General features: G+C 38.4%; 5 protein-coding genes, 1 long non-coding RNA gene, 1 other non-coding gene and 2 pseudogenes across 36 annotated transcripts; 4 read left to right on the top strand and 5 right to left on the bottom strand.

The window, feature by feature from the left end:
- Nucleotides 1-98,449: 98,449 nt before the first annotated feature.
- RBM43 (RNA binding motif protein 43) lies at nt 98,450-111,697 on the bottom strand. Its single transcript, XM_058715315.1, is given in 5 exon segments — nt 98,450-101,080; nt 101,863-101,951; nt 104,866-105,082; nt 111,186-111,326; nt 111,328-111,697. Coding segments are annotated over 5 exon segments (1,224 nt in total). The 5' UTR covers nt 111,355-111,697; the 3' UTR covers nt 98,450-100,330.
- Nucleotides 111,698-114,096: 2,399 nt separating this feature from the next.
- On the bottom strand, nt 114,097-130,953 carry NMI (N-myc and STAT interactor). Of its 2 annotated transcripts, none has more exons than XM_058715316.1 (8): nt 130,823-130,953; nt 128,925-129,013; nt 128,115-128,210; nt 125,484-125,646; nt 121,484-121,590; nt 121,198-121,396; nt 118,506-118,612; nt 114,097-117,756 (listed from the first exon to the last, which is right to left on the bottom strand). In XM_058715316.1, the coding sequence occupies exons 1-8, from the start codon at nt 130,896-130,898 to the stop codon at nt 117,571-117,573; spliced, it is 1,023 nt and encodes a 340-aa protein (XP_058571299.1). In that variant the 5' UTR covers nt 130,899-130,953; the 3' UTR covers nt 114,097-117,570. The 2 variants fall into 2 exon arrangements, with proteins under 2 accessions (XP_058571299.1, XP_058571300.1); XM_058715317.1 differs by having other exon boundaries at nt 121,210-121,396; nt 130,823-130,950.
- A 13,096-nt stretch (nt 130,954-144,049) lies between these two features.
- On the bottom strand, nt 144,050-207,780 carry LOC131503697 (uncharacterized). Its single transcript, XR_009257533.1, has 3 exons — nt 207,353-207,780; nt 181,306-181,434; nt 144,050-144,465 (listed from the first exon to the last, which is right to left on the bottom strand). It is a non-coding gene; the product is annotated as an uncharacterized LOC131503697 (long non-coding RNA).
- On the bottom strand, nt 171,324-171,408 carry TRNAQ-UUG (transfer RNA glutamine (anticodon UUG)). Its single transcript has one exon. It is a non-coding gene; the product is annotated as a tRNA-Gln (tRNA).
- Nucleotides 184,959-203,189, top strand: TNFAIP6 (TNF alpha induced protein 6). The gene is made up of 6 exons (XM_058715314.1): nt 184,959-185,134; nt 190,338-190,475; nt 192,169-192,330; nt 196,090-196,318; nt 198,768-198,808; nt 202,502-203,189. Exons 1-6 carry the CDS (start codon nt 185,041-185,043, stop codon nt 202,669-202,671), a joined length of 834 nt encoding a protein of 277 aa, XP_058571297.1. The 5' UTR covers nt 184,959-185,040; the 3' UTR covers nt 202,672-203,189.
- Nucleotides 207,781-217,006: 9,226 nt separating the features above from the next.
- On the top strand, nt 217,007-217,216 carry LOC131490513 (small ribosomal subunit protein eS28-like; annotated as a pseudogene).
- Nucleotides 217,217-218,419: 1,203 nt separating this feature from the next.
- Nucleotides 218,420-218,894, top strand: LOC131503696 (protein phosphatase 1 regulatory subunit 1A-like; annotated as a pseudogene).
- A 12,618-nt stretch (nt 218,895-231,512) lies between these two features.
- On the top strand, nt 231,513-306,104 carry RIF1 (replication timing regulatory factor 1). 7 transcript variants are annotated; one of them, XR_009257532.1, is made up of 37 exons: nt 231,513-231,649; nt 232,027-232,140; nt 232,928-233,006; nt 235,770-235,866; nt 236,961-237,088; nt 237,182-237,276; nt 238,380-238,569; nt 240,367-240,459; nt 244,842-244,980; nt 247,464-247,615; nt 249,003-249,120; nt 249,984-250,157; nt 250,371-250,481; nt 251,138-251,200; nt 251,466-251,566; nt 259,291-259,377; nt 260,016-260,089; nt 260,535-260,715; nt 262,292-262,399; nt 262,757-262,906; nt 280,357-280,456; nt 282,320-282,584; nt 283,937-283,979; nt 284,523-284,725; nt 285,273-285,372; nt 288,215-288,334; nt 289,299-289,450; nt 289,831-289,911; nt 290,202-290,256; nt 290,614-293,877; nt 295,693-295,836; nt 296,152-296,229; nt 296,318-296,433; nt 297,469-297,622; nt 299,207-299,315; nt 299,792-300,151; nt 301,324-306,104. XR_009257532.1 is itself a non-coding variant. In XM_058715309.1 (36 exons), exons 2-36 carry the CDS (start codon nt 232,037-232,039, stop codon nt 300,004-300,006), a joined length of 7,419 nt encoding a protein of 2,472 aa, XP_058571292.1. In that variant the 5' UTR covers nt 231,513-231,649; nt 232,027-232,036; the 3' UTR covers nt 300,007-306,104. The 7 variants fall into 7 exon arrangements, 6 of the variants coding, with proteins under 6 accessions (XP_058571292.1, XP_058571290.1, XP_058571293.1 ...); XM_058715309.1 differs by having other exon boundaries at nt 259,291-259,353; nt 299,792-306,104; XM_058715307.1 differs by having other exon boundaries at nt 299,792-306,104.
- An 8,119-nt stretch (nt 306,105-314,223) lies between these two features.
- Nucleotides 314,224-529,245, bottom strand: NEB (nebulin). Of its 23 annotated transcripts, XM_058715306.1 has the most exons (166): nt 529,149-529,245; nt 528,441-528,525; nt 527,850-527,915; nt 524,182-524,223; nt 522,301-522,522; nt 520,407-520,514; nt 519,826-519,930; nt 519,018-519,122; nt 518,239-518,343; nt 513,216-513,320; nt 506,694-506,798; nt 505,957-506,064; nt 503,338-503,454; nt 501,372-501,476; nt 501,178-501,285; nt 500,976-501,080; nt 500,482-500,580; nt 499,328-499,432; nt 498,246-498,353; nt 498,047-498,160; nt 496,171-496,272; nt 495,962-496,069; nt 495,768-495,872; nt 494,675-494,773; nt 493,537-493,641; nt 492,848-492,955; nt 492,649-492,762; nt 489,761-489,958; nt 487,998-488,105; nt 486,425-486,523; nt 485,544-485,648; nt 485,348-485,455; nt 483,668-483,979; nt 483,362-483,568; nt 481,208-481,312; nt 480,402-480,509; nt 478,283-478,594; nt 476,965-477,171; nt 475,070-475,174; nt 473,885-473,992; nt 471,941-472,252; nt 471,137-471,343; nt 470,564-470,668; nt 470,302-470,409; nt 469,349-469,660; nt 468,014-468,220; nt 466,257-466,361; nt 465,162-465,269; nt 463,353-463,664; nt 463,006-463,212; nt 462,203-462,307; nt 461,106-461,213; nt 455,942-456,253; nt 455,551-455,754; nt 452,210-452,314; nt 450,678-450,785; nt 450,015-450,326; nt 449,371-449,574; nt 448,719-448,823; nt 448,525-448,632; nt 447,222-447,533; nt 446,720-446,923; nt 446,157-446,261; nt 443,138-443,245; nt 441,203-441,514; nt 438,358-438,561; nt 437,940-438,044; nt 436,331-436,438; nt 434,831-435,142; nt 433,960-434,163; nt 433,136-433,240; nt 428,380-428,487; nt 426,948-427,259; nt 425,385-425,588; nt 424,588-424,692; nt 423,522-423,629; nt 421,936-422,247; nt 419,753-419,956; nt 418,091-418,195; nt 417,842-417,949; nt 417,140-417,451; nt 416,219-416,422; nt 414,556-414,660; nt 409,448-409,555; nt 407,747-408,058; nt 406,742-406,945; nt 405,907-406,011; nt 405,208-405,315; nt 403,857-404,168; nt 400,929-401,132; nt 400,455-400,559; nt 396,031-396,135; nt 395,619-395,930; nt 394,827-394,931; nt 394,135-394,233; nt 393,838-393,939; nt 393,592-393,699; nt 392,866-393,177; nt 391,410-391,514; nt 391,213-391,317; nt 390,732-390,839; nt 389,831-389,938; nt 389,617-389,730; nt 388,995-389,192; nt 388,259-388,363; nt 387,459-387,563; nt 387,257-387,361; nt 383,952-384,059; nt 381,904-382,017; nt 381,409-381,606; nt 380,991-381,095; nt 380,013-380,117; nt 378,002-378,109; nt 376,531-376,638; nt 375,230-375,337; nt 374,576-374,680; nt 374,372-374,476; nt 373,634-373,732; nt 373,165-373,275; nt 364,593-364,697; nt 363,857-363,961; nt 363,487-363,591; nt 360,841-360,945; nt 360,579-360,683; nt 359,857-359,961; nt 358,740-358,844; nt 357,328-357,432; nt 356,600-356,704; nt 354,811-354,915; nt 354,324-354,431; nt 352,184-352,288; nt 350,447-350,551; nt 349,943-350,047; nt 349,173-349,277; nt 348,973-349,083; nt 348,152-348,262; nt 347,808-347,909; nt 347,595-347,699; nt 346,834-346,944; nt 346,004-346,108; nt 345,356-345,460; nt 343,867-343,971; nt 342,515-342,625; nt 341,982-342,092; nt 340,803-340,916; nt 339,956-340,060; nt 336,770-336,874; nt 336,121-336,225; nt 335,372-335,464; nt 334,032-334,124; nt 331,693-331,785; nt 331,113-331,205; nt 330,037-330,129; nt 328,244-328,336; nt 327,194-327,286; nt 326,535-326,627; nt 325,887-325,979; nt 324,043-324,135; nt 323,652-323,744; nt 323,236-323,328; nt 321,845-321,952; nt 321,555-321,738; nt 321,157-321,249; nt 320,102-320,266; nt 319,679-319,785; nt 314,224-315,004 (listed from the first exon to the last, which is right to left on the bottom strand). In XM_058715306.1, the coding sequence occupies exons 3-166, from the start codon at nt 527,883-527,885 to the stop codon at nt 314,831-314,833; spliced, it is 22,704 nt and encodes a 7,567-aa protein (XP_058571289.1). In that variant the 5' UTR covers nt 527,886-527,915; nt 528,441-528,525; nt 529,149-529,245; the 3' UTR covers nt 314,224-314,830. The 23 variants fall into 23 exon arrangements, with proteins under 23 accessions (XP_058571289.1, XP_058571264.1, XP_058571266.1 ...); XM_058715281.1 differs by lacking the exon at nt 356,600-356,704; XM_058715283.1 differs by lacking the exon at nt 357,328-357,432.
- Nucleotides 529,246-576,716: the final 47,471 nt, after the last annotated feature.

Below are 576,716 nucleotides of genomic sequence, written 5' to 3'. Positions count from 1 at the left end.
AATAATTAATAGTACTAAGTAATTATAAACTACCAAGCATAAGGGACCTTCTCCAAATATATTGTTCTTTCATAATTAACTTGTATAATCATAGAATAGGAGAGATTTAAAGAACATAGACTATTTAGTATAAGGTTTGGAGTTTTGGGGGTGTTTTGTTTGGCGTAAGCAATGGACTTGAAGGGTGAAGCATAACTTGAAGTGAAAAGTATGCATCTGTGTTTAATTAAGAGCATTTTGAGGAGTGCATATTAAGCAATGTGATTTTAAGGCTCAATCATTGTAATATGACCAAGAGCTGAGTGAAGAGTGACTCGGTCAGCTTATTGTTTTGTCTGTAGATTCTAATTTTTTTTTCACTGAATTGTTTTTTTGTCTGAACACACTAGTGTTATTAATTTTAATATATACTTATCCTAAGAAATAAGGAAATTTTCTAAAAGTGCAGGTGCTCTGAAATCCACCCCAGTTTCATTTATCAAGACTAGAAAAATTAACCAACTCTGCACAAAAAGTATCTTAAATGTCTTCAGACCTAGTCAATTCTCTCTGTCCTGTTAATTCTGCCTCCATTCTTTTTATTTTTCCCTGAGTTAAAAAAATTTCGATGGCCTTTTATAGATCTATTCCACCTCAAATCAGGTCCTAAATATATTACAAGGACAGTACAGAGGCCCAGAGGCACCAGGTTCTGGTCTTTACATGGCCCCAACACAAACATAGGAGCACAATGACCCCAGGAGCCTAGGCCAAATTCTCCACTGCCCAGTGGCAGAAATTTTGGTCCAACCCCTGGAGCTAAATATCCTCTAACAAAGTACTCCAAGATCTTTAAAATTCATCCGCAACAGGCATAGCTGCATTGGAGGCTAATGTTTAAGCTCTAGTCTAGAAGACATCTGTACATCAACTTTGTACAACCAATGTTGAGCCAAAGGAGTTTCTGTTAGTTCAAAGAGCAGTCAACCCTTCTTGGACAAGTAGGTCAAAATGTATCTGCAAAATAGAAATATACTTTATGTAAATATATCTATAACATTTACCATTTGCCACTTGTTTACCTGCTGAAGAGCAAGAAATTCTGAGAGAGACAGAAAGAGATCTTATGGCAGAATTCCCAGACCGTAAGGGAGAGTTTTTGTCAATTTTTATTGAAATACATATAGTGAGAAAAGTACACATAGTGTTCACTTTGATGAATTTCCATAAGCTGAATATGCCTGTTTAACTAGCTCTTAAACTAAGAAAATGTCAAGCACCTCAAAAGTCCCTTTCATGCTCACTATCATCGTGTCTTAATTAAAAAACAAAAAACAAAAAAGCACCCTATGAGGTAGAGGTTATCACCATTCTCATTTTACAGATAAGGACACTGAAATATAAAGAAAATGCTAGTTGCTTAAGGCCAGATTACCAGAGTTTTGGCATCTGAAACCAAGCTGTACGACCCCAGGGCCCATGCTTTTTACCTCTACACTATGATTTTCTACCTCCTGTATCCATTAAAAGCTGATACGAAGTCTTAATTTTTCTTTAAACTAGAACACAAGTTTCTGTTAAAATGAACCAATTTCTCCCCAGTGCCCCATTTGCTTCCCCGGAGTCTTTGCCACCTCAAAACAGAAAAACAAGAAGTCAACTCTTAGAGGTCGTTGGTAGCCATGGAACTTGAGACTCAGAACATTTGTTTGCATATTTTACCACCAGGCAGTCAACTAGTCACTGGGAGAAATTAGACTCATTAACAATTACTGTATCTAACAACTATTGCTGCCTTAGGGTAGGAGTCAGACGAACAGAAGGGGCACTGCAGGTTTCAGACTCTATGTCATCCAGTCACAGCAGCCAGTACCTGGTAACACTTGTAATATAAACACACCAACCCTACCGAGGGATTGCCTGCTGGGGGAGAAGTGGGGCTCATAAAGTGCTCCGAGCAGTGGCAACATCATGGGACAGCTGGGGTGAGGAATCTGAAGATCAAACCTCCTTTTTGTTTTAAAAGTACACCTCATTGTTTCACAGACACATCTTATAATGCTGAGTCCATACTGATGGAAATATAAATGAGAAAGTATTTACACCTCTTTACTAAGAAGAGTATCTAAAGGCTAAACGTGACCTGGAAGACCTGGTTCTGAGCTCCAGAGGATCTAACACTCTTTCCCTCAGCAAATATTCATTCGGCGAGCACCTACTGTGTGCCAAGTCCTATTCTGGATGTTTGAGATAGAATGATTCCAAAAAAAAAAAAAAAAACAGACAGGGTATATTCCATCAAACTATTACCCTGCTAGTTCCGTGGGCAAACCATTAGCACACCTACTCTCACAACCAATTATTAGCTTCTTTACATGAGGCTTCTAGATCTTCTTTGGTGAGAAATGATTCTGTGTCTCACCTAAAATTTGTTATTCACCCCTAGACAGAGATGAGAGAAAGATGTTGACAACTTACAAGTGGTATGAATGTGTAAGAAATGTCTATAGGGTAAGAGTTGAATACGGCTATATAACGAAACTCCTCATCACAATTCCATGCCCTGAGTTCACTGCTTAAAATGCTACCAAACCTTTAGGGAGGGGCAGAGTAATGGCAGTGATGGCCAAGCTCCACACAGCCAGAACTCCGAAGCTGGTACACAAGTTCTAGTGACCGAGCTTCCTGGTATGAAATGTACAACTTAGAAAGTTCTCATTCATTTGTAAAATTGAACACTTTGACTTACTAATATGACCACATGGACTTATACTAATGCTTGTATTTAAGACAAAGTCTCTCAATCAGATGAACCCTTGACTGCAGAGTTAAATTCAGAAATAAAAACACAAGAGACGTGCTAATTTTTTTCTTACTAATATCAATGCTCCTAGACAGCTATTTTTGATAATAAACCAGATATAAACAGGTTCGTTTAGGGGACACTTTTTTCCTGACAAAATCACCTCACTTAACATTTTGCTTATATATCATTGGAAAGGCCAAAACAAAATGTCAAGTATATTTTGGAAATTAGAATGTAAAATAAGCAGCTGGTGATATTACAGTCTTAATGTGACATAATGGTCTTTTCTTTTCCTTTCATTCCCTTTTTGCCCTACCTCTTCACTCCTTCCTGGGTGGGAAGTGAAGGTGACTTAGGTAAAAAGAAAACCAGATGGAAAATGATTTTAGCATAATAATTGTATAGACAAGATCACGCTGTGGTGCTAACTGCCCCCAAGATCTGAGAGTCTCAGAGCTGCAAAGGCTTACTCCCTGCTCCTGCTATGTGTCCATGGGCATTCGGAGGAGGCTCTGCTCCATGTCTTCTTCACTCTGGCACCTAGGTTGAAGGAGCAGTGCCTTCTGGAATGAGGTTGCAGAGAAAAAAAAAGAAAATAGTAGAAGCACAAACCGGTTACTGACGTTTTTTTCCAAAGTGAAAACACATTAATGTCAAGTTGCATGAAGCCAGTCACATGGCCAATGAGGTAGGGGAATATAACGCTTCCCCAGGGGGAGGGAAGCAGATACTGGCAAAAAATGCAATCTAGCGCAATCATGCACCAAAGTTGTCTATGAAAGGCAGCTTACTTAAGTAAAATGAAGGGGTCTTTTTATCTCTTATGTGGTTCATTCTGATGAATCTAAAGGACCTGTGGCAGTGACCAATATAGAAGTGACCAATACAGATTACCAAATCTACTTTGAGTCCTGAAGGAGAGCAAGATAATTGAAAACGTATCAAAGTACTTTAGGAAGGGGAAAGAGATAGATATCTGGAAAAGAAAGGATTCTAGGATGCCCAGCTCTTTCAAACACCCAGTTTTAGCCTCTCATATGCATGCTTCTTTCTTCTATCAAAATTGAATTTTCAGGGGACATATGATCTCTCATAATAAAGATAATTCCCAGCCTCATTGCCGCTGGTGTGGTCATGTAACTGAATTCTGGCCAAGGGCATGTAAATAGAAATAAAAGACGGCAGCTTCTAATATACTCCTTTAAGAGAAAGTAGAATGTCATCCTTTGCCCTGTTCTCTATCCCATCTTTTATCCTGCTACCTTTCAACAGTGTTGTTACTTGGAATTGGAGCATTAGTACCACACCCTGGAGTTATGGGACTGAGAGACAGGAACAAGGGAGGCAGTGCTCTTGCTATCTGTCATCAGCCCTCTGTACTACTTGGTATTGTCTATTTCAAATTGACCTTTAAATACTTAAATTAGGAAGATTTTAAAAATTGGTCAAGGAGGTATCCATAAAAGAGACTGAATTTAAAGTGCGCCTTTAAAAATCCACAGAATTTAGAGAAGCAGAATTAAAGAGAGGAAAGGAGGGAAGGGAAGTAAACTGACATTTGTCAAACATCTCTCAATAATTACTGGCAATTTCTGAGCACTTTCTTTATACCACACACTTGTGCTAAGCATGTTATTTTATCCAATTCTTGCAACAACCCAGAAATGTCAGCATTATTATCACCATTTTCAGATGAAGAAACTGGAATTGTGTAAAACCATTTAAAAACTTGCTCAAACCTATTCCAGCTAGTAATTGGTGGGGCTACCATTTAAACCCAGGTTCATCTGTCACATAAACTCATCTCTATACATAAGGAAAAATAAACATAGCCACTCTGGAAGAAATGTGCTTGATGTTTTTTGAAAAGGCAACCTACCAGAACCAAGTTCATTTCAGGGAAACACTAAAATATTCTCCTATCAGTCGGTGAATGCTCCTTGAATTAAACCAAAATTTAATATTGATTTTTAAACAACACAATTACAAGAATGTATCTGCAACCAAAATAAAAATTACATAATACTTTCCAAAGTCAAGTAAAAATATTTTAGATTACGTGCATTTAAAAATTATTTATGCTAATATTCCTCTCCATCTATGTAGAAAATTAAGTTTGCTACATTCTAAATGAAGCATGCCTTTAGATTGAGGAAAATGCTAACATTTCAAATACAGACTTTATATCAGATACATTTAACCATATCAATTATCTTATTTAAATAGTACCTACATTTGCAATATGCTTTGCAAACAACCTATTACTCCAGTGTACGTTTATTTACCAATACAACATAAATAGAAAAACACTTGGGAAGACAATCTAGGTCTAATAGAATGTTTTGCTGTGGTTACTAACTTTTGTTTTCAATATTTTCATCAGTGGTAGAAATGACTTCTGAATTTGTAATGTTCAAACTTTCGTTTGAATAAGCAAATGTAATTCTGTGTAATATATCAAATACAATATACATTATATGCTTCTTTAGAGAGCTGTAATTACAGAGTCTCTGCCTATAATAAGTAAACCTGCAATTGTCTGGCATTGACATGCTGCAGCGAATAAAACAGCTGTTTGAAATTAGGAAATTTCCACATTTTCCCACTTTATAGCCATGCATTTTCAATGATAGGACTTATCTAGATACATCAGACCGCAGAGAACATTTGCGTTTTATCTGGATACAAACTTAGCATCTACAACTTTTAAAACTGGAAGAAAATATTGAAGATGGTTCATTCATAGTTGACAAAGGTTGTAACACAAAACTATCTAATGACAAGTTCTACAGTGTGGGAAGTGGTATAGATTGAAAATGCTTTGCTTGCTCTACTAAGTATTTACCCGAAGGATACAAAAATACTGATTCGAAAGGACACATGCACCCTGATATTTATAGGAGCATTATCAACGATAACCAAATTATGGAAAGAGCTCAAATGTCCATCAACTGATGGATAAAGAAGTTGTGGTGTACACACACACACACACACACACACACACACTGGAATATTACTCAGCCATTAAAAAATATTAAGTCTTGCTATTTGCAATAACATGGATGGAGCTGGAGAGCATTATGCTAAGCTAAATAAGTCAGAGAAAGACGATTACCGTTAGATTTCACTCATATTTGGACTTTAAGAAACAAAACAGATGATCACGGGAGGGGAAAGAGAGAGAGACAAACCAGAAAACAGACGTTTAACCATGAAGAACAAATGGAGGATTGCTGGAGGGGAGGTGGGCAGGGGGATGGGTTAAATGGGTGATAGATATGAAAGAGTGCCCTTGTCGTGATGAGCACTGGGTGTTGTATATGATGAATCACTAAATTCTACTCCTGAAACTATTAATACACTGTATGTTAGCTAAACGGAATTTAATAAAAACATGGAAGAAAAAAAAAAGAAAAAGTATTACTTTTTAATTAAATTTCACAAAGGAAGTTTTCACACAGCCCATTAATGTCTGTTTCTTGTCTAAACTAGTATGCTGTCATTTAAAAAAAGACCTTTTTTCCATCTAGTGTCAATAGTGTTGATTCTTGAAGTTTATATTTTTCTTTATACAAATCATCATTAGTGGAGAATCTTAGAAGACATATAAGAAGGTGATGGCCACACTGTATATTTCTTGATTTGAAAACAGCAAATAGGTCTTTTCAATATACATATTGCATTGACCAATTATTCTGATAAAATACATTTCTCCTCTTTGTATCTTTTGTCATTTCTCACTTTGTCCAACTGTCCTAGAGAAACATACTAAATAGGCTATAGTCAAAATCAAGACAAAAGACCGAGGGTCTGGTTTCATGCAAACACATACACATTCCTTCATTGGATGCTTCTCACATGCCCCTGGTGTGAACAAAGGGGCACAGGAGATAGAGTTGTTCTGGATGCTGCATGAATCCAATTTGTTAAATAGGCATCATTCATGATTCCAAAAAGTGGTTTGAATTTTTTTCATACCATGTAAACCAATGACAAAATCTGACCCAAACTGCCTTGGGAATAATCAAAATTCTTTACAAATATACTTGTTTACTTCCTCTTCTCAAGTTATGAAGATTTAGACATTAAGATCATTGCCACGGACAATTCGTTATTGAGCCAAGTGTTTTCTACCAGTCTGCACAGTGTATTCATGTCACATTTCAAAGCACAGAGTCTTCTGCATATAAATGTAAGTTTGAGATAAGAGCCAAATTCCTACAGTAATCAACCTTTTGCATACTTGTCTAAATACAACATGGATTGAGTCCTTTCCTTGTTTCATGTTGTATTCTATTTGCCCCAGACACACTCTGTAATTTTTTTTAATGTTTATTTTTGAGAGAGATCAAGCATGAGTGGGAGAGGGGCAGAGAGAGGCCAGGACAGAGGATCTGAAGCAGACTCTGTGCTGACAGCAGAGAGCCGACACAAGGCTTGAACTCACAAACCATGTGAGAGCATGACCCGAGACTAAGTCAGATGCTTAACCAACTGAGCCATCCAGGCACCCCCTCCCACTTTTTAATTTAAAAATTGTTTTAATGTTTATTTATTTTTGAGAGAGAGAGAGAGAGAGAGAGAATGCAAGCAGGTGAGGAGCAGAGAGAGAGGGAGACACAGAATCTGAAGCAGGCTCCAGGCTCTGAGCTGTCAGCACAGAGCCCAATGCAGAGCTCAAATCCATGAGATGTGAAATTACGACCTGAGCCAAAGTCGGACACTTCACCGGCTGAGCCGGGTAATTTTTAAAATAAACAATTAGGAGGAAGAACAGCTGAGAAATGTCATCGACAAAGAAACCAATTCATACTAACTACAAAGCCATAGTGAGTGGAAGGTCTGTAGCACAGCCAAACAATAGGTGTGCTGTGCAGAAATAAGTCCAAGGCCATGAAGTATAAAATGCAAGGGGTGGCACCTGGGTGCCTCAGTCAGTTGAGCGTCTAACTCTTGATTTCGGCTCAGGTCACCATCCCAGGGTCGAGTGATGGAGCACCACGTCAGGCTCCATGATGAGGGTGGAGCCTGCTTAAGATTTTCTCCCTGTCTATCTCTGTCTCTTCCTCCTTGCTCGCTCTCTGTCTCCAATAAAAAAAAAAAAAAAAAATGCAAGACAGATAAAGATGGGTGAGGGCAGAGGGCAGGGGGAGTCAGGAAAGCAAAATTCAAACCCCAGTGAACAGATACAGAGCCATTCTTCCATCTTCTCCTCTGAGGATTGCCTGTCCAAAATCATAAGCATGGGCAGATTGAAACCTACCTCTGTCAAACTTTCAGTGACCGTTTCCTCATACTGCTGGTGGGAGTGCAAATTGGTATACTATTTCTGGAAAACGACTATATCAAGAACCTTAGAAATGTTAAAAGCAAATTAATTCAAAAAAAAAAACACTTTGATCCATACTAGATAAATTAAAAAAAATCTATCCAATTCTTAAAAGTCTGTCTTAAGAAAATTCTTTTAAATAACAGAAACATCATGCACAAAGATGTTGTTTACAGATTGACTGCTTACAATAAACAAATGGAAAGAATAGAACAGTAATAGCAGAACCATTAAATAAATTACTTTTCCCAAAAGAATAGAGCCTTTTAAAGTGAAACACTCTTGCCAAATAAAAGAGAAAAAATGTTTAAGTTGAGTGGAAATGCAGTATGATCAAACTGTATCAACTAAGCTAAAACTCAACTTAGGCAAAATGTGAAATGTGTGCACATTGTCTTGTCTTTCAGTGGTGGGACAACACTTCTACTTTTCTGTATCTACTTAATTATCTATAAAGATATATTGCTTTTTGCAGGAAGAACATAATCTGATACAGTTTATTTTATATAAAAATAGAAACATTTTATTTTTATATAAGATACTGAAACTTATACATTATAATTTATATCATATATAAATTACTTTTATGTATTTTATATAAAAGCCCTATCATTTTTTTGTACAAAATCCCCTACAAAAAGTTAAATGAGGATAAAGCTTAAAGGAGAAAATACAGAGACAAAGGGATTATTTCCTCTCTCCCATGAGCTAAATATAGTACCACGCTGTTGATCCAGGCATTGGGTTTTCCTACTTCTAATGAGGTGCTGACCACAGCTCTCTCTTATATAAGGCTCTTTATCATTCAGTGCAGGGGATGATTCCAAGCTCACTTGGCAGAGTGCATTAAACAAGGAGGCTCTGCATGTTCCTCGGTTTATCAGCAAATCCACAGTGACATGCATTTTCTTTTTTCCTCCACTCATGAATGCTGGAACCTTCAGCTGTACAAGTCTCTCCTACATCTGTGCTGCAGGCTAAGAGACCATCTTTAGCAACCCTCGCGTGGCGGTGGGCGGGCTGCTGGAAGTCACAGTACTGGTTACTAGCAAGGCTGGTGAGTCAACCAAGAGCCAAGAGTGACATGAGCAATTTCTTTGAATAACAATTAAGAGAGGGTGTGTGAATGAGTAGATGGAAAAAAAAAAAAAAAAAAAAAAAAAAAAAAAAAAAAAAAAAAAAAACTCCATTTTGTCTTTTTCTAGTGAAAGAAGGCCAGCTTAGCCACAATTCGAACATCAAAGTCAGTGACTATTTTTAAAGGCTAAAAATAGCAAGCGGGGGCGAGGAGGATTAGTTTGGGGAAAAAAAATAACAGAATAGCTGTATTGTGGCAAATAGAAGTCATAGCCCTCTTTATTCTAATCATCCTCCTTTCCTCATACCTTTTGAAAAGTCCCGTGAGGCCAAGTTATGCTGTCAAACTCTAGCCTCTATCAGACCATATCAGACTATAATTAGTTTCCTTTGGTTTGGGGTCATTTCATCCACTCAAAAATGATAATTTTAAAACCAAGGTAGAGACATCAGGTTGGCTCTTTTGTTTCTGTTTGCTTTTGTGCTGCTGACCCACAAAGCCAGTATTTGTGTTATTAAAACGCATTAGTTTGTAATTCAATCATGCAAATGCCAGTTATAGTTCTTATCATTTGGCCGGGGCTTCTCTGAGCGTGTAGACAATTGATACAAAGGAAAAATTACAAATATTTCCTATAAAGGTAGGTTTCATTACCTCTTCACATCGTGCCCCCCCCACCCCACATAGTGTGAGTGCTCAAAACGTATTTGGTGAGTCAATAAAAGGTGTCTTGTGTTGTTCTAAGATTACTTCATAGGCAAGAACCATGTCTTATAAATCTTTTGTCCCTTCCAGCACACAGTACAGTCATGGGTTTACACTAGGTAGTCAGTCAAACTTCTAGGTAAATAACCTCCTCGAAATTGGTATTATAAGCAAACATATAAAACCTGCTAAGCATGTTTTATGCAAGCTACTAAAAATAATTTTGCCTCCACATTCTTCAGAAGATATCCAATTGATTCTCACAGATGGATATCCAATCCTACTTCCCCTTTTAAATTTAATCATATACCATGACTTCCCATTTATACCAGCTCAAATTGAATTTGAAATGTGGATGTGAGTGATTGAAAATTATGACTCATAATGATCCTCTCCTGCACCCCTCTTTGTGTGACCTCACTTAGTGTAATAAATGGACCCGGCTACCCCTGAAAGGAAATGCGTTAACCCCAAGACAATATTGAACCACCACGTAAAAACGTACACAGCTGAAGAAATCAATAATTGCTTTACATGAGTATTTGACTAGAAGCAAAGCAATTGTTTTCCAATTCTGATTTCTTTTTTGAAAAGTGAAAAAGCACATCACGCATACTTAAAGTATGTCTGAAACCTCCCAAAGCAATTTTGCCTATGAAAGTAGTGATACAATAAATATGGCCCCACATCAATATACAGCATGACGCATCTGAGTAGCTTACACAGTCACTCAGAGCAGCAGATAATTTCCTGGGGCTCTGTGAGAAACCGGACAAGCTAAATAAGTCCATTATCAAAGATCCTGGGCAAATGTTAACCATCAATAAGAAGCAGGATTAGGAATTAGATTTGTTTAAGGAAACCTAGCTCATTGAAAGGTCTATCAGGCAGACTCTGCAAATAAGAGAGACTTTGCAAATAAAAACAACCCAGTTGGACTAAAAGACCTGAATAAAACAACTGGTGGAAAAATAAATGAGCCCAGGATATCATCAACCCGATAGATTTGGGGAACAAAATTTTGGTACTTTCCAAATTACTGCAGGAAATTTAGCTTTGGGGAAACTATAAACTGTCTTCACCTTAGTCCCATTTGTCTTAACCAGACCAGTGCTTTGTTCCTCAGTCTTATTCCGTTAGCCAACTATACCTCCTGCTCATGCTCAACTTCCCTAGGAAAGCCTAAGTCCTTTCAGCATCCCTAAACTATTTGCCAGCCCTTCTCTTACCTCTCAGACCTCATCTCCTCGTTCCTTCTCCCTCATTTACCTTCTCATTCACCCCTTTCTGCCATCCTGGCCTCCTTGCTATTCTCAGAACAAACAAGGCTCCTGCCCACCTCTGATCCTTTGTGCTTGTTTCCTTCTGACTATACAGTGACAGTCTTCATATTTCCACATAGATAGCATCTTCCCATAGACTCTTTCTAATTCCCTTGTTTAATATTGCAGCTTCAAACACACACACACACATATACACACATGCTTATCTGAAAATACATCCTGTTAAGGCAAGAGTTCCTGTTGGTTTTATTCCCTTTGTCTTCCCAGTGTCTAGAAACCTACTTGCAACATGGTAGGCTCTCACTAAATATTAACTGAATGAGTGAAAAGAGGCCTGCTGCTACTGTGAGATAAATTATTTTCAATCTGAATTGATAACACATGAAATAGTTTTCACATGTTTTATCTTTTTTTATTTTAAATGTATTTTCTTTTATTTTGTTAATTTAATTTTTTTTTTTTTTTTTTTTTTTTGTAATTTACATCCAAATTAGTTAGCATATAGTGCAACAATGATTTCAGGAGTAGATTCCTTAGTGCCCCTTACCCATTTAGCCCATCCCCCCCCCACACCCCCTCCAGTAATCCTCTGTTTGTTCTCCATATTTATGAGTCTCCTCTGTTTTGTCTCCTTCCCTGTTTTTATATTATTTTTGTTTCCCTTCCCTTATGTTCATCTGTTTTGTCTCTTAAAGTCTTCATATGAGTGAAGTCATATGATTTTTGTCTTTCTCTGACTGACTACTTTCGCTTAGCCTATACCCTCCAGTTCCATCCACATGGTTGGAAATGGCAAGATTTCATTCTTTTTGATCGCCGAGTAATACTCCATTGTATGTATATGCCACTTCTTCTTTATCCATTCACCCATCAATGAACATTTGGGCTCTTTCCATACTTTGGCTATTGTTGATAGTGCTGCTATAAACGTGGGGGTGCATGTGTCCCTTCGAAACAGCACACCGGTATCCCATGGATAAATGCCTAGTAGTGCAATTGTTGGGTCGTAGGGTAGTTCTATTTTTAGTTTTTTGAGGAACCTCCATACTGTTTTCCAGAGTGGCCATACCAGCTTGCATTCCCATCACGTTTTAGATAACCATGCTAAGATAAAATGCGTATTACACTTCATCTCCAATCAGAACGGCCACTGTCAATGCTTCATTGAACAAAGTTTTTTGAAAAACCTATGTCCATTGTATCCATTTGTCAAAACTACTGAGGTGGGGGCAGGACGTGGAAGGAAGTATAGATAAAATAAGAATGGTAGACGTTGACAGGTGTTGAAGTTGGGTGGCAGGTACATGGAAGCCCATTATACTATTTATGTTGTATAAGTTTGAAATGTTCCATATACAAATGTCTTTTAAAAACCATGGGGCGCCTGGGTGGCGCAGTCGGTTAAGCGTCCGACTTCAGCCAGGTCACGATCTCGCGGTCCGTGAGTTCGAGCCCCGCGTCAGGCTCTGGGCTGATGGCTCGGAGCCTGGAGCCTGTTTCCGATTCTGTGTCTCCCTCTCTCTCTGCCCCTCCCCCGTTCATGCTCTGTCTCTCTCTGTCCAAAAATAAATAAAAAACGTTGAAAAAAAAAATTAAAAAAAATAAAAATAAAAAAAAATAAAAACCTATATTGAAGTTTCTTTCCAAACTGAACTGAGAAATAAGAAAAACGAAGCTTATTAATCTTCATGATTGCCTGTAAGCTATTTGATATTTGATATTTTTCGCTATGTTCACATTTTTAAAACTCGGCTTTTCCTTGGAAAACTGCTCAGAAACACAACCACCAGAAGTCAGAATTCCCCCAGGTTAAGTTTAATGGTTTTCCAATCTTAATCGAGATCATGAAGCCACCAAAGTAGGAGGCCAAACAGTATAGATAGAGCACCATGCTTGGAAAGAAGGATGCAAATCATAGCCTTCGGAGGCAGTAAAGGGATGCCCCTCCTGGCAGGGGTGAAGGCAGGTAAAGGCACTTTGTGTACACCTGCACCAACCTCCTTGCTGCCTAGAAGGGGACAATAGGCCTGATTACAGACCCAGCTGGAGCAAGACAGTCTTCCCTTCTCCTGACTCATCTAAAATACAGTCAACTTACGACTCCAGGAATAGCTAAAATTCTTTACAAATAATGATGGATTTTTGGGTTAAAAATGCTTTTTGAAATGCTAAAATAGTCCTGAAACAAATAAAAGTCAGTGCTGGGCTTTTTATATCCCTCTTTAGATGTCTACAGTCTCCAAAATTCAAAAGACACATGAAATTTTATACAAGAAATCTGTCTTACAGCATGGTGATCACTGAACCTTGATGATGGTGCTTTTTTAATTGATTCAGCATATCAAGTGTTTTTCAGGGTTTGGGGGGAAGTTCTAGCCTCTTGGTCCTAGAAAGACTTATATCTTCTGAAACAGCCTGGAAGAACATGATACAGCTGTCACCTCCGTGAAGATATCTATTGAATTTGGAAGAAATATTAGAGCTTAATGTTTCTACTCTGACCTCCAATCCTTTTGTCTGCTATAATTCACCAATTCATTAAGGCCCTAACTCGAGTAAAAATGGAATATCATCTTTAAGCTCATTTAGGCCCCTGGTTCTTTGGCCAATTATTACATAGCAGATAACTGACATGAAATTTTCCAAAGAAACTATTTAAACTAAAGGTTTTAAAGACTGGTGGCTTGCAACAGTGTAATGAGTTTGTCTGTGTCTGTTGTTCACCTTACACATTTGTTACAAACAATTGCAAAATAGTAATTGTAAATGCAAGAAGCCATTTCAATAAAGGCTTTTGCCACCACCCATTGGAATGGTTACTATATAAAAGAAACAAAAAATACAATACAATAAAATAAAAATAACAAGTGTTGATGAGAATGTGAAGAAATGGAACCCTTGCACACTACTGGTAAGAATGTAAAATGATACAGCCTCTATGGAAGTCAATATGGTGGTTTTTCAAAACATTAAAAACAGAATGACCATACAATTGCTGGATCATATGCTATATTCCCCAATGAATTGAAAGCATGGTCTCAAAGAGATATCTGTGCATCCATGTTCATAGCATCATTATTCACAATAGAGAAAAGGCAGAAGCAATCTAAGTGTACACCAACAGATGACTGTATAAATAAAATGTGGTATACACATAAATGGAATATTATTCAGCCTTAAAGAGGAGGAAATTTTCAACATAGGCTACAACATGGATGAACCTTGAAGATCTTACGCTAAGGGAAATACACCAGTCACAAAAACAAAACAAAAGCCTACTGTATGGGGGCACCTGGGTGGCTCAGTTGGTTGAGCTTCTGACTTCAGCTCAGGTCATGATCTCACGGTTCGTGAGTTCAAGTCCTGCATTGGGCTTGCTGCTGTCAGCGCAGAGCCTGCTTTAGATCCTCTGTCCCCCTCTTTCGCAGCCCCTCCCACCCCTCAAAAAATAGTTAAATAAACATTAAAAAGATAAAAACTACTGTATGACTCCATTTACATGAAGTACCTAGAATAGTCAAATTTGTAGAGACAGAAAGTAGAATATGGTTGCCAGAGGCTGGGAGTAGGGGAAATGGGGAGCTGTTGTTTAGTGGGCACAGAATTTCAGTTTTAAAGATGCAAAGGGTTCTGGAGATTGGTTGCACAACAATGTGATATATTTAACACTACTGAACTGTATACTTTAAAATAGCTGAGATCGGATGCCTGGGTGGTTCAGTCAGTTAAACGTCCAACTTGATTTTAGCTCAGGTCGTGATCTCACAGTTCATGGGTTCAGGCCCTGCATCAGGCACTATGCTGATGGTACAGAGCCTGCTTGGGAGTCTCTCTCCTTCCCTCTCTCTCTGTTCCTCCTGCAAACGTGCTCTTGCTGTCACGCTCTCTCAAAATAAATAAATAAATCTAAAATAAAATAAAATAAAATGGCTGAGATGAGATGCTCTGTTATATTACATATAATTTACCACACTTCTTTAAAAAGCCAAAAAAAAAAAAAAAGGCTTTTGTCTCTCTGGTGGAACAAAGTCTTTTCCCTTCTATTCTGTGGAGTCTTTAGAAATCATTACTGACACTGGATGCACAGGTAGCATGCTTCTGACACTTAAAACATTCAGATGAATTGCACCACCCAGTGCACCCAATGTAAATCGATGGAAAGCAACAGAGCTTGGCTGCAGATAGCAGGAAGGAATCGTGGCTGGTAGAGCTTGATGAGGTGCCACTTTGAGGGATAGGAGAGTTGGGTTTAGTTGTGTCCAATACCACAAAAGGCAATACATTGAAAAAGTCCGGATCAGAGCTTTCAACTAACTTGACAACTGACACGTATTGTAGCAAGGTCCACCTCATCAAATGTATCTTCCAGGGCAGAAAAATGTAGACTGCAGAGACACAATTTTAGGTTAAACAAACGTATCGATAACTGTAATCAGATCATCCTTCCTGCCACTACCCATACCTCAAGCTCCTTGCACATAAATGTACTAACAGCAACTGAAAACCAACTACTAGATATAACCACAGAATTCTAGAGCCAGAGACCTTTCAGAGATAATCTTTCTCAAGGATAGAAAATAAGTTTTAACTTCCATGGCAACCCTAATCATTTAGTATTAGCTGCCTTGATTTGAATGTATTGCTGACAAAGATTCTAAAGCTACATCTGGGTTCAGTGGGAAACCATGATTTGATGGCTTGGTTATGTCTGTCCCTGATCTTTCAGAGACACTGAAACAGAACTGGGAATAAAACTACCAATCTAGAGTCCATTCTGTTGATGAGCACACTTCCCAAGGATGAAGAAGTAAGTTTGTAAGCTATAAAATAGAATTTGCTTTTACATAGCCCTGCCAAGTTCCAGCCAACAAAATAGGAAATGACTTGGGGGTTGGGGGAAAACAAGGGGACATATTTGGGAATACGTTTGTCAATACAGCTAGAATTTTCATAAGTGAGATGGGCCTCTGATGTGGCTGAGCTCACCAGAAAGAAGACAGTAGAGAATCACAGAGGCATGAGGCCACCACCAGGAAAACAAATAGGGTAAGAGGGGGAAAAAATCCATAACAAGATATGCTTTTTGAAAACCTAAAGAGAACTTAGAAACTTCCAGTCCAATACATTTGTCTTGCTTTTTCATATGAGTCTTTTTTAGAAATTGCCTATCTTGTCATCTCCATCCTTGAGCACATTAATCATGTCATTTTAGTGCTTATTGTCTAATAGCTCTAAAACCTCAATCATCCATGGATATGTTATCTGTTTTCCTTTGGGTTTTAGTCATGTAGTTTTGTCTCCTGGCATCTTAGTTAACTCTTAATTACCATAGACTGTGTATGAAAAATTATAGAGAACATGCTAGCTTCCTCCAGAGAGCGTTTAATTTTTTTTTCCAAAAGCATTTAGACCACAGGCAGATCCAGTTAGGATCTGAAATGCCCTCAGACTAGTTTTCAGCCTTGAGAGAACTGGTCTTTTTCTGGTGGATCATGATGTCTAGTCCTTCAACAGTCTGAATTCTGGCATTTACCATGGCATTACTCATTGGTGCATTCTGAACACCAGTGGGTTTCTTTTGTTTGGTGGGTTAGTTGGGTTTTGGGGGATTTTCTTTTGCTTTGAGGTTGGGTGTTTTTGGCTTTGATTAGGGTTGGGGTTTTTTGTCTCCCTAGCACCAAGAGAAAGCCAATAACCCAGGGCCTCTATTCTTTACCCAGACTCTCATCCTTCCTTACAAATCAGAAAAAAACCTAGAGGGAGAAGAGGCAGAGAATTTCAGTTACCTCAGTGTGTTTCTCTTTTCTGTCTTGGCCCTTCAAGTTCTGGCTGTTTTCTGATGACTTCAACAGCACTGTGTGTGTGTGTGTGTGTGTGTGTGTGTGTGTGTGTGTGTATCTGTTCTTGGTGGGAGGATTGATCTGATGTAAACTTTCTATTACAGCCAGAAGCAGAACTATATTTTATTTTTAAGAGATTAATTCTTCCACTACTGTATGCTACCAAAACTTAAAAATTGAAAAAGACAAAAGCAACAAGCTCACCTGCATCTTGACATGTTCAATTTAGTAGTTTGGCATTTTCCTACATTTTTTCCTCCTATGCATTTGTGTTGGCCTTTTTACATCACTATAATGATAGTGTAAATATAACTTTATATCCCAGCAAGGACTCTAAGGAAAAGTGTACAAAATGCTAAATCCCTTTAGAACTCTCCAGTAGGTGGTATCAGGATTCAAACCATCAGAGTTAATCTGTGGTGCCAAAGAGCTTATGATCTGGTTAACGAGACCAAAAAATGCATAACATTAAAGGTTTTCAACTCAGTGATGAGGCCTATTCTCTAGCTGTTTGACTGAGCAACAAATCATGAAATTGTTTTCCATTTTTTCATAAACAAATGGCGCAAGGGAACTTTAAACACAAAAACTGAATAACTAGATCATCAGAATTAAAGGCAGGATTCTTTTTAATTTATTTATTTATTTATTTTTAAATAAGCTCTCTGAGGGGTTTGTACTCATGACCCTGAGACCAAGTCGCATGCTCTACCAACTGAGCCAGCCAGGCACCCCCTGAAAAACTGGACCAAATTAACACTGCAAAACAAACAAAACAAAGGAAAGGAAAAAAAGACCTTTGGGACTTATACTCAAGCTTCCTTTCTTTAAAAAAAATTATAAAAACTACTTTCCTCTGACTTTCACTTATTATATACTGCCTGTAATAAATACTCTGCATGTGTTTTTGAGTCAGCCAGCCAGCTTTTGGCTGACCTATATATCTAGTTAATTTGAGATCAAGTCACCAAGGTACTAAGCTGACCAGAGCCCCTACTTCTGATGAGTTGTTATCCTGTTAAGTCAATGTGATAAGGGTAGAATTTCACAGTAGGGATTTTCCACATTACTATTGTAGAAGAAATTTGAGGTGTAACAGATTTTTTGCTTGGCCAACTGAGTCAGCACTTTGCAGTGTCAGTGCTTAATCCCCCTTCTCTCTTAGGTTTTAGATTCATACTTGTCCTGGAATCAAGGCAGGCCAGCATGATGCCCTAGAAATCATTCTTCAGACCAGAGAGAGCCAGGAAAGGCTCATGATAGTTCTCATTCTTTGGAGCCAGACCTGAAGAGCTTTAGAGAGAGTCTTTAGAGAGGACTCCCCATCCAGGGTAATTAAACTGCTTAACCAACAAGTCTGTGAAGTTCATCATGTATATTAGAATCTAGCTCATATGCATGAATCTAAGGATTTCTCAAAGCCAAAGTGTAAGATTATGAAAAAATATTATTCATCCTTCTGAATAAACTTACTCAGCTATTTCTGTTTGCACACCCAAATTGAATATGAAGTTTATTTTTCAAAGAAAATACTATTAATAATACTTTGAGTTTTATAATATTTTTTTTATCCAACATAAACAAATGAACAAGCCTATGAAAATAATAAATAATTAAACATGAAACTGGGAGATGTTTCAGGTAAGTCACAGAGGGCTATGTTTGCAGGGAAGTAACACTTTCTTATCCTTCTTTTGTACAATTCCTAGATTTATTTAAAATGCATATAAAATAGCCTTTTGACACTCACAAGTACACATTCCCAAAATTAATAAATTCCCAAATTTTTAATCAGAATTGTTTTTGATACCTCCTGGTTCTCTTCCAAATCATATTTCACCAAGAGCCACATGTTTCCTAGACAGATTTTCACGTCACTCAAGTTTCACCCTCTCGCTCAACAAACATTTTCAAACACACACACACACACACACACACACACACACACACACACACACAGCCATTGTGTGTGAAAATTAGCAGATAACAAAGCACTAAAACTATACTGGAAGTGCCTGGGTTAGTGGGTTAAGCTCAGTGGGTTAAGCGTCTGACTCTTGGTTTTGGCTCAGGTCATGATCTCACCGTTCATGGGTTCAAGCCTCACAATGGGCTGTGTCCTGGCAGCGCCACCCTGGCCCTGGCTCTTGCTCTCTCTCTCTCTCTCTCTCTCTCTCTCAAAATAAACAAACATTTAAAACTATACTGTAATACAGCAAATAGGCAGCTATCCTGGGAAGCAAATTTTGGGCTATCACCTACTATCCTTTACCCCACCTCAATTCACACTGTTTCAAAATTGCAGAAGGCTTGGACCTTGCGATCCAAGAGAAATCACTACAAACTGCAAATGCCAAACCTCAAAGGACAAAGATCAATTCCCATTGACTACCTGATAATGATGCAAAACTCACAGTGTGGCTTATAAATATTCTTGGGAAGCCTTTAAAAAGACATCAAAAGACTCTGATGGCTTAAAATGGGAAGATTTAACATTCAGAAAACAACACCATGGAATTATCAAAAGGTTCACTTTTAAAAATGGCTTGTACAAGTACAGGATCAAGGAAACAAGCCTTGGAGAGTCTAAATTAAATCGACTCTTCCTTGTGCAGGTAGTATCTTTTGAGGGATCGCTGTACGTAGGCAGTCTATTGAATATTAGGATACTTCTAACATATAAGAGCAAGTATCCCTTTTATTCTACTCCCATTTACAGCACACTTATTTCCATAAGTAAATACTTTTACAAATAATCTTTTTTTTGAGAGAGAGACAGAGAGAGAGAAAGAAAGTGTGTGCACGTGCATGCCAGCAAGCATGGGGGGAGAGGGCCAGAGAAAGAGGGAAACACAGAATCCGAAGCAGGCTCCAGGCTCTGAGCTGTCAACACAGAGCCCGATGTGGGGTTCAAACTTACCAACCATGAGATCATGACCTGAGCTGAAGTGTGATGCTTAATCAACTAAGCCACCCAGGCACCCCACAAGTAATGACATCTTAAGTGCTTTTAAGACCAGTCTATTACTACCGCACCCAAGAAAACATATTCCAATTTTTTAAGGTCAAAAAAGAAATCCCAATGGAAAAGCACAGAAATGTGACCACACAATTATCATTTATTCCAGTAATAAATAACCTTTGGTTTCCACAGCTGAAATCACAGTTTAAAGCAGGAGAAAGCTTATGCACTGACCAAGGAAAATGCCTTTTTTTTTTTAATAACTTCCGATTCCTTTAAGATTTTCAAAGGATCACTAAAGTAATCCAAGTAAACCACAGAAAGAAATGGGTGGCAAATGACAGTAATAGGATTTACAGCACAGTAATGCTAGCTCCACGAATATAATGAAATTAAATTCCGGTCCTATAGATTGCCACAATATAGGAACTGCTAACGGGTGGTATTAGACAGGCTTTTCTCACTGGCTCAAAGACTTAACCAAATGCCTGAATCTGACAAACTTGTTTCCCACCTAGAATGTATTAAACCTTTAAAAATCCAAAGACACATAGAGAAAAAAAAAAAAAGTCCTCTTGTAGACTGAAAAAAATCTGTATACTTGAAATGCAAGGGAAACAAAGCTTATCCTTGCCAGTGTTTGCAGACTAGAATATTTTGAAGAAATATCCAAGTGTGCTCAAGCTTTAAAAGAGTGAGAAAGCCTTTTGCACTCACCCTGCTGTTCTCTGAATTTGACATCTGTCAAGTATCAGGAATGAAGGACAAAAACAAAAGAGCGAGATAAAGAAACACATCCCAGCAATTTGTTTAGGCTTTGCCTCTGTCCCACATGGATCAGAGTATGAATGGAGATCACCGTCTTTTCCCACATGGTCAAGCATTGAGTAAATAAAGGAGAAGAACAGGAGTTGAACGCATACTTAAGGAAGATTTTTTTTTAGACCCGGGGACTGCCATGTGATGGTTGTGTAGTTGTTACAAAGCAAGGAGTCTAATACTGAATTCCCCGTATGTCACAATACACAGCATTCAGAAGCTTGTCTTGGGCAGGTGAGTGAAGCTATCTGAGCCTTAGCTTTATATCCATTTAACAAAGGGACAGAGACCATCCCTGTTTTTAACCCAGCTCTAAAACACCTTCAACCAGCAAATAGGAAAGACCATGACAGAGGAAATGGTCTCACCATTGTTGTTCCTTCTAAGTCAAAACCATTGCCCAGATTTGTGTCCTCAGCTGCTTAACAAAAGTAACATATGCAGTTCATTTATGATTCTCCGAAGTGAAGTATACTAGGTGGGAAATTATATACCAGGATTACACGGGCAATTAACCAGCTTTGTCAATTGAAGTAGTGACAGCTGTTAATCATATCTTTTAATTCTTCCCTATTTTGTGATCTATTATTTCTCTTATAATAATTTTCTGATCCCTTTACTTTCTCCCATTTTTTTTCTCCTTCAGAAAATCCTAACTGAACTCTTCCTGACCTCCTTTTATGCTGGATAATTTCCCCCCTGGAAACTCTCTGCTTCATTTCATTTGAGCTTTCCAGTTTCCTGATTCTAGCTCCCTCTGCTGATTGTAACCAATTTGCTTTCAAGGATCTAGGCAGACATCAAATGAAAGCACTAACTCACACTCCTGCTCTGTAACCTCCAGTGATTGTAGAAAAGAATATGTTACTTGGTTGAACTTGGAGGCACCTTTCAGACTATATGCGTCCAGCCTTCTATAAATAACAAAACGGATTTAAAAAAAAAAAAAAAACTCCACTCAAAAGTAACTGGACTATATGATTTCAACATTCCTTCTGTAGCTGAACATTGTCACATGATATCTGGAGTAACCTACTGACATGTTGCTCTGATTCTAAGTCCTTGGCTCCAAACAAACCATATGATTAGTATCATCACAAGCCCCTGAAAAGTTTACACAAAAGAAAGTGGTTCAATAGTGACTCTATTAGTCAGAGTTTCCAGTGGAAAATAAGAAAGTCCCATCTGGCTAATTTAAGCAGAAAAGAAATTTATAAAGGATTTTAGACAACTCACAAAATCATAGGGAGCCTAGAGACTCAGTTTCCGGAAAAATGCCCCCAAACAACGCCACGGAACTAGCCTAAGGAGGACATGCTGCTACCTCCATGAATTAATTCCAGGACTTGACTTTACTGGACCTGCTACCATCTCCAATATAAATGCTACCCCCTTAATCACCTCTACTGCAGGTGAATGTCAGCTGCTTCCATAATCAGAAGATATAAGTCAGAACTGACATTTTTCCTCTCATTCTTTCAAACCAAAGCCTCAATAGGTATGTCTCAGTGGAAGCCCAGCCTCCCACACTTATGCCCTCACTGCAAGTGACACTGAGACTCAGAACATAGGAATTGCATATGCGAAAGCTATTCAAAAATAGCTGCCAGAGATCTCACAAATGTTGGCTTCAGTTTCTAAACGCAAAGCAGAGTCCCAGGCCCCTCCGGCTCCATCCCCCTGGTCTTGCCCATTTTATAAAACACAATTACATTCACCAATGACTCAGGTCCTGCAGTTAGCAGAGAGCAGTAAGCATTCTCTTGATGCACACACATCGAGAGCAATACTGGGATGCACTAAGTGCTCAGCCAGACTGACTCAAAAAAATGAATGCTTCTATATTCTTTATGCTTAATCCAGCAAATAAATACCAAGCACGTGTTCTACCCAGGGCTTGTTTTGGGTCTTGAAGGATAATAAATAGATAAATAAAATACGGTCCGGCCCTCAAGGAATTTATAGCTTAGGAATAAGATAAATATTTGAGGATTAAATGTAATACACCTTGACAAATGCTACATGATAGCAAAAATATGTAAAATGTGTCAGAGAAACAAGAGGCACAAGCATTTTATTCTGCCTTGAATGAGAAATCTAGGGAAGTGAACAACGTTTGACCCCCAGCACAAGAGGAGGAGAAAGGGCACTTTAAGCAGAGAAACTAGCAAGAGCTAAAAGCTTGTCAGCATTTAACAATGCCACACATTCTTCCAAAATTTTACAGGTAGTTAGTTACTCATTTAACCCACTCAACAAACCTGTGTTAGAGCTACTATTAATATTCCTGTTACACACAGGAGTTGAGTGTTGGTGTCCTGATTCCCGTTTCTGGGCTCTCCCCAGCACCCATGCATGCCTCCAGCCTGCAATAGCACAAGCACAGGTTCGGAGGCATAACAACATACAGTGCATTCAGTGAAGAGCAGACATTGTTAAGTGTTGTTGCTGTAATATAACAGCTTGGGGGTATAAAGAAGCTGAGAGATACAATCATCATTTACTGCCTTAAATTTACACAGCAGTCTTCATCGGCTGGAGTTAAGACCAACATCTTATCTTTGCCAGGACAACAGTGGTAACGGGAAAATTTTTTTTTTCAAAGTTGGCAATAGAAAAATAGAAAAAGTCTAAAGGAAGTGAATCTTGCTCTGTGCCACAATGCTTCCCAGATTAACTCTGGGGCCTGCGTGTGCCCAGTGGTGAGAGGCTGCCTCCGGCTCTGACAATGTTTATGCCCAAGGTGGCTTGGGTAGGCACCTCTGTTCTCCCTCATCCGTTACACACTACCCCAGGACCACGATCACTTCGGAGGGAAGCACAGCAGATATCCTATTGAAGGCAAGTTCAGAAACCTTGTCACTTGAGGCACAGAAAGTTAAACCAAACCACTTTTTTGAAAACCTCCTAAACCGAATAATTCCCCACCAGAAAAGAAGGATCAGCTGGTTTACTAATGTGACTCGTCCATCCCTGACGTCTGCGATCCTGTGATATGATTCCAATTTGCCTTCAAGGAGGGCTGTCTGCTGAGCTAATTGTATGAACTCCTTTGTGCTTGCCTCTTATGTTTATTTCATTACAATATTTACAAAAGGACTTGTGAAATAAGTCACTATGCAAATGGAGGTATGAATACACGATTCAGAGGAATATTAAAATTCATTAACCTTATTTACATTTAAACTATTATCATGTATATTGGAGCACAGTGCACCTGCCAGAATGGATGTGAAGCCACATCAGCAGTCCATTGAATAATCTATTCACTGTCTTTATTTCCTTGTCAAGTAAAGTAAAAACTTCCTCATCTTGGACACATTCAAAATCACTACCAAGCTGATTTATTCATTAATAGTTCTTATTTCTAGAGAAGTCTAATACAAATTTCAACTTGTCCTTTGGCATTTAGAGAATCTATTCCCTTAAAGAATTTTCCCATCTTGTTAATTTTGAAGTACTGTGTTTCCCTTATCACCTACTTGGAAATGAAGTAGACCAAATTCATCATTTTGAAGACAGATGAATAAAGGCTATATCTTCATGACACCATCCCTCACTCCCAAAAACTCAGTTCTGGAAGAAAAACATATAAAAAATTTTTTTAAAAAGTATCAAATTGGTGGCTTGGTATTAGGCAAAACAACCACCTGATTGGAATTTTCATGTTTCAGTCATTTATTCTGGCACCATCTTGATTCTTTTAGTGTATGGGGTCAAGCGACAAGTCGAAACAGAGAGCAGAGCCACCATGATGATATTTAATACTCTCTATGGCAGTGAGACCCAAATCCGCCTTAGACAGCCCCCTTGGCTTCGGTTATATAGCAGAAAATAAACAAGGAAACAATGTGTGATCTATAACTACTGTCTGACAGGATAAATCCAACTAAAGGGCAGAGGTCTGTTGTTCTACACATGCCTTTATGGGTGTGTGAATGCAAGTTGGCAAGTAGGAGCTGAGAGAGATCAACACAATAGAAAGACTACATTTTGAAGATCCAAAGGAGCTAATGGGAAAGGAAGGAGCTGAGCGCCATACGCTGCATGAGTCAAAAGAACAACCCCAAGGACAGTACTGCTGAAAAGAAAGAACAGAATTTTCTCATAGGCCATTGTTAATCATCTCTTGTGAGGAATGTGATATAAAGACTTGCTTGCCACTCTGCTACTCACCATCAGTAAAGTCTGCATGTTCACAAATGCTTTTTCTGTGAGTGGATTCTTAGAAGTGTTTAAATTCTTAGAAGTGTGTGTGTCAAAGGTGCAGCCACAAACCCTGGAAGAGGAGGGAGGGCTCAGTGAGAACAGGCCCAGATAACATGGGGAATCTAAACGATGTCTTGAAAGTAATCAAGCCATGGAAACGGTGGGTTCAAGCAGTGGTTCTCAAACTTTAACTTGCATCATAATCACCCAGAGGCCTTATACAGTTCCCTGACCCCACCCCCAGAGTTGTCATTCAGTAGGTCTGGGGTGGACCTGAGGAATTTGTATTTCTAACAAGTTGCCAAGTAGTATTGATGCTCCTGGAATGGGGATCACACTTTGAGTAACATCCTGTCTAGCTCCAAAGACATAGGGAGGCCTCAGGTGACATTATTTGGGTGATTACCACCTGAAAGTCCCACTAACCACAAGGCAGTGATTCTCAGTTCTGGATGAAGATAATCACATGGGGACCTCTTTAAAAATATTAATGCTTGGGCCCACGCTCCTGTTCAATCAGAATTGCTAGAAGTGGAAAACCAGGCCTTGATATTTTTTAAAAATCTCTCCAGACAGTTGCCCAGGATGCCAGGATCAAAAGGCACCACCACAAAGGAACAATCAAAGGCTAATTCCTACATCACAGAAGTTGCGCTTTCTGGCACACAGAACTCTGATGTGGAAAACGGACAACAGGTCTCCCTGGCTTAAGTGGATGGCCCATACTGTGGAAAGAGAGGCAGCATTTAAGAACCACACCATAGCTGCCAACTACAAGGACACTAGGGACACAGGCAGTCAAAAGTGGAGTCATCATTTCCAGGGAAGGGTCTTCAGATTAACATGTGTCAAAATAAGAGTAGGAACTAATACAATGCTTGGGATACGGCATCTACAATATCAACCATAAGCAGAGTGGTTTACAAGTCTTTAAATTACAACTAGAGGAAAAAGAAGTGTATCTATCTCTTTAGCTAAATCTGTACATAGCAGACACAACCATCATTCTGACACTGTGCATACAAACTGAAAAGTAGAGCTGAAGAGAGATAAACACAATAGGGAGAAGATATTTTGAAGTTTCAAAGGAGCTAATAATTGTGTGTGTGTGTGTGTGTGTGTGTGTGTGTGTGTGTGTGTGTTCCAAAAGAGTTGGAACTAAGTCTAAGGCTATCTAACTTGAGGAATTAAATGACATTCCGCTCCTTCCATCTAGTCACATCCTTTGATGTGCATGGAGCTCACAGACCTGTAAAGAACACGGAATGGGTGTACACTCAAGGTCCAAACTCATAAGACTTGTGTGCCCACTTTAGAGACAGGACCAGAGTTGGCTAAATTATGTGCATCTCTACAAAGCAGAGCCCTTAAGGAAAAAAAAATAGTGGAGAGTAGTGAGAAGACTTGCCTGGCAATCAGAGACAGACTCCACAAAAGAATCCAAGCATCTGAGAAAAGTAGTGGTTCCAGATATTTGATACATGAGCCTTTATTGGAAGCATTTTCCTTGCACTAGAAATCCTTTTGAAAATAGAATAATCATTGCATTAAGATGTTCACACTTTAACTTTAGCATGGGAATACTGAATACTGAACAAAATCAAAGGGGAGACCAACGTATAACACAGAAAAAGACAGACCTGCTCCAAAAGGAAGAGTGGTAAGTCCCTTTTCCAAATTGGGGTTCACTTCACTCCCTACTTCAGTCCCTGATAGGATAACTTCTTTAGCATTATGAATCTGAGTTTTTCACTCAGAAAGCTGATCTTTCCCTATACATGTTAAAAACAGATCTGAGGTGTTTTCATTGAACACTGGCAAATAAGAAGTTAGACTGTCTTTTGGGTTCTGAGTTATGGGAGCTGCTGGAGGAAGACTGATCAGCAGAGTTCAGCACAGCTCAAAGAGCAGTTCCAGCATGTCTGGTAGAGCCGCCTTCGTCAACAAACCAAGAATTGCATCTTGGTTCTGTGCACAAGTCTACAGAGGTTGAGTAAATCACTGCCCCAGGCTTTTCTTCTCCATGTATTTATTTTCTTAGAGTCAAAACAAGGAAGACTCAGAAGTACCTTTATGACAGATCATCAAAGTCAACCTAGCTGGAACTAGGTCCTGTGGCACAAATACTTTCATAGCTGGATAGTTTGATTATTAGATTTAAAACCTTCTATCACCAATCAACAGAAAGTCTCTATAAAATAGGAGATGTAGCAATGAAGAAAGACAACTGGGAATAGGGACATATGTAGGTGGCACATTTGGTCCAGAAGATGGGTAATTTATAAACTAGAGATGCACATTTGGGAGTGTGTTGAGACCCTGGACATCCCTACTTCCCTTCTCTCTGCCCTAGTATTTTTTATATTCAATCTTTAGTCTATCTCTACCCACTTTCCCCACTCAATGATCTTCTCTCCTCCCTACTCAACATATCATTTTCCATTATCAGGACTCCCAGTATGGAATCAAAATATTGTGTCCTATCTGGATGTGTCTAAGAGTGAAAATGTTCCGGGGTTGCCTGGGTGACTCAGTCGGTTGAGAGTCTGACTCTTGATTTTGGCTAGGTCATGATCTCATGGTTCCTGAGATCAAGCCCTGTGCTGACAGCATGGAGCCTGCTTAGAATTCTCTCTCTCTCTCTCTCTCTCTCTCTCTCTCTCTCTCTCTCTCACTTGCTCTCAAAATAAATATATTTTTTTTTAATTTTAAGAAAGAAAATATATTTACAGATCCCAGGACAAGCCGGAGCGATTACCCTCACTCACTTTTCTTAGCCATGCTCTCTCTGTTATATACTATTCAAGGTTGTGCTTTCTCAGAAGTGATAGTTAAAACATTTAATTATGAAGATAGTATGGGAACCCATGGCATTACTGATGCCTACCAACTGAACATCAGCCCATCACTTATGACTTACACTACTACAGTCTTCAACATAAACACTTTGAATCTTCAATAAACAACAGGTGATAGAGTAAAGTGAAAGTGTATTAATAAACTTGTTAATGAGAAGACTACAGTTAAAGAGACCAGGTGGACTTGTGCTCTTTAAATACATTGTTATGGCAGATGTTACAATAAGGATTCGATGTATTTTTATTCAGTACTTACTACTCACCATTTTTAGCAGAGTCAAATTATCTCCACACGTCTTACCACATCTAAAAATACCCATAAACATATACCAGAAAACATCCCTATGATAAAGTCAGAAATTAATTTTATTCCTAAAAGTCAAACATCTTAATCAAAAAGACCACTCCTACTGAACATGTGTTCATGGACTTTTTCTTTTCTAACATAAGCTGTACTACTATCAGATTCCTCATTTGCATGTACCTGCTTTCATCTTCTGGGACAATGAATTATAATACAGCTGTGAAGCAAGAGAAGATTTAAGATATTCCCTTCCAGAATAAATCAAATCAAACTTAATTTAAAGGTAGGTACATTTCATTTTAAGGACTTTTTATGAGCGAAGAAGTAAGTCATTAATTTTAACAGTTTCTAATATAAGCAAATACATAAACAAAACTTCCCATATATTATTTACCCTTTTTGTGTCTGGTAAATTTAATTTACCTTTTATAAAATGTTTAAACGGGCAAATCATCGTAGCTAGCTAGAAAGACCTATCTTCTGTTTTTCCTTTTGTCTACTTAGACTCAATAGCCAATTAGCTAACACTGTATTGTTCACATTCTAGATGATTGGTAGCAAATACCATTTTTTTAGCTTTTATGCCTTTTAAATTAAAAAAAATAAACTTTAGTATGATTCAAGACCTCTTAATGTAGTAAAGATGCATATAAAGAGGTCATTTGCTTGAGACTGATCTCCCCTCAGTAAGATAGATCAACTCAGATTTAGAACTGTGGTATTAGCGGTTCACCTAGGGCTCCTGGGATAAAAGGACTACATTTTACATGACACTGATTTAGGAAGTGGAATGCCAACTTCTTAATTTACCACCACAGGATATTCCCTCTGGAGATGGTCACTAGGAGACCAAGTCACATATCAGAAAGATGTTAATGACCCTAGAACTAGGGGGGAAAACAGTCCTGGTTAGCCTAATATATGGAAATTAATCTAAAGCATGGAAAGTAATTTTAAGCAGGGATTCTCAATCTTCAGCTGGCATCAGAATCACCTAGAGGGCTTGTTAAAACAAATTGCTGGACCCGACCCCTAGCATTGCCAAGTCAGTGGGTCTGTAATAGGACCCAAGAATTTGCATGTTTACAACTTCCCAAGTGATGCTGATGCTGCTGGCCCCAAGCTCACAGTCTAGGGAACTGGATAAATCACCTTTGTCCACTGATGGATAGGTATATAAGTCTTATAACTAGTATTGGTGTTTGGAACCAAGTCCATCTCTCCTCAACAATGGTGAATTCACAAATTTTTTACTCTCCAGATTAAGAATTCTTTATCAGTGAGGTATGGGACAACTATAGCTCATGTTATATAATTCTCAAAAATTTAATGTTTACTACTTGTACTTTGGATTAAAGCCTTCCTGAGGCACCTGGGTGGCTCAGTTGGTTAAGCATCCGACTTCGGCCCAGGTCATGATCCCACACTTCGTGGGTTTGAGCCCCACGTCAGGATCTGTGCTGACAGCTCAGAGCCTGGAGCCTGCTTCGGATTGTGTGTTTCCCTCTTTCTCTGCCCCTCCCCTGCTTGTACTCTCTCTGTCTCCCCAAAATAAATAAATATTAAAAAAAGAAAAATTAAAAAAAAAGCCTTCCCGATGAAATGATTCAGAAACACGTTATTCTCTCATTTTAAAAGCATGTTTATAGGGCACCTGGGTGGCTCCGTCAGTTGAGCATCCGACTCTTGATTTCAGCTCAAGTCATGATCTCACTCACGGTTCTTAGGATCAAGCCCTGTGTCCGGCTCTGCACTGAGAGCACATGCTTGAGATTCTCTCTCCCTCTCTCTCTGCCCCTCCCCCACTCATGCTCTCTGTCTCTCTCTCTCAAAATAAATAAATAAACATTAAAAGATAAGATTAATAGGGGTGCCTGGGTGGCTCAGTTGGTTAAGCGTCCAACTTTAGCTCAGGTCATGATCTCACGGTTTGTGAGTTCGAGCCCCACGTCGGGCTCCGTGCTGACAGCTCAAAACCTGGAGCCTGCTTCAGCTTCTGTGTCCCTCTCTCTCCGCCCATCCCCCGCTTATGCTCTGCCTCTTGGACTCTCTCAGAAATAAATAAACATTAAAAAAATTAATAAATAAATAAAAGATTAATAAATAAAAAGCATGTTTACAATATGCTCCTTCAGTAGGTTGTTAATTCTATGCATTGAACAATGATTATTGTTAATTTCTACTTCAGTTTTCAACATTTTACTAATTTCAAGGTCTGAAGCTGCCCATGGATCACAAGGAATTATATCCAACTAAAATAACCAAAAAAAAGCAAAAAACAAAAAAACAAAAACCCTGATTTATAGAACCTTGACCATAAGGTTTATTGTTTCACAGAATAAGAAATTTGAATTGAAGCAGTCCAGATCTGCTGCAGCTTTTCAAGTATGCTGTCAATGACCCAGACTCTTGCTTCCTGCTCTGCCATCCCTTGCATGTTGGATTTAGTCCTCCCGCTTATTGCTTCGTTGTAAAAAGACAGATGTGGCATTCTCGGCCTCATGTCATTATTCCAGGCAGAAAGAATAACAAAGGAAAAAGGGAAAGTACCTATATCAGAAACCAAAAGCTTGCCATGAAACCCAATTTAAATTTCACCGGCTAGCACGATGAAAAATGACCACCTCTGGTTGTTTTGAAAAGTGATCATTTTTAGCTGAATACATACCTGTCCCTCTCCCCATAAAATTGGCATTTCATTAGGAAAGATAAGGAAAAGAGCTCATTTACCAATGTATGCCCCACTGCTTTACTGGAATATATATAGCACAGGCCTCAGCTCTCACTACAATGAAGGATGTCAGGACAGTCCTGGGAATCTCCAATTTAGGCACAGGATCACCAGACCAGGTGATAAAGAAAGCTAGCAAGGATTATTTTCTTCTTTTGCAGGAACTGCAAATTCACCAAATCATTAACATAAAATATCAGTGTCAACAGTAGTGCCCAAAGTGCTAGAGATTGTGGACACAACTATAAATACGAATAATATCATCAAATTTTCCTATAGCAGCCCAAGGGCCCACCCTCCACAGGTAAGCAGGACTCCAGGAAAGGAGTTTCAGTCATTTCCATGAGGTATTGCAGGCCAAGATATTTCACTGGCTACTAAAGGGCTGCAACCCTAAATAAGACATTATCCCTGACTGCAAGGAACTTAGAGACTAACTTGAGAATGACCAGAGTAGGAAGAAAAGGCGAATGACACCCTAGATCATGTTCCTTTTACATCCATCTCTTCTCTCACTACACAGGGCTGCTGATCTGTGTACAGTAGAACCAAAAGGTGATGCAACTGGGTCACAATGGACAGAATGCCTGGCCCACAGCAACAGAGACCCCCTGTCCAGTAGTTGTATCTCCTCTATTCCCAAGAAAAACTATCCCCCAAACCCAGTCTGGCCTAGGGGCTAAAGGTACAAGCCCTGGGGTTCACACCCAGTTCTTACGCTTACTTGCATGAACCTTGAACAAGGGCTTAACCTCTCTGCACCTCTCTGTACCTTAGTCTCTTCATCTGAATGTGACAGGGATGATAATAGAATCAATCTCTCAGAATGTAGCATAGTTTTCAAGTTATGGACACACTAAGAATTGTGCTTGACGGAGAAGCTCTAGAGGAGCATTTGCTGGTGCTTGTACACACTGTCATGTGTGAGAAGCAAGCAGTTTTCGTCCCACACGGCACTCGGTACTCATACTCTGCCTCTCGCAGTGCCTGGACCTTTTTCATAAAAGCCCCCCACGATTTGCTGGAGAACTTTCACTGTTGAAGGACCTACTCCCCATCCTGGATGGGATGTGTCTAGAATAGTTCTTGATAGCATCAAAGCATTTGTTCACAGAGGACTTTCTTGTTTTTACAATAAAAGCATTGGCAGGACCCAGGGGAAACAGTTCCTTTCTTTATGGGAGACTCTCAGATTCAAAGCAACTGAAGTAGAAACTTGACTTCATTAGAATTCTTTTGACCACCTGAGCTTATTTTTCCATGTGCTTAAAAACAAGGCAAAATAAGCCACAGAGGAGACAGACTGGCAGAAGTTGAAACATAAAGAGTATTATTTTAACCTTAAACTGGCAACTAAAAGACCCCCAACCAGGCTGTCCCAAGTAGATCTGGCATTCACACCTGGAGGTTTGGGACTTGGCTGCAGCTAATTCCAAAAGCATGGGCTGAGGCTTGGGAGCCTCGTCTACCCTCGCTAACCAGTGCCAAGCAGGTCCAGTGCCCATCGGCTCACGGACAGGCATCACCAGCTACCCAAGGAAGAATGATTTTCACAGTCCAAGGCAGCCCAAGATGGAAAAGGGTAACTATTTTCTGTTACACTCACATATAATGAGTCCCTTCCAGTCAGAGCTCCACACACTGTTAGTCTTTTCCTTTCACCGTCCTGAAGCCAGGGCTGTCCGTCCCTCTTCTCCTTCTAACCCCCAAGGTACAAACCCTGAGTCCTGAACACCATGGTTGTTCAACAAATATTTGCTGTAGATATAAATGGCCAATAATCCAAAGGCCGCCTCGGGTGTGATAACTGCTGGTTGGGTATCTCTAAATGAGATCTTCCCTACTGCAGCCCGTTCCAAAATAGGATGAGAAACAGCATCCAGGGGCACACTAGGGGACCACGGCCAGGAGAATCTTGGCCCTGGCTTCAGCACCCGGCATCACTGGGACCTCATCTTGGAAGCCTGACAGACAATTTGTACCAAGAGTGGAGCCGAGCCATTGTCTGATGAGGCCCTCAAGGATGCAGGGGAAGGAGTGCCAGGTTGGCTCAGCTGTTTGGATCCCTTCAAACCATCCCCTCCTTGATTTGTCAGGTTAATCACAGCTGCCTAAATCCCACTAAAATTGGGAAATTAAAGCACTGTAGCACTGCTCCATTATCCCATTAGGGATACATCCTATTCCTATTTCCATTCCAGCGGGCAGATAAAAGGGCTCATTCATCACCCTTAAAAAGTGCTAATTAAGGCCTGGACACCCACCTCAATTCTTCTCTTTACCTTGAGAACAATTGTGAAACTGCAGTTCTCAGCTATCACCATGATAGAATTCCCTCAAACTTTGGAGGGTTCAGTGGCTTGCCTCCTTCTAAAATGAGGACAGAGGTCTTCTTGATTCTCCTTCCTGGACACTTTATATTCATTTAAGCATATATTTTTCAGGATTCCTGCACTTCATGGTGGTTTCAGCACAATTGTTTTGTGCCTAGGTGGACATGTGACATTCATTTCAGCTCAGAGCTTAAACTCGTTCTATGTTTGGTTCATTCCTATCTGAACAGCTTGCCATTGACACCAAAAATGCTAGATACTTACTGTCTTAGCATTATGTATAACCAGGTTCAAGCTAGTAACCAACCAAGAGATCCATCCACACTGGACTGGACTCAGGATCTAGGGACTCAACAGGAAAGGAGAGTGTGTTCTTTCTCTCTAGCCCCGCCGCCCACTCTCTCATGCACACATGCACGCACACGCACACACAGATACACACATGTGCAGTGGTAGCAGGAAGCAGTGGCTCTATGGTTGAGTCCTTAACAACAGTGGTGTCGGCACTGGCTGTGGCTGTAACAAAAGCAATTTCCTGGTGCAGAAGTGGTACAGATGTTTGCATCTATGTCTTGGTGGCAGCTGATCAGACCAGTCTGGGTGCGTGATTTGGGATGCTGATTCTGGCAGACTTGCCTGTCTTGGCACTGCAGCTTTTCGGAGGATTCTGTAATTTGCTCCATATCCTTCTGATAGACTCTTTTTCTACTTAACCACTCAAGAGCCGGTGTCTATTGTTTGCAGCTGAGAGCTCTGACTAATGCAATAAATTTCCTATAAAACTGATGCACTTCTCCAAAAGCTCTTCTAATAATGGTGATCATTTTGGGCCCCTATGGACTGAGTGTAACTCTTTATTCAGGCTACAACTTTCAGATATCCAGCTGGGCACACTGAGATGGCTCGAGTGAAGCCCAGCTATGAGTGACAGAACTGAGACATGGATATGGGTTTTCCAACTCCACATCAAGTACTCTTTACACTATTCTGTTTCTCTTGACACAAATAAACAAATCCTTCTTGAGTTGTCAAGCAAGCTTAAGTCAGTGCTATATTTTGTATTTTCTTGAAATTACTTTAAAATTATATTAAAAGTATGAGCTATATAGATCCTCACCCAATAAAAGTCTTACCTGTTGGGGGCGCCTGGGTGGCTCAGTCGGTTAAGCGGCCGACTTCGGCTCAGGTCATGATCTCGCGGTCCGTGAGTTCGAGCCCCCGTCAGGCTCTGTGCTGACAGCTCAGAGCCTGGAGCCTGTTTCAGATTCTGTGTCTCCCTCTCTCTGACCCTCCCCTGTTCATGCTCTGTCTCTCTCTGTCTCAAAAATAAACATTAAAAAAAAATTAAAAAAAAAAAAGTCTTACTTGTTGTTTCTTGTTGTCTCACAGTGTGAATCATTGCTAGAAACACAGTTTTGCAGGCCACTCAAGGCAAAGGTTGTGCTAAATCTACTAAACCTTTTTCCCACTCACAGCTAATTGACTACTTTTCGGTATGCAGTTCTGCTGCCACACATGGAGTTGATTCTTATCAAGAACCAGGTGAGTTTGTTCTGAAACCTATTAATGACAATTGTACTTGCTATTGCAATTCCATAATTTAATAAAATATTGGGAGAAAATAGGGGTGCCTGGGTGACGCAGTCAGTTAAGCGTCTGACTCTTGATCTCAGCTCAGGTCATGATCCCACGGTGTTTTGAGTTCAAGTCCCACATCGGGCTCTGCATTGATGGTGTGGAGCCTGCTTGGGATTCTGTCTCTCCTTCTCTTTGCCCCTCACCTGCTTGTGCTCTCTCTCTTGCTCTCTCTCTCTCTCTCTCTCTCTCTCTGTCTCTCCCCCAAAAAATAAACTTTAAAATTTTTTTGAAAAAATATTGGGAGAAAAATAATGAAATACTAATATAAAATGAATTTATTGTTTTGAAAGGATTTAATAGAGTCAAACTGGTGATGAATTGGGAGATTTACAACCATAAGCCTGAAGAAAATCATAGAAATATAGAAAGATTCTGTTCTCTGAATGCTTTCCAATTATATTTAAGTTTTCAATCTAAAGACACAGACACTGCAAATCATGGAAGAGGAAGATGCATTCTAATAGACTCTTTTTCTACTTAACCACTCAAGAGTCAATGTCTATTGTTTGCAACTGAGAGAAAAACAGGTATTCCAATCAATAGAATAGTACTTAAAGAATGCCTAACCCCATAACCAAAATATTGAATAATGAATATGTATATGTATGTTTTAAGGTACATGTAAATAAATTGTGTTAGTTATCATGCCTACTTTTTTATGACTCTTCACTTCAATCTTATTTTGTTGATTAACTGACCAACTCTTGGATCACAACAGTTTGGAGGCCAGCTATTGTAATTCTACCTGTCGTCACTCTCCTGGCAGAGAAACCCACCTGTTCTGGATGAGGCAGTTATGGGATATGCTTGTTTTCTGTAGCCTGTCAGGCTGCTGTTAACCTAGATTTTCTAGACCATTTTTGCTGTAAGCCAGCTTCCATAGGGTGGACTCTTCTTCCTGTTCCTGAGACAGAGAACTGGGAATTCAGTGCTTGCAGAATAATTCCCAGACACTTACCCATCTTAAAATCACTAATTTATGCTTTGTCCTATGCAGGAAAATGGCCCAGAGACAACACTAGGTGATGTGAAGTTTACATACAAATCAATCCAAATATGCCAGGCTATAATCTAGAATTTGAAAAGTGTGGGAACTTTTGTGATCTTCTATAGATAATGATGAAGACTGGGTAGAAGTAAAGCCCAATTCTACTATTGACCATTTCTCATGCAAGTACATAATCAGAATCTTACTTCAACACAAAAATCCATCTATTATTTTATATGTAAAAGTTATTAATTGAGCAACTACTGTTAAGGATTGAATGTATCTCCCCAAAATTCTTATGTTGAAGTCCTAACTCCCAATGTGATGATATTTGGAGGTGGTACCTTTGGGAGGTGATTAGGCTTAAATAACATCCTGGGGGTAGAGCCCCCAGGATGGCATTAGTGCCCTTATAAGAAGAGGAAGAGACAAGAGAGCTCTCTTTCTCTCTTTCTCTCTTCATGAGCGTGCACAAAGGAAAGACCATGTGAGCACACAGCAAAAGGCAGCTGTCTCCAAGTCAGGAAGTGAGCCCTCACCAGACACTGAATTTGTCGGCACCTGGATCTTGGACTTCCCAGCCTCCAAAACTGTAAGAAATCAATTTATGTTGTTTAAACAACCCACTGTATGCTATTTTGTTACAGCAGCTTGAGCAGACTGAGATAGAGCTGTGTGCCAAAAGCTATTCTTGACACTGGGGATATGCAGATGAATAGAACAAAGTTCTGCTTTCATGGAGGACAGATTCTAATGGAATCATTTATCCTCCCAACAGCCTGTGAGATAATGAAGGGTATGAAAATGTACCGAAATCAACTTTGTATCTCTATCACTTAGCACAATGTCTAGTGCAAAGTGTAAAATGATGGTTAGTGAGTTGTTGTTGTTGTTGTTGTTGTTGTTTTCCCCAAAAGCAGACTTCAGTTCAGAAAACTGAATTCTGAAAGATTATATCAGGGCTTCCAAAATGATTTTTAAATATGGCATGTTTACATACAGGAAACTTAGATCCTGAGAGCCAGCTCCAAAGTAAGTTATGGAAATAGTCAAAGGTCAAAATATAAAACAAGGGCATTTTATCAAATCATAAAAGGATTAAATGTTAAATCTCCACAAACTGTATATAAACATTCTGAATGTATGTGCATGCATCGACATTAATTGTGTCATCTCCTTCCTACAGCAACCATTATTGGAACTTAATATTTCAAATGCTCTTTTTCTTTTTCCAGTTCACAGATATTTTTAATATGGAAATTTTAATTCAGCCAACATCGGAATGCCTACTTTCTGCCAACCATTGCCAATGGCTTTGGGGTAGAGCATCATACAATTGTCACACCGATTTCTCCCCTGAAGAAACAGAAACAGAGAGCTGTTCTCTTTTAAATCTGCTCCCACAGACTAGACTTCTCTCAGCTGGTGAGACGAAAGATGCCATATAATTCTCAGTACTCATTTCCCTATCATTGCTGAAAGAAAATTATTTTCTTGAAACAGTAGAAGAAAAGTACCTTGCCTCCATGAAATCTGATAGTCTGTCCTGGGGATGTTGTTTTCTACAGCTGGCATCTATGCAATTTGCTTGTGGAACAGAAGCAATGGTGTATGGGGAGCCTGAAGGGGGGAAGGCTCTGGTCTAGCACACCCTTTCTGCCCTCTCTGGGCTCCCAGGCAACTCACCTGGAGGAATAAAGACGAATCTCTTCACATTCCTAAGAGCTTACATAGAAGTACTCATCTATGTTTAAGAGGTAAAGCAGACTGCAGTTTTAACAAGATTATTAGTGCTAATATTCTTATTGTTGGTCAAAAAAAAAAAAAAAAGCCAATAGACCCGGGGACAGGGACAAAGATGGAGGGTACTGAAGCTTTCAAGAGGTAACATAACACCAAACATCCAACTGACAAAATGTAACCTATAATAGATCATCCAAATCTTCCAAAGATGTAAATAAATATAGTGATCTTCAGAAATGTCTTCTTCAAACATAAAGCCCTAGAAGCGTTAAAGTCTGATGCTCTGAGAGAAGACTGCACTGGGGTAAGAGTTGATTTTAAGTTTCTTTTTTTAATCAATATATCATCATCAAGAGGACACATGGAGAAAAGCACACAATATATTAATCAGAAAAACTGAGAATAAGGGCCCTCAGAATAAACTCTAAGATACAGATATCTGCTGCCCTGAGCTGTTAGATGGCTCACGCAGCTTGTACCCTTTCAGAAACAAAACAGGGAACAGTGAAAATCCCTCATGTTCTCCAGACAGCTGCCAGCCCACCTCTAAAGTTCTCACAAAGGGAAGCTAAGCATATGGACAAAGAGAAAGCAAATGGTGTTTGTTAAGTGATCTTTTTTTTTTTTTTTTTTAATTAAAGGTGGCTTTCCCATTGTTTTCTTTCCTCCCCATATTCATAGCTTCTCCTGAATGGAGCTATGTTATCTACCTGTACTTGCGGAGAGAGGATAATTTGCTGGCCCCCAAGGAGTTCCTGGGATACTGAGAGAATATGTTACAAGATGGACCCTGAAAGAGGAGCATCTGATTGCCCGAAGTATAATACTTGCTGCAGAGAAATCACCACAAATAGCTTTAACAGAGACCAAATGTGTCTGCTTCAATCCATTGTTTTATCACCCACCAAGGGAATTTATCGAGGTGAGAGGGGAGGGGGGAGTGAGGTCATTTTAGCAGGGCATGATTCATAACTCTTTATTAGAACCAACAGGCCAAGGTCTTTAGCTGTAAAGTGGAAAGTTAAAGTCCTTGTTATCCAGCCACATGTAAAGTATGAAAACAGAGAAAACTGACAGAGAAGAAAACTAGTCTTTCCATAGGTTGGGGAAAAGAAGAGAGACTGTATTTAAAAGGTGATTTGTAGAATTAGGAAGATTATATGTTTCATATTGTTTTGCTTGACTGAAATATACTTTTGTTGGAAAAAATCATAACTAAAATTTCTCAAAGTGTGCGATATTCTGATCCTGATAAATTAGGACTTTCTTACCCTGTCTCCAAGGAAATGAATTGAGGACTGTGGTCTTAGGAGAATTAGCATGTACTAAAAGTGAAATAACAGGCTTGTTCATAGGAGAAATGCAGCCATCAAACACACTGGTTTGCTGCAATTTTTTTTAAACAACAAACAGTTGGTAATTCCAAGTACATGTGTATGAAAAAACTGCATCCCTATTTCAGGATTATTTAAATTATTTAAAAATTAGTGAGCAGCCATGTGTCATGGATAAAGGGTATTTTAGCACACTGTAAAACAAACAGCTCACCCATTTCTGAGGAGGGTCAAAATAAAGATCAATAGATTGAATTCTGGTAAAATACAATCTGAAAGGGGAATTCAGGCATCCACAGAGAGTCCATAAAATCATCTAAACCACCAGCATTTTTCCTCATCAGGATGGCAGAAAACACCAATGTGCCTACTGCTGGAGACTGCCCAATGTCCTGACATCACTAGAATCCTCTTGTTTTGGAAAATTATTCCGAACTTGGATCTGAAATTCGACCACAGTAGCCACTGCACTCTCCTCCCTATTTCCTTATGCAATTGTTTCGGGTTTGTTTGTTTGTTTTTTAAATGTTTATTTACTTTTGAGAGAGAGAGAGAGAGAGAGAGAGAGCAAGCAGGGAAGGGGCAGAGAGAGAGGAAGACACAGAATCTGAAGCAGATTCCAGGCTCTGAGCTGTCAGCACAGAGCTGGACACGGGGCTCGAACTTACAAACTGCGAGATCATGACCTGAGCCAAAGTCAGACACTTAACCTACTGAGCCACCCAAACGCCCCCTTTGGTAATATTCTGTTTTAACTGCTCTGAATCCACTCTCCAGAGAAGTCTTACTTGTTAGATGTCTTTGGACCAAATTTCATGTACTTCAATTTTAATAATGTTGCATAAATGGAATAATAAAAAATAAACAGGTCCTGGCATGTGGGTAAAACTGAGGCTTCCATCTTATTCTGTCATCCAAACTATTCTTTTCCAATCCAATTGTGTGCAGGCAGCTTAAATCAGAAATAGCTTTAGTGTTTCCCCTGCTGCAATCCCTCCATTCTTACAATGAAAGAGCTAACTGCCATCTTCATCAACACATTATAGCACGCAAACAACCCCAACCTTACTACAAATGATTGATTGAGTCACTAAAGGCATCAAAATCCTATAATTGAGCTGTCTGAGCGATATCAAACGCCCACAGAGATGTGGTGGGGAAAGAACCCAGACCTATCTCATCAAAAATAAACCCTGTTTAATTGGGATCACCAGCCTCTTTGCCTTTGTCTCACCCTCCCTACCCACTACACCAACCATTGTAAAGTCTCACCTTTGCCTTGCTCAGACAGAATTGTTTTGATTTAATAAAGGGCCAATACCTTGACCAGTATACTCTATACACTCGGTATACTCTCTATTATTGAACACATACCTCTAACATCTTTTGGCTCTCTGGCAGCTGCCTTTGGTCTCTGCACCAAACCTGCTTTTGTTGAATAATAATTAATTGCCAATCTTGCATTTATTGAATAACAATTCAACAAGGCTCTCTGACCTCTCGTACATGTGACATTTTTACTTTTGGGTCATCTTGCTGTCCTTCACTGCAGATATCGGCTGTAATTCATGCCTTTTGCTAAAGCCACAGAAAGGCATGTCCCTTGAAAACCGAAAACCGAGGCCAGCATCCTGAGCTGACTGTAGTGCATAAGCTGCCGCCCAACATCCATCACTTCCACCCTTTCCTCCCCTCCTCCCCTGAGCTGCCAGTCAAGAGTAGCAACTCCTTTAGTCCCTGCATGTTTCTACTTACAATAAAGTAATTATAGAGAATGCTGCCTTTGTTAAAGTAAAGCCAGTCTTAACCAAACAGTTATAACTGGGTTTTGATAATGTGTCTTCATCTAAGAATGACAGTCTCTGAAAGGTATTCTTATCACCTTGAAAAGGGCATAAGAAAAGATCAGACATAACAGAAATGTTCGATAACTTGGTTGGGGTGGTGGTTTCTTGAATATATACATTTGTCAATGAATTCTACCTAAAATTGATGCATTTTATTGTACAAAAAGTATCACCTTCAAAAAAGTGATTGTAGAAAGATAGGGATAGATGATAGATAGATAGATACATAGATACATAGATAGATACATAGATAGATAGATAGATAGATAGATAGATAGATAGATAGATAGATAATATGGAGCATCAGCCGACTGCAAAACCTAACTCATCCAAGTGACAAACCATCCCCAATTTTCTAATTTTATGCCCAGGATCAAGTTCCCAGAACTGAATATAATTTGCGGTCTTTATGTCATTCAGAAAATGTCAATGCAAAATTCTAAAAGGAAGGCATGACACCCAAGCCCTACCAAATGTTTGATCAGACAACATGAATTATTATCCTGACACAACTATAGAAAAGACATGCAACCTAATGCCCCCCATATATACACTGCTGGAGGCAAGAACGTGGCTTCAACAGAGAATTTCCAAGAATCAGCATCCTCCACAGTTCTCCCTTTCCATGCCAAGGGAGGGATTCCAAACCGAGGAGCAAGATGTTTAAGGACATGTGAAGAAAATTCTCTAATATAATGTTTATATAGAGAAAATACATTTGCTTTCTTCACTGTGAAACAGTATCTTGAAGGTGAGAGCCAAGTTAGGCTGCTACTTATAAATCAAAGTAACCCTTTCATTTCTACCTAACAAAGAAGAGAAAGGAGAGAGAACAAGGTTATAAGGTGTTGTTCTTACCTAGTGGGAATATTAAAAGGAATGCTATTGTTGACAAAGTGTGCGAGGTATATAAATCACACAGATTAGAAGTAACAGTCCACACAATTAAGTACAATATTGTGAAAGCATGATTCTTCTTTGACAAGACTGAATTGTTCAGTACAAATCCTGGGAAGCACTAACATGAACAAGGAAAAAATAAAGAAGATCTGGAAAGGGATACAGTTTCTGAACATCAGATGGTACAGAGCAGAGGGAAAATACCATAAAATAAGGATCAAACCTTGCTTATCCAAAGTAGTGGTGTATAAGAATGCACATAAATCCCAAGTAAGTAATCAAGAAATAATTTATATTTAATTTTAAAAGGCAGTCACACACAGGGACTCCTACACACACCCACACACATGCACACACACACACACACACACATTTACACTCTCCTGTTTTTAACACTCTTCACACTTCATCCTATTGTTCACAGTACAGAAACCAGCTGAAGGCTAGAGTAGGAAAAGCCAGGCAACAAAAGATACACATGTGTGTTCTGTGAGAATTTTCACTGTATCCTTAGGAAGGATGTTGACAAATGACTTTACAGTAGCTCAAAGAGAGACACATCATTCATTGAAAATTATGCTCCTTTGCTTATATGAGCTAATATATTATAACATTTATTTTGCTTTAACAAGGTGGCAGTTTCCCAGCTGGAAATTAAGAGACATTTCTTTTTTAAAAAAATTTTTTACATTTATTTTTTGAGAGACACAGAGAGAGCACAAGTTGGGGAGTGGCAGAGAGAGAAGGAGACACAGAATCTGAAGCAGGCTCCAGGCTCCCAGCTGTCAGCACAGAGCCTGATGCAGGGCTCGAACTCACAAACCATGAGATCATGACCTGAGCCAAAGTCAGACGCTTAACCGACTGAGCCACCCAGGTGCCCCAGGAGAGATTTCTAAATCAGTTGCACTAAGTCTATATCAAGGTATTTCTTGGCCATTTAAGGGACTGCTGCCTAACCAATCAAGGCAAGAGAGTCAATCTAATCAAGTGCACTACATCCTTTCAAAGGTTAAAAAAAAAAAAAAAAAAAAAAACTTCCGAACATTAGAATTTAAATATTTAAATACTGCAAACATTTGGAAATATACACCTGTCTTCCTAGAGATACTTAAGTGCCTACCTGATGTACCCATATTATAGTGCGGAAGTACCAATATGTGTCAGGCATAGTACAAAGCATGCTGCATACATTAACTCACGATAACTTCATGAGGTGGCTATTGTTACACCATCATACAATAGACAAAGGAACTGCAGTTGATGGAGGATACATAATAGGCACAAAGTCACATGACTAATAAGTGATGGAGCCAGAATTCAAACTCAAGTCTGTCTGAAACCTAAGTCCATGCAACTGCAGAGACCAAATTCAAATCCTCATGCACAATAGGACACCCATCTAATTAAGCCGTTAAGAACACTGAAACCTCACATGTGTCAAAAAGAAATTATTGTACATTGCATTTTCTTCATTAGAGAAGCTGGTACATCAAAGTAGTTAAAAAACACAGATCGTGTAGCCAGACCACATAGTCTCAACTTCCACCTCTGTTACTTACTAGCTGTGTGACCTTGGAGAAGTTACTTAATGTCTCTGTGCCTCAATTTCTTCATCTGTAAAATAGGGATACTAAAATTATTGAACATATGAGTTTTTTATAAGGGTTATACATTTGTGTGTGATATTGGTACTGTGAGAATATTTTTTTTGAAATGTCTTTATCTTTTCGAGATGCATACTGAACTACTTAGAGAAAAATGATATTAAGAGAGTGGGGTTGAAGGCTATAGAAAACAAAACTGGCCATGAGGGAATAATAGTTAAAAATGAATCCTAAGTGCGTGGAGGTTCATACACTCTCCATCCATAGGTACTCCTGTTTGTGTTTGGAATTTTCCATAATAAAAAGTTTTTTAAATATTTTATGTAAAACATTTTAAACTCTACCTGGCATGTGTTAAGCACTGTATAGCAGTTAATATTATTACAGCAAGACTTGTATTTCAAAGCACTGACATAAATGTATATTAATTCTATTTACACCTAGCCTCTTTTATTTCTAGTACATAAGAAAAAGTAAGCAATAAGAAACATATTTTCTACATCTGTAGTTGGCTTAGAAGAAAAGGCAACTGAAGTCATCCAAGGAACTGTTATTAAAGAAAATGGAAAAATAACCCATCATTCACATTAAGTGTTAAGGAAAAGAATCAGATTTAGTGTCCTCTCCTAGGAGTAAAATATTCCAACTCATGAGAAAAAAAACTTAAAATTGAGATTTATGTACAGACTCTGAGGAAGTGGCATAATATAAGAGAAAGAATAGATTGTGGAGTCAAAAACAGTAATAATAACAATAATATTAAGGAGATACTATGTGTGACGTACTGTCACAAGTGGTTTTACATTTATTACATCATTTAATCCTTTCAACCAACCAACTTATAGAGCAGGCATGATAATAATTACCTCCATTTTATAAGTATGAAAACTTTGGCCAAAAGAGGTTAAGTAACTAAGACCTGCCACATAAGATTAAGACTGATACTACATTTTTCTTCCCCAAACATACCTGGCTCAAAAGTGAAGAGACCCACGTTAAAAAAAAAAAAAAAAATTAAAAAAAAAAAAATTAAAAAAAAAAAAAAAGGGGGGGGGGGCGCCTGGGTGGCTCAGTCGGTTAAGCGTCTGACTTCAGCCCGGGTCACGATCTCGCGGTCCGTGAGTTCGAGCCCCACGTCAGGCTCTGGGCTGATGGCTCAGAGCCTGGAGCCTGCTTCCGATTCTGTGTCTCCCTCTCTCTCTGCCCCTCCCCCGTTCATGCTCTGTCTCTCTCTGTCTCAAAAATAAATAAACGTTAAAAAAAAAAAAAAGTGAAGAGACCCAAAGTCTTTACCAGACTGACAAATAAATGACATACCCATTGTCACTCAACCAGCCGGTTAGTGCAGGAACCAATACACCCATCTGACTCCAAAGACTCACATTCAACCCTATCACCACAGAAGATCTGGATTCAAGGCCTGAATCTACCTCAGCTTATAATCATGTGCAAATCACCTAACGCTTGGTCCTTCCTGAGTCATTTCCATGGCACTGCCTTTCCTGGTTGTTTTTTGTTTTTGTTTTTGTTTTTGTTTTTGTTTTTGTTTTGCCTGAAACTATAGATGGCACCCTTTGGCACACTTCAGCAGTTCTGGGCTTCCACAGTCACCATGGCAGGAAAGATCTCAGAGCTAACTCAAGATCGCCATGTGGTGGTTGTTAGATATTGCCAGTGATTGCTTGACAACGCCTGGCTAAAGCAGTGACTGTCAACCCTGACTGCACATTAGATTCATCAAGAGAGCTTTTAAAAATTACCATTGCCCAGCCCCACTCCCCGACCAATTAAATTAGAATCTACAGAGATGGACTCCTGGCATTGGAATTTTTTAAGGTTCCCTAGATGATAATCTATTAAATCCAATGTTGAGAGCACCTGAGCTAAAACATGGTGAAATCCATAGTTGAACACTGGGATTTAATAGAAGCCAAAGAGCCTTAATAATGAAGTAAACACTTCAAAGTAATGCTTCCACATATACTATACTCTACTTCTGCTTATTTTGGAAATACTCACTCCTGAATTAAATGTTAGCATACTATTTATAAATTTACAATGTATACACACACATATGCATACACTTACATATTCACAAACATATATCTGGTAATATGACTATATGAGTGCATTATTTTCACATTGCTACAGTCCTATATTCTCTACAGCAGATTTTGAGATAAAATTAACATCACAGCAAAGTGTCAGTAGTACCTCCATTCTCCCACCCCACATACACCCGCACGTGCGTGCACACACACTCTTACTTCATGCTGGTGCTCTATAAGGCCAGAATCTCACCTTTGTCTCTTTCTAAGATTGAAGAACACAAGAAGCGATTTGAGCTGCTGGCAAACGAAAATGTCGTGACTCTAGTTATAGTCACATATTTGAACCAAGAAAATAAATGCCTTAAACCCCGCTGGTTTCCTATTGTCATTTAAATTGGGACATTTCAATTTTTATGGCAACTTCTGCTGGAGTTTTATATAATCTTGTGTTTAATAATTTTTCATGTGTCACACAAAGAATTTAATGTGCACAATTGAAAGAAAAAAGGCAATGGTATTAAGATATTTAAAATAAATTGAACATTCTTGCCACGTTTTTCTGGATGACTTACCACCATAAATTACACCTTTTGCACTATGCCATTTGTTTCCCCCAACTGTTTCTATATGGTGCAATAATTACATGCTCTGTTGAATCCAAAAGGGTTGTTGAAAGGTTAGGTGAACAGAGAAAATATAAGGAAATGTAAAGGAAAAGCTGCAGTTTGGTCTCTATTGGTACATAAATAAAGATAAGTGAACAGGAATTTCTTGGAAAGGAAGGAAGACACCATGATTCTGTTCAAATTACATTTTACACTAAGCTCTATATTAGAAGACATGCATCTAAGCCACCTTAAAAGCAATGTAATTTTCTCTTGTCTGTTTTTCCTTGCATACGCAATAGAGGATCACAAAATGATACTGGAAAGTGTGCTTGAAGGCCATTCTAGTAGCATGTAAGAACAAATGGACAATTTACACTACAAAAATAAAGATAAAAAATAAAGCAAATTGGATGGTTGGTCTTTGCAGACCCCTCAACAATTTTAATTTGAGCACATCCTTTATACTACTACCAGTTTTGTCTCAGTATCTTAGATGTTTAAAGCTGAGAAGGCTGATAAAGCTTATCTAGTGCAAAAGCCAGTAGATGACAACAGAACTCCAGTGACGGATATATACAGATTCAGCTTCTAAATCATTCTCTGACCTCCATCGGTAAGGCAAGGAATGGACATACTTCCTTACACTCTGCACAATACTGTGCTTTGAGAACCACCTTTCAAGGTTCCCTTTGGTGTTCTTTTTCCTGTATCAAAACACGTCATATGGGAGGAGGTGCATATGAGAAGGTAGGGGGGAAAAATACCACATTATGATTTGCTCTGGACCTTAGCTCCCCCGTGAAGAAGCTAGTATACTCCAAATGCATTTATGCTGAATTTCTAAATAGATTCCTGATAGAATAAGAACAAAAATTATCTCATTGCCAAACAAAAGGCTTCTGCATTGAAATGTGACAGCTCATTGCTCAAGCAGCTTGTTGCCAGAAGGACACACACTGTTTCCAGCAGAAAATTGGTTTCAGGAACTTGCCCAACAGCCCAGACACAAAATCAACTTCCCTGGCTCTTTCTAACAGGCCAAGGCCACTGGGATTCACCCCTGATCCATTCAACAGAGTCTTGAATCTCCTTCAAATTTAAGAACCCAAACTAACTAAACCACATTATTCCTCCAGTGCCAAAGACTGGCATTGCTTTCTTGGGCATTTCTATTTCTTCAGTGATTTTACTCCACAGAATTGCTCATGACTACAGACATCACTCCTTAATTAAGCCCCAGTAGAACTGAGTTTAAGCGATCACCTGAGAAAATACATTCCACCATTACTCAAGAATGCAGTTTGCCTCTGCTAGGCATGAATTGTTTAGCTCTATTAAATATGTAAGTTTCCACAAAGTTCTGTGCCATTTTTTGCCTTCGTAAATGCACATGTGTCCTTAGTTAGTAGTTAGCATTTGAACATGAATAGAGAAATTCATGATTTGGTGGTGTTTTCAAAGATGGACACTCACATTTTTGTTTTTTAAAATTGCACTACCAGATGCAAATTTATCAATCATTAAGCAGACTCTTCTCATTTTACTAAAAAAAAGGAGACTCAGGCCTTTTCATGTGTTCAAACCATGCAGCCATCGGGTAGAACAAGGGCCCAAATCCAACTTCCCTACTTCCTTATGCCTCTGTTCAAAGGAAAAGAGGAAGTACATGATAAGAAATGCAGATTCTCCCAGAAAACATGTCCTTGCAGGTGACTCCTAGGGGCCTGTCAAAAGCTGCCAAAGAAACCAGTCATCTTTCCATCTGAAAGGAAGGAGACAACTTAAAAAATGAAAGATTCAGTGGCACCTGGGTGGCTCAGTCAGTAAGTGTCTGACTCTTGATTTCAGCTGAGGTCATGATCTCACAGTTCATGGTATAAAGCCCCGTGTCAGGCTCCATGCTGACAGTGAAGAGCCTGCTTGGGATTCTCTCTCGCCCTTTCTCTCTGCCCCAGCCCTGCTCACATGCTCATGAGAGCTCTTGCTCTCTCTCTCTCTCTCTCTCTCTCTCTCTCTCTGTCTCTCTCAAAATAAGTAAAATTTAAAAAAAAATTTTAAACCATGAAAGATTCATGAAAGACTCCTGCTCAAGTCCCAGCCCCCCATAAAATTAAGGGTTTTTTTAGTTTTATAGGCATATATTACTTTAAAGAGAATGTGAAACAAACTCCAAGTATATAAGTCTGATAAATCAGGAGGCATGGCTTATTTTGAAAAAATATATATATATTTTTTGAAATCTTTGCTTTACTAAGCTTTTCACCACAGTTTTCTCTGAAATAATGACCTCCCTTATGATTAATAAATATTCTATTCAGGTGCAACTTTCAGGGCCATTTCTACTGCATTAAGCAAAGTACGCCTCTGTACTATTGACTCCCCTGCATTTTAACTTCCTAATTGTAATTAGGAGCACAACACAAAGTGAGAGACCCCCATAGAGAGTGGTGAGCTGGCGCCAGCACACAGCAGCTCACAAGAAGCCATCATGGGCATCTCTGTCCAACTCCGCTCCCAGTGGCTAGGGAATCTGATAGTTGATCCTAAGTGGACAGATGCAGGAGGACATGGGGAAGGCACAAAGACAAACTTGTTTAGGTTCTACCAGTTGCTTAGAACAAAAAATAAAGGATCACACAGAAAAGGCCCAGGGCTTTTATGGGATTCCATGTAGCCTGGATCCTGGGCCTGAACGGCTTAACCCTCTACAAAGAAAAAGGAAAGGAAAGGACATCCCACTTTGGAACTAAAGTTTAGGGAAGCCATTCCAATGTCTCCAGTTCTACCCCCAGGCAGCACACAGTACCAACAGGGCAGTGATGGTGATACAGGGGAGCCAAGACTGCAGGACAATGGATGCTGGGGCTCAGTGTCCCCATGCACACCCATAAAAGAAGGGTGACTAGGGCAGTCTCATAACTATCTTCTAGAAGTAAGAAAGTCTGTACGAATATATGGGAGAGGATCGATGGTAGGATCAACTAGGAAAAAATGGCACATCTTTATCCCTGAGCTGGTGTTATCAGGAGTTGTATCTGTTAAGTAGAACATAAAAGATGGGAATACATAAATGAATGCTGCTGCTTTGGCCTAATCATCCCAGACCTGTCCTCCTAACAATCAAATTTCGTTCAGCCTGAATGATTTCATCCAAAGCCTTCATGACAGAGCAAATAACTGAATCAAAAAACATGCATTGTCCACCGCCCACCTAGGGGTCACACGGAGACTATTTGTGGATGGGAGTAATCGCTGGGCTCACAGCATGTTAATGACAATATTAAACGAGGTTCATTATTTCACTGTAGCAAGGAATAGAAAGGATTTGTAATTAGCAGAGTCCATATTACAACCTCAATTGGTGCTTATGTGGGGAATAGCACATTTAGGGTCTATTTAGCATCATTATATTCCTTAGGGGCTCTTTTGTGATCTTTATCCACCCAACCCATGGGTAAGGGTGGTATGAACCTACTGAGCATGACAATGGTCCATTTGTTACCCCTTGCTAAACATAACTGGCCTTGCATTAATTAAAGACATAGCATGTGAGTTATCTAACATCCAAATCTATGGCCAAACCATCCTATTATTGTCCCAATGCAACTATGCCTTTCCAAAATTCAGAGGACACACACGAACAAGAACAGGTTAAAATCATGAGTGTATTCAAACTGACTTTCCAGCTGGACCAAAGAATTATAATTAGTCACGTACATGTGTGTGTGTGTGTAATACATCTGAATAGTCCATTTCATTCATGTAACCAAATATTTGTTTTCTTATAACCCAATTCCTGAGGTATGAATAAAAGCTTTAACTGAGAAGAATTTGTTTATCTTTTCATTTTTGATATCTTTGGCTCTATTTGTATCATTGCGGTTAATGAAAATATTTGGGACAGGAAACATTTTTAAATTTTATGAGGTTTATTGGTCCAGTATTTTCTAAAAAATTATTATCTAATACATTTTATGTTAGGTTAATGGTGAAATATTTTGGCATTAAGAACAAAAGGAATTTTGCCTAAGGCTTTCCTCATTTGCAAAATGAACTAAAAAATAAATCCCAACATTCTTCTTATTCTATTATCCCATTATGGGCTCAATCAGCCAATAAAAAGTACCCAGCTGAGTACAGGGATTGGGGTCCTATCTTAATTTATTCAGTTTGAGTCCTTCCAATTAATCACCTCAGCTCAATAATTTCCAATTCTTATTTCATCTTATCTTAGATAGATCCAGCCTAAATGACTGTTTTGGAAAAAAGTGGCTGTTCTACCAGTCCACTAAGAAATTTTCACTACAAGATAAAAGGCAAGCAGATTGAATAGGGGCTTTACACAATTCCAACAGAATCTGTTGTGCCCTGCAATAATTTAGTTTTACACCTGAGCCCCATCTAGGCAGGATCAATCACCAGTCACTGAACAAAATACCAAAGTCTCTCACTCTCTATATATATACATTGCAATTCATTTGGATCAATTTTTTTTTAATTTTTATATTATTATTTTTTAAATAACACATGTTCATTGCAGATAATTCAGAAAGCAAACAGAATCAAAAAGAAAATGAAATCACTCATATTTCCCTTCTTCTCAGGGATTTTGTGAACATTGTGCTCTTTAATTTTTCAGTTCTCCCCGTGTATGTGTGTGTGTGTGTGTGTGTGTGTGTGTGTAATATTGTAGAGAGTGAGCATTAGAATACCTTGTCCACGTTACTCACTTTAGTAACTATAAGAACCTATTTATCTCCATCATGAAGGCCATATCTGGTCTCTGTCTTAGAAAGTTTTGGGCTTAGAATCCTATTTTGAGCTCTTGATCTTTGTTGCTTCTCATGTCCCATAAATGTTACTGACTTTCTTGCCTGGATTCTGACCACCTTATTTCTAAACTCTCTCTAGGCTTCTAGTTAACGTTTTGTTTCAACCTGTGAGACCTGTCAAGCTTGCCTTACCCCTCTGGACATCTGGCCCTCTTTTGGTATCACCCTCTGCCTCTGTTCCACCCTTTCCTCTGGTCTCCAAACTTCCAACCCCTCTGGGGCTTCCTGCCTACATTCTCTCTCATTCCATTTGGACATCTTTGTCTCTTGCTAGATCACCTAGCATTGCTATTTTCTTTATTGGACCTTCCCAAATCCGTCTTCCTAACATTCTGATGACAGCCCTGTTGATCTATCATACCCCTCCACTAAAAGAAACCCACTTCTGACTCTTGATATGTCTAGATAGTTTATTAAGGACTCTGTGCATTCAGCAATTGAAGCCTAAGAAGATTTCCTACCCCTGTCTTTCTGAGCTCAAAATGATATCACTTTTGTAGAACAGTATTTTAAAGCAGTTACCTGAACATTCAATTATGCTAAACTTTATGCAGTTGTAAAACAAGCATAATTTTCATTCTTGGAAAGCAAAGCACAGATGCACATGTTCATCCCAACTAGGAATGACTGCTTAATAATTAACAAGTTCAGGGAGTTGTGATAATATCCTTCAATGTCAATGATGTTACAACAACTCACTGGACTTAGAAATAAAATAATTTTCAATAAGGCACTCTCAACCTTGTTCTGACATTGACCCCCTGGTCCTCTTATCCTGAATTCATGCCCCAGCTGCTTCCCCAACTCCAACACTAACAATTACCATTATGGGAGAAGTTTGCATTTTTGCATTTTATCACTATATAAACTTACCCATGACTATCTGTAAGCTTTTATTGCTTTCTCCTGGCTGAATATTGCTACTTTAAACTCACAAGATAAAGTTGTGAAAAATCTAGAAAGTGCAAAATTTGGACCTCTCAAAAGTTCTGATTTCGTCTCTGATCCTTAACTGCTCTGTTAACATTATTCAAAATGCCCAAAGCAGTAATCAAGGAAAAGTAAACAAGGCAGGAGACTTTCAACTGAAAGGCAAAAGGTACAGGCAGGCAGACCGACAGAGCACTAGCCATAACCCCTCCTCCTGTTTAAGGAATCCCTCCAGCAATGCTCTCCCCTCTCATACATCAAATCTTCTCTCCCTAATGGGTCATTTCCATCACCCTACAACTTGAAACGTAGAGTGATGATTTCAACTTCCATTCTCCCTGTAACAACTCTCCACTTTCAAAACAAATCCCCAACACACACACACACACACACACACACACCGGTTAAAATTGTTCAGTGCACATCTAGCTGGTTGTAAGATAAAAAGAGTCAGGAGAGGATATGAAGATTTATTCTACATTGCTATCCTTCTCTTCTTGATGACAAAATATACAATAAGTTGGGAAATCATACTAAGGAAAAAGAGTGAAAACCATATGTGAAATACCTCCCTTCCTACTGTAATCCCAAGGGGAGGGTGGGTGTCTGAAAGCATCTCCCCATAAGTGTAAGGGTGATTTTGGATGGAGGGGACTGCCAACCACTTCTATGGTGAGCAGGAGACCCAGGAGGATGCCAGGAGGGCCTGGGAAATGGGTCAGCAGGGAGAAGAAGAAGGAACAAGGTACGGCAGGGTTAGGCAAGCATCACTTCTGGTTTCCTAAGCAGCAAGTCTGAGGAAGTGAGGATTTCTAGTTTTTTTGTTAACTTACAGTAGTCACTTGAAAGTACCTGGTGAGATGATTGAGATTGTTAGCCCCAAAAAAGACCAGCCAAAAGAATGAAGAGCTCTTTCCAGGCATCCTCGTGAGAGTGACATGATCTGTAAACCCTGTTTGGCAATCCCTGATGCACTGCCCTGATGCCCAGGGAACACAGGGCAACCTGGAAGTCCAACTACTTCCTTAATATGTTGGCAATCCCCTCCATCCAAAATCACCCCTACACTTATGGGGAGATGCTTTCAGGCACCCACCCTCCCCTTGGGATTACAGTAGGAAGTAGGAAGGGAGGTATTTCACATATGGTTTTCACTATTTTTCTTTAGTATGATTTCCCAACTTATTGTATATTTTGTCATCAAGAAGAGAAGGATAGCGATGTAGAATAAATCTTCATATCCTCTCCTTTTTATCTTTTTATCTTAAGGAAGTAGTTGGACTTCCAGGTCATTCTGTGTTCCCTAGGCATCAGGGCAGTGCATCAGGGATTGCCAAGCAGGGTTTAAAGATCATGTCACTCTCACGAGGATGCCTGGAGAGAGCTCTTCATTCTTTTTTGGGGCGCCTGGGTGGCTCAGTCAGTTGAGCATCGGACTTCAGCTCAGGTCATGATCTCACACTCCGTGAGTTCGAGCCCTGCATCGGGCTCCGTGCTGACAGCTCAGAGCCTGGAGCCTGCTTTGGATTCTGTGTCTCCCTCTCTCTCTGCCCCTCCCTTGCTCTTGCTCTGTCTCTCTCTGTCTCAAAAATAAATTTTAAAAAAAACATTAAAAAAAAAGCTAATCTAACTTTTGGATGATTATCCAAAATGCTTCATTGTGGGAGCAGACTAGGTGGGCTCCAAGCAGATGCAGCGGATCCACACGTGCCTCTGAGGGAGGGCTGTTGTGTTGATGGGCAAGAACACCATGATGCACAAGGCCATCTCAGGGCATCTGGAGAACAACTCTGCTCTGGAGAAACTGTTGCCTCACATCCAGGGGGATGTGGGCTTTGTAAGATCCAAGGAGGATCCAAGAAGATCAGAGACATGCTGCTGGCCAATAAGGTGCCAGCACCTACGAGAAAGAGCAAAAGGGAAGCACTGCTGCCTCCTCAGGATTCCCTGCAATATGCTATAAAAGGCACTAGCTGGACACAGAAGATGACATACATGACACACAAAGGAGCCAATGTTGGATGTCATCCATATCAAGACACTCAACTATGGACATCAATAGCTGGACTGCATTGGCATCTGGGCGAGAAATGAGACTGAGGGAGTGAACCAACCTCCATGCTGCCACACCATATACTATCCACATAAGCAAACTCCCTCTCTCCCCTCCACAGCCAGCTAATGGAACCTTGAGCCCAGTGAAACAGAAGTAGGACTGTAAGCAGGGGAAAGAGAAGACCAGAGAGTGAGCAGGGGCAGCTGAGAAAATAATACACAAACCTGACTGAATATTTACACAAAAGAAACATTTAAAATGCAGTTGACTAGAATACATAAAGGTGACAAGGTTGTTTTCCACTGCCAAGTGAGAACAGTGGCTTAAAAAGGAATGAAGTTCTATTAAGGAAATAAAACTTTGGGTATTTTTCTCCCCACCTAATTTGTAATCATTTGTGTAACTTCTGATGTCATATATCCACAGAAATCAGAAGGAAGAGAGCTGAGCCATTAAGAAGATGACTGAGAAATTAGATAATGAAGAAGATGAGATCACAATGACCATATCAGGCAGAGGGAATTAGCCCAATTTAAGATGAATTTTCTAGGTCCTTAGGTGAGGCCAAGAGCATGCTTTTATTTTTTCCTAGGGAAGTATACCTTTACACAGGAACACAGACTTCCAGAACATGATAAAAGGACAAGGAGGGTTTGATGCCTGCTTCCAACGTCTCAAATACAATGGGAAAGAAAGGGAGTACCTCTAGCCTAAGAGAGGAGATAAATCTTTCTCAACACTCTAGGGAGGACATAATGATGGTTGAGAAGTCAAGATGGGGGACTAGGTGCAGTATGGCAGCCTCAGGTTCTCAGGAAACTGAATTTTTCATTGCCAGTCCAGCCAAAGGGCAGTCTTTCCATCAGCAGAACCCGGCAGATACAATGCAGCAGCACTGGTCAAGTATGCATCCTACCGTCCAATGCTGCTCAGAGAGAGAACATCAAGCCTCTCTTGCCATAAGGCAGCTGAGTTTAGTGTGACTTAGGAGGAGCGGCCAGGCAAACAGGGGGCATCCTAAACACACTGCGGGAAACCAGCTCCCCTAAGCAGATTGGGGATGGTCAGGCAGGCAGAAGCTAAAGTTTCTTAAGACATGGGGGGTTGAGGGAGCTTTTAAAATGCAGGACTACAAAAAGTTGGATCAGGTCATGACCTCACGGTTCATGAGTTCGAGCCCTGCGTCAGGCTCACTGCTGTCAGGGCAGAGCCCTCTTTGGATCCTCTGTCTCCCTCTCTCTCTGCCCCTCTCCCATTCCCAGTCTCTCAAAAATAAATAAACACTTATTAAATAAATAAAGAAATAAATAAAATGCAAGACTCAAAGCCTATCATACTACCTTGCTTCAAAAATCAAAGTGAATTTTTTTAAGTAACTTGTACCAGCTGACTTTATATTTAGGGCCTCTGGGTTTCTATTACAATGTAGAGAATGATCTGGAAGTTAAAAAAATAATAATCTCAAGTCTTTTTTTTTTTCATGTTTATTTACTTATTTTGAGAGAGAGAGAGAGAGAGAGAGAGAGAGAGAGCAAGCAAGGAAGGGGCAGAGAGAGAGGGAGATAGAAAATCCCAAGCAGGCTCCATGCTATCAGTGCAGAACCCGACACAGGATTCAAACTTACCAATGGTGAGATCATGACCTGAGCCGAAACACAGAGTCAGACACTTAACTGACTGAGGCACCCGGCGCCCCATCAATTCCTAATAGAACTTGCTTAGAAGGGCATCAGCCCCATGGAGATTTTCTTTTTAGACCAAGACTCCCTGCACTCTCTGCTCAATTTTTTAATGCTTCTTTACTGCATATTACAAAACTCTATCATAGTATGAAAGTACTGTTGAGGGAATGAGGCTCTTTGTGCCAATAGATATTTACATACAGAAATGAAACATTTTAAAATTTCTTCTAATTTACTTATAAAGATATTTCTGCCACTAATAAACTCAGTGTATACATCAAAATTCAAATGATAACATTAGGCCAAGTGTGTGGTCTGAACAAAGAAAGAAGCTCTAGAGATACTGAGAAGCCAAACAAATATCAGCATGAGGAATCTTAATATTTGTATTTTTTGTATGACTCCCCACTACAGTTACAAAAGGGTTGAAAGATAACAAATTACTGAATCCTATTTTAAAATGACTTAGAATCTTAATCTTCATTGTAACTTGCCAAAATTTCTAAGAAGATATTTAACTACACTCCCACTTGGCCTCATTAAATTTCATATAAATGTGTTTACCATCACAATTATAACTTTGAAAATACTGCCTTACAAATATTTTATCAACAAGAAGTACTAGCCCTCCCCCACCCACTGACTATGAGAGAGAACAAAACTGTCCTCCTCAAGCTGGATAGAAGAAAATTTTCCTTATATACCCACAAGTTTTGACATGTGGGGAATTTATCTTGAGTCATTCTGAATGGGAGCTTCTAAATTCTGAGAAGCCTGTGAAGGATGGTAGTTCCTCCTGAGCTTTTAGTATTGAAACCCAGCCTGTTATTTTGTGATACAAATCTTCATAATCTATAGATGATTCAGCAAATATATATGGAAAAGCTACAGAGATACTGGATTAAAAAAGATGTTTCTTAGAAACTGGATTTCCTCCTATAGTTAAGAGCTTTAAAATATGGTACCATCCTACTTTCCAACACACGTGTAAAACCATCAGTAATTGTCTTTCTTATCTCAGTTTGCATTTCAGGATTTAAAAGTACTTGAACTCCTCATGGTGTTAACTTACATGAAAATGAGAAAGGGGCATTATGACTTCTTTTAAGAGATAATACCTGTCTCTGCTCTACACCGAAATCTTTGAGCCATATTTCAAAGACTAAGTCAATGGTACATAAATATATGAATAGTCTTATGGCTGTAAATCGCTCTCTACCTCTAGAATCTTAAAAAAAAAAAAAAAAAGAAAGAAAGAAAGAAACATAATGATAATGGTTCAGAAGAAAATCAAATGTATGCCTGTTGAAGTGTTTTTTAAATCATTTCCAGAAATAACTGGCAAAATAATGCCTCTAAATGTTTAAACCAAATTAAATTGCCTACAAATGATCGGAAATCATGGTTGCCATGGTTTCTGGTGCCCAGAATATGGTGTATGGACTAAATAGTGCCTCGCAGCAAAAATGCCTGTGTATTAAGTACAAGCCACAAAAAAACTAATTATAGTGTTCTCAGGCATTTGAAATCTTTTAAAAATAACAATAATAATGATTAATAATAATTTTTTTAACTGTCAGCTGATCTTACCTGCTAGTGTGACAGCAATCACTTTTCCCTGTTCTCAGTTGTCAGGCTTATCCCTGCACTACAACCCCAACCCTCCACAGATGTCTAGGAGAGAACAAAATGGCCTTGTGATTATGATGAAGAAAGTCACACGCAGCCTCTGGTCCTACAGGTATTTTTTTTTTAAGTTTAATATTTATGTATTCTGTATACCCAATGTGGGGCTAGAACTCACAACCTCAAGATCAAAACTCACATGCTCCACCAACCAAGCCAGTCAAGCGCCCCTTTACAGGTATTCTTCATGCTCAATGAGAAGCTTTGGATTTGTTTAAAGTTACTTTCCCAAAAAATCTAAAACTTTATGGTGCAATTAATTTTTGTTCCAGTTTTTGTTTTCACTAAAGCAGATCTCTGTTTTCTCTTCCATTATTTCCTCCATCCCACTCCAATATGGAGCTTCTGTAGACTTCAAATCAGTCAGTGGATAAAAGAGGTTGGCTTGTCAGTAGACAAGTCTGTAGACTTCAAATCAGTCAGTGGATAAAAGAGGTTGGCTTGTCAGTCCCATGTTTACACTGACAAACAGTTATTTCTAATATCGTGTAGTAAAGCTATGGTGAAAATATGGACCATATAGCATGCACAGAAGAGAACACCCTGGGGAATCAGGAAGAGCCAGGCATCTCCGTAGGGTTTACCCTTGAGTGACAAGACAGTCAGAAGTGGGAATTAGCCAAGTGCCAGGGGAGCAGGAGAGAATCCTACTTAGAAGGAGAACAGAAGTCTTGACTTTGTGCATCCAAGGAATTATAACACTAAATGTCACAACAGAGCACAGTACGTCAGGTGAGGGGTAGCAAGAAATTAATTTGCAGCAATATGGGCAAAGAGCCTAGATATTTATGTGTTAGCTGAGTTTAGGAGTATGGACTTTATTCTGGAGGTAATACGGAATCACTGAATGTCTTTTAAGTAGTAGAGTCATGTGGTCTGATAGGTCTTTTGGATAGATGTCGTTGGAGGACAGATTTGAGAGAAACAAAAATAAAACCAGAGAGGCCATTTGGGAGGCTATTTGTAATGGTTGATTTTATGTGTCAACTTGACTAGGCCATAAAGTGCCCAGAGAGTTGGTCAAATAGTTTTCTGGGTGTTTCTGTGAGGGTGTTTTAGGGTAAAAGTAACATTTAAATTGGTAGACTTGAGGAAAGCAGATTATTTCCATATTGTGTGAGGGCTTCATCAGTCAGTTGAAGGCCTGAAGAGGATAAAAAGGCCAATCTTTCCTTGAGCAGGAGAGAATTCTCCAGCCTACTTCCTTTGAACTTTATCTGCAACATTGCTTCTTCCTACTTGACTGCCTCTGAACTAAAATATTGGCTCTTCCTACGTCTCCCACACCACCAGATATTGGGCTTACCAGCCTCTATAATGGCATAAGCCAATTCTTTATAATAAATCTATCTACCTACCTAGCTAGCTATCCATCCATCTTCTATTGGAGACATATAGGTACAGATGTACTTTATGTGTATAAAATTCTATTTCTGTGGAGAATGCAAATACACTCTTGTTGTGGCTGAGAACCAAATAATGGGGACTCAAACCGGAGTAGTGATAATAAAGCTGGAAGTGAAAATGATTTAAGAAGGAAAATCAGTGGTACTAGAGATAAAAATGTGGAGGTTTTATAGGAGGACAGAAGTCAAGGACATTACTAACAGACATAAAGAAGGAGGTGAGAACCCAGGCAGGTACAAGTAGTTAGTATGAAACATGTTAAGTTTGAGCATCAGAGTTGGATATATGATTCCAGAGCTCAAATGAGTTTTGAGGCCAGAAATGCAGATTTGGAAGGCATTCTCTATCATTTAGAACTACACACAAGACTAAATAAGATCACCCAGGGAAAGGATGAGCAAAGAGAAAAGCAGTGAGCCAGAGGCATAACTTTGGAAAACACCCATATTTAATGGATGGGCAAAGAAATTAGACCACAGAGAGTCTTATAAGAGAAATGTCAAGAACTGTGAAGACTCAGATTTTATCTAACTTGCAAACTAACATGTTAGCTTGCCACAGTTTCATGGGTGCTGGCAGAAGACAATGAGACTCCTAGGGTCAGCGATAAAGGACTTTATTACTGACAATAGCAGCAATAGACAGAATTAACAGCATGTTCTTGCACTGGTCCCCCCAGTACCAATTCCCACAGTGTGGTGCTATACTGCACGTCTTTCTCCCCTAAGAAAAAGGTTGAAGAAAGGAAAGGGCCTGATCGAGTTGTGAAAAAAAGTCATTATAGACAGTGAAGCTAGAAAAACTGACAAAGGGAATAAGCCCACTCCAAGATGACCAGAGTCACTTCCTTCCACATACCACACCAAAGCCATGACGTGCACCAAGCAAAGCGGTGACCTGTCAAACTATCAGTGGCTCTAGATCATTGAGAACAAACCAAAATCTAACCATGATGGGAAGACATGCTACATTTAGTTATAGCAACATCAAGGAATGGTGATAAATCTTAACCAGGAAAATTAAAACTCTTATTTCCCTACAAATCAAATTATTTTCCCCACACTGAGATATCACCTCACGCCAGTCAGAGTGGCTAAAATGAACAAATCAGAAGACTATAGATGCTGGCAAGGATGTGGAGAAACGGGAACGCTCCTGGACTGTTGGTGGGAATGCAAACTGGTGCAGCCGCTCTGGAAAACAGTGTGGCAGTTCCTCACAAAATTAAAAATAGATCTACCCTATGACCCAGCAATAGCACTGATAGGAATTTACCCAAGGGATACAGGAGTGCTGATGCATAGGGGCACTTGTACCCCAACGTTTATAGCAGCACTTTTAACAATAGCCAAATTATGGAAAGAGCCTAAATGTCCATCAATTGATGAATGGATAAAGAAGTTGTTGGGGGTGCCTGGGTGGCTCAATCGGTTAAGCGTCTGACTTCAGCCCAAGTCATGATTTCACAGTCCATGAGTTTGAGCCCCACGTCAGGCTCTCTGGCGACAGCTCAGAGCATGGAGCCTGCTTCAGATTCTGTGTCTCCCTCTCTCTCTGCCCCTCCCCCACTCGTACTCCGTCTCTCTCAAAAATAAAAACATTTAAAAAAAGTTGTGGTTTATATATACAATGGAATACTACTTGGCAATGAGAAAGAATGAAATCTGGCCTTTTGTAACAACGTGGGTGGAACTGGAGAGTGTTATGCTAAGTGAAGTAGGTCATACAGAGAAAAACAGATACCATGTTTTCACTCTTATGTGGATCCTGAGAAACTTAACAGAAGACCATAGGGGAGGGGAAGGGGGAAAAAAAAGTTACAGAGAGGGAAGAAAGCAAACCATAAGAGACTCTTAAAAACAGAGAATAGGGGCGCCTGGGTGGCGCAGTCGGTTAAGCGGCCGACTTCAGCCAGGTCACGATCTCGCGTCTGTGAGTTCGAGCCCCGCGTCGGGCTCTGTGCTGACAGCTCGGAGCCTGGAGCCTGTTTCCAATTCTGTGTCTCCCTCTCTCTCTGCCCCTCCCCCGTTCATGCTCTGTGTCTCTCTGTCCCAAAAATAAATAAAAAACATTGAAAAAAAAAATTTAAAAAAAAAACAGAGAATAAACTGAGGGTGGATGGGGGGTGGGAGGGAGGGGAAAGTGGGTGATGGGCATTGGGGAGGGCACCTGTTGGGATGAGCACTGGGTGTTATATGGAAACCAATTTGACAATAAATTTCATATAAAAAAAAAAAAAAAACAACTCTTATTTCCCTCACTTACTAACTCACAGTATTCCCAAGCTCAAGTTCAACAATATATTCTCATCATGGACAAAACAAACAAAGGATCAAATCTCTGTTGAGGAAAGCTAGTCATCAGGTATTTTGAATTCAGTGGTGCGAATCACTGCTCTGTGAAGAACTGGCATAATCTTTCTTAGGCAAGTGGTTCTCTGGAAAAGTACTTACAAACTTGTTTGGGAGTTTCAAGCATGCTTTAACCCCGTAAGTACCTTTAATTACTTGAGCATATGTGTTTTATGGTTCACTAAGGAAGTTATAATCTCTGGACACTGGTTTATAAATTTGGGGCACCTCAAAGACCTTACTTTGTTGCAAAATAGGGCACCTCCATGGAGATCTAAACAGTTTTTTAAAAAACAGATGCCTAGGAGAAACAGAATCTAATTCTGAATGTATATAAAATATGTATACTCCATTTATTTGTACATATGTATTTTTAATCATGTAAATTGTATTTATATCTTTTCAACAATGTAATAGTTATTAAGACAGAAAAATCACTCAAATACCATTTGGATCAGTTGTTATACAAACATGTGGTATATAAAGAAATAACTCATATTTTCATACCTCTTGTGAAAGAATGTAACCAGCTACACAAATCAATTTTAACAGTAGTTCCAACACCCGACACTTCAATTATGGGATTTTTACATGCATACAAGTCTCCCGTGATCCTTTTATGCCTATGGTTCATAATGGATTTATCCATCTCTCAAAACCCAGATCAGGATATACCTGCCCTAACATCACACCCCACTCATCATTCCCACCCTAAGAGGGCTTGTCACTCTCTCCAGGAATGATCGTAAGTCTGTCTATCATTGTTCTTACAATACTGTATGGTCATTTATTTGCTCAAGCATTTGTCTTCCCAACAGTCTTTCTAGCAGGCTGGGACTCTTATTATATAACTCTGAATGCAGAATCATTTTCAAACTTAATAATGCAAGTAAAGAAATTCCAGTGAAAAGGAGTTCTGACGTGACAAAAAACAAAAAACAACAACAAAAAACGCTTTTAATGAGGTTTTTTCCTCCAATCATCATCTTTGTTCCCTCTTATCTTGCCTCACTTTAAATCTGTTTTTTTTTTGGGGGGGAGGGGGCGCCTGGGTGGCTCAGTCGGTTAGGCGCCCGACTTCGGCTAAGGTCATGATCTTGCGGTCCGTGAGTTCGAGCCCCGCATCAGGCTCTGTGCTGACCGCTCAGAGCCTGGAGCCTGTTTCAGATTCTGTGTCTCCCTCTCTCTCTGACCCTCCCCCGTTCATGCTCTGTCTCTCTCTCTCTCTCTCAAAAATAAATAAACTTTAAAAAAAAAAAAAAGAAAAGAAAAACTAAATCTGTTTTTTTGTTCATTTGTTTGGGATGGCATATCCCATAAATGCAAGCAAACAAGCATTAGATACTACAACCATATGCCAAGAGAAATAGATTAGAAGCTCAGCAATGGGTCCATCCAGTTTGAAAATATGGTGAGACCATCAGTTAATTCAGTAGGACAGGTTGCTGCACATTCTGGGCCACAGAATTGGTAGCCAATCCAGACCTCCCAGAAGCAGGTAGGGAGGCCTCCTGTGTTTGTCTCAATGTGATTTCAGAAGCTTTGAAAAAAGACTGGAAAACCCAACAACCCACTGAATCACAAGTAAGAGGCTGATGGTCTGGAGGCAAAGGCAGAAAAGTCTTAGAAGTAATTAAGGTCTTTGTCAAAAAAAGAAAAAATAACATATTGAATTTTCACTATCATTTCTGACGAGTCATTCAATTCCCATTAATACATATCAATTCTTACTAAACATTCTGTTAGATGCATATTGGCTTACCTGTTAATAAGTAACTGAGTGTTAAAATGTAGAACAAGACTGGGGAACCTGGGGATCAGGTCACTACCTCACAGGTTCGTGAGTCTGAGCCCTGCTGTCAGCACAGAGCCCACTTCAGATCCTCTGTGCCCCTCTCTCTCTGTCCCTCCCCATCTCATGCTCTCTCTCTCTTTCTCAAAAATAAACATTTTAAAAACTGTTAAAGGAGCACCTGGGTGACTCAGTCAGTTAAGCATCTGATTGTGCCTCAGGTCATGATCTTACGGTCATGAATTCGAACCCTGCTTAGAGTGAGTTCGAGTCCCACCTTCGGGTGAGCCTCGCTTCTCTCTCCCTCTTTCTCTCTGCGCCTCATGGGATTCTCCCTTTCTCTCTACCCCTTCTCTCTGCCCCTCGCTCACTTGCACCCTCTGTCTCTCGAAAAATAAAATAAATTAAAATTTTAAATTTAAAAAATTTTTAATTGTAAAACAAGACTTCATACATAAAACAAAATAACAGTATCAGGCAGTAACTAATCAATGCTAAAACTGAACAGACTGAATATACTATATGGGGTGACCACATGTCCAGAACAATCCAGGATTGTTCTGGTTTATGTCTTTTGTCCGTTCGTATGATAAATTATATGGTCCAATGTCATTCACAAGCAAGGATCTTCCCCCTTTAAAGTAATAATATGCATTGTTAGTTCTTTACTAGGATAGAAGGAAAAGTAAGCCATCATTTTTTGCCTTTGGAAATGACACCTAGTAATCTGACATCATAGAAACTTTCCTGGGTTTTGTTTTGTTTTATTTTCTGTCTGTTGATCTGTCATTAGAATCTGGTGACTGATGACTAATTACTTTGGTTTTGTAAATACAGTTCAGTCTTTTGAAGTAATCGGTGATATTCATGTCAATATTCATGTCTCACACTTAAAAAAAAGACAAAAAAGTACCTTGAGGCAAAAAGTAGAAATGAAGACAAGGGAATTTTACTGTGTAGTTTAGTCTTTTCTGTAATGTTTTAATTTTTTCCCATGTCAATGTACTGTCTTTATGGTAAAAGTAATAGTGTTTGCGGTTTTTTGTTGTGTGACTATATTATCTTTAATATAAATATTAAAATTTAATAATAAATTTAATAGAAATTTAAATCAATTTAATAGAAAATTTAAATTAATTTAACAGAAATATTTCTATAACATAAATATTTAAAAAGCAAAGACAGAGTAAGGAATATAATCCATATAAATGTCGACTTGCTTTTAACATCTCTTTCAAATAAGAAAGCCAAAATCTAGACAAGACTGTCTAAAATGACTAACACATTTGGGACAAATTTTTAAAGGCTCTGACAAGCCTATAGTCATAACATGTGCAAGGCAACATGTGCGGCTGCAGTGGAAACGCTTTTATAGACTCTGTTTGTTGTTGTTTTATCTTCACTTTAAAACTCTCAGGAAAGCAGGGGGAGGGATTAAAGGTTCATAATAAATTTTTCAAGCCTGGGCAGTGAAGAATAACTCCACAGTGTTATGAGGTGTTAAATAAATTGAATTGGCTAAACTTTCTGCCCCATTGTCGTGATGGCCTTTACACTTCTCACGATGTGGAGACAATTAGGTGTTAGCCTGGCTTGGAAAGATAAATGTCCAGCTTCCAGACAACAGTGCTGATTTAGCATGTGTTCTGGGGGCCACAAAATTATTGTTCTAATCAGTTCTGGCTTTCATGTTTGCCCAAATGCATATCAGTAAAAATAAAGAAGGGAAACAGATAGAAAGTGATGGCAAAACTTAATTCCAAATACAAATATTTTTATTTTCTCCTTCATTATTGAAGTTTTTCTTCAGGGATAGTCATAAAAGGACCCCAGAGGCAGTAAAGAACTGATACAGCTATTTACAAATATTACTAAGAAGCCAATCTTCTATGCATTTTAGGTGCAGACTCAAAATGGATACATAATTTTAGCGCAAAATTATTTACCTATTTTGCTATATAAGTTGGTTGACCCAAGTGGGCTTCTCCCCTGCGCATTATATACTCTCCTTATCACCTTATAACTTTATGCATTATGGAGAAGTTGACAGTAATAACTAAAGCAGGAGTCATCTTTTATGTTTGGGATCTTTGCAATTCCATCAAAGTCAGTTTGTTAAAGGCAAAACACCATTGACATTCTCATGGGATGGATCCTAAGACCTTTGAAAATCTGCAAATCTGTGAATACCACTATAGAATAAAGTTTCTCTACTACTAAAAAAAAAGAGAGATTAGAACAATTTAAGCGACCTGAAACTTTTATTTTTGTTGGGAAGCAGGACTTCTTTGGATGTTTGTTCCATCATCAATACATTTCCAGTCAAATTTTTTTCCACAAAGGATTAAGTTCTTTAAGTGGCTATTTGGTGTGTTATCTTGTTTATTAAAAATAGTAGAAATCACAAAATAAATCAAGTAAATTCAAAATTGGTTATTGGAGAAGACCAATAAAATAGACAAACTTTGGTAAGTTTAAATAAAAAGAAAACACAAATAACATTAAAACAGGACCAAGAAAGAGAATGAATATAAGATGTATATAAAGAATATTATTTTTTTATTTCAGGATAATATAGTACAATTTTATACTGCAAATTTTAAAATCTAGGTATAAGTGATCGCCTAGGAAAATATAAATTAACAAAATTAACTCAAGAAGTCTTATTAAACTTAGATCAATAAATATAGAAGAAATTTTTTTAAGTAGTAAAAGATCTGCCCTATAGTAAGGATGCCAGACCAAGATGGTTTAATAAGAAAGTGTTACCAAGCTCTCAAGGAACAAATAATTTATATTTCATGTGAACCAATTAGCATTTTCCCCAGGAATACAAGAATAGTCAACATAGAAAATCTAGACAGAAATCTACTGATGCAAATTACTACATTAAGAGATTAAAGGGAAAAAATGACAGTTTTATAAAGTGTTTGATAAATTTAACATTAATTCTCAATTTTTAAAATATCTTACTGAGCAAGGAATAGAAGGAAATTGCTTAAATTTGATAAATGAGCTATATCAGCAACCAATGGAAAACGTCACACTGAATGATGAAATTTAAGAAACATTCACATTAAAGTTGTTCTGCTATTGTTCTACAGTGTTCAGTTTAACCTTCCCAAGGTTAATGATTTGTCATGAGTCTTTGTTTTGAACAGTTATAGCACTTATATGATTGAAGGTATACAGTCTAAATCCATAAGATCACGGAGAAACTAATTAGAAAATTCAAACAAATAAATTTTCAAAAGAAATATTCAAAATTTAGTATCTAAATCTTTTGAAAATTATTTTTTGTAAACCTGCTGAAGAAGCTGTATGTACTCTAAATATAATTCTCTGCTATAAAGTCATTTCAAAATTAAAGAAAACACATTTCCCTACATATATTGATTGACAAGGGTAGGAGTCAAACGATAATCAGTACAGTAAGAGGCATTTTAATGGCTCAAGTTCTATAGCAGCTCAGGTTAACTACAACATAAATTCATCTCAACAGACCTAATTCAGGGGAAATGGCATTACAGTAAGTGAATGGATCGTAAGCTCCACAGGCACTATGCTTTCCAAAGAATGGTTTTCACTGCTAACATTTCATTGCTGACTGCATTTATTTTAATAAAAGTCTGTGACTTGTGTACAAGTAGGAGAACATTTTTTCAGTACATCAATTTCATCTGCTTTGGGATCTAGACTAAAGGCTATAGATTAGAAGAAAGACAATTGGAACATTCTGGGTCTTTGTGACACAGCATCTCTGAAAAAAGTGTTACAAAAAGAAATACGCAACAAAATAAATATGGTACTATTGGGTTATAACCTAAACTATAAAATAAATATCCAGGAATCAATACTAACATAAATAAATTACCGAATAAATAAATGAGAAGGGAAAAGACAAACCTACCACACAGAACAATTTCAAATAATTTATATAGATACTCCACCCTCAGGGAGGTAGAGCCTAATTCCCACCCCATAAGTGTAGGCTACAGACAGTGACTTCCTTGCAATGAGTACAGTACAAAAAAAAGGGGGGGGGGGGGGAAGGAGGGATGACTTTACAATGGAGAAACCTGATAAACACTACTTTAGCCAAGTGACCAAGGTCAACATTAACAGTGATAAGTCATGTTAATACTATGTACCCTTGATACAGTGTGATGAGAACAGTACTTTACTTCTGTGGTCTTCCTTCCAAAAACCTATAATCCCAGTCTAATCATAAGAAAAACATCAGAGAAATTCCAACTGAGAGGCATTTAAAAAATACCTGACCTGTGCTCCTCAAAACTATCAAGATCATCAAAAACTAAGGAAAGCTTGTGAAAGTATCATAGCTATGAGAAGCCTAAGGACATGTGATGTCTAAATGTAATGTGGTATCCCGAACAGGATCCTAAATTAGAAAAAGGACATTAGGGACAAATGGAGGAAATCTGATAAAAGTAAGAACTTTAGTTAATAATAACATATCAACACTGGTTCACAAATTGTGACAAATGTGCCATACTAATATAGGATGCTAATGGCAAAGCCAACTAGGTGGGAGGTAATGGGAACTCTGTACTTTCTTTACAGTTTTCTGTAAATCTGAAATATGCAAGAAGCTTATTTAAAAACAACACAAAAAGGAAATACAGACAAGTGACCTATCTTCTTTTATGTTCATTTCTCTGACAGCACACAACATATGAAATGATAAAGTAGAGACTTGGCCCTCACAAGTTTAATATTCATTAGATACATGATTAATAAATTAGCTGAGTATAGAATTTTAAATTGGAGATCATTTTCTATCAAAGTTTTGAAGACCTTTCTCCACCGTCTTCTAGCTTCTACACTGTTGTGATACTGACGTCATTCTAATTTCTAAATCTCTTAACACTCTATAAATTACAAAGTGCTCTTACTGTCCTTGCTGTCCTGAGATATCATGATGGTGTGCCATTTTGCAAGGAACTATAATGTGTCTTTCAACTGAAAAATTCACTCCCTTACATTCTGGGTAATTTTTGTATATTATTTTGTTGATTACCTCCCCTCCATTTTCTCTGTTCGATCTAGAACTGTTTTGTATTTTTGATTTTCTGACCTATTGACATAATTTTATCTTATTTCTCTCATTTTCCATCTTTTCTCTCATTTTCATCCATTTCTCTCATTTTTTTCTTCTCCACTTTCTGAGAAATATCTTCAGCTTGATATTTCCACCATTGAGTTTTCCTTAATTTTTTTTTGTTTTTTTTCATTGTTTTTACTGTTCTTTAAAAAAAAAATAGCTATTCCATTATTGCTTCCTGTGTTATATCTTCTATTCTCTGACATTTTAATTGATAGGTTTTAAAAAGTGACCTTATCTCTGAATAGTCTGATGTTTTTTTTTGTGTCTCTCAATCTTTCATGCAAGACACTTTCCTCTGATGCCTGGTAATTGTATATTCCTGCACATATTTAAGAGTGAAATGTTAAAAAATTATTAGAAACTGGAGTATTATTCAGACTTTAAAAAGGAGGAAATCTTGTCACATGCTACAACATGCATGAACCCTAAGGACATCATGTTAAGTGAAATAAGCCAGTCACCAAAAAAACAATACTGTATGATTCCACTTCTAAGAAGTGTCTAAAGTAGTCAGACCAATGATGGTTGGTCAGAACAATGATGGTTGCCGGAGTCGTTCATAGGATATATTCAGTTTCGCAAGGTGAAAAAGTTCTGGGAATATATTGTACAACATCTGTGTGAATATTTAATGGTGCAGAGCTACATACTTAAAATAGTTGAGATGGGAAATTTTATATGTTTTTTACAATTAATTTTTTTTAATTTTTAAATGTTGATTAGAAGCTCTGAGCAGAGCACAGGTGGGTGGGGGCTAGTTTGCATGGGCTTCTGTATTTTAAATTTTTTTTTAATGTTCATTTATTTTTTGAGAGACAGACAGAGCGCGAGCAGGGGAGGGGCAAAGAGAAAGGGAGACACAGAATCCGAATCAGGCTCCAGGCTCCGAGCTGTCCACACAGAGCTCCATGTGGGGCTCAAACCCACAAACTGTGAGATCATGACCTAAACCTAAAGTTGGATGCTTAACCGACTGAGCCACCCAGGCGCCTCACAAGGGCTTCAGTTCTGATGAAGTGAACCATTTCAGTAAAGAATCCCTGATGTTGAGGGGCACCTGGTTGGCTCAACTGGTTGAGGGTCTGACTTCAGCTCAGGTCATGAGCTCATAGTTTGTGGATTCGAGCCCGCCTTGGGCTCTGTGCTGACAGCTCAGAGCCTGGATCCTGGTTTGGATTCTGTGTCCCCCTCTCTCTCGGCCCCTCCCCTGCTCATGCTTGTGTCTCTCTCTCCTCTCTCTCTCTCTCTCTCTCTCTCTCTCTCTCTCTCACTCACTCAAAAATAAAGAAACATTTAAAAAATTTAAAAAAAAAATAAAAGAATCGCTGATGTTGTCATTATATCTTTCCTCTTAGACAGCCTTGGGCTGCTTAGATCCCCAGAGAACATCACCCAAATTCCTCACCTACAGGTTAAGGACCTGGCTGCCAGCTTTCTGTGAGGTGTGTGGGGAAAGAGAGTCTGTGACTTCACTATTTAGTATGCAAACTTTAACTCTTTCCTAAGCTTTCAGTATAGCTCCTGTCCTCAAATGTGCTTGGGATCTTCCATGACTTTATGCATCACCTTCTCCAGAGAATGTATATTCAGTCTTCCGGGATGTGAAAGAAGTGGGTCACTGTACAGCGCTGTGGAGTTGGATGTGGATCTGGGGAGCCTACCCCTTCAGAATCAGACCGCCCACCTTGAATTTACACAGCTCTCAGCTCTAAGTCTTGAGCCTTGATGATTCAACAGGGTAAATCAATTTGTTACTCAACTTTGTTGACTGCCAGTTTGGGATTCAGTTATCTTAAGTCTGCTTAGTCAATTATCTCTTTTCCATCTACTTATCACTTTCCCAAATTTTGTTGTTCCTCTCTTGCTCTCTTGTCCTCATGTATTTATGTCTTTAAAAAAACTACTGTTGGGGCACCTGGGTGGCTCAGTCGATTAAGCATCCAACTTTGGCTCAGGCCATGATCTCCCACTTTGTGAGTTCCAGCCCCATGCCGGGCTTTGTGCTGACAGCTCAGAGCCTGGAACCTGCTTCTAATTCTGTGTCTCCCTCTCTCTCTGCCCATCCCCTGCTCATGCTCTGTCTCCCTCTCTCTCAAAAATAAATAAATATTTTTTTTTAAAAATTAAGAAGTAAAATTTAAAACCTACTATTGTTTTTAAAAAGTTTGGGGTTTGACAAAAGAGTGGTAGCTGTTGCACATATTCAATCCACCATCTTTACCCACAGAAAGTGGTTTGTTTTTCAGTTTCAGATTCAATTTCTTGTGTCAGAGATGATGCAGTAGAAAAAGTAGGAGATGTAGGTAAACCTGAAATTTAGATTTAAACTTTGGGTCTGGCACTTTCTTGGTGTGCAACTGTAAGTTCACTAAATTTTCTCATTCACAGTTTTTTTTAAAAAATAAAGGTGCTAGGTGCCTGGGTGGCTCAGTCGGTTGAGCGTCCGACTTCGGCTCAGGTCATGATCTTACGGCTCGTGAGTTCAAGCCCCGAGTCGGGCTCTGTGCTGACAGCTCAGAGCCTGGAGCCTGCTTCATATTCTGGGTCTCTTTCTCTCTCTCTCTCTGCCCTCTCCCACTCATGCTGTCTCTGTCTCTCAAAAATAAATAAACATTAAAAAATAATAATAATAAAGGCGCTAAGACATGGGCTTATTCTGAGGATAATGTGAAAAAAAACATGAAAGCCATATGTAAAATAATATATGGAAAGCTTATGTGAAACAAAAGACTTGCTTAATAAGTACTAATTCCCCTTCCTTGTCCAAGATGAGTTGTTCAATATACCCTCCACTATCAACTGTAACATTCTGGTAATAACCTCAATGTGAGTTTAGTTTCTATAATGCCTCAAATCACTTACTAGCCATCCTCTCCTGGCCGTCTTTGTCAGCCTGAGATCCTCCCTCTGATTAGGACATTTAGTCTCAGCTAGGTACAATGTCATTTAGTTGGAATAAGTGCAATTTTTAATTTTTTTACATTTTTATTAAAATCAATGCATTATTTTTTAGTCCTTTAATCAAATATAGTTTTACCTTATTGTGACACTAATATTTCCAAAATTTCCCTTAAAAAGTAAAATGGGTTTATGTTCCATATCAAGATCTGGAAGACAATGTCGAACTTTAACCATTTGAGCCCTTGGATTTTGTTCATTTCCTTGGGGTGGAGCCCAGCTGGTTACTATCCTCCATGTAATTACATTTTCTCCCAACCACACAGTGATAACGTACCAAAACCATCTGAAGCAAAAACATGCCAATGTTTAACAATGAACTAGAACTAAGCATTGCTTCCTACAGAGACAATCAAGAGATTTAAAAAACAGTGGCTTAGAGGTGCGCCTAAGTGGCTTAGTTGGCTAAGGGTCCAACAGTTGATTTCAGCTCAGGTCATGATCTAACAGTTCGTGAGATGGAGCCCTGAGTTGGGCTCTGTGCTGACAGTGTGGAGCCTGCTTAGGATCCCTTCTCTCCTTCTCTCTCTGCTTCCTCCCCTTTCTCTCTCTCTCGGAATAAATAGACTTAAAAAAACCAGTGGCTTAGAAACTTTATTAATTCACAAGCATTTCTTGGGTACCTATTATGTTCCATGAATTATCCTAGGTACTTGGAATGTACAGTTCAAAAAAGCAGATTTAGGGGCGCCTGGGTGGCTCAGTCGGTTGGGCGTCTGACTTTGGCTCAAGTCATGATCTCACACTCCGTGAGTTCAAGCCCCGTGTCGGGCTCTGTGCTGACAGCTCAGAGCCTGGAGCCTGCTTCAGATTCTGTGTCTCCCTCTCTCTGACCCTCCCTCGTTCATGCTCTGTCTTTCTCTGTCTCAAAAATAAATAAACATTAAAAAAAATTTTTTAAAAAGCAGATTCAAGTAAAGAATTCTTGGGGCGCCTGGGTGGCTCAGTCAGTTAAGCATCCGACTGCAGCTCAGGTCATGGTCTCACCGTTTGTGAGTTCAAGTTCAAGCTGCTGACAGCTCAGAGCCTAGAGCCTGCTTTGGATTCTGTGTCACCCTCTCTCTCTGCCCCTCCCCCACTCTCACTCTGTCTCTCTGTCGTTCTCTCTCTCTCAAAAATAAACATTTAAAAATAATAATAAATAATAATTCTTGTCCTCATAAAGCTTATATTCTAGAGGAGGAGACAGACAATAAACATAATTAATAAGCAAATCATTAAGTGTATTTTTGGGGGGTGCCTGGGTAGCTCAGTCGTTTGAGTGTCCAACTCTTGATTTCAGTTATGATCCCAGGGTCATGGGACTGAACCCCACATCAGGCTCTGCGCTGAGCAAGGAGCCTGCTTAAGTTTCTCTCCCTCTCTCTCTCTCTCTCTCTCTTTCTCCCAATCTGCACCTCCCCCATGCTCTCTCTCTTTCTCTCTCAAATAAAAAATTTTAAAAATAAATAAAGTATTTTTTTCAATAGAGCAGAGAAAGGAGGATCAGAAGAATGATTAGAAGGAGGAATGCAGGGGCGCCTGGGTGGCGCAGTCGGTTAAGCGTCCGACTTCAGCCAGGTCACGATCTCGCGGTCTGTGAGTTCGAGCCCCGCGTCAGGCTCTGGGCTGAGGGCTCGGAGCCTGGAGCCTGTTTCCGATTCTGTGTCTCCCTCTCTCTCTGCCCCTCCCCCGTTCATGCTCTGTCTCTCTTTGTCCCAAAAATAAATAAAAAATTTAAAAAAAAAAACGTTAAAAAAAAAAAGAAGAAGGAGGAATGCAATTTAAACAGATTGAACATCTCTAATGTACTCTAGGGATCACCAATGAATCAGATATAATTTTTTGTTATAAAAGAAACCAACTCTAAACAGAAGATTAACATATTAAGTGGATATCAGAGTACACATAAATTTGACAGTAAGATTGGAGAAACAAGCTGGAAAAAAAAATCAAGAATCAGGGAAGCTCCCAGGCAAAGGGAAATAAACAGCATTCTCATCACAATACTATCACTGGAATGAATAATCTCCTACCATCTCGTAACCTTTCTGCATCACTCCAATCAATAACGGAAATTCCACAAGAATCTGATTATTTAGCTGGAGTCACCTCCTAGGGGGTAGACAATCCCCTAAAGGCAGAAAATTTCTAGGGGGAGAGATAATTCTTCAAAAGGAAATAAGCTACATACTGTAAGATTCCAGCTCTGTGACATTCTGGAAAAGGTAGAACTATGGAGATAATAAAAAGACTCGTGGTTGCCAGGATTGGAGGGAGGGAGGAAGAATAGGTGGAGCACAGATCTTTAGGGCAGTGAAAAAACTCTGTATGATACTGTAATGATGGAGACATGTCCAAACCTAAGCGTGAACCATAATGTAAACTAGGGACTTTGGGTGACTAGAATGCGTCAATATAGGTTCATCAATTGTAACAAATGTACCACTCTGGTGGGGATGTTGATGAGGGAGGCTCTGCGTGCATGGAGGCAAGGTGTATGTGGTATATGAGAAGTCTCTGTATTTTCCCCTTACTTCTGCTGTGAATCTAAAACTGCTCTAAAAAATTGATTAAAAAAAAAAGACAACAAAAAAGGAATTAGTGTGCTTATGCTCATGTAGGGGGAACAAGTGATGGGTTACTGAAACACAAGTCCACTATCACAAATGCCAGTCCAGAATTTCTCCATAGAAGTAGCAGTCTGGTTGAATGGAAGCAATGGTATTTTTCTTTATGCTGCATTTAGATAGCAATCACACTGCTTTAACTTAGATTGTATCTTTATTTGGGTAGTTTTGAAGGGTTGCTGAAGATTACTGACTAAATTAAACCTTTCCAAGCCACATGTTGGTCCCTCTTCTGACCACAACTCCAAAGACATTCCCCCGATTGCTATTATAGTTTGCTTGACCTTATTCTGGAATTTCCAGGATTAGTCGGTCTGGAGAGGCCCACCACATGAACTCATGGTAATACAGTGGCCTTTAGAAATAAATCCTAAAGTACATTCTAGCCTGGACTAAACAGTAATCAGCCAACTGGATTACTCTTTACATATGTTTAATTCCCCAAGGAAATTTCAGAACTTTCAAAAGGGAATTCTGTGCTAGTACATACTGCTATGGAAACAGCAACACAGATCTGAATCCCCCCAAATCCCCACCTGAAACCAAACAAAACCAACTATATAACAAACCCCAAAAGGCAAAGACAATATTTACAAGAAAACTAAGGGTTTTCTGTGATCGCGCTGGCAGTGGTTGTATTAGAATTATTATTCTGAGATGATTCTGTATATAATGGAGGATAAAGCAATCTTGCAATGATAACATTGTAATTTTCCCATCCCTCGTGTCCTTAACAACCATGATTCCCAATGTCAAAGGAGACACAGATTTAACATAGGAAAACATAAGTAAAAATTGTGTATTCCTGAATTTCAGTTGATAGTATCAGTGTGAATTCACACTGAGGTTTTTATCCTTAAATACATATAATACTTGTAATATATAATATAGTAATATATATTAAATACATATACATATGTGTATATAAAGCATACATTTAATTTTTTGCTCTGTTAACTGAAAAGGCCTAGAAACACTTATCAATGCAATAGCAATGAGCATCCCTAACATTTGGAGGTGGCCTTGCAATCCTACTTCACATAAGAGAAATTAGGACGTCTTGGAGAAATGGCTGATTCCAGGTTAGGAGCAGGAGATGTACAAGGTGAGTCCAGAAAATGTTGTCAATAGTAAGTAAGCTACCAATGAATGCTAGAATCATATCAAAAGAACCTGGAAGACAACTTGAAGAAGCCCCCACTAGCAAAAAGGAGAGTGCTTAATAAGTATGGAATGAATAAATACACCAAGTTTCTGTGTTTATATGGATGTATTTCTGGGCTTTTAATTTTCTTCCAAAAGTCTATCTATCCTTGTATCTATAACTTATTTTAATTACTATACTTAATATATTAAAAGTTATTAACTCTTGATATGTGGTAGCAGGGCTAACATACATATTCTTCAAGTTTTTCTTGGCTCAGGATCCCAAGTTTCATTAAAAAGGAAATAACACTACTGGGGCGCGTGGGTGGCTCAGTCGGTTGAGCGACCGACTTCAGCTCAGGTCATGATCTCACAGCTTGTGAGTTCGAGCCCCGCGTCAGGCTATGTGCTGACAGCTCAGAGCCTCGAGCCTGCTTCTGATTCTGTGTCTCCCTCTCTCTCTGTCCCTCCCCCCCTCATTCTCTGTCTCTCTCTGTCTCAGAAATAAATAAAACATTAAAAAAGAAAGAAAGAAAATAACACTATAGATATTTTCATTCAAATTCCATTGTTTATAAATTAATTTAGGGGTGGCTGTCATATGGTATTGGGTAACCTCATCCATAAACAGAGAGTGCCTCTCATTTATTTAGATCTTCCTTCATATTTGTCAATAAGGTTTTATAATTTCAGAAATGAGGTAGGTCTTGAGTGTCTTTTGTTAAATTTACTCCTAGATTCCTTATCATTTTTGTGGCCATTGTCCATGGGATCTCTATTCTAATTACATTATCTAATTGCTTTTTGTCTCTGAATAAAATGCCATTAGCTGTTTTATAATTTTATTGTATCTAGTAAAACTTATTGAATTTTCTTACCGGTTCTAATTCTCTTGGATTGTCTATAGAGACAATCATATAATCTATGAATGCCAGCCATTTGTTCTTGCTTTTCAATCCTTATACCTTTTATATTTCTTGCTTGTGGCATGCAACAGCAGAAGTCTCAGCATAATGTTTATATAGCAGTCATTACCTTGTTACATAAGTTAATAGTAATACCTCTGTTATGAATTTTTCCAGTGTATTATATGCATATGTGGATAAGATCTATATGAAATGTGCATATAATCAGATTAAAGGATGAATTTAAGTTGGAATACTCTAAAATATAAGCAGTCTGTCTTTGTCTAAATGTCAAAATCAAACACCTAGCACCGATACCTAGAAGTGCTCGAATGAACTGTTTGACACCTAAGAATAAACTACCTGTGTAGATCACAGCTCTTCTAACAGAAACTGCAGTTTATCACTTAGTACAAAAGTTTTCAAATATATAGTTCTTTGAGATACAAAAAAGAACATTCTTCAGTTATCCTAAATAGACCCCAGACAAATAACATGTTTGCCCAGCAGAGTGCAGTCTGTTTTCTTTTCAAATGTACCACCACTAAGCAGGATACACGCTGTGAGTTTAACATATTTTTTTTAAGCTTAGGGAGAGTTTCTGGTTTGCAATTACATTTTATCTAATGTTAATGTCTTTTATTCCTGGAGTAAAAGCAAATTAGATGGGATATATTTCATCATGATAAGCACTTGCAAGTTTTGTTTGCTGATATTTTTAGTATTTTTATACCTATGTTCATAATTTTCTTTCCCTGTATTGTCCAGGTACATTTTACTTTATAATCAGAGTTACACAAGTATCACAAAATAAGTTTGAGAGTAGAATATTCCTTTTTATTGATTACAATAATTTGTATATAGGTAATCTGTTTCTGGGGGGTTGTTGGAATTCACACTTACACCATCTGGGCCTGTGTTTTGTACTTTTTTATATGGAATGTTTTATTTTACTCAATGTTGTTAATGAATCTTGATTTCAGTATTCTATTTCTTCTTTAATCCAATTTGAAAATTCATTTTTTAGAAAATAGTTCCTTTAATATAAGTTTTCAAATGCATTGGTAGAAAATTATTCATGATAAACTGTGAACATTTGTTTAAATCTCCCTACCCTGTAGTTACATGTTCTCCCTATTGCCCTAATATTGCTTTATTCTTCATTCTCTATCTTCATGACATACGTATATGATGTAGGATTTCTTTGTAATGTTACTGGAGAATTAAATTACCTGAGTCTTTCTTTGAAATTGTCTTTATTTCACACTCTCTTGAATGAAAGTTTGGCCCAATATAGAATTCTAGGTTGATAGCTTGTCTTAGCACTCTAAATGTATTGTTTCACTGTTTTTTGGCTTCTATTTGGTAATGTGAAATCTGTTGTCAATCGATCTATTGGTCCTTTGAAATTAATCTTTTTCTTTCAAGTTGCTTGGCAGATTTTTCTTTGTCTTTGATGATGTGCAGTTTTACAATAACATCTCTAAATGAAAGAGAAACTTAAAAATTAGAAAAATGAATTAAAAAACAAAAAAATAAAAATTAGAAAAATGAAGGAATGAAGGAGCTATATTCAACTAAAACAAAGGCAGGAAAATTTCCAGAATTGATGAAAGGCATGTTTCCTTAGATTAAAAAATATACAACCATGTCATTAACAGAATAATTATAAACAAATCTACTACCCAGAATGTCTAAAAATACATGGATATCTAAAAGTAAATATGAATAACAAAAGAGCTTAGCAAGGTCATAAAATACAAGGTTGATATTTTATTTTATTTTTTTTTAATTTTTTTTTTCAACGTTTTTTATTTATTTTGGGGATAGAGAGAGACAGAGCATGAACGGGGGAGGGGCAGAGAGAGAGGGAGACACAGAATCGGAAACAGGCTCCAGGCTCCGAGCCGACGGCCCAGAGCCTGACGCGGGGCTCAAACTCACGGACCGCGAGATCGTGACCTGGCTGAAGTCGGACGCTTAACCGACTGCGCCACCCAGGCGCCCCTACAAGGTTGATATTTTAAAATCAATGATATTTTGGGGCGCCTGGGTGGCTCAGTCAGTTAAGCATCAGACTTTGGCTCAGGTCATGATCTCATGGTTCCTGAGTTCAAGCCCCACTTCAGGCTCTGTGCTGTCAGTCCAGAGCCTGCTTCAGATCCTCTGTCTCTCTCTGCCCCTCCCCCATGCGCATACCCGCACTCTCCCTTTCTCTCAAAAATAAATAAACATTTAAAAAAATAAAAATAAAATCAATATTTATCTATCTGAGCAATGAACTTTAGAAAAATATCATTTATACTAGCATCAAAAAACATCAAATGCCTAAAAATAAATGTAATAATAGATGGGCAAGACCTCCATGCAGGAAGTACCCATGTACATGGTTTAGAAGATGTGATATTAGAAAGATACCAATTCTCTCCAAATTGATCTATAGATTTAAGGTAAAACCAATCAAAATGCTAGCAATTAGGGATAAGGTAAGGGGAAATTAAAAACCTGATTATAAAACAGCCAAGATCATACTCAAGAAAAGGAACAAAGTAGAAGGACTTCACTGCCAGATATCAATACATCCTACAAAGCTACAGAAATTAAAATGTGTGGGGAGACTGGGTGACTCAGTTGGCTGAGCATCTGATTCTTGGTTTAGGCTCAGGTCATGATCCCAGGGTCGTGGGATCAAGCCCCACGCAGGGCTCTGTGATAAGAGTGGAGCTTGCTTAAGATTCTCTCTCTCTTAAAAAAAAAAAAAAAAGATGCTCTCTCTCTCTCTCTCTTTCTCTCTCTCTGCCTCTCTCCCCAACTCACACACTGTCTCCCTCTCTCAAGAAAGTAAAAAATAAAATAAAATGGTTAAAATCATATTTAAAAAAAGAAGAAATTAAAATGTGTTATTAGTATAAAAACAGACAAATAGACCAATGGAAAAACTGAATCTAGAAATAGAACTAGACACTTACAGTAACCCAATTTATAATAAAGGTATCACCATAATACTATAGAGAGAATGAGGTTATCAATAAATGATTCCAGATCAACTGAGGGAAAATGTCAATCTCCACCTCACACCATATATATACATAAACATTCATTCCAAATGAATCACAGACCTAAATGTAAAAGGCAACACACTAAACCTCCCATATGATTACATACAAAATGTGTTCCTGATCTTAGCTCAGGCAAAGATTTTTTTCAAAGAAACACAAAAAGTACTAAATATAAAGAAAAAGATCAATGAACCAGACTTCATTTAATTTTACAATTTCTGTTAATTAAGAGGTACCATTAAGAAAGGGAAAAGACCAGCAAACTTGGGGATTAGTTATTACCATAATAATTATTATTATTATTACTATTGCCTTGTCTTGTTATGTCTCTATGTCTCACTTTCCACTTTATATAAATAATTAAATTTCTTTCTGCTGTCTATTACTATGCCAAGTAAAAAATACCTGATCAGACTCATGAAATTTGTTGGACTTATGTTTGGAATCACCTGGACTTAAAAAAAAAGAAAAAGAAAAAAAGAAAAGCTATATGATAGTGTTCATTAAATACGTTTGGGGAGAACCTGGAAAGCACAGCAAAAATACAGACTATAATTCTTAAAAACAGCTGAAACTGAAGCACAAGATACTAAGTTGCTTAATGGTCTGAAAAAAACATCTCATACATATTAAAATTCTTTGAACAGAAAAAATAAACTGTAGTTTTAAACATGGACCATAAATTAAAAGTCATAAAGGCAAACAGTATAAATAATACAGGCACTGGTTCGTGATGGCACTGCTTGTCATGTGGGCAAACCCTACAAATTGTGCTCCAAGATGAGTAACAGCAGGGATTTATTCATTTGATGATGATTAAAGATGCTCCCTGGCTGAGATGAGTTTAACAGCTAGTAAGAAAAATTGAAAAGACACTTTGCATTGTTGTATTTTTTCTAAAATGTAGTTTTTTTATTATTCTAATTTTCCATAATCTATAGCAGTACAGTTCGCTGTATCATATTTTGCTCACAGTGCATAAATCAGACATCAGTAGTTACCCCTAAGAGTCAATTTTTTTATTTTTCCATCTTAAGTGTTTCATAAATTTTACTGAAAAGGATACCCCAATGTAAATGGGTAAATGCCTTTGGTTAAAATTAATTATCACTTAATATCCATAATCACGTAAAAGCAACATGTTGGCATTTCATTATAGTCAATATTTATATTCTTTGAAGGTTTGAGTATTTCTGGCTAAAGAAATATGTGGAAAAGTTCCATTAACTTGAGATTTCAAGACAGAGAAAAATGAATTACTTGAAATGAATCAAAACAGCTTTATGGAATAAATTTATACATGTATGTGTGTATATGTCCCATATATATACATTCCATATACAGTACTCTATATATATGGTTTGTATACTTAGGAATCAGTTACTATGTAAATAACTACACTGTCTACACAGGCTAACAGCCCTTTACACCATCTTGGGAGATCTGGGCAATAAATTCCTTCCAGGGAAGGTGCTACCACTAAGTTTACCTTGAAGCAAATCAGTAAGTTCCTTCCTACTTCTCTTCCATAGCAATAGAAGCAAGAAACAAAATATGCTTAATGTACAAAAGATGTACCTTCCTTTTAAATGTTACTAGTCAAGAAAAGAATCAATTTTATTTCAATACTTTCAAGTCTTTAAACATTTTCTTGCAGTACTCTATATGGCAGTCTATGGTCTTCATAAATCATGTCTGCCAATTACCCCAGGTGAATATAAGCATACATCAACTGTTTCGCATAAAGATAAAAAATATACCTCAGGTCAGACCGCCTAGATTTAAATCTTAGCTTCATCAATGTTCAGTCCCTTGATTTTACATCCCCTAGTATACTCATCTATAAAATGAAGGCAATAATAATAATTGATAATAATATCATTCTCATAGGTACATTATTGAAAACTGACCTAAGCCAAATTGGCCATTCAGCAATCATCAGTTTCTTCTGGTAAATAACAAAAGCCTCTTTGATAAACTCCACAATTAAAAATAAAAGGGACCATTTTCCCTTTATCCGCAATCTTCCTCTTGGTGGAGTGTTATAATGAAAACAGGTCTTTGGCAAAATTCCACCAGTTGCGTCAACAATTACTAGCAAGCAAACACAAAAAGCCACACAGTCTATTACTTTAAGTTTCAGAAATGTCCGCCATCTATATTCAAGCCCCCCAAAAGTCACCTTACACCTAAGGCTCACTCTGAGGCCAATGCAACAATTTCTAATGTTGGATGCCAACCTTATCTGCTCAGGATAGACAGAGCCCTCCATAAACCAGAGGAATACCACAATAATACACAAAGCTAAGTCACTCTAGGCAACATATGCACTGCATACCACTTAGCATTTATCACAATGCTGAGAAAGTGTGGTTAAAAGATTATAAATTACAAGTCTTAAAACACAAATGAGGAAAACCAGTTATACAGTGTGTTATGGAATAGCTCCATACAGAATCCTCTATTCTTTATTCAGTAGATACCAAGTTGAGATCTGTTTTATGACACTGGAAGTGTAAGTTTTTAAAAGCCATGGACTAATAAAAGAAAACTCTGAGTAAGGCAGTGACTGAGTATTTACTTGGCATTACCATGTGCTTAGCACCAAGCTAAGAGTTATTCAATATTCAAAAATTATTTCTCCTACTTTCAAATAATTTGTGATCAAAATGATGCAAAGAAAACATAAAGTGAAGTAATAAAATACTGATATTGTACATATAAACATAGATGTAAAAGTTGTGTACAAAATCCACAAATGCTTTAGAAGGCCATAAAGACAGAAACAAACAAACAAAGCAGGGTCACTGGAGTTAGTCTCAAATAAGAGGCAAAATGTGAGTGTGAACCTTGAATAATGAGTAGGATTTAGACAGTTTGAAGAACCAGCATCTCCAGTAAAAGAACACAAACAAGGGCACAATCATTTAACTTTGCTGTATTTAGAGCAAACTATAGCCTGATCATGACAGAGTTTAAATGCAAGGAAGAAGTTAAAATGAGAAAGAAGGGATGGTTCCAAATATAAAACCCTTTAAACAACATTAAAGTAAGTATGGATTTGATGTGGGAAAAAGTAGGAAGCCATTGAAGAGGTCTAACTGGAGCCCTTTTAGTTGGAAGGCTCAGTACAAATAAGTACGTGGTAAATTGAATAATGGCCCACCAAAGAAGTCCATCTCCTAATCCCTGGAACCTGTGTATATGTTACCATACACTGCAAAGGGAACTTTGCATATGTGATTATGTTAAGGAAACTGAGGCATGAAATTACCCTGAATTATCCAGGAGGGCCTAATACAATCACAGGGGTCCTTTTAACAGGGAGGCAAGGGGGGGAGGAAAGGAGGGACTGGCACCTGGGTGGCTTAGTCGGTTGAGCATCCAACTTCGGATCAGGTCACAATCTCATGATTCCTGAGTTCCAGCCCCGAGTTGGGCTTGTGCTGACAGCTCAGAGCCTGGAGCCTGCTTTGGATTCTGTGTCTCCCTCTCTCCCTGCCCCTCCCCTGTTCTCTCTCTCTCTCTCTCTCTCTCTCTCTCTCTCTCTCTCAAAAATAAACAAAGATTTAAAAAAAAAAATTTTTTAAAGAGGGAGGCAAGGTGGTCTAAGCCAGATAAACAGTTATAACCGAAAAATAACCATCAGAGTGATTTGACCCCATTGGCCAAGGAATTCAGGCAGTCCCTAGAATCTGGAAATGGCAAGGAATGGATTCTCCCCTATTCCCCCCTAGATCTCCAGAAGGAACCACCCCTGCCAAGATCTTGGTTTTAGCCCTGGAAGACACATTGTGGGCTTCTTCTGACCTCCAGAACTATAATATATGTGTTGTTTTAAGCCACTAAGTTGCTGGTAATTCGTTACAGCAGCAATACAAAATTAATACAGGGTAAACACAGTGAAAGCCTAAACTCAGAAAGGCTAGTTGCAAGGCTTCTCCTATGTAATGTAGAGAAGATCCACTAACTGAGAATTATCAAAGTCTTGTCCCACCAAACACACATGTAGTTATTTGTGCCTATCTCCTCTCTGAAGGACTGCATTCATGATTTATCCAGAGAATTCTGTAGCTATAAGAAAGCTACTATCTCAAGTTTACTTCTTGCCAGAAAACTCAAAATCCTGATACAAACCAACTAAAAATCCATATACATTTAGAATTCAAAATCTTGTTTACATAAATATCCTTTGGGAAGTTACAGATTATTTCAGAGAATTCTAAAGTGTCTAGCACTTAAGAGAAATTATGCATGCAGTCTATAATCATGCAAGAGACTTCAAACATGCAACCTTAAAATTTAATTACAAAATTACAAATGAGAGGATTTAATTTGTCTTTCATAGATCTCTCCCATCGTCTAAAAAAGAGTCTAAATTTTAGTTACACAAAACTACAAGAGTAGAACAGATTTTCATTGCTGAGCCCAGAACTTCAAAAAGACACCATATCACACATAAAATGAGAGCATGTTTGTAAATATCTTTATATATGATATGACATATAATATGACTTGTTTTTTTGATCACCATAAATACTGAGCATAGGAAAAAAGACACAAAAAATTCACAGCATCAGAAAAAATTAGGAGGGTTGCTTTGCATATAACTGCTAGACTAATGGTCTTAACTGTCACTTTCATCATGTAATCAGAATTTAAAGATATAAACAGCATGACAAATCTCTCCTCTCATTTGGCCTCAACCCCACCAACAACGAGCCCAAAACTAAATTTAAAAAGAATGAGACCATTTGGCACCTTCTAGAGAACAGTGGAACTTAGCAGGACAGAGTACAATTGTTTGAATGGCAAGGTAGCTCAGTGTTCTAGAATTCAAACAACGGATCTCACTGACCCCCATTCCATGTTGTAACACACTGTAGTTACATGTCAAGACCTGAGCAAAAGAAAATGGTGACCTGTTGTTGGATCTATTATTGCTGAGCTGTGATATAACATCCTAAGAAGGATCACTGGGCCTTGCATTGACTTAAGTCACATCTACTTATCTACTTCCTGAACCAGGCATACTGAAATGATTAAATAAGATGCTACATGTGAAATACTTAGTCCGGTGCTTGGAACAAAGCAAGTGTTCAATAAATAATAGCAATATGAAATTTGGTGATGACAATAACCATTGGCATGAAGACAGAAGACTGGGCCAGGGCTTTGAATAAACTAAACTTTCCCCCAACAACCTACCTCTAGAAGGAATGACCTAAGTGTAGAGGGAAACTTCCATGAAGGCCATTGGTCCCTGGAGCCCCATTGAGCTCTTTCCTAAGCTAAATGGCTGCACTAAATACTATGATAGTTGTACCGCTACTATCCCAGGACAGGAGAAACTTCCAACTCAATATTCAAAGGATGTAGGAACTATGGGCCTAATTTCTAATCTCTTCCACATTCACCATGACCCAATACTTGTGATAAGTACAACGATGCAGGATTCAGATTTCCCAATAAGGAAGAATTTCCTCCTGCGATCAGCAGACAGCATCCAAGGGTTGGCTCTTTCAAAGTGTGCCTCAGCTGCAGAAAGCTACTTCACTGTAGGCATTGTCTATTCAGTGAATGAATAAGGTGGGGGTATAAAACCTTGACCATTCTGGCCCAACACAGGATAACTTTGATAGCAACTGGCCTGGAGTTAGCCAAGGTTTTATCAGACTTGCATCAAAGTCCAACTTTTTTCTTTGCCCATTCTTGCTTCCTTCCTTAAGTGTTAATCCCTAAAAATCTCTGCATCTCAATCTGACTTTCAATGTCTGAGTCAGGAGAACCCAACCTGAGACAGTTAAGATGCTCGGACAACCAAAATAACAATCCCCCAGAGATGTACATGTTCTAGTCCTCAGAACATGTGAATACGTTAGCTTACATGGCAAAAGGGACTTTGCAGATATAATTAAATTAAGGATTTGAGGCAGAAAGATTATCACAGATTATACAGGTGGGACTGATGTGATCATAAGATCCTTATAAGTGAAAGAAGGAGATAGGAGAGTCAGTCACAGAAGAAGATGTGACAGTGGAAGCCAAGATTAGAGCAACATGGTTGCTGGAAGGGAGTTAAAAACTAAGGTATATGGAAAGCCTTTAGAAGCTGGAAAAATTATCGAATATAGTCTCTCCTGGAGCACAGAAAAAATGCAGCCCTGATGATCCTTGATTTTAGCCTAATGAGATATATTTTACACTCACCTCCAGAACTGTAAGATAATAAATATTGTTTTAACAACAAACATAGTGTTAGGCAATTTGTTACGATAGAAAATGAATGTAAATTTTGGTACCTGGAAGTCAGATGCAGCTGTTAAAAAAAAAAAGTGGAAGTGGCTTTGGAATTGGGCAATGGAGAGAGGTTGGAAGACTTATGAGGAGCACGACAGAAAAGCCTGGATTGCCTACAGACTGTTTATAGAAATGTAAATGTTAATGATTCCACAAGTGAAGACTCAGAAGAAAGACAGCCAAGTACAGAAAACATATTAAAGTCTCAGAGAATACCTAAGTTGTCACAAAGAAACTGTTGGTAGAAATATGGACATTAAAAGTGCTAATGAGAGCTCAGACAGAAACTGGGAACATGTCATCGAAAACTAGAGGAAAAGTGGGCCTTGTTATATAGTGACAAAAAGTGCACATGAATCATATCCTGCAGGTATGTAGAAAGCAAACTTACAAATCATAACTTGGATATAAAGCTGATACTTCCAAGCAAAGTGTTGAAAGTGTGGCCTGGTTTCTTCATGCTGCTTACAGTAAAACACCAGAGGGAAGAGACAGGTTGAAGGAAGAATCATTCAGCCAAAAAGAAATTAGGACTAGATGATTTGAAAAACTCTTAACCTATCCATATCTCAAAAGACACTAAAATCAGGAGAGTCACTGCTAGGAAATCATGCTCTGGAGAAAAAGCTGAGGGTGTAGATGAACAACCTTCACAGGGATCAAAAAGTTAGAATGTTCCGTCCCAGAGGGTTCTTTGTAGAGATTAGGCATGTAACTCATGAATCCTCTCAACTATCTCAGAAGTCAGGAATTGAGTACCAGAGATTGGGTTATCCAAGCAATCTCTGCAGAGAGCTTCTTATCTAATGGAGTAAATCCCCATGACATACACAGGAGATCCACAAGATTCTTGAGAATATTAAAGCAGTAGAAACACTGTCAGCTTGGACTAAAGGGGATAGAGAGACGATGAAATGAAAGTTGTCAGGCTCCCAAGATTCTGCAAGCAGGAAACAGATGGATAAAACTACTCATCTGCAAACACCTGCTCTCTTCATGAGAAGGAAGGACGACCAAGGGCATAGTCTCCGGCCCAGAGGGTGAAGCTGCAAACCACAGAGGTTTGTTCCCCAGCCTTGAAACCTAATGTTTTCCCAGCTGGATTTTGAAGTTGCTTGCAACTGGTGGCTTCTTCACTCTTTCCATTTTCTCCCCTTTTGAACTAGAATGTCTATGTCTATTATCTTATGCCTATTCCACTATTGTATTTGGGGAGCTGGTAACTTGTTTCTTGAGTTCCACAGGTTCACAGATGGAAATTAATTGTGCTTCAGAATTACCCAGAGCCTCACCCACACCTGATGAGAAGTGGGATATTTGAGCTAATGAGATTTGGGACTTTGAGTTAATGCTATAACAGGTTGACACTTTTTGAGATGTTGAGATGGGGATGAATGTATTTTACCTCTGGACAGAAGTAAATCTTCATGAGACAAAGGACAGACTATGTTAGATAGATAGAAAGATGTCTATATCCTAATCCCCAAAACTTGTGAACATGCTATTTTATTTTTCTTCTATCCAGAATACCAAAGCCATAATGGAGGGTAGAAAACAAAAGAAAGAAAAAAAGCTGAGTAAAGTAACTTTGCTTTTTCTTATAGTGCAGGAGAAAGACATGGCCTTTATCTGGATTTTCTTTTTACTCTGAGCAGAAGGTCTTGGCAATAAACATCTGGAAGCTTGTCCACTATAAATTGTTTGGTCTTTTTCCCCCTGTTTCATGAGGCCATGGTGATATTATACTCTTGGAATTCCTCCTTTCATCTGCTTCCTTTCCACTGACAGTTTGTAAAGGATGGGCCACACTGGGAATGAAAACTAAGCAGCTGTTTCTCAAAATATCACAAGACTTTAGGCTCTATACAGCTAAAAGTAAATAATAGAAAGACAATTTGTTCTAGGTTGTAGTAGTTTCAGTTTCCTGGAGCTGCACCCAAATGCCCATGAGGTCCTGTGAGACCTGACCTAATAGCTTGGGAAGTCCTAGGGGAAGGGTTTAACAACCAGTTGGAAAAATTGCAAATGGATCTTATTTATTTATTTATTTATTTGTTTATTTGTTTATTTGTTTATTGCTTTTGTTAATCTTAGTAAAAATGGTTGCCATTTATTTGTTCTATACAAAGGGCCAAACTCCCTTTGTGTACCTTCTACATATATAGATATGTTTTAGATATTAATTCCTCTGCTTTATACATAAGAAAATTGAGGTTTAACAGCCTTAAAAAATAAAAAATGTGGGGGCGCCTGGGTGGCGCAGTCGGTTAAGCGTCCGACTTCAGCCAGGTCACGATCTCGCGGTCCGTGAGTTCGAGCCCCGCGTCAGGCTCTGGGCTGATGGCTCGGAGCCTGGAGCCTGTTTCCGATTCTGTGTCTCCCTCTCTCTCTGCCCCTCCCCCGTTCATGCTCTGTCTCTCTCTGTCCCAAAAATAAATAAAAACCGTTGAAAAAAAAATTTTTTTTAAAAATAAAAATAAAAAAAATAAAAAATGTGTACCTGATCCCTACTTAAAGAACACAGAGGCAAAATTAAAACACTGCTGCTGGGTGGCCGGGTGGGGCGCCTAGATGGCTCAGTCAATTGAGTGTCCAACTTCAGCTCAGGTCATGATCTCATTGTTCATGAGTCCCACTTTGGGCTCTCTGCTGTCAGTACAGAACCAGCTTCAGATCCTCTGGCCCTCTTGCTCTCTGGCCCTCCCCCATTCATGATCTCTCTCTCTCTCTCAAAAATGAATAAACATTTGTTTAAAAAAAAAAAAAACACTGGTCTAAGCTCAGAACCCACATTCTTGATCACCATTCATTTACTACTGTTTCCCCCATTCATTTTTGTATGAAAAGCAAGTGATAAGTTTTGAATTTAACTTACTAGACAGGATAACATTTTATTATACTAATTGATTAAAATGTTTCTTCAAAATTCCTGTTAACCCTGACCCTTCTCTGCATCCAGAGTTCTGAAGGACTTTGGGCATGTTTATGCCATAAGCAATCATTATAGAAGACCCACCAGATCAGACAGAGACACAGCGGGCTTCAGGAAGAGATGTTTTGGATATTGTGGTATTTCCTTAAGAAGGTGACCTGTGCATGTCCCTCTCTTCTGAGTATATCCCAGATCCCCCAGATTTGTAAGGGAATTTGAAAGCAGAAGACACCCGTGTCTTTGTCCCCAAATACAGCCTAGGGAAGTGGCAAGTGTCCTAGAGAAATCCTCCAGCCCTCCCACATTTCCATGACAAATGTGACATATGAGGAGAGTAGAAATAGCTAAGTGGGCAGGGCTGAAAAAGCCAGAGTGGGATAAGAAAACCTCTGGATGTCTCCCCCACTCCAAGAGAGGTTTGGCACTACTGAAGAGAGGCCTTACAGATGCATGTCGGGCAACACGGCTGTCATTTGCCAGACAAACTGACAGGAGAGAAGATCAAAGTTGTCCTTCTAGACTTCTGACTAGAGAGATGACAACCATGGACCAGTTCCCACCTCACCACCACTACTTCCTACTCACTGGCTTTCATTACCAGATTTAGACCCTGCTGTGCCGATGGGGGTGGTAAAATCCAGAATGGACTAAGTTTATTGGGAATTAAATTTTTGACTTAGTGCAACGTGAGATTACTCTGAATTAAATGTTATTTAATTTCTGATATCTACTGGAATAGAAACTCAAAATATAAATTAAATTATGAGGAGGGAGCATAGGGTAAGAAAATTAATTTTCCACCTACCCTTCTGATTTCTTAGCTGGGAGTACTGTAATAAAAGACAGATTAACAAGAGAAAAACAAACAGAAGTTTATTAACATGAGATCTATGGGCAATACCAGGAAAAAATAAGTAATCCTCAAGGTGGCTTAGAATCCAGGATTAAGTACCATATTAATCATGAAACAAGAGGAGGCATGTAGACATTTCATGGAAAAGTAAATTATTTTTAGGAAAGATAAAGGAGTCCTTAGAAGAAAATAAAGGAGGTATGATGATAGTTTGTGACAAGGTCCATCTGGGTATGCTGACAACTTCTAGTCCTCTCTCTTGTGACAAGAGTCAATCTTCCCTGGCTGATAAAACTCCCAGGGTGGGGATTTATGACAATTGGATTTCTTTTGGAAAACATATCTTTAGGCAGATAGTGGAGTTCAGAAAAAGCCTCTCCCTGCATTTGGTGTTTTTAGGGTACCTTCAGCTCAAAATAATCAATATACCATAGCAGCATATTTGACGTGGAAAGTCTTGAACTCCAACAGTCACAGTCTGGAGTGGCATAATCTGCTACCCTTTAGGGGAAAAGATGGTATTTTCTTGTATATCTGACTTTGTAATCTAAGAGATACACATTAACCATAAATGATCCAAAACTAGACCATAAGTATAAATTATAAGAAAATACCATCTGTGCTTTTTTTTTTTACTTTTGAAGGGAAATTTCAAACACTCACAAAAGTAGAACAAGTAGTATACTGAACCTCACTTCCAGCAATTAGCAAGATGTCAATCTTGTTTCATCTATTAACACACACAGATACACGCACTTGCTTTATTGTAGAATATTTTGTAATGAATTATAGGCATCGTATAATTTCATACAAAATTTTTCCATGTGTACATTTAATAGCATTTAAAAGGAGTTTTTTAGCATTACCAAGATACCATCATCACACCTAATAAAATTAACAACAGTTCCATAATATAATGTTTAGCGGCTGTTCAAATTTCCCTAGTTGTCCCACAAACATCTTTTTAATGCTGGTTTGTTTGAATCAGGATCCAAACAAGGTCCATAGATTGTATTTAGATAATAGGTCTCATAAGGCCCTTCTGATGCCTAACCGTTGACTCTTTAAAATTTGTGGTTTTTTGAATTTCAGGTACACACATAATCACGTCTGTGGACTGAGATGAGCACTAAATCCACAAGTTTACAAACTGATCTATATGTGGTCAAAGGTTGTGCTCAATCCAGCTGGAGGACAAAGAAGAATTCATCAGAAAGGGGTCTGGCTCCCTCTAGTGCTTTTTCAGATAGCAGCTGTCTCTGAACTCAAACCAAGTAAAAACAGAAAAATAATCTTGATGTAAATAGTTCCATACTATAATCTTGTAGCCACGTATTTCTTAAAACATACTATCCAACAGTAAAAGGGGAATTATTTTCTTCATTTTAATAATTAAAGATAACAGTTATTGAATGCCAAGTAGAGAGTCAGTTCCTCATGATATTTCCTATCATGGAGGATGTCATTGTCCATCACTCAAAGTAGCATTACCGTCATTTACTCTAGAATATCTTGCTGCTGTTTCCAAGATATCCCTATTGTTTTAATAACCCCTTTATTTCAAACTACTACTGTTACATATCATTCAGTATTCTATTTGGGGGGTAGCCAGGCATTTCTCTAAAAGCAATTCGATGTCTCATAGTTGCTTTTGTCATTGCATAGAAGGATGAATAATAGAGCAGAAGAGAGAGATAAAATGAAAGGAATACATATACACAGATTACAAAAATTCTTAAGACTAGGACATAGCACCAGGTAGCAAGAAAAGGGGGGCATAGACACTATTATATATAATCTACATATATTAAATTAATATATTTGAAAATAATAATTGATTATACAAAGTGTTAGATTGGTATTCTAAAAAAGAAAGTGGGGCAAGAAAAGATATACCTAATTAAGCAAGACTTATTTGTCTTGAATGATTTTCACATCTATGAATATATGGATATGCATGCATTTCCTGCCAAAATGTTAAGCTTTAAAGATATTTTTGCAATTTATATTCAAAAATCCTTATTGTTGTGTGACAGGCCATTTTTAAAAATGCACTCCTGAAAGAAGTAAAGCTGAATTAAAGTGAAAAGGAGGCAGGGAATAAATTGAATCCCACCCCATCTCTTAAATACTGGGTGAACACCCCCAAAGTCACTCATACAGAAATTCTCAGGGTAGCAGTAACTTAGTTATTTAACACTGGTCTCTTTTACATGCGAGAAATCTTTTCAGCTGTGTCAAAAGAATACCGAATTTAGCAAAACATTGCCACCTTTGAATTTTTCACTAAAAGCTAAGGTTCAACAACAAAATCCAATACACTTTTGATTAAACAAGAATTCATTCTCCAGCCCTGCTCAAACCTGACTTGATTGTGGTCAGTGTTGATTTACTCCTTACTCCCCAATGAAGCCTCAGGTTTTATTCTACGAATGATATAAACAGGACCTACAGAGAACTGTTTTTAGTGTTCATATCACTCTCTATCAGAGTGACCTTGGCTACAACTGGACAGCTCAGAGCTTAGGAAATGTACCAGTGTCAGATTGTTTTATTTTTGCAATTATATGTTGGAGGGATGAGAACTAGACAGTAGATATCCCCACTACAAATCACTCTGAAGCCAGAATGAGGAATCTTCCCCCTATCTGGGGCCAAAGGAGAGACACCACAGGAGTAGGGCTGGTGGAAGGCTGCATAAGAGAGACAAGGGTGAGCTGCACCATGACATCCCTGGATTATTAACCGCCCGCCTCTTCCCCGCCCCCCCCCCCCCCCCCCCCGCCGCCACGCTACATCCCCACCACCCTACCCCATCTAGTGGCAGTGTGATAAAGAAGCCAGAGACCCCTTCTCCGTGCCAGCCCCCTAGAGAACAGCAAGAGAGACAGGGCCTTGAAAACTAGGCAGTCTAGTCCTTCCAGATCTCACAGAAAGAATTTCTTTTCTTTAATTTTTTGTTTGTTTGTTTGTTTGTTTATTTATTTATTTATTTATTTATTTATTTATTTATTTATTTTGAGAGCGAGAAGGCAGGAAGGGGCATTGAGACAGAGAGAATACCAAGCAGGCTCCGGGTTGTCAGCGCAAAGCCCCCTTTGGGGCTCGAACTCATCAACAGTGAGATCATGACCCGAGCCTAAACCAAGAGACCATTAACGGAAGGAGGAGCCACCCAGGCGCCCCCGGAAGAGCAATTTCTGGCTCCTTCTTCCTGGCATCTTGGGCATATCTGAGGGCAATGGCTGTATCTACAGTCAATTCTCATTACTCACGGTGGTTATGTCTTATAAAGTCGCTGTGAACACCGATTAGTTAGTAATATGGAGTCATCGCCCTGAGGGGAAAGAACAGGGTTGGATTCCCCCCAAGCCTCTGGTCACAACATTTTCCTCAACCTCCCAATACGTAACCTTGTTTTATGTGGGTTTCCGCTTCCAGACGCATTATTTAATGTCTACGGCTGATTCATTAACACTGAATTCGTGTCCAACAGCACTGTAACTCACGCCCGAATGAAGTTTATCAGCGCAGTATTTTCTCGGTAAAGCACGGCGCAGCCTTGCTCACTTAGACACGCCAGACAGAACTCCGGCACTGCTCCCCGGGCCACTCCCAACAGCAAAATCTCTCAGTAACGTGAAAAACATGGCACTAAACACCGCACAAAGGACACCTGTTTACAGCGAGAGTGCTGAAATAAGAAGTGTCACCCCCTGTTCCGGAACACGCGTGGGAACATGTTGGGAACAAGCTAGTCACGCCACTCAAATTTTACCGTTTGTGCATGTCCGCGAATGGGGCTACAAATACATTTTATCGAGTGGGTGAATTCACAAACCCAGAATCCATCAAATAAGGACAACAGGCTGTATCTGTGAGGAGAGACCTCTGTCCCTCCGAGGTTCATCCCTAGGGGCTGACCTACCTTGGCATAAGCACCGCTGAGTACAACACGGGCAGAGAGTCTTCCTTCTTCACCTGCAGAAACGACTACCAGATTAGCGATAGTCTCTGGGCTGGAGCGCCAGGAGGATACAGACCCCTCGGGTGAAAGGGTTTCCATTTAAAATGGAACCTGAGGCTACAAAAGGACGAATCTCACGCATGCGCCCTCAGGGAAACGGAACTGAAGTGAAACTGATTTCCCGCCAATGCCTGATTCACAGAAGACCAAGACTTCTCCCCCTGACCAATGAGCAGCCACGAAAAATCTCTCCCCATCCTCAAGCCAATACGAATACTGTTTGAGCTCTGGCTGCACTCCCTCCTTTCTGCACTCCTTGCCTATAAATACAGCCCACCCAAATCCACAAGGGACTAGCCTGCAGCCTCCTTAAGCATGCGTTTCCCAAATTGCAATTCCTCCACCTTTCCTGAATAAACTCAACTTCTGGTCATTTGCGCTTGTCTCAGTTTACCTTTTTATTTAGGGTGGCCCACTGAAATGACACCAATAGAGGCAAACCTTAACCAGGATGGGTTCCCGTGGTAAACTGAGCAGGCCTACCAGGTTTCTTTCCTTCAGTCCTGACCTCTCTGCCAAGTATTCCTGGGGCTTTTAGAATTAGACAAAGAGAGGACCCCAGGACTCACAGTTGATGAATTTGAACCCTGCATTGGACTGCGCACTGACTGTACAGGGCCGGCTTGGGATTCTCTCTCTCTCTCTCTCTCTCTCTCTCTCACCCCTTTCCCACTTGCACTTTGTCTCTCTCTCAAAACAAATAAACTTTAAAAAAACAATAATAATGATAGAAGTCATTCATTTAAATATTTAAAAAGAGTGTAATCTTACCTTACACCCAATGTGATACAATAGAATAGTTAAAAGGGTTTAAAGAAATTTCCTGTGTGGCATGGCTTACAACATACAGCTAACTGCAGAAGTATACCCCATCTCACTCCTGTCCCCCTGCCACAGGAAAAAAAAAAAAAAAGAAAGAAAGAAATACATATACACCGATTACAAGGGTGGAAGCTGAAAGCTACAAGAATCTAATCTAACCCAATCTAAGTCATCCTGGAGGCAGAAAGCTACAAAGTCAAGTGTCTCTTAACATAAAGACAGAGCTCAGCCCTGTTGGGGATCAAGAGGTAGAGTCACCTATTGTCACAGCCTGGACAAAAATCACTCCCTCTTCCCCCAGACATAAAAAAAAAACAAAAAACAAAAAACATCAAGACATAATTCTGATATCCCCTCCCAAAATTATGAAGTGAAACAATGAACCCTGCTTCAGTTCAACTTCTGTACACATGGGGAGACCAGGGGGCATTCTCTTTTAGAAGAGATGTTTTTTGGTTTTTTTTTTTTTTTTTTAGAAGAGATGTTTTATAAGATCAAGCAGTATCTTCCTTACCATGCGCCTCCTATTATTAATAAAGGCCTGAAGCAAAAGCAAATGTAAAGAATACTGTTCAAATCATCTTACTGTAGCTACTCTGAACTGTGACACCTTCTCCCCTAAGAGTGACAGGGAATGGTAAGAATGGCTCCCGTTTGCTAGAAGGGGCCAAGCCCCAGGCTAAGGACCTCGTATTATTATCACAAAATCTTGTAAGGTCATAGTTTTTATTCCCTTTTTATAGATGTGGAAACTGAAGGCCCAAAGTTGCAAGTCAGCAAATAGTGTTCCTAAAATTTAACCTTAGATCTACAAAACTACAAAACCCATGCTCTCAGTCTCTTTGCTGTATGACTGCCACATAAGCAGTGTTCTTCCCACACACAGTGCTGCCCGTGAATAAGTGATGCTTACTAGCTTTAGTAAAAAAAAGGAAAAGAGGCTCAATCAGTTGAGCATCTGACACTTGTTTTTGGCTCAGGTCATGATTTCACAGTTCATGGGATCAAGCCCCATATTGGGCTCTGTGCTGACAGCTTGGGATTCTGTCTCCCCCCTCTCTCTGTTCCTCCCCTGCTCATGCTCTCTCTCTTTCTCAAAATAAATAAACTTTAAAAAAAAAAAAAAGGAAAAGACATTTTCTTATTTGAAAATTAGACATTAGAAAAACAAAATATTAGTTAATATATGATGCAATACTAATCTTTTATGAGCATGAGTAGGCTATACCTATCAGAAAACGCACGCTGTAAATAGATAAGAAAGAACATAAGATTACATGTTGCAAGTAATTTCAAGGTAGGACAATTAACACCAGCCAGACAGCACAAGCCTCCCAGATATCACTAATCATTTTAGATACATTAATCTGATAGTGGCGTATAGGATGAACTGAGTGAGGGCATGGGGGTGGGCAGAGCGGAACCAGGAAGGCAAGTTAGGAGAATATTGCACCCACTCAGATATGAGCTAATCACAGAAGTGGCACACAGAATAGAGAAGAGGAAGCAAATACAAAGGATGGTACGGAGATAGAATCCAAAATGTTTGGTCATTTACAGAATGAGAGAAGGAAATTGTGGGGTTTTCAGTCTAAGAGGCACCTTGCCAGGGAGAAAGGAGGGTAAGGTGTCTACTTTGGTTGACATTTTTTATAAACTTTAAACAGTTAACCCATAAACATCTACCTTCTTCTGGAACAAATTGTTCTTCCCAATATTCACGCACATCCCTCGAAAATGCTACCCTTTTTACATTTTATTTTTTTATTACCTTCTTGAAATCACATATTATTTTAAATAGGTCTTTCCCACAACAACAACAAAAAGCCATTTTTATATTCTATATCCCTCTTCCCTCCCCCAACCGCTGGAAGACCCTATTCTTGAAGTTAATACTCTTATAATATCTGAATCAATAAAATATTTTTAGACTAATTTCTTTCAGGATTAAATTTCATAAAAAATCAAAAGGAAGCATATTCTGCTCCTATTGCTTTTCTCAGTATTGCTAGAAATATGTTAACTGCAGGACAGTCTTGACACACATACATAGGCTATATAGTATTTTCTGCTAGTTAAATATTTTAATATGTCAAGCACTAATGGGTAGACTTTTTATAGACATTGAGAACCACCACTTCCCCCCACCCCCATTGACCTCCAGATACAAGAGTAGACAAACCCAGCAAAACTTCACAACTATCTAATTAAATCACAAGGGACTTTTTGTCTCACTGGTGAAACCCAGTCAGGAACTATGCAAATGGAAAGAACCTCCCAAGTACTTTTAGGGAACATGCTTAGTGCCTTCCTGCCAGGAACAATTACTGACCAACTTGCATGAGAAGAATATAAAAGGGAGGGATAACTCATTTGAGTTTCTCTTGCCAGAATTTCCTACATTGAAGGAAATCATACAAGTAGGAAATGAGGACACATTCTAAAGGGGTAAGAGATTAATGTTAGTATTATGACATTGGCAAGTGGGAATACTGTATAAAAAGAAAATTCCTAGACCAAGGAACACACATTTATAAGATACTTATTTTAGTACAAAACCCTGTATAAATTCTGGGTGGAGCACAAAAATTGTTCATACATATCATAAGTCTTTGTGGAATGTCTACTATGTGCCAGTACTGTTATAAACAGAGGATAAATAACACAGAAAAAGACAAAATTCCTGGCCTCACGGAGGCCAATAGTGGGAAAGGAAGATAAGAAACCAACTAACTAAATGTACTGTGAAATACTGTCACAAGAAAGCTGAGTGTAGAGTACACAACAGGGACCCCCACACAAAAGCAACTGCAAGATTCAGAGGCTCTCCGGAACTTATTTGAAAAAAGCCTTGTGTATTGGTTTCTTAGAGCCGCCATAACAAATTACCACAAAGTTGGTGGCTTAAAACAACAGAAATTTATTCTTTCACAATTCTGGAGACCAGAAGTCTAAAACCATGGTGATGGCAAGATCGTGATCCATTTGAAGACTCTAGGGAAGAATTCTTCCTTGCCTCTTCCAGTTCTTGGTGGTTCCCAGACATCTTTGGCATTCCTTGGCTTATAGCTACATCAGTAGCCTCCATTGTCATGTGAACATTTCCTCTGTCTCCTCTGAGTCTCTGTGTCCTCTCCCTTTCTTATAAGGACAACAGATAAGGCCTCACTCCAATCCAGTAAGATATCATCTTTTCTAATCACATCTATAAAGGCCCTATTTCCAAATAAGGTTACATTCTGAGGTTCCAGATAGACATGAACTTTGAGGGGATACTATTCAACCCAGTAAACCAGGCAAGAAGTGACATAACCCTGATCTAAGGTGGTGGAGAGAGGGGGAAGAAGTCTAAACAACTCTTGGTTTTCTAGCTTGAGTCACATGTTGGCTCCAGCCCTGAGATGAGACATTCTAAGCAGAGGGAGCTTTCCTTGGGGTGTTGGTACTATCAAGTTCTTAGAATAATAACTACTATTTTTGAATATGTATTACTTGCTACGATTTCTAAAAATTCACAATAATAACTGATAACACTGAAGCTAATGGGGTAAGGAAATTTCCCAGAGTCACTCAGTTTGGAAGAAGTGAAAAATGAGAGAGAAGGGGTCAGTGGAGAGTATGGAACAGAGCCCACTGGAGTTAAAAGTGTTTTTAATTTCATAGGCCAGTATTTATACCAGGAAATGGCCTTAGAGTAGTGAAATTTAGGCAGGAGAGTTACGTTTCTTAAACTACTGTCTTTGGCAACTCCATACATTGTCACCAACATGGCTTATATGAAGAAATACACAAAGGAAGTTGGACATTTGTATGTATGACTCTCTAATGAAAAATCAAGGAAATCTTGTCCATCAGATAAAATTTGTAAACACTAAGCTGTCAATTAAAATATTTTAAGTTATTCTAAAAAAAAAAACAAAAAAAACAAAAAACTAAGTTGTCAAAAGTCAGGCATCCCTAAACGTGGTGTTCATCTACCAAACCAAGTACTGTTTTGCCCTCCCTCCTCATCCCTTTGGCTAACACCCATCCATCAGCTCTTTGCCTCTGGGAAGCTTCTTCTGACCCTTATTAAAGAAAGTTACTCAAAACACAGAAATAAGGCAAAAAATAATTATGTGACCCTTTAATGCCTTGCTAGACATGCTCCAATAAGTCCACTGGTGGGTCATCTCTTTTGGGGAATGTAACTTTGTTTCACTTAATTATCGCAATTGATTAGGGCACTGACACTTTACAACTCTGTACAGTTAGAATTTTAACTTCAAAAAAAAAAAACATGATAAAGTGTGATTATTTTTCTGGTTAGCAGAGAAAACAACCCCTAAATCACAGTTTTATAACACGATTGAACATTGATCAGCTTTGTTTCCCATTTAGCAATCTTTATTAACATGCTACTGATTTTTAAATTCTATTACTCATATTCTTTTTGAAACAGTATTGTCATTGTGCTAGTTCACTCCTCAATAATAAGGTAAATAAAGCTTTGACACATGCTCACTATCTTTTTTATGAAAATTATGCTAATAACTTGAAAATTATTAACATATCCCAGGAAAGAATTGACACTCCTTCTACCCTATCCCAGCTACTTCTATAGCAAGCACTAAGGTAATGGCTTGTTTGCCTTCTCTGTCAGACCAAGCAGTAACTTCTAAGAAATTAGTGAACATAGCTGTCTTACATCCCACTGTTGTCTCCAGAACCCCGTAAAAGGATTGTCCCAGAGGATGAGCTCAATAAGAATTCCTGAATGCTTCTCTTACCCAAGTACCTCCGAACATTTTCTCCCATTCTTCTCCTTTGTCCATCTGGATCTGAACCTTCTGGATAATGGCTCCGTTCACTACTGCAGCCTCTCTGAAAAGTATCAGCTTATTATCTACTTAAATGATAGGTTTTTTTCCCCCGTGGAAGACATACAACAGAGTTTAGGCCTGACAACGACATGGAATTCACACCATCTGCCTGGGCATCACTAACCTTCAAAAATAAATTTTAATAAGTCACTACTACCACTTTGGGAAAAAATGTCAGTTTTTATTAAAGATAGAAATTGGTTACACAAAGTAGCATATTATAAGGAAAGTGCTGTTAAACTAACTCTAAAATACACAGCAATATGTAAAAAACGTCTGATACATAATATCCTCAAGCAGAAGATGTCATATCCATACTTGTCAATCAAAGTCTATCAGAATATGGAATGAGCATCATTTTTGTAACCCAGTTCTTTGTTTAAAGGCTATTGGTATTAGGCACACAGCCTCTCCTCTGCTGTCCTGCCTGCGGCTCCCTTGCGCACCCTTGCGGTGGATTCAATAAACTTCTATTTCCTTAAAAAAAAAAAAGACTATTCTATTGATTTTAAATTTGTCATAGTAATGAAAGCCTTAGTAGGTATCTCATTAAACTCTATCAGTTATCAACTTATTGACTCCGCTTTCAATTCATCCTATGTGCCTTCTCTGTGAAAATGGATCTGGGACCCTTAAGTATTTTTCCTCTGTAGCTGACAGGATGTTGTTTTCTCAGTAGAGGGCGCTGGAGAGACACTGCAGGACAAAAGTCTTGTTCCTACTCCAACTTGTTCAGCTGGCAGGCTATTAGGGATCCGGTTTTTCTGCAGAAGAAACTTCCCCCGATACCCAACGTCTGCGGCACGGGCAGCTTCTCCAACATCAGGTTCATGCAGCACGGACAGTTGCTCCGATGTCCAGCCGCCAGCACACAAGGCCTTCCCAGGCCCTATAAGTGCACGGTGGCCATTAGCACCCAGTGACTAGCAGGTTACCCCAGCTACTCTAACGCATTTTGTAATGGGATGTCTCTGGTGAGACATTTCCTCTGAACAGATTCCTCCAGCAACCTAGAGGATGGATTTCCAGCAAGATCCCTTGGCACAAACCCTCCAGCAAGATCTCAGTCCTGGGATGGGGGGCGAGGGGGACTCTTCCATGGTGTTCTACCTAAACTCTTCTTAAATTTGCTATTCCTATGTTTTTTAGAGTTCTCTTTATTTCCTCCTAGCCAATTCCTCATTATTCCAATCCCCTATTATAATTAACAATTTTTTATATTAAACTTTCCCTTTTCATATTACTGCGTGCCTTCTCTCTCCTGACTGAAACCAGGCTGAGACAAACTCCTAGGAGCAAAATAAAAATGAAGCACTTTTTAAATTTAAAGACATCTTATTGGGCACTTGATGTAAAGAGCAATTTCTCACTGACAAAAACAACAATGAAATATTGTATCTTAAAATATGGAAATACAGGGTGCCTGGGTGGTTCAGTCAGTTAAGCCTCCGACTCTTGATTTCATCTCAGGTCATGATCTCAAGGTTTATAAGTTTGAGTCCCACACTGGGTCCCAAGCAGGCTCTGACAGTGTAGAGTCAAAATAAATAAACTTAAAAACGATTTTTTTAAATAAAAGATGGAAATACTTGGGATTTAGATGGCTAAGAAAAATGAAAACATAGAGATTTGTCTTGTGCTTTTCTTTTGATCTAAACAGTTCACATCATCACAATCACATTTGTTTACTTTGAGATGAGCAAGATACATTCTAAGAATTTGGGGTTGCAGGGAAAGTGAGATTTCTTCAAAGTTTAATGAGATTTTTTTTTCAAAGTTTTAAGACTTAGATATTATCTTTGTAGTCAGATAGGCCAAGTTTAACCCCATTCTTTGCCTGCTCGATAACTCCGGACAAATGTTTTAACTTCTCCAAATCCTAGGTTCTTCCCCTAGAACATGAGGATAGCAATGCCTACAATGAAGGATGGTTGTAAGGATTAAATGACTAATGTGTGTAAAGCTAGCATCATACACAGCATTGCCTCTGCTCAGTGAGGGAGAGTGACTGCCACTACCACTATTGCTGAGATTTTATTACCTAACTTTTTAGCCTTATTAATTTCATGATCTCTTTTTTAAACAAGTGTGTGTCAGAAGAAGATCCTATAATATCAATGTGCGTCTCGTAAAAATTAATCAGAACCTTAGGGTACCTCAAACTTACTTGTTCACAGGCCGACTTAATCCTTCTTTTATCTCTATTCTCCTTTCCTTTCAAAAGAAGTGTCTCTTTTTTAAGCTCAAAGTGAAGAGCAAGTGAATATTCCTCAATAAGTGCTTTCACAAGCTTTGCGTTGTTTGGGTGAGAACATTGTTGAGCATTTCTTATACAGATTGTGGTGATTTCACCATCCACTCTCTCCTGACAGAAAACATGACATTTTTTCAATGTGTTTTCATAAAATCTGCTCTTTTTCAGATAAAGGAATACATCTGTATCGAGAACAAGTGTTTCTCCGCTCCTAGTGGTCTCAGGTACTGAGGACCCGGGTGACTCTGAGGAGTTACTGCCTCTCTGGAGATCCCTTTTGGGGCCCTGGCTGTTCCACTTCTCCTCACTGATAAAATTCCTATTTTTTTCTAAAAGAGAACTTGCTTCTAATAGCAAAGTTTCTTTAAGCCTCAGGATATCCAGAAATGACCCTTGCACAGAGACTCTTCCATTGGGTTCCAGAGGACTGAAGGATAAAGTTGGGATTTTCCTTGTCAGGTCCATTACCAGGCTTTCTAGAATGACTTGACTCCGAAAAACAGAAAGATCGAGGATAGCTTTTACAGAGCTGAAGACCTAAAATTAAACAGAGAGAAATGAAAACAGCACTGTCTAGGGGAGTGGACAACATAAACACATTTTTTCCTGCCACTTTCTCCATCTCTACAGCAGTTGCCCTAAACCAAACCCCGCCTGCCTAGCACAGACTAGTTTCTGACGCCACAGCAGGGATCTCACAACCCCATCAAGGCCATAATGCTCAATTTGGGGTTCACGGTCCCTCAGTGCATTTCCCAAAAAGAGCTAGTCAAATATGTTTTAGAGGCAGAATGTTATTTGAACCAAAGTCTTAAGCAAAATCCATACACTGTTATGAGGTACAGATACACAATGTTCTGGTTCTTCTCTATGGACAGGAGTTCCCCTGGAGAGTCCTCCAACTTAAGTTCATCAGATGACGGCCCAGAACCCTGCGTTTCTCAGTGAATAGTTTCAGACCAGTGAATTTTAACTTTTTCCTCTTAATTCTACCTTTCCTGCCTCTTTGAAGCTCCTTTTTAATGTTCATCCTACTTTTTTTTCTTCCTGAAAATAAGTCTTTAGGTATCTACCTGACATCCTCCATATAAGCATAAAAACTCTGTGTCACTTTGAAAGCATCAAAAGGCACACATAGGAACATGAAACAGATGAGGCAATAAGCCAAAAATTTCAAGACACAGGCTTGGCGTTTAGCACTCAGGTTAGCAAGTTGGCATTTCCTTTTGTAGGAGTCATGAGATGAGAGTGCTCTGTGTCTCCTGTGTAGGGAACACACAGAAGAAACAGGATCCAGGACTGGAGGCATCACACCTTACCTTTTCACCAAAATAAGAGACTGTGAATTGAGCAGGTCCAACCTTTTCTGCCTGACAGTGTTTCTGTTTTCTGCTGACATTCTTTGCACCTAAGTGGAAACACTGCCATCAGAAGTGTTTGCAGCCTGACACACTAATAATTAATTATTAATAATAGAAATGTTCAACTCTATTATTCAACATGCCTAAGATTTTTTTTCATTTTCCTCTAAATTCAACACTTAAATAGTTTTCCCTTCTACGTTAACAGATTAAAGTTGATTTCATGTGTACATTTGATCCTAATCATATTTTTAAAACCACACAAGTGTGTGTGTGTATATATATATGTATGTATATATATGAATGTGTATATGAATAGAAAACAAAAACCTAAAAGTAAATCCTCCCTCTATTAATTATGGCCATAAGGAGACTTCACCTTCTTAAATTCAGAATACCATACTGTCTTTGTTCTCCTCTAATTCACGGTCTCCTTTGCTAATTCTCCTTCTCTTCTCATTCTCTAGATGTTACCATGCCCCAGGCCTCAGGACTTATACCTCTTTGCAAACATACACCCAACCCCAGACTTATCTCAACAATCCCACCACTTTAGATACTATCACTAAATGCATCATTTCTGGGGCACCTGGGTGGCTCAGCTGGTTGAGCAGCTGACTTCGGCTCAGGTCATGATCTCACGGCTTGTGAGTTCAAGCCCCCCGTCAGGCTCTGTGCTGACAGCTCAGAGTCGGGATCCTGCTTCAGATTGCGTGTCTCCCTCTCTCTCTGCCCCTCCCCCACTCATGTTTTCTCTCTCTCTCTCTCTCTCTCTCTCTCTCTCTCTGTCTCAAAAATATATAAACATTTAAAAAAGATTTTTTTAATGCATCATTTCCAAATTCTCTTTGGCCTCCACTTTCATCTGCCAGTGGAAATCTCTACTTTATTATCTTAATAAACATCTCAATGACCAAAATTCAAATCTTGATAACTATTCCCCTTCCAAAAGTATCTTTCTCCAGTGTTCCACATCTCAGAAAATGACACCTAATCCATCAGCAAATCCTGAATGGCCACCAGTTCCCAGTCAACAGCCCTGTTACCACCCTAGTCAAAACCAGAGATGACCAGGAACTTGTGCTCTCCACGTGGCTGCCAGAGCGACCACCGAAGAAAGGGCAGTCACATTTCATCAGTCATCCGCTCAAAACCCACCGATGGTTTTCCATCTCACCCAGAATAAAATCCAGATATCTTGCCTTGACCTATAGGCTGTTTAACATAATCTGGTGCCCAGCTACCCATCTAACCACATCTCCTTTTACTCTCTCCCTTGCTCACCCCACTCCAGCCACTCAGGCTGCCTTGCTGTCTTTAAAATGCCCAGCATGTTGGGGCGCCTGGGTGGCTCAGTCGGTTAAACGTCCGACTTCGGCTCAGGTCATGATCTCGCGGTCGGTGAGTTCGAGCCCCGCGTCGGGCTCTGGGCTGATGGCTCAGAGCCTGGAGCCTGCTTCCGATTCTGTGTCTCCCTCTCTCTCTGCCCCTCCCCCGTTCATGCTCTGTCTCTCTCTGTCTCAAAAATAAATAAAAACGTTAAAAAAAATAAATAAATAAAAAAAATTAAATGCCCAGCATGCTACCCTCTCAGAAAATGTTTCCTAGTCCTTCCCTTAGCCTAGAATGTTCTTCCCCCTTTTCTGCATGAGTCATTCCATTATTTCATTCAGGTCTCTGCTCAAATGTCACCTGAAGAGTACTTCCCCACCCACTCTATCTAATAAAGCAGTACTCTCCATCACATTGTATCCCTTTATTCTGTTTTATATTTTTTCATAGCACTCATTACATGTTAATATATACAAATAAATGTATAAACATAAAGATAAATATATAATGTATAAATATATAAATTAATCAAGCACCCAACATATTATATATTCATTTATTTGCTAGTTTATTATCTGTCCACCTGCACGGATGTAGGTTTCATGAAAGAAAACATTTTGCCTGCTTCACTCATTGCCGTATCTTGAAGGCCTAGAATGATGCCAGGTAAATAATAAGCAGTCAAAAATATTTGTGAACAAATGAATGAATGAGCCTTCCCTTTCTCTCTTTGGTTCAATGGTACCAGTTGAACGTTTAAAATATTAACTTCCAAAAACACAACAATCCCCTGAGAGAAATAATAAGGAGCCCCTCACATGCTCCCTACCATAACATCCCCATTGAGAAGGAATGGCTTAACTATGGTGACAGGTAAAGGTGCTATAATCTATAGTCTTAGGTTTCTCTCTAGAACCTATCTTCCCTCAGGAAAAGCAAGTTCTCTTCTGCTTCTAACCCCATATAGTATTTTACCTCCAAGACACTGGCATGGAGCCTCATCTTTCTTTGGCAATACATTTTGCCAGTTACTAAGCTGTAAAGAAGGCTGCCCCTCTCCATGAGGCTGGAGGGATGAATATCCCCTGCAGATCCAACCTCCTCACCTATGTCAGGGATGGGATAGGAACAGAATGGTTCAATCTGATCTCAGATCCAAGCTATTCATCCAATCCAACTTTACCGGTGATAAAGGTGATGCTATATTAGAATATCTTTTTGTAGGTTTGAACAAAGAGAAGCTAATGGTATGATTATATTGCTGAAGCCACTTGAAAATTCAGAGTTATCATATTTGTGAGATTATAGATTCTTGGGGGCTTCATTTTTTTTTTCTGTATTTTACAAGTTTTCTACAATAAAATGTATCACTTTCATCCCAAGATCCAGACAGATTCTAAATATAGAAAGAAGTCTTCAAGAATTTGGCAGTTGCTAACAACTTTATCATGAGCCATTTTCACATATATTCTTGTTAATACAATATTGTACCAATATATTCAGAATAGAATAATATTTTCAAAATGCTACTTTAAACTCTACCAATCCCATGAATCATTTTAATGAAATTCAATTCTTGATTTCATTACAGAAGTATTTCTAAAATTACAAAATTTGATTTGGAAATACCTTTTTTCTCTTTGAATGTCACATTTGCAACTCCCCTGCCCCTGGTTCTTGTTGGATATATCACATGTTCAACAACTCCACCTTTATTCTTAATATCTTGAAAGTGAGTCTTCACTACTGTGGTCAGTAATTGATCATTAAAAAGGCGAACCGGATGACCAGCAACTTCAACCATTCTTTCAGAAGCTTTGGAGTCCTTGCCTTTCAAAACTGATGCCTGTAAGAACAATAGTAGGATACTCTTTAAATACAAAAATAAGATTCTCCTTAATATAGCCATCATCACACACCAGTGGAAGACAGTATATTTTATTCAATAAAGGTGCTAGTATAGCTGATCAGACACTTGAAAGAAAAAAAAAAAGGACAGATCCTTGCCTCACGTCATATACCAACATAAACCCCACATGAATTTGAGGGGTACATTGTAAAAAGTGAACTCAATTTTTTTTTATAAATGGAAAACATTAGTTAATATTTGCCTGATTTTAGAAAGGCCTAAAAGTAATAGCAATCACAAAGGAAGAGATCAAGAAATACACATGGTATAAATTTAAGTTTGAAAACAAGTCAAGCCAACCACAAAATATGGTAGTTTGGAGATGGCTAGATGTTTTCTTTATATATATAATGTATATATATTATATATATTTATGTTTATATTATATATATTTTTATATTTATAAATTTATAAATAAATTTATATTTATATTATATATATTTATATATTATTATATTTATATTATATGTTTATTGTATATAATTTATATGTGTGTAGTATTTATATATTATATATTATATATTATATATATATATATATATATATATATATACAATATATATATTATTTATTGCCACATTGGTTTCCATACAATACTCAGCGCTCATCCCAACAGGTGCCCTCCTCAATGCCCATCACCCACTTCTCCCCCCCACCCCCCATCAACCCTCAGTTTATTCTCAGTTTTTAAGAGTTTCTTATGGTTTGCCTCCCTCCCTCTCTGTAACTTTTTTTCCCCCTTCCTCTCCCCCATGGTCTTCTGTCAAGTTTCTCAGGATCCACATATGAGTGAAAGCATATGGTAGCTGTCTTTCTCTGCCTGACTTATTTCACTTAACATAATACTCTCCAGTTCCATCCACGTTGCTACAAATGGCCAGATTTCATTCTTTCTCATTGCCAAGTAGTATTCCATTGTATATATAAACCACATCTTCTTTATCTATTCGTCAGTTGACGGACATTTAGGCTCTTTCCATAATTTGGCTATTGTTGAAAGTGCTGCTATAATCATTGGGATACAAATGCCTCTGAGCGTCAGCACTCCTGTATCCCTTGGGTAAATTCCTAACAATGCTATTGCTGGGTCATAAGGTAGATCTATTTTTAATTTTTGAGGAACCTCCACACTCTTTTCCAAAGCGGCTGCACCAGTTTGCATTCCCACCAATAGTGCAAGAGGGTTCCCGTTTCTCCACATCCTCTCCAGCATCTATAGTCTCCTGATTTGTTCATTTTAGCCACTCTGACTGGTGTGAGGTGATATTTCAGTGTGGTTTTGATTTGTATTTCCCTGATGAGGAGGGACGTTGAGCATCTTTTCATGTGCCTATTGGCCATCTGGATGTCTTCTTTAGAAAAGTGTCTATTTGTGTCTGGCTAGATGTTTTCTCAATTGTACAGTCCAAAGCACATAACCCACTACGAAACACATCCCCTACTTTTTTTGGTCAGAATTAGAAAAAAAAGGGCCCCATAAAAAAAAAAAAAAAAAAAAAAAAAAAAAAAAAAAAACCCTGGCCATAACGGTGGGGCTGCAGTGAAGTAAATCCTGCCTTCAGGCACATACGTGAGATAGAATTCAACAACTAAGAGCATATGCTATTGAAGACCCCGCCACTATGCTGAGCACAGAGCACCAACTGCAAGTAGACCCTTCCCTGAGCTCACTCTCTTCGAACTTCTTACATTATTCAGGTAAAGGGCTTCGGTTTCAATGTTTTGATTTGTTCCCCAGCCCATTTAGGGAAGTGGACCTATCAGCTGTTCTCAGTGCTTACATAGGTAGTCCAGCCTGATTATAACACAGCTCAGACTTAATCTATCCTAAATTACCTCCAGGGAAGACAGGATATCTCATAAGGCTAACAGATCACAAAGATGTGTCAGGCTGTCAGTTCAGAGGACTCTGTACTCAGAATAGGATTTCGCTGGGTGTAAGCTAGCTATTTCTGACCTCCGGTCAAGAAGACAGTCTAAGTACACAGCATCCTGTCCATCCCAACAGCAAGTAAAACAATAAAAGCAAAGAATAAGAATAAAAAGGAGAATAAGCCCAGTTGACACATTTCTGGAAGACTGAAAATATATAGAAGTATGAGAAGATAAGAGAGAGAAAAGGATCTAACCCTGAACAAGGAAAGGGGGTTTCACGGGAAAGGTGACAACAGAAATGAAAAAAGGGACCAAAACCAGAAAGATCAGTTGAAAAACTAGTGGCAAAACAACTTCTCCAGTTGTCTCTCCACATTCCTTACCCTCCCTGCATACACACACACACACACACACACACACACACGAGGATAGTGAAGGCAGCTGGGTGACAACCTGCGGCTGGGGGGCCGGGGCAGATGACTTAAAGATTATTGTACCTTAAAAAAAAAACTGAATGAACACTTAGGGAGAATCTGACCTGCTAGTATGGGTGCTGGCACCTATAGCAAGTCTCCACTGCTTTCTGGCATTTGAAGGGACTCCAACCTAAAGATCATAAGCAAACTGAAGTGTGGCACGATTTGAATTAATTTATGCAGTACCAAAAATTGCCAGTCCAATTGACACTGCTGCTGGGAACATTTGCCTGTCAAGTGGAAAAGGAAAAATACACATGACATTGGACTAAAAGGAGAAAAAGTAATCACAGCACAGTACTAGGCGTGGCTATAAACAGTATTTACTATTTGCATAATAATGTAAAAACTCCTATTGGTTGTTGTTTTTTTTTAATTTTTTTTAACGTTTATTTATTTTTGAGACAGAGAGAGACAGAGCACGAACGGGGGAGGGTCAGAGAGAGAGGGAATCTGAAACAGGCTCCAGGCTCTGAGCAGTCAGCACAGAGCCCGACGCGGGGCTCAAACTCACTTACCGCGAGATCGTGACCTGAGCCGAAGTCGGACGCTTAACCGACTGAGCCACCCAGGCGCCCCTCCTATTGGTTTTTAAACCAACTTTAGACTAATTTTGTTAAGTCTCTGAAATGCTAAGATTTAAGTATGACTACAGAATAAAATGGAAACATTCAACCCTGCCAATTTAAGAATAAAGGCTGAACTAACAGAAGTTGAGAACAAAATAATCTCCTCTTACACTACTGAAAAGCATGTCATTCTATAAAAATTTTAAGAATACTATGGAAGCTATAAAAATATGCCATAGGAAATTTTTAAATAATATTAAAACTTTCAAACTTGGAAGATAGGAAAAGGCAGATATTACTTAAGTGAAATCCTCATTTATCATAGTAGGAATTCAACAGAAAATGATGAAAGTCAATGATGCCTGCCCCCAGGATATATACTCTCTCAGCATCTCTTTGGTATTTCAGTTGGTAGTTGTCAAAATCAGGTGGCAAGGGGCGCCTGGGTGGTTCAGTCAGTTAAGAGTCCAATTTCAGCTCAGGTCATGATCTCATGGCTTGTGAGTTAGAGCCCCACATCCGGCTCTGTGCTGACAGCTCAGAGCCTGGAGCCTGCTTTGGATTCTAGGTCTCTCTCTCTCTCTGCCCCTCCCCCACTCATGCTCTGCCTCTTTCTTCTCTCTCTCTCTCAAAAATAAATAATAAACATTTTTTTTAAAAGTGTTGAGTAGTATGTTGCAAGGTACTTAAAAATCATCTGTGTGCTCTAGTAATTCTTTCGTTAGGTGTTGATTCTTTCACTTGGTGATATTTGCACTTCATTTTATGGCATTTACGTTTTCTCAAAAAATTGGTGGATTTCGGTTGTAAATAATTAATCAAAAAACTAAAAATAAAAAAAAGTGTTAAAATCAGGTGGCAAAAATGCACCTGATGAAAAAGTGTTTTTAAGTTCACAGTGTACACTGAATTTCTTAGACTATATAGTGTCTTGTCAATTAACAAATACAGTAATACAACTACAGTTAATATACTACAGTAGTACAAAATACAGTTAATCAGTTAACAAATACAGTAATAACTAAGCATGTGTTCTATGTCTGGCAATATAATGGATACCATAGATGACACATACAAAGAAATAAAACATACCCCTTGCCCTAAAATTTAGTTCCCCCATAAAAATTTACTGAGCTTTATTATGTGGGGATAGCCTTGGATAGGCCTTAGGATTACCAATATTTAAAATAAAGGCCTCTACCTTATGGATGAGAGAGGGATGAGAGAGAAAGGCAGACACATAAATACATCATTTCAACAGAGCTTGGTACGCACACAAAAGGAGACATATTTCTCTACACAGGAAAACAGACGATTTGAGAAGGATACAAGACCGTCCAAAATAAAATGCTAAAATATACAATAGATACCACCCAGGATTAGGAAGCAAGATTAACTCTGGCTAAAGCAGTCAAAGAAAGCTTCATGAAAGAAAAGCCTTGAAGGCTGAGGTCAAATTTTAATTAATGGTCAGATTTAATTTAAAAATGCAAAAGAAGAGTTCACAACAATAGCAAAGGGACAGAGGAATAGGAGACGAAAATGGCTCATGTTAAGACATATAAAACAAAGTGAGTGTCTCCTAAAAATGAAACTCATAATAATCTATCAAGTATTTGTTACAAAAGATACTTTCAATGGAGGAAAACATAGTTTCTTCAAATATTCACAACTAGATTGCATAGGAAATAGTAAAAATATATGTGTTCCTCCATCCTAGTCCCAACTGGTATGACATAATTATCCCAAAATAGTTCTTCCTAACAGAGGAAAAGAAATGACAAGAGATTTTTCAGGAATTCTACTTCACAGGAGATTTGTCTGGATACAACATCTGGCCCTAATAGTCCACACCAATCTCAATGGTTAAATGGCTAATAAATTAGCTTCCTTTTTGCTTTTCATCAACGTCAAAGAAAAACTTTCAATAAATTTAAATTCAGGAAATCTTACTCCACCTGTGCCCTCATCAATACTAACACCATTATTTCTTTATTCAAGTGTCTGCATTTAATTTATCCTTGAAATTAAAGGAACTTCTCCCTGACAGCTATTAACCTCTTCTATCCAGCAATAAGAAAAAGAGATGTCTTGAAAATAGCTCTTGCAACAGTCACCACAGAGATACAGGATTTTGAAGCAAGACCAGCATTTTGGACAAGAGGTATTAAGGTGATGACATTTTCCAGTATCAATGATATATTTTAATACACTTCCGACCATAGTGTCAGAAAGCCAGAAGATATAAAGAAAAACTGTTAGTTTTGTTTTTGTAAGTAAGGCACTAGACAGAAATAATTAGATTCATTCCTTGCATCCATGTATATTTCTTTTTTTTAAAAATCAGTTATTTTCATTGACATTGCCTTTACTGCTACCAATAAACAAAATCATACTGGAATCTAACAACTGCTTTGGCATTTCCGGGACCCTAATAACTAAAGGCCCTGCCACTGCCTTCAAGCGCCTGATGGAAAGAACACAGAAGGCTCAATCTTGAACTTGCTAACTGTTCTTGCTAGCCAGCACAGATGGCGAAAACACAGAGCCCTTTGTGCCTGGAAAAAGAACTAAGGCCACCAGAGAGAATTCCCACTAATGCAGACAAGACATCAGGATGTCTTCCCAACTTGAGTCCTTGGCTCGAATCCTTCTTGCTGGCCCTTTTCAAAAGGAAACAGCGGCCTCTATTTCTGGGTAATTTTCTCCGCTGTTGTTCCCCAAGGAGTGGGAGGAGTGGGAGGCAACAGTTAAGCCCAAACACAGCCTGCGAAACTACTCCTCGACGAGACAGCTGTGTCCCTGACCACGAGACACTGGGTGAGGGAGGCGGCCGTGGCGTTCTGTCCCTTTGGAGTTGTGCCTGTCTCGCACAGCCTGCTATGAATTTCAAGCGCGCGCGCGACACTGCCACAGGAGCAGGTGCAGAAAAGTCAGGGCAAGGTTTGCCGGAGGGTTGGCCTCCGCGGCAGGTGGCTCTCCGCCAGCACCGGGCCTCCCCGCGCGCCGCGGGCGACAGCCTCTCACCCCCGCCCGGCCGGCTCCGCGAGCTCCTGTGGGACAGTGATAACGGGACGGGAAAGACCCTGACTGGTAAAAGCCAGAACAAAAGTAACTTGCCATGGCGGAGAAGAGACGCGCCTTCCGCTGCCTGCAGAGCCCAAATCTAGCAGAGCACAGGCCACAAGGCTGGCCGGAAGAAGGTTTTGCTTTCAGTTCTTTGTTGACGCTAGCCTGGAGATGATGTGAAAAAAAAAAAAACAAAAAAAAAACTGCCCCTCCACCGCATCCCGCTGCTCTGCGCCTCTTGGCCTCCGGGTGAAGCTCAGACCTGGAATGGCTGCTGCCTCTGTAGTCCCATAACTTTTGAAACCACGCTGGAGAGGGGCCAGAAGGAATCCCCGGCAGTACTCCGGGGCTTCTCCCGCTGCTGTGTCTGTCCCGCGCTCAGTGGAATCTGGACCGTCCTTTCAGCGCCCCCACTCGTGGGACTCTTCACCACGCCACACCTGTTCCCCCCACCAGCCCAGGGCCAGTCGCGCGGCGGCCAGGTGCACAGGGCACGGGTTGAAAAGCGCTCGGTCCCTGTCAACCTAGCTGACCTTGCACAAGCCATTCGGACTTCAGAGTCTGGCACCTAGGGGGACACGAGTAATCTACATACATGGCTTCAAAGTCAAAGACAGCAGGAAGAAGAAAGGCAAATGGCTGGCAAATACAAAGAAGCTCGGTTCCACTACCAAGTAAAGAAATACAAATTGAAATTATAATGAGATCCCTTGTTTCCACCATGAGGTTGGTAACAATTAAAAAGTGCAGTAATACCCAGTGTTGGCCAGAGTGTGAGGAAGAATCCATACTGGTGCAAACATTGACAGGTGCAAACATTTCTAAGGATTTTGGCCCCTTTCAAAATGTAAAGTGAAAAGTGTGAAAATGCACATATCCTTACACTTAGCAGTTGCACTTTAAGAACTGAAGTTACAGTGCACAAGTGGAAGTCTTCATCTCCTTATGAAGGCTCCCACATCACATAAAATTTATATTAAATACATTTCTGTGCTTTTCTCCTGTTAATCTGGCTTTGTCAGTTTAATTTCCAGATCCAGCCAAGGACTCTAGGAGGGTTGTTTCCTCCCCTAAAGTGCCAAACAATCCTTGAGGAAGCCTGACTCCAAATGTGGCCAAAATAATTCTAGCAGCTTATTACTGAAACTGCATCCAAAAAAATATTTTAATCCTTTACAGCCCCAGTTATGGGGCCTCCCGTCTCACTGTACTTTTCTCTGAATCATAGCTTAAGTAAAATCAAATTAGTTGACACTCTCCTGGATATTTTTGTGATACCAAAAAACAAAAACAAAACCCATTATCGATATTTCACTTCTATCTTGTTAATTATCTAATTCAAAAGATGTAGCATACATTGTGAAGATTTCTAAAAATAGCATAAAAAGAAAGCCACTTTTAAAGGAGTAGTACTCTGGGGCTCCTGGATGGCTCAGTCGGTTAAGCGGCCGACTTCGGCTCAGGTCATGATCTCGCGGTCTGTGAGTTCAAGCCCCGCGTGGGGCTCTGTGCTGACAGCTCAGAGCCTGGAGCCTGTTTCGGATTCTGTGTCTCCCTCTCTCTGACCCTCCCCTGTTCATGCTCTGTCTCTCTCTGTCTCAAAAATAAATAAACGTTAAAAAAAAAATTTTTTAAAAAATAAAATAAAATAAAGGAGTAGTACTCAATGCTGAAAGGGGAGCAACAAAATAGTCCTTATTACATTTTTAATAAAATGTAGACCAATGCCTGCCTTTCTTGAAAGCAATTGTATCCATACACATCATGATCCTTAAAAGAATTTGTATCCTTCACCCTATGAACCTAGTAATTATCACCTTGAAATAGGATCAGAACTGCAGAAAAAGATTTATATTAAAAGATATAAAAGGATGTATACACATCATAGCACATATACATGTAAAAAACTAGAAGCAATCTTAATATCCTACAATAGGGAAATAGTAACCCTAGAAATAGGGTATCTTCACAAAATAAAATGTGATGTATGGTTGGGAAAAAAATTGGAAAGGAGGACATGAAAATGTTACCATTATGTGGGTGTGAATTTTTGACAATTTTTATTATTTTCATTATACTTTGTGTATCTTTCAAGTATGAGCATCTTTTTTTTTTCAATACCAACCAGATATCATTAATGCCATTTTTGGCTTTCTGCCTTCCAAGCATATGATAGGATTGTACATCCAAGCTCCTTTACGGTTGGGTGGGGCCATATACCTAGTTCTGGTTGAGAATGAAAGGGTCATTCTGGACCAAGAATTTAATTACCACTTCAAGACCCTTCACAGCTCTTTTCCTCTGGCATGATATTCATCAATAAAGATGGTGGCTGCCATTAGCTTGGGTCCCTGAGTGTTTACGATGAGCATTCTTTTTGTTGACCCATCATGGACATGTAGCATAAGCAAGGAGTAAAATTTTGTGTTTTGGTCTCTGAAATTTAGAGATAACTTAGCACATGAGTATCATGTAATCTATCCTGATTGATACAGAATTGGTATTCTGAAGTGGAGTATTGCTTTAGCCAAAAGCGGGAGGGGGGGTGGGGGTGGGGGGACACAATCCACAACACAATCTAAAATACATGGCTTTGGTTTAGGGACAATTGGCAAGTAATTAGAAAATAATTATCAGAGATTAGAAGGATGGCGATCCATATTATGTAGTGGAAAACATTTGGTAAAACTGTCACATGTGATAGCTTGGAAGGCAGATATGTACCTAATTAGCTTGTTTTTTTTGAAACAGGTGTGAAAAACAAAATTAGTAGCATATGTCTGTTACTACTGAGTGCATTTGACAAAGGAATATAAAAAAGAAATGAGCTTAGAAAAGAATCAGCCAGTTTGAATGCCAGAATGAAAGTAAATAGAGAAAGTCCAGAAATATGGGAACTTGTAGGATTGGAAGGAAAAATACTGCTCATTTCCAAATGATAACACCTTTGAGTAACAAAGACTGATTATAACTCTGCTTTATTGGGAGGCTCAAATCAATGATCAAATCAAGCTTTGGAACTCTGAACAGATTAAGGTCCCTCAGAACAACAACAACAGCAACAAGAAACAATTAATGTTCTGAATTCAATAACCCTTTCAACTAGACAAACTAGCTAAGGGAAAAGAAACTAAAAGTGGCCTGATACCTACAATTAAGTAAAGATAGGGAGAGAAAAGAACAGGGAAGAAAGTGGAGAATTACAGCAACTGTAAGAAGTCTAGAAAAAGCTGCCAGTGTGGCTGTTAGCACAGGTAAGCTCACCCAAAAAGTAGATAAGAAGCCTACCAAGTTTTTGAACTGTACCAGCCAACTAGCCACCAGCCAGAGTAAAGAGACTATAATGGTTCAAAACTTTAAAAACGTTGGTCCCAAACATTGATCACATTAATCACAGTGTAAACAGTAAGCAAGCTTTTCAGCTTCCAAGAAGGATATATTCTATATATGGTAAAGGAGGATAATGGAAAAAGAAGAATGTCCAGCAACTATGAGGACAATGAGCAAGAGAAGAACTTCCAGAGTGGAATCATGGCCTAATCAAAATTCCACACCCAGGGTGTATGGAGTATATATCTACTCAGGGAGATGGCAGAATGGCTTTGGCCTAGAGGCCACTATATGTCTCCTATTGATCTCTTTCTCCAAATGAGAGAGTTTATTGCAGTTATCTTGTTCCAGTTCCACTACTGAATACTGGGGGGGGGGGGGGGGGGGGAGGGTCTCTGGATAAAGAGGAGTAACATTCAGACTTGTTATAAAAACTACCACACACCGCCTAGAGTTCATGCACTTTTGAGTTTGATGCTATGACTTAGGGCAACTTTTTGGTGTGAGTGCACTTTGTGTATGAAGAAGAGTGATCCAAATATTGATGATCAGGGGCGCCTGAGTGGCTCAGTTCGTTGGGCATCCGACTTCAGCTCAGGTCATGATCGTGCAGTTCGCAAGTTCGAGACCCGTGTTGGGCTCTGTGCTGACCGCTCAGAGCCTGAAGCCTACTTCGGATTCTGTGTCTCCCTATCTCTCAGCCCCTCCCCTGTTCGTGCAATGTCTCTGTCTCTGTCTGTCTGTCTGTCTCTCTCAGAAATAAACATTGAAAAAACTATAAGCAAACAAACAAAACAACAAATATTGATGATCACTAGGACAGGAAAAACTACATTCATTGATATTTTGGCTCAACTATATCTGGTTCTCCTCATTTTTACAAGTTATAATTTTCTAGTTCCATTCTGTTTCAGTGAGGTCGTATGACTATTTCTGGCCAATGAGATGTGAGACAAAATGACATCAGCACTTCTAAATTACCGCATTTAATTGCTGGTGCAAGACTCTGCAGACTTCATTTTTCTCCACCTCCATGATTTGGGAAGCGTGTCTTGAGATAGGGCCTTAAGTGATTAGGACAAAAAGACTCCCCCTACCAACCTCTGTTGAACTTTCAACATGAATGAGAATTAAACTTTTGTTTCATTAGGCCTCAGAGATTTGGGAGGTTGTTAATACAACATAACCTAAGCTATCCTGACTGATAAATCTACAAAGGGTAAGAAGGATTCATGATTTCACATAATTATCTTTCCTGACTTATATGCTGACAGTGTCTTTTCATACATTAAGTAGAGCTGTCTCTTCCTAGACAATCTAAGGCTTCCTAACTTAATACGCAAGAGTCGATATCTTTTGGCAAATTCTCAAAGGAAACTTTCTTCCTGTAAAATCTCTAAAACTCTAAAAATAGACAGGAGAGCCAATGGCTGATTTTTGAGATCTGGGCAGATCACACAAGGGTGTAACTGGTGAAAGGAGCCCAAGTCTGATTTTCTATGGTAAGTAACATTTATCAAAAACATTTATCAAAAAATTGTGAATATTTAGAATTGAATGAAATTATCTATTTTGCTGCTGAAAAAATGCTCCCAAAAGAAACAAAAGTGACTATTCCAAACCTTGCCTTAGATATTAGGAAAACATTCTTTCTGATCGTCTGTCTGCGACAGGCTAAAAATCCTACCTTTTGTGCCAATCAAAATTAAATAAGGTTCTTCAAATTTTTCTCAATATTTTGAGCTTGAAATAAGCTATTCCCAAAGAACAACTGATATATGAGACATTTTTCCCCTAAAACAGTGAAGATTTATTATAAATTTCCAGTTTTTAGGCACCATCTCTCATTCTAAAAAGAAATGTGAAAGCAATGAGATCTTCTTTTAAGTCCATTTATTTTGAGAGAGAAGGAGAGAGTGCGACCAGAGGAGGGGCAGAAAGAGAGAGACAGCATCCCAAGCAGGCTCCACACTGTCAGCACGGAGCCCGATTCAGGGCTCAAACTCACAAACCATGAGATGATGACCTGAGCTGAAATCAGGAGTCAGATGCTTAACTGGCTCAGCCACCCAGGTGCCCCTTTCCTTTATTTTAGATGGCAGGCAGCATGAGTTAAGTTTAGGCATAGAATCTTTTTCTAAAGCTTTTTATTTCTGCCAACATTTTAATATAAACTTACTTCTGCCATTGGCTCCTTATGAAACATACCATATTAGGATAAAAGCTGTTCACACGTTCTTTACCAAAAAGAATTTTACCTTCTCTGAATAGAAACCTTGCATTTTACTGTTTAGTTTCTACAACTTAAAAACAATGGGATGCTAAGGAACTGGGTCTCTCTCAAACTCAAAGGCACGTGCTTTCATCTTCAGGCACTCCCCTGCATCCAGCATAAGTGAGGAGTCCCTAGCTTTGCATTTACCTCTCCCTTTATTCTAAGGATGTCATTCCCTTAAGCTTATTCTTCCCCTTACAAGTGTAAAGGAAAGACAATTATGGCCTTTACAAGTTCTATTTGACGAAGGTGTCTTGGAAAGAATCAGGGGACCCTTGACACTCTGGGAGAAGAAAATGTTAAATAAAAAGACCACACTCAGCTCTGAAAAATATCTTTGGGTCTCTGGAGTAAAATGCTATACAATGGGAAAGAGGGAAATGATCACCCTTGAAGTTCCTTGGAATTCAAAGTCTACAGAAATCACAAACAGCTGAATATAACAGTTCTTTGGGAAATGTTGAGTGAAGTCTGCATGTTGGTGGACCTGGGGCCAAAAGAGAATTGGCCCACATGCCCACGACAGAATGACCCAACATAGCAGGGGGACAATTGCATCACTTATGATTGATTTCAATGGACATGGCACCTGTCCACATCATTTATGAACAAACAAAACTTTTTAATACAGTACATTTACTGCACTTGTAAGCATGCAGCAGAGTTTGAAACAAGAATTCAAAAACATGGAAATATATTTTTGTATCTAAGAATAAATGGACACTTAAGAATTCAAGTTTTCATTTTTTAAAGGAAAGGGATATTCATTTTTGTCACACATGGACAGTGCTTTGGGCTCAGAAGCTCTAATATTCATCTAATTCCATGCCTCTATTCTTCAAAGTATGCTATGCAAGCCTGACCTAGAGAACATTTGACCACTTCTACTTCTCCACCTCCATTCGTCTCCCGTTGAAAGTAAATGTTAACTAAATCCTCTAAAATTTCTTCATCCATCATCTGAAGATCTTCCATTCCAGTGAGAAGCACTGTCCTCCTAGATATTCCTGAAAATGCCTAAAAGGAAAATACAAAAGATAAATAGAAACTTTTCTAAGACATTTGAATTGCAAAACTTTATAAGCTCTGCTTAATACTTCAGACCTTATCTTAGAAGAGACAAGGAGCCTCAGAACGACTTTTCAAGCAACAGAATATCTAAGTCGGATCTGAGTTTCAGAGAGATAACTCAGGCAGCATTATGACAAATGGAGGAAAGAAGGGCATCCCTATGGACAGAAGGACCATAGTGACAGAAGTAGTCAGAGGTGGAAGTAACAAGACTGAATGACCAAATGAATGTTGGAGGTGAAGCAAGATGAGGAATTAAGCATGAGCTGTAGCTTTCAGGTTGGTGGACTATGTAAGACTGTGGTGCCATTTAGCACCTAAGTAGGAACAGAAAAAAGGAGGTCGGGGTACAGATAATGAGTTCAGAGAAAATGAGCAGGAAGAATCATTTTTAATGCCCAATGACAGTAGACACATGAAAGATATGTAGCTATGTCTCCATATACAAAAATATTATGTCATTACCTGAGTACTTTCAGTTTTTAAAAAGAGTGTAGTAAATTAAATAAGGTATAATTTCACACTAAAATATTTTTTAAAAAAGACACACTTATTTTGCACCAAGCAGATCTGAAGAAACTATTTTGATATTGCTCACTAATAAGTCTCAAACAGTAACGGACACAACTTCTTTATTTCTTGTGAGGTGGGGTTAAGCAATAAGTTCTCAAAATGAAGGAAAGAGATGACTTTACCTGAAAATTTTTCAAGTCTGTTTCTATGTATGGAGAAACAATAACTCTATAGTAGTTTTGATTTATACAAAGCGGATATTCTTTCTTTTTCAAAATCTTGTCAGCAACTAGAAGTAAATTTAAAAAAAATTATTTTCTTTTTAATATCATAAACATTTTTAACCAAAGTTAAAACTTTCTTCAAATGCAACATCACAGTAAATAGTGAATTTAGTGATTACATTTTTAAAAATTCTACAAAAAATTCAACAGTCCACTTTAAAGACTTTGCAGTACATAATTTTGGAAAATATAAGACCAAACAATAATGGGGTTTAAATAGATCTTCTGTCTTGAACTATCCACTGCAATCAGTCAATGCAGAAGTTTGTGATGTCCTCAGACAGATCTACTTTGAGCTCCATAAAATGCAATAACCATATGCAAAAAGTAGCCCACCCATCCTAACAAGACTGTGAGTTTCCCAGTTTCTCAAGAAGTATAATTGAAAACTATGATTACTGTATATAGGGGCGCCTAGGTGGCTCCCCTAGGTTAAGCATCCAACACTTGATTTAGGCTCAGATCATGATCTCACAGTTCATGAGTTTGAGCCCTGTGGGGGATTTTCTCTCTTTCCCTCTCTGTCCCTCACCTGCTTGTACACACTCACTCACTCTCTCTCAAAATAGAAGAAACTTAAAAAAAAAGAATACTGTATATATACATTTTATAATATACATGTATACACACATATATAATTACTATATTACAATACATAAAATTTTATATAAAATTACTTAGTTGTCCTATAACTAATACATGATATTTTTCAGTAAGCTGATATAATGATGTTAACCAAGGGAGGGGAGGGATTTGATCGTTATCTAGAAACTGAAGGCAAATAACAAAAATTCATCAGTTTTCTCCAGCACAAAGAATAATCAGATTTATTTTGAGCAGCATTTTTCTCCTGGAGGGGAAAAAAATAATGTTTCAGATTGCATCAAGTTTAACAGAAACAGTACTTAAGAATATCGTATCACTATGTATGCTTTTTCGCCTCTCACCAGTCCATGCTGGATGGGCAATATGGTGCAGTGGTTAAGAGGGCAGGCCCCTGCTGGCAAGGATGCGGAGAAATTGAAACCCTAGTACAGTGCTGGTAAGAATATAAAACGGTAGAGCCACTGTGCAAAATAGTATGTCATCTCAAAACATTAAACATAGAATCACCATATGATCCAGGATTTCCAGAAAGATCTAGAAAGCCACTCAAGTAACCATAACTAACTAAATAGTAGGAGAAAGGCAAGTTTAAGGAAATGTCTCCAGTTTTACTAAGTTAATGCTCTTCTTTTTTTTTTTTTTAATTTTATTTTTTTAAGTAAATCTCTACACTCAACAGGGGGCTCGATCCCACAACCCCAAGATCAAGAGTTGCACATTCCACCAACTGAGCGAGACAGGAGCCCCTGCTCTTTATTATCAAGTTTCTTCAAAAAGCATGTATTACTTTGTCATGAAATAAACAATCAATCAATGTTTTTTTTAAATTGTATACCTGGCTTTCTTTTACATATGCCAACCCAGGAGAAACCCTAAGAACTGGATTAACTAGAGCAAGATATTTTTACATTGATAATCAGTTGAACATATTAACAAAAGCAGCTGCTGTAGAATTGTGTATTTTTTTTTAATGTTTAGTTTTTGAGAGAGAGAGACCGCGTGCATGGGAGAGGGGCAGAGAGAGAGGGAGACACAGAATCTGAAGCAGGTTCCAGGCTCCATGGCGTCAGCCCAGAGCCACATGCAGAGCTCGAACCCACGAACTGTGAGATCATGACCTGAGCCGAAGTCGGATGCTTAACCAACTGAGCCGCCCAGGCATCCCAAATTGTATATTCTTAATCATAAGAATGTAAAGCCCCCTCAGATGATTTGGTAAAAACTCCATTTCTACCTAAAAAGGGAACAGATGTCTCACTGTTCTTTCCATTCATGCCTTGCCTTCCCTGGAATCTACTCCCTCAAACTAAGAGACCGTTGTCCATCTTAATAGGTGGGATAGGAAGTGATAGTTTACACATATGTATTTCTAAATTTCTCTGCCACATACTCACTATAATTTGGGGTTCATTATTTACCCTCCCTAGGACTCAGTTTCCACATCAATAAAATGGGTACGACACCTGTCTCCAGAATTGTGCTATGGATAAGAAGAGACACATGTATAGAACACCTGGCTCTTTGCCTGGCATGTGCTGAGAATGCACAAAGTTGATGTGCTTGAAATATTATTCTCAGTAGCATTCACAGAAATCATTCTCAGGACTCCACCATTTTAAAAGGTTTTTTAAAAATCTATTATTATTCTACTTAATAAATTCCAAATAGAAGAAGTAGCAAAGGAATACTTTCAGAAATGGCAGAACATAGAGGCGCCTGGGTGGCTCAGTCGGTTAAGTGTCCAACTTGGGTTCAGGTCATGATCTCGCGGTCCATGGGACTGAGCCCCACATCAGGCTCTGTGCTGACAGCTCAGAGCCTGGAGCCTGCCTCAGATTCTGTGTCTTCATCCCTCTCTCTACCCCTCCCCCACTCATGCTCTGTCTCTCTCCAACTCTCAAAAAATGAATAAACGTTTAAAAACATTTTTTTAAAGAAATGGCAAACATAAATATAAATAGTAGAGTATTTTTTAACTTCCTACATGTGTGAATACCTCCAGTTTCCAAAAATGTAATCACAGCACTCCGGGACTGCTTATCATACTGCACGCATAGCACTTCTCCACCTCCGTTTCGGGACTTAGAAAAGCTCAGTTCTAGCTTGTCTCTCATCTGATCTTCAGGCAATTCATCAGGAATTTCAGTAACATTGATCTTCACCTTAGACACTTCTACATGAACCTGGGAAATCGTTTCATATTCAGAAATATGGATGAGAAAAGTGCTCACATCTAACAGAATTCTAAAAAGCTTTAATCAACATGTTACCTGGAATCTGACTCCCGAATTTAATGGAACTGGCTTGGCCATAACCTCCACATCTACATCCTCTATCTGCACATGATGTTTCCCCATTCTGATGACATTTTGGGCAACTGAAAAATAATTTGGGAGTATTAATTTCCAATATTTCAATAAATTTTTTCACTTCTGGTTAAGAACAAATTATCCTAAATATTTAAAATTTTCTTGAATTCTAAAGGATCTAGGGGCGACTGGGTGGCTCAGTCAGTTGAATGTTCGACTTTGGCTCAGGTCATGATCTCGCAGTTCACGAGTTTGAGCCCGGCATCAGGCTCAGTGCTGACAGCTCGGAGCCTGGAGCCGGTTTCAGATTCTGTGTCTCCCTCTCTCTCTGCCCCTCCCCCGCTCATGCTCTGTCTCTCTCTCGACAATAAATAAGACATTTTTTAAAAAATAAAATAAGATAAAATAAAATAAGATAAAATAAAATAAAATAAAATAAAATAAAATAAAATAAAATAAAATAAAATAAAACAAAATAAAGGATTTAATTTTTTTTAATTTTCTTAGGGCTTCTAAGTGATAATGGTCTTGCCACCAAAGCGACAAATAAATATATTAACGTCAAAATATCAAAATACATCAGCAAAAATGACAAAACTTCCAGTTATAAGATGAGGGAGTACCAGGGATGCCATGTACAACATGGTGACTACAGTGAACACTGCTGTGCAGTATACAGGAAAGGGGTTAAGAGAGTAGAGCCTAAGTGTTCTCATGACAAGCAAAAAAAAAATCCTTTTTCCTTTTTTTTTTTTTTTGTTGTAGCTATAGAAATTCTTTTCATTGCACATAAATGAGAAGATGGATGTTGGCTGCACCTACTGTGGTCATCATTTCACAATACATGTAGATCAATGCATCATGCTGTACACCTTAAACTTACATAGTGATATGTATCAATTATTTCTCAGTAAAACTGGAAACAAGTGATAGTGTAGAAATTCTCATCGGGGCGCCTGGGTGGCTCGGTCGGTTGGGCTTCCGACTTCGGTTCAGGTCATGATCTTACAGTCCATGAGTTCGAGCCCCGCATCAGGCTCTGTGCTGACAGCTCGGAGCCTGGAGCCTGTTTCAGATTCTGTGTCTCCCTCTCTCTCTGCCCCTCCCCTGCTCATGCTCTGTCTCTCTCTGTCTCAAAAATAAATAAAAACATTAAAAAAAATAATAAAAATTAAAAAAAAAAAAAGAAATTCTCATCAAGTTCTAGATTCAGCTCTTAAGAGATAAGCCTGGTGATTCTTTAGAAATTCATATATTATTTCAGCACAGCCACACACCCTTCCTCTCCACGGTTCACAGAATGACCAGAGAATTTCCTTAGTGCATTAAGGCACAGCCAGAAACTTCTTCCACGTTAAGTAAGCTGGAAAAACTTTTGTGTCAGTGTCATTCTGACAATCTTATTTATCATTTGTCACTTCTCTTTAATATGTCAAAACCAAAGAAATAAATTCTCATTTTTGTCTTTCTTAAGGTTTACATATTAAAGACCACACGGCTTGAATATCAAAGTGCAAATCTTTTTTTTTTTTTTGCCATATTTAATGGGAAATTTTACTTTTGCTAAAATGCCCTGGAGATCATTCATTAAAAAGATGATAGCTTATACCAATCACAAAACTATCAAATCTAATTTATTTGTGCAAATGGGAGAGGCTCAGTAATATAATTATGCCAAAAATTAAAACTCCAGACAGCAACTATAGTTCAGTTTAAAATGCATGTGGGTGTGTATTTATTTTTAATTATGTGATATGAGAGTTTGTAACACCTCAACTGTTAATACAGAGCTGCTTAACCTAATTTGTCACAAAGATAAGAGATGCCCACTCCCAGTCCTATAAATCTCACATGTGTTTATGACAACCGAACAGCATATGCACCACAGATGAAGGAAGAGAGAAACAGGCTAAAAGGCAGGGCGTTGTCTTGTGGGAATTCACACTCATTGTACTGAGATATGACTGGATAACTTGAATTACAACTTAGTTCTTGTTAGTGGCAACAGGCAACAATAACAGAAAATGTCAATGAAGTAACAGTTAGATGATGTTCTTTCCCTTCCACACCCCCCCCACCCAAACTCCAACATCTGGTGATCTGACGCAGCTGAAAGGGACCACTTGCGTTTCAGCTTTTGTGACTCTGACTATCAAAAGCCAACTTCTGTTTAATTGTGTATGAGCCCAAAGTTGTCCCAGGGGAGCAAGACCTCAGAGCTGGGCCAAGAATGGAAACAGTGATGCAGCTGTTTCTGAAGAGAACCCTATTCCCAGCATTCCCAGGTAATTCCTGCACAGAATCCCTGCCTCCCAAATCCTTGCTTTTGATTATATCCCCATCACCATTGCCGACTGCCAACACAGGGCTCTTGGCATCCTCATCTGTAGAAGCAGACCCAGGGTGGACCCATGGTGAACGAACAGTATGTGCCTATGCTAACCTGCTAGAATGTCTTTCCTTTTAACATTTATTTGCAGACTATGGTGATGGACCAGGTGTACGGAGACACAAGTTATAACCATAGATTCTCAGAACCTGAGCACCAGAAGGGCTTAAGACCATCTGGACCCACCCCATAATGTGACAAATACAAGAACAAAGGCCCAGCATAGTGGCCTGCTCCGAGGACTGCTGGTCTAGGAGAAAGGACATGGGTCCTCAGGGTTTGGCTCTCAGCTTTGCAATTTTTAACTGTATGAACCTTGAGCGAGTTCTTTGTCTTTCCTTATCTGGAAAATTCCCAACAAGTAGCAATAATGACAGCTAACATTTATGAAGTGTTTATTATGTGTCAGATACCATGCGAAGTATTTTACCAACATTTCTCATTTAATACTCAATGCAAATCCCATGAGATAGGTACTACCACTGCCATAAAAATCTGAGATTTAGGAAGAACCCAACTAAAATCACACTTCTAGAAATGGGAAAATCTGGCATACAAAGCCAGATTCTCCTCACTAAGGAGAATAGAGTCCTACACCATGGCAGACTTAGCAAACATCAGGTCCCATTCCTAAACCTCAGACTCTTGGACTCTTTCCATTCACCGGTCATGTGCCCTTAGGTAAGTCACTTAAACACCTGAGAATCTGTTTTCTTGGTTATAAGATGCAAAGAGTAATTCTCCTATCATATTGCTTTCACAGAGTCAAGTAAGTATAAAATGAGATGTCTTTAAGAACTTTAAGAACCATGTAGAGCTCTACTACCTTAAAATATTATTACTAGTTAAAAGTGGGGGGACCTTCTGGGGATTTAGTTGGATGGGTGTCCTACCCTTGATTTCAGCCCCTACCCTGAGTCAGGTCATAATCCCAGGGTCGTGGGATCGAGCCCTGCATCAGGCTCCTCACTGAGCATAGAGCCTACTTGGAATTCTCTCTCCCTCTGCCCCCCCCCCTCTCAAAAAAAAAAAAAAAAAAAGTATTACTAGTAGTATTTGGAGGTAGCAGATGGAGTAAAAACACTAGTGTTGGACATCACAACACCTTGAGTCCCAGAGTCATGTTCTGAACAAGTGATCATACTCAACGCTCTTTTTTTTTTTTTAACATTTATTTATTTATTTTTGAGAGACAGAGAGAGACAGAGCACAAGCGGGGGATGGGCAGAGAGAGAAGGAGACACAGAATCCGAAGCAGGCTCCAGGCTCTGAGCTGTCAGCACAGAGCCTGACATGGGGCTCGAACTCACAAACCGCGACATCATGACCTGAGCTGAAGTCGAACGCCCAACCGACTGAGCCACCCAGGCACCCCACTCAACACTCTTAATGTCTGAGTTTTCTCATCAAAAAATGGGGACAATCCTACCTGCCCCAAGGTGTTACTATGAGATGAGATGAAATGACAAATATTAAAATTATAAAGCAATAGCCAAATATCTATGAAAGCTCTTTGAAAGTGCCTGTGCTTTCCAAAAGTAACATGATCGAATTTTTGAACACTACTCATACCTTCTTCTTTTTCAAAGGTGATAAGGGCTTGTCCTTTCTGTAGCTCATAAAGAACTTGCGAGCTCACTTGAAATGAACAGGAGACATTTAAAAACTGGCTGTCATTCTCAGGATTCTCTAAAGATGTGAATTTCATCTCTGTTTCAGGAATATCCTCTTTAATCTAATTTAAACAGAAATGTTTGATTAAAATGAAGACAAGAAATAACTTAAGCCCTTCCTGTGATAATGTGATTTGATCATCCAATAATTCATTCTCCACTGATTTCAGAACCCCACAGAATGCTAAGTGTGGTCTTAGTGAATATCTTTAGTAATTACTTCTTCCCAGATGCTGATCCTTTAATATTATTTCCCAGATGAAATTATAAGTATATAATCTCTCATTTTATCTAATCAATGTCTAAACTAGCCAATATTGGATGGTGTTCGATTCTAAAGTCTATATCATTCCTGTAGATAAGTACCTTTTAAACAACTATACCAATAATAAGGTATCCTACAAGGGAATCATAAGACAATATGTTTATTCTCATTGCAAAGTGTTATAAATTAGAGTTGCATATATACTAAGTTTATTTTAATAGCAAACCCAGATAATTTCATCCAAAAAGAAAGCCTCCCAAATTATATGATTTAATAATTGTCAAATTTAAATTCCCCCTTCCCCAACACCTGCCCATCAACTTTTTAAAAAAAAAATTTTTAACGTTTATTTATTTTTGAGAGAGACAGAGCTTGAGTGGGGGAGGGGCAGAGAGAGAGGGAGACACAGAATCCGAAGCAGGCTCCAGACTCTGAGCTGTCAGCACAGAGCCCGACGCGGGGATTGAACTCACGGACCGTGAGATCATGACCTGAGCTGAAGTCGGACTGTGCCCATCAACTTTTTAACCATTACCAAACTTAGATTTATAAAAATGTGAAGGGACACTATCAACAAGATTCATAATCTGAAGGATACAGTTAAGTGGTTATACTTATCTGTTTAAAATCATTGGGATTAACAGACATATACAACTATACATAAATGCACAAATGAATCTGTTGTTTGCATTTCTATTTCCCATGATTATTTTACATGCTGAAAGAAAATTTGTGTGTTATTGCAAAGGGGTTAGAAATATTCAATGAGTTATTTGACCTAATTTCACATTTGTTCTATATCTTCACATGTAACTTCAGTAGAATCTCTGATTTCCATAAGTCCAGTTTCAAAACAATTGGCAGTGTCTGAGAATAGGCGGAGTGTTTCCCAATAATGTGGAAATACCCAATATACCTTGAAAAGTCGAGAGCTTTCTGGAATGAAAGTGCCTGATTCTGGTCTTGGGCACACTTGGCCAGGAGCAATGCATGTATGCTCTCTGGACCATAGTTTCAGTCCTCTGTAAACTGTATCAGCTGAGCTGGCTGGGTTCCCAAGATCCTTTGAGTGACAGGACTGGCTGATTTCATCTCCAGTCTGAGAAGTAACTACAATTGTAACAGTGTCCCGTAAGTCCCATAAACATGGGGAACTCCACTTCCTGATATTCAATATCCTATCCCCCATTTCAGAAACAAAATATGACAATGCTTTATGCATTTTAACTGTTTAAAGGAACAGTATGAGTTGTCATGGAGAAAAAGGAGTGAAAGTTATGTCTAATTCAAATACAGGAAAATTTAGGAGAGGATTTAAATGGTGAAGATACATGTCCAATTTTTTTAAACTGTGAAATCCATTTAAGTTACTTGCATGAAGAGAACAATAAAGGCACTTAGTGAGAAGACGAAGAATTTGATCCCAAAGTGATTGATAATAACCATTTTGTTTTGTTTTGCATTACCATACATAAATAAAAATTTAAAAACATACACATAAATATAAAAAAATGTATTATCAGAAACGTACAGTCAGATGAAATTTTACAAAACGATCACACACATGTGACCAGCACCCAGATCAATAAACAGAACATGACCAACACCCAGAAGCCCTCTTGGGTTCTCTTCCAGTTCCTACCTGCCTCCAAGGGCAACCAGGATGCTAACTTTTAACATCCTGCTGTTATGCGTTATTTAAATGGAAGCACATGGGGGAACCTGAGTGGCTTAGTGGGTTAAGCACCTGACTTCAGCTAAGGTCATGATCTCGCAGTTCATGCGTTTGAGCCCCACGTCAGGCTCTGTGCTGACAGCTCCGAGTCTGGAGCCTGCTTTGGATTCTGTGTCTCCCTTTCTCTCTGCCCCTCCCCCACTCGTGCTCTGTCTCTTTTCTCTCACAAATGAATAAATGTTAAAAAAATGTTTTAATTAATAAAAATAAAAATAAATGGAAGCACTTGGTATATCCTCTTTTACGTTTTTTGGCTCAACATTGTGTTTATGAAATCCATCCATGTGGCTGCATATAGCTGTGATCTGTTCATTCTCATTGCTGTATGGTATTCCATTGTGTGAATACACCCCAAATTAATAATTCAGTCTAGTGGGGAGGGACAGTTGAGTTGTTGTCAGTTTGGGGCTATTACAAACAATGGTGCCATCAATGTTTACAGTGTTTTAAAAGTGAATTCTGTGTAACTAAATTGTTTTTTCGGAAAAATGGTGTCCGTTAAGAATGTGATATACAAAATAAAGAGGTACCTGGGAGTTTATGGTGGACTCTTGTAACTCGGCCTCAAGCCTTTGGATCTCCTCCTTTAACTGAGTATTCTCCTTTGCAATTTTATCAATTAATCTCTAAAAAAAAATCAAACAGCACCAAAAAATTAAACAGCTCCTGACTTCATTTTTCTAAACAAATTAAAGAAGCTAAATTTCTATCATCTTGATAAAGGCAAAGAAAGACATCATCATTATCACCTAATAATTCTCCTACCACTGACAAGTAGTATTATCTCCATCATGCAAACAAGGAAACTACCTTTCACACTAGACCAAGGTCACAGACATTTTTATAGTGGGGCAAGGATTGAGACCCAGACCTGAATCTCATTTCAGTGTAACTCCTTGCCTGGCTATTTGTGACAACAATATGACTTTTAAATTGCACTATAATTGTGGACATATGTTACTCAAAGGCAATTTAAAAAATTTTTGCTATGATTCCCACAGTACAGCTGCCTTGACATGCCACACATATGGCCCTGGGTAAGTGGCTTAAACTACCTGAACCCCCATCCCCTCATGGGTCTCATCAGATAATTGCTAAGAAAGCTCTTAACTTCTGGGTGCAAATCAAAAAAAGGAGGAAGGGAGTGAAAGAAAACAGCTAATGTTGTAAGCCTTGTAAGAGAAAGAACAGAAATACGATTCTTTTTGTAAGGTTTGAATAATGGAAATAAAATTTTTGAAAAAAATTCAAAGTAATGTTGGACAAAAACATACAAAACATGCCTCACTGCAAAACTAATAGATATAAATTAATTTTTAATAGTACCCAGTAATTTTTACCTCTCTTTGTTCATCTTTCATAAATTCTTCCTCTAACCAAAGCTCCTCGTGAACTTGGCTTTTGTTATTTCCACTGTCTGCCATGATTCCTAATTATTACAAAAAAGTAAATATTTTAAAAATCATACATATACACAAATTCAAGAAGAAATAACTTTTATCCTTTTACAGAAGAAGAAATGTATTTTTGTTATATTTTTTCCCTATCATCAAAGTTTTTATTATCATGTGGCTTATATTTGAACAATGCCTATATTTCAAATAACTTTCATACCTATACAGACATAAAAGGGGTCTAGAAATCCTTTGCTTTTCAACACAATGATAGAAAATAACAGGGGTGCCTGGGTGGCTCAGTCAGTTAAGCATCTGAATCTTGATTTTTGGCTCAGGTCATGATTTCATGGTAGTAGGCCGAGCTCTGCATCAGGCTCTATGCTCACAGCTCTCTCTCCCTCTCTCTCTGCTCCTCCCCTGCTCATGTGTGTGCTCAATCTCTCTCTCTCTCTTTAAAAAACAAATAAATAAATTTAAAAGAAAAAAACACAAGTCTAAAATTTTCTGAAAAAGGAAAGAAAATAACAGGTATTAATATCCCTTTGAGGTTCACATCTTAATCATAACATGGTGCCCCATATTAAAAGATTACTATTTTGGTCTTTTCAAAGATTTTGATTTATCTAATTCTTCCTATTGTACTCCCCAAATGTAAATGGAGTAGAAAGGCCCCAAACACCCTTCCTCTGCATGTACGGAAATTCTTATCAGAATTTTCACAAATCCTCCCCTGTCCAGACACCTGAATAGGAAAAAAATTACATCTTTACTTCTTTTTTTTTTTCTTAACATTTATTTATTTTTTGAGAGACAGAGAGAGACAGAGCACGAGCAGGGGAGGGGCAGAGACAGAGGGAGACACAGAATCTGAAGCAGACTCCAGGCTCTGAGCTGTCAGCACAGAGCCCGATGCGAGACTCAAACTCACGAACTATGAGATCGTGACCTGAGCTAAAGTCGGTCACTTAACTGACTTAGCCACCCAGGTGCCCCCAAAATTACAACTTTACTTCTAACAACCTCTCACTGAAACATCTCTCTTCAGATATGAACATAAGGCAACAAGCCACACAGTATTTGCAGCACCTGGACAAAAGTCACCAAGAGGACACAAATATTTTCATAAAATATTGCAACTGTTGCAGAAGTCCTGAAATATGTTTGTGTTTAACCTTGTTTCAAAATGATGGCAGCTACTAAACTCATTACTAGGTATTGTGATATGCTGTAATATATTGATGTATATTACTATATCAAAAATTTGTTTTAAATATTTTGATAATCATATTTCAATATAATTGGTTTCCTTTGTAATTGTCTATATATTATTTTATACATTAAAAAAAAAATTTAAAGGCCTATAGGCTTTATCAGACTGGCAAGGAATCCATGGCACAAAAAAAGTAAACATTTGCCTGCATATGAATTTACCAGATGTAAGTCCCAGATCAAAATTGAGACAAGGAATAATATAACAACTATTTTTATTGCTTTAAAAACATATTAAAAACCAGTTTGTGATATAATATAATCCTCTAAAATTTCAAGAGCTAAATTCTCACTACTCCTGTAGAAGAAACAGGAAAAATATTTATCCCTCCTTAAAAATAAAACAGAAGATTGGGGGGCCTAGGTGGCCCAGTCAGTTGGCCATCTAACTCTTGGTATCAGCTCAAATCATAATCTCATGGTTCGTGAGTTTGAGCCTCACATCGGGCTCTGCCCTAACAGGGAGCCTGCCACAGATTCTCTTTCCCTCTCTCTTTGCCCCTCCCCTGCTCCTGCTCCCTCCCTCTCAAAATAAATAAATAAACATTTTAAAATTAATTAATTAGGGGCACCTGGGTGGATCAGTCGGTTAAGCTTCCGACTTTGGTTCAGGTCATGATCTTGCGGTTTGTGAGTTCGAGCCCACATCGGGCTATGTGCTGACAGCTCAGAGCCTGGATCCTGCTTCAGATTCTGTGTCTCCCTCTCTCTCTGTCCCTCCCCTGCTCATGCTCTGTCTCTCTCTGTCTCTCAATAATAAATAAATGTTAAAATTTTTTTAAAAAATTAAAATTAATTAACTAAATAAAATAGAAGACTGGCAAAAAAAAATAGTGTGAACACTAGCAGTTTCCAAAAACAGAGGGAATCACGTAGCACCTGGATCTTGGTTTCTAATCTATTCTCCAATAAACAGAACCAGGGCTCCTTGGAGCAATGGCTGATTCTACCTATGGGACAAGAAATATACAAGATAAGCCTGGAGCTTCCAATGGTCAAACATACATAAAGGGGGTTTTTCAAGTAAGTAAATATACAAAAGATAAAAGGAGCCAGGTTTTTCATTGCCAGGGAAGGTAATTATAAATATAGAAAGAAAACTAGAATGAATGCTATGGATTAGAAATGGAGATATCAGTGTAATCTCATGATATCCATAGGCAGAATGACAGAAAGATACATACATGCTGTACATATCTATCTGTATATATACACCTAGCTCTGTCTGCTGAGAGGGCCTGGAAGAAAAGACAATAGCAACGAGTACACCTAGCCCCCAGAATTTGGTTTCTGATACCATCCTCCACTACAAGGAACCAAGGATTTTCAGAGAAATGGTTGATACCAGGACTGGGACAGGAAAAATACAAAATAAGCACCTAATGTTGCCAGAAAGCAAAGAAGTGCTCAAAGAATGATGAGGGCATGTCGAAAAGACATGAAACCCAGCTTGAGGAGGTTCTCACTGGCCAAATCTGGGACTAAATAAAGCATAAAAATAAATAATGACACTGAGTATCATTATGAATTAAGCATAAAAAAAGTCCACTGAGTAAATTAAAAATCTATGAGTCCATACCGACATACATACATACACAAATTGAAATTTTGGTAAGAAAAAGACCATCCATGAGAACTACAGGCCAATATCCCTGATGAATATGGATGCAAAAATTCTCAATAAGATACTAGCAAATCGAATTCAACAGCATATAAAAAGAATTATTCACCATGATCAAGTGGGATTCATTCCTGGGATGCAGGGCTGGTTCAACATTCGCAAATCGATCAACGTGATACATCACATTAACAAAAAAAAAGAAAAGAACCATATGATCCTGTCAATCGATGCAGAAAAGGCCTTTGACAAAATCCAGCACCCTTTCTTAATAAAAACCCTTGAGAAAGTCGGGATAGAAGGAACATACTTAAAGATCATAAAAGCCATTTATGAAAAGCCCACAGCTAACATCATCCTCAATGGGGAAAAACTGAGAGCTTTTTCCCTGAGATCAGGAACACGACAGGGATGCCCACTCTCACCGCTGCTGTTTAATATAGTACTGGAAGTTCTAGCATCAGCAATCAGACAACAAAAGGAAATCAAAGGCATCCAAATTGGCAAAGATGAAGTCAAGCTTTCGCTTTTTGCAGATGACATGATATTATACATGGAAAATCCGATAGATTCCACCAAAAGTCTGCTAGGACTGATACATGAATTCAGCAAAGTTGCCGGATACAAAATCAATGTACAGAAATCAGTTGCATTCTTATACACTAACAATGAAGCAACAGAAAGACAAATAAAGAAACTGATCCCATTCACAATTGCACCAAGAAGCATAAAATACCTAGGAATAAACCTAACCAAAGATGTAAAAGATCTGTATGCTGAAAACTATAGAAAGCTTATGCAGGTAATTGAAGAAGATATAAAGAAATGGAAAGACATTCCCTGCTCATGGATTGGAAGAATAAATATTGTCAAAATGTCAATACTACCCAAAGCTATCTACACATTCAATGCAATCCCAATCAAAATTGCACCAGCATTCTTCTCGAAACTAGAACAAGCAATCCTAAAATTCATATGGAACCACAAAAGGCCCCGAATAGCCAAAGTAATTTTGAAGAAGAAGACCAAAGCAGGAGGCATCACAATCCCAGACTTTAGCCTCTACTACAAAGCTGTCATCATCAAGACAGCATGGTATTGGCATAAAAACAGACACATAGACCAATGGAATCGAATAGAAACCCCAGAACTAGACCCACAAACGTATGGCCAACTCATTTTTGACAAAGCAGGAAAGAACATCCAATGGAAAAAAGACAGTCTCTTTAACAAATGGTGCTGGGAGAACTGGACAGCAACATGCAGAAGGTTGAAACTAGACCACTTTCTCACACCATTCACAAAAATAAACTCAAAATGGATAAAGGACCTGAATGTGAGACAGGAAACCATCAAAACCTTAGAGGAGAAAGCAGGAAAAGACCTCTCTGACCTCAGCCGTAGCAATCTCTTACTCGGCACATCCCCAAAGGCAAGGGAATTAAAAGCAAAAGTGAATTACTGGGACCTTATGAAGATAAAAAGCTTCTGCACAGCAAAGGAAACAACCAACAAAACTAAAAGGCAACCAACGGAATGGGAAAAGATATTTGCAAATGACACATCGGACAAAGGGCTAGTATCCAAAATCTATAAAGAGCTCATCAAACTCCACACCCGAAAAACAAATAACCCAGTGAAGAAATGGGCAGAAAACATGAATAGACACTTCTCTAAAGAAGACATCCGGATGGCCAACAGGCACATGAAAAGATGTTCAACGTCGCTCCTCATCAGGGAAATACAAATCAAAACCACACTCAGATACCACCTCACGCCAGTCAGAGTGGCCAAAATGAAGAAATCAGGAGACTATAGATGCTGGAGAGGATGTGGAGAGTCGGGAACCCTCTTGCACTGTTGGTGGGAATGCAAATTGGTGCAGCCGCTCTGGAAAGCAGTGTGGAGGTTCCTCAAAAAATTAAAAATAGACCTACCCTATGACCCAGCAATAGCACTGCTAGGAATTTATCCAAGGGATACAGGAGTACTGATGCATAGGGGCACTTGTACCCCAATGTTTATAGCAGCACTCTCAACAATCGCCAAATTATGGAAAGAGCCTAAATGTCCATCAACTGATGAATGGATAAAGAAATTGTGGTTTATATACACAATGGAATACTACGTGGCAATGAGAAAGAATGAAATATGGCCTTTTGTAGCAACGTGGATGGAACTGGAGAGTGTGATGCTAAGTGAAATAAGCCATACAGAGAAAGACAGATACCATATGGTTTCACTCTTATGTGGATCCTGAGAAACGTAACAGAAACCCATGGGGGAGGGGAAGGGAAAAAAAAAAAAAAAAGAGGTTAGAGTGGGAGAGAGCCAAAGCATAAGAGACTGTTAAAAACTGAGAACAAACTGAGGGTTGATGGGGGGTGGGAGGGAGGGCAGGGTGGGTGATGGGTATTGAGGAGGGCACCTTTTGGGATGAGCACTGGGTGTTGTATGGAAACCAATTTGACAGTAAATTTCATATATTAAAAAATAAAATTAAAAAAAAAAAAAAAAAAAAAAAAAAAAGAAAAAGACCATCCAGTTAGTTTCAAAATACTTCCACACAACTGGGGCACCTGGGTGTCTCAGTCGGTTAAGTGTCTGACTTCAGCTCATGATCTCACGGTTTGTGAGTTCAGGCCCCGCGTCAGGCTCTGTGCTGACAGCTCAGAGCCTGGAGCCTGCTTAAGATTCTGTCTCCCTCTCTCTCTGCCCCTCACTCTCTCTCTCTCTCTCTCTCTCTCTCTGTCAATAATAAATAAAGGTTAAAAAAATTAAAAAAATACTTCCATACAACATATTAATTTCAAAGGGTAAAAAGTAGCTTTACATTGAAGAAGCCGGGCAGATGCCACCATAATAAAATAAACAAAGTAAATAATGAAATAAGCCAAAATCATCTGCCATCTGATAGGGTGCACTTAGAACACAGCATGACTTCTATGATATTCCTGCCAAAGATACATAATCTGAATCTCAGTATGAGGAAACATTAGATAAACTGGCCTGTTCTCTCCAAAAGTGTTAAGCTCATGAAAGCCAGTGAAAGGCTGAGAAACTCTTCCAGACAGAAGGAGACTACAGGGACATCACAACTAAACGCAGTACATGACTCTGAATTGGGCCTTTTTGCTACACAGGATATTATTAGTACAACTGTCAAAATGTGAATGGGATCCAAGGATTTGATGGCAGTAATGTATCAATATTAATTTGATTTTGATGACTGAATTTTAGTTATGTAGAGAATATGTTTTGTGTAGGAAATATATATTCAAGAATTCCAGAGCAACGGGTCTTGAAGTTAAAATCTTATTCTCAAATAATTCAGGAAAAAGGAAAGTTGTTTGTATTGTACTTGCAACTTTTCTGTAAGTATGAGATGGTTTCAAAATATATTAGTAGCTCCCTATTGCACCAACTACAGAATCCTTTTAATGAGACTCAACAGTCATCTGAGGTCTTACACAATCTAACCAAAACTTACTTTCTAGTCTTATTCAGACAACTTCTACACTAAGCACCCTAACCATACTGAACACTTGAAGGTCCCTCTTTTCCCTCCTGTCCCTCAATATGTCATATACTTCCTCTCCTCTCAACCTTAATGAAATTCTACTGTTCTTCAAGGTCCATCCCAAATTTCCCCCAAGTTTTTAAAGACTTTTCTGATTCCCCTAAAGGACATTACTTCTCCCTCTTTTATCTCTTTTGGAGAGCTTTAATTATTTGTGTGCCTGTGTCATTTTCCATGACTAGATGGTTATGACCTTGAGGCCAAGGACCATGTCCACTCCTCCTTGCATCCATTCAGAGCACAATATAAGAATACACACTGACAACTGTGGTATCTTAACTAGTATTTGTTCTGCTCAGGACATTCCATACATGTGAAGTTCTCTTATTACATTTCCGGAAAGCAGAAATGGCAACATTATTTGTCTGATTGCTTTTTTTTAAATCAATATTTTTAAGTGTTTGTAATAAAGACTCTCAACATATTTAACTCATATAAATGGTCTACTACATAATATTCCCAGAACTTTTTTTGGTATATTTAGTGTCTGGATACTTCCCCTTTTTGCTTAGTGGGATGTACGGTAATAGGCTTCCTTTTATACCATCAGATAGTAGGCAAAATAATGACCCTCTCAAAGTTGCCCATGCCTAATCCCCAGAATCTATGAATATGTCAGATTACAATTAAGGTTGTAGATTGAATCAAGGTCACTAATCAGACAACTTTAAAATATGAAAATCATTCTGGATTATCCATGGGGCCAATATAATCATGAGGGCCCTTAAAAGTAAAGAGGAAAGCCAAAGAGCAGAGTCAGAGTGAGATGTGACAACAGAATAATGTTCAGAGAGATGCAGTGATGCTGCCTTTAAAGATGGAGAAAGAACATCACTAAGCCAAGGAAGGAGGGCAGCATACAGAAACTGGGGGGGAAAAAAAGAAAATAAGTTCACCCCAGAAGCCTCCAGAAAGAAAAGCAACTCTGCAGACACCTTGATTTTAGCCCAATGGGATCCAGGTTGGCCTTCTAACCTATAGACTTTTTAAAAATATAGGGGCGCCTGGGTGGCGCAGTCGGTTAAGCGTCCGACTTCAGCCAGGTCACGATCTCGCGGTCCGTGAGTTCGAGCCCCGCATCGGGCTCTGGGCTGATGGCTCGGAGCCTGGAGCCTGCTTCCGATTCTGTGTCTCCCTCTCTCTCTGCCCCTCCCCTGTTCATGCTCTGTCTCTCTCTGTCCCAAAAATAAATAAAAAACATTAAAAATATATATATATGAAATTGATTGTCAAATTGGTTTCCATACAACACCCAGTGCTCATACCAACAGGTGCCCTCTTCAATGCCCATCACCCACTTTCCCCGCCCCCCCACCCCCCATCAACCCTCAGTTTATTCTCAGTTTTTAAGAGTTTCTTATGGTTTGGCTCCCTCCCTCCCTCTTTTTTTTCCCCTCCCCCATGGTCTTCTGTTAAGTTTCTCAGGATCCACATAAGAGTGAAAACATATGGTATCTGTCTTTCTCCGTATGACTTATTTCACTTAGCACAATAACCTATAGACTTTCAAGATAATAAATTTGCGATTTTTAAGCCACTAAGTCTATGGTAATTCTTATGACAGCGAATGAAAAATCCAACGCAAATCATCACCACTCACCTACCACCTATTTTCCTAATATACTCATATCACTTTGTGCCAGGCCTGATAGAATGGAATCCTTCCATATGCCTGCCCCGCAGCAAATGACAGGAAATGAGGGGAAGGAAAAAAGGAAGTGGTTTTAATACAATGGCGGTACACATATATAGTTTAAAAAAACAAAACAAAACAAAACAAACTCATGCATGTTCTAGAGACAGAAAAACTGCGTGCTCTCCTTTGGATCTCTTTCAAGAAAATCCTTGCATATTCCAAAAAGTGAGGCACAACTGCCAAACCCTGCACCTGACAAGGAGAGTAAATCTTAAGGAATCAAGTTCCCCTAAGAACTACATCGAGACACTCTCACAGGAACACTGAGGAAACACCAACCATTTTAAGTTTCAATTTCCCAAATTAAGCAAACCAAGAGGGGTCAGAGGCCAGAGCGGGGGAGGGGATGGTGGTGAGACGGACGCGGCCCGCTTCACCCCCGCCCTGCACGCACCCTGGCGGCTGTGTCACCGTAGCGACCCCTCGGGTCACTGCCGGCCGCCGCCCCCTTGCCGCCCCGGGACCCGCGGAACCCGTCGCCCTCCCCACCCAGGGCCTCTCTAGGAGCAGGGATGGGGGCGGGGGGGGGGGGGCCAGGGCGTCACTCACCCGCCTCTCCGGTGGGACGCGGCTCCCAGCGAGGGCGCCCTTCCGGAAACTTCACCGGGCTGAGCGCGGAAGGAGCGTCGCCAGAAGTCCCGGGGTCGCACGCCAGGGCTGCCTTATCCCCAAATGCTCGTAGTTCGTAGTTTGGAGCAACAGCTTGGTTGCTAAAACCAAAAACAATTGCACCCCCCTCCCGCCGCCTCCCCCCCCCCCGCAAAAAAAAAAAAAAAAAAAAAGGAAAAGACGTTAAAAGGGAAAGGGAGGGAAGGAGAAGGAAAAGACACGCACGGAATTGTTGCTCATATGGAGATTTTCTTTAAAAGTAACCACTGTTCCCACAGCTCTTTCTGCCCCTGGGTCCTGTCCCCCGAGACTTAATAAAATCACCTTTTTTCACCCGAAGAAAAACAAAAACAAAAAGAAACCAAAAAAAACTAACCACTGTTGGAATACCAAATGTGGTGTCTCCAATGATGAATTACTCACGAGTTGTATTTTCAGTTTCGATTTTTAAGACGTGGTTCTTTTGATACAGAAAATAAACTGTCAGTTACCAAAGCACAGAGGGGTGGGCGAAGTAGGTCAAGGGGATTAACATGTGCAAACTGCCAATTATAAAATAAATAAGTCACAGGGATATAACGTACAGCACAAGAAATATAGTAAATAATATCGTTAATAACTTTGTATGGTGACAGGTGGTAACTAGGCTTATCACGGGGATCATTTCCTGGTAATGTATACAATTATCAAATCACTGTCATGTACACCTGAACCTAATAGGATATAGTAAGTCAACTATACTTCAATTTTTAAAAAAGTGGCTGTTTTGTTTTTGTTTGAAAGGAGTCTGTCTGCAAAGTGTTCCTGAAGTTTGCATAAGCACTAATTTCAGGACGTATTTTTTAAAATAACCCTTTTTATGTGTATATTCCTGGACATGTTGTTGGAAAAGTAGATAGAAACCAAGTAAGGTCAAAGTGGAAGTCTCTCTTCAAGATAGTAACTCTCATGATAAGTCATTGGTCATTATAATCTCAATCTATAAATATTTACAGCCAGCACAAGGTCAATTTTTGTGTGTCTTTTGCAATGTCCTCTAGGCTATGAAGTTGGGAAAAAGCTGTGGTGTTCGCTTGGTTTCTGTGACCCATGTCCCTTGAAAGCTTTCTTACAATCTTTTGTTTTGTTGTGAAACTTGTAAATAAATGCTTCACTAAGTGTGATCTTTTCCTTCGAAAATAAAAACATCTGGCTTATTTCAAGAACTGCCGTATTTCTTAATCCTACACAAAGAACCACCCCACAGCTGCACTTGCTCATAAATAGAGGTCAAGGAGGAGATGTATCAAAATGATTTCCAGGCATACATTCTAGGTTATATAGCACTATACAGTCATATATAACAATCGACACAGTGGTCGAAAATAACAGATGTACAAAAATCAAATTCATTTATGTCAAGAATACAATGGGAATAAAGTTGCTTTAGTGCATGACAAGGACTTTTGTGCTCATCAGCCCAGCTAGAAAGTACAAAAACTCCATCTGTTGCAGCTTGAGAATTATTTCTGTTCCACCTAATTTTAGAGAACGTGAACTCTAGAGGTTATTGAGTTCAACCATTTCTTCTTTGATCTTATTTTAGTTTTTCATAAGAAGATGATAAGCAGAGTAAGACTGATCTAATATTGACTCACCCTGCTAAAGGGCAAAGGATACAGGTAGTAGGGGAGCCTTTGGGCCACCTGCATACTAAAGCTGAGTCATGTGTAACAGTCTTCAGATCCAGTCCCCTGCAAAGTGATGGGACTTCGAACGATGAACATAGTCAGCTCGTGGACATATTATTATTAACAATCATAACTGCTAACATCTACAGAGAACTCCTGGACATTTTATAACCCTTTTTATTTTGCCAAAAATATGAGATACGGGTATTATCCGCATGTGCAGATGAGGGCACTAAGGCTTAAAGAGGTGATGAAAATCAAGCAACTAATATGTGATGACATCGATATCATATTTTACTCTCAGCCATGAAATCAAGTGACTCCACACTGTGTTCTATGGTGCCTGGAGAAGAAAGAATTCTATGGCCAAATATGACTGAAAAATGTTGCATACTGGATTCACTTTTGGAGATTCACAATGCACATCAGCACATTAAGAGTTTTAAGAAGTATTGGGGCACCTGGGTGGCTCAGTCGGTTAAGTGTCCGACTTCAGCTCAGGTCATGATCTCGCGGTCAGTGAGTTCGAGCCCTGCATCTGGCTCTGTGCAGCCAGGAGCCTGCTATAGATTCTGTGTCTCCCTCTCTCTCTGCCCCTCCTCCACTCACACTCTGTCTCTCAAAAATGAGTAAATGTTAAAAAAAAAAATTAAGAGTTTTAAGTATTGCAGGAAGAAATTAAACTACAAATTAAAAAGTTTAACTTTATTCAACCTTGAATTTATCAAACTTATTTGATCACTAAATCCTTTTTTTTTTTTTCATGAAGCAGCTATTAAAATCTCAAAGAGTTTCTAATGGTACAATTTGAGTGATGTTTTGCTAATGATGGGGTTCAGGACTTGCTACCTCAAAATATGACACTGAGTATTTTAAACTGAAGGAGTTTGAAAAATAAGTAGAAGCAAGAAGGTCATTGTGACCTTTTCCCCTACACCGCTGTTCTCCTCTGAAACAGGTCATGAACCCTCCTGTGTGAGGTGCCTTCCCAATACCTGAAGGAGAGGAGAATTCTTATCGCTGAAGACAAAGGGACACAGAGAAGAATCTTAACAAGCAGGACTTGCTAAGTTTCCCCCAGTTCATGATTGCCTCATACTCTCTCATCTGACATATTTCTACATGACTGTCCAGTGTTCATTAAACCTAGCATAAAAATACCCAGGCCTGTTTCCTTGGGTCTTCACTTCCTTATGAAGTCTCCCATGTCGCATAAAACTTGTATTAAATACATTTGTAGGCTTTTCTCCTGTTAATCTGTCAATTTAATTTTCAGACCCAGTTAGGGACCCTAAGGACACACAAGAAAACTTTTTCCTTCCCTACACTAAATTATACCATCTCCTAATATAATAATTATTGCGTGTCTATAACACATTTGATGAATATTGTGTCATACATGAGATGTCTTGGACATCTTAGGTAAACCTGTACTGCCATGATATGAGATGTACTTTGTGTTACATATCTATCTCCCCCATCAGATAGCAAGGAACTCCTCTAGACTTTCGTGTAAATTCACACAAACACACACACCAGTGTTACCTACAATATAATGTGTGCTATGAAGAGGTGAGGGACAGGGAAGGAGCAAAATACAAAGGAGGGAGTAGTCCCCTCTATCTTAGGAGATAAGTTTTCTCTACAGAAGAGCTGGAGATAAAGTTGACACCTAAAGTTACAGGAGGTAGGCTGAAACCAAGGGTCAGGTGAAAACTTCCAGGGGCATAAAACAACTAGAGAGGCACCAAGAATTTTCTGGGTATGCAAATGAGGAAACTATCTGAAATCCATTATACATTATACTCTTCCTTTTAGAAAAGGCCATGTACCTCAAGCTTATGCTGCTATTGCCATGATTTTGGTGACCTGGTTTTCAGATCCCCCCTGGGGAAATTGGAACACTTATAATGATGCCAGTATTGTGCAAGATCCTGGGGGATACAAAGGAATTATGTAACATCATTCTAGTTTTCAAGAGGTTTGCAATTGCAATATATAAAAGTAAAGGAATGTTGTTAAGGAAGTGGATCTTAAATGTTCTCACCACCAAAAAGAAATGGTCATTATGTGATGTGATGAAGGTGTTGACTAAAACACTGTGGCAGTAATCATTTTGCAATATACAAGTGTATCAAATCAATAAGTTGTACACCTAAAACTTACACAATGTTATATGTCAATTATATCTCAATAAAGCTGGAAAAAATAGCAGGTGGCAGATTTTTTTTTTAAATAAAGCAAAATAAGTACCCCACCCCTTATTCTCTACCAAGCAAGCAATACTACACAGCTAAGAGCACAATTTGGTATCAGATGGAGGCTTAAGTACCCATTTGAAGTTACTGAAGTATCCCACCCTTGGTTTCCTCATCTGTAAAATGGAGCTGTTGTGAATGAGATGCATGCTACATGTTAAGGGTTCAGCACAGTGTCTGTCCCACCAGGGCTAAGCTCAATACATGGTAGCTGTCCCTATTTTAAACATTGCTGAGATTTTTGTTTCCATTTTTTTCTTACACATTTCTTCTGCTTTGTCTTCCTACCTAGAGAAGTAGTTTTAAGACAAAGATCATTTTTAAATTTCTTTTGTCTCACCTAGGGTTACTAATCCGATAACAATACCTAGTATACCCTATACAACTACTTATTTCTTTTATTTATTTATTCGTTTATTTTTTAAAGTTTCTTAATGTTTACTTATTTTGAGAGAGAGATAGAATGTGAGTTGGGGAGGGGCAGACAGAGAGGGAGACACAGAATCCAAAGCAGGCTCCAGGCTCTGAGTTGTCAGCACAGAGCCAGAAGCGGGGCTCAAACTCAGGAGCTGAGAGATCACAACCTGAGCTGAAGTCAGATGCTTAACTGACTGAGCCACCCAGGCGCCCCGTACAACTACTGATTTCTAACGGGTGGTTAGATGCAAGAGTAGGAGTCAAATGCTCTGGACCCAATGTTATAACCCCTTTGTATGGGTTTTTGTATTAATGTGTATGAACAAGTTTGTACATGTGAATAAAATATTGTGAGATAGATCAAACATTTAAAAATAAAAGTTAATCCAAGGAAAATAATAATAATAATAATAATAATAATAAAAGAATAAAGGATGTCTTCTTGAATCTTCCTTGGGCCACTCATTTATCATGTAAATGTAATTGATCAGTCAGAAAATTCTGTTTTGTTAAAGTATTCAGAAAATGAAGCATTGTCTTTGACAGTGCTGTTAAAGGGAACAATTGAGTGTTTTGCTCATGAACTAGAGGCTCAAAAATAAACGTCAGTCCTTAATATCCAAGCCTGGAAGATAGCAAGCAGTAAACCTCAAGAGTATATTAAGGAAATTATTTTAAGGAAATCTGGGAATGTTACTAATGTTTTCTTGCTTTGCTTGTCATTACAAACTGAATACTGCTTCTGACAGAATGCTCTTAGGCTGAACTGATGGAAGGATAAACCAAACTGTTAGGCTTGAACTTAAAAACAAAATCACAGGAGACAAAAAAATAAAAAAGATCTTGAGGGGCACCTGGGTGGCTCCATCAGTTAAGCATCTGACTCTTGGTTTGGGCTCAGGTCATGATCTGATGGTTTTGTGAGTTCAAGCCCCACATTGCGCTCTGTGCTGATAGTGCAGAGCCTGCTTGGGATTCTCTGTCTCCCTCTCTCTCTCTGCCCCTCCCCACACTGTCTCTATCTCTCTCAAGGTAAATAAATAAACTTTAAAAAAAATCTTGAGATTCTCAGGGTGTTTAAAATGAACAAAGGGGTGCCTGGGTGGCTCAGTCGGTTAAGAGGCCAACTCTTGGTTTCGGCTCAGGTCATGATCTCACGGTGTGTGAGTTCGAGCCCCGCATCAGCCTCCGTGCTGACAGCACAGAGCCTGCATGGGATTCTCTCTCTCTCCCTCTCTTTGCCCCTCCCCCACTCACTCTCTCTGTCTCTCTCTCAAAAATAAATAAATAAAACTTAAAAAAAATTTTTTTAAATAAAATGAAATGAACATAGCCTTAGAATGTTGGGAAAATTGAAATGTTAAATTCTGATTGTGTTATCACAAAATCCCCCAATGAGAAACAATCAGGCAAAACATCCAAATGGATCTATGCAGCCTCTCAAGGAGGTCAGCTGTTAAGAGAATATGCTTAAACATAATGAAAACAGCTTAAAAAAATGTTAGAAGAAATTTGTTTTTCTTACTATCTTTGTTTTCTGATTTGGGGATTTCTAGTTTGTTTTTGCCTGAAGGACTGTATGAGGAGTTCTAGAAATCACCAAAAAGCAAAATTTGGGTTGTTGCTTGAATAAGTTGTTTCTGATTATTTCCTCGGTTTAAACAGTAATCCACAAAAGGTGGCAAATCATTGCAACAAGGAAGTTCACTGATCCATTTGGTGTACTAAAAACATATCAGGCAAAAGAGCTCAACTTCTTATTCTAAGTTAAGTTTGTTTGGTTTTTTTTGGTATTAGTGAACCTAGTTATATGTAAGAATATAATTTCCACTAAGATATCTCTCAGTATAGTGTATGATTTTTGCTTATTTTCCTTGCAGCGTGTGCCAAAGTTATAAGAAAGAGAAATCAAGTTTGTGGGCAAAAGGACGTCCTGTAGACCAGTATTTCTCAAACTTTAATGTCCATTTGGATTTGGGGATCTTGATAACCATGCAGATCCTAATTCCACAGGTTTGGGGTAGAGGTTCTGTATTTCAAGACATTGCTAGGTGACACTGATGATGCTGGTTCTTGAACTATACTTTGAGTGGTGAGCCTGTAGACTAACCAGTTCGCTAAAAGAGCAGTGACCATAAAGTGTCATTCCAGTGTAAGGATACCGTGTGGCTCTCTTTGTCCTGACTTAGTCAGTGAGCATAGGACCCTCTTCCTGTTTGCCATCCTGGTGGGTGGGTCCATGGATGGAAGACAAGGCATTTCCAGGCGACCATGGTAGAAAGGGCAACAGCTATTCCTGTCTTCCATGCCACCTCCTTCAGAAAACAATGGCTCCTTATCTGCAGCTAATAAGCCATCACAGCTATTCTAAAATGGAAACGAAGGAATAAACCATGAGGGTGAACAGGTCAAGATGGTGCAAAAAAATGGAAAGAGGAAGTAAGAGAAGCCAGGAAAAAAAAAAAAGGAAGAAAGAAAGAAAGAAAGAAAGAAAGAAAGAAAGAAAGAAAGAATAAGACTAGTGTATCTGGGAAATTTGAAAGAAACATTCTTTCCCCTTCATCAATTATTCATTTCAATTTATTCTAAGTAGTCTTCTCTAATATACAATGTAACAAGATACAATGCTCTCACACACAACATTCATTTTAATAATATAATATCTACTGGGGCATTCTGGTGATGTTGGTTGGATACATAAAACCAAAGGTAAATTCATCCCTTCAGCACTTACACTCCTCCAGAGAAATTATAATATAAAAACAGGTTTCATCCCCAATCAAAATAAAACAAAAAAGTGTCCTCCGGATCTTATTGCTTGGTGACTTTATGAATTGGAATGGAAACATTACTGCCTTTTGGGAGGTTGACCTCAGCTGTTCTTCAACTATTTGAAGAATAAAAACTCTAGCTTTGATGCCGATACTCAAAACAAAGTTTTCTCAGGTGGATGAACAATGGCTGGTAGATTGGCTTGTCACCACCTTAAAATCACCAAGAGAACCAGGCTGAATCTGCGCTGACCCTTACTAGCTCTGCAAACTCGGGCATATGTAATGGGTCTAGCCTGTAATAGTTGCTCAGAAAATGTGAGCTCTGATTGTATTCCCCTTTAACTCTCTGGGACTCTGTTTCTCAGTTTCTTCAAATGCGAAACGAAGATAATAATGTTTACCTAATAATTATAGGGTGTTTTGTGAGGATTAAATGAACTAACATAGATAAAAATATTTTTAAACAGTAAATGCAAAGTAAAATAACATTATTAATATTGCCTTCTGGTCTTAAGCTCCAATTTGAAGAGCTAATTTTCAGGGGTGATTGTGGGATAGGAGAAAATAACTAGATAATTTAAATAAAATGTAAGATCTCATGGTATCACCAAGGTAATTGCATATAACCATACTGGAGGTTCACTGTACAATGTCTCCCAGTGTTTCCTAGGATTGTGCAGTGTGTGCTAGAGAGGGATTCTGGGCAGTCAGGACTTGATTCATTGCTGGCCTAGAATTGGACGGAATAAGTAAGACCAAGTCAATCAAATAATAAGTCTAAGATCCATTCATTCTCTCTGTGTCTCAACTATGTCTTATCATTTTATGAATGTTACATAAGAAAGACAGGTAATTGTTGAGCGGCATTTTTGTGATGTAGCCTCTATCCTTCTCCCCTGAAGATACCCCACGCAACAATGCATTTTTCCCTGCTCTTCCCTTCGGTGGCCACTAACCTCATTGCCCTCCACCAAGGGACAATGTGACGAGATGGCCCAGGTTTCTTAAAACTCCTTTTCAAATATTCTTTATTCGTGTGCCACAGCCAGTGCCTCTTTTCCTTCATACATTCTTGCATTAAAATTCACAGTTGATTGTCTCATTTCCACAAGACTTTTGAAGATGGATAATTTACAACTGCAATTTACCCTGCTAATGATTCCTTTGGTCCTTTCGTCCTGCACACCCCTGGCATGTTATTTTTCTAAATGTGTTACTTTCATCATGTCATTCCACACCTTAAAGCACTTGCAAGTGACATCAAATATATACAGCCAAGCTTCAGAGCACAAGGCTTACCCTCTTTTCCATGCTCCCCACCCCAAACTGTTTGCACAACAAGCTGGCTGCAGCTTGTCTTTTTAACTTTTGTATTCACTACTCCCCTTTTCTGTGTCCAACTGATTACTCAGCTATCCAACTCCAGAATGTTCTTATCAGCAAACTGAGTTTCTTCTCCCTCTCATTATTTCCCCTTTATGAGATGTTTTCCCTCTCCTTCCTATTATTTCAGTCACACAGTTGTGCAAGTGAACTTCCAACAAACACATATTGCAATTTAAATGCAGTGGTGATATTCAAAATTTTAACAACTGATCAGTATGGACATTGAACCATGAGAAAGGTTCTAGGCAATGTACTGGAGCAGCATCTTAGAGGATTCTTTCTCAGCCAGGCATTAATCCTACAGTTATTGAATCCTAGGAAGGTGGGGGGTAGAGGCAAAGTGTTGGGAATTCCTGATGGAGGGAATGATATGGCCAGGGCACTGGAGGCACTGAGGTGGGCATGGGAGAAGACTGAAATCAACTGGCATTAAAATATTTCATTATTTAGCATCTGAACACCCAGATCATACTGGCTGAATGCCAGTGTCGAGCTTTGCTCATTCATCTCCAGGATCAACTTAAGCTCCTGTCCAACAAACCAAGGGACAGTGATCCCTTTCCCCCCACCCCCATAAATTATTTTAGCATATTTTTCCCATTCCAATTACTAGGCACATTTATAGTTTTGCATTGTTAATTACCTTTCAAGGACTACTGTGCAATTCATCCCAAGAAGTTGGAAATCAAGAGTTGTACTATATCTTTGTCTCTTCCTTAATGTCAAATACAGTTAGACCATCACTTATCCTATATTTATTAATGAAAACTGGCTGACTGAATAATTGAGAACTACGTACATCATAATGCAGTCATTTCAAACCACTTAGCGAGTGAGAGAGTGACAGACATCTTCAAGACTCTGATAAGAGCTAGAGTCTCTCTTCCCAGAAACATACATAGCCACACAAAATTGTGCATTCAGTTTCAGATATCTGATGTATCCCCCAAGTCCATCATAGATTCCTGGGAGTCCATGGAACATGGTTTAAGGACTGTGTTTTAAATGAAATTTTAGGGGTGCCTGGGTGGCTCAGTCCGTTGAGCATCCAACTTTGGCTCAGGTCATGATCTTACAGTCTGTGAGTTTGAGCCCCTCATCAGGCTCTGTGCTGACAGCTCGGAGCCTGGAGCCTGCTTCAGATTCTGTGTCTCCCTCTCTCTCTGCCCCTCCCCTCCTCATGCTCTGTCTCTCTCTGTCTCAAAAATAAATAAAAACATTAAGAAAAAAATTTTTCAACGAAATTTTAAATGAAACTGGAACACTAACCTGAAGATTTAACTGTGTGGGGGGCGCCTGGGCAGCTCAGCTGCTTAAGCACCTGACTTTGGCTCAAGTCATGATTTCACCGTTCATGAGGTCAAGCCCTGCATTGGGCTCTGTGCTGACAGCTCAGAGCCTGGAGCCTACTTTGGATTCTGTGTCTCCCTCTCTCTTTGCCCTTCCCCTCCTCGCACTCTGTCTCTCTCTCTCAAAAATAAAATAAAACATTTTTTTAAAAATTAAAAAAAGATTTTTTTTGCATCTGACAGTTTACACTTAATCATAAAGGAAACAGCACTTGTACATACAAGTGTACAGCAATGTTCCATGTTCCTATCTGACAGCGCTTGCCTAAATTTATAGCCAGACTGACATTTCATCTGATCTGCACTCCAAGTAAAGCTGTTCATGATGACCAGGAGCAAGACCAGGACTCAAAGTTTTCAAAGCTTTACTTCGTTTATCAGTATTCTCCACTTTGTAAACTATGAAGACCATCAGTGCCATTCCTAGACAAATCTCCAGGTAAACTTGAGTATAGTAGGGCTTCATGAAGGATCCAAACCTTTTTAATAAGCATCCTGGCACAGGAAAAATGGCTTAGGCCACACCAATATCCCCCAGCCAACTACTAAAGACTTAACTTTGATGTTATGTTGGTATTCCAGTTAAGGGAGAGACTTGAGGGGAGCGCCTCCTTTTCCAACGTTTGTGCCATAGTATCTAAGTGCTTATCTCCTTCCCTCTCTCTGGGAGGCAGAAGAGCAGCAGAACCCACACAGTTGGCAGTTGTGGTCTAGTGTCCTCCACAAGTGTTCTACTGCCAACTGAGGGCTTCAGCAAACATGCACTTATTACCAGTTATACTCATAGATGTCAAACAACAAGTTGCAGTAACAATCTAAAGTGAGAGCATCTTTGGTTGAACTAATTAACAAGTACCACATGCCAAATTATGAAGAGTGTGATTCATGTCTAACTGGAGGGGAAAAGGGACACACGAAAATGCAAGAGCAACTTCGTCTTAGACAGGACTTTGTTCATCAGGGAAAGCAACTGTGGTACATAAATTAAAGTGTAGACATGAGGCATAAAATAGTGAGGTCATCATCACTGAAACCCTGTGTGGAATTGACTCCCACTGAGTTACGCACCATGACTCAAAGAGATGGGACTTCCATCAATTCCCTAAGGTAGTTAACTAGCTTCTTTGTAATAAAATTCTCTCTGGAAGAAAGAAGAGAACTTATTTACAAGGGAAGTTCCCTGCTATGGTAGACACATGAAAGTCTAGAAAAGGTACACTTCCTCATATTTCATGCTGAATTCCTTCACTTCTTGGGAAAAAGTATAAAATCTTCTACATACTACTAAACTCTGGATTGGTTTCTATTGTCTGTAACTTCTTGGAGCACACTACTACTACAAAGACGTTAGACATGGATAGCGACAAGAACCCAAGAAGAAACTAATAAGGAAAAACTAGTTCCATAAATGCTGATTAAAATTAGAGCCAACCTATGCTTTTATGGACATAAACCAAAGTAATATTACTGGGAAACACCAAAAAGTCACTGTTTTCCAAAAAGTCTTTGGAGAAATTACATCAGTTTTCTGGACTCATGTAGGAGAGAGGGTGTGCGACTGAGGAGGCTGTGACTCAGCAGCAGCCCTATTTTTCATCTGCTTTGACAACTGTGATAACATGTGAAAGTGTCTGAAAGGACAAAATTAAATCTTGATACATCATTCTGTATAGTGCTGTGCCTGCCCAACATATGGATAGATCCTTACCGAAAATACCATGATGGTAATGCAAGATTCGAGGGAATTCACAGAGCACTAGGAAAGAGCATTAGAAGAAGCAATCACCCTGGTCCTCCTCTGCAGCTAATTTACAGTATGCTCTCGGAACCAGGCTATCCGAAGTGGGGTTTGGGGAAAGCAACGTGTTACTTGACCATCTTCTGCTGGTTCTTGATTTATGGCAACACCTGTGTGCAAGTGAAATGCACAGCTTCTCTCCAATATCTATCTTGGCTATTCCGTGCAGAACTTAAGAGTATTAAGCCTACTGTTTTAACACTTATATCCACTCTCTCCACCAAACAGGCATCTGGCCACTGTGGGAAGAGTGATTGCCAGAGTGACTAAGGCAGTACCTTCTACAGAGGAGTGACCTGAGAATATTTGTGGAATAAGGTAATATGAACCAACTTATGGCCCTGACCGCTCTGTTTTCCTATTTACACCACAGCCCTGGCCCTAACATGCCTTACTTCCTGGGAGAACAGCAATTATGTCTGAGTTAAAAACCATCCCAAAGAATTTTAGGCTGTCAAGTAAAATCTAGAAATGTTGGGAAACTTTCTTTTTTTTTTTTTTAAGTTTATTTATTTATTTTGGGGGGCAGGGGTGGGAGCCTGAGATGCAGCAGAGAGAGGGGGAGAATCCCAAGCAAGCTCCATGCTGCCAGCACAGAACCTGATACAGGGCTCGATCCCATGAACCTCGAGATTGTGACCTGAGCCGAAATCAAGACTCAGATGCTTAACTGACTGAGCCATTCAGGTGCCCCTGGAAATGTTAGGAAACTTTCAAGTGGGGTGATGGTAACTCTTCCAGTTGCCAAAAGCAGGATGATGTGATCCTATGGATTATAGGACTATCATTCAAAAATTTCTAGTGAGATGAATGAATAAACAAAATGCAGTATAAATACACACACACACACACACACACACACACACACACATGCACAGACACTGGAATATTATTTAACTCTAAAAAGGAAGTAAATTCTGGCATAGGCTATAACACGAAAAAACCTTGAAGACATTATGGCAAGTGAAATAAACTGATGAAAAATGAACAAATACTGTATGATTCCACTTTTATGAGGTACCTAGAGTAGCCAAATTCTTAGAGACAGAAAGTAAAACCATGTTTGCCAGGGGTTGGGAGTTGGGGAGAATGAAGACTTATTGTTTGATGGATACAGAGTTTCAGCTTGGGAAGATGAAATGGTTTCTCAGGACGGATGGTGGTGATGGTTGCACAAGAATGAGAACGTACTTAACACCACTAAGCTGTACACTTAAAAATGGTTAATGGTAAATTCTACTTATGAGTATTTTACCACAGTTAAAAATAAAATAAAAATTTTACTCAGTCCGATTTGCACATGAGAATGAAGTAGGTAAAATCAGTCATTGTTTTTTTGAAGATTTAGTGTTTTCAGATTGACGGGCAAAGAGAAAACAGATTTATCTCACATGGAACTTCCCCTCATTATTTGGGAAGTGAGCTCCAGTCATTTCAGATGGGAATTCAAGAAAGAGGAGACTCAGAAAGTTGAGAGAACTTGATCATTCTGTATAAAAGTGAAGAAAAGAGGAAGAGGAAAGAGACAAGAGGAAGGAGGAAGGACAAGAGGAAGAGAAAATTCTTGACCTTGGCACTCTTCTTTTATGCAGATCTGTTCCCACAAGTTTCCTCCAATGCACACTTACACATCCAGCCTTGGATCCAAGACACAAATGCAACTGAGTTGAGTCTGAATTTCCAATCTAACTTCCCACAATTCCTTCAGTCCCTTCAGTTTACAAATTCCTGTCTCCTGCCCTCAATCACAGACTCTCAGAGCTGGGGAATTCAGAGGACATCTAGTCCAACTGCTGGTCAGATGCTTGAGTCTTCTCTACAGGATTGTTCCATATGTTGGACTGACATCTTACTTAGCTGATTTTTCACTCATTTTTTCCAGGTGGGCCCATAGAATAATTTTTAAAAAAAACAAGGAAAAGAGAAAAAAGGAAAGAGAAAAAATGAAGTAAACATATTCTAATTTAAAATAAAAGTTAGGGGGACACCTGGGTGGCTTAGTCAGTTAAGCGTCTGACTCTTGGTTTCCTCTCAGGTTATGATCTCACAGTTCGTGGGTTCCAGCCCCTTGGTGGACTCTGTGCTGACAGTGCAGAGCCTGTCTGAGATTCCTTCTCTCTTTCTCTCTCAAAATAAATAAATAAACTTAAAAGAAAAGATTAGTTAAAAAAATAAAAGTTAGGGGCTCCTAGGTGGCTCAGTTTATTAAGCATCCAACTCTTGATTTTGGCTTAGGTCATGATCTCAGTGTTGTGGGATGTGACCCCATCTCAGGCTCTGTGCTGAGTGTGAAACCTGCTTAGGATTCTCTTTCTCCTTCTGCCCCTCTCCTCTGCTTACACTCTCTCAATCTCTCTAAAATAAAAAAAATAAAATCTTAAAAAAAAAGCTATTCTCAATTATTGATTATATTTTAAAATAGTATTTAAATCTAATTCAGAATAGTAAGTCTGCAGGGATCCCATTTTGGTCCCCTCCCAAATGTGCATGGGTGAGTGTGTGTGTGTGTGTGTGTGTGTGTGTGTACAGGAGAAAAGTCTCTACAAAAATATAAAGTTCCTTTGCAAGTAAAGTCATCTCTTTATTTTCTACCTTTGTTTATTTGTATTTTCTAATTTTTGTTCAATTAAGGGTTATGATTTCTTCAGTAAATGAAGGAAGTATTTATAAAGTATGTTTACTTACATATATGAACAGAATTGAGGAGGTGGAGACTGTCATCAGATACAAAACTTGCAACAAAACAAAAAACACGAATATTGAAATTAATTTGGGGAATTGAGTTTCATCAAGCAAATGGAGTGAAGAAATTGATACTGATCTCATGTTTCCAAGGAAAGAGAGATTATCATTAATAGGATAAAAGCCAAACCTTAATACACAAACTTGAAGTTGAAGATACAGAGCACAAAGGGCTCGGTACAGTCCAAGACTATTGTCATTTTTCTCTCTGCTTGAGCTATTCATTCAACACATGTTGAACCCTAGGGCTTATTGTATGTTGAGTGTAGTGCTAAACCTGAAGTAGGAATTCAAAGATGATGAAGACATGACTCTTGCCCTTAAGGCACTCATGCTTTTCCTATTTGGCTAAAAAAGTAATCTGGTAGATAACTTGATGCTTCTCTTAAAAGGTACTTTCAAAAATACTTCAATGGAGTGCCTAGGTGACTCAATCAATTAAGTGTCCAGCTCTTGATTTTGACTCAGGTCATGATCTCTCAGTTGTGAGATTGAACCCCACATTGGGCTCCATGCTGAGTGTGGAGCATGCTTGAGATCCTCTCTCTCTCTCCTTCTGCCCCTCTCCCCAGTTCATGCTCTTTCTCTCAAATTAAAAAAAAAATCATTAATTAGCCATGTCCCTTTGTCTGTCATGTTGGCATCTTCAACTTCTGATATTGCTGGCACGTGTAGATTCTATGCATCTTCTTCTGGTCTGTATTAGTATCTTCCCTGGGCATATTAAGTACTGGTAGACAGGGCACTCCCTTCATCAAGGGAATACTCAGTGTTTCCACGGACAACTTCCATCCAAGGACATACTCGTCTCCACCTTCGCATTCTACTCAATAGCTACAAACAAGATCTTTGAATCTTCTTCTACACTATTTTCTTTGTCAAGAGTTCTTGACAAACTCTTACTCAGCTGGTAACAAAGGTGAATAAAGGACTTAGACTCATTCAATTATCCTTGAAAGCTCACATCTCTTAATTCTGCTTATCAAATTGAAGAGGAAACCTTCAAAATATTCCCCAAATCAATACACTGCTTCCCCTTCTCCATTTTTACCGCCACTGTCCATGCCCCATCCCATCTCCTCTTCCTGGACAACTGTATCAGCCTCCTTACATGACTCCCTGCTTTCTCTCTTAACCCACCATAAGTTATTCTCTGAATAAACTTCAAAGGGATCTTTTAAAAACATAAATTAAATCGATATTATGATTTAATATCTCCTGCTTAAAAACCAATAGCTTCTGGGGCACCTGGGTGGCTCAGTCAGTTAAGCATCTGATTCTTGATCTCTCAGCTCAGGTCTTGATCTCAGGGTCATGGGTTCAAGCCATCAGTGGACTCTGTACTGGGTGTGAAGCCTACTTAAAAAAATTAAAAAATAAAATAAAAAAGAAGAAAGAAAAGAAAAACCAATAGCTTCTGACCACAGGTAGATTAAACTCCATACTCCTCAAATGCCTTACAGAACCACACAGTACTGGCCATGGCCTGCTTTTCCTTCTCATTAGCTCCATCTTCTTAGTCTGTTTCTGTTACTGAAAACAGACCAACTTCATTCTTGCCCTGTAAATTTTATTCCAGTCTTCTCATTTGTCTGGTAAGCTTGGCCACTGATCTTTGCAAGGCTGTCTCCTTCACATGATTTTGATCCAAGCTTAAAGATTGCCTTGTCAGAGAGATCTTTCCTGATCTTCTTTTCTAGTAGCTCCCGGTCTTTCCCTAACATATCTTCCCACAGTGAGGCTCTGAAACGCATTTATCATTATCTGATAATATGTATTTGTTGCTTTATTATCTGTCACTGCCACTAGAATGTAAACCCCATGAAATCATGGACTTTTTATGTCCTATTCAGGCCATGTTGGGAATAGGCATGAAGCAAATAACTGATGAAGAAATTTGCTATATGTGCAAAAGAGGATGGTTGTCATTCCAGAATTGGTGAACTTAATCTTGTGTCCATGACACAGGCTCACTTATACAATCACTTACTCAAAATTTCTTATTGAATTTCTATTATATACCAGGTGATATTTTGGAAACAAACACTAATATAACTAAACCCTTACCCTCCTGATACTTAGGTTTCCTCTGCTCCAGAGTGGGGAATACAGTCAAGAAAAGATTTATGATATGATGCACTGAGTGTTACATTAGAGATGTGCAGGGGATGTCCCAACAACATATAGGCATTGAATCCCCATAAGGAAGGGAGAGAAAGAATAAGACAGAAGAGGTATGTGAGGAGTTAGTGGTCAAGAATTTTCAAAGGAGCTTCCAAGTTGAACACATGGAGGTGCTGGGAGACGGCTTCACCTGGGGAGGGTATGGGAGCTCCATGCACCTTCCCACATATTTGCTCTGTGCATCTCTTCCAGCTGGCTATTCCTGAGTTATAGCCCTCTATAATAAACCAGTAAACTAATTACTCTGACAATGATTGGCTGTGGAGACAAAACTCTAACTTGGTTGGAAAGATTGTTTTCTGCAGGCTTTCCACTCCTTGGCATTTCTTTCTTTGCATTCTTGTTTCAGGTTTTGCATTAAAGGACAAGAAAAGCACCTCCAGAAACCCTGGAGGAAAGCTGTCAGCTTCATTCAAAGCTGTGTTTTCCAACCTGTGAATGCAAAAGTTATTCCATGTATTTCTTGTATCCATTTAGGCACCAAGTCCTATCTACATGTGGAACCAATAATACATCTTACACATATCTACACTACTTGCTCTCAGGAGACTGGAGATACTCTTGTCATGAATAAAGCTCAAATTTATTTAAAATCCTTTTAAAAAGATTTTCTAATATTAATTAAAAAAAAAAAAACAGATCCAAGAAGGTCAATAAAACTTAACAGTGTAAACACAAAGAAAACACACCTAAGAACATTTACAGTCCAACTGCTGAAAACTAAAAATAGGAAAATCTTAAAAACAAACTAGAAAATACATACACACAGGGAAATAAAAATGTGAATTATGAATGACTTCTTATCAAAAACAATAAAGGCCAGAAGACAAATGGATAACGTCTTTAAAATGTTAGGAGAAAGAAGCCCCTCAACCCAGAATTCAAAATATACAAAAAACAATTTTCAAAAATGAAGTCAAAACGAAGACATTTTCAGGCAAAGACTAAGAGAATTTCTTTGCAACAGATCTGCACTACAAGAAATGCTAAGAGAAATTTTCCAAGCTAAAAGCTGAGGAAAATGTTATCAGATGAAATACTGGATCTCCAGGATAGAATATAGAGGACCAGAAACAGTAAATATTTAGATAAATATGAGGTATCATTTTAAATTAAATATATTGCTATCATGCTTGCTATAAATCATATCTATAACCCATCATACATTACTATTCTTTTTCCTTTAAATATACTTTATGGGTATTTAAATATATTTATAACAAAAATGTATAGCAGCATATTGTAGAAGTAACATGACAAGAGCACAAAATTCAGGGGGAGTAAATAGAAGTACACAGTGGCAGAGTCTTACATTGTTTAATAGGATAATATTATTTGAAGTTAGTGATAAAGATGGATATTGTAATCACTAGAGCAACTGCTAAAAAATAACACTGAAGAGATGTAGCTAAAAATGTTAATAGATGGAATAGAATGAAATTTTAACATATTTTCTTTAATCTATTTACTTTGAAAGAGAGTGTCTACACGCACATGAGTAGGGGAGGGGCAGAGGGAGAAAAGACAGAGAATCCCAAGCAGTCTCCACACTGTCATCACAGATCCCGACACAGGGCTTGAACTCACAAACCCCAAGATCGTGACCTGAGCTGAAATCAAGAGTCGGATGTTTAACCGACTGAGCCACCCAGGAGCCCTAGAATACAATTTTAAATAGTGGTTGATCTTGCCCAAAAAAATTTCAAGAAAAAAGAAACATAAAAGAACAAGTGGAACAAATAAAAAAACAACAACAAACATGATGAAATGATAGAGTTAAATCCAACCAACGCAATAATTATATTAAGTTCAAATGGACTGAACATTCCAGTTAAAAGGTAAAGATTGTCAGACTGGGCATGGACATGCTATTTTCAGGAAACATATTTTAAGTAAAACAAGTTGCAAAAAAAGACCACAAGAATGTTCATAGAAGTCTTATTTTTGTAATAGTCAAGAAATTGGAAGCAACCCAAATGTCTATTTCAATAGTTATCTGCTGCTGCATTAAAAAAAGAAATACCCAAAACCTTAATGGACTAAAACAACATTCATTATCTCATAGTTTCTGTGAGTCAGGAATCTCAGCAAAAAGAAGCAGTCTCTTCTCACACAGACTTCAGTGAAGCTGTTGATTGGGGTTGCAGTCATCTCAAGGCTCACCTTGGGGAAGATTCTATTTCTAAGCTTACTCCCAAGGTTGTTTGCAAGATTCAGTTCCTCACAGGATGCTGGAATGATGGCTTGAGTTCCTCACTGGCTATTGGTTGGAGGTCTCCCTCAGTTCCTTGCCATGTGGACCTCTCCATAGGGTAGCTCACAACATGGCAGCTTGCCTCATCAGAACAAGCAAACAATAACCAGAGAGAGAGAGAGAGAGAGAGAGAACAAGAGAGAAGGAGATGGAAGTCAAGTCTTCTATATCCAAACCTTGGAATCAATATTCCATCATATTTGCCACATTTTATTCATTAAAAGAAAGTCATGAGGTCCAACTCATGCTCAAAGGGAGGGGATTCCTCAAGGGTATGAATAGCAAGATGTGGTGAGGATCACTGGGAAGCATGACAGAAGCTGCCTACCATAATTATCCACTGGAAAAATAGATTTAAAAACTAGTATTTTCATACAATGGAATACTACTCAGTAATTCTAAAAAAAAGTATAGGGGCGCCTGGGTGGCTCAGTCGGCTAAGTGTCCGACTTCGGCTCAGGTCACGATCTCACTGTCCGTGGGTTCGAGCCCCTTGTCGGGCTCTGTGCTGACGGCTCAGAGCCTGGAGCCTGTTTCAGATTCTGTGTCTCCCTCTCTCTGACCCTCCCCCGTTCATGCTCTGTCTCTCTCTGTCTCAAAAATAAATAAACGTTAAAAAAAAATTTTTTTAAAGAATAAACCATGAATACACATAGAAACAAAGATGAATCTCAGGTAGTTTTACTGAATTATAACGAGCTAAGGAAAGTAATACAATACCAACATTCTGAACTCTTAGCCAATGTTAAATACAACATACTAGTCTAACATCATCTTCTTCCACCCCAAGAACCTAGACATCCTAAAGCAATAAATGAGAAAGATGTTGAATCACCAGAGAAAAGTTGTATTTTAAAATGCAATCAATCTGCATGATATCATGTCTGAGTAAAATGTAATGTAAGAAACCATTCCATTTTTCACTAGTAACAAAAAATAAACCTAAGATAAGTCAACTACCAAGTGGCACATAATGTTATTTTTCTCCAACATTTTCATATTTAAAAAAATGAAAGTTATATGATATATAGAAGATCTTTTTTGAAAGTGTTCCAAAAGCAGAGTAAAATTTTTTCCACTCTAAATCTTAAAGAAAGGGTGTTTTGTTTTAATGAAATACAAAATTTCTCAGGGAACCTGGCTGGCTCAGTTGATAGAGCGTGACTCTTGATATTAAGGTTGTGAGTTCAAGCCCCAAGTTAGGTGTAGAGATTACTTAAAAAAAAAATCTTGGGGCACCTGGGTGGCTCAGTTGGTTAAGTGTTTGAATTGGCTAAGTGTTTGACTCTTGATATCAGCTCAGATCATGATTCCAGGGTCATGAGATGGCACCCCACATCAGGCTCCATGCTGGGTGTGGATTCTGCTTAAGATCTCTCTCTCTCCCTCTGCCCCTCTCCCCTGTTGGTGCTTTCGCTCGCCCTTTCAAAAATTAAAATTAAAATTAAAATTAAAAATTTAATTTAATTTAAAAATCTTAAAAAAAAGAAATACAAAGTGACTCAAAGGAAAAGGTTATTCTTCATAAATTCTCTTTCCTTTTTTTCCTTTCTTTTTCACCCTTCCTCTTTATGACTATTCTCATATCCTTGACTTCTTTAACAAAATACTGTTGTTGGGGCACCTGGGTGGGTCAGTTGGTTAAGCATCTGACTTTGGCTCAGGTCATAATCTCATGTCCATGAGTTCGAGTCTGTTTCAGATTCTGTGTCTCCCTCTTTCCCTGCCCCTCCCCGGCTCACTCCCTATCTCTGTCTCTCAAAAATAAAAATTTAAAAAATTTTAAAGAATAATTAAAAAAACAAAATATTGTTGTTTATTATGTAAGATACTTGGTTTAGTGGCACTAAACCAAACAAACAAAAAGCAGTATGAGAAATTTTCACAAAATAGACATTAAAGTTAATTTCTCTCCAACATCACTTTCCAAGCATAAGGATGTGACAGCACCACAGCGTCAAAGATTCGGAGTTTCTATCTCGTTGCTCTGCCATCTCTAGAGTGCATCCTTCACCCACGTTGTCCATGGCTGTGGTCCAGGTAGCAGCATTAGCATTAATCAAGTCTTTATGTTCTATTGGCCAGGAATTAGAGGAGAACAATTAGCAGACTGTGTCACAGATATCTTCCAACGTCCTCAGAATATAGGTGCTTGACCATTTGGAAGCAGTCGTCATTTATATTTACTAAATTAGAATACAAAAATACAAATATGAAAAAGTAAAACACCTGTTTACCACCGTCATTACTCAAATCTTCACTGAAATGACAGTAAAAAAAAAAATTTTTTTTTTCAAGAAAACCTAAAAAAAACAACAAGCAAACAGAGAGTCGATCATAGCAGGCAAGGGATGTCACCACAACAGACAGGACAACTGACTTAGCAGACCAGAGAAAAGTGAAATGAAATTTCTGCAGTAGGGGTGAGGGCGGAGGATACCAAGAAGCAAGCTGATTGTTGCCAAACCCTGCAAAACCCAGAAATTAGAGTCATAAGCTGTCTCAGAATGCAGGAAGCAGATGAGACTGAAAACAAAAGGACTGGTTGATGGCTGGCATAGAGGCAGTTCAAGCACCAGATCTCACCGCCCCACCCATACACAGCCAGGTAACTAACTGTCCCTCCTCTGCAGAGGGCTTGGGGAGCGATGTCTCCAAGCAACTTTGGATAGTTTAGTTAATATGCTTACCTAGAGTGAAAGCAATTTTAGAATTTTGTGGGAAGTTTAGAGCTGAAATAGCAAGAAGTAGAGAAAACTAAGCAAATTTTTAAAAAGGCAACTATTATCTTCAGAGAAAAACAAAGACTTTACAAGAATGGATACTGGGGCATCTGGGTGGCTCAGTCAGTTAACTGTCTAACTCTTGATTTCGGCTCAGGTCATGATCTCACAGTCATGGGATCGAGCCCCAAGTCAGGCTCTGTCCTGAGCATGCAGCCTGCTTAAGATTCTCTCTCCCTCGGGGCGCCTGAGTGGCTCAGTCAGTTAAGAATCTGACTCTTAATTTCTGCTCAGGTCATGACTTCACGGTTTGTGAGTTTGAGCTCACATTGGGCTCTGTGCTGACAGTGTGGAACCTGCTTGGGATTCTCTCTCTCCTCTCTCTTCCCCTCCCCTGCTCGCTCTCTCTCTCTCTCTTAAAAATTTTTTTTTCAACGTTTTTTATTTATTTTTGGGACAGAGAGAGACAGAGCATGAACGGGGAAGGGGCAGAGAGAGAGGGAGACACAGAATCGGAAACAGGCTCCAGGCTCCGAGCCATGAACCCAGAGCCTGACGCGGGGCTCGAACTCACGGACCGCGAGATCATGACCTGGCTGAAGTCGGACGCTTAACCGACTGCGCCACCCAGGCGCCCCTCTCTCTCTCTCTTAAAATAAATTAACTAAAATTAAAAATTTTAATTAAAAAAAAAGATTCTCTCTCCCTCTCTCTGCCCCTCTCCCCTGCTCATGTGTGCTCTTTCTTCTCTCTCAAAATGAATAAATAAACATTTAAAAAAAGAAGAATGGATATTTAACCATAGCAAATTACCTGGTTCAGCAAATAAGAGTATTTACATAGTCATAAGAAAATAAGAACTCAAATATTTGTCTCCATTTCTGATATTACTATATTGGGAGGATGGATTTAGGGAAGTGTGAAGGGGTAGGAAGGAAATAGCAGAGCTAAATCCTTACCCTTTTTGGTAGAAAGCCAACCCATAATAACTGAACGTGGACAACCTAAGAAATAGCAATATAAGCCTATTATAATAGAAATACAGAGTTAATACCTAAAGAAATTACTGAAGGAATCTAAAATCTTGACTCCGGAAATAGGAATTGGAGATGGGGATAGAGCATGTTTAAGAGAGGTCAGACAAGAAGCCGCTATATTTTAAGTCTTATACAACTGTCTGATTTTTTAACTCTGATAAATATTTAAAATTAAATTAAAAAAAATAATGTTGGGGCGTCTGGGTGGCTCAGTCGGTTAAGCGGCCGACTTCGGCTCAGGTCATGATCTCACGGTCCGTGAGTTCAAGCCCCGCGTCGGGCTCTGTGCTGACAGCTCAGAGCCTGAAGCCTGTTTCAGATTCTGTGTTTCCCTCTCTCTCTGACCCTCCCCCGTTCATGCTCTGTCTCTCTCTGTCTCAAAAATAAATAAACGTTAAAAAAAAAAACTTTAATAAAAATAATAATAATAATAATGTTGACATGAGTGTTTCCTTTCCAAGAAGGAACTTTTCTGAATATGAAGCTGACTTGAAGATACATACATTAATTTTTCATTAATTGACTTTTCTGCTAAAAATTGAACAGCACTTCCCTCAATGTGCCTAGTGGTTTTTTTCCTTTAATTAAACTTTTAATTTTGATAAAATTATAGATTCATATGCAAATTGTAAGAAATAATACAGGAAGATTGGATGTGTCCTATACCCAGTTTCCCTCAGTGGTAACATCTTACAAAACTATAACATAACAGTGATACAGTCCTAACAGTGATACAGTCAAGACATTGGTACAGTCAAGACACAGACCATTCCTTCACGAGAAAGATTTCCAGCCCTTGGACAGCCATACCTACCTCCCTCTGCTTTCCCCCACTCCATCCCTGACCTCTGGCAATCACTAATCTGTTCTCCATTTCTATAATTGTTTCATTATAGACTACATTATAAATGAATCGCTTCTCGGCCTTTTGGCTAGGATCAAGGGTAGAATACTTTATAAATGAAATCACGTAGTATGTGAATTTAGGGGATTAGCTTTATTCACTCAGTGTAATCCCCTGGAGATTCATCCAAGTTGTCGTGCGTATCAATAATACATTATTTTTTATTCCTGAGTAGTACGCTAAGGTATGGATGAATCACAGTTTGTTTAACCATTCACACATCGAAGGACTTAGGGTTGATTTTTTGTTTTTGGCTGTTAAAAATAGAACTTTTATGAACATTTGTGTACAGGTTTTTAAGTGACATACATCTTCCATTTTTCTAAGATGAATGCCCGAGAGTACAATTTTTGAGTTATAGAGTAGTTGCATGTTTAGGTATTTTTTTGTGACAGTTTTATCCAAATATAATTAACCTATTTAAATTCAATGTTTTTTAATATATTCACAGACTTGGGTAACCATTACTACAATTAATTTTAAAACATTTTCGTCACCTCAAAAAGATACCCAAAACCCTTGAGCTATCACTCCCCATTCTCCCAACACTCCAATCCTAAACAAACAACCAGTAACATAATTTGTCTTTATACATTTGCCTTTTCTGGACATTTCATATAAATTTAATCATATAATATGTGGTTTCTATGCCTGGCTTCTTTCACTGAGCATGATGTCCTCAAGGTTCATCATGTTCTAACATATATCATTACTTTGTTTCTTCTTATGGCTGAAAAGTATTCCATTATATTGGTATATCACATTCATCAGTTGGTAGACATTTGGGTTGCTTCCACCTTTTGCTTTTTGAATAACGCTGCTATGAATATTCATGTCCAAGTTTTGTGTGGGCATCTTAGGAATATATGACAGTAGAACTGCTGGATCATATGGTAACTCCATGTTTAAATTTTTGAGAAATTTCCAGACTGTTTTCCAAATGGCTGTACCATTTGACATTCCTACCAGCAATGTATGGAGGTTTTGATTTCTCCACATCCTTATCAATATGTGTTATTACCTGTTTTTTTGTTTCTAGCCATTCTGGTGGATATGAAGCGGTATCTCATTGTAGTTTGGGTTTGTATTTCCCTGTTCACTAAGGATATTGAGCATCTTTCCACGTGCTTATTGGCCATTTGTATATTTTCTTTGGAAAAATGCCTATTCACATCTTTTTCTCAGTTTTTAAACTGGGTTGTCTTTTTATTGATGACTTACAGGAATTCTGTATATTTTTTTAATATTAGACCCTTAACAAATACATGATTTGCAAATATTTTCTCCTATTGAGGATTGTCTCTTGCATGTTTAGTTTTATAAGAAACTACCATTCTGTGTACCATTTTATATGCCTGCTAGTAATGTATAAGTGTTCCAGTTTATCCGCATTCTCGTCAGCATCTGGTGTTGTCATTATTTTTAATTTTAGCCATTCTGATAGTTGTACAGTGATTGTATGGTTTTAATTTTGCATTCTCTAATGGCTAAGGATGCTGAGCATCTTGTTGATGTGTTTATTTGCCAACTGTGTACTTTATTCAGTGAATTATACATTCTGTTTATGTATTTACCCCCATGTTCTAGCTGGATTATTTGGTTTTTTACTGTTGAGTTTTGAGAGTTCTTTATATATTCTAGATATTAGTCCTTTGTCAGATCTATGGGTTTCAAGTTTTCTCCCAGTTTTTCATCCTACAAAGAGAATCTTTTTTTTTTCTTTTTTTAGAGAGAGAGAGAGTACACACGAGCAAGTGAGAGGGGTTGGGCAGGGAGAGACAGAGAGAGAGAGAGAGAGAGCATCCCAAGCAGGTTCCACGTTCATCATGGAGCCTGACTTAGGGCCTGATCCCATGACCCTGGGATCATGACCTGAGCTAAAATAAAGAGTCAGATGCCCAACTGACTGAGCTCCTCAGGTGCCCCAAAACAGAATTTTTCACAGAGCAAAGTGTTTTTTTTTCATTTTGGTGATGTCCAATTTATTAATTTTTCCTTTTATGAATAGTGTTTTGGGGTCCTAGTGTAAGACCCAGTCTTTCATTCCTGAAGTCTTTGCCTAGTCCTAGATTTTAAAGATTTTCTCTTTTATTTCTTTCTAAAAGTTTTAGTGTTACATTGTACCTTGAGTACCTGACCCATTTTCAGTTATTTTTAAATTGGATATGAGGTTTAAGCCTTGGTTCAGATTTTAGCCTATGGATGTCAAATTTCTCCAGCACCACTTGTTGAAAGTCTATTCCCATTTTTCCTTAATTGAATTACTGTTTCATGTTTGTCAAAAATTAGTTGGATTTGTGTGGGTCTATTTTTGGCATCTTTATCTGTTCTATCGATCTCTGTGTCTATCCCTCTGGCAGGGCCATGTTGTCTTAATCAGTATAGCTCTCCAGTGGGCCTTCATATCAGGTAGGGTTATTCCTCCTAGTTTATTCATCTTTTTCGAAACCATTTTAGCTACTCTAGGACCTGTGCCTTTCCATATAAATTTTAAAATAAATTTTTCTATGCCTACAAATATGCTTCTTTTAAATTAATTCAATGCATATAATTTAACAGAGCTATCTAGAGAATGTTAAATTGGTTCAGTAATTTATTTGTCTTTTTAAATTATTTTGAGATATATAGTATAAATTAGATTGATGGATATGGCTGGCATTGTTGACTCCTTGGCACTGTAATTTTAAAAGCTGAGTAAGCCATTAGGCTTTTATATTGTTTCAATTAAAGAAAATGGGGGTAAAGAGGTGAGATTCCCATTTGTTTATAGACTTCTACTGCATAGCATGAAAATAGTTTACTATGAACATGCTATTCAAGCAAATCAATAAAAAAGAGATAACCAACCCAACAGAAAAGTGGACAGATAGGATAAACAGGCAATTTCACAACAAAGACATGAGGAAAGATGCTCAAATGGTCTAGTAAGCTTAGAAATACAAATTAAAGTCATAGGAAACTTTTTGTGGTGCAGGATCATTCATGTTAAACATGCACAGTCATTAACCAACAATTCTACTTCTGGGAATAATTTATCATACATTTATCATGCATTATATAAATGCATATAGAAATATATAACCCAGGACGTCCACATTAGCATTGTTTAAAATAGAGAAAAATCCAAACAACCTATGTTCATAAATGTGGGACACACCAAGTTAATTGTGTTTAACACCATATTATATAATACCATGTAGTCTCTAAAAAGGATGAAGGAGATCTATATGTGTCAACATGAAAAGATCTCTAATATTGGACAAATGAAAAAAGCATGTCACAGAGAAAAACATATAAGGCTACAAATATATAGAAATGCAGATCTATAAATGTGTGTAGAGATATGTAGGAACAAAAAGTCATTGCTAGGTTGGGAAGAACACAGACATCTGTTAACAGAGGTTATATATGGGGAAGGAATGGCATTGGGGATAGATTGGGGAGGGTCCATTAAGCATTGGGGATAGATTGGGGAGGGTAAAGTTTAGCGAAGAAGCCTTATAGGTTTCACTTTATATTTCTTTTTTTTTTTTACTTATTTACTTTTTTTTTATTTTAGAGAGAGTTCAAGTGGGGAAGAGGGAGAAAGGGAGAAAGAAAGGGAGACAGAGAGAGAGGGAGAGGGAAAGGGAGAGGGAGAGGGAGAGGGAGAGGGAGAGGGAGAGAGAATCTTAAGCAGGCTCTGCGCAGCGCAGAGCTCAATGTGGCACTTGATCCCACGACCCTGGGAGATCATGACCTGAGCCAAAACCAAGAGTTCGACACTCAACCCACTGAGCCACCCAGGTGCCCTTCACTTTATATTTCTGTATTATTTGCAATTATTTTACAGTAAGTATGTTTCAGACATCTTCTGTAGTACTTATGATATTTTAAGATATGTTTTGTGTGTGTGTTAGATCGCTAAAAACATCATATAACTCCTGCCATAAATGAAATCAAATCTATAGATTTATCTGATTATATAGAAATGATATAATATTGACAGCCTGAAAATCAATTTAATTTCCCACCTAATTTATTAGTCTCTTTTATATTTGTGCTGGTTTTTTCAGGGATTGCTCCCAAATATTACTAAGCAACTCCCTTAGCATTTTAGACAAAGGCAAATCTGGTGCTCATTAGTGAGTCATTCCCTTTGGCTCTGATTAAACAAACATGGGATTTCAGAGGCACAGAAGTAAGCATTGACCTACTCATAGACTATAAGCAGCAGAGATTCTAAAAAGTCCACCATTGTTTTCACTGAGAGAGGATACTGGTAATCCATTCCTAATGGGTCAAGCATTTTAAATTTATTTTCTGAAGACTTGTTGAATTTGTATATATACATTCTAGCTGCCCAGCCTCCTGTGGCACTTGCAAATTGCCTTCCTATGTTTGCTGTGTTTATCAGTCAGAGCTCTTGCTTGCAAGCAACTGAAACATCACTGGCTATCTTAAGCAAAAGACCAGTTTATTAGAAGGTCATCAGGGCTGACTGAATTGATGAGAGGCCAGATGGCCAGGCTTGAGAAATGGGAATAATCTCAGGGAGGACTGTATAACCAGGTTGAGCAACAGAAACCCAGCAACAGTCACCCCACAAGACAACAAGGTCTCTGCCTCTATGATAAATCTGGCCTACATCTGTTTCTACAACCTTGCATGACAAAGTACAGGACAGAGTGTCCAATAGGAGAGTCCAAAGTCATATGTCTTCTGAATCTGTCAAGGTCAAGGTGGCTACCTCCTCCCACTGGAAATACATGCATTAAAAAATTAATCAATGGGTAAATGAGAATGCTAAAACAAAATGCCAGTTCACTTGGTGGCCATGACCAAGGGCAAAATTATCTAGCCCAACTATGGACTCATTATTAACTTGTTAATATGGTGCTTTAATAGCAATATTATAGCACAGTTTTCGTGTTACCTCTGATTTTTCACAAGAAAAATTTTTCACAAGAAAAATGTCCCTCGAAGAATAATATATCTTAGCGATCTCAACAATTATAAAGTGGTCTTGTTTCATTAGCAATCAATAAGAAGCCAAATGTTAGAGAAGGGAGTGCTTCAGTGTATAGAGAAGTGCATAACAAATGAACAAACAAACAAAAACAAAAACAGCTCATAACTACAAAGAACAAGGTGGTGGTTGCTGTGAGGAGGGGAGGGTGTTGGCAAAATAGATGAAGGGGATTAAGAGATACAAATTACCAGTTTTAAAATAAGACAGTTAGGGGCGCCTGGGTGGCTCAATCCATTAAGCGTCTGACCTCGGCTGAGATCATGATCTCAAGTTCACGAGTTCGAGCCCTGTGTTGGGCTCTGTGCTGACAGCTCGGAGCCTGGAGTCTGCTTTGGATTCTGTGTCTCCCTCTCTCTTTGCCCCTCCCCCACTCATGTTCTGTCTCTGTCTCTCTCTCTCTCTGTCTCTCTGTCTGTCTCTCTCCCAAAAATAAATAAAAATACTGAAAGAAAGAAAGAAAGAAAGAAAGAAAGAAAGAAGGAAAGAAAGAAAGAAAGAAAGAAAGAAAGAAAGAAAGAAAGAAAGCTAAATCCTATCCTAGTAGTGAGGGAATCTGAGAAGTAATAATTACATTGTAGAGAAAAAAGAAAAAAACTCAGGAATTGATAGTACCATATACTTGTAAATGTGGGAAGAATGTGAGGATTGATTGAAAGTATGTTGAGGAATCATCATAACTCCCAGATCAACTCCCTAATCCTGATCAATTTGGACACTGCTCTTTCCCTCCCCCTACAGAAGACTGGAATGTGTTTTTGTTGTTTGTTTGTTTGTTTGTTTGTTTGTTTTCTTTGAAGAGGGCAGAACAGAGGATCTCTGGACAGGACAAAATCAGTTATAATGGAGAGTGGAAGCAATGTACTAAAGACAGGGGATTAAGTGGATACTTCCATAATTAATGATGAGGCCCTGGCTTTCTCTCCCCATACAGCCCCCAGATATGGCAGCCAGGCTATACCTTCCAGACAAGTCATCGGAAGATCCTTATCTGAAAAACAGGACCAATCTAAGAGCACAGGCCTAAAGACACTGACCTTGATGGATTTCCCAATAATACACCTCAGCCAGATCATGACCTACAAGACTCACACATGCACTCAGGGCTTCCATTCATGTTTTTACTTCCAGTCTTCCAGTGTTTAAATAGGGCAAACGTTCAAGGGTTGCCAGAAATTGAGGAGGTAATTGATATTAAAAACAGTGATGAAAACCAATAACAAAAGGAACTTGGAAGAAACAGACACCAAGCAGGGAAAAGAAAACTTCAAAATCCAACATAACCAATATCCTCATACAGTTTAAAGGAGTTATTATATCCATGAAATATAAATACTTAGTTTTAAAATGGTTTATTCCAGGGAAAAAAAAAATGACCTTGGAAATTAAAAAAAAAAAAATGATGGTAGAAATGGAAAAACTCAGTAGAAGTGCTGAAAGATAAAGGGAGGTAAATTGTTCAGAAAGTAAATAAAAAAGACAAAAAAATGAAAAAGACAAAAGATCAGGAAAATGATAGGGTAAAACAAGGAGTTCCAACATCTAATCCACAGTAATATGAATGCTAGAAAGAGAGAACTTGGGAAACACAGAAGAGAAAATCAGCAACAAAGTAATCAAAAAAAATTCCCAAGGGCACCTGGGTGGCTCAGTCGGTTGAGCATCTGACTCTTGGTTTCAGCTCAAGTCATGATCTCATAGCCCCACACTGGCTTTGCACTGATGGTGGCATGGAGCCTGCTTGGGATTCTCTCTCTCTCCCTCTCTCTCTGCTCCTCCCTCACTCAGCACCCTCCTTCAAAATGAAAAAACTTACAAAAAAAAAGAAAAAGAAAAATTCCCAATACACAAGACCATAAACTTCCAGATTCTTAGAACACATTGTCCAACATCATAGTGAAAAAAGTTTCTCATGAAAGACACATAGGTGCCTGGCTGGTTCAGTTGGTAAAGTGTGCAATTCTTGATATTAGAATCATGAATTCAAGCCCCACATTGGGTGTGGAGCTTACTTAAAAAAATAAATAAAATAGGGGCGCCTGGGTGGCTCAGTCAGTTAAGCCTCTGACTTCGGCTCAAGTCATGATCTCGCGGTTCATGAGTTTCAGCCCTGCATCCGGCTCTGTGCTAACAGCAGTCTGGAGCCTGCTTCAGATTCTGTGTCTCCTTCTCTCTCTGCCCCTCCCATGCTCATGCTCTGTCTCTCTCTGTCTCAAAAATAAATAAACATTAAAAAAAAATTTTTAATAAGTAAAATAAATAAAATAAAATAAAAAATATTTAATAAATAATTTTTTAAATGTTTTTCAGAGAGAGAGAGAGAGAGAGAGTGAGCACACGCCTGCTTGCATGAGTTGGGGAGGGGCAGAGAGAGAGGGAGACAGAGGATTCAAGCAAGCTCCATGCTGTTAATGCAGAGCCTGATGTGGGGCTCAAACTTGAGAACTGTGAGATTATGACCTGAGCCTAAGTTGGAGCTTAACTAACTGAGCCACCCAGGTGATCCAACAAAAATATTTTCTAAAATAAAAAGAAAGACAACTTTGTGTAATTTCTCAATACCAGGGACAAAGAGAAGATTTAATAAGATTCTGGGGTTGGAAAGATAGAAATTCAGGAATCAAAATATTATCAGAGTTTTCAATAACACTAGAAGCTTGAAGCAATGAAGAGATGTCATTAAGATTCTGAGGAGGATTATTTATAACTAAGAATTCTATAAATTATCAATCAAATGTATCAACCAGGATCCTGGCAGGGAAGAGATGGTGAACCCCAGGAGGATAATGGTGGAGGTTTAATAAAGGGACTGGCTGTAAAGGTTTGGCGAGAGCACCGTTATCACAAGAGGCACAAAGGGAGGAAGAAGTTACCAACATCCAGAGCGTAGCTGCGTGCAGAGAGTCACAGAACAAGGGTGCATCCTCTAGTAGAGGATGCCAAAAACTGCCTCAAACTGGCAGGAAGGAAGCCAGGAAATATATACCCCAACTTCTCTCCTCCTGACTCCCTCCAATCTCCTTCCTCATTCTTCCCACCTGCCAGACACCCTGAAAGCCAGATGGCAAGAGACTGCAATAATATTGTCTGTAAACCTCAGCCTTCCAGGAAACTGAGTAGGGTGGAGATGGGTAGGGTAAGTAGTAAAGAATAAATCTGTTAAAATGTGTAAAACCTGTAGAATAATGCTCATCACCTTTTAAACACTCAATACGTCTTAGCTATACTAAGTTGTTAGTTTCATCATCACTATTGTCATTAATAGGCAACTATTAAAATTCACATGAAATCAAACATTGAAAAACTCCCTAACCATTTTCTAAATCCCTTTCCTCTTTCCCTGATAAGATTCTTCAACACAAAGATACAAAATGTATTATAAAATTTTACTAGCATAAAAAGGTAATTTTCCACTGACTCCCAGGGACTTTTCAAATTTTCTCCAGATTTATTAGTGATAGGTCATCTGGAATAAATTTTTATTGGACTTACTGGTAGTGATGTGTAATTCAGAAGTAGTGTAACTGGGCAGAGATAACTATGAAGAACTGATTCAGCGCTACCATTTTCCAGGAAAATGTTATGGCATTAATAGTATCTTCCCATGAGGTAATTTAATCAGAATACCATAGTGCAATGTTTTGCGAAATAAGCATCATAATCCCCAGAAGTGCTGAATAGCATGGGGTAGGAGGTTGGGGTGGGTGGGGCACATCATAATAAAATAACAAAATTGGATCAACCTCAAAATAGGATTAGTTCAAAACACAAATAGCCATTACTATATAAAACATATGGTTCAATGTTTCATCTCAAAAGTAATCAATGTGATGTAAATTTAAATAATAAGGAGATGCCAATTCTGCTCTACTCAGTTAGCAAAGATTTTAAAAATTATGCTCTCCAGTGTTTGTTGGAATAGAGGTAAAATGAAACTCATACTGAAGATAGTGTATACATTAACGCAAACCTTTCTAGAGGACAAGCTGGTATTACGTATTAAAAGTTCTTAAAACATTCATACCCATCACAGTCTACATGGAGGAGACAGATAAGTAAGTATAAGAATATCATACTGTGTATAGTACAGATGTGTCATCCCATGTGCTATTGCAACACAGAGGCAGAAATGACTCAAGTGATTAATTGTTCAGGAGAAGCCAAAATCCCATCATAAAAGAGACACTACCTAGACACAATTCTGTAGTAATAAAACTTCCCATGACAATGTGAATAATTCCAGTTGTAGTTACTCTTCTTCTGAATTATACACCACTACACAAACATAAAGAGACATGAAAAGGCAAGGCTTTTTCATTAACAGTGAAACTTCTTTTTTTTTTTTTTTTTTTTTTTTTTTTTCTTTTTTCTTTTTGGGACAGAGAGAGACAAAGCATGAACGGGGCAGGGGCAGAGAGAGAGGGAGACACAGAATCGGAAACAGGCTCCAGGCTCCGAGCCATCAGCCCAGAGCCTGACGCGGGGCTCGAACTCACGGACCGCGAGATCGTGACCTGGCTGAAGTCGGACGCTTAACCGACTGCGCCACCCAGGCGCCCCAACAGTGAAACTTCTGATGTGGATGGAGAGTGTCTAAAGGCAAAGTCTCATCATTTGAAAACCAATGGACAAGAAGAAGAGAAAACCATCTGCTTGTTAGTTAGGCAAATATTGCTTTTAAAGTCATAATGTAGACAGAAGTCAAGCAATTGCCCATCTATAGCATTCCCTCCCACCAGCCACAAAAAAAAAAAAAAAAAAAAAAAAAAGACAAAACAACAAGGCTGACATAGAGACAAATAATTACAAAAATAAAGTGGAATTCATCCTATGCAAAAGGAGAGCCAAGGTAGCAAGAAGTGGAAGGATGTGTATAAGGTGGTCATTATATTTCCTTTATAGTAACCATATTGGCTATTTTGAGAAACATTCAATTAAAAAAATTTTTTTTTACATTTATTTATTTTTGAGAGACAGAGTGAGACAAAGTGAGAATGGGGGAGAGGCAGAGAGAGAGGGAGACACAGGACCAGAAGCAGGCTCCAGGCTCTGGGCTGTCAGCACAGAGCCTGACGTGGGGCTCGAACCCACAGACCATGAGATCATGACCTGAGTCAAAGTCAGATGCTCAACCGACTGAGCCACCCAGGCGCCCCGAGAAACATTCAATTTTAATAAAGGAGTAATGTTGGCCACTTTTACATATGAACTTCTATAACCATTCATCCACAAGCACACCAGGAAGAGTGATAGAAATGAGAATTTGGCATTTTTAAAAAAATAGCAAGATGTGAATGCAGCAGGTAGCAGTTGGCAGTTAAGTGGTGTTAACTAAGAAAAAGGAACAGCAATGTCTGCAGGCATTCTGAGCCTCCTCTCCTCCTCTCCCCGGGTTACAGTGATTTTTCTCTGTCCTCCTTCAAAAGCCTCCTCTTCCATCCACCCAATCTCTTCTTATTTGGAGAATCTCTGACAAAGAAGGGGACCGGCCAGTGGTTAGAGTGCTCTTCAGGACACCCCCACCCCTCACATCCTGCCATGCACATTTCTGACTTGCTAGGAAAGACGAACACGGAAAAGGGAAAGAAAGAGAGGAAAGTCCACTTGGAAAGTCCCTGAATGCATTACTGTCTCTTAGAACAGCTTCTTTCTCTTTATTTCCCCAAGCAGTGTGTGTGTGTGTGTGTGTGTGTGTGTGTGTGTGTGTGTGTCTGTGTGTCTATGTGTGTGTCTCTTGTGTGTTTCTGTGTCTCTGTATGTGTGTATATATGAGAGACAGACACAGAGAGAAAAAGAACAAACAGAAGAGAAGAAGGGGAGGCCAAGGAAGAGGGAAAAGGAAGAAGGAGGGAGAGTAGGACAGCAGGACTGTGGGAACAAGGGAGGAAGAAGGAATTTGAAGTTATTCAGTTGCCATTAATTTGCAATCTTGCTGCCATCTCCTCCCTGCTGCTTTGGGGGGGGGGGGCGGGATGTAAGGATAATGACAACTTAAAGAGAAGACCTTTTAAAGTATGGATTCATGTTTTACTCTAATCTGTAAATAAAATCTTCAGGGGCTAGTTGTTGTGGACCCTAACTAATTTTCCAAAATTAAGAATGTTATCTGGATTGTGATACTTCAGTGTAATACTTGATGATAACTTCTTTGAAAAATGTGCCATAAAGCATCAAGGAACTTAGCATCACTGGGTGTGGGTTGTGTACCTCATACTGGAAGTCATTCTTTTTTTTTTTTAATTTTTTTTTCAACGTTTTTTATTTATTTTTGGGACAGAGAGAGACAGAGCATGAACGGGGGAGGGGCAGAGAGAGAGGGAGACACAGAATCGGAAACAGACTCCAGGCTCCGAGCCATCAGCCCAGAGCCTGACGCGGGGCTCGAACTCACGGAGTGCGAGATCGTGACCTGGCTGAAGTCGGACGCTTAACCGACTGCGCCACCCAGGCGCCCCTGGAAGTCATTCTTATATGTTAGCGCACTCCCAGGAATCCTGCAAAGAGCATATTTACCCACATTTTACAGACAAGTGGACTGAAGTTCGGTGAGATAAAGCAACATGTTCAGGGTCACAAAGCTAATTTATCTGACTTTAAATCTCTTTTCTTCTCAGTACCATACTATCTCTCTCACAAATTATCATTATTATGTTTGTTATGCTTCTCAGGTTGAAAGTGCTATCTTCCAAGCCACACCTATGAATTCGATGGAATAGCAATTATGTTTGTGGCAGAACTTTTGCAGAACAGGGTTGTTTTCAAACAAACCTTAACATGTGCCAATGATATGTTGTGAATTCATTTTTGATTCAGAAAATGTTGTTATCATAAGGATGAACTCTTGTAAAGAAAGTCTAAGAGAAATAAATTGGGTTTTTTTAGTTAGTAGTTTATTTATTTATTTATTTATTTATTTATTATTTATTTATTTATTTATTTTGAGAGAGAGTGTGGCTTGAGCAGGGGAAAGAATCCCAAGCAGGCTCTGCAGTTTCAGCACAGAGTGCCATATGGGGCTTGAACTCACAAACCCCATGAGATCATGACCTGAGCCAAAATCAAGAGTCAGACGCTTAACTGACTGAGCCTCCCAGGTGCCCTGAGAGAAAGTAATTCTACCTGGGTAGGATAAAGGAAAGTTTCATGATGAGAGAGGGAGCAAAATTTTGAATAATAAATAGGTTTTTTTCTGGTGGAGGGAAGGGAAACATAGATGCATGTACTATGTTTAGATGTGGCAAATATCAGGGAACCTGGGTGGCTCAGTCGGTTAAGCATCTGACTTCGGCCCAGGTCATGATCTCACAGTTTGTGGGTTCAAGCCCCACATTGGGCTCTGTGCTGACAGCTCAGAGCCTGGAGCCTGCTTTGGATTCTATGCCTCCCTCTCTCTCTGCCCCTCCATCACTCATGCTCTGTCTCTCTCTCTCAAAAATAAATAACAAACATTGAAAAAAAAAAAGATGGCAAATATCAACACCCAGTGAAAAACGGCAAAGGTTGTGTGAAAAGCAATATGCAGGTCTCTAGCACTGAAACTCTGAGTGGGTCCAAGGAATGTGAATTGAAACATACTGAAACATATATCATTGTGATACTTGAAATCCCTTGTATGATCATAAGAGAATTCATGAGTGCTGACATTTCTGATCTTTATTTCCATCTCCCCAAGCCAAAAAGGGATAAAAGGCCCAAGAACTGGGATATCCTAATCTGAAGAATTCCACATTCTTACAGGTAGCCCAGATTATAAATCTTGGGCATGCTTCCACAGCCAGGAGGAGCACTGGAAAGAAGCATGTCTGCAACACTGTGTACTTGACCTTGTGGGAAGGTAACCTCAGCCAAGTCTCTGTCAACCTTCTTGTCAATCCTTAAAACTTGACCAGCTTTTAGTGGTTCAGCTTAGCATAAACAAAGAAGTTCCAGAACTAGAAATACAAATGATCAATAATCATGCCTCAACATTTCTCATACTTTTCATTTCTGTCCTTTTCCATTGGGTTCTGAGATAATTTCTCTTTTCAACCTTCCAGCTTGTATTCAGTCTTTAATTGTGTCAATTCTGCTATTCAGCTCATCTACTGAGTTTTCATTTCAATGATCATACTTATCATTACCGTCATCATTCACTGGTTCTCTTACATAATATTTTGTTCTTGTTTGATGGTTACAATCCACTCTTATCTCTATAAATTCAGCTTCCTCAGATGTTAGTTCTGTTAGTTGAGTTCAGTGTTTCTATTTCACAGTTGTGATTTTTACCTTAATGGTAAGATGGTTTGTAGTTCATCTGTGTCTTTGAGATCCCATGTGTGTCTGTCTGAGAATTCTGCCTCTGTTAAACAACTCTGTACCAGTTATTGCTGGGAAGGGGTACAATCCAATGCCTACTGAGATGTTACATAGCTTATCTTCTGTAAATACCAGTTCCTCTTCCCTCCTGAGGGTAAAAAGTCACCCAGGGTGCAGCCCTGCCTCTGGCCCAAGTGCCCACCCTCACTGCTCTAGCTAGGCAGGAACAGTTCTGCTGTCTTCCTCCAGCTAGGACAGAGTTGACTTAGTTGAGAATTCTGGATGCTTCCCCAATCACACTAATGATTGCTGGAGGGATCTTTTCTATTTGTTACAGCCACTGCTATGCATTCAGAGCAATCCTGGAACTAATCCCACCTTTAATAGAAATACTTTCCTGCTAATGCATTTTCCTCTACTTAGCTAACCACATCTGTTTCTCTTCAGAATTTTTCAAAATTTCTGCTTGATGATAGCATTTTTTCCTGGTTTTAGTCCTTCTATGAATATACTGGTTTTTAATTTTTTCTTTTGTAGCAGCTGTGGAATTTCTATATAAGAGAGATTTAAGGGCTACAATCTGTCTCTATGGATGAGGACTTTCAAACTTAATGGTATGCATTAGATACCCATGTGCTTTTGAAGCATGGGTAAACAATTATTTTATTTTATTTTATTTTATCTTATCTTATTTTATTTTATTTTATTTTAAATATTTATTTTGGGAGGGAGAGAGACAGAGAATAAGAAGGGGAGGGGCAGAGAGAGAGGGAGAGAGAATCCCAAGCCATCAGCGCAGAGCCCGACATGGGGCTCGATCTCACAAACCATGAGATCGTGACCTGAGCCGAAATGAAGTGTCAGACACTTAACTGACTGAGCCACCCAAGTGTCCCATCAATTATTTTTAAATATGTATCTGGGGTACCTGGGTGGCTTAGTTGGTTAAGCACCTGGCTCTTGATTTTGGATCAGGTCATGATCTCACATTTCATGAGATTGAGCCCCACGTTGGACTCTGTGCTGATGTCACAGAGCCTACTTGGGATTCTCTCTCCCTCTCTCTCTCTCTGCCCCTCCTCCGCTTATGCTCTCTCTCTCTCAAATAAGTATTATAGAGGCACCTGGGTGTCTCAGGGGGTTAAGCATCTGACTTCAGCTCAGGTCACGGTCTCACAGCTTGTGGGTTTGAGCCCCGTGTCAGGCTGCGTGCTGAGAGCTCAGAGCCTGGAGCCTGCTTCGGATTCTGTGTCTCCCTCTCTCTGTCTACTTGTCCCCCACTCATGTTCTGTCTTTCTCTGTCTCTCAAAAATAAACATTAAAAATTTTAAATAAATAAATAAACATTAAAAAAATAAAAATAAACATTATAAACAAAAATATGTATAAGTTTCTGTGTGTGTGTATTTAACTTATTTATTCTCCGAATAACACCTAATGTCAAGATACACCAAATATATGGTAATACACACACACATGCTCACACACACACACACACAAACATACACACGCACTTTGCCATTAGATTAAAAGGTCCCTTTCTTTAAAACAGATTGTTGTCCTTAAATCTCTCAAATAAATGCACTTGACTGGTCTGGGGAGTCATAGAAGTTTATGAACAAGGGGTCTCCTGAAAAGAGTTTTGCAGGTTGAAGTAACTAAAGAAAGAAACATGTCGTAGACAGTTTCTTGGTCCTTAAGAACTGTCCTCTACTTCCAGAATAATGCTCAAACTCTTTAGGTTTGCAAAGACTTGTCTTGTGCTCCCCTCTGGCCCTTCTTGACCACTTCCCCATCCTCCTGAGCTCCCTTCCCCGGCTATGCTAAAGAACTTGCTGTTCTCCAGAGGACTCAGCTGTTTCATTTTCTGAACTTCCATGTGTATGCTTCTCTTTGCTTGGAACATTCTGGCCCTACCAACATTCTCTCATCCAAATACTAACAGTGTTTAAAGATAATCCTTTGTTTAAAAAATCCAACTGGTAGTGAGCTTGTTGTGATGAGTTACCATGTTTCAGCCCCACTATAGGCAATGTTATCTTCCTTTTCAAGCATGATATATGTGCCAGCCTCCACTTGATCCTAAGGCCATCAATGTCTCAGAGCATTGGCTATGCAGTGACAATGTATCACACAGGTATAAAGAAAGGAAAAAAGAAATTTCCCACACATTGACTTTATTAATTATGTGTGAACAAGAATCAACAGACTTGGGTCTTAGTCCAGATTCTGATAAATATGACCTTGATAAGCCAAGACAGTTTAATGTCCCTGGGCCTATGTTTCTGCATTGAGGATGTACCCTCTACGTTAGGATGTTAGAAAGAGGTTCCCCGAGCTCTCTGCCAGGTTTCAAACTAGATAATAGATCTAATAAATTTTGGGGTTTTTTTAACATTTCTATATTAATTTAATTTTAGTTACTCACTGACTACGTTACCATGTAAGTACTCGAATAATACTAATTTAAAAAAATGTCCCTTTTGAATCTTGGAGTTCTTCCTTCTCATCCTTTGCACTGCTTCCCAGTATTCTATGATACAGACACCCCACTAGTTATTTAAACATTTCTTTGTCTATTGACATCATGATTGCTTCTAATTGGTCTTCTTACACACAATGTTAGAGGGAACATCCTGGTAAGATGCTGTATATTTTTAAAGATATCTCTGTTTTACTTACAGCAAAAAGTCTGTGCTCTGGACTTTGTCCCCACCACAAATTGGCTAAGAATTAAAACAAAGGTCTCCAGTGTATGCAGATAAAAGTCCCCTTGAGATGGGACCTAGAGAGTAGTGACAAAATGTTTTCACTTGAATGTCATAAGAAATCTGACAGCCACAACCTAAAGGTAAATGAGCATCACTGTGGGCAGTGTCCCTCAGAAAAGGATGTCAGGATTGGTAGGGGGATGACTCCCTTGAGGTCTGGGCTATGGTGAAACACTAAATGGGGCTTAGAGAGGGGAGTAAATCCTTGCAAGAACCCAAGAACCTCAGAGCAAGGTGAGCTGCTCAGTTTGCTGGGTTACTGGAGCCACCGAGACCAGAGACAACAGACAATTCCTTATTTTGCTCCGTATATAGTACAGGTCCTGTGAAAGACACATGTGCAATCACTGGCAAGAATTAAAAGAAACCTGGAAGCTTCTCTCTCCTGCTAGTATGGAGGCTGCTGAGGGAGGTCAGTGACCACCCTGACCTGAAGACTTAACGGTAGTGACTGAGAGGCCCTGCACCAGTGGAGGGCAGCACCACTGAAGAAAACAGCAAAAAGGAAAAATAAGAAGACCAGTCCTATGGAAAGTGCCAAATAAGCCAAGGAAGACTGGTGAACTGACTTCAAATGTAACAGGAATTCTATATACTGAACACTACAGGATGCCAGCATGGTGCTAGGGCTTTCAGAGTTCACACATCCTATGGTTCTCACCAGTACTCTCAGAAGGTGGTATTACATATCCCAAAGACAAATGAAAATATAAAGACTCTAAGAGGTCCTTCTTTCTCTCTTGCTTCCTCCCTCCTTTCCTTCCTTTCTTCCTTCCTTCCACAAATATTTAAATATTTTTCAGAGTCTGTGACATACCGGCTACTATTCTTGGTACTGTAGATACAGAGGCAAACCAGGAGGTAAGGCCCCTGCTTTCATGGACCTATATTCTAGCAGAACATAACGAATAACAAAACAAATGACTGAAATTATAAATTAATACATAAACAAGAGAGAATATTAGATTGCAACAAATTTAATGCAGAGACTTAAACTAGGATAATATAGAGGGAAATTTTGGGGGTGATGAAAATGTTCTACATATTAATTGTGGTGGTTACACAGTTGTATGCATTTGTCAGAATTCATAGAGTAGTATACCTTATAAAAAGTGACTTTCCATATATAAATTATATCTCAATAAACCTGACCATTAAAAAATAGGATCCTACCCCAAATAGTGACAGGAGGCTACTTTAGATTGAGCAACAAAGGCTTCGTTAAGAGTGTAGTAATTAAGTTGAGATTTGAATACAAGGAAGATGATGAATGGAAAGATTGTTCCAGAGAAAGGAAAGAGTAACTGAAAAATCCCTGTGGTGGGAATGAGCTTGAATTAGTCAAGTTACAGCAAAGTGGGGGAGGTTGCAGATGTGAACAAGAACCAGAGCAGGATGGGGTTAGAAACCAACATCAAGAGACTGATGTTATTTTCAGTGCCACAGAAATAGGTTTTTAAGCAGGGGAGTTACAAGTTCTGATTGATGTATGCTTTCAAAAGATCACTCAGGCTGCTTTGCAGAGAATGACTTGTAGGGAGCAAGAGCAGAAGGACGGAAATAGGACAGCAATAGTCCACGCAAAAGATTATGGGGTCATGGACTAGGGTGGAAGCATACAGATAGAAGAAAGCAGATGTAGGGGTGTCCGGGTGGCTCAGTTGGTTGAGTGTCAGACCCTTGATTCTGCTCAGGTTATGATCTCACAGTTTGTGAGACTGAGTCCCATCCTTGGGCTCTGACAGCACAGAGCTTGCTTGGGATTTTTCTTCCCCCCACCCCCCGCCCCTCTCCCCAGCTCTCTCTATCTCAAAATAAATAAGTAAACATAAAAAAGAATTTTTAAAAAAAGAGGCAGATCTAACACAATTTGATGGTAGTGTATTGGTTAGGATAACAAGTAAATTCTGATCTCTGTGCCTTAACACAGTAGAACTTTGGCTGGTATTCCTGACTGGTGTTCTTCTCTCTATCTGGTCCCACAGAGAATGAGGCTCCTTCCACCTTTTGACTACACTTTCCTCTAGGGCCACAAAAGTTCCCATTTAGTCATCAGATGCAAATGAGTGACTACTTGTTAGAGGTTTTTATGGCTCTATTCTGAAACTGATATACATCAAATTAACCCACACTCTATTAACTAGAACCTAGCCACATAGTGCATGCACCTAACTGCCGAAGGGGCAGAGAAATGTAGTCTATGATTGTGTCCATATAGAAAAGGAACCTGGTTTGATAATCATCTAACAATCTCTGCCACCATTTTGTTTTGGAGGTAGAGACCACAGGATATGGAAATGGACTGGATGAAATTGGTGAGAGAAAGATAGGACTTCTCTCACTAGTGGTGCTTGGTAACCGTGGGGAAAGAAGATCTGGGAGATATGCTCGATTTCTCTCCTTCCTTCAGCCCCATCTGTTATACTAAAAGAAGGGATGGTGAGTGGAAGGAGACACAAAGATCTTGCCCACAGCAACTGAGCAGAACACAAAGGCAGAGAAGGAGGAAATTATTTCCTCCTACAAAAGTAAACCTGTTTCTGATGATATAGAGCTTTTTTTTTTTAAAGGATGTACTCACTTAATTATACCTAATACTTCATGAGCAGTCACCAGTCTTGGTGGCAGCAGGCAGCAGCTGCCCTTGTCAGTGTTATCAGAACTGAAGATGCTAAGACCAATTATCTTCCTGGTAGATTCTCCCTTCATCTTGTCAGAGGACATGGAAAGACAATGGGCGTAGTGTGCCTTTAACTAAACTCCTCTCAAAAACTTCCACATGAAGAATCAAGCCTGCTTGATGATTTTCCAAATAGGAAATTATGAACTCTTTGAGATCATGTTTTATCAATCTTCATATTCCCACCTAGTATACAGCATAATACTTAACATAAAGTATATCCTCTGTAAACATTTGTGAAGAATTAAATATTTATGTGGAGGTTAAGGTCAAGATTTGTCATATACAGCAAGTGCCCTGGAGAGTTATCCAAAAGCAACCATGTATGCCAGGCAACCTCAGCATAAATTTATGAACTATGGTTTGGCTTTGACTTTGATCACATTATGACTAATCTCATTTTCCTTGGAAAGATTATTAGTCCTATGTCCCATTTACCTGGTAAGATACACAATACTCAGTTTTCTTAGGTATTTATAAAACCTTAACATTCTGTTCTAGTTATGATTTAGTAGGTATTCTTTAACAGTCTCTTTGTCTTGTCAATCAAATTAATGCCTTTGAATGTGTGTATATGAGTCATAACTTTTTTCATTCATTTCACAAATAATACATATGTATTTGGAAAAAATGTATAAAATACAAAACAAAAAACAAAAAGAAGTTAGAAAGTACCCATAACTTCATCATGCAGATATTTGGCATTAGTATGTACATCTTTCTGGACTTTCTTTTCATATATTTTTATAACATATCCCTCCTTTATCAAGATAAGATCACTCTGAACTTAATATTTTTGAACTTACTTGAAAAAATATTTAAAAAGCAAATTTTAAGTGAGCATATTTTAAAGTTGTTTTCAAATATGTGTGCTTGTTTCTTCCAGCTTTATAGATCACGGTCCTTTTTCCTGAAAGCTGGTGTAGTTAAGGCTTATTCTATGGGCCTCAATAGCAAAAATGAGTCAAAGCTTAACTGAAAGTTTTCAGGTCAACAGAAGAAGGGCAGCACAGCAGGGATTCACAACACAGGTAAAATTCAAACCAGGTGATCTCTAAGTTTCCAACACTGAGTTCTGTGATTGTTTCACTAAAAGTCAGGGGAGAGAAAGAGGTAGGGACAAGGAGGCAGAGCTTCAAGACTTACCAGAGGTGTAGGGAACAGTTTGATTGGAATAAATGCATATGGGGGAGTACCAGTAAATAACCTCAGAAGGCAGATCAGAGGCAGGTTTGGGGAACTGTATTTTGTAAGGAGGTGGGATGGGGAGAGAAGGAAGATATTAAGTACATTAATCATTACCTCCAACTCCTTGTTCTTTTCTTCTTCCCCTTTCTTCTTCTTGTCTTAACTTTTACATCTGAATGTCCTTAGGCCCTCAACCTTCTGAAGTCATCCTTTGCTTTAATACCCATATGAGATCACTTCTTCCTATAAATCAGGAAAGATCAAGTTATGCTAACAGTAATGAACAACCTCAAAATCTCAATGACTTAAAACAATAACAGTTTATATTTTGTTCATGCTACATAACATCAGGAATCAATCAGGAATCCAGGTGATAGAGCAGCCACCATCTCAAATATTTTTCTCCGTGCCAAAGGGAAAGAGTTCTGGAACATCAGCAATCAAATGCTTGACTCTGAGATAACAAATAATTTCTGCTCACATCTTATTGGCCAGAAACAATCACATGATCCCACCAAACACCAGAAAACCATAGAATTTAATGCTACATGCTGCCAGAAGGTGGAGAAGCAGAAATACTTAGTGGGCATTACTAATGACTATCACACCATGTACCTATGGGAAATCCAACGTCAGTTTCAGTGTCACGTTCACTTCCTAAAAGCTTTTTGATATAAAACAATTAAATCTTTCACTTTTCTATATATTTCCCATTGTTCTACATTGCCCCCAACCTGCTCACTGGCCCTGTAAAACTTGGCAGCATTCCACCTGAAGATTTGAAAGCATTTATTGAATGAATGAGTAGAATGTTACGTATTTTATTTCTTTAACTTTGTTCTATGGCATGCATCAGAATTTCTCTCCAATTGTTTTAAATCAGGCTGAAGGGAATGACCTCAATTTCCATTATTGCCTTTATTTCCATACAAGTCCATATGGAGATCTTAGGGTGGATGACGCATTCCTGTAATATAATTTCGTGGTCTTACTGGAAGTGTTCTTAAAGATGTCTTCTGTTGACATATTTTGTAATTCACTGAACTCCACCCTTTTCTTTTCCTCTTGCTTTTTCCTTCTCTTTCCAAGATTGCAAAATATAATCAATAAATGATATAATTTATGTTTTAGTTTTCATACTGTGGCCAAAGAATAGAATTTTCCTACAATCCCTTGCTATTCAAATCCAGTCTTTTTAAAGTATAATCAGATATGTATGTGATGTCTTAGAATTTGTTTTTCTTCCCTCCTTTCCTTTTCTCCCCTCTCTACATATCCACCTGACATTTCTCCATACTTTTTCCTCTCGGCCGAGACTGAGTATATCAAAAAAATTTTAATACGCCTCTTCTCATCCTCCAACAGATATTTGAAATTCTACTTTAGAGTCTTTTTTTTTTTTAATTTGTGTAATAGTGACATCACTAAACTACTGTGCTGGCCTAGGAGATCTCAAGCTTGATTAGTGCAGTCTTAGCCCAAATCAGGTGTGGAGTTCTCTCCACCATGTTTTTAGAGTATCTAGTAGCTGCTTAGGTATATGGGTACTGGAACATTTTGGAAAAGCAACCAAAACAGGGGCTGCCTCTACAAAAAAAAAAAAAAAAAAAGTGTTGCTGGATTTTCTGCCAGTAACTGACAGGCTCAAAAGGAGACACTGCACACCTTGATGGACCAATGAAGAGATTGGGGGCAGAGAGGTGTGGCATGGCATTCATCTAAGGAGGTAGAGCAATTTAACTGGTAGTCTTTGGACCTCTTTAAAGGAACTTTTCTAAGTGTATCTTCTCTCAGCTCCCCAGAAACATCCTGGGTAGTATGCACTAAGGGTTGGGCAGGGGATGACTCGTTACCTTAGGCACCAAGGTAAGTTCATAGGCTATACTCCCTTTGCTACTCTTCATCTCCCAGTTGTCTTCCCCTTGATTCCCACCCAATCAAGTTGTGAGAGAGGAAAAGAAATCCTCTACCCTGGATTGGGTTAATCCCTCAAAGCAATCATTAAATTTTTATGTTAAAACAAAGTGTACATTCACACCTTTCCATACTTGGAGCTTCACTAAAATGCAAATAAACAAAGATGGGTATCTGTTGTTCGTTACTTGACCTAAGTAAAGATTCACTTCCAACCCTTTCCTGAGAGTAATGTTTGATAAATGAGAGCCAGAAGAAATTGGGTATTTCGAAGAAATGCAGAAAGGGCACAGCCAAAGAAATATGACCAAAGAATGGGGAAGGCTGTGATGGTTTTGCTGTACCCTTGAACAAGTTAAGTTATATTTACTTCCTAAACCACAAACTTAAAATACTCATATAATTCTACTTTCCAGAGCAATATCATGGTTTGCTCCTTCCAACTAGTTATTCATCCTGTTCTCTCTGCCCATGACTGTGGTCTTCACAGTTACACCCACCTGGTCTAGACTATATCCTCTTTTGCACCAAACTGAAACTCTCTAACCCTGACAGTGAGCTGTGACACAATTCCGTCACTTCTCATTTGCTGCAGGCCCAGAATAGAGATTTTGAACCTTAATAACTTTGTGCATAACTCAGTGAGCATCCAGTAAATTCTGTACCCTCAGCCTACATCTCCACAACCGCTCTTTCGAGGAGAGATGAGATGAGAGTATGTCTTCAGTGTTCGTTGCAAAGATGCCTAAGGGAGTCTAGGCTCACTTCAGACCAGGCGCGTCTAGAAAATTGGCATTTTCTAAGGATTCCAGTATCACTGGAGGGCCTAAGAAAGCATGAGAAAAATGAATATGAAAGCAAAGGGAAAGCAACGTGGCAGCAAGAGTAGAAACACTAAATAGCAAAGAATGACGTATAAGAAAGAGGCAAATGCTGCCCCAAAATGGCTCTCAATCAACAGGAAATGCTCCTAGTATCAGAGCAGTGAGGATATTACTAGACCCATGGACTCTACACAAAAGGAGTGGAAAGCTTGGATTATTTTAAGGCATGGTGACTCTGCTACTAATAATTATTACCTATCATTTTGATCATCTTCACAGAGTGGTTTGGGGCAGCTAGGGCCGTATTTTTATTAACTTTGACTCTCTACCCACCCACCTTCCTCCCACAACTTCAAGGCATTGTGGCCTCGGGAAATTTGTGTTATAATAAGATGCCCCAAAGCTGCTGGAATGTCCTAAAGCTCTGAAACAGAGCTACTTTTCCGGAAGTTCATGTCTTTACCTGCTGACCACAATAAGCCAGGGACGGTAACACATCCACCCCAGGACAAACACAAAGGGTAAAGAAATCCTACATCACTGGAGATAGTTTAGGGTTCACCAAACTATGCCCACCTTTGTTTTAAATTTTCTATACAAGCTTGGCAATGTTTAGAGAAGATTAGAGTAAACTTACTATCGTCAAGTTCAAGGTTAGTGTTTAAGCCCAAACCCCACACTCCATAATTGACTTACTGCAATTAAGACATTCAAGGTTTCTCTTAAAATTCCTACTGAAGTTTTTTGGTTTTGTTTTCATCACTGCTGAATCTGCAGCAAGTTACACAAACTTCCTAATAGAAAAGCATCTGTGACAGGCAGAAAAAATGAACCACTTTCTAAGTAAATGAATTTTAAAATGTAGATCATCATTCTATATCCTTAGTTTTGGTTGCCAATGCAAATGAGTCAGAGGATTTGCTCCAGACACTGAGTTAATTGTGTAACTCTACAGCAAAAAACGCCATTGGAGAGTACTTGCTGACCTCACAGCTGAAAAAAACCATTTAAAAGATGTGGAAACCAGATGTTTCAGTCACATTTCAGCCTCTGCTCTGAGAACTCATCCTGAGCAGCCCCAAACAGGCTATAACTTCTCTACAACTGAGATATGATCGTCTTAATTTACTTATTTGTCTTGCTGTGGGAAGAGGCTCACGGATGGGGATTCAAGAACGGAATTTTTCATAACTCCATATGGCTTGGTAAGAAACTTCACTCATGAGCTTCTTATTGGGGATGTTACTTTGAATTCATGCAGAAGTGAATCAAAGCAGTAAATTTTTTTGTTCTGTTCAATGCTGATGTTTTCAAAGAAAATGCTGAGGAAAAACAGCTATTGGAATGCATATGCCTCTTTTTAAAAAAAAGTGTTCTTGCCTTCTAAATTAAAAATAGTTTTCTTTTTACAAAGTGAGCTATTCAGTAGAAAAATAGAGGGTAATATTTATATTCCATATGAAAATATATTTTAACATTTTCAAAGCAGATCTGACGGTAATAGTAGGGAAAGTTTAGCAAAATAAAAACACCATGGTTTTTTTTTTTCGATGCATTTGCATTCAGATTTCACAACAGGTAATCAAAACAGAAACATAACAGGTAAACTGGAATATACAATAATTTTATAAGCTTTTGCCCAGGTACTCTGACCTGTAAGGTATATCTTGCTATTTCCAAACATCTTTTGACTAGTTGGATGCAAAACCAGCTTGCAATACAAAAAAAAAAAAAAAAAGTCTTGTATTTCTGAATGTAGTCTCACCACTCCGATTTCTTTTGTTTGAACTATCCATATAAATACTTTTCTACCCCTTTTGTCAGACAAGGAAAGTTTCTTTTGTTGTTTTGTTTTGTTAAATGTAAGGAAAGGTATGGGCCTAACTGTGCAAAAAAAAGGCCAGATAGAGAAAACTCAAAATACCCTGTATAGTACTCTAAACAATGCTTTCTCATGACACAAATTAATATGGCTTTATGTTCATTACTGTATTTCATAGTGAAAAAATTCTGAATTACTTGAGAAGAAAATTGACAAATTCTTGTATAAAATAGAGAGATAAAGAGAAAGCAAAATTAACCTAGATCTTGTCTTTTGGCTTGCTAAGCAGCACATGGACATGGAATATTTTCCCTTTCAGCATGTTTCTCTTTGGTAATAACTGTAGCCATGCGGATTTCATTAAAAAGCTCAATTTGCAATGCACAGCCTTGCCCCTTCTTTCTTCAGCTTGAGCCAGTGAACTAGTTTAATGCTGAACAGTGCAATCCATTTGGCCAAGATGGTGTTTGGGACTTTCTCGAGGAGTGAACAAGTCTCTTTGTTTATTTTCCTTGCACATCATCAAACTTAGGAAATATACACACCTTTGTTAGAAATGGAAAAAACTGCCATAAAGCTAGTAAGAATTAAATCCATATGCAAAAATCTTGAAATGCTGTCAAATTCTCTAATGATCCAGTAATTTGGAGCTGTTGTTTTTTTAAGTGATGCTGTATATTACAAAAATGTGAACCTAGACAATAGAAGTTCTGTCCTAGAGGTAGAGAGGAGCACACCCAAATGTTAATAGTATGCTGCAAATCTGAGGCTCGGGGTAATTGCAAATTGCTTCAATCTGGGACAAATTATTGACCAGTCAGCCTAACACAAATTGTTTACAGTTGGTTAGGTCAATATGGTATTAGAAACTATTTAGAGAGGGAAGAGAGTTGGGTAGGAAGGCAGGAATCTGCTAGCAACTAACACGAACAAGGCATTTTAAACTCTTGGTCTCAGTTCCACGCTAGTAACACGAGAAGGTCAAAGTAGGGGATCCCTAAGATTCATTTGTAATCTGATATCTTCCAGTTCCTTAAATAGTAATTAATATGCCTTAAATAGTAATTTTTTAATAGTAAGGATAAGACACATCACCTAGCTTACATAGATTATGAAAATCAAAATTGCACAAATAAGCAATGCTTTTCAGCCACTGTATTGAATGCAAAAAAGAAGAAGGACAGGTAACATTATCATGAACTCCTACTAGGATCCAGAGGTTATGTTTGTGGGTTTTAATGGTCTGTTTATTCCAAAAATAGTTATCATTATTCCCATTTGATAGATGGGGAAACTGAGGCTTGGGCAGTAATACACCATGTGTCCACTGAAGAACCAACAGGAGAAACCAGAGCCAACATGCTACTGTCGCCCCTTTGTAACCAAACAAAAAAAATGTATTGGTTAAATAGATATACAGTTTAGGGGCGCCTGGGTGGCGCAGTCGGTTAAGCGTCCGACTTCAGCCAGGTCACGATCTCGCGGTCCGTGAGTTCGAGCCCCGCGTCGGGCTCTGGGCTGATGGCTCGGAGCCTGGAGCCTGTTTCCGATTCTGTGTCTCCCTCTCTCTCTGCCCCTCCCCCGTTCATGCTCTGTCTCTGTCTGTCCCAAAAATAAATAAAAAACATTAAAAAAAATTTTTTTAAATAGATATACAGTTTAAATGAAAGACTATGGATGATAAAAATTAATAAATTATTATTTCTTCTGAAAAGTAAAACTGTTAAAATTAGGACTCGGGATGCCTGGGTGGCTCACTTAGTTGGTTGAGCATCTGATTTCAGCTCAAGTCATGATCTCATGGTTTGTGATTTCGAGCCCCTTGTCATTAGGCTCACTGCCCTCAACATAGAGCCTTCTTCAGATCCTCTGTCCCCCTCTCTTTGTGCCCCTCCCCTGCTAGTGCACCCACATTCTCTCTCTCAAAAATGAATAAACATATATTAAAATAAATAAAAATAATAATAAAATTAGGACACATTGTACAAAGGACCATCTTAGTAGCTTAAAATGCTGAATTGAGGGGGCGCCTGGGCGCAGTTGGTTAAGCGTCCGACTTCAGCCAGGTCACGATCTCGCGGTCCGTGAGTTCGAGCCCCGCGTCAGGCTCTGGGATGATGGCTCGGAGCCTGGAGCCTGCTTCCGATTCTGTGTCTCCCTCTCTCTCTGCCCCTCCCCTGTTCATGCTCTGTCTCTCTCTGTCCCAAAAATAAATAAAAAAACAAAAAAAACAAAAACGTTGAAAAAAAATTTTAAGTAAAATGCTGAATTGAGGAATACTTTCAAATAAATGTCTGCTTAAAATTGTCAAATATTACAACAAGAGTTCTCAACCTGTTCATAAGGCAAAATAACAGAAGTTTGTTTCTCTTTCAGGAAACATGTATGATATTAATATTATTTAATGAATTGAAAATGATAGCATATTCAAGTTACTATCTTATTATTAGATGAGTTCCAGTCCCAAAAATTTAGGAAATATTACTGGGAGGAAAACTTAAAATTATTTTTCAAAAACCTCTGTCCATTAACTTTTTTTCCTACACACATCATTTTTGATTAGGGAGTAAAATACCAAGAAAATCTTAGTTTGAGAAACATTTGCAGGCATTAAAATAATTCATACTAATAAAGATCTCATAGTCTATATTCTCAGGGAATAGATACAATTTTGACATTTTTGATAATCTCTGTTAGGATACAAAAGTAAGTTCAAAATGTCCCCCTTCTCTACTAAAAGCCCTAGTACTTTTGTACCTCAAAATAAAGGTGCTTCCATTGCCCACTAGTGTCCAAGTTGCTTGGGAACAGGACTTGATCCATTTAGCAAAACTCACAGTATATTCTTAAAATGACCAAACTGGAAACTAGAGAAAGTTTAGTTTATGAGGCTTTACCATATGAAGGACAGACACTTGGGCAGCAGGCAGCTTTCAAACAGGAAGATAACTTTGATATTTCTTGTGTTCACTGCCCTAAGAGCATCGAATTGACTAAGTGATGGGACTTTACCACATAAAATGTAAGAGCAGGATTCCCCTGTACCATATAATATGTAAGAGCAGGATTCCCCTGCAGTCCAGGGAAAAGAAAGCAAGTGCCAAGCCGCTATTCCTATTAAAGTATGGGAGTGTCAGCTTCAGCTTGGGGAAGAGAGTAATCAATGACATTTGTAACACTACTGGATTTGTGTCTTGCTGCATGCTGAGGCATATGTGTTTTCATTAGAAATGATCCTTTATTTTTTAAAGTGTATTTATTTATTTTTGAGAGAGGGAGAAAGCATGCATGGGGGAGGGGCAGAGAGAGAGAGGGAGAGAGAGAATCCCAAACAGGCTCCCACTGTCAGCGCAGAGCTTGGTGCTGGGCTCAGTCTCACAAACGGTGAGATCATGACCTGAGCCTAAATCAAGAATCGGAGGCTTAACGGATTGAGCCACGCAGTGTCCCCATTGGAAATGATCTTAATGGTGGCTGATTGTACAGGTCAGGGTACAAAGACTTAACCATAATCTGATAGCCTACACAGAACTACTAGAGATAATGTTATGACTATTGTCCTGGAAATATTTTCACATTGTTTCTATGGCAAAATGCACTCCAAACTCAAAACAATTTAAACAGTGATCTACTGGAAGACAATTCATTTATGACTTACTCCCTAAAATATGTTGGGAACAACATGTGAACTAAAAAAGACAAACCAGATAAAAGAATGTACCAACTGGTTGTTTGGTGTGCCCAGTTTTTTCTCTGCTGTGTTTGAATATTTTTTTTCCTTAATGCAATATTTATTTGCTTTGGATTCCTTCAAACCTTTCCTCAGTTTTTGATTTATTTACTAAAGTCTCAATTATATTGCATTAGTCATTTCCCTCACATAGATATTTTGGATTATTCTCCTCCATCATTGTGAACCTACATAATGGATCAATTTTCTTTTCTTTCCTTTTTTTTTTTTTTTTTTTTGCTTTTACCTCCTTTCCCCCTTATGGTTTACCTTTCTGATTTTTTATTTGATTTAATTTTTTTAACGTTTTATTTATTTTTGAGACAGGGAGAGACAGAACATGAACAGGGGAGGGTCAGAGAGAGGGAGACACAGAATCTGAAATAGGCTCCAGGCTCTGAGCGGTCAGCACAGAGCCCGATGCGGGGCTCGAACCCACGGACCACGAGATCATGACCTGAGCTGAAGTCGGCCGCTCAACCGACTGAGCCACCCAGGCGCCCCTGATTTTTTTATTTGATTTAAAACAAAGCCCGAAAAAGTCAAAACTTTGTCACCTTTTGCTAGTTTGGAAATACAATGTTGTATTACAGCTTTCTTTCAGGCTATCAGTTCAGAAACATAATTTAGCCTCAAGTTTCTCTCTCTGTCCTCGAATTTCCCTAAAATTCCCCTCAAATTTTCTTTTTTCCCCAAAGCTTTCTAACAATGAAAACTTAGCCACCCAAGGCCACTGACCCAGGAAACTCTTTGGCAGGAACAATAGCTGATGTAATCTTCTAGATGAGACCACAAAATTTCCTTTGTTCCGCAAGAATGGATCATAGTGTATTCATGGCCTTTTGTGAATTCACAGAACAAGCAGCAGGTGTGTACCACAGAGAAGCGAGGTCTGGCAAATACAAGCTCACCTACGCAGAAGCCAAGGCAGTGTGTGAATATGAAGGTGGCCGTCTCGCCACCTACAAGCAACTAGAGGCAGCCAGAAAAATTGGTAACTGATTTGACAATGATTTTTCTTCTTTTTCACCTTTGGGGGGAAGAGGGGGGCATCCCACTTTTCTGGAATCCCTTCATAAGATTTCTCTCACCAGTACTTCCAATAGTTTCTCTAAGCCTCTGTGACATCTCTACTCTCTGGCTTCTCCCACCTTCTCTCCCTAGAGCCACTGAAAAGTTCTTAGTACTAGCAGCTTATTTGGGGGTCACAAGCCATTATGAGCTAATATAATAAAAGTCAAAGGAAAACAAAGATATCATTATGTCAACATCATTTCTATTCCTCATTAATTTTAATGCCACTTCTATTTATTTTTAATACTATCTTTTCTTAAAGTCCAAGTATGGGTTCCTCAGCTATTTAATGTTACTGTGTTGAGTTTTACAAAGAAATTTGCTTGGTAGAAGAAATATTGAATTTGGTGGCTTTTTTTTTTTCAAATTTTTTAAAGTTAAGTGGGAGAATACATTTGTACTTTAGGATCAAAAGGAAGATAAAGAGGTTATAATATAACAGGAAAAAGAAACTGAGAAGATGATGTCAGGAAACCTGGTGTAAACCCAGTGACTAACTAATGCTAGTTGCTTCTTAAAAAAAAAAAAAATGCACCTTGATAATTTCTCCTGGACTTATAGGAAAATCCAGAAGCCCACCCCCATTCAGAGCTTTCTTCTCTGTTGAAGAAACTCCTTTGCTGGAAGAAAAATACCTGGCAAAGCTTACGTTATCATTACATATTACTCAGGATAAAAATAAAGGTGTTGTCTCAAGTCTCCAAAGTCTCGCCACCAGATTGCTCAGTCTAGACCTATAAGGCTATGTGTGAAGCAGTAACTGAAAGATGGATATAGAGGCCAGGGCCTTTACTAACTGCCCTGGACTTCTAATAAAACTGCTCTTGGCTGGCAGTGGCAAATATTTAAACAGCCTCCGAAGCTGGGCAAGGAAAACAGGGCTGCGGCTTTGTTCGAAATTTATGAGCATTTTTATCCCTATTCAAATTTGTAAAAATATTAGCAAATGTTAATTGATCCTGGAATAGAAATTAATTATCATTTGAAAAAAATTCTTTTCCAGGATTGATGGGTAATTTCAGAAATTACTTCATGCCCCTAGATAGGTCCTTCGTGAAAAGAAGCCAGCTCTGAACTTGGATTGTTTTCATATCCATGGTATTATGATTTCCAGTCCATCTGCCTCTTTTTTTCTTTAAAAAAAAATTTTTTTTAAGCTTGTTTATTTTGAGAGAGAGACAAAGAGCAAGCAGGGAAGGGGCAGAAAGAGAGGGAGAGGGAATCCCAAGCAGGCTCTGTGCTGTCAGCATGAAGCCCAATGTGGGGTTCAAACTCACAAAACGTGAGATCATGACCAAGAGTCGGATGCTTACGACTGAGCCACCCAGGTGCCCCTGCCTCTTTGTTTTCAAATAAGATGTCATTTTCTAGTACATGTCAGATGTTATATTTTATATGTATTCAAACTTTATTTTATTTTTTAAGAAAACAGTTAAGAAAGAAAAGAAACGAAAAGAAAAGAAAGAAAAAGAAAAAGGAAGGAAGGAAACAATTTTTCTCCTTTTCCATAACTGGATTTGGGCAGTTGAGAAGCGGCTATTTTTATTAAGCTGACCTTCACTCAGCTGAGGAACTTTACCCTTTAGGCCTATAACCTTTTCCTTCTCTTGCAGGATTTCATGTCTGTGCTGCTGGGTGGATGGCCAAGGGCAGAGTTGGATATCCCATTGTGAAACCCGGGCCCAACTGTGGATTTGGAAAAACTGGCATTATCGATTATGGAGTCCGTCTTAATAGGAGTGAAAGATGGGATGCCTATTGCTACAACCCACATGGTTTGTTAAAAATAATAATTTTATACTTCACAAAAACAGTTGACGTGTTAACAACAACAGAGATGTTAAAAAAAAATGGCTCCTTCTCCCAGAGATAAATCAACCTAGCGATGATAATTATTAATAATAACAACCATTCAGGGGCATCTGGGTGGCTCAGTCGGCTATGCGTTTGACTTCGGCTCAGGTCATGATCCACATTGGGTTGTCTGCTGTCAATGCAGAATCTGCTTTGGATCCTCTGTCTCCCCTCTCTCTGCTCCTCCCCCACTTGCACCCTCTCTTTCTCAAAAATAAACATTTAAAAAATAATAATAACAATTCACAGAATGATTATGCAATGCCAGATACTGACTCATGCTCCTTCCTCATCTACACTGTCACATAATGCAACAATTCTGCAAGAAGCTACTGTTATACCCATTTTAAAAATTAGGAAATTCAAAGTCTAATAACTTATGCCAATTCAGATATCTAATAATTAACAGGTAGCTTGTATCGTGGATTCAGGCCTTTTCTATGCTACATCTTTTTCTATTCCCAATCACAAAGTGGGGGGGGGGGGGGAACGGGGAGAAGCAGGTTATAAACTTGTCACGGTTAATTAGCTAACACAACAAAGCGATGCTACAAATGTTAACTGTTCAAAATTACCTCTTTGATAGAATGGGGAAAAAAGAGACAAAATAAACTCTTTCCCTAATTTCTTTTTTTTTAATTTTTTTAAATCCTTATCAATTTTTGAGAGAGAAAGAGAGAGAGAGAGAGAGAGAGAGAGAAAGAGAGAGAGAGAGAAAGAGACAGCACAATCAGGGAAGGGGCAGAGAGAGGGAGACACAGAATCTGAAGCAGGCTCCAGGCTCCGAGCTGTCAGCACAGAGCCTGATGTGGGGCTCAAACTCACAAACCGTGAGATCATGACCAGAGCTGAAGTCTGATGTGTAACTGACTGAGCCACCCAGTCACCCTTTCCCCTAATTTCTTTTTGTGCATAAATTCTTAAACTACCAAACTAAGCAACTCTTATTCTGTGATTTGTTTTCACAATTATATACTGGATATATTAGTTATTATTATACAGTATATTTTTATTCATATTTTTCCCATGGTTAACTGTAGCTAGGAAATTTTTAAAGAGAAAATTAATTCAACATAATTACTCTAAAGAGCTATTCTTTATTCATGTTCTTGGAGAAAAAATAGATTGTTCTTTTTGGATATATTTTCCCCAGGACGATACTACGAAGAATTATAACGTGTTACCATCTGTCTCACATTTAGGGTCACAAACACCCTCAGGTGTTGCCTTATTTGGATCTACCTTATAAGAAAGTCCCTATAGTAAAGTTATAATAAGTTATAGTGAAGTTCTAGCATATTATTATAGAATCTATTATATAATGATATTAACCATTGGAAAATAGTTTCTCATGTTTGTAACTAATCTTTATCTTAAAATAATGTGTATTCTAAGTAGAAAAGAATTTTGCCTAGAGCCATCTATTTCCACTCGACAAAATATGAATAAACACTTACAGTGCATTTATGTAGGACTATAATTTTCAAATCACTTTAGCATACATTAAATCTATTTTATATTTAGTTCTATATTCAGACATTATTAATAGTCCATATACCTTCTTTTCCTTCCCTTTTCCTCTCTTCCTTTTTCTTCAATATATTCATACAAGCAACTTTCTGTTTACTGTTAAGAGTAACTTTTATTTCCAAGTATATTCCCTGATTCTTTCTTTGCTTGATAAACTTTAGGATCTCTGAGCATCTATTCAATCATTTCCATGTGTCAAGATCTAGGGGAGACAAAGAAGTGCCAATTGGAAGTTTCTTACAGTATTTCCTTGCCCTTTTATACAAACGCCACCTTAACTTACAAATTTTTATAAATTGTTTTTGTTTCTCATAGAGGCTGAATCCTTTTTATTCTGGGAATATTTGTACAGAATCCTGAGACACTTGTTCTTACTCAATTCTCAGCTTACTTTTGGATTCGGTGACAGGCTGAGTTTTTAGGATGTGGTAAGCCTGAAGGGGACCGGGGACCACCTGAACTAGCACTGAGGGAAGAACAGTTCGCTGAAAAATAATTGGAAGGAAAAAATCATAACCATATCATAAAAATAAAGCAATGATTATCAATTAATCAATAAAATGTAGAGCTGATAGATAGGGCTAAATAGACAAATTGTTCAATATTTGAATTGTTTCCTAATCTAACAGTAGAGACAATAAAGATAGGATGGTAGGGGACAGGGCAAGTCACTCCAAAAGTTGGCACTGTACATGCTTATGTACACATATGAGCTATGTATTATATAATATTTAATATTACAATAAGAACAGCTTACATTTTATGTAACACCCTTAAGTTATCTTCCGTGTTACTATCCTAAGAATAATCCTGTGAAGTAGGTAATAGGAGAGACATGATTATATTTACTTTACCAATGAAGAAACTGAAGTATCCAGGGGTCACAGAGCTCAGACTGGATCCCTGACCTTCTTTCTTTTGTCATTCCCCTGTCTTTCTAAGATTCTGTTGGGTCCTTGGGGAGATAAGCTTCCTTACCTTCTATGGTATTCAGGATTCTAACCCATTTTTTTTTTTTTTTAACATTTATTTATTTTTGAGACAGGGAGCGACAGAGCATGAACAGGGGAGGGCCAGAGAGAGGGAGACACAGAATATGAAGCAGGCTCCAGGCTCTGAGCTGTCAGCACAGAGCACGACGTGGGGCTAGAACTCACGGACCGCAAGATCGTGACCTGAGCCAAAGTCAGCAGCCCAACCGACTGAGCCACCCAGGCGCCCCTAACCCATTTTTTTTTTTAAATAGTTGTTTTAAAGGATAACATTCTTGGAAAAAGTCTCTAACTGATATAATGAAAGATACCTTCGAGCACTTCTCACAGTCACCACCACCACCACCACTCGTGTAATTTTTGAGTTTCCAGACAGTACTTTTTTTCAAGACACTCATTTGATCTGAAATTAAAATTAACCAGGGCCTTTCCATACCTTTCCCTCAAGGTCACACTGTAAAATCACTGGCAGAGGTTGCTGGTCTGTTTGTTCTCATCCAGGTTATAAGGATGACAGTAATCCAGAAAATGATAAATTACTTGAAAAAAACAAACATTAATATCTCCATCAAATCCTCAAATATTAGGATCAAGGTGTTAGTTTAAAACCAGTAAAAGGAGTATAGAATGATTGTAAATTATTCTTTTTAACTGAATTACAGTGACCTCCAAGGTCCCTTGTGATCCTGAAATTCTATAATGATTTTCCAAACAGAATTTATTGGACTCATTTTTCTAAATGTTCAAGAGTCTTGAAGACACAGTGTTGACACCATGGGACAAAATCCCAGCCATCTTGATTGGGCTGTTGGTAAAATTGGTATATGTATTCATCAAAATATATACACGTGAGACCTGCACATTCTAAGCTGAAAAGATAAAAAGGAAAAAAAGTAAACAAGAGCACAATTAAATTGCTGTTTTTTCTTGCTGTTTTACTTTCTTTAAAAAATTCAGTCTATATTCATTTGAGAAAATTTGCAATGAATAATGAAAAAATTCATTTATTCTCTAAATACAAGTGTACGTATTTAATATTTCACTAAAAGCAATAAATAGGCACTAAGAAGTGCATATCCGTTTAAAATAGGGATAATATTTTTTCTAATGCTTTCTTTCTTTCTTTCTTTTCTTTCTTTTTTTTTTTATCCACTTCAGCAAAAGAGTGTGGTGGTGTCTTTACAGATCCAAAGCGAATTTTTAAATCTCCAGGCTTCCCAAATGAGTATGATGATAACCAGATCTGCTACTGGCACATTAGACTCAAGTATGGTCAGCGTATTCACCTGAGCTTTTTGGACTTTGACCTTGAAGATGACCCAGCTTGCTTGGCTGACTATGTTGAAATATATGACAGTTACGATGATGTCCATGGCTTTGTGGGAAGGTATGTGTTTCCCCATATAAAAAATTAAAAATACATCCAATATTTTGTTTGATGGTTCTTTAATTTTCTTTATCTGTCCCCACAGTTACTGATTTTCCAGTATTTTTTCTCCCCTGCAACACCATATCCTTTAAAAATTGTGCTTTATTTTTTTTAAGTTTATATATTTGAGAGAGAGACAGTCAGAGAAAGAGAGGGAACACACACGTGGGCTTGCAAGAGCGGTGGGAGGGGCAGAGACAGAGAGTGAGAGTGAGCGAGAGAATCCAAAGCAGGTTCCGCAGAACCAGAGGAGCTCAACTCACGAGCTGTGAGACCATGACCCGAGCAGAAATCCAGAGTCAGACACTCAACTAACTGAGCCACCCAGGCACCTCAACACCATGTCTTTTTTTAGCAAAGATTTTTCTTAGCACGTTAAGCCAGTCAGCTGCTACATGTTCATATTTTTGAAATAGTGATAGCTGCCTTTTGATTACTGTTAAGTAATCAGCAGTAGGAATTAAACAGTCTATCTAAAAAGACCTCAAGATTTAATTAACAGAAGGAAGAAGACACTTGCGAACTGAGAAAGTTTCAAGTATTCTAATTTCTATCAACCTCCTAAAAATAATGATAAATTCAGTAATTATCGTCTTTCTTCTGTGTACAAAGCATTGTGTTAAGCATTATGAATGTAAGAATAGGCGAAGTACAGCCCCTTCTCTTGTACAATTTACTTAGAAGTACAATGGAAATATGCTTTAAAATAGCTTTCTTTGCCATAAGAAACACGTGCTCCTTTCCTCAGTATTTCTCCCGTGATTTATCAAGGGAGACAATATTTGCTGGGACACAATATTTCTGTGTTCTCATCCTAAATCATCAATATAGTTTAAACTTTGAATGTCTCACAAAATATTACAAATCAAAAAGTATATAATTATATCTTTTATTTATATAGCCCCCACTTCATAATGCATATCTTGGACTATCCATTATCAATAGACTATCAGTGATCAATTTTCTATTATCCATGACAGTAACTTAATGAAAGAAAATGGTAGTGAGGACAATTAAAAATGACAGACTCAGTAGTTTGCTGTGACGTGAAATGTAACTGAAATACAAAGAAAAACCAAGCATTTCTTGCATAAATGAAGAACAATTTTTGGAGGGAAATTGTTTTTGTTTTGTTTTGTTTTGCTCTTTGGCTGACAGACCACTGCAATAGAAAAAATACAAATAGTTTTTAAAAAATAGGTTGAAGAAGATATGAAGCAGGGTTGGGGAAATTAAGAGCTAAGTATTTATTGAAAGAATGGACATCCTACCTTGAGAATCAAGATGATATTTTTATTCTAAACCTAGTTTCAGAAATCAATTACAGCCCTAGATACAATCACATACTATTTTTTAAAAGGTTTTCAATAGACTAATTTGTCATTTATTGTATTTATATTATGTGATAAATCCATCCCTTTTATATAATGTGCAAGGGAATTCCTTTCAAGTCATGATTCAGATAAAAATCAATCCCTCTTACAAGGTCCAACATAATTTTCCGCATTTAAATCAGTCTACACTAGAATTCAGAATATTAATACTATCAGCCATATACCTATTCCTCTTTAACTGTGAAGAAAGCTTTATGGGATTAATCAGAAACAAATTAAAAAATTTTCCAAATACATTCAAGTTGTCTACTACACAAATAATTCTGCAAGTACACAGAGTAGAAATGCCACATGTTCTTTTTTTAAGAATCTCAACAGGGGCGCCTGGCTGGCTTGGTCGGTTAAGTGTCCGACTTCAGCTCAGGTCACGATCTCGCGGTCCGCGAGTTCGAGCCCCACGTCGGGCTCTGGGCTGATGGCTCAGAGCCTGGAGCCTGCTTCCGATTCAGCGCCTCCCTCTCTCTCTGCCCCTCCCCCGTTCATGCTCTGTCTCTCTCTGTCTCAAAAATAAATAAACGTTAAAAAAAAATTAAAAAAAAAGATTAAAAAAAAAAGAATCTCAACACTGTGAGGTTATTTCAAACAGCAAACTTTTTTTTTTTTTTTCAATGTTTTTTATTTATTTTTGGGACAGAGAGACACAGAGCATGAACGGGGGAGGGGCAGAGAGAGAGGGAGACACAGAATTGGAAACAGGCTCCAGGCTCCGAGCTGTCAGCACAGAGCCCGACGCGGGGCTCGAACTCACAGAGGCGAGATCGTGACCTGGCTGAAGTCGGCCGCTTAACCGACTGCGCCACCCAGGCGCCCCAGCAAACTTTTTTTTAACTCTTCTCTCTTACAATTTCAAGTTAAAAAAAAAAACCCAAAACAATAAAAAAATATATAAAATAATAGGAAAGTGAGCCATTACTTAGGAAAAATAAAGCACTCTAATTATAGGTCAGAGCCACTTGCAATAGCTGTGTAATATTCATTCGTGTGACTTCTCTTTTTTTAAAATTCCCTTTCAGATACTGTGGAGATGAGCTTCCAGAAGACATCATTAGTACAGGTAATGGCTCTAAATTGAGGTGTAAGACTATGGTTTGTTTTCCCATAGTGTCACAGAAAATTAAGAACTCAGTAGTTACTACTATTTTCTTTTTAAAGTTGAGAGAACAATTGGGACAGATGTAGCCTGCTAGCTTGTAAAATGCAGACTTTGTCTCTTCTTAAACCCTTATGCCACCTTACACTAAAAATGTGTAGACTCGTTATGTGGAGGAATGCAGTCTGAGATAGTCTTGAATCTGCAAATCCCTGATAACTGCTGTAGGTTATGATTTCCATAAAATGAGGTAATACACCAAAATGTTTCATCAATAAAGGATTGAAAAGTATTCTCAAAAGCGTTAAAGCTGTTAAAAATACCTTCTGTCAAAAAGAAAAACACCTTCTGTCACTGAAAAAAATTTTGTGTCATACTAACTGCATTTTTATCTTAGTACAGCATTCCCCACAGTGTTGTAAAGAACACAGTTCTAGGAGATATTTTTAATAGGTGTTGCATGAGAAAAGAACGCTAAGGTCAAGTAAATTTGGGAAACATTGGGTTAAACCAATGTTAAACAAATCTCTTTAATGGAAGATGTCAGAGAGCTTTTAATATGCTAATTATGCAAAGTAAATGTCAAAAGGCGAGCTATGGTAGGCAATGTGTTCCAAATCTTTTTAACTCCTGCAAATTATTTGTGACTTTGTTCCAAGCAATATACCTCAAGTATAGTCGTATATATTTAGTTCAATAAGCAATTCCACTGCCATTGACCCAAACTGCTATTTTCTGGCTGAAAACCTTTAGTTTCTTAGATATTTTTATTTTTTTCTTGTTATTTCCATCCCCAGCACTAGTAGTTGGTATTCTTACTTGTTCTATTTTTCCTCCAAGTTATAAAATTATCACAATGTTTCTGCAACTAAAAACAACAAAATACACTGAATTACAATTTCTAAGTAGTCCTTAAGCTCAGACACCACTAGCTCAATTACTCCCACACCCTAGCCTTGAGGTGCATGAAATTCTCATTTATGCATCATTACTACAAAAGATGGAACTTCTTATTCAATTCTTGAATGATTAATACTTAAATGTTATGCATTCATTCTCTACGTTACAATTTCCCTGGTCAGGGCAAACTATTAAACTATTTGTTTGTCTCATTCTTTTCTCGAGGTCATATTTTACGTTAACAGAAAGTTAAAAGAAGACATGAGCTGTAGGAGGTACTTGGGAGAGGAGAATCCTATTCTTAAAAAAGAAAAAAAAAAACTAAACAGGGAGAGTCAAATGCCTGAAACTTGACATTTTTCTTGTTTTGTCTAAAACAGACTAAACTTACTGCAAATGTAAACAAATCAGTATTTTTCTAGCATAACTGCAAGAAACTGAAAACAACACACAATTTATGATTCAGAGAGAAACAAATGAACGCACAGAAGAGAACAGTGAAACAAAACAGCTAAAGATTTAGCAAAACAGCAAGAGCAGGAAATTGATACCAAATAACAGAAAAACATTTAAAATACATTTGAAGTATAATCCTATCAGTCAAGTATAATGCTGTTACCATTTGATCTAGTTTTCTGTATTAAAAAAAATTTTTTTAATGTTCATTTATTTTTGAGACAGAGTTTTGGGGGGGGGGGGGGTAGAGAGACAGGGAGACACAAAATGTGAAGCAGGCTCTAGGTTCTGAGCTGTCCAGCACAGAGCCCAATGCAGGGTTCAAACTCACAAACCATGAGATTATGACCTGAACCGAAGTCAGAGGCTTAACTGACTGAACCACTCAGGTGCCCCTGACTTGGTTTTCTTCCTAAATATATCCTGGTTCATTCCAGAATATTAATATTAAAAAACAAAAACAGAAAATGAATGAACTAAGAACTATCACTTTAATAAAAGGTATATAAAGTAAGAGTATACCCACTCTCCTCATCTGTCCCCACCCAAGAAAGACATTAGCCATTCTTCCAGGTGTTTTCCTGTATTAAATAAACATTATATACACACACACCATGGAAGCATTTCCAAGTCACCATATAATATGTAGATCATTCAAATTCATTTTAATAATTGCCTAGTATGTCACTGTATGGGTGTGCCATACATAATTTGTCATGTACCAATATTTAACATCCTACAGATGGTTGTTTCTTTTTTTTTTTTTTCCTTTCACTATTTAACGTTTCACTGGATATTTTTAAACCTCTACTTTGTGGTGCTGGGGTTTTTTGTTTGTTTGTTTGTTTGTTTTGCTTTCTTTTTTTTTTTAATTTTTTTTTAACGTTTATTTATTTTTGAGACAGAAAGAGACAGAGCATGAACGGGGGAGGGGCAGAGAGAGAGGGAGACACAGAATCGGAAGCAGGCCCCAGACTCTGAGCCATCAGCCCAGAGACCGACGCGGGGCTCGAACTCACGGACCGTGAGATCGTGACCTGAGCTGAAGTCGGACGCCCAACTGACTGAGCCACCCAGGCGCCCCTTTTGCTTTCTTTTTTAAAGAGATTCCTAGAAGTGAAAATTTGGGGTCACAAGTGATTTCATTTTAAATGTTGATAGACGTTGCCAAGCTGGCACTAGGCCTACAGTTGCCAATTTGTATATCAACTAGTTGAGTAATCTGTAAAATGTGTTCTCTTTGTTTGTTTTTAGTTTAGGCAACTCTTCCAAGTCTGAGAAAAGTGTAGTGGATCAGAGCATGAACTGACCAGTGCAGAGACTGCCTGGGCTCAAACCCAGTTGTGCCACATTAGCTTTGTTGTAGCTTTGGACAACTCAGGCTCTCTATGCCTCAATTTCACCTGTAACATAAAAATTTTAATATCCACCTCATGATGTGGTGGGGAATAAATGAATTAATAGACGAAACACACTTAAAGCTGTGCTTGGCAAACAATTAAATTTATGTGGGATTTTTTGGAATGAATTCTGGATTTGTGATGTAGATGAAGAAGGCCTTTACCTCCCCAAAAAGAAAAATATACCTATATTTTACTTTATATAATAAATTTTCCCTTTTAGCACATTTTGGTCTTTAATGCAGGCAAAATGTATTTAGGTAGTAGGGAATTAGTGTTGTGACTTTGTTTCTTACAATGGAAAGCTTGTTGCCCTGACATCACTTATACATAATCCATCCATACCTCACTGGTTTAAACTGCCTGCCACTCTCCTGTAATTCAGTGGATGTTCCTTCTATAAAGAATATTTTTGGGGCGCCTGGGTGGCTCAGTCGGTTAAGCTGTCCGACTTCGGCTCAGGTCATGATCTCACACTCCGTGAGTTCCAGCCCTGAGTCAGGCCCTGTGCTGGCAGCTCAGAGCCTGGAGCCTGCTTCGGATTCTATGTCTCCCTCTCTCTCTGCCCCTCCCCCGCTCATGCTCTGTCTCTCTCACTCTCAAAAATGAATAAATATTTTAAAAAATTAAAAAAAAAAGAATACTTTTTAAAACAGAATAAGCAAGATTTCCTGTAGGACAGATTGAAGGGCCAGAGGAGGAAATAGAGAAGTCTCCCACTCTGCTGTACTTGACAATGGAAGGAAGCACAGATTCCACGTCTTCAGAATCCAGCTCTGAATCCTGGGAGTCTGGTTCATGAATTTTTATGTTCTCCTATAAGGATGATGAGTCTTTGGACTGTCAGCCAAATCAAAGTAGAGTAACATCTTTGTTCTTTTGCACTCCCCTGTCTCACCAGGAAATGTCATGACCTTGAAGTTTCTAAGTGACGCTTCAGTGACAGCGGGAGGTTTCCAAATCAAGTATGCTGCTGTGGATCCTCTATCCAAATCCAGTCAAGGAAAAAACACAAGTACTGCTTCTACTGGAAATAAAAACTTTTTAGCTGGGAGATTTAGCCATTTATAAAACAAATAAGGACACTCAAGTGTTGATGTTTGTATCTTTTGGAACGCCTTTGATCTCACTTTTATATTATTAGTGGTAGCATTTATTTATTATTTTTCTAAATGTGAAAGGCAATAACTGATAATTTGGGGAAAATTGGAAAATACAGAAAATTTAAATGAAAACATAAAATATCTTATAATCCCACTGCATAAAAATAACAAATATTAACATTTGTATATTTTTCTTTTAGTTATTTTTCAATTTGTGGTATATGTATATATGTATCTATATGTATTTGTATTTGAAATTTTGGAATCCTGCTCCATGTACAGTTTTAATATTTTGGGTTTTTTAAACTTGAACTTTATGGCTTAAGCATTTTCCCATATCGTTGATTATTCTGCAATAACATAATTTTGAACAGCTGTAAAATAATCTGTGGTATGATTATTCCATACTTTATTTAAGCCTATCTGCTTTGTGGGAATTTTAAGTTGCTTTCATAAATATTGCTGCAATAAATATCATTGAACATGTGTATTTATACAGCTCTCTAATTATTGGGGATAGGGTCCCAGAAGTAGAATTACTGGCTCAGGTATTAATTAAAATAGGATTTTCTTCAAGTCCCTGGCTGGTTCAGTTGGTAGAGCATATATGACTCATGATCGTGGGGTTGTGAGTTTGAGCCCCATGCTGAGGGTGGAATTTACTTTAAAAAAATAAAATAAAATAAATGTATAGCTTTAAAAAAATAGAATTTTCTTTTTTATGGGCAAAAGTGACATATCATTATGGTTTCAATTTGCAGTGAGATTGATGGTTGGTTTATATATTTTTGATCAATTTTTAAAAATTTTTCATGTCTTTCATCCATTGTTTTACTTACACAATCTTTTATTGATTTATAAGAAATCATTACATATCGGATATATAATTTCATGTCTCTCCTATATGTTGCAATTTAATTTTGTGTGAAGTTTGATTTATATAATGTTTTTTAATGTATTAAAGGTTAAATTTTATTTGCTATCATACTGATATTGCTGCAGTCTCTTGTCTTTATATTTATAATGGATATTCCCATTACAAGTTTATATATTTATTCATTAATATTTTATTTTTGTTGCTTTATGGCTTTGCTGTTTTAGAAGGAAAAAGTCATAGTTGTTACCCTTTATATGAGAGGTAATGGTTACCGTCCAGTTAAACTCAGCAGAAATATATGTGCCTGGCATTGTTCTGGACACTTGGGAAACACTCAAGAACCAAATGAACAAAAATCCTCAGGTATGGGGAGCTTATGTTCTGGTGGGAGGAGAGAGACAATAATTAAACATGATAAATTAGTAGGGGTGTTATAATAAATACTCGGTGCCCAGGAAGAGACGAGCCACGTGCACTCAGGAACCAGGATAAAATGTTTATTGCCCACCAGGACCAGCCCAGCAGAGTCACCTCCAAAGGCTGAGCCCTGAACCTTGGCATCAGCCTCCTTTTATGGTTGGGATGGTAAGGGGTTGAGAGACAAAAAAAAGGGGGGGGGGGAGGGGGCACTAATCAGTGGTGCTAGGTGGGCAGTTGGTGGACACAGGAGGAAAGCAAGATTGCAGAAGCCAAAAGCATATAAAGGGAGTATCCAGCCTCGGACATCTGGCTGGCCCCTTTTATCTTGTTTTTACTAGCTTTTCTTCTCAGGGGTACCTGGGTGGCTCAGTTGGTTTGGTGTCTGACTCTTGATTTTGGGTCAGTTCATGATCTTTCGGTTCATGACTTGGAGCCCTGGGTTGGGCTCCACACTAACTGTGCTGGGCCTGCTTGGGATTCTCTCTTTCTCCCTCTCTCTGCCCCTCCCATAATCTAGCATGTGAGTGCACTCACGTGCGCATGCTCTCTCTCTCTCAAAATAAATAAACTTAAACAAACAAAGAACATGGTAAATTAGTAAACTACATGTTAGAAAAAAATTACAGAGTGTTGGGGCACCTGGGTGTCTCAGTCAGTTAAGCGACTGACTCTTGATTTCAGCTCAGGTCATGATCTTGTGGTTCATAGGGTCGAGCCCCATGTCTGGGCTCTGCACTGACAGCACAGAGCCTGCTTGGCACCTCTCTCTCCCTTTCTGTCTATCCCTCCCCTGCTCCCACTCTCTGTCTCTCAAAATAAATAAATAAACTTAAAAAAAAAAAGATTAAAGAGTGTTGCCTACAAAATTACTAATGGAATGAGTATAGATTTTAAAAAAAGAAAGGCTTAAGAACTGAGCCTTGGAAGAGGAAGATCAGCAGAAAAGACTGAGAAGGAACAAAGGGTGAATTAGAAGGAAAATCCCTTGGGGTCCCAGAAGCCTAGTGAAAAATACATCAAGGAGGAGGGAGTGATCAACTGTATTAAATGTTGCCAGTAGATTTACAAAGATGAGTGCTGAGAATAACCATTGGGTTTAGCAACTTGAAGATTGTTGGTGACCTTGAGGAGCAGTCTGAGCAGGGTGGAGACAAAGGCCCCCTGGGGTGTCCTGTAGAGTGAGGTAGAGGAGATCACTGGAGAAGATGAGTCTGGCTATCAAGGAAATGATGCTGTCAGGGTTGAACTGGGTTGAAAGAAGGCTTTCTTGATGATAATGAACTTAGAGAAGGGAGAGATGCTGGGGCCATTTTTCTGAGTCTGGGTAGTAGTCAGGGTCCTGGGAAACTGAAGAGATTATCACAGGAGTGTGGGCTGACTTACAGGAAATTCTCAGGGGATTGTGAATCATTAGATGCCCACCACAGAAGAAGGACCCCCCCCCTCCCCAGAGGAGAAAAATCAGGGGTGGTTTTATGAATCCAAAGAGAGAGCTTCCTTGATGGAAAAGGATTACCCAAATAAAGCTGAAACAGAGCTTCTGCCAACCCAGGACTCTGCGAGGGGATTGAGGTATATACCCCAACTTCTTCTTCCTCCTAGGCTTTTATGTCCTGCTGGTGCTTCCCACTGTCTGAACCCAAGCATAAATCAGAATACAAGGAAACTTGGTTGGTGCTGTCCACAGAGATCAGCTCCTGGCCCCCAAGCAAGCAGTTAAAGCATAGACCTGGAAAGGTGAAAGGAAAACATCTGTCATCATGGATGAGAGGAGACTGGTTCTAGTGCAGAAATGGAGGGACTGGCTTTAGGTAGGAACATGGACAGTCCCTCTATAGTCCCTCTTTTATGTCATGAATCCTTTAACAGTTGAAACCTATGAACACTTCTCAGTGTTATGTTTTTAAATGCATAAAATTCAGAGAGGTACATGGGGCGCCTGGGTGGCTCAGTTGGTTGAGTGTCTGACTTCAGCTCAGGTCATGCTCTCACAGTTTGTGAGTTTGAGCCCCACAAGGGGCTTGCTGCTGTCAGCCTGTCAGTGCAGAGCCTGCTTTGGATCTTCTGTCCCTCTCTCTTTGCCCCTTCTGCACTTGCACTCTCTCAAAAATAATAAACATTAAAAAAAAGTCAGAGTACAAAGAAATCTAATTATTTTGAAACACAGTTACAAAATCATTTTTAAAATCAAATCTGTGATACCTTAATGCATGTGTTTCTATATTAATGCTATAAATAATAACTATTGGTGCATCTAATAACTATCATAATTTCAAAGTAGTGATACATATGTGTATAATATTCTGAAGTAGATGCAAAACTGTTTAGTGGTATAAAAATCCCTATGATGTCTACTTGTGACAAAAACATAGGTATTGCCACTGTGGTTTACTACCTATATTCACAATTGAAAGAAATGCTAGATTTCGGTTAAGAGTTATTAGAAATAAAAATGCATCCAAGAGATGGCCTGGATTAAATCCAAAGATCCGTTAGAAGGAAAGTAGATTGTGAAGAGAGAAGTTGACCTGTAGAGAGATATGTGGGAATCTGTAGGGCTCTCTTCTGCTTGTTTTGCATTTCTCAGTAGAGAAAGAGTCAAGTCATGAGCCAAGAAGGAGAATTGGGAAATAACTGTATGAGGTTTGAGAAGGCAGGAGAAGGCATGAGAGGGTCTTCCAGGAAAGTGGGAAAGAGAATGGACCAGACAAATAGCATGTAGATACCAGGCAGAAGCAAAGGCCCATGCAAGGTTTGTGTTATGGACGAGTAGGAGACTGGTCAGCAAGGCTATGTTTTCCTCTAGTTGTTTTCAGTTACACAAAGTACAAAGACAGATTGAGGGAAAGCTGGAGTCACCAGAGCAGGGTTTTTGTCAAGCAAATAAGAAAGAAGGTAGGAAAGGGAGTAGGGAGTGCATAAAGGAAGGACTGTGGTGATAATAATTCATGGAATTTAGTTTCATAATGAGGGAAGAGAGGACTTTGAGGAAATGAGAGACAGTGAAGAAATGGCAGACTCGATGAAGTGAAGGTCCCATAAGGACTCAAAGGACTAAGAGTCAGAGGATGAGAGGGGATGTAGCAGAGAGATAGGAGGTCAGAGAATGGGACTTTAAATATAAGCTTTTTGTGGCAGGCAGAATAGCTCCCCCTTCCCAAGATGTTCTGTCCTAATCCCCAGAACCTATAAGTATGTTACCTTATGTGGCAAAAAAGGACTTTGCCCATAGGATTAAGTTAATGGCCTTAAAATGGGAAATTATGCTAGATTATCTAGGTTGGCCAGAGGTACTCACAAAGATTCTTAAAAGTGGATGAGGGAGGCATAAGAAAAAGAGAATCAGGGGTACCTGGGTGGCTCAGTCGGTTGGGCATCCAACTTCGGCTCAGGTCATGATCTTGAAGTTTGTGGGTTTGAGCCCAGTGTCGGGCTGTGTGCTGATAGCTCAGAGCCTGGAGCCTGCTTCTGATTCTGTGTCTCCCTTTCTCTCTTTGCTCCTCCCCTGATCATACTCTGTCTCTCTCTTTCTCTCTCTCTCTCAAAAATGAATAAACATTAAAAAGAAAAAGAATCAGAGAAAGAGATAGGACAAGAGAGAGATATAACACCGCTGGTTTCAAAGATGGAAGAAAGGAGCCATGAGCCAAGGAATGTGAATGATTCTGGAAACTGGAAAAGGCAAAGAAAGAGATTCTTCCCTAGAGCTTCCAGAATGAATGCATCCCTGCTGACACCTTGGTTTTGATCCAAAAAGACCCATGTTGGACTTCTGAACTACAGATCTGTAAAATAGTAAGTTTGTGTTGTTTTAAACTACTAAATGTGTTATAATTTTTTATGGCAGTGATAGATAGTTAATACACCTCCTAATCAGTTTCATGCAGGCTTAGACTTTGAGGAATTAAAGTATAACTCAAGATGACAAAGCATAAACAAGAAGAAACAGTAAACAGAAGATAGCTATTTTTCTAGAGAAATTAACTTAGTTGAATATTATTTGACTAGTATAACACTTATGTTTGTATGTTTTCCTGCTTACACCTAATATTTCTTTACATTCTTGTTCATGAAATTTTTTTCACTCTCCTCTTTCTTTCTTCATTTCCTTGTTCTTCTTTCCTCTTTCTTTCTTTTTCTTTCTTTCCCTCTTTCTTTCTCTCCTTTTCTTCTTTCTTTCTTTCTTTCTTTCTCTCTCTTTTCCTCACCTCTGTAAGTTTTATTGGTCTTTATCTGAATCCCCATTTTTCAGTTTGTTTGCTTTGGAAGTCTCAATTGGAATTTAATAGGAAATTGAAGAGTATGAGTAAATTTGAAAAGTATAATGTACTCTAGTATATAAGGTATTATTATTTATGATGATGGTGATGATTAATGAAAATTCTCTAAGATTTTCTTGAAATTAATATTCAGATTTTAAAATATTTAAAATGATATTAAATGCCATCTATTACCACTGATCTAGATTCTCCTATATCTCAATAGTATAGTGAAAGAAGGATACACAGGGTCAGAGACAGGTTATAATGACTTCTGGAGATCTGATTGAATCATTTACAAACCTTTCTGAGGTAGGACATATTATAGTTATATTCTGAGATCTATAAAAATAATTGGACAGGAAGAGCTACAATATGTATAGATGAGTGTGTGTGTGTGTGTGTGTGTGTGTGTGTGTGTGTGAATTATTGAGTGACTTTGTAAAGCATTTTTTAAAACTTGATTTTCTTGGTGTGCCTGGGTAGCTCAGTCAGTTAAGCATCCAACTTCAACTCAGGTCACAATCTCATGGTTTGTGAGTTTGAGTCCCGCATTGGGCTCTGTGTGGACAGCTCAGAGCCTGGAGCCTGCTTTGGATTCTGTGTCTCCCTCTCTCTCTGCTCTTCCCCTGCTCACACTCTATGTCTGTCTATGAAAAATAAACATTAAAAGAAAAAAAAAACTTGATTTTCTGTTTTCTTCAATTTAGCATCCTTTTGCATGTCTAATTTAGTATTCTTTAGTATTCTAATAGTAATTCTATTTTATTAGAACATTTTCAATTTAATACCTGCTCAGGTGTATTTAAAGATTTTTTTTCTCTATTTTTTTCTTTGTCATATTTATATGTGGATTTGGGAGATTCCTTTTTAAGTAATGCTTACTTTCAACTTAAGGTGATCTTTATATCAATATCATTCTCTGAAAATAAAACAAATGTACTGATGTTCATATATGTATACATTCAGTATTTTATTTAATATGACATTCAAGTTCAGATTTTTGGAAAGAATGCTTTATTTATTTTTTAAATTAAAAAAGTTTTTTTTAATGTTTATTCATTTATTTTTGAGAGAGAGAGAGAATGTGAGGGGGGGAGGGGCAGAGAGAGGCACACAGAATCCTAAGCAGTCTCCAGGCTCTGAGCTGTCAGCTCGGGTCTTGAACCCACAAACTGGGAAATCCTGACCTGAGCCAAAGTCAAATGCTCAACAGACTGAGCCACCCAGGTGCCCCTACTTACTTGTTTATTTATTTAAATGTTTATTTACTTTTGAGAGAGGTAAAGCACAAGTGGGAAGGGGGGAGGGACACAGAGAGCTGGAGACAGAAGATCCAAAGTAGGAACTGTCCTGACAGCAGTAGCCAGACATGGTGCCCAAACTCACAAACAGGATATCATGACCTGAGAGGAAGTTGGATGCTCAACTGACTGAGCCACCCAGGCACCCCTGGAAAGAACATTTTATGAACAGGAAGTTTTTTAGAAATATACTTTACAACTGGTCTCCCTCAAAAAATTTTTTTCAGGTTCTGTTATTGTGAAGGCAAGTTGTTTTCATGCTTTGTGTTGCTTTAAAAATACTGAAAACATATATTCACAGCTGTTTAATCTCCTTTTGAACAAACGCCCAGCAAAGAAAACCACTAGAAGGTATTATATACCATTATATATTATAAACCTAAATGTATAAAAGCAAACTCCCTGAAAACAAGGCTCTTGGGCCACAACTCTAAGGCCATATCCTTAACAGTATTTATAAAATATAAAAAATAGTTTTTGAGTATGTATTTGACTATCAAACAATTATAAATAGGATTATTACTTGCCTAAGGCTCAGTAACTTCAGTGTATCTCATGATGTCCCCCAAAAAAGTTACACAATATTAGATTTAATTGAATCAAGATGTTCATTTAAGTTGAAATTACATGTAAAACATAGTACACAAATAACTATTCACATCATTTTCTGAAATTCTATTCCTGTTGCAGTGAATGGGGATCACTTACAGAACAATCTTAAAAGGGTTCTTTTTGTTTTTCTGTTTTAAAGTACCAAGTATTTTGTAATCAATATTCTGCAAGCACAAACAAGAACTCTTAAAATAACAGTATATTGATGGAGGTGAGAGCCTCCTATCTCAGAAGAAAAGCCAAAGTCAACCCCCAGACCCATCATGATCTGGCTCCCTCTTCTAACTCCCCCCAGCTCATCTCCTATTTCTCCCCTGACTCCCTCCACCACCATCATCTGTACCCTAGCCACACTGGTGTACTTATTATACTTTGACACATTAGCATACTCCTGCCTCCAAGAGTATATTTCCATGGGCTGGCTGTTGTGCTCTCTCTTTAAGAGCAAAGACTTAGTTTCCTTTCATCCTCCTGGCTCTCCCATGAGCCCAGTGACTTCTAAAGTTCTAGGTTTTAAACCCTGTTGATTGTAAGAACTTGCACAATTCAGCCTCTCTGGTTTTCTTTTTTTTTTTTTTTTTTTTTTTTTTTTTTTTTGCCTCTCTGGTTTTCAAAGCCAAATGCTGTTCCCTCTGCCTGGAATACTCTTCCCAGATAGCCACCTGACTCACTCAATCACCACCTTTAGATCTTCACCCAAAAATCACAATTTCAATAAAGTCTTCCTGGGTCTTTCATTTCAATTAACTTCTCCCTAAAATTTCATATATCCTTCCCTACTTTATTTTTATCCTTAGAACTTATTACTATTTAGCATACTACATAGTTTAATTGTTTACCTGGATTTGATCTCCCACTAGAATGTAAGCTCCATGAGAACAGTGATTTTGGCTGGATTTTTGTTTTCCACTGTTGTATCTGTAGGCCTTTGCAACAGAGACTGACATAGGGGATCCTTAATTAAGTGAAGGAATGAATTAGTATTAGTCTTTTATTTAGCATGAAATATGATATATGAAATATAATTAGCTTAAAAATCATAAAGCCAAGTGGAGAATATTAAGGGGGCTATCTATACATTCTTACTATATGCCAAGAGTTAAGTGATAGAGAATGTATGTTTTATATTTGTATCAGTTAGAGTTCAATCAGGAGACAGAAACCATAAAGAAATCTGAACGGGGAAACTGTAATACCAAGAATTATAGGGGTGTCTGGGTGACTCGGTTGAGTGCCTGACTCTTGATTTTGGCTCAGGTCATGATCTCAGGGCCGTGGGATAGAGCCCCCTGTTGGTTCGGTGCTGAACGTGGAGCCTGCTTAAGACTCTCTCTCTAGGGTCTCCTGGGTGGCTCAATTGGGTAAGTGTCCAACTCTTGATTTTGGCTCAGGTCATGATCTCACGGTTCCTGAGTTCGAGTCTCACATTGGGTTCTGCACTGATAGCATGCAGCCTGTTTCGGATTCTACTCTTTCTCCCTCTCTCTCTGCCCCTACCCTGCTTGTGCTCTCTCTTTCTCTCTCTCCTCTCTCAAAATAAATAAACTTAAAAAAAATGATCTCTCTCAAAAAAAAAAAAAAAAGATTCTCTCTCTTCCTCTGCCCCCTCTCCCACTTGTGAGTGTGAGTGCACACACTCTCTCTCTCTCAAAAAAAATTTTTTTTAAAAACATATATAAAGACCCATAACAAAGAATTATTAAGTACAACACGGGAGTGGAACAACAAGTGATTGACCAGTGGAAACTAAATATACAAGGAGATATAAGCAGATAAATGGAGCTGTCACAATCCCTATGACTGAGATAGAGGACCTGAGGAAAAGCGCCCCAGAAAACCAGACCTTGCTGGAGAGAATGAATTCTATGGTTCCTGGGTGTCAGAGAAGTCACTGTGGTGTAGTGTTGGTGGAACTTGCTAGGAAGCACCCTGCCTAGGGAATCTGTTCAAAAAGAGGTGTCTTGTGGAAGACCCTCAATGGCAAAATCATCTGAGGTGGTTGCCAGGAAAAGCTGGAGCTGCTCACCCGTTGTAGAAGCTGGCTGCTGAAGAAGCCTTGTGCAATGCAGAAACTTGCTGAGCAAGCACACTGCAACCAGAATGGAAAGCTCCTTCCTTCCATCTCTCCAGTGCCCTCTACTGACATAGCTTAATAATCTGCACTACACATAAAGGATACATTTTATTTTTTTATTTATTAATTTTTTTTAACGTTTTATTTATTTTTGAGACAGGGAGAGAGCATGAACAGGGGAGGGTCAGAGAGAGGGAGACACAGAATCTGAAATAGGCTCCAGGCTCTGAGCTGTCAGCACAGAGCCTGACGAGGGGCTCAAACTCACGGACCGTGAGATCATGACCTGAGCTGAAGTCGGCTGCTTAACCGACTGAGCCACCCAGGTGCCCCAAAGGATACATTTTAAAGGACTCATTTTCAGAGGCAAATAAGATAGTATTTGGAGCTGAGAAGCAATAAATAGAACACTGGCACATTTTCTATCTTCAAGAGTTATCATGGGGGACCTGCCTGGGTGGCTCAATTTGTTGAGAATCTAATTCTTGATTTTGGCTCAGGTCATGATCCCAGGGTCATCGGATTGAGCCCTGTGTTGGGCTCTGTGCTGAGTGTGGAGCCTGCTTAAGATTCTCTCTCTCTCTCTCTCTCTCTCTCTCTCTCTCTCTCTCTCTCTCTCCCTCTTCCCCCTTCCCCTGCTCACACTCTCTCTCTTTCTCCTAAAAAGAAAAAAGTTATTATGGGGACTTCCTAGGAAGATGGAGGAGTAGGAAGACCTTAAGCTCACTTCATACTATGGATACAACTAGATAACACATCAGTGTAAATAACCTAGAAAACAACCCAGGGACATAGTCGGTTAAGAATCCGACTTCAGCATAGGTCATGATCTCATGGTTCATGGGCTCAAGCCCCGTGTTTGGCTCTGTGCTGACAGCCCAGAACCTAGAGACTGCTTTAGATTCTGTATCTCCCTCTCTCTGTGTTCCTCCCCAACCTGTGCTCTGTCTCTCTGTCTCTCAAAAATAAGTATTTTTAAAAAATTATAAAGAAAACAACCCAAAGATTAGTAAAATAGACAATCCCTAGCTAAATGTAGAGAAGAAGCCACATTGAAGAGGGCAGGAAGGGCAGAGAAAGGGTGGGGAGCTAAACAAACCTGTGGGACTGTCTGTGGGGTAGAGTGAGCCATGGTGCAGAGAGGGAAGGAAACAGACTCTAACACCAGGGAGCCCACACAGGGAACATGAATCTCCATAACATTTGGCTTTGAAAACCAGAGGGACTGAATTTTTCAAGTTCTTACAATCAGCAAGGTTTAACACCTGGAACTTTAAAAATCACTGCAGGGCACCTGGGTGGCTGAGTCAGTTAAGTGTCTGACTGTTGATTTTGGTTCAGGTCATGATCTCACTCAATTGTGAAATCAAGCCTGCATCAGGCTCAGCGCTGACAACACAGAGGCTGCTTGGGATTCTCTCTCTCCCTCTCTCTCTGCCCCTCCCCACTCATGTTCTCTCTCAAAATAAATAAATAAACATTAAAAATGTTTTGTTTTAGGGGTGCCTGGGTGGCTCAGTCGGTTAAGCATCTGACTTTGGCTCAGGTCATGATCTCATGGTTCATGAGTTCGAGCCCCACGTTGCGCTCTGTGCTGACAGCTCGAAGCCTGAAGCCTGCTTCGGATTCTGTGTCTCCCTTTCTCTCTGCTCCTCCCCTGCTCACACGCTGTCTCTCTCTCTCAAAAATAAATAAAGATTTAAAAAAATTAAAAAAAAATTTTTTTTGTTTTAAATCACTGGGTGCATGGGAGAGCCAGCAGTATGAAAGGAAGCTGAGTCTTTGCTCTTACAGAGAGAGCACAACAACCAGTCCATGGAGATATAGCATGGAAGCAGCACTTTGAAAAATGCCTGGGGTATACATGAAGAAGATGTATTGTCTAATCTCAGAGCCTGTACTAGATGGACAGGGATCATTGGAAAACTTCTCCAGAAACAAAGGAGCTGGCAGGTGCCATTTACCTTCTCTGCCTCCCTCCTCCCCCCCCCCCCGCCAAACACATGCATACCTGCAGGAACCAATCTGGTTCCAACACCCCCTACCTAACTTACTAACAGTGAGCCCTACATCCTGCATTTTCCTATGGACCCACCCCCTCCAACCTGGTCTACCTCTATCCCTGGCAGCTGCAGGTTCCCTCCCCTAGAACCTATGGGGCTGACACCACACACCCTGCACTCTCATTGAACTTAAGTCCAGTGCTACCACATCTCTGGCAAATGCCTAGTCTGACTCAGCTTAAGCCCAAGGTGGCCCCAGAATGGCCCACTAAAAACACAGGCAACAAACCTTGCCCACAACAGGCAAAGAGAGCCACTACAGGACCTCTTTCTTAATAAGTCCAGTACTTTCAAGAGGAGGAGATGTAGCTGACTTTCCTAACACATAGAAACAGACACAGAGATTTAGATAAAATGAGGAGACAGAGGACTATGTCCCAAATGAAAGAAGAGGACAAGCACAGCAAGAGGCCTAAATGGCACAGAAGATAAGTAATGTGACTGATAGAGAATTGAGAGTAATGATCATAAAGATACTCACTGGACTTGAGAAAAGACCCTGAACAAGACATATAAAATAAGCAAACAAAAAATCAAAGATGAAGAACTCTTAACTCAAAAATACACTAGATGGAATAAATAGCAGATTAGAGGAAGCAGAAGAACAGATCAGTGACCTGAAAGAGTAGTGGAAATCAATCAAGATGAACAGAAGGGAAATAGACTAAGGAACTTCAGTGACCATCAAGCATAATAACATTCACATTACAGGGATCCCAGAAGAAAAAAGGAGAAAAAAGGGTACAGCAAATTTAGTTGAAGAAATAATAGCTGAAAACTTCCCAACCCAAGGAGGTCCATAACAAGACACACAGTAGTTAAAATAGCAAAAAGTAGTGATGATGAGAGAATTTTAACAGCAGCAAGAGAAAAGAAAACAGTTACATATGAGTGAAACCACATAAGGCTTTAAGCTGATTTTTCAGCAGAAACTTTGCAGGCCAGCATATTAAAAGTGCTGAAAGAATAACACCTGCAGCCAACAATGCTCTATCCAGCAAGGAAACCATTCAGAAAAGAAGGAGAGGTAAAGAGTTTCCAAGATGAACAAAAGTTAAAGGAAATCATGACCAGTATAGCAGCCCTACAAGAAATGTTAAAGGGGACTCTTCGAGTGCAAAAGAAAGACCAAAAGTAGGAGTGAGAAAAGTGGGAAGCACAAAAACAGTTAGATTAAGTATATCTCTAAAAATGAGTCAAGAGACTTACAAAATAAAAGGATGTAAAATATGACACCATATACCTAAAATGTGGCAAGGAGAGGAGTAAAGATTGGGTTCGGACATGAGCAACCATCAACTTAATATAGATTAACTTGCTATGTGTTATATGCATAACATATCATATATAAACCTAATGGTAACCAAAACCCAAAAACCAGTAATAGATATGCACAAATATAAAGAGAAAGAAATCCAAGTATATGACTGAAGAAAGCCAATAAACTGTGTGAGACAAAGAGAAGAAAAAAATACAGAAAAACTACAAAACAACCATAAAACAAGTAACAAAATGATACAACTACATACCTATCAACGATTACTTTGAATGTAAATGGACTAAAAGCTCCAATCAAAAGACAATGGGTAATGGAATGGATAAAAAAAAAACAATCAAAAAGACCCATCTATATGCTACCTATAAGAGACTCATTTCAGACCTAAAGACAAGTGTAGATTAAAAGTGAAAGGATGGAAAACCATTTATCACGCAAATGGAAGTGGAACAAAAGCTGGGGTACCAATATTTGTACCAAACTAAATAGACTTTAAAACAAAGACTGTAATAAGAGACAAAAAAGGACACTATATAATCATAAAGGGAATGATCCAACAAAACAACAATCCAACAATTACAACAAAAGATGTAACAATTGTAAATATTTATGCAACCAATATGGGAGCACCCAAATACATAAAGCAGCTAATAATAAACATAAAGAAAATAATCAATAGTAATACAAAGATAATAGGGGCCTTTAACACCCCAAAGATCATCCAAACAGTAAATCAACAAGGAAATAGTGGCTTGAATGACAAATGGGACCAGATGGATCTAGCAGATATATTCAGAATATTCCATGCTAAAACAGCAGAATATATATTTTCAAGTGCACATGGAACATTTTCCAGAATAGATCACATGTTTAGGCCAAAACCAAGTCTCAACAAATTCAAAGAGATTGAAGTCATACCATGCATCTTTTCTGGCCACAACACTTTGAAACTAGAAATTAACTCATAAGAAAAAATGTGTAAAGAACACAAATGCATGGAGGTTAAACAACATGTTACTGAACAATGAATGGATCAACTAAGAAATCAAAGAGGAAATCACAAAATACATGGAGACCAAAGAAAATGAAAGCACAAAGGTCTAAAACCTTTTGGATGTAGCAAAAGCAGTTCCAAGAGGGAAGTTTATACCAATACAGGTCTACCTCAAAAGCAAGAAAAATCTCAAATAAACAACCCATCCTTCATATAAAGAGGCTAGAAAAAGAAGAACAAACAGTCCAGAACCAGTAGAAGGAAGGAAATAATTAGGAAATAATCTAAAAGATTAGAGCAAAAATACAAGAATTAGAAACTAAAAAAAGAAAACCAATAGAAGAGATCAATGAAACCAGGAGCTGGTTTTTTGAAAAAATCAACAAAATTGAGCTCTCCACCCAACGGCCACCCTGCCACCATCATGGACACAAGCTGTGTGTAGCCCTTCAAGCTGGCCAGCGTCACCAAGGTGCTGGGCAGGACCGGTTCTCAGGGACAGTGCACACAGGTGCGTGTGGAGTTCATGGACTACATGAGCTACTCTATCTTCTGCAATTTGAAAGGCCCCAAGCATGAGGGCAACATTCTCACCCTTTTGGAGTCAGAGCAAGAAGCTCAGAGGTTGTGCTGAACTTGTGGCTAGGTCCTTGATGTCTGGATCAACCATTCAGCTCACAGGGATGATCTGTAATTGTTAATAAAGTATTTATACTGTATGTTTAAAAAAAAAGCAAAGATCAACAAAATTGATAGACCTTTAGCCATGCTCATAAAAGAGAGAGAGAGAGAGAGAGAAGACCCAAATAAACAAAATCAGATATGAAGGAGGAGAAATAATGACTAACACCACATAAATACAAAGGAATATAAGAGAATATTATGAAAAGTTATATGCTAACAAATTGGACAACCTAGAAGAAATGGATACATTCCTAGAAACATATAATCTCCCAAAACTGAATCAGGAAGAAATGGAAAATTTGAACAGACCAACTACAAGCAATGAAATTGAATCAGTAATTTAAAAACTCCCAACAAACAAAAGTCCAAGGTCAAATGGTTTCACAGGTAAACTCTACCAAACTATTAAAGGAGAGTTAACACCTATTCTTCTCAAATGATTCCAAAAAATAGAAGAAAAAGGAAAGCTTCCAAATTCATTCTATGAGGCCAGCATTACCCTGATTCCAAAATCAGATAAAGACACACACACACACACACACACACACACACACACACACACAAACACACACACACAAAGAGAACTACAGGCCAATATCTATGATGAACATATATGCAAAATTTCTCAACAAAATACTAGCAAAGCAAATCCAACAATACATTAAAATAACCATTCACCAGGATCAAGTGGGATTTACTCCTGGGATGCAAGCATGGTTCAATATGAACAAATCAATCAACGTGATACATCACATCAACAAGAGGAGGATAAAAACCACATGATAATTTTAATAGATGCAGAAAAAGCATTTAACAAGAAGCAAATTATTGTCTAAGCTTACTTTTTAAAAAAAATTACTTTAAAAATTACTTTTTTTTTTTTTTTACTAACAATTTAATACACCCTAGAAAGGATCTTAGTTCCGTTATTTGAATAATTTGGCTTTTGGTAAGAAATTGGATTTTATAAGAGATACAAGATGATATTTTATATATTAAGCCTAATATATATTTTTTTATTTTTAATATAAAACTGTCAACAAACGATGTTGAGTTGAGATTTGGTAGGATAGCATCGAAAGTTCTGTTCTAGGGGATGGGGCTGGGCTGGAGCTAAGAGGGAGAGCACCTGCCCCAGCGCTGAGCCCCACCCATGGTGCAAGACAACAACTCCTGGAAGATCCAGTTCATAGTCCTGCTGCTGGAGTTGCCCATTGACCCCAAGCTGGTAGAGCAGATTCTCAGACACCGCCCCACCCCTGCCACCCTCATGCTGACCAGTGACCAGTCATTCCCAGAGATAGATGAAGACTGGACCCCCAACCTTCCTCTCAAGTCCATTTTGGCCATCTCTCCACAGCACTGGAAGAAGGTGAGGAGGACCACACCCACAATGAAAAATCCATCCCTAAAACTCAGGATAGGGGCAGAGAGAAACCCATCACAGAGGAACCCTCAACCCATATGACACCATTGGATTCCCAGAGAGCCAACTTGGTTTCAGAGTGAAGAAGGTATCCCAGAATCAAGGCTGCAGTTGGGAATGCAGACACTGGATTTGTTTCTTTTTCTTCACTTTTGGGAAAAATCTCATTTTTAAAAAGTGATAAATTTGGTGCTAAAAACAACAACAAAACCAACCAAACAACAACGAAAATTTCTGTTCTGATCATGGAAATCTTGAATTACAGAAACACAAGTATGGAGTTCTCCTCTGTGGGGTAGGGTTATGAAGTTGCTACAACAGTATTTGGTTATATACAGAGAAAATAATGATAATTCATAATTAGTTAATAAGTAAAAAATATTGAGTGGTTTCTACTAGCCACAGTGATTTATCATGTGTACCAACATAGACTTAAAGTCTAATATGAGATCTGAGGCTAGTTTGACATATTTGTTGAAGCTTGTAATTGCTCTGGGACAAGGCAGTGTATTTATTTTGTTTCTCTACTGCCCTCCCCCAACAACTCCATCCACCTGCTCCATATTTTACTTCTTTTTTTTTTTTAATGTTTATTTATTTTTGAAAGACAGCAAGAGACAGAGCACGAGTGGGAGAGGGGCAGAGAGAGAGGGAGACACAGAATCCGAAGCAGGCTCCAGGCTCTGAGCTGTCAGCACAAAGCCTGACGTGAGGCTTGAGCCCCTGAACCATGAGATCATGACCCAAGCTGAAGTCGAATGCTCAACCGACTGAGCCACCCAGGTGCCCCTTGCCTCTTCTTTAAGGGATAGGTTTTATAGGCAATGTTTTTCTAATGAGTTAAGATCCATAGAGCATGGCCTAACATGTACATGCTTGCTTGTACAAAAAGAAAGATTTATATAAATCAAGGAAAAAAATCAATCTGTAATCTTATAGGCTCTGCTCCAAGTTAAAATGCCTAGTCTGTGGAGTCTTTCATCCATAGGAATTCTGGAACCATAGCTATTTGGGGGGTAGTTTCCTAAATTATATATAGTATATGAATTCTCATATCAAGATGTACTATAATCTGATTGTGTATAAGAGCTGCTGTATATTTTTCTCTAAAAGTAAATCTTACTTATTATGTTTGTAAGTGTTTTGATTAGAGATCCCAAAGACCACCTCCAGGTACAATGATTCACTAGGATGACTCATAGGCTAAAGAGTATAGGCAAGAGTATAGGCTAAAGAGTATAGGCAATATACTGTTTAGAACAAAATCAGTAAAGAGAAAAGGCACCAGGACATACTCTTGGAGAAACTGGACGCAAGCTTCCAAGGGTCCTCTCCCAGTGAAGTTACACAAGACATGCTTAATTCTTGTAGCAATGAGTTGTGACAAACATGTGCCATGTTGCCAAACATGGAAGTTCATTAAAGATTCAGTGCCTGGGGTTCTACTGGGGGCTAATCGTGTAGGCATCCTCTACCTGGCACATACCCAAATTCCACACTCTCAAAAAGAAGAGCAAGTATTCAGTAAAAAGCATATTATTCATACAAAAAATTCAGTAAGGCACCTTTATCAGTTAATGTTGGGAACCTTCCCAAAACCTAAGTTCCCAGATACCAGCTAAGAGCCAATCTCGCAAACGTGCCTTTTCAAGGATAGCAGTTCAGGCCTGCTATGTTGACTATTTTCTGTACGATACTGTACCACAGAGAATAAAGAATATTCTTCTGATAATGATCTCAAAATATCAATTATAGCTGAGACACTGAATTGTTAAAGATTTTGACTACTTGAGTGGTTCTATTAAACCAAAGAAAATAAAGTTTATCTCTCCTCAATTCTTTCATAATTTACTGTATATGTTCAACTTGATCTTTTTTTTTTTTTTTTAAACAATCTGGCACTGTCATTTTATGTTAATAAAAATTGTTTTCTTCAGGTGCCTGGGTGGCTTAGTTGGTTGAGTGTCCATCTCTTTATTTCAGCTCAGGTCACGATCCCAGAGTCCTGGGATCCAGCCCCCGTCAGGCTCTGCACTGATCATGGGGCATTCTTAGTATTTCTCTCTCTCTCTCTCTCTCTCTCTCTCTCTCTCTCTCTCTCTCTCTCTCTCTTTTTTCCTGCTCTGTCTTTTCTCCACTGCTCTCTCTAACTAAAATAGAGTCCTAGGATCCAGCCCGCCCCCACCCGACCATGCCATCAGGTTCTGCATTGAGCACGGGGCATTTTTAGGATTCTCTCTTCCTCTGTCCCTCCCCCGCTTTCTCTCTCAAACTAAAATAATAAATTTTTTTGTTCTTTTCTCATGAAAAGTCCATTTGTCTTTCTTTTGCCTTTTTAGGCAACTTTAAATTTTTGCTCTGCTATAGAGGTGAGACTAATGTTAGATAGAGTGATAAACAGGAAAGCAGTTTTTTTCCCCTTGGGAATTGGAAAAAGGACTGGGGATTGTTGAGTGCTCTTGTGTACCTTGCAGCTACCTGTATCACTGGACAGATTTGTGGACAGTTGTCCTGTTTTCACACCAGTGTGGTATGTAATTTGTTTAATGGCCCTTCTGCTCATTATATTTATAAATATTCTTGTGTATAGGCTCCCACATCTTAGAAAACAGAGACGTTTTGGGTTATTTCACCTTGAGAGCCATAGATGTATTGATTTCTATCTTTTTGTTTTTAATGTTTATTTATTTATTTTTGAGAGAAAGAGAGAGGAGAGTGACTCAGGGCTTGATCCCAAGAACTGTGAGATCATGACCTGAGCCAAAATCAAAAGTTGGATGCTCAACTGACTGAGTCACCCAGGTGCCCCTATAGCTTGTTTTTAAAGCTATCTCAAAATATTGAGCCACAGATTATTTTCTAAACTGGCAAGCTCACACATTCAAATTAATTTATTTTTTATTAAGTCCTCTAATTTAGGTGTAAGCCCACTTATAAAAATAGAAGACAAGCCTCCTTTCACTTCAGATACTGAATCTAAAATAGAGTACTGTTTGAAAGTTTCTTGAAGTATATTTTGTATTTTTACTTAACTTTTTAAATCTTTACCTAGTCTATCTTTAAAGGAAAGGCTTCTATAATTGCTTTATGTAGTGTATTTTTTTTTCAAATTTATTTATCTATTTTGAGAGAGAAAGGGAGAAAGTGCATGTATGAGCATAAGTTGGGGAGGTTAGAGAGAGAGGAGAGAGAGAATTCCAAGCAGGCTCCACATGCTGTCAGCACAAAGCCTGACACAAGGCTTGAACCCACGAACCTCAAGACCACGACCTGAGCCAAAATCAAGAGTCGGGTGCTCAACCAACTTAGCCAGCTAGGCACTTCATTTTTTTTTTTTTATTATTGTTGTTATTTTATTTTATTTTTAATTTTTTGAGAGAGAGAAAGAAAGTGCACATGTGCATGTGGTGTATTTTGTTGTTGTTTTATTTGAAAGTTTTTCACAGCTACATTTTTAAAATCAACTCTTTCATGCCTTACTGATTTTAGACATTTTCCCCTTTAAGTTATAGTTGGGACAGATCTATAGTCCAGAATAATAAGTATCTATAAAGCATCCTGGATTCCATAGTAAAATTTTGTATATCTCTGAAGATTAGGGAGTTCTTTGATTATAACCCCTAATTTGGCTTTGGACCAGGATTTTAATTTAACTTCAAATATCCACCAACTTATAAATGGATAAACAAAAAGTGGTATAACCATTCAATAGAATATTATTTAGCAATTAGAAAGAATGAAGTACTGATACATACTCTAACATGGGTAAACCTAGAAAACAAAATGCTAAGTACCAGAAGTCAGTCACAAGAGGTCACATATTATGATTCCATTTATATAAAATGTCCAGAACAGGCACGTCTATAGAGACAGAAAGTAGATTAGTGGTTACTTGGGGATGGGATGGAGTGGTATTAGGTGGAGAAGGAGGTGACAGTTAAAAAGTACAAAGATTTTTTGTTTGAGGTGATGAAAATTATCTAAAATGGATTTCAGTGATGGTTGTACAACTCCTATGAAAACCACTTAAATGTACACTTCAAATGGGTAAATTGTACAGAATGTGAATTATCTCAATAAAACTGTTAGAAAAAAGAATAAATGAAAGGCATGCCATCTACTTCACATAAGAGACTAAATATAAAGAGTTGCTCAAATTCATAATCAGAAAAGTGCAGATCAAGACTACAGTGAGATATTTTACACAGTGTGATTGGTTCAAATTAAAACTATCAAGTATTATAAAAAATGTGGATCAATGAGATTTTTTATAAAATTGCCTTGTGGGATTATAAACTGGGAACACCACTTTAGAAAACGAGTTGCCATAGCCTTATAAAGTTAAATGTTCTCACATACAGAAATTCGACTACTAAATATATACCAATAGAAAGAACTTTCTGATGATACTGGGAGTGGTATTAACAAATGTGATGTTTGGTAATGTATAATGAAATTGATCAAGATTTGGAACAGCCATATAACTCAATGACTTAATACTTTTCAAATGACCAATGCATACTGATACAAAATCATGCATGAGCAAAAGACTGATTCAAAATTCAAGACAGACCAATGTATTTTAATGTAACAGCCTATAAAAAGTTCATTAATATGATTTCAGATTCCATATTGCAATTAATCTTTTTTTTTAAATTAGTCTTCACACCCAATGTGGGGCCCAATGCAAGGTCCAACATGGGGCCCAACATGGGGCCTGAACTCACACCCTGAGCTAAGCTCTGGAGTCAAATACTTTAACCAACTGAGCCACCCAAAAGCCCCCACTGCAATTAATCTTTAAGAAACTATTATTTGTCAAGTTCCAGTGTTACATCAAAGAAGAATATCCACAATTGTCTGTAAAAGATATTAAAATACTGCTCTCTCTTCTAACTACATACTTGTTCCAGGATGGGTTTTCTTCCTATTCTTCAAAAAAGCAACATAGCACAATAAATTAAAGGCATAAGCCTTTATGAGAACTCGGCTGTCTTCTATTTAGTCCTACAAAAAAGTAAAACATTCCATGTTTCTATTTTTTTCATAAAACCTTGTTATTTATCATTATATATAATGTTTATGTTAACATACAACAGGTTCACTATTTTTTTTAAATTTTTTAATGCTTATTTTATTTATTTATTTATTTATTTAATTTTTTAAAAACATTTGTTTATTTTTGAGACAGAGAGAGATAAAGCATGAACAGGGGAGGGTCAGAGAGAGAGGGAGACACAGAATCTGAAACAGGTTCCAGGCTCTGAGCTGTCAGCACAGAGCCCGATGCGGGGCTCGAACTCACAGACCGCAAGGTCATGACCTGAGCTAAAGTCGGCCGCTTTACCGACTGAGCCACCCAGGTGCCCCAATGCTTATTTTATTATTTATTTATTTATTTATTTATTTATTTATTTATTTATTTATTTATTTTTTGCTTATTTTATTTTTAAGAGAGAAAGACAGAGCATGAGCAGGGTAGGGGCAGAGAGAGAAAGACACAGAATCTGAAACAGGCTTCAGGCTCCGAGCTGACAGCACAGAGCCTGATGTGGGGCTCAAACTCCGAACCATGAAACCATGATCTAAGCAGAAGTCAGACACTTAACCGACTGAGCCACCCAAGCGTCCCAGTTTTGGTTTATTTTTATAGAATATGTTTCGTTACGGTTTTTCCGATTTTTTCCTCATGGATAGATTCAGGTTATGAATTTTTAACAGGTATACCATATCAGTCTGTACCAGTTTTGATGGTTTTCACAGGTGTCTCCACTGTAAAGTTACCATTTGTTTCTTCTTACTTGATAAGTATCTTAAGGGGAGATATTTTGAGATTGTTCCCCATCAGACTTTTGCTCAGTGGTTTTATTTTATTTTTTAACGTTTACTTTTCAGAGAGACAGAGCAGGAGCAGGGGAGGGGCAAAGAGAGAAAGAGACACAGAATCTGAAGCAGGCTCCAGGCTCTGAGCTGTCAGCACAGAGCCGAATGCAGGGTTCCCACCCACAAACTGTGAGATCATGACCTGACCTGAAGTTGGATGCTTAACCAACTGAGCCACTCAGGCGCTGCATTGTTAAATGGTTTTAGTACCTACTGATGATTATTGCCCAAATCAATTATTACAATCATGGTTGCAAAATGGTGATTTCCTAACTCTGCCATTCCTTCTCTGATATATATACATACATACACACACACACACACACACACATATACATATACATATGCATGTATATATATTTATTATTTATTCCTTCTCTAATATATATAAATTTATTTATTTTTGCATTTATTTATTTATATATTTTAGTATCACTAGGGGCTCATAGATTCTTTTTTTATTTAATAGTTTATAATCTATCATTCCAGATCCAGTCATGGGAGCCCTTCAAGCTGTCTCTGGAGTCTTTTAACATTTTTCCTAACTTTTTAAGCACTTGTTTGTTTTCTGACACAAAAAGATGTTCCAGGCTCTTATACATTTTTCAGCCCCAGTCCTAGAATTAGCTATTTATCTAAGGTCTGGTTCCTTTTAGCGAAACTTTCTTTCCATCAAATATATTTTGGAAAGCACTATATATTAGCACATAGAGAGTTGCATAGTATTTTATGGTATAGATGTGCCATAATCTATTTAGCATTGGTTTTGTCTAAAATTTTTTTTTTTTTTTTTACAAACAACTCTGCAATGAACAAAAGTCTTCATAGTTTATTTTACACATGAGTGAATACACTTGTGGGGTAATCATTTAGAAGTGGAATTTCTGCATCAAAACTTTGAGAACTTGGGGCACCTGGGTGGCTCAGTCGGTTAAGCATCGGACTTCGGCTTAGGTCATGATCTCGCGGTCTGTGAGTTCAAGCCCTGTGTCGGGCTGTGTGCTGACAGCTCAGGGCCTGAAGCCTGCTTCAGATTCTGTGTCTCCCTCTCTCTGTGGCCTTCCTCCGTTCATGCTCTGTCTCTCTCTGTCTCAAAAATAAATAAACATTAAAAAAATTTTTTTTATAAAAAAAACAACTTTGAGAACTTAAAATTTTGATAAATACCACAAATTGTCCTTCCTGGAGGTTGTACCAATTTGTATTTCCACTAGTATCATATGAGAGCAGACAACCAAGCTTACAAATAAAAATTCTGTTTTATCCATACTACACTTAGGGGATTTAAAATTGTCAGTTATATTAATTTAATAGACTAGACAGTTTAAGAAAAATTTCCTTAACCCAGTGATCAAGAAAAATAGAACCTTTAATCCTGCCATGACTACTCCTGGTGATGAATTAAAAATGGATTAATTTTCTAAATTTGTAATTATGTTCTTTGTCCAGAAAGGCCTGAAGCATAACAATGAGTCACTTTCCCTTTTGGCTCCTCAAAGCTGTCAGTTTCAATTATTTTTGTAGTTCTTGAGCTTATAAAAGACTTTTGTTTTTCTCCATGAATGTTTTGAGACATAGGCAAAGGATTTCTGCTATAAAAGTTAAAGAAAATTTGTGCATTGTACACAGTAGGAATCTCAGATTTGATGCTAAAAAGAATCATTTGGGGTACATATTAAAAATGCAGATTATGGGGCTTGTCCTGGAACTTCTGGTTCAGTAGCTCTGAGAGGTATGGTCCAGATATTTGCATATAAAGAAGCTCCCCGGGGATTTTGATGCACTGATTCTGGAATCACACTTCAAGATACACAACATTAAGTTATTGCTGACGGCTATAGTCACATTATTTTAATGTGGACTAGGAAACCACTTTAAATGAAAATAGGGTTTGGGTTTTGGGGTTTTCTTTTTGGAAGCATTTGTGGTTTTATAAATGTTGTCTTACTTGAATCTGAGAAACTAATGAATCTCTGGCTAACATTTTCTGAATATTTATAACATGTACCCAGTCATTGTTGAGGCAATTTCTGTCTATGAACTTACCTATACCTCAGATACATATGAGGTAAGTGCAATTAGTCCCATTTTACAGATAAAGAAATTGAGGTACAAGAGGTTGAGTAACTTGACAATGCCACACAGCAAAGATTCAAACCTTATCAACTGGACTCCAGGTTTAGCCCTTATACTATGTTGCCTCTCTTCATTTGAACTCAAAGGGGCTCAATTTTCTCATCTAAAAAAGAGTTGGTTTGGTCATAAATAGTAGAAACTCTTTGCCCAGCTCAGTGGGAAGATTAAAGCTTAGAACCTCTTGGTTATTACAATTTGATAACATTGTGGGATAGGTCTGAATGTAAGGGTAACAGATTTCAGGCTAGTCACAGGTCACTGGGCATTATTAGCTGTGTATATTTACTGTATATGAACTAGCTGATGGGATAAAATAATCTTTAAAAACCTTTTTTTTTTTTTCATGTGTTACCTGTTGCAAAGTCCATCAGGGGATCGATTGAAAACACAGAACTTAAAAAACCTCAAAGTGGAGCTTTCTTTAAATAAATTCTGTAAAATAGTTACCATGGTGGGTAACATTTCAAATGTCTCCCAGAACTCTTATACTCCACAATTTTTATTTATTATTATTTTTTAAAGTTTATTTATGTTATTTATTTTGAAAGAGAGAGCACAAGCAGGGAAGTGGCAGAGAGAGAGAGAATCCCAAGTAGGCTCCACACTGTCAGCACAGAGCCCAACGCATGGCTTGAATTCGCGATCATGACCTGAGCCTAAATCAAGAGTTAGATGCTCATCCGACTGAGTCATCCAGGCACCCCAAGTCCACAATTTTTAAATGATGAAAACTAAACTAATGAATACATTTCAGAAAAAAATTTGCAAAAATTTTAATTAGTATATTCATGTATTCGTGTAATAAGCACTTATTAAATACTATGTGCTAGCATTTATGCTAGACACTGAGCAACAATAGTTACCATTTACTGAACTTTGATGTTGGTATTTTTCTTCTCATTTTATTGTTGAAGACATGGTGAAGTTAAGCATCTTTCTGGAAGATCTCAAGTCACAAAGTGGCAGCACCAGTATTTGAATTCTCATCTATTTTGTTCCAAAGCTGGCCCACTGCATTAACTCTAGTAATTTGGATTACAGATGGATACTTCACTAAATGAATTACTATAGGGGTCCTGTAAATAGTGAGCAACCATAGGACTCTTTATATTGAATTCTTACCATGTTCAAGAATAAATCTACTATGAAAACCACACCACCACAGTGGTTTATGCAGGGGAGATCTCATTCAATATTGATGAATGAATGTAACTTAAGTAGGTTAGCTCTAGAGTTACTATGACTACATTAAAGTTCTCTATTTTACTAGGTAAGCTTCACATTGCTTATTTGTAAATTCAAGCAAAGTACTTTTTTGTCTTAAAACCACTGGGAAGAATAAAAGAGATACTGTCCAGGCAACACCTAGCACTCAATAAAAAGCAGTTGAAAAGCATGCTATAATCTTGAAATGATTATGTTAAGGTCATAAATTGAGACCCTAGGTAGATATTAGGTGGACAGGTCTAAGAATTATTAGATAGAAAGAATCATAAGGACTACTGGGGGCAAGTAGGAAAAAGGAGTCATTGAGAGACCTACGATTATAGGGTTGATATCTGCTGAGTAATGATGTGGTTAAAGACAGAAATTGTGAAGTTAGAAGCAATACTGGATTGTGCAAGGTGCAAGGTGCAAGGCTTTTCATGATCTTCTGAGGACAAAAAGAGATGCAGGATTTGAATAAGCAAAGAAGATAGAAATTGTATATTAGTTAAATGATTAAATGAAAAGACGGATGAATTAATACATAAAAAATTAATTCTGAATGGGGCGCCTGGGTGGCTCAGTTGGTTAAGCCTCCGACTTCAGCTCAGGTCATGATCTCACAGTCGGTGAGTTCGAGCCCCGTGTCGGGCTCTGTGCTGACAGCTCGGAGCCTGGAGCCTGCTTCGTATTCTGTGTCTCCCCCTCTCTCTGCCCCTCCCTTGCTTATGATCTGTCTCTCTCTGTCTCAAAAATAAATAAAAACATTAAAAAAATTTTTTTTAAATAAAAAAAAATTAATTCAGAATGTACTTATTGGGTGCTAGGTACTACGAACTTATTGCCTAGCAAGACAAGATTCATGGTGGTAGTTTTAGAATTTCTATAAGAGAAGCTCGGGGATAGTAATCTCATTTGGAAGGGTGTGGAGAGAGGGGTATGGGTGGGGAAGGGGATTTGTCTTAATGACTCTGTAATCTCTTAGCACTTTAGCTGAGGTCTGAGAAAATACCAAAAAAGAGGGAGGGGCACTGATTGAGATTAGGCTAGAACAATTGTCCTCAGACCAACCCTCAACTCTGCCACTGCAGACATATAAGGCAGACATATATAAACAATAATAAATTACCAAGATACTTATTTCAACAGATCTCTGAATAAAGAGCTATGTCAGCATGGAGGTGCAAGCATTTACTTTTCCTCGGGGGAAGAGTAGATAAGGGAAGGATTTAATAAAAAGTTGTGATTTTAATACACCCTTGTTTATTACACTTGAAAAAGGGAATTAATGTTGTAAACACAAGGAACAACACAGATCTTCAAAGACAGAATAGAGACCCTGCAGACTGTTTCGAACTTGGCTGAAGCGGAGGTAAGGCTGGATATGAAGTGTTAGCAGTGGCCCAATCATCATAGGCCTCCATGTTTTGAAATTCATCCTATAGTTTTTTTAAAAAAATCTTTTAATGTTTATTTATTTTTAGGAGAGAGAGAGAGAGAGAGAGCATGCGCATGTGTGCAGGAGCAGGGGAGGGGCAGAGAGAGAGGGAGACACAGAATCTGAAGCAGGCTCCAGGTTCTGAGCTGTCGGCACAGAGCCCGACATGGGACCCAAACTCACAAACTTGGAATCATGACCCAAGTTGAAGTCAGATACTTAACTGACTGAGCCACCCAGGCGCCCCCTGAAATATATCCTATGATTGATGGGAACCACTGAAGGATTTCAGTCACTGGCAGTGACAATGATAAAATGCTACCAAACATTTTACTAAGATCAAAGGACTATGCATTTGAAAGAGGTACGAGCAACATGACCACCCCGACCTCTTCTTTGTGGTCCCTATACTCAAGGAATTTACATTCTCATGGGGAGAGATAGACAATAAAAAATAGACATATGATACAATATCAGGTAGTGATAAGTGCTGGAAGAATAAAGCAGAGGAAGGCATAAAAGGATTGGGCGGAGGTATTTGTCTTAAGGCAAACTCAATGTTCTTTTCACTAATCTCATCTCATAGTCACATTAAAAAAAATTGGTTTCAAGTCCTCTCTCACTTTCCAACACAACAACTCTACTATACTGAAATCTTAATGTTGTGAACCTAACCATGCATTTCATTTATTGTCTAATAATCCCTTTACTTTCTTCAGTATCTGTGTTGTCTTGCCAAAGCCCAGAAAATGAGGAACAAATTCCCCTCTGAAGGTTATAGAACTCATTATCAGGCTGCACTGAAAACCTTTCTCTACCATTTCTTCTACAGTGTCTCTACATTTCACCCAGACACAAGTCTTTACAATTTTTTAAGCCCTCAATTTCTGTAGTTTGGCTCACAAGATCTGTTTATGTCTCCTTCCCTTTCTTCTTTCATTTTTTTTTTTTTTTTGCTTAAGAAACATGCTCTGTATTGAGCACTTAGTTTGGCAGACACTTGGCTAGGAACAGAGAAGGGCAAAAGGCAGTCCTGACCTCTGGAGCTGATAGCTGTGAGGAGACTTTCGGGGTAGGGGATATGAAACCTGTTAAGCTGAAGTGGACGAACCACTTGCTGTTGGGTCTTAGATGCCTGGGTTGAAGTTGATACAATCCTGAGTGATATCGACAGTGCTCAGAGGCCTAAGATAAGGGGAGCAGCATATTAATTGTTCTCAAGGGTTTCCAGTCCTTTCTCCAAGTGCGAAGTCCTGGCCAACCTCCCACCCTTCGACACCTGGGGCCTAAATAAAGGAATGCAGATCCTCAGGAGCTACCTAAATCTACAGAATCACAATGTCTAAAGGTGGGGCCCAGAAATCTGCACTTTAATCATGAATATCCCCAGGCCATTGTTATGTACACTTAAAATTTGGAAACCCTAGGCTTCTCCTACCTTTCATCACTTCACTTTCACCTGAAGTAGTTACAAACATCATTGCTATATTCTGGAGAAGGAAATTGAGGCATAGAAAGGTTGTTTAATTTGCTAAAAATACAGAGCTAGGTTTTGAATATACAATAATCTAGACACAGCTCCTAGTCTTTTTAATTTTTTTTAATGTTTATTTATTTTTGAGACAGAGAGAGACAGAGCATGGACGGGGGAGGGTCAGAGAGAGAGAGGGAGACACAGAATCCCAAGCAGGCTCCAGGCTCTGAGCTGTCAGCACAGAGCCTGACATGGGGCTCAAACTCACAGACCGTGAGATCATGACCTGAGCCGAAGTCCGACGTTTAACCGACTGAGCCACCCAGGCGCCCCGATGCAGCTCCTAGTCTTAAACATTACAATATGGTCCCATCTCCTCTTACTATATGATTTGTTGCTAATATTTCAAGAAGCACAGGGCTTGGAGTTTGAAAAGAGTCTGAAGGCCCACTAAGTTTAGTCTGATGAACTTCGGCGACTCACTCACATTTTGAATTTCAAGTCCCTCGCCGTTTAAATTTAGGCCCAAACACCCCCACCTGCAAGATGCCCTGATGGGAGAGACTAAGCACCCGACAGAACAGGGAGGCGATCGATGATTTAGGCGCGCCGCTGCCTGTTGGATTGGCTCGAGGCTCTCCCGTCAGGCCTGCCCTGCTCCCGCGCGCTCGTGGGCCCGCCCCCGCTGCCATCTTGGCCTAGGCGGGAGCGAGCCGCACGCGAGAGTAAACAGCCCGAGCCGGGAAAGTCGAGTTCCGGCTTCGTCCGGGTGCCGCGGGTTAGCGGCGGAGAGGACGCAGTCCTGATCTTCATACGTGGGGTAAATATCTGGGTCACGGTGCTAGGCCGCGAGGAACCCTCAGTGAGGCTCACCCTCCGCCCCCTCGCGGCGAGGTGCCTTGCTCCCCGGGCTTCTCCCGCCCCCCGCGGGTCTCCTCCCACTGTTGAAAGCTGCCCGGGAAAGTGGTGGCGGGAGCGGGCCTGGGCCGGAGCGCAGCGTGGACCCGGCTGCGTGTTGCGAGGCTCAGGAGGAGGTTAGAGTCTTGGATTTGGGGGCCAGGGGCCAGGCATGTAGACGCAGTGGTGCAGTGAAGCTGGGGTCGGGCGCTCGGGTCTGGGGCCCGGACTCCGACCGAGCCACTGCGGGGCTGTTTCTGTCGGTCACTGGATTTTCTCCTTTTCCGGTTCGTGCCTCAGGGTGGCCGACATGACGGCCCCGGGTGCAAGCCCCCTGGCGCCGCTGTTGGAGACTTTGGAAGACCCTTCCGCCCCCCTTGGAGAGCAGACCGACGCTTACCTGACTCTGACCAGGTAAGGCCCGCTGGGGTTGGGGAGGAGATAGTTGCGGTGGGGCACGCAAAACAGTTTGTGTATTCTAGAAGTCTGCCTGCTATGAGGAGGCCGGGGTCGTGGGCAAGGTGGGGGGTGGTGTTGCGTGCTAAGTGACGTCCCCGGTGTAGCTGCAGCGCTCAGGGCGTGTGTTTGGAATGAGGAAGCCTGCACGTGCGTCTCGCAGGCGAAGCATTTTTTTTTTTTTTTTTTTTTTTTTTTTTTTTTTTTGCGTTAGAAGTGGGTGTGCTGGCGGGATGGTTTTCAGTGTAAGTTGCCCATGTATTTGGGACAACGTGGCAACCCAGAATTGCTTTTTTAATAGGGAGCAGTAACCTGGGTTTCATTTTTAATTGCAAATGCCTTGCAGTATTTTTTTCGTTGCAAATCATATTTTGCTGAATTATCTGTAGTTATTTGGAAATGCTAACAATTGTAACAATTGGCACAAAACTATAAAGGCACAGTAAATTTCTAGTAAATTGGTAATTGGAGCTAGGTTTTCATGTTTCCTTTTCACGTAGTGATACTGTCCAAATGTGTACACTCTGGATGCAAAAGTTATTCTTAGGGTTTTTTTTCTGCGTTAATTTTGGACATTATTACATGATAAATTGTATATACAGGTATTAAGTATTTTAAGCACTGGACCAAATTGGTAGAGTTCTAACAAATTGTAGAAAAGACTATACAAGTGAGTATTTTAGGGAATGATTATAATTTCTTTTGTGTGCCATTTGCATAACCTTGTGTTCTTTCTGCTTTTAAGTCGAATGACTGGAGAAGATGGAAAAGAAGTCATTATGGAAATTGAGAGAAAACTTTCTCGGCTATTCAGAGTTTTAAAAGTATGTCTCTGTTTATTGAATAGTTTTTACCTTGTGGGAAAAAGATTTTACCAGCTAACTCATAAGAACTTTGTTGTTGTTATTTATAATATTTATTTTTTCAGAGACCCAGTGACAGTGTGAGCAGGGGAGAGGGAGAGACGGCGAGGGAGACACAGAATCCTAAGTAAGCTCCAGGCTCTGAACTCAGTACAGGGCTGCAACCCGCCAACCGTGAGATCATGACCTGAGCCAAAGTCAGATGCTCAACTGACTGAGTCACCCAGGTGTCCCACTCAAAAGAGCTTTGAAATGAGAGGTGCCTGGGTGGCTCAGTCAGTGAAGCCTCTGATTCTTGATTTTGGCTCTGGTCATGATCTCATGGTTCCTGAGTTCGAGTTGGGCTCCCAGCTAACAGCTCGGAGCCTGCTTGGGATTCTCCCTCTCCTCTCTCTCTGCTTCTCCCTGCTCTCTCAGAATGAATAAATTCAAAAAATTTTTGAAATGAAACAAAAGCAGGATTATTTTGAGTACTTAATATGTATCAAGTACTTTTAAAATTAGTTTACATGTATTCTGCCACTTAATCCTCTGTCCCTATGAGGGTACTCTTTAATCCCCACTTTGTAGAAGAAATTGGTTTAACTTGCCTAATGTTGCCTATGGCTACATAATCTAAAACCTGTGCTTTTAATTTAAAAGCAATTATCAGAGATTATTTCATGTTTTCTGCCTTTTGATAGGAGTGTACTTCTGAGTAAACGATTTCTGAAATTTTGTCTTTGTTTTGTTTTTTTAAAGCCTTCATTCACCATCAGTTTTTGCCACTCTTGCCTGGTTAAAAAACTGTTATTGTTATCTTTTTTGCTTATTTTTCGGGAGGTGTTTAACATCAGACTGAGGACTTCTGTTGTTATCCTCACTTGAGTATACAATGGCATTGTGACTGCCCCTAACACCCAACTTCTAAATTCCTTGCTTTTTAGAATGAAAAGGTTGAACTGAATCTCCAGAGTTCTTATTTTTATGACTGTGTTTTTGTGCTTTAAAAAAAAGTATTCTGTCATATTTAGTGTACATTTTAGCATGATTTCTGCCTAAATGTTGAGGCATTTAAGGTACTCCTTATCCTTAAGTGTACCTCTTACAGTCCTCAGTGCTTTTTGTTCATGTAAGCAGGAGCTTTTTTGTGTAGTAGTTCAAGGCTTGTTAATAGTATTATTAAACAACGTTAATCGTATTGTCTCATTTTTTTTCCTTACCATTTTTCACATTCCAGCAGTATATTGGATGCAATGAAAACATGCATTTTTATAAATTTGGTGTTTGAGAACATGCAAGATCAGGAACTCAGTGGCATGCACTGTTAATAGAATTTGTAACTTAAATGCCTGATGAATAATTATTTGGAAGCATGTGGGTGGTTAATAGTAAAATCAACAGAAGCTTGACAATCAACAAAAGCTTTCTGGGTGAATTATTAAGCACCGCAAGGATAATTGAACTCCTTTAGAACAAGAACCAGGCTGGTCGAAATACAACATGTTTCTGTATTTAGAATACTGTTAGTATCAAGTCTAGGAACCCACAACATTTTTTTTAATGTTTATTTATTTTTGAGAGAGAGACAAAGCATGAAGGGGGGGAGGGGCAGAGAGAGGGAGACAGAGAATCAGAAGCAGGCTCCAGGCTCCAAGCTGTCAGTACAGAGCCTGACACAGGGCTCGAACTCCCGAACCTGAACCTGGAGAACATGACCTGAGCTGAAGTCAGAGACTTAACCCACTGAACCACCCAGGTGTCCCCCCCGCACCCCCCACCCAAGCATTCTTGAAGACAACACTGTTAAGGAATACTTTTAGGCAATATATATTTAATAAAAGTTGATCATAGATACTCTCCTGGAGATACAGCAGTAGCTCTCAAAGTCATAGGTGTTTAAGACTGTCTTTTTGTGGTTCTTTGAACTGGTTGTTCTGTTATCTCATATGCTCCAGAGTTTGGTCTTTTTTATTGTTTTGTTTAATTATAAAAGAGGTGTCCCAAGGAAGTGTCTGTTCATATACTTGACTATTTTTCCTGCTCAAGAGCAGCAAATAGCTGAGAATTCCTTGGATATCTGATTCAGAGCAGTGGGAGGATTTGAAGATAAATCACTTTGGAATAGGAAATGGTACCAAGAAAAACACAGGGTTACAAATAATTGTAGGGTTGGGGAATATAGCAAGATTACCTTTGACAGGTTTGGGATTTTACAGCTTTCACATACATAATATGGATTGGGCTTTGAATTCCAGATGGACGTTCAAATTTTCCAATCTGCAAAGTAGGGATTTCGTTTAAAAGATTCAGATAATGCTTAAAGCTTCTATCACTTTAGATTCTCAGTAAATGTTACATTCCAATTCCTCCCTGTCTTAGAGGTGTCACTCCACTCTAAAGCTAGAATGTCCGCTTTTGTCTTTGAGTCTTTTGCCTATCTTTTGTGGAGGTGTCTTCAGCATTTTCCATTTGTTGTCTTTTTGTATTGCCTTCAGGTGTGTGGAGTTGGAGACATTCTTTATCTTTTAAGAGAACACTTTTTTTTAGGGGGTCTGTATCTAGTGCCATTCTTCCTTTTTTGGCCAAGCTATGTACATGACTCCTGATTTTATTCCTTTTTTATCTACTCAAACATTTGATTGATTAGGCTAAAATAATTTTGTTTTCTGGTCCACTTTTGTTCCTTAAGAATTTATTTACGGTTGTAATTGTTTGTAATAAATGTGCTTTTTGTTTTTACAGATTCACATTTCCAGTCAAAACTCAGACCTCAGTAGTGCTGCTCTACAGGCCTTGGGGTTTTGTTTGTATAATCCCAAAATTACCTCAGGATTATCAGGTAAATTTATTATGACTTAATATTTTTTAGAGTTTATAAATATAGTTTGGTATGTTAAAAGTACTGTTACTTTTCTATTAGTTTTGTGATTTGTAATCTAGGATTTGCTTTTGACAAAGAAATGATGTTTTGTCATCGTTAGAAGATCTTTTTTCTAGATGTAGCTTTAACTCTGATACCATAAAATTTGCTCTAAAAAGAGCATGTCTATTTTAAAAATGATTGCAGTGAAAATTGAACCTTTTCCTGTATAAAGCATATCTGCTTTAGAAGTTAGTAATTTAGATGGTCATTTATTGTAGTATAAAACAAGCATATGCACTAAGGAACATGCTGAATTGAAAATCTTTCACGTAGTGGTATTGGGGTAATTTGGAACCAAAAGTAGCTAAGTTTTCAAGTAATCTTAATTATTCTTTTGTAGTTTGCCATTTTATTTTATTTTTTTAATTTATTTGAGAGAACAAGAGAGGGGCAGAAAGGAAGAAAGAGTCCCAAGCAGGCTCTGTGCTCACAGCGTGGAGCCTGATTGGGGGGGGGGGGGGTTCAAACCCACAAACCATGAGATCCTGAGCTGAAACTGAGAGTCTGACTCTCAACCCACTGAGCCACCCAGGCTCCCCTGTAGTTTGCCATTTTAAGGCAAACCTTGGAGGTGAACTTTACAGAGGGAGAAATCAGGGATAGGGAATAAGGATTCCTTAAAGTTATTACCATCTTTCTTTCTGAAGGTATAAAGTTTCTGCCCATTCTTTTTTATATGTGGAAATGTTCCCAATCTAAAGTAGAAGTTGTTCATTTTAGAGCAGAGGTATAGGATTTATAACATCTTGCCAAAATTTGTCTTATATGTTCAAGGCTATTAATGATGCCTATACAGTTTTTTCAGTTGCACATAATTAAATCTATTTGTTTTCTCTGATAAAGTTTTGTGTTTTGGGAAGAAGTTTGATACCAACATTGGTTCACTGATCCTAATCTCTGGATATGCATTTAATTTTTTGACAATGTAGAGTATGTTTTGCTCTATTTCTATATTTGAGATTTTAAAGGATATAAACTGTTTTACATAATTAAAGCTGCTTGTTTTTCAGACACAGATATTGAAGAACTGCTTTTAAAATTGAATGATCGTGTTAAGAGCTCAGACAAAAATGTACGTACTAGGGCACTTTGGGTGATATCCAAGCAGACGTTTTCCACTGAAATCATTGGCAAAGTAGTGAGTATGGTTTTTATATAAGTTTTCGTAACTACGCACCACTTAAAAAATTCAGGTTTACTTGATTTGTATTTATTTGGTTCTGTCTTTTAGGTATCCGCTATAATTGATTCATTAGAAATAGTATTTAATAGAGGAGAGCTGCATTCTGCTGTTGTTGATTATGAAGCATTAAATGTCATCATAAGGTATGAGTTTGCTGCTTTGGAAGAATAATTGCAGTACATTTAGAATTCACTTCAAAGAGTGGACTTTGGGAACTTGAGTTAGACATTTAAAGAACGAAAATGTCTTCTAAAAGTCTCAAGGAGAAAAGATAACAGGAAAAAGAAGGAATTAGATGAGTTTAAATTAGTAGGTTTCCTTGTTTATTTTTACTGAGTCATAAAAATAAAGTCTTGGTTGGGGTGCCTGGCTGGTTCATTTGGTAACGTATGCAACTCTTGATCTTGGGGTCATGTGTTTGAGCCCCATGTTGGGGAGAGAGTGTACATAAAAATAAAGAAAAAGTCTTGGTTGTGCTGATGCTGGTAACAGTACTGATTTTAAAAATTATTTCCATTAAAGCTTTTGCAAGAGTTTAAAGAATAATAGGCTTTCAAGTAGACTTAGGGGATATGTCAGAAGGCAATAACAGTGACTAGCAGCAAATGGGAGAACAGGAAAATCCCCTAACTTCCTATCCATCCCTGTGCTTTAAAGGACATACTAACAGCACAAAGACTTTGTTGCTGTGATTTGTCTTACGTCATTTTTCCATTCTTTAAAGTTTTCTTTAATTGTTAGCTATTTGCCTTAACTCTACTTAGTGTTCTGATGCCCTGAGTGTTGCTCACATGTTACCATTCTCTGGCTATCTTCTAAAAGAATGTTAAATTCAATTGTATAAAAACATTGATACTAGGGATGCCTGGGTGGCTCAGTTAAGTGTCCGGCTCTTGATTTTTGGCTCAGGTCACGATCTCACAGTTTTTGAGATTGAGCCTCGAGTTGGGCTCTGCACTGACGGTGCGGCACCTGCTTGGGATTCTCTCTCCCTCTTTCTCTCTGCCCCTCACCCGCTTGCGTGTGTGTGCTCTCTCTCCGAATAAATAACCATTAAAAAAAAGTAATATGGAAATCTACAAATTAGCAAGTAAAAGTTCGATCTGTGTGTGTGTATGTGTATATGTACATATTCTGAAACAAATGGACCGTACTAGGTATATTTCTTTGTGCTACTTATTTTCCTAGTAGTTTAGACATAAAAGGTGAGGTCAAGCTAATTTATTCGTTGACTTTTTTATTCTAGGCTAATTGAACAAGCCCCAGTTCAAATGGGAGAAGAGTCAATTAGGTGGGCAAAACTGGTCATACCTTTAGTGGTTCATTCTGCCCAAAAGGTACATTTGAGAGGAGCAACTGCTTTAGAGATGGGAATGCCGTTGTTGCTTCAAAAACAACAAGAAATAGCATCTATCACAGAGCAGCTTATGACTACTGTAAGTATTACTTTAAGGATTTTTTTGGATACTGAATTGTAAATTTCTGGCCCAAGCTTAGAGCTCATAGTGGTATCATTTCATTATGATATAGGAAGTTCCTCTTCGAATAAAACATAAGTAATTGCTTAAGGTAGTGTAGGCACACTGCTCCTAGATTAAGGAAGGAGTGTCTATTCAGTGTTTGTAGGATCTAGGCATTTTACTTCATCACCAATGAATAGTGATTGAAAGGGATTGCATTTCTTTTTTATTTAATGTTTATTTATTTTTGAGAGCAAGAGAGACAGAGCATGAGCAGGGGAGGGGCAGAGAGAGAGAGAGAGAGAGAGAGAGAGAGAGAGATACATACAGAATCAGAAGCAGGCTCCAGGCTGTCAGTACCGAGCCCTACGCGGGGCTTGAACTCCCAAAATGTGAGGTCATGACCTGAGCCGAAGTTGGGACACTAAACCAACTGAGCCACCGAGGCACCCCGAAAGGGATTGCATTTCTGGAAAAGGGAGAACATTAATTTGAGTGCTATTTGGATTGTTTTACACAATCTCAGTAGGTATAAATTTAAAGCACATAAGTGCATATAATGTATTGTTTACTAATAACTTTTCCTAATAAGCTTTTCTATCTTTATTTCTTGTAACAAATATTTATTTAGCACCTGTATATGCCAGGCATTGTTTTAGACACTGAATATAGCAAAGAACAAAAGGAACTTGTGGAGCTTATTGTCTAGTGGGAGAGGCAGTAAAGAATACAGTATATTCAGTGAAGAACATGATGGAAAACAGACTAGATGAAGAGTGCCATTGTAGAGGAAGGGTGTGGCAGTCAGGGAAGGAAAAAGAATAGGATATTTGAGCAGTGATTTGAAAGTGGTACAAGAATTAGCTACTTGGATAATATGGAGTCAGTTAATTCCAGGCAGGAGAAGCTGAGAGCAAAGGGCCCTGTTCTGATGGTTGTGTGTTAGTCGGTGTTCAGTGAACACTGGCAAGGGCAATATGATAGAGTGAATGAGGGTGAGAGGATAGGAGATGATGTCAGAGGAACAGAGGGCCAAATCACATAGGACCTTGGGGGGGATATTGTAAGGAATTTTTCACTTTCTTTTATTGAAAACTGTATTTGAAGGTTTTGAGTATTGAGCGTTATATGTACTGACTTGGGCTTTAAAGGGATTGCTGTGCCTGTGTTGAGAATAGACTCTAGAGGAGTTGAGAAGAAGGGAAGGTACTTCAGAGGTAACTTCAGTAATCCAAGTGTAGTGAGGGAGCCTTCCAGATTTTTAAACCTGGGATTTTGTTTATTTTTTAAAATTCGAGAGGCCTTATGGTAATGTTTGGAGACTACTAAAGTAGCTCCAATGTCTTTGCAAGTTTTTTTATTTTGATAAATTTATTTTCCAAGAGTATATATAAAATTCTTCATAAATTTGAACTTAAATGTTCTCAGGTGTCTGCTACCCATGAAGCTGTTAATGTATTTTTAAGTTAAAATGTTATCATTTGAACTCTTATGGTATACGTGCTGGTTTTCTGGGAAACGTATATTGGTAGAAGAAAATTAAGCTCAACTGATAGATGGAGGAATGGCCAGATTTGTGATAAGACAGTTATAGTAAGATGTTAATGGTATGTATTTATATTTGGAAATTCAATGTAAAACTTTCAGCTTTGCTATATACTTGGGAATTTTCTAATAAAATATTGGGAAAAGCTATTCAACTAAGATAGTCTGATACTGCATATTTTGTTTTCCCAAGAGTCTTTTGGTAAATATTTTTGCATTTGTTTGCAGAAATTACTTTCAGAACTCCAAAAGCTATTTATGAGTAAGAATGAGACTTATGTGTTAAAATTGTGGCCTTTGTTTGTCAAACTTCTTGGGAAGGTAAGTCCACAGATCTTGAATATCTCATAGTTTATACATGAGTTTCTTTCGTCTCTTAACTTTACATAGTGGAGCTGATCCTATAGATGTAAATTCAGCTGTTTAATAAAATTTGTGTGCAAACCCACTGTAAATACTTTTGCTTTTCCAGTCAATTGCAAATCTGCAAAATGGCAAAAGAGATCCACCCCAGCGTGCAGGTTCCCAGCTGAGATAGAGCAACGTTATGCTCTGCCTTTTTATTTGAGCTCTCAGTATTCATTTGTAAACAGGTGTCCTTTTCATAATCCGCTTGGTGACATATTTTCCACATTTTGTGCTTTTTCTTGGTGAATTTAGTTTTAAATGACCCTCAGGCTTAGTGCCAAAGTGTTGTCCATGATTCTTAAGCACAGGAAGATTATGTGATGTGCCCTGGGGAGAAATTATATGTATTATTTTTAAAAATTTTCTTTAATGTTTGGATTTATTTTTGAGAGAGAGAGAGCGCATGCATGAGCGGGGAAGGGACAGACAGAGAGGGAGACGCAGAAAGTGAAGCAGGCTCCAGGCTCTGAGCTCAGCACAAAGCCCAACGCGGGGCTTGAACTCACTGGCCACAAGATCATGACCTGAGATGAAGTTGGACGCTTAACCAACAGAGCCACCCAGGCGCCTCAGAAATTACACGTATTAGATAAGCTCTGTTCAGGCATGAGTTACAGTGCTGTTGGCCGTGAGTTCATTGTTCATGAATCAACAATACATACGGTATCTTTAAACAGAAATAAATATAATATTGATGTTGATTGGTTGACAGAAAAGGTTCTCATAGGAACCTAACCTGCATCTTCCCTAGGAGCAAGGGCTCAGTACTTGCTAACACAGTGTTTGCAGTGGACTTTATAGAACTTAATTTTGATGAATAATGAGGATCAACCACATGTTCTGTCTTCTTTAAGCCAGGTTTTTTTTTTTTTAAGTTTTTTTTTCCTTTTTAACGTTTATTTATTTTTGAGACAGAGAGACAGAGCATGAACGGGGGAGGGTCAGAGAGAGGGAGACGCAGAATCTGAAACAGGCTCCAGGCTCTGAGCTGTCAGCACAGAGCCTGACGCGGGGCTCGAACTCACAGACCGTGAGATCATGACCTGAGCCGAAGTCGGCTGCTTAACCGACTGAGCCACCCAGGCGCCCCGCCAGGTTTTTTTTTTAAGGAGAGGGGAGGTGTTTTCTTTGCTGTGATAAATAAACCTATTTATCGTAACCGTCCTACGTACATCTCATTGTCATTAAATATATACATAAGTTTTGTAAACGTCACTATTATCTATACCCAAAACTTTATATTCTCCAACAATTTTATATATGTTAAGCAAGAACTTCTTTGGTCTCCTAGCTCCAGCCTCTGGTAACTGCTGTTCTACTTGCTGTCTATGGATTTGCTAATTCTAGGCATCCCACATAAATGGAATCATGCACTATTTGTCTTTCTATTTATGGTTTATGCTAGACATCATTTTTTCAAGTTTTATTCATGTTGTAGGAATTAACTAAATTTCATTCTTACAACTGAATATTTCATGGTGTATAACTCTGTTTACTCATTTGTTGACAGATATTTGAGTTGTTTCTACTTTTCAGCTATTGTGAATAATTGCTGTGAACTTTGGTGTACAAATACTTTTGTATTCTCTACTTTTCGTTCTCTTGGATATATGTGTAAGAGTGGAATTGCTGGTTCCAAACTGTTTTCCACAGTGGCTGCACTATTTTACATTCCTACCAGTAATACACCAGGGCTCCAATTTTCCCACATCCTTGCCAAACTTGTTTGTTTTTTTTTGTTTTTTTTTTTTTTTTTGATAGCCATTCCAGAACGTTTTGTTTTATAAAACTGGGCCATTTTCATGTTTTTGACAATACAGTAAATAGTTCTCTTGGTGATTGCAGACATACAAGAAATAATCATAGTAATGGTGGGTTTTCCTGATTGGTGTGCAGTCTTCAGTAATTGTAAAGAGTTACTTGTATGTAACTGCTGTCAAGCCAGTAAGACCGCATCTCTGCATCCATCATTTTCAGGATTGCTAGTAACTTGGGCATATTTCTCCAGAATAACCTTACGTGTTTGTTGTGTCACAGGACCCAGCTTGCTTACATCTTTGTCCATGACAATACCTTTGGTAGTAATACCCAAAGTTGTATATAGTGGGGATAAAGGGTTTTTCTTTATACCATATGATGAGGTAGAAGGTGACTTTCAGGCTGAGCTGTATTATGTCGGCCTTCTTGAAACATAAGTCTATTGGCCTAATGAATTTTTCACATTTAGGTGATTTTCGTATAAAGCCGTTTCCAGTGGAGCAGACTAGTTATAGCAACCAACCTCTTCTTTCCCTTTCCTGTTTGAATAACTTAGAATTTCTTTCTTCCTGGGCATTAACCTTGGGCAGAGGGCCTTCCCATTTTCCTGCTTCCCCTTTCTGGTTTTAATCATATTTGAAAGTACTTTAGCTCAGGGCTGTCCCACTGTGTCCAGTAGATAGCAGGTACTATTCCCTGTGAATCTTTTAGTCACTCTTAAGTTTGGTGTTTCCCTTTAATACGTTTTCTTAATCATAATTTTTATTTGTATTTTTTTTTTTTAGCATGGTGCTGTTTATGGTAGTGCTTAGCTTTCACACCAGTTTGAACATTCTAGAGCTTTCCTTTTGGTTTTTCTCATGGTAATCCAAGTGATATCCATAGTAGTTATAGTGTAACTCAATAAGTTGTTTTGTGGCTGGTGGGTTTTTTTTTTATAGAGAGCAAGAGCACTGGGGAGTTGTTGGGGGAGAGGGAGGGAGGGAGGGAGGGAGGGAGGGAGAGAGAGAGAGAGAGAGAGAGAGAGAGAGAGAGAGAGAGAGAGAGAGAATCTTCAGCACCCTCTATGCCCAGCACAGAGCCCGATGTGGGGCTTGATCCTAGAGCCCCACCGTGAGATCATGCATGGCCTGATCTGAAATCTAGACTTGAATGTTTAACCAACTGAGCCACTCAGGCAGCCCTGCCCACTTTTTATTTGGGTGGTTCATTTTTGTTGTTGAGTTGTAGGAGGAGTTCTTTATTTTGGATGTTAACCCTTATAGGTATGGGATTTTCAAATATTTTTTTCAAATATCTTTTCAATTGATAATATCCTTTGGTGCACAGGAGTTTTTAGTTTTTAAGTTTATTTTGAGAGAGAGAGAAAGTGAATGAGCAAGGGGAAAGGCAGAGAGAGTGAGAGAGGGTATCCTAAGATGTGGGGCTTGAACTCACGAACTGTGAGATCATGCATGACTCAGGCTAAATCCAAGAGTTGAATGTTAAACCGACTGAGCCACCCAGGTGCCCAGGAGTTTTTAGTTTTGAAGTCCCATAAAAATTAGATTTTCTTTAATTGCCTGTGCTTTTGGTGTCATAGACATGAAATTGTTGCCAAATCCAGTGCCATGAATCTTTTTCCCTGTGCATTTTTGTAGGATTTTTATAGTTTTAGTTCTCATAACTTTTTATATTTGATTCCTTTTGAGTTTATTTTTGTATTGTGTTGAATCTGTAGATTGCCCTGTGTAATAATTGACATTTTAATGGTATTAAAAAATCTTTCTATACATGAACATGGGATGGTTTTCCATTTATTTAGGTCTTTTTAAATGTTTTTCGGCAATACTTGATAGGTTTTAGTGTACAAGTCTTTCACCTCCTTGGCTAGATTTATTTCTAAGTTTTAATTCTTTTAGATGCTATTGTAAATGGAAATACCTGATTTCCTTTTCAGATTGTTCATTGCTGTTGTGTAGAAACACAGCTGATTTTTGTGTGTTGATCTTGTATACTGAATTTATTAGCTCTACTAACTTTTACTTATGGATTCTCTAAGCAAGTTATTTTTTGTTATTTATATTCTGTTCAGTTTGGATGTGATTTACAGCCGGTTGAGATTGTGGTTTCATTTTTAATGTATTTTTCCTTGTTATTCATAATTTACTTGTCATCTGTCCATTTTTCCCTTAACGTTTTGTCTTTTTGAGTATATTTTTAAAAACTATTTTTATTAGTTTCAGGGTTCAACATTTCTTTTTTTTTAATTACTGATTTTCTTACGGATACCGTTATGTTGGTAAAATTTGAGATTTTTCTTAAACCTTCCTCATTTTCTCTAATGTCTTAGAAATGTTCTGTGTTATGCATTATGTACTTTATGGAGCCTTATATTTTGTGATCTTGAGTTTTGAATGTACGTATAAAAATCAGTACATTTTAAACTTAAGTTTTTAAGACTTTACATAGCTAACACTGAATGAATTAGGTTAATAATAGTGCCTGTATATTGTTTTAGTCAGGTAAATAACTTTCTAATGATTTTTCATTTTTAGACCTTGCATCGAAGTGGGAGTTTCATTAATTCTCTATTACAGCTGGAAGAACTAGGATTTCGTAGTGGAGCACCCATGATTAAAAAAATAGCATTTATTGCCTGGAAGAGTTTAATAGATAATTTTGCTTTGAATCCAGGTAAGTAAGTCTTATTTAAAATTTTTGATTTTTCTATGGGTTTCACTCAAGCAAGATGAAAAGAACAAAGCTTTTCTGATCTTTTGGGCTTTATATTGAAATAACCTGTTAAATATATTTTTTTTTTATTTTAAGAGAATAAACTTGTAGCTAAAAATAGAATTTAAAAGGATAGGCATTTTTGAAATTTACAGCTAAAAAATTATGATTGCTATGGAACAAAAGTATCAGTGACTGATGAACTTTTTCAGGACCTTTGGAACAGTACCTAATAGTGGGTCATTGCTACTAATGTGTAGAATTGACTCCTTTTGATTTACTTTATCTTCCTGTTGCCTAGCGGAGGTGTTTGATATATAGTTGACCCTTGAACAATGTGAGAGTTAGGGGCACCAACACCCCACCACAATTGAAAGCCTGTATATGACTTTTGACTCCCCCCACATTTAACTACAAGTAGCCCACTGTTGACCAGAAGCCTTACCAATAACATAAATAGTTGATTAACCTGTATTTTGTTTATGTATTGTAAACTCTGGTCTTAGGATAAAGTAAGCTAGAAAAAAGAAATGTTAAGACCATTAAGAGGAAATATCTTTACAGTACTATAGTGTAAAAAAAAAATCTGTATAAGTGGACCAGTGCAATTCAAACCTATATTGTTGATGGGTCAACTGTAAATTTGAGAAAGTATGTAGCCCAAAAGTAGATCAGTGTGAGTACCCACTTACCTTAGATACAAACAATATTAGATGTTTATAAGATCTGCTAAGTAATGTTGATTTCATGTTATATTTTTCTCTGGTGAAGATCATTAATCCCTTTTTCCTTAGTGTGTTTTATAAAGTGATTATTTTTATTACCTATAATTTCATTGAAAATGTTGGTAAAAGTACATTGCCAGGCACAAATTGTAAATGTTACCTTTTTGTTTATGAACTGATAATGCAAGTTAACGTTCTGGACTAAACCTATTGGACTTGTGTAAAAGTTGAGTGTTAAAGCATAAAATAGACATAAAGAAGGTAAATAAAACGCTATCTCATTTGAAATAAGTCCAGAGTTAAAAAGTCTGGCCCTGGTATTATGGATCCAAGAAGTCTTAAGGAATCAGCTGCCTGCCTTTCTCTTCTGTTATCTTCAGTATGCCTTAATTATAGACTACAGGAAAGGGAGAAGGCAGAAGAGCAAAAATGAATTTCTTCCCAGCTGAGCCATCTATCTCTAGAGCTTTCCAGAAATTCTACATACACTTCCCTTTAAATCTCATTGGGTAGAATGGCTAAATGGGAGACTGAGTAAAGGAATAAAATATTGGGTATCCATCACTGTCCTGAGTGAAAGAGGTAACTAAAAATATGGTAACTGTCAGTTTCTGCTGTAGGGATATTATTGTAGCACTCTTCTCATAAGTACAGTAGGAGTTCAAAAAGGATTAGAGTATTGTTTGCACAGTGGTTTGACTTTATTTTCTTTATAGAAATGTTAATTGTGCAACCTAAATGGCAAAGTAACTGTCAGAAATATTAATGCCATTTCGTCAAATAACACAGCTGGACAGATGTTTCAAAATCCCTATTAAGTCTTTTTGATAATTTACTTGAGCACAGAGGTCTTTTTATGTATCCCCAGTTGTTACACTCACATGGAATATTAGGCTGAATGGTTTGTTGTGGAGGACTATCCCATGTGTTGAAAGAAGTTTAGCAGTATCCCTGGGTGCATTCTAGATGCCAACAGCATTCTCTGTACCTCCTGCCTCTCCGGTCTAACAGCCAGAGATGCCATATATGTTGCCAAATGTCTCTTGGGAAAATTGTCCCTGGCGCACACACAGTATCTAATAAACATTATTTATTCTATTTATTTATTTATGGCCATCTTAAGTACAGTCTAGTTGTATTGGAGTTTGTCAAAGTGAAAATTTGAGGTGTAACAAGAACAGTTGGTGGTTTAAAAAATTTTTTTATAAAGTATTTTTTATTTTTAAGAGAGAAAGCACAAGCAGGGGAAGGGCAGAGAGAGAGGGAGACACAGAATCTGAAGCAGGATCCAGGCTCTGAGCTGTCAGCATATAGAGCCCGAGGCGGGGCTCAAAGTCAAGAAACATTAGATCATGACCTGAGCCGGAGTGGGACGCTTAACTGACTGAGCCACCAGGTGCCTCCCAAAATAATTTTTTTTAATGTTTATTTTTGAGAGAGAGAGAGGGAACGTGTGAGCTCCAGGCTCTGAGCTGTCAGCACAGAACCCGACACGGCGCTCGAGCACATGAACTTTGAGACTATGGCCTGAGCCGAAGTTGGACGCTTAACCGACTGAGCCACCCAGATGCCCCTAAAAAAAAATTATTTTTAATCTATTTTCTTGCGATGATAAAAGGAGACTTAAATACTTAGTTTTAAAATTTAGTTTTTAGCAAAACCACAAAATTTATCTTAACTTCTTACATGTTTTTGCCCATGTGCTTATTTTCTTTTAAGAAATATTATGCAGTGCGAAAAGACTGAAGTTGTTAATGCAGCCTTTGAGTTCCATCCATGTGAGAACAGAAACTCTAGCACTAACAAAACTAGAAGTCTGGTGGTATTTACTAATGAGACTTGGACCTCATCTTCCTGCTAATTTTGAACAGGTAATATAAGTTTTGGCTCTAATGATTGGAGTTTTTTAATGTGTTCTTAAATTCTTAACAGTCTATTCTTTCAGTATTACATTTGCTGTGTTAGCAGATCACAATATATAAAAAATCTTTTCTTCCTAACACAGAATTTTTTATTTCCCTCAAAAGATTCTCCAGTTGTGTGAAATGGAGCCTCTAAAGCTTTCTCAACCAGCAAACACTCAAATATCTAAAGTCATTTTGAAAGATTTTTGAAAGGAAATTCCATAACATTTAGAATGTAATTGAGAATAAAATCAACATTACTGAAATAGAAATCAAGTGCTACACTTGGTTGATAAAAGTTGGATCAGTTCTTATTTTTTTGTAACTTTCTAGGCTACAAAATGGTAACAAATTCTCTATCTAATCTGAGGACCATAGGCTTTGGCCCTCTTCCTCCTTGCTGGTCAGGTCATGCTGGCAGCCGCTATGGTGGACCCACTGGGGCCCAGCAGCAGCTTCTCCACCCCCCTGCTGGCACCATTTTGCCAATTGCCCTTGCTGGCATTTAGACATAAAGTTTATTTAATCTTACTTATACTTCCTTTATTTTTGCAATGAATCCCATCTTTGGTTTCTGAATATTTGTACAATAAGTAAAAAAAAAGGATAGCTCTGATAATATCTTTTATCTTTTTCATTTCTTTATCTGGGTTTTTGGAGTACATTTTACTTTTTACTTTTAAATCTGTAGTCTTAGTCTTTTTGTCTATATACACAATTGCACAGCAGTGAGTATAGTATATTCTTGGGGTTTTGTAATATACTGGAATTTTTAGCAAGTTTGTAAAATTTTAATTAACGTATTAAAGATTTTAAACTTAATAGCATGAGTTAGAATTGGGCATTAATGGTGATATGTAACTTGAGATCATAATTTTTCCAAATTCTACCATTATGAGGTCCTAGTAGGCTTATCTTACCCAGTTGTCCCACACATTCATTGGTTCAAGTTATGCATTGGCTAGATTTGATTGGTACTGGAACGATCTTAGAAAATGAGCTTGAGGTTGTCTTAGTTTATATTTTCTTAGGGTGAATTTTTTAAAAGCTTAAAATGAGTCTCTACCAATAGCATTAAAACTCAGGCATTATTTACAGATATAATTTCCCATTTGGAATTTAGTAATGAAACTTACAGGTATTACACATGGCAAATATAGTTGTAATAAAAATGTTTACTTTTCCAATTTTAGTATTTAGGCAGTGCATCCAAACAGCCAGTAGGATTCAACATATCAAAAGAATTTAGATTGCTTCTTAAATTTAACTGTATTATGCAAGACTTTAAAAAAATTATGGATAATTAGGTAGTTTAGAGATAGTTTCCCTTTCTTTTTGTTTTTAACCCCAATAGGTGTGCGTGCCTCTGATTCAGAGTACAATAAGCATCGATTCTAATGCTTTACCTCAAGGCAGTTCATCTCGTGTAGCTACTTCTCCCGGTTTAAATCCCATGACTCCTATACACAAAGGTAAGGTAGACATACTTGGTTCTTCTTCTGTTTTTAAAAAGGACTTGAAATGAAACCTTTGCTAAGTGTTATTCATATAAAGTGAAGCACTTTGTAATTTTGGCTCCCTTATCACAAAATCCATTCTATACTTTTGTTTTCCTTATGTGTTACTGTTGTACTTGCATTGTTGTAGTTGAAGATCTGCGTTTTTCTACTGTATCTGTGAGATATATTACAAATGACTGTTGAGTTTGTTTCAGAACCAGAACCTTAGAGTTATTAAAAACAACAGATCTTAACAGATGTTTTTTAAAAAGTGGCTTAGCATATATAGTATTGAAAGAAAATGATTTGCTGTATATTATTTTGTTATAGTCAGATTTTTATATTTAAGTGTTAGAAATGTGTGCATATTAATATTTCATAGTATAATTATCTTCATTTAAGTGGTATCTGACAGAGGCACCTGGGTGGCTCAGTCAGTTAAGCGTCTAACTTTGGCTCAGGTCATGATCTTGTGGTTTGTGAGTTCAAGCCCCAAGTTGGGCTCTGACGCTCAGCCTGGAGCCTGCTTCAGATTCTGTGTGTCTCCCTCTCTCTCTGCCCCTCCCCACTCATGCTCTCTTTCTCAAAAAATAAGTAATAAAACATTAGAATTGGTAAGTGACAGTAATCTTGTTCTTAACCTACTAATTAGGAACTCTTACAGGTTTTAAACAAGAACTCAACTTTTATTTGAGAAACAAAGTATTTACTTTTAAAAATACATTTCACTGAAATGAAGTAAACAAAATATGTTCATTTGGTTAGCTAATTTAGCTTATGTAACTTACCTTTTTTTTTTTCTTCTTTCTTTTTTTTTTTTTTTTTTTTTTTTTAAGGTGCTTCCCCATATGGAACTCCTGTAACTCCTCGGATGAACTTAAGTTCAAATTTTGGTGGAATGGCCACAATCCCCTCTATTCAACTTTTGGGACTTGAAATGCTGCTTCATTTTTTGTTGGGTCCAGAAGTCTTGAGTTTTGCTAAGCAAAACAAACTTGTACTGAGCTTAGGTATTTACTTTTTAAAAACTGTTCAGATCATAGTACATTGGGGTGAGAAGACATGCTTTTTTCCCCCACAGCCCAAATATTCTGTAATTCTGTGTGATATAAGCATAAATCTTTTTAATAGAAAACACATGTCGAACCACCTAAAATTTTATATTGATACATTTATTTCATAAAGCTTTGGATCGGCATAATTGTCTTTTTTTTCTTTTTTAGAGCCACTCGAACATCCATTAATCAGCAGCTCTTCTTTTTTTTCCAAACATGCAAGTACGCTTATCACTGCTGTTCATGATAGCTTTGTTGCGGTTGGAAAAGATGCTTCTGGTAAATACTTAAGATTTTTTTGTTTGTTTAAACCTGTGTTTAAAAAAGTAGAATAGGAAATATTTACATATTGCCATCTTTTGCCCAGATTATGCTGCAGGACCTTTACATATAAATCATTTAATCCTTAGAATAACCTTTGTTTTTTAGATGAGGAAATTGCGTTGTACATAGAAGTAAATAACTTGTGTAAAGTCACATAGTAAGTGGTGGAGCTGTGATTCAGACCTGGGCTCTGTGGCTCCAGCTTCCACACTCAAAACTCCTATGTTTCATAGCCTGTCAGATATTGTGAAGAAATTTCAAAAATGAAATCGTTAGCTATTTAACTGGCTGGTTTTCAGTTGTCCTTTTGAATCTATTTTTTTCCTTCTGTCAGCAGCAAAAGGTGTTCAATAAAGAAAATACAGGTACTAGAAAGGAGAAAATAATTATCCTTAAGTTCCATGACTCAGTGTTAATGTGTTACAGTTTGAAAAAACATTTCTTTAAACAGTGTTGTGATAGTGTTTCATAAACTGATTACAAGGCTGAATATTATAAGAATTCTATTTTAGACTAAGAATTGCTCAACTTCTTTAGCATAAGGGTAAAAGGGTGAGCCTCTATAGTACTGTCTGCTTCATTTCTAAAGTTTGTTTTGTTTTGTTTGGCAGAGGCAGTTGTCAATGCTATTTGGAAGGAACTAATTAGCTTGATGAAATCAATCATTGAATCAGGTAACTACTGTAATACTGATCAAATAATTTTTATAGAACTCAGTGAATTGTTTGGCTTTTATAAATAAAATTATTTTAGAGTCAGTTTTTGAAGCATATAGCTTCCAGACTGTAATTTTCTTTTAAACGAGGCAATTTATTGATTTATTTTAAAAATTAACCTTTCTTAGCTAAGTATATGTTTTTATTCCTAAAAATACTGTATTTTCACCCCTAAAAATACTTGCATGTTTAGAACCACATTCTTCCTTTTCCTTTTTGATAGGTAACAAAAAAGAGAGACCAGGTTCTGAAGTTTTGACCCTCTTACTAAAATCGTTAGAAAGCATAGTAAAGTCAGAAGTATTTCCTGTATCAAAAACATTGGTAAGTAAGATAATTCATGCTGGAATTTAAAAATCATATTCTGAAATTGAATTTTTTATTGGAAAAAATACTACTTACACAGACCATGTTTTGAGAAGGCATTTTGTATCAAGTATTTATCAGCAATTTAGCCCTGTAATAAATGTTATTCCATTGACTTCAGAGTCGTCTGAAACCCCAGTAAATGACTATACCAGCAATACAGAAATACTCCATTTTCATAAGAATGAGCCATACAGAGAAAATTGGGGTTAAGAACATGAACTGTGAACTGAACTAAACATTAATTTTATAAGATTGCCTAGCTCCACTAATTGTTAGTTTGTACATTTAAGCTGGTAATAATCTTTGGGACTTGTGCAATTTAAATTAACCCTCCTTAACTGAGATAAGTACTTTGGTATTAAACACTTTTTTTTATCCTATAGTAGAGAAGGAAAAAACCAATTGGATATACTTTTTTATAATAGTGAGTCTCCCCAAGATAAACTGCAGATGAAATAGACTGTACTTAAATTCCTTCTGAGTCTCTGTGTACTGGGACAGTGATAACTACTATGGCAGTAGATCATAGTGGTTAATAGCAAGGGCTCTGGAGCAGACTAGGTTGAATCGCAGCCAAATTATTTATTAGCTGAGTGAACTTGGGAAGTTTATCTCCTCCCTTACCTTTTTTTAAGGGAATGTAGTAGTAGTTTTATGATTAATACGTGAAGGGCATGATGAGCCAGAAATGAAATAAATGAGTCCACAAATGCAATTTATTATTATTATCATCATTAGTGTTTGATTCAAATGAGAATGTGAAAACATATTCACCAACATAACCTTTTCTTTTCTTTTTTTTTTTTTTTAAGTTTATTTGTTGAGAGAGGGAGGGAGGGAGAGAGAGTGCACACTGGAGGGGCAGAGAGCAAGAGGAAGAGAGTATCTCAAGCAGGCCCCACACTGTCAGCACAGAGCCCGATAATGGGGCTTGAACTCTAGAACCCTGAGATTATGACTTGCGCTGATACCGAGAGTCAGATGCTTAACGTACATCCACCTAAGCGCCCTAAACTTTCTATTATATCATTATGTCACTGAAGTTAAAGTCGTTCAAGTTAATACCAGTACAGTATTTTTGGATGGCAGTTTGATAGGCTCTGTCACATTTGAGAGGTGTGTCTTTATTTTTTTTCTTTCTTGTTTGTTTTACTTTTATTTACATCCAAATTAGCATATAGTGCTATAATGATTTCAGGAGTAGATTCCAGTGATTCATTCTCTATGTATAGAACACCCAGTGCTCATCCCAACAAGCGTCCTCCCGAATGCCCCCTACCCATTTAGCCCATCCCCCCCACTGACAACCCCTCCAGCAACTTTCAGTTTGTTGTCTATATTTTAAGAGTCTATTATGTTTTGCCTTATCCTTGTTTTTACATCATTTTTGCTTCTCTTCCCATATGTTTATCTGTTTTGTATCTTAAAGTCCTCATATGAGTGAAATCATATATTTGTCTTTCTCTGACTGGCTAATTTTGCCTAGCATAATACCCTCCAGTTCTATCCATGTAGTTGCAAATGGCAAGATTTCATTCTTTTTGAGTGCCATTCTTTTAATACTTCATTGTGTGTGTATATGTGTGTGCACATCTTCTTTATCCATCCGTGGACATTTGGGCTCTTTCCATAATTTGGCTATTGTTGGCTCTTTCCGTAATTGTGTGTGTATATGTGTGTGCACATCTTCTTTATCCATCCATGGACATTTGGGCTTTTTCCATAATTTGGCTCTTGTTGATAGTGCTGCTATAAACATTGGAGTGCATGTGCCCCTTTGAATCAGTACTCCTGTATCCCTGGGATAAATACCTAGTAGTGCAATTGCTGGGTTGTAGTGTAGTTCTATTTTTAATTTTTTGAGGAACTTCCATACTGTTTTCCAGAGTGGCTGCACCAGTTTGCATTCCTCTTTTTCCGCATCCTGACCAAATTGCCTGAGTTGTTTATTTTAGCCCTTCTGACTGGTGTAAGGTGGTATCTCATTGTGGTTTTAATTTGTATTTCCCTGATGGTGAGTAAAGTGTTGAGCATTTTTTCATGTATCTGTTAGCCATCTCGATGTCTTCTTTGGAGAAGTGTCTGTTCATGTCTTTTGCCCATTTCTTCACTGGATTATTTTTTTGGGTGTTGAGTTTGATAAGTTCTTTATAGGTTTTGGACACTAACCTTTTATCTGAGATGTCATTTGTAATAAATACCTCCTCCCATTCTCTCAGTTGCCTTTTAGTTTTGCTGATTGTTTCCTTTGCTCTGCAGAAGGTTTTTATTTTGATGAGGTTCCAGTTGTTCATTTTTGGTTTTGTTTCCCTTGCCTCCAGAGTAAGAAGTTGCTGCGGCCAAGGTCAAAGAGATTTTTTTGCCTTTCTCCTGTAGGATTTTTTTTTTTTTTTAATTTATTGTCAAATTGGCTAAAATACAGTGTGTGAAGTGTGCTCTTGGTTTTGGGGATAGATTCCCGTGGTTCATTGCTTACATACAACAACACCCAGTGCTCATCCCAACAAATGCCCTCCTCAGTGCCCATCACCCATTTGCCCCTCTCCCCCACCCCCTTATCAACCGTCACTTTGTTCTCTGTAAGAGTCTCTTATGGTTTGCCTTCTTCCCTCTCTTTTTTTTTTTTTCCCCCTTTTCCCATGGTCTTCTAAGTTTCTCAGGATCTACATATGAATGAAAACACGTATCTGTCTTTCTCTGACTGGGTTATTTTATTCAGCATAATACCTTCCAGTTCCATCAACGTTCCTGCAAATGGCATGATTTCATTGTTAATCATTGCCAAGTAGTATTCCATTGTATATATAAACCACGTCTTCTTTATCCATTCATTCGTTGATGGACATTTAGGCTCTTTCCATATTTTGGCTGTTGTTGAAAGCACTGCTATAAATACTGGGATACATGTGCCCTATGAATCAGCACTGCTGTATCCTTTGGATAAATTCCTAGTAGTGCTATTGCTGGGTTGTAAGGTAGTTCTATTTTTAATTTTTTGAGGACCCTCCACACTTTCCCAGAGCGGCTGCACAAGTTTGCATTCCCACCAACTGTGAAAGAGGATTCCTGTTTCTCCATATTCTTGCCAGCATCTGTTGTTTCCTGACTTGTTAGGTTTAGCCACTCTGACTTGTGTCAAGTGGTATCACAGTGTGGTCTGATTTGTATTTCCCTGATGATGATTGATGTTGAACATCTTTTCATGTGTCTGTTGGCCATGTCTATTCATGTCTTCTGCCCATTTCTTCTTCACTGGATTATTTGGTTTTTTGGATGTGGAGTTTGGTAAGTTCTTTATAGATTTTGGATACTAGCCTTTTATCGGATATGTTATTTGCAAATATTTTATCCCATTCTGTCATTGCCTTTTGGTTTTGTTGGTTGTTTCCTTTGCAGTGCAGCAGCTTTTTGATGAGATATGTTGAGTAAGAAATGGCTACAGCTGAGGTCAAAGATTGTTGCCTGTTTTCTTCTGTAGGGTTTTGATGGTTTCTTGTCTCACATTTAGGTCTTTCATCCATTTTCAGTTTATTTTTGTGCATGGTGTAAGAAAGTGGTCTAGTTTCATTCTTCTGCATGTTGGTGTCCAGTTCTCCCAGCACCATTTGCTAAAGAGACTTGTCTTTTTTCCATTGGATACTCTTTCCTGCTTTGTCAAAGATTGTTTGACCATCCATTTGTGGATCCAGTTTCGGGTTCTCTATTCTATTCCATTGGTCTATGTGTCTGTTTTTGTGCCAATACCATACTGTCTTGATGATTACAGCTTTGTAGTAGAGGCTGAAGTCTGGGATTGTGATGCCTCCCACTTTGGTTTTCTTCTTCAGTATTACTTGGGCTATTCGGGGTCTTTTTGTGGTTCCATACAAATTTTAGAATTGTTCTAGCTTTGAGAAGAATGAATGTGTAGATTGTTGGGGTAGTATTGACATTTTAACAATATTTATTCTTCCAATCCATGAGCACGAAATGGTTTTACTTTTCTTTGTGTCTTCAATTTCCTTCGTAAGTTTTCTATAGTTTCCAGCATACAGATCTTTTACATTTTTGTAAAATGTATTTTATGGTTTTTGGTGCAATTGTAAATGGGATCACTTCGTTGATTTCTCTTTCTGTTGCTTCATTATTGGTGTATAGAAATGCAACTGATTTGTGTGCATTGGTTTTTGTACCCTGCTACTTTGCTGAATTCAGGTATCAGTTCTAGCAGCCTTTTGGTGGAGTCTTTCGGGTTTTCCACGTAGAGAGTATCCTGTCATCTGCGAAAAGTCAAAGTTTGACTTTGCCAATTTTTATGCCTTTTATTTCATTTTGTTGTCTGATTGCTAATGCTAGGACTTCGAACCTATGTTAAGCCACAGTGGTGAGAGGGACATCCATGTCACCTTCCCGATCTCAGGGGGAAAGCTCTCAGTTTTTCTCCATTGAGGATGATGTTAGTGGGCTTTTCATATGGCTTTTATGATGTTTAGATATGTTCCTTCTATCCTGACTTTGAGGGTTTTTATTAAGAAAGGATCCTGTATTTTGTCAAATGCTTTTTCTGCATCTGTTTACAGGATCATATGGTTCTTATCCTTTCTTTTACTAATGTGATGTATTACATAGATTGAGTTGTGAATGTTGAACCAGCCCTGCAACCCAGGAATGAATCCCACTTGGTCATGGTGAATAATTCTTTTTATATGCTGTTGAATTCAATTTGCTAGTATCTGGTTGAGAATTTTTGCATCCATGTTTATCAGGGATATTGGCCTGTAATTCTGCTTTTTTGTGGGGTCTCTGTCTGGTTTGGGAATCATGGTAATGCTGGCTTCATAGAATGAGTCCGGAAAATTTCTTTCCGTTACTACTATTCGAACAGCTTGAGGATAGGTATTCTCTCTTTTTTTTTTTTTTTTTAAATTTTTTTTAACGTTTTATTTATTTTTGAGAGAGAGTGCGAGTGGGGGAGGGGCAAAGAGAAAGGGAGACAGAATCTGAAGCAGGCTCCAGGCTCTGAACTGTCAGCACAGAGCCAGACGGGGGGCTTGAACTCATGAACCATGAGATCATTACCTGAGCCGAAGTCGGACGCTTAACCGACGGAGCTACCCAGGTGCCCTGAGAAGGATAGGTATTAACTCTGCTTTAAATGTCTGGTACAGTTCCCCAGGGAAGCCCTCTGGGCCAGGACTTTTATTTGTTGGGAGATTTTTGATAAATGATTCATTTTCTTCACTAGTTAATGGGGGTCTCTTCAAATTTTCTGTTTCTTCCCATTTGAGTTTTGGTAGTGTGTGGGTATTTAGGAATTTGTTCATTTCTTCCAGGTTGTTGTCCAGTTTGTTGGCATATAATTTTTCATAATCTCTGATAATTGCTTGTATTTCTGAGGGATTGGTTGTGGTAAATCCATTTTCATTTGTAATTTTATCTGCTTGGGGCCTCTCTTTTTGAGAAGTCTGGTTAGGGGTTTATCAATTTTGTTTTTTTCAAAAAACCAGTTAGCTCTTAGTTTCATTGTTCTGTTCTACGTTTGTTTGTTTGTTTGTTTGTTTGTTTGTTTGTTTTTTGGATTCTGTGTTTATTTCTGCTCTGGTCTTTATTATTTCTCATCTGTTGGCCTTGGGGTTTCTTTGTTGTTCTGCTTCAGCTTCCTTTAAGTGTGCTGTTAGGTTTTGTATTTGGGATTTTTCTTGTTTCTTGACATACGCCTGGATTGCAACGTATTTTCCTCTTAAGACTGCCTTTGCTTCATCCCAGTTTGGGCTGTCATGTTTTCAATTTCATTTGTTTCCATATATTTTTAAATTTCTTATTTAATTGCCTGGTTGACCCATTCATTCTTTGGTACGATGTTCTTTAATCTCCATGCATTTGGAGGTTGATTTTTCTGTGGTTGATTTCAAGTTTCAGAGCATTGTGACCTGAAAATGTGCATGGTATGATCTCAGTTCTTTTATATTGATTGAGGGCTGTTTTTGTGAACCAGTATGTAATCTATTGGAGAATGTTCCATGTGCACTTGAGAAGAATGTGTATTCTGCTGCTTTAGGATGAAAGTTGTGAATATATCTGTCAAACTACAATATAGAACCAGAATACATCTGGTTCAGTGTATCATTCAGGGCCATTGTTTCTTTGATTTTTCTGTCTGGATGATGAGTCCATTGCTGTAACTGGAGTTTTAAAATCCCCTGCAATTACCACATTCTTACAAGTAAGATTGCTTATGTTGTGATTGTTTTATATGTTTGGGTGCCCCCGAATTGGTGCATAGACATTCATAATTATTAGCTCTTCTTGATGGGTAGACCCCGTAATTATGCTATAATGCCCTTCTTCATCTCCTGTTATAGCCTTTAGTTTAAAATCTAGTTTGTCTGATAGAAGCATGGCTATTTCAGCTTTCTTTTGACTCCAGTAGCATTGGGTATTCTTTCCTGCTTTGTCAGATTAGTTGCCATACATTTGTGGATCCATTTCTGGATTCTATATTTTGTTCGATTGATCTGTGTCTGTTTTTGTGCTGGTACCATATTGTGTTGTTGATACCAGCTTTGTAATACATCTTGAAGTCTGGGATTGTGATGCCTCCAGCTTTGATTTTTTTTCAGGATTGTTTTGGCTAATTGGGGTCTTCTGTGGCTCCATACAGATTTTAGGATTGTTTGCTTTAGCTTTGTGAAGAATGCTGGTGTTATTTTGGTAGGGAGTGCAAGAGTGTGTCTTTAGACCCAGCTTCTAGTTAGTAGTCCTTTGAAATACTTGCTTTTGGCACTAGTGTGTACATAATTCATTGCACAATATCTTTTTGTGGTATGAAAAAAATACCCTCAAGGGCCATTAATAGAAAAATGTTTGAATAAACTATGCATGTTCCTATAGTAGTTACAAATGTCTACATAGGGGGCATCTGGATGACTTAAAAGATCATACAACTCTTTTTTCTTTAAGTCTGTTACAGCCTGCAAGTGAGTGAGTGGGGGAGGGGCAGGGAGAGAGGGAGAGTGAGAATCCCAAGCATGTTCTGCACTGTCTCGTGGAGTCTGATACAGGACTAAGCTCAACTGTGAGATCATGACCTGAGTCGAAATCAAGAGTCAGATGCTTAACAACTGAGCCACCCAGATGCCACAGAAGAGCGTACAACTGTTGGTATCAGGGTCATGAGTTTGATCCCCACATTGAGCATAGTGGTCACTTAAAAGAATAAGTAAACTTAAAAAATGTCTACGTATATTGATGTGAAAACTCCATAACATAATTAGATGAAGGTCAGTTCCAGAGTATCTCACAGTGTAATATCATTAATGGTATAAGAAAAATAATTATGTATTTTTATATGTGACAGCTAGCCCAGGAAGTTATGTTTCTCTGTGTACTAAAATACATGGAAATTTAGAAGGTCCTGAACATAAACTCCAAATTGATAGCATTGATTTTTCACTGGAGATAAAAGACTTTATTGTTTTATTTTTTTGTATTTCTGTATTTGAACTTTTAAAAATAACATATTCACATTAACGTATAAACATTATATTTGAAACTTAAACTGGGAATGTATTTACATTAATGAATGAGCATTACTTAACCATAAATTGTTGAAAATATAGAATATAGCTAACGCTACTAGATTTTTACTAAGTAAAGTAGTTTTATGGCTAATTTACAGCAAAACTTTTTATCTTTCTTAGGTCCTCATGGAAATTACAATTAAAGGACTGCCCCAGAAAGTATTAGGTTCACCAGCATATCAGGTTGCTAATATGGATATTCTTAATGCAAGTATCTTAAATGTAATGATATGGTTAAAATTAGCCAAAAAAAAAAAGTTCCATGACAGTTGTTGTTTTCCCTAACGTAATGAAACATAAATTGTGAAATTTTGAGAGAATTAGATTTGGAATGCTGATTATGTTAAAGGGAAAAACTGATAACAGTAATAAGTTAATGTAAAGAAATATGGCACTATTAATGGAACTGTTTTTCTGAATTACATAAAAAGTTCTAGAAGGAAAGTTTTCTATTTATTTATACATAGTAATAGTGGTGGTTACTGTTTAAAAATTTGGAAGCATAGTAACAGTTGCTTGATTATGGTGAAATAAACATAACTACAAGATGTAGGTATTTGTTAGTCCAGGATGTTTTAACTTAATGTTCTTTTTATGTCTGGCATATTCCATTCCTCAATTGCTCATGTAGATGGAATAGCTGTCATTGAAATATAAAGAGCTTGATTTTTGTGTGTGGCTTATAGAAATATATTTGCTGACATTGTGTCATATCCTAAGTAATAGGTAAAGTTAAATTATTTGTAGCTTAAAAGGATCCTATTTAACATAATTGTAGGAAACGTGTAACAAGATTATACTCCTTATAACAAGAAGATTGACTGCAATCTCCTGTCTTTCTTCAGGGGACTCCTGCTTTGTTCTTAATTCAGTTAATTTTCAACAATAATCTCCTGGAATATGGTGTAGAAGATGAAAGGTAATTTAAACTGAAACTAGGCTTTTTTATGTTTTATTTTTTGAGAGACAGCACGAGCAGGGGAGGGGCAGAGAGAGACAGAGCACAGAATCTGAAGTAGGTTCCAGGCTCTGAGCTGTCAGCACAGAGTTCGATGTGGGGCTCAAACCCACGAACTGTGAGGAGATGACCTGAGCCGAAGTAGGACACTCAACCTACTGAGCCACCCAGGCGCCCCCTGAAACTAGCCTTTTTATAAACTTGGAAAGGTGGCTGTTTGATGAATGAGAGTCTTGAATTATATACTATATCATTTTTTTAAATTAAAAATATCAAAATAAAACTTGGGATTTATCATTTCTTGTTTCCTTGGCAGTTACTTTTAGAATTTTAGTAGTGTGGTGTAACTAATGTATTTTGGCAAAATGCACTCTGGTTAATGCATGGCTCAAAATTTTTTCTTCAGGTTTTTTCTCAATCTGGAAACACTTGTAGACTGTGTCCTTTCTGGACCAACTTCACCACTGGCTTTCAGTGACTCTGTTTTAAATGTTATTAATCAAAATGCAAAGTTGTTGGAAAACAAGGAGCATCTCTGGAGAATGTGGAGTATTATAGTCACCCCACTAACTGAATTGATTAATCAGGTATGACATAAGTGCTACATATTTCCCCTAAAACTTAAGTTTGAATTTGAATAGAAGATGTTAAAAATTTTCTCCTGTGGGATTAATTTCCTATTCTTTATATTAGTTGATTTCTTTTCATTGCATTTCTGCCTTTTTTGAGAAGGTATAACTTAATGGGGACTAATCAGCTCCATTGTTTCCAGTAGTGATTATAAAGCCAAAAGGCTCAGGTCTGTTACATACAACTTTTCATATTTATATTTCAATTTATTTCATTATTTGTACTATTATGGAAGAATAATGTTCTTCTCGACCAGACTGTATATGAAGATTTCCATGGGCAAGCCATGTTGGTGATTGTGGCAAAGCCATATACTAGTCCCTGAACCAGTAATCTGCTGAGAGTTGACTAACCCTTATCATTTAAATACTTTAAAAAGTTACATTACTGGCAGGGGTAAGGAGCTCAAGTTTTGTCACTACTAATAAATGGTTCATCAGCTGCTTTGTCAGTCTTTATTTTTTATTTTATTTTATTTAAAAAAAAATTTTTTTTTTTTTAAACGTTTATTTACTTTTGAGACAGAGAGAGACAGAGCATGAACGGGGGAGGGTCAGAGAGAGAGAGAGGGAGATACAGAATCCGAAACAGGCTCCAGGCTCTGAGCTGTCAGCACAGAGCCCGACGCGGGGCTCGAACTCACGAACTGTGAGATCATGACCTGAGCCGAAGTCGGATGCTCAACCGACTGAGCCACCCAGGCGCTCCTTTGTCAGTCTTTAAATGGAAGTATGTTCTGGGAAATACTCTGCTGTGATTCTGAAATAAACTGAAGACTCAAAATTCATTAAGTGATAATATAATGGCCATTATTTTTACTTCTCAATTCACATCATTTAACATTCTTCTGGAAGAAAAAAGTTTACATTCCTAAATAGTTTTCTATTATTTGAAGGATAGCAATTCAAGTTCTTGCTTGAATCCTACCTTCTATGTATAGTAGAAAATTTTGGACTTACTTCTGGGATTTTTTTTTAAGGACCTAAACACCGTGCATTGTTTCTCAGGGTTGCTGTAACACATTACTGTAAGCTGATGGCTTAAAACAACAGGGATTTAGTCTTATAATTCTGGAGCCCAGAAATCCAAAATCAGTGTGTTGGCGGGCTTGGTTTTTTCTGGAGCCCTGTGGGAGAATTGTTCTATTCTTCTCAGTTAGCTACCTTTGATTGCTGGCAGTTCTTGATTGTTGCTAGGGTTGTAGACCCATCACTAATCTCTCCCTCCATCTTCACATGGCATTCTTACCTGTGTCTTTTTTGTCTATCCAAATTCCTTTTCTCTTATAAAATACTAATGATTGGATCAAGACACACCCTAATCCAACATGCATTCATTTTAAGTTGATTACATCTGCAAAGTACCTATTTCCAAATGAGGTCATATTTGCAATTAGAGGACTTAGGAGTGCACTATCTCTTGAATATCTCAATACTGGGGGACATATTCTTACTATAGATAATAAAATGGTACTACATAGACTAGAAATAGATGGTAATTTGTCTAATTTCTTCATTATTTTTCTTGTTTCAGACCAATGAAGTGAATCAAGGTGATGCCTTAGAACATAACTTTAGTGCCATATATGGTGCATTGACTTTACCAATAAACCATATATTTTCAGTACAGAAATTTCCAGTGGTAAGGCAATGTCACATTTTTTACATGAAGAATTTACAATTTTCTGAAAATGTTATTTCACCCTTTATAATGAATTCCTACAGTAATTTTTCCTGAAATGAGATTTCCTTATGACTTAATTAGCTTAGGGTAAAGGAAAATGGTGAAGGAAGAAAGAAATTTCTCTTGACCTCTGATAGTTGTGGCATTATTACAGTTCTTCAAATAGAATTCTGGAGGGGTGGCGGACTTAAATACTGTACACTAATGTCTTCTATGACACCTTAAATGTTACAGTGGCTTTTTAAGGTATAGTCTCTTAGGTGTTTTATATGCAGATAGACATTTTAAAATTTTCTTTCTTACTGTTAATTTTAGGCTACCATGAAGACCTTACTTAGAACTTGGTCAGAATTATATAGAGCATTTGCCCGCTGTGCTGCTTTGGTGGCAACTGCAGAAGAGAATTTGTGCTGTGAGGAACTTTCTTCCAAGATCCTGTCCAGTTTAGAAGATGCAGGCTTTTCAGTGAGTTTATCCCATACTGACCTTGGTTGTATTTAAAGAATACTTTCCAAATAAATTGAGATGACATGTGTGAACTATCATTTATTAATGCTTTTAGTTGATAAGGGACTAATACATAAACAAGTAACAGCATTGCAAAACAGTTTTGTGTCTTTGGTCTACAAGACTCTAAAGTCCATGTTTCAGGACCACTAACATGGAGGCACTTTTAGTACTTTTCCTACACAGGCAGTGCTTGTGTCATTCTAGATTGACAACACAAGGACCTTGTCCTGGAGCCAGCTATTCTCATATTTATCTGTTAGATCTTCAAAGGCAATCCTTTAGAAGTTTGTAGACTTAACAGCGGAGGACTGTTTTTGTATCTTTCCTTTATTTAATAAAAGAGGCAAATGCTTTCAATTGGTTTATATCACTAGAGTAGACTTCTTTTTTGTATTCACACAAATAATTTACATATTGATACCTATGTACATGAGTACTGTGTTCTTGCCACTTGAATTCTGTTATATAACTCTGAAGCATGCTTTTTTCATCTGGAAATATGGACTTCTATCATTTGATAGTGGTTATCACTGTTAAGTAGAGATACTGGGGCACCTGGTGGCTCAGTTGATTAAGTATCTGACTCTTGGTTTCTGTTCAGGTCATGATCTCATGATTGGTAAGTTTGAGCCCTGCATCAGGCTCTGCACTGACATTGTAAAGCCTGCTTGGGATTCTATCCTTTCTCTGCCCCTCTCCCACTCTCTTGCTTGCCCTCAAAATAAATAAAAATAAGCTTAAAAAAAAAAGAGGTACAAGAGCTAGAAATTCATCTTTCAGATTTTTTTATTGCCCTTATAGTATCTTTTTAAAAATATTGGTACAATTTTGATACGATAGAATTTGTCAGGATGACTTTAAAAATGTCATCTTATCACTGAAAAAAACTTCTGTAGCACTTACGGTAAAAATCCAAACTACTTACAACTGCCCGTGAGGCTGATACTTCATTCTCCAAGGGGTCTTTCCTAATTAAGTTTGCCAATATCTATGGTAGCACCTTGTTATTTCCTTTTTGGCACTTCTGTCAGAAGCATTTGTGTACTTCATTATGTTACTTAACACTCCATGAAGTACATTCTGTCTTCATATGTGTCCCTGGCATTTATCTGGCACATAGTGAATGTTTTTTTTAAATCCAAGTTAACATATAGTACAATAGTGATTTCAGGAATAGAATTTAGTGATTCACCACTTACGTATAACACCCAGTGTTCATCCCAGCGAGTGCCCTCCTTAATGCCCATCCCCCATTTTGCTCATTCCCGCCCCCCCCCAAACCTCACCAGCAACCCTCAGTTCTGTGTCCTTAAGAGTCTTTTATGGTTTGTCTCCCTCTGTTTTTATTGTATATTTCTTCCCTTTCCCTATATTCATGTTTTGTTTCTTAAATTCCACATGTGAATGAAATCATATGGTATTTGTTTTTCTCTGACTTATTTCTCTTAGCGTAATACACTCCAGTTCTATCCATGTTGTTGCAGAGGGCAAGATTTCATTCTTCTTGGTTGCTGAATAATATTCCATTATATATATTACACCTTGTGTATCCATTCATCAGTCAACGGACATTTCGGCTGTTTCTATACTTTAGCTATTGTTGATAGTACTGCTGTAAACATGGGGTGCTTGTGCCCTTCAAATCAGCATTTTTGTGTCCTTTGGGTAAATGGCACATAGTGAATTTGTTGAATGATTTTTAAAAAAAAAATTTTTTTTTTTAACGTTTAATTATTTTTGAGACAGAGAGAGACAGAGCATGAACAGGGGAGGGGCAGAGAGAGAGGGAGACACAGAATCTGAAACAGGCTCCAGGCTCTGAGCACAGAGCCCGATGCGGGGCTCGAACCCACGGACTGCGAGATCATGACCTGAGCTGAAGTCGGACGCTTAACCGACCAAGCCACCCAGGCGCCCCTGTTGAATGATTTTATAACTGTTAGGGAGAATGTCAACCCACACTTTTCATCTTTTAAATACTGTCTTGGTTACACTTTCATCTTTGTTCTCTTCTGAAATAAGTTTAGAATCTGTTAAGTTTTATGAAATACTCTTTAGATTTTGTTTGGCATTGGTTGGTTACGTTGAATTCATAGAGAAATTTGAGAAGTACTCTTTATTATGTTGAATCTTTCCATCTAAGAATAATTGTGTTCATATAGTTAGCTCTTGTAAGGTTAACCTATCTTGCTTGTTTGTTTTTTTTTTTTAAGAGCTGGCTTTCAGCCATTAAAAAGGTCCATCTATTCCAACCTGCCACACAAATACCCATAACGTGGTTGTTTCTGTAGTATTTATAAAAGCTGTTGCTGATGTGCATTTCTTTATATCGAACCAGTCTTTTTTTCTTCAGATACCCTTAGTCACAGTGAAATTCTTTTCAAACGTTGCAAAAATATAGTGTTTTAAGATTTTTGCCTGTATCTCTGTTAGTGAGATGGAAATTCCTCATTGTCTAATTTTTGTCTAGTGTAAGAATGTCATCTGTAGTTGTATTCGTTGATTATCACCATTGAAAAAAAATTTTTTTAATGTTTTATTTACCTTAGAGAGAGACAGTGTGAGGAGGAGAGGGGCAGAGAGAGAGAGGGAGACACAGAATGTGAAGCAGGCTCCAGGCTCTGAGCTGTCAGCCCAGAGCCTGATGCAGGGCTCAAACTGCGAGATCATGACCTGAGCTGAAGTCAGAAGCTTAACCGACTAAGTCACCCAGGCACCCCGATTAACACCATTTTTGAAGTCACTGATAAATTCTATTGTATAAAAATACAGTAATCAGAATTATCCCAGTATTGTGGAGAAGAATGTTATACTTGATACTGACATTGTATGTAAATTATTCTCAAATTTAAAAAATTTTAAAAATGTTGAAAGTACATTAAAAACTGAAAAGATGGGTTTCTAACTTTTAAATTTTCAGTGTCATTACTATATTACACCGAATGTTTTTGTTTCCATTTTTCTGGGTAAATTTTTAGCTTACATCTGAAGGTGTCACTTTTTCATCTTTTCCAATATATGCATCTAAGGCTACTCTTAATACTGCTCTTAATGATTATAGGATATTAATTTTTTCTTTAATTTTTATTTTGGTTCAAGTATAGTTAACGTACAGTGTTAAGTTACTGTTTCAGGTGTAAAATACAGTGATTCAGTGCTTCTGTACATTACACAGTGCTCACCATAAGTGTACTCTTAATCCTTTTCATCTATTTTACCCATCGCCGCTGCCCTCTGGTAACCATCAGTTTCTTCTCTGTAGCTAAGAGTCCGTTTTTTGGTTTGCCTCTTTGCTGTTGTTACTGTTACTATTTTTAAGTTTATTTTGGGGGAGAGAGAAAGTACATGTCAGGGAGGGGCAGAGAGAGAATCCCAAGCAGGCCCTTCACTGTCAGCCTAGAGCCTGACACACACGGGGCTTGAACCCATGAACTGTGAGATCATGACCTGAATCAAAGTCAGATGCTTAGTTGACTGAGCCAACCAGGCATCCTTGATGTTGTTTCTTTTGTCTAAAATTCCACATATGAGTGAAATGACATACTTGTTTTTCCTTGACTTACTTCATTTAGCATTATGCCCTTTAGATCCATCCACCTTGTTGAAAATGGCAAGATTTCATTTTTTTTTTTTTTTTGGCTGAGTAACAGTCAATTGTATATATACACCGCATCTTTATCCATTCATCAATTAATGGACAGTTGTTTTTTTTTTAATTTTTTTTTCAAGTTTTTTATTTACTTTTGGGACAGAGAGAGACAGAGCATGAACGGGGGAGGGGCAGAGAGAGAGGGAGACACAGAATCGGAAGCAGGCTCCAGGCTCCGAGCCATCAGCCCAGAGCCTGACGCGGGGCTCGAACTCACGGACCACGAGATCGTGACCTGGCTGAAGTCGGACGCTTAACTGACTGTGCCACCCAGGCGCCCCAATTAATGGACAGTTGAGGTGCTTCCATAATTTGGCTATTGTAGGTAATGCTGCAGTAAACCTAGGAGTGCATATGTCTTTCAAATTAACATGTTTGTATTCTTCGGGTAAATACCTATGGTGGAGGATCATATGGTAATTCTATTTTAATTTTTTGAGGAATCTCCATACATGCTGCACCAGTTTGTACTCCCACCAACAGTGCATGAAGGTTCCTTTTTCTCCACCTTATAGTCAACACTTGTTTTTGATTTTAGTCATTCTGACAGATGTGAGGTGGTGTCTCATGTGGTTTTGATTTGCATTTTCCTGACTTGTGCTGTTGAGCATCTTTTCATGTGTCTGTTTGGCCATGTGTATGTCTTCTTGGAAGAAATGTCTGTTCATATCTTCTTGCCATTTTTAATTGGATTATTCTTTGGTTTTTTAAAAAAAATTTTTAATGTTTATTTTTAAGAGAGAGATACAGTGTGAGAGAGGGATGGGCAGGGAGAGAGGGAGACACAGAATCCGAAGCAGGCTCCAGGCACCGAGCTATCAGCACAGAGCCCGATGTGGGGCTTGAACTCATGAGCTTTGAGATCATGACCTGAGCCGAAGTCGGACGCTCAATTGACTGAGCCACCCAGGCGCCCTGGATTATTTGTTGTTTTTGATGTTGGGTTGTAGAAGTTCTTTACTTGGATACTGCCCTTTTTATGAGATGTGTCATTTGCAAATATTTTCTCCCATTCCATAGGTCGCCTTTTAGTTTTACTGATTGTTTACTTTGCAAAACTTTTTATTGTGATGTAGACTCAGTCATTTATTTTTGCTTCTTTTTCCCTTGCCTAAGGAGACATACCTAGAAAAATGTTGCTATGGCCAGTGTCAGAGGTAATTACTGTGTGTGCTCTCTTCTAGGATTTTTATGATTTCATGTGTTACATTTAGGCCCTTAATCCATTTTGGGTTTCTTTTTTTGTCTGGTGTAAGAAAGTGGTCTACTTTTATTCCTTTGCATATAACTGTCTAGTTTTCCCAACATCGTTTGTTGAAGAGAGCATCTTTTTCTCATTGGATAGTTTTTTTTGCCTCTTTTGTCAAAGATTGACTATATAGTCATGAGTTTTTCATGGGCTTTCTGTCCTGTTCAATTGATCTATGTGTCTGTTTTTGTGCCAGTGCTGTACTGTTTTGATTACTATAGCTTTGGTAGTATATCTTGATATTGGGGATTGTGAGAGCTTTAGTATTGTTCTTCAAGATTTCTTTGGCCATTTGGAGTCTTTGTGTTTCTATACAAATTCTAGGATTATTTATTCTGTGAAAAATGCTGTTGGGATTTTTTTTTAAAGGGATTTAATTTTTTTTTAAATATTTATTTATTTTTGAGACAGAGAGAGACAGAGCATGAGCATGGAAGGGGCAGAGAGAGAGAGGGAGACACAGCATCTGAAGCAGGCTCCAGGGTCTGAGCTGTCAGCACAGAGTCCAGTGTGGGGCTCATACTCTTCAGCTGCGAGATCATGACCTGAGCCAAAGTCAGAAGCTCAACCAACTGAGCCACCCGGGCGCCCCAATGGGATTTTTATAAGGATTGCATTAAATCTGTCAGTTGCTTTGGATAGTATGGACATTTTAACAATATTTTTTTTCCCTGTCTGTGTGCATGGAATATGATTCCATTTGTGTCATCGTCAATTTCTTTCATCAGTGTTTTATATATTTTAGGTTACAGGTCTTTCATCTCCTTGGTGATGTTTATTCCTAGGTATTTTATTATTTTTGTGCAATTGTAAATGCGATTGTTTCCTTAATTTCTCTTTGTGCTGTTTCTTTAGTATATAGAAATGCACTGGATTTCTGTAAACTAAGTTTGTATCCTGCGACCTTACTGAATTCATTTATCAATTCTAGCAGTTTTTTGGTGGCATTTTTTAAAGGTTTTTTTCTAGGTATACTATTATGTTATCTGCAGATAGTTTTACTTCTTCCTTACCAGTTCGGGTGCCCTTTATTTCTTTTTCTTCTTTGATTGCTGTAGCTAGGATTTACAGTACTATGTTGAGTGAAGGTGGTGGGAGTGGATATCTTTGTCTTATTCCTGACAATAGGGGGAAAACTCTCAGTTTTCACCATTGAGTATGATGTACACTGGGTTCTTCAGATATGGCCTTTATTATGTTGAGGTATGTTTTCTCTAAACCTACTTTGTTGAGGGTTTTTATCATGAATGGGTGTTCTACTTGTCAGATGCTTTTCCTGCATCTATTGAAGTGATCATGTGGTTCTTATCCTTCCTTTTGTGATATATCATGTTGATTTGTGAATATTAAACTGCCACTGCATCTCAGGAATAAATCCCACTTGATCATGCTGAATTATTCTTTAATGTATTTTTGAATTCCATTTAGTAATATTCTGTTGAGGATTTTTGCCTCTGTTCATCAGAGATACTGGACTGTACTCTTTTTTGTAGTATCTTTATCTGGTTTTAGTATCTGGGTAATAGCGCTCATAGAATGAATTAGAAGCTTTCCTTCCTCTTCTGTTTTTTGGAATATTTTGAGAACAGTTATTAACTTTTCTTGAAATGTTTGGTAGAATTAACCTGTGAAGCCATCTGATCCTGGACTTCTGTTTGTTGGGAGTTTTTTGATTACTGAATTTCATTGCTGGTAGTTGGTCTATTCAAATTTTCTATTTCTTCCTAATGCATTTCTAGGAATTTATCTATATTTTCTAGGATGTTTAATTTGTTGGCATATACTTTTCATAATATTCTTCTATAATACTTTTTATTTCTGTGGTGTCAGTTATTATTCCTCCTTTTTTTTTTTTTTTTTTCCAAAGATTTATTTTTAATCTTTACACCCTAAGTGAGTCTCAAACACACAACCTTAAGGTCTAGAGTCTCATGCTTTTCTGGCTCTGTTTCTCTTTCTGATTTTGTTTGAGTCCTCTTTTTTTGTTGATAAGTCTGGCTAAAGGTTTAGCAGTTTTGTTGGATTTTTCAAAGAAGCAGCTCTGGTTCATTGATCTGTTCTATTGCTTTTTTAGTTTCTAATTCATTTGTTTCCTTCCTTCTATAATTTTTTTTTTAATTTTTTTTTTTAAACGTTTTTTATTTATTTTTGGGACAGAGAGAGACAGAGCATGAACGGGGGAGGGGCAGAGAGAGAGGGAGACACAGAATCGGAAACAGGCTCCAGGCTCCGAGCCATCAGCCCAGAGCCTGACGCGGGGCTCGAACTCACGGACCGCGAGATCGTGACCTGGCTGAAGTCGGACGCTTAACCGACTGCGCCACCCAGGCGCCCCCTTCCTTCTGTAATTTTGGGTTCTGTTTGTTCTTTTTCCTGCTCCTGTAGATGTAAGATCAGATTGTTTATTTGATATTTTTTCTTGCATCCTGCAGTAGGCCTGTAATGCTATAAACTTCCCTCTTAGAAACACTATTGCTGCATCTCACAGGTTTTGAACCATCATTTTCATTTGTTTTCATGATTTGTTGGTTGATCCATTCATTGTTCAGTGCCATATAATTTAACCTTTCTGTATTTGTGTTTTCTTGAGTTCTCATTTCATAAGGTTGTGGTTGGAAAAGATGGGTTGTATGAGTTTGATTTTTGAATTTGTTGAGAGTTGTTTTGTGGCCTAACGTGGTTCATTCTGGAGAAGGTTCCACGTTCACTGGAAGAGAATGTGTGTTATGCTGTTTTAGATTGGAATGTTCTGAATATTTCTATTAGATCCATTTGTTCCATGGTACTGTTCAAGAGTAGTTCCTTCTTGATTTTCTGTTTGGATAATCTATCCATTGATGTAAGTGGGTGTTAAGTTCTCTACTATTACTGTATTACTATGAATTATTTTATGTTTGTTATTAGCTGTTTTACATATTGGGTGGTCTCATGTTGGGTGCATAAGTATTTACAATTGTTTAATCTTCTTGTTGGATTATGATTATCCTTTATGATTATATAGTATCTTTGTTACAGTCTTTGTTTTAATCTGTTGTGTCCAGTAGAAGTAGTGTTTCTACCCCAGCTCTTTTTCCACTTTCATTTGCCTGATTGATTCTTTTGCATTCTTTCACTTTCAATCTGCATGTGTCTTTAGGTCTGACATGTGTCTCTTGTAGGCAACATATAGATAGATCTTGTATTTTTTTTATTCATTCCATTACTGTTTGTCTTTTTTTTTATTTTATTTTTTTTAATGTTTACTTTTGAGACAGAGACAGAGCATGAACGGGGGAGGGTCAGAGAGAGGGGGAGACACAGAATTGGAAGCAGGCTCCAGGCTCTGAGCCATCAGCCCAGAGCCCGACGCGGGGCTCGAACTCATGGACTGCGAGATCCTGACCTGAGCTGAAGTCAGACACTTAACCGACTGAGCCACCCAGGCGCCCCACTGTTTGTCTTTTGATTGGAGCATTTACTCCATTTACATTCAAAGTAATTTTTGAGAGGTTTGCACTTAATTGTCATTTTGTTTCTTGTTTCCCTGTTGTTTTTGTAGTTCTTCTCTGTTCCTACCTTGTTCTCAGAGTTTCCTGGCTTTCTTTCGTGATATATTTGGATTCCTTTTTTTCTTTATTTTTTGCATATCTATTACTGGTTTTTGATTTGTGGTTACTATTAGGTTTGTATGCAACATATTTTGCATGTAGATAGCAATCTATATTAAGTTGATCACTACTTGAGTTTGAACTCATTCTTTACTCCTGTCTCTCTACCTGCCCTGTCTTTTAGGTATATGGTGTCATTCTTTACATTCTTTTGTTTTGTGAATCCCCTTACCGATATTTATAGATATACTTCATTTTACTGCTTTTTGTGCTTCCTGGTTTTCTTCTACTTAAGGTCCATTCCACTCAAAGAGTCCCCTTTAACATTTCTTATAGGGCTAGTTTTTTGGTCATGAATTCCTTTATGTTTTGTTTGGGAAATTCTTTATCTCATCTTCTATTCTGAATGATATCCTTGCTGGATAGAGCATACTTGGCTGCTGGTGTTTGTTTGTTTGTTTCTTTCTTTCTTTTCTTTTTCTTTCATATTCTTTGAATATTTAATGTCCCTCTCTTGTGGTTTGCAAGGTTTCTGCTGAAAAAATCTGCTTATAGGCTTAAGGGTTTTCACTTGTATATAACTGTTTCTTCTCTCTTGCTGTTAAAATTCTTTTTATCACTGCTTTTTGCCACTTTTATTACTATGTATCTTGGTGTGGACCTTCTAGGGTTGATTTTGTTGGGGATTCTCCTGTGCCTCCTGAATTGGATTTGTTGACTTTCTCAGGTTTGGGAAGTTTTCAGTTATTTCTTCAAATTTTCTGCCCCCTTTTCTGTCTCTTCTTCTGAGATCTCTGTAATGTGGATATTATTATGCTTGATGGTATCACTGAATTTCCTTAATGTTTTCTATCTCTTTATTCAGGGTCTCACTGAGATTCTCCAATCTTTTTCCAAGTCCAGTAGGCATCTTTATGACTATTGCTTTAAATTCTCTGTCAAGCGTATTATTTATTTCCATTTCGTCTATTAGTCTTTTGTTATGATTTGTTCTTTTCTTTCATTTGGTGCATGTTCCTCTGTCTCCTCATTTTATGTAACTCTGTTTCTATGTGTTAGGGAGGTCAGCTGCATCTCCTGCTCTTGCAGGTGGTGGCCTTATAAAGAGAGGTCCTGCAATGCCCTGTATTTCAGTGTCCCCTATTCACCAGAAACTCGTTCTTGAGGGTGTCTCATACATGTGTTGTATGTGCCCTGCTGTTGTGTCTGAGTCGCTTTTGTCTTCAGCCCAGTTGTCTGCAGTGGTTCTCACTGTTGGCTAGGTTTGTCCCTATGTTGTTAGTAGGTCAGTTTGGTGCCGTCTTGGGCTTGAGTTGAGTCAGACCAGGTGTTTGCCAATAGCAAGGAACTCCGTGTTACTTTCCCTATGTTCCCTGAGAAGCTTTCATTGGTAGGTGGGGCCTGCAGGCAGTCCTGATGTCTGCCCCGAGTCCACTGCTGGAGCCACAGTTAGAATGGTGTATGTGGTTATGTTCCCCTCTCCTGGGGTAGGAGTCACTTTGGAGTCCTCGTGATTCCTGTTGGGACTGTTTGCCCATTGCCATACCATGGGCGGGCTGGAGGGGCAAGTCCACAGAAAAACACAGGTGCAGGGCAAGACTTTAGCATGCTAATTGGAGAATGTTCATGCTGTGCTAGCTCCTGTGTATGTCCATGTGTCTAGCCCGGGCGTTGGGAGAGAAGTTGGACCTGCCAGCTCTTTTGTTCTTACAGAAGTCTCCTAAGGACCCCTGCTCCTCCAGCACTTGTTTGAAGTTTAGTCATAAATGTCTTTCCCTTATGCTCCAGGTGTTTCTCAAACTGCTGCGTCTATGCTGTATCTCAGTAAGTTTGTTTGTTATGCTGTTTATGGGTGGGGACTCGAGTTTCTCCTGGCAGTCCCGGCCCAACCAGCTGATTTTTGAAGTTCCAAGTGTTGAGCCCCACTGATTGTAAGAACTCCCAAAGTAGCCCTTCTGTTTTTCAAAGCCATATGTTAATGGGGATTCATCTCCCTGGTGCCTGGCATGGGGTCTGCTTCTCACCCTTCTCTGTGCCTGCTGTCACCTTCCTTACTGGGGACCATTTTGTGAGTCAGCTTGGTTACCAAAGGCATCTCCACCCTTCCTACTGTTTTCCATATGGCCCCTTCTCTACATTTAGCCATGGAGAGTATGTTTTGCCAGTCTTTGTGTTGTTTTCTGGGTGATTTGCACTGATGTGAGTGTCACCTAGGTGTATTTTGGAGATAGGGTGAATTTAGGCTCCTTCTACTCTGTCATCTTCCCCCTACCACCTGTTATCTTTTTTTTAAATGTTTATTTATTTATTTTTGAGGGGGGTGGGGGAGGGGCAGAGAGAGAGGGAGACCTGCATCTGAAGTCGTCTCCAGGCTCTGATCTGTCAGCCTGGAGCCTGACACGGGACTTGAACCCACGAAGTGTGAGATCATGACCTGAGCTGAAGTCAGACGCTTAACCCCCAGGTGCCCCCTACCACCTGTTTCTAAGAACCTTGGTAAAGTATCTCCCTGATGTGAAGTTGATATATTTGAACATGTTTATTACATATTTTGATGCTACATCATCATGCTTATAGGTTTGTGACTTTGTCTTCATGGTAATTAGTTCCTCTCTACCTTTTTGAATTTTACCTACTTGATATTAACTGATATGAATATGCTTATGCCTTTTTGAGAATTTGTGTAATCTTTTTTTATTTTATTTTTTATTATTTTGAGAAAGACAGAGGGCACAAGTGAGTGAGTGACAGAGAGAGACAGAGAGAAGCAGAAGTGGGGCACAAGCTCACCTGAAGTGGGACTTGAACTCAAGAACTGTGAGATCATGACCTGAGCCAAAGTCAGATGCTTAACTGACTCAGCCACCCACGTGCCCTGTGTAGTCTTTTTTAAAAAAAGAAACTTGCCGTGGGGTGCCTGGGTGGCTCAGTTGGTTAAATGTCTGACTCTTGATTTCACCTCAGGTCATGATCTCACATTTTCTGAGACCGAGACCCTCCTCAGGTTCTGTGCTGGATGTGGAGCCTTCTTGGGATTCTCCCTACCACCCACTCCTCCCCCTCCTGTGCTCACTTGCGTGCTCCCCCTCTCTCAAAATAAATAAACATTTTTAAAAATAACAAATGAAAAAACTTACCCAGCAATACAAAGAAAATTGCATGAAATAATACAGTTTGATAAATTATTATACGAAATATTTCTGTAGCCATCACCAAGGTCAGTTATAGAGCATTGTCAGCACCCCAGATGCTCCTCCTATGTGTCTTTTGCAGCATATAAATAAACATGGAAGTCTTTTTAATAAGTAGATTTAATCTTGCATTTAATAGGAAATGGAGTATGTGTTTTAATCTTTAGCTTCTTTCAGATATAGTGTTAAAACTTCTATTCATCTTTTAGATTTGAAGAGTTCATATCTGTAACATTCTACCCCAGCAAGTAAAGACATTGATACCACTCTCCTACAAATTTTTATACTTACCACCTTTCAGGTTTTGTTAAAAAACCTAAGTTTTACTTACTATATTATTATACAGGGTACTCTAAAACTTGGAAAATAAGTAAGTTTACAAAATTTGAGGATATTTTGTTGCTCAACCTAGTTTCCTATATCCTATTATTTTCCTTTGTTTAAGAAAAAAACAGATATATATATATACACACACACACACATTTTATATATATATACATATGTATATATGTATATAAAAATGATGCCTGTTACCTGGTACTAATATATAAGATACACACACACACCCTCATATAACTGATAACCTCCTTGTTTGGTACATATAACTAATCAGTATTGATTAGTTACAATTTTTAGGTTCCAGAAAATTTAGATCACAGAATTTTGACTAAAATTATTTATTATAGCTTATATTGTTGCAGATGCATACTTTGATACTTTTTTTTTTTCCTTAATAACTTTGTTCTGTAAAGTTACAGGATTTTTCTCTAGTTTTTGGAATTTAGACATTTCAGCAGGGTGAAATGGGGTGTCATTATCATTTTTAAATATTTTTGAGAGAGAGGGTGCACATGGGAGGGGCAGAGACAGAGGTTTGGAAACAGGCTCTGTGCTGATAGCAGAGAGCCCAGTGTGGGGCTTGAACTCCTAAACTGAGGTCATGACTTGAGCTGAAGTTAGATGCTTAGTAGACCCTTTCAATCTAAAGAGCTGTGCCTTCATCTCAGAAAAATTGCCTTGCTTTAATGGTGTTCTTTGTCCCTTCTGTTTTTCAGTACTGTTTTAGGTGGTTTTTAGGCCTTTGAATTTATCTTTTGTGTCCCTTCTTTTTCTTTCTCTACACCTGTTTGTGTTTTGTTTGGTACTGCTTTCTAGGAGCTTGGTTAATTTGTGACTTAATTTGTGGTTTAAATGCTGAAGTGTTTGATAATGGTTTTGTTTTTTTAATTAGTGTTTTCTGTAGTTATTATTACTTCCTCTATTTTTTTTGAGAGAGAGTGCGGGAGGGGCAGAGAGAGAATCCCCAGCAGGCTCTGCACTGTCAGCATGGAGCCTGATATGGGGCCTGATCCCATGACCCTGGGATCGTGACCTGAGCCAAAAGCAAGAGTTGGATGCTCAATCAACTGAGCTACGCAAGCATTCCTGTGATTACTATTTTTAAGTCGATAATATTTCCTCTTCCTCTGGCATATTAATTTCCTTTTGTTTGTTATTAGATTTTTCCTCATGGGTTAGTACTGTTGATGTTTAGCCCACCTTTCCCACGGGACTGGTTCTCCTTGTGAATGTGCATGTTTATTGATTAAGGCTAATACTGAGCAATACTGGTATTTGGAATGTGTTTCCTAGAGAGAGCCCCTCTTTTTCCAGCCTTGATAGCAAATTGAAGTTAGAGGCATCTTTTACTTGGTCATTGGAGCCTGAAGGAAACACCTGGGGATTTAACATCTTTTGTATATGAAAATATGGATTGTCATCTGGACTTTCTGTGTAATTTTTGTTGGTTCATTGGGGCACTGCTGCTTTCCTCCTCCTGGTTCTTAATACTCATTGGGGGAGATTGTCTTTGGGGGCAGACATGTGAATTATCCCAGTGAAGTGGAAAAGTGGATAGTAATGGAGAATAAGGGGAGAAGAAAGTGCATTTGTTTTATAGATCTTTAATTTCAGTAGTGTTTTAACTTTTTTCTCAGAACTCTCACCGTGTCTTCTGTTACTTAGGTTTGCTAGGAGGGTGCCTGGGAGCTCAGTCAGTTGAGCATCTGACTTTGGCTCGGGTCATGATCACACAGTTTGTGAGTTCGATCCCTGCATTGGGTTCTGTGCTGACAGCTCAGAGCCTGGAGCCTGCTTTGGATCCTGTGTCTGCCCCTCCCCTGCTTGTGCGCACACTCTCTCTCAAAAATAAACATTAAAAAAAAAAAAAAAAAGTTTTGCTAGGAAGGCTATTTTGGAGGTGCTTTTTTTTTTTTTTTTTTTTTTTTTTGAACTCATGGTGCTGGGATTTTCTTGGTTCTGTGTTTAGTCTCCCTGCCTTTAAAAAAATGTTTCCAGAAAATCTCTGATGCTTCTATGAATTTTATTTTTGTTTTAGTTAGATTACAGGAGGAGGAAGAAAGGGTATGAGGGAGCTTAGCAACTTTTTCATTGTTTTGTTTTGTCACTGGGTTCTGGTGAACACATGTAATTTTCATGAAGAATTTGATAAAGACTCTAATTAAGAACCTTGTTCTTAGGGCCTCTGGGTGGATCAGTCAGTTAAGCATCTGACTTCGGCTCAGGTCATGATCTCACAGTTTGTGAGTTCGAGCCCTGCATCAGGCTCTGTGCTGATAGCTTGGAGACTGGAGCCTGCTTCAGATTCTTTCTCTGCCCCACCGCCACTTGTGCTCGCTCGCTCTCTCTCTCAAAAATAAACAAACATTAAAAACAAGAAAAAAGAACCTTGTTCTTATGGGGCACCTAGTGGACTTTGTTGGAAGAGTATGTGATATTTATTTATTTATTATTTTTTATTTTACGTCCAAGTTAGTCAGCATGTAGTGCAACAGTAATTTCAGGAGTAGATCACTTAATGCTCCTTACCCATTTAGCCCATCTCCCCTCTATCAACCCCTCCAGTAACCCTCTGTTTGTTAGAGTCTCTTATGTTTTGTCTCCCTGTTTTTATATTATTTTTGCTTCCCGTCCCTTGTGTTCATGTGTTTTGTGTCTTAAAGTCCTCATATGAGTGAAGTCATATGATATTTGTCTTTCTCTGACTAATTTCGCTTAACATAATACCCTCTACTTCCATCCATATAGTTGCAAATGGCAAGATTTCATTCTTTTTGATTGTCAAGTAATACTCCATTGTTTATATATATACCACATCTGTATCCATTCATCCATTGACAGACATGTGGACTCATACTTTGGGCTCTTGTTGACAGTGCTGCTATAATACATTGGGGTGCACGTGCCCCTTTGAAACAGCATACTTGTATCCCTTGGATAAATACCTAGTAGTGCAATTGCTGGGTTGTAGGGTAGTTCTATTTTTAATTTTTTGAGGAACCTCCACACTGTTTTCCAGAGTGGCTGCACCAGTTTTCATTCCCACCAGCAGTGCAAAAGAGATCCTCTGTCTCCACATCCTCGCCAACATCTGTTGTTGCCTGAGTTGTTAGCCATTCTGACAGGTGTGAGGTGCGGTATCTCACTGTGGTCTTGATTTGTATTTCCCTGATGACGAGTAATGTTGAGCATTTTTTCATGTGTCTGTTGGCCATCTGGACAGATGTCTTCTTTGAAGAAGTGTTTATTCATGTCTTTTGCCCATTTCTTCACTGGATTATTTGTTTCTTGGGTGTTGAGTTTGATAAATTCTTTATAGATTTTGGATACTAACCCTTTATCTGTCATTTGCAAATATTTTCTCCCATCCTGTCATTGCCTTGTAGATTTGCTGAGTGTTTCCTTCACTGTGCAGAAGCTTTTTATTTTGATAGGTCCCAATAGTTCATTTTTGCTTTTGTTTCCCTTGCCTCTGGAGGCGTGTTGAGTAAAGTTGCTGTGGCCAAGATCAAAGAGGTTTTTGCCTGCTTTCTTCTCCTCGAGGATTTTGATGGCTTCCTGTCTTTCATCTTTAAGTCTTTCATCCATTTTGAGTTTATTTTTGTGTATGGTGTAAGAAAGTGGTCCAAGTTTGGTTTTCTGCATGTTGCTGTCTGTTTTTCCCAGCACCACTTGCCGAAGAGACCATCTTTATTCCATTGGATATTCTTTCCTGCTTTGTCAAAGATTATTAGTTGGCCATACACTTGTGGGTCCATTTCTGGGTTCTCTATTCTGTTCCATTGATCTGAGTGTCTGTTTTTGTGCCAGTGCCATACTGTCTTGATGATTACAGCCTTGTAATACATCTTGAAGTCTGAGATTATGATGCCTCTTGCTTTGGTTTTCTTTTTCAAGATTGCTTTGGCTATTCAGGGTCTTTCTGGTTCCATACAAATTTTAGGATTGTTTGTTCTAGATCTGTGAAGAATGCTGGTGTTATTTTGATAGGGATTGCATTGAATATGTAGATTGCTTTGGGTAATATTGACATTTTAACCATATTTGTTCTTCCTATCCAGGAGCATGGTATCTTTTTCTTTTTTTTTTATGTGTCTTCTTCAATTTCTTTCATAAGCTTTCTACAGTTTTCAGTGTATAGATTTTTCACCTTGTTGGTTAGATTTATTCCTAGGTATTTTATGGTTCTTGGTGCAATTGTAAATGGGATCAATTCCTTGATTTCTCTTTCTTTTGCTTCATTGTTGGTGTATAGGAATGCAACCAATTTCCATGCATTGATTTTATATCCTGCAACTTTACTGAATTCGTGGATTAGTTCTAGCAGTTTTTTGGTGGAATCTTTTGGGTTTTCCATATAGAGTATCATGTCATCTTGCGAAGAGTGAAAGTTTGACCTCCTGGGCAATTTGGATGCCTTTTATTTCTTTGTGTTATCTGATTGCTGAGGCTAAGACTTCCCAATACTATGTTGAATAATAGTGGCGAGAGTGGACATCTCTGTCTTGTTCCTGACCTTAGCGGGAAAGAAAGCTCTCGGTTTTTTCCCCGTTGAGGATGATATTAACATTGGGTCATTCATATTTGGCTTTTATGATCTTGAGGTATGATCCTTCTATCCCTACTTTCATGAGGGATGAGAGAAAGGATGCTGTATTTTGTGACAGGCTTTCTCTGCATCTGTTGAGAGGATCATGTGGTTCTTGTCCTTTTTTTTTTATTAATGTGATGAATCACATCGATTGTTTGTGGATATTGAACCGGCCCTGCACCCCAGGTATAAATCCCACTTGGTCTTGGTGAATAATTTTTTTTAATGTATTGTTGGATATGGTTGGCTAATGTGTTGTTGAGCATTTTTACATCCATGTTCATCAGGGAATTGGTCTGTAGTTCTTTTTAGTGGGGCCTTTGTCTGGTTTTGGAATCAAGGTAATGCTGGCTTCATAGAATGCATTGGAAGTTTTCCTTCCTTTTCTATTTTTTGGAACTGCTTCAAGAGAATAGGTGTTAACTCTTCCTGTGACTTTTGATCTTGGGGTCATGAATTTGAGCCTCGTGTTGGGTGTAGAGATTACTAAAAAAAATAAATGAACTTATAAGTTAAAAAAAGAAAGGGAACCTTGTTCGTCAGACTCAATTTATTGGTTTATATGCTGAGTCTACTGGGCATCTTAAAAATGATTTATTTTCCCTAAATGTTGAGAAACAAAAATTATGGTACTTGGCACACAGAAGTTAATGAGCAAGTATTCATAACTGTATTTCATGTCCCTTATAGGTTATATGTGGGAATGAATGTCTTATATTTTTTGTTGATGCTTGCTATATTTGGAATCTATGCCAGTAGTTGGAAGTTTCTAATATAATATTTAATTTTTCTTCCCCAGAATTTGTTGCTCTTAGATAGGATCATTCATATTATTACTGTAATGGTTGATTGCATTGACTTCTCACCATATAATATTAAATATCAGCCAAAAGTTAAATGTAAGTATTTTTGTTTTTATTTTGTTCACCCAGTATTTGATAAACACGACTATCTAAACTGTTGTCAAGGCAAATCCTAATATTTTTTCTGACCTCATTTTGCTGACTTTTGATGTATAACCATGTCCTACTTTGCTATATAACTTTGGTATGCTAGGAGCTTAAATGCTCTTACATGCCCATGCTCACAGTCTCTCTCTCTCTCTGTCACATACGCACCCACATATCTTTATTCTTTTGTATAACACTGAAAGATCAATATTATCCTATTTAGAGATTGTGTAGTAAGAGTGATTTTACTTGCCATCTTATACAAGGGATTATCTGGGCAGGAAAATTTGATGTTTGTTATTAAAATGTTGTTATTTGTTGCATTACTGATAATGTTCACATTTGCTAGTTGGTTAAGACAATATCTGCCAAGTTTTCCACTGTAAACTACTGTAGAGTACCTATGATTAATAAATTAATGTTTTGTGGCAGGTTATTTGAGACTATATACTTTTTTTCTCAGCCAGTTTTCACTCATGATTTTATCATCCACTAATGCTTTTTGCCTGAAACACTAATGTTACCAGAAGAATAGTTTGTTGTTTCATTTGATTATGTTAAATTGTGTCAAGATACTTAGCTCCTTTGTCTTTAATTAATTCTAAAAGCTGTCCCTATTATTTATCTCATTCTAATAAATCATTCTGCCGTTACTGAGCACTGTTAGGCACCAGTCACTTCCAGGTGCAAATGACATCCTAATGTAAGATAGAACTTCCTTTATCCCATTTTATTTTTACCACTGTGAGTTTCTGTTATTCATTGGTTTATAATTCATTGCTATTAATATTTATGCTCATGTTGGCCTCTTTGACCATTTCATGTGTTTCCATTATTTTTTGAGAACTTTGGCATAAGATAATCAGGCTCATTCTGTACTTCTCCCTCCTTAAGCCTGGAACCAGACATATTTCCAAGAAACATGGTTCCTTTTGCTGAAGATGGCATTTAGAAACCAAGGTCTAGTCATTGTGACTAAGATGTCACTGCTTTTTGATCCTCTTGAGTAGAGGTTTGGGATAGGTGTCGCCTGACTCATGGGCTGTCTTGTCAGCCTTAACATCCTGGCCTTCAATTTCTGGGGGACGATTCTAATTTATATTCATCTGGGAAACAGATTCTAGGGAAGAAGGAGAGTTTTCTCTTAAATCTGAGCTATTCTACTTTTAGAGACTGGATTCTTTGAGGGAAATGGGTAATTTCGGACTGTGTTTTTTGTTTTGTTTTTTTGACAAAGTGGATTCATCCCTGTAGGTAGGTATCTGAAGAGAGGCAGAATCTAAGAATAGTAAACAGGAGTGTCGGACAGTGCTTTTAAGATACATCTTTTTCTTTAAATTTAAGCTTTTCCTGTATTCTTGCTGAGGATTTGGATCTGTGATTTGATTAATGTTATTTGTAGGGTTCAGTTTATTATACAGGAAACTAATTTCTAAGGGAAATTTTGTTTTAAAAATTGAATTTTAAAATTTAGTTTTGGAACTTACATAATTTAGTACTTACGAATTAGTTGAAATTCAGAGAATATAAAAACTTGAAATGCGTTTTATAATTCTTTAGAGAAAAGACACCCACTTTTCTGGAATTCTCCTAGATCTGCCAAATAGTTTTCCTTTGTCTCTGCTTCTGATTTAAAGATACGGTTGTAATATATCCAATAATGGCATATCATTTTAAAATTTTGAGTATCATTCTAGAGAAACACGTATATGAGATGTACAGTATCTGTCATTGAAATGAGATAAATTGTAAAGATGTACAATGACACTTTTCAAAGTACTTGACTTTTTAATAAATTCAATTTTATCTTAGCACCACAGAGACCTTCAGATTGGTCCAAAAAGAAGAAAGAACCTTTAGGGAAATTGGCTTCTTTATTTAAACTTACTGTGAAAGTGATCTACTCTTTCCATACTCTGAGCTTCAAGGAAGTACATTCTGATACTCTCCTCACTGTTGGCAACTCAGTCACCAGTATTCTTTCCAAAGTACTTGGACGTATTTCTTTGCCTTCTATGATCCGAAAAATATTTGCAACTTTATCAAGACCTCTGGCATTATTTTATGAAAACTCAAAGTAAGTATTTTTTGACTTAATAGCTTTAAATTAAGTGTCTTGGATATAGGTAGCAAACTTTGGTCATTTTCCTAGCAGCGTGTGGTTACAAATGGTAATCTACAATTTAGTGAAGAGGACAATATACTCTGCTTTTGTTAAAAAGATAGTTCAAATCATACATAAAACGAGGTAGAAATTGTGAGTTTTTAATTTTGTATGGTAGTTCAACCCTCCTTTTCAAAACAAATTTTTTTAATGTTTAGAGAGTGTGCGTGGTGCAGGGACAGAGAGAGGGTGCAGGGACAGAGGGAGACACAGAATCTGAAGCAGGCTCAGGCTCGGAGCTGATGCTCAGAGCCTGATGTGGGGCTGGAACTCATGAACCACGAGATCATGACCTGCGCTAAAGTCAGAGACTTAACTTAGCCACCTAGGCACCCCTCAACCCCCCTTTTCAATTTAGTACGTCTCTTTTTAGATTTCTTAATACAAATAAATACACCTGTTAAGTGTATGACTTACATGTAGCATATTTGACATGCTACTTTGCCATTAAGTATATGGCGTGCACTTAAAATATTGTATGTATCTTGCACCATACATATAAGAATCTCATTGTCTTTAATGTCTCCATAGCGTTCCATGAAACTTTGTACCCAATTTTTTATTAGTGGACATATGTGTTTTTCCAGCCTGTTCACTCATAACAATATTATAGTTGAACATATTTGTACACACATCAGTGTCTTCATCTTCTACTATGTCTGCAGAACAAGGCCCTAGAAGTTAAATTGTTCGTCCAAATGGTATACACATTTAAATTTCTGAATTATCCTGTGAAAATTTATTTTAATTTACATTATCCTTTACATTTGAATTGAAGCAACCATTGCCTTAAAAAACCATGAAAATATCCCAAATAGCATACTTTTTAAAAAGCAGCTTGAAAGGATTCATTGATGTCTTTTCTGTCAAGCTTATGTGGTTCAATCATAATTGTCCATCTTTTTAAAGTTATAGAGAAAGTTTCAGGAACAAATTTTACAAAGTAGAACCCTAAATACATCAACTTTTTGTATGTCTTTCAGTCTTTAAGTTTCATCAAAAATAATTTATGCTTTTTAAAAAAGGTACAATAACAAGTAAACTAGTATTAGTAGTTTGAGGTCTATTCCAGATGTTTTTCCTGGACTCCTTTTTTAAAGATAGGTTTGTTTCATGCTTAATGTTTGGTAATTTGACATTTTTTAGATGAAGATTTGGGGCACCTTTTAAAATCACTACACATGTCTCATTTTTATGGCTGCATTATGTATTTTTAGGCTTAACTTTCTGAAATGTAAGTGGTACTCTTGTGTTTTTCTTCCCAGGCTTGATGAAGTTCCTAAAGTGTATAGTTGTATGAGCAACAAGGTAAAAATAGACAATTGTCTATAAAACATAGCTTCATGAAGAAAAAATGTTAGAGTTCAGATAGTTGTCTTCCTTACATATACTTCTGATTTTTAAAAGGTTTATATATTTTCAGTTTTAATAGGCATTTAATAACATGACATGGACACATTCACAAGATAGTTTTTAAAGAAGAATAACATTGCTTTAAATTCATAGACCTTATTAACTCTTATCCCTTTATATAGGAGAGTATTTATAGGTAAAACTTGTGTAGCTAGCTGTTAATCTCTGTTCATGAGAAAACAATTTTTTCTGTTAATGGAAAATAAGCTTGACATCAAATCTTACATCAATAATTAATTTCACCTGACAGTTTGTCAGTTTATATATTAAACCTGTATTTAAGGAAATAGGTGCTTTAAAAACCATTTGAATTGTAAAAATTGAAGAAGTGGTAGCATGTTGTGAGTTGCTTAATTTATAATTCTTTGTGCTTTTATCTTTACTATTTTAAAAGCACATTTCCAAATGTTATCCTAACAAAATTTTCCTTTTTCCTAGTTAGAAAAGCTATTAGGAGAGATAATTTCTTGTCTGCACTTCAGCTACACTGGAACTTATGACAGCGAACTTCTTGAACAGATCTCTCCATTATTATGCATAATATTTTTGCACAAGAATAAACAGATTCGAAAACAGAGCGCTCAGTTCTGGAATGCCACATTTGCTAAAGTGACGATGTTGACTTATCCTGAAGAGTTAAAGTATGCTAATAACCTATTTCATACAGTTACTGTGATATGTAAATTGATATTTTTGTCTTAAAATGAATTTTTCTTAGAGGAATCATTGCAGAGGATTCCTCAATTGAAATGTTATTTTGAGGATGTGGTAATTACTAAACATTATTTGGTTTACTTTGGTCCTTCGAGTAACCTTGGTTTTAGGAACATAAAAAGCAATTTAAAACTTTCCTTGATAAAAGAAATACAAAGGACAAGAAATTGATGGTTATTACATCTGGGTGATGTGTACATGGGTATTTAATGTAAAAGTCTACTCCTGCTTGAAAATTTTGTATGATAAAAATTTGGAAACTTTTTAAGAGAATTTGGGAACTGAAGAATGTAGCAAAGAAACTAAATGTACTGTCTACATTTCTCCTAGTTGTGTGTGTATATAGAGAAAGTCTTTAAACTCGATGTATTTTGTCACTTTAAAATTGTAATTAAAGTGTCCTTATTAACATATCGTTGGTATTCACCAGTATTACTTGACTCAAGGTATATATGTTTATGTACTTTTTTAAAGACCAATATTAAGACAAGCCAAACAGAAATTTCTGCTCCTCTTGCCTGGTTTGGAAAATGTTGAATTTATGGAGGAATCCAGTGGCCCATACTCAGATGGAGTAAGTTGGGATTTTTTTTATTTCTCAGTGTTGTTCATTTATTCCATTTTTGTGTAATTTTTTAAAAGACAAAAACCTAGGGATACCTGAGTGGCTCAGTCAGTTGAGCGTCCAGCTTTGGCTCCCATCATGATCTCGCGGTTTGTGAGTTCAAGCCCCGCGTTGGGCTCTGTGCTGACAGTTTGGAGCCTGGAGCCTGTTTCAGATTCTGTGTCTCCTTCTCTCTCTGCCCCTCCCCCACTCATGCTCGCTCGCTCTCTCTCTCTGCCAAAATTAAACATTAAAAAAAATTTTTTTTTTTTTAAAGACAAAAACCTAAAGTATGTTGCTGACTTAAGTAAAACTTGAACATAAGAACATCATAATACAGGATTTTTGTATAACCTCAGTTGTCTGGCTTGAATACTTTTTTTTTTTAATCTGAGTGTAACTGACATACAATATTGTGTTTCAGGTATACGTCTTGGTGATTTGATATTTTTATGCATCATGAAACAATCTTCATGATAAGTCTAGTTATCATCTGTCCTGCAAAGTTATGACAGTATTATTAACTATTCCCTGTGCCATACATCACATCCCTATGATTTATTTATTTTTATATGTTTATTTTGAGAAAGAGTGTGGGTGGGGGGGAGTAGAGGGAGAGAGAAAATCCCAAGTGGAGAGCCTGACGTGGGGTTTGATCTCATGAACTTTGAGATCCTGACCTGAGCCGAAATCAAGAGTCAGATGCCTAACTAACTGAGCCACCCGATTGCTCTGATTCGTGTATTTTATAATGGGAAGTTTGTACCTCTTAATCCCCTTTGCCTGTTTCATTTGCTCCCACCTGATCCCTGCTCTGGTGTCCAGCAGTTTGTTTCCTGTCTTTGAGTTTTTCTGTGTTGTTTGTTCATGTTATATTTTAGATTGTACCTATTAGTGAAATCATACAGTATTTGGCTTTGTCTGAGATTTTACTTAGCATAATATTCTCTAGGTTAATCCATGTTGTCACAAAGGGCAAGATTTCATTCCTTTTTATGTTTGATATTTCATCATGTGTATATATCTTCTTCTTTTTTTTTTTTTTTTGGTATATATATCTTCTTTATCCGTTTATCCATTTATTTTTCATTGATCACTTAGGTTATTTCCATATCTTGGTTATTGTAAATAATGCTGCAGTGAAGTTGAGGGTGCACATCTCTTCAAATTGGTGTTTTTGTTTTCTTTGGACAAATACCCAGAAGTAAAATTGCTGGATTGTATGGTAGTTCTATTTTTAATTTCTTGAGGAACCTCCATACTGTGTTTTATAGTGGCTGTACTAATTTACATTCCACCAATAGTGCAAGGGTTCGCCTTTGTCCACACTTTGCCAACACGTGTTATTTTTTGTCTTTTCCATTAATAGTCACTTTTACTGGTGTGAGGTGATATCTCATGTTTTGTTTGCATTTCCTTGATAATTAGTGATGTTGAGCATTTTCTCATGTGCCTGTTGGCTATCTGTATATCTTTGGAAAAATACCTATTCAAGTCCTCTACCCATTTTTTATTTGGGATTTTTAAAAATATTAAGTTGTTTACTAACCCCTTATCAGAAGTATGATTTGCAAATATCTTCTTCCATACAGTAGGTTGCCTTTTCATTTTGCTGATGCTTTCCTTCATTGTGCAAAAGATTTTCCATTCGATGGAATTTCATTTATTTTAGCTTTTGTTGCCCGTTGACCTGAAATACTTTTATGATTTAAGGGCATTAAATTTCACCATAGATTCTCATGTAAATAGTCTGGTTTTTGTTCATTAATTATCTTTTTTGAACTATGGCATTTCATATATATTCCTTTGCAAATGTTGTAATTATTATAATACATGGTTAAGTGTTACTTCAGATAAACCAAAATAATAATTATTGGTCCATGTCTAAGCAAGAGCTACCCTTCATTTTTCTCAGTTCTTTCCATCAAATCCCTCATTCCTTCTGTCAGAAAAACACATATTTGTTGTCACACACCCACTTGAAACCAGGGTACTTTGGCCAGTAACAATTACTGTCTGAGGATCAAGGAGTAAAGACATGGGTACTGCATGTCCACAAGGTACCACATTCTTAGACAACTTTGTTTCTATTCAGCAACAACAGATGGAGTCTAGCTGTTCTTTGTTTAGAACCCGTAAGAGAAAAGTTAATGGCCAACTGAGTACTCTAGTGTTAGTTCTTGGCCTATCATGTATACCTTATTGGTTGTATGATGTTTAAAGTTTCATGGCTGTGATTTTTCTTCTTAGAAATATTTTCAGTAATTGGAAGGGTCTTTGAGTCCAGTAGTTTGATTCATTTTAAGTGTTTATATGATGTATCTTATTCTTAGAATTTGTAAAATTCTCAAAGCATTCAGATTTTATAAAATTTCTAAAAATGGTGCACAAGAGCTGTGTAGGTTAGAAATGTCAAATCTGTTTGATGTTGAATTATACGATGGCTCTTTTCTTTGACATGACTTTAATAAGTTTGAATAATGAGAAAGAATTTTAATATTTGAAATGAGCATTTATTACACTAGAATTTTCAAAGCATGAAAAGGAGAAGTAGAGCATTTGTACTTTTTAGCAGTTTTAATTTTGGGGCGCTTGGATGGCTCAGTTGAGCTTCTGACTTCAGCTCAAGTCACGATCTCATGGTTTGTGGGTTTGAGTCCTGTGTTGGGCTCTGTGCTGACAGCTCAGAGCCTGAAGCCTGCTTCATATTCTGTGTCTCCCTCTCTCTCTGCCCCTTCCCCACTTGGCACGTGCACACTCACTCTCAAAAGCGTTAAAAATTTTTTTAATTGTTTTATTTTTAATAAAACAGACAGAGAATTCACAGTTAAATATGAAGATAAGTGGCATGGAAAGAAAATCAAGTGGAAAAAGAGATTCTTTTTTGGCACAAACAAAGGATGTGAAAGAAAATATGAAACCACCAGGCCAAGTATGTTTTTCCAAAATTTATTTAATAGAACTTTTAGACTATATGGTAGCTTGAGAATGTATAACTTCTAATTGGAAGAAAAAGCTACTAAAGGCTAAATAAAAGGATTAAAGAAGAATTAGAGAGTTTGGTTTAAAAGAACTTAGGATAGCATGGAAATCTAGAAACTTTGGGAGATGATTCATTCTTCCTGAGGTTTAAGTCTGTTTAATATGTAGCATCCATTAAGTATAGTTAATTCAGGCACCTATCCATTAAGTGTGGTTAATCCATTAAGTTCCTTGAAATGGAATCAACTATAGGTATGAATAATTATAGAATAGGTAGCATCAGAGACTGTTTTAGAACTTCTGGTAAAAGAGAACACAGAGGTAAGACATCTAAATCTAAAACTCATAATCTTAACTAGTTGCCAGTCAACTGATCTTCAGACAATAATTGTCTCTTCCGTGACTTCCAATAAGGATATTCTGGAGTCTTGAAACCATGGCCTTTGGCAAAATGAAAGAATGTTATGTTTTAAGGAATGACTCCAATACAGTCAGGTAGCAACTATGATATAGAATGAAAACAATTGCATTGAAAAATAGTAAAAGTAACAGTAGCAGTGTTCTTGGTCTGTAGTGCATATTTTTTTGGCAACTTTGACTTAACTTGACTAGTTTATGCTTCAGCTTGAGAGCTGGTGATACACTCTCTTGCCAAACCATTTGATTTTCATATGTTGTCCTGAAAACCATATTTGCCTGTGCTTTGTTGGTAACTTGCCTACTTTTTAAAAAGGTGTAATAATTTTTACTTTCCGAATTTTTTTTAGAGGTAGAATGAAAGCGAGCGACATTGTACTAATTATTAACCAAGGATATCATATAGATTTGAATTTCAAACTTCTTAGTCATTATTGAAGACCTTTTCTAGAGGGCTAGAAGAGAGATTGGTACGTTTGCTTTTTTAAAATTTGCAGTTGAAATTAGAGTCGCCTTCTCCAAAAACAAAGAGTGAAATGCCTTTGGAAGAAGAAAAGTCTGTCGACTTTGTGTTTATACCTTCCGAAGGAAAAGAAGCAAAGGAAAGAATACTAACTGAACATCAGAAAGAAGTACTCAAAACAAAGAGGTTTGTAGTCTTTTTATCTTGAATTAGATATTCTGTATTCACATTTAGATGTCGTGCAGCAATTATAACTTTCTGCTTAGAACTGAGGTACTGTATGTATAATCTGTATTTTAATGCCAGAAAAGATGTGCCATACATGGTTGCATTTCATAATGCATATGGTAACTTAGTTATGTACCAAATATTTCTGAATTCAGAGGTGAATCATTAATGGAGGTAGTGTTGGAGGAGAGGATAGGGAAGATGATTTCATGGAAAATAAGCATCTAAGCCTTGATTTTATATTGTTCTTAAAAGACAATTAGATGTACAGTTTTAAGTTTAATTTCTAATTGTAGAAATGTCGCATTTTGAAGTTACTTATGTAAGATCTTTTTTAGGTGCGATATTCCTGCCATGTATAATAACCTGGATGTTTCACAGGATACTTTGTTTTCTCAGTATACTCCTGAAGAGTCTTTGTAAGTATGGAAGATGTTGAAGTAACTGGTTTTCTAATTTTTAATTAAAAGTAATTTATGGGCAGCTGGGTGGCTCAGTTAATTGTCTGACTCTGATTTTGGCTCAGGTCATGATCTCACGGCTCGTTGTTTTGAGCCCCACATCGAGCTCTGAGCTGACACCAGGGATCCTGCTTGGGATTCTGTCTCTCCCTGACTTTCTGCCTCTCCCCTACTCTCTTTCTCTCTCTCTAAAAAGAATAAATAAAATTTTTAAAAACAGTATTTTAATTTGCACATTTTTATTTCAGGGAAGTTCCTACTTTAACTGAAAAATCAAAGGAAGATTCCAAGGTGATATTTAAGGTATATTTGGTATTTCATATTTTAGGGGTTTTTAGAATTACCATTCCATTATGAAGTCTTGTGTATTAATTTTAAGATGTATTGCATAATCTCAACTCTTATTGGCAGACTTTGGCAGAATTGTAGTCATTGTATTTGTGGGTATTTGTGTGTTTAAAATAAATATATTTGGCTTTTTAAAATATTTATAATTAGAAACACAAATTAACGGGTGGCTACCACCACCTTTGGAATATTTGCAAAATATTGAAAGTCAAGTGTTACCTTTTGAGTTACTGAAGTTTTATACTAAGATATCCCCACAAAGTCAGACTTATTTGCAGACTAATCTATATATGTGTGTGCTTTTCTGTGCAGGAGGAACAAATGGAGAGTGACATTGTCATTCCTCAAGATGTCACAGAAAACTGTGGTATGGATGAACATCCTGAAAAGGGTTCCCTTTCAAATAATGAGAGTGGTTCTATTGAAGAAACCAGCGCAGACATACTGAGCAGTAATAATGATGCCAGAAAGAAAGCTTTAATTTCATCAACGAAAACACCAACTGAATGTGCATCTAGTGCAGAAAATACTTTTGGTGTCAACAGTAGCTCAGTTTCTAATGTCATCATTTCTGGAACTCCCCCACAGCCTACAAGTCGGAGGCAAACTTTTATTACTTTGGAGAAGTTTGATGGTTCAGAAAATAGACCTTTTAGTCCATCTCCCTTAAATAATATGTCATCAACTGTTACAGTGAAAAATAACCAGGAAAACATGAGTAAAACAGATATTCCATCAAAAACAAAGAAAAGAGAAATAGCTCTTGTAAAATCTGACTCTGAAAAAATAGTGCATGGAATTAAGAGATCAAGCCGAAAGTCGAGTAAAGGTGAACAAACTGGGAATAAAAGGTCTAAGCTCTTAATGAGATCTGAGCAGGAGAAAAATACTCAGGAATCTGTTGATGGAATGGTAGCCTTAGAAAATAACCAACCTGGTTTGCTTAATCAGACAGAATGTATGTTCGATAATAACCATACTCATCTCTCTGAATCTGCAATGGAGTATGAGGATATGGTGCTTAAACCAACAATAGAAAATGCAGTGTTATTAGAAAACAGTACTGTAGAAGACAAAACATTAGGAATTAATTTAGAATCCAAAGAAAATACACCCCCAACTGTAACACCAGCAGATCAAATAGTAGATGACGATAGTACTGTTCAGATAACTCCAAGCCAAAAAACCCTTAGACGATCGTCAAGGCGACGTTCAGAAATAGCAGAGCCCACCACTGACAGCCAAGAGAAAGAAAATAATCAAAAAAAAGAGAGACGTAAAGAAGAAGAAAAACCTCTTCAGAAGAGCCCATTGCAAGTAAAAGATGACTTGTTACTTAAGCAAAAACTGATTTCTGAACAAACTGTGCAGGAAAATGTAGAGAAAGGAACTAACTTACATGAGAAGACTTTTGGGGAAACCAGCACTAATGCTGAAATTGATGAAAGTAAAAGAAAGCTAGATCTTGAGAATATTAAATCTGAGGGCGACGGTGCTCAGGACATTGCAGAAAAGTCCTCTGAAAAACCAGTCAGTGGACGAACACGGTATCAAACAAGAAGAGCATCCCAAGGTTTACTATCCAGCATTGAAAACTCAGAATCTGATAGTTCTGAGGCAAAAGAAGAAGGTTCTAAAAAGAAGAGATCTGGAAAATGGAAAAACAAAAGCAGCGATAGTGTTGACATTGAAGATCAAGAAGAGAAAGTGGTAAAACAAGAATGTATAAACATTGAAAACCAGACACTTGATTGTAAAGCAAATTCTGACGTAGACAGAGACATAAAGTCTCAGATTTGTGAACAAAAAGATGAGAGTAGTGTAACTCTTGAAGATTCTACAGTATCTTCAGATTTATTGCAGGTTTCTGATGACGTATCAAATACTTATGAGGGAAAAATCAAAACCAACAAGTGTGCAGAATATTCTTTTTCAAACCCATCAGTGCCAGAATCAAATCTCAGGACTAGAAATGCCAGTAAGAGATTACAAAAACGAGATTCTGTAGAAAATAACAGTGTGGGAGAATCTTCAAAAATAGGGACATCAGACATTTCTTTGCTTTCTGAAAAATCTTCTCAAACACTTGAATGCCAGCATAAGAGAAGTAGGAGGGTAAGGCGATCTAAAAGTTGTGAGTGCTGTGGAGAAAAATCACAACCTCAGGAAAAGTCACTCATTGGGTTAAAGAATATGGAAAATTACGATGTAAAGGTCACTGAAACAAAAAAGACAGACATGCAAACAGCTGTACCTGTATCAGAAACTTCTAAAGTTAATCTGTACTCGGAGGTAAAACTTTCAGATGAGCATCATGCTGTGAATTTTCATTTGGGTCTCAAGGAGGAGAATGATACTGTTAATGATTCGTTAGTCATATCTGAGACTGAGTTCAAAGAAGATACTGTCCAAAACCCTCTTCCTTCCGAAGTAGTGAATTTTGAACAAGAAACTTGTGATACGAATTCTGCAGAAGCAACATCTCTTGAGAGCCAAGGGCCGTCCAATAAAAAATGTAAAACTGTTGGCCCATCTTTAGATGATTCCAGAGATAATTCACTGGAATATTCTACTTTGGAGATTAACAAAGAAAAGCCAGAGGCTGTCCTGGAGAAGGAACTAACAATAGAGAACATTGCCAGTGTTGAAACAAATGCATGTGAAGCTGAAGCAATGTTTAATCCAGAAGTAGTAGAAGCTGTTGAATTGGATACAGAAAGTGATCAATCTGAAGCAGGCTTATCTGAACAAAAGGATGCCAAAACTGTTGTTTTTGAAGAAGAGGTAATGGAGATAAACAGTGAAAGATGTGATAACTCTGAAGCAGAGGCAGCTGAAGAACCGAATGCCGAAGAAACAGTAACTAAAGAATTTAATTCTGGTATTGGTTATTCTGATCATACCACACCTGTAAAAGTGAGTGCTCAGGCAGAGGTACCTGAACAAACAGCAGTTGGGGAATTAGATGAAGGAAGTGATGAATCTAGTCCAAACTCATCTGAAGAAATGAATGCTAAAATGGAAAATTATGAAGAGACAGTGATTAGTGAGGTAAGTGCTGAAGCTGACCAAGTCAGTGAAACAGAGGATGGGGACTTGACGACTAAAATATCTACTAAGCTTGTACAGGCCAATACAGAGACATTGACTATGGGAATCGACAGCTTTGTTTTCAACACCCTTGAGATAAGTATTGAAGAAGGAAAGGTGGACTCTAATAAAACTGAAGCAAATATTGAACTTAGTAAGTCTGAAGAAACAACATTAGATGACAATCAAATGGTAGAAGGGAATGATGAAATTTTACAAGAAGTTCACCATACTTCAGAGAAAGTGGAGGAAACCTCACAGTCTCTGACATCTGAAACAGCCATCTCCGAACTAATAACAGAAGACAATAATGCATCTCCTCAAAAATTAAGGGAACTTGATCCTTTACTTCTGTCAGCAAATGGCAGTCCTAGTGGCATGCAGACACGCTGTGTCTGGTCTCCTTTGGCTTCTCCATCCACCAGCATTTTAAAGAGAGGATTAAAAAGACCACATGAAGATGAGATATCGTCACCTGTTCACAAGGTAGGGGAATTGAGGTTGAATATTAATTAGCCCATATTTACTTTGAGTATTTTGGTCATACAGTGACACCTGTTGAATGACAGAATATTAGGCCACTTATTTTGAATGTTTACCAAGGTGACTAGGGAAAAGGGCAGGCAGAAGGAAAAGTGTTGATAAAAGGGGACTTAGATCTGTCTTTACTTGAGGACACTGAAGATTTTCAGCCATGTACATTTTTCACCTTTTGCAGAATTGGTGAGGATTTCTCATAATTTTTTTGTTTGTTTTGTTCATAACATGAGGAAGCATTTAGAAATGGTGGTAAAACAGCTTTAGTTAGCATTTACTGTGTGGTAGGATATTGTATGGTCTGTTTCACATTGAAGTGTTTATATAAACTCATTTCCAGACCTTACAACGAAAAAGTCTCAGGCTGTGCCTTTATCAATTTCTGGATGGGATTGCATTTCTAATTTTATTTCCCCATCTTCACTAAAGTCACTCCTTTAGTTTGTGAAAATCGATTATCTGTGTATCTGATTTAGCTCCTGACCCTATAACTTACACATAGTTTGTTGATTGAATAAATTAAAAAAGGAAAAGTTACACATGCTTACATAGCTGAGCTTGTCCTCTGCTTACCAAAGGAGTTCTGAAAAGGTATGATGTGAGCATTCTTTAACTATAAAATTGAATCTGCCATTTACTGCAGAATATGTGTGTTTATATATACAAACATGCTTTATAGACCTAAGATATACTTAATTTTGCCTTTAGCAAGGACATTGTGAAGACTTCTCAAATACACCAAAAATTCTTACACTGACAGTTCAGTTTTTTGGTTTTGTTTTGCTTTGCTTTTATTTTGAGGCTGTGTGTGTATGTGTGTGTGTGTGGGTGTGTGTTTTGTAAGTATCTTAAGTTTAATTAAGTTGTCCATAGAAGTCTTTGAAAAGTATGAAGATAGAATGCTTTTTCTTCAGTATAATTTATTTTTCTTCTGTATATATATTTTAGATTGGTGATAAAAGTTAACTAGTTATGTTTTGCTTGATAGTACCTCATATTTAATTTTTATGTAGGCAACAGTAAGACATTGTAGTTTCCTATAGCAAATACATACAGAATCTGCCCATTCTTGGGCACACATGTGTGTGTGTGTGTGTGTGTGTGTGTGTGTATGGATTTCTCATGATAGTTTTTTTGTTTTGCTCATAACGTGACGAAGATATATATATATATATATATATATATATATATAGTTAATGGCATAAATGCTCTATTGTGTATTTATATCAAATAGCTGAATGAATGAACACATCATAAGAGTTTAGTAGAAGCTAAAATGACTTCATGCTGGGACTAAGAAAGACAAAAATTGCCACTCAGTTGCTGTGATTCTGGTATCCTCAAAGAGTTTAGAACAGAGGTTAGTAAGATACACCAGAGCCCAGTTAGTACCATTTCTACCTCTTTACCTTATTTTTTTTAAGTTACTGTAGTAAGCCTACAAAGTGAGTAGAATTTGATGATACAATTTCAACTGCTGCATACAATTTCATTGTTTCTGCCACTGTCCCTGTTTCAGTCTTTGTTGGTATATATATATGTAGAGACTATTTAGAACATGGATGATTGGAATGATCTGTGGTATTAAGTAATATCTATGAAAGCAGCCATTAAGAAAAACTACAGCAATGTGCAGTTGGCTTCTGCTGAAGTAAATTAAGCTTCTAAACCCACATTCTATTTCAGGGAGGCCTGATAATGAGAATTTATGGTGTGAATTTTTTTTAACTTTATGTTAAATAAAAACATGACCTGTGTTTTCAGGTTCGCCGTGTCTCCTTTGCAGATCCAATATACCAAGCAGGATTGGCAGATGACATTGATAGGCGATGCTCTATTGTTAGATCCCATTCTTCAAATAATTCTCCCACAGTAAAAAGTGTTAAAACTTCACTTACACAATCTAAGGTAAGCTGTAGGCTTTGAAATATGCATATATGTATGCAGGCAGAGAAATGAGTTAAGTATAATTTGTCTTAAAAATAGTAAAGAACAAAACTTCTTTGGTTTGGATGTATTGTTTTGTCTGTGACATGGTAAGCAAACACGAAGAATGGGAAGAGACAGTAAGACAGCAAGTAATTGATTAGGTAATAGTTGATTACATTTTTTCATTTTCTCAAAATTTTAGGAAATTACTGCAATCTAAGTAATAAAATTATAAAATTAGAGTTTCTAGGGTTCTGAGTGAGTTTTTTTTTTTCTCTTCTTTCTTCTGTCTAGCATAATGCCACTTCAACCAAAGGATTTCTGTCCTCAGGATCACGTAGCCCTAAATTTAAGAGCTCAAAGAAGTGTTTAGTAAGAAGTGCTTTAGTTTTCATGCAACTTTATTTTTCATGTTCAGTCAGGTGACCTCTGTTTAACGGCTTTTGAAATTTATTCTAAGATTACAGAAATGGCTAAAGAACCTGTGCCGTGTCCAGCAGAAAGTGTTTACCCAGCTTTGGTGAACTGTGTGGCTCCAGTTGATATCATTTTACCTCAGATTACATCAAATATATGGTAAGGAGTTATTTATACTGGTCTAATACTTCAAGATGCCACTTGTTTAAGAGGAAAAGTTAAATGAGGTTCTCCTATTTAGAACTGATTTACATGCACTTTCACACATTTTATTTTAAAAATAAAAATTTATCTGGGAAGATGAGGCAGATAGGGCAATCAGAGAAGCATCTATCATAATTAACTAATGTCTAAGATAATTGTGCTCAGTATTTGCCAGGTGCTATGCTGAACTCTTTGCATATGTTCTTATTTAATCCTAATTATAAGTCCCATAAGGAGTATATTTATTATTTTCCACTTTATAAGATGAAGTTTACAAAAGTTAATCCACCAAAGTCAGGTAGCCATTAAATCATAATGTAGGTGAAATCTGACTGACACACATTGGGTTTAGTCTCTGTCCACTGCTATTGCTTAAGCTGGACAAACATGTCAAATTCAAATTTTGTTTTAACTTAAATGTACATGTGGCTATCCTCAGAGTGGGTTAAGTGTGCCTGTATAAATGCAGTTATGATTGAGCATAAGTCAGGAAATTCAACTGGATAGGCCATCACAAATAGAATAACTATAGAGTTGCCTGGTTGGCTTAGTCAGTTAAGTGTCTGACTTTGGCTTATGTCATGATCTCAAGGTTTAGAGCCCCACATCAGGCTCTGTGCTGACAGCTCAGAGCCTGGAGCCTACTTCAGCTTCTGTGTGTGTGTGTGTGTGTGTGTGTGTGTCTGCCCCTTCCCCATTTGAGCTCTGTCTCTCAAAAATAAACAAACTTTGGGGCGCCTGGGTGGCTCAGTCTGTTAAGCATCTGACTTCAGCTCAGGTCATGATCTCATGGTTCATGAGGTCAAGCTTTGCATTGGGCTCTGTGCTAACAATGCAGAGCCTGCTTGGGATTCTCTCTCTGTCTCTTCCCCTTCCCCCACTCGTGCTCTTTCAAAATAAATAAGTAAACTTTAAAAGATAAGTAAACATTAAAAAATAGCTATAAAACTATATGATGACATATTTCTCCTTTTTCTCTTACCTCTTTAGGGCAAGAGGACTGGGACAGCTCATTAGAGCTAAGAATATAAAAACAATTGGTGATTTGAGTACTCTTACAGCATCTGAAATAAAAACTCTTCCTATCCGTTCTCCAAAAGTGTCCAATGTAAAAAAGGCTCTCAGAGTTTATCATGAGCAACAGGTAAACTTCAATGTTAATAAATCATGTATAGATAAATGATTTAGCAATACAATTACAGAAGTTTGTACTGTTGCTTAAAAACTCATTTTATGTCACCTCCCCTCCACCCCCCCCACCCCCCGCCCCCAGGTAAGAATAACTTAGAAGGTCACTTTATAATTTTATAGACAAAGTTGGCTTCTTGAGTTTGTATACTGTCTTTGTGTAATGCATCTCTTCTTCAGTTCTCCTACCCCCTTGTCTCATTCGTTTCCACCAAATTCGTGATTGTGGTTCTGTGGCTGCTATTCCTAAAACCTGGTCGTTCAAATCTAAACATTGTAATAAAAATCTTGCAAATTTGTAGTCAACAGTACTTTGGTCTTGATATCCAAGACAACTGGGACTAATTTTTCTTGCTCTTATCAACTTTCTGCACATATTTTGGCTTATAGACATTTTTGAAGATTCTCCACCCCCCCCCCCCCCGCCTGCCAATAATATATACAGAAGATTCTGTATATTATTTCAGAAGGATTTAGATTGTACTGAAACCCATTCAGAGACCCTTTATGTGTCCATTGAGATTATGCAAAATTGTGAATAAATGGGGGGGGGGAGATGTTAAGATTGAAAAACCAGTGTTTATGTTAGAATTTCTGAGACTGCACCTTACTACTGAAGACTTCTATTTTCTTGAAAGTCTTTGATTGAAAGATTATTTGTGATCTTTAAAAACCTGTTAAAAAAAAAAACACAAAGACTATATTAGTAATTTTCAGTCTCAAAGATCAGGAGCTCAGTGTCTGAAGTATACTCAGTGGTCTGTGGGTCCTGGGATTTGTCTCTGAAAATTAACATTTTTTAAAAGTGGTTTTATTGAAATACATTGATATACTGTAAGGCCCATCCAGACCACACAATTGATTTTTAGTATATTCACAGAGTTACACAGTTGTCACCATGATCTAATTTTAGAGCATGTATTACCTCCCCAGAATGAAATCCTGTGTAGCCCTTAGCAATCACTCCTCATTCTCACCCCCCCCCCCCCCCCAACTGATTTTTTTTCTCTATAGACTTGCCTGTTGTGGGCATTTCACAAAACTGGGTTCATGAAACCTGTGGTCTTTTGTGACTGGCTTCCTTGAGCATAATGTTTTCAAAGTTCACATGTATCAGTATTTCATTCTTCTTTATGGCTAAATAATATTCTATTGTATGAAAATATAAAATATTCATATAAATTCTGTATGTTATTTAAAGTTTAGAAATCTCTTCCTTGGGTTTTCTTTTCCCATGCTTCTAAACTTGGGAAATATAATGTAATTTTCTTGGCTATCATGGATTTCTCTTAAGTCCATTAGAAAATATGAATTCCTAATCAGCTCTTTGAGAAAACACTTTGTAATCCTGTTTTTTGTGTCGTTAGTAAAACATAGTTTCTTAGCAGTATTATTAGCTAAGTTAATAGTCATGTGATAGGCTGGGAAACATACTATGTCAGATTTTTTTCCAGCTTTAGTGTTTTTTAGTCGTTTTAAAAACAACTTTCCAATTTGTTGATTTTGTTTTTTTTTTTACTGGCCTGAATGTATAATCAAGGTAAAGTCTCGTGGACTAGAAGAGATACCAGTTTTTGATATTTCTGAAAAAACAATAAATGGAATACAAACTAAATCTCTCCCTTCTGATGAAGAAAGACTTGCCTCAGGTATATTTTAACAAAGTGGGACAATTTTATTTATAGGATCAGCTAACTTGAAGAAATACTGTTATGGTTCTAGTTTTAATTTGACCATGCTCTGTTAATTTGACCAGTTTTTGTGTTGTTGTTGTGCTAGTGGCCAGGTGCATGAGAAAGCAACTGATTTGACTTCAAGTATGCCTAGTTGTTTTTATCTAATTGTTAATTGCTATTCCATCAAGGTCTTAAATAGGGATATAAAGTAAACATTGTGTTTCAGTTACGCTGCTAATAAAAATGAAATTGCCTGACCATTTCTTTAATGGCACAGAACAAACTATGGTAGATATTTCTGTTGGCCTTTTCCTTTTGAGGAGCAGGGATATAGCCTGCACTCCCAACTTAAATCCTAGGTACTTAAACTTTGTATTAACGTAAAAAGAGATATATACAACTTAATTTTTATCTCGGATAAATTGTGCTTTTTTTCTTTTTCTTTTTAGATTTAATTGATCCTGTTGCTTTAGAAACTTCATTACCTAAAAATCTTATGGCACAGATTAGTGCACTTGCTGTTCAACTGGATTCAGAAGATCTCCATAATTATTCAGGAAGCCAGCTGTTTGAAATGCATGAGAAACTTGGTAGCATGGCAAACTCAATAATAAAAAATTTGCAGTCACGCTGGAGGTCACCAGCCCATGAAAATTCCATTTAGTATCTTAAGAGAAAATTGAAGGTTGTTTTTTTTAACATCACTGGATTTTTTTGATTCATAAAATAAGTTCTGAAATACAGCACAGTTTCAGTCTGACTGTTTGCAAAGTTGATATTTCAAACCCTGAAGGGCTGTGACTTATTACGTAAGTTCAGTTTGTAAGTTCATATGTAAAATTTTTGTTCATACAACATTTTCTTGGCTGCTATGCATAGCTTTTTGAAAAATTTAAATACCTTGCTGAAACCTGAAAAGCAAAAACTAGAAACAAAAGCATTTTATTTTACACGTCTTAAACTCCTGTATATTCTGATGAAATGTTCATGTAAAATACGTTATTTTAAGTAAAATTGAACATTTCTATTTGAATTTTTGCTGAACTGGTAAAACTGTTTATACTTTTTTTTTTTTTTTTTAATTTATATTTGTTGTGCCTGAGGTTTAAGAAATTTGTTCTTTGTAGAACACCTCAAAGGAGATGCAGAAGAATTGAAATGTTTTTTCGCAGATGTCAATTTTGGACACATTTCAAAAAAAATACCAAAAGTTGCAACTTTTGGGGTTAATATATTAAAGCTGAATTTACTAAAATTCCATTCATTTGCATTAGCAAATATTTGTGCAACAGCATTGGTGAAAATTTAGTCGTTGGAGACCTACCCCATTCATTTTAAAATGCATGACTATTTGTACATTATGTATAGATTTAAATGTTTTTAATTTATAAATTTCAGCCTTTGTTAATGGCATGAATTTTCCTGCAGCTACTTGTGAATACCTTTGTTTAATAGAAACCTATTTTGTATATATTAAATTCTGAGAGATCAGTATGGACAGTTAGAAGTGATTTGTGGGCTTGCTGCAGATGATTGTAGGATTCTGTATCTACAAATACAAATAGTTTTGTACTTAGTAGTCTTAGTGAAAACATGAGTTTATTTTCTAAAGTAACCAGAATGAGTTATAGAAATGAGAAAGTGTTACATAAGAACTTTGCTATTCATACCTATACTGTTTTTGTTTTTTTTTTTTGGAAGGAGGGTGTCCACCACTAGAAAACGTGCTTCATCACATTTCTTTTTAGTGGAGAGTTAGTATGACTATTTTTGTTACAACTTGGACTATAAGAAATCTAGACTTTATCTGCTCTTTTCACCTATACCTAAAGCAAACTTGGAAGAAATTTGAAATTGTTCTTTTGAAATATGTATGTTTTGCATAGTTTAAAAGAATAGGGTGTATATAATTAAAACGTTTGTAAATTTTACCACCTAGTATTAGTGCCTGACTTCCCACATTTGTTTCGTCTCTTCACAGTGAGAATATCTCATTTGCTCTCTGAATAGAATGAGTGAGTGACCTCAGTTTCATCCTTTATTCAGAACTTAACCAGATTGAAAAGGCACACATTATTCAGCAAGTTACAGCAAGTTTAATCCTTGTGTCTAGTTAATTCTTATAATACTCAGAAGGGGACCACCAGTCAGCCAGCAAAGTTGGTGTCAATTTCATAATTATAAAATAGTAGTTTATATCGTCTCTCTTCTTTTTATAGTAAAGAGGCACGTAAGTTTTTTTAGTTAACAGATGTAAGAAGGTGTGTGTGTGTATGTGTTTGTTTGGAGAGTTAAAATTGGCTTATTTCTTACTGTGTCTTAATGTTTGTGTTAACTGGTTGGTGAAATGAGTTCTAGGGAACATGAACAGTATAGCAGAAAATGTGACTAAAATGATTATCATTTACTTAAATCGCTGAATTTGATACAAGCACAGCTATTAATTTTCAAATGTTACAGTTGCACAAGGATGTATTTTAAAATGTTTTTTGAAGGCAGAAACCAGCTTTCTAAATCTTCATTCCTGATATAGTTGTAAGTGTATATTTGAGGCACCTTAATTTTAATATTCTTGCCTTAAATGTTTCTGCACATTTTCCCCTGAATGATTCCTGAATAGCAAAAAGTATTAACACTCCTTGATCAGTTTCAGTGTGTTGTTTCACTATTAAAATAACATCAGTTTTCCAGCTATTTTCTAAGGGTTAATAAAACAAATGGCAAATATTAGTAAGAGAATCTAAATGTGATTTCTTATTTTATGCATTTATGAAAAGAATCTGGTTGCTTGCAGAAGCATAGTACAATTTATGTTCCAAATGGACTTTGTATAGTGGATTTAAATTTTCAGCATTGCAGTGAGCCCATTCTCAAAATGCTGTGACATTTGAACAAGTTTGAAAGCCATTGTTGAATGGTATGGAGCTTTTGTTCTAATTCCATATTGTCTAAGATGAATCGGGTTTTACACCTTGAAAGTAGTCAGGGATTCTGTTATATTTTAAGAACCATAAAAATGTCAAGCAATTTGGATTATGTTTTGCCTAAAATAAAAGTGGCAGGGCAAGAAACAAAATTAGGGGGAAAATGGGAGAGGGGTGGGTCTGTGTGTGTGTGTGTGTGTGTGTGTAAAATTTACAATTAGCATTTTTCTAAAAAATTAAAAAATTTTTTAATTAAAATAATTAAAAATAAGTGCCATTTAGAAAACCTTTCTTGGAATTTAACAGAAAATGTGAGTCAGAGGGGTCACATTTTCCCTTAATGCCATTCTTTTCCAACTTGACTTTACAACCCAGTAAGAAGGGCCTAGTTTCCCTCTTAACATTCTTTGTTATTGATTTTCAGGGAGATACTTTGCAGCTGGGCTAGGAGGTCATAAAATAGCAGCTATTGAAAATATTACGATTTTGGTGGAAGGGAGAGAGCTGTTTGCTCAACAGCACAACCCATGTCTGTTTTATTCCTAAGCCATCAGAAAGGTTATGTACATTGTATACAAACATTAAAGTTTTGACTTTTAACAGTGCTTCTCAAATTTGGCCTGTATGTATGAAAATGCAGATTATGATTCAGCAGTTCTGGGCTTGAGGCCTGATAGTTCATGGCCAAAAATTTCCACATGATCCATACAAATGCTCATGTCTGTGGGTAGGCCTAAGATGCTTCAGGCTGCGAATTAGGTGATAATAACTCAAGCAGGTTTAAATCCCAGGAATTGTTGCTACAAAAGATAAAGATTAGTATTTTTTAAAATAATTTTTTTTCAGATTTATGTTTGGGGGTACAGACTGGTCTTGAAGCCTTCAAATTAAAGTTCAAAGTTTTTTCAAGAGTTAAAGGTAGAATTTTGCCTCATTTGGAGCCTTTTTTAAATATGGAAGATTTACGGTATTGGAGAGATTTATGTTTTTAAGTAGGCAGTTCTATATTTCATATTGTAAAGAACCTTACTAAGCAGATTAGACGATTTGAACCTTTTTCATTAGTGTATGTGGATTATTTTCTCATTTTTCTAATATAAAAGTAAAATTTCAAATATTAGGAATGTATTTAGTCTCTAAATCTTGCCTTCTAAGTTATGGGGCTTCATATTTTACTAATAAACATTGAAAACAGACTACCCCTAATTAAGATTAACTTGGCAGTAAAGTTAGCAGTACCAAAATAAGTCCTAAAAGATGTGAGTTGTCATTTTACTAAAGACTTCTGGTTACTTTGCCATTACATTGTTGACAGTTTGTGTCATCTTAAAATGGTGTTTGAAAAACAAATAATTTTTCCCAAAAAATGAGTTTCTCTGGGCATTATGTTGTGTTTCCCTAACATATTTTAAATGCTTTTTGTGTGGATTGCACTCCTTCAGAGCACTTAAGAAAATGTAGCCAGAAGTTAGGTAATGGGTTTTTAAAATTGATGTATCAAAATTTGTTGATTTTTTTTTTTTTTTAATCTGTAAAATAAATCTAGGCTTTGGTTTGCAATGGTCCAGTTGATGATAATGTCTGTTATATGCCAGCCTTTGTATATTGCTTTTTTTTTTTTTAATTTTTTTTAAATGTTCATTTATTTTTGAGAGAGAGAGAGAGCACAAGCAGGGAAGGGCAGAGAGAGACACACACAGAATCCAAAGTAGGCTCCAGGCTCTGTCAGCACAGAGCCCGATATGGGGCTCAAACTCATGAACTCTGAGATTGTGACCTAAGCCAAAGTCAGACACTTAACTGAGCCACCCAGGTGCCCCTGTATATTGCTTTTTGAAAGTATGTATTAAAATCTGAGTCACGAGGATTTGAAGATCCTTAGATATTTAAGAGTAGAATTGAGTATTCACTCAGTTCTTTAATAGAATGTTAAATTTTATAACATGGTCTTAACCATTTTTTTCTTTAAATACCAAAGAATATTTAAAACCAAACATGAAGTGCCAAGCTCTAAATGCTTACTTTCTTGAAGTATACCATTAGAAGAAAAGATAATCTCTCCCTTTACCTGAGAGTATAAGATTGAAGGCAATATTTTAAATTGATATCACATGGAATAAGAGAAGTATATAGCCTTTTAGTATAGGAACAGTCCTATATACTTTGAAAATAGCTGGTAGTTATCTTATATCCTATACACATAGTACCAGAACTGGTACTAATAAATACCCTGAATAATTGTTTGAGATCTACATTATTTATGGGTTACTCATCTGGCTCGGTCACTGGTAGAGCATGCAACTCCTGAGCTCAGGGTTGTGGGTTCGAGCCCTATGTTGGGTGTACAGATAACTTAAACATAAAATCTTAAAATATATATATACGTTATCTAATATTCTGCCCCCCAAAACAGTAGATAAAACGACTTCCAACAATAGGCAGAATCATTCCTTAAATGAATAAATTGGGTATAACTAGGAAGTTCACTTTCAAAATAAAGTCATGGAATGGAAAATGGAATATTGTGTAATAGCTGTTTTGATAATTGAGTAATTAGATATCTAAAGAAATTTTTATTTTTGTAGAATGGGAATTTTCTAAAAGAAGAATGAAATTAACAAAGAATTTGAGTGTAGAAACTGAAAGATGTCAGTCCTAACCTAGTAAGTTTTTATGAACAGGTCAAAAAACTATAGCCTGCCACCTGTTTTTTATACTTCCTGAGAGGTAGGAATAGTTTGTACATTTTCTAAAAGGTTGGAAAAGAAAAAAGTAATATTTTGTGACACATGAAAGATGAAATTAAAATTTCAGTGCCAGTAATAAGGTTTTATTGGGACACAGCCATGTTTATCTACATACTGTCTTTGGCTGCCTTCCTGCTGCAACAGCAGATTGGAGTAATGTGACAGACTGTATGGCCTATTAACACCTAATGTTCACATATTTGGCCCTTTTGCATAAAGTTTACTGTTCCCTGGTACAAAGGGTATGTTTGTTCATATGTGGCACGTAAGTCCATTTGGTCATTTGCTTCTAAATGGCAAAACGGGGATCTTGCTTCTTTAAATCCTTAATTTATTGTTGTTACTTAGATTTTACAAAAATGTGTTCTCCTGATTCCACTTATATCTTAACAATATTGCTCAAATACATATATACTAGGAGGTACTGGTACTTTTTATGTATACTTTTTCCCTCCTATTTAAACTCAAATTATAGTTCTATGTTTTCCATGGATGTTGAGGGGCATTGATGTGAGGGAAAGGCATCTGACATTCAGTGGTTCTGTCATTCCTGTGAAATAAATTGGGAGTTTAGGGAGTTTGCTTTCTGTGTTGGTGAGGAATTAATGCTTTCAATCTATCTTAACACTACCTCCTGTGGATAGACTTGACTAAATGCACTTAGACTGAAAGAAGCCAAATCAGTCATTTATTAGCCTATGATAATTTTTGTTCCCACCACTTGATAAACTCGAAGAGAACTTAGTTTTACATTGAAAATATTTATATTTGATAAGTCAAATGACTTAAGTTGAAATTTCACAGAAGTACCTGTTCATCACTCAATTAACTGCACTAGTATTTGGGAAATAAGGATGTAGTCAGTATTATTTGTATAATGCTTTATACAGTGTTTGAAGCAGGTAGACCAATATTAAAAGTTTATTTTCAGGTTCATTATGATCGGATTCAAGGAGGGAGAATCTCTGTCTTATCCACCATAAAACTTTTCATGATCTATTGAGAGCTGTTATCACTTGCCAATTGAAACTGGATATTGAAACATTTTTAAAGAAATGCACTTTAATCTGAAATAAAACTATAAAAACTAAGCAATTCTGGCACTGTTTTTGTTTTGTTTTTGCTTTGAAATTCATAAGATTAGCATAATCAACATACATAAAGTGAACACTGTCCCTCCAGAAACACATGAGCTATTCATATTTTATGGCCTATCATAGCCTTAGAAGAGGTTCTTTTTCTTGTCCTAGTTTTATAGGTTTCACACTTCTAGATAACATATCTATATTAAAATTGAATAGACTTAATGATACTGAAAAATACTGTATTAGTTTACTATGGCTGCTATAACAGAGTCACAAACGGAGTGGCTTAAACAACAGAAATTTATTGTCTCACAGTTCTGGAAGCTCGAAGCCTTGAGACCAGTTGTTGGCAGGGTTGGTTTTTTTGGTTTTTTCTAAGGGCTGTGAGGAAGACCTCCGTGCTTCTCTAGCTTCTGGTGCTTTCCTAGCAATATTTGGATTGGCATGTAGATAGCTTTGCTCTGATCTCCACTTTCATCTTCACCTGGTGTCTCCATGCGTGTGTATTTGTCCAGACTTCTTTTATAGACATCAGTTCTGTTGGTTCTGAGCTCACTTCATTTTAACTACTGACTTTTGCAGGGACCCTAGTCATAAATAAGGTCACATTCTGAGGCACTAGGGGTTAGGAGTTGTGGAAACCTGAAGAACCCATAACGTGAATTTCACAAGAGTAGCCCTGAATAATAGTACCATGAGCACTGGTTATCAGGGGAACTGTGTGACTCCAGTATAACTTCATTCATCAGTTCCTGTCTTTATTATAGTCTCTTGAAGATGGTATGAACAGCTAGTCACTGAGGATCTTTGCAGCCTTAGGTCTTCACATTTGTGTAATTTGTAGGTGTCTGTACAAAGGACTTCCCTGGTATCACTGTACTGACAAAAATGGGGGTCTAGCCTTTCAAACAGGAGGCTAGAAATAGAAAGTTGGATGAGCAGGAAAGTTTGAACCCTGGATGTGGATTGTCTGTTTTAAGGTGTATCCATTGTGATTGTTTTAAGATGTGATTAATAGGATTCACTTTAAGGTAATGGAAGGAGGGCATTGGTAGGGTAGAGACAGAACAAGATTAGTCATGAATGGAAAACTTTTGAGGCTAGGAAGTGAGTATAGTTGGATTCTCTACTTTTGTATATGTTGAAAATTTTCCAAGCTTTTAAATAAAAGCCCTAGAGTTAGGTTAAAATTGTCTGTTTAATAGCAACTGCAAAGTGTGCTTTGGCAGTCTTAAAAAGTGAAATTTCAGAACTAAAACATTTATTATAACTGAGACAGCCTATACTTTGTTCTGGAAGTTGGAAAACCATGCACAATGGTATTGCTGTCATTTAACCTGGATTTTATCCCAGTTAAAATGAAGATTGAAGATGGGAGGAGAGAGTGGCTGTCTTGCCCACCATTACACTTTTAAGGCATGGCCTGCTTTTTTCACAGGACTCTTAAGTTTCATGAGGACACCAACTGTCTCTGGCTCATCACTCAAACCCCTGCATGCAGTGTGATCTCTGATCATTTCCACATGTGTGCACTCTGCACTGGTGTTCACTCTACTAGTGTGTGCCTACTGTGGGTTTCCTCAAGAGACAAGAAGCTTTGGGACAGCAGTTGAACGCCTTTCGCATGTGCTGTCAGCCCACGGCTGTGGATTAGAAAGATACCCTGCAGTTAGGATTCGATCCCATAGCTATTTACTTTTTTATAAGTTTAACTTTTAGCTTTGCTGTAGTGAATTTATTACCTATTTCAAAATTTAAATTAGTGTTTAAGGATATATATTTGTATATCAGGGGAGGCCAACTGCCTACTTTTCATTGTAGTTAGCCCTTCTCAGGCCACATTTCCCCTAAGTGGAGGAGCCAGAGGGAGACTACTCATGTTTAAAGCTTCCTCATTGTATGGGGTGCCTGGGTGGCTCAGTTGGTTAAGCATCTGACTCTTGATTTCAGCTCAGTTCATAATCTCAAGGTTTGTGAGATCAAGTCCCACATTGGGCTCTGTGCTGTCCGCTAGACACAGCACACAGAGTCCACTAGAGATTCTCTCTCTGCCCCTCTCCTAGCTCTTTGTCTTGCTCTGTCTCAAAAATAAGTGAATATTAAAAAAAAAATAAAGCTTCCTCATTTTCCATGAGCTCCCTGCGTAGACACCATTTTCCATGGTGCTCCCCCAACACCATGCAGTGCAAAAACAAGGAAGCAAGTTGTATTATTAAGCAAATAAGTTGGTATTGAAAGTAAGTTATATGAAGTTTTTTTTAGCTTTTAATTACAGTATAGTTAACATAGTGTTATGTTAGTTTCAGGTGAATAATATAGTGATTTAACAATTCTGTACATTACTTGGTGCTAATCATGATAAATGGACCCTTAATCCCTTTTACTTATTTCATGCATTTCCCCAACCAACCTCCCTTCTGCTAACCATGAGTTCTCTATAGTTAAGTCTTTTTTTTTAATTTTTCTTTTATCTTTGTTAGTTTTGTGTCTTAAATTCCACATATGAATGAAATCATACAGTATTTGTCTTTCTCTGACTTCACTTAGCATTTTACCCTCTAGATCCATATATGTATATATATATACATACACACACACACACACCATATCTGCTTTATCCATTCATCTACCAATGGACAGTTGGACTCTTCCATAATTTTGCTACTGTAAATAATGCTGCATTAAATAGAGATGCACTTTTCAAATTAGCATTTTCATATTCTTTGGATAAGTACCCAGTAGTGTAAATACTGGATCATAGAGTAGTTCTATTTTTAATGTTTTGAGGAACCTCCACACTGTTTTCCACAACACTTTGGCTACAATAGTTTGATTTCCCACCAACAGTGTACAGGGGTTCCTTTTCCTCCACATCCTTGCCAATGTTTATTGTTTCTTGTGTTTTTGATTGTAGTCATTCTGAGAGGTGTGAGGTGATCTCTCATTGTAGTTATTTACTTAATTATATTTAATTTTGGAGAGGGAGAGAGGGCAGAGGGAGAGAGTGAAGATCTTAAGCAGGCTTCATGCTGTGTGCAGCCCAACAGGAGGTTCAGACCCATGACCCTGAGATCATGACCTGAGCCAAAATCAAGAATTGGGCACTCAACTGACTGAGCCACCCAGGTGCCCTTCTCATGGTAGTTTTGATTTGCATTTCCCTGATGATCTGTGATGTTGAGCATTTTTTCATGTGTCTGTTGGCCATCTGTGTCTTCTTTGGAGATACATCTGTTCACGTCTTCCTATTTTCATTTGGATTGGTTTTCTTTGGTATTGTATAAATTCTTGATATATTTTGGGCATTAGCCCTTTATCAGATATGTCATTTGCAGGTATCTCTCCTATTCAGTAGGCTGGTTTTTTTTAGTTCTGTTGTTGCTGCCTTTCCTGTGCAGAAGCTTTTTATTTTGATGTAGTCCTGATAGTTTATTTTTGCTTTTGTTTCCCTTGCCACAGGAGACATATCTAGAAAAATGCTGCAATGGTCAATGTCAGAGATATTACTGTGTGTGCTCTGTTCTAGGAGTTTGCTTCACATCTCACATTTAGTCCTTTAATCCATTTTGGTTTTTTATTTTTTTTTTTGGTATGGTGTAAGAAAGTGGTCCACTTGTATTCCTCTGCATGTAACTGTCTAGTTACCCAACACCATGTGTTGAAGAGACCATCTTTTTCTCATTGCATAGTCTTGCCTCTTTTGTCAAAGATTAATGGGTCATATATAATTGTGCGTTTGTTTATGGGCTTTCTATCCTCTTCCATTGATCTGTGTGTCTGTTTTGTGCCAGTGCCATACTGTTTTGTTAACTACAGCTCTGTGTATATTTTGATATCAGAGATTGTGCTACCTTCAGTTTTATTCTTTTCCAATATTGCTTTGGCTGTTTAGGATCTTTTGTGGTTCCATACAAATTCTAAGATTATTCTACTTCTGTGAAAAATGGTGTTGGGATTTTGATAGGGATTGCATTAACTGTAAATTGCTATGGATAGCATGGACATTTTAACATTTGTTCTTCCAATCCATGTGCATGGAATATCTCTCCATATTTTTGTGTTGTCTTCAATTTCTTTCATCAGTGTTTCATACATTTTGGACTACTGGTCTTTCACCTCCCTTGTGTGAAGTTTATTCCTAGGTAGTTTATTATTTTGTGCAATTGTAAATGGGAGTGTTTCCTTAATTTCTGTTTGTACCTCATTATTAGTGTATAGAAATACAATGGATTACTGTATATTAATTTTGTATACTGCAACCTTACTGAATTCATTTAGCAGTTCTGGAAGTTTTTTGGTGGAGTCTTTAGGGCTTTCTATGTATAGTATTCATGTCCTCTCCAGATAGTTGAAGTTTTACTTCTTCCTTGCCAATTTGGATGCCCTTTATTTCTTTCTCTTCTTTGATTGCTGTGGCTATGACTTCTAGTACTATGTTGAATGAAGGTGGTGAGAGTGGACATCCTTGTCTTATTCCTGACATTAGGGGAAACACTCTCAGTTTTTCACCATTGAGTATGATATACGCTGTGGGTTTTTCAGATATGGTCTTTATTATGTTGAGGTATGTTTCCTTTATTTTGTTGAGGGTTTTTATCATGAATGAATGCTGTACTTTGTCAGATGCTTTTTCTTCATCTGTTGAAATGATCATGTGAGGGCGTCTGGGTGGCTCAGTCTGTTGGGCGTCCAACTTTGGCTCAGGTCATGATCTCATAGCTCATGAGTTCAAGCCCCGTGTCAGGTTCTGTGCTGACAGCTCAGAGCCTGGATCCTGCTTTGGATTCTGTGTGTGTGTCTTTCTCTCTGCCCCTCCCCTGCTCACACGCTGTCTCTCCTTCAAAAATAAATAAAATATCCTCTTGATGTAATATGTCATGTTGATTGACTTGTGAATATTTAACCACCCTTGTATTCCATGAATAAATCCCACTTGATCGTGGTAAATGATTTAATTTTTTTTTTTTAATGTTTTATTTATTTTTGAGACAGAGAGAGACAGAGCATGAACAGGGGAGGGGCAGAGAGAGAGGGAGACACAGAATCCGAAGCAGGCTCCAGGCTCTGAGCTGTCAGCACAGAACCAGATGCGGGGCTCAAACTCACGAACCGTGAGATCATGACCTGAGCCGAAGTCGGACGCTTAACCCACTGAGCCACCCAGGCGCCCCAGTGATTTTTTTAATGTATTATTTGATTTGGTTTGGTAATATTTTGTTGAGGCTTTTTGCATCTGTGTTCATCAGGGATATTGGCCTGTAGTCTTTTTATTTTTGCTTTCAGTGTCTATCTGGTTTTGGAATCAGGGTAATGCTGGCCTCATAGAATGAACCTGGAAGTTTCTTTCTCTTTTTGGAATAGTTTGAGAAGAATAGGTATTAACCTAACCTTCAAAATGTTTGGTAGAATTCACCTGTGAAACCATGTAGTCCTAGACTTTTGTTTCTTGGGATCTTTTTAAATTACTGATTAAATTTCATTGCTGGTGATAAGTCTTTTCAAGTTTTCAAGTTTTCTGTTTCTTCCTGATTCAGCATTGGGAGGTTATATGTTTCTAATAATTTATCCAAATCTTCTAGGTTGTCCAATTTGTTGGCATATAATTTTTCATAATATTCTCTTATAATCCTTTGTATTTTTGTGGTGTTGGTTATTTCTCCTATTTAATTTCTGCTTTTGAGTCCTGTTTTTTTGTTGATGGATCTGACTAAAGGTTTACCAATTTTGTTAATCTTTTCAAAGTGCCAGCTCCTGGTTTCAGTAATCTGTTCTATCTTCTTAATTTCTGTTTTATTTCTCCTCCAATCTTTATTATTTCTTTCTTTCTCCTGGTTTGGGGTTTTATTTGTTCTTTCTTTTCTAGCTCCTTTAGGTGTAAGGTTAGATTGATTGTTCATTTGAGATTTTTCTTGCTACTTGAGATAAGCCTATATTGCTATAAACTTCTTAGAACAGCTTTTGCTGTGTCCTAAAGATTTTGGACCCTTGTGTTTTCATTTTCCTTTGTATCTATGTAATTTTTTTTCTCTTTGATTTCTTGGTTGATGCATTCATTGTTTAGTAGCATGTTATTTAACCTCTATGTATTTGTGTTTTTTCCAGATTTTTTTCTTATGGTTGATTTATAGTTTCATAGTGCTGCAGTAGGAGAAGATGCATGGTAATATTTTGATCTTTTGAATTTGTTGAGACTTGTTTTGTGGCCTAATATGTGATCTATTCTAGAGAATGTTCATGTGCACTTGAATGTGTGTTCTGTTTTAGGATAGAATGTGTCTTCTGTTTTAGGATAGACTGTTCTGAATATATCTGTTAGATCGATCTGGTCCATTGTCTCATACAGAGTCACTGTTTCCTTGTTGATTTTGTTTGGATGATCTATCCATTGATGTAAGTGGGATGTTTAAGTCCCCTACTATTACTGTATTACTGTCAATTCCTTTATGTCTTTTATTAGCTGCTTTATGTATTTGGCTACTCCCCAATTTACAATTGTTGTATCTTTTTTTTAAAAAGTTTATTTATGTAAGTAATCTCTACACCCAACATGAGGCTCAAAGGTGCCCCCAATTGGTATATCTTTTTGTTGGATTGTCCCTTTTATGATTATATAGTGTCCTTCTTTGTCTTTGTTTTAGTGTTTTTTGTCCTACGTAAGTATTGCTACCTCAGCTTTCTTTTCACTTCCATTTGCATATAGGCAGCATCAAGATGGATCTTGCTTTTTTATCCATTCCATCATCACTTTATGTCTTTAGATTGGAACATTTACTCCATTTACATTCAAAGTAATTATTGGTAGGTATGTACTTAATTGCTTTTTTGTTACTTGTTTTATGGTTGTTTTGTAGTTCTTCTCTGTTCCAGTCTTCTCCTGTTTCCTTCTCTCATGGTTTGCTGCCTTTCTTTAGTGATGTAGTTGGACTCCTTTCTCTCTTTTTTAAAGGTTTATTTTTGAGAGAGAGCGCAAGCAGGGGAGGGGAAGAGAGAGGGGAACAGAGGATCTGAAGCAGGCTCTTTGCTGACAGCAGTGAGCCCAGTGCAGGCTCAAACTCACGAACTGTGAGATCATGAACTGAGGTAAAGGCAGACACTCAACCAACTGAGGCACCCAGGTACCCCTGGATTCCTTTCTCTTTATTTTTTGTGTATCTATTACTGGTTTTTGATTTGTGGTTACCATTAAGTTTACATATAACATGTCTTTTGTACCTAGCAGTCTATGTTAAGTTGACCGTTAAGTTTGAACCCGTTCTTTGGTTCTTCCCCTCCCCTCCCCGACATTTTGGGTATAATGGTGTCATACTTTACATTATGAATTTCTTGACTGATTTTTATGCTTAGTTTTACTGCTTTTGTGCTTCCAACTTTTCTTATATTATGGCCTTTCCTTTCCAAAGAGTCCCCTTTAATATGTCTTGTAGGACTGATTTCGTGATCATGAATTACTTTTGTTTTGAAACTCTCTCCTATTCTGAATAACCTTGCTGGATAGAATATTCTTGGCTGCAGGTGCTTATCTCTCAGCAGTTTGAATTATGTCATGCCACTCCTTTCTGGCCTGTGGAGTTTCAACTGAAAAATCCCCTGATAGCCTTATGGAGTTACTCTTGTAAGTAACTTTTTATTTTGTTGCTTTTAAAATCTCGGTTAGTAATTTTGCCATTTTAATTACTGTTTTTTGGTATGGAACTCCATGACGTTGATTTTGTTGAGACTTCTGTGCCTCCTGGATCTGAATTTTATTTCCTTCCTTAGGTTTGGGACGTTTTCAGCTTTTATTTCTTCAAATAAATTTCCTGCCCCCTTTTCCGAGATTGCCAAGGGCATATTGGAGGGGGCAGGTCAACGGGAAATAGTAGTGGTGGGACTTGCTGTGCCACTGAGTTCCTGGTTGTCACCTGCTGATCCCATAGCTATTTCTAAAATGTTATCAGCTGAGCCATAAGGGAAGCTTACTGAACACAGTATAGATCTGAGAAAGCCTATGCTTGTGCATTTTTAACAGTACATTTTTTAAAGTTTTTTTTTTTTTTGGTGAAGTCTAATGTAATGGATTTGCTTTATTGAAATTTTTTATTTGTAGATCTTAAAACTATTAAAAAATAAGTCATTACATCAGTGGTGTTTATTGCAGAATTATAGACTTTATTAGTTACTAGCTTATCAACAGTTTATATCAACTGTCACCTTTATAACTTCAGAACTGGAATAGAATTAAAAGCATCAGCATTCGGTAAGCAAGAAAAGGGGAGTATTTCTGCCATTTTTTCCTAAATGTGTTTAACATGTTCAGAATCCTGGTAGTAAATGTTAAACATTTTCATAATGGAGAAAGACTCTGGGTTGATAACAGCAATAACATTGCATAGACTTTTAAAATGCCTATTCTATAGTTAAACTTATTTAAAAATCCTATGGAAAATTTGCTAATGACAGTTTTAAAAATAATGAACCTATGGGTTTAATGTTGTCTCTTAAGTTTTATATCCAAGTCCAGAAAATAATGAAGTAAATCTAGTTTAATAATTGAACAGATTGGTGATATTAACATTTGTTTTCCTTGAAGAATTACTGAAGTTCATATAGAAACAAATTAAGGGATGGTATAACTATTAGTCATGTTGACACAAAAAGATCATTAGGCAGCTTGAGTAACACTGGAGTGTCTGAACGGAAATACTGACTAGAGGTTCTGCAGGTCCTCTAGACAGGTGCGATACTTGAAATGCTTAAATAGCCTCCACGTAGTTGGCTGGCAGCATGCCGGTCCTGCCGGTCCTCTGCACAGTGCCATACATCCAACCTTCATCAATCGCCTGAACATTTACAATAGCATCTCCGTCTCTGAAGGACACCTCATCTGCATCAGCAGCCATATAGTCGTACATGGCGCGGAAGATTTTCTATTTGTGAAGATGAAAAAAGGTAAAAAAAAAAAAAAAAAAAAAAAAAATACATATTAGATTTGCAACAAGTACCCTAAACACCTAGTTGTTTTTGTTTTTTTTTTAATTTATTTTTGGGACAGAGAGAGACAGAGCATGAACGGGGGAGGGGCAGAGAGAGAGGGAGACACAGAATCGGAAACAGGCTCCAGGCTCCGAGCCATCAGCCCAGAGCCCGACGCGGGGCTCGAACTCACAGACCGCGAGATCGTGACCTGGCTGAAGTCGGACGCTTAACCGACTGTGCCACCCAGGCGCCCCAACACCTAGTTTTAAGGTCTCTTACAACTTACTTCACAAATTTAAGTTGCACAAAATAGAATGAGCAACTACCACCAAGAAAGTAAAAAGACTACTCACAAAATAGGAGAAAATATTTGCAAATCATCTATCTGGTAAGGAATTACCGTCCAGAAAATATAAAGAACTATAATTCAATACTGATAAAAGGTGGGGGGAAGGGCAAAAGATCTGAATTCTCCAAAGGAGATGTACAAACAGCCCGTAAGCTCCTGAAAAAAATGTTCAAACCTTAGTAGTCATCAGGGAGAACCACAATGAAATACCACTTCACACACATGAGAATGGTGATACTCAATAACCAGTTTAGGGGAAGATATGGAGAAATTTGAACCCATATAAACTGCTGGTGAGAATGTAAAATGGTACAACCACTCCGAATAGAGTTTTGGAAGTTTCTCCCATCTTAAATACAGAGTTAGCATATTCCGGTGCTACATAGGTAAATATGTCCACATAATAACTTCTACATCTGCCACTGATAGCAGCCCAAAAGTGGAACTAACCCAAATGCCCACCAACTGATGAATCAAGAATGAAAAGGAGATTTTCATACAATGGAATATTATTTGTTGATAAAAGGAAATGAATTATTGCTGTATGATACAACTAGATGAACTAAGACCATTAAGTTAAAAGAATCTAGTCACAAAAGATCACATATTGTGTGATTTCGTTTACATGAAATGTCTTGAATAGGCAAGTAGAAACAAAGTACATTAGTGGATCACTTAGGATTGGATGGTGGGGGATGGGGAGTAACTGTTGATGGGTACAGGGTTTTTTTAGGGTGATGAAATATTAGGAAATTAGATTATGGTAGTGGTTGAATAACAAAATCACTGGGCCTGTACACTTCAAATGATGAACTTAATAGTATGTTAATATATTCATAAAATTGTATGAAAAAAGAATTTTATATATAGCCTTTTCTTCCCTTTTGAGGAAGTCAATCTTGTGTTTTGGAGAAGAAAAATTTGAAAAACCATAGCAATATTGCATGTATCTTTCACTTTCGGAATTTGGGAGCATGTTAGTAGTAAAAGTTGCTACAAGCTATCCTCCACATGTTAAAAAAACAAACAAAAAAACCTGTAACGTGGGAGGGGAAAATGGGGAATTAAAATCAACAAGCATAAAGTTTCAGTTAACCAAGATGAATAAGCTCTAGAGATCTGTTGTTCTGGAGATCTCTAGAGATCTGTACACACAGCCTTGAACCTATAGTAACAAGAATGTACTGAACACCTAAAAATGTGGTAAGAAGGGGGGGCTCCTGGGTGGCTCAATCAGCTCAGCATCTGTCTGTCTCTTGCTTTCAGCCCAAGTCATGATCTCGTGGTTCAGTTCATGAGATTGAGCCCTGTGTTGGGCTCCATCTGACAGTGCAGAGCCTGTCTGGGATTCTCTCTCCCTCCCTCTCTCTGCCTCTTCCTCCCCCTCATCTCAAAAATAGTTTTTTTTTAATGTTTTATGTATTTTTGAGAGAGAGCAAGTGAGTATGCATGAGCGGGGAAGGACAGAGAGAGGATCTTTCTGAGAGAGAGGGACAAGGGAGGATCTGAAGCAAGCTCCATGTTGACAGAGAACCTGATGGGGGCTTGAACCCATGAACTGTGAGATCTGACCTGAGCCGAAGTCAGATGCTTAACCGACTGAGCCACCTAGGCACCAGCCCCCCCCCCCCCAAATTTTTTTTAAATATGGTAAGAAGGTAGAGCTCATGTTAAATGTTCTTAGGACAGCAAAATAAGATTTTTTAAAACTGTAACAATTTGGAGATAAAAACAAAGATTGAAAGTGCCCAAATTTTCTTGATAGGAACAGGCACTAATTAGTAATTAGTATATAACCTACATATTTTTTCCTACCATTCTGAAATATACTTACATATATTCATATTCAGCGATAGGTTTCCCCTTTCCTGCTGTATAAGTAGAACAATACTATAAATAATACTGTTCTTTCCATTTAATACAGCTTTGAGGTCTTTCCATATTTTAGTAATATCACAAATTAGCCAGGTCTATACTTTTGGTCATTTAATTGTTACCATTTTTTCTTACACTAATCCCCAAATGTTTGTCTTCAGGCAAGTATTTTAGAAAAAAAAAAAAAAAAAAAAAGCTTTTAAAGGTGAAAGGTCAAATGGTATGTGCATGTTAATTTTTTTTTAATTTTTTTTTTTTAACGTTTATTTATTTTTGAGACAGAGAGAGACACAGCATGAACGGGAGAGGGGCAGAGAGAGAGGGAGACACAGAATCGGAAGCAGGCTCCAGGCTCTGAGCCATCAGCCCAGAGCCCGACGCGGGGCTCGAACTCGCAGACCGCGAGATCGTGACCTGAGCTGAAGTCGGACGCTTAACCGACTGAGCCACCCAGGGCGCCCCTGCATGTTAATTTTTTTTTATTCACTACCATAATGTTCTAATATGCTACTTTATTATTGTTTTAATTTGCATATTCCTGGTTAGCAATCATGGTGAACATCTTTTTTGTTGGGTGTTTTATTTCTTCTGCTGTAAGTTGTTTATTCATTTGCATACAGGTCTTTCTTATTTTGACTGGAAGGGGAATAATTTGTCAATGAATTTTTCAGTGTTATGCTTTTTAGATATAAATCTTTTTGTTATGTATGCTGCAAATATTTCTTCCAGTTTGACATGTTTCTTTTTGTTATAAAAACACTTAAAGTTTTATGGTTAAATATATGTGGTCTTTTCTTACACATTCCTAGGTTCTAGAACTTGCTGAGGAAGGTCTTCCCCTGTCCCCAGTATTATAGAAGTAGTCTCCACTTTTCTATAGTATTTTACAATTTTTATTTTTTTTTCCCCCTGCTAATCTGTAATTCTTTAAGGGTCCATTTCTGGACCTCATCTATTTTCACATCTTTTCCCATGCTAAGATCCATATTTAATGACAATTTTATAGTATGTGTTGCTCTTATTTGGTTAATAAGTTCCTATTGTCACTTTCAAAATTTACTTGATTATTCTTGCATCTTTACTCTTTCAAATAAATTTTAGGATTAATATACAAAATGGTTTAAAATTCCTCTAGGATTTTGAGTCGAGTTGCCTTGAATTTATGTATTTATTTCAGGAAAAATGACAACTTTACAAGATTCCCTTCCTGAAATATAATGGGTCTCAATACTTAGATCTTTATGTCTTTTAGTAAAGATAGTTTCTTCATACAAATATTTTTATTTCAACCCTAAAGAATTGATGTTTTTGTGATATTATGAATGAGTCCAGGGTTTTAAACAGTTTAAGTAATCTGGTGAACTGTAAACATGATTTGACTTATCTCTTCTTCAATGGATATTAACAAGGGAAATCTAAGATAATGACATGTTTATATGTGTGACATGGGCACACATACATATATTCTTCAAGAATGAGGGGCACCTGGGTGGCTCAGTCGGTTAAGCGTCCGACTTCAGCTCAGGTCACGATGTCACGGTCTGGTCCGTGAGTTCGAGCCCCGCGTCGGGCTCTGGGCTGATGGCTCAGAGCCTGGAGCCTGCTTCCGATTCTGTGTCTCCCTCTCTCTCTGCCCCTCCCCCGTTCATGCTCTATCTTTGTTTCAAAAATAAATAAACGTTAAAAAAAAAAATTAAAAAAAAGTGATTCCAAGCAGCAAATACAGTAAGATAGTGGGTAGGACCAATGAGCCCAAATGATCATTTGCTTTAGTTTGTTCTAAATCACTGAATAATGCTTTTTAATTAACTTGAGTTTGGTAATGAAAGGTTTCTGATGGGGCGCCTGGGTGGCTCAGTCGGTTAAGCGTCCGACTTCAGCTCAGGTCACGATCTCATGGTCCGTGAGTTCGAGCCCCGTGTCTGCTTCTGATTCTGTGTCCCCCTCTCTCTCTGCCCCTCCCCTGTTCATGCTCTGTCTCTCTCTGTCTCAAAAATAAACGTTAAAAAAAAAAATTAAAAAAAAAAAAAGGTTTCTGATATTACTGGTAACATGAGATGTGTATTAAAAGCATTACATGGAAGGAAAAATAAGATAAAAACAGGGAAGGAAACCCTAAGACAGTCTCTTAACTACAGAGAACTGAGGGGTGATGGAGAGGAGGTGGGCATATAATGGGTTAAATGAGTGATGGGCATTAAGGAGGGTACTTGTGATGAGCCCTGGGTGTTATATTAGTGGTGAATCACTAAAGTCTATTCCTGAGACCAATATTACACTGTATGTTAATTAACTAGAATTTAAAACTTGGAATTAGAAAAAAGACCAGAATAGTGATAATCATTATTGCACGTATGAAGAGATAAGAATGATTTCAGTAAGCTCCTGATTGCTTACTTACCCCCGCGGTAGATGGGTGAGATGGGATAGAGGATACCGTTGTCTGTTGGGTGGCAACTGAAGAGGATCGCTGTTGTGGGAGTTCCGTGGTTTTCGCATGTTTGTAAGCTACACGGTAGGGGGAAAGCAGTTTACGAGAAGAAATGGTGGTTAGACGTCATTTAATCAGTGTCAAACAGTGGAGCAGTGTTCTCTTTTCCCCTAACTTACAAAGAACGATTTCCTAGAAAGGAGGCTCTAATAAAAGTTAATGAATGAAACATCTGGTTTCATGTGCTTCTCCACAGTTCTAGGCTTTTCTCATCATTAGAAATGATTTTTAAAAATCCAGATTTAAAAAAAAAATTTAACTGAAAGCATCTGCCCTAGTAACCCAGTCAGCGGGCGGGCCGCGACTGTCCAGGGCAGCGCCACCCACTTGTACCTGTGGAGGTGGCTGAGAAGAAGACGCCGCCGTCGCTGTAGGTGGAGAGGCGCTGGTCGGCCGCTTCCGAGTGCTCGGACTTGTCCTCGCCGCCGCCGCTGACGCCGCTGACGCTCAGCGCGCTGGCAGACCGCGACTGCTCCCGGCTCCGGCGCTGCGCTTGCGCTGGGGGGCGGGGAGCAGGCGTGAAACTTAGGCGGTAGCAAAGCCTGACTGTAATGAATCTCAGTTCGGTGGGGTGGGGGATTTGCGAAGCGTGGTTTTCAGTAGACTTCCACGGATTAAACCCTCGAAACCCTTGTATATTATGTGGTTGTCATCCTCATTTTCCACATGACAGCTGAAGTGACTTACCGAAGGGCGCGTGACTGCTAAACGGTACAGCCACGCTTCAAATCTCAGCCTGTCCTGGCCCACAACCCCTTCCCTCCACCCTGTCCGTTTTCCTGGCTCATCAAAATTCACAAACTCCACGTTAAACTCCTCCAGAAAGCCCTCCCTCACTTCCAAATTAATTTAGATCCCTTTCTCTGAGTTCCTACAATTTGTGTGCAGACCTTTAAAACTGCACGTGTCAGGGTGTAACCACTGATTTACTGGTCTCTCCATCAGGAGAATAGAGTGTAAATTCTTTAAGGACAAACACTATGTATCATTCTACATTTTAACACGAACAGAAGACACAAAGGCATGTGGCCTGTCTTGTTAATAATCTTCCTGGATGACATAAGAGTGTTCAGAAAGTTGCCAAAGGTCAAATTCATTCTCTTCCCAGTGCCTCTGTATTTTTTTCCATTATGTCTCCAAAAGAAAGATGTACTACTTTTTCTTGAGAAACAAAATGATAATAGTGGGGCCTAAGGAGATTTACATGGAGGCAGTGAGGCAATCTTTCCCTGATTTAAATTTTTGTAGAAAATGATATTGTCCCACCGGTCAGGGAGGTGTTTCTCTGCGGAATGACAACTGAGAACACTGAAGACCCTTGAGTTTCCTTGAGGTCACCGATGCTAGCCCACTAAATGGTGACATTTATGTCATAAGCTATAACATACCATTAATCATGTGTAAGCTTCGTGATTGTATATTGTCTTCTGCTGGATCATAGTCAAAAACTGAGCCCGGATTAGTACGCCAGACACGTAAACCTAAGATTGAGCGAAATTAAGGATCAGAACAGATGTTTTTGGATGACTCCTGATATCTTGGAAAGCAAAGCATGAGCTTAATTAACCACAGGACCATGAACACCAATTTAGCTTAGTTCTCAGAGGAGAACAAAGCAGAAGAAAGAAGAGAGATCAGCTTTGCAAGCCGTGAAATAAGTTTTCTTTTACAACTAGTGAAAACAGAGACTGAGGTCCCTTTATCCTTTGCCTTCCTATGGGTAATTCCACTCCTGTTCTTCTACCCCCTCAGTTTAGAGTTGATTTTCCTTGTAGGCCTCATATACCTGTAATAGTCTCCTGATCCTGGTCATTCCGTTTTTGTTCCATTTCTACCACTTTTCTCTGAATACCTCGGTAGTTAATGTCACTGAAGTCCTGTGTGTTCTTCTTTACTCGTTCAGTGATAGGGTCCGTCACCACTGGTGTGAAGCAACCCTTGTGTTTCTCAAAGTCTTCATGATATTTCACCTGAAATTTCATTAATTTACTTTGTAAAAATATGACGGTGTGATCATTTCCTTTTCCACCTGATCCAGCAGGCTGGCCCGTCAATCCTGAAGAATCCCGGACTCACCGTTGAGATGTGACGTTGGGTCTCCCGCACCCGTCTCATCTCTGGAGTGTCTAGGACATAGGCAGCTTTGCCTTGTATTTGTTTCCGGAAGCTATCAGAATAAAGAACCTGGTAGAGGAGAGACCATGAATTAAGTCCAGGTCATGGTACTGTTCTAATTCTGAAGTCTCAAAACTTTTCCAGCACATGGAGATAAAAGTAGCTGGGAAGGGAAGCTTGAGTCAACTGAAAAGACCCAGTGATACCCTTGACTAACGGCTGAACAGATTAGCATGAGGACAAATGGGCAGGGCTCTCATCAGGAGAGAAAGGACAAGTTTTGTCTTTGAAAATGCAACTCTGATTTCCAAGGGAGATAGAGCACAGAATTTCAAAGAGGATCGGAAGAAATTGGTCTCTTGGATTTGCTGGGAATTGCAGCACCAGCAGACCGGATGGTATTTGGCACTAGGTGTGATTCTGACATTGAAAACAACTATCCTTTTAATTTTTTAAAAGTTTAATGTAGGGGCGCCTGGGTGGCGCAGTCGGTTAAGCGTCCGACTTCAGCCAGGTCACGATCTCGCGGTCCGTGAGTTCGAGCCCCGCGTCAGGCTCTGGGCTGATGGCTTGGAGCCTGGAGCCTGTTTCCGATTCTGTGTCTCCCTCTCTCTCTGCCCCTCCCCCGTTCATGCTCTGTCTCTCTCTGTCCCAAAAATAAATTAAAAAACGTTGAAAAATTAAAAAAAAAAAAAAAAAGTTTAATGTATTATTTAATCTCTACCCCCAACACAGGGCTCGAACTCATGACCCTGAGATCAAGAGTTGCACGCTCTTCTGACTGAGCCAACCAGGTGCCCCTAAACAACTGTCCTTCCAAACAAGTGATCATTTTCACAGGTTTATGTCCAGATTTCATAAACCCATATGTTAACACAGAAATCAAGGTCCTCCAGACATGAAAAACCCAAAATACCAAAGCCAAAGAAGGCATCCACCTCAGAGTATTACCTGTTTCATAGAATACCTTAAAAATAAAGGAGAGCAGAAGATTGAGGCTGTTAGGAAGTCAATTTGTTACAGTTGGTTATGTAAGACTACCCAGTTGGTTATATAAGACTACCTTGGAGTAAAATAAAGGTAAGAGAAAACATTGGCAATTAACTTGTTATTTCTTAGTATGATCATTTGGAATTTAAAAGCACAGTTGTGTTAATTTTAATGTAAATTTTCAGTTGAATGAGAAGGTGCACATTTTTATGGTGTTAAAAATGTTATTTTCCAAGATGTTGCATTTCTTTTTTTTCATTTTAGTCTGCTTTCCAAGTGAATGAGAAAGGCGTGTTTCTATGATGTTAAAATGTTATTTTCCAAGTTGTTGCACTACTCCTGTGTTTAATCCTAGACAATACCGAGCTAATGTTTTCTTGGTTGCGCTTAGCTCGCTCCATCTCTGGAGTAACAGGTGTCGGAGTTGCTTTTCTCATATTCTCTTTGTATAATACCTAGAGGAGCCAAGAGAGCATCCAGACATCAGAAAGCAGAAAACCAGTTCTGAAAACCATCATCTAGCTTGTGTTACGGCTCAATTATATCACACTCTATAAGAAACGCATCAGGGAGATAAAGCCATTAAAATGTTATTGTATAAAGCCAGAGAAGAAGAAAGAATTAAATCAGTTTGAGCTGGAGGGGTTGGTTGGTTGTTTTTAAGTGGGTAAAGATGAACTTAAAAGTTCTGGGAAAAATGTGAGGTAAATTAGTGATATAACCATGATTGCCAGGCTTATTAAAAAGGTAACGATTTCTTTTTTCCTCTCCGAAATACCGAGCTAAAGTTTTCTTGATTGCGTTTGACTCTTTCCATCTCAGGAGTAAAGGGTGTAGGGGTCGCTTCCCCCGGTTTCTCTTTGTATAACACCTGTGAGATACAAAGTTGGACCCGAAAATCACCAAGAGGCAATATTCAGGCTATTAAATATAATGCGATTTGGGGAAGAAAACTCCAGGTTTAATCTACTACATTAGTGAGAACGGCTCTCAAGAAGAAAGCTTAAAAAAATAGTTAATGGCAATAATACATGGAGTAGGTCATTTATGGTAGATTCTTAAAAAATTGGCATTTTGCTGGTTTTTAACCTGGGATGGAGTTAGGAGCAGGCCAAACTGCAGGGGTTACTTTGCAAAGTTAAAAGCACTTTCGTTTCTCAAGACAATACCGAGCTAATGTTCTCTTGATTGCGTTTGACTCTCTGCATCTCTGGCGTGACAGGGGTTGGGGTGGCTTTCCCCACATTTTCTTTGTACAAAACCTACGCGGGTCCAATGGATCCAAAAAGCCAAAAAGAAAAACAAAAGTTACAGTTACCAAAAGATTAAACAGAATAGATAATTTGTTATGAGGTTCAGGGTGTCAAACCATTTAGGCAACAAGGTTAGGCGGAAAGAGGTATGTTTCCAAAGGAAGCTGAGTATAGTTACAGCCAGACACACATTTCCAGGGTAGGCCCCTGCCCTGACATCCTGGCAGACCGCCTGACAGAACTGCAGTGTGCCCCAAAAAGGATGAAAGACAGCCTTCATTTGCCCACTAGTCCATGAATTTCAAGCACCAGACAGATCATCTAGAAAGGACTGTAGGGGAATGCGCTTGAGTGACACCGAGAAGGCGGGGCCGGTCCCTACACAGGAGTGGGCGACTGGATGGTTGGTTGTGCAGCAACTCTGTATATAGACACATCCATACAATCCTGGGCCCACAAACAAGGATTTCTCCTACTCTTTTGTTCCCTGCTGTCATCCGTGCTCTGTCTCCTACCTTAGTTCACCAGCAAACTTCTCAGTAAGGAAGAATGTTCTCAGTGATTACATCATTAGCATCACCATAAATCCTTTACCTCAGTGTCTCACTTCAGTGTCATTCATGGGGAATGGGTTTGGGAAATGATGTTCAAGAGAAGGAATTCTGTTCAAGTAATGGTTCTCAAAGTGGGGTCCCTGAATAGCAAGCTCAGCATCGCCTGAGCGCTTTGCTAGAATTGAAAATTTGCTGGCCCCACACCAGACCCAGAAAATGAGAAACTGTGGGGACAGGGCCCTACAATCTGATGTAACAAGTGCTCCGGGTGATTCTGATGCCCTGTGCTCAAGTACTGGAGAAACCCACACATAGCGCTGATGTGAGGGGTCGCAGGCTTCTTCCTTACACGAGCTAGTGTCCTCCCCATATGAATCCCAATCTCCGCTCCCCCCCACCCCCACCAGTAATCACTAAACATATATAATATCACAGAGCACAGGCTTACAGGAAATGGTTTACTAAAGCTAACAGTTAAAGACCACGCTAAAGACAAAAAAAAAAAAATTAAAATTGGTAAAGCAAAAACAGTTCGAGTGACACTTTCCTCTTTAAGTAAATTGATAGTCCTGTGCTGAAATCACTAGTGGATCTTAGTTTTTTCATTTCTATGAGCACAGTACCTCCAAACAATCACATGGGGATTTGAGATTGTTAGAACTCAGTTTTGTTGTTATCCAAGCAAACTAAAAGACAAGTGGGTTTTTTTTTTTTTTAATATTTACAAATATCCGATGGAATAGAAATGTCATTATCCTTGAAGAAGAGAATCAGGGGTTATTTCCCCAAGGTCTCTTTGTCTAAATCTGACAGGATAAATTAGAACCAAAAGTCATAGGTGCAAAAGCTGAAGAAGATCACAACTCCAATGTTCCAGAAAGAGCTCTCATACCTACCATGCCACCCCCCAAATTTCATGAGTGCATAAAACAAAGAGACCTTGAGGATAGTAGATAGAGAGTAAGTTTGGGGAGAGAGGAGTGAAAGGATATTTTATTGGAAAATCTGTTACTTCCTGATATTAGAACTTTATGGATTAAAGCAATCTTGTTATTACAGGGTTAAAGCTAAGAGTAGCCTTCTAGGAAAGAAGGATACATGTGATAAGCAAAATTCACAAAATTTAAGTTGTTTTTTAAAAGTAGGATTAATAAGTATTATTTTAAATCATTAAAGAAGTAGTTTTTGCTTTTCTTGCCAAAGTACCGAGCTAATATTTTCTTGATTGTGTTTGACTCTCTCCATCTCTGGAGTGACAGGTATAGGGGTTCCCTTGCCCATATTTTCTTTGTACAACACCTGTGTGATGAGAAAGCATCCAGAAAAAAACAGCCGTCAGTAATATTTCATTGGTTTTAAGATTTTAAGGACGAGTTCAACTTCCTTGTTACCACATGACACAGGAGTTACAGGTTGACAATTTGCCACAAACTACTTTAATGGCAGCCAGTCTTGGGCAAGGAAAGAGGACTGTAGGGCAGCAAGGACCTCAGCTGCTGGGGAAAGGTTGTCAGTTATTCATGTTATTGTTCCATTTCTGTGAGCACACTGCCTCCCAATCACATGGGGGGTTGAGATGGTTAGAACTCGGTTTTGTTGTTATCCAAGCAAATTAAAGACCAGTGGCTTAAACAAAAATATTTTAAAATATCAGATGGAATAGAAGTCAATTAACTAAAATTAAAAACTGAAGCCATGGTAACAAGGTAAAAATGCAAAAGTATGTCTTTTTGCTAAGTGAGGTATGTTAGAAACAAAGGAAGGGTAGTGGGTTTTTAAAAAGGAATAAATGTTAAATATCTATTTAATTATGAGGTTAAATGGCATCTTCTTTTCCCTTTCTTTCCAAAATACCGAGCTAAGGTTTTCTTGATTGTGTTTGACTCTCTCCATCTCTGGAGTGACAGGTATAGGGGTTCCCTTGCCCATATTTTCTTTGTACAACACCTGTGTGATGAGAAAGCATCCAGAAAAAACAGGCATCAGTAATATTTCATTGGTTTTTAAGATTCTTAAAGACAAGTTCAACTTCCTTGTTACCACATGACACAGGAGTTACAGGTTGACAATTTGCCACAAACTATTTTAATGGCAGCCATTCTTGGGCTGGGGAAGAGGACTGTAGGGCAGCAAGGACCTCAGCTGCTGGGGAAAGGTTGTCAGTTATTCATGTTATTGTTCCATTTCTGTGAGCACACTGCCTCCCAATCACGTGGGGGTTTCAGATGGTTAGAACTCGGTTTTGTTGTTATCCAAGCAAACTAAAGACCAGTGGTGTTTTTTTTTTAAATATTTTTTTAAATACCAGATGGAATAGAAGTCAATTAACTAAAATATAAAAAAAATGAATCCATAGTAGTAACATAAAAATGTAAAAGTATGTCTTTTTGTTAAGTGAGGTATATTAGAAACAAAGGAAGGGTAGTGGGTTTTAAAAAGGAATAAATGTTAAGTATCTATTTAATAACGAGGTTAAACGAGGCATCTTCTTTTTCCCTTTCTTTCCAAAATACCGAGCTAAGGTTTTCTTGATTGTGTTTGACTCTCTGCATCTCAGGGGTGATGGAGATTGGAATTCCAGTCCCCAGGTTCTCCTTGTATAGCACCTGTATGATAAGAAAGCATCCAGAACAAAAAGAGCAGTCAACCACTTTCCCCCACTTGTGGAGAAGTGGGGAGTAGAAGGGCAAAGAGGAAGAGAATGAGTTAGAGGAAAGGAAACACCAGAAGCTTCTAGATCCAACCTGTATGAGCCTAGAGACATAAGTAAGGGAATGCAGGAAAGAGCAGCAAAAACGAAGAGATAGGAAAGGAAAGTTTTGTTATTTTTGTTGTTTGAACAAATCCCTGTAGCACTGAGCAACAGAGTGCACCATGAAAGGGAAGGATTAGTGCCCCCAGTTTGTTATGAGGAAGAGAAAAAAAATTAAAAGGGTAAGAGACAAAAGGAGAACCCAGGAAGTTATTTTTGATTTGGAAATGTTATTAATAATCCACATAAGGGTATTTGGGTTTTAGAAACATTGTGTATATGAAGATACCTACACAAACCTTCTTTTGCTGACTTTTCAAAAGAAGTCCAAGTATTTAATTTTTAGTTTGGGTGAACACATTGGGAGAATTACTTATTTTTAAAGCAAATGGAGAACAATGACAAGATTCTAAAAAAGGAAACTTCAAAAAATCTGTACAAACACCAGTAGGGGCAGAGAAAGTTAGAACAGAAATGAGACCAACATTCTGATCTTTGCTAAATAAATTTTTATAAGCTTTACATTCAGATCAGATTTGCCAAAGCAGGATAAATGTGGGTGCTTAGACACTGAGAAGGTTATGTTTTTAAAGCCTGGGATAGAATACTGAACACTTTTTTGTTTTATAAGTCAAATGATTATATTAATACTTAACCAAAATGGGGAAATGGATTCATAGGAAATGGCAGCATTAAGTTGTGAACAAGACATGTCAAAGTTTTTATTGGGATAAGCTGATTAGATTAAAATTATAGCCATTAATTTTTGGTTTAAAAATAGTTAAAGGGATTTTTTTTTTCTTTTAAATACCGAACTAAAGTTTTCTTGATTGTGTTTGACTCTCTCCATCTCTGGAGTGATGGGAATTGGGATCCCTTTCCCGAGGTTTTCTTTATACAACACCTGTATGACACAAGAGAGCATCCAGAAAAAGCAAAAGCAGTCAAAACAGCCCTTTCATCTGTCCTGTAGGGACCCTCGTACGAGACTACAGACACCAAACAGGAAAGACAAATTCACCAAGTCAACCTAGCTCTTCAAATACAGATCTGGATGAGAACACGCTCCATATTTCCTTAGCTAACGTGCCAGTGTATTTGGTATTCAACTCAATATCAACTCATATTATACTGAATGTTTGTTTCCTGTGTTGGGAATTAAGGAAAAAATTACAAATAATTTCATAAAGGCACTAAAGTGCTTAGTGTACAATAGAAAAATTATTTTTTAATTAGATTGACAAATACCTATTTTACCTACATAGAACATCTATTTTGCAGAATAACAGATATTTAAATCCCCAGGCCAAATTTATGCAATATAGCAAAATTGGTTTTTGTTGAGTAAATTCAAATTGTGGAGGTGGCCAAGTCAGAAAGGTAATGTTTTAATACATAGTACTATTTATTTCACACAGAATCTTGAAAGCTCTATGCACCACCAGACAATTTTGCCTAAATGCAACCTGTGTAAAAATGAACACAATGGTTACGTAGGAAAAAAAAATTGCCCAGTACTGTCAGGATCATTACGATCTCAGATATAAACAGTATACTTACTCTAACGTAGAAGAAAATAATTAAAATATAGTTTTGAAAATTAATGCAAACCTTAATTCTTCTAAAAGAAGAAATCATCATCATCGTCATCCCCCCACAGGGAAAATAATGACTATAACATTCCAAAGGCAACATTAATTTACATTGACAATTTAACAAAATCAAAAGGTTGTTAGTGAATAGTAATTAAAAACAAAGGAAAACAAAACCAAAAGACAGTGGGACCAAAGAAAGTTACTGATCTAATTATGTGGAAGAATAAAACTTTCTGACAATATTTAAACTGACAATAAAAGCCACTTTGGATCAAACCTGCTCCCCCCCAAAAAAAATCCAGCTAAATTTTCCTGTTGACATTTGATTTTCTATCTCAGGCATAAGTGACTGTTAGGATCCTTATATAGCAGTTTCACAGACTGAGTATTACGGAATTTTTCAATAGCATTAATACAAGAAAAAATAACATTAAATATACATTTATGATTTGATTTGTATATTAAAAAAAAATCAGAAGGTCTGGATCTGTATTCATGGAATAGCTTGTTCAGCACAAGTATCAAGATAAGATTGCTTTGGGTTCCAACAGTGAGCTACTTTCTTTTTCTGTCCTGTGTTTATCCAGATAGGATCTAGGTTAAAGTAACCACTGCTCCCAAGCAAGAGCCACTAGTTCTGCATGTGGTCTCAAGTCCTATGTCTAGGACTTCTGCTAACCCAGAAGCATCAAATAACAAGAGTTCTGAGTAAATAAGAGCTATGGTGTTTGGGTTTTTTGGATATCAAGGAACTTCAAAAGTCCCAGTGGCAACATAAAAGTTGAAAAAAGAAGGAAAGGAACCAATTAAAAGTTTTAAGGGACTATTATAGAAGGTATAAAATGTTAGAATCAAATGGTAAGTAAAAGACGTGAAAACAGGATCCAGTTGATGATATTAAAAAATGTTAAACTCATTATTTTAAAGGGACTAATAGTGAGAAGTTTGTTTTATAGAAAGTTGTTATTATTTTTAAAATATGGAATTAAAGGAGCTTTCTCCTGAATACCGAGCTAAAGTTTTCTTGATTGCGTTTGACTCGCTCCATCTCAGGAGTGACAGGAAGGGGGGTCCCCTTGCTCAAGTTCTCTTTGTACAAAATCTGTGTGCACAAAACCAACAATCACATCAGCATGGATCCATCTTTTAGGTAATTAACCTTCAAACTAGTCTTTAAAAGTATTTTTGTTTATTTTCATAATGGCATGAAATAGGCCTGACCAACTTTAAGAAATAGAACCAATCACTTTGACATTTCGTCACACACAGTAGGATGTCTGTCTCTAAGTGGCATTAATAGAGACACAGCTGCCAGGCTGCAGGCAGGAGTCACTAATATAGGTCTTCTCTCAAAGACAGAGGTATTAGGCCTGATCAAATAGTGTTCAAGTTCATTGAAATTAATATCCATAATGAGTTGTTGGTAATGCTAAAATAGGGAACAAGAGAGAGAGAGAGGTTGGGGGAAATAAAATAAATATTAATAAGTATTAGAAGCTAAATAAACATTAGCTTTCAATGATCCTTAAGCTATTCCAAAGTAAACCTCATTTATATCTGATGTGGTACACAAACTAACTGAGCCACATTTCTGAGTTACTGTAAATTGTTCTGTTGTCTCATGAATGGAAATATTAAGAGTCACATTCTTCTACAAAAGGCTACAAACACAAAAAAATAACATCAAACGGAGCCAAAATAAGCACAAATAAAATTCTAATTAACACTGACCTTTTGAAAGGATGTTAGATTTTTACTTTTGACTTATGCCACAACAGTTAGAAACACTCATTGTTATTAAAGGAGGATTTGAGAGGGGGAAAAACACAGAACATTGAATATTATGGGTTTTTAAGGAAGTGACCAATAGTTATGTTTTAGGGAAAACAGTTAAAAATTTCACACCAGAACTCAAGTAACTACTAAATTAGATTTGGGTTGAAAACTGAGGTAATATTTGGTATCATTATTTTCATTATATGAATTTAGTAATTTTACAGGGAGAAAAATCATATGTTTGTAATGTGTTAAAAATATTATTTTAAATAAGAATTAAGGGATTTTATTTATGCCCCTAAGAAATACCGAGCTAAAGTTCTCTTGATTGCGTTTGACTCTCTCCATCTCTGGAGTGATAGGTGTTGGGGTTCCTTTCCCCAGATTTTCTTTGTACAAAACCTGTGAGATACAAGAAAGCACCCAAAAGACATTCAAAACAGGCACAAAGATTAAGGAAGGGAGAAAATCAGGGGCAGGGAGTTGGTGTGAAGAGGAATCTTTTGGTGAGTAATTAATTTAGTAAGGATAATGCTTTTCCTTTTTCTTCACCACTTTAATGATGAAGTCTACCATGCTAATTCTGGGGGTGAAAAAGTACATTGGTTATAGGAAATGAGTATAATGATGAGGGATCTGGTGTTAATTCTCCATATGGTAATTCAGACCTAAGTATCCACACTTGTCAGTCGCTAAAAATGTTAAAGTACCATCAGAAAAGTGAGTCACTGTGTTTAAGTCCAGATGGTTTTGGTCAGGTAATAACACGCACACGCACACACGGGAGTGTTAAGATGTTACTTTAAAAAAAAAAAAAAGGATAATGGGTTATTCTGGTAAATTTTTAAATGGGGAAATAGAGTTTCTTATTTGATATATTTGTAAATACCGAGCTAAAGTTCTCTTGATTGCGTTTGACTCTCTCAATCTCTGGAGTGACAGGGGTTGGAATGCCTGTTCCCAGGTTCTCTTTGTACATAACCTGTAGGAGATAATTAGCCAAAAAGGTAAAATGACCATGAATCCTTTAGATTATAGCCACATGTGTGGGCTGTGTGGTGGAAACCCCTAAAAACAATCTGCTTTCAGATAAGACACTCAAGGGATAAGCAAAAGAAACTCCACAAAATTTTATGTTCCCTCTTCAAAAGTAGTAATTTTACTACCTTGAAGACTACTTTACACACAAATGTGTAATTTAGTACACATTTTCTATAGTCAACACTTAATACAGTCCTAAAATTCATTAAAAAGTGGTAATAAATTCAACAATGAGAAAAATCTAACCATTTCATGACATTTATTATCAGTAGGTCCACGGTAGATTTGTACTTAATACATAGGTTATGTGGTTTAAAATCTTATAATCATGTGACACACTATTCTTTCAGGTTTATTGAGAATTTTGTTTTGTGTTTTCTACTGAAAATTCCTAGGCGGCACCTAGTCTGTAGGTGCCCTTAATATGACAAGATTTAAACAGTGTGTTTTTCAGGAATTCTTCCCTTGAAATTTCTACTGATGACTGTTGGATCATGTAAATTACTAGTTTTCAAACTGAGGGATGTCCCTATTTTTTAGGGGTCATATCAAAGGTCTGTAAATTTTAATGAAAAGAGCAAGGAACTTCTTGAGCCTTTGGCCTCCTTCTTTACCTTCTTCCCTCTTGATTAATGTTAAGAATTGTCAGCCTAAAGAAATGAATGAATTCTTTTTAAATAAATAGATCCTATGGTGTAGTTGAGCATGTGTGGGGTCAACATGAACAACGTGGGAGTTTGTGTCACAGATTAATTCTGAAAATCACTGACAGACTAGTGGTGATATCTTTGTTTTGCTGAGAAACTTTTAGGGATCTTTAAAAATCTACCGTGTTAGACAAACTTGTGTTTCTTTACCCAGCAAGGCAGCAGACCTGGTCATGGACAACAGAACAAAACGTAACCAGAGAAAGACAGGAAGTTGTAATCAAAAGTGACTAAAGGAGTTTTCTTCGACTGGTGGTCACAAAAATCTGGATTGAAATTTGTACCATAAGGAAGCCAGAGTATAAGCAAAGAGTGAAAAGGGAGTGAGATCTAAATAATATGAGCAGTTTGCAAGAGAGATATCAAGGGTCTCCTAATGGCAATGAGAGTTCAGTCCTCCAGAGACCAGCAGAACCTATAAGACCAAGGTCGTCACCTTTTATTGGCCATCAACTATTTCCCAAGCTCCACAGTGTCTCTTGCTAGTAGCCAGCTTTTGCTTAGAATCTGCTTACAGATGGGAAAGCTGAGGGAGTGAGTGAGTGCACGCGTGTGTACGTGCATACAGTGTTGGGAGGTGGGGAGGAGAGGCTAGGCTAGCCTGATAGAGGTGAGGAGAAACATATGCTTAACCTGATTATTTCAGGTGTGAGGGACCACCCCCATCCCTCACACCCTTCCCCCACAGATAGACACTATGCACAGGTGCCTGAAATTCCTATACAGAACATGCTCACTATATGTCATTGTGGGTAGATAAATGACAGCTGGCACCTTAGAGACACAATGCATTTGCAAGACAGCAGACGATACAGGGCAAGAGATCTTGAAAGGGAGAGGAGAAGGTTGCATAGACTTCACAAGTCTACCTAGAGTTTTCCTGGATGGAGGAGAATAACCTGAGGTGCATACTCACGCAAAGATATATATAAGAGTAACACAAAATCTTATATATATAATTTTATATATATATATTTTATATATTTATATATATATTTATATATATATTTATATATACATGTATATTTATGTATATATTTATATATACATATATATTTATATATTTTTTATATATATAAAAATATATATTTATATATTTTTATATATTTTATATTTTTATATAAAATTATATATAATTATATATATAATACAGTATATATGCAATTATATATATGTAATATTTTGTATTTTTATATTGATATCTTTTAACTCACTTGAAATCATTCTGATAATCTTATTACTGCTGGCACTTTTTACTTTAGAAACTGCAGGCATGATGATTAATCAAGAAGCCAAGTGCCTTCTGCTCCTTAATTATGTGAAGACAGAAGTTTCTAATCTAGGATGGAGGGAGGGAAATTCACACCCTCCTCAAGGCATGGGAAGCCCTTGGTAGGAGGAAGAAGGGATGACAGAAAGGTAGGTAGCAATTGGGAGGTGGCTTGTTGCACAAATACATGCCCAACACACGGGCCATTACCGAGCTAATATGCTTCTGTGTCTCCTTGACACGTTTTACTTCAGGCAGGTCAGGGACTGGCGTTCCTTGTCCAATGGTTTCCTTATACTTCACCTGCAGATATAAAAATGGGAAAATGTGCATGTGTTTGGTTAGTAGCTCTGCAGTTTGTAAAGTCACAATTTAAATAATACAAACTCTACACTTAGTGTGAACGGGGCCCCAATCTGATGCTGGGTCGGAGAACAATTATGGACAAGGACACTTGATCTCTTTCCTATCAATTAAGGGTGGGGTGAAGGAGGAGTCCATACTTAGACTGTAGCCCCTCATCTTTCCGTGCACTCCGATGTTCTTATGCCCAATAGTTCATTTGGCCAGGACAGATATATTCACATGTATATATCTAGGAAGGTTGATTTTTTGACTTTAACATATTCTATTTTCTTACAAATGACAAAAAGTCTCTCCTAGACCAAACATTAGTCAGGGTCCTCTGATTCCTCTTTCCAATCAGGCCTCAACTTTTGGACTTCCAAGTCTGTCTCTGTATTTGCCCAAATTTAGCAAGAATCCTTTAGCCAGAATCCCCTACCCTTGGTATCTCATCACTCTTGTTATCTGACCAAATTCCTTAGCCCACCAGGCAAAGTCTGGTCCCCCTGGCCTGCTGCCAGCAAGAATCTGGTTAGGTAGGTTCAGCCAGAACCCTCCCTACCCCTGACATTTTCTCTAAGTTTCTGTCCTCCCTCTGCCTCCTTACCCCCCTGCCCTGCTCCCACCCCCAATTATAAATCCTTTTCTTTTAAAAAAAAATTTTTTTTTAATGTTTATTTAGTTTTGAGACAGAGAGAGACAGAGCACGAGCAGGGGAGGGGCAGAGAGGAGACACAGAATTCGAAGCAGGCTCCAGGCTCTGAGCTGTCAAGCACAGAGTCTGACGTGAGGCTCGAACTCGTCAACCGCCAGATCATGACCTGAGCCAAAGTTGGGAGCTCAACCGACTGAGCCACCCAGGTGCCCCATAAATTCTTAGCTTTCCTTGCAGTGTTTGAAATTGAGCCCAGTTCTATACTCTGATCTCTTTCTCCTATTTTAACAGTCCAGACTAAAATCTGTTTTTACGTCTTGAACCAGCATCTAGCTCTGGTTTGCTCTGATACCAGCCTCTCCATCTCCTACGCATAACCTCCCCTCATGACACCTGCTCAGCACTGCACTGACTGTGCGACGGTGCTCAGCACAGGCACCCATTCCAGCAGCTCCTGGCGACAAAGGTTCTGAGGGCAGCTCAGCCCTCAAAGTAAATTATCAAAGGGAGGCAGAAGACACTGCAGGTGAGTTCACGGAGGCGTCCTTACCGAGCTAATGTGGTCCTGTGTTTGCTTCACTCTCATCATCTCAGGGGTCTTTCCGATTGCCGTTCCCGGAGAGACATCCTCTTTATATAAAACCTGGCCATTCACAATCAGGACAATGTTACACAGAGGAAAAGAAAGCCCAGCGATTCCTGGAGGAAGACTAGGAAACATGGCTTCTGTGAAAACAAAAGACCCTAGAGAATGTCCTTAGCAAGGTACCGGAGTATCTGACGATCTGACATCTGCATCAGCATCAGTAACTCCTACCATATATACAACACGGATAACTTTCCAGATCTTGAGAGCTCTTTTAAGATTACCGTACTGTATTAACACAGGATGAGAAAAACCAGAAAAATGTTGATTTAAAGAAAACCCTCCCATATGAAACACAAAATCCGTTAAAGAAGTGTGAAGTCAGTTATTCTGGGGAAGGAGAACAAAAGAAATCACAATGTCAAAAAGAAATGTATCTTCATGGAACAAGACAACACATGTTACTCCTCTGGGATTAAAAAAATTAGGAAGAAAGAAAAGTTACTGTGTTAGCAGATTTAAGTTGTTATTTCAAATGGTCCCGGGCGTGATGTTTTTAGAGCAAAGTATGGGAAATTCGATCAAATAACCGCTGGTATTAACTGGGGAGGTTAGATGTTAATTGTCTGAATCAACAAGAGGCTAGCATATTTCTACAGAGGAGAATGGAATTATTCGGTTAGCATTAAATGGAAAATAAATAGTAAATATACCGAGCTGAAATTCTTTTGATTTTCTTTAACACGCAGTATTTCTGGCGTGTCTTGAACAACTGTAATTTTTCCTTTACTGTTTTTAAGGTCACACTGGTATTGGAGCTATGAAGAAAGAGTAAACATCTTGTTAAGATCTCAACATCTTAAAATATATTTTAAATTGTCTATATTGTGTAAAGGAAGTTAAAATCCAAATTAAAAAAAAAATATGTATGCCACAATAATCATGGTCCGATAGCCAAAGGGAAATTCTTTAATAAGAATTTTATATAAAAAAATTTTAAAGACGCTAAAATTTGTAAAGTATCAAATTAAGTTTCTTAGAAATGCATCCCTTCCTGAATCGATTTTGAAAAAGACCAATGTCAGCAAGAATGGAAGATGGAGACAGTTCACATGCAGTGGCAAGAAGCTACTAACACAGTAGCAGGTGGGTCTTTCACGTTATGATTTGGTACTGAAATATCAGGTAATCCCGGAGCAGAATGGAGCACACAGTTCCTGGGCCACTGGTGGGAGTTGTAAAGGGCCACCGCACAGCCCCACTGCAGGGGGATGGCCCAAGTGTGTAGGCCCAGAGGCATCCACAGTGCCGGCCTTATCCCAGGGATCAGTGGGCTGGGTCTTAGATTCAATAAAAACTTACAAGGCTGAAGTTCTTTTGGTTCTCCCGGACTCTCTGCATCTCTGGAGTGTCCAAAACAGTCTCATAATAGGACATGCACTTCTCTGCATCTTCCTTGTACTTTTTCTGAGAATAGATTCCAAGAAATAAGGATGGAGAACACCACAGGAATATGGGCCAATGGGACCTAAAACTGCCCTTCCTGCTCAGTCAGCAGAAGGAAAGTCCTTTGTAGGTTTTTGACTGTTCCTGGATATTAGGTTGTTCTAAAGCACGGCCCTCTCTGGTCAGTGAGTGCCATGCCTTTTCTTTCTGGGAGAGCTGAGGCTGGGCATTCAGTAAGACCCACTGTCACGGCAAAGATGGCAGAAGGAGGCCCTCGCTGGCCGGCCCACCGAGGAAGGGGACAACCAGGCTCCTGGCAATGGGGTGCCTACTGTGAACTGGATAGGGAACCAGCCAGGAGCCGGACTTCCACAGGCAGGGAGAGAAAAGCAGGAGGGTTAGGAGCCATCAACAGGCCTCTGTAAAGCTGGCCTTAGCTGGTGACAAGGAGATTTTTGCTGAGCTGATGTGTGGCTGGGGTTCCTGGCCACAGGATGCACCAGGCAGGCAGGACCAGCAGGTACTTCTAGAATGTGGCTCTGATGCTGCAGCACTGGGGGCTCTGCTAAACAGCATTACGACCAACTGACTGGCCAAGGCTCTGAGCTGGCCTTCACCTCTCTCAGGCTTTCCTGCCCCTGCCGAGCCTTTGGTTGGACACTGTGCCCACAGGTCTGCTCTTCTGCCAGATACCTATACAGTCAGTCCCTGCAACAGAACTGACTCACTTTGGTTAATCTCTGCAGCAGAACACATACTCTGCCTGAGAACCAGATTTTTCTTTTATTGCTTGTCACTAAGTCCTTTCACTTTTCTCTCCAGCTTTGTTTAGCTCCAGTTTCTCCCACTTTTCAGGGAAGTTTGGGTGTGGCAGAAAGGCTAGCTACTTTTGCAAGGGGATAAAACTATTCTTTGTACCGCTCTCTCGTCTAACTTGTACTACACACACATTATGAATTACATTTATATGTTGAAAGATTTAATCTCAAAGATGATAGCTGTTTCAGTCAATAAGAGATTTCAGTTTAGATTTTTAACAGGAAGCCAGTTAAAACAAAGATTTCTGGAAGGAAAGAACAGTTCGTCACATTCCCAGTTGAGGAAAAAGTAACCTGAATGAATTTTCTTAGTTACACAAATGTAAGGCAAAGAGTTTTCTTTCTTCTGGGAAAGGGGTAAGACCAGTCCTTCTTTTTTCTTTTCCTTTCTTTTCTTTTTTTAACGTGTATTCATTTTTGAGAGTTAGAGTGCCAGCGAGCAGGGGAGGGGCACAGAGAGAGGGAGATACAGAGTCCGAAGCAGGCTCCAGGTTCTGAGCTGTCAACACAGAGCCAGATGTGGGTCTCAAACCCACAAACCGTGAGATCATGACCTAAGCCAAGGTCGGGCACTCGACCAACCAAGCCACCCAGGTGCCCTTTTCTTTTCCTCTTATTTTCTTAACATTGAGCAAAAGCTGCCTTAACTGCTTGGCCAAGCTAGTGATGGTCACTAAGAGGGGTGATCAGTTTGTATTTGGAACTTGGGGGTGTTATGAGAGGCAAGAGTCCCAGATCCCTGGCATTAAGAAGTATTTAGTATATGGGGCACCTGGGTGGCTCAGTCAGCTGAGCGCCAGACTTTAGCTTGGGTCATGATCTCACAGTTTGGGGGATGAAGCCCCACATCAGGCTCTGTGCTAATGGCTCAGAGCCTGGAGCCTGCTTCAGATTCTGTGTCTCTCTCTCTCTCTCTCTCTCTGCCCCTCCCCCACTCGCTCTCTCTCTCTCTCAAAAATAAACATTAAAAACAAAAATTTTTAAAAAAGTATTTAATATATTATCCTGAATTTGTGGGTCCATTTAGACTGTTTGCATTAACCCCCAAGTATGAGATTTAGAAGTTATAAAATAGGTACTTTTCACTGGAAACCAAGAAGCAATTTTGTAGAAAGCACCAGCACTACTACATCACTGAAAGGTAAATACTAATTTAAATTGGGAGGGAAGTAACTCGTCTGGCCATATTTTATGCCTTGAGGAACTAGCAGAGGAAAGTCCCAGGAGAACAGAGTAAGTGATTTAATTCTTCCCTGGAAAAGGCCTGCACTCTGGGGTTTTCTTGAAAGATCAGCAGTGTCAAAAGGTTCAAGGTTATACAGCTGGCAAGCCTCTCACAGCCCCAAGAATGCTGACCTCCCCCAATGAACACAACATGGTAGTTTGGGGCCCATATAATTTTGTTAATAAACTGATTCCCCACCCATCCCAAAAACAAAAGGTTTATTTCTCCCATTTGAATATATCTATTTCTTAAATAAACAATTCTCTAGTGATAACGATTTTTCATGTCTAATTTTATGATATAAAATTATATGTTGATGGTATAGGATTTAAATCCATAATTTCCCTGACGCAATTGGCCATTGAGAGATCACCTGTGACGACTGAAAAGAAACAAACAAATAAAAACAGATTGCCAGGGCCTACATCAGGCTTAGTAGCTTTAAAATTCCAGGGTGGGACTAGGAAAATTATATTCTCAGGTGTTTATAATGCATAGCCTAGTCAGGTCACCACAGCTTTATAACTCACTGCTCAGAAGACAAGCAAAAATTCTACCTTGTAGGTTCTTAAACAAATTGCAGATCCCTGATATCACTGAAAATGAAAACAAATGAGGGTATATCCTGGTCTATAAAAGAACTTCTACTTCCCTTCATTTCTGTTTGTGGGAAGATAGTTATCTCTCATGGGAAGAATTGGGGTTAGATTGCATGGTTGGTGTTGATGACCTATTTCAATCTGGTTAAGGAGACTGATAATCCAGATAGGGACTGTCTACTTTGTTTCTTCCAGATTTGCACATAAATTTTACATCCACATTATAGGAGATTTTACTTGTTAAAATACTGATTCATTAACATGGGTGGTACCATATAAGAGTTTGTCAGCACCTTAAAGTTCCCTCCCATAATCTATTTTAATTTGGATACAGCAATCTCAACTTCTCTTTTATTGGGCAAAACTGTGTTTTGAAAGAGGCTGCTTAGGTATTCATGGAAAGACTTTTTTGTTCCTCACGCCTGGGGTCTATGAGTGATATTCCAATGAATGTCCTTACCTGGCTTGAAAGGTTCTTGACTTGCTGGGCATGAATGATCTCTGGAGTATCAACCACAGAAGTGAAATTGGCTTTTTCCATTTCCGCTGATTGCTTATACTTAATCTGCAACAGAGCACCCCAAAATTGGGTAAATGTTTACAATGTACATGTTTGTTGATTTTGTTTGATTACGAGGTGGTCAATATTTCTTTTCCAAAAGGATTCATTCATTTGAGATTCGATATTTTTTTCCTATTGTGTTTATAGCTTTGTATGAAAGAGAGAGTCAGAAAGGTTGAGTCCTAGCTATTGAAAGACTTACTATGTAATTTGGCACAGGGGTTGGGGAGGTAAGAAGTAATGGGAAAGGAGCAAGATGATCAACACATAGTAAGGCATGGATTGTTTACATATAGAAGAGCTGGGAGCAGGACAAATAAGCAAAAGACAATGTGAGATGTCTAAAAACTACGTTTAAATTTAGGTCTTGAAAGGAGGAAAAGAAAGAACTCCCAAAACAGTCTAAACAAGGAATTCTTCGTGCTGAATGGGGGGTGAATTGATGAACAAATATAACCAAGATGTCAGAATCTGCCCTAGCTCCAAGTTCCCCAAGTTCTACCCTTTGCTCTGAATGTCTTCTGTGGTTATAGACTCAGAAAGACAGACAAACCCTTTGCAGGCCTGGCATAGGGTTTCTGATTCTTATATTAGAATGGATTCCACCAGGCAGATGTTTAAAAATGCCACTATATACATATGACTGTTATTGACCAAGTCAGAAAATAGAAGGACAATATGTGTTGTTGTAATCACAACTTTTTTTTTTTTTTTTTTCAAGATGACCTGAAATAATGACACTGACCTGACTGGCAATATCAGTAGCATTCCTGGCCCTCATGAAGTCAGGAGTTTCATTGGCCATGGCATTCAGACCTCTTCCTTTGACTTCCAGCTCCAAGTCTCTCTTATATTCTTTCTGTAGTAGCATTAAAAAACAGTTACCTAACTTTCACGACTAGGTAGTAAATGTATAGCATGAAAATAAATCCACATAATATACCATTTCTGTTACTAGTGTTCACCTTCACCATTCCATGTGGTCAGAGGCAATAGTGACCACAGAAACCCAGAATAGGAATAGAATAGGAAGCAGGAATATAATAGGAAACTATTCTACTCATATCAACATGGAAGCCTTCCTTTTAAACACTTTTAGCATTCTCTACTTAGAAAATCGAAGTACAGGGGCACCTGGGGGGCTTAGTCAGTTAAGCATCGGACTCTTGATTTCAGCTCAGGTCATAATCTCAGTCATGAGGTCGAACCCCATGTTGGGCTCTGTGCTGAGCATGGAGCCTGCTTGGGACCCTCTCTTTCCCTCTCCCTTTAACCCTCCCTCGCTTGCACACACACACACACTCTCTCTCTCTAAAAACTAAATAAATAAAAAGACAACCAAAGTATAAAAAAAATTTTAAATTTGGTCTGCTACATAACTAGTTTTGAACCTAGGTGCCCAACACTCCAATATGGTATTTTAATTTAAACAAGCTCACTGTGGGTGCCTGGGTGGCTCAGTCAGTTGAGCAACTGACTTCAGCTCAGGTCATGATCTCACGGTTTGTGAGTTCGAGCCCAGCGTCAGGCTCTGTGCTGACAGCTCAGAGCCTGGAGCCTGCTTCTGATTCTCTGTCTCCCTCTCTCGCTGCCCCTCCCCCACTCAGGAATAAATAAACATTAAAAAAAAATTTTTTAAACGAGCTCACCAAATGGATTGTGGTTAAATCAAATAGATCTATCTATCTGTCTATCCATTTATCTATCAAATAGATAAATAGATTATGATAGCACTAGATACAAACTGTTATAATATCAACTCATCAGAAATTGAGATATCACTTATTTAATGGTTAATAACCATGTTAGATATGGAATTTGAAATTCAAAACTCTCTTTTTCTCTCTTCCTTTTTCAGCGTAACTTGGCTTGGAGGAAGAAGATGCTCTGTTAATTATATGCATGCAGTTGGCTGTGGGCCTACCTCATTGAGGATTTGAGTGGCGTTCTTTGCTCTTAGCATGTCAGGTGTGTCTTCCATTTCACTGAGACCCTTCCCACGGATGCTTTCCTCTAGATCTTTCCTGTATTCTTTCTATATCATAAAATAAAAGCAACATCACTGACAAGAAAACCTGGATTGTTCCTCTTAAATAAAGAGCCAAAAAAAAAAAAGAAAAAAAGAAAAATACCCTTCCAATTTTAGATAGTTACAGTTTAGTGATTAAAGATATGCATAAAGGCAGGGTATAAGCTTCATCGGTTAATACTAAATATCAGATAAGAAACTAGACATTAACAGGATGCTAAGGTAAGCATATTTTATTAGGTATTCAATTAAAAAATGAGAAGTATTAACGTGGGTAATAGATTAGATGGTAATACCAAACACATGTGAACCCAACTTGAAACCCGCGAAAGTTAGGTAGTGATGAACTTGCTAGAAGGAACATTGATGAGTGTCATTAGTGCAATTATTGGGATCAACAGGGAAAGAAAAGACCAAGTGGGCACTACCTCGCTGGCTATTTTGGTTGCATATTTGACATGTAATAAAGCTGGCGTGACCTCCAGGCCCGTCAGGTTTCTGCCTTTAATGGACTCTTCATAATCTTTCCTATATTCTTTCTAATGTGAGTAGGAAGGAAACACAAATTAAAAAAAGAATCTTTATCACAACTTATTTCTCAAACCTAGGAAGAAAAAAAGATTATAACATTGACCTTCTATGTATGGCCTTTTAACTGGATCATAGTTTTGTTAACAGTCACACGTTTGAAATGAGTCTGATTATTCTGGAAATTCTTTGTCTACAGCAAAAGAGACTCAGCTGTTGAGAAGCCCTGTTGGGCTCCTTGTTCACTTGTCAAACGCTGTGACTCAGGCGGCCCCACTCCCTGCTTCACAATAGGGCAGGACAGCAGAAGGTCACGTGCGCCATCAGACTCTGAATCCATTGTCATCTCTCCCCAGGCAACAAAAGATTTTACTTCTGGAACTAGAAGTAAGTGAGGGGAAGATAACAATGCAGAGGAAGAAGAGCCTGAGGGCACCAAATGCAAATTTGGCCTTTTTAATTTTGATAGGATTTTAAATTTACAGAAAAGGTGCAAGACTAGTACAAGGAACTCCCACAAACCCTTTGCCCACATTCACTAATCATATGAAACTATGTTTAACTTTTGATTATTTGGCCTTCTATATACCAGAAAGCTCTGTAAAATGCTACTTTATTAACAACGATTTATCTTTATAGTTGGAGATATGCCCCATGGGGGGAGAGGTAAAGTGCAATCCAAAATAAGTCTGTTTCCCAGTGAAAACAGACTTCCTAACATTCAAAATAAGATTCCATTCTTCTTTGCTATTGGTTAAAAAGGAAAAAAAACAATTTTTTTTAGATGCTTCCGGTTACATTTCTAAAATAGGAAATATGGCATCTTGGCTTTTGCTGTTTTGATAAACATATTGATTACTAATCTTTTGTTTGGTTGGGGTTTCCTATTAAGACAAGAGCAATCCAAAGCCAATGGTGGGTCTGTGCAGAGGGAAACTCTCATTTGTCAAAGAAAAATTCATATTACATTCAATATAATTTGTTTCAGAGTTAGGAGTAGTTTGCTATGCTCTAATGCTATGGAACTGAGAGTTGAAATAAAACATATACAATAAATGTTTACTATTCAGAATATTTGTTATAACCGAATCATAAGATTTCTGAGATGGAAAAATTTTAGTGACCACATGTCAGTAAAATTTCCGTCATCTACAACTTTTGGATAACAGAAGGCTGGACACATTTGAGGGCAGAGTTTGTTTTTAACAGCTTGATGTATGTTTGCTGTGTGGTGTGTTTTTGTAGAACTTACCCCACTTTGCATCTGTTGAGACTCTTTGGCGGTGATGTACGTTGGTGTTTCAAAGTCCAACATGGGCTTTCCTCGTTCCTTTTCATACTTTTCTTTGTATTTCACCTAGTGATGAAAAGCCTTATTAGATATAACTCCTCTGATCAATTCACAGACAGAGGCCAGTTTAGGGATAGTTTGTAACTGATACATTAGTCCACCTGAGTGGCACCTCATTGTCACCCAAAACAGGTTCCTGTAGTGTTTCAGATCTAGTACTTTTTGTTATTGCCTGGGAGAAAATACCATTACTGTCTGCAAGGCATAATAGGATTTATGTTCAATCCAAGGAGACGAAAGAATCACTGCAGGAGAATCAGCTGAGAGAAGAAATGTTGAGGAAGGAAATGCATGGGGAAAGCCACCCATAAGATGAAGGTTGGACAAGATCTGGTATGTGTAGATGTGAACATTTTAACCATAGCATCTAACCATATTTCTGAGAAATATCTCTAGATTTTCTTTCGTAAGGACTTTTATCAGAGACCTGGGGTCCTAATTTGATAGCTAATACACACAACTTTATTTATATGTCAATAACTGGGTCGATCATAACTGGTCACATATTCAATGCAGTCAATATAAATTCATATAGAAATGAAAACTACCTTACATGTTGGATGACTTAATAAATTTGACCTTCACAAAAGACCCCTCTGAGCTATTTTACAAATACAATGTTCTCATCCTCATTACATGTGATTAGGAGTGGGGGCAGCCCATAGATATTCAGAAATTGAAAGTCAGAGAGACAGAGGCCCTTCACAGAGCATCTTAATGGCAATGCTCAGTCTCAGCAATCTTGCTTAAAATAGAAAGCTGGGGATGCGGGCTGCTTCCCAGATGACACGAAGACACTTCCAGTAATTTAGCCCTCTTTGTGAATGCCCAACAAGAAACCTAAATAATGTTAACCTAAATAATTTGTGATATAGGAAGTCGTGTGACAACAAACTTCTTCTCTGAGTCCTTTCTTTTGAGAAACTTTATTTTACAAATTTTGCAATTTCTTAAATACCCTCAGATATTTCGGTGGTATATCTGATCAGGTCACTTCTCTGCTCAAAATCCTCCCAAGGCTCTCTATCATCATTGTAAGGCTTACATCCTTAGTGGGGGTGCAGACTTGTGAGGGCACAGTGGGGTTGGTGTGAGGGGTCTGTCCCCCTTGTAACATAATACGCATGCTTCCAGCCCCTGTCAGTAATCTGAATAACACACATTGCATACACCGGCACCATGTCTCCAATACATGTCGATGCTCTTATTTAGAACATAAAGTTTTGTTTCAAAATGCCGCTAATTTCCAAGCCCCCTTATATCTTTGGGCAGTTTTCTCCAGCAATGGTTATTAAAACTGTAACTACCATTCTGAGGGGGAATCCATGAGCATTTTTTGACACTGTGGCTGAACGAGCATCAGGACAGAAGGCGGTCTTGATTGACTTACTATACTCTGTAATTCTGTGGCCTCCTTTAGATGAAGCTGCTCCAGATTATCTGGTATTGTGTGGTAGTGGCCTTTACTCTTCTCATAATTCTTCTTGTACTGGTACTGAGGGGAAGGTGGCATAAAGGCACATTGAGAGAAAAACTGCTCAGCATTTCTGTTTTTCCTCTTTAGGTTAGACATTTATGCAGCAGCAGCATCAAGACCAAATTAAAACCAGCAAACAGTAAGTGGGCGGTTACGAAAACCTTTTAAAGGAGGAAGATCCACATTCTGTACTGCCAGTTAATACAGGATGGTAAATACATTGGTTATATGGCTTATTCAAAGTAGGTTTTAAAAGTGAAAAGTGAAAGAAATTATTCCAAACCATAATTCCATGTCCTTAGAAGGAGGGAAGGGCTTAGTTAATTGGGAAATAAAAGTTTAAATACTTGAAGAATAAAAGCATTTTTATATTCTGAGAGATGTTACAGTCAGTGGAGAGTGGATAGACTAATGTTTAATTTGGAAGAATGCATTCAAACAACAGAAGAGTTTTCTAAAGCTAGCATCTCAGGAGCAGAGAAGATGTGTGTGAGTTCAGCAAAGGAATTCAGCCACAAATGGGTGAAACATGCTGTTTTTGTAGCAAATGGCTGAGCTTACAGAACTGGCAAGCTGACTCGTATTCAGCACGTGATTCATTATCAGAGATTCCTTCATATCAGTCACAGGTTTGTGAAGTTTCTTCAGGTCAGCCTTATATTTAACCTGCAAGTCCAGGGGAAAGAAAGAAATCACATAAATAGGAAATGGAAAACAGTACTAATGGAAGCCATGCTACGATATCCCATATCCTGAAACAAGTGCTGGAGATGGTGATGAAAATAACACCCCTAGTTCACAGTAGCTAAACAGTGGCAACAACTCAAGCGTCCATCAACAGATGGGGAAGTAAAATGTGGTGTATACATACAAGGGGATTATTATTTAGTCATAGGAAGAACTTCAGTTCTGACAAATGCTATGTCATGGAGGAACCTAGAAAACATGGTAAGTGACATAAGCCAGACAAAAAAAGACAAATATTGTATGATTCCACTTATATAAAATTCTCTAATAGGCAAATTCATAGAGACAGAAAAGAGATTTATAGAGATTACCAGGGGCCTAGGGGGAGAGAGGAATGGAGAATTATTGCTTAATGGTTGTAGAATTTGTTTGGGGTGATGGAGAGAACGGTGGTATGTGGACAACACTGTGAATATAGTCAATGGACTCAATTATACATCCTGTGTGTGTGTGTGTGTGTGTGTTCATGTAAGTAATCTCTACACCCAGCGTGGGGGCTTGAACTCATGACCCTGAGATCCAAGAGTCATATGCTTTTCTGACTGAGCCAGATAGGCGTCCCTCAATTGTACATCTGAAAATATTTAAAATGGCAAATTTCATGTTATATATTTTACCACAATTTAAAAAAAACACACACATACCTCACTTGCAAGATTGTTAGCATCTTTCATGACTTTGTAGAGCTGGCTGTCTTTTGGATTGTATTTTGGTGTTTTGCCCTTCTCTTTGTTGAAATTTTCTCGGTATTTAACCTAACAGGAAGTATAAAACTCCAAATTATTTCTGAACATCAATTATTTTGAAAACTAAGAAACAGATGAAATATAAATACAAAAGAACATGTCCTATGTAAAGTGATCATACAACTTGTTATCCGAATAGGACACTTGGAAGCGTAAAGAAAAGCATAGCTAATAGTTATGTTCATCCGTTCATCCCCTAGGTCTTAGCCCAGTCATGAAATATACGGATGCTGAATGAAAGAATAAAGGTGGCTGCATCCGGGTGGGTTCTAGAAGTTCAAATGTCATTACTTGTGCCTGTTAAGTTCCCACAGTTGACCCAAGTATGAAGCCCACCCTTGGGATGTAATCTTACTACCTGAGGAGAGGTGCCAGTAGGCCCTCACAATCGATGTTTCTCTTCCATGAAGTTAGTTAAGCACACAAACATCTAGACACACCCACAAGTGGAAAAGTGGAGAATGAGAAAGGCCTGAGATGTTCGACAGAAAGGAGAGAGAAGGTCCTTGGTACGCCTTCATGATACCACTTTTCCAAGCTCAGCACTTTTATCAAAGACTGAGGATCTCTTTTGTTGCTACTATTGCACTTTCATTCTGGGAACAACTTCCTCCCACAGGTTTTTCACATGAGAGCTGCCACTCGCCCATCTGTATTACCTGGCTGCTCAGCTTGGCTGCCTTCTTGGCCATTTCAATGTCTGGGCGACCAAGCATGCTTAACCCATGGCTGCCTTCCTTACGGTGCTTGGCTCTGTACTCCACCTGAATCAAAGAAAACCAAGATGGGCAATACATTCTAGGGGGTGGGTGCCTGTCCTACTTGGTGGCGGTGACCTCTGGGGAGCAGGTACATTTTAACCACACCCTTACCTCACTGGCCTGTTTGGCTGCCTGTGTGGCCTTCTTGATGTCCGGCCGATCGGCCACTGTGGTGTAATGCAGGTTTTCCTTGGCATCTTTTTTGTAAGCAACCTTTGTTTGGAGAAAAAAGAGTGTTTACTCACTTGGGAGATACGCTATCTTTGAAAAAGTCCTCATTAAGCACAAGGAAACTTTTTATTAAAACCAAGCCAATTTTTTAAGCTACCGTATTTTTAAACTACCAGACAGAGAAAGTAGGGCTACCACTCACAGGAAACAGCTCAATATGCTCCAATTTAGGATCCACCAGCTCAACAGAACCCCTGAGAGTATAGAGGGGTAGGGGGACTTACATTACTCTGCTTCTTGGCCACTTCCATAGCATGTTTCACCTCTGGGGGCTCCAGCATGATGGAGTAGTTGGATTTCCCTTTCTCCTTGACAAACTTCTTTTTGTAATTTGTCTAAATAAAGACAGAATTATTTATGTGAGCAGAGGAGTCTGGGAACAGAACTGATTTACTTGAGGAACTGTGAGAAGACCTCCAGGAAAATCTGTGGCTTGCTATTTTGGCCTCAGTGTGGAACCTGGATCTCTGATCCATATTCTAGCTCTTCCCGGTCATTTCTGTCCTGGAACCCAACACTGGAAACACATAGCAATCTTTGGAGAACTGACTACAAGCCAATTAAGTTCTTTCATTTGCCATTTCTATCTGGGAAAAATACATGGAACCATAAAGGGCTCTAAATATATAATACCATGATTATTAAAGCATCACTGATAAGAACAAAGTGGGCAGAGATTACGGAGATACAAAGTAGTGATTTTACTTCTCTAAAATTGTTGAGCAGTTTAATGACAGGAGAGGCCACTCTTAATCAGCAATGCTTCCACCTTTTATTAATGCTGGGTTACTAACATCTTATCCTGCAGATAACATGCCCTGTGGCAAAACCCACATTTTCTCTAGTTGCCATAATTGGAAACCTAATAAATATCAAGTCCTCCTTTGAAGCAGAATTGAAAATTCACAAATGGGCATCGATGGTAAGGGTGAAGCGACATAAAGGAAAGCCCTTGTAAGCAAAAAGGCAGCTTGTGCCGGATTTCCCTGGGTTCTACGGTAAAGTGGTATTGCTGTGCCAAGAGTTGTGGGGCTGGTCCACTTACATCACTGACATTCTTGGTCACTTCCTTGACGTGAATAGTGTCCCTGGTCTCTGGCAGTGTTGTGTATGAGCCCTGGGCCAAGTGCTTCTTGACGTGGTCCTTGTACTTGTTCTGAGGGAATCCACAGAGAGCTTGTTAGAGTGTCTGCTTGGGGCGTTAGCCCAAGATGGAAGGAGAGCATATGGTTGCTAGAGGATTACCTCAGACACCAGATTGCTGACAGTCTTTGCCAGGAGGATCTGAGGAGTGTCAGGCACAGCATGGCAGGTTCCTCTTTCCTTGACATGTTTCTCTTTGTATTTCAGCTACAGGGGTGAAAAAATATTTCTTTAGTTAGTCTGGGTGTCCTGTATATATTTATTCAGTCCCCAAATCACTAGACAGAGCTGGGAAAACAGCACCACTGACACAGGATGAACATTAAACTCAATAAAAGATTCGATGTTTGGAAATCTTGGAAAATGTACAAAAGAGATGTTCTTTCTCTCTTGCAAGTTGAGGCTTCAATAACAATCAAAATGGATTTCATGATGAATCTTTCTTTATACACCTAGCCTTAGTTCAAAGGACTTTCAAATATGTCATGTGATCTGCCCCCTGAAGCCTGGGAGGCATTACTGTTTCTCCTTTACAGATGAGGAAACAGCAGCAGAGGAAGAATATGATCACACAAAAATGAATGTTTCCGCATAGAATCCAGCCAGAACTTCAGTTCCCAATTCTTGCTGTGTGAATTATCTCGTGGTGCAGTATAAAACAAGAATGAACACCTGGATTTAATCGTTTCCCCTGCTGTGGCCCTACTCCGCCATGTGGCTGGTGTTCAAGGGGCAGGGTCGTATTTCAGGACTCACGCCTGAGCTCCTACACCAGCAGCCTTCTCTGTCGTTCCTTGGGTGTGGCTGGAGACTGTGCCACAGAGGACAGCCCCGAGTGAGGTGAGCCATCATGGAAGGCACCGGATACTTACGTCACTTTCTATTATAGAATTCCTCAGGGCCAAGACCATGTCTTTATCATCAGTGACAGAGAGCTTGCAACCCTTGAGGAACTCTCGGTCCAGCTTATATTCAAACTGAAACAGAAGAAAGGCAGAGGAAGAAGCGGGCATTTGATTAAATTTGTAAGGGATCCTCCTTTGAAGGGCACTATGACGACTTGCTGCTGGAATGGGGGCAGAGGCTTCCTGGCCCCTCACTGCGTGCTGGGCTCCCCCTCTCCAGCCCCGTGGCCAGGACCAAGCCCTCCCAGCCTGCTCACCCCCAGTTTCCAACCCCACCTGCAGGAGACCAGGCTCCACGGCAGCGGCTCTGCTTCCTGTACTTGCCTTCCACCCCTCACACTGCCCCTCCCCCCATCCTTACTGGATCTCAAGTGAACTAGGCTGACACCCGCAACAGTGGCTATTATGGGTAGTCTTTCATTTTTTCTGCCTCAGGCGTGTCATAGAGCCCAACCCTCTCTCCCATCTCACATCGCTCTGCTGCAGGGATGACTTGGCTGCCTGGATGAAGTCCGGTCGGTCAGGGGTCCACCTCCAGTGGGCTTTGTTGGCCTCGTACAGTTTCTTGTAGTCCAGCTGTTTATAACAAGATGGAAATCAATCATTTTGGTCAGTGGACTGAATTCATAACTGCATGTGGCACAGAGGGACTCCTCTTGCATTTCAACAGACAACATTATCACTGTTCTTTATGCAAGAGAGAGCCCCAATTAACATTTCTGTACAATTTATGCAACTAGTCAGCCATTTAAAAGGTCATCTTGTGGGACCATTTGGTCTCAAAATAGGGGCTAAAAATTTTAAAGGCCTCCAGGTGAAATAATCCTAAATCTATCTGCCAGTGCAGCTTTATCATCTTCAGAGTCAAGTGCCGTTAATTTCTAGCTAAACTCAGGCTTAATTGTCTTTTTAATTATTAAACTTATAGTATTTATTTCATGCCAGGCACTCTTCTAAGTGCTTCATAACTATGAACTCATTTTAATCTTTATAACAACCGCATGAAATTGACAGCTGAAGAACCGAGGAGAGGGCTAAACAACCTGCCCAAGGGGAGGCAGCTAGTAAATGGCAAAGCTGGGACTCGAACCTGCAGAGACTGGCTTTGAAGACATTTGCACACTTGCTAGACTTTCACCTGAGCTCGGCAGCTGGTGGCCTGGGGCCAAATCTGAGGTACAGGTGCTACATAATTTAATTTTTCCTTGGAAGAGCCCTCACTGTCAGGCACATTTCTTTCCTCACTCTTTTTCTTTTTAGTCAAGGTACCTTTTGCACATAATAAAATCTGCATGCTTTTGACATGAGGGTTGCTTTTGGTGCTATTCTATGAGGTTTCCCCCCATGTTATTATGAAAATTTTCAAATATACAACAGAGCTGCAAGAATCTGAGAGAATACCCACCCATCCATACATGCCTGGATTCTACAATGTACATTTTATTGCATTTGCTTTTTCACACACCCATCCTGCTACCTATCGCTCAATCCAACCTCGGGACACCTACAATACCTTTTCTACAGCCAGCCCCTAAAGGTGTCCGCTGACCCTGATAAATATATGTTCCCTCTGGCACTAGTGGGCATTCATTGAGTTATTACGGTTTCATTATTTAACCATCTATATATCTTTTAAAAGTCAATACTCCTCTAAATGCACAAAAAATGTTTCTGTGGTTGAGGCTTTAAGATGTCCCACCACAAAAAAAGTAAGGAGTCCGTGCAGGGAGATCTGAAAAGGAGAAAGGCCTAGGCCAACCTCTGACAGCCTCAAGTAATTGAAATGTGTGTGTGTGTGCGTGCACGTGTGTGTGTGTTTGCGCACGCATGCGTGGGTGTGCATGTGTTTTCCAGAAGAAGCAGGTTCTAGGATTCAAGGCAGAAGGAGGATACAGAGGGTGGAGGGAATGAAAGATGCTGAAACACTTATTTCAGAATAAAATCTCCTATTCTTCAGCCACCTAGCACACAGGCTGAGGGGCGTGCCATCTGTCGTACAGGGTTAGGCCACCTGTGCTCTTCCCCATCTCCTTTGTGACAACCAAAGGCAGCATTTAGATTCCAGCATCATTAATCACGCTGCTGGGGCCTAACTCTTGATCCAGACTCATTATAGCTCAGTCACCTGAAGAGATGTAAAAGGAGGTCATGTGTCCTGCAGAAGCTGATAAATCCCTCATTAGACTTAGGGAAGTTTCTGGAACTTACATTGGTGTTGACCTTGTAGGCATCCTTGGCTGCTTTGATATGAACAGCATCTGGCACAATGGTGCAGTTGGACTTATTTCTTTGGTAAACTTCTTTGTATTTCAGCTGTGGGAGGAAACACAGTGACAATGTTAATTTTTTTGGTGACCTAAGCATTTTTAAAAAATGACAAAAAATTAAAACCATGACTGTAATACATAATGCTTCTTAAAACAGAATAACCTGTTGTGAAGAAAGAATGTAGCCATGCACATTCCTGTCTCAGGTCTTAAAACTAGCTCCCCAGAATAGATGGAGTATGCTCACCAGGGTCACTGTAGGATTTATGTCCCCTAAGCTTGGCTGAAAGGGCCATGTGTGTTTTCCTTTCCCCAAATCAGAAAGTCCTGAGTTCAGCACATCTTGAAAACTGCTGATGGAAGAGAAAATCCCCCCACTAGCTTACCCAGATGTTGTTAGTCTTGCCCTCCTTCTGTGCCCCCACACTTCTGGCTGTTACCTCATTGTGTTGTAATTATGTTGTTGCTTGCCAGTCTATTCTTCCATTAAGTTGAACCCCTTGAGGACAAAGATTGTGCACCAGGTTTTGAAAAACGAAGGAACTGATGGGTGCTGTCCACTACCATAATTGCCAGAGCCACATCTAGCAAGTTGGGCGTGTGTGGGTTTGGATGGGAGAGAGAGAACGGGAAAGCTTAGCCTCTGTGGGCTCAACAGGTACTTGCCCATCCTGGGCCTGGCGTTTCTAGCTTCACCCACTTCTGCTCCTCTTAAATCCAGGCTCTGGGACACCCTCAGGGTCTTCCCACTACTTGTTGCAGAGGACTTTGGGTTTTAGTGTTCAGCCTGAAGTCAAACTGTTCTAAGGAAGCCCCTTATATCATATGATTCGTGATATAAATCACGATCGTCTGCCACTTTGCCATAGACCTAGTAAATCAGTATTTTTAGGGAAAAATCCACATTTTTCATATCTCTGGTTATTGTTATAATCAGAAAGTTTGAGGGAATGGATACAGAAATGCTTCGTTTTTCTACAGTGAGAGGGAATGGACGGCTCCACACAGAGGATCTGATAGGTGTTTATGAACCAGTGATGTTCATGTTTGAAGTGCCAAAACTTATTTTCACATAAAAAACATTTTAAAAATGTTCTATACATTTCTGCCTTCATAAACAGTGCACTGGACGTAATTAACATTTTTCACGGCAACTCCGGGTCAGCAGTGTGAACACATTTATTTACCTACCAAAGAATTCCTGTGCACCAGCCATAGTCAAGGTTTTGGGGTAGGGATGAGCTATTCTACAGTTGTCTTTACTATTCTTTCTTGTGCCCATATAGCCATGGAGTTCTTTAAAAATTTTAATCTATTTTTTAAACTAAAAGGGAGATAGCCTTCAACCACAGAATCTAGCTACATATCTGAAAATTTATTAATACAATTTCTCCTCAAATTCAGAGTGTTAGAATTTAATGGTTACCTTGTTCTTCTGGGTCAAGATAAAGCTTACAGAACATTAATAGCACACTGCGTTTATGGCACACTGCGTTTTTCAAAATGGCCTCAACAATGCCACAACCCCTACCGGCACCCCCTCCATGCTTCTCTGCAATGTGATCTTGCCATTTGTTCATCCAAGGTGGCACTTATCTCTTCATCCCTTGAATCTGGATATGCACCTTGCCTAGCAAAATATGGTGAAAGTGACTCTGTCAATTCTAAGAGTAGCCCTTACCTGGTCTGGAAGTTTCTATCCCAGGCTCTTGGAACCCTTCTACTGTGCTTTGACATGTACAAACCACATGGAAAGGACACATACAAGGGTTCCTGTCTATGCAACAGTTCAGCTCTTAGCCCATAGCCATCCTCAGCTGCCAGCTATGTGAGTGAGCCATCCTAGATGTCCTGGCCCACCTGGGCTTCAGCTGCCTGCCAACAGCACATGATGGAGAGGGTCCACTCATCTGTGCCCAATTAGTTCACAGAATCATGAGCAAAAAAAGATGATTCTTGTTTCAAGCCACTGAATTTTAGGATGATTGCTACACAGGAATAGATAACTGGAAAAGGGTTTATTATACCATGTTAGCAAGAGCCCAAGATAACAGGTGCTGCAAAGCCATTCTTGTACTTACATCACTGACTTCATCTTTGACCTTTCTGACATGCAGCAACATGGGTGTGTCATGGATTGTGGTGTAGCCTCTGGGTTTGGCCTTGTTGTATTCCAATTTATAAAGTATCTGAAGGAGAAGTGAAAGCAGAAGGAGACAATATGGTACATCTCAATTTATAATACAATGTAATATAAAACATAGACACAATTTTTTTTGGATTTTTTTAGTGTACATAAAGGAAAGACAATTCTATAAACTCAACAGGTAATTTCATGCTTTCTGCAAAAGCTCCACTGTCTCTAAAACGGTGTGTCTGCCGATTTAGTTGAAATAATTCTTTATTACAAAAGAAGAGTTGTAAGCATACCAGGACATTTAACATCCCCGTCTCCCTCCCACTAAATGGCAGTAGAATCTTCCAGATGTTGTGACAATCAAAAATGTCTCTCCGTATTTGCAAATGCTCCCTGACTTTGAGAATCCATTCAGTGTTTCTTGCACTTACATCACTAATTTGTTTGTTGACTTTGGTAGTACGCAGGTGTTCTGGAGTATCCACAACTGAGGTAAATTTGTCCTTTGATTTTTCATAGTCTTTCCTGTACTTGATCTAAGTTGTAGAAGAGAAGAACAAGTTAACTTGAAGTAGAATCAAGGGCTTTAATGATCTAATTTTCTTCTTGAGAGAGTCCCACAGCAAATTGTAGGATTAATACATAAGTCACAGATGTGGGGGGCATGATGTCATACTTTCTCTCTTAATCCTAACAGAAATGTTTAATGTAAGTCCATATTTGATAGTGACAGTGTAATGGAGTAGCAAATAATAAGTGACATTTTCTATATTTGCATACATGTGGAAACTCAGGTCCAGAGAGGTTAAAAGACTGAACTAAGGGACACATACAGAGTGAATCTCAGGTCCAGGACTGGACCCTTGTTCTCTGGACTCTGACAGGTAATGATTACTTACAATACACTGCATCAAATATGTATAATGTCTTAAGGCATGTATCCATGTCAAAGATGAAACAGATATCAAATAAAAAAGGAGTATACATGGTATAAAGTACTTATCATTTTTAAAAAGACACTCACTTCCGTAATTTCCAAGTCACGGGTTGTTTTCATGCACATAAGCTGTTTAAAGCAGTTACAGATACAGAAAGCACAACAAAATTTCATGCACAACTATCTGCTGATCACATCAGGCAGGACACAGGAAAAGGTTCAGGCAAACCGGATTTTCTATGTAGACCTCATCCCCTTCATTTCACGTATTGATTTGGTGTCAAACCTAAGTGATAAAATGAGTTTCTAATACAAAAGACTGATTAAAAATTGTGTTTTTTGGGGAGAACAATGGCATTTTACTAACATTATATCTGGTAGTTAAGCAAAATTATCACTGTTTTTTGTTTTTTGTCTTTTGTTTCGCTGCTTCAAATGTACCTCTCAGCATGTGATGGAAAAGTGGTGATGTGAGCTTCAACTGACCTTGTGGGAAGGCAATGTCACCAGAAACATCACTAACACGTGTGTGTGTGTGAGGACAGATATGTTGGAAATAACCTAGCAAATCAGCATCAAACGAGAGGCCATAAACGTGTGCAAGATTCAGAGAGCTGCCCTGCGGTCTTCATCCCTCCCAAATGGTACAGTTGTAGTGATCACTGAACAGGTATTAGATGATGAAAATATTATTCATATATTTTAGAAGCCATTGAATCTACTTAATCTCCTTAATCCATAAGGAACCCATTTCTCTTTTTTCTTTTTAATTTTTTTTAAGTTTATTTATTTTTGAAAGAGAGAGAGACAGAGCATGAACGGGGGAGGGTCAGAGAGAGAGGGAGACACAGAATCGGAAGCAGGCTCCAGGCTCTGAGCTGTTAGCACAGAGCCCGACGCGGGGCTCGAACTCACAGACTGCGAGATCGTGACCTGAGCTGAAGTCGGACGCTTAACCGACTGAGCCACCCAGGCACCCCAGGAACCCATTTCTTGGGGAAAATATTTAAAAAATTGAAATTAAAGTTATACCAATTTAGAAATAAAATTTAAAAAAGTCTCGGTTAATCTTACTAGGAGTTACTAGATGATGTACAGATGATGGCTGCTGCATCATCACTCTTGGCCAAGCCAGAGTTCATTTATAAAGAGTGAATATTTATGCAGCTTAATCACACGAAACCAGTTTGGGCAGGGAGCCGGGGAAGGCAATCAAGGGAAGGGTAAAAGTGAACGCCTTCAAGGCCTCTCAATCTCTTCTTCACATCATTATCAAACGTTACCTGGCTCCACATGAGTGTGTTGTAGAGGGCAGTCAACATATCTGGACGCAGAATTTCATTACATCCTTGTTTCAGAAGCATCTTGGCACTAGATTTATATTTTCTCTGTTCATGCAAAGAGCAGTGAAGCACAGAAGAGACTTATGAAGACAGAAAAGAACATGGCTCTATATCCCAATCACTTCTGAGTGAAGAGATGTAGGCACGCACACTTTATGTACTCAAATATACATGTGGGTGAAGACACTAAGCCCATTATACTGCCAAGTAGAATGACTGCAATACTCGCAGTTGAGCATCCACAGTCCTTGTGAATGGGAGGTAAGATAGCTCATCGCGCTAGCATTGCCTTACAGGAAAAGAAGACATCGTTGGAGTAGAAAACTCCACGACGATGTTCTGTCTTCTTTCCTTCCATGAATTTTTGTCTTTGTTTTTGCTTTTGCAACTCAATTTTCAGCTTACAATTAGACCCTCCAGAAAAATAAAGGTGAGGGGCCCCAGCTTTTCTTTTTATCTTCACCACAGCATATGTGAGGACACAGAGCATGGACTGGCACACTCAAATAGCTCATGGGCTCTTTGGGTGGCTAGACAGATATTTGAAACAGAACATCCCAATATCATAGGCAGAACCTATGACATCCTTGCAGCAGACGGAACGACATCTCATGAGAAATCTGGAGCACAGTCCTGCCTGGGCTGTCCAGCCAGCCCCATCACAGTACCTGACTTATCTGGTCGCCTGCGATCTTAGCCAGCAGATGTCTAGGCTCATCGACTACCAGGTGGTATTTATCTTTCCGCTGCTCATAATCAGCTCTGTATTTTTTCTGCTCAAACATCATATCAAATTATAGCAAGAGTACAACTTCAAGGCTACACAGAAATGTGTCAAGATAAACACTCCAGAACCAGAAATAGGTCATTTCTAGAGGTGGGCTCCTAAGGCATCCAGGGTAGTAACAACATGGAGGCAAAGAGAGTCAAGTGAAGATCACCTAGAGAAGGCTGGGGCTTGGGATAGATATGACTGATGACACCAAAATTGGACTACCTTGTGCGTAAACATCTTCCATCTTTAAATATGATGCCATTAGCAATGTTAGGTTTTGTGGCATCTTAAGTAAGGCACTGATGAACTACAGGTTTACTATCTAAGGCTGTGAGAATCAAAAAAGCATATTCATGGGCAAATTCTACCAGTCTTCTAATGGTAGTGAATTTGATTATAAAAGAGACCCTGGAAATCTTTTGCAAATTATGAAAACAGAAAGAAAATGTATCAATACTGTCTTCCTAGGAAGCTATTGCAGTAATTCTTCAGTCATCTTGCCTGGAAATCTACTGAAAATAAACGATATCAAGTTTAAAAATAACAGAAACAACACAATATTCATATATTGAAATAAATATACTATTGGCTACATTTTCATTGTTAGGTACATTTTACTAATTTTCTAAAATTGTTTTTTAACTTACATAAATCCATGGAAAATCCAAAGATAGGAAATTAAATATAAAGCCATCCAAACATAAGTTAATTCATAGCTTGCTCATTTTTGGCCATTTTAAGCTAAATTTAAATTATTGCTACAACAGTTCCAGAAAAGATTTGGGTGCAAATGGATACTTCTCTGCACCAATATGAGTAACAAATGGCACTACATTTGAATGCATGAATCACAACTATCCCTTTAGGGGTAGTTATTTCAACCACTGCCATTTCTGTGCCTTGGTAAGGGACTCCAAATGAACCTTGAGCTTCTGGGTCTCCCAACATTCCACAATATCATTTTTAAAGGAGTTCAGCTGTTAGTCAACAAAATCCTTGACCTCCTTCCTCTTGTCACCTAAAGGGCTGTGCTGCCCTATGCTAGTGTGAACAGAGGCAATGATGGCTGTGGGACCCTTACACCACTCTGGACAGTCCCTTCACTTGTTTTATTTACTGGACAGTTTCTTCCCTCTGCTTTTGGCAGAGCCCATCAGATGGTGACATTATAAGAGCCCAAATCTTTATCTTGAATCAATATTTAAATTGACTTTCCTGTCATTTTATGTATTGGGCTTCAATCAAATAACTCTATAGACTTCTTAAGGGAACAGAATAGGTTGAACTAGATAATGTCATACATACCTCATTCATCAATTGAGTCGCATACTTGAAATGCTTATTGATTGGACAATCTGCTTCATACTTGAAATCTGACTTTGTCCTTTCAAATACCTCTTTATACTTATACTAGAGAAAACAGAACATGGTTACTTGATAGCAGGCTGTGATTACCGTAAGAACAAGATGTGTCATTTATTTTATCATACAACTGAGACAATTTATTCAGTGGAGGCTAACAAGCAGTTACTGAACACTTACTTTGTCTCCTAAGGCAATGAAAAGTATACCCACATGGAAACCCTAAACACTAGCCCCACAAGACATACTTTATTGAATGGATGTCAAACCCATCTTCCATTCTAGGCAAAAATACAAATTAGTTTCTTCTTTGTTTCTATATATTATACTGATTATTATTTTATTTTGTTTTACTCCAGGTGAACTTGAGGGCATTTTTAATCCATTAATTTGAAATGATTTTCCAGTAATTAATCAGATAATCACTTTAAAGCAGAGGTGAGCTAACATCTAAATCACCATCTGTTTTGAAATGACCCCATGAACTAAAAATATTTTTTTTTAATAATTTTAGGGAATTATAACAAAGACTATGTGACAGAACATGGTCCACAACATCTAAAATATTTACTATCTGGCACTTTTCAGAAAAATTTGTTGACTCCTATTTTAGAATTCAGAGGAAGCTAGTCCAACTGCTTTATTTTGTAAATAGGAAAATGAGGACAGAAAAACCAAGTTATTTGCTTCAAGTCACACATCAGATTTGTGGATTAAAATAACCCCACTTTATATTTGCTAACATATCAACTCTAACAAGGTAAGTCACTCAGAGACACAGTAATAGGGAGGGAATTCTGAAAGAGCCATGAGGAGTTATACTGAGATGACTTTTTATCAAATTCAAATAAATGATACAAATAAATGGCGACTACAGTCAGTGAAGTCAGTACGAAGAAACTTCCTAAGCAGAGTGAACAATTCAGTATGCACTCTAGCTATAGGGTCTAGAAACAGAACAGGGATGGACATATGAAAAGTTGTTTCTTCGGTATTAATTCTCTCTGTGGGCACTGGAATATGTTACATGCAGGTGGCTCTTATACTTGAGTAGACATACCTTGCTATAGAGAGTCTTGTTCTTTTCAGCCAGAGTGAAGTCAGGGGTATCATAGGCATAGCAACCAATGCCCTTAAGCCAGGTCAGATCTTCTTTATATTTTACCTGGGAGAAGAACATCATCAAAGAATTTTACGAACCTGTCTCCAAACAGTAGTAGGTTACGGTCAATACAGGTAGGCCAAATAGCAGCTCTGACTGCTGACATATATTCAAGGATTAAGGCAATTATTTAACAGAAGTTTCTACTAATACTGATTTTTGCTCATTTTATGGTGTACTGTTCTACATGGAGATTTTATTTTTTAATACTAATTAAAGCAGTTCAAATTAAATGGGCATATTTTCCTAGAAAGTATATTACCTCAGCAGCTGTATTTTCAGAGAGAGAGCTGAAATTTCTTTCCAGATGAGCATTGTTATGTGTCTTCATTGATTCATGAAGTTGTTCATCAAAAGATCAAAAATACGCTATTTCTTAAATGAAGCATATCACTTCCAGTCATGTAATATGATATTATGCAGGTAGGTTTATAAATTTGAATATAGATTTCTCTCTCCTAAGTTAAAGTTCAGTTATTTAGCAAGGAGTTTTAGGATTTAAACATCCATATAGAAGATCTAAAATCTAGCCAAGTGTTCAATTTTTATTCAGTGTTTAATTTTATAAGTCACACGGGAATATGAATTTATATGTAAAAACAGAAGATTTTAAAACTCACATCACTGACTGCATCAGTAACTGCCCGATGGTGGAAATGCTCTGGGCGATCAGGAATGGACCTCCAGATCCCCAACTGACTCATGTAGTTCTCCTTGTATTTCACCTATGGTAAAAGCACGAAGACAGCTATAAAGTCTTACCCAACTTTAATGTAAAAAGTCTATTTTTCTCTAGAGAGTTTTAGGAAAGGAAGAATACTTAAAAAAAAAAAAGGTGGTAGATTACTAAGCCCAACACAAGTAGAAATAGTAGGGACATACTTTACTAATGTCATCTGTGACTTTGCGATGATAAACAATGTCCAGAGCATCCTTCACAGTGTGGTATTTTCCTTTGGTCTTTTGAAATGTTTCTTTGTAGCGTAGCTGGAAAGAGAAAAAGCACACAGATTGTAAAAACAAACAAACTACCAAATTAAATAATTGAGTTCTTTTCAGCTTGAACTCTCTTGAGTCTTCTCTCTTGAATAAATTTAGGAGAGATTAAAAAGCTCATTTTCACATCCTGGAAGAGAAAAAGGACATTTGGGGAAAAAAATTGTGAAACCTGAATATAGAGTTTAGTTAATGATAACATATCAATATGAATTCATTGGTTGTGACAAATGTACAATGGTAATGTAAGGCATTAATTAACAAGGGAGGAAAATGGATGTAGGGTATATGGGAACTCTCTGTACTATCACTGCAACTTTTCTGTAAATCTAAAACTACTTAAGAAGTTTATTTAAATCTGAAACAAACAAAAAGCTAATTTGGAGGAGGAAAAAAGAAAACAGCCTTGTTGAGCCCAAGACTTACTAATGTACGTGGAAAGAGGAGAAAGATTTAGTTTCTCTTAGTATTAAAATGCCTTCTCCATGAGGCAGTCTTAAAATTTTATTTTATAATCTTGATCTTTGTGGTATAATCTTGATCTTTGTGCTATATTATAATCTTGATCTGTCAACATCTCTTGACTTAAACCTAAGAATATCACACAAGATTCATCCCATTTACACAAGATGGGTACTTCTCTGAGTAGTCTGTTTTCAATCTCAAGTAAGTGTTTTCTTTTGGGGTAGCTGAGCAAATACGTAATTGAAGATGACTTTTCTCCTGACATGGTAACTTTAGTTTTCAGATCTTATAAAATTGCTTAGCTCTACTTGCGGGGACAGCCACCTATACATAAGCCAAACTCAATGCCAGATACAACCCTGGTTACACTGGACTGTCTTAAAGGTTAGAGTTATCAGCATTGGTATGAGAAAGTTCTAGGGGTGGGCTGTCCATTTGGGGCATAATGAGCCCCGGGGGCCAATTTCGCTGTGCGACCACTCCCAGAGAGTGGTGATGTAGAGTAGGCTTGTTCAAATTCATATTCAACAGCTAACATTGAAGTGATAAAGATGAGGATGTCACAAGACGACTAAAAATACCCTAGGGGATAGATTTTGAGGGTAGTATATGACTTTCTTAGCTTATATTTTAAGCAAAATGTTCTGCCCCTAGACCCCTAGAGTGTAAAACCAGTGCCTTGGTATGTTGGTACGCTGCAGGGCTGAGCAACACCTAGACCACTTCTATGGGCATTTTACCTTTAGTGAAGAGCATGCTAATTACTTTGGATGTTTTAGGAGATGCTGGCATTAGATTCTCAGCCCATTTATCGGGCCATTGGATCTTGTGCAACTGTACACCAGGGGTGGGACCTGAGGTATCCCAAAGGGTCAGGAGCCAAGGGGCTAGTCCAGTTAGCAAACTCCTTTCAGCTCTAAATGAACTGAGATATTGTTTCAATTTGCTGTATCCTTTCACATTTCTGTTTAGAGATCACTGTAATGACTTTAAGATGCCTTGAAATCCTAGAGCAATATTTTTTTTTTTTTTAACGTTTATTTTTGAGACAGAGAGAGACAGAGCATGAACGGGGGAGGGTCAGAGAGAGGGAGACACAGAACCTGAAACAGGCTCCAGGCTCTGAGCTGTCAGCACAGAGCCCGACGCGGGGCTCGAACTCACGGACCGCGAGATCATGACCTGAAGCGAAGTCGGCTGCTTAACCGACTGAGCCACCCAGGCGCCCCTAGAGCAATATTCTTAAATTGAGGGCTTATAGGGTTGCTTGAGATTTTGCCTGAGTTTATGTCCCAATATGCCCAATCCTCCAGGATTCTGGTTCTGGTAGTGGGTGCAATGCATTTGCAGATGGGCTCTGAGATACAAAACTGATAAGAACTGGTTACCTACGTTGAGCTGATTAATTTCCTATCTTTATTAACAGGTAATCCCATTACCATTAAAAGCTAGTCACGTCCTTGATCATGTGGCATAGGAAATGAAAATCTGTCCTAATTCTAATGAATGTGTCATTCTCATGACTTAGGTGGTCAAGAGAAGAAAGGGAACAAACGTTTTCTGAGTGTCAACTAAGAGCCCAGCACTGCACCAGGAATATTATGTACATTATCTTGTTTTGTCTAATTATCCTCATTTCACATATAAGAAAACAGAGTCTCAGAGAAACTAAGTAAATAACAGAGTCATACAGCGGGCAAGTGACAGCAACAGGATTTGACACCATGTTTGGCTGATTCCAAGACCATGATGCTATGGACAAGTAACAATTAGTTGTCAAATATCCCTGAAGATGCTACCAGAGAATTATTAGAAAAGGTCATAGTTTTGTCCAGAAGGGCAAGGAGAAGAACAACGGGCTTTTAGCATCTCTCAGCATTATTCTTAAGTACTGTGCCTGACTGATACTAGTTATGCCCTTTTGTGGTTTCAGTGTTGTTGTTCTCATGACCCATGTTGTGGGCCAGGTCTTTGAAGTATGGATGACTGTAATATCTTCTGTTTCTTAGGTACGATGACCTGGGCTGTCCCTGTCATAACAGAAGAAAAGAAGAAAGGGATGCATACATCACTGGCATTCCAATAGGCCTTCTTGGCTCTGATGAGGATTGGCGTATCTGGAACGGGGGTGTACTTGTCCTTCATCTTTTCATACTGAATCTTGTACTTGTTCTAAGACATAAAGATGGGAAAAAGAGACAAATGTAAGTTCAAGTGTTTTTATCCTTCCCAGTTCATAACCACATCACAGATCCAGCCTAGAAACATGCTGTATCAGGCTCAGTAAGAGAATAGCTTACCTTCCGTGTTTTAATGCTGCTGAGCACAATTATAGAAGTGTGCTCTCTGATCAGAGGCAGCAAGTGAAGGTTTTAAGGGAATACTTTTTTTTTTTTTCTTTAACCCAGTGCACTTTGGTGCCAAATTCCCAACTTACCTCACTGACCAAGTCCTTTACGTCTTTAGCGTGCTTCAAGGCTTTGGTCTGGTTTCCAGCATGGTGATGGGGTCTTTCTTTGGTGGCAAGTTCAACATACAGATACTAATTAGAGAATAGGGATCAGATGTGATAGAGATAAAACATTCATTATTTAGTATCCAGTTATTTTCACTCATTTCTACCCACTAAATGGGAGGGCCATGTCTACCTATTGTTGTCCTGGTTTTTTATTTATCATATGTATTTCTGTTCTTTTATTTCTGTGTTTCACATTTGGAAATATGTGTACAACATGCTAGTTACCTAATACCCTTACTGTTGGGTGTGGCCCAACCTAAATCCCCGTGATAAAGAATGCCAAGGGGAGAATGAGAAGGTTCTGGCAAAGCCCTCAACACATTCTTTCCCCATTTTCATCTGAATGCATAAACTGTGGTTTCATTTGTCATGAACATCAGATAGGTCCTACTGAATGAATCAAGCAGTTTAGTCCATAGATCACTCATCCAATAACAAAAGTTGCATAGAACTTAGAAAAGTAGACATGGGATTACTTGTTTATGTAAAACACAACCACAGTTATGATGGCCCAAAAGAAAACTACTTCTTGAAGTTAAGGGCCATTAGGCTTTATCAAGGACAACCAAGTGTGAGGGGCTGCACTGACCTGGAGTGGTCAGCCACACATAACCACCCCCCCGTGCTGCCAGCGCTGTAGGTTTATGAATCTTACCTGACTCTGAAGCTTCTGTCCTCGCTTGGCTCTTAAAAGATCAGGCGTATCAGGAACTGAGGTGAAGATAGACTTCTGTTTTTTGCCTGCAGCTCTGTACACCAGCTGGACATAAAAGTCATTACCGTTATTTCTGCTTCATTGACACATTATGTTCTCTGCTGAGAGATGCCTTTACTACCTACTTCATAAAGAAATCAGGGCCTGCCCCACTGCAACAATCTCAGTTCTTGCCCAATAAACCAATAATTTACTTACCTCCCTAGCCCTCCTTTTCTTTTTCCCTCGTATCAAAATAAGACATTCTACAACCTGCTCAAGATTCAAGCCTCCTACTGTGTTCTTGGTCCTATGCTCGCCTGTTCCGTTCTAGAAGCCTGTGCTAGCAATTAATTATACCCTTCCCCTCTACACCTTCAACCTCCCTGTTTCTCCAGCCCTCCCCCTTCATCTGCTAACAAATTCCAGTCCCTTCCCTTTCACTAAGCCTTTTCCAATCTCTACTGATGACCTTGTTTCTGCCTTTCACAGCCAAGAAATACTATGTATTTCTTCTTTTTCTCTCTTTTGATTAATTTCTCAAGGCAACAGTTTGGCTTGCACCCAAACACACCAATGAAGTCATTCTTATTAGGTCTACCAAAAACTTTACGACTGCCAAATACAGACAGTTCTCTGTAGCAACTAAAACTGCTCAGCAGTTTCATTCCCGAAAGTGCTCTTTTCTGTCTCCAGCATTCTAAGTGGCCTCCTATCTTTCAAGGCACTCCTTGGCTTCCTTCTATGGTTCTGCCCTAGCTGCCACTAGCTGGAGTCAGGGTTGGCCTCTTTCATCCTATGTATTTTCCATGCATAACCTCATTTGTATCTGTGACCTCAATCATCAATTTGAGATTGAGGATTTCCAAATCTATATATCCATTATTTTTCCTGAGCCGGACCCAAATTTTCAACAATGTCCTGAACTTACCATGTTCAATGTGGCATTCTTTATATTACCATCTCCAGCCCCAACCTGCTTCTTCACCTGTTATCTCTTCTACTTTGCTAAATGGCTCCTTGATCTCTATCATGTAGGACAGAAACTTGAGGAGTCATCTTTAACTTCTCCCTTATTCCCACAATAAATGGTCATGAATCCTGGGCTAACTTTGTGATATCCTTTAAGTCTGATCCACTTTCTCCTTTCTCACAGCCAGTGCCCTAGTTCAGCCTCCTTTATCATTTCTTCTCTACACATCCTCAAGAGCCTCCTAAAACACCTTCCTAAGTCTCCCATTGGACCACTCCATATGGCTTATTCATCTTTCACAAATCTGAGAAGATTTTATTAATGCTCATAAATAATTCTTCAATGATTTTTCATCAAGTCCAATATTAAGATAGAGCCCTGGAGTCTTTATAAGCTGGCTTCTATCCTATGTTTCCAGTCTCTTTTCCTAACATTCTTCTACACTTCCTTTGTGCTATTTGAAACTATTTCCAACTTCAAGAACTGATGATGGCCATTTTCATATACTGCCTTTTCTGCTTAGAATGTTCCCCCCCCCTCTTATCTGCCTGGAAAGCTCCTAGAGTACATACTGTCTTGATTATCCCTACAGGATATCATTTATCATATTGATGTTTGTTTCTTTTCACACATTATGAGCCCATGGAATGCAGGGGCTCAGCTCTATCATTTTTTTTTTTAATCACCATGTGTTTGGATAAAAGATCTGAAAGATAGTAGTCCTCTGATAAATGTTGAAGGAATTTAATAAAATGAGGCAAACTGGGAAATAAATCTGGGACAAAAATTCAACTCTCCCATGCCATTTCTATAATTTTATTTGTCCTTTCTTTCCCCTATACTTAGGTATGCATTGTTCATGCTTCTTGGGACAATATCCCTGCTTCCTAGTATTACAATGTATAAAAAGTCAAGAGTCTATACAACTCAAAGACGATTCAAAAGTCAAGAACTTGAACTTCGTTTTGCCATCAAACTTTTTACTCAGACAATATTTATGAAATTTTCCTGATCCTAAAATATCCCAAAGTCCTTATTAAAACAGATTTATAGGTTCTACTGAAGATTTTCCAAATACAGAATAGTGGCTTGGATCAGTATTTTTTTTTTTAAATTCAGTTTATTTAAACTAAATTTCTCCCTCTCACTTCTCCCCACCTATGGTGCCCACTATACATACATATATATATATATATAGATAGATAGATAGATATAGATATATATAGATATATAGATATAGATATATAGATAATTTTTTTTTAGATTCCACATATAAGAAAGATCATATGGTATTTGTCTTTCTCTGACTTATTTCACTTAGCATAATGCCCTTGAGGTCCATTCAAGTTGTTGCAAATGACAAGATTTCATTCATTCCAATATTTGTGGCTACCACTTTCAGGACACCTCTTGGTCACTTGGCCCTGAAGGTCAGGGGAACTTGTGTTTCTGGTCCCATAGGACTGTTATAAGCAGGGTCATCCAGAAAGGAGCTCATAGCCTTTTTTAGGAGCCTAATTTTTGCAGCCAGGAGACACCTCTATACCATCTAGGTCTAGTGGCTGGTAGGGCCTACTCTTATTGGTCTCATAGGACTTTAACCAATGGAGAAAAAGTTCCTAAATAGCTACCATCCCCAGGCACAGCAAAAGACAACAGACCCAGGACCTCATTCTTTCAGTAAAGACTTGTTAGCTAATCATCATGACTATAGCTTGAGGGGCAGGCTTCTAACTAAAAATGTATCTTGGAGCTGACTATAATCCTTTTCAGAGATCTTAGAGGGCATGTGCTATCTTTATGCTCACCCTCCACTGTGCTTCAGAGCACCAGCATCTCCTGGAGGGAAACTTTTTACACAGCTGGTGCCTGGGATTTGGAGCTGCCAAGCAGGGGACACCCCTTGACTGCCTAGCACTAATAGCCTGGGGGGCTTGCATTCCTGGGTCCCACAGGACTATGACAATCGGAAAGACAGTTCTTGGTAGGCTACCACCCCAAGGGCACAGACTGAGGCATACTCCTAGTCTTTCTATGAAGAAGGCCTTTTTCCTTTTCCTGAATCTTTGGCCTGAGGGGTAGGTTTTAGGTTTGACACACACTTGGTAGCTTATAGAGCTGCTAACAAGGAACATAGGTTGTGGATGCCATATTGGTTCTCTACCTTTGCCTTGCTCCAGCTTACTGGTTTCATCTAGAAAAAAATGTATATGCTTGTCTGGGGTCCCAGTTTCTATGACCACCAGCCAGGAGACAATTCCAGATTGTCTGGCTCTGGTGGCCAGCAGAGTTTATGCTTGAAGTCCCTTAGGATTGTATGTATTTACATACATTTAAAAGTTGATGCCTGGGGGTCTGGCTTGCAAGCAGCCTAAATCTAGATGCTAAAATCCTTCCCTTTGGGACATTGGGTGGTGTTAGCACATCCTCAACTACTGGGAGCTATTAAAAAGATAATAGGCTACTTGCCCAAGCATGAAGGTTTGAGAGACAACCAAGAAATGAAACATGATTGAATAACAAGTTTCACTTCCAGCATGAAGCCACTCCTTAAAGACTGGGAAAGGTAGTTGCTTCATTTATTGTATAGAAATTAACACAGAGAGTTGAACAAAATGAAGAAATAGAGAAATATATTTCAAATGAAAGAACAAGATAAAACTAAAAAAATAAAAACAAACCCAGAACAACTTAGTAAAATGGAAATAATTTACCTGATAGTTTAAATTAACAGTCATAAAGATGCTCACCAAATTGGAAAGAAGAATGAATGAACACAGTGGGAATGTCAACAAAAAGATGGAAAATATAAGAAAGTATCAAATAGAAGTCACAGAGCTGAAAAATATAATAACTGAACTGAAAAATATACTAGAGGGGTTCAACAGCAGACTAGATAAAGCAGAAGAAAGAATCAGTCAATTCAAAGACAAGGCAGTGGAATTCACCTAATCAGAGCAGCAAAAAGAGAAAAGAATGAAAAAAAAAAGTGAAGATAGCCTTAGGGACTTGTGGGATAGCATCAAATGGACTAAAAGTTTCATCATAGGGCTTCCAGAAGGATGAGAGAGAAATGGAAAGAAATCTTATTTGAAAAAATAATGGCTGACAACTTTCCTAACCTGGAGAAGAAAACAGACATCCAGATCTAGGAAGCTCGGAGAGTTCCAAATTAGAAGAACCCAAAGAAACCCACACCAAGACACATGATAATTAAAATGTCAAAAGTTAAAGACAAGAAGAAACTATTAAAAGCAAGAGAAAAACAACTTGTTACATACAATGGAACCCCCATAAGAGTATCAGCAGATTTGTCATCAGAAACTTTGCAGACCAGAGGGAGTGCCACAATATATTTCAAGTGCTGAAAGAATACTTTACCTGGCAAGTTATCATTCAGAAATGAAGGACAGACAGAGTTTTCTAGACAAGCAAAAGCTAAAGGAGTTCATCACCATTAAAAGCAGCCTTATAAAAAAAAAATAATAAAAGCAGCCTTATAAGAAATGTTAAAGAGACTTCTTTAAACTGAAAATAAAGGGTGTTAATTAGTGATAAGAACACATGAAAAATAAATCTCAATGGAAAGGTAAATATATGGTAAATACAGTGAATTAATCATTTATAAAACTAGTATAAAGGTTAAAAGACAAAAGGAGTAAAAATAACTATGATTACAATTTGGGAAGGGATACACATAACAAAAACATGTAAAATGTGACATCAAAAACATAAAACATGGGAAGTACTAACGTTGACCTTTACGATGAGATCAAACTTAAGTTGTCATCAACTTAAAATAGACTGCTATAAATATAAGTTGCTATAAGTCGCCTCATGGTAATCATAAAGCAAAAACCTATAAGGAACACACAAAGATGAAAAGAAAGAAAAATAAGCATACTGTTAAAAGAAATCATCAAACCACAAAGGAACAAAGGAAGAGAGCAAGAGAAGAAAGAGAGAAGGAGGGACTATAAAAACAGCCAGAAAACAATTGATAAAATGGCAATAAGCACATACATATCAATAATTACTCTAAATGTAAATGGACCAAATTCTCCAATCAAAAGATATAGAGTGGCTGAATGGATTAAAAAACGACCTACTGGGGTGCCTGCATGGCTCAGCTGGTTAAGCATCTGACTCTTGATTTTCGCTCAGGTCATGATTTCATGGTCATGAGAGTGAGCCACACATCTGGCTCCACATTCCCAGAGCAGAACCTGCTTGGGATTCTCCCTGTCTCCTCCTCTTTTTCTGCCCCTCCCTGCTTGTGCTCTCTCCCTCTCACTCTCTCTCAAAATAAATAAAATTTAAAATAAATAAATAAGATCTATCTATATGATGCTTAAAGAGACTCACTTATTTATTTTTTAATTTTTTTTTGTGTGAGTTGAGTGTGTACACACACATGTGAGCAGGGGAGGTGCTCCCTGCTCAGCACAGAGCCTGGCATGCAGCTTGATCCCACCACCCTGGGATCATGACTTGAGCTGAAATCAAGAGTCAGATGCTTAACCAACTGAAGCATCCAGGTGCCCACAAGAGACTCACTTAATATGTAAGGACATACAGAGAATGAAAGTGAAGGGACTGAAGAAGATATGCCATGCAAATGGAAACCAAAAGAAAAGTGGAGTAGCTATACTTACATGAGACAAAACAGACTTTAAAACAAAGACCAATAAGAAACAAAGATGAGCATTACATAACAATAAAGGGGCCAATAAGAAGATATAACATTTGTAAATATGCACCCAACACAGAAGCACCTAGATATATAAAGCATATATTAACATACCTAAACAGAGAGACAGCAATACTATAATATTTGGGGACTTTAATACCCACTTACTTCAATGCATAGATCATCCAGACAGAAAATCAATATGGAAACATTGGCTTTAAATGGTACAGTAGACCAGATGGATTTAACAGATATTTACAGAACATTCCATCCAAAAGCAACAGAATATACATTCTTCTCAAGTGCACATGGAACATTTTCCAAGATAGATTGCATGCTAGGCCACAAAACAAGTCTCAAACTTAAGGGGACTGAAATCATGTCAAGCATCTTTTCCAACCACAATGGAATAAAACTAAAAATTAATTACATGAAGAAATCTGGGAAATTCACATATATGTAGGGATTAAATAATATACTGAACAACAACAGATACAAAACAACAACTCTGACAATGGGTCAAAGAAGAAATCAAAAGAGAAATAAAAAAAATATCTTGAGACAAATGAAAATGTAACATACCAAAACTTATGCATGCATTTTTTTAAGTTAATTTATCTATTTTGAGAGAGAGAGAGAGACTGCATGAGCTGGGGAGAGGCAGACAGAGAGGGAGAGAGAGAATCCCAAGCAAGTTCTGCACTATCAGCACAGAGCCCAACACAGGGCTTGATCCCATGAACCATGAGATTGTGACCTGAAAGAAATCAAGAGTTGACTGAGCCAACCCGGTGTCTCTGGGTGCAGTTGTAATCGGAAAGTTCATAACAATATATACCCACCTTAAGAAACAAGAAAAGTCTCAAATAAACAACCTAACTTTACACCTCAAGGAAATAAAAAAAAAGAAGACTAAATGAAGGCCAAAGTTAGTGGAAGGAAGGAAATAAAGATCAGGGAAGAAATGAATAAAATACAAACTAAAAAAATAATGGAAAAGATCAGTGAAAGAGCTGGTTCTTTGAAAAGATAAACAAAATTGACAAATCTTTCACTAGACTCACGAAGAACTCAAAATCAGAAATGAAAGACAAGATGTTTTAACTGATATCATAGAAATACAAAGTATAAAGGAGACTACTATAAACAATTATGCACTAACAGATTGGACAATCTAGAAGAAATGGATAAATTCCTAGAAGCATACAACCTACCAACACTGAATCGTGATAAAATAGAAAATCTAAACAGACCAATTACTAGTAAGGATATTGAATCAATAATCAAAAACCTCCCAACTAACAAAAGTCCAAGATCAAAAGCATGCATGAATTCTGCATTGATGAATTCATTCTTCACTGATGAATTCTACCAGACATTCAAAGAATGAACACCAATCCTTCTCAAACTCTTTCAAAAATTGAAGAGGTGGGTCAATATTTTATCATTCCCACGTCATTCTTCTGGTGAGCCAAGTGTGGGAGGAAATGAACTACTGAAGAATATCTATTCTTTTTCCTCAGTGTTGATGCATAAGATGCAGAAAATCCCAATAGGAATTAGGAAAAGGATAAATTAAAGTTTTAGATAATTCTGAATCCAAACAGCCAAGAGAAATAAAGGTATTTCAGAGATACCAATAAGCAGTTTAAGTTACCAAACTATGTTTTATTATGTGGTAGCTGGAGGACAGATGGGATACTTTAAAGCAGTGGTTTCCAACACTGACTGCATGTTAGAATCATTTTGGAGCAGCTAAAGGCATGCAGATGCCCAGACACAGACAATCAGAAAGTTTGCTGTGAGGCTGAGGAGTTAGAGCCCACTCAAGGGTAGTTTAGAAACATTTCCCAGGTGATCCTGATACTCTGCCAGGGTGGAGAAGCACAACTTTGCTGAGACAGAAGAATGTAAGCATTCTTGGAAAAGTGCTCGTGCCGGGTGAAGTAACACAGGTAAGCTTTCAGGAAAGCAAATGCACTCAATGTAGCATTTGCAATAACTAAAGAATTAATCATCCTCTGCCTCTAGTTCACTAGGAGTGTAGGAAGCTGCACATCCCCTTCACTGAGGGCAACATTTGGTTTGCCAGGACATCTCAAGGTCTAAGAGCATAAGTGATTCCTAATTAGCAGCATCAGAACTATTGAGAATGGGGAGTCAACGAAGTGGCCTGACCGCTAACATGTGGCTCAGTGAAGTCTGATGAGGCCACAAGACAAACTGAAAGTTGAATGAGAACAGCCAATTCGTCTATAATAAGAAAAACCATTTACATTTGTGAAATGCCCTGATCTTTAAAAGCACATTTAGTCACTGGCAGCAAGGCACTATGGGATACACAACTAAATAAGATGGGGTCCAACCCTCACTGAACCAAGTATGCAGGTGAGAGCGTGAGATATTTATGCACAACTGTTTATAATAAATCAGAAGTCTCAGTGCCAACCGAAAATGAAACAACATAGTAGTTTGGAATCTGTTGTGGGCAGCAGAGCAGGGAACCATATAAGACTTTTCAAATGGCAGTGCTGTGTTCAGGGTATCTGATAGCAGGGATTAAAGAGATAGTTTTGAAATAAATTCAGTTTGGAGACTGCAACAATAGCATAAGACAGAAGACCTTTCTAATTTATAAAATCATGTGAACTCTCAGCAGCCCTAGTCACAGGTAGTCAAGTATCAACAGCCTCATCAAAAGGGGACAAAATCAGTTAATTGAGGCAAAATGAGGTCAGTTGACTTGCTTAGACATGATGGACATGCCTGTAATTAAAGGCAGAGTGGAGATTTTTTTGCCTAGTGTAGTTGCCTGAAAAACAGTCACCGGAAGAACAAGTCACTTATAGTGATAGGTTCAGCATCCTTACCTCACTCAGATGTGTCTTCAGTTCCTGTACTTTTCTGTATTCTGGAGTGTCAAGAACCACTTTGTATTTGTCTCGCATCTTCCTTGCTTTATCGGTGTACAGGTAATTAGACTTAGAGAAAAAAAAACAATGGAAATACAAGTTAATTAGTCATTTAAGGAACTGCATGTCGTGGTCATATAACTCTCTCTCAAATGCTGGTATGTGCAATGTGAGCAGGCCTTCCACGTGTCCTGGATGTCTTCCCGGGGAAGGAACAAAGACAACTGTCATTTAATTGAGTTCATCACCTCTTACAGAGGCACATGGCATCTTAAGTGGGTCATGACTTATTCAAATTGGTTAATGGTAAATTCACCCTTAAAAGTAGCTGCAGGCAAATAGTCTTTCTGTCTAGGACCTTGAGGCTGGTAATGAGACATATGGAGGCTGTCCAGGGGTAGCCGTGTGTTGTGAGATGTGCACTCACCCAGAGCTTGCGCAGGTGCCTGGAGCGGACCATGTCGGGAGTGTCATACAAGAAGCAGCCCAGTCCCTTGAGAATCTGCAAGTCCTCTTTATATTTAATCTGTGTCACAGAAACAGAAATATAGCAGGCTGAGTAAATGTAAACCAGGAACAAAGAAGATAGAGTAGTGACACTTTTTATATTGATATATCTTTCATTTTGGTTGAACACATCTACCTGGTTGAAAACTCTTAGTTTGCGTGCACCCAAATGAATCACAGGTTTTAAAATTTAATCTCTAATTCTGAGCTGAGGAGAGAACGGAGTATTATGTTAGTATTATATTGATGGGAGAAAAGCATAGGCTGAATGGAGTGGCCTTTTAGGAGAAGGAAACATTTAAGGAGAAAAAAAATGGTAGAAGGAAGTTGCTAAAAAGGGTGAGAGTGGGGATGAGCAGGAGAAAGATAATATAAACAGGACCTAGGATCAGAGGTCATGTATGGTGAGGAGCTGGTAATGATTCAGTGTTGAATGCAGAATGGTGGTCAGCAATTTTTGTCATTCTCACGTGTTCCTCTTACTATTGTTTTCATAGCTGGAGAAATGTGTGGTCCTACTTCCACACAATTTGCCTCCAAGTTGTATATTCAGTTTAGAAGTATTCAATGCAGAAGGCTGTTCAAAGACCAGTGGTGGCTTAAATGCAGCCAGCCTCTTGGTAAGAGCCCGTCAGAAAGATCCCTAGGAGATGCTTACATCACTGGTGATGTCTCCCACGTAGCGGCAATGGATCACTTGGGGTGTGTATGGCAGTGAGATCATGTGGCCTTGCATCTTGAAGAAGTCTGACTTGTAGATCAACTAAAGAAAAACACACCCAGAAACACACATCAGAGACTGAATGGTTGACATTCCTGCCTGGGTTCCACAGCCTTTCCTCTCTCCTAAGAAAATACCCACCTCACTAACAGCCTCTTGTGTCTTCTTGACTTGGCGGATCTCAGGTGTGTCAGGAGTTGTATGAATCTTGTCTTTCAGTTTATGGTACAATTGTCGGTACAGTCTCTACATTGGAGGAAAAACCATTCCAGTTATTTAGTGTAGGAAGATGAGGGCATCCATTGACTAATCAGCAAATATTTTACATAAAGAGCCATGAGAGGGGTGATTAAGGACATAAAAAAGTGATTGGGATTAGGAAAAAAGAGAAAATGGTATTTATCTTATTTAGGTGAAGAATTTTGACCACCAAACCTTCCACATACTATCAGATGATTGGATAGGATCAGATATACAAACCAATCATTTGTGTAGAAAACCAGGGTCATGAGTCAGACTAAAATGCAAATTTATTAAAGTTTTTTGTATATAAATGTCAAAAAAGGAATTAATTTGCATTATAATCTATAAATTGGATCTGTACAATGGCATCAGCAAATATAGAAAAATGTTGCCAATGGATACCAGTATCAAAATGGTAACTAAAAGGGCTCTCTTACTCCTTGCTGATGTGTGAATTTATAGCTAAAATATAATTAACTTTTAATGCATTTCAAACAAAGCCATGGTCTTTGAAACTCAGTCTTTGCCCAACAGAATCTGCATTCACAGTACCTCACTGGTAACATTGTTGGCCCTCCGGACATGGACAAATGGAACGTCATTGGGACCAAGTGTATATCCATTTGCCTTGATGTGTTCATAAACTTCTTTGTACTTGAACTGCAAAAGCAAAGTCAGAATGAGTTCACAGATGGGTAAGCACAGAGTAGCTTTATACTTCTCAAATAGAAAAGAGCTGTCACTTTCATTTGAAAATTACTCTCTAAGCATTAAGTATAAGGAAAAGTCCTTGACAAAATTTCTATAGTAATTTGAGTCTTAAAAATTATTTTGTTTGCTAATAAAGCCAGGTCCAGAAAGGAATAAAATTCAGTGTTGCCTAGACAAATCTGTTTATGGCAGGAAAGAAAAATACAAGAAAAAACCCTGTATTTTTAGCCCTAGTACAGCTAGGAAATTAGAAAATGCAAAGAAGACATAAGAGACTACTTTTAACATTGATGAATGGCCTTACAGACTGATTTAAAAAATGACATGTTAGATTATTCAGTCTGTGACTCTGCTTTGGAAACCATATTTTTGGGCCCCTGGCTATTGGACCCTACCTGGCCAGCAAGTTTGATTCCCAGGACTCTAAAGGGCAACATGGAAGAGACGGCTTACTCTTCAACTGATGGTTGATTTGTGTGTATGGTATGCAGGCCAGAGTCACAGACATAGTAACACTTCCCTAGGCTTTGCCATAGGGTAAATGCATCACATTCCAATGTGGAACTTTTAAATCCAGGGAAGGTTAGTGTCAGTGACATGTGGGCAAGCTACAAGTGGTGAGAGCCTATTTACCCCTCTGAGCTTTTTTTTTAAGCGAGCACAGAAGGTAAGCAGTGGGGCAAGTATCAGAGCCAGCAGCAAGGCAAGAAGTCCTTTCTTTTTCAAAGGAATACACAGTGACGTTGTATCTTGAAGGTAATACTGTTGCCACACATCAGCAGTGCATGTACGAACTTCCATTACTGGTATATGGCTTGGAATAGTTCAGGATTCTTCTGTGCTAAAGCCAACAGAAGTAGACGTATCCTAACAGCCATAAACCATGAGCTGAAGTAACTGACTCATGCAGATGCAATCCCACAAAAGCCCTATGCTAACCCCCTGGGTTACACAGATACTGCTAAAGCAGGAGCAAGCCAATTCCATAGCAACCCTAGAAAACACACTGTCTCCCCTTATCTAGTCCCATCATTATATCATGTTGAGCATTCAGAGTATGACTAAGGGCATTAGGTAGGCTATTAATGAATATTAGTGCTCCCACCACCTTCAGACCCCATCTTAATGAGGAGACCACTCACATAACTGCTCATATATCGGGTGTCCTTGATGTGTTTGAAGTGAGAGGTGTCCACGGGAAGCCTATATCCAGTAGGCAGGGTGCGCCGGCCAGCTCCTCGGTATAGACCCTGCAGGAATGAGGAAGAGTAGGTAAATGACATCTACATCAAATAACTGATCTAAGTTAAACAAGTCACATGCAGTACACAATAGATTTTCAATTAGATACTTAATGTTCTTACGATCACCAAACTGATTTCAGGAAGAAATTAAGTAAGTTCTAAGAGTCAGGCAATGAATTAAGTTACTCTTAACTTTTGCTTTTGAAAAGAAGAGTGATGAGCGAAGGAGCTTATAGAAAATAATAATTCTCTGTTTTTGAATTTATGCCCCATTAGTTGCATGACAATCTAGCAAGAAAATGGGAAAAGTAGAGAAAACAGGCAGTCAGTGCTGCCTCTGTCATTAACCCCACTCTTAGATGCTATTCATATCACCAGCAATCCCTGAGACAGTCATAATTATAAGGCACATCTTTGGAATCCCATCCCCACCATAAACGTGGCATCCTGAAGTCAGGCTGTGAAGAGGTCAAGATACTCCTATCCCTAGTAGAAAAGGGAAAGGAGTTTCTCTGTGACCTTTTAAATAGTCTGTCTTGGGGTGCCTGGGTGGCTCAGTAGGTTGAACATCCTATTCTTGGTTTTGGCTCAGGTCATGATCCTAGGGTTGTGGGATTGAGCCCTACATCAGGCTCTGTACTGAGTGTGGAGTCTGCTTGAAATTCTCTCTCTCTCTCTCTCTCTCTCTCTCTCTCTCTGCCTCTGCCCCTCTACCCCTCTGTCCCACTTATGCTCACTCTCTAATAAAAACTATAAATAAAAATAAATAAATACATACATACATAAATAAATACACAAGTCTGTCTTTAAAGGGAGCTACAGGAGTAGGAACAGTGTTTGAAATGTTAAAAACTAAATTACTTTTAACATTCAATATAGGAGAGTAACATTAAAGGGTGAGACCAACGTAGCATCACACCAGGTAATACAGAATAGGGATATTAAATATATGAGTGGAATCCAGTTTCTCTTCTGAATTCCAAAGCAATTTCTAGCTCTAGCTCTTAAGTGAAGTCTTTTATGATTATGTGCCTTGCCTTCGTCACCTTGGTTTTAAGTTTTTTAGGCAGAGAGAGTAAGTTGGCTTTCTTCATTGTATCTTATAAATATTGCTCCAGAAAGTACCCATTGCTTGCTTGGCTTGCCAGCCAAGAGGAAGACAGACTATGTACTATTTTGGTTTTTTCTTTGTTTTGCTTTTTAACTCTTGTGAATGGAACAGCATTTATAAATGACAAGGTCAGGCTGAGATATATGCCCAAGCCTTCTAGATACATGCCCAAGTGGCTTCTAGAGAGGCCAGTGGCCTGGCCCTTTAGGCTGCATCTTGGACTTCTGCTGGGCCCTGTATTGGGTTCTAACTACTCACCTCACTCTGGAGCTTGTATGCATGGAGGGCCCGATCCAGATCCACAGTTTTCGTCGTTGGAGCAACTTTACCTCTGACACTGTGCACATAGTCATGGTGGTAAACAGCCTGTGTGCAGAGAGGAGAAGGGTCAGCTGATTCAGACTGCAGCAGCCTTGTTGGAAAGAAGTAAATGGAAACCCAAGTCTCTCTTAAAAAATGAGAAAAAGGTAGCCTGCTTCCCTTTGCCTAGGGGACTCTATCTGATCTATTATTGTGTCTTTTTTTTTTTTTTTAATTTTTTTTTTTTTAATTTTTTTTTTCAACGTTTATTTATTTATTTCTGGGACAGAGAGAGACAGAGCATGAACGGGGGAGGGGCAGAGAGAGAGGGAGACACAGAATCGGAAACAGGCTCCAGGCTCTGAGCCATCAGCCCAGAGCCTGACGCGGGGCTCGAACCCACAGACGGCGAGATCGTGACCTGGCTGAAGTCGGACGCTTAACCGACTGCGCCACCCAGGCGCCCCTATTATTGTGTCTTATTAATAGGATCACAACCAGTGTGTGTTCCCCACACTGAGAGAGAAGTAGAACAGATGGCTCAGGCTTAGGAAGAGGAAGAGTGGGTATTTTACCACTATAAGTTTCAAAATAATAGGGTTTTTTTCCCTTTGCATTTTTTCTTCTTTCTTTTTTTAAATTTAAATCCAAGTTAGTTAACATATAGTGCAATAATGATTTCAGGAGTAGAATTTAGTGATTCATCACTTACATATAACACCCAGTGCTCATCCCAACAAGTGCCCTCCTTAATGCCCATCACCCATTTAGCCCATCCCTCCACCCAACGCCCCTCCAGCAACCCTCAGTTTGTTCTCTGTGTTTAAGAGTCTCTTATAACTTGCCTCCATCTCTGTTTTTATCTTATTTTTGCCTTCCTCCCTCTATGTTCACCCGTTTTGTTTCCTAAATCCCACATATGAGTGAAATCTTATGATATTTCTCTTTCTCTGACTTATTTTGTTTAGCATAATACATGCTAGGCCATCTCCATTGTTGTAAATGGCAAGATTTCATTCTCTTTGATCACTGAGTCATATTACATTGTATATATGTACTACATATTCTTTACCCATTCATTAGTTGATAGACATTTGGGCTCTTTCCATAATTTGGTTATTGTTAATAGTGCTGCTATAAACATTGGGGTACAACTGCCCCTATGAATCAGCACTCCTGTATCCTTTGGATAAATACCTAGTAGTGCAATTGCTGGATCATAGGATGGTTCTATTTTTAATTTTTTGAGGAACCTCCACACTGTTTTCCCGAGTGGCTGCACCAGTTTGCATTCCCACCAACAGCGCAAAAGAGATCCTCTCTTTCCACATCCTCGCCAACATCTTATGTTTCCTGAGTTGTTAATGTTAGCCATTCTGACAGGTGTGAGGGAGTCAAAAGAATAGGTTTTAACATTCTAACTCACTGGTGGGATTTGACATTTACTTATTGACCTGGGAGGTTAGTTGAAGATAAGAAAGAACAGCTTTGTGCTGGGTTCATCTGCTGTTTTTCAGGCGTAATGGATATATGTGGTGTACACATAAGGATGCCGAGGCTCAGGGGGATTAGGGCTTTTCCCAAGCCTCATGAAGGATGTGTGGTAGTGACTGTCCACATCTCTGACTTCAGAGTTTTCTCCCTCCTCACCCTAGTGTCATTTGCTCTAATTTATTAGAATTCTTAGACAGTGAGACAGAGCTGTTGCTCTTGACACAAGGATACAAGAAGCAACTTCGGACACTCTAAAACACCAAGTATTTAGTAGACTTAGATCCCTTACAACTCCTCACTGGGAACTGATTGAACACATCAGGTTTCAGAGAACAAGAGCAGAGCTGTAAGTACTTTCTAAGGTACTAATTCTGGTTTCCCAGTTAGAAAAGACCACTTTTTTTTTTTTTTGCCACTTCTGCTTGAGTGGCAGTCTGTCTTTACTACTGTCCACACTACTTCCCCATGCACCTACATCACTTAGTTGTTTCCCACTTTTGACAGCCTGCACATAGAGTGGAGTATCAGTGACCAACTTGTAGTCATTCCTTGTCTTCTGCGCATGAGCTTTGTACTTGATCTGCCAAGAGAAGAAAATAAACCTGTGTTAGACCATTCACTGTATCAGAAATTGCTGGTTTTCACAGAGGGTTTGATTGCTTTTAACTTTTTTCCCCTAAGTTTATTTATTTTGAGCAAGCAAGAGAGAGAGAGAGAGAGCACAAGTTGGGGAGGGGTGGAGAGAGAGGGAGAGAGAAAGAATCCCAAGGAGGCTCCACACTGTCAGTGCAGAGCCTGATGTGGGGCTCGAACTCACAAACCACAAGATCATGACCTGAGCAGAAGTTAGACACTTAAATAACTGAGCCACCCAGGTGCCCCAATGTTTACTTTCATTAGCACTTATTCAACTGACCAGGATGCATTTGAATTTTATGACAATCTGTGTAATCAATGTTTATAGTCCTATAGAGCTTCCAGAGCCTTCTAGCAGGCTTGACAGCTGCTCTTCTAGGAACATTGGAGCTTTTTTACTGAAATCTTGATTACACTGTTAATTTGCCTAGCAAATCCTCTTTTTATAAATAGATCCTGTCTATAGCACCACAAACTCCTAACAAATGAGATTTTCCTAATATGCAAATCATGTGCTCAATATTTGAAATAGTCCAAATGTAGACAGAAGAAAAGAGCCAGGGGTCCCTTTGCCACAAGAAGACAGTGGGACAGCTTGAATGCAGTGTTTCATTGGAAAGCTACAGGCATTCCTGTGCAATGGCCATTCTCTGCTCCTTAGCATCTTTCTCCAGCTCAGCCATCCTCAACACCACTTACGACATAGCTGGTCTGTGACAATGTCCATAACTCTCCCCCTGACTTATACTATGTAGAAAAGGAAACATACTTAAAAAAAAAAGCCAAAAAACAAACAAACAAAAAAAGGCAAACTCACATCATTACGTAGATCATAAGCATGTTTGGCATGAAGAATTTCAGGAGTGTCCCAGATGTAGCAGCCAATGCCTTTTAGCCAGTTGAGGTCATCTTTGTATACAATCTAAAGGATTGCAGCAGACAGAAGGAATCAGACCAAAAAAAAAACCAAAAAACAAAAACCAAAACTGATCATAACTTTAACACCCTCTGGACCCAGGATGACTTTATGGAATGAAAATCAAAAGGCATTACGCTGTGAGGCTGAGGGTACCATGGAAACATGGGCACACAGAGCCCTGCTTCCAGGGACAGACCCACAGGTATGTAGGAAAGCGATAGTGGAAGAAGGCTGAGGGGAAGCAACAGGGAGTCTGCTTCTCCTCAGGATGGGATGTGGAGCCAGGGAAGGGGACCTTCATAAGCAATGGGCTTACGTCGCTGATCTGATCTGTGACTTTTCTGACGTGGCTGTTGACTTGCAAGTCAGGGTGGCAAATCCACTCATGGAGGTGTAGGCGGTAATCAATCTCACTGACTTTCTTCTGAGAATCCTTAGCAGTAACCATCTCCACCATGTCAGGAACAATGTGGATTTTCATCTTGTTCTTTTCATAAACTGACTTGTATAGGCGCTATGAAGATAAAATAACATGCCAATTATACAGGAAATTGTGCAAGGTATCCTGGCAATACGTGCTTTTCTTATATACCAGAGAAGTCAGGGTAACCAACTTACAGCAATCAGGTGGGATCTGGAATTTTCTGACACTTCCTACAGATCCATGGGGGTGGGGGAAGCAGAAATAACACTTCCCTTCTTCACATATGCGCAGTCAGTGCCATGTGCATTAATAGGAAATGTTCTGATCTATGATAGATGGCTATATTACTTGGCTTTGATTTGAAGGAAGGTCTTTGGGATTACTTACATCAATGTTAAACTTGCCGACTCTGAGACACCGTGCTGTATTTGGATCATCTTCGACGCTTTTTGGTAAAGTATAAAGAGCTTTGAATTTTTCATATTCTTCTCGATATTTGATCTACAGACAGAAAGTACAAAGGGAGAAAAAGTTTTGGAGAATAATGGATTTATATTGTTAAAGAGTACGGGACATAATAGGAAGGGCCCAACCCTAAGATCCAGCCAACGTGGGGTCACCACTTCTCTGGGCTCGTCTCCTCATCTTTGCATAGAGGTGGACATACAGCACTAGTGCCTGCCACAGGGTGACCCTGAGAATTACATAAAACTATACCTGACAGTACTCTGTAAACTGCAGAGAGGTATAAACTTTTAGTTACTGTTTTAAAAATGCCCATACCGGGATGCCTGGGTGGCTCAGTTGGTTAAGTGTCTGACTCTTGATTTCAGCTGAGGCCATGATCTCATGGTTTGTGAGTTCAGGCACCATGTCGGGCTCTGCTCTGACAGCACAGGGACTGCTTGGGATTCTTTCTCTTTCTCTCTCTCTGCCCCTCCCCCACTCGCATGCATGCACATGTGCTCTCTCTCTCAAAATGAGTAAACGTCAAAAAAATAAAATAAAATATAAAAATGCCTGTACCAATACTTCTGCTAAAATTAATTCATTTTAAAGATTATGTATTTTTTAAATAATCTCTTTCATGATAATGACTTTGATTTTCTCAACCATGAATGAAAGATGAAAAATGTGCTCAGTTCTTTGTTTTTAGTAATTGGCAAGCCTGATGCTTAAGAGACATAGTCCTTGAATTTCAGTTTTTATGAGGTTTCCCAAAAATACACTGTAACCAGTTTCTATGGGAAAACCAACTTTTAATTCTTAAGACATACTGCCTATGAATTAATGCTCCATGATTACATGAACTAGGAGGTAAGGCCCTTACAGAAATGAAGATCCAATCTCCTAGCACATGATAAAATTTCTCTCATAACTCAAAGGCCCACAACTTAGTAAAACAAAAACAAAAACAAAACAAAAAAAGGAAGATGGGATTATTTGTGTAAGAACTGCAGTGAAGCCCTTTGCTGACTGGAAACCAACAAAAATTCCCAACAGAATTTTCCAGAACATTAATTCACATGATCCTTACATCTAAACCATTCCTCAGTTATAAAGAAGATACTATTCAAAGGCACCTTTTTTTTAAGCTACTGTTGAAATCTGTCTTTTAAGGGATTAATTTCTCTGTGTCCCACCTTGTTCCAAAAACAAGTTGCTGAAAATTCTGCTTCTATAACTTTTTTTATGACTAAAGGAGCAAATATCTGCTGAGCTTTTCAATTCTATCTACAAAACCTCTCTTTCCAAATGAAGTTTGCTCCTTTGGGTTAGTCTGTTTGCAGTCTTCCAAACAGACTTGGGTCTGAGAAAATCACATATATTCGTTTTTCTTTCAGGTAAAAATTAAATTCCATATATTATCTAACAAAGCCCTTTCCTAATTACACATCTCTAGGTCCCATGAGAAGGTAGTGAAATCAATTTACTGGGTCATTAGCACTTAAATGAATAGAACAGAATCGAAATGATCAGAGTGCATTGTTTTTAGTGTAGCAGTATGCTCTCTTCTGTAAAATATTTATGTCAGAAGGAACTCATGTAAACTTCAGGTGTGTGTGTGTGTGTGTGTGCACACGCATGCATGTGTATGTATTTGCATGCTGGCTTGCAATATCAAATCAATTTCTCACTGTGGGTCATGGTAAAAAAAAAGATATGAGAAATACTGATCTAAAATGCTATGTAAAATGTTCACAATTAAGTGGTAAAAGTCTCTAGAAGAGGCTTACTTAAGTTTTAAGAACACTTTAGGCATAAAGAGTTCAAAAGACTAAAGATCTAAATAGATCATGTTATTTAGGATTTTCTTTTACAATATACATAACATACAACATAATCCATATGACACAACCAGAAAGATTCTAGGAGCAGAGAACTGGGGAAGGCAGATGGTGGGTGGAAGGCTATCACATTTGCATTTGACTTACATTGCTGGCCAGATGCTTCTGGTTCTTGGCATGTGTCAGGGACATAGTGCTGGTAGGCAGGATATAGCTGGTGGCTTTCACTCTATCCCAGGCCTCCTTGTACAGGTTCTGTAGGGGTTTAAAATCATCTTGTGAATACAGAAAGATGCATTCTTGTTGGCTCTTGAGGAGGGGGTCTTTCCTGTATTTGTCCTTCTCAGAGACTCCTTGCCAACCTCTAGATCTTCACCTTCAGTAGGATCCACGTACCCCTACATGAATAACAGGTCTAGTGCCATGACTATAATTTCACAGTTCATTATTTTGTTCTCTACCATAGTACTTATCATGGTTTGGCAGTGATAAAGAACTTTTCTTTATTCTCTTTATTCTTTATTTTCTTTATTTCTTTGTTTGGGGTGATAAAGAACTTTTCTATATCTTGAATGCAGTGGTGGACACGTGACTATGCATTTGTAAAGCGATAGTATTATACATCACAAAGAGTGAAATTTACATAAATTAAAACAAAATTTTTGATGCTATATTCATTCTCCATCGGTCTAGGAATTCCTGGAGGATGAAAACCATTAACTTAAAATCTATTTATCCTTTCCTACTTTTTGGTAGCTGAGAGCCCCCAAAATATTTCCACTCCTACATATTTATTCACTCAAGGGAAATGAAAACTTACCTCTACACAAAAACCTATACACAAATGTATACAGCAGCTTTATTCACAATTGTCAAAAATTAGAAAGAACTCAGATGTCCTTTAAGCCTGGATGGATAAACAAATTGTGGTACATCCATGGAATGGTATTAAAAGAATAAACTACTAGTTTATATAGCAATGTGTGTAGTACATAAATGCATTTTGCTAAGAGAAAGAAGCCAGACCTGATGGCTACATAATTCTTAATTCCATTTACATAACATTCTGCAAAAAGGTTAAAAAAATTTTTTTTTCTTTTAACAAGTGCAGAAAATGCCTCTGTGGATGTCAAGGGAGAAAAGAGAGGAAGCAAGAGGGAAATTTTGAGGTGATATAGAAGTTTTCTGTATCTTGACTATGGTGGTGAATACATGACTCCATGCCTTGCTAAAAGCCATAGTACTACATACCACAAAGAGTAATTTACAGTATGTAAATTAAAACACAGAAGCAACCAGAATGGGGGACAGGACTAAAATAGGGTAAAAACTCTAACAAATAAGTCTAATTGTGTTACCAATGTGTAACAAACTACACTGGAGGAAGTGAGAAAGAAAACTAATTTGTTTTGGAAAATGGTATTTTGTCTGTAACCAAAATAACCACACAAAATACTGTACTCTAGTTATTAAATTTGTTTCCCACAGGAATATGGGTTAGCAATTGTGAAAACATTTTATGTGCCTATAAGAGTTGAACAAATAAGTACATGTATCATAGGTGATGAGAGTTGGGCTTTCTGGAAAAATTAAAAAAAGACAAACACAAGTTGGAAAAATAAGAAAGGGTAGAAGGCTAGAATGAACTCTGTGGTGTAGAGTTATATTGGAGGCATCAGTAGGAACTCATGTTTTAAAACACAGATATGGTTAGGTAAGTATAGAATACAGATATGTATGCATATGTGGTTAGTATACATATATTTCTAAGCTCTGTCCCCATAGGAGTCCTAGCAGCAAATGAGCACACCCAGTATTTTGATCTTGGTTTTGAAATGCCATTCTCCAATAAATAAACTAGGGCTCCTTAGAGAGGTGGGTCTAGAACAGGGGAAATACAAGATGAGCATGTTGTGGTGCCAGAAAGTAAGGAAGTGCTGGAAAACAATGATGGAGTATGTCAAGGCCTTATAGGAGACACCTTGAAAGAGCCCCCAGTGGTCAAAGGTAAAATAATTAGAGCAAGAAAATAAATAACATTATAGACTACATCCTATGGAATAAAATAAATATCCATGAGCCCATACTGATACAAATAAAAGAAACAAATGGTAGGAAGGAAGAGTTGTTTCTTGCAGAATTCCAACTAATAAATGTAGAAAGGATGCAGGAAACAGAAAATCACTAACAGGCATATTCCATAGCAATAATTGTTTCAGGCAAGATCCATCAATAGATGCTAAAATACGTGAGAGAAAAGTTCGAGGAAAAACAGGATACGTGCATAGTTCCAAGTATCTCCTCCATGATATTTCTTCACAACAAAGGGGAAAAGAGTAACTTTACAGTGGAAAAGCTCAGCAGACAGTGACCTAGCCAAGTTACCAAGGTCAACATCACCAGTTATTGATGTCATGTGCCACCTGCCATGATGCACTGAGAGAAGCACATCACTTTTGTGTTATGCTCGCCAGAACTGCACACTATTGATCTAATCATGAGAAGTCATCATGTAAAACCAAATTGAGGGACATTCTACAAAATAACTGGTCAGTATTCTTCAAAAGCGTCACAATCAGAAAAAGACAAGGACGAACTGAGAAATGATCAGATTGGAGGAGGCTAAAGAGTCACGACAACTAAATGCAATGTGGGATGATGGACTGGCATCTGAAACAGAAAAAAAAGCACACTAGTGGGAAAACCCTGGTGAAAAGTGGATGAAGTCTGTAATCAACACTGCAACAATGTTAATATTTTAGTTTTGATAATTGTATCACCGAGCAAAATATGCTGGAATTCTCTGTACTATTTGTGCAACTTTTTTGTAAATCTAAAATTATTTCAAAATGAAGTTTAGGGACGCCTGGGTGGCTCAGCTGGTTGAGAGTCCGGCTTCGGCTCAGGTCATGATCTCACGGTCAGTGAGTTCGAGCCCTGCGTCGGGCTCTGTGTTGGCAGCTCAGAGCCTGGAGCCTGCTTCGGATTCTGTGTCCCCCTCTCTAGCTGCCCCTCCCCCACTCATGTTCTGTCTCTGTCTCAGAAATAAACATTAAAAAAAAATTTTTTTTAAATGAAGTTTAAAAAATGCTTGTTGAATTAACCAATTCAGAGGAGGAAAAAGAATGTGTTTGCAGGCTGTAAGCCACTGGCCACCGGAGAAGTCAGGGAAGGACAAGTCCAGGGTCAATGTAGCATAACTTCAACTGCACCTGCCTTCAATAAGGAAGGAGCTCCTAAATTTGTGACAACTGCATGAAATGGTGCAATATTTAAAGTGGGGCTTATTTAATTGTAACTAGGACTACTGATGAGATAGAGTAGGAATTTGAAGGTTCATGAAAAAAAACTGGAAAAACTTTTGGGGGTAAGGTGTCTATCCCAACTATTCCCTTATTGTCTCTAAAGGAGAAAAAGAGAACTCAAATACAAAGACGAGAAAAAGAACTCACACTGCTATAAAGATTCTTCAGGTTCTTGGTTCTGTCGTAATCCACTGTTTCTAGAACTGTCGTATATTTGTCCTTAATCTGATGATAATTTTCTTTATATTTCACCTACACACAAAAAAGATGAGTTATGCTTTTCTGCTGTTTGAAAATACATAAAGACAGTAATGGCTTGTCCTGGAAGAGTAGTACAAGGAAGACGCACCTCACTGGCATTAATGCCGCTTTGAAGGGCAGTCACGTAAAGTGGTGTATCTGTGACCAGGTTATAATTCTGTAGATTATCTTTACCTGCTGCCGTGTATTGTAGCTGTAAAGAAAAACAAGTGAGCAGAAATGGTAAAATTTCAGCTTTCACAGTTTGTGCCAATTTAGATGAGCCTTTATTTCTGGGTTTCTGCTTTCATACTAACAAACAGGCTGTCATTCTATATTCCTGCCAACATTGTTTGGCTGTCAAGACTAATAGTTTGTCTTCACCAACAGTGGAGTTTGGCTCTTTGCCAGGTCCTCTTCCTTTTTTCCTTTTCCATGTGTGTACCCCAACCCTGACTACAGTTCCACAGCCTCGACCTTCCATTAACCTGCCCTATCAGAGCCCAAACATATGCTGGGCAATTTTCCAGATATCTACTTTTTACTTCAGAACTTATCTACCTAAGGTCAAAGCATGCATTTGCATCTTACTCTCTGCAAGTTAACCTCATTAACTTCAGGACAGATGCTTGAGAGTTAGTTCACTAGGAAACACCTCCCAGGTAACTTTTTCTTATAAACATCAAATGCTTAAGCCACAGGAGATACTAAAACCGAGAAGGTCCAACACAAGAGGAGGTCACCAGGAGAGGTTCTACTGCGCAGGGATCCTTTGGTTTCCTTGGATCATGCACTGTTAAAGCAGCTTTCTCCGCCTGGGCACAGGGATGGCCTAGTTGTCACCCACGGAGAGCATTACAAAGTCCACGGATTCACAGTGAACCAGTCCTTCTAGGAAGATGCACGCACCTGACTCTGGAGATCATAGGCTTTCTTGGCATGGAGGATCTGAGGTGTATCCCAAACGTAGCATCCAATGCCTTTCAGCCAGTTCAAGTCATCCTTATACACATTCTGCAAGAAAGAAGGGGTGATGAAAAGTGGCAGGTGCTAACTGAACTTAGAATTGCATTTTGATAATTTCCTATCAGCTGCTGGCTGTGCTCAGTGGTCATAGGGTGGGCCTTTCAACAGCTGGAGGTCATTAATGCCCCGACCTAAAGAAACTCAGGAGGAGAGCAACAGCTAAGTCAAATCTGGTATAAAAACAGATTAAATATCTAACATACGTGTCACAGGACTCAGAGGGGACTCTTACACCAAAAAGTGGTTACCTGTGCCACCATGTTTTAAAAAAAAAAAACAGGGGCGCCTGGGTGGCTTGGTTGGTTAAGCGTCAGACTTCGGCTCAGGTCATGATCTCACAGTCCGTGAGTTCGAGCCCCGCGTCGGGCTCTGTGCTGACAGCTCAGAGCCTGGAGCCTGTTTCAGATTCTGTGTTTCCCTCTCTCTCTGCCCCTCCCCTGTTCATGCTCTGTCTCTCTCTGTCTCAAAGATAAATAAACGTTAAAAAAAAAAAATTAAAAAAAAAAGTAAAAAAAAAACCAGCCACATTTACGAATACAGGGACAATTAGAGCATTGAAGGCCTAGGCAGGGTTGGGTGAAGCCTGTAACCAAGTCAAGCTTCAGAGAGGACATCATACATCACTCAAGATCTCTTGGGCATTTCGGGCCCGTATAACGTTGGGTTCCTCTGGAAGAGATGTCCACTGGTGGAAGTAGTGTCGATACTCCAGGTCACTGAGGATGTACTGGCATTTTTTAGCCAGCACGTGATTCATCATATCGTTGGGGATATGAACATTGGCTTTGGTGTCCTCATAATCTCTTCTGTAGTTCAACTAAAGAATATTTTTTAAAGACAAAAAGAAGAAAGGAATTAAAGTGTGAATTATTCAGATTGATCTCTCTTAGAGTCTAATCTCTACCATAGATCAGTACCTTTAGAATAAACAAAGATTAAAAAAATTATACTTTAATATATTCTTCTTTTTCAGTTTCCCATCCTTTCATAATAGAGGGGTAAACAGTTACCTTGTCATGTTCTCCTTTTTCCAAACAGCTACCTCACTGTGTGTTTGGTAGTGGAGGAGGAAGGAAGGGGAGAAGGCCCATAGCTGTCAAAGGTACACAAGGCTAACTGGCAGGGATGGGGACTCATTCCTCACACCCCATGTCCCTCTCAACCAAGGAACAGATTACAAACAGGCAGACTAATAGTACACTTAAGGGTACAAATCCTCCACTAAGGTGAGTTTTGCTTACCGCACTCCTCATCTTTTGGAAATCCAGACAGTGAACCACACCAGGGAACTCACTGATTTCTTTTCCAGCCAGATAATGACCCTTCTGCTTCTCATATGTCTCTTTGTATTTAAGCTGTGAAGTAGGTACAACATTGAGAATCACTGGGATTTTCTAACCACCTTCCCAATCAACAAAGACTCTGAAACCTATGAGAGGAAACAGTACTACTGACCTCACTGTTCACGTAGTCGGCATGCTTAGCTCCAACAATGGGAATATAGCGTTCATCCAAGGTATAGCCATAGGCCTTGGTTCCTTCCCATGCCCCTTTATACAGTATCTAGAACAAAGAAATGTGTGTCAACAAGTTTGTATTCAACTTCCTTCAGATATTGCTAAAAAGAAAATGGTAAAACCAAGGTAAAATATTTATGTTTAAAGGCAAAGCTTACATCTTTATTTAGAGCCATGATCATGTCTACCTAAGAACAGAGCAGAGTCTTCTGGCTTATTGCAAATTAAATCTACAGACACTGAGGCATTTTATAACAGAGTTTAACTAAGTTCTAATAAAAGTGAAAAATAAATTTTCACATAGGGAGAGAATCACCAAAGATTGCTTTCCATTGGGCATACAACATACACACTACATACACACAATCATCATTTAAATTAGCTGAATTAAAATTTGGAGGTCAAGTCTTCCATTTGTTGGCTACAGATATTTATACATGATTGCTAAAGAAGGACCAGCTTTTCCTCTCTTTTCCCTGTTGATAGATGTTCAGTCCTATGTGCACCTAGAGCTGGTACAGCACTTGTGACATTATTATCTATTTCTTTGGATATCTGTCCCTCTCATTTGCATGGGCTTGTGAAGGAAGGACTTGTCTTTATTGAGCTTTAGCTTCTTAGTGCCTCCTACCGTGCCTGGCACATCACAGGAGCTCAAAAATACTGGCTGAACAGATACTACTTCTAATAAACAAGACTAGTTATTTCTAATAAACAAGACTACATACAATAAAAATAATGGATCTTATATGTTCAGTTCTTCACAAAATCAGCCAAGGATATGAATACTGACAAGAGCTTAAAATTAAGAACTGAGTTGTAAATTGCATAAAACTTACGGTACTATAGAGTTTTCCCATGTCTTTGGAGTGGGTGATATGTGGTGTATCTGGAGAAAATGTATACTTGCCCTTTATTTCTTTATTAAATGTTTCTTTATACTTTATCTAAGGAGAAAACAAGACAAAACAAAACAAAGCCTTTGGTTACTGTAAATGTGTATTTAAAGTTTCATGGGTTCTACCTAGCAAGATAATAATCAGTCTACATTTAGAGGTTAAAACTAACCAACTGGTTGAATTTCAGCTCATTTTTAGCTAATATAGCAGAAAAATTTGGACAAGAACACAGATATTATCTAAAAGTGAGTATACATCCCACTAGTGACTTTTCAGACATTCCCACCAAAGATGATCTTACAGTTTCCCACCCCAGTGTTCATTTTCTTACAAGCAGTTATCTGGAGTTACGCAAATGCATTCAATGGTGGACAGCTAACTCCCCAGTCCATGTACCTCATTATACACAAAGCAAACTTACATCACTTTGATTGACTGAATTAATCTTCGCCAAAACAATCTCTGGAGTATCCTCTACACTTGTAAAGTTAGGATAGTTGTCAAGAGCATCTTTCTTATATTTTATCTGCAAGGAAACAGAGATGATTAAGGCTGGGTACCTATCCCCACACCGCAGGCAAGGGAGTCAGGCATTAGGTGAGAAAAGGCTCTGTGTACCTGATTCACCATTTCCTGGTTCTTAGTAACCCTCACATAGTCCACAGAATCCAGGGGGATCCAGCCAATGCCACGGAGCCACTCCAGGTCAGCTTTGTACACATTCTGAGAGCAGGAAGAGAGAGACAACGCAGGTATAAATGACTCAGACATAGGATTACAGACAGCAGATCAGAAACAACTTTTTCAGGAGCTTTTTAAGGATTTCTGTCTCATGGCTCTTGTCTCATTGATTCCATCAAGATTTCATCTGTTTACCTGGGGAATATTTCTTGAGCCTGTTACTATGAGTGAGGTGCTGTGCTAGGTGCTTTGAGGGATAAGTATATAAAGGAATCTAGTGTAAACAGAAGTCATTTACAAGGTGAAGGGTGGTAAGTGCTGTGAGAGCAGAAACATTCAAGTGCTGTGGGAATTACGGCCAGAAAGCCATTATTTTCAGCAGTGAGCCTAAGGAAAGGTTTTACCAAGGAGAGTGTAATTTTAGATGGACTTGTATTTGGTATTTAGAAATATGTGGGACATTTACACTATACAAAGGAAATTACACAAGTAAGTGCTCATGTATTATAGAGTAGGGGGACACATCCCTCTGGCCAAGCCTAGCTCTCCTCTCCCCCACCCAGTGCCTGGATTCTCTTGGGCCACCTCATACCAAAGGAGCTGCTAATCTGGTTAAAGGTCCACAATAGTCACTCTGTTGTAGCAGCAATGAGGTGGGATGTTCAAATTTGGCACCTGTGCTACAGGTGGTCCTTCACTTCTTGATTCTGATTTGGTAATGAGAATATCAGGCAGGGTTAGCTCCAGGGTATACCCAAGCATCACTTCAATGCACTGTGTTTCTATTCCTTACAGACTGTTGGTGGTAGCTAGAGGTCTTGACTCAGGCTTCGGTGTCAGATGGCCTATGTCATGTATTCTCTACCCTAGCATTACCAAAGCTGTGCATGAGGGATTCTGGGCCCTCCTGTGGCTCATTAGTACTTTGTTTCCTTTTTGTTTTGATTCTTTGCAAGCAAGTCCTTCATAAATGCCTGAAGGAGTGAAATGCTCACAAAGCAAGAATGGGGTGTTCCCAGGTCCTTGACTACATGATCATCCAATATTGTTAAAATCCCAACTCGCTCTCCAGTCTCACCCCAAGCCAATTGTTATTCTAAATCAACTGATAACTTTTCAGGCAGATGTGAGATGTTGCTGATGGCAAAGATGATACAAAAACAATTTTTTTTTTATTTGACTTTGAAAGTTATTCAGGAATGCATAGTCAAGGCAAAGCTGTCAATCACTGCCCACGGTCTTTCTCTACTTCATATCCAGCCTTATTTCCCTTCTGGGAACAAACTCAATATTTATGGCTCAAAGTTTCCAAGCCTGGTGCATCCAGAGTGCTGCTTATAATTCTCAGAGTACACCATACATTTCTAGATAATTAAGAAACAAAATCACTTACATCACTCTGTAGGTCATAGGCCTTCCTTGCCTGGATAACATCATTTTGATCAGGATGACATATCCATTGGTGCAGGTAATTACGGTAATCAATATCACTGACAAGTTCCTGCCCATGTTTGGCAGCCAACACCGACACCATGTCAGCAGGTATATTGATTTTGGCCTTTGTTTTATGATAGTCTTCTTTGTATAGTCTGTCATTCTGAATCTGGCCTGCGTGCTCAAACCAAACCAGTTTAGGATCATCTCTCATCGTTGGAACACCAACATAATGACCTCTTTGCTTTACATGTTCAGCTTTGTATTTCAGCTGGTAGGAGAAAAAATAGAGATTCCATCAGTTATGACAAGCACTCAAGGCAAAGGGGGCTGGAAACATCAGCATTCAGCCCCTCAGCCTTTTGTCAACTGCCTCACTGAGACTAAATAACAAAAAGCAGTGAAATAAATAGATATGAAGAAACAGCAATTTAAAAATAGAAAAAAAAATATTTGTTTTCTAATTCTGCCTATATTTTATTTGAAAGCTTAGAGATTTTAAGGAAGCGGGGGAATAGAAGAACAGTAAAGCATGCAAACGACAGCTTTTAAAGAAGCCAAAAACAGACTCCCAAAGCCTACAGGAAGGACTAGAAGGGAGCAGATACTCCAACCATCCCTAAGCCCAGCCAGGCCTGCTAAGCCAAGGAACACTCCAACGTGCACTCACATAAGGATAAATTACCTCGCTCTGAACATCACTAGAGTGATGGGCATGGACAAACGGCACCGCATCCGGAGGCAAAATGTAACCTGTAGCTTTTTGCCTCTCCCAACCTTCCTTGTAGAGATACTAAAAGACAGAGAGCCACAACAGAAGCTTAAGTAAGGAGTCACAATGAGGGACTGGTCATGTACATACATCTCCCACAGTTATATTATGGTCCTTTGTCTCCACACAAAGTACCAGGCATCTGGCTAAAATCCATACCTGGTCCAGAATCCGGGCTGCCTCCTGGGCAGTGTGCAGCAAGGGGGTTTCTGTGAGAGTGTACTTTGATTTGGTATCATTCCAATCTTTCCGGTATTTAATCTGGAAATGAGAGGCAAGAGGGTAAGTTACTTGATGTTAAGAAAATATAATGTCGTCCAAGCAAATGCAAGCATCATCTCAATGACTACAATCTGTATCTCAGACAATGATTGCATGCTGAGCTTAAGTAGGTGGAAAGCTTTGGAAATGACATTTCACGACTGAGCAATTTTAGAACGACAGCCATGTACTTACATCATTTAGGATCTCACCACTTTGTTTTGCAGTCACATAATCAACTCTGTCATCCACAGGAGTAAAGTTGAGAGTTTCTATTTTCGTGCGGTATTTTTTCTATGGGAAAGAAAATATCTTTCAAACAGTTGTAGTTTCTGGTCCTGTCTGAGCCGAGAAAGAGATACTAGACTTAAGGGTCCTTCTCTACTAGAAGTGTAGAGTGCCATATTTGAATGGCACCTTCTTGGCAATTTGGCCTTTTTTCGTAGTCTTTTATTTTTTAAGAACTGAGTGGTTTCTCACACCTCCCACAGATTTTTAAAGTAGCAGGTTTGCTTAGTTATCAAAGTCATGTAATATAATACATATATACAATATAATACATATATAATAATTGTATCATGATACTCAATGTGTTTTTTTTCAACTGTGTAAACTTCTCCCAAGTGTGGTGTCATTGCTGACAAAAGAAGTTTTCCATTTACACAATTCCAAGCATCGGTGAGTGTACTGGACATTATATTGTGAATGTAGCCCCATGATGTGATAGGGACAGTAGAGGGTTGTTTTGGGACAAGATATTTCTGGCTTAAATGACAGCAATTGCAGTTATTAACATTGCTGATGGGGCATGACTTCATTTTGGCTTGTGTAATTTTGTCCAGTCTCCCAGGAAATGCACTAAATGGCCAGGTAAAATCTTGGAATACCTCACTGAAGATATCTGCAGCATGTTTGGCATGATTGACAGAAACGGAATCAGTCGGCATCCACCCGATCCCACGTAACCATTCCAAGTCAGCCTTGTAGACAGCCTGGGGGAACAGAGCCATGTGATTTCAGCAACTCTGGTCATATGGTCCTATTTATTCTATCTATTGATTTGATGGAAAAATACAATATAAAGATGACATACTCAAGCAGCTGGGAAGGTAACATAAGTAAATTCATTGGGAGGTCAGGAGGTATGAAAAACGGGGAGACATTTTTCTATCTAAAGGGGGTTAGCCTCAGTTCGGCTCCAGTTACTGTTGCCAGGGCGTAATGCATGTCCAGGAATTTGTTCTCCAATTTTTCTAAAGAAGTAGGGAATCCTAGATTTGTACCCCAAATTTCCTGATTTAAAAAACCTTGGCAACTTAATTCAAGATTTTTAAACACTATATCAACTGAAAAAAAGCCTACCTGTGCCTACATCCTTTCCACAGACTGCCAACATTGTACCTTTGTTGCTACATAAATTCCATAAATAATATTTTCACAGTAGTTGTCTTTATACAGTCACAGTTAAGATTTATAGTCACACAACCATATATTCCTTAATACAAAATCTACATCTTTCACAGCTTTGATGATTTTTGACACCATACTATATGATGTAACTAAAACCAAATTCTTGGCTGTATAAAGACAGGAAGCAGTGATATAAAATTTAATGACAAACTTTCTGGGAGTCATGGCAAAATGAGAAAAGAGCTCATGCTAAAACGTAGCCCACTCACATCGCTTTGCAGTTGGTAGGCTTTCTTGGCCTGAATCACATCGTTCTGGTCAGGCATGCACGTCCACTCGTGTAGGTAATTGCGATAATCAATGTCGCTGACCAGAGTCTGGCATTTTTTAGAGTGCAAGATGGAAAGCATGTCTGCAGGGCTTTGGAACTTAGTCTTCCATTTGGCCCAGTGCAGCCGGTACTCTCTTTCATTCTGAATCTTGCCAGCGATGAGGGCCCACCGGATCTTGTTGTCATCCCTGGCTGTGAGGGTACCCACGTAGTGTCCCTTCTGCTTCTCATGGTCAAGCTTGTATTTATACTGGAGATGGAAAAACAAAGCAGATGGGTCACAGTATGTGCTCTTGATGCACCTAGGATGTTTGCTTAAAAACTGAGAAGTTAAACAAGGCCACACTTACGTCACTGGCAATCTCCCTGGAGGCCTTGGCAGCCTGGATAGGGATGGCATCCAGCCGCACATCGCAGCTCATCTTCATTTCATCCCAACCTTCGCGGTAAATTTTCTGAAGAGGAGAAAAAAAGAAGGTATCATTTTGGATTCAAATGTACCAATAACTTCAGGGGCTCAAGTAGAATTAATATCAGAGCAGTACAGTTTTGGAGTCCCAGAATAGGTTGAAAAGAGGATAGGTAAAAGAATAATTCCGCACCAAGCTACTGGAATACGAAATTGTGTATGGAGTCCAAAGATCTGGGCTTGACAAGAGTTGTTTCTTTTTAATTTAAATCATGGCTTCTATGTAGTTATTCATAGTTTATATAATAGCGTTTAGATGCTTCTTTTTTTTTTTTTTTTTTTTTTTTAGATGCTTCTTGTATCAGTAGCACTGGGATAAGGTTATGGTCAGACTTAATGAGAAATTACTGGGTTTCTTTAAGTTAATAATTCCAATTTATTTAATTTAAAAAAATTTTTTTAACGTTTTATTTATTTTTGAGACAGGGAGAGACAGAGCATGAACGGGGGAGGGGCAGAGAGAGAGGGAGACACAGAATCGGAAGCAGGCTCCAGGCTCTGAGCCATCAGCCCAGAGCCCGACGCGGGGCTCGAACTCACGAACCGCGAGATCGTGACCTGAGCCGAAGTCGGATGCTTAACCAACTGAGCCACCCAGGCGCCCCCAATTTATTTAATTTTAAAATTCAACTCAATTCTGTCATCTTCAGAATTATACACTTTTTATATTTGTGGGGAGGTTTTCCCCAGGATGGTTTCTTAGATTTTTTCATGTAGTTGATGATGCATATTGTTTGGGAAAGTTAGATATTCCTTCTGAAACACAATTGTATGTTAATAGCCATTAAAAATTTTTTTTTCATGTTTATTCATTTTTTAGAGAGAGAGGAGGGGAAGGGGCAGAGGGGAAGGGGCAGAGGGAGAGGGAGACACAGAACTCGAAGCAGGCTCCAGGCTCCATGCTGTCAGCACAGAGTCTGATGAGGGGCTTGAACCCATGAACCGTGAGATCATAACCTGAGCCGAAGCCGGAGGCTTAACCAACTGAGCCATGCAGGTGCCCCAATAGCCATTTTAAAAATGCAGTGTGTTTTTATTTATACACAGAAGTTAATTAAGGTAGTGATTTACAGATAACTTTTATAATATACGTTCATATTTAAATGGACACATTCTGTGTTGATGATGTAAGACTCAAAAATAACAGTAATTTAAGGGCGCCTGGGTGGCTCAGTTAGTTGAGCGTCTGACTTCGGCTCAAGTCATGATCTCACGATTCGTGGGCCCGCATTGGGCTCTGTGCTGATAGCTCGGAGCCTGGACCCTGCTTCAGATCCTGTGTCTCCCTCTCTCTCTGCCTCTCCCCTGCTTGCGCTTTCTCTCACTGTCTCAAAAATAAACAAACATTTAAAAAAAAAAGAAGTAACAGTTATTTAAATGTATAATTCAGAAATCATACCAATGTGGAAGCTTTAAAAGTGCAGAAGGATGAATTTCAATTATTGACAGTTTCACGGGCTTTGCATATCTGAAATATGAGTGTAGACAAGTTTTGTATGAATTTTTATTCAAGTTTCTGTATGAATTTTGGGTAGGCCTATTTAACAATTGACTTTTATTTTTAGACAAAATAAAAGTGTTCTCCACATTTAAATGTGGAGTGTTCTCCTACATTTAAATGGAGAATATTTAATGCAAACTTGTCATGTTATTTAGATTTTGTTTTTATTTTATTACATATAATGTTATACTACTTTTAATTATGTATTAAATTTTTGTTTATGTGTTCAAATATATTTTTTATTTGAGTTAAAAAAAATCAGGGTTTGAGACCAAAACTTCGTCTACTAACTTTGAGAACACAGATCAATTCCTCAATCACTTTAAGTCTCAACTCTCCCATCTGATGAAAACAAAATAGCACTATATATTTTATTCATGTGATTAGATTAAATGAGTTAACATGAATTTGCTGGTTACCTAGAAAATTATATACAAATATCTTGAAAAAGTTGTGCTTTCCAAATGATAGAAACAGTTTTAAGTAGTGGATTTTATCAAGATTATAGTAATAGTGACACCATGTTTTAAAAAAATGCTACCTTTTGGTTAGCATTCACATGGGAGGTTTGATTTCCTCCCATAATGAGAATGAGAAAGCCATTCTCATTAATGTCTTTTTACTTTTAATTTTAGAGAGAGAGCAAGAAAGTGCATATGATCAGGGGAGAGGGGCAGAGGGGGAGCGAGAGAGAATCTTAAACAGGCTTAACATTCAACACAGAGCTCATTGCGGGGCTCGATCCCATGACACTGGGATTATGACCTGAGCGGAAATCAAGAATCAGATACTCAACTGACTGAGCCACACATGCGTCCTTCATTAATGTCTTAATATCGAATATCTAAATATCTGAAGTTTGTAACTTTTGGTGTAGTTTCAAATACTACTCTTGCTTACATCGAGATATCAGCTGTAGGATTCTGGTATTTCCAGCTAAGAAATATATCATACAAAAGAGAGCACATGAGACTTTCCCTGATTGTCCAGCCAAAGGTGCCTCTGGATGGAAAAGAAGAGGCTGAGGACTTTGTTTGTGCTGCAGTTTGGTGATGAGAAAGCACTGTACCATAATACTATTCTTGTCTGAAAAAAATGTATCAACGCCCTAAAATTTCATTTTCTTCCCATCTCTTGGAAAAAACTAGCTCCCAAGTGGCCCATTATAATAGAATTGATGGTGTGGGTTGGCATGTGGTGAGGAATCTTTTCTGGGCAGGCTCCTTCTCTCACAAAGATTTATTATTTTTTGAAAAATGTCAAGTTCCAAACCACGGTGAACAACATTAAGGTAGTATACTTCTTCTAGGGTCATACATTTTCTACTCACAAGAAAGCTCTATGATCCATGAAGACAGTACCTTTCTTGAGATTTCTTAAAGTGTGTAGCTAGCCACTGAATTCTCTCATTTTATTAATTATACTCTTTAGTTCATTCTCTTCCTTTTTCCAGACATAATGATTTATCCTGTAGGTAATGATAATTTTGCCTTTTTAAACCCAATATTTATCTCTTACTCTTATGTAATTATTTTGGCTTGAATGAGCTTACTCACTTAGCTAGAAATTCCAGCAAACATTAAATAATGGTGATGTCAATGGGCATCCTTATTTCATTCCTAGCTTGAATGAGAAACTTAACTTACTGAGAATGAGTCTGGCTTTGATTTGAGATTTATTCTTTTAGTCACATCAAGAAGATAGTCATTTAACCTTATTTTACTAGGATTTTATTTTTTAAAATAATGGATATTAGATTTTGTCATATGCCTTTTCAAATCTATTAAAATAAAGATGTGATTTTCTCTTCTGTTCAGACACATTATTAGGTTTCTGAATATGGAACCCTCCTGGCATTCCTGAATGAACCCTAATTATTTTTTCTCGTATCATATTCACATACTACTAAACTTTATTTGTTAATATTTAAGATTTTCTTCACTATTGGTTTACAGTTTTCATTTGTGGAACTATCTTTGACAAGTTTTGGAAATTGTGATGGCTTTCCTTCTTTCATTAGGCTCTATTATAGTTTGATTATTTCTTAAAGGTCTGAAAGAATTCTATGAAATCATATGGATGACCCTGACATCTGAGAGGAGGGAGGAGAGTCTTTAATAATCCTCTTAATTTCTTGTTATATGTTTTTTCCCCCCCTGGGCTCATTTTGGTAATTTATGATCTCCTAGAAAATCCTCTACAGATCCAGGCTTTAAAATTAATATGTATAAAGTTTTGCAAGAATTCTTATAATTATTTTGTTCGTCTGACTGTTGTTAATTCCCCTTTCTTGCTCATGTGTCTCTTCATTCCTCTTTAAACCTTCTGGTCCTTATTACCTTCTCCCTTTCTGTCTTGTTGACACTGACTCACCAGTAACTGGCCTTGCTGGGTGACTCAGAGCCAAGGATCTCCTCCTTTCCTCACTCTTTTTTTTTTTTTTTTTAAGTTTATTTTTTATTATGAGAGAGAGAGACAGAGAGAATGCAAGCTGGGGGAGGGGCAGAGAGAGAGGAGAGAGAGAGAATTCCAAGCAGCTCCACGCTGTCAGCGTTAGCTAGACATGGGGCTCAAACCCACAAACTGTAAGATCATGACCTGGGCCAAAATCGAGAGTCAGAGGCTTTATGACTGAGCCTCTCAGGTGCCCCCTGCTCCTTTCCTGGTCAAGGACTTATGGTAAGGAGTCTTCCCCATCGCCACCCAGTCAATCTTTTCTCCCTTGACTATGAAGAGTTCCCTGGGGTATCATAGCACCAGCTGGTGAACTTATAAACAAAAAGGGAGTCTGTTGAGGTACTTACATTGCTCACATTAAGAGCATTGGCTCTAGCAAGATTAATTTCTGGAGTATCCGGCATTATGTGGACTGAAGTTTTATCCTTGTCCCAAACTTCTCTGTACTTTGGCTATGGAAAGACCCAACAATAACAAAATTAGTTTGCAACTTGTAGTTTTGCGAGTTCCAGGGCACAACTTTCAACTGTTCTGATCTAAAATCTTTTCATATTAAGGAAAAAAAACTTCCAAAAGTCTTTCATATAAGTTACTCAAATTTAATATGAAATTGGTAATGGTACCAATTCATGATTACCTTTTATTAGTACTTTGAGTTTTTGTTTAAAGTTTATGAACAATAATAAAACAGCTCTATCAACGTTATGGATTAAAATCTTTGCTATCATCAACATCATTATCTTACAAACAGATTGCCAAGTTAATTATTTATCATTTATGAGCATGATTTAATTTTAACACAGAGGGGAAAAGTGACTTACAATACTAATATTTTCAGCATTTGACTTAGCAAGGACAACTTCAGGTGTGTCAACAATACTTGTGTACTTGAGTTTCACCACAGGTGTCCGATAGACACTGTCTCGTAGGATCTCCTGGGCATTTTTGACTCTCAACACTTCAGGAGACCCTTCGGGCATCCAGCCGATGCCACGTAGCCACTCCAAGTCGGCCTTGTAGATGGCCTGGGAAAGAAAACAAAGTTAAGTAGAAGCAGTGTTTTTTAATTGTGGTAAAGTAAGAAAGCAGTTTTATGTTATATTTTACCTTCCACAAACAATAATTAAAAATGAGCATTGACAGACATAATTCCTCAAATGCACAGCAGTGTTCTGTTCTGCTTTGTTTTTTGTAGCAGGGGCACTTTACACACTCTTAAAAAAGCAGAGTGATGCAGAAGGAGCTCTCTGTCTGCGGGATGCATGGAAGATTTTGAGTTATATTTAAGTAACATCATACCAGCTCAGGTGGGCTTTAAGGCAATAATAATGGGCTATCCAGTAAGTTCTCCACACAGCAGCTGGAATGATCGTCATAAAGTTTACAATTCAAATCTGATGCACCACATGCATCCTATGGCTTCCCATTGGTCTTAGGACAAAGATCAAAGTCTTAACATGGACTAGAAGGTGATGATAATCTAGCACCAGTCCTTACCAATTCTTCCAGCCTCGTCTTATATGTGCTTCCCTTTAACCTATGCATTATGACCCCAATGGACTTTTGGTTTCTTGTTTGTATATAGACCCCTTTGCATATGGTGGTCGTTCTGCAGAGCCAACTCCTACTCTCCCTTTATATTCCCACTCACTCAGTACTTCCTTGGTAAGTTTTCCTCCTCACTTTTTCATAGCACCATGGATCGCTCTTTCTCAGCCATCAGATTTTTTTCTATTGATATTCTGTAGTTAACATCTTTTTCTTTGTTATCAGTATGAACTCCCTAATGTCTGGAACTTTGTCTTGTTTCTTCCTCTTCATTCACTGTTGTATCTTTAGTGCTTAGCACAGTACTTGGCACATGGTGTGTTTTAAAGGGATAATTAAGGATTCAGTCCCACTGTGGTAAATAAGAAGTTCCTCAAAAAATTAAAAATAGAAATATCATATGATCCAGCAATTCTACTACTGGGTGTTTACCCAAAGAAAATGAAAATGCAAATTCAAAGACCTACATGCACCCCTATGTTTACTGCAGCATTATTGACAATAGCCAAGGTATGGAAGCGATCAATAGATGGATTGATAACAAAGGTGTGGTAGGTGTGTGTGTGTGTGTGTGTGTGTGTGTGTGTGTATGCATGTACACATGAAATTTTACTCAGGACAGAAAAAAAACCATGGTCTTGCCATTTGTGACAACACATATGGACCTATTATGTTAAGTGAAATAAGTCAGACTGGGAAAGACAAATACCCCATGATTTTACTTACATGTAGAATCCAAATAACAAATGAATAAATAAGCAAACAAACAAAAAGCAGAAAGAGACCAGTCAATACAAAAAACAAAAAAAAAACCCTAATGTTTTCAAGAAGGGAGGAAGGTGGGGGGATGGGTAAAAGGGGAGTGGGAGACACAGGCTTCCAGTTATGGAATGAGTAAGTCATAGGGATAAAAGGTACAGGACAGGGAATATAGTCAATGGTACTGAAATAGTGTTGTATGGTAACAGATCATAGCCACACTTCTGGTGAGTGTAGACTTGTTGAATCACTATGCTGTACCTCTGAAACTAATGTGACTTTATGTGTCAAGTATACTTCAATAAAAAAAAATAAAGGAATTCAATCCCTGGTTCCACAATTTTGATTTCAGTTGTTTTTTCTTTCTTCCATTTCCAAGATAGCACCTCCCTTTGAATTGGGATTTGCATTTTCTTGGTTATTCAAACCTGTTTTTTCAGCTATAGATAAGTGGTTAACCAGAAAAAATTGCTCTATGTTAAGCACCGGTTATTAATTTCATAAAAAAATCATTCTGTTTTTCAGAAATGGTATTTTAATAACCAGTTAATAGGATACAAATATCAGGATAAAAAAGGTAGTAAGAGGAGTGAAAATGCAGTAAAATTTCTATCTTAATGAAGAAGGACATTGTATATTTTAGTGTGTAAAGTATGATGGATACCTAAAATTCAGAAGGATTCTCAAAAAATGATTACATATAGATTTTGAAGTTTGCCTTCCTCATCCTTTAGGAACTTGATTCATATGCATTCCATTATATGCTAATGTTATTCAGGTTAATGGAGAGACTGAATTTCTCTAGCAACTGGCCTAAATCGACCAGTTGGCAATTCAAGTGATGGATACACTTTTCTATAACAAATTCATTCATCATGAAAGCATCCCTTGAAGCTTATGGGAACCAAGTTCAAATAATTTAAAGAAGGCATTCATTCTACAGAAGAAATTAATACTCTAATGGAATCCATGATTTCTAAAAGATTGGATGAGCGGAAAATATGAATCGAAAAATACTTTAAGTAGACTAACGAAACACCATATTGTGAAGAACACTGAATTAAGGAAACTAATGAGTTTGGAATACACTGCTAACCTTTAAAATTAATTTCAAGGAAGTAGCCCTGTCATTCAGTGAAGGATCATAGGAATTCTTATGTTTAGGAAACTACAGACACAGCATATATTAAGGAATCTATAGAAAAAATCTGGTAGCACCACTAAAAGAAAGAAAGAAAAAACACTTTCTGAATAAGACCAGCAGTAAGGTAGGCAATCAGTAAACTTGGTAAGATGTTAAAGAGATGCTCATGTAAGGAGAGTTGCATTTTCCTGAGTCCTAGGAGGAATGACCAGGCAAAGCTCTGGAAGGTTTTCTTCCTGGGAAACAGCTCATTCCTCAGGCACCTCAGTTGGTACTCTGTGCACAAGCAACAACTTACATCACTCTGCAGGTCGTAGGCTTTCCTGGCTTGGATCACATCATTCTGGTCGGGAAAGCAAGACCAGTGGTGCAGGTAATGGCGGTAATCCACATCACTTGCTAATGCCTGGCCTTCTTTGGCAGCACTGATGGACACCATGTCTACCGGGATGGAGATCTTGGCCTTGTTGTCATTGTAGGCCTTTTTGTACAGCCTGTCATTCTGCATCTTTAACACTTTTGCTGCCCAAGCCAGTTTAGGGTCTTCTTTGGCAGTGCGACATCCAATATAATGACCTTTCTGTTTCTCATAAGTAGTTTTGTATAGATACTGGTGTATGTGAACAGAAGAAAGAAGAATTATTTTTCCAAACTCACTTTTTCTAAACAGCCTGCTCAAAATAACTCTATCTCCCTTAGATGAGCCTTTTATCGGCCCTGTTTTTAAGTCCATACTGTAAGTTTTATGATTCTTAACACATTGCTTTGTCTATGTCTACATGCATGAAAACATTGTGAGCACCTCGAAGGCAAGAACTGTGCTTCTGGATTATTCCCAATATAGGCTTATGTGGTGTTTCCCAAACTTCAGTCACTGTCTACCGCCTTCACAGGTGTTTTACCACAATCAAGTACTATCAGTACTTCATACGTTAGTCTATCAACTAGATTCTTTGTTTAAATAAATTTCAAGTGTGAACTTCAAAATATTTTTGTTCTAAAATTTATCATTCTATGTAAATGGGGAAAATCAATACTTTTCTAGCACACATTAAATCATAACTTTTTAAAAATGCTTATCCATCAACTGCATAAAATTATTACAGGAACAACTTATGTATGCTGCACTTCAAGAGACAACAGAATTCTGGGACTCCTGGGTGGCTCAGTCAGTTGAGCCTTGAACTTCGGGCTCAGATCATGATCTCACAGTTTGTGAGCTAGAGCCCTACATTGGGCTTGCTGCTGTCAGCACACAGCCCACTTCAATCCTCTGTCTCCCCCTCTTTCTGCCCCTTCCCTGCTTGCATTCTCTCAAAAATAAACATTAAAAAAAACCCTCAGAATTACTTTTATCCATTGAATTTTTATAACTGCTTGTAAATTAAATAATATTGACAAGATGCTGAAAAGAAAATAAAAATCTGTTCTTAAACATAAGAAGAGCCAAGCCCTGATGCAAAAGCATCACCAAACTGTTGTAAAAGTTATTCCTGAATTTGAGATGTTAAAACAAGACACTAATCACGGTGATCTCTATTCTACTTAAGTATAATTCCTTCACAAATAAGTTAAAGATTAGACAAGTATTAATTTCTCGTGTGTCGTCTGTTAGCGTTGGTTAAGTCTGTGAAAGGAGTAGTTCTTACATCACTGGCGATATCCCTGGAAGCTCTGGCGTGCTGAATTGGAATGGCATCTTCTCGCAGGTCATAACCCGTCATCTTGACGTCTTCCCACGCTTGCTTATATTGTTTCTGCAAATGGAGATTGCAATGCCACAGTTAATCTGAAGAGGGAGCCACTGAGTCAGCATTACTGATGTGTTTAAGAGAGTATGTTAAGTTACACTGAAAATTAGTCTCCCCTTAAGATTTATAAAATAGGCTGGTTTCATACTGAAATTAAGTGCCAGTAGATTTTTAATGAAATTAATTAAAATTCATTTTTTTTAAAGAAAGTAATTTAGGAGACAGTAAATCATGTGAAAATGAGAAAAAATATATATCATTCTGCTTCAAGAGGAAAAATCAATGATGGGCCACTACAAAGAGAACCAAATATTACTATACTTGCATATATATGTTTTTATGTTGTTTTTGGTGAAACTAGTGCATTTTTCCTTCCAAAAAAGATAAGGACACACATCTCTATTTATAAACACATGCATACACATACGAGTGCATTTGCATGTGTGTGTGCACACAGAGCACTTATCGTTAAAGACTAGAAATAAAAGGAATGGTAGGGAAATGCCTTTTGCTTAACTCCCTCTGGAGCGTATCAATTTAAGTTTCAGTTAGGCCAAAAATATTGTGTAAAGCAAATGGATGTATATAGTTCCTTACATCACTGATCTGCATGGCATTGATTTTGGACTGCAGCATCACTGGAGTGTCAGCCGGCACATTCACATTTGCCTTCTCTCTTTCCCAGGCATCACGATACAATGGCTGGTAAAAATGAAAAACAAAGGGTGGGTGATAAGTAAATAAGTCCATTACTACATGAATAAAATTATAGGTACAATTAAAGGTTCTCCTTGGATGTTCTCAGGTAAAAACATAGATCACATTTTGTTTTCATTGCGTTTTTATTTAAAGGATGCCAATAGTGACTTCAACAAGAATATATTCTTGTGTGATATGATATAAATGGAAAATGAGTCAGAAACCTGGTAGTAAAATGATCCTTTCCCATTAATTCACATGTAATTACCAGGCAGGTAAACCCACAATGCAGGCAACTATGAAAATCCACATTGCTAATCAAGTTCTGGCTTTCTTGGCCCAAATAACTATGATAATATCTAATATTGGGGCCACCCCTGGACTTTTCAACTTACCTCATGATTAAAAATAAAAAGGTGGCAGTGATCATGGTATTAACTGGTGGACTTGTTTTACAAGCAAGACCTCAAAATGTATTCAAAGTGTGTTATCAGAGTCTGTGGGGTATGAAGATGTCCACCACACTTGTGTTAACCAAAGAGTTATCTAAATAAATGAAATGCGGATACTGGTAATTGATCGACTACACGAAATTCTATCTGGATACATAAATGTTCAAGGTTATAATGCTGGCATTAGCAATTTAAAGTTCACAATTAGAGACTTCTAATTAATTAAAGTTCACAATTGAGACTTCTCCACTATGTCTGAATGTATCATCAGCCCGGCTTACCTCACTGATTTGTACAGCATTGATCTTTGCCTGGATGACTTCAGGGGTATCAACAATGCTGGTGAATTTGAGGGCCTCAGGCCTTATACGATACAGCCTCTCATTCAGGAGATTCTGGGCGTTCTTCACTCTCATCACTTCCACAGAACCCTCTGGCAACCATCCTATACCCTTCATCCATTCCAGGTCTGATTTGTACACGTTCTACATGAAGGAGAGAACCACAGAAGGCAGAAGAGTCAAATCTTCCCACAAGAACACAATGCCAGTGGGCCACACACTACCTCTAATCAGCTGGGTGGCCAATCCCATGAAACAGAAGGATCAACAATAATTGTTAATATTTGGGTGTTACATCCTGGGCACACATTTCTGGGAGAAGTTCACCATATCCTACAGGAATTGGAACAGGACTGACAAATGACACTTGTAGAATGACAGATAGCAATGGCACTTGATTTTGTTTTTATATAAGGTTGAGCTTCTGTGCTCACCATTTGAAATCTGCCATTTTGGTACTACTAGAATAACATCTGTAGGAATTTGGGAGAAAAAGGTCTTTAGATGCATATATAATGAGGAAAAATATATACTTTTACTTATATACACCTCTCTCTATAAATATAAATATATATATATATACATATTTTTCCTATATGTGTCAGAGGAACTTAAGATCTAACATTTCCTTAAGTTCACATTTGTTTCTGAAATTTAGATATCTGATTGTACAACTGTAATGGGTTGAAACAACTGGGACTGAAATTTTCTATCCAATTACATAGAATGAGAGGGTGATTTTTTTTTTGTCTTAATAAGGCCTTGCTACATGAAAAGGAATCCTCTGTAAGATAGAGAATGTTCAAAATAACTCTACTACCATGAAAGGTACAGATTAAGTTAGGCTCTATTAGGATTACCACTTAAATTATGTCCCTAGGGAACACACTGTGATGATATACAGAGACAAATATCTCCCCAAGAGTCTGCTGATAATATACGCACATCGCTCTGCAGTTCGTAGGCCTTCTTAGCCTGGATCACATCATTCTGATCTGGCAGACATGTCCACTGGTGCAGATAATTGCGATAATCAACATCGCTAACCAGGACCTGGCATTTCTTGGCCTGAACAATCGACATCATGTCCAATGGCGTATTGTGAATTCCTTTAGACTTCTCATAAGCTTTCTTGTATTCTCTGTCACTCTGGATCTTGGCAGCATGTATAGACCAGACCAATTTGGGGTCATCTTGTAGGGTGCGGAAACCCACATGGTGGCCCAATTGCTTACGGTATCCTTCTTTGTATTTGTACTAAAGTTGTGAAAAAACAGACAAAAAAATATGAAAATAATGTAGTAAGAGGACTTTTCATTAAATGTTTTCAGAATATTTTCCCTGCCTTAATGTAAATTGGCTCAACATTGGCAGTCATTACATATTTCAGTAAGGAAATAGGGCTATTTTTGGTAGTTTCATAGAGAATATGAATAAATCAGGAGGGAAGTAGCATGGTGAATGAGAGTAATTACAAAAAATTATAGCTATCATTTACCGAGCAATTACTAAATGCCCAATACTATTATGAGTGCTTCAAATGTATAGGTTGATTCTTGTGAAATTGCTGAATTTTTTAGTTAAAATAGTTGAGTAGTAGCAACTATCATCTCAATCTTCACAACATCTCTGTGAAGTGGATACTATTATTATCACACATTTCAGATGTGGAATATAAGACAGTAGGTGTAATCATGGTCACCAAGGTTTCCTGGAAAGTGGGATGTTAAGTCAGATTGTCCCCCAAGAGCACTGAGAGTACCTCAGTAGGAAAAAGTCATTTGTGTGATTTTGGAGACAGATAAAGGAAAAGGTGCATATTTCGGGAATGGAAAGCAAGGTCATTGGTGTGAATCAGACGACAACAAAAGGCCTGTAGGCAAGAGTTTCCATCTTGTCCACACTTGTCCTAAGTTTCTTAGGACTAGAGTAAGATAGCATCTGTTTCTTTTCTATATTTGGATAACATAGAAAAGTTTGGATAAAAGGGAGAGAAAGAGAACTGGGAATAAGGCAGATACTATAGATTGGCTATTGTGTTTAGAGTTAAAATTGAAAAATAAGAAGGAACAGGTAGATATGGGAGGTAAAAAATAGAGCACAACCCAGAGAAAGAGCACAGGGTTGCTTAAAGATTTGGAGCTGGGAGTGGGGGTAAGGGGCTTGGTAGGATAATTATTTTAAGTTTTTAAGTTACTATTAAATAAATTTCACAAGATTACTGAGAGCATTATACATAAACCTTCAGTATAAAATCTTATATATAAGGTGCGATTTCAGTTTTAAGTCTTATATGAAACTCTCACCTGTTATCTACATTTATAGATAATGTCATAAATATTTGGGGGATAAAATGATACTGGTCAACAATCAGATGTAATGAATTCTCCCAAGAATTCTGCATAGTCTCTTTGTGTTATTTTACATCCACTCAGAAACAACTTAGAAATCATTTATACATATACCTCATCTATACTAACCTTAATGTGCTTCATTCCATTTTAATGGTTTTAAATAGGGTAAGTCTTTAGTGTAAAAAAAAAATGCAATTGTTTGCATAGATTTTTTAAGCCCCCCAAATTCTTGAAAAATACTCTCCCTATTTGTTGTAAGAAGAAAAAAAACCACAAGGAAATAAAACCGTACCTCACTGGCAATATCTCTGGAGGCTTTGGCCTGTTTGATTTCAATGGCGTCTGCTCTTAAGTCATAGCCTTTCTGTTTGGCCTCATTCCAGTCTTTCTGGTAAAGATTCTATTGAGGAGAAACACAGGTGTGTTTACAAGAATTGAAAATAAGTAAATATATTCAAAGTACTCAAAATAAGATTCATAAGACATAAATAAAGACAGCATAAGACAAAACATTTCTTTTTTTTTAATTTAATTTAATCTTTATTTTTATTATTTATTTATTTTTTAAATATGAAATTTATTGTCAAATTGGTTTCCATACAGCACCTAGTGCTCGTCCCAACCGGTGTCCTCCTCAATACCCATCACCCACCCTCCCCTCCCTCCCACCCCCCATCAACCCTCAGTTTGTTCTCAGTTTTTAAGAGTCCCTTATGTTTTGGCTCCCTCCCTCTCTAACCTCTTTTTTTTTTTTTCCTTCCCCTCCCCCATGGTCTTCTGTTAAGTTTCTTAGGATCCACATAAGAGTGAAAACATACGGTATCTGTCTTTCTCTGTATGACTTATTTCACTTAGCATAACACTCTCCAGTTCCATCCACGTTGCTACAAAAGGCCAGGTTTCATTCTTTCTCATTGCCACGTAATATTCCATTGTGTATATAAACCACAATTTCTTTATTCATTTATCAGTTGATGGACATTTAGGCTCTTTCCATAATTTGGCTACTGTTGAAAGTGCTGCTATAAACATTGGGGTACAAGTGCCCCTATGCATCAGCATTCCCGTATCCCTTGGGTAAATTCCTAGCAGTGCTATTGCTGGGTCATAGGGTAGATCTATTTTTAATTTTGTCAGGAACCTCCACACTGTTTTCCAGAGCAGCTGCACCAGTTTGCATTCCCACCAACAATGCAAGAGGGTTCCCGTTTCTTCACATCCTCTCCAGCATCTATAATCTCCTGATTTGTTCATTTTGGCCACTCTGACTGGCATGAGGTGATATCTGAGTGTGGTTTTGATTTGTATTTCCCTGATGTGGAGTGACGTTGAGCATCTTTTCATGTGCCTGTTGGCCATCTGGATGTCTTCTTTGGAAAAGTGTCTATTCATGTCTTCTGCCCATTTCTTCACTGGGTTATTTGTTTTTTGGGTGTGGAGTTTGGTGAGCTCTTTATAGATTTTGGATACTAGCCCTTTGTCCGATATGTCATTTACAAATATCTTTTCCCATTCCGTTGGTTGCCTTTTAGTTTTGTTGATTATTTCCTTTGCAGTGCAGAAGCTTCTTATCTTCATGAGATCCCAATAGTTCATTTTTGCTTTTAATTCCCTTGCCTTTGGGGATGTGTCAAGTAAGAAATTGCTGCGGCTGAGGTCAGAGAGGATTTTCCCCGCTTTCTCCTGTAGGGTTTTGATGGTTTCCTTTCTCATTCAGGTCCTTCATCAATTTTGAGTTTATTTTTGTGAATGGTGTGAGAAAGTGGTCTAGTTTTATTCTTCTGCATGTTGCTGTCCAGTTCTCCCAGCACCATTTATTTGTTAAAGAGATTGTCTTTTTTCCATTGGATATTCTTTCCTGCTTTGTTGAAGATTAGTTGGCCATACTTTTGTGGATCTAATTCTGGGGTTTCTATTCTATTCCATTGGTCTATGTGTCTGTTTTTGTGCCAATACCATGCTGTCTTGATGATGACAGCTTTGTAGTAGAGGCTAAAGTCTGGGATTGTGATGCCTCCTGCTTTGGTCTTCTTCCTCAAAATTACTTTGGCTATTCGGGGCCTTCTGTGGTTTGATACAAATTTTAGGATTGCTTGTTCTAGCTTCGAGAAGAATGCTGGTGCAATTTTGATTGGGATTGCCTTGAATGTGTAGATAGCTTCGGGTAGTATTGACATTTTAACAATATTTATTCTTCCAATCCATGAGCACGGAATGGTTTTCCATTTCTTTATATCTTCTTCAATTTCCTTCATAAGCTTTCTATAGTTTTCAGCATACAGATCTTTTACATCTTTGGTTAGGTTTATTCCTAGGTATTTTATGCTTCTTGGTGCAATTGTGAATGGGATCCATTTCTTTATTTGTCTTTCTGTTGGTTCATTATTAGCGTATAAGAATGCAACTGATTTCTGTACTTTGATTTTGTATCCTGTGACTTTGCTGAATTCATGTATCAGTTCTAGAAGACTTTTGGTGGAGTCTATTGAGTTTTCCATGTATAATATCCTGTCATCTGCAAAAAGTGAAAGCTTGACTTCATCATGGCCAATTTTGATGCTTTCGATTTCCTTTTGTTGTCTGATTGCTGATGCTAGCACTTCCAACACTATGTTAAACAACAGCGGTGAGAGTGGACATCCCTGTCGTGTTCCTGATCTCAGGGAGAAAGCTCTCACTTTTTCCCCATTGAGGATGATATTAGCTGTGGGCTTTTCATAAATGGCTTTTACGACATTTAAGTAGGTTCCTTCTATCCCGACTTTCTCCAGGGTTTTTATTAAGATGCTGAATTTTGTCAAATGCTTTATCTGCATCGATTGACAGGATCGTATGGTTCTTATCTTTTCTTTTATTAATGTGATGTATAACATTGATTGATTTGCTAATATTGAACCAGCCCTGCAGCCCAGGAATGAATCCCACTTGATCATGGTGTATAATTCTTTTTATATGCTGTTGAATTCAGTTTGCTAGTATCTTATTGAGAATTTTTGCATCCATATTCATCAGGGATATTGGCCTGTAGTTCTCTTTTTTTGCTGGGTCTCTGTCTGGTTTAGGAACCAAAGTAACGCTGGCTTCATAGAATGAGTCTGGAAGTTTTCCTTCCCTTTCTGTTTTTTGGAACAGCTTGATAAGGATAGGTATTATCTCTGCTTTAAATGTCTGGTAGAATTCCCCTGGTAAGCCATCTGGCCCTGGACTCTTATTTGTTGGGAGATTTTTGATAACTGATTCAATTTATTCACGGGTTATGGGTCTGTTCAAATTTTCTATTTCTTCCTGTTTGAGTTTTGGAAGTTTGCGGGTGCTTAGGAATTTGTCCATTTCTTCCAGGTTGTCCAGTTTGTTGGCATATAATTCTTCATAGTATTCCCTGATAATTGCTTGTATCTCTGAGGGATTGGTTGTAATAATTCCATTTTCATTCATGATTTTATCTATTTGGGTCATCTCCCTTTTCTTTTTGAGAAGCCTAGCTAGAGGTTTATCAATTTTGTTTATTTTTTCAAAAAACCAACTCTTGGTTTCGTTGATCTGCTCTACAGTTTTTTTAGATTCTATATTGTTTATTTCTGCTCTGATCTTTATTATTTCTCTTCTTCTGCTGGATTTAGGCTGTCTTTGCTGTTCTGCTTCTATTTCCTTTAGGTGTGCTGTTAGATTTTGTATTTGGGATTTTTCTTGTTTCTTGAGATAGGCCTGGATTGCAATGTATTTTCCTCTCAGGACTGCCTTCGCTGCATCCCAAAGCGCTTGGATTGTTTTATTTTCATTTTCATTTGTCTCCATATATTTTTCAATTTCTTCTCTAATTGCCTGGTTGACCCATTCATTCTTTAGTAGGGTGTTCTTTAACCTCCACGCTTTTGGAGGTTTTCCAGACTTTTTCGTGCGGTTGATTTCAAGTTTCATAGCATTGTGGTCTGAAAGTATGCATGGTATGATCTCAATTCTTTTATACTTATGAAGGGCTGTTTTGTGACCCAGTATGTGATCGATCTTGGAGAATGTTCCATGTGCACTCGAGAATAAAGTATATTCTGTTGCTTTGGAATGCAGAGTTCTAAATATATCTGTCAAGTCCATCTGATCCAATGTATCATTCAGGGCCCTTGTTTCTTTATTGATCCTGTGTCTAGATGATCTATCCATTGTTGTAAGTGGAGTATTAAAGTTCCCTGCAATTACCACATTCTTATCAATAAAGTTGCTTATGTTTGTGATTGTTTTATATATTTGGGGGCTCCCATATTCAGCACATAGACATTTATAATTGTTAGCTCTTCCTGATGGATAGACCCTATAATTATTATGTAATGCCCTTCTGCATCTCTTGTTACAGCCTTTAATTTAAAGTCTAGTTTGTCTGATATAAGTATGGCTACTCCAGCTTTCTTTTGAGTTCCACTACCATGATAGATAGTTCTCCATCCCCCTCACTTTCAATCTGAAGGTGTCCTCAGGTCTAAAATGAGTCTCTTGTAGATAGCAAGTAGATGGGTCTTGTTTTTTTATCCATTCTGATACCCTATGTCTTTTGGTTGGAGCATTTAGTCCATTTACATTCAGTGTTATTATAGAAAGATATGGGTTTAGAGTCATTGTGATGTCTAAAACAGACATTTCTGAATTCTTCTGGTGGTTGGCCATTTACTTTATGGAGTGTAGGATACTTCCGACTAAAATTTTAAAGCTAAACATCTAGGTCTACTAACTTTGAATATTTGTCTTCATCACAATACGGTACACATCTGAAAATACCCAGCACGTAATACTTGAAAACTAAGAACCAACTGTGAAGCTAGAAAACCTTCATCAAGGTATCATGTAAGACCTGGTAAGACTTTTCACCCCTAATATTTCCCTTTGACTTTTCAGAGGTCCCTGCTAAAGGGATGGGACATAGATATTTAAGCACATCTTATTCTTTGGGTATAATTAAAAATTATCTTTTGGCTTTTCTAATGGCTTTGAAATATCAAGCAAAAAAGTTCTGGATCAATAAAAAAAACCTATAAAGACAAAAGAGACTATTACCTCATTCTCCCTCATGTAAGAGAAATTTAACTAGGAAATTTCATTCCTCTCGATTAATATATGATGAGACTGAACTATGGACATTGGATATAGGACAATGCTTTTAACGTTGAAAGGAGAAAACCAGTAGGATTCAGATATCCCAACTCTTGTAGTCCTGGGACCCAGCCCTGTATTTAACATTTAAAAGAGAGAATTGCCATTCATAATGCATTGGGAATGGTACTAAAGAGAAAATGTCTAGCACCAAAAACTGTACACATTTCTAAGATAGGTAATTTGTCCATTATGCCACACTCCACACACTGACATATACTGTCCTATAAAGACATTTACACTTCATATTTATGCTCTTACATTGCTGATTTGCAGGGCATTAATATGAGCCTGCAGCATGACTGGCGTGTCAGGAGGCATGGTGATGTTGGTTTTATCTCTATTCCATGCTTCTTGATATAGTTTCTGTGGAGAGAAGGGAAGTATTAATTTAATACAGTGATAAAAAGTAGATATCTGAAACATTAAGCCTTAAAAACCTGGAAAAATGTTTTTAATGTTTATGATGGTTAATTTTATGTGTTAACTTAGCTAGGCCACAGTACCCAGATATTTGGTCAGACTTTTTTTTTAATGTTTGTTTATTTTTGAGAGAGAGAGAGAGAGACAAAGCATGAGCTGAAGAGGGGAAGAGAGAGAGAGGGAGGCACAGAATCTGCAGCAGGCTCTGAGAGGTCAGCACAGAGCCTGATGTGGGGCTCAATCCCACAAACCATGAGATCATGACCTGAGCTGAAGTTGGTCACTTAACTGACTGAGCCGCCCAGGCACCCCTGGTCAGACTTTTTATAGATGTTTCTGTGAAGGTATTTTTTTTTTTTTTTAGAAGAGATTAACATTGGGGCTCCTGGGTGGCGCAGTCGGTTAAGCGTCCGACTTCAGCCAGGTCACGATCTCGCGGTCCGTGAGTTCGAGCCCCGCGTCAGGCTCTGGGCTGATGGCTCGGAGCCTGGAGCCTGTTTCCGATTCTGTGTCTCCCTCTCTCTCTCTGCCTCTCCCCCGTTCATGCTCTGTCTCTCTCTGTCCCAAAAAAAAAATTTTTTAAAAATTAAAAAAAATAAAAAAAGAAGAGATTAACATTTTTATCAGTAGACTTTGGTAGAGTACCCTCAGTAATGTGGATGGGGCTTGTCCAATCAGCTGAAGCCGTTAACAGAAAAAAGACTGACGTCCGCAGAGCAAGAAGGAAATCTGTCAGCAGACTACCTTTGTACTTGAACTGCAACTCTTCCCTAGGTCTCCAGCCTATTCTGCAGACCGTAGATTTGCCAGCCTCCATAATCATATGGCCCAATTCCATAAAATAAATCTCTCTTCGTGTGTGTGTGTGTGTGTGTGTGTGTGTGTGTGTGTGTGTGTGTATACACAGATATAGGCTACAGAACTATCTACATCTCTCTCATAAACATATATATGCACACATATATACATGTATCTATACCTATACATATCTATATCTCCTATTGGCTCAGTTTCTCTGGAGAACCATGGCTAATACAATGTTATACCATTTAAAATGCAGCATTATGCTACAGATTTTTTTTAATGTTTATTATTTTTTGAGAAAGAGAGAGCATGAGTAGGGGCGGACAGAGAGAGAGAGAGAGAGAGAGAGAGGGCAGAGGATCCAGAGTGGGTTCTGTGCTGACAGCAGAGAGCCTGATGTGGGGCTGGAACTCACAAACTGTGAGTTCATGACCTGAGCCGAAGTCAGGTGCTTAAATGACTGAGCCCCCTGGGCACCCCAATATGCTACAGGCTTTAGTATCTGATAGGTGTTAAAGAAATATTTGTTCTAATTTGAATCTATCTTTACCAAACTAGTCTTTACCAAACTAGCAGATTGTTAGAGTTTCTCTTGTTAGTAAGTCTTCCAAGAGGAACAGGCCACTTGCTCTGTTTGGGTGGCATCATCTGAAAACAGTCCCACAAAAGGAATGCTTGGTAACAGGATGGTTCTTACCTCACTTATTTGCAGAGAATTGGCTTTGGCCAGGACAACATCTGGAGTGTCAGTAATGCTAGTGAATTTCAAGGCTTCTGGCCGTGTTTTATAAAGTCTTTCATTCACCAGGTCTTGAGCATTCCTCACCCTCTTCATTTCTACCGAGCCTTCTGGCATCCAGCCGATGCCACGTAGCCACTCCAGATCTGACTTATATACACTCTACAAAGATGTTAGGCAGAAATTAGGTTCCAACGGTTAGACACACCATCTCATAATTGAAAAATCAAGTACATGGGATTGAGGGGTTGATGAGCATAGTAGATGGTATTCAAAAAAAGTAGGATCTGAGATTTATAGGACTCCAGGGTTTTAATATCAATGATAGAGTAATTTGTAAAAGCATAATTATATACACTAGCTGTGAAGAGGAACAAAATCATAATGCTGAGTTTCATGATAATTATTTGATATTTCCAAAGAATTATAGAACTGAAAACATTTTTAAAGGAAATTTTGTTGAATCTTATTCCATTTTAATCCTATAATAACTGACTGAAGGAAATTTTGTTTAATGTTTTAGCTATAGCACAATAGTGGTAATTATTTCAAAAATATTCAGATAATTTATGTTTATCTGCAACATATTTTCATTGCCAGAAAGTATAAATGACATGAAGAAAACAGTCTGGAACCTAGGTCACAGAATAAAAGACCTGGTGTAAGTAGGGCTCTTCATCTATACTCTTTGATTCCTATGACATAACTCCTGAAGATGGATTATGTATTAAACAATGTGAGTGGTGTTCTCCTGGGGCTGTGCAGTGCACACTCTATGACTATCTGTCCATGGTGGGGTCTACCCATAGGGGCACTGCCTGGACAATTAATAAACCTATGTCCTCTCCTTCCATCTTTCCCAAAGTTTGTGTTACGTACATCACTCTGCAGTTCATAGGCCTTCTTTGCTTGGATAATGTCGTTTTGATCAGGTAAACATGTCCAGTGATGCAGGTAATTTCGATAATCAATGTCACTGACCAAAGTCTGACATTGCTTGGCCATCACGATGCCTAACATGTCCACTGGGCTGGAGAACTTGGTCTTCCACTTTTGGAATTCCTTTTTGTACTCCCTTTCACTTTGAATCTTCCCTGCATGTATGGCACACATAATCCTGGGGTCATCTTCTATGCTCTGGGCTCCAATGTGGTGGCCCTTTTGTCTCTCATATGCTTCTTTGTATTTGTACTACAATGAAAGAAATATCAGTTTAGAAACCAAGTTTGAAGACCGTATACATGCTGACTACAGACAACATGAACATCCGCAAGCAAATGGATAAGAATTTCATATTGCAAACATTTTGGCATCTCTGAATACTTTTAAATTCTTTACACTATCATAAGCAAAAGTGTAGTATATTCATATACCTTCATTGGTGAAGCCCTTCCCTGAGCAACTCTAGCTACAACTCCAAACTGTACTATTCTTCTCCGTGACAACAAACGGAAAACGTCTTACAAAGTAAGAAGCAGGAGTGGGGATATGTGTGGAAATAATTGCGAAATGTGGCCCACCAGCAGCACAGTGGCTGTTCAGCAATGTGAGTCCAGAGGGGGTAGGATGGAGGGCACTTACATCACTGGCAATGTCCCTTGAGGCCTTGGCCCTTTTGATGGAAATAGCATCAGCCCTCAGATCATAGTCCTTCATCTTTGATTCATCCCATCCCTTGGTGTAAAGTTTCTAGGTGGAGGATGATACACAACAGAAAAAGAAAATTGTTTCAGAAAGTTAATAGGTCAATTCCAGACAGGAAAGTGTAAGGTGGAAAAGTATTTTGAGGAATCCTAGAAAGGCTTAAAAGACAATCAGGAAACCTCTTACTTGGCTAATATTGGCAGAGTTGCTCTTGGCCAGTAGGATTTCTGGGGTGTCCGGCATCACGTGGATGGAGGATTTGTCAGCATTCCAAGCCTCTGTATATAAATGCTATGGGGGAAAAGGAGTAAGAACCTCTGTTAGTGCCCATGTATTACAGTTGTTTTCAAATTTAACACATTTTACTGTAGAAAAGCCTTTTTAAGGCTATTTGGAGGCGAGGGAAGCAAAAGGGTAGTGGGGAGAGTGAAACATGACAATATTTAAACTGCCATATGACAGCTTCATAGCTAATATGAAGCTATATAGTGGTCTTAATTATTATTTTTTTCTGTGATTCTCACCTTTACTCATATGACCTCCAAGGATGGAGCCTGCCTATAGAATTATGATGCAGCAGAAATCCATTCACACAGAGTTAATCCCAAATTCAAGCCCAACTCCACTATGTCCAAGCTGTGTAATCTTGTGAAAGGTACGTAATGCCTCATATTCCTCATTTCTAAGAGCTGGATAATCATATTTTTACTGAGTGCTTTTTGGTTTTTTTTAAACCTACTATTTTTTTTAAGTTTATTTATTTATTTTAAGACAGAGAGAGAACTGGGGAGGAGCAGAGACAGAGGGAGAGAGAGAGAATCCAAAGCAGGCTCCACACTGTCGGGAACTGTGAGATCATGACCTGAGCTGGAATCAAAAGTCAGATGCTTAACCAACTGAGACACCTAGGTGCCCTTACTAAGTGCGTTTTGAAGATTAACCATAACATATGTAAAGCGTCTGAGTCATAGTAGGCACTCAAAAGATTTTACGGTGTTTCCTATTGTTATTATTACTGTGGTTGCTGTGATGGGTATGGTATAAAATAGAATTCCTGGAGTTTTAGTACTTCAAGCTTTGGAGTTCACTGAGAGTCGATTTCATATTCTGCACTGAGCACCCAATCTCACTACCCTGAATGTCTGGAAGATGTCCAGGCAGGTTGTGGAAGAATTCAGGTACATTAAATTCAACCTGAAATGTGCACATTAAAGACTCATCCATTGGATAAAGAATGATCCCAGTATCAATAAATAGATTGCTAGAACTCTGAAAAAAAAAAGTGATTATTTATCTTATGTAATGATACTGAAACAGCAGTAGTAGCTCACTTCCCAAAGAGGTTCTCACTTCTCACTTCCACAACCTAATACGGAAGGGCAAACCAAGCAACTATTTTGAGTTGTTCACATTCAAAGAGTCAATGTGGTGCTGCTATACACACTGTGTTTCCCAGACTTCAGAACAACATGCTAAAAGGCCGTATATTCCTTGCGGGATAGATAAAGAGAAGTCAATGGTTTGAGTCCGCTGTGCCTAGGAGAATGTACAGGGCAAAGTAATGTATGTGTGGATGTCTCCAGGTCACTGCTCAAACGAGTGTGTCCATTACTCCAGAGAAATTACCCCAGGCTCTGCTTCCTCATGCACACAGAGAATTAGGGGACACAGTGTTGAGAAGAACATGAAGGTCCAACTAGAAATCAAGCAGATGCTCTGTTGAAGACGGGCATGAGAATCAGGCCCATTACATCCCCCTTCTCTGGAAACTCTTCAGGGCATTTCTCACTTTATGAGCCAAATCCATGGTAAGTATGACTCAGGAAATGGAAACAATTGCATACTCACTTTGCTCATCGTCAGGGCATTATTCTTTGCCAGGACAATCTCTGGGGTGTCTGTAATGCACGTGAATTTGAGCTGGTCTGCAGGCTGGCGGTACTTCCTTTCACTCAGGATTTCTCCAGCTCTTTTCACCTTCTCGACTTCTACAGAGCCAATGGGCACCCATCCAATGCCTCTCAGCCACTCGAGATCAGACTTATAAATAGCCTGAAAATGAAGTAATGTCAAATATTTATAGAAGTTACCTAGACATCCTGGTGTCAGATCTTGAGTTAACATATACAGATAATGTATAATTCTGAATCTTACTTAGATGAATTTCTGGGAAGACCCACAGGATTGACTTACTTTGGTGTAGAATGGCTAGCCAAACACTTTGTCCCTGAAGGCAGCTAATGTTTTCTAGTTTAAAGACTCATAAAATCTGTGCTCACTTTGGTAGCACATATACTACCAAACCATTTTAAGGAAATTAGTGACTGCCCCCTGATAGAAAGTATTTATTCTCTGATTTGATTGCCTGTACCTCCTTGTGCATCAATAATACTCTGTTAGAATACAGCTTGCTCCTGTCCCATTGGGCAGTGGCCTTCACAACCAGGCATATAACATAAAGATGAACACTACTGGTTGACTACATGTTGAATTAATGTGTTTTCTGGGGACAACAAAAAGGGCATCATTTGATTCTATATACATGCTTCTAAACAAAGAGTACACGTATTTTTACTCTTGTTTATCTTATCCTCAATTCCCTTTCTTGTGTTATAGTTCAAGAAGATATTTTATCCGTCTTTAATTTTTCTTCTTTGAATTTAAGTAATTGGCTAAAGGAGCATTTTTCTCATAAGTAAAGGTAACAATTCTTTTTGTTTGTATGGCTCTTTGGGAAATTTCCTTTTTACAATGCCACTATTTTTATCAGTCTTTCAAAAGTGACAGTTGTCAGAGCCTGATCAAAAAAACAAGGAGCTACTATACTAATGAGGTAGCACTTGAGTCCCAAGGACAATCTACTGGCTGACAACAAAAGTGCCTCACGTATTTCTAGAGAGCTACTGTTTTCAGCTTCTTAGAAAAATTGTCTCAATCTGTACAATTCATTCTTAAACTTCCTTGCACAAATAACAGAACATTATCATAAAAATGATAATACGATCAATTCATTTGGAAAATTAGGTTGTGTTAAACCAGCGATTCTGAACCTGGCATCAATGTACTTGAATAGAAAAACATACTATCTTTATTTTTATTAAACTCTAATTGAAATACAATATTTATTTTGATTATAAATATAGGCTATAGATCATAATAGCATTAATACTACATAAGACTTTGTCAGCAATAAAAATCACAAATATTTTCATATCCTATTACGTTGTTGCAGACATCTTGAGATATTTATGCTCCTTCTTTGAAATTAAACTAGTTCTTATACCCAGTGCTACATTTTTTAAGTTTTGAAAATCATGTCTATTCACTACATCATAGATTATGTTAAATATATATGCTTTTTATTTGAGAGAGAGAGAGAGTGCATAAATCTCAAGCAGGCTCTATGCTCAGTGCAGAGCCAGACATGGGGCTTGATCCCACGACCCAGGGATCACAACCTGAGTGGAAATCAAAGAGTCAGACACTCAACGGACTAAGCCACTCAGGTACCCAAAGTTTAATATTTTCATAACCATATTTCAATGTGATCAGTTTCTTCTGAAACATATATATGTTGCATTTTATGCATTTCATGACATTGTCTTGAGAAGTTGTCCATAGGTCTCACAGGATGCCAAAAGATTCCATGGCATAAAAAAAGTTAGAACTCCTTTAAAAAATCTTTTAAATGTGCTGATGGGTCAGCACCAAGGAAGTAATCTGTCACATGGACCTTCCCTGTCCCCCAAAGGAAAAAAAAGGTAATTAACCTAATTTGACCTCCTTCCCTTTCCCCTAGGGGAAGGTGACCTTGTCTGAAACAATCCTTTCCATTCTTTTGCTAATAACCTCCTTGCCTTTATCCTCCTCCCTATAAAAACCTTTTTTTTTTTTTCCTTACAACTCTGGAGTTACCCTCTACTTGCTGGATGGATTGCTGCCCCATTAATGAATTGTTTAATAAAGGCATTTAGATTCAAGTTAAAATCAACAAAAATAAACACATGCTGATGAATATTAGGCCCACTCACATCACTCTGAAGGTCATATGCCTTCCGAGCCTGTATGACGTCGTTTTGATCAGGCAGACAGATCCATTCATGTAGAGGATGTTTGTAGTCTATGTCGCTTACAAGGACCTGACACTTCTTGGCCAACACCAATCCCAGCATGTCCACTGGGCTGCTGAATTTGGTCTTCCACTTCTCAAAGTCCTTCTTGTACTCCCTGTCACTTTGGATCTTGGCCACGTGGATGGACCACATTATCTTGGGGTCATCCTCAACATTTCGAGCCCCAATGTGATGGCCAAGCTGTTTGCGGTAGCCTTCCTTGTACTTGTACTAAAAAAAGAAAAAAAGATATGAGTTTGATAACAACATCTCATTTATATAACATTTTATAGTTTCATACACACATTATTTCTTTTGATTTTTCCTTTCACTAGTGTGAGAGAGAAAGGCTAATATTATCAACCCCATTTTATAAAGTAGAAACCTGAAGCCTAGAGGAATTTTAGCTGATTTGTTCACGATCACATCACAAGTAGGTGACATTCAAGTAGAGAGCTTCTAGTTCTTAATATTTTTCCGTTCTATTAAACTATATTACCTACTTCACATTTGATTGCTTAACAAGGAAATGTAAAACATCTTGTACATTCTAAAAAAACATCTGCTTAAAGATGTGGCTTTTTCCTAAAAATGTATTAAGAATATTTTAGAATCTATCTTTTAGAATTTATACTGAATGTCCTGATCAAGAGAATGGGCTACATTTAGATGATCTCACCAGAAAATATCTCCCTGTTAGGTCACTGAACTTTCACCATGAAAGAGTCATGCCTTGGGTTACTGTTCCATACTTTTAGAATTCAAGAACAACATGTTATGATTCATCTTATCATAAGATGATCATAGTGTGGACTTTTCCAGCTGTTTTACAGCCAGAGAATGTTTTGATAATAGAAGGAATGAAGCCTAAGTCTAAGGCATGGAGCCCTCCCAGAAGAAGGAAAGCCTGGATTTGGGTCCTTAGGAGCCATGGTACAGAATAAGGGTGCCAGATACTCTCAGGAGATGTTTCGCATGAGAAGGAAAAGCTACAGAGAAGAGAACAAGCTTCTCTTCTCAATTTGTTCTTAACAACCAGTTAGGGGCATCTTCAGAGTTACATCTCACTAAAAGTTACAAAGGATGAAACAAAACTCTGAAACACATCTGTCATCTAGTCTTCCTTTGATGCCAGAATGGATGGAAGTAGCAGGAAAGAACTCACATTTATATTGACTGATGTACATGTTCTTTCAATGTCTTCTACAAACATCCACAGCATTTGCTGCTCAACTTCTAAGGCTCAAAAATATGAACCCATTTTTAGGGTCTATAAAACCCTCATTTTACAAGAAAATACCTCTAACCCCAACTGATTAACAGGTATCATCATGGACACATCATCTTGTGGTTTGCTTTGTTTTTATTGGCAACTTTGTACATGGTGGAATTACCGAACGAAATTGAGACTTGTAGGGACAACCAAAATTCTGGCAAGAAAAATTATAAAAGCTGCCATTTGGGAAAATCTCTAAGAAATGCCTCTTCCAAAAACATCAACTTACATCGCTAGCGATATCTCTTGAGGCCTTGGCTGCCTGGATTGGGATGGCATCCAAACGCAAATCATAGCCTTCCTTCCTGGACTCTTCCAAAGCAAGTTTATAGAGTTTCTGTAGAAAAGAAAGTCATTAATCATTATTCCTTTCATTAAAAATAAAGCAGGTTATTATTAAATTTTCCCTGTCCTCATTTAAACTATAGAAAGAAATCCATAAAATCAAATATTAGGTGGGTTTCTACAAAATTGCTTTGTAGCTGCCTAAGGATTTTAAGGCACATGTTCTAAACTTGGAGGTTTTATTAATTGGTAAGTTTAAAACACACACACACACGCACACACACAAATTGTCTTGGGGAGAGATCAGCCTGTGGTTGCCAAAATTTTGTTTCACCAAACAAGAATATGTAAAAAAAAAATACTATTTACTATCACCATTATAATATAAAAGAAAACCATCTTAATACTAAACAAGGAGAAAGAATAAGGATATTATCTTCAAATTGAATATATTTGAATGTATGAAAAACTCAATGTGTTATATATGTTTTTTATCATTTTGCTATGGACTATCATCACAGACCATGATCAATATGTAGAGCAGGGTTTCAAATAATCACCCTGATGAAAATACTAGTCCTGAGAGAGATGCCTAGAAAAATACTTGCGAAGAATTTGCTTAAAGGGTAATGCTTAAAGGGTAACCAGAGCATTACTGAAACAGCAGAATACCAGAGGGCATGACACCTCACTGGGTTCCAACAGTGCCTCCTAAATAGCTGTTTAATCAAATAATGGCTTGATACCCACACTGACCTGTAGGAGAAGACATCAGGAGTGTAATTCCCATTGAAATATTTCTCCATAAGCATTCCATTCCCTGCTACCCTGTTGCTACAAGGCTGACTACTTTGTGGACCTATCACACAGCCCGAAATTGAATCAAGAGAGAACTCTATTCTACTGACGTTACTTTGGAGTGTGTATAAGTCAAACCATGTCACTTAGGAAACCGTTACAATAGTTCATTTTTGCCTTTCTGTTCATTATATGATCAATAGTTTACTCACATCACTGTAGTTTATTCGGTTGAGTTTGGCTAGCATGATTTCTGGTGTATCTGGCATGACATGGATTGATTTCTTATCATTGTCCCAGGCTTCAGTATATAAGCGCTATGAAGAAAGAAATTAGAAAAATTATTTTGGCATTCAAAGATGCTTTTCTTTTGATGTGTCAGTCACCTCTCCTCTATACGAAGTAGAAATAAAATTACTTAAGTTGCATAAATTCCTACTTTTCATGTAGATAAATTACTATTTCCCAGAGTATTTAGCTTACTAGTTTACTATTTCATTGACTCGGTTGTTACTGTTTCTTATTAAAATGCTTTAGGGGCGCCTGGGTGGCGCAGTCGGTTAAGCGTCCGACTTCAGCCAGGTCACGATCTCGCGGTCTGTGAGTTCGAGCCCCGCGTCAGGCTCTGGGCTGATGGCTCGGAGCCTGGAGCCTGTTTCTGATTCTGTGTCTCCCTCTCTCTCTGCCCCTCCCCCGTTCATGCTCTGTCTCTCTCTGTCCCAAAAATAAATTAAAAACGTTGAAAAAAAAAAAAAATGCTTTAGCAGTTCTGAAAAGTATAAATGGGTTGCAGTATTTAAAATCTATAATTATGAAATAATTATAGTGCATAGTATTTTTAACAGTTTAATATTTTGAAGTATTAAGTAACTATGGTATTATAATGGAAAAATCATTTACAAAGGTATCATAAATCCTATAGGAATTATAGGAATGCTGTAACATGTCAGAATTTTTACCTTTTTCGATGGTAAATTCCTCTACCTAACAGTGAGGAATAAAAACTCACCTTACTCATGTTTATAGCATTGCTCTTTGCCAGCACCTGCTCTGGAGTGTCAGTTATGCTGGTAAATTTCAGGGTCTCCGGACGCTGACGGTAGATATTATCACTCAGTATCTCTGCGGCCCTCTTGGCTTTAACCACTTCCACGGAACCAATCGGAACCCAGCCAATGCCTTTCATCCATTCAAGATCTGACTTATATAAATTCTGCAAATGAACAGATAGGAAACACACTTACTAATTAGAATTTTAGATTCACAGTCACAAAATGCCTATTAGGGAAATACAAAGTATTTGTGAACAAATAAAGCTCCCAGCATAGCTGATCACTCATTTAAAAGTATTATTGAATATTTTATGAGAATATTTTTTCCCCCTGAGCATTTTTTGGTACAGAGGATTATACCAATATGATAAAAGAACTTTTGTAAAATGTAGAAGACACCTGCCCTTGAGGGTAGTACACGATTTTTACACAGAAGTAGAACTTCTCTAGCTCTGAAAAACATGCTCTAACTGGGTGTTGTATGTAAGTGATGAACCACAGGAATCTACCCCAAAAACCAAGAGCACACTTCACACACTGTATGTTAGCCAATTTGACAATAAATTACATTAAATTAAAAAAAAAAAAAAAGAAAAATGTGCTCTAATAGCTCCCAGTAAGACCCTACACTCAGACCAATGCTGCTGCAATCACAAAAACTCTTTTGCCTTTTTTAAAGGAAAAGAGGTGAAATTTAACTACAGTAATGAGTTTCAGCATATAGTAATGTTAACCTTTGCAAATCACGCTCTCACATTTTTAAAATGGAGATATAGTTGACATGTAATATATTAGTTTCAAGTGTACCACATAATGATTTAGTATATGTATATATTGTAAAATGATCACAATAAGTCAAGTTAACATCTATCACTACACATAGCTGCACTTCTGGTGTGTAAAAAGAACTTAAAAAAAAATCTTTATTTCCGCCTTCAAAATCACAAAATATCAAGTGTGTAATGTGGTGTTGTAAAGATAATATATATTTCTCTATTCATTTTATTTTACTATCACTAGTACATGGTAACTGTTAACAAGAATTAGATGATTGGTTTTGAAAAAGACAGTAATATATTAGTATTTCCCTGTCAGTAGGTAGAAAATATGAAATGTTTGTTAAAATGATTTAGTATAATATACTCTGTTCCCACTTTTTCCACCTCCCTCCATGCCAACATGTATTTCTCTCTCTTTAAGCCAAAAATATGCAGCTATATACTTCTGAGGACTAAGTTTCACCTAACTCATGCAAAGGAAGCCTGAATTACTAGGAAGAAATGTACCTATATATATATAATTGATAATATATATTTTATTTCCTCTTTTACATATGACTTTGGGGGGAGAAAAACTGTGAAATAAACTGTAGTGCTTCCAATAGGAAACTCTTTTTAAACATTTAATGGTATATTGTTTAAAATATACAAATAAATTCCAGTCTCCTGGCACTAGTCAGAATTTAAGGACATGTTTCAGATCCTCTTTTAACATGCAGAACCAGCATCAGGGATACTCACATCACTCTGGAGGTCATAAGCTTTCCGAGCCTGGATGATGTCATTCTGGTCCGGCAGGCAGGTCCATTCATGCAGAGGATGTTTATAGTCCACGTCACTGACTAAGGTCTGACATTTCTTGGCCAGAACGATACCAAGCATATCCACTGGGCTGCTGTATCTGGTCTTGTATTTCTCAAATTCTTTCTTGTACTCTCGGTCACTCTGCACTTTGGCGATGTGGAGAGACCACATTATCTTGGGGTCATCGTGTACTGCTCGGGCACCAATGTGGTGACCCAACTGCTTACGGTAAGCTTCTTTGTATTTGTACTGAAAGAGAAACCAGTAAATAAGGAGGGAGCACCAAGGGCTATTTCCTGTCATTCTTTTTGTGATGAGGCTTTTCTATGAAATCCTTAAGACGCTAGGGTACATTCAACATGTGCTGAGATGCTACACATTGGAAAACGGTTACTTCCAATGAAGAGGATGTTGTGCTCATTTGCACATTTATACAGAATAATTCCACAATGATCGCTTTATATGATGCTAAAAATCTTTATGTTGATAAAAAGAGACTAAAAAGTTCACTTTTTAGTGAGTTCAATTGTAGTGATAAACAGTGTCTCAGAAGTTGGTCATATGGGTGGACTCAACTGAGATTTTCCTAATCTTTTTTCTAGGGCATTCTGAGAAATAATTTTCCTCTGCACAAACAGTCTGGGAGCAGTTTAAAAATGGGTGAATTTTGTTGTTTGATAGGTTTAGAGTTTCAGTTTTGCAAAATGAAAAAGTTCTGGAAGTCTGTTGCTCAATAGTGCGAATACACTTAACATTGCTGAACTATGTACTTGAAAATGGTTAAGACAGTAAATTTTACATGTTTTAAACCATGATTAAAAAGAAAAGCCTATAAAAATGGACAATTTGCTACTATTCAGATTAATATTTAAGTTGTCCAGGAATCTGATATCTTCACTTTTAAGGTAAAGGAATATTGATTTTGTGGATCCTTCAGCATGCAGACATATCTTTTTTGCTATCCTATGTCCTTCCTCAAGTCAGGAGGGAGAACTCCATTAAATCCCGCTCCTTTCCTGGCATCTTCGTCTTGAGTGTATCCTGAGGAGAGCTCATGAGGTTTTATGAGCTACTAGCTCAACATATGTCCATCTAGCCTTAATGAAAGTACCCAATCTTATTAAACAAAGACCAAAGGACAGGAATCAAAGGAACTACATTCCAGTCCAGACTTTGTCTCAAAGATGCTTGTGATCTTGGGCAGGTTACCTACTGTCTCAAACCCTAATTTATTTGCCTGTACAGTGAAGGCAGTTAAGGTGGAAGACTACAGATCCATGGATGATGACTATAGAGACATCCATCTGTGTTTCCCTGCACAGAGGGCTGGCCTGTTGGTAGCAAAGGGAAGGACTTGTTCAGCTCTTACATCACTGGCAATGTCTCGGGAGGCCTTGGCAGCCACAATGGGAATGGCATCACTTCTCAAGTCATAGCCTTCTTTCTTGGCTTCTTCCATGGCCTGGCGATAGAAGTTCTGAGGAAAGAAGTAGCAACATTCATTCATTCGTTCATATACATATATATATATATATATATATATATATATATATATATATATATATGTATCTTATTTATTTTGAGAGAGAGAGAGTGCACAAGCAGGGGAAGGGCAGAGAGAGGGGAGAGAGAGAATCCCAAGCAGGCTCCATTCTGTCAGTGCTGAGCCTGACACAGGGCTTGATCTCACAAACAGTGAGATTACCGACCTGAGCTGAAATCAAGAGTCAGACACTTAACTGACTACCTACCCAGGCGTCCCAGAAATAGTAGCTTTTAGATATAATACTTTCACTCTAAAAATGTATTTTTGTCCAAAGAAGACTGCTTTGGATGCAGAATTAACTGCACTAATATGTTCAGCTTTAAATCTTAAACACACACACACACACACACACACACACAAACCCCTCTTTCTTTTACATTCTATTTATCCAAGCTATTTAAGCTGAGATTTTACATCTGGCAGGCTTTAACACTGCAAGTTCTCTTTACACAAATCCTTACAGATTTTAGACATGAAGTCAATAGTTTTCAAATGTGTCGGATTGTTCAGCCCTTGCTCTTCTCATCAAACAACCAAGAAGTGTTGATTTAACTCCAAATTTGAATTAGGGACAATTTTACTAGCAAAGAATACGATTACATAACAATACACAACACCACCTTAAATATGTATGTGTCTACAACCGAATAGTGCTGAACTAAGGATAATCTGTTCCTGAATGGCTTTGTTAATATTGATTTGCTCCATAATTATTAATTTTTTATTTAAAAATTTTAATTATAAATTGTTAATTTATTAGTTAAAAACACAAAACTAATTAAAATATATTTGATAATTTATTCTGTAAATTGGAAAAACACCCACTATTCAGTTTCTACGATAGGATACACATAGTAGGTGGAATGCAGGTGCTGTGGGAACACAGTTTGAGAACCAGTACATTAAACAAATCATCTATACTAGAAGTCTTCATTCAGCATTTTTTGCTTGTGAGCCACCCACAAGAATTTGACCAAATCCTATATACTGTTAAGATAAATTTTAAAATAATTGCTAATATTGTTTTTTAATTAATCAATAATAAAGTATGCATTGTGATAATTTTTAAACGTAAAAAGTAAAAATTTATTGGATCTCTTAATGTTACTTTTGTGATTTATTGGAAATCACAGTACCTTGATTGAAAACCTTGAAAAAGGTTTTGGTGGATATTAATGAATTAAATTGGCAGATATTTTGTTTTTTTTTAAATACACTCAGGCATGTACCACATTAACTGCTGGAACAGGTATGCTTTCTTTTTTTCCTCTTTTTAGAAATAAAATCTTTAAAATCTTAAAAATCTTTAAAAATCTTATCTGGTCAAATATTTTAATGTATGTTTTAATATTTTAAAATGTATATTTTCCTTATTTTGAAAAACTTCAAACCTACAGAAAAGTTTTAAGAATAGTACAATGGGGGCGCCTGGGTGGCTCAGTCGGTTAAGCGTCTGACTTTGGCTCAGGTCACGAATTCGCGGTCCGTGAGTTCGAGCCCCGCGTAGGGCTCTGGGCTGATGGCTCAGAGCCTGGAGCCTCTTCCGATTCTGTGTCTCCCTCTCTCTCTGCCCCTCCCCGTTCATGCTCTGTCTCTTTCTGTCTCAAAAATAAATAAAACGTTAAAAAAAAAAATTAAAAAAAAAAAAGTACAATGAACACCCAGCTACCCAATTATTAGCACTTTTGCCATATTTATTTTCTCTTTCTCTTATGTGTGTATTTTTGGCATGTATATTTGTTTTTTTAAATCTTATTTTCAATTATAAGAACCAATTAAGAGTAAATTGTAGACATCATGGCTTTCATTTTTAAATATTTAAAGCATATATTGCCTAAGAAAAAAGTCACTTTTACACAACCACAATATATTTATTAAATTTGGGAAATTCGATATTGACACAATACTCTTATCTAATAGACAGTGAATATTCAAATTCCACCAACTGTCCCAGTAGTGTCCTTTATAGCAATATTGTTTGTCTACCTAGAATCCAACTCAGGAGCACGAGAGGCATTTGACTGTTCTCGCAGATTTTTAGGACTTTAATCTGTGCTTTTTGTTTGAAAGTTAAAGAAGAGTGGCTAAGAAAGAGGAAGTGGACACCACTGAGGGCAGGGCCCCTCAGGCAGGTAATTTAGAAGAGTAGGGAAGGGAAGCCCTCCCTGTTAAAGTGATTTGTTTATAACACCGCAAGCCAGAGTACCCACTGGAAAGGCTTTGTGTTACCTCAAGGACACCTGAAGTTGGAAGGTAGCTCATCTTTATACCCCAAAACAGAGACATAGTTCTTAAAGTGGTCTATGATGGAATAATTTAATCTTTAATTTCAGTTTCCTCCCTTTCCTCTTTTAAGAGAGTTACTGCTTCAGAGCAAGTAGATGCAGAACCTGTAGATAGTTCTGGAAAAGGATTTAGAAATTGCTTATGGTTTTAAGGGCAAAACAACAATGACCTACAATTCTTTAGGGCTTTATCTTTCTTCCTACTCTATAATGTTCAGTATTTTGTCACTGTTGAGGCTGCATGAAGACAAAATTTTAAATGTAAGGAAAAATTTTAAACATGTGGCAGAAATAGTGAAAACTAATTGCTTCATCATTACCCCCCATTCTCATGTTAGATTGAATTAAAAATATTGGAATAATGTCTGAATTTTAAATATGATGCAGAGATAATTTAATTTTTAAATGACTTGAGTCTTAGAAGGAACTTATTACATGTTTTTAATGTAGATCAATACATGACAAATTACATTCTTCCCAAGATTTTACAAGGAAAAGCTGAAACAAAAATAAGAATAAATTGGATACATTTAAGCTAAAATCCCAAGGGCATTTGAACTTCTTAAAAAATTCTAAAATGTTTATTCCGTAACTGGAGAGTCAAATAGTTTGTCTATTATATTTTTCCTTTGAGGACTCTGTCCTTCTGCATAAGTGGAAAAAATGTGTTTAAATCATCTCATGTCTTTAGGCCAAACAAATTGATTTATTTCATTCTTTCAACATTTGAAAAAGATGCAGGGCTTCAAAGAAGAGAACGCTTTCGGTTACCATCAAGACTATGTTTTAAAGCTTGTTTGGTAAGTAATTTACCCAAGAGAACTAGAATAGGTAAATGAGAATTTGAGAGAAAAAAAAGATGTGGTTGCTTTGTTTTGTTTACATTTATTGAGTATGGAATGAAGGTACCAATTGGGTTGAGAAAAAATTCAAGTGAGCCATTATGAAATCTAATCTTCAGAAGATAGTCCTTAGGCAATTAACATGATCATGCCATTTTAAAGAAAATGAATCCAGCTGAAAATTGCAAAAATAAAAGCCCAATTTCCTCTCAGCAGCTAAAAAACAAAAACAAAAACAACAAAAACACCTACCTCATCTGACCTCATTTTAACAAAAGACAGAGGCTTAAAAGCGTCATTACAGTTTGGGGTAGAAACTAACTTCATTTGTCTGGGGTGAGACAGACCTCTTGGGAAAAGCTCAACGGACAGAGAAGCTCTGTGGCCAAGAGAAAAATTATTCATTCAAAAAATGACTGAAGCCAAGACCAAGCAAATACTTATGATCAGGCTTGTCCTCGGGTCGGTTTTATAATGTTAGAGGGAGGGAAATCATACCCTCTTCATTTCACTTGTCACTTGTCACGGTTAAATGAAGCATGACTCTTCTTTAGGGCTGATTATAAATAAAAGTAGTCAATACAGATAAAAGAATGAAGATGGTCAAGTCTTCAAAATGGGTGCTTCATTTTCCAGTGTTCTCAAACTGAAGAAAAGTCGCCACCCCCCCCCCCCCGCCTTTTTTTAAACGCAGACACACAAACGTGTGAGAAAACGATCTCTTCTTGAATAAACTAGTAATTGTTGATTTTGGCAAGTACAACTGGGCAAGAAGCTGTCCCTGCAGCAGTATTTCTGGACTGCAAAGATATGTGATGACACGTTTAGTGAGGCTGGAGATAACACATAAAAAATATATTTTATTGTCTTCAGGCAATTTTGAAATGGATGGACTTGAGGATTCTCATTTCAGTTCTTGTAAATAAGGCTCAAGTTATTTTGAGTATATTAAATAAATCTAATTTGCATGGTAACAGGAAGAAGTTAAAGTTTATTAAGCAACTATTTGTGCCAGGCCCTACGTTGGGCATATTATATATACTACCTTATTCAGCCACCACAAAAATTCTTCAAGATAGGTATTTTTATCCCATTTTCACAGGTGAGGTAACTGAAGAAAAACTCACAGAATACTGAAGTGCTAATCTGATACATAGCAATCATTATTTTTTAATTAAAATTATAATGAATTTCAATCATTAATAGTTGACTTTGATAGTTTTCTTTCTCCTCCTGAGATGCAGATATTTTTGTATTTATCTATTTCTGTATCATTTTATGTATCTACTTTTTGAAAAATGGCACATATGTTCAGGGTAAGGTGACGGGCATAAAAAATCAAAACTAAGCCAACTGGTGCACATGAGAATTAAATCCATAATTCTAACGTTTTTACTACATCAGCAAAAAATCAATGTGGTCAGACCAAGAAAACAAAACAAATGGTCTTACCTCACTGTAATTTATTTTATTTTGTCTTGCCAACATAATTTCAGGTGTATCAGGCATGATGTGAATTTGGGTCTTGTCTTTGTCCCAGGCTTCTGTGTATAAGCGCTGTGAATGATAAACAGGTTAATGAATGAGAAAAACAATGTTGTAAATAAGAGTTTCTAATTTAGAGTTCATGACAAAGTTGGAAGCCAGGCTCCTCCCTGTCTATGCTGTGTACTTTATACCAACACTCCAAATCTCTTTGCTATTACAAGATATTTATTGCCACTAAATGGAAACACAGACTAAGATATGAAAAGAAAACCTGTGTGTGTGTTTTGTTACACTATCACCTCCAATTCAATTATAAGCAAGTATTTTCCAAGCATACATACCATATGCACTGTGGTTACATTAAATCCTTCCCATGGTTTTGTTTGTTATTTGTCTGTTAATGGCAAATGTAACTGGATATGCCATCTCCAGATTTCTTTTTGATGAATGTTATGGAGATTCACATTGACTTGCTAGTTTTGAACTCACTTAGATAAATACCCAATGGGAAAGAAACCTTGATATCAAACCATGCGTTACTCTCATTGACTTCAAACAAACTGAACACCCAACACCTGTCCTATTCTTAGCTCTGGCTCTTTCACAAGAGATGTCAAAGCAGAAATTCCCACATACATTTTTGGAATCCTAACGTAACTGAATAGAAAATGCAAGCAAACCACTAAAGACAATATGGCAATTGTAAAACAATTAAAAGACTAAATTAACCGTAGATATTCTCAAGGGCATATGGTTCTACTTTAGTTTCCCCCAAACTGGGGACTCACCTTGTTCATATTGATGGCATTGTTCTTGGCCAGCACCTGTTCCAGGGAATCAGGCACACTGGTAAATTTCAGCGTGTCTGGAGGCTGGCGGTAAATGTTGTCACTCAGTATCTCCGCAGCTCTCTTGCACTTGACCACATCCACAGACCCAATGGGGACCCAGCCAATGCCTCTCAGCCACTGGAGATCTGATTTGTAAATGTTCTGGTGAGATCAAACACAAAAGCAAGTCTTAGTTAAGCTGTTATGACACTTAATTTTAAAAACGAAAGAAAAAGACTGAAAAATTTGGGGTGCCTGGCTGGCTCAGTCAGAGAAGCACATGACTCTTGATTTCGGGGTCATGAGTTTGAGCCCCATGTTGGGTATAAAGATTACTTAAAAATTAAAAAAAAAATTCTTAAAATAAAAAAGACTGAAAAACTTTAATAGCTAAACATCATGTCTATGTCTTTTTCAAACATGAAGCCCAGGGGCACCTGGATGGTTTAGTTGGTTAAGCAACTGACTCTTGATTTCGCTTCAGGTCATGATCTCACTGTTTGTAAGTTTGAGCCTGGCATCAGGCTCTGCACTGACAATACAGAGCCTGCTTGGGATTTTCTCCTCTCTCTCTGCCCCTCCCCTGCTCTCTCTCTCAAAATAAATAAATAAACATTGAACATACAAAATATGAAGCCAAATTAGATACACTTTCATGGGATCGTGTTCTCTCTAAAAGAAAAGCAAAGCCCAGTGAATGAGAGGTGGAGAGAAAAAATGTTATTACTTCTGAGGGCTCTAACTAATCCTGGACCATTATCTATGTATCACGGTGTATTACCATCGTAAGCATGGTCACTGGTGGTATACAACGGGTCTTAGTACTCACATCACTCTGGAGGTCATAGGCCCGCCGAGCATGGATGACGTCGTTCTGGTCAGGCAGGCATGTCCACTCATGCAGGTAGTTCTTATAGTCCACATCACTGACTAAGGTCTGGCACTTCTTGGCCAGGACCACCCCCAACATGTCCACTGGGCTGCTGAACTTGGTCTTCCACTTCTCAAAGTCCTTTTTGTATTCCCTGTCACTCTGGATCTTGGCCACATGCATGGACCACATCATCTTGGGGTCATCTTTGATGTCTCGGGCTCCGATGTGGTGGCCTAGTTGCTTGCGATAACCATCTTTATATTTGTACTGAAAAGTAGTCATTTAAAAGGCAAACATGTTAGAAAGGGCTAAAATCTTGGTGATTTAAAACATCATTATTTTAAATTTGGAACCATCTGAATACCAATTTGTTTCCTTATCCTAAACTCTGAGTTGACTTCACAATACTCTAATGGGAAGACAGGGCCAACTACATAGTTCTAAGGTTTTGCAGACATTAAGTCCTTGGGAAAAAAAAAAGGCAGCAACACTTCCAGAAAATCAACTGGAAGCATAAACTACCTTTTCTTTATCTTGGGCCAATGAAATCACTAACCCAGAAATTTTACATTTGATTTTGAGAAGGCTACTTCCCAGGCCACAGGTATCATATTACCTCCTCTGACCACCACTCCCACCTCCCAAATCTAGCTCTGTTGACTTTCACTGCACCACCTGAGTCCCTAAAATGGGCTGGCTTGCCTTTTCTATTCAGCATACACTGCTCTGTTGGAGATCAAATTTGGCTGGGGTTTCTTGGGATTCTTCAAGTGAGAAAACAGATTATATAACTACAAGAAAGCATTTTAGTGGTGGTGATGGTGGTAAGTGCTGAATGGATATTTTCTCTTCATTTTAGGAAATAACATCACACAAATCCTAATGTATATGTATAATTCTTCATCGAAGGACTCACTTCTTTCAGAGAGAGCAAGAAATGAGGGTCACCATTTTACTGTTTTTGGTTGTCTTTGTTTTTCTGTTTTTGTTTAAAAAGAGCTCAAAAGGAATCACTTAAGGTAATTTTCCAAAGAAACAGTTGGCAAAGATCCAGAGCAAGATTAAGGAAAGGTACATTTTCCTAGACCTGGCTGAACCAGGTCTTTTTCTGATATTGAGCCAACACATGTAACCAAATTATTATTTTTTTCTCTTCTGGCCTTTTCTTATTTCTATAAGAAATATCTATAATTGTAGATATGAATAACTATAGACTCAAATTCAATTTTATAATAAAGTTTAGGACACCACCTCCACCTATGGGACCTGAATATTAAAGTTTTTTTTGGAGTTAAAAATATAAAAGAGCTTTTTCCAGTGAAAAACATTTTTTTTTCATTTAAAGCACAATATGTGTGCTTTAACTAGCACATAGATTCATCTCCCTGCTGTACTAATGATCATTTGCTCCCAATCCTATCCAGCCATGTACATACATGGAGTGTGGCTACTCACATCACTGACGATGTCCCTGGAGGCCTTGGCCGCCACGATCGGGATGGCATCACTTCGCAGGTCGTAGCCTTTCTTCTTTGCTTCTTCATTGGCGAGTTTATACAGAGTCTATAGAAAGAAAGTCAGAGTGAAAGTAAAAGGTTTGACAGCAACAATTTAGAGATTATTAAGTGACATTCCAAGCAATTTTAAAAAGGAGAGGGTCTGTAAACAACTAAATTTCCAGCAATTTTGAAAGTAAATAAATTATATCTTACTGAAAAAACCCCACACACATAGCTTTAGAAATCAATGAGATCAATGGATATTTACATCGATTGATATTTTAATCCATCATATATGTTAAAAATTAATATATAGCATGAAGTTTGTTATATTATGCATATCAACATATATTAATGTAATCTAGTAATCTAGATCAATTTACAGACCAATCTATGTCTATTTCTAAGTGAAAAAATAATTGCAGAACAATGTTTAATATTGTTAGTTTACATATAAAATATATATACTTACATACTTTTATTCATTTCTTTATTGCTTAAAACATTTTCCACAATCATGTAATACTTTATAATGTTTAAAAAAGAAAGGTGGAAAAAACTGAAGTACAATTTAAAACAGCTAACTGGACTACAATCACGACTTTAAGATTCTAAATTTTGTCTATATCATATTAGTAAAACATGTGCCTAAAGTAAATTGCATTTTACTTAAAAAAACCCCAGTGCTGTTAATAGAGAACACTTCTTTCCCACACCTGAAGCTTTCTTTCTATAGAAGAAGCTCAATTATTTTTCTCTGACCTTTCTCCTTTCTCTGATCCTTTACTCTCTGCCTGTGAATCACGGACTTACCGATTTATTTAACTAGCAGGGATGGGATGACTAGACACTTCCCACTCAGCTCTGACCCGCTCCCTCTGGGACTAAGCCCAGCCCCTTCTGTCTCTCTGGGCTCTAAGCCCTAAGACCTTACCCCTGAGGGGAGTGTAGCTAATTGCCCTTCTCTAGTGTGGCCTCTGACCAAATGGGAACCTAATTCTGAGGTTCAGTTAGGCTCATTTAGTTCTCATCCAAATGTATCCTTGAACTTAACTTTAGTTGTAAAAAATGTGAGATTTCAACTTCTATTCATACTCCTTTGTTTTACCTCTCAGTTGTACTGAGGATCCAGGTAGGGAAAAGTTACATATTATCAGAGGTCCCCTTGGGCAGATTGCCAGATTTAGCAAATAAAAAGATAGCAAGCTCAGTTGGACTTGTATTTTAGGTAAATGACAAATAGTGCTTCAGTGGAAATATTGGGCCACTAGTTTATCTGGCTATCCTACCCCCTTGGAGATGCAGAAAATACTACTCAGTCCCCTTGGCCCACACCAGCAATGGCTATAAACTAAAAATGCAACTTCAGTTTGCCCACGGAATCCTATAGCAGATAATATTCAACCTAGAAATAAAAGGCTAGATGGGCTGAGTGTTCACGTCACAGAGCCACAGGCACCATGATTGCTGTGGCACAGCAGCAACCTCCATAGAAGCAAGTACAGGAAAACAAACAGTGACAACAATAAAACGTGTGGGGCTGCACCACAGGAGTTTGCCCTAACCTGGCTGTAGTTGAGCTGGTTCTGCCGTGCCAACGTGATCTCCGGGGTATCAGGCATTATGTGAACTTGACTCTTGTCTTTGTCCCAGGCCTCTGTGTATAAACGCTGCCAAAGAAGATGTTGATAGAATACTATTTGAAATGGGAATTATAAAAAGTTAAGCATGATTATTATTAATCTAATTAGGAAAAACAAACCGAACTTGGATACAAGGTATTTAAATTGGAGGTTTGAGTTGTAAGACTAGTGATCAAAGTTAAAATTGGGAATAACAGAAATTAGAGGATTTCGAGTATATAATTTAGGAGATAAATATGACCCTACACATACTTCAATGGATAATTTTAACTGCACTAGTCGTTAGAGTATGATAGCATCTTTTGGCATCTTAGAGAAGCTTGAGGTAGCTGGGGCTCACCTTGTTCATATTGATGGCATTGTTCTTGGCCAGCACCTGTTCCAGGGAATCAGGCACACTGGTAAATTTCAGCGTGTCTGGAGGCTGGCGGTAGATGTTGTCACTCAGGATCTCTGCAGCTCTCTTGCACTTGACCACATCCACAGACCCAATGGGGACCCAGCCAATGCCTCTCAGCCACTGGAGATCTGATTTGTAAATGTTCTGTAAAGACGAAAATGGAAGAAACTCTTCAGCAAGACTTAAAAGATTTATGGTAAAAATGCCAATGCATCAGTAATAACGTACAATACTGGTAGTTGTCTTTTCGTGGAAAATAAGCTCATTGTGTTAGACTAAAGGAGGCACTATGTTCAAAAATGACCCAGAAACATCTCCTAGCCATAACAAAAAGTGATCATATATTTCTGGTGGTAAGGACAGGACTGATCCAAATTACCGTCAGTTCAGTGAATGTTATTATAATGCCCATGTGTACAGGAAAACAATGCCAACCCAGAGTGGGAGAAACCACAGATACGTCCAACAATAAAGGTGAGGCCTAGTCAAATGAAATTCTCTGCAGCTACTAAAAGTCTTATTTTAAAGAATATTGATGACTTGTACAAAGGTACTTAATATAACATTACACGAAGGAAAACATAAAACAACGTATGTGGATAAATTACATGAGCAGGAGTGGGCTTTTTCAGTGGTTGGATTATGTTGGATTTCATTGCCTTCTATGTATTTTTTCTTATGTTTCAAAATATCTGTAGAGCTCTTTAGAAATAAACAACAAAAAAAGAATATATAATAATTATGTAGAGCCCCTGATACATTGAGGCAGAAAATCATGGCTTTAACACTGTCTGAGGCTCAGGGCAATTGGTGATCATTTCATTGGTCCAAGGCCCCAGATTCTTTCCACCAAGTTCTCAGGACAAGAAGATAGACTTCTTGGGGTGCCTGGGTGGCTCAGTTGATTAAACATCCAACTTTGACTCAGGTCATGATCTCACGGTTCGTGCGTTTGAGCCCTGCATCGGGCTCTCTGCTGTCAGCATGGAGCACACTTTGGATCCTCTGTCCCCCTCTCTCTCTTCCCCTGCCCCACTCATTTTCTTTCTCTCTCTAAAAAATAAACATTAAAAATTTTTAAAAAAAGAAGATGGACTTCTTTCCAGAGTTGTCTTTCCATACCTTTCTCTCTTGATTTGTTGTTTTTAAACAAAAATCTGTGTTCTTTTTATTTTTTTTTCGGGAGGGGGGAGGGGCAGAGAGAGAGGGAGACAGAGAATCCAAAGCATTCTCTGAGCTCTCAGCACAGAGCCCAATGTGGGGCTTGAACTCCTGAATCGTGAGATCATGACCTGAGCTTTAATCAAGAGCTAGTATCTTTTTTTTTTTTTTTCAACGTTTATTTATTTTTGGGACAGAGAGAGACAGAGCATGAACGGGGGAGGGACAGAGAGAGAGGGAGACACAGAATCGGAAACAGGTTCCAGGCTCTGAGCCATCAGCCCAGAGCCCGACGCGGGGCTCGAACTCACGGACTGTGAGATCGTGACCTGGCTGAAGTCGGACGCTTAACCGACTGCGCCACCCAGGCGCCCCAGGAGCTAGTATCTTAACTGACTGAGCCACCCAAGCATCCCTCTCTCAATTTATTTTACATCATTTCTCTGCTAAGGATTTTTGTTAACCCATTAAGTATTAACTACTTCACAACAAAGGAATTGGACCTTTGCCCAGCTCATTTGAAGGATTTTACCCATAACAGCAACTAAGAAAATACAGATTGATATTTTGCAGTCTACACAAAAAGCCTATTGGAATTGGCCTAATGGTTTACTATGTGGATTGCCCCCTAAATAACAACAGCAAGAATGAAAGCAATAACATTGTATACCTCTGGAGTGCTTTTTAACTTTCCAATGACTGTTAACTTTCAAATAACCATTAAGGCCCCATCACAGTGTGATTTTGAAAAGGCACGCAACAAATAGACAGATGTAAGCAGTCTGTCAATGCTGTCAACTCCATGGGTGGCATTAACCATTTTAACTCATGTGCAGGCAAAGCTTTTCTTTTCAGACACAATTGCAAAACACAGGGTTCTGTATGTCAAAAACTACAGAACAAATGTGGGCATTTTCACAGGTGGGCTGTACAGTTTTTAGTAATGGCCAATTAATTTTAAAAATTAATTTAATTAAATAATTAAACATAGATATAAAATAAATTAAAAATTAACTTTATTTTCCAAAATCCTCTAATGCTTAAAGAATCCCTTCAAACATTTGTAAACTATGTGCTGTAGGAAACGTGCTTTTCACACCCAGATTTGATATTAAAAGCAGCAGCACTAGCTACCATGTGACCCCTCTACAGAGAGCTGTGCTAAGAGAAGAAAATGTCAGTGAACTGATCCAATAGCTTACAAATACAGCAACTTCTTTTGTTTCATAATAATAACAATTAGCACCGTAACAGGCATTAGAATTCTACTAATTATAACCTTATCTGGTTTGCAAAGAAGCTAAAAAAATTGAGTTTTTTTTTTTTTTTTAATAAAAATGTGTTGTTTCTACCCCTTTAAAAGAATAAAAGAAAATGTCTCCACCTGGTGGACTCTGAACATTGCTTAATTCCAGTTTTGTTTTTAAAAGACCAAATCCAGTTTGTAAACTTCCCTTCCTTATAAAGCCTATTAAATGCACACATAATAAAGCAATAAAACTATACACTGATTCAAATCTCATTCACTGATCAATAAATCCTAGCTTAAGTATGCCAATGGGTTGCATATAAAGGATAACTTTTACATAGCTGAACACAGCTCTTTTATAGATGCTGTACTCACGTCACTCTGGAGGTCATAGGCCCGCCGAGCATGGATGACGTCGTTCTGGTCAGGCAGGCATGTCCACTCATGCAGGTAGTTCTTATAGTCCACATCACTGACTAAGGTCTGGCACTTCTTGGCCAGGACCACCCCCAACATGTCCACTGGGCTGCTGAACTTGGTCTTCCACTTCTCAAAGTCCTTCTTGTATTCCCTGTCACTCTGGATCTTGGCCACATGCATGGACCACATCATCTTGGGGTCATCTTTGATGTCTCGGGCTCCGATGTGGTGGCCTAGTTGCTTGCGATAACCATCTTTGTATTTGTACTGAGACAAAAACACAAAAACACACAAATCAGGTTTTTATCATAAGCCCTTGAAGGTCAAAAGTCTGTGCAAAATCACCTTGCTTACGTCAAAGTTATAAGCTGACTTTTTCTAATAAGCACTATCTCAAGCTGCTATCCTGACCTTTACGCTTAAAGCTTATAGAGCTAAGAAAATAGATGGAATCTGTATAATTGCGTGCATATTCAAAATCACCTATGGCTTGGTAATAAGGAATAATTCTTGAGGCAGGTAGTGCTCACAGGGGGAAAGGCCATTTGAATAAGGGAACTTGGAGAAATGAATTTTAGGCACTAAAAGTATGTCAGGAAAGAGTCACACTTGGTAACATGGTGTGCATAATAAGTCATAGAATGGGTACCTGGTTCCTAGAAGGATGAAGTACTCTATGTCAAGGACCTAGTTTAGTATTAGTATACTAGTTACTTACTATACTATCATAAAGTAATAGTATACCATTAGTGTACTAATATAATACTAGTATTATTATACTAGTAAAGCTGATATAGCAGTCCAACTGGTTAGAGCATGCTCCAGAAAATGCATGGGTTCTACCCCCACATGGGCCAAGAATGTTTTTACTATTCCAAGTCCAATGATGTTGTCCTGGGATCTGGGCCAGTTATTCAAAACACATGCCTCTAGTCTCAAAGATAACTAAGTAAGAAAGTATAGATGGGTCAGCAGGAGGCGATATGGTACAACAGGAAGTAATGAGGTTGTCTGGAGTTTCAACTCCACCACCTACAAGGAATTTGATTTTAGACAAGTGGCTTAAGCAACCCACAAAACAGGGATAATGACAATACTTACATCCTAGGATAGTTATGAAGTGTAAGTAAGATAATGCACGTCAAGCTCTTCGCATAGAATTCTCAACACTTCCTAGTTATTCCTGTTATTGTGGTTGACATAAATCCATTTGTGGGGGCAGTCCAACACACATAAACTAAAGGGAGTCACTAACACAACATCATGGGCAGCAAATTATCATATTCCAAAATAGTGGGCCTTGATATTTAGAGCAGTGGTCTGTTCCTCAAGAATCTTCTGAGACACCATGAAAGGTTGATGGTTTTATTCAACCTGTGCTAGACAGCCAGGAGCTGTTATTAAGGGTGCAAGCTTGGGCTAGTAATCACCTCTGGTATAGATCAACTGCCTTCTTTTTCAATCTTAGAAGGGTGAATTATAAAGTCAAGTGTCATATGAATTTTGTGAATATTATATATTAAAATGTTATACAAAGACACGACCTGATTCTCACTGGGAGTACTTAAGTTTATGAGTTATACTTTCCATAAGCATGGCATTAATTTTTAGATCTCCAAGCTTGCAGCTGTACTCTAATAATTTCCATGAATGGATCTTTCTCTGATTTTGGTGGGTCAGTTTTCATTGAACATACTGTATCCTAAAAATTATAAACTGCTTTTTGAACATCGAATTTTTCACTTCCTTCAAAACTAGGTTTTTGAAAAAGCCCATATAAATACATTAGGACATATTTCCAAAGGGTGAGGAAAGTTCTTTTTGAAGATTTAGTTCAGTACAAGTGTCACTTCAGACTGATTATATACTTGGGGCAACACTGAAACTCACATCACTGGCGATGTCCCTGGAGGCCTTGGCCGCCACAATTGGGATGGCATCACTTCGCAGGTCATAGCCTTTCTTCTTTGCTTCTTCATGGGCGAGTTTATACAGACTCTAAATTTGGGCAAAAAAATATATAATTATACATCAGTTCGATGTTGACTTTCATATCCAAAAACTGACAGGGGCCTAAAATAATTCACCAAGTTCTACACAGCTAGGTGCCTATAATAATCTTATTCTGAGAGGTCTAAGCCTTTGCACTGTTTGCTAAAGACTTAAAAATGATACGTATATAGAACACTGCAGCTTTGTTTTGTATTTTAAAACTTATCTTGAGTTAACGAAACATAAATATTACCCACTGTTTCAAAATTTTTTGTTACAACCATGAATCAGGTTTTTTTTTAAGTTTACTTATTTTGAGAGAGACAGAGACACCATGAGTCAGTGAGGGGCAGAGAGAGAGGGAGAAGAGAATCTCATGCAGGCTCTGCAGTCAGCATGGAGCCCGATGTGGGGCTTGAAGTTATGAAACCATGAAATCACGACCTGAGCTGAAGCCAAGAGTCTGACGCTTAACCGACTGAGCCACCCAGGTACCCCCTCATGAATCAGTTTTGAAGAGATCTAAAAAATTAAGCTGAAACTCATGGGCTTAAGGTGGCAAAATGTGGATAAGAGGCAAAGACTTGATCATGGAAATTAATTCACTCTACACCTATTCTGCTCCAACTGTGTGCTGTGAATGTGCTGGGTGCTTGGGAATCAAAGATGAGTATGAGGCCTCTCCCATCATCAGGGTTGCAGGGGGAAGTTATGGAAAGACTGATAACCCACAGAGGAGGCTACCAATAGAGGCGATTTAACCATATTATTAGCAAAGAGCTCCAGGAAGGAGTAATTAATCCTAAATTAAGAATCAGGAAAGTTCCTGCAGTGGGATTGATCTTTGCATTGGACCTTGAGTGATGAGTATGATTTCAGTAGACTGCAGAGGGAGTTGCAGGAATCAAAGCACAAGGAAGTGATGGTGCAGGGGTGTCAAAGGAAGGCAGGGGGGAGCAGTGCCAGGGACAAGTACAAGAGAGGACTGAAAAGAATCTGGAGTTGGACTGAAGGCTTGGTGCTAAAATAAGTTTGTGCTTAATTCCACAGGAAATAGGAAACCATCAATAAACTTTGAGGGAGAGTGACATAATCAAATCTGTATTTTGTCTTCCTATCCTCAATGAGATAAAAATTATCTCATTTTCAAAAGAATTGAACTAAGCTGAGAGAGAAAAGCCCGAGAAAGCAGATCAGGCAGGTTAGGCATTCAGTTCAGGGCGTTCTCCCTGGGTTTCTTCTAACCAACAGCACACTACAGCATCTCTGAACTTTTGCAGCAAAGACAGAGTCCAGAATTCCAGAAATGCTGAGTGGCTAGTTACAGAGGCTCTTTGTCTCCTGAGATTCTAACACATGCAATACATGCTTTCCTGTAACAATACAGGACTTATATCATAGGTTTTGCTAAAAAATTCACTCCTTTTTGCTTTGCAAGTAGGACTGGATGTTTTTCGTTTCTGGTGACAATTGAGAGTTAGTTACGTAAGTGCTAAAATTATAGTTTGCACTCCCCAAAATAAAATGAATTAAGAGGGTGGCTCATCTAGCTAAATCCTCTAATTTATGTCATGCAGAAGAGTAATACATTGTTGACTTATGTTTTCAAATAAACAATATTTTCTTTGCTGGTAGCACAAAGCTGGGAGAAATAACTCATACATCAGCTGACAGAAAAATCAGATTCACAACAATCTCCACGGGCTTAAACCAATAGGCTTAATCTAAGAAGAAGAAATTGTACAGAGATAAATGTTGATCTTTGAACTGATTTTCAACTGAATTTAAGTTGCCAAATGTGTAAATTCAGGCTAGAGGAACCCTAGCTTAAGCCCATGCAAAATGTCTTAGGGTTTCAGTCAATCCCAAGTTCCATGTGCCCTGGCAGTGATATTGCTGCCAATGTGCCCTGAGGCACAGGGTGCAGAAATGGAGGCCAAACGTCCGTAAGAGGCAATATGATGTCAACTATATTCTATACTTGCAGGATTTTGTTTGGTTTGGAGGGTCACATTCTAGCAGGAGTGTCATGTGAGGAATGCCCAGGAGCTGTGGATGTTTGGATTAGAAAGAGAACTTGGGGTGAGGTGGCAGGGAAGGCACCAGAGTAGCTATCCTCATCTCCGTGGAGTTGGCAGAGATTGGTTTTGCACAGCCTCAGAAGACTACAGAAGTCAGCAGAGAGAAATCTTTGACTCAGTACATTACAAGCATCTTCTAATGGAATTTTTCAGAATGAATGGGCTGATTCAGAAGATAAATTCCTTGTCACTAACAACACTTAAGCAAAGGCAGGATGACAACCTGTTGGGTGGGGACTCTAGTAGTAGAAGAGGGGCTGACCTCTTGGGTTAAACATCTGTGGTTCTGACATGAAGGTACATGGTCACATGCTCACAGAGGGTGGAAAGGAAATGGACTCGCTGATATATACCCTGGCAGATCCCCTGTTTCTGTTTCTTTCTCTCAGTGTTATTTGATAATACTGTAATTTTAGTTCCTGACTTAATTTTATACATTAAAAATCTTAAATTTTGACTTTAAACCACAATTTGGAAAAAGGAAATCATATATGGAAGATAGATATAGCACAGTGATACGGCATTAGGAGGAGATAAATGTACAATCTATTGCTATTTTCCCAATTTAAACAAATTAATAAAAGAAAAAGTTTTGATTATTCTTATGGTTACTGCTTAAATCATTAGTTCTTATAATTGTCACTTTGTAAGGGATCATTTGCATTACTTGAAGTTTGATGTTTAGGATGAGGATTCAAAAATGCAGGAGTTGCTATTCACACCAACCAAGAAAAAAGATTTTTATACAATTGTTATTTAGTATTACATCACCTTGGACAGATTAACTGAAATCAGAAATCGCATGCAAACTTCATAGAATTGGTATCTGCTCCTACCTCACTGTAGTTGATTTTGTTCATCCTTGCCAACGTAATTTCTGGTGTGTCTGGCATGATGTGGATCTGGGTCTTGTCTTTGTCCCAGGCTTCCGTGTATAGACGCTATCAAAGAAAATATGTAATGTCATCAGGAAAAAAAATTCAGTTTGTAGTTAATAAGAATTTCAGGGGCACAAGAACTTTATAAACAAAAATAACAAAAGGTTATACGTTTTATACACATTATGTATGGTAGATACATCTTCAAGTAATCAGTTCATAGAACAGATGTTTGAGTGCCTTATGATAATCTGAAATGTATGTTAACAAAAGGAAATTGAGAATATCTTTTATGCAAAGATGATCTTCCATAAAAAAGTCTTTTTCTCAAAACCATAAAGAATTAATGAAGTAAATACTAAATATAAATGACACATATATCAGATAAATAGATACAGATGGATAGATAGATAGATAGTCTTTTGTTGATAAATGCTTTCTTTCTTTTCTTGATTATATTTCTTTTTCTTTGATTTTGCTGTCAGGAGTCCTGCCTTGGTTCTCTGAATTTGAAGCCTCACCTTGTTCATGGTAATGGCATTATTCTTGGCTAACACTTGTTCCAAAGAATCAGTCACACTGGTAAATTTGAATCTGTCTGGAGGCTGGCGATAGACTTTATCACTCAAAATTTCAGATGCCCTTTTGCATTTTTCCACATCCAAAGAGCCAATAGGAACCCAGCCGATGCCTCTCAGCCATTGGAGATCCGACTTGTACATATTCTGTTGACACAAAATAGTCAGTAAAATTTTATCTTTGCATTGGGAAAACATTTTCATCTAAACGATATGAAATAAAGAATACTCTTGAAAATTCAGTTTAATGGACAGGCAGTATATCAGACAATACTCCTTTTTGGTCTGGAAGGTTAAATAATTAATACTCACAAGGAAAGAAGAAATGCTATTCCTGCCTTGCAGGAGCTGGTAAGCTTGGTTCCACCTATTGCTACCTTCTCCAAGGGGTGTTAATTCACTGATTTCCTACCTTTGCACATCATTATGATTCTCAGATACTAACATCACTCTGGAGGTCATAGGCCCGCCGAGCGTGGATGACATCATTCTGGTCAGGCAGGCATGTCCACTCGTGCAGGTAGTTCTTATAGTCTATGTCACTGACTAAGGTCTGGCACTTCTTGGCCAGGACCACCCCCAACATGTCCACCGGGCTGCTGAACTTGGTCTTCCACTTCTCAAAGTCCTTCTTGTACTCCCTGTCACTCTGGATCTTGGCCACATGCATGGACCACATCATCTTGGGGTCATCATGTATTGCTCGGGCACCAATGTGATGGCCAAGCTGTTGACGATAGCCTTCTTTGTACTTGAACTAGAAGAAGAAATACAGACAACTATTTTAGCTTTTAGTAAAAAGCAATTACTAGGCCCCAATTTTCCTGTTCATTAAAAATATAATGATTTCCTCTTGAACATATACATACATGCACTTTGTAAACCGTTTAGAAAATAAAGAATACATATATGTACACAAAAAAAGAAAACAAAGACATTATTCTACCATTCAGTGAAAACCATTATAAAACTGCTTTTTGTAGTGTGTGTGTGTGGGTGTATGACAGAGAGTAAAACTGAATAGGAGTCATATTGTATATACCTGCTTTTTTCATTTATTGCATAAGGATTCCTCTGTGTCATTAAATATTCTCTACAAACATGAATTTTAATGGCAGCAGGTATTACATTATGTTGGTATATGTTAATACTTTTAACCTTTCTCTGATTATTGAACACTTATTTTTAAATTATGATGGTTACCTTCCCATATTTTGGAAATAAAGAAAATATTTTTGACTTTATAGACTAATGAAATAGAAGGATAAACATTTCTAGAAACGTGAGCCAAGCCATCACTTAAAATAAATATTGGCAACCAGTCACTGGACACAGAAGTAAACATATGGTACGTGTGGATGGACTATGAATAATGTGTCCCATTCCCTCAGCCCTTGTAGGTTCACTGGTTCATAAGGCATGTGTTTTTTTTCTGAAGGAATCCTACAATGAGTTCAATTGTATATAAGAATATATCAGGTGGAAAAGCCCAAAGGATGTCTAACTATAGTCAAGTATCTAATGCTTTAATTCAGCAGGAAATGGACAATATTTTGAAATGCATCTATGGACTCAATCATACCTTTGTGTTGAGAATTTCATTACCATTATTAAAAACTATTTACTTAGAAAAAAGACTGTTAGCAAGAACTTTAACCTCATAGCTTACTTGCCCTACTATATAACCAGGAGAGAGAAAGCAATCTTTGAGCCAAAGCCAAGGCAAAGAACTTTTCAGGTGCACTTACTTCACTTGCAATGTCTCTGGAGGCCTTGGCTGCCCTGATGGGAATGGCATCCAGTCGCATATCATAGCCTTTCCTCTTGGCTTCTTCTAGGCCAAGTTTATATAGTTTCTGAGAAAGACATAGATCATCATAGGTTTGATTCATAAAGTGCAGTATAAGCAAAATACATCACGTACCATGAATATATTACTTACCTCACTGTAATTTATTTTGTTTTGTTTAGCTAGTAAAACTTCAGGGGTATCTGGCATAATGTGGACAGTGGTTTTATCTTTATCCCAAGCTTCTGTATAGAGGCGCTAAAACAAACAAAAAAGATGTGACTAGTACAGGCTAGTAATGAATAGATACATTAAAAAAATCTCGTTCTTAATGAGAGTAAGGACAGTCTACTCTGTGAGTTGGTATTTTAGAAAAAAAAATTTTTAATGTTTAATTATTGAGAGAGAGAGAGAGAGAGAGAGAGAGAGAGGAAGGGGCAGAGAGAGAAGGAAAGGGAGAATTCCAAGCAGGCTCTGCACTGTCATCAGAGAGCTTGACACAGGGCTCGAACCAACACATGGTGAGATCATGATATTGACCTGAACTGAAATTAAGAATCAGATGTTTAACCAACTGAGCCACCTGGGCACCCCTGTATTTGTGACACCTTTAGGCCTAGATGTCTCATATCAGTAAGAAGCATACAGCACTTAAATACCACTTTAATATGGAAGCAAAAGAATTAAATATGGTTTTCCTTTTATAGAAACAGATTACCATGTTTACACACACACACACACACACACACACACACACACACACACACACACACTAATACCCCCTTCAAGTGAAGAAAAGACTTACATGGTTCATGGTAATAGCATTGTTTTTTGCCAAAACCATTGGGATGGAGTCCATAAGGCTAGAAAACTTGAATTTATCTGGATGCTGGCGGTAAACATGATCACTCAAAATCTGGGAAGCTCTCTTGTTCTTCTCATCCTCAAGAGAACCACTGGGTAACCAGCCAATGCCTCTTAGCCACTGAAGGTCAGCCTTGTACAAATTCTGAAATTATAAGTGACAAACCAGTAAAGCATAATTATATGCCCCTAAAGAAATAAAATTATGTATTATATTTTACTATACATTTTCATGCTTGAATGCTTGGGACATTTATAAATTTTGGTATGTCTTATGAATCGATGGAATATTCAGATTAGAAGCATATTTTGGAAAACATCTAAAATGGCAGCACAAAAAGAATGATCCAAATCTTCTAGATCAACATATCAGAGTCTTTAACCAAAGCAATGGGGGCTCTGCCAGCTCTTTCTCTGTGGGGTAATGGTGCCTCCAGATGTTTGGGGATTGGATAGGGTGTGGGCATTAATCTAGGGATATAGAACTCAGTTGTGTAAATTCAACTCCCCTTACTTTAGGGAAAATTTGATTCTTAGGAAAGCGGCCACGGTTTTTAGTTGGTCAAAGGAAAATCTTGGACTCACATCACTCTGGAGGTCATAGGCCTGCCGAGCATGGGTGACATCATTCTGGTCAGGCAGGCATGTCCACTGATGTAGGTAATTCTTATAGTCCACATCGCTGACCAAGGTCTGGCACTTCTTGGCCAGCACCAAGCCCAGCATGTCCACTGGGCTGCTGAACTTGGTCTTCCACTTCTCAAAGTCCTTCTTGTATTCTCTGTCACTCTGGATCTTGGCCACGTGCATGGACCACATCATCTTAGGGTCATCTTTGATGTCCCGGGCTCCAATGTGGTGGCCAAGTTGCTTGCGAAAGCCTTCCTTGTACTTGTACTAAAGGAAAAAGATAGGTCTTGAACCTTTCAAGATTAACTTATGTTGCAATTACAAAGCACATTAACTCCCAATATTTCACAAAGCCTAGAGAACCACAGGTTTAAGTTTTTTGAGGAGAAATATTAAATGCTAACTCACGCTACAAGTTTCATTTATAATAAACTTCACACAAATTCCAGCTACAAATACCTTAGTTTATCTTCATCCCACCCTACTTCTCTGGAATCATTTTACTCTGCTTTAATTTGTTACTCCTTGGAAGATTCTGTTCAATTTAAAATTAAAGTGAGAATGCTTTAAAGTGATAAATTGCAATCAAATCAGTATAAACAGGGGATAAAGTCTTACTTCACTGGCAATTTCTCGAGATGCTTTTGCTGCTTTGATTGGTATGGCATCAAGGGGAAGATCGTAACCTTTTTTCTTCAACTCCTCATAACCCATTCGGTAGAGTTTCTGTTAAGAGATGAAAATCACTTTGAGAAAAACTGTTTTCCATAAACAACTATAGCAGAATGAATGCAACATGCTAAATATTTTAAGAATCCCCAACAATAGTATCTGCTCTAGAATATGCCAATGTAATTGGAAATTATGCCCATTGATTGCTACAGATCCTATTTTAAACTTTAAAGCTCTTCAATTACCCAGATCAACAAAATTAAATCTCAGCTCTTCCCAAATACTTCAGTGTATGAGGCAGAAGCAAATTGATAGAGAAAGGAAATAAAACATCATTTAGGTGCCATTTTCCAATTACCTTGGAGTGTTTCATTAGAAGTTTTTGTTAGAAAAGAGCAATGCTTTTAGTGGGGAAAAATTACGCCTGATGGGCTGTCTCTTTCATGTAGCTACAACATTGTAAAATATAGTCTATTTTACAACATAGGGTTGCCCATAGCAGGATCCGCACCTGTAGGTAGGAAACAAAATCCTTCATAATTTTTTAAATCTAAGATTTTGGGGAGGAAACTTTAAATGTTGAATTTAAAAAGTATAAGTGAAACAATTTGTCTCTCCAGATTTGTTACATAATGAAACAAGTGAAAATTTAATGCATTTTATCCAGAAACCAGATTGTTTAAAATGCCTATTGATCTTGGAATGTGTTTATATTTCAGTGATCTGTGGCATTATTCTAAAACATTATTTAATGTTAAAGTCTTTCTATTAGAGTTTAGAATTTGTCTTTAAAATATTTAATTTTTACACCTACAGATTTCTGGAGATCATGCTATGATGATGATAAAAATAAAAATAGAATTCTCCTACATGGTTTTTTAATGCTTGTTCATTTGAAATTTCATGTGTGTTGGGACTATACTAGCTAAACACTGCAGGCCCAATTCCAACAACACAAATTGTCTCTGACTCTGAGAAATACCTGTCCATATAAGGGAGAGCAATATAAACCATTACATTACGATGATATGTGTAATAAAGGACTACAAGGAACAGAGAGCACACACCCTCAACTCTGCCTGAGACAGGGAGTACCAATTAAATATTCAAGTTAAAAGCCACTAAATAAGAAATCTAAGTCACTTGTAGTTTATTAATTAAAATGATTCAGACATTCAAATTTACTTCCAAATAAATTCATTGCCTTAGAAGCAATTAAAATGAGCTTTCTGGGGGCGCCTGGGTGGCTCAGTAGGTTAAGCGTCCAACTTCGGCTCAGGGCATGATCTCACGGTTCATGGGTTCGTGCCCCACGTTGGACTCTGTGCTGACAGCTCAGAGCCTGCTTTGCATTCTGGGTCTTCCTCTCTCTCTGCCCCTCCCCCACTCATTCTCGCTCACTCTCTGAGAAATAAAATAAATATTAAAGGAAATTAAAATGATCTTTCTGGAAATACATGCTGAATTTGGAAACTTACATCACTTGTATTGATTAAGTTTGCTTTAGCCAGAATAATGTCAGGTGTATCAGGCATGATGTGGATTTGAGTCTTGTCCTTGTCCCAAGCTTCTCTATAAAGTCTCTAAAATGTGAAATAAGAGATTTTCAGCAGTTTTGTTAGATTAGTCAATGACATCGTTAACTTTAAACAGGATTACTAAATTCAGCTGAATTAAGCATTTTAACTGACAGCATAAGCAGAAAATAGGTACAGTATTTTTTGATTTGTCTGGGGAATAACTGCCTTTCAAAATATAAAGTGTGGATTACCTTTTTAAATTTACAAATAACCCTGCCCATTAGAAATCAACCCAAGTAATCAGAGTCTTTGCCAAGATCGTCAAATAAAGCAGAAATTCTCCATCTGATTATAAAAGTCTCCTTCGATGTTTAATTGGGAAATAGCCCTTCCCTTCTCAAAAGAAGATGTATTCAAGGTATATCTAGAAATTAGGGAGTTGCATTCTCTACATTTTATTATTTATGGTTATACCTTATAATAATCTGGGGGGATTAGGATCCCAAGAGAATTTGGTATGGAATTTATCCAAAATCTCTTACATGTCCCAGAGCCATCCTCTTTCTTCAACAGAAGAAAGGGAACTCAAACAAAAATCTCATTGATTTACTAACACAAGGGAGTAAAATTTTGATGAAAAACAGGATGCCTACATTGTCAGAGAAATCTCCCCAAAGATACTTATCAATTCCAGAAGATAAAATGGTAATTTGACAGTGGAGAAACCTCGTAACACCATTTTAACCAAATGACCAAAATTAAAATGATCAGTAATGGAACAGACTGGTATCTTGTATCACTGGATATGACACATGGAGGAAGATACCACATGTGTTGTCCTGCTAAGTACAAAGCATGAATGTAATCATGAGGAAACAAAAGACAGACCCAAATGAGGGAGATTCTACAAAATGACTGGCCCATGCTCTTCTCCAATGTCAGGGATTTAGAAGGCAAAGGAATAGTGAGGAGCCAGTCCAGATGACAGGAGACTACAGATAGCACAAGCAAATTTAGTGTGTGATCTTGGATTGAACCCTGGGTCAGAAAATAGTTCTTATTTTGTGTAAAGGACATTTGTGGTAAAATTGAATAAGTTCTATAGACTAGTATTGTTTCAACATTAATTTCCTGATTTTGATTGTCGCACTGTGGTTAGGTGAGAGAAATGTTCTCGTTTTCAGGAAATGCACACTGAAATAGTTAGGGATAGAGAGGCATCATAAAGCAACTTACCTATTTATGAAAGAAAAATAAGGAGGAAAAGTGGGGGGGACGCAAATGTGATAAATGCTAACAATTGGAGAACTGGGGTGAAGATACATATATATACATAATTATATTTATATTCATATTTATGTATTTACTATATATATATGCTTATTTGTACTATTTTTGCAACTTTCCTGTATACTTGAAATTATTTCAATATACACAATTTTGGAACTCTCACTGGTTTTTTGGACTTGCCAATTTCCCCTTGAGGCATGCAGCGTGGGGTACAGGAGCTGGTACTTTTCTCCTTCCGGAACATGCTTACTACATAGTCCAGAGAAGCTGATTAAGATCTTCAGGACCAAAACAAAGCAAGGCTTGTGAATTTGCACATACGCTTATCCTGGTTATGCGCTAACCTTTCCGATTAAGACCAGAGATTCTCAGCCTTAGCACTGCTGGTGTTGTATACTGGAGGATTCCTGGTTGCAGGGGTGCTGTTCTGTACATTTCTGGAATGTTTAGCAGCATCCCTGACTTCTATCCACTAGATGCCAGTAGCATGCCACCCTCAAGTTGTGACAACGGCAAAGGTCTCTAGGTATTGCCAAATGTCCCCTGTGGGACAAAAATATACCTGGCTGAGAACCACTAAACGGGACCATTTCCTCAATGGCATGTGTCACTTTCACCACAACCCCTGCCCTGATCCCTGAAAAACAGAGAAAATGCTAATATTTGTTTATACTGAGATAGAAGTATGGGTCTATTCAAAAGGACAGATAGTAGGCTCAAGGATCAAGTGGCCCTCTTCTGAGGCCTGAGGGGATCAGTGTCTTAGCCTTCCTACAACCAGGGCACACTGTTGAAGAGGTCTGTTGTGAGACATTAATGTTGATAAACTTCATGACTGAGGGTTTTTCTCTTAGCCACCTTATTAGTTCAGAGCTCTCTAAACAGCTCTGCTTCATGGAGAGAAAGAAACTTGGATTCCAAAAGGGGAGATGTTTTACATAAATTTGTTGCTTTATTAGCTTGCTGGATTCAAGTTGCCATCATAAAAACAGAGAGAAGAGATGAAAACTTGAATATTTACAATAAAACTAACAGGTTAGCATTTATTATAGATTTTGGGTGTAAACATTGTGAGTCTGTGAGGGGGTGACTGGGAAAAGAGCAGCTACAATTTATCAAATGCTTATTGTAAACTAGTTACGAGTTTTATATAAACATTTATATGATATGTGTAAAATATATAGATATTGTAAGTATTCGGATTCTTCTAAGACCCAATTATTATATATAAATTTAAATTTTCTTATCAGTTCCAGAATCTCAGTGCACATAATTCAACTTTCTGTAATTTTCAGAGTTATGCTTCTCAATGAACAATGATGAGTAATCTTTCCCCTTCTTGGCATAGAATTACTCTACACTACTATCTTTCATTTATTTTATTCAATAAATATTGAGAGTTAAATGCTAGACACTGGTGTCAGTGCTGGGGAAGGAAATAACTTGAAGATGGGATACACACACATATGGTATATATACATATATGTATATGTGTATGCATATGTATATGTGTATGTCTTCTTTACTTGTCTTGATTCGGCTTAACAAGATGCATTATAATCACCTGGCAGAAAATACACTCTTTTTAACAGTTCTACTTCGTTTGTGCAAAGTACTCAATATACTGCCCTCTCAACACTCTGTCCCAACAACAACACAAAATCTAGGTCTTTAATGCATTCAAATTTCAAAGAAAAAAAGTATGTTCAATAGTTTTCTCATTTTCATAATGGATGGATGGATGGATGGATGGATAAATAGAGAAAAGGCAAGTAAATAAGAAAGAAAGCTTTAGGTGACAAAAATTGGTACTAACTCATTTTACATGATCCAGTACAGGGTAGTTGATAATTCAAATGAAGCAACCAAGTATTAAACATTATGCTATGTTGTGCCACGCGGTATGATATGCTATGCTATTCTACTAATTAATTAAGCAAATGTTACTGAGCTCCTACCAGGTATCAGGTACTATAAATTTTCCTATTTATTTCTAAAGAGTTACTCACATCACTCCTATTTTTGGCATTTGTCTTTGCCAGAACTATGTCCATGGCATCAGGAATGCTGGTGAACTTGTTTCTGTCTGGAGGCTGACGGTATTTCTTCTCACTGATGATTTCTGAAGCCCGTTTGTTCTTTTCTGCCTCCAAAGAACCCAGGGGACTCCATCCTATGCCTCTCAGCCACTCAAGGTCAGACTTATACAGATTCTGTGAAAATACAAGGCACTCCATCAAAACCCCATCCTCATCTGGACCTACAACTCAAGTGATTCTATGTATTACAAACAGATGCACTTTAGATATTCAACAATAATTCCTCTTTTTACTCTCTGTCTCTGACTAAATAGCTACTCAAGTGGCAACATATAAGCTATTGAATTAAAAATAAACTGACCTCGCTCTGTAGTTGATAAACTTTTTTAGCTTGAATAACATCGTTCTGGTCAGGCAGGCATGTCCACTGATGCAGGTGGTTCCTGTAGTCCACATCACTGACTAAGGCCTGGCATTTCTTGGCCAGCACCACTCCTAACATGTCCACTGGGCTGCTGAACTTGGTCTTCCACTTCTCAAAGTCCTTCTTGTATTCTCTTTCACTCTGCATCTTGGCTACATTCATGGACAATACAAGCTTTGGATCATCTTGCAGGCTCCGGAATCCAATATGGTGGCCAAGTTGTTTGCGGTAGCCTTGTTTGTATTTAAACTGAAATCAAAGGAAACAGTTCTTTTATTAGCATAAACAGAGGTCAAGTGAAGCTCAACAATTTGAGCTTAATTAAAAACTCAATTTGCTTTATTTGCATGTTTATTTTCCAAAACTGAAGTGAGAAAAGCGATGTCCATACTAACTTAGTATGAAATATGAAAACTGACCTAGAGGCTTCTAAAAAAAAATGCAACATAGTTCATTATCAAGAGAGGTTAAGATAAAAAAATTAATTCTAACTAAGGGCAAAAATATATGCCATGATATGCTAGACATTGTGTATGTTGACCTCAGGGTAATATTTGTGATAAACAAAGGTAAAGCTCTTGTGATAGCTTTATGGAAATGATGGAAAGGTATGCACTGAATGGCAGAAAAACAAGGAAGGTTCAGGATTTTATGAACAAGCCTAATAGCATAGATTAATTTATTAAGCAGTAGGATTTTTGGTGGTTTGCCATATGGTTATGTCCCATAAACTTGTCCTGTTCAGGATCCATATTTTCATGCACATGTAGCTAAAAATAGCTAAATAGATTAGAAAGAAAACTCCACAAGACCTCAACATATTGCTAAGATGTGTCAAAATGAATTACATAAATTTAAGAAAAGTGAAATCCAGTATTTAGATCAATTGGGAAAAACCTGCATTAATGCTGGATGACAGTAGTAATAGTGACAATAATATGACAGTAATGATAGCATTTACTTGATGCTAGATGCCCAGCACACATTACATTTCATGGAGTTAGGTTCTACTCTCTTGGGTTCTACCCAGCTTCATGGTTATGTATATTAAAAATACTCAGAAGTTTAAGTTGACTATAAGCTTGATATGGGCAATCTTATAAAATTTCTTATAAAAGTAATGTCATGGATTCTGTAGGGGCACAGATAAAAGCAGGTCAGAAACTCATTTACTGTGGGTATTCCTGGGTGGCTCAGTTGGTTAAGCTTCTGACTTCAGCTCAGGTCATGATCTTACAGTTCAGGAGTTCAAGCCCCATGTCGGGCTCTGTGCTGACAGCTCAGAGCCTGGAACCTGCTTCAGATTCTGTGTCTCTCTCTCTCTCTGCCCCTCCTCTGCTTGCACTCTGTCTCTCTCTCTTCCCAAAATAAATATTTTTAAAAATTTTATTTTAAGAAAATTAAAAAAGAAGAAAAAAAGCTCATTTACTCTGACCTGACCTCTTATAACAAGAAAACAACACTACATTTTGGGGCCCAATCTTGAGAGGGGTAATGAAAAAAATATAATAAATCACAGGTAGAGTGAAGGACTTTTAAAGAATATTGAATATTCAGAATATTGTAGGACTTATAACTCTAAAACCAAAGGAGAATAAGAAACTTGTAATATGAAAAGATATCAGGTGGCAGAGGAAATAAGTTCCTTTGTGATGTTCCAGAACACAGAACTAGAGTTGATTGATAACATATTCAAGTTGAAAATAGGGAACTATATAATAAAAATTAGATATGCTCTAACAAGGAAATGACCTGCCCTGAAGGACACAAAAATTCTTATATGCATATGTATCCATAGACCAGACGGCCATCTTTTGGAGATGGAGAGAAGGCAGGACACTGAGTAGGAGACTGAATTAAATAGCCTTCATGTTATCCTCTAACCAAAATCTATGATTCTAATTTATTAAATTAAGTACTCATAAAAATATCTGTAATTTCCTTAAATTTTATAGAATATGAAAACCATTTGAAACTGAGAGGAGATATAATCTCTACAATGGGGGGAAAGTTCACTTAAAGTTAATTTTAGGGGAAGATTTCAAAAGATTACCTAAGAAATTAGGTCCTATCAAATGTGTAGTGAGAAAATCACTGATGTTATTTCTTCAGTTTCTAAATCATCTTCACCTAATGGGGAGTACATAACATTAAATGTTCCTGGGGGAACATTCAAGCATCATTATTGCTGTAGGTTCATCAGTATATCGATTCATTTAAATAAGGAATTGACCCGCAAGCCAATAAGTAATAATAAATCATCTAATTAATTTCTAACATTTCTGGAACGCCACAAATTAACTGATTTAAAGAGAGTCACTGGGTGTTACATGTAAGTGATAAATCACTAATTTCTACACCTGAAACCAGTTTTACCATATATGGTAACCAACTAGAATTTAAATAAAAACTTGAAAAAAGTAAACAGAATTTGCCCTTATATTCTTAGAATTCATGGTGCTGTCTTTAGACATACTTTCTCCAGCCCAAATCCTTGTTTTGTTTTAAAGATTTTAAGAGGTAGTTCTTCCCTCTGAAATTCCAAATTTCTCTGGATTTTTTGAGGCTAATTCTTAGAATTAACGTAATGACATGTTTATCTATACACAGAATATCTAAGTCAAATATTTACAAACATTTAATTAGTCAATAGGAATTACACCTAGTTTATTTACCAAATTAACTACCCTTTTCAATCATAACCAAAAGTGGCCTTGGAGAACAAATACCCAACAGAAAGTTAAGCCCTCTGGACCTTAAACCTAAATTCCTGAAACTTCCTGAATTTTCTATGCCCCTAGCTATTTTAGAATTATTTACATGCAAGAATGGGTTAAATAAAAATAACTGGCAGCTAATTTTTAAATATGTGCATATAAAAATTTATCAACATCAGGTTATTGAGTTTGATTTATTAACTGGCACTTTGGATTTGTCTAAAATAGACAAATAGAAAACAGGAAATTGTTTTCAGGCAAGCAGGGGAAAACTGAAATCTCTGGTTTCTTTGTAATGTCTACAAACATAGCATCTTAGGATAATGGCTTTTTTTTTTCAATATATGAAATTTATTGTCAAATTGGTTTCCATACAACACCCAGTGCTCATCCCAAAAGGTGCCCTCCTCAATACCCATCACCCACCCTCCCCTCCCTCCCACCCCCCATCAACCCTCAGTTTGTTCTCAGTTTTTAAGTCTCTTATGCTTTGGCTCTCTCCCACTCTAACCTCTTTTTTTTTTTCCTTCCCCTCCCCCATGGGTTTCTGTTAAGTTTCTCAGGATCCACATAAGAGTGAAAACACATGGTATCTGTCTTTCTCTGTATGGCTTATTTCACTTAGCATCACACTCTCCAGTTCCATCCATGTTGCTACAAAGGGCCATATTTCGTTCTTTCTCATTGCCCTGTAGTACTCCATTGTGTATATAAACCACAATTTCTTTATCCATTCATCAGTTGATGGACATTTAGGCTCTTTCCATAATTTGGCTATTATTGAGAGTGCTGCTATAAACATTGGGGTACAAGTACCCCTATGCATCAGTACTCCTGTATCCCTTGGGTAAATTCCTAGCAGTGCTATTGCTGGGTCATAGGGTAGGTCTATTTTTAATTTTTTGAGGAACCTCCACACTGTTTTCCAGAGTGGCTGCACCAATTTGCATTCCCACCAACAGTGCAAGAGGGTTCCTGTTTCTCCACATCCTCTCCAGCATCTATAGTCTCCTGATTTGTTCATTTTGGCCACTCTGACTGGCGTGAGGTGATATCTGAGTGTGGTTTTGATTTGTATTTCCCTGATAAGGAGCGACGTTGAGCATCTTTTCATGTGCCTGTTGGCCATCGGGATGTCTTCTCTAGAGAAGTGTCTATTCATGTTTTCTGCCCATTTCTTCACTGGGTTATTTGTTTTTCGGGTGTGGAGTTTGGTGAGCTCTTTATAGATTTTGGATACTAGCCCTTTGTCCGATATGTCATTTGCAAATATCTTTTCCCATACCGTTGGTTGCCTTTTAGTTTTGTTGGTTGTTTCCTTTGCTGTGCAGAAGCTTTTTATCTTCATAAGGTCCCAGTAATTCATTTTTGCTTTTAATTCCCTTGCCTTTGGGTATGTGTCGAGTAAGAGATTGCTACGGCTGAGGTCAGAGAGGTCTTTTCCTGCTTTCTCCTCTAGGGTTTTGATGGTTTCCTGTCTCACATTCAGGTCCTTTATCCATTTTGAGGTTATTTTTGTGAATGGTGTGAGAAAGTGGTCTAGTTTCAACCTTCTGCATGTTGCTGTCCAGTTCTCCCAGCACCATTTGTTAGAGACTGTCTTTTTTCCATTGGATGTTCTTTCCTGCTTTGTCAAAGATGAGTTGGCCATACGTTTGTGGGTCTAGTTCTGGGGTTTCTATTCTATTCCATTGGTCTATGTGTCTGTTTTTGTGCCAATACCATGCTGTCTTGATGATTACAGCTTTGTAGTAGAGGCTAAAGTCTGGGATTGTGATGCCTCCTGCTTTGGTCTTCTTCTTCAAAATTACTTTGGCTATTCAGGGCCTTTTGTGGTTCCATATGAATTTTAGGATTGCTTGTTCTAGTTTCGAGAAGAATGCTGGTGCAATTTTGATTGGGATTGCCTTGAATGTGTAGATAGCTTTGGGTAGTATTGACCTTTTGACAATATTTATTCTTTCAATCCATGAGCAGGGAATGTCTTTCCATTTCTTTATATCTTCTTCAAATATCTTCATAAGCTTTCTATAGTTTTCAGCATACAGATCTTTTACATCTTTGGTTAGATGTATTCCTAGGTATTTTATGCTTCTTGGTGCAATTGTGAATGGGATCAGTTTCTTTATTTGTCTTTCTGTTGCTTCATTGTTAGTGTGACAATGGCTCTTATAGGTCCTCTGACTCAACCTCTATTCAAGAAACCCTTTCTTTGATACTGGATCAGTAAGAAAGAAAAGTGAATTTTTGGTAAACTAAGAGGATAAGAGAAGATGAAGAAATAGTATTGCATTTTGAAAGGTAAGGCCCATCTATAAAAATAGTTACCAGCATTAAGATACCTGATTCAGATAACATATCATAAAAGCCAAACAAGTACTTACATCGCTAACGATGTCTCTTGAAGCTTTGGCCATCTGCACAGAAATTGCATCAACTGGGAGATCATATCCTTTCTTCAAAGCTTCTTCCCACCCAAGTTTATAGAGTTTCTGGAAATTAAATAATTTAGCATTATTCAGTATATACTAAAACCCCAATGAATTACTGAATAACAGTTTACCTAGAGAGTAGACGTCAGATTCTATCATCTCCCTTATCTCTAAAGAAATGGATAAAAACAAATGAAGCTGTTTTTATGAAGCACTGACTTAGCATTACAGGATTTTGCTTCAATTTTCTGACTCTGAGAATACACTCAGTTATGAGATACATATACAATTTTAGAGTTGCTTTTCTGTTCAGACACAATATGGGCATATCAAGTATATTAGGTACTTTCCTCCTGCTGTTAAGTACAGTCTGGGCTCACTATTTGAATCACAGATGTGAAAAAAATTGGTAACCAAAAAAGTCAGGTAACAAAATTTTGATTATCTAAGTGATAAAAGTAGTAGATACTGAAAAGCCTTTTATGAGGCACAATAAATGAATTCATCTTTATGCATGAAATTTATTGAATAGATGCAAGGGGGTTAAAACTGGATAATAATGAAAATAGTTGTAAGTCATCCAGACTTAGTGTGTGTTCAACACAGGTACTGTGTGGGGAGCCTTCCATGGAAATTTCTCATTTGGTCTTCACAGCAATTTAATTTAATGTCATAAGCATTATTATGGTCCCAATTTTAGGAATGAGGAAACTAAGGCTTAGACCCAATGTTATATAATTCATAAAAGCCAAAACCCAAAGCAGGTCTGTCTGCTGCAATTTTTTCCTTTCAACAATTATTTATTGATTTCCTACTCTGTGCCAAGTACAAGGAGTACGGAGATAAATCACACAGGCACAGTGCCTCTCTCCATGGAGCAAAAGAGTCACAGCTAAAGCCCTTCCTTTTAACCGCCATATTTTGCAGCATCTCTAGTTAGCCAGTGTGAGTCATTCATTTCCATTCCTTCTGCATTTACATCAATTATTTACCATTACATCATTTAATAAGTTTAATTAGTTTTAAGCCAAATTTTTATATAACTTTACCTGGCTATACATAGCTTGATTCTGCTTGGCTTGTAAAATATCTGGTGTATCTGGCATCACATGAATCTTGGTTTTATCTTTGTTCCAGTCAATGGTATATAAGTGCTAGGAAGTTAGGGGGAAAAAGACATTTGAAATTTGAATAGCTTTTTAGGACCCACAGGAAAGAAAAAAACTTAACAGAGCATTTGAATGCACTCAATTTGAATTAGATTAATTTTAGTAACTAAAGTCGCTTATGATTCAGAAAAGACACTAAAAACAAACTCAGATTTTTTAAAAATAATATTGTAGGTCTATCTTCTAGAATGGATTAAAAATACTTAACATATAATAATTTTAAAAAACAAATGATTTGTAACTCAATGATAAGATTCAGGGGAAATGGGGCACCTGAGTGGTTCAGTCAGTTAAGTGTCCACCTCTTGATTTCAGCTCAGGTCCTGATCTCACAGTTGTGAGATTGAGCCCCACATCAGGCTCTGTACTGGATGTGGAGCCTACTTAAGACTGACTCTCTCTCTCTCTTTCCCTCTGCCCTCTGCACTTGCGCTCATGCACTCGCTCACCCGCTCTCTTGCTCTCTCTCTCTCTCTCTCTCTCTCTCTCTCATAAAAACCCAAAACCAAACAGGGGAAATAAGTCGGCAGCAGAAAATGATATAGGGACATGCTCTGGAACTGTTTGTCACTGCCCAGAAGTGGTGGACTCCAACCAAATTCCCCAAACAAGAACCAGAGGCTGTTAGCCCTGCCTTCCTGGGAGCTGTATGGAAGGACCTGAATAGAAGGATGGCTGCCTACCTTGTTCATGGTATGTGCATTCTGCTTGGCAAGAACCATGTCCATAGAGTCAGTCAGTTTCTTAAACTGGAAGTTGCTGGGATGCTGGCGATATTTCTGATCGCTGGCATATTCAGTTGCTTTCTTGGCCTTCTCCACTTCTAGGGAACCAGCTGGACTCCAGCCAAGCCCTTTGTACCACTCATTGTAATCCTGCTTGTATTCATTCTATAAAGAGAAGAGACAAATTCTCCTTCACCTTATCAATTACTTTACCTTTGTCAGTTTAGACACAAAAGTATAGAAGACTGTGATCTCCATTCCTGGGCTAGGAATCCAACCATCACCCAGAAAGAAGAGAGACTTACATCACTCTGTATGCGATTCATATTCCTGGTCAGCTCGATGCTCATGGCATCTGGAAGGAGGACATACTTGTGAATCAAGTGCTTGTAGTTGGTGTTGGTGATGTTGGCTTGGGCATCCTTGGCAGCTGTGACACTGAGCATGTCAGCAGGAGTGTGATAGCTGGTCTTTGTCTTCTCATAGTTTTTCTTGTACTCTCGATCAGACTGCATCTTAGCCACTTGCATGGAATGGACCAACTTGGGATCATCCTCAAGACTACGGAAACCAACCATTTTCCCCCTTTCCTTTTCATAATTGTATTTGTATTTATACTGTGAAAAAATTAGAATATTTGTTACAGCAGTTCTTTTGACTAGAAGAATTCTAGTGTCAATATTCTGTATTTATAAAAAGTGATACTTGTGTAGAGTTCTACAGTTTATAAAACACATTTTTCACATTTATTTGTGTAACTTGCTACTCACAACTATATGTTGTGAGGTAGATTACAAAGTTATTATTACTGCCCCAATGTTACAGGTGAGTAAGCTGAGACCCAGGGAGGTGAGTGGCTTGCTAAGGTCACTAAGTATTAGAACCCAGAGCCTGTGATGATATACCACACTGCCTTCCACACATACTCTGTTGTTAGTGTCAAAGAGAATTTCAGTAGGGCAAATGAGTGAAAAGAGCAGAATGTTCTAAGCAGTTTAATGCTGCCCTAAGAAATCATCAGCCAGCCTTTTACGGTTGAGAATAGGCTTAGTTATGGGATATCGTTTTAGAGTAGCTTTGTATTTGTAGAACTCCTTTCCCCTTAAGACTGGCATAATGGGGAAGAAGTTTTATTTATCACTCAACTTCTTTCTACAGAGAGAGGATCCTGATACATGGAAAGTTTTTATTCTGCCTGTCTCTTGTGAGTTTGAGTGTGTGAGTTAGGGGGCAGGAGCTCGGGGAGCCAAATTACTCCAGCATAATAGAGGGAAAAGAATTTGGAGATTTCAGGACAATGTAGTAGTGGCATCAGGATGGACAGGTAGGAAAGATGAAGAGCAAGTATGTAAAATGAGAGAGAAAGTGTCATTGCAGGAGTGGCTAAGGAAAGAGTACTCTGAAATGTGCTCTTCCCATTACCCCCAAATAACTCAGTGCTCACTGTGAGCAGATTTCTTGTGGAAACAACCAAATGAAAGAACTGAATTTCCCACAGGTGATGTGTTATGGCAATGGTGTGTTGGCACACCGGCGATTGGAGGGATAAAAGCCCTCATCTGCAGTGTTTGTCAATTTCTGTGGTGTAAATACTCCCACCATGGCTGATGTCAAGCTACCAAGAATTTAACAACTGGCTTGCAAAATTTCTGATTATTTAATAATCAGTTGTCATGAGTCCAAAATATCAGCACCCCTAGTACACCACACAATGAGACATCCTGTTAGGAGGACAGTTCCTAACAGGCAGGAAGAAAGAACAATCCAAGTCTTTCTGCAGGAAAGCTTGGTGAAGGGCTTTGGATTTCTACAGGCCATAGCCTTGGGGATGGAGTTCAAAGCAAATTCACCTAGATCTCATAAGCTGGGGAGCACAAAGATATGTGGTCATAATGTGGTTAGCATTCTGGTTTTTTCAGAAATACCAGAGACAACAAAAGAGCAAACCTAAGAGGTACTCATTGAATAGGAGGCCATTGCTAGTAGGCATGCTTTGTTCCCCCCCATATTTTATCCATTGAGAGTTTCCAAAACTCAGCCCTTATTATTTTGGTAAATTAGAAAACAAAACAAAACAAAACAAAACAAAGGTGAGTGTTTTCCTGCAGACTTACATCACTTGCAATATCTCTTGAGGCTTTGGCAGCTTTGATAGGAATTGCATCAGTTCTGAGATCATAGCCTTTCTTTTTAGATTCTTCCAAAGAAAGTTTGTAGAGTTTCTGTAAAGAGAGGCAAGGGAATAATTTTCTTCTAAATAGAAAAGCCCGGGCTTATTTTAAAAGAGTAAACACTAGTGCTGTGGCATCATTTTTATTTTTAAGCAGAATGTTTCCTTGGTGGTTCAATGGCTAAATGTTCTTACAAATAACAAAATTGTGTTTGGAAAAAGTCTATTACAAACCCAAACTTATCTTCAAGAAACCATCAGAAAAACAGCTAATGATCTCTTAGGTTGTAAATATGCTTTTTAAAACCGCTAAAGCCCAGCAGATTCTAATTGATAACGTTTTTATCAATTAAGAGTCAAGGAAAGACTGCGAAACAACCATTCTCTTAGATCAAAAGAAAACTTCACTGTTTTGCAAGTGACACTTTTATTTACGTAATTGTGTGGATTTTACGATCCAAAAAGGAGTCATCAATCCTAAATCCTTATGGAATTCAAAGAGAAGAAAAAACACTGGTAGGATTGGAGATTTTCTAGCAACTATGGTTAGGTTGAGAAAGGAAGTGAAATGAAACACCTACGCATTTTCTAACACTAAGTGTGGAACATTCCTTGTTATGGAGCTTGCTCCAAATTCTTCAAAATGTTCATCTTCCCTTTCCATTTAACTTTCCCTGAGACCCCCCTCTTTAGGACCATCTCAAAGGCTTGGTAGAGAGACCACAGGAAACGAGCCCTAGGATTTTCACTTCCTTTTTCTCTTCTGGGAGAGGGAGGGGGCAAGCCCTTCTCTTCCTGCCAGGTCTCTTAGTTTGAGGAGGCATACCCGCCCCCCAAACAAAACCCAAGTGCCCTTCAGATTCCTAACTGCTGGGCCCAAGTCTCATTGACAGGCCTGCTCCAACTCGTAGCAAATCAAGGTTAGAAAGAGAAAGATTGTCATTTGTGGATTCCTCTTATTTTAAAAACATTCATTCTTCATAGTTGAGACATTATTTGTTTATACTGGTTCAAATAAACCAGGGGGGATTACACTTACATCACTCATATTAATTGCATTTGCCTTTGCCAAAATAATCTGGGGGATATCAGGCATAATATGGACTTTGGTCTTATCAGCCTCCCACGCTTGTTTGTAGAGATGCTGGAAAATTTAAAAAAGAAAAAAAAAGGAAAAAAGGAAAGTTAGTATTTACAAATCTTAAAATGTGCTCATTTAATATATATATATATATATATATATATACACATATATACATATGTATATATGTATATATATATACATATGTATATATGTATATGTATATACACACATCAATATTTTAAGTATTTTTATTAACTCGATTTTATTTTTTTTATGGAAAAGATACTCATTCAAACAAGACAGTAGAGATTATGTAAGATGGAAAGTAAAATGATACCAAGATGAGAATCATAGAAATAGCAAATGCTACACTGAGAGGTATCTTGGCGGTCATCAGTTGAATCCTTTTGTTGCCGATTTGAGGAAATTATGGCCCAGAGAAGCAATGTACCTTGCCTAAAGACACGCAGCAGGTCTGGGCTATAATTTCCACAACTTTGCAATAAGAGGATGAAGATTCTTACTTTAGCATCATTATTCTGAAATGGTTAATAAATCATTAATGCTGAAAAAGAAATGAAAGGTTTATGTGAGCTTGTCAGAGTTTAAATACTAAATCTTAAAAGAGGCACTGAGATTTGTGCCTTGTCTTTTAGGCAAGTCCCTATCAAAGGCAACGGTCATCTTGACCAATCAGTTTTCTTTCTCAGAAGACTCCAAGGGATTTACTCAGAGACTTAGTATAATACAGCTCTCTCTAGTACAAGTAGAACCATAATTTTATGCGACTGTTTAATGTTAAAGTCCAAATAGTTTTTTTTTCCTCTTTTGCTAATCAATGGCATTTCAAATCGTGATCCACAACAATGCTGCTGCAATTATTTTATTTGTAACTTAGAGAAGTACCAGGTTGATGTGTTTGTTGGTCCCGATATTTATTATGGCTAACAAATTTTTAAAAATACAGTAAGCCTTTTCTAAAGGGTGGAATAATTAATGATCCAAGGGACTACTGATGGGAGAACAATTGCTCTCATGATTTGCCCACAGAAGGTCCCGGCTCCAAGTGCTGCCATAGCCACATAATCTAAGAGTCTTCTTCAATTCCACTGACGCAGCTAGGAAACAGGGTGGGCTGCAATACCCAGTTGTTATCAGGCAAACAATGTGCTGATTCAGCATCATGAACTTCTACTCAACTTCATCTTAGACAAACAAGATTTTGTTACAAAATGTGCATGAAAAGAAACAATTCATATTTATTTTGTTATGTCTGTTGGGAAAAATGGTTCACTAAACATTTGGGAGGCCACGAATTAGGACTGACTTCTATCATTTTTTTAAACCACAAGTCCCCCCTTTTAAAAAAATTTTTGTGTTTATTTATTTTTGAGAGAGACAGAGCATGAGCAGGGAAGGAGCAGAGAGAGAGGGAGACACAGAATCTGAAACAGTCTCCAGGCTCTGTCTGAGCTGTCAGCACAGACCCCAACTCGGGGCTCAAACTCATGAACCTGAGATCATGACCTGAGCTGAAGGTGAATGTTTAGCCAACTGAGCCTCCCAGGCGCCCCAACCACAAGTTCCTTTTGCAAAGTTGAATAAACATCCATTGTGATGCCCTAAAACTATTAGCAAAACCCATAGGTCAAATGTAAGAATGCCTGGCTTTTTCCCGGTGCTTAGGAACTATCACATTATGAATGACTTACTTCATTCATAATTTTTGCATTATTCTGGGCCAGAACCATGTTCATTGAGTCCATCAAAGTGGAATACTTCAAAGTGTCTGGGTGCTGGCGGTACTTCTTTTCACTGATAATCTCCATGGCTTTCTTGTTTTTCTCAGCTTCTAGGGAGCCCAGAGGGAGCCATCCAATGCCCTTCATGAAGTCAACATAGTCAGCTTTGTACTGATTCTGCAAAAGAGGAATGGTTCATGGATGAGGAGAAACCCAAACTTCCAAGGACTATGAGTGGGTGTTTAATATTCCCTAAGTGTTCAACCAACAGCATAACAAACTTCAACTCTTTTTGTCCCCAAACAGTATCTTTTCACATTTTCTTGCACGAACAATTAAAAACAAGCAGTAATATCTTTGTGATTTATTTTCCGCAATGCCTTCATTAAAGAAAAAATGCTAAGAAATACCAACTAAACTACTACATGACTATTCTCTCAAGAAAAGGAATGATGCTGGCCTTTCTTACAAAAATTCCCAAGTTCCCTTGGTTGACCGAGGACTCACTGGGACCCTGGTTCTCTCTTTCATTGTAAGTTTTGCTCACCCACCACTGTTACAACTCTCCCAGGTATGCCAGAAACCTCACTGGTACTCTATGCAAATTTTATGGTCCACCCCCCCCCCCCAATTCTGATATTGCCCTCTACAACTCTGCCATGGTTGGTTTTATATGAGCACTTAATTGCCAGGGGTGGGGTACATAATAGCTCAGCTCAAATATTCCCAAAGAGAAACACATGCTTGGTGTGGCCTGCCTTTGGTTTGTAATTTAAATTCCCTTCTCACAGCCACCAAATAAATGGTCTCTCTAGCTGAATTCTGTTCCTTCCTCACATTCATTCCAGTAGCTGCCTCAGCCCTCACCTCCTCAATGTTTCATCAGCAAGTTGCAAAGTTGGAAGGAGTGGAATGAAAGCTGGTTAGGAGTGAGGGGCAGGAGCTACCAAGTTATCTGACTTTCTGCCTTTCCCCTTACTTCTGTATCAGAAGCCATATGCTTCTGACTCTCTTTGCTAGACAGGTTTCCTTCAGCATGCTCTCTGCAACAAAATTTCATTTGCGATTGCTGGATCCAGCATTCAACAATCCTCACAGCAAGAATGGTGGAAAATAAGACTTTAGTTTCTAGAATTTATCCCCTTTTGTTAAATAAATTCAATCTAAGTTAAAAAATATATATAAACAATTTGGTGGGAAACTACACATGAATTTCTTTCAGGATTTTCATAATGATTTAGGGTCATTAATGATCCACTTATTATCCAGAGTAAATGTTCTACAAATGATATGGCTATCACGTACATCACTTTGAATCTGCATCATATTTTTGGCCAGTTCAAAGCCCATGGCGTCGGGAAGCATGTTGTAGGTATGGATCACATTTCTGTAGTTGGTGTTGGTGGCTGCTTCCTGAGACTTCTTGGCTGCCACCACACTGAACATGTCCACCGGGGTGTGGAAAGAGGTCTTGGATTGCTCATACGCCTTCTTATATTCCCGATCTGACTGCATCTTGGCCACCTGCATGAAGTGCACCAACTTGGGGTCGTCCTCTAGGCTCCGGAAGCCAATGTGTTTCCCTTTGGCTTGTTCATAGGCTTGCTTGTATTTGTACTGCGGATGGGAAAGAAAGCATGGTGATGAAGTTAGTGAAGGAAAGAGAACAAAATGTAATTCATTAGATGCCATGAGATTTGTCATAGGTGTACAGTTTTAGAGCTACTGTACAATTAGAGAGAAGCTCATGGGGGCCGTGAACAAAATCTTTTTACTTCCAATTTCTTGCCAGACTTGACTCCATTGAAAGAAAATGATCTCAGAACTAATCAAAGAGATGCATAAATGAGTTGTTTTAGGGTGCTTTAGAAAGCAGCTTTCCTCACTCAGGTGTCTAATCAGAAAAGGCTACAGGCACAATTTCTCCTGGTGCATCTTTAATTCAGGAAAGAGCCAGATCATGGGTCTCTTGGGTAAAACGTGTAGATTGCATCCCTACATTCACCCAGGATTGCCTATAAATGATCTGAATACTCTAAAAGCAACTTGTCTTAACATGACCCAGTTACTTTTTACATCAATGAACAAATGATTAGAGGGTCCTTGGACTGGGTGAAGGAAAGTGTCTTGTGTGTTCCATGGATGATAATCCCACCAACACTAGGTAGAGTTGACTGCAGCTCTTGAATATGCACAGGAACTTGGCTCATTTGTGTCTCATTTGCTGAGCCTAAAGAAAGCCCAGTGGAAGTACTTACATCACTGGCAATGTCTCTACAGGCTTTTGCAGCCCTTATTGGAATGGCATCAGGCCTCAGGTCATATCCTTTCTTCTTCTCCTCTTCCCAGCCAGCTTTGTACAGTTTCTAAATGACAAAATAGAATAACACCTGCAGCTTGTTATTTGGGTTCGAATGGGAATCCTGAGTTTGAAGCAGTTGGTATGTAAAAGAGAGGCATCCCATAAATATTAGTTCCCTCCAACCCTCTCTCCCACTTTGTTGCTGTCAATCTACTTACATCACTCATGGTGATTTGGTTTATTCTGGAAAGCAAAATGTCAGGAGTGTCTGGCATGACGTGAATGGTGGTCTTGTCTTTGTTCCACTTTTCAGTGTAGAGCCTCTGCAACAAGAAGGACAGGCACATGACTGTAAGGCAGGACAAGTTTGTGAAAGTGGTATCAGGAGAAACAGACTCACATCTCCATGATAGAAGAAATTAAATCTGATATTGGGAAATGGATAAAATGGCAAGAAGATGGGGTGATGAGACTGAACACACGAGGGAAAAACCTATCAAAGAAGGGAGTCTCCTTCCACTGAAACAACACATGCCATGTTGCCCCAACCTCACACCACATGGAGTTTTGCAGTTCTGTCACACCCTCTGAGTAGTGCACACAGATGGTCTGAGGATCAGTGTATGTGAGAGCTCTCTAGACATGATGAAAGTTACAGAATTCCGCCTCTCACCACCACCAAGACCATCACAAAGATTAAAAATGCTGATGAAGATTATAGTGGCACTGCCAGGCTCATGACTTGAGTGCTATGAGGGTTCTCGGAATGAGGCCAGCAGTTGGGTTCTTACCTTATCCATATTCAGTTTGTTGCTTTTGTTAAGTGCTTGTTCCATTGTGTCCATGGCATAGGTGAACTTCAGCTTCTCAGGATGCTGGCGATACTTCTTCTCACTAAGAATCTCTCCTGCTTTCTTCGCCTTCTCCACCTCCAGTGACTCTATTGGGACCCAGCCGATCCCTTTCATCCAGTTGGTGAAGTCGGATTTATATAGATTCTTTACAATGAAAAAGGACATTTTCATTTCAGAAACAGAGCGTGAGTTTCTTTGGCTAGATAATTTACTCATTATCAAAAAGGAAAAAAAAAGAGGGAAAAGAGAGTAACCTGCTTTTTATTCCCTGCCATCTTTTGGAAAAGAAACCAAATTACAAAGTGATTGAATTCTTGGTGATTTTGAACAGGAAAACCTGACCCAATAATTCCTTTTTAAATTTAACTTTCTTGGAGGAAAAGGTAGAAGAATTTTACACTGGAAAGACAGTATATTGCACTCATTTGAACCTCTTAGCTTTTCACAGAATATATCATATACTGTGTCTAACACACACACACACACACACACACACACACACACACACACAGACACACACACACACACACACACACTAACTAAAACAAAAATGTTAAAGCTATATATAGTTCACATGAGTGAAATTCTAAAACTCCAAATTCTGGAGAGGATCCCTAATTATAGTGAGTCCGGCCAGGTTTAAGATGAAGTAAATGGAATTGCCAATTTCTTGTTTGTCCCTCCCACCGGCTATAAACGGATAACTAATTCTATGCCCACAATGTATTGACTGTTACGTACATCGCTTTGGATCTGCATTGCATTCCTGGAATGCTCCACATTCAAGGCATCAGGCAGCAGAGTGTAGCTGTGGAAGGGTTGTCTGTAGTTGGTGTTGGTAACAGCCTCCTGAGATTTCTTGGCTGCTGTCACGCTGAACATGTCCAAGGGTGTGTGATACCTGGTCTTGCTGGCTTCATAGCCCTTTTTGTACTCACGATCTGACTGGATTTTGGCTACATTCATGTAATGAACCAGTTTAGGATCATCCTGAAGACTGAGAAATCCAATTTGCCTGCCTTTGGCTTTCTCATAAGCCTCTTTATACTTGAACTATATTAAACAGAAAGACAAACAGACAGAAGGTTGATAGGGTCAATTATAGGAAATACTAAAGTGTTATACTGAATTTACGTAACAAATTAAGCAATAGCCAAATTTGGTCTGAATGCAGGTAACATCTAAGTTTTTTAGTATTTTAAAATTTTTTTTTTCAACGTTTTTTATTTATTTTTGGGACAGAGAGAGACAGAGCATGAACGGGGGAGGGGCAGAGAGAGAGGGAGACACACAGAATCGGAAGCAGGCTCCAGGCTCTGAGCCATCGGCCCAGAGCCTGACGCGGGGCTCGAACTCACGGACCGCGAGATCGTGACCTGAGCTGAAGTCGGACGCTTAACCGACTGCGCCACCCAGGCGCCCCAGTTTTTTAGTATTTTTAAATAAATAACTAGGAAAGTATTTCTAATGGAGGGTCTTGAGATTTGCTCTGGGGATAATTAAGAATGGGGTAATTTGTGGTTTACATCTAGATTATTTATAAGTAGATTCTTTGAGTATTCTCAAAGGTTCCTGAAAAGTTTAGTAAGGATTTGGTGTATATATATTTTTTAATAATCAATTCCAAAAAGAACTGCATTATTTTATAAAGTACTTGTGTAATCCTGAGTAAATTTCAGCAGAGCTCTTATACAAATTAGTGTATTCAACTCCAAATGAATTTTTACTCTACCAAGTTATTATATCAACTCATAGAAAATATAACTTAACTTATAAAAAGTAAATAAGTAGGTAAGTAACTAAAATCCTCTCATTTAAATCTATAATTCTTCCTGGTTTTCCATATTTTATCAGTTTAAAAATTTTTTTTAATGTTTATTTTTTGAGAGAGAGACAGAGACAGAGAGAGTGTGAGCAGGGGAGGGCAGAGAGGGAGGCAGACACAGAATCCGAAACAAGCTCCAGGCTCTGACCTGTTAGCACAGAGCCTGATGCAGGTCTCGAACCCATGGACCATGAGATTATGACCTGAGCCAAAGTCGGATGCTTAACCAACTAAGCCACCCAGGTGCCCCTATATTTTATCATATTTTTTCTTTGTGAAAATTACGTTAAAAAATTTTATTCTTTTAAAATACTTGGAGACTTTTTTTTTTGACTTAGTGACATTTTAGTATGCCAAAGTTTTTTTCTTGAAAAAAAAATTCAAATAAAAAGCAGTTTCCAACTTCAATGAGAGTACCAAACATTTTTCACAGTTTAAAAAATTTTCTTTTTGTATTGAATTTCTAAAGATTTTAGGGGCGCCTGGGTGGCTCAGTCAGTTAAGCGTCCGACTTCGGCTCAGGTCATGATCTCGCAGTCCGTGAGTTCAAGCCCCGCGTCGGGCTCTGTGCTGACAGCTCAGAGCCTGGAGCCTGTTTCAGATTCTGTGTCTCCCTCTCTCTCTGACCCTCCCCCGTTCATGCTCTGTCTCTCTCTGTCTCAAAAATAAATAAACATTTAAAAAAAATTAAAAAAATAAAGATTTTAAAGCAAAGTAATGTAATTCATTGGCACTTAGGATGTTAGGAAATATTTTAATACTATAATATTTTATTTCCTAATTTACCTCATATATCCTCGTATACCATGTAAAGGTTTTAAAAATAGAAGAAGAGTTTTCTACTTTCAGATTAGACTTACATCACTAGCAATATTTCTTGAACTTTTTGCAGCAACAATTGGAATGGCATCTGGTCTCAAATCATAGCCCTTAGCAAGAGTTTTCTTCCAGTCTGCTTTATAATGAGCCTTGAAAAAAGGAAAGAGTATTTTATTATTTTATTATTCTACTTGAATATATTTCTACATTTTCAAACTTTTCTATAATAAGCATGTAATACTTTAATTTTCTTGTATTTTTTATAATGAAGCAATTTAATCTTATAGAAAGGTATGAAAACTAAAATAAAAAATTCAGATGTAGTACCACCCAGATTTAATTAATGCTTAAATATTACTTACAAAAGCAGAAAAAAATTTAAATAAACCAAAAGTATAGAAATGAGTACCAAAAAATTTTATTTGGAGACAAAAGAGCCTAGAATGTTAGGAAGAATGACTAAGACATCTTTTAAGAAATGAACAATTTTATCCAGGTTTGATTACATTTTTAAGTTAGAATTTACCAACTTTTTTTAAAGCAAAAGGAAAAAATTCATAATAGTGAATTTAAACATCACCACCAATTATGTATCTAGACTACCCAAGAGGCTATTTATATGCAAAAAAAAAGAGTTTCTAAAGAAAATTAATAAACTTTTATACAAATTTTAATGACTGAAACAAAAATTAGACAAAGCAATACTTGTGCTTATTACAGACTATTCATTACTGTTGAATGATTTAAAAATTGGCCCCCATACATGGAGGGCAAGGTGAGACCGAACAAAGAGGGAGACCACTGCAGATTGGCAGGTGACAGGTTTAATAAACAAGGGAACTTACACACAAGGCTTGTCGTGGGTGGCCATGAGACAAGTAGATCTCCTCACCTGCCCACCACAATCTTTAAAGTTTATACAGAGGTCTTAACTGGGTTCAGTCACGTATGCCAGTCAGATGGTCCCAACAACATACTGCTCTATCAAGGCTGCATCCTTGAAAATGTCTCCTACTGTGGGAATGGTGGGCAGAATGGACATTCCAAGGACAGGGGAGGGGGTGAGGAGCCTCAGGTTTAACCAGCAGTCATGTTTTCACAATGACTTTCCAACAGAGACTCAAAAGGTCCATACTCCTTAAAATTCTCACTGCTAGAATTATACAGAACTGGAAAGAGGAGGCCCATGTTAGCAATATTAGACTGGCACCAGGCCAAATACTCACATCACTCATGTTCAAGGCGTTGACCTTGGCCTGAATAAACTGAGGCAATTCAGGGTCCATAGTGTACTTATGCTTCCGTTTCTCTCCCTCTATTTTGTAGTTCAACTACAAACAAAGGAGGCAGCATGCAAATGTCATTAGTTAACATAATGTAAGTTTCATCAAGCACACACTCCTTTAAAAAGGAAGGTTATCATTCATGTTTTGCCATATGCAAGTCAAAAACCTGTACTATCAAATGGCAGGATGTTAGCAGACCTATCCATTTGCTTATTCCACCAATATTTACTGGGCAGCACTATGGGCTAGGTAGGGGGATAGGTTTCTGCGTATAAATTGTTGAAAAAGGCAGACATGTCTTCTTGAAGGTTATAGTGCAGTAGAGGAGACAGAGAATAAAAATGTAAACTGGAAGAGCTAGAGTGTATGATGTGTTGTAAATAGAATAACTTTAGGAAAGAAACAAGGATGGTCAGCAAAGGCTCTCTAAGCAGGTGACATTTATGCCCAGACGAAGAAAGGGGAGGAGTCTAGGCCAAAGCAGAGCTCTCAAGTCTGGAAAGGGCACGGCCAGAGTGAGGGACTGAAGGCAGCCTGTGTCACAGGGCTAGAGTGTGCTGAGGGAGTCTGGCAGACTTCAACAGGATGGGGAACATGGCCACAGAACTGAGGGCCTTTTCAGCCAAGGTAACAAGTTTAGATGTTCAAGGAGCAGTTACTAAAAAGTTTAAAGTGTAAGAGGGATGTGATTTATATTTTAAGATAGCTCTTCTGGTGGTCATGGGTGACCCCAGACAGGGAGTCCAGATACCATGCAAGTGTCCATGAGAGATATGGAAGCCCAAACTAGGACTGTGGGCAGCTGGAAGACAGAAAAGTGCTCCATAGGACACTGGGAGAGATTTAGGAGGCTAGCTCAGCAGATGCATTGATGGAGGGATCACACAGGGAGACATCAGTAATAACATCCAGGTTTCTGGCTTGAGTAACTGGGTAGATGTTGATGGCATTTATTGGGATGGGGAAGACAATTAGTGAGTGTGCAGTTCTCCTAGCTCACTGGAAAAACACAGTGAGTCTCTCACTCAGTACAAAAGAAATCAAAAGAATTTACACATTTATTGCCACTAAAAAAGAATTAATCTCAAAATATCCATGGTAATGTGAAAGCAGAGACTGGCCTGAGAAAATCCACAGATAATCCTCAGATCTGAGCCAAGCAAAGCATTCCCCACCTTCTAATATCTGGGGCTAAGAATACACATCTTTGCTTTTTACTTACTCTTGTCTTTCTGGTGGAGGTATTTTAACAGAACTTGAAATTATCAAATGAGATGAAGCACCAAATATTGTGATTAGGCTCTACCAAGGGTAGAGATAGCAAGGGTCCAGATAGACCTGGGCTCAGAAATGAGACTCAGCTGACTCTGAAAGTAAACTGCTTATCTCTTCCCCAGAGGCCTCTCTCAGGATTGCTTTTCAGAACACAGAGCTCTTATGCAAGAGGATTAGGACATTGCTCCTTCTCCCCGTGTAACCAGGTAGAACGGTTGCAACTCAGAGCAATAAATAGCTTGGTTTACCATTCAGATGGAATTACAGATGATAAGAGTAATCATTTTATTTCATTTCATGTGTATAATGATAGGGGTCTGCTTATAAATAGTACATATTCTCTATATTTGGAAAATAAAGCAACTTTGGAAAATCCTCCTTCTCCCTTCCCTGTTCTCTTTATGTTCAAGTTCCAAGTTGCTTCAAAAGTGAAACCTTCCTATTCTACCCTGAAAGCAGTTGATATGCTAACACAGATGCACCTTCAAGTGTTGGATTAAAGAAGGATGGTGGAGTGGGTGTTATTCATGGACAAACCCTTTTGAAGGGAAACTACTTACATCGCTTAGCTGCTTTGTGTTCTTCTGAGCCAAAACCATGCCCATGGAATCAGGCACACTTGTGAACTTGATGGTATCTGGGTGCTGTCGATACTTCCTCTCATTTAAAGCATCACCTGCTTTCCTGACCTTCTCAACCTCTAGAGAACCAATAGGGATCCATCCAATGCCTTTGAAGAAGTTGTTATACTCGTCTTTATATACATTCTGTAAAAGAGTAATCTCATGTGAGGAGATATCCAACAGAATACTCAAAAGATGTCTCTGAAACCTTCAATTCTATCCAAAGGAAATGAATGGCAACACTTTCAGCATGCTCATGTCTATAAAGAAGCTTTTCACTATGTCTGCCACTGAGCTTCTTACCCAGAATTTGGTAATAAGAAAAAGCAGTCTGTTGTTAGAGTGCATTATACAGTGCAGAGAGAATCTAGGCCACATATTTCCATGGGTAATACTAAAAAAAAAAAGGATTTCTCTTTCAACAATAAATTGGGCTTTCTTTTTGATTTCACTGAAAACCCCACCACTTTGAATTTCACCCATACTGCCCACCTGGGCTATTCCTGGTCTCAGCTGGGGAGAGACACCTTTATTAAGCAACTATAAATGAATACCATATCTTCCCTTACAGAGGATGATTCTTACAGAAATCTGGTTCCTGCAGAAGGAAATGCCCTGAATATTAAACATCCTCCCCATGCAGCTCTCCATGAATCATGCTGCAATCACAAAGCCTTCCTGGTTCATTTTAGATGACTCATTACATAGATTAACATGCATGAGAGTGCGATTTTTGGTTAAAAAAAGAAAAAAAAACTTTTCTGGGTTCAGAAGAATAAAGAATATCAGCACTTAAGCAGCAACCACTTCCTCTTGTTGAGAATCAAGGTGGTTTATATACTTAGTGGAATAAGTTTTACCTTTGATCCATAATAAAGACAATGTCAATGACTTCAATAGAAACACAGAAAGCCAGGAAAAACATAGCTTGTCTACCATGCATTTGTTAGTCTTTCGATAATGATTGTTTATTATATATATTTTTTTTCTTTTGAGACAGAGAGAGAGAGAGAGAGAGAGAGAGAGAATTCCAAGCAGGCACCATGCCAAACTGGACCTGGGGCTCAATTTCATGACTATGGATCATGACCTGAGCCAAAATCAAGAGTTGGACACTTAGCTGACTGAGCCATCCAGGTGCCCTGAAAAATGCACTTTTCAAATATCACTGTATTGTGAAGTCAACTAAAATGGGAGGAAATGATTGTCCCTCAAGCACCAACATTTCTGGGTCTGTTATGTTATACATACTTACATCACTCTGAATTTGATTCACATTCCTGGTATGCTCAAGACTCATGGCATCGGGTAGGTATGTGTAATGATGTATCGGCTGTTTGTAGTTGACGTTGGTGACAACATCCTGGGCCATCTTTGCAGCAGTAATGCTAACCATGTCCCCAGGGGTATGGTAGCTGGTTTTGGTGTTCTCATAGTTCTTCTTGTATTCACGATCTGACTGCAACTTTGCCACGTTCATATAATGGACCAGCTTGGGATCATCCTGGAGGCTTCTAAAACCCACATGCTTTCCCTTTGACTTCTCATAAGCTTCCTTGTATTTATACTGCAAAGGAAAATTTGGTTAGCAAAGTCCTAGGCATTGATAGGTATAGCAAGTATATTCATACACAAAGGCACTTAGAACATTGTGACTTCCTGGGAGATTATACAAGAAGTGCAAAACATACCCACCCACCCCCATTTGCCTCCAGAAAGTTCAGACTGAAAACATTTATATCCAATACTGCTGGGTTACAAGTGGGTAGCATGATAAATTCAAGCCCCGTTTCTTTCTTTGCTATAAATCCTACAAATGCATTTGCATGTAGAACTTTACGTAAAGCCGGTTGAATTTTCATGCTTAGTATAAACAAGACACATTCAAAATATAAGACCAATACCTCTTGGTTTCCTAGGGATGTGAATTTTCTCAAGCCAATATATTATCACCATCATAGAATGTTATCATACATCACAGAATATTAGAAATTAAGAAAATCTTCCATTTGCTGTTCCCATTGGCCAAGTGATATGTATGTAACAGATGCAGAAGAAACTCTAAAGGATTCCATGTGCAAGTTCACACTCAGTTTTTCTTGGGGTGGGGGTAGAAAACATTATTTTGTTGTCTCAGGCTGACCAAATAAAATAAAAACCCTCTTCTTTCTAGGTGGCATCAATTTAGATGCTTGGGCAGGGAGCTGGGCCTTCCCCACCCATTTCTCAGCAGGTACTTTCCAAGCTCACTGCTGAAGCAGCTGCAGAGGAATTAAAGAGCTGCAGTAAGGGCAGGAATGGCTGTGAGCTTTCCCCATCAGTAAAGACCTAACTACAAAAGCTCTGCAGCCCATGGTATCTCACTGTTGGAACTGGCAATGGGATGTAGATTGAGTCGTACTGTATATAACAGGTCAAAACCTCAATTTTTAGGTAAGCGAATGCAAATCCACCTAAACTCTGCAGATACCCTGCTCTTGTCACATATGCACTGATTTATAAATAAGAGTTTAGCAGGCAATCGGATTATCAAGACATTTCATTTCTAGGCATGTTAGACAAACCTCTGTGCAAGCTCTAAAAAAAATAAAAATAAAAATAAAAAAATAAAAAAGATAATGTCGTACTTTAGACTTTCACTTTGTCCTTAAACTAGAAATTTATTTCAAAACAGTGTACAAATCTTTGACAAACACATTTTCAGTGGCATCCCTACAAGGAAAGTTGTAGAATTCTTACACCGCTAGCTCCCAAGTGGTCTGTACACATGGGTGGTTTCTTTCTCCTCTTTTCCTAAACCGCGATTGTAGCCTCCAAAATAGTATGTGACAGTGAAGTCTACAGGGCATGCTTGCTTGTTGAAATTTTTGAGTTTCAATGACGGGAAGAAATGTAAGTGTATACTTTTCCTATTACAGACGAAATGGGCATCAATTTACATAAGCCAAAATTATATTCTAGAAAAATGGGCCTTTTAACCATTTGGTTTATAAGATCTTTACATTTTATATAACATCTTTGCAATCTTTTTAATACAATTATAATGCAGGCAGTCATCTGAATTTAATGTGTTAGTGCCAGTTAGGGTGTTCACACTGAAAATAAATGTGGGCTGTAGGGTAATGTGTCAGTAAAGGTAATTTGGGCTATGAATCGGGGAGAAAGTGGCTTTCAGATTTATGACAGCTCTACCAAGTGGGGTCAACTGAAAAGAATCACAGAATGTTGAAAAAGTGACAGGTTTTCAAAACAATATTTTGTGGAGAATTTGAATGTCATTAATTCAACATACTGTTTTATCATTTAGACAAGCACACATTTAATTACCGTTTAAAAAGGCAATCACCCACATTTCACCTAAAATTTTTACTTACATCGCTGGCAATGTTTCTGGATGCTTTGGCTGCAGTGATGGGAATAGCGTCACCCAGCACATTGTTGCCCTTGGCTATTAAATCATGCCAGTCCCGTTTATAACAGACCTGGGATATAAAAGGAAAAAGGATGTCAGCATGCTGTGTATTAATCAGCCAAAGTGATTCCTCAGTTGCTGGGATTGTTTTATTCTTTTCCAGCTATACAGTAAAGGAATCTCCTAACGCATGTTCTGTTTTAGGAAGTCACGTTAGCAAAATATCACACTTTGTGTAGCATGAAATTATAGGACTCTGTACCAATTACTCACCCAAACCTGGTTTGGCTACCTACTGAAGCAGAATACTGAGAAACTGGAGTGGATCTAGAATAAAGATTCTGGAAACCATGGTATGTGAGGACCAACTGCAGAAAATGAAGTTGTCTAGTCTTATGAAAGGAAGGTCAAGGGAAGACCAAGTGGTTAGCTTTAGAAACTTCAGTATTATTGTAATAAAAGGATTTCATTTATTCCTATGTTTCTGCAGGAAAATAACTTTCTCTATTTGCAAAACTAGGAAAAATAAGCCGAAGTTTTAGAGGAACAGATGTTGGGCTCCATGTAAGGGAAAATGGTATATCCTTTTGAGTTTTCTTGCCCTGGAAAAGGCTGACTCAAGAGGCGAGAGCCATCATCAGGAGATAGGCTTCATACGGGGTGTGTAGGAAACTGACCTAAATAATTAGCAAGGCCCCATTCTACTCTAAAATTCTATTATTTTACCATCATGTCTGGATTTCACACACTACCAAAAACCCTACTTACATCACTTATATTGTAAGCGTTGCACTTGGCCTGGAGAAACTGAGGAAGATCAGGACTCATAGTGTATTTATGCTTCACATCTTCTCCTTTAGCTTTGTATAAGATCTGCAACACACAACCCCAAAAATAAAATGCATTAAAGATAGCACAAAAATGGAAAAGGCTTTAATTGCACACTTAGCACAGTCCACCACGATTCCTATTGTTAAAAATCATGAAAGGTATTTTCCTATTTTTAAAAAACTCAAACATTTTGTCTTTAGAAAGATCCCAGAGCTTTGTGTATTAAAATAGAGAGAAAAATAGAAAACAGGAATCTTTGACTGAGATGAATAGAAAATAAGTTCAAATGTGAAACCCTATTATGAATAAACAGGATTCACCCAAGCCAGAAACGTTCAGTGTTTGCTAGTGGCATTAAAATTTCTTAAGGTCTTAGAAAATGGCAGTTAGAATGAGTCTTTCACTTCTGCTAAAAAACTTTCCAATTATAATTGCAGCGGTAAAACCACATAGTAACTTCTTCAGTATATGAAGGCACTTATACATAAACCCAGAGTACTCAAAAGGTTTACCATTTCATATTTACCGTACTTTATCCTTTTACAGATGTGTGAAAGACATCTAAGTGCATGGTATAGAACTTGTATCCTCCTCTTGGTAATAGAAAAGAAATTGCTTAATTTCTAAAACTAAAACCCAACTGAAATCACAAGTAGATTACCAATCTCGACTGTCATTAATCCTATAAATCCCTAGGCATGTCTATGTACAACATCACATATAAACCGGTATGCATTTATCATAAAGTCTAACGTGGCTGATATCTATTTGAACCTTCAAATACTAAATAATTCATTCCAGAAATCCAAGAGCTATCTTTACTTCCTCACTGCCTGTAGAAACCATAGCTAAGCTTTCACAGCATTCACAGAATCTCATCAGTTCTACCTTCCACACATCTCCTTTCCCATTGCTACTGCTTTAGTTGAAGCCCAAATGAGCCTTCTGTTAGATTTCTGTCAGAGCTTTTAATCCACCCCCTTACCTCCAATCTCTCCCCTCAACAATGCAATCTCAGCACTTGTCAGAGCTATCTTTTAGAACACAAGTCTGAAAATGCAACTCCAAGGATTAAGATCTTCAATACTTCCCATTACCCACCCCACAACGTCCAGAGTATAAATTAGGACACAAGACCCTCAATGATGAAATAACAATCCCAAACCCTTCATTGTCCTTCCACTCATTACCTCTTGACGGTCATTCTGTTTTTTTCTTTTGCCAAGAATGCACCCTTCCCTTATTTGCCAGGGAAGCCTTGGCAGGCAGTTACCTCTTCCCTTATATTTATTCGGCACATACCTCTCCTGTAGCGTTCACCTCTCAGTAGGACAATGCTCTGGTTTCGTCCATGCCATTTTATACTCCTATCTTATATCTTTGTCATATCCTATATCTCACTAATCTTTGTCTATGTCATCTTTATACCCTCAACATATAATACAGTGCCTGGCACAGGGAAGGTATTCAAAAACGTTCATTCAATAAATTAATAAATTAATGCTTTTTATATCCCTTTAATTCTTCTATCTAACTTTCCTTTGGATCTCACTTTAGCCAGATCATATACATTGTTCATGGATAGGCAGACAAACAATATACTAATCTCTAAGACCTAAGGTTTTGAAAGTCTCTATAATATTTATATATGATGAATTCTGAGACGCAAAATCATATACCCATGTGAGTTACTTCCCTGTGTTAGTATTTTACATATGAAAAGCAAATATAAGCAACTTAATATAGAATTGAATATGATATATTTGCCAAAGTGTCTGGGACTTAAGCTTAAGTTTTGTGTGTATGTGCACACAGGCACACGTGTAGTACTACAGAACTTGGTCATCATGACAAATTTATCCAATAGCAGTATCTCAAAGGAAGCTAAAAAGGAGGTTTTAAAAAGGAAAGAAAATAGCAAGATAGAAGAAAGTGAAAATATTAGTGCCCAAACTAAAAATAATTTTCATTTTTATTTTTAAATTAAATAAAAGGAAAATTATTGGCTCAGAAGAATAAAAAAATTGAGCGGCTGTTTATTTTGTTAAAGCCTCCCTCCGTTCTTTGCCCCCTTTCTTTCATTGTACTTACATCACTGATTTGTTTTGTGTTCTGTTTTGCCTGGACCATAACTGGGGAGTCCACAATGCTCGTAAATTTGAGGGTGTCTGGATGTTGTCTGTACTTCTTTTCGTTCAGGGCATCACCCGCCTTCTTAACTTTTTCTACATCCAGACTGCCAATAGGTATCCAGCCTATGCCTTTCATCCAGGTGTTGTAGTCTTCCTTGTAGGCGTTCTACAGCAATGGGAAAGAAGAGGAGTAAGTGCCCTGAGTGGTAGGATCTCACACAGGTTCTGACCTCAGAGGGGGACTGTCTGGTGGAGTGTCACTTACATCGCTCTGTATGTGCATCATGTTTTTAGACAACTCCAGGTCCATGGCGTCAGGCAGGTAGGTGTAATGATGGAGAGAATGCTTGTAGTTGACATTGCTGGCAACGTCCTGAGCCTTCTTAGCTGCCACAACATTGAACATATCATGGGGCGTGTTGTATTTCGTCTTTGTCTTCTCATAGTCTTTTTTATACTCCCGGTCTGACTGCATCTTGGCCACATTCATATAGTGAACCAGTTTAGGATCATCTTGGAGACTTTGGAAGCCAACCATTTTCCCTTTGGCTTTTTCATAATCTTTTTTGTACTGAACCTATTGGAAACAAAAGTGGGCATATTTTAAAATGTAGTTATGAAGATTTTACTGAACAATGAGACCATGATTTAAAGCAATGGAGCTCCCCAGAAATTACTTCAATAACCAAACAATTAGATATTCATTTGTATACAGTTTGAAATGTAGCCTGGTAAAATTAAAATGTTATATCGAGCCCATTTGATTGTCTATAGCTACTTCTGCTACCCAAGAGAGGTTGGGATGGGAGTGTTAACCATAATTCACGTCAGTGACAAGATAGAATTATAGTAGCAGTGGAATTTTAATGAGTCTTTGGATATCCAAAGAGAGACCCAGAACCAGTTGTATGTAAACACGAATCAGCTCTGAATAAGAAGGTGAGAAGAAGTGAACTTGCTCGGGGAGATCTGGGAAGAAGCATGGGAAACTGAGAAGCAGAGACGTGAAGGAAGGATTGTGTGTATGTGTCGGGGTGGGGAGTAGCTGGAGGAGTACCCACATAGAAAGGGGGTGGGTAAGAAATTTTGGATGGCAGGGCTTTTAGGATACAGATATTTATTATTCAATTGTAACTATTTACACTGGTGCAAAGTCAACTTCATTTCAAACAATCGGTGAGGTTGTGCTTGGGACTTAAGGGGAATCCAAAACAGAGGACTGTGTTCCATCTCTGGATCATGCAGACCAGAAAGAGAAGTGAATCTAGAGTAGGAGAGTCCAGGTGAGCCAGAGCAAAATCATCACGTGCAAGCCAGGAGCTGGAGTTATGAAAAGACAATAAACCTCAGAATAGCTGCAGCAAGCTGAGGGGGAGGGTACCCCATCAGCTCTAGGTCAAATGATAGGGGCTTGAGTCAATTTGATTTAACTCTCAAAGAGGAAAGTAACTAGTTCACAGCTGGGTGAAAGTAAGATAAGGAAAAGAAACAAAGACTAACAAAATTCCTAACTTTCATGAGCCTAATGATTACTGTGAAACTTGGGGCCAATTCATCCATCTCTGGAAGCAATGAAGTAAAAAGAAGTAAGGCAAAGAGGGAATTCATATAAATTAAGCAAGTTTTGAGATAAAATCTTACTACCAGGAGGCTATAAGGATTTAAACAGTGAATGACTTATTTCCACGAGAGAAATAACGTGAATCTGTGTAGCAATATGGATGAGACCTTTAACTTAGGGTGTTTGATGAGAATTGGCCATTAAAGATTCTACAAATCCTAACCCCCAGGAAAACTCAAGTCTATTTAGGGAATTTCCCCTTCTCAATAGTTTTCAGAAGGGCTCAATTCCAATTAGGGACAACAGACATGGTGACTTGGGGATAACAAGTCCACCCTGCCCACACTTTCTAGTTACACACAGGTGACCACCGGCTCGACTTACATCACTCGCCGCCTGCCTGGCAGCTTTGGCAGCTTTGATGGGAATCGCGTCCGATCTCAGGTCATATCCCTTCTTGCTCAAATCTTTCAAGTCTGTTTTGTACATACTCTGAAAGAAAAAAAGTCATCTGAATACAACTCAGGCCACATTTAGAGAGGGCTTCACATGCAATCAGCAGCTGAGCTCATGTGCACACCTCACTGATATTGTAGGCATTAACTTTAGCCTGGATGAACTGGGGCAGGTCTGGTGGCAGACTGTATTTGTGAAGCACTTCTTCTCCTTTGGCTTTGTAGGCAACCTGAAAGAGGGAAAAAGTGCATAAACAAACAAAGTAGGGAAGAGGGGTTAAATGAGACAGGAAAATAACTTCAGAGTGATCATGTTGCAGAGAGTTGCTTTTTATGAAAGACATTCCCTGTGTCACCCCCACATTCACCCGCAAAGATCTGTAGGCCTTCAAAGTCTCATATGCAATGTACAGGGTCCCCTATCTTGGTGCCTGTTCGGCCCTGGCAAAGTCCTTAGGTATGCCTGAGGAACCTCTGGATTTTGTTAGGGGCACCTCATGGAAGTTAGCCCAGGGAGGTGACCTGATAAAAATGTTAACCTGCAGACACTTTGGTCAGCACAGAAGAGGCTAACTGGGTAGGATACACAAACCATCTATATTATATCTGTGGGTTACCGATGGGATTTAGGGGTAGTTTATATGATGTTTGTCTTAGCTCTGACTTACAATGTGACTCCACCATAAGATGTATTGCCTATGTTCATTTTCCTGGTCTTTTCTAGAAATAGGTTTGTAGTGTTTTTTGTCGTCAAGAGAAGTCCCTCTTACCTTCTCCTTGGACGGCAATGTTAAATGGTTGAAAGGACAGTGAACTTAGTATACATAATACTCTAAAGATATGAATTAGGTATGCTTTATTAATGAAAGGCTGGGAGAATTACAGTTGCTCACAAAACTGAGTCTCCTCAGACTGCATAATAATTACAGGTAATCAGTATAGTAGGAATACAAATGTACTTGTATTAATTAATATTTATTAAAATACAGATAGGATTAATACTTACATCACTTCTCTGAGCCTGGTTGATTTTAGACTGTACTATAATCGGAGCATCTTCAATCGAGGTAAACTTGAGAGTGTCTGGATGTTGGCGGTATTTTTTCTGTTTGGTGAATTTAAAAAAGAAAAACAATAATTTTACTCTCACTGAAGGCTAATATATAAAAAATCCTTGAAATTTATTTTGGAGAGATGAGGATTTTTCCTGATTTTAAAATGTAAACAGATTCTTGGTTGGCTTGGGGGAAAAGATGAATACAATACAAAAGCCAGTGTTTTAAAAATTGGCTTAATTTTGGATTGTCTGGGGCAGTACAGCCCAATACAACTTTCAGGAACCAGACTTTGTTTCTTGCTTATGAAATGAAAAATGAAACGAAAGAGGGTATTCTCAGCTAAACAGAACCCGGAAACACCACAAAGTTTTCTAAAGGATTACCAGAAAAGCACACAAGGAAATCTGGATTGTCTTTGCCTGTCACTAACAGGTTCTCAAGTTCCTGTCACTCCAACCGAGGTGGAGAAGTAAAGAAGCTCTCTGGCTGAGGGAGGAGGAACAGAAGAAATAGGGTAACAGCGAGTGGTTCCTGTGGGAGAGGGAGGACTTTTGTTCTGCAGCCCCCGTGTGCTTAGTACACAGGTTGTCACTAAAGTGCTGAGGAGCCACAGGAGAGACAATGTTGGAAGGTATTCTCATCGGAAGCTGGCAACTGCTAGCTACATTCCTATATTCTTCTCCATCTAGTCTCCCGGTCGTCTTCCTTTGTGCATATTACACATCCCACTTCTGTGTACAAAGTAGCACCACCCAGCTTCAGACTTCTGAAAACTACCAACCTAGAACTTTTTTGAAAAAATCTGATAAAATGTTGCTCACCAAAAGCAAGCAAAAGCACAGAACAGAAACTTGAGTGGGAAGAAAACCCTCACTCAGCACCTCTATTCCTTCTTTATTTGGCTACCCTCCCTGATGATGGATTTGCCTGACAGCAATGGGAATGTTCCACTGTTAGACAACCAAACTGCAATATAGCTATACAAAGGAATACTACTCAGTAATACAGAAAATATTGCAGACCCATGCAAAAACATGGTGCTAAGTGAAAAAAAAGTCTAATACAAAAGAAATTTCTAGAAAAGCAAAACTATAGAGACAGAAGGCAAATCTATGGTTGCCTGGCGTTGAAGATGGAAGCAGGAATTTTTCAAGGAAGCTTTGGTATACTACAAGCATTTTAAAATTCAATTATGGTGATGACTGTGCAACTATACGAACTTATTAAAACTTGTCAAGGTGTGCACTTCAAATAGGTGAATTTTATGGTACGCAAATCATACCTTGATAAAGTTGTTTAAAGATATTTTTATCATGAATGGTTAAATGATTTTGGTGACATAAAAGGGTATGCTTATCTACCTGGATAATTCATGCATATAGTACGTTGTTTGTTTTTTTTTAATCTCAGCACAATTACTAGAGAATGAAGCAGTAAAGAAGGTGCTTGCGTGGTTTTGGGGGCTTTAACATAGCACGTTCCCAACTCTCTCTCTGTATGTAGCACATAGGACGGCTTTACCTCATTCAGGATGTCTGAAGCTCTCTTTGCCTTTTCCATTTCCAAGGACCCAAAAGGTACCCAGCCACAGCCTTTCATCCAGCTGTTGTAGTCGGCTTTGTATTCAACCTACAACACCAAGAGAAAGGTTACTGTTCTTTGCTCAGCATCATCCTTACTCATAAAACCATTAACATTTTACCCAAAAGGATGTTTTTAGGATTTCTGAAAAGCTTCTTCCTCTGTACATTAAGGTTATTTAAAAAATTTCCTTCGTGAGAGATTTTAACAGCCCTTAGGTTATCACTGCTCTTCTAGCTGGCATATATTCCATTTGATCCTTATTTCCAACTGAAGGGAAGTTTATGGAACTCAAGTTGCAAACTGGACAAATGCTACCCCACAAGCTGTATTTCAAAGAAGAAATAAAATTGTTATATTTAGATAATCAAATGTGAAATGTTTGCTCGCTAGAACTCTAAGTCAAATTAGGGCTGAAGGCCACATTGAAGATGGATAATTTCGCTCATTTTCTAATTAGATAAGATTTGATAGTAGTTAATTTGCAATATGTGTTTGCACACATTGCCCTTCATATGTAATGGTTAGTTTAGGAGTGTTTCTGCACTGATTAACAATGCGCATTAAAATAGTCACACTCATTAATTTGTTTATAGAAGGTCATTATCATTTGGAATTACTCCTATTTTGGGGACAGTTACTCAATGTTATTAAAATAATAGGCCACTCTTATTGTCTGGCTATAGGAGGTGCCTAAAACTCACATTCTAGATACAAAATTCAAATTGCTATTTAGTGTGGGCCTTTTTAATTGGAATAAAAAAAAAAAATCAAGAAACTATTTGTTTCCTGCCTTTGAGAGGCTTACAATCTACTTAGGAGAAAGAAACATAGCAAAATTAAAGAGCTAAATAAGATAATAATGCATAAAGTAAGATTGTTAGTAATGGGAATTTCAAATTGTGCAGTTGCTGTAAAAAATAGTAAAGTGGTTCCTCAAAAAATTAAAAATAGAATTACCATGTGACCTAGCAACTCCATTTCTGAATGTATACTCAAAAGAATTGAGAGCAGGGTCTCAAATAAATATTTGTCATCTACATTCATAGAAGCATTATTCGCAGTAGCCAAAAGTTGGAAGCAAACCAAATGTCCACTGGAAGATAAATGGATAAACAAAACTTGGTATATACATATAATGGAATATTATTCAGCCTCAAGATGGAAGGAAATTCTGACACATGCTGCAACATGAATGAATGTTGAGGACATGACATTAAGTGAATTAAGCCAGTAACAAAAAGACAAATACCAAGTGACTCTACATGTATGAGGTCTATAGAGTAGTCCAGCTCAAAGAAACAAAAAGTAGACAAGATAGCTACCTATATAAAAAAAATTGTTGATAATAATGAAGGAGATCTTTGTGACATTGGTGATGATAACAGCGAATGTTTACTGAGACTTCACCAGGGCCTGACACTAAGCTAGGTATTTCGCATGAATTCAAATTCTCAAAACAATTCTTTTATTCTAGTTTTACAAGGAAGGGATATAGTGATGGGTTCATGCTAGAGTCACGTCTCTCTAACTCTGAAGGGCATGGTCTCATAGAACCACAAAGGTCATCTTCCCATTACATACTTGCTACATACAGAAGACAACGCAGACACTTCTGAGAATTGTCAAAAACATGACTCCACTTAAAGATTACTTCAGTTTCTACCTTAGAAAGAGGGAATAGAGAAAAACTGATTACTCACATCACTCTGTAGTGCATAAGCCTTCTTGGCAAGATCCACGTTGATGCTATCGGGCGGGTAGCTGTAATTGTGTAAGATGTGCTTATAGTCCACATCACTGGCAATTTCCTGAGATTTCTTAGCTTGAGTGACTTGGAGCATATCAAGAGGTGCAGTGTAGATGGTTTTTGACTTCTCATAGTCTTTACGATATTCACGCTGTGAATAGGAAATTTCCATTTATTACTGCAAATCTTCAAAGGATTTCCAGAAAAGCACAGAAATCGCTCATACACAACCAACGCGAGTTGGAGAAACACATTCAAACATCTGAGTACTTATTTTTTCCTATTATTTGTTCATATGTTGCACATTACTGAATGCTTTCTCCCCCCCAAAAAAATCATACATGGACAGATTTTCTCAAATCTCTCTTTAGCTCAAAGAGCAATGTCAGACATTAGGAGCCCACAGCTTCTGCTTCAACCAGGTATTACTTTATTTTAAAACAGGGGTTTTCAAGGACTTTTAACAAGAATTATTTTTGCCAAAGCCATCTCAACTTTGAATTGTTTTCGAATAAGGAAGTATTTTTTAAATGATGAGAATTCTATGACAATCATTTCATACTTCTGATTATATAAAATAACTACTTCATGAATAGAGCTGTACATTTAACTGCTTGGCTTTTCTAACATCATCTTTAAATGGCTACTGATTTTTCAACCTGACTATGCTTCTGACAGTAGATAAGCTCCACTGAGAATCCCAAATGTTTTTCATACCAAGCTTAATTTTGGTAACAATTTAAAAGAAGCTTCAGATTGCAGCAGTAATAAGACCTCAGAGGAGAAAAGTTTGTGAAACTGAGCCATTAAAGTAACCTTGGCACTTATTACAGTGTTCTCATAAACCAAACGCCTTGACTGGGCCTCAGAAGGCGCTTTCATTGGCTGGTTTTCTGGAATGTTAGGGTGCTAATTAGGTCAAAGCCCCAGCTTTATCATGTCCATTCACCAATTACCTTAAGAGAAAAATTCTGACCCAGTGCCTCTAGGAAAATTCTAAACCCATTATATCTCCCCATAATCACATAAGCATTAAAGACAGTGACCTAGGCTAGTAAGTATAAATATGCCTTATAAGTCTTCTGTAGAAATTCCTTTTGCAAATGATCTGATCTTTTAGCTTTCTTAGGGAATACGATCTTCTTTCTAAATATTTTGTGGGCAGTTACTTTTACTGAATAAACTTATCACTTAATTATAAAACCTAGACTTTGGTTTATAAAAATAAAATATGGAAATTTTCTGACAGTATGCATGAACACTGAAAAACCGATAAAGCAATGTCACAACAGGATTAGTGTGGGGAAGTGTTTTTGACTAAATTGTTTTGACTCTTTTGTTCATGCTCATACCAGTTCACACATATCTGCGTCTATAAAATGCTGTCAAAAGGTCCAAATGGCTTTAAAAGATTCTCTTTAAAAGCTATGCACATTCTGTATCTGCAGCCTAGATATTCTGTGAGAATGATTCATCATTGGCTATCTCTTTTGGTTGCCGATGTCAATTACCAAGCATTTTATGAACACTTACTTTGTGCTTAGTGTTCTAATGGGTTCTGTGATAAGATGAAGAACAAAAGATAAAGATACATGTGCTGTTAACAGGCAGCTATAAACTTTTGAGTTGAGAAGGGATAAGGATCTAGGGAAAAGCGCAGTATTATGTATGTGAGCACTGTATACTGACATAATTCAGTGTGAAGTTATTAGAGAAAATTACTGAATATGATGTTTTAAAGTGTTATACGACTATACAGCAAATGCGAAATGAATTAAAGAAGGTATATATAGATCATTATATGAACACACGGTTGAAATGAAAGTAAATGATACAAACATCCTTCTATTTAATTATGAAAAATAATATTTGCAAGCTATTTTGAAATTCTTACTCTAAAGGAATTCTCTAAACATTTTTTAAGCAGTATACACTGCAATTTGTAATAGATATTTTCTTCTCTGCAGTAAGAATTTTAATCAAAATTTTTTAATCAAAAGATGAGACTTGGACCATAGGGAAGCCTTAGGGAATTCATAAATTCTCTGAAATTCAGACAGAAGGCATGAAGAAAAAGTTCATCTATCTAGAAGAATGATCCAAGACTTCTATCAGATTCTCAAGGTGGTCTAGAATCAATGGAGTATTTTTCTTGAACCTATGCCAATACTAATTACTAAAGTTAACAAAGAACAATAGTAAGATTTTTATCTGTGATACATGATTTTCTTCCAATATATAGACAGTTTTAAAACCATCATTTTAAAGGTTATTTTTCAATCAGGAGAAAATATGAAAATATCTACTGATGTCTTCTAAAAGTTTTGAGAATTAAAATCAATATTCTATTAAATATTAAAGCATATATTTTTCACAGTGTAATGGACATCAAGTATAAATCAGTAATTTCCCTCCTTAAATTGAGAGGTACAAGAATCTGGGAAATAATTCTACTTCCAAAATTTCTCCTCAGCAATTTGTTGTGAACATGACAGAGTCCATGGATATGGAATCTTTTTAATATTTTTAAAATGTTTATTTATTTTTGAGAGAGCATGAGCAGGGGAGGGGCAGAGAGAGAGAGAGAGAGAGAGAGAGAGAGAGAGAGAGAGATAGACACAGAATCAAAAGCAGACTCCAGGCTCTGAGCTGTCAGCACAGAGCTCAATGTAGGGCTTGAACCTACGAACCACGAATCATGACCCAAGCCTAAGTTGGATGCTCAACTGACTGAGCCACCCAGGTGCCCCTGGATATGGAATCCTTTTACATGCTACCACCCTTGGGCATGTTAACAGGGATGTTGTCTTGAAAACAAGACAGATTCACAAAGACACTCACATCACTCTGGTTTTTGGCCGTCTTCAAAGAGTGCAGCATCTTGGGATCGTCATGAATGCTGAGGGCTCCAATCATTTTCCCTTTGTTTTTCTCATAGTCTTTCTTGTACATCACCTGTAAAGACATCACACATGCCAGAGCCCACCCATCAGGAAATGTCAGTGAGGGCGCCCTGCCCAGGTGCCCAGGCCACACTCACATCGCTGGCGATCCTGCTGTTGGCTTTGGCTGCCAGCAGGGGAATGGCGTCCACTTTAATGTCAAACTTCTTTGCTTTGCTCTTCTCCCAGTCTTGCTTATAGACATTCTGGACAGAAAAATTTCAGCAGAGGAGTTGTAAGAATGAATCTAACACAGATTCATCCAGTAAAAGAAACAGATTGAAAATTTGTATATATAGACTTATTTCACCTAAAAATACCATATTTACAAAATGATAGTATAATTATTTATTAATCTGTCATCCAGCTTCTCCCCTATACTCTTTTTAACATTCTAAACTTTCTAACGATTGTACTTTCTAAAGATTCTAAGTGAACTTTCTAAAGATTGTACTACTCTGATGTATAAAGGACAATGTATAATGACAACCATTTTGAGAAAGTGAAATGCAACATTTATAGGACAGATTTTACAAAACTCTAGAGATTAGCAGGGGCGTAATTCAGAGGATGTTTCTGATGGTAACAGAGAATGTGGGAAATGAAAAAAGGATAGCTAAGTAAGAGCGTTCCGAACATTTGGGCCTTAAAACTCCACTCACACTCTGAAAACAATCTCCATAGTTGTTTAGTTGCTGAACTCCTAATCTGTTTTTTTTACAACACCCATCACATCTCCTCTTTGCAGGTACATGCAATGATAGATTTCTGTGCCTTTGGTACTTACGTCACTCAAATTATAGGCATTGACTCTGTGTTGGATAAATTGTGGAGCATCTGCTGGTACGTTGCACTTGAATTTCTCACTTTCATGTTTTGCTTTGTAATTCAGCTGGAAAACAGTAGAAGATATCCAAACAGTTCAGGATCAGAATTTCCTTGAGGGCATATAGAGGAGTGTTGATATATATGGCTAAGTACTCCTACGCTTTTCAGAAAAAAAAATGCCTCAAAGAGGTAGTCCATCCAATCAAAGTCCATTACAGAACCTTGACCCTCACTCCCTCTTTCAGGATTGGGATGGAATCCAGTTTGCATTGTCATTTTGTAAATGCTATCACAACGTATGTATGGGAAACTCATTGTCTAAAGTTTTAGGCTGTGCCTTCAGGACACGAACACTCAATCTATTAAATTCTGTGATCTTCTACTCAAAGTGTGGTCTACCAACAGCAGCGGCATCACCTACAAGCTTGTTAGAGAGTCAACATATCCCTCCAGACCTACTGAATCAGAATATTTTTGCAGGGTCACTGGGTGATCCACGTGACAGTGAATGTTTCAGAAGCACTGCTGTTCTTGCCCTGTTCTTCACATGGCTGGACCGTTCTGCTTTAGATCTTCCTTGACCACCCAATTTGAAGTGTCTCCCCACTCACCCCCTCTCACATTACTCTGTTTGAATTCTGTCTCATGACCCCATATTAGTTTTCTTATTACTGCCAGCTGTCTTTCTTGTTTCTGTGCTTTTTATCTTCTTATAAAGTCTTAGCAAACTCAAGAATGGAGACTGCTTGCCTTGTTACCTACACAGATAGATGCTCTTGTTGTTTTTTTCTTTAAGTTGCCATCAAGTCTTAGTCTGCGTTATTTTGGGTATGTGACACATCCTAATGAGCAAATCCCCCACTGAAAATTGGTGACTTATTGAAGAAATATTCGTTATTTTTATTTTCATCTAACACCATCTTTCCTGAGGCTACAAATCAATCTGGCGGCTTCATTTGCATTTTATTAAACCAATCTTGAAAAATGACACCGTTGGGATGACAGATGAGACCATGAAGATTAAGCAAGAAAATGCTTCTCTTTCAAAGAAACACAGCATTCCAGGTCACTCACACTTGCACAAACAGGGCACTTACATCGCTAAGCTGTTTCGTGTTGAGCTGGGCTTGCAGCAGTACAGGAGTATCAGTGACGGCTGTGAATTTAGTCTTATCTGGGTGAACTTTGTATGTATGCTAGAAAAAAAGGTTCTTGAATGAAATTTCATAATGTATCTTTATATTCTTGTTCATATACACGCTAACATATACAAAATTTCCAGTCAAACATAGAGTTTATTTCCTGAAAACTTGGTTTATATGTTTTCACTTCTTCTCTCTCTCTCTCCTGAAGTTGTCTCTAAACTGGTCTCCCTGCTGCAGTTTAGCAACCAGATTAATCTTCCTCCTGTTGAAGCCTTACAATGGCTCTCCATTGCACATGCCTTCACTCTAAATTGTACCCTGGCTGATGAACCCTACTCTACAGAATCCACCCCCAACTTCACCTGTTACCATTTCACCTCTTCCTACTATCCCTCCCTCCAGTACACTTCAGCCACCTCATCCTTTCAATTCCTTGTTCTTTGCTTAGACTGTTTTTCCAGTTGCTCTCACCTTGATCTTGGCATGGCTGCACTTTCCTGCCTTAGATCCCCCTTGAGCACCTGGTCTATGGTGCCCATCCAGTCTCTCTCTCCCACATCATCCTATTTTAATTCTATAGCATCATTCTACATGGGTTGTTTTACCATTGTCTGATATCTTTTTTAAGTTTCTGTGCTCTTTATTTTCTGCCTCTCCCAGTAAAATTCATGCTTCCCAAGAGGCAGCCCATCTTGTCCCCTCTTCTCCCCCAGCACCAAGGACAGTGTCTGACACAAGCTAGCTCCTCATGTAAATTTGTTAAATGAATGAACACCTATGTCTCATAAATCTCCCTATTTTCCCTTACTCCCCAAACCATGTATATATAAACTAGCGGACATAAAGATTTCTAAAACCCAAGATATTTTCATAACAAATAGTTTTCTTCACAGTAATTTTTGTGCTCTCCAATTCCACCCAAAATTTAAAATTTAACATCTCCCACTAATCACTAGATGTTAGCATTGAAACTCCTGCTAAAATTACCACTAGATGGCACAAGAATCCCAAACCCAATTTTAAGAATTCAGAGCAGCTGACTTACATCTTTGCACTGGTCTAGCTTCTTAATTGCTTCATATTCTTGCGTTATTGTCTGAGGGAAATAACATTTCCCTTTATCTTCTTCATATTCTGCTTTGTAATTTTTCTAGAATAAGAAAGAATAAAAATAGATCATGGTTATTATTGCCGCCAAATAATATCACTGAGAGGCATGGATATTTGTCTTCAACTTACGTCACTGTTTTGTGCTGAAACTTTCATGCAGTGTATTTGATATGGGTCCTCGAAGCTGCCTACATAATGTCCCAAAACATTCTGTACATATGAATCTTTGTATCTAGCCTGAAAGAGAAAACATATTGACAAATATGTCAATTACATATGTTATTTGTCAAGTGGTAGAAAAGCCCCAAAACCCCAGGGGTAACCATGGCCTTTCGAACCTCACTGAAGTTCTTCAGCAGAGTGTCAAGTTGATATTTGGGGGTCTCACAGTAGTTCATGCTCTTTGCTTTTGTCTTCTCATAGTTTTCTTTGTATAATCTCTGTCAAAGGAAAAAGAAAAACAACGATAAAAAATATGTATCTCATGATATAAAAGCCATTCTCATCATTGCTATACTTAACCAAAAAGGAAAATTTTGTATTTTTTCAGTACTTTCCATGAAGCAAAAAAAGTAGAATGAATATGGCAGAGGCTCATGTCTTGTATAACCTAGGCTGCTAATGACCATATATATTACTTATATATTATTATTTATAATATAATATTATATAATTATATATTATTATATATAATTATATATATTATTATATAATATAATATATATATATTATTTATAATAATATATATATTATTTATAATATATATAATTATATATATTATTTATCCTAACATTTCTCCACCAGAATAAACCAGAATATACCAATGCTGCTCTCTAAACAATTTTTTGTCTTAAGATAATTCTTTCCAGGGGCACCTGGGTGGCTCGGCTCAGTTGGTTAGGCAATTGACTTCAGCTCAGGTCATGATCTCGCGGTTTGTGGGTTCGAGCCTCGCATCGGACTCTGTGCTGATAGCTCAGAGCCTGGAGCCTGTTTCGGATTCTGTGTCTTCCCCCACCCCCCTACTCATGCTCTGTGACTCTCTGTCTCTTAATAATAAATAAATGTTTAAAAAAATTTTAAATAATTCTTTCCATTTGAATGTGTTTGAAGGAAAATGGATTTTTTTTTAAATTTTTTTTTCAACGTTTTTTATTTATTTTTGGGACAGAGAGAGACAGAGCATGAATGGGGGAGGGGCAGAGAGAGAGGGAGACACAGAATCAGAAACAGGCTCCAGGCTCCGAGCGATCAGCCCAGAGCCTGATGCGGGGCTCGAACTCACGGACCGCGAGATCGTGACCTGGCTGAAGTCGGACGCTTAACCGACTGCGCCACCCAGGCGCCCCTGGATTTTTTAAATAATGCAAAATTAGGTAAAAGGTAGAAGGTGGACCTTAGATACTCAGGCACAGTCCTAGAAAAGTATTCAGTTCAGCACTCGATGAAAATACATTTTATAATACCTTTGGAAGTTGGATTTTCTCATTGAGATCTAATATTTTTCTTTATAGTAATAATGCACAAAAAGATTTTTTTTCCATTTTGTTGTAGGTAGCACGTATTTCTACACATTCTCCTTAATTCTCCCAGATAGAAATCCAAAAATATACTCAACAAAAATAAGAATATTTACAAGTGATACAGAATAGGGAGTTTTTCCTTTATGCCATGAATTAGAGAGGCAATTTTTGTAAAGAGTTTTATTTTATTTTGGATATTTTAGTCTTTAAAATGAGATCAATATTTTATAAAATTTTTATTTTATAAAATAAAATACTTTGTTCTTGAGGTTATGCTTCATCTAGTTTTCCTACTTTGTCTTTAGCCTGATTTTCTCACTTCTTTCCTCTAATTTTTTCTGTATGTATTTTTGCAAAGCACCTTAGATCAGATCATGACAGAATAAATATATACTTATGGGTACTGAGATATTAAACCCATTTCTAGAAAAACAATAAGGAAAATGCTATTGCTAATATCTTTTCCCCTTAAGAAAACAGGGCATTAAAGAGATTAAGGAAACATTTACAATATTCACCGGTATCTCAAAGTACAGAATGAAGAGCTTAATCATCTTTACCACTGGGTTTTCGTGCTTGACTTGTTATCCTGAATCTGAGATTTCACTTGGACTAACATCCCACCCAAAGTTATATTAAACTGTAAGTACAACCACATCTGAAAATAAGGGTGATTCACAAAGACACTCACATCACTCTGGTTTTTGGCTGTCTTCAAAGAGTGCAGCATCTTGGGATCATCATGAATGCTGAGGGCTCCAATCATTTTCCCTTTGTTTTTCTCATAGTCTTTCTTGTACATCACCTGTAAAGACATCACACATGCCAGAGCCCACCCATCAGGAAATGTCAGTGAGGGCGCCCTGCCCAGGTGCCCAGGCCACACTCACATCGCTGGCGATCCTGCTGTTGGCTTTGGCTGCCAGCAGGGGAATGGCGTCCACTTTAATGTCAAACTTCTTTGCTTTGCTCTTCTCCCAGTCTTGCTTATAGACATTCTGGACAGAAAAATTTTAACAAAGGAATTGGTAAAAATGACATGTGTGTTATCACACTTTAAAGACAAAGGAATATCTCAATACTCTTAGTATGAATGAAATAAATGGATCATTTTCATTGTTCAGAAAATCGTGCATATTTTAGGTATTTCTCCTCAAGCTAAAGCTTCGAATTTTCCAAGATCAAGATTTTCTGCTCTTCATTAGAATCTTTCATCAAATTAACCTAATTCTAGTTACCATACTAATATTTGATCCTAACATGGAGTATTTCACAGAGTGGCACAAATATTCTATAGTTAATTTACTTTTTAGGATCTAAAGATAACACTTTAGTTTGATCTCAAAGTCCTTTGAAAAGATTATTTCCTGGATCATTACAATAGTCATTGATGCTGGATAATCTTAGCACTTATTTACAGAATTGTTTTAGAAATTGAGATCTCCCCTACAAGGAGAATTTGACTTTTCTATAAAATTAAGTTTTGAAAATGAAAAATAGCAATGGACACCTGGTCTTATGCCTTCTGAATACACTATATCTTAGTGAAAGTTCTCTTACATGTAGAAATAAGCACCATTTGTGTAAAAATAGGGACATTAAACCTCTGAGGAGTAAATAAAATGAAATTATATCTAAAAAATGAGGTCCTGGATGAAAATTATAGCACAGTATAAATGAATGTGTGTCTAAAAGATCTAACATTATCATTTGCAATTAAACATACATGAGTGATGGCATTTTGAGGGTTGATTAAAACATATTAAGATTGTCTAACTGTATGAAGCTACTAACAATGTTGCTACCCACATTTATAAGGTGAGTTCAAAGATATGTGGGCAGAGGCATAGGAACATGATACAAATGTTAAGTATTCTTCCCATTTTTAATGAAATGTTTTTTCAGTGAAGCAATCCAGAAATAAAAACACAGGTTGTCAGGATATCCCATAGCATAGCACACAGGAACATACATCACTCAGGTTATAGGCATTGACTTTGTGTTGGATGAAGGCAGGAGTATCAGGAGGTATGTGGCACTTGAACTTTTCGTTTTCATGTTTCGCTTTGTAGTTCAGCTGAGAGGGGGAGAGAGAGGGGGAGAGAGAGAGATAGAAAGGGACAGAGAGACAGGCAATAAGGGATACAATTAGTTCTGAAGAAGAATTGTTCCAAAATACAAAAATTTTGTGTGGTACATTTCATAAAATAAAATGTAAAATACGTTTTGATAAATAACAACTGGTAATGTTGTTAAGATCAAGAGAGAAGTCTAGAGCTAGGGTAGGCCCCCATTGACAACCTGTGTGCTGAACACATGATGGCTGATGTTGGTTACCATGGTAGAACTGTCCTGGAAGGAGGTGGCTCTTTCATATATGCTTCCTCTCCATGCATATCACAATCAGCCCCCAGAATCAGTAGATTCTGAGAGTCACAGCCCTTTCTTTCTTTTTATTGTCAATGCTCATGTATTGGAGAACTTACATCTCATATCCATTACAATTTGTTAATACTCTCATCTGAAGTATTTCTGGATATAAATCTACTGGGATTACTTTTATTGTTTTATTTTGTTTTAACACAAGCTTGGAGGTTCATGCTTAAAACTCATGTGATAAAACTTATCTCAAAGACTCCATTTTCTAAAAACTTATTTGAGAGAGAGAAGTCCCCTGTATTGAATACCTGCTCTGGGTCAGGGTATTTACTATGCACATATCTCCTTTTATTTACTCTTCAAAACAACCACAAATTATAAAAGGGAAATATGAGGCAAACTGAAGTTAAACGATTTGCCTGTGATGTCAGGTCATAAATGACAGAGGTACAATTTGAATCCAGTTTTGTCTGACTCAAAAACTCATGGTCTTTTCCAGTGTGGTAAGCTACATTAGTTTCCCTTATAGAACCATTTCGCTATAATTGTTATCCATCCAAGAAGATGCAAGGCAACTAAATAAGGAACTATTTTAGGTGATTACAAATATATACAAGTTAAATTTGCTAAAACTGAAATAGTCTTTTTTTTTTTTTTGTAAATGTGACAAGTCACTGGATTTTATATATGGAGTTGTGAGATGTTATCCCTCATAATTGGATTTCTTGAACATTTAGATGAACTTACGTCACTCAGTTGTTTGGAATTGACTTGGGCTTGCACCAGAACGGGAGAGTCCGTGACTTGAGTGAATTTTGTCTTATCTGGATGGACTTTGTAGGTGTGCTGTGGAGGAAAAAAGGAATAGTTTCAGCAGTCAAATCCAAGTTGACCTATAGACCAAGCAAGCAGAAACATTGCCCAAAACAAAAGAAACTTGTAGTTAATAAAACACATGGTTCTTTTCTCATTAGACTGCAGTGTCTTTGAGAGATGCCTTCACACTGTACAAGAAACTCTCATTCTTCACATTTCTGATAACTCTTCATGGGGAAAATGAACTAGAATTAGCTCTTGAAATGTATTGGTGACCACAGGGGAAACCAGTTTACTACCAAATAAATTTTGTTTCTTATAATTTCCTTGCCTGCATATATTTGAAAAGTGTTAAAATTTTAACTATCTCTTGACCACTGAGGCTATGGAGGTCAGGACGTTCAAAGTTCATGCTACGGACTTACATCTTTACATTGATCTAGTTTCTTGATTGCTTCATATTCTTGAGTTATGGTCTGGGGGAAGAAGCCCTTGCCTCTGTCTTCTTCATATTCTGCTTTGTAGTTTTTCTATGAGGAAAAGACATCAGACATAAGGATGCAACCATTTTATTCATGCCCTAAAGATGTGTTCATTGGAAAGCTAAACAATGGTCTTACAACTTACATCACTGTTTTGAGCTGAGACTTTCATGCAGTGTGTGTGATATGGATCCTCAAAGCTGCCTACATAATGTCCCAAAACATTCTTTACGTAGGAATCTTTGTACTTAGTCTGAAAGACAAAACATATTTCATGTACTGATTGGGGGGAATAATGGATCTTTTCTTAACACAGGAAGTAACCACAGGATTACTTACGTCACTAGTGAAGTTCTGCAGAACTGTATCAAGTTGAAATTTGGGGGTTTCGCAGTAATTTATGCTCTTTGCCTTAGTCTTTTCATAGTTTTCTTTGTATAGTTTCTGTCAAAGAAAAAAAAATCAGTTAAAATAGATTCCTGTCACTCCTACACTGATTATAACACTTGTATTTCCCAACACTAAACAAAAGAAGCAGAAAAAAGATATCGCCTGTCAACTGTCTTAAAAATGGATAATCAAACATTGGGGTGTTGTGAATAAGTTTCTTCTATTAGTAATTACTGTAAAGCTTAGGCTTTTAACATTCACCAAAAAAAAAAAAAAAAAAAAAAATCAAGAAACCAGAATGCTGCCTCAGACCAAGCCCTTAGTTGTGGAGTTTGGGTGTATTTTGGAACTCCTACTTCCTCTATGCCCCAACTCACACTGACAGTGCCACAACAGAGAGGACTATTCTGAGCAGCAGTGATTTTTTTTTTTTTAACAAACATGCATGAAAAAGTTTAGTATACGTTGAGAAAGACAGTCTCTCTTCCTCCTTCTACCAAGGGAAAATGCCTTATTATACAGATAATATATCTTAAAATTAAGGTATATACAAGAACTCGGATCATGAACCTGCTCACTCTTCTTCTCTGCTAGGATTTAAATTTAGCTCTAACAGTAACAACTGTTGGATTTTATTTTATTTTTTTAACATTTACTCATTTTTGAGAGACAAACAGAGACAGAGTGTGAGTGGGGGAAGGGCAGAGAGAGAGGGAGACACAGAATCTGAAGCAGGCTCCAGGCTCTAAGCTGTCAGCACCGAGCCCAACGCAGGGCTGAAACTCACGAACTGTGAGATCATGACCTGAGCTGAAGTTGGACTCAACCGACTAAGCCACCCAGGTGTCCCTACAACTATTGGATTTTAAAGGCACACTGATAAAGTGGGCTATTGTCACTTTCTCATGTTGGGTTTTGAAATTGTAAATGGTGCAATTCAGTTTTTATATTTTTATATTGCTCTCTTTATCAACAAAGTAGATTTGGACCTGTGCTTTTATGTGCTTGATAAAGATGATCTTCATTTAGGAAACAGGAGACAGGCTTTGCATTAATTTCCCAACAGAGCTATGTGGACAGACCCACTGACACCTTCTCACCTGCCACTCCACTCACCCCATTCCTCAATCACATGTATGCATCTCTACAGTGCTGACTGAATTCAAGGGACAAAGAAAAGATAACTAACCTGCAAAGAGAACCATGTTTCATCCTCAAATATTAGGAAAGCTTAACACAATGTAACTCTAAGGGAAAAACTCAACTGATCACATGTTCAGTCTCTTATATAGTCAAAGTGGTTTTGGGCTGTTAGTCTCTTAATGCCAGTTCTCACTTATCTATTTTAAATGTAATTGGATTGGTCAGGCTTTTATTTCCACAAGTAGAAATTCCTGTGAAGACTTAGGGAGCCATCTTTTAAGTCATGCTGTCTGCAAATGATGGTTTCTAGAGCCAGCATCTGCACAGAAAATGGTGGTGGTGAGGGGGAAAAGCTGTGAAACACAGGGCACTGGTCTTCTCCCAGTGGCTCGAAGAACACAAGGGCAGGGTACACACACAACCTGATCACTCTCTCTTGCCCCCCTCCCCTCGCCTTTCAAAGTCTCCTCCTGTCTGTGTCAAAATCACATGTATCTCCTACAACCTGCTCTTTGTTCATATAGAAGTACCAGGGCCTATAAGCAAATGAAGATTTCTCTGCCATTGAACACAGAACCCCCAAAATGGACATACATCATACTCAGAGGCATTTATGTCTTCCTGTGGTTAAACAGTTCCAGGGAAACTGCTACACTAGGAATCATAAAGTATTTGCAAAGTTATATTTGCATTTAGCCATTATAGAAGGAGAGAAATTTCACCTCTCTGGCAGCTAAGGTGGAAAAACACTTTTTGACAAGAATGTACTTACATCACTCAGGGCATTTCCTGCTGCCTTCAGCTGCTTGAGCAGTGGGTTCTCTGAAGCAGGAAGTACATTATAATCTGCTTTTCCTTTATTCTTTTCATAGTCTTCTTTGTATTTTACCTGTAGGAGCGAAATAAAGTGATAAAATAACTCTCTGGGTTATTTTTGCTCTTGTCTCTATTATGGATATTACGACATAGTTCCACAAATCAACTTTCTAGAAAAGTGACAGCTTGAATTTTATAAACAAAATACTCATAGTAACTCATAACAGTAGCAGAGAAACTGCATAAATTTCCAGGATAACTTCCTGCCATTCATTTATTCATTCAAAAACATCCATAGGGTATCAATTACGTGCTGGCTCTGAGACAGGTGCAAGGAAGAATAACATATAGTCCCTGCCCTCAAAGACAGAGATAGCCACACAAATAATGATAGTTCATCATGTCCCAGACACTTACTGCTCCACAACCCTCATTGAGCTCTTAGCCTCTAGCTGCCTAACTTCCAACGTATTTTTAAAGAAAGCAAGTCTCAAGCATCATCAATCTACCCTTTAATGCCTCATCTATGACTGTGTGTAAGCATGTGTGTATTTAATGTACATGCAGAAGGAGGAGGAAGGGGCTGGAGGCTGGATGAAGGATGACAACCTCTCCTTTTCTTTCTGCCCCTCCCGCTTTACACCTTTAATTCCAGCTTTAGCAAAAGCTTTAAACAAGGGCTCAGAAGCCCCTGTCAGGAGCATGTCCAAAGGGAGAAGAACAAGAAATGGATCCTATTTCTTGATCCACAGTGCCAGCCATTTATTCTGGCAATATAACTATAGAATATAGGAATTTTCAAAGAATCCTAGATAAGCTACTAACATTTGAGAGCCTCGAAAAACAGACATAACCAGCTTGGTATCCAAAGGCAGGAGTTACACAACTGAAACACAGGTGCACTATCCCCTGTAGCACACAAAGAAGACTCATAGGGGATACACTACAGGAATGAAAGACATAACCTTTCTCTAGTATAGAATTATGTGCTTCATTGAAAAATGGAAACAACCAGAAAAGGAGTTCCACACACCCTCCTATCTTCCTACCTGTATCTGGGATATGTGGTCTCCTCTCCTGTTTATGGATGAATTGTCAAGACCCATGGCAAAGTTACCCCTCCTGTTAAGCACCAGAATGCTTCCCTTTTCACCTACTCAAGGGCATTACTTCAGCCACTCTTCCCTCCTCAGACATCATCACGTTTTCCCCCCCCACACTGGATTTTTTTTCCATCAGCATAGAAACATGGTGTCTTTGTCTCCAATCTTAAAAGAATCCCCTCTTCATCCACATATCCTTCAGCTACTACCCCATTTTCTTCTTTTCCTTTCAGGAAAATACTTTTAAAAACTTGAGTATACTTACACTTTTCTATTTCTCTCTTCTCATCCACTCATGAGCCCTCTCTAAGCAGACTCAACCAAATTGTTCTTGTTAAGTTCACCAGAGACCACCTATTGGTAAATCCACTTCAGAAACATTTGACACAACTGATCACTCTCTTCACTCACTTCCCACTTTCTCTTGACTCTATTCCTACCTCACCTCGATGATGTGTTCACATGGAGACACTCCAGAGTTTAGTTCTCAGAGCTTTGGGTCTACACTTGCTCCCTCGATGGCCTCTAGTCTTATGACATTAAATACTATCCATCTACTGATGACTCCCAAATTTATATAATCCTTCTGGATGTCTCCCCAGAAACTTCAGACTCATGCAATCAACTGTCCACTTAATATTTCCACTTGGATGTCTAAAAGACATCTCAAATCTTACATGTTGAAAGCTGAGCTCATGTCTTCCCTCCAAAAATAATCATTCACTCTTTCCACATTCTTCTCTATCTTGATAAAGGGAAATCCCATCTGTCTGGTTGCTTAGACCCAAACTTTCCTCACATATCCCACATCCAACCCAACAGCAAACTAGGTCAGCTCTACCTTTCAAAGTACATCTCATCACTTGCCTTGCCCTGTTCCTGATCCAAAACATCACTATTTTGTACCTGAATCCTGAAATAGCTTCCTAGATGATATGATCCTGCTGCTTTCACTGCTCCAGTAGAGCCAAGGCCAGGGTTTGAATCAAGTCTGATTGGCTTTGAAGTTTATGCTTTTTCTAGTGCTTTAGAATGCTAAGGACTCTATTTACCAAAGTCTAGTCTATAGAGTATATGCATATCTATGAATTTGTCTATCTTGTCTGTGACTAGATTTTCACCAATTAGTAGGAAAATAAGAAAAATAATGGTAATGGTGAGTGTGGGAGTGTCCATATTCATATAAGGTCGCCAGTTGTCTTTTCTTGGGGGATCCTCCTATCTGAGAGGATAGCCTTTCTACTTGCAGGTATCAAAAGGTCATTTATGAAATATTAAAGATGGTTATTTAGTATTGTTAATGGTCACACACAGCCAAGTTTTTCAAAAATTGGTAGCCCTATTATAACCCCAGAATATTTCTTTTGTTGTTCCCCAAGAATGCTTTTTTCCCCATTATATACAAAAGCAAGAGTTACAGGAAATTCACCCACACTAAGACCATCATGACAAATGAGAGCATCCCCTCATACCTTGCTAGCTGCCACCCCAGCTTGTTTATTCACTTTGTACTCTGGTGTTTCGGTCTGCATGAAGTAGATCTGGTCTTTCATACTCTCAAAGTCTTCTTGGTATTTCCTCTGTAAGACATTACACATACTGGAGAACTGCTGTGGACATAGACTGTGCACAGGTTTCACATGGGAGGACAGGGGCTAGTGGGAGAGGTTACACAAAGCCGCTCCTCTTGGCTTACACAAGTCAGGTTACAATGAGAGAATGCAGTGCCATCACAAAAACAATTAGCAACTTAACAGAGATTTGGAGCAATTATAATAGGCTGAAAACCAGCCTTCAAGAAGGAGCTCTAAAAGGCCAGGGGTAGAGAACTTAAGAGAAAAGAGTGTTTTTCAGTGAAGAAAATCAGGGAAGAAACTAATCAGTTTCACAAATGTACTCTTTGGGCTCCCCAAGCAAAGAATAAATTTAAAAGGGCCCCCCTTAACCTGTACTCACTTTGAAACTGTATTGTTCATATGAAAATTGAGGCATGAATAATGGAATCTGATCAAAGCAGTATTTCTCAAAAGGAAAGAGAGATAGGGGAATTTCTTTCTTGATAGGAACTCTATACAGATCTTACCCCCATGAAGGGGTACCCAGACTCTAATGTTCTGGTACGACTTTGGATGAAGCTGGGGGTCTGAAGTCATAAAAGAAAGGGTCACACTTTCAACCTAAGAACATCTGGTCATTCCTTCCTACTTACTGTGCTGATATTATCAGCATTCATTCTGGCGGTTGCAATTTCAAAGCAAGGTGTCTCACTCCATTTGCCTTTGACTTTATTTTCATAGTCTTCCTTGTATTTGTTCTAGGAGAAAAAAAAGATGAAATATAGAAAATATAGAAATTGACAAATAGGATAGAAAACTAAGTGGTAATGGGCAGCTTAAAAAAAACTTTTTTTAACTTAAAACATATCTTGACTATGGTCCTTAAGTTCTTAATAGATGTCTTCAAATGTTCCAGGATAGTATCAATTTACCCAACAAAAAAGTTGGGCGAGAGGGTAGAGGTAATAATTGATCACCTTCTTGTTGAGTCTGGGAACTTAGTTCATTCAAAACTTATGGATGTTCCCTGATGTTTGAGGGAAGAGACTCAGGAACATCCTCCACTTATATTTCAGAGTTATAATAAAACCACTCAACCCACATTTCCATGCCAGATGAAATTAGCCATAAATTTCTGAGATTTACCAAAACTTCTAGTTATCCAGAAAGGAATGCCACCACAAAATTTGGCTTGAAGGCTAATGAATAACACTTTCCAATTTAGACTTGAAGAAATTTTAATGAAAACTCGTAAGTAATTCAAAAATTGCCCCATCTTATTCACACACACCATTCTACCTGAACCCCAGGCTGTGAGCAGCCTTGAGAGGAATTATGTCTTCTTTATGTTTATATCCTCAGAATCTAACACAAAATGCATCACACAAAAGTGACCTCATAAATGCATGTCCAACAAAACTAAACTGAACTAAGCCCATGATATGTGACTTCAAACTGCCTTGGCCTAGAGTGTTCTTAAAATAAAATTAGGGGCACCTGGGTGGCTCAGTCAGTTAAGCGTCTGGCTTTGGCTCAGGTCATGATCTCACGGTTTGGGAGTTCAACCCCTACATCAGGCTCTGTGCTGACAGCTCAGAGCCTGGAGCCTGCTTCAGAGTCTGCATCTCCCTCTCTCTCTGCCCCTTCCCCACTCATGCTCCATCTCTCTCTCTCTCAAATAAATAAACATTTAAAAAATATATATGTTTACAATACAATTCAACCAGTCAATCCCAAACCTGGGCATATGAGCCAGAGCTGGGTTATAACAATTTCCCCTTCTTGGCTCATAGAAATGTGTTAACAACCAGCAAGTGTCAAAGTGTCTGCATGCCTACACCCCCACTTCACTCTTCAGGAAAAAAGAAAGTGATTTTCTGGTATACCTTCAACAGAACCAGTACCAAGGATGAGTGATATGCAAAGCCAGTGAGTTTGAGTTAAAGGATGCTCAGCCCTCTCTCAAATGCCTTTATCCATTCTTCTCAAGAGGCTAATACGCTAAATGCTAGCCAAGTGTTTTTCATAACTATAAATTTTAGATTCCTGGGACAGAGTTCAGAAGCTCTGGGCCCAAGACTAAAGTCCATCATTACCAAAGATGTGGCTTAGCCTCTCCAAGTTTCAGGGTTCTTAACCACAGCACCGGCAATAATAATTCCTTCCACAGAGGACTGTTGAAAAGTTTGCATAAGTTTATACCCTGAAGAGTCATTTGCAAACTCTTCAGTGCTAAACAAATGTATGGTATAATAATTATAACAATAATGTTGCCAACATTGCTAGCATAACAGAGTAAGAAACTCTGGAGAAAATTCTGTGTGTGTGTGTCTGTGTATGCACACGCATGTGTATTCTTCAGTGAAAATCTTTGTTGAGATAATATTTACACTTAAGTGTCAATTTGCCTACTCTCTTCTTTGAAAGTTTTAAAAATTGAAGTCAACTCTTTAGTCAGTCAAAACTGACTGAATTCAATTGGTCAAAATGGATGTTTTGATTTGCTGATTGCCTATAGAAGTATTTCTAATCTTTTTGGCTAATAGACCTCTTCAGAAATCTGAGAAAGCTATAAAATGCCCATAAACACAACTTCAGAGGTTCTTGATGTATACACACCCCAGGTTAAGACCTCCAAATCCACATTTTTGGTGGAATACTGCCCTTTCTCTGCTTGCTGGCAAAGGAAGAGACCTTTAAGATTAGGGGATAGGGGCAATTGGGCCTGATATATCCCCAGAACTTTGTGATAGGATTTAAAATTGAGAAGGCAGATTCTCTTAATGAGATCCAAAAGTTGGGTTATTGTGAAGAAATAATTAGAATCACATATGTAGATTTGTTAAGAAAATTAAAATTCTTACATTAAGAGATGGATGTCTGATTTTTTAAAAGATATTAAAACACGATGAAAAATAAGAGTACAAGACCATCCAGCACCCTCACCCAAAGTCCTTCCCCACTTCTTCCTCTTCATAAACCAGTCACCATAGAGTTGGATCTCTCACAATCCACCCCTGAGTATTCCCAAGTGTGGGAAGATTTTCATTATAAGGAAAGAGGCTGGGGCTTGTTATCTATTGAGGAAGTTATGGCCTTCCCCTCCATCTATAGGTAGGAGAGGAGTTAAAAGGCTGAAGGCCTGCAGCTTGAGGAATGAGAAGGAGAGTGAGGTATGTGTCTATGTGGTACCTCCTCTGTCAACCAAGTGGTCTTATTCTACAAGTCTGGCAGCAAGGCCTGAGTACTTATGTGGTACACAGAGATTGTTAGCCGTACCAGGGTCCAACATCCAACTTTCCCCCCAACCCCACTCTAATTCTTCTGTCCAACTCTGTCATAGGTAAAGCCAATCAATGGAAACCTGGCAGCAAGAATCAATTTAATATTCTCTAAGATTCTGTGTTCACTTAACAGAGGAAAGTACATTGAGTCAATTACAAGCTATGAAACACCTTCTGTGGGCAAGAGAGTAACTGCATGTTAATAGATGTAGTAAAATTGCTTCCCCATAGTCCTTCCTCCCCAGAAATGAGCTGAGAGTGCTTCCATTGGGCCACAAATTGGACACACTAATGTCCTACTTAAACACATGGTTTCATTTTCTACTTTCCTTATCTGCATCTGTGGTTTTGATGTGGTTATCAAACGGAAGGAATACAAAGCCAGTTTAGTTAATCACTCTTCACTCTTTTTCTATGAGTAGCTAAATACTGGGACTTCTGACAGTTTCATTTGAAGACAAGTTATCCTCTCAGAATTGTGGAGGGGTTCCCAACTGGTATTTTCATTGCCTACAGTGGGCCCAGGGATGCTTTCCTTACTCAACCAAATCTCTTCTGTTGCTATCAATGGAGATCTCCCCCTAATTCTTTATTATAGAGGACTTTCCGTGGTTTTAGAAGATCACAGTTTGGCATCTTCATGCTGTGTAACAGTATTTCCTGAAAGATATTTTTTAAAAAAATCCTAGTGAAATAGTATATATCGGTCACTGCCTCCAGTTCCTAACACAGAAGTCCTAAACCTTGTAATCTCCTGAGTGATAGGGTTGTCTTTTGTTTCAATGAGACAACTCCTGGATAGATTTATGATCGGGGCTGGTCATGAGAAAGACCAAGCCATGATTAGAAGCTTGGAACTTTCCACCTCACCCTTCATTTTCTGAGGAGGGGAGAGGGGCTGGAGACGGAGTTAATAATCAGTTAGGCCTATGGGATGAAACCTCCATAAAAATCCATGAAGGACACAATTCATACAGCTTCCATTTTGGTAAGCACATCCACACGCTGGAAGAGTAGTACACCCCAGCTCCACAGAGACAGAAGGTCCTGTGCTTGGGACCCTTCGGGACCTCACCCCAGGTTCCTCTTTATCTTGGTTGTTCATCGGTGTCCTTTATCATGTAATAAACATAAAAATGGGTTTCCCTGAGCTCTGTGAGCCGATTATTAGCAAATTATTAAACTTGAGGAGGGGATCATGGGAACCCGGATTTATAGTCCAAAGTATGGGAGGTCCAGACTTATGACTAGTGTCTGAAGTAGGGGTAGGCTCATGGGTCTGGGCCCTTAACCTGTGAGATCTGAGCTAACTCCAAGAAGATAATGTCAATTGAACTGAATTATAGGACACCAATTTAGCGTCAGAGAATTTGTTTGGTGTGGTAAAAACCCCATTTGGTGGCAGAAGTATGCATAGAGAGTAGAGGAAACAGAGCTTTTCCTTTCAACTCTACGTCCCTGAACTGGAAATTCTAACCTGAAATCTCACATTTCTCCTTTTACGAATCTGGAAAGCAGCAGAGAATCAAGCACAGAGAAACTAAAGGGACTTCCCAATGTTGCATTCAGGACCCCACTTTCAGCTGGCTGTAGTGTGCATAGTGTCCTCACCTGGAAGGCTTGCTTAATGAACAACCCTGCCTGCCTGTCCGTCTGTGTTAGGGCTACAAAATGCAGCTGAGCCAGGATGATTGCTGGTATTGGAGCTGGTGCCTTTGGCCAAAGACAAAGGTAAGAGAATTGATTCTGACAGGTACAGTAAGGAAAGCTGGTAAACAGAATATAATCAATATATAAGCAATATAAATCATTACAGATATACGATCATTATATTAATGTATGAAATAAAGGCTATAAGACAAAGGGATGTATTGGGAGACACAGACAAGGAAATGCTGAATTTAAATACATAAGAGTGAGTACATAAGGGGATTTAATCTATTTTGGAAAGAAAGGAAATGATGATACTGAAACATGCATCAGAGCCCATGACCATGGGGAATACTTCAAGAGAAAAGAGGTAGGTCCCACAGCAAAATCACCTCTTTCTCCTCCACCTGCAGCCCGACTCCTCTCTTATTGGATGGTTTGTTGTTGGATGGACTGCTACAGATCATAAGCATTTCTTCCTAAAGTGAGTGTTATTTTGAATGCACAGCAGCCATTAAGAACTTGGTATTTGGGGAAGACTGGGATAAACAGCCAAATACGGTGACTTTCATCCTCCCCCATTCTCCCTTGGCTCACATTGTTATTCCACAAGGGCAAATCCAGCCCCGGTGAGGTTTTCAAGTGTCTAATGATGCCACCGTATCCGGCTGGAGTGGCACAGTCCAACAGGCATATAATGCAAGCTGCCAGTGTAATTTTAGATTTTCTAGTAGCCAATTTTTAAAACGTAAAAAGGAACAGGTGGGAAATTAATTTTAATAATATATTTTTACTTAACAAATAGGTCCAAAAATATTATTTCAACCTGTAATCAGTATAAAAATAATGAATGAGCTATTTTACATTCATTTGGTCATACTAAGTGTTCCCAGTGTATATTTCACACAGAGAAGACCCTCAGTTTATACAATCACATTTCAAATGCTCAATAGTCACATGTGGATGATGGCTACTATATTGATGAGTGCACTTCTAGACTGGTGTGTCTAAATTAGTGGAGACTGGAGCAGTGTGAAAGTGATTTATTTTTTATCACATTCAAATACCCACACTGCACACTCAAGGTAAAAGCATGTTGCAATAGTAAGATAGCTTTTAAAATATGTTTTAAATAAAAATTAAAAATAAATTTTTCTTTACAAATAACCACTTGAAAGGAGCTTTTTCTTTTTCTTCAAAAAAAGGTCCATCACCCTTGTTTTCCATCACCCTTGGTTCCCAACCTTATTTAAATATCAACACTTTCAGTAGGCCAGCTCTTTATGGACAGTTCTAAAGTTTATTTCCGCTTAGCCCTGGGCAAATTTCAGGGTCATGGCATTCCTATTAGTGAAAAGTTACTGTACTTAGCAGATTCTCCAAATAGCCTCCGGTTATACAGTTAGTAGTCTGCAATATCAGACACTACAAACATCATTGAATAGACTTCATCATCCATAACTTTTCTTCCTTCTTCTTTACTAGAGACATCCTTTCCCGCAAAATACCTAAACAAAATGGAAACCTTGAGGTTCCATCAAAATTCAAGCAGAAGACCAAACTGGGACTCAACTCCACAGAGGGCCAAGAAAAAAGTATTTAAAATCAGCAGTATCCCAGGAGAAAGTGGCCTGATTTGAACCAATTTAAAATAGGAATTTAGCATGGGTCTGGTCACCAGTTGGACATCTGTCTCTCTGCATTCTCTGTCAGGCCTGCATTCCTCAGAGCTAGCTTACCAGCCTAAATATAGACAGACTAAGCTGTTTGCCTGGGCTTTAAAAGTTATGAGGTGCACTGCCCATGGCTGTCAAACTAATGGCTATGTCTGAGAGATCACGCATGCATTCTTATTTTCTCCATGTCTGACTGACAGCTATAAAACTGTACACTGAATTAAAACAATCAGATCCTCCAAAGAAAACGTGCGGGGACTCAGTTCTTTGTTAGTATCACTCCTGCGAGTCAAAATGTTAAATGACATCAGGGCACAGGTTCTGTTTTCAAAATGCGGCTTTCACATTTCCTCATCACGGAGACATTAAGCTGGCTAAACATTTATTAACATGGTTCCATGATGTTCACGGATGTAATGTTTTTGCTGCCGACTTTTCAGAGTCGTATTGCAAAAACACCCTTACAGTGTTGGCATTGGGTCTTTAAATCCCCCTTACTTACTTTCTCTGATGTTTGAGATTATTAAGTCAGAGTTTTCAAGGGAGGCCAGTCCTATGTACTTACCTTGCTCACTTGATTGGTCACTTTCTTTGCAAACTCTATATCTGGAGGATCCGGCAGAGATGTGAATTGAGATTGCTGTTCAGCATGACCTTTTTTGTAGGCGATCTGACAAAATAAAAGACAGGGACGCTCATGAGCCACAGAAAATTATTCTATTTCCCATGTTCCATTTGTTGGCAATTTTGAAAAAGACTATGTATTCATCTGTATTTGAAGTCTTAAACTTTAGTCTATCACATAACAGTAACTTATCCTTGCAGATGCTACACGCCCTTGCTCTCAGTATTACCAGCAATTCCTATTTCGTTAAGTCTTCCCTCTTCAAGATTATTAATCCTAGATCTGTTTCCTTCCATTTGTATCCATGCCATGATTTGCAGTTGAAATTATTCTGTTAACTGGCATCCTCAACTCCCAATCTCTTGTCTTTACATCAGCTACCATACCCCTAGCTCTGGATCAACTCAACTACACACTTCCTCTAATCTTATATCCAGGATGATGAGTGACACTGAAGAAAATCACACAACTCTATTGATTGGATAATGATAATGTGATAAGCATGATTAAAAGGGCCACTGGAAGAAGGTACAGAAGTGGGAGAGGGGGCCTCTTGAACCTAAGCCCTTAGCTTGAAGTCAGGGTGCCTACCTAGTGATACGTGCTTATGAACAACAGCTTGCTTGGGGCTCTGTGCCCGATACTCTGAGTTTATGGTATCCAATTGCCACTTTGCCTTCAATGAAGCTTGAAAACCCCATTATGCATCTCTGGTCAGTCTCTACTTTCAGTGGCTAGTGTAAAACCCCAAGACTGTCCTTAGGCCCCCAGTCAACTCTCAGCTTCCTCTCTCATAGAGTAAAGGGAGGCTATACATATGCTTAGCTTTCCCTGTACTCATCCCTCCTTCCCACCTGCTGCATGGTTCAGAGAATCAACCCTTGTAGGGCAGGAGTCCTGTACTCAGACAGCTGATCCCTCCAGTAGCCCTCTGGACCTAGATCCATCCATTGCCCCTTCTCTTTCTTGACAGCTTCAACTGCTCCCTCTTCATTGGTTCCTTTCCTTCAGCCTGTGAAAGGCCTCTCTTGTCTTAAAATAAGTATCATGTCTATTAATCATGCAGCGCCTTCACTCTTTCCCTCCTTTGTTCCTCCACTACTGACTACTTAGACATTTTCTTCCACCAATCTTGAGCCCTGCCCCCACAATGCAGAACTATTTGTAGGTCCCCAGACCCACAAAAACCTCTTATGCCCCTGAACCTTGTACCTGCTGTTCCCTTTTCCCTGGAATGCCCCAGCTCCACACTCTCCCCATGTGCCTGCAAGCTGCTGCTCATTCTCCACGTCACAGTCTCCCCTCCCTAACCTGAGGACCTTTTCCTGGGATCTCACTCAACTTGGCCCTTACTTCCTTTAAAGGAATTATCAGATGACACTGTGATTGGTTGCTTACACATCTGTCCCACCTTGGACTATGAGCTCTGGGATGATAGAAAACATACCTGCTCATCTGTGAACACTTGTGGCTTGCACAGAGACTGACTAGAGCGAAGGTTCAATGATTGATTTCTGAATGTGTGTTTTATACACTGTGGCCATTGGGGGAAATCACAAAAGGAGATTTATCATCCCAACTCTTCTACTCACTTGTGAGACTTCTACAAATTATTTCTCCTTCCATGTGGCAGTATTCTTATTTACGACATAAAGAGGTTGGATAGTTCGAAGGTCCCAGTCATCTCCTTCATGGTTTAACCAAGTCTAGCTATGTCTTAGTTTAATAATGTCTACCTACTGCCTATAACAAAAGTTTTATGAACATTAAATCAACAGGGATACAAAAGAGCAATTTTAAAATGTACTTATATTAATTCTACTGCTCAATCTTTTTGTTGTTGTTGTTGTTAAGTAGTGAAGACTTTATTTTAGGCATAGGGCAATTGGTATTTTCCATGGCTGGCTAAGTCCTCAGAGAGTATACAACATCCTATCAAGAAAAATGTTTACTAACTATGACATTCTGTCAAGAATTTTCAGAGAAATCAGATCTGGAAGTCCTAACTTCTCAGGAATCTTATTCAGAATTCTGTATAGTTAGAATTCTGCACTCTGGCCAGCTTAAGGACTCTCTTGGGGTTTGCAAAGTATTTTGTCTCTGCTTAGATAACAAGAAAAACATAGTAAGTAGGGTTCAGAGAAACTGGAAGAAGGTGCAGGAGAGGGAGAGAAAGCCTCTGAATCCAAGCCCTTAGTCTGAAATCTACATGCCTATCCAGTCGTATGTTCTGTGAACAACAGTTTGCTTAGGGTTCTGTGCCCAATAACTGTAGAAGTTTACGGTACTGACATTATTCATAGGCATGTTGGTAATCTGATACTTAGTGCATAGTTAATCTGCAAAACATAAAAAATAAAAAATAAAAGCCATACCTTAACTGCCAAGTTTTTCTAAAGATGGGAAGATTTTACTTCATTGTTATATATTCTCCATTATGTAGTCTACCGAGAGATCTCAAAATACGTGGCCAACTTTAACTGTTCAAAGTCCATAGCACTAGAGTGGCATGAGGTGTCCCTTCATCTCTCCATTTTATGGGTAAAGGAGACATTTGGAGATTAAGTGTCTTCTTGGAAACCTCTTCCTAGGCTTACATGACATGGCAGTTCCTGGTTGTCCTTCAACTTCCTTGTTCGTGGCTGGCTCCTTTCCAGATGTCCTAAGTGTGGTGTCCTCCAAAACTCTGCCCTTGGCCATACACTGTTCTGCCTCCCTCATACATGGTCACGCCTGCAGCTGTCACTTTTATTCTGATGACTCTCAAGTGTTAATCTCTTTCCTGCTCTCACACCTATGCAACAGTATGAAATTTCTAATTTATCTATAAAATGTCTTGATCTGAATGTTTCATTATCTCAACTCCATTTCTCTTTCCACGAATGCATATTTACCACTTGTACCCCTATATACCCAGACTACCAGTCTTTCACCTTAACTCCTCTATGGCTCCTTTCTTTCTTTCATCTCCAATATCCAATGTCCTTAACACTTTTACAATACTTACTACCTTCAGATTCCGTTCTTCTTCTCCTTTGTCCCTGTCATCCCTTCAATCCTTCTGTATTACTTAAAATAGCCTTCTTAAAATTATCACAATTTTTCTAGTCTCAATGCACTGTATTGTCTGTAAAATTTTTCCATTTGCTTTTAGCATATTGTTTTCCCCACCAAAATCATATGATATCTCTTATTGAATACATATCATGTCAAAGCTATGATATGATTTTGCCTGATTTTCAAGGTCCTGCTGCCAGTTTCTTAAACATGGTCTCCTAACTAGGCACACACAGCATTCACTTTCTTTGCCCTCTCTAGACTCATTTCACTTCTGTCCCTTTGTTCAAGTGCTCGCTCTACTTGAAAAGCCTTTCCTGTTCATCACTGCCCATTCCCTTTGGATTACCACTTCCACATGGCCTTTGCTAACTGCTTGCATGTGCCCTGTCTTTCAGCAAGTATTAGACTATAGAATTTGCTTTCTATTTAAATATAAAAATATAAAATTAAAAAAATTAAAAAGTTTTTCATGTTATTTAATATATAACACTTTCATGTTATCAGCCTGATTATAAATTCTCAAGGGAAAGGATATGAAAACTTCTTATACTTTTCTATCCTGCTAGGTATGCATGCATAATGGACTTTCAACAGATAACTATTGATCACTTGATAAAGGTTACACAACAGTATTGTAGATTTATGAGATACAGAACCGAAAAGCTAAGTTAAAAGAGAAGCAAGAGGTCCTTACACATCAAAATGGGTACTGTGTACTAGATGGCCTTAAATTTTTGTTATGGCTTCATTAGTTCCTAACTTACTCTATGGAAAGATAGGAGTATTTCTATGCTATATTTTAACCAATTATATGCAAATGGAGATAGAAATATGCCCACTAAATTTGCAAATGATATCAAGTGAGAGGCAATAAAAAATTAGACCTCAAAAGCTGGAGATGCCATCAAATGAATATGCATAATTCCAGTACAGGGCAAGATAGGATCCTAAGATCCACTGGAAGTAAATCACAGTAATTTTCAACTGACTTGTTGAAAATTTCAACTGACTTACATTCACAGTGAATGTAAGAGGTTCCCGGGGCTTAGTTGACAACTGAATGAAAAACAACTTGTTAAATAATAAAACAGTGCTCTCCTGAAGACTAGAGTAGTAGTCTTTTCAATACAGCAGCTAACAAATCCAGGGGTCAAGAAATAAAGAACCTCAAAACAAGGGAAAGTGCTAGAATCGAGTGGGGCTCTCTGCTGCTGCCACTGCTTTCAACCTAAGGACTAAAACTATTAGGCTTTTTAGTTCCTCTAATTAACTGTTTTCAAGGTCTAAAATGCTAAAATTCTGGCCAGGGGACTGCTGATTTTTACTAACTCTGAAATATCCTCCTTGTACACCCAATGGCAAGAGCTTTTTGCGAAGTAACTACACAAACATGTTTGGACAAGTATGGCAGTCCATGTAGAAAAAGGGGGACAGACCACAATTCAGACTTCATAATTAAGATAGTTCAATAACATTTTTCACTTAATATGTTTGGGAAAGTGGCTATGATCTCAATAGGTTTTTAAAAATGCCCCTGTAACGTCACAGAAAAACTTCAACTCCAGCCAAGGGGACAGAGGGCAGATGCTGCAGTGGAAAGAACACTGGTCTTGAGATCACAAGACCAGGCCTCTAATCTGGGCTTTGCCACTAATGACCTATGTGGTCTTAGACTCAGGTTCTTCACCTATGAAAAAACAAGATTGGACTAAATTATATCTAATATAAGTTATAAAATCCGATTTAAGTAGACATCATAAATTATAATGACTCTAGATGTATTCATCTGCAATAATGACAGTTAGTCTTTTCGAAAGAAGAACTGCAATGAACATGTGGCCAGAAGACAATCTGAGGTCTTCTGATTCCACCCTGCCAATGAGGTTGACTGTATTTTACTTACATCACTGAGGGCTTTCTGGGCTTGGGCAACCCTCCTCAGCTCTGGACTATCATTGTATGGGTAAAACAAGCTCTTGTCAGCTTCCCAGTCTTCAGTGTATAGTTTCTAAATCAGGAAAGAGTGAAAAGTTATGAGAAAGTGAGCTCACACTTACAAGAAATATACAATTTTGAATTCATCCATCAATAGCAAAAAGAGCCAAGGTCAAGGTGAGATCAAAGGTAAATAGAATCCACAGATAACCTTCCCCTTTCCACCCAGTCAGAGTCATATTTATTAATAACTCGTCCTGCTTTCCTGGCAAATCTTATTTTCAGAAGAGTAAATGTGTCTGACTTGGTTTCTTCTCTGGGACTTCACCTGCTTCCTGCAACAAGTATTAATCCAAGTGTAAGGAGCCGGGAGGCACTTAGCATAGTTTCTGTCAGAAAATAAACATTGAGTAAGAGTGATGGCCAGAAATACCCAAAGTGTAGCCCAGGGTCTATACTTTGTGGGTCTCTCAGAGCCAGTTCCCCGGTGCATCTTCGTTCTCCCCATGTGTTCCTTCATCAGGGTTGCTCAGGCTCCCACCAGGACCCTCTCCTCTCCTCTACTCCACAGCTTTCTTCTCAGTTCCTCCTTGCCAACACCTACCCTGCAACCTGCATGGCTCAAGGATACTCATAAAAAGACTGAGGAACTGCATTCCCGATTATCAAAAGTACTGGGTATTCCTCTAAATTACACATTGAAAGGACATAGGAAGACAGAAGTCATGACAGAGCAGAAGCTCTTACCTTACTGAACATGGCTGTGTTCTTAACTGCCTGGACAAGTTCAGGGGCATCAGGGGGAAGCAGGTACTTATCCTTGGTGTCTTCCCAGTTCTGCTTGTATAAAACCTAGTCAGAAAGAGCAGAGGACGTGTGGTTGATGTCTCCCCCAAGGGCATGAGGGTTTAGAGAACACAGTGTTGTGAAGTCTTTCATTATCAAAGTGTCCTCACACAAGAGGCTGCCCTTGTGCCTTTGTGTTTTACTAGCATCAATGGTGAAAACATTGACCATGTCAACATCCCATAATACTTTTCCTGCATTAGTAAGCTTTTACTTGAAAAGTCTGATTTTTTTTTTTTAACTAAATCATGATTATGATTCTCTATAGATTCCTTTTAAAGGCTGCAATCTTACTGGCCATTGGCTCAATTTGGATAGTAAACGTGTTTCTTTTGACTTATGTGTTATTTTTAAATGTTTTTAATTAGTTGCCTACATTTGAAATTTGAGCATTTCTCATAAAAATGAAGCTCCCTAGCCTCTTTAAAAATAAATCAGAGACTTTGGGGACATCGGGACTGCACTCTGTATAGCAGCTGCCTGGAGCTGAGTTGCAGGGCATATGCTCTCCAAGCCACCATAGGTCCTACGGCCACTTCAGTCATCTGTGCAGCCTTCCTGACATGTGTGGATACCAGAGCTCATGAGTCCCCTGGATTTAAATGAGACTGGTGAGCAGGATCAGGCCTGTCCAGTTTTCTCCTCTAAGGCCAGGTAGAGGTAATCTACGTGCTACTTAGCATCCCAGCCATCCATAACATGACCTCACCTTACTGACTTGCTGCGACACTTTCTTTGCATGTTCAATGTCCTTTGCTTTTTCGTCTACGTGACAGATAGTTTTAGCAACATCGCCATCCATTCGATACTTAACCTGCAGAAATAATATACAGAGTTCATGACAGGCATGCACATGTGAGTATACTAAAGGGTATCTTCTAACAAAAGGGCATTAACCCAATGACTCAACGTCTGCACCACAAAGCAGACTTTCCACATTTTAGGTAGAAAACTGTGATCTCCAAAAATCTGCAGAGTCCCTGCATTTATTGCATATCTGCTTTCCTGGCTGAATTTCAGCCTCCCTGCTCTCCTACATGGAAGACCACAGTGAATTCGAATTTACCATCTCCTATCTCTTAAGCTAACTTGCTAAGCCAAGCTTTTAGAGGTCTCTTGGGGTTCACATTTAGAGCAACATAATCTATAGCCAATACTTCCTCTAGATTTCTGGACTGGCTCACAGCAATCCGACTGCTCATTTTCTCTACACCAATTAAAGCCCTCAATTCCCAGTGATGGGCATGTTTTTGACATGTCTGTCTTCTTTCTTTTAGCAATGCAGCCCACCTCACTGAGTTGATCTTGTACTTTCTTGATTCGGCGAAGTTCTGGGGTATCGGATGTGATGGCATATGGCTGTCCTTTAGCTTTCTCATACTTCTCCTTGTATTTATTCTGAAAAGAGTATCAGATATTAGCCTAAAACCTGATAAGACAGCAGCAGAAATTTCAGGCAATGTATTTATCTCCAATAGATTAAAAAAAAATCCTGCAAATTCTAACAATTATCAGTTATAACAGCTTTTTGTCCCCTACCCTGATTCTCAGCAAAAACTAAAATAGATTTGTTAATTGCTCTTCTTAAACCCAGTTGGATACTTGAGACAGCAGAAATTTTATTACAGACTATTGTCTTGGAAATGCCCTAAAATGATTCTCTCAATGTTTTTATTGCACACATAAATGCACACATAAAAAGCCAGAACCTCAATAATTTTAGCAAATATAGAAATTATCTGAAAAGATTTGATTGCTAATACAATGCAAAAATATTCCATTCAGGAGTTCAATCTCAGTGGTTCAGATAGCTGAGACACCAGCTGAATTAATGGAAAGTCTGAATTATGGAGTATTTTGAAAAGGAATGCAATTTTGTTATTTCTGCTAAATATACAGAGTTCTCACTTTAATAACAACATGTATAATTTATCATTATTAATGCTTCAATAATACTCTTGAATGTAGTCAGCAATCTAAATTATACTCTTGATTTTATCAGTAACCATTTTAAAAATACTATAAACCTTTGACAACATTTTCTTCAAGCTATAGAAGTTCTAGGATATTAGTGTCAGAATTTGAGACTTTATGGCAACAAACTGACAAAAAATTTTCTATTTTTTGCTGAATACCGCAAGGATAAAGGAGGCAAAATAATCTTGTTTTTACAGATCAAAGTCTTAGAAAACTAGGTTTTAGATCATTCGAGACTCTGAACTAGAAATTTACCAAATAGTCCCCAGGAGTTAACACTAAACCAGACATAAATATTTACTGACCAATCGCAACAGGATGCTTTTGACATAAGCATTTAGTCCTATATAATCCAATGCTCCCCTGAGCTGCTTTTCGTTTTTTTAAAGCTGCTGGAGGCTATGCCACCTAGTGAGACCTCAGCCCACATGGACAATCAGTAAATGAGATCCAATCTGCTTCCAGTCAGTATAACTTGTTACAGTCTAACTGTACATGGAAAGTTAAGGACGAGGGACCTTCAACAGCAGTGATTCTGGACTAAGGCTGCACATTAGAGCCACCTGGGCCGCTTTTAAAAATCTTTATGCACAGGTCCCAACCGCGGATAAAACCAGAACAGCCTGGGTATCCATAATTCTAAACCTCCCAGAGGATCCCAATGTGCGGCCACAGTTAAAATCCACTGTTCTGGGGTATAGTCGAACATTCCAATCCTCATTTCAGAGGAGTTCTTACTCTGATCCTGGTGTTCTGAACTACACATTCTTCTTCGCTATACAACTCTTAAAGATCATTTTACATATTGTTAACTAGTCTACTTTAGGGGCATCCTGCTCAGGCATAGTTTTAATTAGACGTTATTTAGCTTCTTTGAACTGATTTCAACTGAATATATTCAGGACTTCATTATTCTAGATTGGCTAACAAATTGTGATTAAATACCAATAAATGCTGTACGATTGGCCTTCTGCTTAATTTGTGGGAATAATTTCAGAAAGGATATTTTCCCTGATACTGCAATGGTGCAAATGAATTAGAGGAAAGGAAAATTAAAGAGTCACAAGAGCTTATATTTCTGCAGAATAAGTTGTTGTCTCATAGGAGGTTGAGAAACAAAATCCAGCTAGCATCCAAAACAGAGTCGGTAGAGATCAGTAATTTCTCACTAACAGAGCCAGATTAGCAGAAATGGTTTGAAACTTACAGGGCTAAAGAGATCCTGCATTTTCTGACTGTGTACAATGTAGGGCGTCATGAACTTAGAAGAATCCAATTTCTTCCGGATAACCCTCTTCCTCTCCAGTGGCTTGGCTGGTACCGGCTCTGCCGATACTGGCTGTGCCAGTGCCGGTTTGGAAGTTTCTGATTGCTCATAGTCAGATGTGATTGTCCTTGTTGTCGTAGTTTCATAGACTTTTGTTATTGTCTGAAAATGTGACATGCAGTTCAACATTGTTATGTAAGTAAAAACCGTGATATCACGATCTTGTATATACACATTATTCTGACCTCGAGTCAGACTTACATTCCTAGTGTTATTCCTACATATTTAAAGCCAGTCAAAGCAGTAAATCATATACTCGGTCCATATGAAAGTACATCACGTTACATAAATCTGAATGCTGACTGTTCAAGATGGCGTGGAACAAAAAGTTTACTCCTTAGTAATTTGCTACAGGGCCTTAACATTCCATTTGTAGAAAAGAACCCAAACCCCTTAAGGTTGGATGAAAGTCAGAAATACAGTATTCTTAACCATTTAAAATCTCAAATCGTCTAGGTAAAGTAAAAGCAAACGTGGGATCAAAGAACAAAAGATGAAGATGATCAAATAAAGCTCAAATTCTTGATTTTATATTCACTTGCAAATGAGTCTAAGAAGAAGTTGGTTGCTTGTTCCCCAGGTCTTTAGGCATTCTCCCCTGCAGTCTAACACAAAGAATAATGAATTCTAAAGAATGAATCACATCAGTATTACAAGTGATTACCATTCTTTTGGCTTAGTTAATTAATCTGAACCGGAGTGCCATTTACACCAATAAATGTTTAGGTGGACAAGGATAACGATGACAACATAAGGGGGTAATTATCCTTACAACAGTCCTATGCATGCGGTAGGTGGGAAATGACTGTTTCTTACAACAGGCTGTATAGTGGAAGAAACTAAGGCCCAAAGTTTGGGTGTGGTCCAAGGTTAAAACTACTGGATGTAAGAAAAGAAGGTAGGCAGACAAGTCTTCAATCCATCTCACAGCATGATTTCCTTCACAGCTAATATCATCTGTACCAAATGATGAAGAGAAACTTAAGTAGCAAGGAAATTGTACCTCTACGACAACTTCCCCTAGTGTTGTCAGATCATTGCTAATAGGTGGCTTTCTGCCCATTATTACTGACGTACGGTTGATGGTGAGAAATGAACCAGTTCACAGCATCTACAAATGTTAGGTTTCATGCAATCACAGGCTCTTGGAGCAGGCTCCAGGGATAGCCATCCCTGTTTGTCACGATCAAGAAAAACTGCTCTATTCAGAAAATAAACTGTGAGTGAGGGATTTCACCTTAGAAAAAAATTTCCACCTTGGAATATCTATGGGAATGGCTTTCTTAGAATTCCTAATGTGCTAAAATCTAAGTGGCACTTCACTGCACCATCAGGGACATAGGCTTCGCGGTGCTGTCCCTGTTGGCAGAGACGGTGCCCCACAACTTACAACTCTATATAATAAAACAGCTGGTTCCCATGCAAATCGTATGTCCAAGGCTATGTGATTGCTGCAGTCACAGAGTGGTGATGGCCATTGATATTGCTTTAATGAGCACCACCTACACCAAAAATACTACACGAACAATGGGGGAATGATCCCCAATCACTTTGGATACGTTCAATAGCAAGAACAGGGACGTATTCTGTCAAACAAGTAGCATTCGTTCTTGTATCATCTGCTGCTGGGCACACGTAGGTGAGGGATTCTTCTCAGATTCTCCCTTTGCCAGCTCTTGTAGCCCTGGAGGTCTGCGAGAGGGGAAGGCTCTGCCTGCTTTAATCAGCATGCAGTTCATGCAGACACAGGTTGGGTCTTACCTCTCCTGGCACCTCTTCATAGACTGTCTCTTCTGTGTAGTACTATAAATAGAACACAAAGGAATCATCATGAGAACAAAGCAGAAATCACCTCTCCTCTGCCTCAGCTGAACCACTGGATTATTTCACTAGCTCAGCCAGTGTGCACTATCTGTGGGAAGCAAGTACACAAGGGAGCGTCTTCACATTTTGGGACCCATTTTAGCTTTGTGAAACTTCAGGGGAGTTAAAGCGAATGCTACCAGACAAGGCAAGGAGATGCAGAGTGATGAGAAAGGTGTCTGAGGCTGATTATTTATTAGGGGCAGTTATTTAACTTGAGACAAGGTAAGACTTTTTCTTACAGTACCCAGGGCAGAATTTGCAGAAAAAAATATACTAACAATATCCTGAGTATGTGGGTTGGGCAGAAAAAAAAAACCAAACTTGCCGTAACTCACTATTTGTGACTAACAATAAAACGAAACAGAAACCTCAATGTGAATAACATTTTTAACTGGATTGTATCATGGAAATAATAGACCCGAAAGCATATACACATCTCGATTATCCGTACACCCTCCTGATTACTAAGGAATGAAAGTTTCTTCCAGAGTGCGGGGTGTATCCTTTCATAGCACAATGGTCTTGAAAGGATGCAAAGATGAAAATTTACAAATGCCAAGGGGAGAGTGAAAAAATGCAAAGATTTCTCAGCACAAGACGTGGGAAAGTTAGGCTGCAGTTTGTAGCTGATGGCTGCGAGGTGCCTGCAGCCTGGATCTGAAATCAAACCTACTTTTGTTCTACTTCTGACATCACGGGCAATAAATAGATGCTGATGGGAACTGGCTGACATTTTGTTTCAGATGCGTAAGGGGAGTGGAATCCTTCCCCCAGCCTCACCCAGCAAGAAGCAAAGCCTCAGGCCGAGGCACAAAGGAAAGGGATAAAAAGGAAACATTTGGCTCATTTTCTCAATCAACAAAATGTATAACATTTTATGCTTCCTTTTTCTTTTCCCTGCCACCAAAACATACTCAGGGAGAGGGTAAAACACTGACTTCTTAATTTCCCTCAGTTGGCCTCTGTTGTTTTGCCCCTTGGTTCAGTGAACGCTTATCAAGTTATTTAACCATTGTCAATAGGCCGCAGGCTCTATTTCGTCTGCAGGAAGATAGGAGAAAATTTACCTACTGTCTCCTACTCTTGGGCTTTCTTTGCTCCTGTACTATTTCTTTAGTTTAAAATCTAATTCTATCAGTGTGTCCTTGCACAGAGCGACAGAAACCACAAACTCCGAAAGGACAGAGAATTTCTCTTTTATATGCCTGTGCCTTCGTCACACGGGAAATATCATTTGGACATTTTAGGGAATACTGTTTAATGCTGATCCACACACAGCCATGCCTGTGGCCACACAAAACATCAGTGACTCGAGAAGAAATTTTAAACTAAAATGAATGATTCACAACTGTTTAGGATTTTCTGAGCCCCCAAGCAAAAGCAGATCTTTGGGAGCTATCCAACTTTACCTTTGCTCTAATGGCTCTCACCATTAGTAAATGTATCTCAGAAAGAAGCTTATAAAAAAAGTAATGTTACTCAAATGGTTGGCATTAACATATATGCCAAATCTCACTTTTTTTAGAGCTGTGCCACTAATTAGATAGTACATCCTTGCTTCTTGTCCTTTCTATCCAAGTTAAAAAAAAATTTTTTTAATGTTTATTTATTTTTGAGACAGAGAGAGACAGAGCATGAACGGGGGAGGGTCAGAGAGAGAGGGAGACAGAATCCGAAGCAGGCTCTAGGCTCTGAGCTGTCAGCACAGAGCCCGACGTGGGACTCGAACCCACGGACCGTGAGATCATGACCTGAGCCGAAGTCGGACGCTTAACCAACTGAGCCACCAAGGCGCCCCAAATCCAAGTTTAAGTTTGAATAGAGATGGATAGCACAATTTTATTTAGATGTCCAAGGTCCCCAGAAGATATATTTTTAAAGCTAGCTCTTGTTTTTGAACTCTTCCCTGACCATCTTCTCAAATTTGCCACCATCCCATTCTTCATGGCATCTTTTCTGAGGTCAGAGAGCCCTTGGTTGAACACTCTCTGGCAGGAAGTCTATCCATTTAGCAACTGCTGGTCAGACCCAGAAGCAGTACTAGGAACAAAATGGCAAGGATGAGATGCCTAAAAATAAAAATAGTCCCCTCCGTTTTTATGACATCTAGTTAAATCAATCAAGTCTAGCACTGAGGATAACTTCCAGTGACCAATGAATACAATTATTTTAAGAAAAACAAGGGATTTTTTTTTTAAGTTGGAGGCTAAAAATTATCACTGGTATTACCACCATAGGGAAGGCAATCTAATGTATAATTGTGTCAATGTTTTAATAGACATTATTCTGATCCATAAGGACATATGTAAAACAATAACACCAGTGATAATACTGAGCACTGAGAATGTAGCCTTTGGCGCTTAAGCCAGAGAGGTGGAAAGTTCTACTGTAGGAGATTCATTCTGTGTTTTTTTCCCTAGATCCCTCAATAATAAAAGCAATTTTATTTGTAGAATAACAAATTTTTCTTCACCTAAACATAAACTGGCCGCTAAAATAATCTTCCAAAGACAAATTTTGGCACTTTAATTTGGAATTTGGTTCTGGGTAGCTCTTAATTTCATTCTGATGAAGAAGCACAGATTTTCAAAACTACCTCCAAGTATCATCGGCACTCGGAGATTTTCATATGTTTAGATCATCATTAATTATGAAGTATCAAGCACTTTCAGATTCAATGGCAATATATTTATATGGATTATAGCCCCTAAGCTTTTAGGTTTTATTTCTAGAATGTGAAGCTGAAGGCAAGAGCTGGTGAAGAAAAACCATAATGTGATTTTAAAATTTTTATAAAACAATCAATTAACAGCTCTGTAAAATGTGTCAGATGTCCAGAGGAAGTTTTTTAAGATGTCCACTTCAGTCTTTGCTTTCCTCCCCCCAACCCAAAATTTAAAAGCAAAAGCTAGTCTCGTTCCCTTAGGTAAATATAATAGGATTGGTCAGAAAGCTGACCCCGATTGACATCCTGATTGGCTCCAAATGTCACTTGTGAGTACGGCAAATTTCTATTTACAGGTATGTGTGCACATTTACATATATATATATATATATGTGTGTGTGTGTATAGTCTTACATATGTGTATAATCTCATATATCTTATTCTGAACATTGAATCCATATCACCCTATAGAGGATCAGCTGGTTGAAGCAAAGAGCAAATAGCTCTTTTTTCCCTATTGCTCTGCAGAAACTAAAAAATAGAGTTCAGTTTTCGGAACTATCTCTTCATCTCCTCTGTCCCTTTGATCAGGAGAGTTGGCAGGTGGGAAAGAAGGAGTTTTAGAAGACAAATGAAAACCCGCCTTTCCCCCACACCATGTTTTTCTGAGAGTTTAAAGAAAAACACAAGTGGGAAACAGTGATATTTCTTTTCAATTCTAAATCCCACATAATTATAGTGAAACCGAACATAAAATATTCCTTTCTCATGCTTTAATAATGAGTCTTTGTGAAGTTATAATAGACAATGTATTTTTCAAGTGATTAATTCACCTACACAGCTTCGATTGTTGCTACATAAAACACTTGGCTGTCAGAGTCAGGTGTTTTAGTCTTACCTCCACAACCTCCTCATATTCTTCGTCATCGGCCATTTTCCCAGAGTAGTAGCAGCACCCTACAAACTTTCCATATTCCAAAAATTAGAAACACATTAGAATCTCTCCCTAGGACTGAAATCATAACATGACAAAAACAGAATTTAAGACTTCTCCAGTCTACATACCCATAGATTCTTGGAGGCTAAGCAAGATATTTAAATACAGGTCTAAACAACTGAGGCTTCAAATTACTCTCTCTTGATTCCCTCAGGAACGTGTTAAATACTGGTACTTCTAGCTACGGGATCAATTGAGTTCATTGTACAACTTGCAAAAGGAAGTTGAGGGAAGAAAGCGAGAGGGTTTGGATTCAAAGAAACAGAGTATTTCTATTTCTAAATACTTGCCGAAAGACATTTTCAAGCAAAAGCGTTAGTGAGAGGGAGGTCAGCTTGGCTCCCAGAAGTTAGAACTTTCCCCCAGCAACAAAATTCTAAGAGGGCTGCTTTTGGTCCCCACGCCGCTCTAATACATGGTAGCATTCTAGCCTACGCTTGAAATTAGAACACAGAAAAACAAATCAATCGTTTTAGAAGAAGAAATAGAAACCTCAAGGCAATGGGGTTATTTCCCCCCCGAACACCATTGGCTTCTATGGATTTTTCTCTTCTGTTTCTGTAGCTCTTCCTCAAACCTGAAAAATAGGAAACGTTTAAAGCACTGATTGAAGTATGTGTAAGATTGTGGGTCTTTGGCTCAAGCTTCTAATTCAGGAACTAACGAAAGGATCTCCCAAGGCCTTCTTAGTTTGACGCCAGAGAGTGGGACTCTCCTGATAAAAGTGGATGATGACTTGGAGCAGCTGTCCCTTCGCCCAAAGATATTTGCCATGTAAACCAATACCCCGCCATGGCTGGTTTTGTTAAGCTGGCGAAACTGCCACTCCTTCTGAGGCAAATGAAGCCCAGTAGAACAGGATAAATATAGGAATGCAGAACATAGATCCTTTTTCATCCTAATATATTTAGAAAAAAAAAAAAAATCAAAGGCAAAACATTTTTAAAAATTTTTCTGTTTGGACGAGAAAGCCAACTCAGTCAAGCAGTAAGTTGGTTAGTAGAGGACTTGACTCTAATCACACACCACATGGCAGATGTAAGTAGGGCCTGAGTAGGGCAATAGGGTCACAAGCTCTTCCAGTCACACTTTCATCACTAACTTCCCCAGTTATGACCCCAAACTTTGGAAAATACTTAACGGAAACTGCAGAACATCTCCAGAAAGAATATGTCAGAAAAAGCCATAAACTGGCCTTACCTTTACTCTATCAAAGCAATTTCCTCAGCAGCAAAGCCTCTCCCAACTCTCCCCTCCTGAGAACCCCAGGCAAGAGCAGCTTGGTGCCTGGGCTCCCAATTATCACGTGGCAACAGCAGCCAATCAGACCCTGAGTCGCTCGAATTTCAGAAGCTAAATATACTGAGTGATCTTCTAAAAACCACCTGTTCATCAATTCCACTAAAGGATAAAGGGTAACAAATTGCTTGCTTAGAACTATTCAAATGTAATGGAATTTTACCTAAGTTCCAGCATATGGAGTTCAAATTTAGGTTTAATCTCTCATTTCCTGCAACCCTATTTAATACCATATTCACGTAAAAAAATTAGGATAAAATAAGCATGTCTTGGAGGGGCTGTGACCCTTCTGTAGCTGCTTTCTTCACGTCATTTGTCCCCTTTTGTACAGCTCACCAGGTGAGCTACAGGTAAGTTTCAGGAGTCAATGTGAAAGAAATAACGGAATAAAATTCATGAAACAACAAGTTGGCAAAACAATGTTTAAAGTCGTGATAAAATGAAATGACAGGTGAAAATATTTGATGTGACCCTAGATAACCACAGGGTGTATTTAGAGAGCATAGGCCCCATCATTTTTCTGTTACTAAACCAGAGGGGGGTGCCAAGACCATACTCATTTTCTACTCCCTTCTTAAGTAGTGCCAGGTGCTGGGAATGAAGAGCCTCTCTCATATGTAACTGGGTTTCTGATTTTCCTTTTTGCCAGGTGGCTTCTAGAGGCAAAGTGTGAATGCAAGCACAAAAGGGTTCAATTTCCAAACACAATAGCAGGTAAAATCGAAATCAGTAAATTACTAGGAGAAGCTAATGCTCTCTTAGGTAAGTCAGAGTGTATGACATTGAGTTTGTAAAAATTACCTAACAATTTTCTATCTAAAGACAATTTTCACAGATTTAAACTCCCTCTACTCCTCTGTACCAAGGCAAAAACCCTGTGGGTCACTCGTATCTTGACATGGATTTGGGATTGAACATATTGTAATAGCTCTTTTTTAGCTGTTAGTAAGTATTCTCACATTTCAAACATATGTACCTCTCCCCTCCCCCTTCTGTGATTCACATGGCGGTAAATAAAATTGACACATCATTTTATCATTTAACTGATTATACCTTGTTCCTTTTCTATGTTCTCACAGGTTCTATGACCAAGTGACATGCGTGTAACGTGAGATCATTCCGCCAGCCAGCAGATGTAAACTACAATTGACTTACTATTCGTTATGTGTTTTATTTTTTATTTTTTATTTTTTTAAATTTTTTTTTCAACCTTTTTAATTTATTTTTGGGACAGAGAGAGACAGAGCATGAACGGGGGAGGGGCAGAGAGAGAGGGAGACACAGAATCGGAAACAGGCTCCAGGCTCTGAGCTGTCAGCACAGAGCCCGACGCGGGGCTCGAACTCACGGACTGAGACATCGTGACCTGGCTGAAGTTGGCCGCTTAACCGACTGCGCCACCCAGGCGCCCCCGTTATGTGTTTTAAAAGATGGTGTTAAATTGAAAAATAATACAGGCCCATTTTTTAAAACACAAAGCACAAAATCATATAAGTAAAAAAAAAAAAAAAAAAAAGCATAGACATTCTAATGCTAACCTGGAACTACGTCCCCTGGGTATGGAAGAGCTGCTCTATTTTTCTGCCCTATCTATGGCCTCCTCTGTGGAAGAAGAATAAATTGACACCCTGGCTTACTGGTAGGAAGCTCTTATTGTATGCCTTGCATATCCTCAGTGCTCCATGGATGTTAACTATTATTATTTCTAAATTATTATTAGCATTTAAATTTTTTTTAACGTTTATTTATTTTTGACAGAGAGAGACAGAGACAGAGCATGAGTGAGGGAGGGGCAGAGAGAGAGGGAGACACAGAATCCAAATCAGGCTCCAGCCTCTGAGCTGTCAGCACAGAGCCTGATGTGGGGCTTGAACTCACAGCCAGAGAGATCGTGACCTGAGCCGAAGTCGGACGCTCAACCAACTGAGCCACCCAGGCACCCCAACATTTTTACACATTTTATTGGAGTCTTCATGCTTTACTCTGTATTAGACTGAAATATTGTGATGCTTATGAAATCAGGCGATAGTTGGTCTAAGAATTTATGAATCAATAGGAGTTTGACTATCAACTTGTATAATGGACTGCAAAGCAAGGCATGGTGCAGTTAGGTGCCAAGAGCAGACTTTCAGATGATGCATTCCTAAATACCAAAGTATAGACGAATCATGACTGCGGACCAGAAGAGACTTGATGGAGCAGGTGGCATTGTAACAGTTTATTCTGTAACTGTCCTACAGTTTATTCTGTTTTATTAATTATGTTAATCCAATCATATCTACACATGATTTGAGAATCACATAGTTTTGCGAGGCTCATTCCTAAATCGGTTCCCTGGTCCTCTATTTTTCCCTCTCTGGAGACAATCGTTTTAACTCTCTTAGCCGAATCTTTTGTTATTTTTCTCTACGCATTTAACAAAGTGTCTAGATTGCTCTCTTCTGATTTTTTTTGGTCAGAAGCATTATCTGTTAGGTTTCCACTTTGGAAGGTGAAGCTTTAGCTCTCTTCCACACGAACGCCCACCCTTACCTGACACAAGGCTCCTCTCAGCCCTGCAACCTCCCAATTAAGTTCTACTTACGGAATTCAGAATTCAATGTTTATATTATTATGATTAGCAAAGTTTATTCACAAAGGAGCCCCATATATTATGATTCTTTTCCTTTTCCTGCACAAGAGTTAGTTTTTCTGGGAATTGGTATTTCTCCCCACCCTCTTTTCCCTTGGCTTAATTCTTTCTTCTAGACAAGCAGTATTCAATAGGACTTTCTGCAATGATGGGAACATCCTATCCCAGCCCCATCCAGTATGGTAGCCACTAGCTTCACATTCAAAATGTGACTCTGACTGCAGAACTGAGTTGTTATATTTTTTCTTTAATTTAAACTTAGCCACATGTGGCTGGTGGCTGAGGTGTTGACCAGCGCAACTCTAGAGATAGATCACTAACTACTTCAAACTTTACGTGTAAATCTGCTGTCAGTATTTTCAGTGACCTCAAGTAACATTCCATAATTGTATCCATTTCATCCTAGACTTCAGGGAGCCTTCTGTTCAACCTGCACTAGTTTCCTCTGTAACTGGTCCTGGGTTCTCATCTTGATCCCCCTTCCCTGTCATTCTGGGGATTATGTAGATCGTAACATACAAATTCCCATTCCTTGGGGCGCCTGGGTGGCTCAGTCGGTTAAGCATCTTACTTTGGCTCAGGTCATGATCTCACAGTCCGAGAGTTCAAGCCCCACGTCGGGCTCTGTGCTGACAGCTCGGAGCCTGGAGCCTGCTTCTGATTCTGTGTGTCCCTCTCTGTGACCCTCCCCCATTCATGCTCTGTCTCTCTGTCTCAAAAATAAACCAAAAAAATTAAAAACAAAAATTCCCATTCCTTTATCTAACTAATGTTTATTGAGTATATACAATGTACCAAGCACTGTTCTAGGTGTTTCCTTCACACAGCACCTCTTGCTGTGGTGCTGTGACTACAGCAATATACATGCTCTAATATATATATTAGGCTAATATATATATTAGTTGACTAAGCAATATATATGCTCCACTTCTTGCTTATTAACAAAATCATAATTTAGTTTGGCACAGAAATATGCTCATTTTAAAAACACACTCTTCCATAAATCTCTAAGAGTTAAGGGTAAACTGTGTCATTTTTGGCAGTAAGATTCGAGTGTAATTCTAGAGAATAAGACTTCTGGGAAAGGTACGATTCTACCGATATGCAGGGTCAGATTCAGCTGACGTGTACTATAGTCCTCTTGCCATTCTTCCCTTGTCTATGCCTAGAACACAGATGTGATGTCAGGGGACAGAGCAGCCATTTTGAGACTATGAGGGTAAGTACAAAGAATGGTAAAGCTAAAAGGAGACTTAGCCTTTAATGACTTCCTTAGCTCTTATATTTTATAATTATTTTATGGCTTATTAAGTTTAGTATATAATTTTACAAATGATTATATTGTGATTATTTTAAATTTCCCTGTATATATATTATGTTTTTCTATTTTGTACTTTATCAAATTCTAATAAAATTTATTATTGTTTCATATTTGAAACAATTCAAATACATTGTTTGTATCTTTCATTCTGTGTATTGACTATCTATATCTCCCCTGTGACACTGATTTATAAGCATTCTTAACATACGGATATTAGCCATTTGTGTCTTATAGGGGTTGTAAGTATTTTCTCCAAGTTGTTTGTGGTGTCCGTGGCCATAGAGATGATTTAAATTTATTTGCAGTCAAATCTGGCAATCCCTACTTTCTAGTTTTGACACTACTTATTGAACGAGTTGAATTGGAAATGCCACGTTCAGCACACATTGAACAAGCGTGTATGTCTGTTTCTAGAGTCTTTGTGATTTTTCTTGTCTTCTTTTATTTTTACTTTCTGGGTTTTTATTTTTATTTTTTACTTTATTTGATTTTGTTTTTTATTGTGAAGTATAATAAACAGAAAATTTTAAAGAACTTATGTATACAGTTTAGCAAATGGTGGTAAAGTAAGCATCCATGTAATTACCACTCAGGCACAGAAAGGTCATTTCTATCCTGACCTTGACAGTAATAATTTCCTTTCTTTTGTTTTTAGTTTTACCACATCTGTATGCATTCCTAAACAATATAGTTTAGTTTTGTCTATTTTTAAATTTTACATAATGGGTTAATGCTATATGCAATTTTTATAACTTCACTTTTCACTTAATATCATGTCTGTTGCTTGTTATTATTATAGAATATCCATATATGACTATTTCTATTTATCTCTTCTACTGTTGAGGCAGAACTGAGTATTTCCAGCTTTTGTCAATTAAGAACTAGACACTAGGTAAACTGAATACTCTTGTACATGGACTCTGGTGGTCATAAACAATTAAATGATCAGAGTGAGTACGAGAGGAGCAGCTAAGCGGACCAGTAAGTAGGAGCGGAAATTATGGGTCAAAGAATATGCTCATCTTCAACTTTAATAAATAATACTACCTGTTTTCCACTATTGGTACCAATTTATGTTCTCAACAGTCATGTATGCTCCTAACTTGCCTACCCCTTGAGATAAAAGAGATAAAGCTTTCTAAATTTTGTCTATCTGATAAGTGGGTAGTAGTATAATCTTATGGTCTTAATTTGCATTTCTGTGACTTGCTAGTAAAGTTGAACTTCTTTTCACACATTTATTAGACTTTTGGGTGTTCTAGTGTTTTTTGAGAAGTGTCTGTTTAAATCTCCCCCATTTTTCTCAGTTGCTGGCCTATTGCTCTTTATTCTAGATAATAATCCTTTGATAGTTAATATGTGTTGCAAATATCTTCCTCCTCTCTGTGGCTTGTCTTTTTATTATTCTTATACTGGAATTTGATGAACAGGAGTTCTTAATTTTCATGTAGTAAACTTCATCAATTTTCTCCTTCATGACTAGGAGAATAAAAATCCTTCTACCCCAAGATCATGAAGATATGTTCCTATATACTCTTCTAAAAGCTTGGAGTTTGGGGCACCTGGGTGGCTCAGTTGGTTGAGCGTCCGACTTTGGCTCAGGTCATGATCTTGTGGTCCATGAGTTCGAGCCCCGCATCAGGTTCTGTGCTGACAGCTCAGAGCCTGGAGCCTGCTTCGGATTCTGTGTCTCCTTCTCTCTCTGCCCTTCCCCCACTTGTGCTCTGTCTCCCTCTGTCTCTCAAAAATAAATAAATGTAAAAAAATTTTTTTAAGCTTGGAGTTTACCTTTCACATTTAAGTCTTTAATCACCCTGGAAATTTTATGTTTTTGGATATGGTATGAACAAGAGATCTAATTTTATTTTTTTGTATATCAATAGCCAATTGTACCAGCAACTTTTATCAAAAATTCCATTGTTTCCCCACTGGGTGAAATTCCTCCTCTGCTATAAATTTTTTCCAGATATGTATGAGTTTTTTCTGGGCTCCCTACCCTATCCACTGGTCTATTTGTCTATTTGTCCATGGATCTATTTGTCTATCCCTGCACCAATACCGCACTGTATTAATTCTGTAGCTTTCTGATCTGCCTCGATATCTGGAAAAGCAAGTCCTCCCACCCCATGTTTTATGAGAGTTTTCGCTCTCCTTGTCTTTGATATTTGATATAAATTTTAACTTTTTTCTTTTTTTATTGAAGTATAATTAACATACAATGTTAGTTTTAAGTGTAAAATATAATGATTCAACAATTCTCTACATTACTCAGTGTTCATCACAATAAGCGTACTCTTTTAAAGATTGTTTTTTTAATGTTTATTCATTTTTGAGAGAAAGCATGAGCAGGGGAGGGCAGAGAGAGAGGAGGACACAGAATCTGAAGCAGGCTCCAGGCTCTGAGCTGTCAGCACAGAGCCTGATGCAAGGCTCGAACTCATGGACCATGAGATTGTGACCTGAGCCGAAGTCGGAAGCTCAACCGACTGAGCTTGTTGGCACCCCAACAATAAATGTACTTTTGATCCCCCTTTACCTATTTCTCCCCTTTGCCCCCATCCACTTCCCCTCTGGTAATGACCAGTTTGTTCTCTGTATTTAAGAGTGGGAGAGGGGCTTATCTGTTTGTTTTGTTCCTTAAATTCCAAATATGAGTGAAATCATCTGGTATTTGTCTTTCTCTGACTTATTTCTATGCTGACAGCACAGAGCCCGATGTGGGGCTCAAACTCACAACCGTGAGATCATGACCTGATCTGAAGTCAGACACTTAACCAATGGAACCACCCAGATGCCCCAATCTATTTGACTTTTCCTAAGTCAGTATCATGCTGTTTTAATTATTATATCTCTTTAGTATGTTTTATATCTGTAGGGCAAGTTACCCTCATTCTTCTAAAATTCACTTGGCTATTTACACTTTTGTTTTTTTAGAAGTACTAAGAATTCGTTTATCAGGTTTCACAAAAATTATCCTTGGATTATTTTTTAATGATTGCATTGAATTTGTGGATTTATTTTGCAAGAATTGACCACTTTCATAATTTAATCTTGCTATTGAGATTCTTGTTTACATCCATCAGTAAAGGTTTCAGGTTTTCTTTATATAGATCTTGTACATCAAGCAGTACAAGTGTATTCCTAGGTATAAGAAAGCATTTATTTTCACTATAATGAGATTTGTATAGAATTTCTAATAGCTGCTACTTATCAGTTTTCTTTTTTATTACTGATTTATCATTTATTATTATTAACTTTTTTATGAAATTCATTAGGAGTTTGAGAAGGGTGAAAATAAATGTGGGTGCTCAGTCAGCCATCTTGAATCCCAAGCAAGGACATAGCATTTTGAGAAAATTTTGGAAAGAACTTTAAGAGTTGGACATTACAGGAAGAAGAGCTTTCCAGGATTATAGATAGTATGGACAATCACATATAGGTGGGAAACTGTGTGGCATATTTGGTTTAGACCGAGTAAGATATATGTAGAGAAGTAATGGAAGACTATAGAGTAGAAGCTATGCTATGGATGACACTGAATGCCTAGCTAAGGAGTAGAAAATGATATATACTGACCTTTCAAGTTGCTACTCTCTTCTATATAGTGTAGAGCTTTAAGGCAATCAGATATTAGCAAAATGGAAATACATCAGAAACATGCATTATACAGTGTAAAATTAAGCATATTCAATTGTGGAACATGCAGATCCAGTAACTCAGCAGGATATATAGCTGTAAATAAGAGCTTTCTCAAATTATGAAGCCACCCAGGTGTTACCTGCTTCCCCAAATCCATGTTGAACACAGTAAGTTTCACCAATGTTGCCCACTCATCCTTCCAAATACTCCTACCTCCTCCTACTGATGTTCACTGAAGTCAAACCCCATGAAAAATACATAAACGTGGTACAGGGAGATTTAAAATGTTAAATTACCTTCTGGGCCATTTCCCTGATTTCTTGTAGGACTTGGACATAGGTTTATTTTCTATGTGAGCTCTTCAGTAAGCTTCATTGTCAGGAGAGTCCTCACTTTTCTAGGCAATGTGTCTCTTGATCTCTGCATTGAACTGAGAACAAACAAGGGTTTTCTGTGTTTTGCTCCTATTCTCCCCTCTCCACAGTCTTATCCAAAATTGTTCTTTGAGCCCACTATTCCAGTTACCCAATTGCTATGGAGTAAATTATTAGAATCTACAACCTGCTGCCCATTGCCACCCTGACTTCACAAATGAATGGGTCTCAAAACAATGCCAGCCTTAAATTGCCGACTTCTAAGGAGTTTCCAATATGACCTATAAAGATAAACTAGCAAAGCTGCTTATCTTGTGTGACTTGTGAGGCACAAGTACCTCCAATTGTCTCCTTGCACACAAATTATAGATGTCTATGTACATGTGTGTGTGCATACGTATGTGTGTATACATATGTGTGTGTATCTTTCCCAGGAAAGAGACTTCCCAAATACTGGTTTGAATGTATAAGCCCTTATATTGTTAAAAATAAGGCCTAATGTTAAAAAATTATTCATTACATGTATTTATTTATATATACATGTGTGTGTAAATACGAATATAGAGGCAGTTGCACAATTTACAACATAAAAGTTTCCTCTAGCTTAGATGACAACTTTCTAAATGGAATATACATTTCCATGTTCATTAGTTTTCAAATGTGCTGGTCTTGGGGAGGAAACTGTTGTACCACTTCTAGTTGGCAAGATAAGGCTGTATCGAGTAGGTGGCATTTTCTGAGGTCCCATATAGGACAAGCCAACCCACCTAAGCCATCCTTAGACAATGATTTATTAAATAGTTCTTTTTTTGATTGATTAAGTAGTTCTCAGTGCTCTGCATGAGTAATAAGCAGTCTGGAAATGCCTAACTTATTTGATGGAGTTTGAACTAATATCTAACTCATCTTTCTGTCATTGTCACTGAGGCCAGAACAGATTGTTCTCCAAGAAGGAAAGTGAAAATGAGAGTTTTTCAGTAATAAATTTTTGTGGCCAGCCAAAAACATTAGAGGTTGGAATGTTCGACAATATAGCAAATATGGGCAGCTAAATAGACAACAATTGCCCCGTCGATTCCATGTCCAGTTTAGTGCCAGGAAGATCCCTGGGGTGCAGGTCTATTGTTAAAATCTGGTTCATTATGGACTGAACAGTCTAGCTGACCTATTGAATGTAAGTGGTTTGGAAGTCACCAAAAAACTGGGTCAATTCTACCATCTCCAAAGACCTAAGATATACCTTAGGGAGAGTCAAGATCGCACTATGGGCCTTGAATTAAACAGATAACCTCACATGCAAACCAAAGCTTAAAGTGGTATCTTTTGTAATTATTATTTCAGTAGACAGATGCCTGGAGTGGGCACATTTTGGGCTCTGGTTAAACTCGAGGACGGTTTTTTCCCAAAATGGAAGCCTAGTCCCATAAAGCCTCTATGTAGCTTTCTTTTCACATAAGTAAACAAGGGAATTAGGACCAGCTTTTCCCAATCTGAGTTCTTGAGAATCATTAGTCTCACAACAACTTGTTTGATGAAAAGAGAGTTCCATTGCCAACAAATGTGGGAAATGCAGAGCATTATAACCCTTCTCTGAGATTTGCAAGCACATTCAGTTGTGATGGCTCCAAGAAACGGAGCCTCAAAGTAAAAGAACCCTGCTGGCTTCTTTTGTTTCATATTACATATCTAAAAATTACCTAACCATAGCACAATCATCAGTACATCAGTGCATTTCATCGCATAAAATACAGTTTGTGAATCCCACTTGTCCACAGTGGCAACTCCAGATCTGCCTCAGTCTAAACCCAAATGCTTTGGACGGGCACAGAAAAAAATCGGCACCCAAGGCTGGGAACAGAGAGTCTGTTTACCATCTTCTCTATCTCTGACCTGCATGCCATTCAATTTACAACTAAATAATGTGTTACTCTTGAAAATCACTCCCCTGCTTTCGGACTCATTTTCCTCATCTGTAAAATGAGTGAGCTGTGTGACCCTTTCAGCTCCGTCATGGCATGAAATATCTTCCTGTGTGTGAGGTTCACTTTAGACCTTGACCTCTCTACTGCCCTGCTGGGCTGCTGAGTGACAGGCACCATAGCTAATTCTCCATAAATAGATGTCCCACATCTTGGGTCTCAGGATGATTTTATAGCTGAAGACTGACATGGGGTAACTTTCAAACAAAACCAATTTGACCTCCAAGAAAAAATATTTTACACTATTTTTAAGCCATTACAGTACATTATAAAGCAATGGTATATGTTTTTTAATTTAATAAATGTAAATGATAGTCCTGATTTTTATTTAAAAAAAAAAGTTTAAAGCTAACCAATACTTACTGAGCTATTTCTCTGGACAGGAAAATATCCAAGAGGCATTTTGATGTACCTTAGAGCTACTCCAGGAGTCACTGGAGTTAATAATGACTTTTTACCTAAAAAATTCCTACTGCTGTTTCCTTTTGCTTTTTATGAAAAGTGATTAAAAAAAAAAAACCTTTCAATGTGATTAGTACACTTCTTGATTGGTTATAGGTATGCCTCATTCAGACACCCCAGGAGCTTAACAAATAGCAGAAGCATTTAGTTTCTCTGCCATTTTGCTCACCTCTGAATGGTGACCAAAAGAATATCATTCCAGCTGATCTCAGAATGAATCCAAGGCTGCAGAGACTGGGAGGATCTGAAAGTAAAATGCAAATCTAGTTTAGATGCCCAGGAAAATAGGATTTTCTGGGAAGAATAAAGAATTACCCAAGTCATGACATTTTCAAGAAAAAGTAATAGTAGTAAGCAGATAAACTAGTAATGTGTTAATGTCAGGTGAATATCCAAAACAAAATCCTAACCCTATTAGAGTTTGCAACTTCTACTTCTTGGAATAAGCAGAGAATATTTCTACAGATAAGGAAGAAATAAAGAGTAGTCCCACATGTGGGGCACCTGGGTGGCTCAGTCGGTTAAGCGTCCAACTTTGGCTCAGGTCATGATCTCACAGTTTGCGAGTTTGAGCCCCACATCGGGTTCTGTGCCGACAGCTCAGAGCCTGGAGCCTGCTTTGGATTCTGTGTCTCCCTCTCTCTCTTGGCTCCTCCCCCACTCGCACCCAGTCTCTCTCAAAAATAAAAAATAAACATTAAAAGAAAGAGTAGTCCCACATGGAAAGAATGGGTAAAGAATATGAACTGTAAAATGCACTATTCTTGGATGCTAACTGCTTGGCATCCTTAGAAAAGCAAAATGAATCCTTCTCCCTACTCCACCTCAATTCATTTTATTGATATTCTTTTTCATCAGATGCGCAAAATGCAAATGAACGCAGAATCGCAAGAATGGTTGTTGCTTTGCCATGCTGCGGCAAGGCCCAGACCAGGAGCCTTACCAGGGACCATTGCTGGTATTTGGCTAGAGGTTAGCCCAGGTGGTGCTCTGTTGGTATACAGTCTCTCCCTCAGCCCTTTGAATATATTCCAGCACTTCTAAAGCTGCGTCTCCTTCTCTGTGCCCGAGGCTCTTTTCCTCAGGACTAAGGAGAGCTGCACGGCCCAGCAAGCCGCAGACACAGCACCTCTATCACCAGGTACCACCGACAATAATGACAGGAATTTATGGACAAACATGCCAGCTGCCTCCCTCCCACCTTGGTTGGGTTAATTCTGAGGCTTGTGCTTTGTACCAATCCAGTTTATCTGTGGCCTAATAGGTATGCCTTCTCTTCCCTGTATAACACGCCTTTCTCTACTGGAGTTGCCTGAACCTCTTAAATAGAATACTTTCACTTAAATCATTCTCAGGTGCCTGCATTTGGGAAAACCATGCTAAGTCTTGTTATATCCAATGGCCATTTCACAACATGAGGAAGTCAAGTTCTCAAAACCATGTAATACTGCAAAGGGACATGGTTATAAAAGAAAGTCTCACCTCCGCCATGCTTCTGTAGATTCTCAGGAGGCCACTCTCGTGGGCAAGTCACGGTCTTGTATTATTGCCTTACCAATGCTGTTCAGCCCACCTAAAATTCTCTCCTCCATCTTCTCAGCTACTCTATGTCTAAATCTTTTCTAGAAGTCACATCAACCTGTAATTATACTATTCTCTAGGATAGTGGTTCTCAAAGTGTGGTCCCAGGACCAGCAGCCTTAGGATCACCCAGGAACTTGCTAGGAACGTAAATTTGGGGTCCTGCTGCAGCCTCTGGAATCAGATTCTCTCGGGTAGGGGACTAGCCTCTCTATTTTCAAAAGCCTTCCAAGTATTATGCAAAATTTGAGAATGCTATAGCTTGAGAACTACTGTTGTAGGAAGTATTTCCTGCCACCCCTCATTTGGCTGTAAAAATCTTACTCCAGTTCCCATTCATCTTCCACATTTATTCAGTGCATTCAAACTCTCAGTGCCACCTCATAAATCACTCTCACAGCAACCTCTTCTCTCCTCCATTGACTCCAATCATATTTCTCACCTGAATTATCAATGCAGCCTCCTTGCTGCAGGCCTCCCACCTATTTCCCATCAGCCACTGGGCTCGTATGTGTAAAACTCAAGTGTGTCCCTTTAGCACATCAGATGCTTCCATTGCAGCCTGCCATCCAAACATAAATATGAGGTCCTTAGCATCTGCATACAAGGCCATTGGTGATGACAGGCTCCTGCTTGCCTAATTTTCCTGGAGCCCAGAGACACCAAACCAGCTATAACCCACCACTCCCAACCCCCCCATTCATCCCCTCAAAGACTGAAATCTTTCTAACACAGGTCAGCTCCTTAGGGTCTTAATGGCCATTAAGTGACCCTCTTTTTTTTTTTTTTAATTTTTTTTTTCAACGTTTATTTATTTTTGGGACAGAGAGAGACAGAGCATGAACGGGGGAGGGGCAGAGAGAGAGGGAGACACAGAATCGGAAACAGGCTCCAGGCTCCGAGCCATCAGCCCAGAGCCTGACGCGGGGCTCGAACTCACGGACCGTAAGATCGTGACCTGGCTGAAGTCGGACGCTTAACCGACTGCGCCACCCAGGTGCCCCTAAGTGACCCTCTTTAAACAAAGCATAGGCATGTAAAGAAAAACCCTTCGAGGCAACATCAAATTTTGGAGGGAATCTAGAGCTTAAAGTAACTAGGACTACATCTGTGAAGAGAGGAGGGAGGAAGCAAAGCCAGATTTTTCTTTACTTTTACAGTTTTCCTCAGGGAAGTCTTACCCCTCAGGGCCCGGGCAGGCCTTGTGGCTTCCAGCCCTTTCTGCATTTACTATCTTAGGCTCTAGGATTTCTTATGTACCTAAACTCTTTGTAAGCCAGAGATAAATGCTTGCCTTCTCTATCCCAAAGGGCTGGTTGAGACTCAAATGAGAAAACATTCTTTTTTAAGTTCATTTATTAAGTAATCTCTACACCCAATGTGGGGCTCGAACTCATGACCCCAAGATCAAGAGTCCCATGATCCTCTGACTGAGCCAGCCAGGTGCCCCTCAAATGAGAAAACATTTTAAATAAGCTTTGAAAGCTTCAAAGTAAAAGACAAAAAGGTATTATTGTTAAGTAATTCTAATAGTTACATTAGCCAGAGTTCAGAGAGCATTTGTTATCTGCCAGGCCCTAACCCAGCGTTTAACAGGTGTCATTTTATTTAATCCTTGTAATACTCCATGAGAAAGACACCATGATGCTCTCCCTATTTTTATGTAAGAGAAAACGGAGGCAAACAGACACGGAAAAAACTTGCCCATGGTTACATAACTTGGAAGTGATGGAGCTGGGATTTAAAGTCAGTTAGTGTCACCCCTGAGCCCAAACTCTTACCCCAGCGTGCTCCCCGCTAAGAGCATATTTGTGACTGTAGGTAGGTGACATTGTCCGAAGGGCTTGAGATAGCCTAGGACAGGCCAGCTGTGCTCACTGTGCAGAGATCAATCTATTGCTCTATTGTCCATCCACCCAACTACCCACTCACTGGTCATCTATCCACTGTCTTCCATAGGTGGCTAGAGTGGTAAACGGTCTTGTTCCTGAGGTCAGAGCACCTGACGTGAGCAGCTCTGCAAAGATACCAACAGTGTGACCTCGGGCAAGTAGCCTACCTACTTTGTGCCTTGGATTCCTTGCCTGTAACATGAATTAGATATTTGTACCAGCCTCATAAGATTTTGTGTAGGTTATATGAGACAACTGAGGTGGAGAGTTGAGCACAGTGCCTAAGCCCTGGTAAATGTTCAATAACTCTCAGTTATTACTATCATGTCTCTGGGGCAATAGCAATGTGATCACGCAAAGCAATCCCTCTGCATCAGAAGGTGGGCAATATATCATAGGAGCAATCACGGTGTCTCAGGAGAATGCTTGCAGCACTTGGAAAACTGTCTCAAGCCCTTGAGTCTTCTCTGGGTCACTGAACAAGAGCAAAGAGGCTTACGACCTCGGATCAGCACAGTGTGGACCGCAGAGCTCACTGCTGCAAATAGCAGCCACCTGCAGGCCCGACGGAACATGTCCATCCTCTGGCAAAGAGTGGGCAGGATGCAGACAAGGAGAGGGCAGGAGACAGCAGGCACTGCCATGAGTCAGGGGCACGAGGGTGTGAGGAAAGCTATGCCAGAGCAAATGTGGCTCAGCAGATAGATGGGAAGGATCTAGGCACGCTTCACTAAAAAATGGCTTCTTTCCAAAGTGGGGGCATGCTATCTGTGGGGAGCCCAGGCCTCGTGGCCCAGTCTCATTTTCACAAAAAGCCTCAAGGGTAGGCGTCTGAAGTTATGTCTAGTGAGGTTACATAATCGCTGACCAAGATAAACCGATGGGATTAAAATAAACTGGCATGCATCAGGAAACTTAAAACTTGGATCCCACTTCCCAGAATACACTATAAAGATGTTTAAGTAAATTCTTCCATCATCTTGTGAATAACATAATTATATTAAAACTATTTTGTGTTACAAATTAACCTGTCGATTGAAAACATTTAGTGTCCCACCATGTTTAGAATGTCATCAATCCTGCTACGACATTTTCTAAAAATTCTTTTTTTTTTAAACAATTTAACGTTTTTTGATTTTTATTTTTGAGACAGGGAGAGACAGAGCATGAACAGGGGAGGGTCAGAGAGAGGGAGACACAGAATCTGAAACAGGCTCCAGGCTCTGAGCTGTCAGCACAGAGCCCGACCCGGGGCTCGAACTCACGGACTGAGAGATCATGACCTGAGCGAAGTCGGACGCTTAACTGACTGAGCCACCCAGGCGCCCCTAAAAATTATTTCTTAATAGATCAGGAATTTCCAGAGAGGAAGTGGAATAGGCTAGGTATGGGGTCTCCTGAAGCCTTATATTATTTTTTCAAAATGAAAAAATTTATATTATTTTTTCAAAAAGCGTTTTGGGTGGAATTATGTCCCCCCAAAAGGCAGGTGGAAGTCCTAACTCCCGGGAGCTGAGACCTTATTCAGAAATAGGGTTTTTGGAGGTCATGATGGAATAGGGTGGGCCCTCAATCCGGTATGCCTGGTGTCCTCATAAGAAGAGGAGACATATAGAAGAGAGAGACACAAAGGAAATGATGACCATGTGGAGATAAAGGCGGAGATTCCAGCGCTGCCTCAACAAGCCAATGAAGCCAAGTCTTGCCAGCAAAGAAAAAGCAAGCCAGGATTCTCCCCTACAGGTTTCAGAGGGAACATGGTCCTACTGACACCTTGATTTCAGACCTGCAGCCTCCACAACTGGGAGACAATAAATGTCTGTAGTTTTAAGGCACCCACTTTGTTACAGCATCCATAGGCAATGATTATGCAAGGTTATATTTTCCCTCTGTTTTGACAGCCTCTGTTAGGTGGCCCAAGGCATCTGTGAGAACAGGGTCCCCCGCATTGCAGTGTCTCCCCTCACTAGGGTATGAACAGCTGTCGTGTGTATTCACCTGTAACTCAGAACATAGCAATTGCTCAATAATTGCTTGTTTGAGCAAATAATCTCAAAGAACCTCTAAGATCCACCTGCTGCCCCACCTCCAGCCTCCAGTCCTCAAGTATTGAACTACTTTCCAATTTAGTAAGTATGAGGAGGTGCCAGGTGCCAGGTATGAGAAGTCAGGGTGGGAGCAAATGGGCCTGAAGGACACTGTGGGACCTGGGACACCAAATGACCACACAGCATTTACCTAACCTGAGCTACACGCTTGGCCTTTGGGTCTTTTTAAGAGTAAGTTCTAGACAAGGCACTCCTTACTGATTTGCCTGGGAAACAACTCCTTAAAATTAAAAATGAGTATCACTTCAGTGTTAAGTATACATCTGGGTGATATAAACTGTAATACAGTGTTTCTCCCTCTCCATACATTAAGCACATGTACTGTGTGGGGGAGTGTATAGATTTCTGATGTTGGTGTCTACACCATTTAATTTGATACCTTATGACCTTTTCACTTGGGCGAATACAATGATTATTGTACATGCATCTGTTTGGTTGGAAATAGTCATGTAACCATCAAACATGTCAGTTATATAAAGATTAAATTAATAACCAAAGGAAAAAGAATAGTAAAACAAAAATCAGCTCATGACGGTTTATGTGTTTTCCGAAATGCTGGACATTTAAAATTCTTCACAATGTATAACTTCAAAGACGTCCAATTTATATCTCACCAGAAAACGTTGTATTTTGTTATTTATCCTTAGATGCAAATCGAGTTATTTCTAACAGAGAACCATCATGACTTCAACAGTAGAGCCATCCGGTCAACCTCAGTAGTTGCCCAGATGATCAGATGGGAAAGAGAATGACTATGTGCTCACCATCTGTTTCCCATATTGCCTGAGAAAAGATCCAGAAAATCCAAGTATTCAGGGCAGCCACGTTCCAATCTGCTGCCAAAAAGAAAAATATTTCCTGCCACTGTCTAAACTGACCACAACACAGTAAATAGACCTAACGTTCAACGGTCAGAATGTTAACTGCCTAATACGGTTTGAATAACATGGTACCAGAAAATCTGGAGGACTCTGACTCGTCTAGATGCATACCTTGGTGCACAAGTGTTTTAGATGCGAAACTTGGTTACTGTAAGTCCTTTCTTTCTCTAAATCAACACTCAGGCCTGTCTACCCGCCAAGTAGTAGAAATGTCACTAGTGTGCCAGAGGGCTAACCAGACAGGTTTAAACTGGGGGCAAGTCACCTAAAATCAACTTTCATACAGACCAAAAAAGAACAGATTTTTGTTTTGTTTTGTTTAAGTAGGCTTCGTGCCCCGCGTGAAACCCATGCTGGGCTTGAACTCACGACCCTGAGATCAAGATCCGAGCTGAGATCAAGAGTCAGATGCTTACCTGACTGAGCCACCCAGGCACCCCAACAGGTGTTTTTTTTAAAGCATTTAAAAACATTCTTGTCTAGAGACTTCCTGACCATGGCCTTTGGAACCTCAGTGGTTACCTCAGTAAGAGCTTACTGCAGAATTGCTACATTTCCCCCTCCTTTACATACTGGAATTCAGCTCTTGAAGAGCAAGGCAGAATTTGATTTTTTGTTTTAATGTATTATAGCAGGCATCCAGTAAATAGTTACTGAATGGCCTAAGAGATTAAAAATACATGTGCTTAGTGAAGTTTGGATTAGCAGATGCTAAATGATGCCACTGCTTATGAATGCAAGCCAGACCAAAAGGATCTCCTCAACGAGAGCTGTAGGAATGACACACAGGTGATGACCCTCCTTTTGAGACTGCCTACAGTCATTTGATGCAGCATCGGCTATTCCCCCCCGGGGAAGGAAGAAGAAACCGGGCAATGAGAACTCAGAGGTCCTGAGGTCCTTTCATGACCTTTGAATGCTTCATGTGAACAGAGAAACCAGAAAAAAACAAAACAAAACGATCAAACATCTCCCAACCCAATGCAAGTGAAGCCACAAGGTCTTGGGGCTGCATGGGAGTTATGAGGCCCTGAAGAGATCTGAGCCAATATGTCACAGCTCTCATCAGTACCAGATCGGTAGAACCCCTCTTTGAGATCTGTCCTCAGCGCTGCCCAGAGGCCAGGCCTGTCCTAAACAGCATTTCCTCTATGTACCAGCAGGGTGAGACAGCAGGAAGGAATGCCAGCTTCTCTCCCTGAGCACTAGCACAAGCCTTCGAGACTGCACTTCCATAGTTTTCCTCTGTTTTCTGGCCAAGTGAGATCCCGAACTTCCAACCATGACTATTTTTACAATTTTCCAAAGTTAAAAAAAGTTGCAATTTATTAGAGCTATTCTTAACATGCAAATGCATGCATGAACACACACACACACACACACTCACACACAAAACAAAACAAAACAAAACAAAAATCAGGCAATATAACCAATGCAAGTGATATCCGTAGGCACATGAACCAAGCTTGTACAGCAGACACTGGATGGACCAGCAAGCAGGACTCTGCCTCAACTCAAAGCATACACCCAGCAAATATTTATCAAGTGTCAACTATGTGCTAGGAACTGTAATATGGATATGACAATGTCTAAAAGAGATGAAGTCTCTGCCCTCTCGAGTTGACATTCTAGTGAAGGCAACAGAGCATAGACAGCTTAATATCCTAATAGGCGAGGGAAGGGCAGCAGGGCAAGCTGTCTGGGAGAGCCACGGGAACTCTGTGAGGAGGTATTATTGGAGCACAACCCTCGGCCAGAGTGGAGAGTGTCTGAGGGAGCCCCTTCCAGGCAGAGGACACAACAAATGCAAAGGCCCTGAGCGAGGGATGGGCCTGACCTATTCAAGCAGAAACCAAGGCAAGAAGGCTGGAAGGGAGACACAGAGGGGATTAGCGAGGAACCTTTGAGGAATACACGTCAGGGTCAGATGTTGTTGGTCTAGATTATGTGTTTGGAAGGTTTGGGGTCAGGAAGTGGGATCCCATCAATAACCTTGGAAAGGGCATTAAGTGTGATGTGTGGGCTGGTGTCCCTGGCAGACTTTTCGGGGATGGCCAGAAGGCCCCTATTACTTGTGGAGAGTAAATTCTGATCCAAGTCTGTTGGACACTATGGGGCTAATTCTGGAACTGGGCATCAGTCTGCTTCCTGTTCCCCTCCTTACTGCAGCTACTCACCTCTGGAGCTGCTCCTCCTCAATAGACTTCCGGGAAAGGTGCTGGGGGAGAAGCAGTAGCTGAGCAATGTGGATTGTTTGTATTTGCTCTTTGCTTTAAACTCATTAATCCAGCTCCAGCCTGGCTCTTCCTATTTATTTATCAGTTTACTTTTCTTAATTGTTTAAACATTTATTTATTTTCAAGAGACAGAGAGAGACAGAGTGCGAGAGGGGGTGGGTAGAGATAGAGGGAGACACAGAATGCAAAGCAGGCTCCAGGCTCTGAGCTGTCAGCGCAGAGCCTGATGCGGGGCTCAAACCCACCGACCATGAGGTAATGACCTCAGCTGAAGTCAGAAGCTCAGCCAACTGAGCCACCCAGGGACCCCATCAGTTTACTTTTTATTAGTTCTTTTATTTGCTTTAGAGGGCGTGAACATGCCTGTACCCCTTCTGGAAAGTCGATGTCCACTTGTACCAGCCCCACAGCCACGCCACACCATCCCTCCCTCAGGAGAAACCCAGGGCCAGGAAACAAGTGACTTTTTCTTTTCTTTTGCTTTCAAAAGGTTTTTTTTTATAATCAAATATCAACTTTGGAAGATAATATGACAACAATTTCTGCACAACACATAATGATTCGGCTTTTGCCAATATTTTAAAAGTAAGCCAAGAGACAAAACATAGGCAATGACATCAATTATCTCTATGTTCTCGCTTGAGGAGAAAATACACGGGAAAAAGGGAAGGTTGGAGGGATTCAGGGTTTCTCTCCTCATTGTTCTACATTGTGAGTTCAGAGTTTGAAAATATGAGATGAACTGGAAGACATCCCCTTTCTAGCCTCCCTCCTTCAGTCATGAACCCTACAAGCTCCCCAAGGAGCCCTACCATGCCAGCCTATCCCTCTTCTCTTCCCAGCCAAGTCCCATCTCTCCCTTCTTGCCACTTAGGACACGGGTCACACACAGACTGAACTACAGCTCTGAGAACTGACACAGGACGAAAGCCCTCACACTTGGAATGAAATTCTGTCTCCTCCCTCCGCCTCCTGCCTGTGCCCCCAGGCTCACCTCTCCCGCACTGAATGCGCTCCAATCCCTTGGCCTTCTTGCTGGGAGCTCCAGGCTTCAGACCCGCTGTGTGGCCCCTTGCCTGGAACATTCTTCCCCCAGACAGTCGCTGGGTTCCCTTCCTCCCGTCATTAAGCTCTCCGCTCAAAGAGCTCTAGCCTCCCACAGTGTATGAGCCAGCACCCACCAGCCACATCCGTCTCCATCACTTTGCCCTGCTTTATTTCCTTTTGTGGGGCTTATCACCATCTGACCCTTGCCATGTATTTGTCCATTTACTATCTGTCTCTCTCCCCAGGACACAGGCACCTTGAAAGGGACCTGGGTGGGGGGGGTCATTCTGGTGTGTGAAAGGCATGCAATAAACTTGAATGTGAGGACAGGGTCTGACTTTTTGTATACTATGAAACACTAGAAATTGCTTCCTCGTTTACAGCATTCATTGTAGAAATGAGGAAAATGAGGCCTCCCTAGAAAGGTAGAATGTTTTCCCCTAAAATCACACAGCCAGTTAGCAGCAGAACCAGGGGGTCCTGATTCTCCCAGGCTCAAGATTTCTCTATCTCTGTCTTTTCTTTCTTTCTTTTTTTAAAAAAAATTTTTAAACGTTTATTCATCTTTGAGAGACAGAGAAAGAGCACAAGCGGGGGAAGAGCAGAGAGAGAGGCAGACACAGAATCCAAAGCAGGCTCCAGGCTCTGAGCTGTCAGCACAGAGCCCACTGTAGGGCTCGAACTCACAAACCGCGAGATAATGACCTGAGCCAAAGTCGGACGCATAACTGACTGTCCGTCCCTCTCTGTCCTTGGTTTCTAATGAACTGGAAGGGAAATTCAAGTAAATGATATTCAGTAAGTGGTTTCTTGCCTCAACATTCAAAGATAGAGCCAAGAAAGGAAGTTAAGAGCGATCTAGTAAACTTCAGGTGCTAAAGCCTGCAAGGCAGGGATTTGCACAGGGCAGCTGAAAACACTGGCCCTCAGAGAAGGTAAGGAATTTTGCTAATGAGCTGCAGCACTGACACCAGAGCCCCTTTTCCTATATGCACAGCTAGGCACCCACACCGAACTCTTCTAGCAGCCTCCAGGTCTCCCTTTGGGGGTCCCAGTCACTGGTGGATGCGTTTGAGACTGCAGTAATCTATAGCCTCTTGGATTCTTAACAAGCTGCTGAGTATCCCTCATCAGCTCTGAGGCCGCAGCCCTATGTTTGATTCAGAGTTTAGGGTACATGTGCTGGGGGTTTGAGGGAGGCATGTGGGCGTAGAGGGTGCTTTCTAGAACAATAGCTCATCTGGACACCTTTCTTCTGAGTGTTCCAAGGACTGAGACAAAGTCAAAGTCACCTGCCTTTCCCAGGAGTCACTCTCATCCTCTCTCGTGTCGTAATTTAGCGACAACAGAAAGAACAGTTGGATGTTCCAAGCTAGAGATCCCTGGGCAAAACCGCCTTTAGAATTAACAAGCCCATTTAGCACTTTGCAAAGGTGGACTCAAACATGCATGTTCAGGCACCAAAGTTAGTCAAATAGTCCTTGAATAGTTACCTGACTTTGTCTTTTCTCCTTCCTTTCCCCAATACCTACACACGCACACACACACACACACACACACACACACACAAACACACACACACAGTGTTACTGTTTGATCAGAGGCAGACAACTGAGAGTTGGAACTTGGAAACAGGGTCATATGTTAGTGTTATGTAGACAGAAATTGAGCAGCTCCAAAGGGCAGAATAAGGCTCAAGGGAGGGCAAGGGTAGGCTGTAGACACATAGACATGGGGTTAATATAGAGAGGGATGTTCTAATAACTAAGAGCTGTTGGAAAAGGGGTAGCCTGCAAGGTGAGGCAGCAGTTATTGTAACTCAAAGAATAGAGAAGATGGCTGCACAACCTCTGATTAGGAATGCTGGGGGGCATCAGCACCCCACGACCTTCCAGACCTGAGATGCTAGGACAGCTTGAATGGTTCACTTACTGTCATCTTTTGTTGAATCATTTTGCTGAATCATCATTTCCTAAAGTCATAGTGACTCATCCATGGTTCATGAGGAAAGCTCTTATCTTTGTATACCAAATGCATCATTTTGAATCTTTAGGGAGGAAGACAGATTTACAAGCAGGGAGTTTATGTTTGCCTTTTGAAGTCAGTTACGTGTATTTCTGATATTTTCGCTCTCTCTCTCTGTGATACATTTAAAAAGAACATCACCACAGATAGCATGCTTGGAGGGTACTGTCAAAATGTCCTCAAAACTCAGGGAGTCAAAATTGATGTCCTTTTCTCTGAAACAGCCGCATGAATCCTCCCATTAGCCTAAAAATCTCTGCTCAGCATCTTTGACTCAGCTCGTATCTCTCTGCGGTGAAAGAGGACTCACTAGCCTTAAAGAAAAGGGAAATATTTGCCATTGCCACTGTGAACTTGGGAAAGTTACTGAACTTCTCCAAGACTCAGTTTCCTCATGTGAAATATGGAGACTATAATAGTACTTAGCGTACAGAGTTACTGCTAGCAATAAATTAGATAATACTTTTTGCGATATCTGACACATGGTAAATACTCAAAAAAAAAAACAACAACAAAACAAAGGCTAGCTATCGTTAATCATTGTCATCTTTATCATGACCTTTATTAGAAATTGCTACTACCCTTATACTTTGAGCATAGCAAAATGCATAGAGCTGAATCACCCAAAACTATGTTGTATACCTGAAACTAATGTAACATTGTATGTCAACTATACCCAAATTCAAATAAATTTTTTTAATTGCTATTACAAGGAGTACTTAAAGATCTAATGGATTGCCATCCTCGAGGTGCAACATTCGTAGCATTAGAACAGCACAAATATTCTTTGGTCATCGATGTTTTCCTTACTTTGCCTTGGGTGTCATCCTTAATGGCACAGGGTCCATGAGAAGCTGAATAAAAGTACTTCCTAGGGTTAGTAACATTTTTCTAGACAATTGCTAGAAAAAGTGTGGTCTGTGGGCCAGCAGCATTGAAAGCTGGTTAGAAAATCAACTTTGAGGCAGCTGCCCTACTTTCGATTCAGTGCTTAGGGCATGGAGGGAGTTGTTAAATTTGCTCCCAGTTTATGTTTTAAGCAAGCATTAAACATATTAATGCTTATATGCTTAAAATGCTCCAGCCTTCCCACCTCAGCCAAACACACTCATGAATTTGGTATATTGTAGGTGCTCTTGGGCAAGAAAAGCATAACCAAGGCTATTTCTCTAACGGTGCATGATGAGCCAAAGTGCATGTATATGTCGCTATAGAGGAAGCCATACTTCAATTTAGATGAACAAAATTATTGTGGTCTTCAGAAAGTCAGCTTAACATCTCTCCAACATCTAGGGTCTACATCTAGTGTAGTGTACATCTAGTGTATAATAGCAGTTGTTCAAAATACATTTTATAGATTGATTTAAAACTCTGTAGGGTTTTCTAGTTTCTAAAGGATTAAGTCTAAACAATTTATTCTGGAATCCTGTATTTAGCACAATCTGATTCTTCTTTAAATTGGAGATGTATACACACACACACACACACACACACACAATAGAAAAACACTAACTTAAAATTCTCTCTCATGTAAAACAAGTCTAAAGATAAGCAATAAGTAGCCCTGGGCTAGTATGCAGCTTACAAGCATTATTAATGACCCAGCCTCCTTTTCTTCTCTATAAACTTCAATATATGATACCCATTCTCAAGTCACCTCCTGGTCTAATATGGCTGCTAGAGCTCCAGCCATCTCATCTGCATTCCAAGTCAAAGGAAGAAAGGGGGAATATAACCATGCACTTTCCCAGAGTCCCCCAGAACATTTCTGCTTATATTTTATTGTCCAGAGCTCATCCACATGACCACACTTAACTGCAAAAAAGGTTGGAAAATATAATCTTTCTCAGCAAGAAGCTCAGCTAAAAATCAGGGCTAGGTTAAGAGAAGAAAAGATACTGGGGTAGGCAACTAGCAGGGTCTGAACCTTGAACCTCACTTCCAGCCAAATCTACTGCCCACTTGCTTTCATTGGTCTTGACCTGCCTTTTAGAGATTCATCCGCTCAATGTCTCACAAACATGGCTCTTGTGTGTCCCACTCATCACATCCCTCTGGCTTGCAGAAGCTTCCAGCTCTCCTTCACTGCACTGCGGTCTCCTCCTTCAAGACTCCTGTCAGGGCTCTCCCCATCCACAAAGCATCTCATCCCATTTTCAACTCACATCTACAAAATGCCACTCCCTCTGTGTTTTACCTTGTTATTTAAGATTTACCTCTACACTGATGGTGTGAGCCTGTTGGGCACAAGGGAGATTTTGGTTTTGTTTGTTTGTTTGTTTTATATTACATAGGTTCCATGTCCAAAGTGGGTCTTGAACTCACGACCCTGAGATCAAGAGTCACATGCTTTACCGAGTGAGCCAGCCAAGTGCCCCAAAGCTGATTTTGTCTTTAGCCAAGTTCCTGGTATAGTAAGTTCCTCATTTATTGGGAATACTCGATACATACTTGTTTCTGTTACCAATGACAACAACAGACGAAAGCTGAACTTGGAATTTAAGAGGTGAAGCGATTGTTCCAACTTGTCAAACTCCCTCTACTCCACTGAATTAAATCATGAAACTACACCATCTCTCCAGTCCTCTTCAGGGTACAAAGTCTAAGAAACGTGATTGAGGGAGTGCCAAAATTTACATAAAATTCACCAAGGACATTTACAACATTTATACACCCTTCTTATGGATGAAGTCAAGGTCTTCTGGATAGTTTCTGGTCTCTAACTTTGCAAAGATTCCTGGAGGTCTTAGAATGAGAGGCCAGAAAGGGCTTTAGGGATCATCTAATGAAGTCTGAGCCTCCCATTACATAGATGGGCAAATTGACATAAACTAAGCCTAGCAATATAACGTCTTGGCCAAAGTAGAGCCAGAACTAGCAGTCTGTTCTCCAGAAACACTGCGAGTCTCTTACTGCTGTTCTACACCAGCACGTTGGAAGATGTTCACTCTCTTCACTAGCCTCCTCTGGTCAGAGGCCCAAGGGAGGAAGGCCAGATCTGAGGAATTTTCATGCTAAACTAATCTGGACTTTCGAAGGCCTTAATTCTGAAAAGGGCAACCCAGATTTTTGGCTTAGCCACCCTTTTCAGCCTTCAGCCTGGCCTCTATGGAGCATTCCCAATAGCTAAGCAAACAAGCCATTTTCATTGCCACATCATGTTTACAGTTTAGTTTGTTGTTTTGTGTTTTCTTTTCTCAGATTGAGTCCATGAACTAAATAGAGAGGTGACCTCAAACAGTTGGGCAAACACAGCTGTCGGAAGCCACCCCTGTGCACCCTGGGAAAGCGGCTGGTTCTCCAGTAACAGCCAGGAGCGGGCTCGCCCTGAAAGGTCATTGGCTACCAAATAGCAAGCTTGCTCTGAGGCACCTGAGATGTGACAGTTGTTTGGAGTCTACTAATGCTGGTTTTACTCAAGGGTTTGTTTTTTGAGGCAGCCAAGGATTATTATGAATACCACCATTTGCTATTTATTGAGTGTCATGGTGTAAACAGAACAGGGAATGTGTCCATCTTCAAGAAGTAGCTAGCAAACACACAGCGTGTGTGCCGGAAAGGGGACTATGCTGTGTTCTGGCTGATCAACAGATGACCCCACAGCAGCCTGTGGGGGCCTCACACATTACACAAACCTACTCCACCTGTACCGGGGGGGAGGGGGTGGTGCTCAGACTTCCAAGGGCAGAAATGTGTGTGTGTGTGTGTTGAGGATGGGGGATGTTGGCCATAGCCTGAGCTACGGCTCTAACTTCTTTTCTTTCCTGAGTGCCACATGGGTTTAAATCACAGCCAAGAAAGAAAAGTCCCCTATAATAAAGGCGAGTAACCACAGACCAAGGAGCCAAAAAATGCTCATTCTGAAAGACCACAAAATAACTTCAAACAAACTCCATAGCACCATGGACTTTATTGAGAATTGGAAGGAACTCTAGTATCTTCCAATCCAATCTCCCTGTCCTCCACACAACATTCCTGTCAGATAAACATTAATGCCTGCCTGAAACATTCCAGAGTCTGGGATCCCAGACTCAATTCTGTGAGGCAGGTTTATTAGCAACGCTCTGCTTCGGTTCTGTAATTGTTCAATAGGAAACCGTTGAGTGGCAAGAACTCAGTCTAGAGTATGAAAGAAAAGTAAGAAAGAATATAATTCTGCAGGACCAAAGTCAAAAGAAAATAAATTGGTTTAAAAAAAGGTGCAATACTTATGAGAATGGTGTTAATTTCCCTCATATACAAAAGCACTCATGTAGCGATTTGAAAAAGGAATTCAATAAAAAAAAATGAGAACAGGCAACGAATAGGCAGTTCAAAGGGAAAAAAAATATACAAAGGACCAATAAACAAATGAAAAGAGTTTATAATCTCACACATAATTAAGGAAATGAAAATTGAAGCAAAATGTCATTTTTCAATGCCTGATTAATGTTAAATCATTTGTTAATACCCAGAATATGGGAAGACAGGCACTCTCATGCTTTTCTTTTTTTTTTTTTTTTAATTTACATCCAAATTAGTTAGCATATAGTGCAACAATGATTTCAGGAGTAGATTCCTTAGTACCCCTTAGCCATTTAGCCCATCCCCCCTCCCACAACCCCTCCAGTAACCCTCAGTTTGTTCTCCATATTTATGAGTCTCTTCTGTTTTGTCCCCCTCCCTGATTTTATATTATTTTTGTTTCCCTTCCCTTATATTCATCTGTTTTGTCTCTCAAAGTCCTCATATGATTTTCATCTTTCTCTGACTAATTTCACTTAGCATAATACCCTCCAGTTCCATCCATGTAGTTGCAAATGGCAAGATTTCATTCTTTTTGATTGCCGAGTATATACCACATTTTCTTTATCCATTCATCCATCGATGGACATTTGGGCTCTTTCCATACTTTGGCTATTGTTGATAGTGCTGCTATAAACATAGGGGTGCATGTGTCCCTTCAAAAGAGCACACCTGTATCCCGTGGATAAATGCCTAGTAGTGCAATTGCTGGGTCCTAGGGTAGTTCTATTTTCAGTTTTTTGAGGAACCTCCATACTGTTTTCCAGAGTGGCTTCACCAGCTTGCATTCCCATCTCATGCTTTTAAAAAAAATTTTAATTTACATCCAAGTTAATTAGCATATAGTGCAACAATGATTTCAAGAGCAGATTCCTTAGTGCCCCTTACCCATTTAGCCCATCCCCCCTCCCACAACTCCTCCAGCAACCCTGTTTGTTCTCCATATTTAAGAGTCTCTTCTGTTTTGTCCCCCTCCCTGTTTTTATATTATTTTTGTTTCCCTTCCCTTATCTGTTTTGTCTCTCAAAGTCCTCATATGAGTGAAGTCATATGATATTTGTCTTTCTCTAATTTTGCTTAGCATAACACCCTCTAGTTCAAACCACATAGTTGCAAATGGCAAGATTTCATTCTTTTTGATTGCTGAGTAATACTCCATTGTATATATATACCACATCTTCTTTATCCATTCATCCGTTGATGGACATCGGGTCTCTTTCCACACTGTGGCCATTGCCAATAATGCTGCTATAAACATTGGGGCGCGTGTGCCCCTTCAAAACAGCATACCTGTATCCCTTGGATAAATACCTAGTAGTGCAATCGCTGGGTCGTAGGGTACTTCTGTTTAATTTTTTGAGGAGCCTCCATACTGTTTTCCAGAGGGGCTACACCAGTTTGCATTCCCACCAGCAGTGCAAAAGGGTTCCTCTTTCTCCGCATCCTCTCCAACATCTGTTGTTGCCTGAGTTGTTAATGTAGCCATTGTGACAGGGGTGACTCTCATGCTTTTTGAAGAGGAATTTAGTTATGTCTGTCAAACTTTAAAATGAACACACCTTTTGAAATTTAACTCACAGATATATTTTTAGGAGTATGTAGAAATAACTTCAGCAGTATTTGTAATACAGGAATGTTTGCAATAGAGGAAAGTAAACAACTTAGATGTCCATCAATAAGAAATTAGGATAATAAATTAAAGTCCATCTAAAATGGAATACCTACAGCTGTTAAACCAAATGAGGCAGATCTATATGGATGAATATCAAAAGATACCTAAGATACATTAAGTGAAAAACACAAGGTGTAGAAATGAGAGTGTCTGTGTGTGTGTGTATACATGCTTATACGTTCATAGAAATTTTTGCAAGACACAAACTAGTAGCAGTAATTACCACTTATTTAAAATTAAAAATATGCAAAAGCAATACTGTATTTCATCTATAGATACCTACATATACAGCAAGTAGAAAACATGCAAGGAATGAGACATAACAGTGTAGTTTAAGTTCACTGAAAAAAGAGGAATGAAATTGGTGAGGCGGCCCTAAGAATCTTTAAATGTATTTTAATGCTTTATTTCATTAAGAATATTATCTGTAATGTCCTTACAAATATTTGAAGGGGAAAAATAATTTAAAAAGACTCATTTGACTCTACACCTGTTAACCTTTATAAAATCTTAATCAGTGATACAATAATGACTCATTTTAATGTGAAAGCCTGTAGTGAATAGGGATTAACATCTCCCTAGAGAAACTGGATCTACCTGATAGAACATTCTTGTACTAATCTTTCTTGTTTACCAGATTTTTCTATTAATACGGTCTGAAAAGAACAGTTGTGCTTTCATGGTGTGTTTCCATTTGTTGTCAAATAGCAGCTGATATTTTATCAAATTAGCAGCATTCTGAGTGCTGGGGAAATCATCCTGGGAACCCCTTACCTTTCTTGCCCTTGTCTTGGAAATCTCTCACCAAAAGTACTATACCTTTTGTAAGTCATGGATTCCCAGGATTCCCAGCAAAATACTACTGGCAGATATTCTTTGAAACTTGGGGTGTGGGGGTCTTCATTTTCTGGAGACGTCAAAATATTAAAATTATTCACTCTGAGCTGTGGGCTGGATTCTTGTATCTGCAGTGAAGAATTCTCCCTTAAATATTATAAACTCACTCCTGCTTACAGATACCCCACTGACGCTTCTGGGAGCCCTCGGTACAAAATGATTCCGAATATACCACTCAGATTGCTTCTAGGAGCAAAGAGATGGGCTTGGTGGCTTGGCAGTAATTGTCCTTTTGTCCTTCTGATGACAGGAGATAACAGCATTGAGCAATGAAACATAACCAATAGTCAAATGTGGGCAGGAGACAGTTTTTGCTTTGGATACCAGAGTAAGTGGCTTATCTCTTTGCACTACACACATTTTACTCTCATAGTATTGAAACTGAGTTTTAAATACACATAACGGATTTTTCTCCTGAGCACTGTGCCATGAATACGATGATGAATAATTTTTAGTGAGTGGCTCACATCTAAAAGTCACTTTTTAGGGGACAGTTTCCTGCCCAGAAACATGGGTAAAACTTTTTTCAGTAGATGCCTGGTTATCTAGTTCCAACTTCCTAACTGGAAACATGGAAACATGCTGGCCACAAATTAGCGGAAGGAATTTTAAAGAAGAAAAAAACATCGATGTTACATATTCTGCCACCAACAAATTCCAGGAACAGTATGTTTCTGCAAGATCTCTGATAGTGTCTGGATGCATTCCATTTTGAGATACTCTGCTGGCGGAGGCCTTCCCAGCAAAGCCTGCTGCCTACTCTCTCCTCCCACTCCCGCAACAAAGCCTGTTGCCCTCGGGCTGTCCTCTGCTCTCCAGGCTCTTCACAGGTATCTGAAAGTCAAGGGCTTTTGCACCGATGTCCACCTCCCTCTGGGTCCAGCTGTCTTACTCATCCATCCAGGGCACTCACGGTATCCCTCCCGTTCCAGATGTTAACAGGTGAATGAAGCCTCATCCTGTTGACTTGGCCAATGGGTATAGCTCTCTCCCCCACCTCTTAAAATAAACCTTTCTTCTGAAGCTTTGCATTATTTTTATCCAGTATCTACCATATATTGGCCGCTAGTATGCTCCAAACCTGCACTGTCCATAGAGAACCAATAGCCACATTTGGCTATTAAACACTTAAAATATGACAAGATCTGGGGTACCTGGGTGGCTCAGTCGGTTAAGCATCTGACTTTGGCTCAGGTCATGATCTCACTGCTTGTGAGTTCAAGCCCCACATCAGGCTGTGTGCTGACAGCTCGGAGCTCGGAGTCTGGAGCCTGCTTCAGATTCTGTCTCCATCTCTGCACAGCCGCCGCCCGCCCCCCGTGCCTCCCCCTCACCTGCTCATGCTCTGTCTCTTTCTCTCTCAAATATAAACATTTTAAAAAATTAAAAATAAAATAAAATATGACGAGTTCAAATGGAGATGTGCCATTAAGTGTAAAACACACAACAGCTTCTGAAGACTTAGCATGAAAAAATATAAAATATCTCATTAGTAATTTTTACATTGATTACATGTTGCAATAACATTTGTCATATACTACGTACATAAAATGATATGTGTTCATTCATTCTTCCTTTAAACATTTATTTAATGTCTACCAGGGTTCAGGTACTGAACCAGGTGCTAGATGTATGGTGGGGTTTGTGAAATAATCAAAGCCTTTGCCCCTATGGAGATAGTAAATAGGAAAGCAAAAAGATGAATACTCAGAAAACCACATGAAGTGTAATGAAGAAACGAGCAGGGTGCTGCAAAAACAACAAGGGTCAGAGAGTGAGACCTATTTACCTAGAGTGAGCAGGAAAGATCTCACCAAAGAGATGACATTGGTGCCGGGACCTGAAAGTGCGATGAGCCAGACGCGTGCAGAATAGGAGGAGGAGGAGATCAGGAAGAGAGGAAAGTTCGCGCCCTGGAGGTCCTGGAGCGCAGTCGGTGAAGGGGCCACTGGATACCATGTGAGGCTGCTCATGGAAGCAGGGGCAGAGGATGTGGACCTTCTAGGTCAAGGTAAGGAGTTGTGACTTTATCCAAGGTAGAATTGGGAAGCCAATGAAAAGATTTAAGAAGGTTGGTAACTTGATCCATTTTATGTTTTAAATATGCTCTGGCAATTGTGTCAAGAATGGATTAGAGGGCACCTGGGTGGCTCAGCTGGGGAAGTGTCCAGCTCTTGGTTTCTGCTCGGGTCATGATCTCGCGGTTCAGGGGATTGAGTCCTGCTTGGGATTCTCTCCCTCTCCCTTTCTCTCTGCCCGTCTCCCACCCTCTCTCTTTCTCTCAAAATAAATAAGTAAACTTAAAAAAAAAAAATAGGATGGATTGGAAGGAACAACAAAGGATGCAGAGAAACTAATTTAGAGGCAATGGAACAGTCCAGACCAGAGAAGGCAGCAGCTTATGCTAAGGGGGTGGCAGGGGCAAGTGCATTTCACTTGTCCCTTGGCCCTCCAGCTTTCTGAGTTCAAAGGACTATAAAGACAATAAAATACAAATATATTAATAAGTAGATAATATTAAATATATTAACAGCTAGGGAGAGTCTAGCTATTTTCTCGGTGTTTCCTCTTGCCACACGCTCCTGCTCTGTTCTAGAACTTGATCCCCTATTGCCATCCTATGGGCTACTCCAGCTTGCTCTGAGCATGACCTTCCCTTGATTCCCCAAAGCAGTGCTAATGCAAGTCTAAGGAAGCTGAAAGCTTTGTAGAAGACACAGAAAGCACCAAAGGAAAAGCAAACTTCACTTTATCATCCGCTCTGCCTGCTGCAAAAGAGTGCTCTGGACAAGCTCTCCATCTCTTTTTCCTCTAGTTCCAGGGTCCAAATGCCTTTTTGTGGGTTTCAGGGGAAAAAAATTAAACTCCCATAACTTCATTACTTACAAATTACCTTTACTACTCACTTTATCTCAACCTCTCACATCCAGATGGGTGCTCAGGTTTGCTACGAAGAACGAAACGGTCCATTGATGCCTGTTCCTAAGCAAAAGGGTACATTTTCCTGTTGAAGCCCTTTCATGCAGGAGCATGTGAAATTAGGTTTTTAAATCATATATTCTTTCCTCCACACTTGTATGACCTTACTGAATCCTCACATAAGTAGATGCTATTCCCATTTGTGAACAAAAGCAAAAGCTGAAAGAGGTGGCTAAGAGAGTAATTTGCTCCAAACCATACAACCAGTAAGGGATGAAGAGAAGATTCAAAACAATCCAGCTGGAATGCTGGCGACCACCAGCCTACAACTCCCCTGCAGAGACAAGGTCACGGGGCAAGGTCATTTTTCTCCACACAGCTCCACCATATACTCCCCTTCCTTTTGGAAACCTACTTTCCACCTAGATGACTAGAGACTCAATAGAGAACAAATTCTATGGAATCTGTATGAGCAAAAAACACATTCCAATTTAATGCCATTCTTCTTCCTTGTTTTTTCTCTCAAGGACAAACTCTGTGTGCCCAGAATTTATTCTACCTAAATTTAAATAAAAAGCAATCATTTCCTTTGGAGATCCCAAGTGAAATTGTGCCAGATGGCTATTCCTTGAATTCTAAGCAAGCTTAAGGAAGGGTATGGTCACATTATGTGTATTGACTCATTCTTCATATCAACTCTAATAAGTTGTTGCTATTAGTAACCCCATTTTACTCAATTTGAGAAGAAATTAAATGTCAGAAATAACTTGCCGAAGTGTACAGTCTGTACTTTTGGTTTCAAAAATATGTGGACTGGGATGCCTGGCTGGTTCAGCAGGTAGAGTATGTGACTCTTGATCTGGAGGTCATGAGTTCAAGCCCCACATTTGGTGTAGATTGCTTTAAACAACAAAAAACAACAAAAAAACAAAACATGTGAAATTCTGAGGCTGTTTAGTAAGACAAGTTCCACAGGAGCCTGTGTGAAGTTCAGTCCCCAAAGCCTCTGTCAGATAATAGAGCATCTCAAAAAGACAAACATCAACTGGGTGTTATTACGGGCTGGTGCATGAACCAGATGCCTATCCCATATTGATAAACCAAGGCAAATTAATTTGTATTTAGGTTGCCCCATTTAATCATTGATGTTTTATTTATTGCAATTGAATATGATTTATTCATTTACTCATTTAGTCATTCACTAATTAACCGACATATGCCAGGTAGTGCAAGGCACTGAGAATACAAAGATTAATGAAAGACTGTACTTCAAGTCCACTGTCTTTAAGGGACAAGCTGGGCATTCTCCCCTCTCTGCCCTCTCAAGCCTGGTGCTTCAAAGGCTAAAGTAAGAGAAGGGGTCCTTCTGTACTGTGACACAGACGGACGTCCACTTTTAGTGGAAGAAAGAGGATTCATGTCAGTAGGTGTGCAACCATCCCAGTTTGTTTTTCAGATTTTCTTTTCTCAGGTCAGCCCCTGCAGTGGCTTCCTTGCTCTTCTTTTTGTTTTAGGATCAGAAACTCTCAGAGCTAAAAGGAGACCTGTGGGGAGCAGAAAATGGCAACTGATATGTGAAGTTACAACACCCCGAGGGGTGGAGAGGCTGTAAAGGTCTAGGGGGAGGGAGGGAAGAGAGGAATTGAGAGAGCGTATGCTCTGCGCTGAGGGTTGGGTGCGGCTAAGTGGTCTCGGAGAAAGATTCTGCACCCACAAGTGTTTCATTTTCAGCAAAATAACATTGTCTTGTTGAATTAATGTTGCTTATTTGGATGGTACTGAATTTATAGTTTTAAAATTGGATTTGTAAATTTATTTTGGTTTAAATGTATAAATAATAAACATCATTTATAAAAATACACTTGATTTAAATGTCTACCATTATGTGGAATTTTAATTAAAACACGATGGTTCATTAACTTATTTATTTTTAAATTTAAGCCGTAATTTATATACAATAATATCTCCCTCTTTAGTGTAGAGCCCTGTGAATTTTGACAAATGTGTAGTCATGTGGCCATCACTACAATCAAAATAGAGAACAATTTCATCATTCCAAAAATGTCCCCCATGCCACTTTTTTGTCCCTATAATTGTGCTTTTCCACAAATGTCATATTAATGGAAATGGAACATTATGTGGCCTTTAAAAATTATCTTTGTTGAAGTACAATTGACATATAATTCATCGCACATATTTAAGGGCACGATGTGATGAGTTGACATATATACAGTACATATATAAAGCTATCATCTCTGTGAAAATAATGAATATATCTATCATCCCATGATGTTTCCTCATGCCACGTAATAATCCTACCTCCCACAAGTCCCCCAGCTCCAGGCAACTACTGAACTGCTGTTACTATAGATCACTTTGCATTTTCTAGAAGTTTATATAAATGGAATTATGGGGTATGTAATCTTTTTTTGTCTTGCATATGCCAAGCACAGTAACTTTGAGATCCATGCTCGTTGTTTTATGTATCAATAGTTTATTCCTTTTTATAGCTGCGTAGTATTCCATTATAAGGCTAGAGCTCAACGTGTCTATCCACGCATCTGCTCAGGGACCTTTCGCTTGTTTCCAGTTTGGGACTACTGCAAATAAAGCTACTCTGAACATTTGTGGACAAGCCCTTGTATGGGGCATATGTTTTTTCTCACTTGGGTTAAATACCTACTAGTGAAATGGCTGAGTCATACAATAAATGTAGAGTTAACTTTTTTGAGGAACAGATAAACTATTCTCCAGAAGGACTGTACTATTGTACATCCCCACCAGCAGTGTATGAGCTCAAGTTCCTTTTCATCTTTACCAACACTTGGTTTAATCAGTCCTTTAACTTTAGCAATTCTAGAGGGCAATGGTAACTCCTTGTGGTTTTAATGTGCATTTTTCTAATGACTGATGCTGTTGAACATCTTTTCATGTGCTTATTTGTCGTCTGTAGGTCTACTTTAGTGAAATGCATGTTCAGATCTTTTGCCTACCTGTTAATTAAGTTGGTTTATTTTCTTGTTGAGTTTTGAGTTCTTTCTGTGTTTGGGATGCAAGTTTTTAATTAGATGTGATTGCATACATCGTGTCCCAGTGTGTGGTTTATTTTTTCTTTTCTTTATCAGTGTCTTTCAAAGAACAGTTCTTAACTTTGATGAAGCCCAACCTGTCATTTTTTTTCTTTTATGGCTCATATTTTGTTAATATAATCTAACAAATCTTTGCCTATCCCAAGGTCACAAAAATGTTCTTCTAGGTTTTTTTAATGAGGTTTTATAGTTTTAAGTTTTATAGTTAGGTTTATCTTCCATTTTGAGTTCATTTTTTTTATAGGGCACAAATATGGATCAAATTTATTTTAAAATGGCTCATGTGAGGGGTGCCTGGAAGGCTTAGTTGGTTAAGTGTCCGATGTCAGCTCAGGTCATGATCTTGTGGTCTGCAAGTTTGAACCCTGCGTCAGGCTCTGTGCTGATGGCTCAGAGCCTGAGGCCTGCTTTGGATTCTGCGTTTCCCTCTCTCTGCCTCTCCTCCACTCAGGCTCTGACTCTCTCTCAAAAATAGACATTAAAAAACATTTTTTTAATGTTCATGTGAACTTAAGTTTTAGAAACACTAATTATTTACTCCAGAGGCTTGGCTGACAAGGGAGGGATAGAAGTAGTTAACAAGAAGAGGGCATAAAGTCAAGAGACATTAAAATTTTTTCTATTTGTTTATAATAGGGAGAGAATTAGATATGGTTTTAGACTGTGAGGATGGAGCCATTCAAGAGAAAGAGATTTAAAATCTAATAAACATTCTTCTTGTCAAAACTGACCATGACCATCTTGATTATCCCATATATATTCCCAGCCTCAAGCAGAGGCATGCACATAGCAGGTGCTCAATAAAATGTTTTAGAATGAAGGAAGCAAACATTTAAGGAATTAATGTGAGAGACTATGTAACCAAGAGTACAGTTATGGAAGGAGACTTGAGTCAGTCTTAGTGAGGGAACAAATTCCCAAAAATAGTCTGAGGAAGTTAAATATGTAGATAAGAGGGCAGGAAAATCAAGAAGTTCATACCCCATAGCCTTGATTTTTTAAATTATGAAACAAAGCTTTTATCTGCTAGGGATGGAGCAAAGTGGAGACGACATGACTTGTCCACTGAAGTATTGCAATACCCTCACGAGTGAGGAGGAGCATCGACCATGTGCTGAATTAGGTGCCTTGGGAGACAATCCAGCTGTTGATGCATCCACCGTATCAGGTAAGGATATTTCCCGTTCTCAGAGAGATAAAAATCTTACCCCAACCAATAGAATGACATTTTAATGACAAGGACTTGGGAAAGTTCCTGGGGTCAGTGAGGGGTTGCAGGGAGGCACTTTGAATGAGAAATCCTTGCAGAATTTCACATTCTATAGGTAACTGTGTCAGTTTGCTCTAGAACTCTCTTTCCCCTCTTCTAAAACTATTCCTTGGGTCTAAAGAAGTCACTTTTAAAAGTGCATTTTCAGATTATCATGTCCCAAATTCCTATTTAGAAGCAGGAATTTTCCAATTTCTAATTCTCTTTAATTTCTTTTGAACTCTTCCCAGAATCCTCTACATGAAGTTGTGGGGCCAGTGCCTTCCACAGACTCCAAGAGAATCAGGGCACAGCCTGTGGGAAAAATGACGCCATTATCTTACATGAAAGAAACTTTCCTGTTGGGGACCTCCTTCAACACACGATCTTGGCTTGGCTTTTGCAAAACCATACCCAAAATGTTCCATTAAAAAAAAAAATTAAGATGAGCAACATTTGGCATTATTTTCTCATTCCGTTCCCTCCCTATACCTGTTGTCTTTCTCTATTTCTGTTGTATATGAACTTGTTTTTCTCACCATGAGACAGCTGAGAGTATTAATTCAAATAAACATGTCAATGTCAATCTAAAATGATGAATTCCACACTAGTACACTGCATTGACATGCACCATTTAGAAAACACTGTATTTTGGGGAGAATATGTTTGTTATGACTGAATAAATACATATGTCCTTAGTGTAGTCTTAACTGCACAAAGATATCACTTCCCTGCTTAAAATCTTCAAATAACTCTCCACTGGATTAAAAAAAAATTTTTTTTAAATGTTTATTTATTTTGGAGAGAGAGAGAAAGAGTATGAGCAGGGGAGGAGCAGAGAAAGAGGAAGACACAGGGCCTGAAGCATGCTCCAGGCTCTGCAGTCAGCACAGAGCCCAACACGTCCATTGGATTTAGAATAAACTCCAAAATTTCCTCATGGTTTAAAAGGCCCTCAGTGATATGGCCTCTGTACCTTTCAGACCTCATCTCCTCCCACATATGCTCCAGCCATAGTCTTCATTCTCGTCAGACACACCAACTCCATTCCCACCTGAGGCCTCTGCACTTGTGGTTCCCTCTGCCTGGCATGCGGTGTAGACCCTCAGGGACCAGACTAGTCCTCCTCATTGAGGTCCTATGTCATTCCCAACTTCGTGGGTTCTACATCCTAAAAATCTCTTGAACACGTAATTTTGCCCTTGAACCCAAAGACTCTTTGCCACATCATCATGGTTCCACGATCCAACCCACCTATACTGTACTACTTTTGTCCCTGATAGGCCATATTCCTTCATACTTTTTGCATGTATGCATATCTTTCACATGTATTTTCTCTGCCTAAAATCTTTTACCTCTTTTTCACCTAGTTAGCTTACCTGCTTCTTTCACAACACAGCTCAAATACCATCTCTTCCCAAAAGCTTCTCTTGATCTGTCCCCCGGTCTGAGTTAACCGAGTTAAACGTATTCTCTACTGTGGTACTGTAATCATGTTAATTTGTCCAAATGCCCTCAGTGACAGCGTGCAAACCAAGCCACACGCTTCCCAATGACTGGGGTATGGTGGTTAAGTGAGAAGTGGATTCCCAGCAGGGATTACACTTCTGAGCCAACAGTGCGTCTCAGGGTGGCTACAGTTAGCTCTTGCCAATGGAACGTGAAAGGAAGTGAGGCATTCCACTTCTAGGGCTGAGGCCTTTAAGAAGCAGACATACCTCCTCCACATTCTCTGTTCACCTTCAGGCTTGATGCAGATGACAGCAAGTCCCTCTGGATGGTGGGGTCGCAAGATGGAAGGACCTGGCCTTCAAACTGGAACACCTGCCCTGGACAATTATGGGAGAAATAAACAGCTTCGAGGAATCTCTGACTTATTTTGTTCTAAAGAACAGTTGTTAAGAATATTACACCAAAAATAAAAGAATTGGTTTCTAGGTAAATCTGTGGAAAATTAGCCAGCTGAATTCAGAAGCATCTGATTCTTTTTTTTTGGATTTTTGGTTCTTATATACTAAAAGATTCAATAAGCTTATTTAGGTTGTTCCAATATTTGAAGGAAAGAATAATGGTTTCGACAACTACAAAATCTCTAAATATATGTTAGAAGTTTAACTCAGAGCTATTCTCTATCCATTTGCTTTCAAACAATACTTTAGAATTGTTTTTAATCCCATTATTGTTGAGTGGCCACAGAATTCAAGACACTTGTACATTCAGAACATTAACTTAAATGTGTAATTACCAGAAATCATCCATTTGAAATAATGATGCTATTGTTCTACTAAGTCTGTCATTTAAAAGTATGTTGATATACCAGCAATTTTGTAACACTGTAACTGATTAACTTCAGTAGTATTTTATTTTATTTTTTTTATTTTTTTATTTTTTCAACGTTTTTTATTTATTTATTTTTGGGACAGAGAGAGACAGAGCATGAACGGGGGAGGGGCAGAGAGAGAGGGAGACACAGAATCGGAAACAGGCTCCAGGCTCCGAGCCATCAGCCCCAGAGCCTGACGCGGGGCTCGAACTCACGGACCGCGAGATCGTGACCTGGCTGAAGTCGGACGCTTAACCGACTGCGCCACCCAGGCGCCCCTTCAGTAGTATTTTAAAAAGGAAACTTCAGAGTAGAGTTTCATGAGAATCAGAACCTTCCAAAATTTGTAGGTTGGGAGTTTGAAAGGAAAAAAAAAATAGCAGTAACAAAGACAGAAAGAAGAGAGAGGGGGAGAAAGAAAACAAGGAGAGGCCATTCTATTGAAGGAAGTTGTTACTTTGCAGGATCACGAGAAGATCAATGGTACTGAAACTTGGGAAAATTGGGAAGAAGGAAGCAGGAGGTGGGTGGTTTTGACATACACATCACATTTCAGACATCATCTGAACAATCACATAGGGAACATGAGTCAGTAGGTGACGCGGGTCTAAATAAAGAACAAAGGTCAAGGATGGAGAGGGAGGTTTGGTAAAACCCTGGATGACTTCAAGTAGCAGAGCATGGCATGTCTTGAGAAATGCCCACAATGCAGGAGTGAAAACGTCAGTAGATGACATATAAAAAATATCCCAATAAGAAGAACCAAGCTTGTTAGCTTAGTAGCTAATACAAGGGAGATGCTCTGGCACAGATTTACTTCTTATAAATCTTTGGGCCATTCCAAGAGTACACAGGTCAGAAATTTTATGACTAGAAGCAGAAATACTTGTATCTGTTATGTTTTTTACACGGCACAAGCTATTTGTTCATATATCTCCCTCCCCCCGCACCCCCCCACCCCAGCAGACTAGGCAACCCTGGAGCATAGGTGGTTTCATGCTCTACATCCATGACCCCTCAGTTTCTAAGACATGGTAGGTACTCAGCTTTCTACTGAATTTTATTTTGCTACTGTATATAGTAAGCCAAAGGGTATATTTTTGGGCATAAAAAAAGCGGAGTGAGGAGATACACACAGTATCAAAAAATCATTTGCAGCTAAAATACTGCCCTAAGAAAATTAGATACATACTTAATGGATTTTTGGCCAGGTCCATTGAAAGCTACTCCCTTCATTTGTTTCCTTTGAGCCAAGGAAGGTGGGAATTCTGACTCTGCTTTCATGCCACTGGGACTCATGCACTTGTATGCTGGTCAGCCTGACACTGTGAGGGAACAGATAACTAATAAATACCTCTGAAACACATTTCTTAAATGTCTTACATGAAATTAGCAACGTAGGTTTAAATTCCAGACACCTATATAATTTTTCCCTCCAAGGTCTTACTCTAAAGAACTTTTCCAACAAGCAAAATTCTTAACACTGTCCCCTTTTCCTGAATTCCTAATGTAGGCCATGCAAGTTGGTATGGTTACACCTTGAAGAGACATTAAAAAAAAAAAAAAAAAAAAAAAAAAAGCACAAGGTTTTCTTTGATTTTAATGAGTAGACTTCGAGTTCACTTCCTTTAAAATATTGCCCCTGAATTGCAAATTACTTCATGGTCTTTTTTTAAGTGAGCTCTCTTCCTAGACTGACAGAGCCAGCTGCAGCATTGTGCTGTCTATGGAAATGATATCATCAGCACTCTGTCCTTGAATAAGACCACAATCATTACATTTGGCTCCTTTTCACATAGCAGGAACCGAAGAGGTGTTTGTTTATAGCAACAGTATTCAGAAAGTTATCATTTCTGCACTCTATCAGTTGGCAGCTTAAAATCAAAAGAAAGTTTAGCATGAATTACCTGAATTCCCTTCTAAAGTCAAAGTAGTTTTAATTATAATACATTTAATATATTTGAAACAATTACTGTTTAAAGCGTTCTCTTGTTTTCTCATTTTCAGTGTATTACAATTAATTTTGATATTAAGAGTAGAAAATTTTAAGAAATAATATATTGTTTGCTTATATTCATTATTTATTGAATATATTTATATTTCTTATACTTCTGTTTTCCAACTTATCAATAATTAACATACTGTTAAGTATTTGATACTAATTAACAATTCAACCTAATAATTATTAAATTAAAAAATAATTTAATAGTTATAACTAAGTCATTTTTAGACCTGATATAAAACTTAGACTTGTTCCCACAATCCCATTCCTTAGAGAAAGCTACTGTTAACCATTTGGGGTCATTCCCTTCCGACCTTCATTCATATATCAATTTTGCTTTTTCATAGAAGGGTTCTTATATTCATTTTAAGGGGTAGCAAATTATTTTCTCTGAATCAAATAACTTAGTTTATTCAATCAAATAATAATAGAAAAAACAAAATATTTGAAAGCCATATTCACCATGATAAAATGTTGTATAAATTTAAGTCCCATCTTTTATTAAAAGTTCTTATCTGACAAATACTAGTAAAAGCAGTCCATTAAACTTATTTTAAATACAAAAATAAGCAAGTGACTTTATAATCTGAAAAAGATTTTACATTTTCTTAAAATAATTATTGCTCTCCCTAAAAAACATAATTTAAGTTTTATTAACATAAAGCTAAAATGTTAGCATCATTTATATGTACAGTATGACCATTAACTCCAATCTTATCATTTCTTTCTATCTTTAGTAAATCAATCCTTTCCATTTTTGGTCAATTATTTTCTGACTTTCAAAGATTGACTGTGAAACATTAATAAATTTAAAAATAAATGTAAAGTTTTAATTAAACTTAATTTTAATTAAACTGCTCTTGTTTTTACCCAGTAAATATTATGGTAACTAACAGAAAATGCATAGAAATAAAACAACTTTACCTGTTTTTTATACAAGCGTTCCACAGAATATCACTTGTGAAAAGGGTTCCATTGTTTAAAAAGGTCTTGAAAACTGGTGAAGTTGAGGTTTTAAAGCACTGGAAATATGCATAAAGTCATGCATACCGGAATAGCAGGCCTATGCTTACAACCCAGGCTGTGATCCAGTCCAGTGTCTAGTTTACAATACCACCGCACTTACACGAAAACTTCTTGAATCCCCCACTAGAAATAATACTTTTTTCTAATTCTCATTGCATTTTGCTTGTATCTTTTAAAAATCACCATCTGAATAAAGATGATCTATGCTCAAGAAACCTTCAAAAGCAGTGAAATATCAAGATAATAAATTAAAACAGTAAATCTTTAAAAGAAAAAATTTTTTAAATCTTTAAAAAAAATAAATGTTCATTTATTTTTGAGAGACTGAGAGAGACAGACCACGAGCAGGGAAGGGGCAGAGAGCGACAGGGAGACACGAATCTGAAGCAGGCTCCAGGCTTTGAGCTGTCAGCACAGAGCCCGAAGCGGGACTCAAACCCATGAACTGCAAGATCATGACCTGAGCCGAAGTCAGACACTTAACCAACTGAGCCACCTAGGTGCCCCAGTAGTTAATCTTTTTAAATCCACAACAATTGATGAGAATTCTATCAAAATCATTCAACTTTGCAATGGAGACTGCAATTGGTATTGTATTAGTTAATCAATTTTTATTAATTATCTTGATCTCTCTTCATGTCCCCAAATGTAATATTAAACAAAAAGAAACAAAACCCAAGCATCTCATTTACTTATAAATTAAAATCTATTTTTGTATTCCTTGCCATCAAGATGATTCTAAAAACAAACAAAAATGATCCAATACTGCTTTCTAATTATCAATGTAATATGCCTGATATAGAATATTTAGGATACACAAAAGCATAAAGAATTAGAAAAATACCAACCATAATGCTATTGCCTTACAACAACTTGTAATGATATTATATTTTCTTCCTCTTTTTTCTATACTTATTTTGAGGTCATACTACATCTAAAAGTTTGTATCCATTTTTCCCACTTAACATGTCACAATCATCATTTCCCCATGTTATTAAAACCTTTGTAAAAAACATTTTAATCGTACATGTTTCATCATATAATTTAATATATCCCTTAGTATGTCAGACATTAACAGATAGACATTCAATGTATTTTTTGAATGAATTAGCACAGGACTTCCGACACTTATTTTTATATCTGAACTGTATTCAATGTAGGGCTTAGGTAGGATCTGATAAAAAGGCAAAACCTTATGAACACTTAAGTCAATCCTCTTTACTGATCCTATAAACCATTATTAACATTAACTATAAACCATTTATTAAGGGAGAGCAAGGAATAGTCACTATTATCCACTCAGAGTACAGATAAAAATATCCCACAACCATTAGCTATGTTATTTTCCATCTTACCCACACAAAAATTTTGAACAAGAGGCACAAACAATAAAGTCTAACATATTCAACTAAAATTTTAAACTGTTATGAGAACAACTTAAGATACCATAAAAAAGGTAAAAAGATTAATGACACATGGCAAAAGATTAATATTCTTTAAAAGAACTTTCGCAAAGCCAGTAGCAAAATGTACAAAGGACACAAACTTTTATATAAAATGACCAAAAATCTATGAAGATATTCAAACTCAGTTATAAACCAAAGAAATGTAACTATACAGGTGAGGTATCACTTTTTACCCAGAGATCAGCTGAGACTTAAAAAAATGAAACAAGTATCACTCGAAATAAACAAAGATGTGTTCCTGCAACTTAATAACTTGTTCTTCAAAAGCAATTTTCCTACGAAAGAATGATGAAATGGGAATTCAGTCACACTTGGGAAAGAGTATAGTCCAAATTATTAAATCGAATATGAACTTCCTGTAAGACAAAGAAACTTTAACAAAAAAGTAAAAGAAATAGCATTGAATGCTGAGAGTTGTACACTGACATGCTGGCAGGAAAGCATCACTAAGAAGGAAGACAGGTCATCTAATGCTACATGATAAAACTGGAGAGTATTCTTACCCAATGTTAAATAAAAGGGTCAGCTGGAAGAATATTTTATATATATATGTGTGTGTTACACATATATGTATGTTACACATTTATGCATGTTACACATATATGTATGTTACCTATGTATACATACATACATATGGTTGTATGTATGTATGTATACGTTGGGGAAGACAATTGGGAAATATGTCATGTCTTTTAAAAGTCCATACACTTTGACACAGATACTTGACTTGTAGACTAAATGAAAACTAAATTCAAGTATTAATTGCAGTATTGTTTTTAATGGTGAGAAATAAGTAACAAGTTAATGTACATCAACAGAAGACTGGTTAAATAAATTGGGACGACCCAAACAGCAAATACATCATTAAAATAAGTTTTTATATGTGAAAAATGTCTATAGCATAGTGTGGAAAATTACAGGGCATTTTAGAATTCTATGTTCAACACACACACTCAAATATATACATGTCCATCCCAAAGTGTTGACACTGATTTTCTTAGAATGGTGGGAGAATGGATGATTTTAATGTTCTTTTTGCTTATTATATATCTCTTTCCTGGTTTTCTTATGTGAATTTTTTATATTAATAAACATGTTTATATGCTATAAAGATAATTATAAAAATTAAAGGGGCAAACTGGGAAGTCTGCAAAAATAATGATTAAAGGATTCGACTGATTTATAAGAAAAACACTAAGATTCTAATAATGAAAAAAGTGAAAGAATAAGACACTGAAATACACAGAAAAATAGTATCAATAAATAATTAAGTTCAAAATAAGACAACACGCTTATCCTTTTATTTAAGTGGAAAGGGTTTTTAAAAACCCACAATATTAATTAAATATGAATAGACACTCTGAAATCCCGTATCATTTAATCTGAGTAGTTGCACTTCTGAAATTCTAGCCAAAAGAATATTGCTAACTACAAAAAAAAATACTCCTAACTGTGAACAAAGCTTTCAGTAGAATATGTCCATCACAATGTTCCTGGTACAAGAAAATAATGAAAATACAGCAGAATGTTATTTGGGAATCCTAAACCTAGAAGCATCCAAACATTGGAACTGTTTCAGAAGGATTTCATCCATGTTGATATAGAATGATTTGCTAAAATGTAAGGCATGTAGTGATGTGAATAACTAGTCATTTAGGCAAGTCAAAGTCCCAGAATCACAAAACGTTGGTACCAGTCATAAGAAACCAGTTCACAGGAATGTCAGAGGCTATTTTATGCTGTGAAAATTTCATTCTTTCATGGGACAAAGGTTATTTAGTAGCAAAAGGGGGATACTCTAGATGTAAAAATGAAAAAAAAAGGCATAAAGATCAGGAAGATGATAGAGATTTTTTTCCAAAAGAGCTGTTGCATCATTTACCATTTCAATGTCTGCAGATGCTTACAATAAACTCTGGTATATTCCTGACATGCCTAGCTGTCAATCCATACACGTTTCAAATAAATAAAATTTGTATATACTTATTACACTGCATGATGTTTTTAGGAACATCATTTTTAAGGAAATAAATCTGATTTCTATCACAAGAGCTAATGAGAAAAACATACAGTCACTTTCAATCCCGTCTGAAATAAGGCGGAATTAAATAAGAACTAAGAATTAAATCAAGCAGTATGTTATAATTACATAGGTAAGAAAAACCTATCTGTGGAGGGAAAACCCACAAAGATATTAATATTTCACTCATTAATTCGTCAACATATATAAATCAAACACCTCTTACATGCTCAGCACTGTGCTCAGTTCGGAGAGATACCAACTGGTAAACATAAGACTCATAGTCACTGGCTGTCCTGGAGCTTACACTCCAGTGGAGGGAGACACACAATTTTCAAATAAGCATATGCATGGGAGTAATTCCTCACCCCCAAATTCTTTTCTTCATTTTTCTTGTTTACTATCAGACATTCTCATGAATGTTCACTTTAATGATACTCATTTTAAATGACCGGACTTTTCTCATATTTTAAGACAAATTAATCACATAAACTGGTCGCTATTTACCTGATTCATGGCCAATTCAAATATCCAGATGAAAAAGATAGAAAGCTCTGTATTTATTATCTAAGTTCCATAAGTCCCTAGAGAAGATTAGGACAATCTTTTCGTCATTTGCATAATGCAGCTATCATATCTTTTCAATTGCATTTGCAGAACCCAGCCCTGGCCAGTACGTAAAGCTATCATCACTAAATCTAAACATATTCAGAGAATAAGTCAGAATAAAAACACTGACAACACAGATCTGTGAATAATAATTATAATTAACCCCTTCTAAAAGAAAAGGTATATGTAATAGTACATAATAGAGTAACAATTTAACCCATCTTTTTTTTTTTTCCTTTTTACTCAAAGCATAAAGCAGAGGCAACACTTCATCCCAGGTTAACATGCAACTTAAAAAAAAAGTTAATATACATATTAAACATGGAAATTCACAAGTAAAACCTTATTTGTCATTTCCCCCCAAACATACCTTAACACGATTCCTTTATTTCTTAATAAACAAGGCCCTACCGCTGGTCACCTGACCAATGCCTTACATTTCTGGAGCTTGACAATTTAGTGAGTTATGGACATAAGAACACTGTTGTAAGTATACTGAAGTTAACACATCTGCGAAGCAGCTGATCAGACTGATTTACCAATTGAGGGGTCTCTACTCCAATCTACCACTCCCTCCCAACCTCTGCAAAAACATAAATATCCTCCAGCCACCATGAAGTTTTCTTGTCAAGAAGGCCCTGAAACATGATTTCCCTAGTTTTCTAACACACATCAGCAATGATGAACTACAAAGCACCCACATGCTCAAAGATCCTTACTTTTTGGAATATTCCTTGAGTGCAAAATTTTCTTAGGATTCAGAGAAATGCAAGTTCAAAAAAAGATAAAGAGATAAGACAGATTTTTTTGCCTCTTCATGCATGCAAAGCTTGAGTTAAAACCTTTTATCATATTAGAAATTCCAATACAACAAACCTAAAAACTTTCAAAAGGTTTCCTAATTTCTTTGTTGTATTAAATGTGGCTTCAAGTATGTCAATAAACATAGAGCTCAATTTGGGAGGGGTAGATAGACTACTTACAACATATCTTCATCTAGGCTTCTCTAGGAAAATACAATAAACAAAGAAGACTATCTATAAGAAATGTGTCATCTTTAAAATCAATACTGTTAGTAAAATGTATTTTAAGCACCAATTAAAATTAGTATATGTTTTTTCTCATCTCTAGCAACCAAAAGAGCCCTTCTTAGATGTAATTATAGCTTCCTCCTCAATGTGTTACCTTGAACATTAACCCAGAAAATATCTTTAAAAGTGCTCTGCAGGTATTACCTCCTCTCAAAAAACCACAGAGGGACAATATAAGAAAAGTCTACTCCAATCTAAATGGCTAGTTTAAGCAAAAATAATTAGAGGAATTCTGTATATCACCAATGTAAGAAGTTTTGGAGAAGAGAGTAGCATACAATTATTTAAAGTCATGTACACACTTCACTTTTCCATGCAAGATGATTTAAAATATAAACACAATGTGGTTGTAAATCACTGAAAATACCATCAAGTCTCTGCCCCCAGAATTTATAGTCCCACTCTATGGTCAAAAAAAAAGAAAGGAAGGAAAGGAGAGAGAAAGGGAGGGAAAGGAGGGAGGTAGGAAGGAAATATGAAAACATAATAGTCTATCAAATATTTTAGTTTGTAAGTAGAATCTAAACAAAGAGGAAGGATTTGTCTTGAGCAACAAAATGGATCAAGATCTAAATGATAAAATCAAAATTACTAACCACTAAGTATGAGGAGAATTAAGAGGATACTCTTATACAAGCAATAAA

The sequence above is a fragment of the Neofelis nebulosa genome, chromosome 2, assembly GCF_028018385.1.
Source record: "Neofelis nebulosa isolate mNeoNeb1 chromosome 2, mNeoNeb1.pri, whole genome shotgun sequence".
In the NCBI taxonomy this organism is placed as follows: domain Eukaryota; kingdom Metazoa; phylum Chordata; class Mammalia; order Carnivora; family Felidae; genus Neofelis; species Neofelis nebulosa.
This window is presented reverse-complemented; position numbering and strand designations above follow the sequence as displayed.

Bases quoted from the DNA above. Each gene is read 5' to 3' on its own strand.
- NMI (XM_058715316.1), bottom strand. From the start codon at position 130,898: ATGTGGGCTCGAACTCACAAACCGCAAGATCATGACCTGAACCAAAGT. The intron at 129,014-130,822 runs GTGCCCCTAATT...TGTAATAATTAG, and splicing joins TAACCGACTGATCCACCCAG to GAATCATGGCAGACAGTGGA. The intron at 121,397-121,483 runs GTAACATGTTGA...ACGATTTCCCAG, and splicing joins ATTCGGGAGTCAGATTCCAG to GTTCATGTAGAAGTGTCTAA.
- TNFAIP6 (XM_058715314.1), top strand. From the start codon at position 185,041: ATGATCGTCTTAATTTACTTATTTGTCTTGCTGTGGGAAGAGGCTCAC. The intron at 192,331-196,089 runs GTTTGTTAAAAA...TATCCACTTCAG, and splicing joins CTATTGCTACAACCCACATG to CAAAAGAGTGTGGTGGTGTC. The intron at 198,809-202,501 runs GTAATGGCTCTA...CTGTCTCACCAG, and splicing joins AGAAGACATCATTAGTACAG to GAAATGTCATGACCTTGAAG.
- RIF1 (XM_058715307.1), top strand. From the start codon at position 232,037: ATGACGGCCCCGGGTGCAAGCCCCCTGGCGCCGCTGTTGGAGACTTTG. The intron at 233,007-235,769 runs GTATGTCTCTGT...TTGTTTTTACAG, and splicing joins GGCTATTCAGAGTTTTAAAA to ATTCACATTTCCAGTCAAAA. The intron at 296,230-296,317 runs GTAAGAAGTGCT...ATTTATTCTAAG, and splicing joins AGAGCTCAAAGAAGTGTTTA to ATTACAGAAATGGCTAAAGA.
- NEB (XM_058715306.1), bottom strand. From the start codon at position 527,885: ATGGCCGATGACGAAGAATATGAGGAGGTTGTGGAG. The intron at 390,840-391,212 runs GTAAGTTTGCTT...TTTTCTCCTTAG, and splicing joins ATTCAGTCAATCAAAGTGAT to ATAAAGTATAAAGAAACATT. The intron at 350,048-350,446 runs GTGAGATGGGAG...CTTCTGTTTCAG, and splicing joins CATCCCTGCAGCAGAGCGAT to TTTGAATATAAGCTGGACCG.